Genomic DNA, 576,716 nt, shown 5'->3' with positions numbered 1-576,716 from the left:
TGGTCAATCTAAAGTGTCTCGGTTAAAAAAGTTGGATATTATCTTACTGTAACACCATGAAATATTGTTACACTAAGCTTTTTTCTTAAAGATTTTATTTATTTATTCATGAGAGACCCATAATTCTCATTTAAAGCCACGGAGGTTCATGCAACTACCAGGGTAGACTGATACTTCCCAAGGCTGCATCCTTCCCTTGAGTCAAAACCATTTGTGTTTTTTAAGTTGAGTAGTCTCTGTATTCTCTGACTAGTGGGGCAGAGGTAGACCCTCCCTAGAGAAAGATAATAGAATCAGGAGCCACTTAAAGTCAGAAATAATGGCATGATTTCACTCATATGTGAAATTTAAGAAACAAATAAGCAAAGGGGAAAAAAGAAAGAGATAGATAAAGAGCCAAACCAAGAAACAGGCTCTTAACTATAGAGAACAAACTGATGGTTACCTGAAGGGAGGGGGTGGGGAAGTGGGTAAAATAGGTGATGGGGATTAAGGAGTGAACTTATGATGAGCACCAGCACCAAGTAATGTATGGAATTGTTGAATCACTTTATTGTACACCTGAAACTAATATAACACTTTATGTTAACTTACTGGAATTTGAATAAAAACTTTTAAATGGTGAAAAAAATCTGAGATAATGGGAAAAACTCTTAAGCAGACAGAGAAAAATAACCCAAAACTGAATAATAAATATACAGATATATTAGGCATACCAGAAAAATTGATATGGCCAAAGTCTGAGAGAGAAGAAAAGAAACACAATCACAAATGATTCTGTTATCAGAGTTACCTAAAGAGACTATAGAATAGCTACAGGAAAAATATTAGAAAAATATTCAGTAGTGTGAAAACAGATGACAGTATAAAGAGTTTGATGAGAAAACTGAATCTACTTAAAATCAAATGGCAATGATGAACTTGCAAAACTTGGTATACAAAATTAAGAACTTATTAGTTTGTTTTAAAGGATCTGGAAAAGGAGAATACATGACTAGGGACTTTAAAGAACAGGTTTTAGGAAATATCAAAACTGAAGAATACAGACAAAAAAAGAATAGAAGAAACTAAACAAGAACATAAGAGACATAAGAGAAACACTGAAAGAACTTAAAATATGTGTGATTCCAGATAATATAGTTCCAGAGGAAAGAAAGAGTGAGTCAGAAAAGACGATTGCTGAGAATTTTCCAAACTGATGAAAGGCTTTGACCCACAGAATTGAAGCTATTCTTGTTGACTTGCAACATGATACTGTGAAAAAGATAATATAAAATGTTTAAAATATTATGAAGTTCAGAATGACTTTATGAAGTTCAGAAAGACTCTTCAAAATAAGAGACGTGGGGAAAGCTCTTGAAGTGGAGAAAATTACTGTATTGCTTTTAAAAGAGCAACAAAAGAAATTACCAAGTGACTTTTCCATAATTTCCTATAAAATCCATTTTTTGTGTTACATTTGAATTTCCTACCAGCTATATTAGATTGCCAAAAACAGTTAAATGTTGTTGACAATGCATTTATTTTTTGTAATAAGCTGATTATAAAACAAAAGATCTACTTTAGTGAAAATGAAAATGTATTACAAATCTTTGCCGTTTGCCTTTTCCAGTACACTACACATACTTGATCAGCTCCTCTTTTTTATTTATCCAGAATATACCATTGCTTAAAAGATAAACTCTTCTGGTAATTTCCATGATTTCTGCTTTTACATATCGTTTTATGACTGAATCTATGTTTCTAGGTCTACATGCATTTTCCTCATCATTTAAAATAAGTATAATTTATAACTATCATTGGCCAATTAGCATTTTAGTACGTATTCTATTCCACAAGAACTATATGTAATTCAGTCATATCAAATTGCTTTGTTTAAAAAAACAACCAAAATACATGCATGTGTTCTCAAAGACATGCCCAGACACACACATGGCCGACTCACTTAATCAAGACTTAGAACAAAGTTCTATTTCTCATTCTGCCTCTAAATCTCTGCCTGACATAGGTAGAGGAAGACTCTGATTTACTTTCCCAAAGATTTGTTTCCCTCAAACATTACAGAGGGAAGAGGGAGTTGGTCTTTGGTATTTATTCAGTTTTGTTTTCCAATTAAAGTGGACTAATTTTAGCCTACTTCACATTCAAAGACTATGATAGAATTAGTGTTTTGTGTCAAAGTAGATAATATCAGTAATCAACACATGCATTTCCAGATAAGTTCAATTTACTTTCTTCTGTGTATTGAACTTGAAGAACAAAGGGCAATAATACATTTTACATTTCACCTCTTAAAATAAATAAATAAATATGTACAAGGATGAACAAAGATTTACTAAAGACAATTCTTAATGCACATTGCAGTAGATTTAAATCCATCCTGCTTTTAGTTTGACTTTTATCTAAGGTGACATTGAGCTGACCCGATGATCTCATGGCTCAGAAAGCTAGGCTTGAAGACAACCCCAACGTCATTTCTCTCAAGTAAGATCTATGTATTTACACTCTTGTGAAGAAGGATGGGCAACTGTGAACTTTTTTGGCATATAATTTCAGCACCACAATGAGACACATACTGTGACGGTAATAATATAAATATAATTTATACATATGTTAATAATGATTACCCTTTTTCATGTTTTAACCTTTAACTATAACTAACATATTTCCAGCATAATTTTGCTAAGAAATAGGCATATTTCTTAGCAATATGAAAGTGAGGTTCTAAACTGTAAATCATTTAAGCCACCCCTGAAATAGTGTTTTCTTATGCAATTTATAACACAATTTCATAATTTGAAATTATGTTTACTTAGTATTTGAATTTTACTGCTAAGACTTGCTTCATAAGTTTGCAGAGTTGACTGTACTGGTGCAACATTTGGGTGGCTCCAGAAGATGTCTCCTGCACTCACACATGCCCCCTTATCTCCTTCTTGTATATCTTTCATTCTATAATTAGGGGAAACGTGAAAGTATTGCCACTGACAGGGATAATGTCTTAAATCAGGCTATATAATATAAAATTATCAATATTAGGATTGGGGAAGCAATGCTTTGTAAAGTCTATAATCATCAACAAAATAATTTTTCTTCATCCCCTAGCCCTTATGGGAGCCTAAGTAAAGAACTGTTCTCTCTCACTCACCTCTTGGGTTTCCCTTTGTATATTTTCTTCTCTTCTTTTTTTAAAGTTCTTCTGGTATTTTTTTTTTTTTATGTTTCTGTCTAACCACTTCATTCTACTTCATTAGTTAGAATAAGGTGCATTCATTTTGAATGCCCAAATAAACAATTTAAAGTCACTATCAATTCCTTCCAGACAAAGACCACCAGGAATATGTGTAGTTAAACAAGTTGGGTTTAATGATTGTTGCAAGTGAAAGAACACACACCATGGGGTGTCTCAGTCTAAGGGTGTTAGAAAAAAAACTATTATAGCATCAGAGCTTATGATACGTCAATTTAAGGTGAGTTTAAGGCAGTAGGATTTTGATTTGAATCAGATGCTTTCAGGAAGCATGGGTAATTGATTCTTAATTAGTCTTTTCTAGAAGGAAGGAAAACTGCACAGCTATAATTACTAAAGAAGCAGCAGTCACTTCTATTACCCAGATAGGGGTATGTTTGGTCATTTTTGTGGCTCAAACATTGTTCATGTTTTGTCTGTTCAGACAGGGTTACAAAATGGTCTTATTTTGTTTGAAATCATCCTAGTCACAGAATGACATTATCTGATGTTGCTATTTTGTGAAATTGATAATGTTTGACAGAAAAACACCATAGTTTAGCTAAGAGTACCAGACCAGCTCCTAGATTTCAGGGGATGTTTTTCTCATCATTACCAAGCAATGGATCTCAGGCAGCCTGTCTCTCCAGGTGGGCTAGAGGTAAAAAGGCACATACATACTCTTGAACCACACCACCGGGTTTGATTGACTACTGAATCTGTCATTTACTAACCACATTGTGGGATACTTACTTAGCTTACTTGTACCTTATCCCCTTCATCTGAAAATTGGACATAATACCTCATAAGATTACCATGAAGGTTAAATTAGTACATGTGAAGTGCTAGAACCATGCTTCGTGCACACAGTAATACTGTGAAAACATTAGCTAGTATTTTTTTTTTTTAAATTGGTTTCCTCCCCACAAGAAAGCACTGGAATTCCCAAAGAAATGCTCATATCACCATGAAATCCTTTGTTCTGTCACTGTTATCTCTGCCAGTTGTTTGCACACCAATTCCCAGATGCTTCAAAGCCCTCAGGTCACCCTCCAGAGCCATCAGCTGACCGACCCCTGCAGGGGGCTCTCATTCAGATTCACCACTTGCCTGAACCCAGGCATCTCCTTAACACTGGTTCCTCCCTGATCGCTAACCTTTTCTTTTTACTGACAGGAGTGTTGATCCACTATATATGAAATTTAGTTCATAGCATTCCAACAGGCAGGACTACTCTAAAAGTAAGAAGTACAGATTCTGAGACGAATGCGAGACCATTTATGGCCAGGTAATTCAGAGGATATTCATTTTTGTAACAACTTATATACTTTTCCTTTGTTTCCTTTACTTAGGTAGAGAAGCCTTGTAATTTCCTACTTTGTTGCTGATAGTAGGCTGAGAAGAAGCAACCTTAGGTTAAAAATTCTTCCCCTCTCTTGTTAAAACCTAAACTGACTTGATTACATAGGGCAGTGATATCGAAAAAAAGATGAACATCTCTCATGAACTTCCTAATGAAGGAATGGCATCATGAAATGAGAGGCAGAAATACTGGCTGATCTTCTTAGCACTGGGAATACACAACTCCATTCTAGGACATGTCCCAAGCAGGTGGCAGGTACCATTTTGGCAAGAATTCTTGGGTCCCCTGCACATTAGGGAAGAAGAAGTCCAGTTTTCAGACCTGAAGGGACTGGAACAAAAGACATCTCTGTCATAAGTGCTAGAATTTAAATCATTAAAATAGAAATTCCATGAGGTTAGGCCCTTGACCTTCCTGCTTGACAAGAAAACAGTTCCAAGAATTGCTCTGGTAAATACTAGATAAATGTTTACTTAGTCAATAAATTAATGAATGATTGATTAGATCTCCAGACTTTTGCAAAAACTGACTGGAGGTAGTACAAAGCACTTGTAGACTGGCAAGATGAATATCCTATCATGATTTGATTTGTTTCAAGAAAAAAAGGAAATTCATTATTTCATGGCTACCTTGGAATGTGGGTTAGTTTACAAACATGTTCCACAGACTTGTAGATATACTAAGGCCACTCAGATTACCTTCCTAGAACAATAACAACAAGATGATACACCTATAAAACCACTCATGCTTTGAAGTAACTCCCCCCACTCAGAAATAACAATGGCAACAGAAATACTAGTACTAGTACAATTTCAACTCTCAGCAGATGGAACTACATTTACAGTCTTTGTTATAAGTTATATAGTCATTAACTCTCTCATGAAGATGAAGCCTATTTCTTCTTTTGAAGGTTGTGACAGGTTGACTACTGGCACTTACCTGGTTAGGTCATGCTTTCTCACACCTCTGGCCTTTGCTACTGCTGCTCCTTAGGTTTAAATGCCTTCTCACCATCTGTACTTAGCTAACTTCCAACTCACAGTTCATGGTTTTGCTTAGGCATCCCATACCCCAAGAAGATTTTCCTAGAAAATAATTTTTAGTGGAAGAGAGAGAGCATGAACACATTGGTAAATACTTGAAACCAGGGGTGATAAAGGAAAAAGAATAGAAAGGAGGTATTAAAAATAAATATTAAAATGTTTTATTCTCAATTTTGCCTGGACTGATCTGTACTCATTTTAAAGTAAATATTTTTATTGTAATACATATTTTAATTCATCTGTAAGCATATAGTTAGTGCAAATACCTTCACTGATATTATATCTAAATATTAATGTTCAGATCTCATTTTTTGAGGTTAAAGTGTAAAAGATAGGCATTTTAAAGTATTCATTTATTATATCTTGAGAAAGTGAGTTACAGAGAAATCTCTCTCTATGAAGTCAGATTATTACATTAGAAAATCAAATCAAAATTTTAATTGCGAATAGCACCCAGGAGAATATAGAATTTTAGCATTCTGTGCCACCACTTTATATGCAGTATCATCTATCTCCTATTAAAACTGTTATTTTGTTCTTCAAAATAATCATACTGTCACTAGAATTAAACATTTGCTAAGTTTTCTCTGATTTGTTTAGATTGACTTTATTAAGCTAGTTGATAACACCTTATTGTAGACATAAAATGGTATTTATAATATATGATCACTGCAAATTAGCATACACGTTTACACTGATAGCTATTTATAAATCTATTTATCCACCCATACCAAAGATGGTAACTTTATGGCAGTAAATATTGTTAACAATTATTACAGCAGAAAAGTATTTATAATATATGATCACTGCAAATTAGCATACACGTTTACACTGATAGCTATTTATAAATCTATTTATCCACCCATACCAAAGATGGTAACTTTATGGCAGTAAATATTGTTAACAATTATTACAGCAGAATCTCACAGCAACATTATTGCCTTCCTCTTTGAAAGCATTTGTCAATCCTTACTTCACTGTGCAGACCATTGTCACCCTCAGGGTAAATTTTTTTTAAAAGGAGAAACTGGGATTTTCTACATCAGCGTTAAAAGGAAGTTAAATGTCATCTCATACTGAAATCCCCAATAGCCAATCAAAATCAACCAGTACATTCTTTAATTACTGTCTATAGGGATGTTCTGTATCACAAGAATTACAAAGTTCTGGTTTTAAATAGTGGGGAGGGATTGAAGCAATGGGACACAGAATATTACGCAGAAGAGAGAAGACGAGAGAGAATTGTAGAGTTTCAAACTTTATTACCCAAATAAAGCTACCATGATCAAATGAGAAAATCTTATTCTGGCCACAAAAGTCTATTAATTTTTCATGACACAGTTTTAACTATAGCCTGAGAAACCAAGCAGTATAATTATCTCCATTTTAAGGGAAACACTAATTTCTTCCACCCAAAAAGCTTTAAAAGTAATCTTTAGAAATACAGCTTGTTTGTCAATTGAGAATCCAGGAATAAGTCTACATTTGTATAAGGATAAGCTGTATTTATTTATTTCAAATTGGGAATTGTGTATATTTTCCTTAAACTTTTTGCATTTGGAACTAAAGCTGCGCAATTTGTTCACATTAATTCCTGATTATACACTTCTCATCGAAGTTTATTAAATACACAGAATGCTCTGTGTTCATTGCAAGACTGCACTAACAAGAACAAAAGAGAAAAAACATAAAAATCACTAACTCAAAGTTTAGCAGTAGATGAACTCGCTAAAGGCAAACATAAATGGAAACATTTTTAGAAAATAGAGCTTAGCCCTATATTGTAACTTACTGAGCCTAAGATTTGTAGCCATCAGTCAAATCTATTGACAAAAAGTGTTTAGGAATTAGAAATTTTAGAAGCTATTTATTTTTTAAATCAACTTCTTAAATTCAGAGAGTATATGAGCAAAAGATTTATAAGTGCCCATAGGCTTAATTATGGACACTGTCAGAATTTCTATAATGACTTCATGGTAATCTTATTCATGGTCGACTGGAAATTATTTTAATTGTGACCTGACATGGTTTACCTAGTTGTTGTTTTTTTCTTCAAATTTATTATCTTGGAAAAAGCAAATTTGATTTAATGTGAAATATTGGAAAATATATCAGGGTGCGACTGGAGGCAGAGAAATAAATTAGAATGAAATTGCCTATTGACTGTCTTTTTCTGGGAGATAGTAGAGACTAAAAAGCGCTCAGAGGACTTATGTCTAGGTCAACCCCTAACTCATTTTACTCCCAGAATTATAATTTTTAAATAAATAAATAAGTTAGAGGATTAGCTAGATTTACACAGTATCGTGTTTCTCTGCATAACTTCTTTCAGTAAACTCTAGGGTATTCTAGGAAAGTTATCTGGGAAGGAAATATACTGGAAAGCTGTAAAATGTATATATTACATGTATAAAATAGGATTAGTTTATTTTTGCTACATTTATCATAAGGATATTTATTCAAGTGGAATACAGAAGTCTTTCCAAATAGTTCGTTAGGCTGTTAGTTGATTCCCACTAGAGGGAAAAATGAGTGGCAAAACTCTAAAGATAAAGATTTGAGTGTCTACAGTATAACTTGATCACTAGTGGTATTTGTAACTTCCAAACTCTGATAATCTTCTATAACTCAACAAAATCTAGTTAAAATTAATGAAGTACCAAAGAAATGCATGTTCAGCAGCTTAACCAACTTAAAGCAGAAGAATAAAACCCCAAGTAATAAGCAGATGCTCCACTGTACCTAGGGATGAATATATTATAGATGCTAAAAACTCATCACACCTTCCATAAGTGCCTGAGGATGTGTTGATGAAGGTAGCTAACGTATGACAATAGTTTTTATATTAGGTTAACCTTTAAGATTTTTTTTCAGATACATATTTTCCAAAACATAATTTTCTTCTAGTTTAGATATCATTATATTTTTTTCAGGATACATTGTAGATTTCATAAGGCCAATTGCAAATTTATATGTATTTTATCATAGATAGATATTCTGTTATCTGTATGGTGATTATGGAAACATCTATTATAAAATCCAATAATGACACAGTCATATTTTTTAAGGTATGATTTCTAGGTTTAATGGAATTTGGACTATGTTAATTGAAGTGTCACCTTCACTTTCTTGTGAATGCCAGTAATCTGAATTTTTAGTTCTTTATGAGTTTAACTTGGATTCTATATTCAAACAAGCAGAGAAATACAAATGTGAAGTTGAACTCAAAAGGAAAATTAATATTTTAAAGCAATTCCATGTTGTGTCAACATTTTCTGTTACCCCAGTTTTTTATAAAACTTGTGGAAATTGGGCAACCCGGGTGGCTCAGCGGTTTAGCACCGCCTTCGGGCCAGGGTATGATCCTGGAGTCCCGGGATCAAGTCCCACGTCGGGCTCCCTGCATGGAGCCTGCTTCTCCCTCTGCCTGTGTCTCTGCCTCTCTCTCTCTCTCTCTCTCTCTCTCTCTCTGTTTGTGTGTGTGTCTCTCATGAATAAATAAATAAAATCTTAAAAAAAACTTGTGGAAAGTACATAACTGAAAGGTAATTAATAAACTGCAGCAATACCCATATCAAAATTAATGCTATGCTTTTCTATCTTTTCATTTTTTTCAAGGCTGGTATCAAGCTGTGAACATCACAAGTAATTGTGTCTTAGAAAAGCAACAATATTTAAAAAGATAACTTACAATTTTGTCCTCTTCTTAACTGGAATATACTAATTTTTTTTGAAATATGAGATGAGAAAGAGAGAAAATATTTTGAAAGCTATACTTAGCAATAATGATTAAAAAAATCTTTTTAAAAATATTTTATTTATTCATTCATGAGATACAGAGAGAAGGAGGCAGAGACATAGGCAAAGAGAGAAGCAGGCTCCATGCATGGGCAAAGGCAGGTGCTTAACCACTGAGCCACCCAAATATCCCTAAAAAAAATTCTACCAGTATATTATCTATACTTTCCTCTATGATATCAAATAAAATGAACAAATCCTAATATTAGAGGTGAAATTTACTGTGTGCTACCAAGTTTGAGGTATTGTTCCATACACCTTATGATGTAATAATTATTAGTTTTCTAGTGGAAGAAATGAGATAGAGAGGCATTGTATCATGTATGTCAGTTTGCAAAGCTCCTAAATCCAGAGCCAGAAAAGACACTTTGACAGATTTCTCTTTTTTTAGCCACTATTTTAACTTGCTTGACTACTAACCTTTTTTGTTGCTCTAAATTCTGTCAACTTCAGACTCCACTAATAGTTTGTGGAGATATTATGGGTAATGGATATATTGGTGATATTTTTAAAATAATATTTGAGCTAAGCTGATAACATCAGATAGGTTTATTATTTATGAAGATTTAATTGAATCTTGACTCCACCACTTAAGAGTTTTGTGATGGTGAAGAGGTTGCTTAAGAGATCTTTGCTTCTGTAGGTGGATGCTTGATGGAATGAGCATTGAGTGTCATATGCAACTGATGAATCACTAAACTCTACCTCTGAAACTAACAATACACTATATGTTAACTAACTTGAATTTAAATTGAACAAGAGGTCTGTGCTTCATATGCCTTTTCTGTAATATAAACATAATAATAAAAATCATAATGTTAATACCCACTTATAGAGTTGTTTTGAGGTTACATTCTACAACTGCTGTGAAGATGTAAAGTTATTTGCACGATAATTTTTTAAATTTGTGTGTTCACAGTATTGAATGTGAGTTATTACATAGTAACTAGTTAAATTATCACTGCAATTAGCAATATGCTAAGCATTATTAGCAAATGATTTACACTATGCGGAGTTCTTGAATTAGAGATGAATATGGCAGGATCTTAGTGTTGAATAATTTTTAAATGACAACAAATAAATGCAAAGCAAAAAGAACTCTCATCCACTGTTGGTGGAAATACCAAATAGAATGACCATTTTTGACATTTTGGAAGATTTTGGAATATTACAGTTAATAATAGACCCATCAATAGACCCATCAATCTCTGCCTAGATGTTTATCCAAATAAATTTATTTATTTATTTATTAATAAATTAATTTTTTATTGGTGTTCAATTTAACAACATACAGAATAACACTCAGTGCTCATCCCTGTCAAGTGTCCCCCTCAGTGCCCGTCACACAGTCACCTTATCCCCCCTGCCCCCGCCCACCTCCCCTTCCACCACCCCTAGTTCATTTCCCAGAGTTAGGAGTCTTTATGTTCTGTCTCCCTTTCTGATATCTCCCACACATTTCTTCTCCCTTCCCTTATATTCCCTTTCACTATTATTCATATTCCCCAAATGAGTGAGAACATACACTGTTTGTCCTTCTCCGATTGACTTACTTCACTCAGCATAATACCCTCCAGTTCCATCCACGTTGAAGCAAATGGTGGGTATTTGTCGTTTCTAATGGCTGAGTAATATTCCATTGTATACATAAACCACATCTTCTTTATCCATTCATCTTTCGATGGGCACCGAGGCTCCTTCCACAGTTTGGCTATAGTGGACTTTATAGATTTTGGAAACTAGCCCTTTATCTGATACGTCATTTGCAAATATCTTCTCCCATTCGTAGGTTGTCTTTGAGTTTTGTTGACTGTATCCTTTGCTGTGCAGAAGCTTCTTATCTTGATGAAGTCCCAATAGTTCATCTTTGCTTTTGTTTCTTTTGCCTTCGCGGATGTATCTTGCAAGAAGTTACTGTGGCCAAGTTCAAAAACGGTGTTGCCTGTGTTCTCCTATAGGGTTTTGATGGAATCTTGTCTCATATTTAGATCTTTCATCCATTTTGATTTTATCTTTGTGTATGGTCCAAGAGAGTGGTCTAGTTTCATTCTTCTGCATGTGGATGTCCAATTTTCCCAGCACCATTTATTGGAGAGACTGTCTTTCTTCCAGTGGATCATCTTTCCTCCTTTGTCGAATATTAGTTGACCATAAAGTTCAGGGTCCACTTCTGGGTTCTCTATTCTGTTCCATTGATCTATGTGTCTGTTTCTGTGCCAGTACCACACTGTCTTGATGACCACAGCTTTGTAGTACAACCTGAAATCTGGCATTGTGATGCCCCCAGATATGGTTTTCTTTTTTAAAATTCCCCTGGCTACTCGGGGTCTTTTCTGATTCCACAAAAATCTTAAAATAATTTGTTCTAACTCTCTGAAGAAAGTCCATGGTATTTTGATAGGGATTGCATTAAACGTGTAAATTGCCCTGGGTAACATTGACATTTTCACAATATTAATTCTGCCAATCCATGAGCATGGAATATTTTTCCATCTCTTTGTGTCTTCCTCAATTTCTTTCAGAAGTGTTCTATAGTTTTTAGGGTATAGATCCTTTACCCTTTGGTTAGGTTTATTCCTAGGTATCTTATGCTTTTGGGTGCAATTGTAAATGGGATTGACTCCTTAATTTCTCTTTCTTCAGTCTGTTAGTGTATAGGAATGCCACTGATTTCTGGGCATTGATTTTGTATCCTGCCACGCTACCAAATTGCTGTATGAGTTCTAGCAATCTTGGGGTGGAGGCTTTTGGGTTTTCTAAGTAGAGTTTCATGTCATCGGCGAAGAGGGAGAGTTTGACTTCTTTGCCAATTTGAATGCCTTTAATGTCTTTTTGTTGCCTGATTGCTGAGGCTAGGACTTCCAATACTATGTTGAATAGCAGTGGTGAGAGTGGACATCCCTGTCGTGTTCCTGATCTTAGGGGAAAGGCTCCCAGTGCTTCCTCATTGAGAATGATATTTGCTGTGGGCTTTTCGTAGATGGCTTTTAAGATGTCGAGGAAAGTTCCCTCTATCCCTACACTCTGAAGAGTTTTGATCAGGAATGGATGCTGTATTTTGTCAAATGCTTTCTCTGCATCTAATGAGAGGATCATATGGTTCTTGGTTTTTTTCTTGCTGATACGATCTATCACATTGATTGTTTTACGAGCGTTGAACCAGCCTTGTGTCCCGGGGATAAATCCTACTTGGTCATGGTGAATAATTTTCTTAACGTGTTGTTGGATCCTATTGGCTAGTATCTTGTTGAGAATTTTTGCATCCATGTTCATCAGGGATATTGGTCTGTAATTCTCCTTTTTGGTGGGGTCTTTGTCTGGTTTTGGAATTAAGGTGATGCTCGCCTCATAGAATGAATTTGGAAGTACTCCATCTCTTTCTATCTTTCCAAACAGCTTTAGTAGAATAGGTATGATTTCTTCTTTAAACGTTTGATAGAATTCCCCTGGGAAGCCATCTGGCCCTGGACTCTTGTGTCTTGGGAGGTTTTTTGATGACTGCTTCAATTTCCTCCCTGGTTATTGGCCTGTTCAGGTTTTCTATTTCTTCCTGTTCCAATTTTGGTAGTTTGTGGCTTTCCAGGAATGTGTCCATTTCTTCTAGATTGCCTAATTTATTGGCGTAGAGCTGTTCATAATATGTTTTTCAAATCGTTTGTATTTCCTTGTTGTTGGTAGTGATCTCTCCTTTCTCATTCATGATTTTATTAATTTGAGTCTTCTCTCTCTTCTTTTTAATAAGGTTGGCTAATGGTTTATCTATCTTATTAATTCTTTCAAAGAACCAACTCCTGGTTCTATTGATCTGTTCCACAGTTCTTCTGGTCTCAATTTCATTGAGTTCTGCTCGAATTTTAATTAACTCTCTTCTTCTGCTGGGCGTTGGGTCCATCTGCTGTTTTTTCTCTAGCTCCTTTATGTGTAAGGTTAGCTTTTGTATTTGAGTTCTTTCCAGTTTTTGAATGGATGCTCGTATTGCGATGTATTTCCCCCTCAGGACTGCTTTTGCTGCATCCCAAAGATTTTGAACGGTTGTATCTTCATTCTCATTAGTTTCCATGAATCTTTTTAATTCTTCCTTAATTTCCTGGTAGACCCTTTTATCTTTTAGCAGGATGCTCCTTAACCTCCACGTGTTTGAGGTCCTTCCAAACTTCTTCTTGTGATTGAGTTCTAATTTCAAGGCGTTATGGTCTGAGAATATGCAGGGGACGATCCCAATCTTTTGGTGTCGGTTCAGACCCGATTTGTGACCCAGTATGTGGTCTACTCTGGAGAAAGCACCATGTGCACTTGAGAAGAATGTGTATTCAGTTGTGTTTTGGATGTAAAGTTCTGTAGATATCTGTGAAATCCATCTGGTCCAGTGTATCATTTAAAGTTCTCGTTTCTTTGGAGATGTTGTGTTTAGAAGACCTATCGAGGGTAGAAAGAGCTAGACTGAAGTCACCAAGTATAAGTGTATTATTATCTAAGTATTTCTTGACTTTGGTTAATAATTGGTTTAAGTATTTGGCAGCTCCCACATTCGGGGCATATATATTGAGGATTGTTAAGTCCTCTTGTTGGATAGATCCTTTAAGTATGAGATAGTGTCCCTCTTCATCTCTCACTACAGTCTTCGGGGTAAATTTTAGTTTATCTGATATAAGGATGGCTACCCCTGCTTTCTTTTGAGAACCATTTGAATGGTAAATGGTTCTCCAACCTTTTATTTTCAGGTTGTAGGTGTCCTTCTGTCTAAAATGAGTCTCTTGTAGACAGCAAATAGATGGGTCCTGCTTTTTTATCCAGTCTGAAACCCTGTGCTTTTTGATGGGGTCATTAAGCCCGTTCACGTTCAGAGTTACTATTGACAGATATGAGTTTAGTGTCATCATGATATCTATTCAGTCCTTGTTTTTGTGGATTATTCCACTGAACTTCTTCTTAAAGGGGAATTTTAAGAGTCCCCCTTAAAATTTCTTGCAGAGCTGGTTTGGAGGTCACATATTCTTTCAGTTCCTCCCTGTCTTGGAAGCTCTTTATCTCTCCTTCCATTTTGAATGAGAGCCTTGCTGGATAAAGTATTCTTGGTTGCATGTTCTTCTCATTTAGGACCCTGAATATATCCTGCCAGCCCTTTCTGGCCTGCCAGGTCTCTGTGGAGAGGTCTGCTGTTACCCTAATACTCCTCCCCATGAAAGTCAGGGACTTCTTGTCTCTTGCTGCTTTAAGGATCTTCTCTTTATCTTTGGAATTTGCAAGCTTCGCTATTAAATGTCGAGGTGTTGAACGGTTTTTATTGATTTTAGGGGGGGAATCTCTCTATTTCCTGGATCTGAATGCCTGTTTCCCTTCCCAGATTGGGAAAGTTTTCAGCTAGGATTTGTTCAAATACATATTCTGGCCCTCTGGCCCTTTCGGCGCCCTCGGGAACCCCAGTTAAGCGTAGGTTTTTCTTCCTTAGGCTGTCATTTATTTCCCTTAATCTGTCTTCATGGTCCCTTAATTGTTTGTCTCTTTTTTCCTCAGTTTCCCTCTTTGCCATTAACTTGTCTTCTATGTCACTCACTCGTTCTTCCACCTCGTTAACCCTCGTCGTTAGGACTTCTAGTTTGGATTGCATCTCATTCAATTGATTTTTAATTTCTGCCTGATTGGATCTAAATTCTGCATTCATGAAGTCTCGTGAGTCCTTAATGCTTTTTTCTAGAGCCACCAGTAGCTTTATAATAGTGCTTCTGAATTGGCATTGAATTCTGACATTGAATTATAATTGACATTGAATTATAATCCAGATTTTGTAACTCTGTGGGAGAAAGGACTGTTTCTGATTCTTTCTTTTGAGGTGAGGTTTTCCTTCTAGTCATTTTGCTCAGTGCAGAGTGGCCAAAAACAAGTTGTATTGGGAAAAGGAGAAAAAGAGAGAGAGAGAGAAGGAAGGAAAAGAGAAAAATAAAAAAGAAAAAAGGAAGAAAAAAAGAGAAGAAAAAGAGAAAGAAAAATAAAGAAAGGTGAAAAAAAAGGGGGGTGGGGGAAGCAATCAGAAATCAAAAAAAAAAAAAAAAGAAAGAAAGAAAAAACACGGGGGAATATGTTCTGATTCTGTAGACTTTGAGTCCCTTGACTTCCCCTGGAACTAGTCCGTCCAGCTGGTCTTCTGGGGGAGGGGCCTGCTGTGCTGATTTTCAGGTGTTAGCACTTGGGGGAGCTGCTCTGCCCCTGCCTGGTGCAGGGCTCAGGGGGGTTGTTTACCCCGGGAGGCCCAGGAGGAACAGCCACAGTGGCTATGGCAGCTCTGGAGCCCTGGAGTCCGCTCCCGCAGCAGCTCCAGATCTCTCCGTCCGCAGGGCCTGGAGGCTCCGGGGCGGGGCCGCTGATCTGCTCAGCTCGGGGCAGGAGCGTCCTCGCTGTCCTGGGCCCTCCCGGCCTCTGCCTGTCCCGGGGGAGGCCGGATCCTGGGCTGTGTCCCGGCGCCCTGTGCTCCGGGGCCTGCGCTGTTGGATTCGCGCTCCCGCCCCGCAGCCCCCTCCGCGGAGCCGCCGCCCGAGCCCCTCCGAGCTGCTCCGGCCCCGCCATGCGCGCTGCAGCCCTTAGGGAGCTCGGCGCACTCTCCCGGGGCGCAGGTGTCTGTTAGTGTCCCCGGGAGCCCGAGGGCATCCCCGCCCTCCTGGGTCCTGCTCCAGCTCCCTGCGAGCCCCTTTCCGCCCGGAAAGGTTGGTGCAGCTCCTGCTCCTCCGGGACGGGGCTCTCCTGTCCTGGGGACACTCGCCCCGGCCTCAGCCCAGCTCCTCGTGGGGCCCCTCCCCCTCGGAGGCCTTTTGTTCTTTATTTCTTTTTCCCCGTCTTCCTACCTTGATAGAAGCGCGACTCTTCTCACTGCAGCATTCCAGCTGGTCTCTCTTTAAATCTCAGGCCGAATTCGTAGATTTTCAGGATGATTTCAAGGTTATCTAGGTAATTTGGTGGGGACAGGTGATTTGGGGACCCTGCTCTTCCGCCGTCTTGCCCCTCCTTCCTATCCAAATAAATTTAAAACTCATGTTCACAGGAACAGTTGTTTATGAATGCTTGTAGCGGTTTTATTCAGAATTACCAAAGATTGGAAGGAACCAAAATATCTGTTAACAGAAGAATGGATAAACAAACTGGTACCTCTCTACAATGGAATATCTATTCAACAATAAAAAGAAAAATATATTAGGAAACAAAGGGAAAAATAAAAAACCGGGGCTCCATCAAATGAAAAAGCTTTTGCACAGTGAAAGAAACCATCAACAAAACAAAAAGGCAAACTATGAAATAAGAGAAGATATTTGCAAATAATATATCCAATAAGGGGTTGATACCCATTACATATAAAAAGTGTATACGACTCAAAATCAAAATGAAATTCAATTAAAAATGGGCAGAGAACATGAATAGACATTTTCCCAAGGATTACAGATGGCAAACAAATACATAAAAAGATATTCAAGATCACTAATCACCTGGGAAATGCAAATCAAAACCATAGTGAGTTAGCACTTCACACCAGTCAAAATGGCTAGTATCAAAAAGACAAGAAATAACAAGTGCTGGTGAGGGTATGTAGAAAAGGAAACCCAAAGTGAACTGTTGGTGGAAATGTAAATTGGTAAAGCCACTATGGAAAATAGTATGAAGCTTCCTCAGAAAAACTAAAAATAGAAATACCATATGATCCAGTAATTCCACTTCTGGGCTATTTATGCAAGTGAAATGAAAACATCAATGTGAAAAGATATATGCACCCCTATGTTTATTGCAGCATTATTTATAATATTTAAGATTTGGAAGCCATCCAAGTGTCCAACAATAGATGAATGGATAAAGAAGATGTGGCATATGTACACAGTGTGGTGTATATACACAATATTATTCAGCCATATAAAATAACAAAATCCTTCCATTTCTGACAACATGTGTGGACCTGGAGGATATTATGCTAAGTGAAATAAGTCAAATGGAGAAAGACAAATACCATATGATTTCACGAATATGTGGAATCTACAAAGCACAAAATTAATTAGCAAACAAACAAATAAGAAAAACCAGAAACAAACTCCTAAAAGGAAAATACACTAGTGGTTGCCAGAAAGTAGAGGAATGGAGAGATGGACACAATCGGTGAAGGGGATTAAGGAGTACAAACTTCCAGTTATAAAATAAATAAATCAAGGAGATGAAAAGTATAGCATAAGGAATATAATCAATAATATTGTAATAACATTGTATGGTGACCTACGGTGGCTACACTTAATTTGATAAGCATTGAGTAATGTATAGAATTGTCAAATTGCTAAGTTGTACACCAGAAACTAATAAAACATTGTATGTCAGTTATACTTTAATAATAAAAAATATTAACACTAAAGCATGTTTGAATCTAAATGCATTTTGCCCAGTTCAAGAAACCAAAAACTAAAAGGCTGTGGGTTGTAGTATTCCATCCATATAACTTTCTAGAAAGGCAAATCCAAGAAGTTCAGTGGAAGGGTTTGGAGGCATGGAATGTGGTTTGAGGGCAAAAGTGATTTACAGAGGATGTTTAGGGTAATAGAAATGTTCTATATGATACTGGGGTGCTTGATACATCATTCTATGTAGTAGCTCAAATTCAGGAAATGTACAAAGCATGAACTTTAATGTATGAAAATTTAAAAAGAAAGGAAAAGAAAAGAATCAAGCAGAATGTCAAAAGGTCTAGTGATGGAATATAATGTGTGAAAAGTGAATCTAACTGTATTTCAATATTTAACATAGCCTTACTGCAGAGCATGGAGTGCAAATGTTGCTGACCCAAGGACTTTCGGAAAACAGTATTTTGACTGGGAAACATTAAGGTTAACAACAAAAAAGAACTGTGCAAAAACATGGTAGCCTAATGAATATATTTCTCACAGATTACATAGCTTAGAAGTTTTGAAACTGCTTTACACATTTCTGAGTTTTAAAAATAAGTATTGAATAGTAGTCAGAGCCTGCCTTCCTACCATCAGAAGATTTCCAAATAGTATCTGTAGATACTCCACCCTCTGGAGGTAGGGCTTAATCTTCTCTCCCCCTTAAATGTGGACTGGACTTAGCGACTCACCCTAAAAATAAAATATGAAAAGGGAAAAAATAGTAACTTTACAATGGGGTAACCTGGAACAACTACTTTAACTAAACGATCGAAGTTAACATCAATCACGTTGGGTGGATATTACGCACTTCTGACATGATGTGATGACATGGGTATTTTGACTTCTGTGGCATTCTTCCCCAAAAGCTATAATCTCAGTCCAATCATGAGACAAGCACCATATAACCCCCAAATATAGAAAGTTTTACAGGATATTTTTTCCTGTACCCTTCGAAACTGTCAAAGTCATGTAAATCAAATACTGAGAGACTCACCGAAGAGGAGACTAAGGAGACAAATACATCAAGATGCCACATGGTATCCAGGATGGGATTCAGAAACAGAAAAAAGATACTGATAGAAAAGTTGATGAAATCCAAATAAACTATACTTTGCTTAAAAGCAAACTTAATAGTAATGTGCCAGTGATAATTTCTTAGTTTGACAAATGTACCATGGTTATGTTAAGATTAATGGAAACTAGATAAAGTATATATGGAAACTCTCTGTACTATCTTTGCAACTTTCCTATACGACTAAGTTTATTCCAAGTTAAATGTATATGTATATACACACACATAAACAGTGTTTTGAAAATTATATATAAGTTTTTGGATACATTATAGATGCATTGAATAATGTTTAGACATGTAATATTAAATGTCCATTTGACAAATTTATTTATTGTTTTTTATTGTAGGGCAGTGTTGAGACTAGGCCTGCACTATAACATTTTTTTTTGCACTATAACATTTTGATCAATATACAACAAACTATGACATTGAATTTATGACTAACTTGTTAAATTGACAGCAAGTTATTTTTATTTAATGAAGCAATAATATCTATATTAATTTCATATATTTACTTGAAGTATAATTAACAGCCGTAATACATTAGTTTCAGGTGTACAACATAATTATTCATCAGCTCTATACATTGCTCAGTGCTCATCACAATAAGTATACTCTTAATCCCCTTTTATCTATTTTTTTTAAGATTTTATTCATTTATTCATGAGAGACACAGAGAGAGAGGCAGAGACACAGGCAGAGGGAGAAGCAGGCTCCCCGCAGGGAGCCCGATGCGGGACTCGATCAGGGGTCTCCAGGGTCATGCCCTGGGCTGAGGGCAGCGCCAAACCGCTGAGCCACCGGGCTACCCCCCTTTTATCTATTTCACCCATCCTCCCACCCACCTCTGTTCTGGCAACCACCAATTCATTCTCTATTTAAGATTCTGTTTTATAAGCATACCTGGATAGCTTGGTGGGTTAAGCGTCTGCCTTCACCTTAGGTCATGATCCCTGGATTGAACCCCACATCCAAGGCTCCCTGCTCAGTGGGGAGCCTGCTTCTCTCTCTCTCCCCGCCCTTCTGCTCTTGTTCTCTCTCACTGTCTCTCTCTCTCTCTCAAATAAATAAATACAATCTGTTTTTTAAAAAAGAAGCTGGTTTTGGGATCCCTGGGTGGTGCAGCGGTTTAGCGCCTGCCTTTGGCCCAGGGCGCGATCCTGGAGACCCAGGATCGAATCCCATGTCGGACTCCCAGTGCATGGAGCCTGCTTCTCCCTCTGCCTATGTCTCTGCCTGTGTGTGTGTGTGTGTGTGTGTGACTATCATAAATAAATTAAAAATAAATAAAAAATAAAAAATAAAAAAATAAAAAGAAGCTGGTTTTTGTCTCTTTTTCTTTGCATAAAATGTTTAATAATACATTGAAGATGCAAAATGTTTCCAAACAAAAATGCACAATAATTTGATGATTACTTCTGAAATTTCAAAGATATCCTAGTAAATTTCTTGTTTCTAATCATTGAAATATTTTTCATTTTTGTTTAGGAACATATTTTGCATCTTCAATGTATTACACACTTCTCTCATTATCATAGGCAGCTTTTGGAATATGTAGCAATATAGACATAGTGCTTAATAAATGCTGGCTGAATCAATTAATAAAAGTTCAGTCTTTGTCTCTCTTTAATGACAAGAAGAAAGAATTTCAAAGTATATGTAATTCCACATAGAAGTCAAGCATCTTAGAATTTCTTGAGTCTCATTTTTAAAAATTTGGTATCATTTTAAAATTCCATTTTGTAATACATTTTTAAATGCAGTACGTGTAAAGAAATATATCATTTACATTCAATGAAAGAAAGGTCCCATAATAGCTTCCCAATTCACTTTAATCTCCAGAAGCCTAGGGGTTTTTCTTTTGCTGACTCTCCAAATAATTTTCTTCTTCTTTTATTTTTTTCCCATTCTATTAATTCTGGTGGATTTAAAATATTGTTAGCCTATTTAATTTCATTTATTTTTACATGACATTATTTAGATGAAGAAGTTAGAGTAGCTATATTTCAGACTGAAATATATGTTTTAATTCTTAAACCATTCATTAACTACTAAAATATTTATTGCTAGCATTTAGACATCACACCCTAAAATAAAAAACCCTGCCAAGTGTCTGCATTCTTTGTATAACTAATGGTCAAATAGATACACTAGAAAGATTAGTTGCTATGAAAATCTATTAACTCATAAATGTGGATAATTTAAAACCCTACCTACAACCTACCTTATCTAGCTTTAAAAAAAATCTCTGACTGCCTAGGGAAGAATTCAGAGGAGCCTTCAAAAATCAGTACTTATGTATAATATTTGTCCCCAATATCAAATTGTATGTAAAATTGAGAGGTCATCACCTAAAAATGATTCTTTGAGAGAAAGTTAGCTTGGTTATAAAAGTAAACATCTCAATTGACAGTTTGACTTATGTCTTCTGTAAATTTGGAAAGATGCTGTGTGCCATAGATCATTAAGTTAAGATACTTGATAAAAGGGAAACATTTTACATATAGTGAGTCTAATATCCCTTGGAAAGAAATGCATGACTTAGTAGGGCAATCCCTACTAAGGGATTCTTTGCTGGGTTAGGATTGCTGTATAGATAGGTCAGCAAAAGGTGTTTATCCTCCAGTAAAACTAAAACAACAACAACTACTACAAAAGGAAACACAGCAATAAACAAAAAAAGCCCTCCTTGAACTGAGAAAATCTCCAGTTCTGAAGAGGGGAATATTTTACATAGAATCTGAGGAAACATAATAACATCTTTCTAAGAAAACAAATCACAAGCTGGGTAGACCCAAAATACCTTAGGAAGAATCTAGAGAGTTAAAACTTGAAACACCTAAAATGTGAAGAGAAAATTAAAATAATCAAGAACCCCACAACAGACAGAAAACCACTTTGAATACTTTGTATTTTCAAATATCATTTCCTATGCAATACTCCTATATAACATTTTACAAAATATATTCCTACCATTCATTTCTTCATTCTGCTTTTAGTATTAAATATTCCGATTTCTCATCATATATTCTGAAATCCATATGTTTATGGAAACCTAACATTATTAATCATTTATCTATTACTGATCATCAAAGGAAGGATGCAGTTTCACATAAATTTAGGTAGGCTTATATGTTTGTAGATTTTTATATCAAGAAGTAGAGAAAATTTGTATCTTATTGTTTCTATTTTCTTTTTTTTTCTTTAAAGATTTTATGTATTTATTCATGAGAGACACAGAGGGAGAGAGAGGGAGAGACACAGGCAGAGGGAGAAGCAGGCTCCATACGGGGAGCCTGACGTGGGACTCGATCCTGAAACTCCAGGACTCCAGGACTCATGCCCTGGGCCAAAGGCAGGCTCCATAACGCTGAGCCACCCAGGGATCCCCCTTGTTTCTATTTTCTTTGATTGGGAGGCAAGGGTACCTGCTGAGAATGTCTAAGGATACAGAGAGCAGAGCAATAGAAGGAGCACAGTAATATTTCTTTATATATTTTTTAATAAATTTATTTTTATTGGGGTTCAATTTGTCAACATACAGAATAACACCCAGTGCTCATCCCGTCAAGTGCCCCCCTCAGTGCCCGCCTATTCTACTTGTCTAGGTAACCATGAGAGTATACTGGTGTTAGCCTACCCATTTCTGTACATGGCAGCATATAGCTACATCTGGACAGACATGAAAAGGACAGAAGTTTGGGTTTGCATAGAATTCTAGATTTTCTAGAATGGATATTAAAAGAACAAGAGATTTTGAGGGATTTTTTAGCTAGTTTTTTACAGAAAAAAGCATTGGAAACCAGACTGTAAAGACAGGTAGGGATATCCAGATGAGAGCGTATCTCCAAACAAAGAAAATTAAGCATGCAGCTCTCTGCCCAGATATTCACTTACAGCAGAAACCTAAAGAATTTCCATCCTACTGAAATAGTATCTTCCTTTCATCACCATGGTAGTGTCAAAATATAATTTACAAATATAGACTGCATATAGAGTAAAGATTTATCTAGTGAGGACATCAGCAGGATAGAGAAGCTGGTTGAAAGGGGATTTGAGGGAGATTTACACAGAGAATGCATGCAACGATAAGTTTGCTAAGTTAGAGACAACAGTTCACTCTCCTACTGAGTGAAAAACTGAACTTTTGGAGTTATATTTTCTAACAAACAGGATTAATTTTCACTTTTACTGGGAAAAATTTACAAGGAAACATGTAACACCATAGAGCCTAGCCTCTTATCAATGATAAATAGTCAGAAAACAAAAGAATGCTTTCCTTAGATAATTATATAGTCCCTGGAGAGTCCTGTAACAGTGCTCCAGTATGATATTGAAGTGTAAAGGGATGTGATTAATTTTGATCACAATTCTCAGTAAAAATATGGAACTTTATAAGGTATTTATAATTGTAAAATCATATCATATTGAAGAAATGTTGCTGCAGATTTAGCATTATGTATTTTGCCTTATATCCAAGTTTGGATATTATTCTTCACACAAGAAATACATGTCATCTCTCAAAAACTATGGTGCCCATCCAGGCTAAATTCCTACTAGACTTTTTCTTTTTCTTAACCTGACTTAGAGACTATAACAAGTATGCTTTTTCCTATTTTCTAACCATTTTTTAACCCATACGTTTTTGTTTTTAAACAATTTTCAGTGTCTTCCTGGATGTGGAAATTATAACAGCAAGGAATGAGTTTGTTTCTTTTTTCAGGCTGTTGTGAGGTAAAGGCTCTATAGATCAAGCACTGAACCCTCACCCCCCATCCAGTTCCATCATCTTTCTACTTACAATCCAATCAAATTTCAGCATTGGTTGTCTATCAGTTTAATTATTCAATAAGAATCCTACTTTGTCTATGTCTTCATAGGGATGTATCTGTATTATCTCAACATTGAGAGGGTGGAAACCTAACTTGATTCTTTTATAGAGTGTGTGAGTATTCCTATTCATTCACAAACAAAGGAAAAGCAAAAACAAACCAGTTCAGGGCTTATTTTGAGTCTGCCCATATCTGAACCAGTTCTACTCAGGTTTCAGATAAATGTTAACAGATATTCCTGTCACAGGAAATGATTAAGAAAAAGTATTTATATTTTCCTGTCCTACTCAAAATGTTTACTTATGAAGTAGATTTTGTGTATGTTAATATTTTGTCACATAAAAGAGACTTTGAATTTAATGTGATGGTGTTTAAATTTATGTGTAAGCACTTGACCATAACCTTAAAAAATTATTCTGTTATGCCAGTAAAATATCTTTAGAAAAGTTCAATGACTAAAATATGAGAAGAAAAAATTGCTGTTAAGCCTGAACAGTTGCTGCTTTTCATAACACTCCAACATAGTCACGCATTTTTAATGAATATTTGTGAATCCATATTTCTAATTATTCATTAAAATTCACTGTTAGATACTACGAATATGCAATAGCATGAATTTCCATGAATATAAAATGAAAATCAAAACACATAATGCTCAATCTGCAGCAACACTTCTCCAATATATGAGTTCACAATCATAAATACCTTATAAAGGTTCATATTTTTACTGAGAGTTGTGATTCAAAATTAATCGCATACCTTTACACATGAATTGTCCAGCCAAAAATGCCAAAATTTATTATTAAATTAAAAAAATCAAACGTGTTCTTTTATGTCAAAAATATTATTTGATAAATAGTTTCTGAAGTGAATCACCAGTATTTCAAGTATGAAACTTAAAAAAAATACCCACAAAATAATAATTTAAAAACCCTTTTACCCACCTTAGATTTCATGAATCAAAGTCTTCAGTGGTAATGCAGATGGATGCATGAGTGAATTTTTTAAGCTGTTCAGACAAATTTCTTGTAGATAAATATTGTTTTTTTCTTTTGGCACTTACAGCAATTTCTATTGTGAATTTATGAGCATTTTTTTTAGCAAGTACTTATACAATCAAGGACTAGCTCTTATTCAGGCACTTCTAAAAAAACACATTCGCTTGTTTAGCAAATACTTACTGGAAAGCCTGCTTTTTAAAGATTGATAATTCACCAGTAAACAAGACAAATAAGGTCCTTCTCTCACACAGTTCCCATTCTGATGGGGAAGAAACAACATATGCAAATACACATAAATTTCTTCATATGTAATACCTTAGTGGCTAAAGTTTATATAGGCAAAAGAAGCATGTTAAGGAGGCACAGAGCACATTCAAGACAAAATGCTCAGTAAGGTCATCTGTGAGGGACTAATGTTTTTCTGAGATTAAAGTAAATTTGAGGAAGGACTATCAAGAACAAAGGGACATACATAGGAGTAGGTTTGGAATACTGGCAGACCTGCAAAGTGACTAATATTCCTGGAAAAGGCTTATATGGGCCAAGTTCAGAGATGAGGTTGAAGGCCAAGTTATGAAAGGAATAATACTGCAAAACAAGGCCTTTGATTTTTGTGCTAAGGAGTAACATAATCCGAATTATCATTTTAAAGTAACACTCTGGCTTTTGTGTGGAGAATAGTTCCTGGCCATGGACAGTAATGGAAGGAAGGAGACTAGTCAGAGAGGGCAAACAATCAATTAGGTAGGTTGGTAGTTTAGACTATGGTGATCAAAGTGGAGATCACAAAGATTGTTACATTGCATATATATTCTTAGGGAAGCCCCTTTCTTACATCATCTACTCTCTGTAGACATCAAGACCTTGCCTGATAATGCTATTTGAGGTCTCAGTTTTTATTAAATCTCATCAACTATTTGAGGTAAAGTCTTAAACATACTTACACTTTTGAAATTTAAAATTAAATATATATATGTGTATCAAATATTTTGATAAATAGCTATGTACACAAAGAACAAAAGACACCAGAATCCTAACATGTAGATATCACATTATGATGTTATCTTAACATCTAAGATAATATCTTAGGTGTTAAGACAAGATCTTAAGATCTAACATGATCTTAGTGTCATTTTTTTCTATAGATATTTACATATTTTAATTGAAATGATACCATACACGTGGTATGGGAATCTGTTTTGACCAACTTAATTTTTCACTCTTTTAGTGTACGTATAACATTAAGGCATTTTAAAAAGAATTCTAGTCTCTATTCTATATAGAGAAGTGTAACATAGATATGACACAATTTACTCAAGGTACTCTTTTAACTCCAAGTTTTATAAAGATAGTTAATTAAGTGTATAGTATAGAGTTGGCGCACTGGGAAGTTTGTCAAATTTTGAGATTCCCTAGATTTATATCCTTGATTCTCCTCTTTCTTGATTCTGCATGTGCTTCTAGAAATCCTCATTTAGTTGTTTAGTTTAACATGCAATTGAATATACATTTAACTCCCCAGTCTATCTTCAAGCTGTAAGTCTTCATACTCAGGTATAAATAACAACTCATGACTGCTTAGAGTGGATCTGCATATGAGATGCAGGACCTGCAACACAATACACTTAATATTAAAATTATCTTTCTATCATTCCTCCAAAATAGAATTCCTCATTAAATTTCCTACTTCGGTTGATGATACCATTTATCCAAACTTGTTATGCCTCCCAAACACTTCTCTTTCACTTCATTTTTGCAGTCATTTCCATAGGTGGCTAGTAAGTACCTCTCTAAGCTGCCCTCACCTCCCCATCCATGTTGACACCTCCTTAAATTCAATTTCATCTTTCATCTGGACTCTTGATATAATTTTATAACTTCTTTTTCTGCCTCTATCTTTATTTTTATATAAAGTCAATTTGTGGCTGTTTTACTCGTACATTTTTTTCTTCAGTGATTCCTCATCATATTTAAAATAATTTTAAACTTCTTAGATTATCTACTTCCAAACTAGACCCAACTCTTCTCTTCCTGGGGCACTATATCCTACAATAATTCCAAACAAATTTGCAGTTTACATGCATGGCACGTTGTTTAAAACTTTCTCTTCCAAGAATACTTTTTTTCCTTTTATCTACTTGACAAACTTCTTCAATTCATTGAAGCTTCTAGGTCGCAGTAAAGAGATTAAATTTAACTGAACCATTTACTTTGTCTGGGTCTTTACCTCTTCTGTGGTCAATCCCTTTTCTTCAACCAGGCAGTTAATTACCAATTTCTCTGTAATATTTCTGAATATTATATGTTGTTTATACATGATATCAGTGTATAAATGTGTACATACTGCTAGAATATAACTGTATCTGTCTTCAGAGTAGCTTTTTGATGTAAAGAATCATGCATTGTTTGAATTTGCAAATGTAAACCCTGCACAGTGACTCCCATAAGCAGAATTCAATATTCTTCATAATTCAATTGCAACAAAGGATGAATGATAACCACCATATAAGATAGACATCTATTTAAAGATTTGTCCTTAATGTATTGAATATTCTTTCACCCCAAGCTCTTGTTTGATCCTGATCTGGAAAGTCTACTTTCGTCATCATGTTTTGTGTCAACAGTTGATTTCAAAACCTAAGGTCAATTTTTAAACTAATTTTAGTTAATCCATATCAGTTGGGATCCAGACAGGAAAACAGAATCATACTAATTATTTTAACTGGAAAATTAATATAAGAAATTAAACCATAATTGAAGGACAGAAAGGCAGAGAGGGAAAACAGGCATAACAGAAATTCTATTTGCAGGAAGTGGCTGTTGTCTCTAGGATTTTGTGAAGAAAGGGCAGAGGTTGGGGTTTATCAGAACTTAGAACCTTACAGGAAAACATTCAGAAAGGAACTCAGGTCTCTGGAGGTGAGGCATAACCTACTTGTGGCTGGTGTGTCAGAGACTCAGAGCAGGGCCTGTCAGAAACTGGGACTCCAACACTTGAGTTGGGCCACTGCCCAGATGGTCTCTGAAGGTAACCATGAGCCTGGTTTGGGTATAGTTGAAAAAATATTGAAAACTAGATAAATTGCTTGGGGTAGAGAGAAGAATCACTGTTGTTTTTTGTTTTTTCTTTTAAGTTTTTATTTATTCATCAGAGAGAGAGAGAGAGAGAGAGGGAGGCAGAGGCACAAGCAGAGGGAGAAGCAGGCTCCATGCAGGAAGCCTGATGTGGGACTTGATCCGGTTCTCCAGGATCATACCCTGGACTGAAGGCAGACACTAAATCACTGAGACACCCAGGGATCCCCGAGAAGAATCACTTTTATGAGGACATTGATAGGAACAGTTCAACAGAAGGAGTAAGACCTTTTGCTTGCCTCTTCCTCTAGTTTTCCTCTGGTGACCTGTATTAGCAAAATCTGGTAGGGAATGATCTGCCAAAGGAGAAATATGTTTTGCAAAATCCCAGCCCCCATACCTCAAGAGGAAGATGGAAGTGGGGATATGGAGGCAAAACATCTGAATAACCAAAACACAGATCATATAGGAATACTGTCATTAATTTGATGGCTTGATGTACATATCAAGTCACAGAATAAAGGGACCCATTAATCAGGTCCCCTAAACATACGCTTCATGCTACGATATGAGAAATATCTGGACTGCTGTCAACCTAAAGGTAGCAAGCAAGACTGAGTCATACTCCTGGTCAATTATTTATCATTTATAGATGCAAAGCCAAATTCTTTGGAATGTTTTCAATAATATTACCTGATTTTTTTTCCTGTGGCCAAAGACATAAAATCAACCTAAATGTTTCATAGGATGCTTTAATAGGTTAAACCAATTATGAATCAAATTATATATACCCTTGCTAATATTCATCAGCATATTCCTCTATATGTAGACAAATATCTAATAAATTTGAATTGCATTATTTCAATGAGTACATTTTTGTGCTAGAATAAAGCTTTGTGAATGCTTATGGTACACCTGCACTTTGCACAATTGGTATGTCCCCAGAGTCTAGAGCAGTGCCAGACATGATGTGGGCCCTCAATGTATTTCTGTTAAAAAAAAATGATGTCACTTAGTTTTTCAAATCTTACCCTGAGACACATTTAAAATTTTCATTAACTGGAACACTAGGATACTATACAAAGACTCAGTGACTTGAAAGTATTAAACTTATTTCTAAAGTTTCTAGCTCTATCTGGGAATGCATTGGTTGTGAGAATTTGCCTTCACAAGACAGAGGCAAAATTTATTTAATGCCTAATATACAATGTGAATTCAATGTGAATGATTTATTTTCTTAAGATTTTATTTATTTATTAATGAGAGAGAGAGAGAGAGGCAGAGACATAGGCAGAGAGAAAAGCAGGCTCCATGCAGGGAGCCCGATGTGGGACTCGATCCTGGTACTCCAGGATCACACACTGGGCCGAAGGCAAATGCTTAACCGCTGAGCCACCCAGGCATCTCCAATATGAATGATTTAATGTTGATTAAAAAGCCTTAGTATTTTTAGGTTTCTATATTTTCATTAAGAGAAATGAAAGAATATATTAAGGCTGATCTGGTTCTTTCAATCATTCACTGTTTATCTAATTAAAATACATTTTTAAAAAGTGTGTTATAAATCATAATGCTCACTGTGGTCAGAGTACAATGTATGAAAGATCTAAAATACTCTCAAGAGCAACTACATTAAATGTAGCAGTGCAAACAGAAGCATATCTAGATGTTACATATTTTCACATTAGCTTTAAAAACAATGTATTCAAAAAAGAAAATCAATATTCAAATAAAATATTTAATAATTGCTAATATATTAAAATTTTCAAAATTCAATTATATAACTTCTTTATCATTATACACAGATATAGTATATCTAAAATATATATATATAATTTTAATAATTTTATTTTTATAATTATATCATGTCATTTATAAAATATATCTCTACATAAATATCCATCCATCTATCCCTATCTATCTGATTTGTTAATATTATAACAGCAATGGTTAATTTTATATGTCAACTTGATTGAGTCATGGGGATGCCTACATTAAACACTGTTTCTGAGTGGTCTATGTGAGTGTTTCCAGATAAAATTAGCATTTCAGTTGGTGGACTCAGTAAAGTAGATTTTTCTCCCCAAAGTGATTAGACATCCTACAATCCATTGAGGACCTGAATAGAAAAAAAGGCAGAGGGAAGAGAGGTTCATCCCTATTTTTCTGTCTCACTGATTGAGCTGGGACATCTCATTTAATCTTCCATTGCTCTCCATCAGCTGCTATGGTTCACAGGCCTTTTGACTCAGACTAAATTTCCTAGGACTCCATTTTGCAGAGAGAAGATTATGGGAATTCTCAACCACCATAATCACATAAATCAATTCCTCATAATGATGCTTCATCTGTATATACCCTATTGGTTCTATTTCTTTGAAGAACCCTAATTCCATAACCAGTCGAGAACTAATGTATTCTACCCACGGTGTAATAAGAGAAATAAGACCATCTTTAGACCAATAAGACCATCTTCATACCATGAAGAGAAATAAGACCATCTTTATCCTCAAGGTATTTGCAGTCTTTTAATGTTTTTCTCTTCTTCTTAAGTTATTGACATCTCTATTTTTGAGAAGGTTACAAATATTTTGGAATTGTGATAGTGCCAATAAAAAAACAATTATTTGAAGCAATAACAATAATACTTTGAATTTTCATAAACTGTACATTATTAATGCTTTTGTATACATTTCCCAATTTCTTATTTTTATCTATCAACTAATGTAAGATGTAGAAACTGTGCATATTATCTCCTTGTACATATAACAAAAATGAAGTCACTGGTAGTTCATAAATAATATTATTCATATTTTTAATCTTTTTATATATAATTAAACCTAAAAGTTAGGTTTAAAACTTTTTCCACAATGAAATCGTGATACCCCATACTATGAAAAACTGTAGTTTTCTGGAATTTGAAATAAAAGTGTGGTTTTCCATTTGCTTGTGAGATGTAAATTGAGGTTTCTAAGCATAAAAGCCAACGTGAAACCTTGTTTATTCTTCTACATTCCTTCAAGGATCTAATTTATGTGTTTCTTTTTGCGATTCACTATTCCCAAAGCAGAATGTATTGCTTTCTCATCTCTGCAACAGCAGCAAAATTCTTCATTCTGCCATAGAAAATGTATCCCACGTAAACATTTCCCAGATCTTCTCAGACATATGTGGAACTTATTTTATTTGGACATTAAAAGAACAGAGATTCTGAAATGTTTATGAATGTGAAGACACTAAGGTCATACTTGTCCATGACTATATAAACTCATTCATGTATGTTCAGAATTCAGGGTGGCATTTGGGATCCCGGGTCCCCTTATGTAGTTTTCTCTATTGAAGGGGAAATGGCAAAGGAGGAAAAAGAAATGTCTTTGTTAATCTAGACAAGCATGTGACAAGCTCTGAATGTAGGTATCCTCTCATAAACTCAGATGATGCTAAGACAGAACCTGTAAAGAACACCTGGCCATTAGCCACTGCTTCCTCTATTCACACCCACAGCTTCAATCTAAGAGAACAAGGAAATGCCAATCCCAAGTATGCCTGAGAGAGTGACTGAGAAAGCATGAAAGAAAGGCAGAGTTAGGCCAAAGGAAATCAGACTCACAGTGTATTTGTAGCTAATTCTGCGAGATGCCATGAAGCTGGGATGGTCCTTAATAATTATCCCAAATTGAGGCAAGGACACAAGGCCTTCACATTTTTGTATCAGCCAATTGATGGAGTTCAGGACATGCGACTCCGACATATGGCATGTTGGTATATAGAATATTTTAAGCTGAAGTGAGTCTGAGAAAACAGCAGAAGCAGGAAGGCCACTCTGTGTCCCTCCACACTTGCCCTTCTTCCCTGAAAGCAAGGGAGAAATCGCCAAAGTGAAAAGTACCCTTGCTGTACCAAGAGGAAAGAAGGTATTCTTATCTCTAGAGACAAAGAATTTGGAGCAGAGAACTCTGTATACACAAACCTTGTTAAACTAACTAGGGATCCCTGGGTGGCGCAGCGGTTTGGCGCCTGCCTTTGGCCCAGGGCGCGATCCTGGAGACTCGGGATTGAATCCCACGTCGGGCTCCCGGTGCATGGAGCCTGCTTCTCCCTCTGCCTATGTCTCTGCCTCTCTCTCTCTCTCTCTGACTATCATAAATAAATAAAAAAAAAAATAAATAAATAAATAAACTAACTATACTTCCTTAGTTATTTCTTCACCACTTACTATCCCTAGCTCCAACTCCTGTGTCTTGTCAATTCTTCACGAATTGATTGTCTCTTTGTCTAAAAGGTATAAAACCTTCCTGCTCTGATCACTTCTTCAGGTTTTCATTCTCTTGTGAGGATGTACATGTAAAAATTCCATGAAATCTGTGCGCTTTTCTCTTATAAATCTCTATGTTCATGTGAAATCTAGACCCAGCCAGGGACCCTCAGAGGGTTGAGGAAAACTTTTTTCTCTCCTGCACAGTCAATGACTATGGGCAGAGCCCTGGAAGGAGGTGTAACCTTGGGGAGACATTTCCCTGTGACTGGGGACAAATCCCAGTGAGAGGCACAGGTGTGAATATTCAGCTGCTGATATTTTTAGCAGCAAGTGAAATTGATGTGTTGGCCCTGAAAGGGGCATCCAGACAGGTCATCACATTATTCATGACAATCATCTCTCAAAGGTTAAATGTTTCCCATTAATATTAAGTTTATTTATAGACACGTTATTCTCCTGTCACTATTATTAATACAAATATTTCTTCCATTATACAATACAAAGAAATACAAATATTTCTTTCCATTATAGTTCCTAAAAGATGTTTTAATGGAGGAAAACTATTGATTTTTGCCTAATAATTATGTAACTTACCACTTTACTGAATAACCTTTTAAATTTTATCATCTTAGTTTCCACAAATATATGATTATTTGTATGTGCATCTAATCTACCCTTTACTTAAAATAGCAGTTTGTTCCTGGAAAAACTAATCTGAATCAATTATCATCATTAGAACATTAACTATAAGTGATATTATGGATTTGCAATTTCTCCAGTAGTTTACAAACAAGCAAACAAAAATCATGTGATAGTCTATGTAATTGAAACATTTATGCAAAAAAAATCCAAAAGAAGAGACAAAATAAATCAATATTAGCAAAGCAAATGATGCATGAAATTGCAATACTCTTCACTGCAAAACTAGAGTAGTCTGAAAGAAGACCTTAATGCCATGGTGTCAACTACTCACCTGAGATGATAACTGCCTGAGTGCTCCCCTTTCTTTGCTCAGCTGCTCTCAAGTCATGGGAAACCCAAATGAGCTCAAGCCGTAAAAGAAAATACGGAAAGTAACCCTCATGATGTCAAATTCTTGTAAGTCAAATGGCATATTTCAGATTATATCCGTTATGATCATTTTTTTATCCTTCCCAATTTTTATAACATTATAACAATTCTCAGAGAATTGGGTGGCACTTCTATAATGTTAAATAATAATAACAGTCATCACCTTGTTCTTTATGTTACTGAGAGGCTTATGTGGTTTACCATTAATTATGATAACAGATTTTTCCCTCTCACACTTTTATTAAATTTCTCTATGCATGAATATACAGATGAAATAGAGAATAAGATATATACATATATATACAGTTATAGAAAAATTATATTAGAATAATCAATTTCTCATTGTGTTCCAGACTAACTAGTTGGTATGCTTAGAGTTCTGTTTTGTTTTCTTTCTGTACAGGTTGCTACAGGCACCATATTTATTGCATTATTTCTTTTTGTTGTTTCCGTAATTTTTCTCAAGAACTTATGGAGCACAACTAATTCATTCAGTTTTACATATTTGAACATATTTTCTGTCACTTTTCATCTTGGATGAATAAAATCTATGTGATTTTTCTTTTCCCGAGATTTAAAAAATTTGCTCTACTATATTCTATGACTGACTGCTGCCCTGAAGAAATCTAAATCTAGCCTGATATTTCCCTTTTCAGTGTTCTCCCACGTGTGTGTATTTTCTGGTCTGGTTGCTCAGAGAATTCTTTATTGAGGATTTCTAGCAAATTTTTAAAAAATCTATGTTCATATTAATCTGTGGAATCATGTTTCCTGGGAGTGAGATTCTATCCATTCAGTCTCTATATTCAGATCTTCCTTCATTAAAATCACGTTTCCTTTAATGATAATTTTTCTTCTTCTGTGTATATGTTTAAGTTTTATTGGTTCTGTTCTCTTCTTCAAAGTAGCAATTATGCCAATGCAGAATCAATTTCTCCTTGAACATTTATTGCTCACTTTCTAATTTTCACTTCTCTGTCTTTTTATGTCACTTCTTTTCCCCACCTTTCTCTGCCATGGGAACATATTTCTGATTGGATTGTCAGTGGAGTTCTTTCCTTTTCTTTTTTATTTATTTTTCTATCACAATAAATTTCCAGGTAATTTTCTCTCTTTTTTTTTCCTAACTTTCCTTCTTTCTTTCTTTTTCTTTTATTTTTGGAGGGGGACATTCATTTCTTAAGCTCTGTAAACTCAAAGTAGATCTCTTACTAGTTTTCCATAATCTCTTCCTGGAATAGATCTGCTCTGAGGCCTTCAAGTATTGAGGCCATATTCCATTTAGGTTGTCAAATTTCACAAGCGATGGTTTTCCTTCAAAGTTTTTACATTTTTAACAGTGTCATCTCACTGGATTGGAGATATTCCTGTGAAAATCATTATCACTCTCCTTTTTTTCCCTTTAGCTGTACTATGCTTTTATATAGTCTCCAAAATAGTTCTTCTTTTATTACAACACATAATTGAATGGGGAGAGCTCATCCTACCCAATAATTTTCCAGAAATATAGTGAGGGAGTAAAGTCAGAACATAGATAAAGGGCTCCAGGCATCGAAAGCAGAGGAAGATGGTGTTTTATTCTACTGTCTATTATAAATTTATCTTCGATAATTTTACTTTTAGGCATTACTTTGTGCAGGCTACCAGGTATCAACTCTGAATCACTAGAAACAGTCCATGGCAAATCATGAAAAAATTTGAGTATTTGTAGCATTTTATTTTTTGTACATCCTTAGGTGACAAAGCCACCTGCAGATTTCTTTCCAGTTACATTTTTCCTCTGTCTTGGGTTGCATTTAGACTATTTTGTGCAGAGATGGCATATCTGAGATATTTTTATTTTTTTATCCTCAATTCCCTCCTTCTTTCCTCTCTGGGATATCAAACCAAGAAGGCAGATTTAATTTCACATTCAGACCACACATACCAATATGATTGTTCCAAACACAGCATTATTTCTTTTTCCCCTCATGAAGTCCCATCTGGTTGGTAGAACTCTGTGCTTTGCCTGCCAAAGCAAAAAGAGAAGGAGAAAAAGAGAGAGAGACTTATTTGAAATTAAATATAGAATATCATTATCAGACTGCATATCTTCCAGAGGAGAAGTTAATCTTGAGAAAACAAAAATTTCAACTGTTAGAAGGGGAAAAAGGATAATAACCATTGAGAAAGAGGTAATGGAAATGCGTTCTGCTTTGTTTTTAATTTATTATCATGTTTTCAGATTTGGGACCAAAAATCTTCCAGCTTACTATTTTAGTAAATAAACTGAAGTAAGTGCTATAAGCATCCATATTGTGCACATTCTTACTGGATACATTCAAAATAAGATGACACAGGGGGGAAATCTTCCATACATTCATTCTAACAGACAAAGCATATGAAAAAAAGATTGTGATTTCTCATGATTGCTGAAATGTTTAGTAAGAATGGTGATGGGCACCTAAGTGGCTCAGTTGGTTAAGCATACAACTCCTGATTTCGGCTCAGGTTGGGATCTCAGGATCATGAGATTGAGCCCCACATCAGGCTCCACACTGAATGTGTAGCCTGCTTAGGATTCTCTCTCTCCGTCTGCCCTTCACCTCCGCTCCCCCCATAATTGTGTGTGTGCTCTCTCTCTCTCACATTAAACAAACAAAAAAAAAGTGGTGGACAAGAAGTAAAAAAGATAGGTGTTAAAAGAAAACTTTCAAAGAAACTTTATTTACAAAAGCAAACTTTTTAAAAATTTAACTGAATTTTAACTTAAGAGTTTTATATTATATACTATTTCTATTCTAGAAGATATTATATATACATTATATGCTATTTCCATTCTAGAAAATACCTGCAATTGAATCTCTTTAAATTGAGAAAATCTGTGGAACAGTTCTAGGTTTTAATTACTTTTTGATCATCTCCCTTCATTTTGATTTAGATATTAAAGAATTATAAAAAGCAAGCACTGCACATCTGTATTTTCCAAGGTCAATTGAAATTACTGTTAGTTAATTCTAAGATTTTGTAATTTACCAGAAATTGGTTTAAGTCTATCAGTAGTGGGCGAAGGAGGGCAAGGGCAGATCAAAATGGAAAATTTGTAATCAAATTTTATAGTACCTACAACATAAACATGATAGGGATGAGGGCTTCTTGGTGTAAACCCATGAAAAGTGGAAGAAAATTCCATCCAAGATGCTAGAACATTTTACTAAGAATGATGATTGAGTACAATGATTAAGTCCTGGATTTAAATGACAGATTATGAGGTTGATATCCATTCTCTCTCACTTTCTAGCCATGAGATCAGCACAGTACTTACATGCTCTTTGCCTTGATTTTCCTATCTGTAAATAGCTGATAATAGCAGTAACTTCTGCAAAGGGTAATTAGGACTCCTAAAAGAGGTATTTCTTGAAATTTTTTAGAGTAATGACTGGTACATTATTACTATTTACATATGTTTGTCATTCTTGATATTATTATTATTATTGCAATCATTAACCATAGTACAACTGTACTTTAATAAAGGAAGGAGAAACAAGGAGAAGAAAAACAGGAAATTTGGAAGAATGTGGTAGCACAGAGTCATAAAGAAAATGGCATACAAAAACTCAGTTAGGCATATGGTCAACATCAACTTGCTAAGATTCAAAATATTGGGCTCAGGATTACAGGGCAGGAATTTGGGAGAAAATTTGGCAATAGTTACTGGAAGACTCATCAGAGAAAAACCTAAAGTCCCAGATCTGGAAAAAAAAAAACAAAAACGGAGTGGTTTTTGAGTGACTAATTCAGAGAATCATGCATAGGAAACATTATTTGAAACTAAGTTAATCAAAAAGGGGCTTAAGTCGCAGGACACACACAAAAAACCCACAAATTCCTGAGGCAAAGCCTTAGTAGGGAGAAAAAGAAAGTCTTATTTGAGATTGTGAGACCTAATATTTTGCCTCAAACTTCCAAAATATCTCACATGAAATTGGATACAAGGCAAAGGATTTGCAAAGCAAATTCCGGAGGTGTGAATTAATCTGTCTAACCCAGCAGATCTGTCCTTCTCCTATATTCACTAGGAACTTAACTAGAGACAGCACCTGCCTGGCTCTCTGGCTTTTGGTTGGGGACCACAAAAGGAGAACATCAGAACATTGGAAGCAAAGATCCAATGGGTCAGATTGCTTATTCTTTTACGTTTCTCCATCTTTCCCTATGGCAGTGGCCTGGGATGCCTACTTCCCTTTGGAGGGTTTAGTCAAATCCTTCAGTCCTAGGCATCACTGCAGAACTCCACTGTCACTGGCTTGGGGTGTTGCACTGTGCCTCCCAGATTTCCTACACACGTCTTACCCTGTTGTAATTAGACTCTTCTTGTAACTTTCCCCAGCTTCAGACTCCATGTTCTACCTGACTCCTAATTAAGACCTTGAGAGATTCAAAGCCTTCCTTATATGTCAGCCTAGTCTGTGCATTTATCAGAGGTTATTAATGAATAACAAAAGTTAAGCTCATTATTTTTCCTTTCTTCGTTTTCTCTTTCTCCCTTCCTCTCCTCTCCTTTTATTCCTGTTCTCCTTCCTCCTTTTCTTCCCCATTTTCCCATTCTCTCTCCCTCCTCCCTCTTCTTCTTTTTTTTTTCATTTTCACTGAAAAGCATTTATGCAGCAGTGACTGGATGCTAGATATTATTATAAGTGATGGCAAGAGGGTAGTAACTAAAAGAAAGACCATCTCTGCTGCATGGATTTTACATTTTGGGGGAGAAAAACAGAAAATAACCACGTAATTGTTGGGCACATTAGGTAATGGTATCTAACTTGGAGAAAAATAAAGTAGGATAATAGGCTATATTGGAGATGCCTGGTGGGTCATACTATTTCATGAAATACTCAGAAAAAGCTACCCTGAAAAAGTCATATGTAGGTATAAAATGAATGGTGTGGAGCTAAGTGAGAAGTGTAGAAGTCATGCAGATTCCCTCAAGAAGAGCAGGCCAGGCAAAGGAAAAGCAAGAAAGAGATTCCTTACTCAGTCCAAAGAATAGGGGATTTGCTTTGCTGTCTCTGTTTATAGCCAAGGTAGATGAACTTTATACTAATCCGATGAAATGCAGAAATCTGAACTTTTCCAGAAACAAACGAATAAGGCAGAAATATTCAGCAAGTTATTTCCTGTTTTTTTCTCTAGAATATTTATTTTCTAACTGTATCAATTTTCTAACTGTATCAATCAATTCTAACTGTATCATCAATCAAACTACATGGAAATACCTTATATGGCAGTGGGGATTTATTTTGTGGTTTAAATGTATTAGGACTTTTTTCTACTTAACCTTATTTAACATTTTCAACTTTGAAATATTTAGATTCTCCTCTGGCTAACTAAAAAAATATCAATCTTAACATCATTAAATGTCAAGATAAGTAGGCATAAGAACATTTTCTAATTTAATGACATATTTAGAAATTTCAATGGCATAGGTATCTTTACATGGTATAATATTTTAAATCTTCTCTAAACTATGCCAGTCAACTAGAAATTTGAGAGTATTCAAATAAGTGTAGTAATATATTTTGTTTAATTTATTTATATTGATATATTTTATACAAATATACATAAGATTATATAAGTCTAAATCAGCTATCTACAATTTGTTTAGATCAGTGGCCTCAGTCACTTCTACCAAAGTGTTACCTTATTCATTCTTTGATAAAATTTCCTGACTTTAGCCTTATTATATGATACCTGTCAAATGAGAATATAGACATGTAAAATTATATTTCCATATTGGAAATGTAATTATAACAATTTATTAGCATTAGAATTGCAATTTTTAACACGAAGAACTTTCATCTAAATTAATTTCCATCACAAGAGATGTGCTAAATTAAAGCCAAATTAACTTTGGATCCAGATGAAGTCAAATTGATACACAAAATCACACTGTGAATTCCTCTGGGAGCATCATTAATAGTGTAGGCTAACTTCCATATAGTTTAAACATGCTCTATCCAGAGGATAATTCCCTTTAAAGTAATCTATTATATTCTACAGCTTCAAGGACATTTGCAGAAAAAAATCCATTTTTAAATCTTAAAGTTTCTCAGTTGAGACTTCAATATTTTTAATAAGAGACTATTGCTATTGAGAATAATTACTACTAATAGTATCACTTAAGTTGGGTTGTAATTCTTTTATTAAAATACATTATTTTGTTATTTTAAGGGAAATTAATTATTCACAAAGTTAAGAAAAAAGAGAATGTAAAAGGGATTCTCGATCATTCTACTTATAATTGTAGTGTTTTTGAAGTGCTAGTTATTAAAGGTAAGAAATTACCATTTTTATATTATAAAAATGTTGCAAAATAACTAATAAAGAAATGCTACATGGGGTATGCTTTTTAAGGTAGATTTGGTAAGATACATACTATAGCACTTTTTGATTTGAATAAAGAATAATTTAAACAATAGAATCTTAATTAATAAAATCATAGGGAAATAGTGTTGGTTATTTTTTGCATACCTTTTTTTCTCCCTGAGACCTAATTTGATATAAGTGACTATGGAGCCATGCATCCCCCAAAGGGAACTGTTCACTGTATCTGCCAGTCTCTGATTGCACACTCCACAAACTATAGCCCTTCCATGTTTACCTTGCACTATATCATAATTTAAAGTAATGCTCACTATGGAGAGGCAGAAATCCACAATTTTTAAGAACAGATCCTTTTTTTATAATAAATTTTTTATTGGTGTTCAATTTGCCAACATACAGAATAACACCCAGTGCTCATCCCCCCTCAGTGCCCGTCACCCATTCACCCCCACCCCCCGGCCTCCTCCCCTTCCACCACCCCTAGTTTGTTTCCCAGAGTTAAGAGTCTTTATGTTCTGTCAGATTTCTAAGGGGGTGCTTGCTTAGCTCACTTGCTTCAGCTTTCACTTTTGACCTCTGCTCAGGTCATGATCTCAGGGTCCTGGGATGGAATCAGGCTCCTTGCTCAGCCAGGAGTCTGCTTGAGGATTCTCTCTTTCTCTCTGCCACTCACCCCATTCGGGCTCACTCTCTCTCTTTAAAATAAATAAATATTTTTTTAAATAATAGATTTATAAGTTAATATTAAATTAATAAAAAGTTAAAAATAAGTGTGTGCTCTCTCAGTCTCATTGTGAACATATTCTACTTTGATTTTAAACATTTTATTTTCCAATGTTTTCTATGTGAACTTACACTAAAGATATAAATTACTCAGGTATTAGGATCCTGCTAGTCTAAATGATGTTTCTTAGCATTGACTTTGGTGTCCTAATGTCTTTCACTAGAGAAATGTCCATTAATTTGGCATTGTGAGAGTAATTTTTGTATTGTTGTTGCTTTGGTGGCAGTTGTCATTGTTTTATGTGTATGCTTTTATTTTGTTTTTATCACATAAGATTTCATGCATTTAACAAGGTAATAGAAAATAGTTTGATTTAAAAAACTTTTATTACTAACTTTAAGATATATTTATTTTTCTTTTATCTTTGTGTCTTTTATTACTGCTCCTTAGAGACAACTGCTTTTACTTTTGTCTTTTTTAATAGTTTCTGGAAGAAATCTTCATATATTTCGAAATTTTTGCCTGAGATTATTTCTTTTTTTCCTGAAGATTTTATTTATTTATTTATTTGAGAGAGAAGGAGAGAGCAAGAGAGCATAAATGGGGTGAGAGAGGGCTACTCACTGAGCAGGGACTTGGGACTGCTCCCAAGTCCCAACTTGGGACTCTATTTCAAGGACCACAGGACCATGGCCTGAGTTGAAGGCAGATGCTTAACTAACTGAGCCACCCAGGTGCCCCTGGATTATTTCTTTTTTTAAGCTTTTTATTTTAATGCCAGTTAGTTAATATACAGTGTTATATTAATCTGAGGTGCACTATATAGACAATCAACATTTCCATACATCACTTGGTACTCATCATAACAAGTGTATTCCTTAATCCCCATCACCTGTTTAACTCATCCCCCTTCTGGTAACCATCATTTTATTCTATATAGTTAAGAGTGTTTCTTGGGGCACCTAGGTGGCTTAGTTGGGCTTCCTGCTCAATGAGGGGAGCCTGCTTCTCCCTCTCCCTGCTGCCCTCCTACTTGTGCACACACACGCACTCTCTCTCAAATAAATAAATAAAATCTTAAAAAAATAAAAGAATGTGTTTCTTGGTTGTCCCTCTGTATCTCTCTCTTTTTTCCCCTTTGCTTATTTGTTTTATTTCTTAAATTCCACACGAATGAACTCATACAGTATTTGTCTTTCTCTGACTTAAATTGCTTAGCATTATACTGTTTAGTCCCCCCATGTCATGGCAAATATCAGGATTTCATCCTTCTTTATGCTTGTATTCCATTGTATATTGATACGACATTTGCTTTAGCCATTCATCAATTGATAGACACTGGGCTTCTTCCATATCTTGACTATTGTAAATAATACTGCCATAAACATTGGGGGCCCATGTATCCCCATGGATTTAATGGGGATACACTAAGTGCATTAGTGTTTTTGCATTCTTTGGGTAAATACCCAGTAGTACAATTGCTAGATCTTAGAATAGTTCTATTTTTAACTTTCTGAGGAAATTCCACGGTGTTTTTCACAGTGGCTATACCAGTTTAGTTTCCTACAACAGTGCACAAGTGTTCCTCTTCCCCCACATCCTCACCAACACCTATTGTTTCCTGTGTTGTTGATTTTAGCCATTCTGATGAGTGTGAGGTGATACCTTGTTTGCCTTTCATTTCCTGATGATAAGTGATGTTGAACATCTTTCTATATGTCTGTTGGCTATCTGGATGTCTTCTTTGGAGAAATGTCTGTTCATGTCTTAAACCATTTGGTTTTGGGGTGTTGAATTTTCAAGTTCTTTTCTATATTTTGGATACTAACCCTTTATCAGATATGTCATTTGCAAATATCTTCTCCCATTCCATAGGTTGCCTTTTAGTTTGTTGATTATTTCCTTTGCTGTGCAGAAGCTTCTTATTTTGTGGAAGTTTCAATAGTTTATTTTCGCTTTTGTTTCCCTTGCCTTAGGAGACATATCTTAAAAAAAGTTGCTATAGCCCATATCAGAGAAGTGTTCTCCTCTAAGTGTTCTCCTTAACACTTGTGTTCTCCTCTAAGATGTTTATGTTTTAAGGTCTCACATTTAGGTCTTAATCCCTTTTGAATTTATTTTTGTGTATGGTGTAAGATAGTGATCCAGTTTCATTCTTTGCATCTTGTTGTCCAGTTTTCCCAACACCATTTGTTGAAGAGACTTTTTCCCATTGGATATTCTTTCTTGCTTTGTTGAATATTAGTTGACCATATAATTTTGGGTTTATTTCTGGGTTTTCTATTTTGTTCTATTGATCCTTGTGTCTGTTTTTGTAACAGTATCATACTATTTTGATTACTACAGCCTTATCATATAACTTGAGATCGCAGACTGTGACATCTCTAGCTTTGCTTTTCTTTTTAAGATTACTTTGGCTATTTGGGTCTTTTGTGGATCCATCCAAATTTTAGGATTGTTTGTTCTAGTTCTGTGGAAAGTGTTGTCAGTATTTTGGTGGGGATTGCATTAAATGTGTAGATTGCTTTGTATAGTATAGACATTTTAATAATATTTGTTCTTCTAGTCCATGAGCGTGGAATCTCTTTCCACTTCTTTGTATCACCTTTATTTCTTTCATCAATGTTTTATATTTTTCAGAGTTCAGGTCTTTCACCTCTTTGGTTAGGTTTATTCCTAGTTATCTTATTCTTTTTGATGCAATTGTAAATAGGACTAATTCCTTAATTTCTTTTTCTGCTGTTTCATTATTGGTGTATAGAAATGCAACAGATTGCTGTACACTGATTTTGTATCCTGCAACTCTACGAAATTTGTTTATCAGTTCTAGCAGTTTTTTGATGAGGCCTTTTGGGTTTTCTATATATAGTATGCCATGTGGAAATAGTGAAAGTTTTATTGCTTCCTTTACTGGTTTGGGTGCCTTTCATTTCTTTTTGTTGTTTGATTGCTATGGCCAGTATTTTACTACTATGTTGTATAAAAGTGTGAGAGTGGATATCCCTGTCTTGTTCCTGGGCTTAGGGAAAAGGTTCTCCATTTTTCCCCATTAAGGATGATGTTATCTGTGGGTTCTTCATAGATGGCCTTTATTATGTTGAGGTATGCTTGCTCCCTCTAATTCTTTGTTGAGTTTTTTTTTTTTTATCATGAATGGATGTTGTATGCTGCCAAATGTTTTTTTCTCTATTGAAATTATCACAGTTCCTTTTTTTATCACATAGTTCTTATCCTTCTCTTATTCATGTAGTGTATTATGTTAATCAATTTCCAAATGTTGAACCTCTTTGGCAACCCAGGAATAAATCTCACTTTATTTTGGTGATTTTTTAAAATGTATTGTTGGATTTGTTTGCTACTATTTTGTTAAGTTTTTCTGCATCTATGTTCATCAGATGTATTGTCCTATAGTTTGTGTGTGTGTGTGTGTGTGTGTATGTGTGTGTGTGTTGTCTTTATCTGGTTTTGTATCAAAGTAATGCTGGCCTCACAGAATGAATTTGGAAGTTTTCCTTCCTTTTCTATTTTTTGGAATAGTTTGAGAAGAATAAGTATTATCTCTTTTTTTTTAAGATTTTATATTTATTTATTTATTTATTTATTTATTTATTTATTTATTTATTTATTTATGAGAGAGAGAGAGAGAGAGAGAGAGAGAGAATGAGAAAGAGAGGCAGAGACACAGGAAGAGAAGCAGGCTCCATGCTGGGAGCCCGACATGGGGTTCGATTCCGGAACTCCAGGATCGCGCACTGGGCCAAAGGCAGGAGCTAAACCACTGAGCCACCCAGGGATTCCCAGTATTACCTCTTCTTTAAATGATTGGTAGAAATCACCTGTGAAGCCACCATGTATTGGACTTTGTTTGCTAGGAATTTTCTGGTTACTGATTCAATTTCTTCGCTGGTAATTAGTCTGGTCAAATTTTTCATTTGTTTCTGTTTCAGTTTTGGTAGTTTATATGTTTCTAGGAATTTATTCATTTTCTCTACGTTATACAATTTGTTGGCATATAGTTTTTCATAATATTCTCTCATAATCCTTTTCTGTGGTGTTGGTTGTTATATCTCCTCTGTTATTTGTGATTTTATTTATTTGAATCCTTTATCTCTTTTTCTTTCTTTCTTTTTTTTTTGTTAAGTCTGGCTAGAGGTTTATTGATTTTATTGATTTTTTTCAAAGAGCCAGCTCTTGGTTTCATTAATCTATTCTATTGCTTTTTAGTTTTATTTATTTTTATTTTTTAGTTTTATTTTTTATAAAGATTTTATTTATTTATTCATGAGAGACACAGAAAGAGAGGCAAAGACTTAGGCAGAGGGAGCAGAAGCAGACTCCATGCAAGGAGCCCAATGTGAGACTTAATCCTGGGACTCTAGGATCAGGCCCTGAGCCAAAGGCAGAAGCTCAGCTGATGAGCCACCCAGGCGTCCCTTCTATTGCTTTTTTAGTTTCTATATCATTTATTTCTTCTCTAATTTTTATTATTTCCTTTATAATAATTCCTGCTGGTTTGGGGTTTTGTTTATTGTTCTTTTTCTGGATCCATTAGGTGTAAGGTTAAATTATTTATTTGACCTTTTTATTGCTTCTTGAGGTAGGCCTGTATTGCTATAAACTTTTTTCTTAGAACCACTTTTGCTTCATCCCAAAGACTTTGGACCACTGTGCTTTCATTTTCATTCATTTCCATGTACTTTTTTTATTCATACTTTTATTCCTAGTTGACCCGTTCATTGTTTAAGCATGTTCTTTAACTTCCAGGTGTTCATGGTCTATCTAGATTTTTTTTCTTGTGGCTGACTACTACTTCATAACTTTGTGATTAGAAAAGATGCATGAAATGACTTCAATTTTTGGAATTTGTTGAGGCTTGTTTTATGGCCTAATATATGATCTATTCTGGAGAATGTCCCATTCTGCTGTTTTAGGATGGAATATTCTGAATATATCTGTTAAATACATGTGGTCCAATATCTCATTCAAAGCCATTGTTTCCTTGATTTTCTATTAAAATGATCTGTTAATGTAATTGGGTGTTAAAGCCTTTGGATTATTGTATTATTACTGATTAGTTCCTTTATGTTTATTATTAATTGTTTTGTGTGTTTGATGCTCCTATGTTGGGTGCATAAATATTTATTTATAATTTTTATGTCTTCTTGTTGGATTGTCCCCTTTATTATTATTTAGTGTCCTTCTTTGTCTTTTATTACAGACTTTGTTTTAAAGTCCATTTTATCTGATATAAGTATTGCTACTCCAGCTTTCTTTTGACATCCATTTGCATGATGGATGTTTCTCCAGCTCCTCGCTTTCAATCTGTTGGTGTCTTTAGCTTTAAAATGAATCTCTTGTAAGCAGCATATAAATGGCTTTTTAAATTCTTTCTATAATTCTATCACCCTCTGTCCTTTGATTGGAGTGTTTAGTACATTTACATTCAAAGTAATTATTGATAGATATGTATTTATTGCCATTTTATTACTGTTTTGCTTCTGAAGATTTTCTCTGACCACCCTTGTCTTCCTCTCTTTCATGGTTTTCTGGCCTTATTTATATTTTGATATATTTTGATTTATTTCTCTTTATTCTTTGCATATTTATTAGTGTCTTTTGACTTGTGGTTACCTTTTAGATTGTATATAACATCTTCTGCATATATAGTAGTCGATACTAAGTTGATGGTCATTTAAGTTTGAACCCATTCTTTACTCCTCTCTTCCCCATATTTTAGGTATATAGTGTCATATTTTATATCCTTTTGCTTTGTGAATTTCTTGACTGGTATTTCTACTCAAAGAGTCCCCTGTACAGGTCCCTGGGTGGCACACTCAGTTGAGCCATCCAGGAACTCTTGTTTTCAGCTCAGATCATGATCTCAAGGTTGTGAGATCCAGCTCCACAACCAGCTCTTCACTCAGTGCAGAGTCTGCTTGGGATTCGCTTTCCCTCTCCTTCTGCCCCTCAAACAAACAAATAAATAAATAAATTTTTAAAAGAGTCTCTTTTAATATTTATTATAGGACTAGGGTAATGGTCATGAACTCCTTGAGTTTTTGTCTGGGAAATTCTTATATCTCCTTCTCTTCTGAATGATAGCCTTGCTGGATAGAGTATTCTTGATTGCAATTTTTCCCATTCAGCAATTTGAATATATCATGCCACTCCTTTCTGCCTTAGAAAATGTCTGCTAAAAATCCCCTGATAGCCTTATTAGTTTCTCTTACAGGTAACTGTCTTCTTTTGTCTTGCTGCTTTTCTTTTCTTCTTTTTTTAACCTATATTTTGCCACTTTATTTATTTTTATTTTTTATTTTTTATTTTGCCATTTTAATTATAATATGTCTTGGTGTGGATTTGCTTTTGGTGATTTTGTTGGGGGTTCTCTGAGCCTCCTGGAACTATCTGTTTCCTTACCCATATTAGGGAAGTTTTCACTATTATCTCTTCAAATAAATTTCTGCCTCCTTTTCTCTTTCTTCTTGTGGGACTCCTGGAGTGCTATGGGGATTAGTTTTCACTGTGTGCTCCCCTGTCGGTCTCTCACTCTTCTCTGTTACCATGGCTCCCTCCTCGGTGGGCAAGATCTGTTTCTCTACCAAACCATATCACTTCACTTCTTACTTTCTTTTATGTAACTTCTTCTCTACCTTTAGTTGTGGAGTTTGTTCTGCCAGTCTTGGGGTTGATTTCTGGGGTATGTAGGGCGAGTTGATAGTCATCTAGTTGTATTTGTAGGACAAAGCAAGCCCATGGTCCTCCTACTCTCTCACCATCTTTGGGCTCTGAGATTATTATTTCTTGATCAATCAAGTCCATTTATTAACCATTGACCTAATATTAATGATATTGATGGAGACCTAATTGATTTGCATCTCCCATGCTTGTAAGCCCCTCCTTCCTAATAATTGTCTTATTTTTATTACCTTAACTGGTAATTTTTAAGCTTCAGACATTTAAATCTGAATATCTTGATTTTTCAATTTAATAAAACATTGCCTGTTGATTCTCTTCTTCCTAGTAAAAAGAGATTATCAAATTTTCAGTCATCCCTCTGCCTCTCCTCCATATATCCCCTCCTACATTACTTCAAATGTATATTTGTTTGCAATTGGTTACTAAAATTTATTTTTATTTCTTTAAAGATAATGAAATTTTCTATGCTTAGTACTTTGTATCTAAAACTTGAAAATGGATCAATAACATTTAATATGATATGTTTATATAAATATTGTTTACTGTAGGTCTAATTAGTGAAGTCTGATAGATTGCTTCTTCTTCTCTACCAGTGCTCATGCCCTGTGCCACTTAAAGGAGAAAGTTCCTCAGAGCAAGGTCAAGTAGATTTTCTTTTTAAACTCCACTAACTGCTCAAGTTATGTTACATGTTAGTTCCATTCGTATTTAAATAGTGACATTGTTGTACAGGATTTTGGTTTCATTTTGTTTTCATTCCAAGGCCTTCTGGTTGCCTTTCCAATTTCTCTTTATAATTGGAAAATATTTCTCCTTTGTCATTTCCAAAACTTCATCTGTTTTTTAGAATGCATTCTAATCTTTAAAATCAACTACTCTTGGGACGCCTGGGTGGCTCAGTGGTTGAGTGCCTGCCTTCAGCCCAGGGCTTGATCCTGGAGTCCTGGGACTGAGTCCCACATCAAGCTCCCTGCATGGAGCCTGCTTCTCCCTCTGCCTGTGTCTCTTCCTCTCTCTGTGTCTGTCATGTGAGTGTGTGTGTGTGTGTGTGTGTGTGTATAATAAAAATAAAATCAACTACCCTTGCTCATGAATTTTGCTCTAATTTTGCCCAATTATCTTTCAGGCCTGCTGTTTTCCTTAGTTTTTTTTCACTGAACTAATACCATACACTCTTCATTTTTGGTTTCTACCTTCTAGTAGAGGGTTTCTTTGAACAGGTTTGTGGGATATAAAATTTCTTCAACTCAGCAGTTCTGTGAATGACTTTTTTAGACTCTCATATTTGATGGATATTATTTTCCTGAGATATGGGATTCAAGATAAAAATCAGGTTTCCTTTAAAATTTTAAAAGTGTTGGGACACCTGGATAGCTCAGTTGGTTAAGTAGCAACTCTTGATTTGGGCTCAAGTCATGATTTGGGATCCGGAGATTGAGCACCACCTCAGGCTCCATACTCAACAAGGAGGCTACTTGAGGATTCTCTTTTTTGCGTTTAAATCATAGCACTATGAAAGATAACATGTGTTAATAGCTGGAATATCAAGTTATTTTTGCTATTCTTATTGGCAGATCTTACTTTTATCCACAGTAGTTTTATTGGACCACAACAATGTTCACTTGTTTCTTATCTGCCTATGGCTTCTTTCAGGCTACACAACAGAGTTGAGTAGTTGAGACAGAGACTGTAGGCCTGCAATGCTAAAGCATTTTTTGTACGGTCCTATCACGAAGAAGTTTGCCAACGTCAGTCTTACAATGAGTGCACTGGAGAAAAGATACCATTGCTGTCCAGGCACCAGGCATATTGTTTTGAAAGAGATTGAAGCAGCATAAAGACTCAAATATTTTGAGTGTCCTATTACAAATTTATGCTCTTCTACCTTAAATAAAAGTGTAATAAGACAACATTGAGTTTCTTCCTAGTGGCTTATACATAATTTCCCATTTAGAAAAGCCAGAAGTATCATACAGGATAAATGTTTTATTGAATAAATGCATCAGGGACTAATGAACATTTCGCATGCTGAATGGGATTCCCATGGCTCTAATGATTTCTTCAAGCTTATTTCAGGGCTGTGCTAATTGACAAATTTAAATCATAGATAGTTTGCAGCTGTAGCCCATTTTGTTTAATGGGAATGTTTCTCTTGTCTTCCAAGTAGCCTTTATTTAGGGATCCATGATTCTGTTAATCCAAAGGGTCAATGATTAAGTTAGGTCAGTTGGAGTCAGTATGTTCGAGCCATACACCAGCAAAGAGTTTTCTCTTTTTCTTCCTAGGACTTTGAATTTAGAAAACAATGTAAGGTGGTCCCTGTGCCAGTATTTCCCATATACATGTTCAGTTGTGTCCAGTAGGGGACAATGAGCCCCACATTCAGAGAGAAGTGCTCAGGGTAGGAAAAGAAATAGAGAACTAATAGCATTGTTAAATGCCTGATATAAGAAATATCCCAAACAGGCAACTCTCTGGATGTCTAAGTTATGTGAGCCCAATTAATTGTCTTTTCTTCTTAATATAATCTTGCAATTTGGGTTTGTGATTTTTAAAAAAATTTTATTCACTTATTTGAGAGACAGAGAGAGAAAGAGAGAGCTCAAGTAGGGTAGGAGGAGAAGCAGACCCCCAGTTGAGTAGGAAGTCTAATGCAGAGCTCAATACCAGGACCCTCAAATAATGACCTGAGCTGAAGGCAGATGCTTAGCCGATGAGCACCCCTGGGTTTGTGATTCTTATTAAAAATATATCCTTGCTAAGAAAGTTAAATTCTCAATCTAAATTTATTCCTTCAGGATTTTTTCCCCTTTCATAATTTTCTGGAATAAAAATATACCCTTTAAAGTTTTTTTTCTTTTTAATCTTTAAAGTATTTTTAAGTAGAGAGAATTCCTTCTATCTGTTCCTCAAAACTGTTTCATGAAACACAGTATTCTAATAATGGATAGAATTCACATTAAATTTTTAATTTCTGTCATACCCATTTGTAATATAGTAAAAATATATTTGAACTTGTTTCTAAAATTTTTAAAATATTGTTGTGAGCCTCTAATCAGAAAATCAATGTGAATGCATTTAGAAAATAGACTAATTCAAGGGTTGCATTGGTTTATGGGAGTGGCAATTCTTTTGTCTCTACTTTGTTATTTATTCTATTATGTATGTTTTTTTTTCTAATTTGAAAATATTTTTTTGAAAAGATATTTAAAAACTATGTTGCACTGATTAACAATTAGAGAAGACGTAACATACAAAGGACATCATAATAACCTGTCAGAAACCTGATTTCATAATTTCTATGACTTCTGATGAAATGGAATTTAAGTATATTGTCTGAAAGTTAAACATTGGTAGCTTATTGGTGATCAAATCAAAGAAGGTTGAAGACCATGGGGAAAAAAATTAAAGTTAATTTGACAGTCTAATGTATCCTTTTTCAGTAATGATCTACTTATCATAGGTTTATGAGAACTCATATTTCTCATAGAAAATATAATAAGAAAGCTTGAATTTGTCACTTTTTCAGAATACTAAACATCTTTATTTCTCTAACTCTAGTTTTATATTTTTAAAGATTTTATTTATTTATTCATGAGAAACACAGAGAGAGAGAGAGAGAGAGGCAGAGACAGAGGCAGAGGGAGAAGCAGGCTCCATGCAGGGAGCCTGATGTGAGACTTGATTCCGGGACCTTGGGATCATGCCTTGAGCTGAAGGCAGATGCTCAACCACTGAGCCACCCAGGCGTCCCCCTAACTTAAGATTTAAAATAAGAAATAACATGCCATGAATGATCAATCAAAGTCAATTTTGCCATGTAGATTTGTAAATTTATCTTCTAGGAAAATTTATAAAGAAAATTGGGAACTCACTTCCCTTACATACATTTTCACAAAAATTCACAATACATTATTTCTTGTAGATTAAATCTTCAGGAAGCTTCAATCATATACAATGTGAAATCAAAGTAAAATAATTTGAATGTATGAAATAACTTGGTAGCTAAATCCCCATAAAATTCTGTGATCAGTTTTCAAATCACCTCTCAGACCAACTGGAATTGGAAATATAGAACATAGAGAAAATTATTTGAAAAGTTCACTTAACTAACACACAGAAACACACACACAGGCTAAAAATGATTAAAGACAATTTAGGTGATACAAATGAGTGCTTATTTAATGCCTCATGAAACAGACAGTCTCTCCCCAGAGCTCAGAGAACCACAAAATGGGGTGTGAGACAGGAAATTTGTACAGGATAAAGAATAAGGAGCAAGGATGAGAAAAATAGAAAATACATGATTGGCTGGGGCCACCTTGGTGGGAGTGAGAAGAAATAAGAAATAAGTATAGATCCCAGAGCTGGGTTAGCATTTGGAGATTGGATGCTTAAATATACTGCATTTCTGGTCAAGTGGAACATTTATAGGGACATGAAAATTACCTGTTTCAGCTTGTTTAGATGGTGCCAGGCAGAAGTAGCTCCATCTTAGGAAAGTAATTTAAACAGATATGCACACATATACATGTATTCAATCACATAAACCTGCTCTTGAAGAAGTCAAAGAAAAAAAAGTCAAAGATCAAGTACTGGTTAAGTACTGTTGTTAAGTACCAGTTAAATATTAGTGTTAAGCACGTATTCCTTAAGTACTATTGTTAAGTATTAGTTACAGACACTTAGAAAAGGTTTTTTTTTTTTTATTATATGAGCCAGGCTAAATATTGGGAAAATATAAAAATCTACCATTCACTTTATATATTTAAATTTAGAAAAATCATTTCAATATTAGTTAAAATGTGGTAATCTGATCTGATAACATGCGACCTATACGTTGTGTTGGCAGGGATATTCTAAAGCAAATGACAAGCAGGTATAGAGCAAGACTCAAATGGAATTTGAAATAGAACATGTAAATACTTATCTATGGGAAAGAAACAGGAAAATAGGGAATGGCAAGAATTAACACCTGACTTTTTTTTTCTTGGTGGCACGAGTCAGAAAGTTGAAATAGGATTTGTTTTTTTTGTTGTTTTTTTTTTTTATAAATTAATTTTTATTGGTGTTCAATTTACCAACATACAGAATAACACCCAGTGCTCATCCCGTCAAGTGTCCCCCTCTGTGCCCGTCACCCATTCACCCCCACCCCCCGCCCTCCTCCCCTTCCACCACCCCTAGTTCATTTCCCAGAGTTAGAAGTCTTTATGTTCTGTGTCCCTTTCTGATATCTCCCACACATTTCTTCTCCCTTCCCTTATATTCCCCTTCACTATTATTCATATTCCCCAAATGAGTGAGAACATACACTGTTTGTCCTTCTCCGATTGACTTACTTCACTCAGCATAATACCCTCCAGTTCCATCCACGTTGAAGCAAATGGTGGGTATTTGTCATTTCTAATGGCTGAGGAATATTCCATTGTATACATAGACCACATCTTCTTTATCCATTCATCTTTCGATGGGCACCGAGGCTCCTTCCACAGTTTGGCTATTGTGGACATTGCTGCTAGAAACATTGGGGTGCAGGTGTCCCGGCGTTTCATTGCATCTGAATCTTCGGGGTAAATCCCTAACAGTGCAATTGCTGGGTCGTAGGGCAGGTCTATTTTTAATTCTTTGAGGAACCTCCACACAGTTTTCCAGAGTGGCTGCACCAGTTCACATTCCCACCAACAGTGTAAGAGGGTTCCCTTTTCTCCACATCCTCTCCAACATTTGTTGTTTCCTGCCTTATTAATTTTCCCCATTCTCACTGGTGTGAGGTGGTATCTCATTGTGGTTTTGATTTGTATTTCCCTGATGGCAAGTGATGCAGAGCATTTTCTCATGTGCATGTTGGCCATGTCTATGTCTTCCTTTGTGAGATTTCTCTTCATGTCTTTTGCCCATTTCATGATTGGATTGTTTGTTTCTTTGGTGTTAAGTTTAATAAGTTCTTTATAGATTTTGGAAACTAGCCCTTTATCTGATATGTTATTTGCAAATATCTTCTCCCATTCTATAGGTTGTCTTTGAGTTTTGTTGACTGTATCCTTTGCTGTGCAAAAGCTTCTTATCTTGATGAAGTCCCAATAGTTCATTTTTGCTTTTGTTTCTTTTGTTTTCGTGGATGTATCTTGCAAGAAGTTACTGTGGCCAAGTTCAAAAAGGGTGTTGCCTGTGTTCTCCTCTAGGATTTTGATGGAGTCTTGTCTCACATTTAAATCTTTCATCCATTTTGATTTTATCTTTGTGTATGGTGCAAGAGAGTGGTCTAGTTTCATTCTTCTGCATGTGGATGACCAATTTTCCCAGCACCATTTATTGAAGAGACTGTCTTTCTTCCAGTGGATCGTCTTTCCTCCTTTGTCGAATATTAGTTGACCATAAAGTTCAGGGTCCATTTCTGGATTCTCTATTCTGTTCCATTGGTCTATGTGTCTGCTTTTGTGCCAGTACCACACTGTCTTGATGACCACAGCTTTGTAGTAAAACCTGAAATCTGGCATTGTGATGCCCCTAGCTATGGTTTTCTTTTTTAAAATTCCCCTGGCTATTCGGGGTCTTTTCTGATTCCACACAAATCTTAAAATAATTTGTTCTAAGTCTCTGAAAAAAGTCCATGGTATTTTGATAGGGATTGCATTAAACGTGTAAATTGCCCTGGGTAGCATTGACATTTTCACAATATTAATTCTGCCAATCCAGATCAATAGAACCAGGAGTTGGTTCTTTGAAAGAATTAATAAGATAGATAAACCATTAGCCAACCTTATTAAAAAGAAGAGAGAGAAGACTCAAATTAATAAAATCATGAATGAGAAAGGAGAGATCACTACCAACACCAAGGAAATACAAACGATTTTAAAAACATATTATGAACAGCTCTACGCCAATAAATTAGGCAATCTAGAAGAAATGGACGCATTCCTGGAAAGCCACAAACTACCAAAACTGGAGCAGGAAGAAATAGAAAACCTGAACAGGCCAATAACCAGGGAGGAAATTGAAGCAGTCATCAAAAACCTCCCAAGACACAAGAGTCCAGGGCCAGATGGCTTCCCAGGGGAATTCTATCAAACGTTTAAAGAAGAAATCATACCTATTCTACTAAAGCTGTTTGGAAAGATAGAAAGAGATGGAGTACTTCCAAACTCGTTCTATGAGGCCAGCATCACCTTAATTCCAAAACCAGACAAAGACCCCACCAAAAAGGAGAATTACAGACCAATATCCCTGATGAACATGGATGCAAAAATTCTCAACAAGATACTAGCCAATAGGATCCAACAACACATTAAGAAAATTATTCACCATGACCAAGTAGGATTTATCCCCGGGACACAAGGCTGGTTCAACACTCATAAAACAATCAATGTGATTCATCATATCAGCAAGAGAAAAACCAGGATTTGTTTTTTTTTTTTTTGTTTCTTTTTTTAGTTCTAATTTTGGCTGATGCCTCAAAAATCAAAGACAATTTATTTAATACATGTGAAGTACCCTCAGATCCTAAATTAAAGAAGGGATCCACCTATTTAAGGCATATTTAAATGTGAAATGGGTTCTGCTACCTCTGATATGTAAAGGAGTTAGAAATTAAAAAATCCACTTGGGAGAGAGGGTTTCAGATTCCTGGCTTTAGCATTCTTTTTAGAGATGGAGAAGGGTGCTTCCCACCTTTAAAACAAATGCAGGAAGTAATAATACAACCACCTGACAGCTTGCTACGTGTTTCCTAAAGTTCAAGGGACATAGATACTATTTGATTCCTAAAGGGAGAAGTCTTTTTTTTCATTTTATTTTCCTTTCCTTTCTTTTTTTTTATTTTTAATTTTTTTTCCTTTTTATTTAATCAAAGACTGGTGGATAAACATAAATATAGCACAATTACTTCAGACCATTCTTCATATTGTATACACACAGACCAATGAATGTAATCTGAAAGAAACCTGCAGTCGGCAATGAAATGCATACAGCCTTTCCTTCCCTCACTCAAAAAAATTTAAAAATACACAAACTTAGAATCTCATCAGCACACACTCTCTTGTGACAAATGATCCAGACATAAATAGTGGGTACAAAGAAACTATATGCTAACATATGTAAACCTTTGTTAATGAAAACCCCAAAGCAGCCATAAGGATGAAGGTACATTCAGTGACTGGTAAGTTGCTGTGACCCCAAGGGGTGCCATCAACAGAGGTAGTGCTGCAGAGAAAAGCTATGTACACACAAAATGAGAAAATAAACTGCAAGATCAACACATGCATGTTTAATTCTGGAAAAATCAAATTTCTTCACATTTGTTATAAAAGCCCTTTGCACTCAACTAAAACTAAAATGATCTTAAAAGTATAATACTTGTAAAGTTAACTTAAGTCTTTTCAGCCACAGAAACTGCAATGGAAATAAATGTTCAGAGTCATTTTCAAAATAAAAACAAAAATCTATTCTTCTGATGATATGCATGATTAAAAGGTCTTTGCAAGATCCAGTGCTCTACATTCCCAATGACTAGGGGGAAAAAAAAAAAAACTCAAGTCAATTTTTAGTTTGCAGATGGTCAAAGGATTTTGTATTCCAGCAGGAATTCAAATCTTCTGGATCTTTTCATCAACAACTACTGGATTTTCTTTTTTTTATTTTCTCAGCAGCATCAGCTTTGTAATTGTAAGAGCAATTGTGTACATCGGAGTAATGGTGTACACCACAGTAAGCATTTCCACACTGGCATTCAAACCCAGTAAGTCCCACTTTCTTCCTGCACATGAAACAGTGATTCTTTTTTTGTTTTGGTTTTTCAAGAGACTTGCCTTGCCCTTCAGATGGCTGCTGTGCCGTATCTGATACTGAAGCTTGCAGGTCTTCTGTTTCAGGCACTGCTTTGTCCACAGATGTACTGTCCATTTGGGGAGACGCAACAGATTCTGATACAAGTGACTGAGCCGATACAGGGCCTGGCTGCACAGATGCGGACGTGGACTCTAGTGGTAACCTCCCGGGCCCTGCCGGCTGTGCCCTGGACGGCCGAAGATTCAGACCGAGTACTGACCGAGGCTGCAGGTAGGCTTATTCTACTACCATTACTACTATTCTCTTTTTGAAGATGTTCTTTATTGCATACTGAACACATGCTATTTGTACGAGGGTTTCCATAAAACCCGCAGCCAATGGAACAAAGCATAGGCACTTGACTGTGATTAGTTTCTTTCTTTCTTTTTTTTTTTTTTTGGTATATATTTTTATTGGAGTTCAATTTGCCAACATATAGCATAACACCCAGTGCTCATCCCAAGTCAAGTGCCCCCCTCAGTGCCCGTCACACAGTCACCTTATCCCCCCTGCCCCCGCCCACCTCCCCTTCCACTACCCCTTGTTCGTTTCCCAGAGCTAGGAGTCTCTCATGTTCTGTCACCCTCTCTGATATTTCCCACTCATTTTCTCTCCTTTCCCCTTTATTCCCTTTCACTATTTTTTATATTCCCCAAATGAATGAGACCATATAATGTTTGTCCTTCTCCGATTGACTTACTTCACTCAGCATAATACCCTCCAGTTCCATCCACATCGAAGCAAATGGTGGGTATTTGTCGTTTCTAATGGCTGAGGAATATTCCATTGTATACATAGACCACATCTTCTTTATCCATTCATCTTTCGATGGACACCGAGGCTCCTTCCACAGTTTGGCTATTGTGGACATTGCTGCTATAAACATTGGGGTGCAGGTGTCCTGGCATTTCACTGCATCTGTTTCTTTGGGGTAAATCCCCAGAAGTGCAGTTTCTTGAGCCATGTTCCTCGGTCGCACACCTGGCAGCGGCCCTCCCTGCCCACTGAGCTGCCCGCCCTGGGTTGCAGCCAGAGAGTGGGGACAGGAGCGGCTGCCGAACCCTTGCTCACTCTGACCCCCTCATTCTTTCTTTCTTTTTTTTTTTTTAGAAGTCTTACTATAAAGTTGTGGATGAGGCTATCATTTTCTGGCAATGGAGTAAAGAACAGCAGTATAGGGGGGCTATATCTGCATAATATAATACCATAATATAATTAAGTATATTTCTTATGGACTAAACAGAGTGAACAAAGGAATCTACCTAGGATCAGCCTAAGGGAGATCTCACCTTAAAAGTACTGCCTAAAGGTGTAAGAGAGACAGACTTCTGCCAGTCTGAAGAGATAGCAAAAAATTGCCAGCTACAGGTAACCTTGTAAATATCAAGAGGTTATAAATTGATCAGCATTTGAAAAGCAGCGTCTCCCAAATATACCTGTGCCCTTAAGGCCATGCCGACGCTAAAAAAAAATCTCTAACATTCAGTGAGAACATTCAGCATAGCCTTGTCCCCTCCTCCCACCAACTTCCCATTTGTTTCAACCCAGAGGAGCCCAACGTAGCAGGTGTAGAGTTGGGAGAGGAAAAGGAGGAAAGAAGGAAAAAGAAACAGCCTTTCCCAAATGCAAGCTTTATGGCCTAAGGCAGAACTGAGTTGACACTGGGAAGAAACTTTAAACTGAATTTATAAATAAAATTTTAATATTAGATTAAAAGGGTTATTTAGGGACACCTGGGTGGCTCAGTGGTTGAACATCTGCCTTTGGCTCAGGGCATGATCCCTGGAATCCAGGGATCAAGTTCCGCATTGGGCTCCCTGCATGAAGCCTGCCCCTCCCTCTGCCTATGTCTCTGCCTCTCTCTGTGTGTCTCTCATGAATAAATAAATAAAATCTTTTTTTTAAGGGTGTTATTTAATCACTGAAATGAAATCCCACTTGTGATTGACATGGACTACAAAAGCAATGCGACCTGCACAAAATTTCACTCACCCCTATTCCCTCCAAAAAACATCTAGAGTATGGCTTTAAAGGTCCTTGAAAAAATAAAATTAATGCCTATTCACCCTTAACTAAGTCCCACTTATTCAATATGGTTACAAATGTAATGCCTGGAGTGTTACATGAAACAGCTAAGTGAGATTCTAAGGACCTTCTAGGCATGACACTGAAGGGTGATAGGCAGTTAGAAGAACAATACATGTATATTCACAACACATTATGCTAATTCTCAAATTTTCAATAGGGATAGTCTTTAATATGAATTCAAGTAATATCTCTCCATTACAAGAAGTAAGCTAAAAACTGTATCTCTTGACTATTTAGCTATTCATTTCCTGTAATGTCTTCTGCTGTGAGATATGTTACAAAGATCCTTAAATATCACCATAGAATGTTCTACTGTTGTTCTCCACTACCAGCCACCACACGCCTTATGCAATTCTCCATACTATGTATATATTTTTTTCTGATTCATTCACTAACTCTCCTTATTTCTCCTTATTATTACTCTGCTTAGCCTATCTCATTTTGCTTTAGAAACATGCGTATGATTTCCTCCTTTTCCCTCTTTAAATGCTCTTAATAATCCTTTTATTGAATCCTTAATAATCCTTTTGGCTTCAACTCCATACACAATGGACTATCATACTAGGAAAGATTAGATAGATAGATGATAGATAGATAGATAGATAGATAGATAGATAGATAGATAGACTGAAGAACAACCTGAGCATGGTTGAAACAGAGAGATAATTTCTATTGCTAAATTAAAAGATGTTAGGGAGTGCATTGTTCCCATTTGTTTATTTAAAAAAGTATTAATTAAAAAAAGGTATTAATTGATCACCTTCTCTGTGCCAAATGTACAAGGCATAAGGGCTACATGTATAACAAATTAAATGAATAAAGACCCTTCATTAATGGTGATATAGAAGGGAAGGGTAACTCAAATAACTTTCATAAAACAATTAACCACACACACACTCACACACTCACACACACACATAGTAAATGATTATGGCTATAAACGAACATAGCGGTGCTAAAAGACAGGATACCCAGGAGATCTGCGGGGAGTCTCTCTGAGAACTGTTTCAGTTTAAACTTGAAGTACATGTAGGAGAGAAAGGTGAAAAGAAATAGCATTCCAAGAGAATTGATTGTCTGTGTGAAAGCACTTCAGGAAAATAATTAAGAGCTTTAGAAAAATTGTGAGCAAATTGTGGATGAAGCAAGCACAGAAGGGGTGGAGTTAAGCAATATCAGATGATAGCAGATAAAGAGATAAGAGAGGGCCTAATCATTAAAGGTTTTGTGGGTCAGGATAAAGACTCTAAAATTTATGCTAAGTGCAGTAGATGACAAGCATTGAAGGGTTTTAAACTAGTGAGTAAAATGATCAATCAGTGTTACATTTACTGATTTTACCTTAATATCTCTCAAAAAGATTCTCTATTCTCTATTCTTATGGCCATTACTCCCAGAGTTCTAATAAATCCACAAATCCAGGTCCTTATTACTACACACCTGAATTATTATAGGAGACTTTTAAAAGACCTCTCAAATTTAGGTTCCTGTTGAAATACAACTTTGGTCCTCTCTCTCTTTCTTATTCAGTGACTCCTCATTAGCTAACAGATATTACCCTGTTTCTTAGCTGACATTCAAAACTCCCTATTCTTTGTCTCCTGTCTTATTTTATATTAAAACTTAGCAATGAACTCGAACTCCTCCACATTTCCTACACATACTTGCCACTAATCCTTCCCATCATTTTCCCCAACCTGCTTTCTATGCCTTTATTCTCTTTATGTTCAAATTCTCTCAATGCTTAAAAATGTAACCCTAATGCCCCTTCGAATGCCTACAAATCTTCTTTGACCAACTCAAGCTAGATATTGTGTCCCTCCTTCTCCCTTGTTTTATAACTTGATTAATTAGGCAAAAATAGGGGATTCCTGGGTGGCTCAGCAGTTTGGCACCTGCCTTTGACCCAGGGTGTGATTCTGGAGTCCCGGTATCGAGTCCCACGTTGGGCCCTGGCATGGAGCCTGCTTCTCCCTCCTCCTGTGTCTCTGCTTCTCAATCCCTCTCTCTATGTCTACAATGAATGAATGAATGAATGAATGAATGAATAAATAAATAAATAAATAAATAAATAAATAAATCTTTTAAAAAATTAGGCAAAAATATAGACAGAGTTGTCATACAGAAGGCAATCTACTAGGCATTTTTTAAAAAGAGAAGTACAACAAATTTTCTATTAGAGAAAAACATGCTTCTCACCCAAATAAAAAGGTGTATCATGCAGTATTGTAATTTGATAACTACAGTTTTAGGGGTATACAATATTAATGTGAGTTCAAAGGTCAAGCACTAAATAACTAGGCTTTGAAGAAGACAAGAGTTTTTAGACCAAGTGAGGTCAAGGACATTCCAAAGAGGAATGTCTGTTCAAGTCTTACAAGTTTTGGTGTATCCACACCCTGACTTGGGACCTGGGTCTACTTCTTCATATATTCAGCAGCCAGCAGTGTTCTGGCTTGCACAGAGCAAACAATTATCTCTTTGGCGACCAACTTCTTCAACTGCAAGTACTGAAGATTAGAAAGCTCATGGAGTTTTCCCTCTAAGGTCCTATCATATAACCTTAGCAATTTTTACCATCATGGTTCAAAACCAAGTTCATCATTGTCCTCATACAATGGCCCATCACCCACTCTTCCCAAACAGACATATTATTGGGGGAAACTCTTAATCTCTATTCCTGATATTTTCTTCCATGAGCAGGACCAATCGTTAGCATTGCAGCCCTGGCTCCTGTTTGTTACTTCTTTTACTCATCAGATAGGAAGATTGAATTATTAAAGTTGAGTTTAGGAAAAGAAGCCAGAGAAGGATGACTCTGCCCTTCCATCTTTCCTTTTTCTGGAGAATTTAGCTAACTGTAGGAAACATTCATTTTCCTCTATTCCTGTATAGCAAGGGAAACTGTGATGATCATACAGCAGCCCCAGATAGCTGCCTCTGAGTAGGTGAGAAACTGTTCAATTCTGGGATTCTATATTAAGGATCCTACTTTTTAATTTTTTGTTCAATTAATTTCTTCCTTCCTTCCATCCATCCTTCCTTCTTCCTTCCTTCCTTCTTCCTCCCTTCCTCTCTCCCTCCCTTCCTCCCTCCCTCCTCCCTTCTTTCTTCCCTTCTTTTTTTCACTATTGTAATATACTCCAAAGTCAAAAAAGCATTTCATTAATGTGTCTTTCAACTCTCACTAACATACACAGTGGCTGTTTTAACTGAAATGAGTAACCACTCCCTGTGCAACAAATTATTAGTAAGATAATGTCCCCTAGCACCAACTATAGCAAGTTCCAGCTTTTCCCCAATGGCATGCTGTCATGATTCCAGAATGCCTATGGCTAATCCATCATGGGAAGTGTCAAAGGTGGTATTCAGTAAATATTTATTTCAAGTGAATGTCTTATGGCTGTTAGTCTAAATTGGTGACAACTTCGTAAAATCGATATACTTTAACTATTGTCTTATCGGGCATGTAAACCAAAAATGCCTGGAAGCAATTTCTTTTGTGATCTTGCTCCATTAATTATAGTGCTTACATTTAAGATGATTTAGTATCCATGTCTAACTAAACAAAATTTAATAGTTAACAATTTCACTAAATTGCACTTAATGCAAAGATTCAAAATATGCACTTAGTTTAATGTTAATACCTATATTTTCACATACAATGTATTTTTTAATTTTAAGATTATTATAAGACAATTAAGTTCCACTGAAATATTCACACTGTGGCATACAAATTAAGTGAACTGTCCCCACTTTGGACTCAGAAATAGTATGAGGATTTTTCACATTTTTGAAGGACAGTATCTGATGAAAATGTATTCCTTTTTATTCTTTTATTAGTTGAGATGAACATTTATATTTTACATAAGTATTCATGTTAAAAACAAGACTCCAACTTCTATAATTCTGAGACAGAAATTCTAGAACTGTACCATGTCTTGAACAAAATCAGTTCTGCTTAAGCCTGGAGCCATTTTTTTATAAGTTAAATTTAAAACAAAAATAAATTTTTAAACATTCAATTTAAAAATAAATTCTTAAAAACTCAAACCATGCAAAATTAAAGCATGATAAATTCATCCTGAAGCCTTATAAATAATCCCACTTCTTTGGCATAATAAAAATTAACCATTTTATCTTTATCTTCTCTCTTATCTTTCTTTTTTAAAGATTTTATTTACTTATTTTAGAGAGAGAGAATGTGAATGGAGAGGCAAAAAAGAGGGAATGTCAAGCAGACTCTCCAGTTGCGCTAAATCTCCAGACCCATGAGATCATGACCTGAGCAAAAATCATGAGTCGGATGCTTAAACAACTGAGCCACCCAGGGACCCTTTCTCTTTTATCTTTCTATAAATGTCCCACATATGTATAATTACATGGGCAAAACACATATGTACTTGTCATTATTTACTTGAAGATATTTCCATGTTAACAGTGAATATATAATTTTACTAGGGTCTATTTTTCGTGGATCTCATTGAAACCATTTTCTCTACTAGTAGAATGAAATGTTATATAGACACTGTAGAAAATCATATTTTCATTTGCATGTTTTCTTAAATAATAAAAGTAGTGATAAATTATTGCTGGAGATTGAAAGTTTCTTAGAAAATTCTTGTAAAATGTTAAATTTAGCTTATAAAAATCTTAATTATAGAATTTAAAATTATAAATCAAAAGAAAAATTTTAAAGCAAGAAAGAAAGAGTGAAAATAATCTAGTGATTAATGTCACTGTGATATAATGTAATACATTCCTATTTTTTAAAATCAGGACCAGTGGCATCTCTGTTTGAAACATAAGGAAGAATAAATAAGTAAATGATTTTATTTAGTAACATAGACACTGTATATACACAGCAACTTCTTTTTTCCTGATTAGAAAGTCATTAACCTCAATTTTGATCACTCAAGAGATGTGAGGACTGGCAAGAAGAAAACACCTGAGAAAGTAACATATGTTCTGTCTGTATCATGAACACCAGCTAAGCCAGCAAATGGAGGCAGGTTATATTTTCCAGCAGATTCAAGATCCCTTGCACTTTATCCAGATTTAGAACTAGAAAAAAATTGAAAATTCCAATTAGACCTAGTCATTTCAAATAATACTTCTTTTCTCTAAGATTTTGGCATTTCATCTAATTTCTTGTCACTTGCAGTTTAATTAGTGTGCTCTTATTAGTTTTTAAAACATTGAACAAAACTTTTTTTTTTTTCTAGAACTGAAATCCTTTTGGAAATCAGGTGTCAGTATTCACCTCTCCATTATTTTGACATGCTGATTTTCATTCTTTTGGAATCCTTTTATACCTTATTAGAAACACATCAAAATGAGACAATGAACACATTCAATTTGGCAAGTCACTGTAAAGACTGTTTCAGATTTAATGAACATATATTACAGTAAAATAAATTGCATCTATTGCTTTTTTTTTCACAAGCCACGACACTTTGACATAGAAAGAATTTTCTTAACAAATTTATCATGTCAAAAAAAAAAGAAAAAGAGAAAAAAAGAAAGCAATAAAGCAATGCTATATCCTCTTTATGAGACTTGTAAATTGATTGTATAGTTTTGTATCCTCCATGGTTCTTCTGAAATACAAAAGGAATTCTGCAGGTCATTTCAAAATTTGCAAGATTCTCTTTTCTTATTATAATTATTCTAAGACTACATGATATAATAGTTCTTAGTATATGATAAAACTATGTATATTTACTTCAAGGGAAGATTAATTTATCTTGAACTAAAACTAACTTTAGTTCAAGATAAATGGAAATGTAATTGAGATCACTTTGCAAAGACTGTCAAACTAACAACTTTCAAATGATTATGTTAACTTGGGTTACTTGTCATAATGCATTACATTTTTGGAGGCCAGAGAATAATATCCGTGTTCCCACTAGTAGACATATTTCTTCCAAAAAATTTTTAGAAAGATTATCAAGATTTTATTTATTTATTCATGAAAGACACACAGAGAGAGAGGCAGAGACATAGGTAGAGGGAGAAGCAGGCTCCCTGCAGGGAGCCCAATGTGAGACTTGATCCCAGAACCCTAGGATCATGACCTGAGCCAAAAGCAGACACTCAACCACTGAGCCACCCAGGCATCCCATCCCTCAAAATTTTTTGTATTAACAAAAGGAATTTCACTGAATATTAAAGATATAATTTTATATGCATAACATATACTGAGCCACCCAGGGACCAGTATAAAACTCATAGTTTTATTTGGACCTTTTAAAAATAAACCTATAAAGTAAAGAAGTAACATTAAATGTCCAGAAGCGAATAAAAAAGTTAATGAATGTTGGTTCCAAGGACATAATGTTAAAGGGTTTCAGAGACTATATCATTCAGAAAAGTTATCCTTGATAAGATGAAAAAAGGAAGAAAAATGTTTCCTTTCAGCCACCTATATTCTCAGGGCCATGCATTCTTGGGCACCAACATATGTTTGCAATTCACTATTTATATTTAAAAACATGAAATGGAAAAGAATAACTTATCTGTTCTATAATTAGAATGGATTGGGAAAGAAAACTTATCTCTTTGTACGAAATTATAAAACACTAAACAGAGTACTTTCTCTCAGCTGGGCAACCAACTCATTTCTTCTTCCCATCAGTCTTATAAATGAAGATATTACCAGTATCAGTATTATTACTATTATCTGTACTTTATGGTTAAAAAACAGATTGACAGTTGGCTAGATAATTTGTGGAGGGTCACCTAGTAGTTTCCAGGATGGAAATGTGGATCCATGTTGTCTGAGTCTATCGTCCTTGCCCTTGAAGTTTCACTAAAAGCTTCGCCAAAAATGGTCAAGCAGTTTAACAACAATTAAAGTTTAATTGAAATATTTTTAGAAGAAAATATTTACTTGTAATCAAAATAAGACTATTTACTTTTTAACTTAAGAATATATTATAAATCACATAACAGTCACAAACCATAGGATATTTTAAGCTCATTTAGCATTTCTGAGTACAGTTTCTTTTTAATTTCTTTAACCTAGAAATACTTCCATATGGGTATAAAATATTTCATGTGTTACTTATACAATGTATTGTATTTTTAAGTGAGAGATACAGACGTGAATTTAATTGCAAAAGAAAGTTAAGAAAAAATATCACGTGGTATAAACAAGCATTTTGAATATTTCCATAATTCTAATGTTTTAAACATTATTAAATTATATTATCTAACTTTTGCTAAAGGTATCCGAAATCATATAAATCATACTCTGATTATCTGTAAATGTGTCAAACATCTATGAATTTATGTAGAGTGTCTATCTTGGGCCATCAGCCATCCAGCTTGCCCAGCACTTCCCTGGTTTAGTACCAGAAGTCCTATGACTTTGGAATCCTCTTACTTAGGCAATCAGAATAGTTGGTTACCCTTTTCACTTGATAAAAGTAGAAAATAGAATTGAGGAAAATTAGCCCACAACTCAAGTGTAGTGTTCACATAGAAATCAAATGAGGTACCTCCATGTCAATACTTACTTTAATTGATAAATGTGGAAAAGTCCGAAATATATATATATATATATATATATATATATATATTAGCCATTGGTTTACTTCAATAATTGCTCATTATGAGAACATTACATCTCAGACTGTATGTCAGATTGTGGGGTATAAAAATAGATATATTGCATCCTCCACTCAGAAAAGAAAAATAAGAAAAATCATTACTCAACTGGGTTGTTATGACAAAATACCACCCTTTGTTTTCATGTTACAGTTCATAAAAAGGAGAAATGATGTTCAGTCATGTTGAGTACACAAAGAGATTGAATTCCCGGGTGACCAATACACATAAAATAGAATACAGTCATTGGAAATGAACCAGATGGAGAAAATTGTATTTACTAAAAGACAGTACAATATGACAAGCCACTTTGAAAATGGGATGGATAAAAGTGAAAGGGATAATATGCAACAAAGGGAAATAATTCTTGACAATAAGAAAATTATGAATACTAAAACTGAACACCTACCAAGTTCTTATGTTTTCCAGAGACTGTACTCTGTGCTTTACGTGAATAGTCCCAGTTTCTGTTCACAACACCATTCTGGGCCAAGTTTATTTTCTTATAAGAGCTGTGGAGGCATAGAATCAAATGATCTAATCTTTTAGGTTATATCCCAACTGGTTATACATAAAAAACACAGAATTTGAAAACAAGAATTATTTTAAATCTTTCAATGTATCATTAAATAATTTTAAAATGTAACTTAAGGATTCATGTCAATACACTCTATGTAAAGTAGCTAATTTCAGTAACTCCAAATTTAATTAGAAGTCTTCCTATGTATAAAGATTATTTTGATTTTTTTTTAATTTGAATATAGTTGACACAGTGTTACATTAGTTTCAGGTGTACACATAGTGATTCAACTACTCAGTATGTTATGCTAGGTATATCACAAGTGTAGTTACCATTTGTCATCATACAACACTATCACAGTATCATTGATTACATTTCATACATTGTACCATTTATTCTAGTGATTTATTCATTCTAAAACTAGTAGCCTTTATCTTCCACTCCCCTTCGCCCATTTGTGCCCATCTTCCCACACCCTTCCCTCTGCCAGCCACTCATTTGTTCCCTATATTTACTGGTTTGATTCTGCTTTTGGTTTGCTTATTCATTTGTTTTATTTTTTTTTAGTTTCCATATATGAGTGAAATCATATGGTATTTGTCTTTCTCTGTCTGACTTATTTTACTTAGCATAATATCGTCTAGGTTCATCCATACAGTCACAAATAGCAAGATCTCATCCTTTTTTATTCCATATATATATATGATATCCTTATTAATTTATGTATTGATGGACACAGATTACTTGCGTATCTTGGCTATTGTAAATAATGTTGCAATAAACATAGGGGTGCACATATCTTTTCGAATTAGTGTTTTTGTCTTTGTGTTAATGCTCAATAGTTGAATTATTGGTTCATATGATATTTCTATTTTTAATTTTTTGAGGAACCTCTATACTGTTTTCTACATTCTCTACAAATTTACATTCTCACCAACAGTGCACAAGGATTCCTTTTCCTCTACACCCTTCCTCAAAATTGTTATTTTATTTGTCTTTAGATTTCAGCCATTCTGACAGGTGTGTGATGATAGTTTATGGTTTGATTCGCATTTCCCTGATGATTAGTGATGTTGAGCATATTTTTATATATTTGTTGGTCATCTGTATATAAACTTATTTTTTTAAAGATTTTATTTATTTATTCATGAGACACACACAGAATGAGGCAGAGACAAAGACAGAGGGAGAGGTGGGCTCCCCATGGGGAACCTGATGTGGGACTCAGTTCCAAGACCCTGGTATCACCACCTGAGTCAAAGGCAGGTGCTCAACCACTGAGCCACCCAGGTGCCCCTAAACTTATTTTTAAAGTATCAAGGACCTAAAAATAATTTCTGCCATAAAAAACTTCATAGAGTCCCAGGCATGTACATATTATGTAGATTTGCTGCGATGTGCAGCCAAAAACATGTGTTCCTATCAATTGCAAGATAGATACAAAGTATCTCAAAGCTTAGCCCAAATTCTCTGAATAAGCAAATGTACACATTGGACCTGAGAGGAAACAATTTGCCTCATCTTATCTATGAACTCAGTTTAAGTTTGCAGAAAGCATTCAGCAAGCACATTTAAAATAAATCCTAATTCTCATCTGGTTTAGCCACAGAATACCAACAGAGATAAGAGAAGTAAATTTACAATTATTAATTAATTGAACCACATTCACTGCTTATGTTGCTCCATATTTATTGCTGATGCTTTAGAAAGTACATTAAGAACAATAAGTAAAATTCACTGGGTGATACCTGAGAGCAGCAAATATTCTGGAGAGGGAAAAGGCAGGGAGCGGGGAGAAGCAGGGAGGGAGGAATAACAAGGACAGAGATCATATTGGAAACTTTACATAAATTAAAGATCATTAAAACGAAGGCTATAAATAGGAAAATAAGTCTAATTTTTCAAATGTGACTTAATACTTCTTACCAAATTGGTAAATTATCTTTTAAGAGTGAATTAGATACATTAATATGAAAACACTCAACATACTTTAAAATGCCATGTGTATTTCATAATTTATATTACAATCTAGTGTCTATTCATATTTGTTCCCTTGAAAAACAGTATCACTGTCTTAATAAAAAGCATAAATTGGCCAGATAATCCTGTCCAGAGTGTGAGAGGACTTTTTCTCCTAAGATTTATGCTATCTAATTAATCAAGAGCATTATCTAATGGGGATTACCACAAAATGCAGATAAAAAGTCATGAAATTACAAACAGGGTTTGAGGTCCACGTTGTAGGTAAACAAAGTAATAAAAACACCTCACTATGCAATGGCTAGAGCACAACTGTAATGAGGACATCACAAAGAAAACCTTCCAAATCCTTCCTCCTGAGGAACAGGTTTTGAATTGACTATATTCAACAACATAGAAAATTATGTCCCTCTCTACCCCCCTTAAAGGAAAATTATTGACATTACTAAGTGCAAATTAAGTGTTAATAACTGCAGAAGGCAAGGTTTCAGGCCAAAGCCCAGTAGATACACAATCTCAAGTTCTAAACAAGACTTTTTTTCGGATTTCTCTCTCACACACACATACATACCATACAGACACAAACAAATACTCATACTCTATAGATGCTAAAGTGTATTCAGAGGACTCAATCATGCTAGTAGTTTCATGGTGCTGACCCTCTGTCTATAGTATAAGTGACATTTAGCAACTGGCATTTCCCATAAAAAGAATATCCTTTCCACAAGAGTTTTTAACTGCAATGTCTCTCAGTCTGAGCCTAAAGATTATCTTCTGAGTGTAAACTCCTGGAACTGACCAATAATTCCTTATGTAATTTGTCTTTACACTTAGTACTCCATAAAATTATTTAAAATTTAAAAAATTCATGTGTTGTCTTTCTCTTTTCCTTTACTTTGTAACTTGCATGAGAGAGCAAGTTTTGCTTAAAATTTTTATTACTCTATTTCTCGCATCTAGAGTAATCCTTGGAACATAATAAGAGCAATTTTGGTGAATGAATGAAAATACTATAACCACTTTTCTGTTTGGAGCAGGGAAGGGTCAGGGAATGATAATACCATAAAGTTGAGACACTTGAAATTACCCGTATTACATATTTTTTTTTCCAGAATTGGTTAAGGCATTACAAGATTTCTTCATGTTAAAGAGCACTACATTCATGTTGTATTCTGCAGAGAACAAGTTCCAGACCGTTAAAAAATAGTGTTTCAAAAATATTTTTGAAATATTAAAACATTTTGCAGTTATAAATTAATTATACCACATACCATTCAAGTGCAAAATATATGGTAAGAATCTATAAGTGGCCACATATCATTGGGCAAGTTGCACATCATAGACATTGTAGATTTAATACCTATTACAATATATTTCCAGGAGATCATTTATGTCTTAGTTAACAAAATCTATTTGTTACAGTAGTCTATCAGCAGATGAGAGAAAAGAACATTGAGGAAAGATCAGCTTTTCTTATTCACATGAGGTGCCATAAAACCCAGGGCAGCCTTGAGGATCAAGAGGAAGAAAATGTCATGTATAGGGAAACTTACTAAGTCTCTGAACTCATCACAAAATATGTTAATTAAAACTAATCTCTTACTATCTGGTATAATACATTTATTTAATTATATATCCTCCTACCACCATTAAATGGCTCATCTATGATAAGACTAAGAATTTCACGAGATATGTTTTTGGTTCTGAGTCTCTATATGCTTTAATAACTCATCTCCACAGAAAAAGGAAGTGAATCCCTACATCTTGTTCATAGTCAATAGCCTTGTCTCTACTGATAGTAAATTTGATCCAAAACAGAAATCCAGCCCCGGGGGATCAGTTCATAAAGGGAAGAGAGACACTTGAGCTCTTTTTTTTGTTTCTTACTTCCAATTATGTAAAATTGGAATTATTAAAACAAGACTGGATATTAGATGGTATTAGGAAAATGGTATGGAGACATTTTCTGAGAAAAAAAAAGAAAAAACAAAGAAAGCGAACTTGCTGAAAGAAAGATGAATGAAGCAGTACTGAAAGAGGAATACGTGGTGAAAAAGAGAGAGATGGAAACTTCCTGTGGAAACTACTAGATTTCCAGTTCTAGTCTGTCAAGCCTGGAAGATCTCCTTGTCCTTCAGTTCATGCATTCATGTAATAAATTATTGTTTTTTTTCCCTTACACAAATGAACATCTATTCCTGTTGATTATACACCAAAGATAGACAGACTTGACTTCATTTCTTTGTATTCCACTTATTTCAAGTAGTTCAAATTTTTCTCTAAAATTTCATGCACATGGATATTGAAATATGCATCAAGAGGATTTCTCAGTTGTATATAATTAAGTGAAGATGTTCTATATGTAGCATTATAGGTGTAAATGATTGTATTGTATTTGTTTATGACTTTAAAATTTCTTCCCAGTTTTTAATCTTGTATTATGGTAACCAAATTCTGAAGGAAAATGTAGGAGAGTGGATTAATAAATCTACACATTGTTCAAAGCATGCGCCCTAAATCGTGGTACTTTTTGTCACAAAGGGTCAATGTACATTTCAGGATAAAAGTATTTTAAGATGGAAGCAGGCTTACTGACTGAAGAAGATCGGTGGACATTGTGAATATAAAAATAAAATTTCAAAGTCATTGGACATTTATCCCTGAAACTATATAAAATAATCTGTAAGTATAAAAACACAGAGCTTATGACTTAATAGAGGGACACTTTAGTTATGTAGTTTCATTATCAGTATAATTTATAGATGGAAATAATAATTTCAAAGCCCATAGTACATTAGAAACAACAAATACCCACCATTTGCTTCGACGTGGATGGAACTGGAGGGTATTATGCTGAGTGAAGTAAGTCAATAGGAGAAGGACAAACATTATATGGTCTCATTTATTTGGGGAATATAAATAATAATGAAAGGGAATAAGGGGAAAGGATGAAAAGTAAGTGGGAAATATCAGAAAGGGAGACAGAATATGGAAGACTCCTAAGTCTGGGAAATGAACTAGGGGTGGTGGAAGGGGAGGAGGGCAGGGGGTGAGGGTGAATGGGTGACGGGCACTGAGGTGGGCACTTGATGGGATGAGCACTAGGTGTTATTCTGTATGTTGGCAAATTGAACACCAATAAAAAATAAATTTATTATTAAAAATAAAAATAAAAAGCCCATAGTACAAAGTTTGCATGTCAACTCAATGTAAATTGTACATAGTATAGAGTCAATATGTACTTGGCATATATGACTTTCATCAGTTTTTACCAGTAACATCAATAATAGTTAGTAGTAGTGAAGCAAGATTGTTTGAAATGAAGTTTCCAGGGTTGAGCTAAGGTAGTGGGAGTAGGGAGGCAGCCAATATGGTGGATCTCTCAGTGGAGGCTGGTGGTCAGAGAAAGCAATATAAATATGGGGACAAATGAGAGACAAGAAAGGAATATCATAAAAAGACACTGGAGTGTCTCAGAAATCAGAAGACAGGGCATCAGATCACAGTGTAAGTTTGGGGCCAAGAACTAGTAACAGAATTAAAGAATTGTTTACTGAGCAGCCTGGTTGGTTCAGTGGTTTAGCGCCACCTTCAGCCCAGAGCCTGATCCTGTAGACCCAGGATTGAGTCCCATGTCAGCCTTCCTGCATGGAGCCTGCTTCTCCCTCTGCCTGTGTCTCTCTCTGCCTCTCTGTGCGTATCTCATGAATCAATAAATAAAATCTTTTAAAAAAAATAAGGTATTGCTTACCAAACATAACAGGTGCTTCCCACAGGTCAAGATACAATTTAATACTTTTTCTTTTTTTATTTTAAAGATTTTATTTATTTATTTATTTATTTATTTATTTATTTATTTATTTATAAGAGAGAGAGAACACAAGTGAGGCGGAGGGGCAAAGGGAGAGGGAGAAGTGGAGCTCGATTCCATTATGACCTGGGTGAAGGCAGACTAAGCCACCCAGGTGTCCCTAAGATAGACATTTGAAAAATACCAGGTATGCAACTCATACTGTATTTTTAAAAGTGTAGCTGGCAAAATTGATTAGTGATTTCATGAATACCATTGCTTGGGAAGAGAGTAAGGTAGGTGATGTAGCAGATCCTGAATCAGGTGTGTATCCCCCTGTTAGTTTTTGGTAACCAAATCTTCCACTATAAATGTTTGGTACCAATTATTTTTTTTTAAGATTTAATTATTTATTCATGAGAGACACAGAGAGAGAGAAGCAGAGACACAGGCAGAGAAAGAAGCAGGCTCCATGCAGGGAGCCCAATGTGGAACTCGATCCCAGGACCCCAGGATCACACCCTGAGCCAAAAGCAGATGTTCAACCACTGAGCCATGCAGGTGCCCCAAAGAAAATCTTCTAAAAAGAGAATTTAGGGGTGCCTGGGTGGCTCAGTGGGTGAGCATTTGCCTTTGGCTCAGGTCATGATCTCAGGGTCCTGGGATTGAGCCCCAAGTTGGGCTCTCTGCTCAGCAAGGAGTCTGCTTCTTCCTCTCCCTCTGCTGCCCCCCCTGCTTGTGCCCTCTCACTTGCTAGCTCTCTTTCAAATAAATAAATAAAATATTTTTTAAAAAATTTAAAAATGTATACAAATTATACATTGATACTACAATAAAATGTGATATATACTTCTCTCTTTCCTCCTATTCTTTTTAAAAAAATATTTTATTTATTTATTCATGAAAGACACAGAGAGAGAAAGGCAGAAACAAAGGGAGAGAGAGAGGCAGGCTCCCCAAGGAAAGCCTGATATGGGACTCAGTCACCACTTAGGCTAAAGGCAGATGCTAAGTCACTGAGCCATCTAGGTGCCCCCTCCTTATTCTTGAAATCATACTATATTAGTAATTACTTTTAAATGGGTAAATATTAAATAGTATTATCATTGACTGTGAAAAAAATGCCAAGTATTTGTGTCTGTTGTGTTTCTTGTTGAATTGCTATCACCTAAAACTATGCCTGGGACACTCAGTAGATATTTTCTGAATGAATGAGTATCATTAGCTAGGTTTATAGGATTTAGATTTCAAAACAAAAAAAAATCTCCAACTACAATTATCTTTTAGAGTTGTAAAATTTTCAAGCATCAAATAAAAAGGATCATGTCAATATAATGAAAACAATTTAAAAAATTTAAATTTAGATTTAATGGCTTAGTGAGAAAGTGAACTTGGATCTGATTACATATTCTAAATCAGAACCATTCAATCCGAAACATCAATTTAAAGCACAACAAATAACCTAGTTAAATTAATTGAATTGTTAGAGCCAAGTGGAAGGTTTCAATAGTCTTGAAAAATGATGTGTAGTTTCACAGGGAAAGACATTGTAAAAGTTAAGATAGTTATTTTGTAATATTTAATTGCAAGTGTCACAGCTATTGAGCTAATGCTCAGGATCTTCATTATAAAACTACTTCAAAACAAATAGTGAATATTAACAATCTTGAGACCAAAAAAAAGCAATATCATTGACGTCATTTTAGAATAGAGATATATTCAGGAAATGTATATTATCCAAAATAACACAAATTCAAAACAATTTACCTCAAACAGACAAATTTCTATTATGTCCATTCTGCTAATCTTTCTAGTTCATCAAATATAGGATAAATTTTATTTTTTTTTGATGTTTTTTTTTTTAATTTTTTATTTATGATAGTCACAGAGAGAGAGAGAGGCAGAGACATAGGCAGAGGGAGAAGCAGGCTCCATGCAGCGGTAGCCCGATGTGGGATTCGATCCCGGGTCTCCAGGATCACGCCCTGGGCCAAAGGCAGGCGCCAAACCGCTGTGCCACCCAGGGATAGGATAAATTTTAAAAGCCCATTTAGTTCTGTCAAACTAGAAGGACTCATATAAGTGAAGAAAATCTTTTAAAATTTGTCAGTGTTTTCATAACAAATAATATCATGGAGTAGAAATAATGTATTGGAATAAACTGAACCGATTAGAGCTGTTTATATAGACACACTGTTGATTTTCATGGAAAATATAGTGTTGATTGTGGTGCTTAACCCAGGAGATACTTAGGAAGTGTCAAGTACTTAAAATGAAGCTGCTAAACATATTAAATGCATTAGAAGATATTTCCAATTTTTATCAGATTTTTTTAATCAGCTAGTGACTCTAAATATTACTGTTTTATACTAACATTTATTAGTAATGTGGGAGGTATTCTGGGTATTTTTTAAGACTATATTTATTTATCTTCAGAGAGAGAGGATGCATGAGAGAGCATGATTGCAGAGGGGCAAAGAAGGTGAATTTCAAGTCCACTCCATGCCAAGTACAGAGTCCAACACAGGGCTCCAGCTCACAACCCTGAGATCATGACCTGAACCAAAATCAAGAGTCAGATGCTTAACCAACTGAGTCACCCAGGCGCCCCTGTTCTGAGTATTTTAAATCTGTAAGAACTCCAAGTCTTTTTCTTTCTTTCTTTTTTTTTTCTTTTTTGTCTTTTTCTTTTTTAAGAACTTCAAGTCTTGATGACATCTTCAAGCTATAAGGAACTTTTCACGATTGATTATAGATCTGCAGATTAGTAGTTCTCACCTTTTTTTGTCAATGATCACATCTTACATAGGATTTTGCTTCTAGCTAACATCTCAATGGAACACTGGAGTTCTCATAGTGATATATAACAACATCCTTGTCTTAAACAGAACAAAATCTATTCAGTCGTGTGGTTCTGATTTTTTAAGTAGTTCCATTGTTCTCACAAGAAACTTCTATTTTTATATTGTAAATTTAAAGAATTCTATTTTGTTATCTCTAATTAAATAACATGAAATATATTAAGTATATTTTGAAACTTTGTCTAGGATTGAACTCTTTTGTAGGTAAAAGAAATACCCCCAAATAACTGTTTAAGAAAAATAAAACTCTTTCTCTGCTAATAGGAGTCTACAGGTAGGAGGTCTGGGTCTATAAGGGAACTCTCCTACCAGTGGTCCTGACAACCCTCTGCATATGAAGGGATTAGAGAAAAGAAAGAACTGGAATGATTCTAATGTTTATCTTAAGCAAATGGATGAAATGACTATTATTAAGTAAAAGAGTAATGAAATAATGGGTTAATTCTTGGGCAAGATGTGGTGATGTTATAGATGTAAAGAATTTAAATTTTTTTAAAGATTTTATTTATTTGTTTATTTGAGAGAATGAGAACAATGTGAAACAGTGAAAGAAAGCATGAGGGTGGAGGGTAGATGGAAAGTAATATGCTGACTCCCTACGGAGCATGGAAACCAACTCAGAGTTGATCCCAGGACTCTGGGATCATGACCTGAGCTGAAGGCAGATGTTTAACCAACTGAGCCACCTAGCACCTCAAGAATTTAAAATCTTTACCTAGTTCTCAGAAGACTGTTTTTGACTGAAATGCTATATTTGAGAGTCGTCATTTGAGAGTCACACATCAAAAATGGTTTCATTTGCTTTGTTTTGCTTTTCAGATAATTGATCCAATTTTGTCTTGCATTATATATCTAAGTAGAAAAATAAGTAGCAGAAAAGACTTAATAGTAGGACACCCAAGAGAGTGACCAAGATGATTCTGTCCTGAATTACCTCTCATGTAATTTGTACATAGTAGTGCATAGAAAAATTGTGTTTTTAAGGGTAGAGCCTATAAGAGGGAAGTATTCAGTATTGGTCCAGTAAATAAGAGATGTCCCCAGAACTTCTCAGTACAAAAAGAAAGAATGGGTTCATAGTCAGGGAAGAAAGTGATGTTGGGAATAGAGATTTGGACACAAACAAAATTCATATGGCAGACTAAATAATAAGGATTGACCGTTTTATGCAAAAAGGAAGTGAGGAGCAAGTGGCTAAAACCACAAGAGAGTCATTTAAGTAAAAGACAATAATTAATTAAAGCAGTACCATGTGACCAATGAGATAGGAAAAGGAGTCTGGTGTCATAGAAACCAAATTAGGAGTTTATAAAAGTATAGAAATAGTATTGGCTAAAACCTAATGTGTGGCATAGGGGCAAAGAAAAGTCAGGCAACAGAAAGGCAAACGAAGAAGAGTGGGTTGTGTTGATCTGCAGCCTCTGTTCAGTTCTCTGGTTTATGTTTCTTTCCATTATGGCCAGTTGCTGGCTCCCAGGAGACACGTGCCCAATTCTGAACCCACCTGAGCAGCATTCAGACCTATAAACATTATATTTCCCATGGTTCTGAGACATCAATACTCCATTCTTTGATCAGATTGCTATCACCACTGAACCTAAATTTTAAAAACATAAAGTAAATACCAGACTTCACTCAGTTTCCTTTCTCATAGAAGAAAGATGGGGATGGCTTTTCCCTTATGAGAAGTGAGGAAAAAAATGACATTTTATTAGCTATACAATTGTTCAACAGTTACCAGTGGGACAATGATTTGAGAAGTAGCAATGGGATAAGAAGTTCATTGGTTTCCTAAACAAAAGAATATTTGGCACATGGTTTGGAAAGAAACCAGCTTAACTGTAAGAATAAACCTTGGGGAATAAAGCTTTGGTACTGAAAATTATTCAGCAAATATAGAGTTTGAGAAAAAGTACCAAAGGAAGGGAAAAATAGTTCATTCACTTAAACAGGTGAAATTGAGCAACATTGCTTAATGTTGAGGATAATGAATTTAGAAGGTAAGTAGAAAGAAAGGTAAGATTAGACTGGAGAGAGATGAACATTTAGTCAAGAGAAGTTAAACATTACTAGAGACAAATCTATATTTTCTGTCATGTAACCCATAAAGTTGTTCCAATATAACAAAAAGGATAGACTAGATGACTGTAGAGGAATTCCTGCCCTGCAGAGCTCTCTGAATCCTTAATTTTTTCTCTTTGACCCTTAACTATGTCTTTCATACTTTTCAGAATACACAAGTAATATGAATGACCAACAGCCACAAGTTACTCGTCTCTTGCTTCATTCTAATATATATGACTTTTTTTTTTTTACTAAACTCATATCCCCAAATGGCAATAATTCTGGCATTAGTTCATTATTTCTCATTATTAATGTCAGATAAAATAAAAATGTTGTGGCTGTTCTGCCAATATCTAGAACAGTGAAGAAATACACTAGATTTAGTCTGAGTCCAATGGGTAGAATATTATTTTACCCTATATCCCAACTTGTTTTATGTTTTAAAGGGCATGATTAACCTTCTACTTTGTTCCATACTTCTATTTAACAAAAATCTTTTTTAGTTTCCCAGGGCTGCCATAACAAAGTAGCACAAACTGATGGGCATAGTAAAGATAAATGTATTATCTCATGGTTGTGGAGGCTAGAAGTCTAGAATGAAGGTGTTAGCAAAGCCATGTTTTTTCCTAAGCCTCCAGGTGAAGATTTTTACTTGCCTTGGCCAGTTTCTGTCTGACAGCCCTAGGCATTCCTTGGTCTATAGCAGGTTCTCTTCTCTCTGCCTCCATCTTCAAAAGACCATCTTTTTTCCCTTTATGTACATCTCTAAATCTTTACTGGGCTTCTCCTCTCCATGTGTGTGTGTTTGTATGTGCGTGTGTGTTTTCTTTCCTTATAGGGACACCAGTTAATTGGATTAGAGCTAACTTAACTTGATTTTATCTATTATCTATCAAAGACACTATTTCCAAAAATGTCACATTCATGGATCCTGGGGTTAGGAGTTCAATACTTATTTGATGATGATGATGATGATGATGATGATGATGATGATTGAAGTATATTCCCATACAATATTAGTTTCAGGAGTGCAACATAGTGCTTTGACAATTCTATATGTTACTCAATGCCCACCATCTGTCACTGTACATTATTACAATATTCTTGATTATATTCTCTATGCTATATTTTTCATCTTTGTGACTTATTTATTTTACAAATGAAAGTTTGTACCTCTTAATCCCCTTTACCTATTTTGCCCATTCACCTACCCATCTCTGTTCTAGCAACCACTAGTTCATTCTCTGTATTTAGGAGTCTGTTTCTTTGTGTTTTTGTTTGTTTGTCTTGATTTTTAGATTCCACATATAAATGATATTATATACTCAAAAATACATTAAAAAGATCATTCACCAAGATCAAGTGGGATTTGTTCCAGGGATGTAAAGGTAGTTCAATATTAGCAAATCAATCTATGTGATACATCACATTAACAAAAGAAAGGAAAAAAAAACATATGATCAACATATCTTTTTGAGAGACTCAATTTCCCATTACCTAGGATTTTGCAATATATATTCTTCCCTCCACAACCCAAGACTTACGATTTTGTAATATATATTCTTCCCTTCTATTTCTGAAACATCCCTAAACTGTCTTTTCCCACTCTTTTGAAGTGAGGTCCAGCTAGTTGACTGAGCACTGGTTTATGAAATGATAGTCAAAGGACCGAGTACCAATTACAATGCTGGCTATGGAAACTTAATTTATTTTATGTATTTTATTTTATTTTATTTTATTTTATTTTATTTATTTTCTTATTTTAGAAAGAGAGAGAGCAAGGGGAAGAGCAAAGGGAGAGGGAGAGAGGGAAACTCAAGCCGACTCCATGCTGAGGTCAGAGCCTGACGCAGGGCTCAGTCTCAGGATTCTGAAATCATGATGTGAGCCAGAATCAAAGCAGGCACTTAACTCATTGAGCCACACAATGACTGGAGATTTTAGAGGCCACACTTTAAATATGTGGTCTCCATACAATGGAATTCACTTGGATCACTGACTCACATTTAGAGATAGTCTCCATGAATCTCAACATTGGAATTTGCACACATAAAAAATCAACTTTTATTTGTTAAGCCAGTGAGATGCAAATAGTACTTTGACTAACATGCTCATATATATTAAGGGAAGATTTTACTTTCAAAAGTTCATTATTAAATTGTTTAACACAGTATCTAAAATAAAGTACATTAAAAATACTCAATTTCATAATTCAGGGTTTTTGATATATTCACATAGCTAAACTTTTCTCAAGATTTAGTGTACACTTTTTATCCCAGTGAACAATAATTTTTAAAATGAAAAGAAGAGCACCTGGATGGTTCAGCTGGTTAAGTGTCTGCCTTCAGCTCAGATCAGAACCCCAGAGTTCTGGATTCGAACCCAAGAATCACTAGTTGGTTCCATGCTCAATGGGGAGCTTGTTTCTCCCTCTCCTGCCTCTCCCCCTGCTCGTGCACACACTCTCTCTCTAATACATAAATATTTTTAAAAAAAAATGAAAAGAAACATGATGAAAAATTATGTCGCAAAGTAGTTTTAATGCATTGTGAAAGCAACCTAATTTGCATATTCATTAACATAAATGATATTTAAATATCTAAAAAGTAAAAACATTACCAGACCATTTCTGACAATGGTCAATTATCAGTCTCCATATTATTTGTTAGAAACTCCTTCTTATGTATGTGTTATAGAAACATGTTTAGACTAGTATATCTGTATTCACATGTTCTTTTATGCATCCATACAATGATTTGATAGATATTTTGGTGCCTGTTATGTTTAATACTCTCTGCTTGGAGTTAGGTATAGCATAATGAAACAAGCAGGCAAGTTCTAGCTTGCATTAAGTTTACAGATAATAGGAGAGATGGGAAATAAAAAAAGGATGTTACAGGTGTATAATTACACATTGCAAAAGTGTTATGAATGAAACACACACAGAGAGAGATATGAAACCATAGAGAAGAGGATGTGAGCTAGCTTGGGTTGATCAAAGAATGTTTTCATGAGAAAATGATGTCTTTCACTGTCTTTCACTTTTCAAATGATGTCTTTGGATGCTTCTAATGCTGAGTAAGAATTAACTGAATCAAGAGTGAGTGGTGGAAAGTGTTTTATGCAGAGTAAAAAGGCATCCAAAGGCCCTAGGTAAAACAAAAACCAAAACCAAGATTAATTCCAGGACTATAGAGAACTTGTGAGATAATGTGTGAAATGAGACTGAAAAAAAGTAGGGGCCAAAACTTCCAGGAAGCTTCAGGCCATGTCAGGGATTCTGTTCTATTTAGTAATAGAGATAAATAATATAGTCATATTTGCAGTTTAAGAATAGAGTCCTACCTACAACTTGGAAAAGAAAGAATTGGTTCAGAGAAATAATATTATTTCAGGTAAGAGATATTTGTAGCTTGGACTAAAGATTTGGATATGGGGAGAAATAAATGAACAAACATCTAGGAATTATAGCATGCATACACTGTGATATAGAAGTAAAAAAAAAATTAACTATTCCTATAAGGTACATTGCTTTTCCTTTGAACACCATTCCTGCTTAATGGCATATTGGGGCTTATGCATATTTCTATACATACATTAGGGGGTTAATAGGGGGTACAAGAAATTATGTGGATGAGGGATAAGATATAAATTGCCAGTGAATATGTGTTCAGTGTACCTTGGTGTCACCTCTAAATTCTCTTTGGGATATCAGTCAATTCAATGTTCAAATCCCAATAAGCACTATTCTCCCTCTGTCAGTGTGTATTCTCTTTCTTTCTTCCCTCCACATTTGAATAGAGAGGTCTAGATACACACTCCCTGGTGAGGGGAGGATCATTTGTGTGCTTTGCTGTCTTTACTATGCCTTCAACAAGTTGTCCTTTCACTTTGCCTGCTCACTGAGGTCCCAAGATCAAAATGAAGTTCATTCTACGGGGAAATGGAACACTTGTCAGTAGTCTTGGATTATTTCAGATCTATCTAGGTGATTTTCCTTCTGATCCTATTGGATATTGGATTGTAAATAGGAAGCCAGAATAATCTCAATATTCCTAAGCACTTTTGTTTCTACACATCACTTGCCCATCTCTCCTCCTATTCACACCTACCCTCAGTATCTAAATAGTCTATCCCATTTCTTCTAAGGGATTTTGCCTACATCATATCATACATCCTCCCTGCAAAAGACCTTACCAGAATAGAGTTTGTATTTTGTTCCTCCAAGTATACTTTGTACTCCCCAAAACTTATTCATATGTAAATATAATATTTTCATATTAGAAAGGCTTTCCTGATCATCTATAATGCCTGGATTTTAAGATTAACATTTTACCACATGCACAAAATAAAATTCTAACATGAAAGGCAAAATTAAGCAAAGAACTATTTATTCTTGACTATATCTGCCCTACACAGTATGCAAAGATTCAAAGCTGGAAAATGTGGGAGTCCATAATGGAATTATATCTACACATAATAAAAAAATTGAAATATGTTTAGTATCTTGGCATCTGTGTCTAGTTATATCTTTCCTCTCTAAGAATATCACTCTCTTCACAAGATGGCATCTGGGTACTTAGTAAAGTTTAGACTTTTTCAAGTAGATGGGAGAGAAAATTCATGGTTCATATGTTGAACTTAAGTGCTGGCTAATTTAATGTCCTTTGCTCCAACACCATTATGATCACTGAATATAAGTCAACTACTATGTGGCTGATTCATTGTTGTCTTCTTCTTCTTCTTCTTCTTCTTCTTCTTCTTCTTCTTCTTCTATTTTTCTTTTCTTTCTTTTCTTTTCTTTTCTCTCTCTCTCTCTCTTTTATGTATTCAGTAGGCACTACTGATCATGTACCTTGCTGTGAGCATATTCTGACGTCCTTACCTTATTCCCTTCTCTATTCAGGGAAGATCCACTCTCCTCTCAGCATTTCAATTTTTAGACCCACACACTCTTCTAAGGAATTTTGTCATCATAGGGTGGTTGCAAAACTACCATGACTAAAAGAGAGAGAAAGTTCAGGTAAAGACATAAGGAGACACATAGAAAATATTTTGTCAATCTGAATATATTTCTAAAGAATTCTGATAATAAGAACATTCTAGATCCTCTCAATAAATGCAGAAAAAAACATTTGACAAAATACAGCATCTTTTCCTGATTAAAAACTCTCAAGAAAGTAGGGATAGAAAGAACATACTTCAACATCATATAGGACATATATGAAAAATCACAGCTAATATCATTCTCAACAGAGAAATTCTAAGAGCTTTCCCCTAAGTTCAAGGAACATGACAATGTCCACTCTCATCACTGTTGCTCAACATAGTACTGGAAGTCCTAGCCCCAGCAACCAGAAAACAAAAAGAAATAAAGACATCCTAATCGTCAAGGAAGAAGTCAAATTTTCACGGGATGACAAGATACTATAATGCAGAAATCCTGAAAGACTCCACCAAAAACTTGTTACAACTGATATATGAATTTAGCAAAGTCACAAGTTATAAAATCAATGTACAGATATCTGTTGTATTTCTATACACCCATAATGAAGCACTAGAAAGAGAGATCAAGGAATTGATCTCATTATAATTGCACTAAAAACCATAAGATATCTATGAATAAACCTAGCCAAAGAGATAAAATCTGTACAATGAAAATTATAGAATACTTATGAAATACAAAGAAATGGAAAAAATGTTCCATGATTGGAAGAACAAATATTGTTAAAATCTGTATACTACCCAAAGCACTCTACATATTCAGTGCATTCCTGATCAAAATAACACCATCTTTTTTCATAGAATTAGAACAAACAATCCCAAAATTTGTATGGAACCAGAAAAGGCCCTGAATAGCCAGCCAGTGTTAATAAAGAAAAACAGGAAGCATCACAATTCCAGACTTCAAGCTGTATTACAAAGCTGTAATCATCAAAATAGCATAGTACTGGCACAAAAACAGACACATAAATCAATGGAACAGAATAAAGAACCCCAAATGGACCCACAACTACATAGTCAACTAATCTTCAATAGAGCAGGAAAGAATATCCAATGGGAAAAAGATTCTCTTCAACTAATGGTGTTGAGAAAACTGGACAGCCACGTGCAAAAGAATGAAACTGGATTACTTTCTTACACCATACAAAAAAATAAATTCAAAATGGATGAAAGACCCAAATGTGAGATAGGAAACCATCAAAATCCTAGAGGAAAAAATAGGCAACAGCCTCTTCAATCTTGGCCACAGCAACTTCTTACTTGATATGTCATTAGGGGTAAGGGAAACAAAAGCAAAAAGGAACTACTGGGACCTCATCAAGATAAAAAGCATCTAAAAAAAAAAAAAAAGATAAAAAGCATCTGCACAGCAAAGGAAACAATGAAAAACTAAAAAGTAACCTTCAGATAGGAGAAGATATTTGCAAATGACATATCAGATAAAGGGCTAATATCCAGAATCTGTAAAGAACTCAACAAAATCAACACCCGACAAATAAATGATCCGTTTAGGAAATGGACAGAAGACATGAATAGACATTTCTCCAAAGAGGACATACAGTGGCTAACAGAAACATGAAAAAATGCTCAACATCACTCATCATCAGGGAAATACAAATCAAAACCACAATGAGATACCATTCACACCTGTCAAAATAGCTAAAATTAACAATTCAGGAAATAATAGATGCTGGTAAGGATGCAGAGAAAGGGGAACAATTGCAATGTTGGTGGGAATGCAAATTACTGTAGCTACGCTGAAGCACAGTATGGAGATTCCTCAAAAAGTCAAAAATAGAGCTACCCTACACCCCAGCAAATTCACTTCTAGGTGTTTATCCAAAGGATTAAAAAATGATGATTTGAAGGAGGAGCACACGCACCCCAATATATATAGTAACACTACAAAAATAGCCAAATATGGAAAGAGCTCAAGTGCCCATCCACTAATGATTGGATAAAGAAGATACAGATATAGATATAGATAATGGAATATTACTCAGCCATCAAAAAGAATGAAATCTTGCCATTTGCAACAATGTGGATGGAACTAGAGAGTATTATGCTAAGTGAAATAAGTCAGTTGAAGAAAGACAAATACCATGTGATTCACTCATATATGTAATTTAAAAAGCAAAACAGATGAACATATTGGAAGGGAAAGAAAAATAAGACAAAAACAGAGAGGGAGGCAAACCAAAAAAACTCTTAACTATTGAGAACAAACCAAGGGTTGCTAGAGGAGAGGAATGTGGGTGGATGCACTTAATGGGTGATGGACATTAAAGAGGGCATTTCTTGGGATGAGCACTGGGTGTTATATGTAAGTGATGAATCACTAAATTTCCTTCTAAAATCAATACACACTATATGTTAAATAATTTAAATTAAAAATTCTAAATATATTTTATTATTTTTTAAGTATTTTACTTATTTATTCATGAGAGTCAGAGAGAGAGAGAGAGAGAGAGAGAGAGAGAAGAGAGTCATAGACAGAGGGAGAAGCAGGCTCTATGCAGGAGGCCCAATGTGGGACTCCATCCCGGGTTTCCAGGATCATGCTCTGGGCCGAAGGCAGGCGCTAAACCACTGAGCCACCCAGGCGTCCCTCTAAATGTATTTTAAACATCAAACACACTTAGACATATTTAACATATTCACTTATCGTATTAAAAAACTACATATAATTATAGATTTTCTCAGGTAAAGGAATTTGGAAACTTTAAGTCTATCAGTTAGAATTATTCCACCAAAAGGGGTACTTGGGAGATTCAGTTAAGTGTCTGCCTTTGGCTCAGGTCCTGGGATTGAGCCACACTGGGCTCCTGCTCTTTGGAGGGGCCTGCCTCTCCCTCTCCCTCTCCCTCTCCCTCTCCCTCCCTCTCCCTCTCCCTCTCCCTCTCCCTCTCCCTCTCCCTCTCCCTCTCCTTCTCCCTCTCCCTCTCCCTATCTATCACTCTCCAGGCTTGTGCTCTCTTTTTCTCTGTCAAACAAAATTTTAAAAATCTTTAAAATTATTCCATTATTTTATATTAGATACATTGAATAAAGGAGATATGATATTCACCTTGGGTAAAAAACAACAGAGGAAATAGCATTAGAAAGAAAACTTGAGTGTATCCAAAGGAGAAACATTTGCACATTTCATATATTAGTGAAAGTGTACTGCACACACAGTCAGAGCTACCAGCACTGATTATATTTTTAATCTAACAATTTATAATCCAGTTATAACATTTTTAACTCTATCAACATATTACCAATCATTTTAGTAAAATTTTATGTTGAAAATCACTATACATTTTAAATTAAAAACTGTGATAAATGACCATTAGACTGGTATATTCAATACATTTGACTTTCTGAAACATAATGCACTAATTGGGAAAAAAAAAAGATAGACAAGCCAAATACCTGTTTCTTGGGGTCATATCTATCATTTTAAGGCAGTATTTCATACACAAATACCTTGATTATCTGAAAGAAATATACAGACAAAAGATTTTTAGGGTATTAGGGAAGAGAATTTCAATATCAGAATGAAGAAACAATATTCACAAGAGTTAATTTTTTTATAGGAAAATTTTTTTTATTTTTTATTTTATTTTATTTATTTTTTTTACTTTTTTAAAATTAAATTCAATTTGCCAACATATAGTATAACACCCAGTGTTCATCCCAACAAGAGTGAATTTAACAAGGAAAACTATGCCAATTGGTAACACGTGTTATTATATATAAATGTTAGTCTTTTCAGTTATGAATTTCTATCTCAATCAATAGGTCTGTATCTTTGAAATTTACAACTGTGAGTCCTGCTTTTTTTATATTTATATTCAAGTCAATACAGATTAAATGGGCCCATAAATCTTAATGTTACTTCTAAAGTAAGGTGTTTATTCTCCCCACTACCTACCCTCTCCTCCTTACTATAAACACAGCTTTTGAGGTTTTCTTTTAATTTCTTCAATAGAATCAAGTGAGGGAAGAAAATGAATTAAATTGTGAAAGACAGTTATGGAGCGCTAATGTTCAGAGAGAACAGTGGGTATGAACATTATATAGCTATCCAACGGCTAAAAAGAATCTCGGTAAAGTGGACCCCAGCTGTGTTATTCCAAATGCCCATTTTTAGTTAATAACCATTAGAACAGGCAACAAACAAAGCAATTAGTGTATCTGTGAAATGAAAGAAAAAGCTGTCAGGTAGATCAACTTTTCAATATATAAATTTGTAAAATGATATAAGCAAAAATATGATAAAAGGCAATTTCTCAATTAATGTCAACCTTTTACAAACACTTTTCAATACTAACTTGCCCTAGCATAATTTATATGTGATTTCATAAAATATGATCACATGAAATCAAAGTATCTTAATGTATCTGCTAGTGAAAACTAGCTCACCCACCTACCACACATCTTCCTAAATCAAGAATTCTATCTACAATGGTATAAACATATAACAATTTAGCCTTTGTATAACTAAAAACCCAAACTCACTGCTTCATAAAAAAATGTTTCATTATTTGGCAGTAGTGTTTTGTTTTTAAGATTTTATTTATTTATTCATGAGAGATACAGAGAGAGAAGGAGGCAGAGACAGGCAGAGGGAGAAGCAGGCTCCATACAGGGAACCTGACATGGGACTTGTCCCAGGACTCCAGGATCATGCCCTGGGCCAAAGGCAGGCACTAAACCACTGAGCCACCCAGGGATCCCCGGAAGTATTGCTTTTTAATAAGTTATTATTATTAATTACTTGAAATGTGCACTTTTTAAACTCCTCTATAAAAATTTTTAATTATTCTGGGAGGCAAGGCAAAATCATATTTACTTTCATATGATAGACCTTCAGATATTTAGCGCAAGTGTTGTATTTGGGGGAGGTGACATAAGGGATTTCTGTTTTTCATCTTTTTCTAAAATCAATATTCCCAATACCTTTACAAATTCCTTGAATGAAATGAATATCATAGAAACCAGGCTCATAGACTTTAATATTCACATACTTCTATTATTTTATTTCTATTATACAAAGCTAATTATTATGACTATTTACATGGATAATTTTTTGTACTCTAACCCATGGTATTTAATAATTAAGACTGAATTAAAGGACATTATCAACATCCTGCTAACCTGGAAATATTCATAGTAAGAGTTTACTTTTGACCTCATTTATTAAAGAATAGCTAGTAATACTCTCACTTAAATGACATAGCTAATAAGATATAGATCTCCTACCCTGAACAATTTTTGTCTCCATAGGTCATAACTATTTTAAGAGTTGATGCATATGTAATTGATAGAAGTAGATGACATAAGAAGATAAATTATTAAATTATACAAGCTGGATTTTTTTTCAAATTTCAGTTTTGTATCTTAAGCTTGCTAACTAGGTAGGTAGATGATAGATCGATAAATTGGTAGATAATAAATATGGACAGAAAGTGAGATTGTATATATTAATTAGCATGATTTAATGTAAGGTTAGAAATAAATGAGCAGTGTATTAAACCAATAGATCAGATTGAGTGCTCTGTCTACATTTTGTACATCATGAATTAGAGGGAATATATGTATGCAGCATTTATTTTATGCCATTAAGAGAATGATAGGAAATTATCTATGTAGATATAGACATAGCTGTATAGACAGATATATTTGTATACCATGTGTCTTTCTGTTTATATATGCATATCTATTACTGTACTTATTAAGTATTGTGAATAGGAAATAAACTTTGAGAAATACTCAAAAAGCAGAAAGAGGATGAGCTTGCAATGACCAGAGACAACCAGATCTTAACACTTGGTAGGGATGTTTAATTGTGGCAATGGTGATGGTGGGGGTTGGGAATTCTAGGTATGCTTCAAGCATATATTCAAAGGACGAAATAAACCCAGAGATGTCCTGCACCTAATTATCAAGATGACTATTGTGAGCCTACACTAATAGAACTAGAAGATTTGGCCTCTTTTCTCTTTATACCACTGTCCTCAGCTAAAGTAGCCATATTTGCACCTTCTCTCCATTCGCCCTACACTGGGGTTTGGGAATAAATGAGATAGAGCAAGTATTCCAATGATGAGTGACATCCAGGAAGAATCCAGGAAGAATGTGGAGCCCTGAAACTCAGAAGTCACCTGCATACCATAAAAAAACAGCACACCCCACCGCACCCCACATCAATGGATCTATTTCTTTTTCCCCCCAATGGATCTATTTCTGATATCAGTATCTGCAACTAATTTACAGAGAGACAAACAGGGATTTTCACACCAATGAAACATCATTTGACATCTGTGCATACAACCAGAATCACCAAACATTTCAGAAAAATCAACTCACCTAAAAGACAAAATTTCTACCAACTTTTTTTTCTACCAACTTTTAAAGAAAGAAGATGACCAAAAAAGATAGTAAATAAGGTAATTAATATACAAATCTTTTGTAAAATATGGATCTTAGGAATTTAAAAAATGAGCATCGATATTTAAAACTTAAAATAGTATGAATCTTCTTGAGTCCCAATTCAAACCCAAAACCCCTAGAAACCATAGTTGATTTGAATACTAATTGAATATATGATATTACAGAACTATTGTTTATTTTTTTTGCTTGATCATGGTATTCAATTTATTCTTTTTTACTGAGTATAACTGACAGTATTATGCTAGTGTGCAACATAATGATTAGATATTTATATATATTGAGAAGTGATCACCATAATAACTTTAATTTACACCCATCACCACACATAGTTATAATTTTTTTCTTGTGATGAAAAAGTTTAGGATTTATTCTCTCAGTCACTTTCAAATATGCAATACAATATTATTAATATAGTTGCAATGCTATACATTACATCTCCAGGACTTATTATATTACAACTGGAATTTTGTACATTTTGACCCTCTTCACTCATTTTGCCCATCACCCAACACCTTATCTCTGGCAACTACCAATATATTCTGTGTATCTACGAGCTTGTGTTTTTTTTTTCATTTATATTCCACATATGAATGAAATCTTATGGTATTTGTCTTTGTCCGACTTATTAGCTAATATCCTCAAGTTCCATCCATGTTGATCCATGTTGTCATAAATGGCAAGATTTCATTCTCATTGTAGATGTATAATATTTTGTTGTAAATATATACAATTTCTTTATCCATTCATCCATCAGTGGACATAGGTTGTTTCCATATCTTGGTTATTGTAAATAAAGCTGCAGTGAATATGAGGATGCATATATCTTTTTGAGTTAGTGTTTTTTTTTCCATTGGACAAATATCAACAAGTGCTGGATCATATGATAGTTCTATTTTTAATTTTTGAGGAAATTCCATATTGTTTTGCATAGTGGCTGCAGTAATTTACATTCTATGAGGGTTCCCTTTTTTTCACATCCTCACCAACACTTGTTATTCCTTGTCTTTTTCATAATAACTATTCTAACAGGTGTGAGGTGATAGCTCATTATGGTTTTGATTTGCATTTTTCTGATGATTAGTGATGTTGAGCATCTTTTCATGTACCTGCTGACTATATGTATGTCTTCTTTAAGATAATATCTATTCAGATCTTCTGTCCATTTTAAAATTGGATTTTTGGGTTTTTTACTCTTAAGTTGTATGAATTCTTTAAATATTTTAGATATTAATTCTTTACCAGACATATGATTTGCAAACATTTTCTCCAATTCAGTGTGTTGCCTTTAATTTTGTTGACAGTCTCCTTTGCTGAGCATAAGCATTTTAGCTTATTAGTCCACTTGTTTATTTTTATATTTGGTGTCAGGTCCAAAAAAATCATTGCCAAGACTGGGGAGCCTGGTTGGCACAGTCAATTAAGCCTCCAACTCTTGGTTTTGGCTCATGTTGTGATTTCAGAGTCATGATCTCAGGGTCGTAATCTCAGATTTGTGAGATCGATCCCCATGTCTGGCTCTGCACTCAGTGTAGACTCTGCTTGGATTCTCTCTCCCTCTACCTTCCCTGCCTTCAAAAAAGTAAATCTTTAAATAAATAGTTATTGCCAAGACCAATGTCAAGGAGTTTACTGACTATGCTTTTCTCTATTCACTTCTTATATTTAAAAAATCTTATTATTTACATGTACATTAATAGATATTTGTACACGAGATAATATAATGTCTGGTATTTCTTTCAAATAATCCACGGGAGAGTAGGCAAATAATGTAAATGGAAGTAGATGTGAAAAAAGATCCATGAATGGATGATGAAATTCAGGTAATGGGTACATGAGACCTTATTACGCCACTCTATTTTTGCATATGCTTTCAATTTGCAAAAAGGTGGAGGGTACAAAGATAACGAACAATTTAGTGATTTAAAAAGATAATCTGAAAAATTAGGGTAATTTGACAGTATATGATGTAAAAGTTTAGCTGTGAATGAAACACCCATAATTTACAACCTTGATATTCTAAGAGGAGGGAATAAAATATATGTGAAAAAAATACAACACTGAGCTGAAGAAAAACTCCTATCTTCTGAACATATGACCAAATTAAAGTGAAATGAATGCAAAAAGAACCAAACCAAACCAACCAAAACAAATAAACACCAAAAAGTGCAGTTAGGTACATTGTTCAAGAATTTAACATCACAGAGAAATTCAAAAATATTTTAAATGAAATGAAATAGATTATCAGCTTTGCAAGCACAAAATACATATGTGGCTATAAACATATAAACTTATTTTATTAACACCCACAGAGCATACTGAAGGCAGAGTAACAAGAACCTAAAGGAACTTTGTGTAACAGCTAGACCACCATTAGTATAGGAAGGTAGATGACAGCGATATAATTTCAGCCCAATAACTGTAGAAGAAAAAAAAAAAGACAGAGGAGATGGTGAGGTTTGGGGAAAGGCAGATTCTAGGGCAGGGGAGAATAATGACAAACAAACAAAAGCCAAAAAACCCAAAACAAAACAAAACAAAACAAAAAACAAAAAACAAAACAAAGCAAGAAGAGTGTTGTTGAGATTTTTTATCACTAGGGATAACAGTTAATTGAGTCATCCATTTAATTATTTTTCTACCCCATTTATTGTTGCTCTAACATGCCAAACACATGCCTTGGAGGCTTTTCACTCGCCTTCCTTCTGCCTTGATGACTATTGCCCTGGTAACTGTGAGCTTCTCTCCCACCCTCCCACCTCTTTATTCAGGCCTCTTCTCAAATGTTATTTGATCAGAGAGACTTTGTGTAACCATATTATCTAAAATAATTGTTGCAGCTCCCCCCATATTCTCTAGTTCTCCATTTGCTTCATTTTTCTACATCATAATTAAATCCCCATGACATTGTTTACTTATTTATTTGCTTGTTTGTCTTTTCCCACTAGGATGTAAGCTCCACTAAACATCTAGAATGGGGTTTGACACTAGTATGAAACAGAAAACATTATAAATTATTTAATGTTTTGGAAAGGAAAGAGCTGAGACCCCCTGCCAATGCTTTTTTTGGGAAATGATGGTTACTTGCTAATGTACAAATGTAAAAAATCATACAGGTAAAATACGTTTTTTATCTTCTTTAAGTGCTAAGGAAAGAGTAAGAACAAAAATGACATATGAAATTCAGCAACAAATGTTTTTCACTGGATTTAACATTGTATCTCTAAATATATTTCTTACAGACTAAATTAATGAAATAAATTCAATTCTGTTTGTATTTTATCAAAGAAAATCTTATTTTCAAAATGCCTACCTCTTGTCTTTAACATACTCAGATGACATTTCAGCAATTTGACTGCAAATTGCAAATAACCAAAAGTATATATTCTTTAAATATTGTGATCTTAAATAAACATAAGAATTCAGCAAAGTGGGATCCTTGGTGACAACCTCAGGCACTGAATTAAATATTTATTATGAGAAGGATTTTCCATGTGCTAATAACTTCTTTCTCCCTAAGCTCCTCTTTTGATATGTATTCCCCATTATTTAGTGATGAATTCTTATTGTTTTAACATAATATATTTGGAATCTCTTCTGTTACCCAAATGATTTCCATTTGGATCTCACAGACAAACTACAGGGCTGTTACCTGTCAATGGCATCTTCAGACCTCCCCTAGTCTGGGAGATTGACTTGCCATCTGGCCATTGACTTCCTGGAGTGATTGTTGTTGCAGGTCATATAAAGCAAATATGAGTATTTTAAAATATGGTAATATTTTCAATAGTAAATGAAACTTTGAACATTCTTTACAGTCACTCTCAGGATTCACTCAGAGAACTATGATCAATGAACAAAACTTTTGATAACATAAATCTTACCACACTTCACCATTAATTAATGTAATGACCTGATATTAAAAACTCTATTGAGTTGAGTGCATGATTATTCTTTCAAGTCAACTTCAAAATATCCGGTTTTTCCTTGCAACTTCTGGACATCAATATGTTATCTTAATATTTAAACAGCAGTAATATTTTCCATCTATACTGATTTTCATAATTTACTTATTAACTAAGTTTCATATTTATATAATAAATATTAGTGTATTTATAGTGAACCATCTCAACTGAGATAAGGATGTAGAAAGAGATTAATATTTGTTGAGTGTCTTCTATATGCTGGGACCTATGGTAGAAGATGCAATTTAATTTATTTTCCCCAAAATCATTTTATGGATTAGGAAGCAGAGTCTCTGAGAGATTTTGAAACTATGTCAAGTAGACATAGTTAATAAGTGCCAGCTTTGGAATTCAAATCCAGGTCTGGTTGCTCCAAGAGTAAGCTCCTCCTGTCATTTTACTATGGAAAGATGTTGATCATGCTCCTCTATATAGTCAAGATGGAATGTCCATCAGGATATCTCTCTTGATATCCTTTTCTTGTTGCCTTTGTTATCTAAGTTTCTACTTGCTGAATTTTCTACAATTTGATACTTTTCAATACAATACTGTTTTTAAAGAATGTCAAATCATAGATATCACAGTTTTGTAAAGATGTGCTGATATTTTGTTTTTCATTGTACACATTTTTGAAAATGCCATTTTTGACTTATGGAGACTTTGTTTCTTGACGAATCTTTTTTTTCTCTGAGCTAATATTTATGTAGATGATAAAAAAGAAAACAGATGATAGACAACATTTAATGTTTTATTAATTTTCAGGAATTCTTGTGTATTTACAATCATGTTTTATTCAGAACGGTGTAACTTTCTGAAGTTAAATCATAGAATAAAATGGATTAATTATACTTAATGTTAGAAAAATCGCAAGCTTGGCATTCAGGAAATGCAAATTGCAGGGGAAATGAAGGATACTCAGTAAGCAGAAGACAATCAAATTGAGTTAATCTTTAAGGTAATTGGCATTATACTGGTCAAAGAGTAAAATTGTAGAGATTACCCAGATACAGTTTCTTGGGTAAATGACAATGACCTTCTACACTGATAACAAAAGTTTAAAATCTATAGTTTTACTTGGGATACAGTGTCATTGGTTATGAATATTTTATCTCAGTATTTTCAGGAAGGGATCAGTGTGGTATGGAATTTTCAAAAGATCTCTATCTGAATTCTGAAAATACTTGGGACTAATAAAATATTTATACGGGTTACATCATTGTTTTAACCTTTAGGTTAATAATCTAAAAAAGAGAACTAACTACCTCTGTTGTTTTCAAAATTACTTCTTCCCACAATATCCTGTCAATTCATTCAATATAGTTTCCTCACCCAAACACCCATGTTGTTTGCATCTACATTTCTTTTTCTTTTCTTCCCCATGGTTTACTTTCTTTTGTCCATCAGATCTGAGCTTTACTATCAGAGTGTAGAGCCCTATATTCTTGAGAACCAGCACAATTTATAAAGGGAGATAACATGTGAAAGTGTTTTAAAATTACAAAACACAGCAGTGGAATTTACATGATTTAGTAAATACCAATTCTGCTTAAAAGTCCTAAGTTAGATTAAAATGGCACTGTTGTGTAAAGCAAATTTAATACTGCCCAGTTTTTTATTTCCAAAATTTATTCCTGAATGATCCCTGTCTGCTTTATTGAGTCTTCCTGTTGGGGAAGAAAATATTCCTCAATGATCTATCTTGTTCTTTTGATTTTTGCATTTTTCCAATCTAATCAAGGTAACTTTTTAAAACATCTTAAATTATAATTACCTCCCTGCTTAAAAGCTTCACTAACTTTCCACTGTAGGTACAATTAAAGTTGAAACTCCATACTGTGAATTACAGCATCTCTTGCCTTCTCTTCCTCACCCACACTCAGTAATGGTGGCCTTTATGTTCCTCCAATAATCCCTGCATTTTGCTGCTTAAGTGACTTCCAGCAGCCATTCTCTATCTGATTTGCTCTTTCCCCTGCTCTTATGTTGATTGTTTTCTTTTATTTTTGTATGAATCTCTTCTCTATCTCTTCATCTGTATGTTATGTATATATCTTCTATTCTTTGGGTGGGTTCTAATGTTAAATTTGTGGGGAACACTTCTTTAAGAGTTCTATATAAAGAACTGTCTGCACAATGCCATTTGCTATGTCACCATATTGATTGCTTTACAACTCTTAAAATGTTTAGCTTAGGTTTTAGTTCATGTAGTTGTTTATACTTTTTCTCCACAAATGCAGTATAAGCTCTGCGTGGGCAATGAGAACCCTGTTTACAGGCACATTACAGAACATTACAGGCACATAACAAGTGCTCAATAAATATTTGTTAGATGATTTTTTTAAAGATTTTATTTATTTATTTATTTATTTATTTATTTATTTATTTATTCATGAGAGAGAGAGAGAGAGAGAAGGCACAGACACAGGCAGAGGGAGAAGCAGGTTCTGTGCAGGGAGCCTGACATGGGACTCGATCCCGGGTCTCCAGGATAAGGCCCTGGACCCAAGGCGGCGTTAAACCACTGAGCCACCCGGGCTGCCCAGATGATTGACTAGATTCCAATAATTAAATAACACTAAGTCAAATATTCAATCATTTCTACTTATCGGTCTAAATTACTAGTTATTTCAATATTGGACAGTCTTGGTCCAACAAAATGGCACATTACTTAAATTGCTTGTTTTATTGAACATCATGAGTAAATCTTTTCTTATTGATAAGTTCATTTTTATTGTAATTCTGACATCATTGAAATTACTACCTACATCTTGAAATTTTTTTCTCCTTTGTCTTCTGTTCAAATACTCTATTGAAAGATTAGAGGTTGTATGTGTCAATGACACTCCCTGAAATGTCATACTGTCAGTGCTAATAAAATAACAACAATGCAAAAATTGCAATTGTGTGAAATTCAATGACTTCTGTAAATTGACTCCACTTAAAATTTTGAAACTATGTTATAATGTCTAATAAATGTTATTTACCACATAAGCAGACCCACTCTCTGTCAAAAAGAAATAAATGTCAAACTATTCATTTTCACTTTAATGTCATTGACTATTGTTCTCTATGACTTGAATCTCTCTCATACCTCATGTGTGTTCATGTGAGTATGTAAGTATATATACGCACATATGTATCCACATGTTATGTGTTTGAATAGGAAATGATTAATTTGCATTAACTGCTTTCTTCTATGGCTCTATTAGAAAACACTACCCACAGCAAGGAAAAGAAGTTTTAAAAGGAGTTAGTAAACATACTCTAATACGAAGGAAGTAGGCAACTTTAGTAGTTATGTTGCATATGAAAATTAAAATTTTACAACTCTCTATAACCTATAAAATTCTCTCTTGTTAACCAAAGAAATAGACTCAGGCATGGCTTACTAAGAGTCTGGGTAATTATGTGATTGCTAACACGGCCTCTCTATGCTTCCTTTTTTGCATGTGTAGAAAACAGGCCCGTGAAATAATCATGGAAAAGTAGCTGCAAAAGTTGTATGTACATATAGGAATTTGAAAAATGCTTAAAACATCTTATGTTGTGGGATAGTCATAATTTAAAATCTTTCTTCCTGTGTGTGTTTTCTACTAAGATAAGTCCTATACCCTTCACTGCACAGGGCTAAGTACACAGCCAATTTTCAATACTAATTGATTGATTGATTGAAATATCCTGTGGTTTCTATTAGTCTGCATGGCTAGACATTTTTGTGAGTGTCAGAAATCCATAGTCTGGATTTTCAGTACTTATATAGAAGTATAGATTTGTAGCAGTGGATCAGAAATAATGAATGAGTCTCGTAAGCTTGTTCTGTTGGACATAAGTGTCAATCTTAGACTCCTTAGGCAAGAGTCTGGAAAAGGAAATGTGAAGTCTATCCTGCAATGTAAATTGTTCTATTAGTCTATTCTATTCATTCAAACAATTTTAGTAAGTGAAGGAATGTTCGTTCATTGAAAATTAGTTTCTTCAAAGCAAACTGTTTAAAAATGTCTTTTTGATGAAATGGAATTAACATTGCTATGCAAAACCAGCAGTTTGACTAGCACACACTTTCTTCATTTGACTAGAATTTTACTACCAATAAAAACACAATGATGTCTCATCATGCATCATATCTGGTGGTTAATATATGTAAATTTCATGTACATGGTTCAATAAATATTAAAGGCCAAGTTTCATAACTAGCAAAACAGCTTCTAATTTCTTAGTTAAAAATTATTTTCACTCACATTGTCAGGAATTTACTTAGTGCTCCAGGATTTCTCTTAATTTCTCACAGTTCAATGCCAATAATAGTTTTTGTAATCTCTAAATTACTATTTATTCATTAACTTCTCATTATCCTTCCCACTCATATGAGAAGGTAAAGTTAAGTGATTTGTCAACTGAAGCAAGTATTTTAATATATTTCTCCTACTTGAAATGATTTTAGAATGTATTTTTATATAGACACATGAATACTGACCATTCCTGCAATAAAATTATATAAAATATCAATTGTTAATTTTTGTCATTTACTTACAAAGCCACTAGGTCACCAGAAGAGCAGTGCTGTGATTAATCAAGAATTATTTATTTTGAATACTCAAAGGAACAGAAAGCTGTATTTTTTATAAAATATTTGGGAAAGCTCCAAGACCAGCTTTATTTCCAAAAATCTGTCTACATCAAGATGAAGATTAATTAAATATAGAAATAATCTTAAAATAAACATAAGTATGTACAGTTATTAAGCACCAGTAAAGTGCTAGTAGGTTAACAGATTTCATTTGATCCACACAAAAATCTAATGGAGTAGGCCTCCCTCATTAATGTCCATTATGCATAAGAGGAAGCTGAGACTCAAAAAATTAAGAGCATTCCCCAAACCAGCTAGTAAGTAGTGGTAAAAGATTTAGACCATAATTTGATTTCAAAGCCTCTAAAATTTCCAATTTGTTGTATTGCCTTTAGATCAAAATACAAATAGGAATACTGCACATAATCCTCTGCAAGCATTATAATTTAAATATTCTTATGCAAATCATACTTGCAAATATTTTACAAAACTATAGTAAATTTCTACCTAGATATTCTACTTTCTCAATCAATAAGATGCTTTGTGCTCCCAGGACATATTGCACATGGCTGTATTTCAGTATTAATACTATCATTTATTATATTATTTGTATTAGTATTTTGTTGTTATTATAGTACTTAATGATTCAGAATTGTTTGCTACAATTCCATCCACTTACTGGGCTATCTGCATTCATATTTGTATCTGCATTACCTGCCATTGTGCTTGACAATCTGATAGTGCTCAATAAGCATTTGTTATACAAATGAAATATATGATGAGAACGCTGACTTTTAAATTTTAATTAATTTTCTTTCTTTCAGAATCCAAATGATAAACTCTTCAGAAATCATCTCTCAAAAGGTACCAAATTTGGCATGTACTATTCCTTTAGGATCAAACTTCATCATATATATATAATAATAAATGCATAGTAACATCAGGTAGCACGTGAGAGGGATTCAAAAAATAAAAAAAGTGTCCCTTCACTAAGAAATATAGTTTGTACTGCCAACATGCCTGAAATTGTTTAAATTAAATTTACCCTCAGACTACAATAGTTGATTTAAAAAATAATTTTTTAACTTTAAATGCTCTTCAGATATATAGACTTAGACAGAAGCCCAATTTTTAAAACGAATAAAAACAAGGTTGTTTTTATTTGAACTGTGGCAAAGCCCCAGTGACTGTTTACACTGCCCCTAACATTTTTGGCAATCTCTGAAGAGTAATAAAGGACTTTGTATTCTCTCTGACCAAATTTTCAAAAATACTGAAGGAAAACATGGTTCTTTACTAAATCTTGATGAAATATCAGGTATTACACCTGGGAGAAATATCCCATTAACACCTGAGCATGACTTAAATTGTATGAGTATCCTATATCAGTGAACAAGCCCAGGGGGAAAAAAAAGAGGAACAGATAATCTTTGGGGAGCAAAAAAAGGACAATCCTTCATAAAACATAGATACTCTAGGAAAGGCAAAAAAGAGACTCAGAAAAATCTGTTCCCTAGGAATGCTTCACCTCGCCACAACTCCTGGTGTGAGCTTACATCATCTCTTAGCTGCTTTACTGCCATGGCACAGCCTCCTAGTGTTTATTTTTTTCTACCTTGCTTTCTTCGGTTTGTTTATTGTTAACAGGGTTGCCCAAGTGTCCTTGGAATATATGTCAGATGCCATCACACCAATGTTTCACATCTTCCAATGACTTTCCATCTCATTTGGATAAGAGCTAACCCTTCCTACACTGAACTGCAAGATACAGTGAGCAACCTGGAGCTGCTGCCTCCTTGAGCTCACCAGCTCTGGCCCCCTTTACTGACCAAGCTCCAGTTTTCTAGCAACCTTAAATATTCCCAAATTGATCATACTTCTGGACCTTTGCTTCTCTATTTTCATCTGGGGCACTATCCCATATACCAGAATAGCATATGCTTTCACTTACTTCTGGACACTTTATCAGTGGAGTTTGGTCATTCAGATTACTTAAATATCAACTCCCTTCCCTTCGAAATTCCCTGCCTTCCTGCTCTGATATTTATCTCTGTAGATATCTTTATCTGATATACTTGTTTACTTGTTAAAGTTTAATTTCTATCTTTCACTTCAAAATGGAAGCTCAATGAGGACATGGATTTTGATTTACTTTTTTTTTCTTGCCACATCATTATCACTTTGAACGAGGTTTGGCACATAATAGTAAAAATAGCAAAAACAGGAACAACTAATACAGATGTATATATAATATGTATATATATATGTTTAAATAAAGAGATAGATGAATGATGGATGAATGGAATTTTTATTTATTTATTTCCTGGACCTTTTATTTTTAATGTAACTAAAGTTTATGAATTTAAATGTGAAGGCTTTTAAAATAAAATTTAACATACACAATGAAAAATATTTTAAATATGTTGCACATTTCATTGCCTTTTTATTCAAATGTATATGCAAAATGTATACTAATTTTTTCAGTGTTCCAGATCCTTTAGTAATAAAAATGAAAGTACTGAAATATTCTAGAAACCAGATTTTAATTCTATTTGCTTTTACACTAAATCACAACACAGTTTTATAGTACTTTTGGTTAAATATATATTTTTTGCTATCTCCTTCATTTTAGAGTGTCATCCCTTTCACCAAACTAGTCATTATTGTTAATTCAAAAAGTGCTTTTTTTCAATTCCCATGCCATGATAGCCACTGTGTTAGGCATTATTAATTCAGTATTAAATAATACATGCTCTGCCCTCTAGAACCATCTTAGCCTAGTAATATGATCTCCATTTTTCCAAAAATTACTGCTCTACAGGAGAAATAATTAATTTGTGTTTAAGTCTAGATACACAAACATACACATAAATACACATTACCATAATATTAGATAGCTCACTTTTGAGAATGCTAAAAGTTTCTCTTCTATCAGAGCAGAGCAAATTTATAGTTACCAGCCTCTGAACTTTGATTCACACAATTCATGAAAGGATATTGAAAACACCAACCCAGAAGAGTGTATTTTTTAGAAATTATTCTCGTAAATGATAGAAGAAAAAATATAACTATGCAAGAGTGTCTAAGATAGATAACAAAAAGGAAATATCTGTACCAAGTGGTTTTAAATTTATTTTTCTTATATTAATTGTCTTCTATAATATGTAACTAATGAGATTTTTATAAGGATTAAATGAAATAGCTAGCTGGCATTTAGTGGGATGTCATAAAATTATAGCCCTCATCTTAGTTTCCAAGATCATTATTTAAGAAGAGAATAATAACTTTTAAAGAAGAATAAAATAATGGTAACAGTAAAAATTCTATATCTAACTATTGGAGAAAATTTTCCACATTTAATCTGAGAGTCTGTCTAGTATGAATATATTTAAAGAATCTAATATGATCCACAAATTTGTCTTTTATTTTCCCACATTCTATTTAAAATTTTGTCCTAGAATTATGCACTAAAATTTAGGTAGACTGCACTCTTAGGAACTCTAGTAATATGATCTTCAGATTTATCTATCCTAATATTTTTCAGACTTTCCAGTATGCCTGTATTCAGTGTATGTCACATTTCCTCTGCTCTCCAAAAAAAAGTGACATTTCCATCTTTCATGATGGCTAACAACTAGAGAAGTGTAGCAAAAAGAGAGTTCACTGTGGTTGCAGAAGACAGTCTAGGGCAAGAGGTACTTTGGTTAGCTTTTTCCAAGACAGAGAAGTAATATTCTTTTGGACTGGTAACTGAAAGGCAATTTGATTGACAGTAAAAGTCATGAAAATATATTAAATACCTTCTGTTTTGATATGCAAATTAGAAATTAGAGTCCTATTTACTTATAGTAACAATGTACAGAAGGAACTTGATTTCTCAGAATAAACTCCTTGAAGGTCTGTGAATATACAATTTACTTGAAATAAAAATCACAATACTTTTTCTAAAACAGTGTGTATAAAATGTTCTGTTATAAGTTCACATTACTCACACATGAACATCTGGAAAAAAAGAACATTGGTAAACTATCTGTAATTTATGTTATATCTCTAATCAGAATTACATCAGGGCAAATGGGGGTTCTAGCTTCCAGAGCCTTTTTTTTTTTTACCGTAGATTTTAAAAAGATCTGGTAACAATGCGAATGAAAGCAGGTATAAAAGTTTGGCAGATGCATCTTAAGATGGAAAGAAATATGGAAGTGTAAAAATGTGACATGTGTCCAAATGAGACATGAAACAATAAAATATCATTCACAAAGTTCAATTTAGGTAGGTTTAAAAGAAGAGGGTATTTTCAGGTCTCTAAGCAGAAAAAAAATGGAACCATTTATCCACATTTCTATAGACATCATAAGCATTTTCCTAAAACTTCCAAATCTGCATTTTATACATTTACTACTTACTATTTTATCTCAATGTTAATGGTTAAAATTTCATGGGGCACACATTATCTCAAAATGATCCTGGAAAACTTAAATATAACATGTAAGATACTAAAATTACTTTATACTATGGAAATCATAACACTCTGGAAAATACAAAGTATTAGTTAAGCAATTTTCTCTTTAAAAGATTGCTGTATTGTACAAAATAATATGATTCCTCCAAATGTTTTCTACAGTAGAAAGCATTCTTGGAAAATAATTATATATATATATATTAAATATACCTATATCTACATTAAATATGCCCACATATATAAATCTATATTTACATAGTTGTGGAAATATTTTCATAAAAGAGGTAAGAGTTCCTTTGATCATATCGTATTGCCCTGACCAGAGTGATTAACCAAACAGAACCTAGGACATTATTGGACATTCTGCCCATTATTTTGGGAAATAAAAAGGTATTTAAATAAAACCTGAGTCATCATAAATATGACTGCATTATTTTAGTGCCATTGTGCATTCCTAATTCATGTAATTAACTCAGCAATTTGCATATGATAATTCCTTAAGTATATACACTTATTGCCTGATTCAAATCAAAAGGTCAAATAAACCAAAGAGGTAGAGTGGATTAAAATGGCCCCTGAGGATCAATTAACGCCTACAAATGATGTTTCTTAAGCAGTCATTCAATTGCTACTTAACTAAACTATACCTATACTGTAGTGAAGATTAATAGACTTTGAACAGGTTATATCTGTTTTAAGAAAGAGTAGCAGTCCTTGATATTATACATAAGATCATACATACTTACATAAGATTAATATTAGTGCTATATGTTATTGTGTTTCATTCATCTTTGGAAAGAAAATGTCATTACAAAATGGTCTTCATTTAATTTCCACATCCACAATGCTGTACATTCATTTTAAATGGTATCCACTTGTTTTAAAGGATATTTTCTAGTAATGTATATAGAAATACATCATTAAAATAAAACAAAGATCAACCAAAAAACAAAATACAGCCACCATAATAGCACATGATTATTCAAACTGGAGCATAATTAGTCGTTTAAATGCTTTTGTTGAGTGTTACTATATAGAGGCGACTTATTTGACATCCTAGAAGGGCTGTCAAAAGGAAGAGAATCAGAATTCACTTTTCCTGGATAAGCACACATCTAACTCTGTTTAGAAAACAATTACTAAAAAAAAAAAAAAAAGAAAGAAAGAAAACAATTACTAAAAGGGAAGAGTCCTCAACCAAGAAAATGCTTGGGTCTAAATGCAACTTTGTTTATTGCTTAAATGTTAGAGTTATAGGAACTTTCAGTGTGGCATATTTAACATCCATTGTGGATTTAATAATTATGAAGAGTTTTGTATATGAGCATCCTCAAGTGTTTAGTATCCCGATTAATCTTTTTTGCTCAGGTTGTGTCAGGGAATTATGCAGTACTATGAACACTCATTTGAAAGATCTTGATTGGCTAAAATGACAGTTCAATTTAATTAAATAGGATTAGAATAATTGTTTTTGCCTTTAAAACAAAATGTAACAAAGTGATTATTATGATTCTTTTAAAAAGTGATCTTTATTATGTCAATGTCCTCTTCTTATAAACTTGGTTATCTTAAATCTTAATTTAATTGACTTGCAAGTCAATTATTAATTATGACTGGCTAACCAATCTTTTTGGTTGGCTCTTCCAGCCAGGTTCCAGCAAAGAACCTGCTTGCTTGTTCCATATGTGCTACTACTTGGCATTGGACCCAGAAGGCAATAAGTGCTCAGTTAATTTTTTTTTTAATTTTGAATAGTGGGTAAACAAATTAATGAGCACAGTATTTGAAAAGGCATAATTTTTCAAGCATTTTTTCTGATATGTAAAGCTAAGTCATGATATCTTAGTAAATTAATTCTTTTATTTCCTTTTCTTCTTTCTTTTCTTCCTTCCATCATTCTTTTTTCTCTTTCTCCTTCTTCTTTCTTCCTTTCTTCTTCTGTCTTTTCCTTTCTTTCCCTCCTTCCTTTATTCATTTTCTCCTCCCCTCCTTCTCTCCTTCTTTTCCAATAATAGTATAGTAATAATAATTAATAAATAATAAATAAATACTAAAGTTTAAGAATATAATCAATCATCTTCAGTCGTTTCACTTTAGCATAATTTCAGGCATACCCTATATTCTAAATCCTAAATCTTTTACTTGATAATTTAAATGAATTATGTTTAAATATGTTCCTCAGCAAGAGTGACTATTGTATACAGATTGATAAATATGGAAAAATAGCTATTTTAAACAATTCATTTGCAACAGTGTTTTCCACGTACAAAATACTACTTTAAGACTACCAAAGACTAAGAAAATGTACTAAATATCATACCAGACTAACTACCATAGTCATCATTTGTTAAATATGAATTAATGTTTTAATTTATGTTCCCTCATAGTGAAACTCAATATTACATCTCTTTTGGATCATATATATTATTGACCTTTAAATAGACAACTTTTAAGCCGTATAACAGTAATATCAGTATTTCAGATTAAAAGGGCAATACAAAATTTGAATTTCAGAATACCAAAAAAATTAATTTTACATTACAGTTTTTGATGATTAGATATTGATTAATGAAGAATATATATATGTAACAGACTTATATTACTTTTGTTATTTTAATTAAATTAAAAATTATGTCAAGTTAGAAAAATCTGAAGCACCAATTTCTTTAGAAATCATTTAATTATATGTGCCTGAATTTCTGCATTACCTCTGATGGAAAGTTTTCTCTGTCCTGTTTGTGATGTGTAATTTCATACACTGTTTTCTTCCCTAAGGGAAATACTTACTTGATTCAGTTCTTGGATAAAAATGATCTGTCACCATTGTTTGCTTTAAAGGGCTTTCTTTCTTTTCTTTCTTTCTTTCTTTTCTTTCTTTCTTTCTTTCTTTCTTTCTTTCTTTCTTTCTTCTTTATTTCTTTCTTCTTTTTTCTTAACACTGAATACTGAAAGAAAAGTCAAGGCAGTCCAGCTGTAGTGGCATAAATCAATATTTAAAATGCACAACAGTGATTTTTCTTTCCGTCAAAGTGGGGGAAAATGTGTGCTTAATTTCTTGTTTTATTAAAATGTCCAACTTTGCCTAAGAAGGACTTCATATGTAGCTTTGGTTTTTATTTCCGTTTACTGCTCCACAACAGGGTAACTAACAGAACAGTAATATAACTGCACTTGAATATTTGATTCCTGAGCCCTGTTGGAGGTTGCTGAAGCTGTGAAGTCCATGAATGGACAACAACCACCTTTCCGGTGTTCTTGGGGGACCTTCCTGACTCTTTGACCCCCTTCTGCCTTCAGCAAAGGTGACTGGGCTCTATTTTAATGGCCCATTAAAGGAAAAGATGAAAAATGTCCAAGTAGTCATAGCTGGAAAGGCATCATAATCCTCATCATTCTAAATCTCGGTATAAGGGAAAATACATCTTTCCTTCTTCAAGCAGGAGATTTTTGCAGGATAGTAGTCTTTGGAGATAGATATTGCCTAAACTCTTCCATGCATTTCATATCACGATTTGTGCACCAGAAGGTTCTGCCTTGAAATTCTCCTGTATCATTTTATTCCACTTCTTTGTTTACATTGGGAACAGCTTTCATTCTAAGGCTACACACCAAATGCACTGATTTTGCAAAAGTCCCCCCCTGTGCTCAGATGCCCATCTTCATATTTCTACCGGGTGCCTCTGGCCCCCAGGGTGAAGCACTGCCTGAGTGTATTAATGGCAGACTCACCATGTAAGTGTCAGAACGGTGGCATTATCACACTTTGACGCCAGCATCACTGTTTCTTCTGTGTCTCACCACAGAGAAACTAAGGCTAAAGGTTAAAGGATGCGGTTTATTAAATAATTCAAGCCATTAACCTGCAACCTGCAAACCGATGGCAGCCTATTAAGTTTCCGCTGCCATGATTCGTGTTTGGTGTTTACTGATGCTAAAGCATAATGCCTGTTTGCTTTACTTTTATTGCTACCCAGTAATGTAGTGAGGAAGGGGGATGAAAAAAAAGGTGACAGGACCCAGCAAGGGGACAATAAGAGCGGCAGGCTCACTTGCATAAAGAAGATTGAAGCCTTCCCTCCCTCCCTCCATCTCTCCGTATAGGCCCCAGTGCACATCTGCGTCACTTGCAGGGGAGGAGGAGGCGCTGAGGCAGAGAGAAAATTGTACTGTGAGGACCTTGACAGCTTCACGGGCGGGTTTTTCCTTTTGCCTCCCTATATTTTCTGGAATATTTGTTTTTCTCTTTTACACACTGACTATATATATATATATATATATATATATATATATATATATATATATATAAGCCACCCCTTCTCGCCTTGCAGAAGGCATCTGACTTTCTCAAAGATACCCGGGCAAGCTCCCAGAGCATCCTTGGAGAGGCCAGGGACAGGCGCGCAGGTGCACCGAGAAGACTAGGGGGTGCGCTTCTTGGCGACTTGGGGCTCTTTCTCTCCGTGTCTCTCTGTCTCTCTGCGCTCCCCAGGCGCTGAACTCTGAGCTGCAAGGACAGGAGAGCCGACACCTTCCCGACGGAGGCTCTGCCACGGGTGCATCCCAGGGAGGGGTCCCCAGCCGCCGCCGCCTCCCGAGCTTCGGAGCGCGCAGACCTGCCTTCTCCGCGCACCTCCATCAGCAGGGTCGCCCCTCCCGGCCGTAACCACGGGGCCCCCGAGCGCGCATCGCGGATCCTCTGCCCTCGGCGCCCGGCTGCTGCCTCTGCTCACGGCCGGCGGGCCCCCCGCGCGCGGGTGCCCCCGGACCTGACCGCTGCTGAGCCGCGCGGCTGTGCCGTCCGCGCTCGGGCGGTTGCCCGGCAGGGCTCGCAGGGCGCGCAGGGCTCGCAGGGCTCGCAGGGCTCGCAGGGCGCGCAGCCCGCCGGGCCGCGCCGGCTCCCGGGGCGCAGAGGGCGCAGCCTCCTCCGCCTCCTCCGCCTCCTCCGCCTCCTCCTCCGGCCGCGCGCTCCGCGGGCTCCGCCGGCCTCCCCCACCAGCCCGCCCGTCTCCTCCCGCGCCAGCTGAGCTCTCGTGGCCGTCTTGCGTCAAGCATGTCTGGCTCCGGGCGAAAGGACTTCGATGTGAAGCACATCCTGCGCCTCCGCTGGAAACTCTTCAGCCACCCGTCGCCGGCCCCCGGCGGCCCTGCGGGGGGCGGCTGCCTGCAACAGGACGGCAGCGGCAGCTTCGAGCACTGGGGGCCCAGCCAGAGCCGCCTGCTCAAGAGCCAAGAGAAGGGCAGCGTGAGCACTTTCTGGAAGAAGCCTTCCTCTTCCTCCTCTTCTTCGTCCTCCTCCCCGTCCTCTTCCTCCTCTCCCTTTAACCCGCTGAATGGCACCCTGCTGCCAGTGGCCACCAGGCTGCAGCAAGGGGCGCCCGGGCAGGGCACCCAACAGCCAGCCCGGACTCTCTTCTACGTGGAGTCTCTAGAGGAGGAGGAGGTGCCAGGCATGGACTTTCCGGGACCACACGATAAAGGGCTGGTCCTGCAAGAGCTCCAAGTGGAGCCGGCCGGCTCGAGCCAGGCAACAGGTGAAGGATGTGGACACAGGTACAGTAAGTCCCCTTGGAGCACCTAGCGCCCCCCCCTCCCCATTTCCACTCGTTTCCTCCGCACCCCCGTGTGCGCTTCGGTACTTACTGAGCCCTACAACGTTTCAGGTGTGACATTTTTTGATTGAGAGACGGCAGCTCGGTTTTTATCATCCAAGTTGTTATCTCACTAAAAGTTTGCTAATTCATTTCTACTGGCTCATTCATATGTTTTGCTGTCGTCGTCGTCGTCGTCGGCGGTGGTGGTGGTGGTGTGGTCGCTGTGTCTCTCTGCCGGTCTTCAGAGTTGAGATCGCAAGTTGAATCTGTGTGCATTTTGGTGAATCTGTGAGTGGAGCGGTTGTCACGTTTCTGAGATGATGGGGTTCCTCTGTCACCTCCTGCCATGGTGTCATGTCAGTCTTGCACATGGTGGTGGGAGGTGAAACTTGCTCTAAGCCCCATTCAGAAGGATCTCCTGTACTGACTGGCCTAGCCACTGACCTGGGGTGATATCCAGGATCCCTGCGTCTTGAATCTGTATTCCGGGACTAATGAGGTGGGCAAAAGAGGCCACTGGACAGCAGTATTTTCTCTCTGTGTCTTATTTTTTTCTTCTATGAAATATGGTGCAATTCTCTATGGTAACTTGCCTTCTTAGCCGACTTTGTGTTCACTTTTGCCTTGTTCAGAGTCTTAGAATTAAACTGTTGCTGAGTCCCTTTGCATTCAGCTCTCCTGGTTTGTGGGCTAAGGATGGGACTGTGTATCTTTAGGAAGCAGGTCAACGTTTGTGCTTTGTGTATTTCCAATATTACATTCTTCGGGAAGAGTTCTACTTTCGAGACTTAGGGAAAATCTTCACACACATAAAACTTCTAAGTTTTACATTTTTAGAGAATTGACTCATTATTCTGCATTAGATCATTACTACTTTTGGCATAGAGTGAGGATATGAAAAGATTTGCATTTAAATTCATATGATATCAGAATACATTATTGAGGAACCATAGGAACTATAGGAAAATGATAATGAATGTGTTAATGAAATTTAACTATCACTTAATAACAAATTAGAAACAGAAACAACTTTTAAACTTCTGGTTGATTGAATCAGCTTCTTATAAAGTTGATTAAGTCACAAAGGGAAAGCATAGAGCAAAATAATATTATAGTCGCTCTTTAATTATTTGACAGACGTGAAGTTAAAGATTTAAAAAATCATCCTTAAAATTTTCAATTGTATGAATTATTTGGATTTGAATTGGAATTTTAAGACCCTTGAACATAATCTGTGAAGACATTTATTATCATGTAATATTATTAAAGTTTAATTTAAAATGTTCAAGTATGACAAAGTTTTTTTCCATATAAAGCAGACCCAAATAAAAGTTTATCTATTATTCAATTAAGTAAGATATTTAACCAAGACAGTTATAACTTTGGATACCATTAATAATATAAAGTAATTTGACTTATGTATTCACTACTTATTATAGTTTTAGATCTTTTTTATTCCAATAAAATATGTTGGCCTTTACCCTCTTTAAGGTAGAAAATATAAAACTTTTTCTTCAGTTTTCAAAAATCATAAGCACTTTGCAGTTCCCCTGATGTATTTAAAAGAAAACAGTTTGGGTTAAATATTTGCTAATTACCATATTGAAACTGATATTTTTATAAGTTGGACAGTTCATGAAAAAAGATTATTTTTTAAATTTTGTAAAGTCTTCAAATCATCTTAAAATTGACCTTCTGAACTATTAACATTTGACAATTTTTATAAATTTGTTTTATAACAAATACATTTTTCAGTAAGTGAGGTGTATTTGTCATGAGTAATTTCTGAAGGTTTTCATGTAAGTTGAAGAATTTGAAAATACTAATGAAATACTGACTTAAGAAATTATAATAAACAAAAAATAAAACTAATAACTAATATAGCTCAGTTAGGGACAAAACACCCATTGGGTATAACTTCTGGTTCTCAAATTTTGAACATATACCAGTGTTTTTATTCACAAAGAGTTGTAAGTGAAAAGAATTCTGAAAATAAGCAAGTACCACCAAATCCATCTTAGCTATTGGAATGAGGGTTTCCTATGAGTTCTTACGTGTATAAAACATTGAAAACCAGGTCTTATTTATTTTAAAATCTTATTAAGACTTAAATCCTTTAGATAAATTTGAAATTCTTACTGGACAAATGAGTTGGCACTGATAATGTGGATTTCATGAGTTCCTAAACCTTCATAGGTCATTGGTTCTGTGCTTGTGATTGATGGAAGCCATGCTACTATGCTTAATAGTCACTGCATATAGATATTACACATATATTATAATTACATATGTGTAAATTTTAACATGTGGTAAGAATAGGGTTCACTTTTCAGAAGAGACAGCATTTCCAAAGTTAAGTACTGAATAAAAAATAATATGTAAAACAGTCAGTAATATGGATTTACTTTTGTTTCCATCACAGGACATGCAAAGAATCTGCATAATGTTTATAAAGATCAATGAGTACATAAACTAGGTAACCCCTGCATGATATTTTTGATTACTTGGGTCATTATTGTATCACCATACTATGATGTCACATTTGATATTTAGCATTTTGTTTTATCAGTTCTGACTTACATGCTAAATCAATCTTCATGTCTAAAACAAGAGTTGGCCTCTTTTTTTTCTCTTCATTTTCTGATCTTTTTATTCATCTGGTCCTTTGTTAGGAACATTGTTTTAGACAAGTATAAGTAGCTCAGTTGGTTTAACTTGTTGTTCAAACAGCTGCTACAGGATGCTCAGGGGAAAACTGCCCATAATCTCAGAAATTCTGGAAAGGTCAAGCTCTAATGGAGTTTAAACATAAAGGTAGCAAGAAGACACTGGGAAACTAATTTATTGCCTAAACCCAGCCTTTATCTTATCCTATCCTACTAGGCATACATAAACAGACCTCAGTATTCTAACACCTTAACCATTACACCATTAAGAATTCTAAAGTACAGTAATAGGCTCCTGCCCTATGTTATTAGTCATTTATTTTCTCTACTCAGTTCTGAACTTTTGTTGGAAAGTATATAATTTTCTAGCTAATCAGATTATCATATATTTCTGGTGTGGATATTTTTACCCAAAATTCTATAGGTAGTGAACTAAGAACTAAAGAGAAATATTTATATTCTTGCAGTTTGTAGTAACGTGAGTGGAAAAGAAGATGCCATGGTCAACTGCTTGCTTTTTTAGTTTTCTCAATGCTCACACAATGCTGTCATCTGATTCCATGGCCTCAGTTTCTGTCCGTAAACTGTATTTCTAAATTTGCATCTCAAAATCTAAACGCCCCCTCCCTGACCTCTGATCTCACACCTCTCTTATGGATATCATAGACACAAATAAATACAACATGGATAAAACTGAACTCATAATCTCCCCCTCTCTCTTGCTCAGTTTCCTTATTTATCTCAGAGAACAGCTCTCTATGCATTAGGTTGCAGAAGCCAAAAATTCCAGGATCGTATTTGCCAACATCATCTTCCCCATCATTTTTTAATATTCCACCAAGCCCTGTCACTTTTGCTTCAAATATTCCCCTCCTTGGGGCACCTGGGTGGCCCAATTGGTTGAATGTCTGACTCTTGATTTCTGCTCAGGTGATGACCTCAGAGTCTTGGGTTTGAGCTCCCTGTTGGGCTCCACACTCAGAGTGGAGTCAGCTTGAGGATTTTCTCTCTCTCCCTCTCCCTTTGTCCTCCCCCCCTCTCTAAAATAAAATAAATCTTAAAAATTTCCCTCCTCTATCTCTCCTGTTTCCCTCCATCTCCTTGTCTACCTAATTCTACGATACTGTCCCTTTACAACTCAACTTCTACCACTGCCATCTACATTGTCTTCCCTTATTAATTTTGCCATCTCTAATTCATTCTCCATAGAGGAGTGAATGAAAATCATAAAATGAAAATCTGAAACACTTTGCTGCCTCTATGGCTTTCCTTTTTTCTTTGCAAAGCATTTCTGCCACCATCTGACTACAATCCATACTGCTAAGCACTGGATGATCTATACCTTGTCTATTATCAAGGTCCTTCATTCTCCAACCTCCCCTGCACCTTCTGTCTTCCAGACTCAGGGTCCTCCCGTAGTGTTTCCCTCTACCTTTGGGCCTCACAAACTTATTTTGTCCCATTCTATAGTGGTTCTTCTTCCCTCAACCCACCCTTTTCTGCCTTCATTCTTATTGATCATTGAGATGTCTTAAGTAAGAGCTTTGTACCTTTCTCAAAGAAGAGTTCGTTGATCCCCTGGGAAAATTAATGTAATTTTTTAAATTTATTACATTTGCTTATTTTTTTGTTCTTAGAGTAACTGCTCTCTACTTTTTATTCAATTTCTCCTTGTCTCCTATAACCATATATTAATATCTGTGTTGTTTTTATTGTTTGTCTCTAACAAAAATTGCCTAGTGGACAGTTATTTTCTATTTTGCTCATCATTTTGTCCCTATGGTAGAGCATATAGTTACTCAATAAATACCGTTAAGTGAATGAATACTTGTCATCATCATAATGAGTGACATTGATTAAGAACTTCCTATTTGCCAGATAGCATGTTGAATATTTATATTGTGCAACTTAATATTCAGAACAGTCCTTTGATTCTGGCATAATTATGCACCCTTAGGTATAATGATTACATAGATGAGAAGACTGAGATATAGACAGGTAATTAATTTTCCCAGAATCACAGGCTTCTAAGTAGTACAGCTGCACTTTGAATTTTTGCTATCTGACTCCAGATACCATATTCCAGGCCACTGTGACAATTCTCCTTTCCCTCTGCTTAAACAAACAAACAGAACTAAAGAAAAGAAGATATAGTTAAGGTGTGCTCAAATAGTTTTCTTATTCCCTTGGTTTGAATGTTTAAATAAACTTCTTAAAATAATAGTTATGGACAATGTCTGATAAGGCTTGAAGATGATTTCTTAGCCCAAGTTAGAAGATACCCAATTTTTTCCTGAAATATGGGTTATTCCATGTGTTTTACTTTACAATTAAAACTATGAGGAATAGAGGAAACTAGTTTAATTTTGGAATCCAAAAGAGAGCTTTCTGATAGAAAATCTGTTTCTGAGATGCCCTAGTGGCTTAGTTGGTAAAGCACCTGACTCTTGGATTCAGCTCGGTTAGTGATCTCATGGGTCATGGGGTTGAACCTCACTTGGGACTCCGCACTCAGCGGGGAGTCTTCTTGAAGATTCTCTCTGCATCTCCCTCCACTCTTGCATGTGTGCTCTCTCTCTCTCTCTTGCTCACTCTCTCTCTCTCTCAAATAAATAAATCATTTTTTAAAAAAAGAAAAGAAAAAAAAGAAAACCTAATTCTGAGGGTCAAACAATAGATACAGAAAATGGTCACTAGAAGAAAGCATACACCATTAAAATCTCATGGAGGTTGATGAGATCTAAACCACATATTAGTTGAGAGTGAAAAGGAATCAGCCTTGCCTCAGCCAAAAGGAAAATTCAACTTTAAAAATGGTTAGAGACTACTTCCTCAGGAAAGCAATTTTCAAGCTATGTTTTTATGGAACACTAAAATGAAATCATGTTCATGTTTTTCCTGTAAACCCAGTTTCATAGTGAAAGAGTATGGGATGATTTTACTCAATTTTATGTCTCCTTGGCTAATTTATCCCAGGCTGGTGTATTATACAGTCTACCACTATTTAAACCAGAACTAGCAACAAATAATACCTTATTTGAGACGTTCTTTTACTTATTTCAGGATAGATTTATCAATATTATGTGGTATTTTATGAAGAAACCCACAATTTTCAGTGCCCTTCCCTCTCAGCAAGTTTGCTTCAGGCAAACTAAGATTATAATGGAGAAAGAAATGTGGTCACTAGGTTGGATTTGCAGGTATCCACAACTCCAGAGCCATCTGAAAGAAAGATGTGAATATAAGTGCAAAATGAAACAAATACAACTTTTAATTATAATAAACAAAAAAAGCTATGTGAATTGAAGAACTATTTTTAGCTTTACATTGATGAATTTCTAATGACTACTTTGTAAACTATGTTATTAACCTCTTTAAGGTACAAGTTTAATAATCTAAAATGGTATGATTTTTAATAATCTAAAAATAATCCCTGTCTAATTAAAATGAGCATGTGGCTTATATAGATTATAGTATTGATCAGAAAATTGTTTTTGTTGGCTTATTTTTCTAAGTCTCAAAAGATAATTTGTGTATCTGGAGAATAGTATGCTTTTCATGACTACTTAGCTGATATGCTTCTAAAAATATGGAATTTACTGAAAACTTAAATCTGCAGCGTATTTTAGTTTCAAGTTTCTGAAAATTAAAATGTGCATTTTATTATATTCTTATTATTTTTTAAAGATTTTATTTATTTTTTCATGAGAGACACGGAGAGAGAGAGGCAGAGACAGAGACATAGGCAGAGGGAGAAGTAGGCTCCATGCAGGAAGCCCAATTTGGGACTCCATCCTGGGACTCTGGGATCATACCCTGAGCCAAAGGCAGACACTCAACCACTGAGCCACCCAGGTGTCCCAAAATGTGCAGCATTTTAAACAGAGCCTTTAAGTAACAAGACTTTACTGATTTTATTTCCAAAATAACTGCAGATGTTCTACTTTTTATTCAATTTCTCCTTGTCTCCTGTAACCATATATTAATATCTGTGTTGTTTTTATTGTTTGTCTCTAACAAAAATTGCCTAGTGGACAGTTACTTTCTATTTTGCTCATCATTTTGTCCCTATAGTAGAGCATATAGTTACTCACTAAGATGTTTTTGTGTTAGTTGTAAAACAAATGCTGTGAAATGGACATACTAGTTTGGGCCAAATAATAATTTACCTTTCTACATTTAAAATAATGTTATTCAAAACTTTGAAGAAAACATCTTATATATACACAGATAATCTGAGCAGAATTAAAGATTGGAAGACCTTGTAAGTCAAGCATAGGCAAAACAACAGCAACAACAACAACAACAAAAACCTGTTGCACTATATAAGTTTGAGGTTGGCTACATAGCTGACTTTTCTGGCTAGAATTTGAAAACAGATTGATGCTTATGAAAGCTTAACATAGTTTTTCCTGACCAGAGTGAATATGTGCTTATAATTTAGGATCCCAATAAAAATCTGTTTTGAATGGAAAGCCTATGAGGTAAATCATTTTGACTGAAGATCATGTCACAGAAATGTTGCTTTTTGAAAGTGATCTGCAAGTCTCCAAAGATAACAAAGAGTGGAAGAAGTTGATGTTAATTCTAATTCTGGCCTTTCCCATTCCTTTGGTGGCCTTAGTCTAGTTTAGATAACTGATTCTCATAGGAAATCTTTCAGTTTGAGTTCTTATCATAATTGTTTGTAACACTGTGTCCTGGTAGGTCATCCAGGCACCATTTTTCTTGGTGATATTGATTGACATTTGTTCATGCAAATCAGCATTTTCACCTCAGCCGAAATATAGTGGAACAACTTAAATTATGAGGTCAGAAAATTGGTAAAGGAAGAGTTCAATAATTTCATAGTGTTTTAGAAGGAGAATGCCAGAAACCTCTTTTTATCAACAATAAAATATACAATTTTGTTTTGTTTCTCTAGTAGATTGTAATCTTACTAAAATATCCAAGATGTTTCTTTAGGTCAATATTCAAAGGTATCAGAGCTTCAGAGAAAATGCAAAAATAGCTTTTGGAAAGAAAACTGTTTTTAAAATCTATTATTTTTAAATTTATGAATACCAAAACATCCTGACTTTCTAACTCTGAGAGTCAACCTCAAACTCTACTATTTTGAAAATAAATTTGGAGTTGTTTTTGTCATTTGTAATAAAATTTAAATGCAATTCCTACTTTTTTAGTTACCTTACCTTTGCTGTAGTGGTATGTAATTTCAGTAGAGAAGTTGACACAAATCAGTACCTAGATATTTCATATTTGGTGATCCCCTGATGATCTTTAAACATTTATTTGTGTAATTTTTTTCTCAAAAGCCATGACGTTTTTTTGTATATAATTAGTTTATGATTCTGGTTTGCAGTGGCTTTGGTTTAATCAGTAAACTATTAGTAGCAGTAGGGATATGTTCATATCACCATGAAAGAACTGGAACTCCTGTCTCTGGCTGAGATATAATAACAGAGACTGAACTTATCCTCTCACCTGAAACAGCAACAAAAAGCAAAAGAAGGGAGGAAGAAAAGAAAGAAAGAGGACAAAGGCAAAAAGAAATAAAGAAAGAAAAGGGAAAAGGGGGAGAAGGAAGGGATATATGAAACAACATTTTCAAGACATTGAACATCAGATTCTGAGAGTGATTCTTCGGATGTAGAAAGCAAATGAAAGAACCCTGTGATTGTCTCTTTTTACTGCCCTGAGAGGGATTCCAGGCACTGATATAGACAAGGAGTAACCAGGAGAAATGTGATAACCACCCTGAACTGAAGGGATGGAGCTGAATGTCCAGGGAGTCCAAGGCAGTAAGATCTCATAAGACAGAGTGTCATAAAAATGACCTGTACAGGGAGAAAACTCCAAAATTCTGTGGAATTACCCTTTGAATATTTAGCAGATCAGTATTCGGTGGAATAATGACAGATACATGTGTTTAAGAAACAACCCAAGTCTTGGGAAAGAACTGTACCAGTTCTTGGGAAAGAACTGTACCAGAACCAGAACTGTAACACCTGTTCCTAACAATCAGAATGGTGTAATTCATGGAATTAGACAAAGTATTTGGAGGGATATTATATTAGTAATAGGAAATGACTAGCCCTAGAATAAACAATGCGATGGTTCCACTTAACAAATCTTAACAGCAAGACCCAAAAATATCAAACTGTTTCCAAGTAATGTTAACTGTGCCTTGGAACAAAGTTGAAGAATAATCTATTTATTATTTAAGTATGTAATACCAAACAAGGTAATTTTTGCAATGTCTGACATCAAATTGAAGATAACTAATCAACAAAGAAGTAGGAAAATATGAACCATAATGAGGACCAAATTCAATCAATTAAAACTGACTTAAAACTGTAGCAAACAAGGTCATTAATGCAGTTAAACCATATTTCAATACTCAAGTAGTTTAATAGGGTCATGTAGACAGGAAAAAAATCAATATCAAGCTGCTAGGCCAAAATAAAACTATAATACCTGAGATAAAAAATATGCTGGGTGAAATTAATGACAGAGCACAGATTGCAGGAAGACATGGCACCAGCTGGTGCAAGGAATGGAAACCATCAGAAATGATAACTACATGAGTTAAAATAAGATTATGCTTTATTTTTTAAATCTGGAACATTTGAAAGTTATATGATGGTTAAACAAATAAAAATAATATGAGGGTTTGTTTACCATATGTATAAGATAAATGTGTCGCAACAATAGCTTTCAGACTGGGAAGGGAGAAATGAAAGTAAAGTATTATAAGGTTCTTATACTAAGTGTAAAATGGTATGTCACTTGATGGTAGTCTCAGAACTATATTATAAATTCTAAAGCAACCACTAAAATAACAAAACAATGATAAACAGCCAGAAATCCTACAAAGAAGATAAAATGCTGTCATAAAAATTATTTAATTAATCCAAAAAAGAGGAAATGGGAACAAAAGTGGGGCAAATAGAAAATGCACAGTACACTTACAGTCTGAAACCTAACTATACTAATAATTACATTAAAAGCAACTGCTCTATGCATCTGTAATTAAAAGGCAGAGATTATCAGTCTGTATAAAAAGTAAACTCTAAGTATATTTTGCTTGCAAGAAGTACACTTTAAAACTAAACACTTGTGTTGGTAAAAGGAAAAGTATAGAAAAGATATAGCATACTAAGACTAATCAAAAGAAAGCTGAAATGAATATATTCATACTAGATGAAATATAACTCAGAACAAAGAATAGGGATGCTTGGGTGGCTCAGTGGTTGAGCACCTGCCTTCAGCCCAGGATGTGATCCTGCAGAACTGGATCGAGTCCCACATCAGGCTCCCTGCATGGAGCCTGCTTCTCTCTCTGCCTGTGTCTCTGCCTCTCTCTCTCTCTCTCTTTCTCTCTCTCTCTCTCTGTCTCTCATGAATAAATAAATAAAATCTTTACAAAAAAAAACAAAACAAAGAATATTGATCTGCTGACAATCTTGAACACCTACAGGTAACATCATAATGTTGAAAGAATAAATATGTTTCCTCTAAGACCTGGAGCAAAATGAGAATGCCTTCTCTCAGTTTTATTAAACTGTACTGGAGATGCTAGTTAGTTCAACAAAGAAACCAAAAGAAATAAAAGCGTTTATATTGGAAAGTAAGAAATAATAATTTTGGGATACCTGGGTAGCTCAGTGGTTGAGCATCTGCCTTCAGCTCAGGGCATGATCCCAGGGTCCTGGGATCGAGTCCCCCGTTGGGCTCCCAGCATGGAGCCTGCTTCTCCCTCTGCCTATGTCTCTGCCTCTCTCTCTCTCTCTCTCTCATGAATAAATAAAATCTTAAAAAAAATAAATAAAATAGGTTTAATTTGCACAAGAATTAACCTTAGATAAAAATGAAGTAACATGGTCTTTTTTGCAGATATAATTGTTTATTAGAAAGAATTTTTATGGAATGCAAAACAGATAATGACTTTTTTAAGGTGGCAGAATAGAGAATGAGTATACAAAGATCAATTATATTTCTATACATTATCAAGGAAAAACTGGAAACTGAAAATATAAAAATAATAAATTTCATAGTAACATCAATAAACTATGATATACTTAATAATAAATATGACCACAAATTATGAATGACTCATCTACTGAAAACAATACAGCCACTCTGATAGAAATTAAAGACCTAAATAATGGAAAGATATACTATATTCATGGATAAGAAAAATTACTATTAATAAGATGTCAATTCTTTCCTAGTTCGTCTATAGATTATACACATCCTCCAAGAAAATCTCTGCATTTTTTTTCAAATTGACAGACTGATTCTAATATCCGTTGAAAAATTTAAAAGACCTAGAATAAACAAAATAACTTTGAAAAAAATGAATATATTTGAGGACTACCACTGCTGATTTCCAGACTTGTTATGAAGCTACCCACAGTAATAAAGACAATGTGGTAGGGGCGCCTGGGTGGCTCAGTCTGTTAAGTGTCTGCCTTGGCTTAGGTCATGATCCCAAGGTCTTGGGATTGATTCCCACATCAGGGCTCCTGGCTCAGTGGGGAACCTGCTTCTCTGTCTCCCTTGGCCCCTACCCCCACTCAAGCTCATCATACTCACTCTAATTCTTTCTTAAATAAATAAAAATATTTTTAAAAAAGACAATGTGATATCAGGATAACAATATGTAAGTAGATTAATGGGGAATGGATAAATAAAATGGATAAATAACTCTGATAATAGCCATATCATGACATACATTAAGCTACTAAAAAAAGAATAAACAACTGATCATTAAACACCATGATTAAATGAAAAAACTTTATTATAAGCCAAAAAACTTAACTGTGTGATATATTTTGTCCTTAACAGTTGCCTATTATAAGTCAGACAAACGTACTCATTTTATTGATTATTCATACTTTTAATAGAAATTTGAATCTCACTTGACTTGAATCATTTATTGGGGACACCCAGGTGGCTCAGCAGTTGGGCATATCTGCCTTCTGCTCAGGATGTGATTCCAGAGTCCCGAGATGGAGTACCACATCGAGCTCTCTCATGGAGCCCTCTTCTCCCTCTGCCTGTGTCTCTGCCTCAGTCTCTGTCTCTCTCTCTCTCTGTCTCTCATGAATAAATAAATAAAATCTTTTTTTTAAAAAAAGAATCATTTATTGGAGTCAAATACCTCTTGAATTTGATACATGGCCTAACAGTTATCCACTGACATCTTGCAGAACTTGATAATGAAATATTCACACTGAATCTTTTGCTGTCTTCCTCTTGGCAGCAGATGACAAAGAAGGGAAGGCTAAACAGTTTTATAATAAGTGTTTCTGCAAAGAAAGTTCAGGAAGCCTTGCCATGTGACCACAAGAGACTTTATCTTGAGACAATAGAAGCATCTCCATTGCCAGTACTATAAGAGCCGCTATACTACCCATGAGCTTTACCTTAATGGCACAAAAGGGAAGAAGCTATGTCCTGTCTTCTTCTCTGACTCCTCCTTATATTTTACCAGATGACTTGAAAGTACCACAGGCCTATTTTTCCATAGAGAAAAAAGGGCTCCTTTTTCACTCCTTCTTTTCCTAGTAGATATAAAATATTTACATGTAATCATTCTCCCTAACAACAGCCTTTGACTTTTAAATAGATTTCTTATCAGGTGTATTTTCAGCTGTAAAATGAAATTTGTATTAGTTATAGAGCCCCTGAAAGACACAATTTAAAAATATTCTCTGAATGTAAATTTTCTTTTACTTTCCCCACATAGATACATCTATTTGAAATCTTAACTAAAGTTCAAGACTCTTTTGTATGTGTTCTCACTCATACTCTCTCTTTGCTTCATACCAAATATTTATCTAGGTATGATAAATATTTTAATTCATCTTCAAAAAACTCCAGAAAACTCCAGAAAAATATCTTTATAATATCACAACTAAAATATGTATGGCCTATAAATATTGATATTTTTATATAGCATGTGTTTCTGTAAGTTAATAGTATTTGCCTTCAAATATATCGGCCTCCACAGTTGCATGTTACAATAGAAGAAAAAAAAACTGGATTTGGCATTAGAAAACCTTAGTTTTAGAGTAAACTGCTATGTGTAGGAAAATGTCACCATTGCTACTTAAATTGCTTTTTATCTCATTTTGTCATTATAATATGATGGGATGTGGCAAAAAATACATCATATCTAAAGTACTCTAGTCTTGCCACCACAAAAGAAAACAGTGGATCCTTACCTATAATTGATTCAGCTTGATTCCCACTATAGCAGCATGAATTAGGCTGCACTTGGACTACTTAAGATATGAAGTAAGCTCTAATTTGAACACTCAAGGTATATTCTGAGCCAGATGTACCCCAAGGAAAACACTAAATGTTCCTTCACCTAATGAAAACTCTTTTAAATCAGTTGTTCATTTCCAGACAATATGCCAGCTTCCTGAGATACAAAGAGACACATAAAACTCCTTTTTTTCAGAGTAAAAAACTAGTAATAAACATTAACAGATAAGTAATTTAGAAATTTAGCTTGTGATGTACTAAATATGTATTAAAAGATATTTTTAAAAGTACAGGAAAGGAAGGCTTCAAAAAGGTCTTAATAAAGTTCAGATAAGCATCAGCATGTACAGTTGCTAATTAGAAAAAAAAAAAAAGAGCAAGTGAGTTAACATGGCTATGCCTGAGTGAAAAGTCAGGTAATCTGGTGAGGCTATAGAGCAGAGTCATACAACAAGGGGCTTTCTAAATCATATTAAAGACTTTGGATTTTGTGTATGGTGACTGTGAATGAACCTAGCAGATGAGATTCAAACTTTAGAAAATTTCTCTATTACAATGTATGAGATGGACGAAAGAGAACATGGGAGAAGCTAGAAGTGCAGAGCCCCATTAAAAGGCTCAAACAACAGTCCCGGTAAGGAACTATTACTAAAAAAATGGGGGGGAGGGCAGAAGGAAGGAAAGCATTTAGGAAATAAAATGCCTCAACCACCAATTAATTGAGGTTTAATTGTAAGTGAGATAAGAAGATCTGTAGTTCTGGATTGGCAAATGGATGGACTTCTTTGCTGTGCTACGAAGTGGACAGTGCAGGAAGCTAGAGGGGAGAGAATAATTGGAGTCCAGTAAGTAGCTAACATAAATACTTTAATTTTTGTTTTAGTACTTGTGCAGTAGTTGTTATGGGGTAAAGCAATGACATAGAGAAGCTAAAATTTAGGAAAATGTAGTTAAAGGATATGTAGAGACTGAAGATGTCACATGAAGACTAGATCTGGATAATGACAGCTATTTGAGTATGTGGCCATGAGAATGAGTTACTGACTTGAGTTAAAGGTGTGGAATTCAAGGGACGGGCAGCAGGAGTTACATTGTTTGGTAAGCCATCTATAGAAGATTGAATATGCTCAGGAATATAGTTGGATTTGAGGGTTGTCAATGTCTTCAGTAATTAGAAGGCATAAAAACAGAAATCTGAGAAATTTTAATACAAATGAGTCACTTGAGTCTTCAAAAGAGAAAGGACTTTGTTGCTTGAGGATGAAAGTCTCATAGGTGTACAAATGCAGGTGTTATATGTCCAGGTGCCATAGCTGTGAGGAATATGAATAACCTCCCAATGAGAGGGGTGCAAGAGAAGCAAAGTGATGTAAAAAACACTTTTGAAAGGAATACTTCAATTTTCAGACTGTAAATCTCAAAAAAATCAGCTAAGGCAAAATTCACATCTTAATGTGTATAGGACTACGAAAGAACAGAATGAGTAGTGAAGCTTGTATTTTGTGCAATGGTCAAGGATGGTAAGGGCTAGGAGCATTAGTGAGATTAATTGGATATTCTTCTATATAAACCAATGTTGAAAAGTTGGTAGATTTGAGTCGATTCTTCAAGTACTTTCAGAGGGGTTATGACTAGTTATATGTCTCATCAAGCATTTGAGAGATTTTTTTCACAAGTAAGAGAGAGTGGGGTTGAGTGCTGTCAATATGAACAGTCCTAGGGCAGTCCCCCCTCATGTCATCTGTGGGGCCCAAGAAAAAATGAAAATTATTAAATATTAATCATTTAAAAATTATCAATTGTCATTAAAAATTACTAGGAATTTAAAGACCAAGACAGTAAAGCATAAAACCAAGGACCTTTCTGAACCTACGTCCCTTTATGACTATGCAGGTCCACATTCATGAAGCTAGCCTTGAATAGGACTGTGACCACAGAACATAAAAATTTAGGGACGCCTGGGTGGTGCAGTCAATAAGTGACTGACTCATGGTTTTGGCTCAGATGATGATCTCAGGGTGTTGAGATCAAGACCCTGTCTAGCTCTACACTCATCATACTGTCACCTTGGGACTCTCCCTTTCCCTCTGCCCTTCCTGTTCATGCTCTCTCTAAAATCAATAAATAAATCTTATAAAAAAGAATATAAAAAGTTGACATAATTCATAAAGCAACCTCATTTACACAACACTAGGCCTAAGATGCATTTTGGAAAGTCAAGAAATGGAAAATCACTTCCAGAGTAAACAGCTACATCTTCAGGGAGTTTCATCAAAATTTATAAATGATCATATATCATTACCAAGCTCACAAAATGCTTACTAAAATATGCTTTTTAAATTTATCAATTTGAGCTGGTAAATAACTTCCCCAAACAATATAATACTTCTAAAATATCTAACAAAGGAAGGCTATTGGAATCAAGAAGCCCACATCAAAAGCTTGAGCTTCAGGGAGCTTAAAAATATGTGTAGGCAAGGGGGAGGGGCAAGATGGCGGAAGAGCAGGGTCCCCAAATCACCTGTCCCCACCAAGTTACCTAGATAACCTTCAAACCATCCTGAAAATCTACGAATTCGGCCTGAGATGTAAAGAGAGACCAGCTGGAACGCTACAGTGAGAAGAGTCCGCGCTTCTATCAAGGGAGGAAGACGGGGAAAAAGAAATAAAGGAACAAAAGGCCTCCGAGGGGGAGGGGCCCCGCGAGGAGCCGGGCTGAGGCCGGGGCGAGTGTCCCCAGGACAGGAGAGCCCCGTCCCGGAGGAGCAGGAGCTGCACCAACCTTCCCGGGCGGGCGGAAAGGGGCTCGCAGGGAGTTGGAGCAGGACCCAGGAGGGCGGGGATGCCCTCGGGCTCCCGGGGACACTAACAGACACCTGCGAGCGCAGGAGAGTGCTCCGAGCTCCCTAAGGGCTGCAGCACGCACCGGAGCAGTTCGGAGGGGCTCGGGCAGCGGCTCCGCGGAGGGGGCTGCGGGGCGGGAGCGCGAATCCCACAGCGCAGGCCCCGGAGCACAGGGCGCCGGGACACAGCCCAGGATCCGGCCTCCCCCGGGACAGGCAGAGGCCGGGAGGGCCCAGGACAGCGAGGACGCTCCTGCCCCGAGCTGAGCAGATCAGCGGCCCCGCCCCGGAGCCTCCAGGCCCTGCGGACGGAGAACCGAGAGCCCCGAGCCCCTTAGTTCCTGCGGAGGCTGAATCCAGGCTTCCAGAGTTGCCATAGCAACTGCGGCTGTTCCTCCCTGGGTCCCACGGGGTAAACAACCCCCGCTGAGCCCGGCAGCAGGCAGGGGCAGAGCAGCTCCCCCAAGTGCTAACACCTGAGAATCAGCACAGCAGGCCCCTCCCCCAGAAGACCAGCCGGACGGACCAGTGATACTCCCCCGTGTTCCAATACAACTTGTTTCTGGCCACTCTGCACTGAGCAAAATGACTAGAAGGAAAACCTCACCTCAAAAGAAAGAATCAGAAACAGCCCTCTTTCCCACAGAGTTACAAAATCTGGATTACACTTCAATGTCAGAAAGCCAATTCAGAAGCACCATTATACAGCTACTGGTGGCTCTAGAAAAAAGCATTAAGGCCTCACGAGACTTCATGACTGCAGAATTTAGATCCAATCAGGCAGAAATTAAAAATCAATTGAATGAGATGCAATCCAAACTAGAAGTCCTAACGACGAGGGTTAACGAGGTGGAAGAACGAGTGAGTGACATAGAAGACAAGTTAATGGCAAAGAGGGAAACTGAGGAAAAAAGAGATAAACAATTAAAGAACCATGAAGACAGATTAAGGCAAATGAACGACACTCTGAGGAAGAAAAACCTACGTTTAATTGGGGTTCCCGAGGGCGCCGAAAGGGACAGAGGGCCAGAATATGTATTTGAACAAATCCTAGCTGAAAACTTTCCCAATCTGGGAAGGGAAACAGGCATTCAGATCCAGGAAATAGAGAGATCCCCCCCTAAAATCAATAAAAACCGTTCAACACCTCGACATCTAATAGTGAAGCTTGCAAATTCCAAAGATAAAGAGAAGATCCTTAAGGCAGCAAGAGACAAGAAGTCCCTGACTTTCATGGGGAGGAATATTAGGGTAACAGCAGACCTCTCCACAGAGACCTGGCAGGCCAGAAAGGGCTGGCAGGATATATTCAGGGTCCTAAATGAGAAGAACATGCAACCAAGAATACTTTATCCAGCAAGGCTCTCATTCAAAATGGAAGGAGAGATAAAGAGCTTCCAAGACAGGCAGGAACTGAAAGAATATGTGACCTCCAAACCAGCTCTGCAAGAAATTTTAAGGGGGACTCTTAAAACTCCCCTTTAAGAAGAAGTTCAAGTAACTCTGAACATGAATGGGCTTAATGACCCCATCAAAAGGCGCAGAGTTTCAGACTGGATAAAAAAACAGGACCCATCTATTTGCTGTCTACAAGAGACTCATTTTAGACAGAAGGACACCTACAACCTGAAAATAAAAGGTTGGAGAACCATTTACCATTCAAATGGTTCTCAAAATATACCCTAAAAACTACAGAACACTTCTGAAAGAAATTGAGGAAGACACAAAGAGATGGAAAAATATTCCATGCTCATGGATTGGCAGAATTAATATTGTGAAAATGTCAATGTTACCCAGGGCAATTTACACATATAATGCAATCCCTATCAAAATACCATGGACTTTCTTCAGAGACTTAGAACAAATTATTTTAAGATTTGTGTGGAATCAGAAAAGACCCCAAACAGCCAGGGGAATTTTAAAAAAAGAAAACCATATCTGGGGGCATCACAATGCCAGATTTCAGGTTGTACTACAAAGCTGTGTTCATCAAGACAGTGTGGTACTGGCACAAAAACAGACATATAGATCAATGGAACAGAACAGAGAACCCAGAAGTGGACCCTGAACTTTATGGTCAACTAATATACGATAAAGGAGGAAAGACGATCCACTGGAAGAAAGACAGTCTCTTCAATAATATGTGTAGGCAGCGCCCCTTCAAAATAGTTTTTCAGTATTAACACACATGCCTATAATTTCCCCTGTTGAGGTTGACATATTAATAAAAATGATTCCTACACGAATTCTTTAGAAAAAAAGAATTTATGAGTAGCTTTGTATTTCATTCAGCTTTACCCGATTGTATACTAGCTTGGAGAATTGCACTGGTCCAGGAGTTAGTCAAGGAGAAGTAGACCAAAGTGAGCCAATGCAGTATCATCAACCTCTATACAAGGACTTCAAAGTAACATATTCAGAAAAATCGTGATTGCCACAATCTCAGGAAGCATCCATCTTACCATTTCTTATTGACCACAATTACATCATGAAGTCAAGTAGACCTTTCCTATTAAAAAGTATTATGTTAAAAAATAAACAAAGTGTAAAGCATTACATTTTATTTAAATGTTCAGATAAATTTGACTGAAGGTATAAAAGTAAATTGTCAATTGTTCTGGACCTTGCTTTCTTCAGACAGAGAAACTGGAAGTTAAAAATTGGAAGAAAGGAGGACACACTTGAAATTACAAATGCAGGATTCCTTAAAATAATTATGGAAGTTTTATGATGGAGGTTAATCTCTCTAGCAAATATATCTAAAATAGAAATTATGTCACGATACTCATTTCTATTAAGTAAATGGCTTAAATTCATGTAGTTATAATACATGGGGTTAGAAATAATCAGGAATATTTCATTGCCTGATAAGAATGTAATTTACTGTAGTGTGGGGATGTGGAGGGAGCAATGGGACAATATCTATTGGTATGAATGCATAAGCAAGTCCTGTAACTCAGGAACACAAATTTTGAGAACATACCCTTCAGAAATAAAAATACTAGACATTAAGGAACACTCATGCTGCATGCTTGCTCATCAATAGAAGAATGAAAAAAATAATTTTATATTCATCAGGCAAAACATATTATATAAAATATATGATATGAAATATATTTTGTAAATCTAAGAGGTAGGAAACGAATAAACAAATGTAGAGTGTCTCACGTAAGACTAGTGTTCAATACATAACGCAATTTGAGATATGTGTGTAAAAATAATGGGTGATATATGATTACATTATACTAAAAATCAAAACCAAAAATCTCCACTGCATGTTTCTATGTGTAAATTCCCTTGTAAGAGCAGTGAATAGTAAAGTCAAACACCACATTTTTACATTTTTTAAATTAAAATTATCAGATTGTTTTCTATGTTCTAGATATGTTACATTGAACTTTATTAAAAGCTAAGAAAATTTTGCAAAAAAAGTTAATTTATAAAATATTGACTTTGAGAATGATGCATATAATCAGCGTCAAACATTGGTAAATGCCTATTGGAGGTGTTCAAAAAGAGTAATATTGCCATCTATTGGTCATTTATTCACATAGAAGATACGTGGTCCCTTGAAAATAATGATGAGAGGTGATCAAGCAGTTGTAATTGTAAAATATAGAAGATAAATAAGGATGTCAAAATATCCTAAGATACTAATGAATTACTAAGAAATATTTTCTCCTTATTCTTTACATTCAGTTTTCACATTATTAAGGTAATTGTGGACTTGTAAAATGAGTTTGAGAGCGTTTCCTCCTCTTTGATTTTTTTTTAAGATTTTTTATTTATTTATTCATGAGAGACAGAGAGAGAGAGAGAGGCAGAGACCCAGGCAGAGAGAGAAGCAGGCTCCATGCAGGGAGCCCGATGTGGGACTCAATCCCAGGTCTCCAGGATCGTGCCCTGGGCCAAAGGTGGCACTAAACCACTGAGCCACCCAGGCTGCCCTCTCTTTGATTTTTTTTTTTAAGTTTCTTTACCTTTGTTGAATTTCTCCTTTTGCTCATGCATTGTTCTCTTAATTTCATTTGGTTGTCTAGTGTTCTTGTAGTTTATTGAACTCCTTTAAGAGGATTAGTCTGAATTATTTATTGTCAGACAGTTCACAGATCTTCATTTCTTTAGGACCAGTTATTGGAACTTTATTAGTTTCTTTTGATGCTGTTGTGTTCAACCGGTTTCTTTGTGATCCTTATATCCTTGCATTGGCATCTGCATTTGAGTAACTGATCATTTCCACACTTTTCAGGTTCATTTTTGAAGAAAAGACTGACCAGTCTGATCGGCTTGACATATTAGATAGATCAGTAGGTACTTCAGGCAGGCAGGGCCTACTATCAAGTTCCTTGTTGGGTGAGGCCTCTGCCTATGTTCTGAGGTTTCTAGTAGGGAGGGGGTGATGGCCACTGGCTGAGATCCCTGATTGCATTAGTCTGCTGGTTGGGTTCTTATTCAAGTGGAGCTGCTGGGTAATCTCCTTGGTTGGGTAGAGCTCCTAATATGCTCTGTGGTCCAGTGGGGCCCGCTAGCTGGGCTCTGCAATTATCTATGGGCAATTGGGGCCGCAGGCTGTGTTCTCTAGCAGGGCAATGCTACTACTGAGACTGTGGCTGCACAGGACTACAGGTTGGTTTGATGGGACTCAGGCTGTACTCCTTAACCAGATGGTACCCCTGGCTATGCCACAAAATTGGATAGGGCCACAGGCTGGGCTCCACAATTAGGTAGACCCTTGGCTATGCTCTGCTGTTGTACAAGGTTGTTGTCTGGACTCCAGTGCCCTCAACTATATCCTGCAGTGCAGTGGGGCTGCAGACAGTGCTCCATGTTTGAGCAAGATCTTGTTCAGGCTCTTGGTTGGGTGGGACTGCATGCTGTGCTCCATGATCTAGGGGGCCACTATCTGTGCAAGGCCTGCTTGGAGAAGGCCATAGGCTGTGTTTAATAATTGGGCAGGGCCATAGGCTGGGCTCTGCTGTTGGGTGGGGTTGTAGGCTGGGCAGTACTGGAGGATGGGCTCCCAGGCTGCCCAAGGCCACCGTTCAGACTTCCAGGTTATACAGGGCCAGAAATTATGCTCAACAGCCAGGGAGGCCTACTGGCTTGGTTCCTTGCCAGAACAGGTCTGTAGGATGGGCTCCAGGCCTGTCTGGGTTGTATGACTAGGCTTCCTGGTGGAGTGGGACTAGAGGCCATGTTCAGCAGTTGGATGGGGCTACAAAGTTGTTCTCCTGCTGTGACTATCATATGTGTTTAGTAGTTAGGTGGAGCTTTGAAAATGCTTCTCTGTCCAGTGGGGGCACAGAGTAGGCTTCACTGACAGCATAGCCTGTTGTCAGAATGGCCAGCTGACCTCCTTGGCCAGATGGAACCACTGGCTCAGCTCTGTGGATGGGCAGAACCACTAGTTAGGATCTCTGTTTGGGTGCTGCTATTAAGTGAAAACTCAGTCTGCCAAGATCTGAGCACTGGTTGCTATTAGCCCCACCCCTCTTCTCTCTCTCTCTCTTTAAAGATTTTATTTATTTATTCATGAGAGACACACACATACAGAGAGAGGCAGAGACACAGGCAGAGGGAGAAGCAGGCTCCATGCAGGGAGCATGACATGGGACGATTCTGGGCCTCCAGGATCAGGCCCTGGGCTGAAGGTGATGCTAAACTGCTAAGCCACCCGCGCTATCCTACCCCTCTTCTCTGTCTTTGTCTTATCCCTAGCGATTGAGCTACCACAGATTTCTGTCATAAACCCTGGGCAGTGAGACCTGGATATACACATGGAGCTCACTTTTCCTATGAGAAACTCTGGGGTAATCCTTTTGGTGAGATGCTATGCAGCCATGGGGCAGGTGGGATGAGGTTAAAGTGAAATTAATGAGGTCCTTCTCAATCTTTGTGGTCCAGGAGGAGGATACACCCTCAACTCCAGGTTCTAGGATATTCACAGTGGTGTCTTGTCTGTGGAGAGTTGCTAGTTGGTCTTCTTGTGAGAGGGACTGATGTCGGGAGCACCCTATGTCAATATTTTCATAACGTCACTCTCCTCAACTTTTTGAATATTCTTGAAATTTACTTAATTTTTCCCCAAATCTATTAAAAAGAATTAAAAATGTCTACTTCCTAAAATACAATAATTTCAATTACTTAAATTATATAGAAGTATAATGTATATATACTTTCAACTATAATGTTGAAAGATACTACCTATAATTCAAATGAAGTTTTGTATTTGAAAAAGACCACACATTCAAATCATGCAAGGCAAATATATGGAGTAATGATTAGAAGGAAAAAAAAATTAACCTGCTAATCATAGATCTGTGTCTTGCTGAATTACATGAGGTTCCAACTCTGCCTTTACCTACCTCACATGTAGATTTGTTGAGTGAATTATAGCAGAGTATCTGAGAGCAGCACTTGGTGACTGACACATTACGCATAACAGTTGAGCACAGTTGGAAGTATGGTCTATATACCAGAGCTAATGAAGCTAGAGTGAAAATTCTTGCACACATGTCACTTTTTCCCATCAGACCAGAATGTTTCTAGGCTTTATTATTGCCATGTGTAATTTGCTAGAGAATTTTAATACAGAAATGCAACAATAAATCAGGTAACCTTGCAACCAGTGTTACGTATTAACTTGACAATGTTTTCCACAATGGTCCATTGGCTATTATAAAGAAAATAAATAAAGAAAAAGATACCAGAAAACAAAACGAACAACAAGCAAACACTTGGCTGTCTTTAATTCTCTGGAAGTTTCTCTGAGTTTCTGAAATACCATATCAGGACAACTTTTCAGAGTCTTTATAAAAGCAACATGCTTCAATTCTAACTCTAGGTATATTTTTTCAGAAGATCATCTTGCCCTAAAGCTAGTAATTACAACTAGAGTGTTCTTATTTAGCTATTCTTGCCTTAATAATTCACATTAAGATTTGTCCTCAGTCAGACTAGATAATCTGGCAACTGATTCTCCTCTTTATTCCACTTCCTTCAGAAGAGACTGTATATTGATAAATCTACTGCTAATCATATCCCTCTCCTACCTGGAATGTGGGATTAAGTTTAATATACAGAGCAAAGAACTTTTCCACTGCTTTGAGGTTTCCCTCTGTTGTTTTTTGTTTTTAAGTCTATTTTTACCACAGCAAATGCTTTTCAGAACTCTAACAATTGGAGGATTTATCTTGTTATGTACAAACCCTTGTTATTTCCCCAAATGGAGTTGTTCTGAAAGGTCATTTTGAATTTTCTCCATAGGACACTGTTGGAAAATTCTCAAAAGTCCAATAATTTATGTTAAATGCATTAGAATTGAATTGTCTAATTGGGAATGCTGTTGAAATTCTAATTTGAGGATTACGAAAAAACATTTTTCTCCCAATAACTCACATAGCATTGGAGTCAGGGACTCACTTTACACAACATGAGAAACAGGGTCTAATCTAGCTCTGAATCGCTATTGGTCTGCTGTGACCTGTGGAATCTAAATCATACTCTTCCAGAAGCCTTCCATTGATTCTTTCCCTCCCTTACCTTGCTACTGTCTTTTATTTAGAAGATTTCACTCATTTTTAACCTATAATAAGAGATAACAAGCCATGTTTTAATTACCCTCTTTCCAACCTATCTTAAAATAATCACAAAATAGTATTGTATTTTTAAAGGCTATTACTGCTGGCAACAAAAAGAAGAGAGAGAGAAATGACTTGACATAAAAAGAAAGTTACAAATCAGTACTATGTCTCAAAAAGTCCTAACCATATTCTTGATGGAGCCAACTTCATGGGCATGCAAACTGTCATTCTCCCCAGAGCCCCATGCTTAGGAGAGTCCCATATTTGTTTTAAGGTTCTACTGTCTCCCTCTTAAAACTCGTAATAATGTTGAATGGCTTCCTGCACTTGTGTTTTTCACTGAGTCTCACAATTATTTCATCAATTCTTGACAATCCTGAGAATATAGGTAGAACAAGTCTTTCCAGTTCCCCAGTCTTAAATATCTTTAACTTTCCTCTTCATAATCCTGCCAATCGTTGCAAATTTTTTATTTTGAAATCATTGCAATAAGTTCTCTCATAAAGAGCCCCAAAGTCCTAGGACTAGCCCAAACTTCACTTAGATCTTATAACTGAAGAGATCAACTGAAGCAATACTTACTTTTGGAAAAGTAATTAGGCTTTTTTTTTAAAAGGTTATTTATTCATTTATTCATGAGAGACACAGAGAGAGAGAGAAAGAGAGAGAGAGAGAGGCAGAGACACAGGCAGATGGAGAAGCAGGCTCCGTGCAGGGAGCATGACATGGGACTCGATTCCAGGTCTCCAGGATTGCCCCCTGGGCCGAAGTCGGTGCTAAACCACTGAGCCATCCAGGCTGCCCGACTAATTAGGCTTTTAATCACTCTTAGTGTTGCATATATCAACACTATCTTCAGAGTCCTTGAAACCGTAGCTTGAAAAGTAAGATGTCTAGGTGTAGACAGAAGGGATAGACTATTTTTAGTCACAGTAGGGACAAGGTAGAGGACATAAGATTTATTCAATTCCTTTCCCATTTCTCCTGCTAATCAGTTCTTTTGGCTAGCTCAGCATTTAAGTGAGTTGAGAGACAAGAATGATTCTTCATTTTGTATATTTGGAGTAGTATGTGAGGAAAACTAGATAGGCAGGTAGAAATAAGTTTGGCAGCTATCTGTTCCAATGAAGAAGACAGAGGAAGGAGTGATGGACATCAAAAGGATGTCCTAAACTCACCTAAGTAGCTAAGGAAGACATTCTAGTTACCATGGAAAACTGGCAGCCAAAAAAGTCAAAGTACACTCAGAAGGAGTTAGGCTCTTTCTACTTTAGTTGGATAACTTAAATGTTGTGTCTCACAGCTTAATTCTAAACTTTTTAAAACACAACCTACCCAACAGTTTTCTGACATGTCAGAATGTGAATTTTCTATTTTATTCTGCATGAGTCTAATAATTTTACCAGGTGAACTTTTGCCTTTATTCCAAGCAGCCCCATTTTCCCAAATTCAATCCAGTCAGCAATGAGTGAGTCGATATACTCTTATATCAAAAAGTTATAGAGGATTGCATTATATTTCTTTAACATAAATCTTAGACAAGTTTCTAGATGCTCTGTGATGACCTCTCTGCTTTGTATAAGAGGGCTCATTTCCACGTAATATCTTGTTTAAAGAATCCAATTTTCTCATGTTAGAAAGAACTGCTGGTAATTTAAAATGAAATTAGTTCTCATGATTGGTAAAATTAAACATAGCCTTTTACCATTTTAGTAAAATATGTAATCTGCAATAAGATATGCATATTATCCTCAAATGTCATTATATTAATTCTTCTTATTTAGTTATTTAAGCATATTAACTAACCTTATATACATATGATGTTAATAAAATATATATGCCAGTTCATTGTATGAACTGCAGTTCTAATTTTCACATAGGTTTTATAACTGAGACTTCATACTCCACCCTTTAATCCCCCAAGGATAAATCAATCCATTTGTGGGAAAGCTGTTTGCGTATGATATAATTGGTTCAAAATGCCATGAGAAAAAAAAAAGTCATAAGAAAACTCTGTGAAAGCAAACTGATGTCAAATACAAAGTTAAATTTGAAAATAAAGAAAATTATTCAAAACTCTAACAAATTAAGTAAAACCTCCCCCCACACACTTTCTGTGTCAAACATTTCTATGAATTATTTTTCTTTTTTACAATGGGGCTGGATATTTCAGGATCCCAAGAGAAAAGTTGAAAAAAAAAAAACAAAACAAGACATTGCTGCTCTTTAAAGAATATTTTTTGATAACTAGTGTCTAGAAATACTTAGATTTTACCCCCATATCCCTTTATCTATCTGAAGGTAAGAATCTGTGGTTATTTGAATGATCCAAGGCTTCAGTACTACTCCACTTTATTTGGTCTTTGGAGGTATTGTGGTAGAGGATATATGCACTCTTGTGGACCTCAATAACAAAACCACTATCAGCCACATAGTCAAGGAGAGCATTCATAATTAGCATAAGAATATGAGCATAGCTAAGATGTCAAGAAGCCATCTGGTCAAAAAGTTCAAGACAAAACAATGTATTAGCAGCAGCCAGCTAGGTTTCAGGAGATGGATTACAGCACTGCCATGGAGCAGTGACTCTTCTGTACTTCCCATTTCCTCCCTTTTTGAGCAGAAATATGTATAGCTATTTTCCTATGCTTGTCCCATTGTCATATATAGGGACTATTTAGGGTAGATGCTTTGTCTCTACAATCACAGGTCCACAAATGAAGAATACTGCAGTACTATCTGTACTTAATGAATGACACACAGGGGTCTAATCTGCACATGGACTTGATTTAAACAATAGGATTTGGAGCCTTTGAGTTGACATTATAACAGGATGAGACTCTTGGGAGAAGAGTAAGTGTATTTTGTGTGTGGGAGGAATATGTATCATTGGGGTTAGAGGGTAGATATAGGAAATGGTCATCATGTCCATATCCTGTATAATCTCTTAGCTTAAATGTGAATGGGACATGTAACTTGCTTCTAACAGAATATGGCAAAAATCATGGTATTTAACTCCCATGGTTCAGTTACATTATATTGCAGAGGAAATGGGATGATAGATATAGATAGATAGAGATGAAGACAGATACAAATATAGATATAGACATAGAGATAGAAACAGATATAGATATAGACAGAGAAAGATGTAGATATAACTATACTCTGCAACAATACAGTATGGATTCCCTTTCCTTGCGGGCTTAGAGGAAATCTGATGTCATGTTGTGAGGGAACCTATGGAGAGATTCACATGGCATGGATCTGCTGAAAGAACTAAACAGTAAGGAACTGAATTTGGTCAATCAGCAGAATAAGCCTGGAGGCAGATTCTTCTCCAGTTGAGCCTCCACATGAAAAAGCAGACCAAATAACATTTTGACTGCAGCCTCATAAGTCCTCCATCTTGACCTAACAAAATCAGGAGGTAATAAATACGTATAGTTTTAAGCTGTAAATTTGTGGTAATGTGTTATATAGCAATAGAAAATGAGTACACCAACTGTGCCAATTACCCAGAACTGAAGCATTCCCCATAATATGGGATTTTCCATTTTAAATCTGAGACATCCCTGGAAAAACAGGAACAAATCAGTTATTCTAAACCTCTTAAACCTCCTTCACTTTTTTGTTGGCTCTGATGTGAATTTTATAAGATACTGGGTATATTTTTTAGGATGTTTAGATAACTAATCTTTTTATGATATGTACTTTGCAATATTTCTGGAAAAGGGAGTCCCTGGATTGAATTAAAAGAACATAGACATACAACATCCTTAAGAAAAATATTAAAGGAGACAATGATCTTTCAAAGTTGTTGAATTTATCAGTTGAACAAATCATGGTTGAACAAAATTAGTTTAAATGCAGTTGTATTTCTATATACTAGTAGCAATCTGAAACTGAAATTTAGAAACAATACAATTCACAATGATATAAAAATCATCAAGCACCTAGGAATACATCTAATGAAAGATATGCAAGTTATCTGCAATGAAACAAACAGAATATTTTTGAGAGAAGTTCAATAAAATCTAAAGAAATCAAGAGACATTCCCTTCTTATAGATTGGAAGATTTACTATTGTTAGTACATCCATTCTACTAAAACTTATCTATAGATTTAATGCAACTGGAATCCAAACCCCAGATACTTTTGCTGACAAAATTGAGAAGCTGATTTTAAAATCTGTACAGAAGTGCAAATGATATAGAATAACCACAATAATTTTGAAAAAGAATAGTTTCAGGACCTACACTTCTTGATTTCAAGACTTAATATAAAACTAGAGTAAATCAAGACAGTATGGTGTACAAAAGAGAGCAAACAGATCATAGAATAGAGAATCAAGACATAGACTGCCACACATTTATGTTTGATCAATAACCAATTCAATTTCTGAGTTAATTCAATGAGGAAAGAAAGGAGTTGTTTTATTGTTTCTTTGTTTGTTTTGTTGTTTTAAACAAAATATACTTAGAATAACCAATAATTTGTACTGGGCAAACCAAACCTCAACTTCTACTATATTCTCCACACAAAATTTAACTTAACATGGATCACAGACCTATATGCAAAAGCTAGAACCATAAATCTTCTAGAAGAATGTGTATAAAATATTCTTTTAACATAAATGCAGGCACATATACTTTAGACAGGAATCAAAAAGCATTGAACACGAGAGAAGAAAAGTGATAAATTGAAATTAATTAAAAGCTAAAATGTCTGCTAATCAAGTCACTTAGAAAAAGAATATATAAGTCACAGGAGTGGGAAAAATTATTTGTCAAGGAACTATTTTTGGGTAATAAAAATATTCTATATTTTATACTGGGGTATGAGTTACACTGCTATATATAATTGTCAAAAGAAACAAAATTACAAGTGGGTGATAGAATATTAAGGCGCAAAATTCAAAAGTAAGATAGAATATTCAAGTAAATGAAATGTAAAACTTTTAAAGGCCATAACTGTCCAACTAAAAGACAACCTAAAACAATCATCTGTAAAAGTCATTTTAGATGCTGATAACTATAGAAAAATGGGCATGTAATATATGTGCATATGGTAATAGGCAAATTAAAATGCTGATCAAATATAAGAATTTTGCTCAAACTTGGTAATAATTGATGAAAACAAGAAATCTCATTCACAACATCAACCTGGCAAAAAACTTAAAGAACTGACATGCAGATTGAGGTTGGAATTTTAAAACAGGTAACAGGGATGCCTGGGTAGCTCAGCAGTTGAGTCTCTGCCTTTAACTCAGGGCATGATCCTGGAGTCCCAGGATCAAGTCCTGCATCGGGCTTCTTGCATGGAGCCTGCCCCTCCCTCTGCCTATGTCTCTGCCTCTCTCTCTGTGTCTCTCATGAATAAATAGATAAAATATTTTTTAAAAAATAAAACAGGTAACAAAAGGTACTCTAATGTTTTTGTCAGAATTTTTAAATGTTACATTAGGGAAACATTCTGAAGACAGCTATAAATATTAGCAGTTAAGGCGACTCCTGGATGGCTCAGTCCATTAAGCATTCAACTTTTTTTTTTTTAAGATTTTATTTATTCATGAGAGACCCACAGAGAGAGAGGCAGAGACACAGGCAGAGGGAGAAGCAGGCTCCATGCAGGAAGCATGACATGGAACTCGATCCCGGGTCCCCAGGATCAAACCCCAGGCCCATGGCGACACTAAACCGCTAAGCCACCGGGGCTGCCCCAGCATTCAACTCTTGATTTTGGCTCAGGTCATGATCTCAAGGCCCTGCGATTAAACCCTAAATCCAATTCCAGCTCCATGCTCAGCAGTGAGTCTGCTTGAGGATTCTCTTTCTCCACCTGCTGCACCCCTACTCATGCCGTCTCTCTCTAAAAAATAAATCTTTAAAAAATATATTATCATTACAGTTATTCTTTAACTGAGAGTTTCTCAACCTTGACTCAAATGACAATCTGGTGAGATCATTGTGGTAGAATCTGTCCTATGCATTGTGGAATATTCTGAACTTCCCTGACCCTCCCCAGTGTGACAGCCTAAAAATATCTCTGGACATTGCTCACTGTCCTTTGGGGGACTATGTCACCCCTAGTTAGAAACACAGTTTTCAATACACTCTATGTTAACTAACTAGAATTTAAATAAAAATTTAAAAAAAATAACCAGTTTTAAGCTAACTCTCAAAATATTTTTGTTGCACTGGTATATTAGTAGGTTTGGTAAAAAATGTGAAAGACAATCAAAAGTATAAATGACACAGCCACAGCATGAATAGGATGCAGACATTAAAATATTGAATAAACATTATACTGTACTGATTGATTAGAGGGAGGTCCATAAGGTACTACTGAGCAGAAAGAAAAGAGAAAATCAAGCTGGAAAATAAGATCATTGTAAAACATAAAGAGCACGTATGATTTTCACAGGACTCTATCCATGAATTTGAATTAAAATGCATCAATATGTATGTGTACATAACAAAAATAAATAAAATGATTGAACATTAGAAAACTAAATAGTAACATGATTGTGGATGGCCAATATATCAGTCTGTCAGCACATTTATAAAACTAATATGAGCAGATGTTCTAGTAAGGAGAGGAGATATAGCAAAGGGAAGAGGCAATATTAACCTCTAGCTTTACCTGGTAGGTACAGAATGACTTTGTTTTAAAAATATATTGTGGGATCCCTGGGTGGCGCAGCGGTTTGGCGCCTGCCTTTGGCCCAGGGCGCGATCCTGGAGACGCAGGATCGAATCCCACATCGGGCTCCCGGTGCATGGAGCCTGCTTCTCCCTCTGCCTATGTCTCTGCCTCTCTCTCTCTCTCTCTGTGTGTGTGTGTGTGACTATCATAAATAAAAAAAAAAAATAAATAAAAAAAAAATAAAAATATATTGTAAATGATTTAATTTTAAAGCTTTTTCCTCCAATTATCATACTTCTTTCTACATTTATGATTTCCTTTTGGGAAGTATAAATGATCCTGTGGTCACTTAACGGCTGCACCCTCTGAGCCCTTGCCAAATGTTGACAGGTGTCTGAAATAAGAGCCAAGACACGTTGGCACACACCTCAGATTCATTCCCTGGTCCAATCAGAACAGCACTCAGACCAGCAGACACACAAAGACAGTGTGAGATCCATGCCAACAAGCATCCTTTCAGACCCTGCCAAATTCTTACACAAGGCAGCATGCTGACTAATGAACACCATGCCTTATTAGTGGCAGTAACTGCCACAGAAGATACATCTTGGTACTGTCTACGAATCTCTTCTTTCACCTATTGAGCAAGAGATTATTCAATAACTAGGGGATACAGAGTCATGTCCTTGTATAAACCCTCACTGGAGATCTGCTATGGAGCTATTCTAAAAACATTCTAAAAGAGTAAAATAAATTGGGGCACCTGGGTGGTTCAGTCAATTAAACATCAGACTTTTGATTTCAACTCAGGTAGGTCATGATCTCAGGTCATGAGATCGAACCCTGTGTGGGGCTCCACTCTGGACATGGAAACTGCTTAAGATTCTCTCCCCCTCTTCCTCTGCCCCTCCCCACTCATGCTCTCTCTTCCAATAAATAAATAAAATAAATAAATAATATTTTTTTAGAGAACAGTAGATTAAATTAACTTCATAAGGCATAGATTAGGAGAGCTTACTATCCTGATTTCAAATCCCAGATCTAGCACTTACCTAAAGGTGCGAGCATGGTCAAATGACAGCCTCTCTAAGCCTCTTTTCCTTATTTGTAAAATGAGGATAATATTACCTACTTTGTTGGATTATTGTAGAGTTAATATTCCTCTCCCACTTAAAACAACACCCAGCACATTATAACAATTATATAAATGCTTGCTATTACCACTATTCCATCTTTGAAACTGTTGAGACTATAAAGTATGTGAATAGTCTTAAAATGTATTATTCTGTTTTTATGCTGATGAAACTAAAATAAAAGACGTCCCTGTTTTGGATTAGATGGGACATTAACAAAGGGAAATAATTTTGTAGACATGATGAAACAGAAAGTGAATAGCACAGATTACATAGACATCATGAACAGAGTTAGAAAATTATGCATCTTCATACATTACTAGTTACCTACCCTGCATATGTGCCGCACACTATAAACTTCAGTGTACAAGGGGAATTACTTGGGAGTCTCAATAACCATTGGTAAGCCCCACCCTTGCAGATTTGGATCCAGTATATGTGGTATGGGCTCTGGGAATAGGAATTGTTAAAAAGCTTGCATGTGATTGTTAGGGTCAACCTGGTCTGGATAAAACTGATACGGAAGATATTTACTGAAAATATTGACTCTGTCTTGATCTGGGTCTGCATTCCAGGGAGTCTTATAGGATCTATGTAAACTGTAGTATGTATGACGTGGTTCATAATTGTCTAGCTTGTATTTCTGTTAAATACTCTGGAGCATTCTGTCTTTAATTACTTGGGTTGTTCCATTCCTCTACTGGCCATCAAATTGTACAGCTTGTCAAATGGAAGAACTTATAATTTGAACTAATGAGAAAACCAATATGTGTATTTTGAGATAGACCATTTAAGAGTTGGTTGCTTAAGTTGATTCATTGCAACATAAGTACTCTCATTTCATGTTTTTGATACATATTTAATCAAGTATATTAAATTCCTTTGTATGCTTATATATTTTTATTTTTGGTGAAAGAATTCCACTTATAAATGTATTTATAATGGTAATATAATAATAATAATAATAAATATGTTTATATATGTGATATTAAAAGAACAGTCAAGCAGGCAGTGATCTCCATTAACTGGAATCACATTCTTATTTTATAGAAGAAAAAACAAGGAGACTAAGACTCTCAAATGTTAATTGACCTTTCCAAGGTCCCAGATCTCATTAGTGGTTTTCCAAGTTCTAGAAAACTGTTTGTCTGACTGCAAAGCCAATATCCTTTACTAAGCTCCCTGGCCTTCAAATAACTGAGTTTGTAATTTTATTGTTGTTGTTTTCTGTTGCATTTTTATGAATAATTGGACGAAAAATTTGGAGGTTACACAAAAAAAGGTTTTTTATGATTAAATGTGTCATTAAAAACCTAATGGGGTATTTAAATAACTTTGAACATCATTAATTGGCTAATTCCAAATACTTTTTGTGTGTGTGTGAATGAGGAGCCTATTTAATATGACATTTTAAATATAAGCAGATGAAATTGAATCTACTTTCCTCACTGTGGATATTGCAGTAAGAAGATTGTTGGCTGATGCTTAAGTGGTCTAAGAATATTCTGTAATATTTTTTTTCTCTTGCCCAGATTGAGTTAATTCCCTTCATTAGAGCATGCCAAGCACACATAGAGAACTGCGCCATGCCAGCTCTGTAAATCCTCCCTTTCTCGGCTTGGACTTAGGTAGAACAGATGCAGAGACTCTGCTAGGTAAAGAATGCCCTCTGGAAGGGCACCTGTAAAGAAGAGGTTAATAGGATCTTTTCCAGTACAGGATTTTAAAAAGAATAATAAATATGGTCTGAATTTTACTTGACCTTTTATTTAATGAGAAGTCTTTGAAAAAAAAAAAAAACACAAAACCTAACACAGTAAATATCACAGAAAGGGCACAGAGCATATGCAGAGGTTTTGCATGTTTTCTATCTCATTGGATGAGACATTATTTTTCCTTTTAACTTTTTGTGCTTATACAGTACAATACGCATTACTTTTTGTGCTTATAAAGTCCTAATATTTATAGCTCAATATCAATTTTCAATTAATAGAATATATTTTGGAGCAGTTTAAATTTACAGGAAAACTAAGCAGAAAATAGAGGTCCCATAAAATTTTTGCTGCCTCTGCTCATCCCCCACCCCGCCAAGTTTCACCATATGTTAACATCTTGCATCAGTGTGGTTCATTTGGTACAACTGATGATCCAATACTGATACATTATTTTTACCTGAAGTCCATAGTTTACATTAGGGTACATTCTTTGTGCTGTGTGGTTCTGTGGATTTTACCAAATGCTTAAAGTCATGTCCCCAACCATTCTTGTATCATACAAAATAGTTGCCCTAAAAACTCTCCTGTGTTCCACATATTCATTCTCCTTACCAAGCCCTGCAATTGACTTTTTTTCCCCCAGTCTGAACAGTTTTACCTTTTCTACAATGTCATGTAGCTAGAATCATACTATATGAAGCATGTTCAGATTGGTATTGTTCACTAACTAGTATACATTTAAGGTTTTTCCATGTCTTTTTGTGTCTTAGTAGCTCATTTTATGAGTCTATGTACCACTGTTTGCTTATCCATTCACAGGCATTTGAGTATACATAAGTTTTCAGTACATTTGAGTAAATATCTAGGAGCACAATTGCTCTGTCATATAGTAAGACTGTATTTAGCTTTTTAAGAAACTGCTGAATTGTCTTCCAAAATGGCTTACCATTTCACCCTCCTGTGAACAATGAATGATAATACCCGTTGCTTCATGTCTTCACCAGTATTCAGTGTTGTCAATATTTTGGATTTTAGCAATTCTCATTAGCTGTTTAGTGGCATATCATTGTTATTTGAATGTGCAGTTCCCTAATGATATATGGTATTGAATAACTTTTTCTGTGCTTATTTGGATCTGTATTTCTCTCTCTCTCTCTCTCCTTGTATGTGTGTGTGTATGTGTGCATGTGGTGTCTGTTTAAATCTTTTTCCTACTTTTTAATTGTTTCTTTCCTATTGTTGAGTTTTGAGAGGTCATATGTATTTTGGATATAGCTGTTTTATTAGATATGTATTTTACAAACATTTTTTCCCAGTATGTGGTTTGTCTTTTAATTCTCTTAAGAAAATCTTTTGCAGAGCAGAAGTGTTTAATTTAAATGAACTCCAACTTGTCAATTTTTTTCTTTCATGGATCAGGCTTTTAGTGTTGCGTCTAAAAATGCATTGCCAATTCCAAAGTCACGTAGATTTTCTTCTAGAGGTTTAGTTTTACATTTTTCTTCAGATGTTTGATTTATTCTGGTTACTTTTTGTAAAAGTGTAAAGTCAATATCTAGACACATTTTGTTTTGGCATGTGACTGTCCAGTTGTTCCAATACCACTTTTTGAAAAATTATCCTTTCTTCATTAGATTGCTTCTGCTCCTTTGTAAAAGATCAGTTGACTTTAATTGTGTGGTTCTATTTCTGCATTCTCTATTATGTTTCATTGATTTACATGTCTGTTCTTTCACCAACACTACCCTATAACAAATTTTCGGCCTTTATTTATAAACCTTAAAGTTCAGTTTTCACAAAGTGACTTGCTGAGATTCTGATTGGGAGTGCATTGAATCTGTAGATCAGACTGGGAAGAATTGACATTTAAGTGATACTGAGTCTTCCTATCCATGAACATAGGTAATTCTCCATTTATTCATAGCTTTGATTTATTTGACCAGCTTTGTCGTTTCCCTCATATATGTTTTGTTAGATTTTACCTAAGCATTTTATTGTTGTATGTTAATGTAAATAAAGTTGTGTTTTAAATTTCAAATTCAAATTGTTCATTGCTGGTATATGGGAAAGTGATTAACTTTTGTTTATTAACTATGTAGAGTATACTCCACCTTTGTTATATATATCGTACTACTTATTTTTTTTTATTTTTTTTATACATTAATTTTTATTGGTGTTCAACTTACCAACATACAGAATAACACCCAGTGCTCATCCCGTCAAGTGTCCCCCTCCGTGCCCGTCACCCATTCACCCCCACCCCCCGCCCTCCTCCCCTTCCACCACCCCTAGTTCATTTCCCAGAGTTAGAAGTCTTTATGTTCTGTGTCCCTTTCTGATATCTCCCACACATTTCTTCTCCCTTCCCTTATATTCCCCTTCACTATTATTCATATTCCCCAAATGAGTGAGAACATACACTGTTTGTCCTTCTCCGATTGACTTACTTCACTCAGCATAATACCCTCCAGTTCCATCCACGTTGAAGCAAATGGTGGGTATTTGTCGTTTCTAATGGCTGAGTAATATTCCATTGTATACATAAACCACATCTTCTTTATCCATTCATCTTTCGATGGGCACCGAGGCTCCTTCCACAGTTTGGCTATTGTGGACATGGCTGCTAGAAACATCGGGGTGCAGGTGCCCCGGCGTTTCATTGCATCTGAATCTTCGGGGTAAATCCCTAACAGTGCAATTGCTGGGTCGTAGGGCAGGTCTATTTTTAATTCTTTGAGGAACCTCCACACAGTTTTCCAGAGTGGCTGCACCAGTTCACATTCCCACCAAAAGTGTAAGAGTGTTCCCTTTTCTCTGCATCCTCTCCAACATTTGTTGTTTCCTGCCTTATTAATTTTCCCCATTCTCACTGGTGTGAGGTGGTATCTCATTGTGGTTTTGATTTGTATTTCCCTGATGGCAAGTGATGCAGAGCATTTTCTCATGTGCATGTTGGCCATGTCTATGTCTTCCTCTGTGAGATTTCTCTTCATGTCTTTTGCCCATTTCATGATTGGATTGTTTGTTTCTTTGGTGTTGAGTTTAAGAAGTTCTTTATAGATTTTGGAAACTAGCCCTTTATCTGATATGTTATTTGCAAATATCTTCTCCCATTCTGTAGGTTGTCTTTGAGTTTTGTTGACTGTATCCTTTGCTGTGCAAAAGCTTCTTATCTTGATGAAGTCCCAATAGTTCATTTTTGCTTTTGTTTCTTTTGCTTTCGTGGATGTATCTTGCAAGAAGTTACTGTGGCCAAGTTCAAAAAGGGTGTTGCCTGTGTTCTCCTCTAGGATTTTGATGGAGTCTTGTCTCACATTTAAATCTTTCATCCATTTTGAGTTTATCTTTGTGTATGGTGCAAGAGAGGGGTCTAGTTTCATTCTTCTGCATGTGGATGTCCAATTTTCCCAGCACCATTTATTGAAGAGACTGTCTTTCTTCCAGTGGATCGTCTTTCCTCCTTTGTCGAATATTAGTTGACCATAAAGTTCAGGGTCCATTTCTGGGTTCTCTATTCTGTTCCATTGGTCTATGTGTCTGTTTTTGTGCCAGTACCACACTGTCTTGATGACCACAGCTTTGTAGTACAACCTGAAATCTGGCATTGTGATGCCCCCAGCTATGGTTTTCTTTTTTAAAATTCCCCTGGCTATTCGGGGTCTTTTTGATTCCACACAAATCTTAAAATAATTTGTTCTAAGTCTCTGAAGAAAGTCCATGGTATTTTGATAGGGATTGCATTGAACGTGTAAATTGCCCTGGGTAGCATTGACATTTTCACAATATTAATTCTGCCAATCCATGAGCATGGAATATTTTTCCATCTCTTTGTGTCTTCCTCAATTTCTTTCAGAAGTGTTCTATAGTTTTTAGGGTATTGATCCTTTACCTCTTTGGTTAGGTTTATTCCTAGGTATCTTATGCTTTTGGGTGCAATTGTAAATGGGATTGACTCCTTAATTTCTCTTTCTTCAGTCTCATTGTTAGTGTATAGGAATGCCATTGATTTCTGGGCATTGATTTTGTATCCTGCCACGCTACCAAATTGCTGTATGAGTTCTAGCAATCTTGGGGTGGAGGCTTTTGGGTTTTCTATGTAGAGTATCATGTCATCGGCGAAGAGGGAGAGTTTGACTTCTTCTTTGCCAATTTGAATGCCTTTAATGTCTTTTTGTTGTCTGATTGCTGAGGCTAGGACTTCCAATACTATGTTGAATAGCAGTGGTGAGAGTGGACATCCCTGTCTGGTTCCTGATCTTAGGGGAAAGGCTCCCAGTGCTTCCCCATTGAGAATGATATTTGCTGTGGGCTTTTCGTAGATGGCTTTTAAGATATCGAGGAAAGTTCCCTCTATCCCTACACTCTGAAGAGTTTTGATCAGGAATGGATGCTGTATTTTGTCAAATGCTTTCTCTGCATCTAATGAGAGGATCATATGGTTCTTGTTTTTTCTCTTGCTGATATGATGAATCACATTGATTGTTTTACGAGTGTTGAACCAGCCTTGTGTCCCGGGGATAAATCCTACTTGGTCATGGTGAATAATTTTCTTAATGTGTTGTTGGATCCTATTGGCTAGTATCTTGTTGAGAATTTTTGCATCCATGTTCATCAGGGATATTGGTCTGTAATTCTCCTTTTTGGTGGGGTCTTTGTGGTTTTGGAATTAAGGTGATGCTGGCCTCATAGAATGAATTTGGAAGTACTCCATCTCTTTCTATCTTTCCAAACAGCTTTAGTAGAATAGGTATGATTTCTTCTTTAAACGTTTGATAGAATTCCCCTGGGAAGCCATCTGGCCCTGGACTCTTGTGTCTTGGGAGGTTTTTGATGACTTCTTCAATTTCCTCCCTGGTTATTGGCCTGTTCAGGTTTTCTATTTCTTCCTGCTCCAGTTTTGGTAGTTTGTGGCTTTCCAGGAATGCGTCCATTTCTTCTAGATTGCCTAATTTATTGGCGTAGAGCTGTTCATAATATGTTTTTAAAATCGTTTGTATTTCCTTGTTGTTGGTAGTGATCTCTCCTTTCTCATTCATGATTTTATTAATTTGAGTCTTCTCTCTCTTCTTTTTAATAAGGTTGGCTAATGGTTTATCTATCTTATTAATTCTTTCAAAGAACCAACTCCTGGTTCTATTGATCTGTTCCACAGTTTTCTGGTCTCAATTTCGTTGATTTCTGCTCGAATTTTAATTAACTCTCTTCTTCTGCTGGGCGTCGGGTCGATTTGCTGCTTCTTCTCTAGCTCCTTTATGTGTAAGGTTAGCTTTTGTATTTGAGTTCTTTCCAGTTTTTGAATGGATGCTTGTATTGCGATGTATTTCCCCCTCAGGACTGCTTTTGCTGCATCCCAAAGATTTTGAACAGTTGTATCTTCATTCTCATTAGTTTCCATGAATCTTTTTAATTCTTCCTTAATTTCCTGGTTGACCCTTTTATCTTTTAGCAGGATGGTCCTTAACCTCCACGTGTTTGAGGTCCTTCCAAACTTCTTCTTGTGATTGAGTTCTAATTTCAAGGCGTTATGGTCTGAGAATATGCAGGGGACGATCCCAATCTTTTGGTATCGGTTCAGACCCGATTTGTGACCCAGTATGTGGTCTATTCTGGAGAAAGCACCATGTGCACTTGAGAAGAATGTGTATTCAGTTGAGTTTGGATGTAGAGTTCTGTAGATATCTGTGAAATCTCTCTGGTCCAGTGTATCATTTAAAGCTCTCGTTTCTTTGGAGATGTTGTGTTTAGAAGACCTTGTTAGAAGCGTGAACTCCTCTCACTGTAGCATTCCAGCTGGTCTCTCTTTAAATCTCAGGCCGAATTCATAGATTTTCAGGATGATTTGAAGGTTATCTAGGTAATTTGTTGGGGACAGGTGATTTGGGGACCCTACTCTTCCGCCATCTTGCCCCTCCTCTCTCCGTACTGCTTATTAGATACAGGAAATGTTCTGTTGATTTGGAGAGGGAATTTTCTACATAGACAATTACTCATCTACAAAAAGAGACAGTTTTATTTATTCCTTTCCAATATTTATAGCTTTTGTTTTGTTTCATTTTTCATCATATTAAGTAGAACCTCTAGTATAAGATTGCATAAAAAAAGCAGCATCTTTTCCTTGTTCTTATCTTTGGGGGAAAACATCTTGTTTTTCACCATTATTAGTATGATAATAGCTGTATATTTTAAGTGTTCTTTATCAAGTTGAGATTGTTCTTTTTTCCTAGTTTGCTGACAGCTCTTATTGTAAATGAATTTTATATTTTGTCAAATGCTTTTTATGAATCCATTTGATATGATCATATGATTTTTCTTCTTTAGGTTGTTCATGTGATGGATTCCATCAATTGATTTCTGAATGTTGATCCAACATTGCATAACTGGGTAAATTCCACTTGGTCATGGTATATAATTATTTGTATACATTGTTCTATTTTATTTGCTAATATTGATAATTTTGCATATTCATGAAAAATACCAGATTTTGGTTTTCCTTTCCTATAGTCTTTGTCTGGACTTGGTTTTAGTGTAATGCCTCACAGTATAAGATATGGCTCTGTTTCTATATCTGGAACAGATTTTAGAGAACTAGCATCATTTATTCTATAAATGATTGATAGAATTCATCAGTGAAAACATCTGGACATTGCTTTCTGTTTTGGATGATTATTTATTTGATTCAATTTCTTAAGGGCTATTCAGATTATCTGTTTCTCTGCTTCTGTGAGTTTTGGCAGATTGTGTCTTTCAACAAATGGATCTATTTCATCTGAATTACCAAATACGTGAGCGTAAAGTTGCTCATAATATTCCTTAATTATGTAAATATCCATACATTCAGTACTGGTGATCTTCTTTTTTGATATTAGTAATTTGTGTCTTCTCTCTTAATCTGGATAGGGGTTTATGATCTTTGCAAAGAATGAGATTTTGATTTATTTTCTCTGTTGTTTTCCTAATTTCAATTATATTGATTTCTGTTCTGATTTTAATTATTTCTGCTTTGTTTTTCTGCTTACTTTGAATTTAATTTTCTCTTATTTTCCTAGTTTCTGAAGGTAGAAATATAGACTATTGATTTTAGGTGTTCTCTTTTAATATATGCTTCTGATGCTATTAATTCCACTCTACTAGTTTCAGTGTATTCCACATATATTGATAACTTATGTTTTCATTTTCATTTAGTTAAAAATATGTTTAGATTTTTCTTGAAACTTCTCACTGATCTATATATTATTGTGAAGTCTCAAAATATCCTAATATAGTGGGATTTTTCCAGCTACCCTTACGTTATTGATTTCTAGTTTAATTCTACTACAGTCTGAGATCATACTTTGTATAATGTCTGTTCTTTTAAGTTTGTGAAGGTGAGTTTTATGGTTCAGAATGTCATTTATCTTGTAAATGTTCCATGTGAATGTGTATTCTGCTGTTGTTTGATGAAGTATTCTATAAATGTCAATTAAATCCAGGTGATTGATGGCCCCATTCAGTTCAACTACATCCTTACTGATTTTCTGCCTCCTGTATCTGTCTACCATGATAGGGGAGTCCTGAACTGCCCGAGTATAGTCATGGACTCACCTATTCCTTTGCCGTTCTATTGCTTCACATATTTTGCCACTCTGTTATTAGGCACATAGGTATTAGACTCTTAAGATTTGTTGAAGAATAGACCCTTTTATCTTATGTAATGCTGCCCTTTATAATAATGATTGTTCTGAATTATGCTCTGTCTGAAAGTAAACCAAGTTTTCTTTTGAGTAGTGTCAGCCTAGCATTTCATTTTCCATCCCGTTACTTCTAATTTATTTGTGTCTTTATATTTAAAGTGGTTTCTTGTAGATAACACATAGATAGATCTTTTTTGGGAGGGGTGTTTATTGTTATTTTTTACTACTCTGAGTTTCTATGTCTTTTATTTATTTTATTTAGACCATTCACATTTAAAATGATTAATAGTTGCACTTTCTACTATTTTTATCTACTGTATTAATTGTTTTCTATATGTTGTCATTACTCTTGGCTTTTTTTTTTTTTTTTTGCTTTCTAATTTTTTGACCTTTGGTTTTAATTAAGAATTTTATATGATTCAATTTTCTCTCCTCCCTTAGCTTATGAATTATACTTCTTTAAAAACAGTGGTAGCCTTTTGAGTTTGAAATACATATTCATAAATATTATACATACCCTTCCAAATAGCACTTTAGCTTCACAGATACTGCAGGCACCTTAGAACAGATTTCCCAATTCCTCCTTCCATTTACTTATAGCATCACTACCATTTACTTCATTTATACACAAGCTATTAACCACCAAATACATTATTATTTTTATTTTGAACAAATTGTTAAATCAATTAAAAAGAAAAGAAAATTAAATTTTATATACTATCTTCACTTATTCCTCCTCCACTATTTTTCCTTTTTTATGTAGACACAAATTTCTGAACTACATCATTTACCTTCTTCCTGCATAACTTTTTTTTAACATTTCTGACAAGGCAGGCTCACTAATGATAAATTCTGTTTTTGTTTGTCTGGGATTGTCTTTATTTATCCTTTATATTTGAAGAATAATTTCACTGGAAACAGGATTTTGGTTTGGTAGGGATTCTTGTTTTGTTTTTCTTTCAACACTTTAGATATTTTGTCCTACTCTCTTTGTGCTTGTATAGTAGAGAAATTTCTAAAGAGAGTTTGATGCAACTCTTATCTTGCTTCACTATAGGCATGATGTTTCCACCTTCCTTCTGGCCTCTTCCAATATTTTCTCTTTGTCTTTGGTTTTCTGCAATTTAAATACAATATGCCTAGGAATGCCTGGGTGGCTCACTGGTTGGGCATCTGTCTTCAGCACAGGGCAGGATCCTGAAGTCCTGCATGGGGCTCCCCACAGGAAGCCTACTTCTCCCTCTGCCTACGGCTCTGCCTCTCTCTGTGTCTCTCATGAATACGTAAGTAAAATCTTAAAAAAAACAAATACAATATTCCTAGATATAAAATTTTAGGTATATCCTGCTTAACGTTCTCTGAGTTTTCTGGATCTGTGCTTTGGTATCTGTCATACTTTTGGAAAATTCTCAGCCATGATTTATTTATTTCTTCTGTTCCTTTCTCTAATTCTTCTCTTTCTGGTATGCTACGCCTTTTGTAATTATCCTAAAGTTCCTGGATACTATGTTTCATAGTTGTTGGGTTTTTTTATACTCTTCCCATTTCAGTTTTGAAAGTTACTATTACCATACCTTTAAATTCATTGACTATTTCCTTAACTATGTCTGGTTTTTTGATGAGCCCATCAAAGGCATTTTTCATTTCTGTTACAATGTTTCTGAATTCTAGAATTTCTTTTTGTTTTTTTCTTTGAGTTTTCCCCCCTTGTTGCTTATATTACCTGTCTGTTCCTTCATGCTGTCTATTTTTCCATTAGAGCTTTTGGCATGCTATATTTATCATATTAGTGTTGCCATTAGAGTCCTTAGCATAGTTTTAAATTCTCAGTTTGAACATTTCAAAATCTCTACCATTTCTGAGTCTGGTTCTGATGCCTGATCTCTTTCTTCAGACTATACTTTTTGCCGTTTTAATGTGACTTGTAATTTTTTTGTTGTTGTTAAAAGCAATACATGATATATCAGGTAAAAGGAGGTTTTATGGTTGTCTGCCTGCAGCCTAGGTGTTTATTAAAGCTATGGTGTCAGAGGCTAAAATTTCCTCTAGTGCTCTTATTTTTGTCTCCCCTGTTTTCTTTGGGTATTCCTAGAGACTCTTTAAAAAGCATCTAGGTCTTGCAGTTCTTTTAGCCATAACTCCCTTTTGTTATATGGGGGTGTTATTGATATGGTGGTAGAGTGTGGGGGTATAGAAGTCCAATGATTAGGTCTCAGTCTTTTAGTGAGCTTGAGTTGTGTGTTTCACTTCCTCCAGTTGGGTTAAGTTTTGATAAAATCCCAAAAGGTTTGGTACTAATACAACAGTTTAATAGTTTCTCTTGTAGTCAGGCCTTGTGACGGGAAACAAAATTCTGTAGGTATGTCAAAAGAATTACTTCCTTTTCTCTTGTCCTGCTAGAAACTAGAAGCCCTGGTAGAGGGCTCCTGGAGTTGAAACTCAGGAAAACATGAACATCTCCCTAAGACTGGGCTTCTACAACATTTTAACTCTCAAGCTAAGTTTCTAATAATTTTAACTAAATGTTGGTTATTTTTATGTAGAATGAAAAAAACCTGATAGCATTAGCAAACAAATAAACCTATTGATCTATTTGCATGAATTTATTACCAAACTTCTATATCATAATTTACATTAAGCCATAAGCTATTTAGTTCTTTCATAGATGAGCACACACATCTCTATTCCTACTCACAAATAGTCACATTTTTAAACACTAGAGCATATGCATACCCATTATGTATAATGACCCCAAATATAAAAATCTACGATTACTTGTAGGTGAGGTGACATTTGTGAAACTTAACTTGAGGTCCAAAACTCAAATATATGCCACTGTAAAAAAGATAAAGAATTGAAAAACAATTATCTAGACCCAATATAATATACCTTATTCTAGAAGATGTTAATGACTTTAAAATAAAATTTGTTGATTCATGTCACTGTAAAAATGAAAAATAATATTATTTTCACATACACCATTTGATAGATCTAATGGTTAAAACTTAAGTGAACAACATATGGTTTAACCTGATCAAAGAAAAATTTGAAAAGGAACAGCACGTTCTGTTGAAAGTGTAACTCTGTGACAGATACTGAGTTTATAAATATAAAGCATATACAAAACTTGTTATTTTATGTAATATATTAAGGTTAGAAGAGCTCTTACATGTTTCTTCTACTTTTAAAACAAATTCTAAAATTAATTGAAATAATATTAAGTAAACAAATAATTAGAAACATATACAATTCTCATAAATCATAAGTAAGAAATATCAATGACAATATTTAAAATGAATATTTAGTGAAATAAGCCAGACAGAGAAAGACAAATACTGCATGATGTCACTTACATATGGAGTATTAAAAAAAGTTAAACTCACACAAGTAGAGAATAGAAGAATGGTTGCTATAGACTGGGGGTGAGGGAAATGGCGAGAGATGGGTAAAAGGGTAGAAACTTTCAGCTATAAAATGAATAATATCTGAGGATCTGATGTAAACCATGGTGGCTACAGTTGATAACACTATTATATAATAGAAGTTTGCTAAGTAGAACTTAAATATTCTTACAAAGAGCAAAAAAATAAATATGTGAGATAATGGTTGTGTTAGTTAACTAGATTTGGGGAATACTTTCACAGTGTATACATAAACCAAATCATCACAATGTACAATTTAAACATCTTAAAATTTTATTTGTGAATTTTACTTTAATAAACCTGAAACCAATAAAGATGAAGAGAAAAAAATAACATGAAAGCCATTTGGAAAAAAATAAAACTGGATCCATATCTCAGAAAAGTTAAACTAAAATTGACTTAAAATTAGCTTGGTTTTCATATGATAATTGGGTGTTTACATATACATCTACTGGTCCTTAGGAAAACAAGCCCAAGCATTTTTATTTAAATTAATAATAGCCTTCAAAGTTAACAGAGTAATTAAACCTGCCACCCACTGCCCCATAAAGGTGGCCGAGGAGTGATGGTCTATGTGTCTGACATGGTTTGAATGTTCCAAAGGGTTGGTATGTCTGGACTAGACACTATGCAAGCCTGTCTGTTTCTGGAGTCTTCCTTCTCACTAGACTTCTTGGGAGTAGCAACTGTAGCTTCTCCTATTTCTTCTAAACCTCCTTCTCATTTTGGGTAAAATTTACTCCACGGGTAGACGAGATTACCTGAGGATAGCTGATGTCTATGAGAAAAAGCATGGTGGCCTCAATGGCTCCAAAGGCAATTCTTGGTTCCACCGTTCTTGGACAATCCCAGTACTTTGGGCTGTCAGCCTATTTCCAAGAACTGTGGCATCTAATGCCTCCCCAAGAACCTTTTGTTTAGGATCTGTCATCTCGGGTCCCCACTCTAGTATTGCTTGTACTTTTTTCTATTCTGTAAGAAGAAATTCCACTTGAATGATCTGCCCATGTTGTATCACAGCTTGAGCAGCAGGTGATCTGAATGGCAGTTTACCATTAGTTGCTCCCTGGCTCTCCCCAGACTGTTCAGTCCCTGGGTAACCACCTAGTGGCTGTGTAACATTTGACAAGTCTCTCACCTTCTGATAGACCTAACATTCTAAGAATAGAATGGATAGGAAGTTGAGATAAATATAAAAAGAAGGGAAAATATGATAACTATGTCACATAGTATTTTGTTTTTTTAAAGATTTTATTCATTTATTCATGAGAAACAGAGAGAGAGAGAGAGAGACAGAGACAGAGACACAGGCAGAAGGCAGGCCCCATGCAAGGAGCCCAACATGGGACTTGATCCCTGGACTCCAGGATCATGCCCTGGGCCGAAGGCAGGCACAAAACCGCTGAGCCATCCAGGGATCCCCATCACATAGTATTTTGAAGGTTAAATGAGAGAATACTATTAGTTCAATGTATTACATAGAATAAAAGTTTAATAGAGGGTATGTTTTACGTATCGCCTATTTTTCCCCCTAACGTATAATGTGAAAATGCTGAGACATATTTATCCAGATTTGATTAGTGTGTTTTTAGGTAGATTCTGAATACCTGTTCAGATACTGTTTGAATGATCATGCCATTGACAGTTTTATACAGTCAAACTAGATTATAAAACTGAATCTTATGAAAACCAGAATGTGAGAATGAGGGCAGAAATGGGGTTGCATTAATCCCATATTTCCAATGTTCTCTTTAGTGCCTAGAAAGTGTTCATTAAATATTATTTTATAAATTGAACACTGAAAGCTATGCTTTAGGAATTATAAGAAAAATATAAGATTCTGAACAAGGGGAAATATGTCTAAGGAGGTGGATAGATAGATTAGTATTTAAACATTGTTCTATAAAATTATTGTTTTTCATTCTGTTATAATGCAATCTTCCCACTTCAGTGAAAGTTATAACATATACATATTGTGGTTACAAATAAGAATCCAAGAATTTAGCACAAGTCATACTGTGCCATATAAATTATCCATTATAATTTCAACCCTGACAGTGACAAGGACCCTTGCAGCATGCCTTGTCAGTACTGTCCCTAATGACAAACAGAAGCAAATAAAAGAAAACATCTCCAGCATTATCAGGCTCTGGGGTAAACTTTTCTCACTACTCTGGAAGAATTATGGATCTGAGGCCAAAACAGAGGTAACACATGGAGTTTCTGATTCCCAAACCGGTTTCCAATGTAGCTCTAAGGCAGAGTTCTGCTCATTGATTTACTAAATCAGTAACCTGGAGTTTAATTATTCTTCAAATTTTTGTAGCATGCTTCTATGTTTTATTCTCTTCACACCCTAAATGTCTTCTTTAAATCTATATTCTCATGCTTCTCAGTTTAGGGAATACAGTAGGTACCGAATTAAAGCTTGGTAAACTTGGTTCACAAATATTTTTAAAATAAATCTTTCATTGCCAGATGATTTAGACTGACTAAATTAGTAATTTTATCTGTACTTAATATGCTTCTAAAACGTGCTTCAATTTCTACCACCTCTTGAGAACTCAAAGCTTGAGTGTAAATTCACAGTGCAGACAGTAAAAAGCACAGCTGGTAAACCACAGGGCAAATTTGCAAACCCTTGTGTTGCTTGATTTAGTTCAGTTAATTACTGTTTATTTTGAATAATTATGCTATAGTCTGTAGTTTAAAAAACATTTTTGTCTGAGCAAATTGATAGAAATATTTATCAATGTCTTTAGTTAATGCTTTAATTTCCCCCAGATAATCACCATGGAATGCAAAATTTAGCTTACTAGTCTCCATAATAGGAGTTGATATATGCTTAGCCTTCTCTTTTAAATACTTTTTGCTTTACCTTGGTTTTGATGAAGCAATGAATGTTAGTGGTAAACCTGGGAATTCTGACTACCATCTGTCTGATCCACCTGCTAAGCCCTTACGTCAACGGATGCTCAGGTGTCATTGAACAAAGGCACTGCTTCTGGCTTTAAACTGAACCTGTAAAAAAATAAAAATTAAAAATAAAAAAAAATAAACTGAACCTGTGAAGTTCTGGTTATAATAGGTTTACATTATTCCCTTTTGTAAAATTTATTCCTCCTAAAACATAGAGATTTAAATAATAAAATCCAAGGGGAAATAATATAGTCCTTAAAAGTTCCCACTGTTATTTAAATTTTTTTAAATAGTAATTGATGCTACAAGGTGTGTTTCTTTCCCAGTGTTAACAAGCAATAAAATCAAATAAAAGAATGGCTGCTTCCTTGTTACTGGTTGTTGTAAGAATAGGCAAGCACTATGTATTTCAGCCTTCTGCTCTTAATCACCTGCTTCCCACCCCTTTGCAAACTATTGTCCTTTCCCTAAAATGGCTCAAGGTGTAGGGAGAATTAGCTAGCATGCTATAGTCTAGAAAGATTTGACCTTGAAGCTGGAGCTGACAGTGTTGCTATGGTCATTTCCTATGACGGAGGTGCTTGGCCTGAATCACTCAAGGATTTGAAATCCTGCATAAAAATACCACCAAATTGTAGTCACTTGGGTGGTATTTAATTTGTCTTTTGCCAGTATCTGCAGCCATAGTTATTTTTTCTAAAGATTTTATTTATTTATTTGAGAGAGTGAGAGAGAGAGAGAGAGAGAGAGAGAGAGAGAGGAGAGAACAAGCAGGGGGAACTCCAGAGGGAGAGGGAGAACAAGGCTCCCCAAAGAGCAGGAAGCCAGGATGCAGGGTTGGATTCCAGGATCTTGAGATAAAGACCTGAACTGAAGGCAGACACTTAACTGATTAAGCCACCCAGGCACCCCGCAGCCATAGTTAAAATAAGAATATTGTTATAAACACAACAATCACTGAAAGAAGGGATGCTGGTAGATTTATATTCAAATATCACTGTCTGATGGCTCTGGTCTTACAGTCACTAAACAGTATAGAGTATTAAGTCACCATCAATTGATCATTTCATTTTTCTAAAAGCACTTTTCCTGTTATTAAATAATAGCTGTGCTTTCATTATTTAATAATATCTCTATTGCTAGAATAAGAATCTCCTAAAGGTAGAAAACATGTGTTTTATTGGTTGTAGAAAAACCTGTCTCAGACTTTGGGAATGTTTTCAAACAATATTCAATACGTTAATGATAATTTTAAAGAACTATTAGAAGTGAAACAACAAAGAAGGTGGCAGTCAAATGTTTCTCTTTCCTTTCCCTAATTTACTCCCTCATTTCCTCTCATAATGTATTTGTGTTAAGGGAGTGACTCCAGCTCAGAAGGAAGAAAGGATGAGGGGAGAATTGAAGTTGGTCCAGGAACTGACAACTGAACAGGTCAGTAGCCAGGGCCTCAAGCCAATATGTGATGTGTTTTAGAATAGAGAAGCAAACAGGGTCAAAAATTTTTATTTATTTTGGGCCAATTATTTGAGAATGAAAATAATGAACCATTTTGCCCTACTCCCTGGGCATAGAAGCCGCATACAAAACACTTTTCAGAGATTCAGAAACATAGTGACACCGTAGGTTTGATAATTTGGTGGTCAGAATTCAAAGAGGTAGAAACAAGAATCAGGAGGCCACCAACTTTATTCAAAATAGCCCCAAACTGGAAACAGTCTAAGAAAAGAATCATAAATGCATATATTTTAAGTGACAGTATATTTACGCAATGAAACCGTACTGAGCAATTTTTTAAAAGATGGATCTTGAGCACATGCTGAGTGAAAGAAGTTAGATATAAAGAGTATATACTTTATAACCCTGTTCATATGAAGTCCTATGACTTTCTGTTAGAAATTAGATGTCTTTGCTTGACTGAGGGATTTGAGGGGATTCGACTGCCAAGGGTACAGCAAAGCTTTCCTGGATGAGGGAAATAAAATGTAATTAAGATGAGATAGTTTTATATGAGTACACATTAGTCAAAGTTGGGCAAACTATACACTTTATATGTATGCATTTTATTGCATGAAAATTACACTTCAAGATTAATTAGAAGAAAGTAAAAAATCTGTAGGCCTTAGGAGCTGAAAGCTGCAGGTAACAATGTCAAGGAGACAATGTTTGGGACTCAGTTTCCCTTACCCAGTGTTAGACCTAAGTCAAAGTAGCTGCAGTCTGTTGTGCATGAACATCAGCAGGTGGCCAAGTTAGCTATATGTTCTATCTCCTCCTTTATCCAAGATATATTCACTCTATCTGATACTGTTAGGCATTACAGATATGATGGTAGGCAATGATTACTTACCTTGTGAAACTTACAATAAATGCATACTAATCAAACAATTGAAAATATGAAACATTACAAACATTACATTACTATCACATTATGTGATAGTGTGAGAGCTATCACAGCAGATATGTGGGTAGAAGCTGAGCAGAAGCTTCCAAATTGCAAGATGTAACAACCCTATGGCATTCCTAGGTATTTAATATTAGCCTCTGAATATTTAATTTTGAATATTTAATTCTAATGAACTTCTCATCTCATATTACCCTCAACTTTCCAAATGTCTGGTGAGGTGAGCACACAAACACCTTTCTTGGTTTCTCTGATCTTATTTATATTTAGGACGTGACACATTAAAAACAAAAACAAAAACAAAAACATTTGTATGGCTTTTGCTGATACTATACTTCAAACAGATATCGTACTTGAGGGCAAGTACTGTCTTATTTATCTTTTTGTCTAAGAAACCTAGCAAAAATTTTGGTCCCAGTTGGCCAGAATAAACATTGTTGCTGTGTTCATTCTCTTTGTATGCTGGTTAACTAGTCCTCATAAGTCACTGTGCTTTGTTCACTAATGTTTCTGATGAGGTATGGTGGCAAGTGGGTAGAATTTGAGAATTATCATCATGTTTGTTCGGTTGTGAATTCGCATCTCCTCTTTTTCTTTTTTCATTTATATTTTCCTTTTTTTTCATTGAAGTTTTACCAATGGATATTTTTAAGATTTATTTATTTATTTGAGGGGGTGCATGTATGCATGACTGACAGGCAGCAGAGAATCTCTAAGCAGACTTCCCACTCAGCTTTGAGACTTAGGAGCAGCCTAATCTCATGACCTCAAAATCATGACATGGGCCAAACCAAGAGTCAGGGGCTTAAATGACTGACTGAGCCACCCAGGTGCCCCACCAATGGATACATTTTTAAAGACAAAATGGCATGGGGAAATGAAAGTATAAATGAAAGTCACAATATGAGCCTTGTACATAACATTTCATTAGTTAAAATGATCAAATCAGAAGCCATGTGATGATACCAGCAATGTTTTAGTAAATGCACTGCATGTAAAAATCTGTAAAAGCTGTGATTGCTGTTTTTAAAAAGAACATGAGATTTATCCTACTTAGAGGTGAAAATTATGCACCTGTTATCGATGTTGTCTACGGAGTGGCTGCCTGGGGGACAAAAAAACTCTAACTACTGGAAAAATTTATTAGAATATGGAAAATACTTGTACCTCCCAAGGGCCTTATATATCCCACCTAAAACAGCTTACTTAAAGAGAAGCAATCAGAAAGGGACCTGGATACTTAGGGTTTTAGGCAAAGGTTTGGAATCACTGAAGAAATTATACTGAGTTGTGTTCAGAGGAAACTGAGTCACCATTAAAAAAGGTCAGAACCTGTAGCCAAATTTAACAGTACTATGTATCTCCAGGAAGCAAGCATGATGTGATTGGGAAAGCTAAAATGATAAAAAAGGAACTCTCAAAGAGAAAGTAAAATTCTTTATTAATTTAAGGTAAAAGGAAGATCAAAGAAAAAATCACACATCTTTGAACAGAAGAAAAAATTGATAACTAAAAAGTCAAGTGCATTTGTTTAAATTCTTTTCCTTTTGTAACAAATTTTAACTGTCTATATAACCTGAATAGAATTCTGTTACACAAATGTGAACTGGGATGAAATTATTGAAACTGAAAAAAATAATATGTTTGTCCACAAAGGCATGTCTAAAACATTAAAAAACAAAACTCAACAAAAAATAAGTTATGACATAAGACAGCCATGGATAGAGGTTATATTTACATACTCATCAATTAATTTATTCATACCAAACTTAATGAGTATCTATTGTTATTCACTGATTAAAGGTGAACCACTGCAGTTTTACTTAGAATAGAAGAAAAAAAAGTGTGTATCTTGTATTTAGAAATTTTGATCTAGATTTCTAGTTCAATATGTTTATGCACACTAAATTATGTGTTGCATGTAATAGAGATATATTTAAAAAGCACACGTTTTACTTTCACAGTGAAATCACCTGAGTGGTTTATACTGGTGAATTTGGGTGAGTAAACCTCAAATTTAAAATGTTCACATAAAAAAAAATTAAAAAAAATAAAATAAAATGTTCACATAAACCTCAAAATTCCACATGAGTTCAAGATAGTTCTATATGGATTTTTCTGCTGCCCTTCAAATTTATTATGTGTTGAAGAACACAAGATTTATGCCTCTGACTGTGTCACAGAAGCTGGAATCAGATACACCTCCAGCTGAGAAGGAAAAAAGTTGCGTTAAAAATAACAAGCAAAAAATAAAAATAAACAAGCACACAAACAAAAACAGAAACCAAGACAGCAAAGATTTGGGGATTCAAGCTCCTGGAGAATAGAGAAGGGTACTGAGATGAGCCCTACATCTGCAGCTACATTTTATCTTCAAATCCTTTGCCAATTCTCTGGGCAGGTATGGATGCTATGCAAAAAAAGCCATTAATTGGAAGTTGTTTAGCCTTACTATGCAGGAAGAAAAATGACTTTTGAACTATCAAGTCAACAAAGACTTGAGGGTCAAAGTCCCTGGATAAAGGGAAACAAAGAAGAGTGAGCCTGACATTTTTTTTTAATTTATTTTATTTAAATTCAGTGAGCCTGACATTCTGCCCACATCTTTTCCCCTTCAGGTAGTTGCTGATTAGTACACTGCTCAAATATTGGAAGTGATGCCAATATTCCAAGAAGTAAATGGCCATTATGGCTAACAATGAAACAAAAATGTGAGATTCTCATGTTACTGGTCAGATAAAACTTGGAATTCAGGCTGGCCAATGAGGAGGGACTAAGAACAACACTCCAAATGCTTGTCGTGACTCCTGAATGGACCATATCCCAAGGATAGCTGCAAACTAGAATTTGACTTTCCTCATCTACCAAGAGACGATCTGTCCATACTTTATCATCTGACCAAAAGAAAATTTAATCACCTCAGAGGAAGATACTATCAAGAATCTCTGTAATATTTCATATTCAATATCTGGTCTCAAATAAAAATAATTAGTCATACCAAAAAATCAGAATCAAATAACCAAAAACAAACAACTTCCCTCCCCAGAAAACCTTAATCTGCAGATCAATTCTTGGATGACTTTAATGAGATTGCTAGATGTAAGATCACTATATAAACTGATTTTAACACCTCTAAATTAGAATAAGCTGTCAAAACTGAATGGATAGAAGACAATTTTTATAAGAACTTTAAAGATTTAATCACCTTATAAGTAATAAATCTAATGAAAGATATACAAAAAATTTACACTGAAGACTATGAACATTACTAATATAATTTTTGAACTAAATGAGTTGAAGGATATACCATATTCAAGAGTGGAAAATGTCAACAATGTAAAGATACCAGTTCTTCCCAAATTATGTTAAATTATGTCCCAATTAAAATTCCATCTCACTTTGATGTAAGTTGTTAAGATTGACTATAGTTTTAAGAAACTTTTAAGGATCAAAAAAGTTTAAACAATCTTAAAGAGTTACTACTCTAGAAAATATCAAAACATTATAATGCTAAAGGAAATAAAATATTGTGTTATTGGTGCTAGTATAGATGAATACTTATTAAAATAGAAACAGAACCACACATATACCTGGCAAGTCAAAAAGTCATTATTGCAATGCAATAGGGGAATATGGTGTATTTAATAAATAATGCTGGCTCAGTTGTGTATCCGCCAAAAAAAAAAAAGAGTTGAAACGCTTTGATATCTTTTGCACTGTATACAAAATCAATAATGATTTATCATAAAAAATATAAAGAATATAACAATATAACATCTAGACAAAATATGACAAAAGACCTTCATATATTGTGACAAGCAAAGATTTCTCAAAGAAAATTCACAAAGGAGAAAGATTAGTAAATTGGACTTCGTTGGAATTTAAAACTTCTGTTCACCAGAGCACACTATTCATGGGAGTGAAAAGCAAGCCACAGTGTAGATGTTTATAATATATAATTCCAAAAATTAACTGTCATCTAGAATATATAAAGGACTTCTATAGACAAGGAACATATAAAGTGTCAACTTTTTGAAAATAGCAAATTTGAACAGGCCACTTTTGGAAAGATATCCAAATGGCTATCATTATAATACAAATAAAAACATGATGAAATATAACTAAGTACCCATCAGAATGGCTAAATGTTTTTTTAAAGAAAGGAATATTTAATATACAGTATTTTCAAGATGCAGTACAACTTCTGGTGTGAGTGTAAATTTGTTGACAAGTATGGAGACTATTGGCAGTATATACTGAATATGAGCACACACATATCTTATGGACCACAAATTCCACTCGAAAAGATGCACACCAACAAAATAATCACAAATGTGAACTCAAACACATGTAAAAGAAGCTGATAACAACGTTGTTTGTAATGGCTCAAATGGGAAACAACCTGATATCCATTCTTAACGTGATGGATAGGGGTGCCTAGGTGGCCTATTAGGTAAGTGTCCAACTCTTGATTTTGGCTCAGGTCAAGATCACAGGGTCCTGAAATGGGCCCATGCCTGGCTCCACGCTGAGCCAAGATTCTCTCCCACCTTCTTTCTGTCCCTCCCCACCCCCACTCTTGCACAGGCTTGCATTCTCTCTCTCTCTCTCTCTCTCTCTCTCTCTCTTCCTAAATACCAAACAAGCAAAAATAGTGGAATATATAAAGTGTGGTATCTTCATACACTGGACTATTTTAAAGCAATAAAAATTGATCTTGCTGCTACATGCAACAGGGTGAATCTCACAGATACAACTTTAAGAAAAATCCAGACACAAAGTAGTATTTACTGTACACTTCCCTTAAAAACAAACATGGGCTTGTTTAATTTGTAAAATTACATTTTTACTGGTTAAAATTACACCATGATATGTCATTGGCTTTTCCTGACATGCTCATTTTTCAATGAAAAATGAGACAATAATGTCTGTTTCATTACATTCTCATGGAAAGCAAATGGGATGTGTGTGGCACATAGTAAGCAAATACCAATGAAAGCTCTTTCCCAACTGTTTCATCTGATCCTATTCAGAACCTATTCATTTCCTCAGATATCCTGTATTTCAGAATAGAAACCTTGAAAGCCTCTTTATTCAATTCCCTTGTTTTGTCTCCCATACTAGGTAGGTCATTAATTTCTTTTATCTCTCAAATATGTCTCCACCTTTTTTTATTTTCTTCTTTGCTTCTGTTTTAAGTAGACTTTCACAATAGTATCATAATTAATTTCCTGTATTTAACCTATTTCCTTCCTAAAGTATACCCTTGACAAAGTTCTCTGAATTAAATTTATCTTTAAAAACATATCTTGTTTTCACTTTTCACAAAGATCTCAGTGTCTCCTATGGCTTTTACCATATAGAATAAAATTCTTATTGCTGCATAGAATGTTCTCCAAATACAGCACTCATCTATCTTTCACATCTTATATTACCCACTGGATATTTAAGGCTCTGCCATTCTAAGTGTTACACTTCCCGGAAAAGTCTTGTAGTTAAATATCTCTTTCTATGTTTTATTCATAGAACCAGCAATACTCTTTAAACTTTTGATTTCGTATCATATTTTTGAAATGTTATATTTTTCTTCTAGACTACAGCCAAATTTCACCATTTACATATAATTTTTCTGTCTTCTCCTCAAAGTTAAGTCTATTTCTTTGTCTGCTCATAAGAGTCCATTTAGCATATCTATTGCAATAATAATTTTTTTGACTTGTAGAAGTTTCTGTTAATTGGGTAATTTGTTTTTCCCACTCAGGCATATTTTCATGAAGATCAAGCAATATGTGTAATTCATATTTTTATTTGTCCATATTCAAGAAAGCACTTAGTACTTGATTGATTTCTCCCTCACCCCACATGATTTTGAACTGAATTTAATACATGTGGGAAAGAAAGGAGAGCCTGTTTAAGAGGAAACAAACAAAAACCCAAATTAGATTGTGTTTTCACTTTAAAATTTTTTTTCTAAAGATTTTATTTATTTATTCATGAGAGACACGGAGAGAATGGCAGAAACATAGGCAGAGGGAGAAGCAGGCTCCTTGTGGGGAGACTGAAGCAGGACTTGATCTCAGGACCCCAAGATTATGACCAAAGCCAAAGGCAGACGCTCAACCATTGAGTTACCCTGGCGTCCTTGTGTTTTTATTTTTAAAGAGAATTTTAAGAAACAGTCATTAAGTTTTTAATAAATCTTTTAGTAGTTAATATTGATATGGGAGAGCTTGGTTTGTGTCTCACTGAGTCAAAGAATGAATCTCACAGACAACAGAGAGTGAGCAAAGCAATAGAAGTTTATCAAGCTGAGATACAGAGCAAGTTCTCAAAAGCTAGAAGGGTCCTGACAGGGTTGTACCAGACCTTTTATGGTCTATCTTTTATAGGAAACTGACCAAGGTACTTGTAAATTTCTTGTCAATATCAAGGTGAAGGGCAGCCCAGGTGGCTCAGCGGTTTAATGCTGCCTTCAGCCCAGGGTGTGATCCTGGAGATCCTGGAGACCCCACATGGAGTCCCACGTCGGGCTCCCTGCATGGAGCCTGCTTCTCCCTCTGCCTGTGTCTCTGCCTCTCTCTGTGTGTCTCTCATGAATAAATAAATAAAATCTTTAAAAATCTTTAAAAATCACGGTGGATAGTTAGGACAAACATGATGGGCTTGTAACTATCGTAATAACAAACAAGATGTTTTCCTAGTATCATGAGCCCAGACAAGGGGTTCCCTTGTCTCTGGTTAATATCTCTTCCATAATATATCTCTACATCTGAGATTTCTGTGAGTCTAGTCAGGTAGCCCATGGCCTTGAGATTCTTGTGCAATCTTGATTTGAGCAGGGACTATTGATAACACCTAATGACATATTTCTTTGTGGTCTGATGAGTTCCTGTGATTACGTAGTAGCCATTAAAGGGGGATACTCTCTAACATTTGGTAGCTAGGGAGCCAGGTTTTTCTGATTTACCCTTTCAATCTCTGTTTTCTTGGATGGGTAGGAGCCTGACTCAGGGGCCTTTCCCTTATCTGTCCCTGTTTAGTCCTGTCTGCCCCTAACTTGTTCCTACATCAATTATCCTACATATTGGCACTCAAAATACATTAAGGAATAACTGATATTAAGATATACTATGGTGTGTCTCAGACCTTTACCACTTTTAGCAAAAATATTTTTATTAAATTCAAATTTTAAACAATAGCAGCAAATATGGGAAAGTCTCAGTTTCATAGTGCCTTTTAAATTTGGAAGATAAAAGATATTAAGCCTTTTTTCTTACAGTTTAGATACCATTACAAAAGAGGTCTCTTTTCTTAGAATATAGCTACTAAAAAACACTCCTCACCAATACTGGAGAAGTGTGAGAAATAAATGTTCTTCAGGATTGTACCTTACCTTGCTCTCAAGTTCTCATAGGCAAGAGTATTGATTTTTGTTTTTATGTTTTATGATTAACGGCATAATTATAACCTTATAATAGTGATATCAAATATGCTACATTTAAAAGAGGCATAATTCTTATCATATTATGGCTTCATTAACTTTGAATTCCACTGCTAATTGAGCAAACGCATTTTCAATGCATCAGAATTCTTTCTAGTTACTGGAAATTTAGATTCCAGTATGAACTGAATTCAAAGTCAATGCCCTATATAGTTGCTAAGAAATTAGACATCAATGATAAATAATATGGAATCTAGGTGTCTGAAATATTAGAATTATTTGTCACATATAAGAATAAAGTTAATCTATAAAAGTGTAGATTAATAAAGTTTGACAAAATAACTCTGCAAAACCAAACATAAAAAAGTTTTATTTCCATTTCTTTAAGTTAGGATTTTTATTTTGGTGCCCAGACACAAACAAAAAATAAAATGTAGATTTCTTTTGCAATTCACCACCATCAATGAAAATTTAGTAACAAATTGGCAGAGAGTCCATAATGTCAACAAGGACAGATAGAATCATAGATCACTGGTGAGAAGGACTCCTAGAATCAGCAAAGCATCCACTCGTTTAGTTCAAGAAACTCTTCAACAATATGTTTATCATGTGCCTCATTACCATATATTTAAATAGTTCAATTAATACTACTTCCTTTATGCAATCTCAATGCTGGAATTATTATTTTTTAGTTAAATTTGATTCATAGGATGCATAAAATACTTGCTCTTTAATAGGAAATATCCATATGAGTTCTTTCTGGCGAGTATCAAGTACCTGCTGCTCTGTTTTTTTCAAAGTAAACAGTAATGGCTAAGAATATTACATAGAAAGAACTCTAGGATAACACAAATATTTTCTTTTTTTTAAAGATTTTATTTATTTATTCATGAGAGACACAGAAAGAGAGGCAGAAACATAGGCAGAGGGAGAAGTAGGCTCCCTGTGGGGAGCCAGATGTGGGACTTGATACCAGGACCCCAGGATCATGACCTGGGTTAAAGGCAGAAGCTCAACCACTGAATCACCCAAGTGCCCCAACACTAAGATTTTCTATAACCAGAAGTAAAGTCTGATGATCTGAAGGCAACTATCAATAAAGGATATAAACACCTGTTATTTATTTTCATTTGCAAAGCAGGGGCAGAAGAAATGTCTTCAAATGGTCACCTTGTGAGACTTTGGTTTAAGGAAAAGCACAGTATTACTAATTATGTCATTAAAGAAAATGCTATGAAAAAAAAAAGAAAATGCTATGAAATCTCTACATGATGTAATTAGGCAACATTAAGAATAACTTCTCAGACCCCAAATTTTTACGAGAAAATATATTAAAGATTACTGTATAGAACACCCTAACTCCCCACTCCACACATCTCTTTTTATAGAAATCTGTGATCTAGACACATCTAAAGCCTTTTCCAGTGACACGTGTTGTGTTCCAACTAAACCTGATTTGGGAACGTGACTGACAATACTCTCCAGTATTGATTTCTACTTACAATTCTTTTAAAAGTATGGCACTAGACAATGACATACCTGCTACAGCTAGCTGTGGAAATATGATGTTCAATTTTCTAGGGAGGATAATTATTACCACAAAATTTGTTGCTGCATATAAAAACTTCCAAAATAGTAAAATGCCACACAGATATTGATAATATGTTGAAGATTATTGTGAAATAGATCTTATAAAAATGTTATATTTAGGGCTGTATGGTTAACAACTACCAGATTTTTTGTCTTTTACCATTATTAAAAATATTTTTTACAATGCTGCATAGGCTGGAGAAGTAGAATTTACATTACCCCAAATTAAACTCAGATACAAAAAAAAATTAGGAATTCAAACGGGGTAGTGACTGGCCAGATTAATATTTATTTTAACTGAGTCTTGGAACCCCAGTTATGACACATGAAAAGGGAAATCAGTCAATCACCATTGTCCTTTAGGGAATTTCTGAAGTACACTGCATTTTAGTTCTTATGCTCTTCATAGAGAAGAGTAAGAATTTTAAAAAAGAAAAAAAGAAAAGCCTCAGCTCACTTCCTTTGAGTGAACATATCAGAACCTCAACCTTCATTTTAATATTTTATAATCTTAAACCTTATAAAATTTTAACTCTCTAGATAAAAGTTTCATACAGAAGTCGATGCTGACTTCTGAAGAAGACTTTTATGGAAAGGTTTCTTAAGAAAGAAGAAGGCTCCAGAATCGTGTGTGAATATTTTATGTAACACAAGTCAATTTCCATAAGTCAAAATTGACTTTCAAATTTTGGATGGGTTTTATTACTAATATTAAAGTGATAAAATTAGAAGGATTTCTTTTTTATAGTTTCATCTCATCATTTCAAATAATCAATTAAAGGCAATATTTTTGCAGTAAAAAGTTAAGCCAGTAAGTTGATTATTTACAGTTTTTATTTTGTATTTCATCTTCCGGAAAAAATATTTGTTAAGTTATCACTTCTCAATAAATGATCTATTAGTCTGCTTCATCCCTCATTTTTCCCTCCAATTTTAATGTTTTACAGTTTTAAATAACTTGGTTTATTGTCAGTTCTGTCAAAAGACAAGTAGGATAATTCTGTTTGGGTTTGGGGTATTCCAAAACAAATTTGAACAATACTGAATTTGTGTTTCTAACTCCATGTCCTGGGGACACTACATCATTTATCTTGGCCTCATTTTCCTCATATATAAAATGGGGACAAAAAAAATACCTTCCTTTCTCACTTTTAAGTTTGTTAGGAAGTTAAAATGGGATCATTGTACTGTATATATTAAAAGCACACTGTAAATCATAAAATTCTGTGTAAATGAACTATTAAAAGTTTACAGAGCTGTGTGTAGTGTCATTGGTATGCCGTAAATTATACATGCTTATGTTTATGGCAGTGATGAGTATACTCCCTGCAGATGGTAGGAGCACAAGCAAAATAGCTATAGTTTATTTGTGTGCTGATTTAAGGGCTCAGAGATGTTTTTATTAGCAATTCAGACCAAGGTCAAGTAGTGGTTGCTGGAACTCTGAAATCTGAGAACTTGTTGACAAAGTATTTTTATTTATTTATTTATTTATTTATTTATTTATTTATTTATTTATTTATTTTTGACAAAGTATTTTTAAATGTAAGTAGAATATTCTTAAAAAGGAAAAATGTACTTTATCAAGAACTAGTGATATTTCTTCAGCTTAGATTTAGAGACAAAAAGAAACTAAAGAATTGGATATAGAGACAATTTTTTTTAATTGGGTACAATTGTCACTTGGCAGCTCCATATGGTTACTCATCTAAACCTGCTGGTTCTCAATTTTCCATATCTATAAAATGGGGTTTACTATATCCCTTCTGGAAAAACAATGTCATAGATAATATAAAATTAAATAATGAATAAGAAATTACTTTCTAAACTATAAATTACTAATAAAACATTAATTATTAGTACTAAAGAGATTGCATCCAATAATATATGTCTGAACTGTAACAAATGAATTTCTCTTTAAGAGAAAATTCACTTATACCAATAATGGAGATCAGGTTAAAGCAAAATAAAAGTGGACACAATGTTTCTTATAGCCTTACCATTATACTAGGCTTAATTTTTCCTGTATCTGCTCCTTTTAAAGTACTATCCTTAGGTTTCAGAATCTTTCTAGTTGCCTGCTTTGCCAGATAAAGTTGATGCAATATAATCCACCTGCAGTTATTTAATAACCTGCTTGTTTAACAAAGACTATGATTGGACCAATCTGTCTTTTACTTAAATATGCTTAAAGATAAAGCTATAGTTAATCACAAAATTAGAATTGAATCTTAAATTGTATTCTGAAATATATATAGAATATAGGCAGTAGTACTTTCTAAGTAACATCAACATTTTTGATAAGTGGATAATGACTCAACATCAAATTCTGATTCTCAGAATGTCTATTTCTTGTCAGACCAGTCAGGCTTATTGAAGCTCTAGAAAGGATGTATTTGAGTTAGATTCTTGGAAAATGTAAGTTGTACAATAGTATCATGTTGCTTTCTCATAAGATTTTCCTTGAGATAGTATGCCAAATTGTGGGGTGATATATGCCAGTGGTAAATAGCTAAAGTTTCCCCCAAAAATGAAATGGAATCTTGTCTCAGTCTTTGAAGACATCTCATCAATAATTTATTTGAATAGGGGATCCCTGGGTGGCTCAGCGGTTTAGCGCCTGCCTTTGACCCAGGGCGCAATCCTGGAGTCCGGGGATCGAGTCCCACGTCGGGCTCCGGCATGGAGCCTGCTTCTCCCTCCTCCTGTGTCTCTGCCTCTCTCTCTCTATGTCTATCATAAATAAATAAATTTTTTTTTAAAAAAAATAATAATTTACTTGAATAGTTCCACCATGATATAAAGGAGCTAAGGTCCAGAGTTACAAAGAACCATGTCCACGGTTTTAAGTGTGACCACTGAAAGCACCAAGATTGGCCTTTGGCTTTAAATGAGGAACTTTTTCTATGCTATCTTTGAATATTGTTCTGATTATGCCTGGAAATCTACAAGCAGCCAGAGAAATAGGATATAGTTATAAACATCAGTGGAAGGAGGAAAGTTACATTTTGAAGTTAAGAATTTAATTTTGTTTCTAATACAATGTTTCAATTCATATGTTTTGCTGTATTTTTAAAGCAGTGTATTCAGAATTTAAAGGAGTGTTCTAATACAGTGTTTCAATTTATATGTTTAGGTGTATTTCTAAAGCAATGCATTCAAAATATCACTAAAATGTGATATCCATACTACTGCTTAGAGGTTAGAAGAATTTTCCTTTTCAGTAAAATCAGTTTTGTGTTTAATGAATGAATTCCCTCTATTATTATTATTATTGAGAAACAGTGAATGGGTGAAGTAATGTGTCTCTAAAGAATATGGCCTTCATAAAATTTACTATATGGGGCCAAATTTGTTCTTATGACTATTATGTATATAAATAAACTAATTTCCTTTTAAACTAATTTAGGTAATATGGATACTTTTGCACAGTGAACTAATTTCTAAATTGGAATATAATCTCTTTCTTAAAATTTACCAAAAGTTTGTGATCTTGTTTTTATCTTTTAAAGTCAAACTGGCCAAACTAAGTTTTTAGATTTTTTCTTATGTATTATATCTATGACATTGTATTTTTATGAAAAAAAAATGTTTTTGCATGAGCATTTCAGTCTCCGCTATTCCCATATTTTGCATTGGTCCGTAGCAATACTACTTGTGTATGTGTTAGGATGTATTAGAATGGTCCAGTTGTAGGCTTCACAAAGGAATAAGCATTTTATTGATAGTGCTATTCATTATCTCTAAAACAGTAAGTATTGGTGAAGGAGTTTATTAAAAACAGCCAATGTAACATTAATTCAAAACTATGAAGCAAAGATCTAAATCTCTAGAAAAACAATTACCTTAATCCTTTGGATAAGAAGGTAAGAGAATCCAGAATTGCGGCTTCAGAGCTTGGTGTGGTAAACTATAAAAGCATGGACTGAAAAGTCAGATGAAGTTGGGTGTAAGTCTAGAATCTGTCACACTGTACTTGTGGAATCTCAGTGTGTTATTTTCTCTGAGAAGAATTTTTTTCATTTGTAAGATAGGGACAATCATCCTTACCTTACAGAGGCTTCGTGAAGAATAAATGTGATCATTAATGTAAAACTTTTTTCACAAAGTTTGCAACTGTCATCCTCCTGACTGGATTTATCATTTTACTCTTTGTGACCTTTTATCTCACACTCAAGCCCCAATGACAAACACAAGAAATGTTCTCAGTTCTTTTGCATGTCTTTTTACTAGCACTGTCTTCTTTGCAGAATGTTTCACTCTGCTGGTTTCTTGGCCAAATTGAATCTTCTTTCTATAGTGAGTTTGCCCTGTTACTAAAAGAGATTCAACATTATGCCCTCTTTTCATTTTAGAGAAAGAACAAACAAAAGAAAATACAAAAAAAAAGTATAACAGCTTATTTCCTTAAAAAAGGTCTCTTGAGGGTTTGATTCAATGAAAGCTTTACTGGGACGAGATAGTTCTCAGGCATAGGTTTTAACAAAAACCTTACGTTTTGACAAAATTGGGAGAGGAAAGTCTCTCAGCTAATCTGGAAACTAAACATTAGCTCTTGTCCTTATGAATGAGTTGGAGTTAGAGCAGTGTCCCCTGACTTGACAGATCTAATGTGAAACATTTGATTTTTCCAAGTGAGGAGATGCATATTTGGGGGATGTCCATTAGTCATTTAGAAAATAATGTTTTCCTTTATGTTGGATATGCAATTATAAGAGTAAACTCAGCAATGATTTAAACATTTAAACATATATTATGCTCAACTTGAGATGTTAGAAGGGAATTTCTTGTGTTTTTTTGTGTGTGTGTTTTTGTTTTTTTAATGGAGTTCAAAATGTAGTATTTATTTATTAGCTCTTTCCCCATTCTGTTGTTTGTGAAATGTAAGACACTTATCTCTGTATCTCTCACTTTTTTGCAATTTATCTAACAGATGGTAAATCTTTCATAAATGTGTGATGAGTTAATAATAGTTTTGTTCTTAGAGCACAGTAGGAAAAAAAATTTTAAGTACATTTGCTAAATGGTTAGGAGAATGCTTGCAATTGAGGAACTGTACTAACAAAACCTAAGCTTTAAAGATCAAGAAAAAGCAGATTGTGTGCTTGATTCATAGATTCATTTGCTCCTGATTGCAATATGTTTGGCTTAATAAGTTTAAAAAGTAATCCTATTTTTCTCTTGGAAAGATCATCTTAGAGAAAAACTCACAGCCATTTGGATGATGGCTATATGAATCAAAACTGTACTCTGTGAGTTGTGTATTGACTTTGGTGTTATAGTTCAAATAGCAATTTGTACTATGTGTGTGTAAAGACCCTCAATATGACTTCAGATATGAATTACTATATATAACACCCATGAGAATTAAGTGTTACAGTTTCCTTTTTATACCAACACAATGTGGTCGCAGAAGGTTAAATGACTTTCCCAAGGTTACTCAGTGAGTCATAATCAAAACTGGAAATAGAGCCCAAGAGTCTGTGACTACTATATGCTGACTATTTAAAACTGACAGATTGTGTTATTTAGAAGTTCAGGGATGGAGTAATAGGTTTTTTTTTCTAACAAGCAAAGTGAAATATCTATTCTTTCTTTAATCTTAAAATACAATTTCAAATTGAGAGTAAATAATAATTAAATACCAACAAGCTCATTTAAATTAGTGTATGGAGGGCAGCCCGGGTGGCTCAGTGGTTTAGCACCTGCCTTCGGCCCAGAGCATGATCCTGGAGACCCAGGATCAAGTCCTATGTTGGGCTTCCTGCATGGAGCCTGCTTCTCCCTCTGCCTGTGTCTCTACCTCACTCTCTCTCTGTTTCTCTCATGAATAAATAAATAAAGTCTTAAAAAAAAATTACTGTATGGAGGGAAAATCCGTTTTTTTTTTTCATGCAGACCAATTCAAAGACCACATATTTTCACATTTGGAAATGTGAATACTTTGTCAAAAAGAAAGATAGGATTATTCTTTGTGACCTACTTTCTCACACTCAGGCCTTAGTGACAAATACAAGAAATGTTCTCAGTTCTTCTGCATGTCTTTTTACTAACACTATCCTCTTTGTAGAAGAGATGTCTAGGCATGGATGAAGTATTTTAAATGAATTTCCAGCAAATTGATAAGGAAAAAATAACTATATATAAATTTTTTTAGGTTTATGTTCTTTCATGTGAATTTCTCAATGTATTTAATTTAAATAATTTAATTTAATTCAACTAACATATTTATTGAGTACCTACTTTTTGTTCTATTAAAAAAAGTTAAAACAAGGTAAAGGGACAAGAAATGACCAAAATGATGGTGTTATTCTGAACAAATTGGTAAGCAGCCTCTCCTGAAGGTCTCATTTGAGTAAAGATCTAAGTGCAATGATGGAATAAGCCATATTCATAACTGAATTGTGTTGTAGGAGAGAGAAGAGTAAGTTAAATTCCTTTAGGACAAAACAAATGTGGAATCTCTGGGGACATAAACAGATTCCAAAAGACCAATGCAGATTGAGTTATGGGAAAGTGTAGTAAAAGAGGAAAGTAATGGAAAGAAGAGAAATAAGTTACATGGAGACTTTTGGGCCATAGTAAGGGATTAGACTATAATTCTAAGTATGTGGAGAAGCCATTGGAGAGTATTGATCAAAGAATGACAGGGACTTACTTCTTATAAGATTGCTTCTGCTCTGAGACGAGTTCTATGAGGGTAAGAAATGCAGAAAAGATACGAATTAGGAAGCAATTGCAGTAGTGCAGATAAGAAGTGGTGGATCAGGAAGGCAGAGGCAGACGGATTGAGAGACACCTAGTATTTTTTAAATGTAGCCAGATTTCCTTTGGGAAGATGGCATAGATGGACTCTTCCCTATTCCTCTTAATAAGTAAACTAAAACCACAGTACACATGTGCACACACACACACACACTCACATTCACATATATATGTATGCATGTAAAATATTTATGTATTTAAAATATATATATAAGTAAATAATACACTTATATCACACATACATATATAGGAATAAGACACACACATATATATATAAATAACACACACATATATAGGTATATAGTACATATATATTTGAATAAATATATAAATCAATAAATAATACATAAGAAGACAGAATGTAGAATGAGAGCACACTGGTTAAGTACCTGGGGACTCAACAAATGACACAGTGGTGAATTCTCTAGTTTTTATTTTTGTCTTATATAGCCCAGACTGAATTATGGAGAAGTCAGCAACCTGGAAATACAAATAGGTAGGGAAAAAAGTCCCAGGAAAATCTACTCTCTCTAGCCAAATACTAACAATGGGTAGCCTGGCAAGACAGGATGTTTTAGACAGAATAATTTTTAGGTAGTAAATAATTTACTTATGGCAGACACATGAGGAAATATTTACAGCTTCACCCTCACTCCCACAAACAAATGCTGAGGAAACTAGGAGTCCACCTTGCCAAGAGAAAAGGAGGTCCCATTGTTGTGGCCTCAAAAGAAGCTAAGTAGAATGTCTGGTGTTTCATCCCCACATAGCAATAACAAGACCCCCTTCCATTGTCTCTCCCTTACCCCATCAGTGAAAACCATAAGGGGAGTCTGGATTTCTAGCCTCACTGAAGGGTAATAAGACACAAGACACTTCCCTGCTAGAATGGGATTAGAGAAATACTAGTAGACAGTACTCATCCCTCTTTATTAATAAGGCCACCACTCTATGGTGTCAGTGGAAACCACATGGGAACTAGTAATAACTTGCTCTTACCCTTCTAGTCAGAATGGTATTACAGAGACCTAATGCAGAGCCTAATCTCCCAATTTACCTCTATCCCAAAGTAAAAAAGAGCACCTCACACCTCCTACATTTCCATCACCCTGTCCATAGACAGGAGAACTTAGACTTAAATCACAGTATACTGAAATACTGAAGTGGTGACCCCCTTCACCCAGCAAAGCAGTGTCAGAGAAGATTTGTTAAAGCACAAGATATAAATAAAATCCAGGGTATTATAATATAAAATCCAAAATGTCCAGTTACAGTTAGCAATCACTTATTATACTAATAATCAGGAGGAACTGAGTGAAAAAAGACAACGTAAGCCAAAATTGAGAGAACACAGGTGGTAAATTATCTCACTAGGGTTTTAAAAAGCCAACATAAAAAAATATTTCAAGTAGTATTATAAACAGACTTGATACAAATGAAAAATAGCTTCAGAAAACTGTGCAGAAAATATAATGAAAAATTAGATGAAAATTACAGAACTTAAAAAAAAAGAAAGAAAATTACAGAACAAAAAAAAATACAATAATGAAAACAAAACTCAATTGATTGGCTTAAAAACAGAAGTCAGAAAAATGGATTATTTCACTTGATAACAGATCAGGAGAAATTGCCTAATCTGAACAACAGAAAGAAAATAGATTGAAAAGAAAGTGAACATAACTTAAGGACCTGTGAACTACTATAAAATATCAAACCTTTGTAACATTTGAATTCCATAAGGGGAAAAAAATAGAATAGACTTAAAAATTATTCATATAAGTAATGGCTGAAAACTCCTTAAATTTGACACACAAAATAAAAGTAAAAGTGGCAATACCAAGCATAAATCTGTAAATTCAAGAAGGTGAATGAATTAAAAATAGAATAAACTCAAAGCAACCCATATCATGACATATTGTAATGCAACTTTTGAAAACTAAAGACAAATTCTTGAAAGCAACCAGAAAAAAACAAAGGATTGCCTATAAGGAAAAACAATTTGGATGACAGCGAATTGCTCCTCAGAAATCATAGAGGTCAGAAGAAAGTGGCACAATATTTTTCAAGTGCTAAAAGAAAAGAGCTGTCAACACAGAATTCTACGCTGAATGAAAATATTCTTCAGGAATAAAGCGGAAACCAAGACATCCTCAGATGAAGGAAGAGGAATGAATCTGTCACCATCAGACCTACTCTAAAAAAGTGACTAAAGAGGTTCTTTAAATATCAAAGAAATAATAAAAGAAGAAATATTTTTAAAATATATTTATTTATTTGAGAGCACAAACAGGGGGAGGGGTAGAGACAGAGGAAGAAGCAGACTGAGCCACCATGCGGGGCTCAATCCCAGGACCCAAGGATCATGACCTGAGCTAAAGGCAGATGTTTAAACAACTAAGCTACCCAGGTAGCCTTAAAAGGAGAATTTTTTTTTTAAATCAAAAAGAAAGAAAAGAATAAAATTATTGGTAAATACAACATATATTGCTTCTTGAGTTTTCTTAATTATATTTGATAGTTGAAGCAAAAATTATAACACAGTCTAATGTGGTTACCAATGTGTGCAGAAAAATAGAGGAAGGCAAAGGAATACTGGGGAGGTAAGGTTTTGACACTTTACCCCAACTGGCAAAATATTGACACATCTAAAATTTGTTGTTATTTGTATATAATGGAATACTTAGAGCAACCATTAAAAAAAAAGTCATGCAAAAAGATACACTACATAAAAAAAGATACACTACAAGATACTAAAGATAAATCAAATTAAAAATTAAATTAAAATTGTTCAATTTTAAATGTTTTAAATGCAATTAAAAAATGTTCAAGAGGGGATCCCTGGGTGGTGCAGCGGTTTGGCGCCTGCCTTTGGCCCAGGGCCCGATCCTGGAGACCCGGGATCGAATCCCACATCAGGCTCCTGGTGCATGGAGCCTGCTTCTCCCTCTGCCTGTGTCTCTGCCTCTCTCTCTCTCTCTGTGTGACTATCATAAATAAATAAAAATTAAAAAAAAATTTAAAAAAAATGTTCAAGAAACCTAAAGGAAAGCAGTAAGAAAAAAAAAAGAGATGTGATAACCAGAGTGATAAATACATAAATAAAATAGCAATTAAAAACATTTGCTGTTTGAAAGACCCTGCTAAAAAAAATTAAAAATAGAATGAACCCTATAAGGAATAAAATCTTTGCTAGCCACATTTCTGCCAAAGACAGATATTGAGAATATACAAACAACTCTTAAAACTCAACCATAAAAAAAAACTCCAAACAAACCAATCAGAAAATACGGAAAGGACATGAAGTAATATTTAACATAAGAACCAGGTATATAAATGGCAATCACGTGAAAAGATGTTCAACATCACTACTAATTAAAGAAATTGAAATTATTACTATAATGACATCACAGTGTGTCTATTAAAACAACCAACATTTAAAAAACTATAGTATCAAATGCCAGTAAAGATGTAGAGAAACTGTATGTCTCCTATTATTGCTCTTGGGAATGTAAAATGGTACAACCATTGTGGAAAACAATTTGGCAATTTCTTTAAAAAACACATGCATACATGTTGAGTGTGACCCAGAAATTATACTCTTGGACATTTATTGAAGAAAAAATGAATAGTCATATCTGCACAAAAAAAAACTGCACATGATATTTCATAGCAGCATTATGGCCCAAAACAGCAGAGACCAGATGTCTTTCAACAGATGAATGGTTCTACAAACCATGGAATAGCCATACTATAAAATACTACTCAGCAATAGAGGAAGAAACTGTTGATAGACACCCAACATGGCTGAAGCATTAGAGGAAGAAACTGTTGATAGACACCCAACATGGCTGAAGCATAATAATGAGAAAAAAATAATAAAAACTTTAATATACTTCATAATTAAATGTATGTAATGTTCTCAAAATGTTGTAATTATAAAGATGGAAAACAGATTAGTGTTTGCCAGGGATATACTGGAGAGAGTATAGAAAGACAGATGTGACAATAAGTAGGTCACATAAGGAAGATTTCTGTCATAAAATAAAGGTATAGTAAAACTAAACTCACAGATGAAAGTTATTGAAATGATCAGATAAAATATGTAAAGCATATATACAAAACATCTATGGAAATAAAAAGGAATTATAAATATAATGAAGTAAGAGTCCATCAAAAAAAAAAACAAAGATCAAACATACACAAAAACAAAATAGAATTTTAAGAGGTGAAGAAAATACTAATTGAATTTAGGAAATCCAATTAATCTATTAAATAGCATTTAGTACTGGAGGGAAAATTCACGAGCTGAAGATAGTTATGAACCTATTACATGGAACACAGCTTGGGAAGACAAAAAGATAATGAATGCTAAAGAAAAGCTAAGAAATACTGAGGATAGAGGGAGAAGATTCACCCCCCCCCCAACCTGAGGGAGATGTTCTAACATATCTAATTGGAATATCAGAAAGAAAACAAGGAAATGATACAAAGATATGAAGGTAAGGAATTATTTAGAAATAATAAAAGACACATATTCTTAGATTTTAGACAATAAATTACAAATAATAATAAGAAACTCACATGGAAACAAAGTGTAGTTATACGGCAGAACAAAGACCCTAACCTCAACCAAATTTGCCCAACAGAATTGTAACACTGATTCTAAATTCTCAACAGCAATAATAAAATCCAAAATTCTATAATTGCATCTTCAAAGTGCTTATATGATAAAAGTTAAATAAGTCTCTGATATATCCAGTGACACTATCTTTCAGGCAAAATGACAAATAAAACCAGCTTCATAAAATTCCTATATCCATCTATATTAAACTAGTATGAGTTGAGTACGTTATTCTCAGATAGCATAAAATTCTGAAAACAAAATGCATGGCCACTATAACTATTTTAAAAGCATAGTTACTATTTCCAAATATAAGATCATTTGTAATCACTAGAATTATTTAATGCATTGATATTCCTCACTGAAACGTTTGTTTTGCAGCATTATTAAATGATATTCTGTTGCATAGTTGCTATAGCACTTGCATTATGAAATTAAATATCTCCTCAGTCCTTCTTTTAAGATTTTCTTTATTTATTTGAGAGAGAGAAAGAGAGAGAGAGAGAGCACTGCGAGCGCGTACACACAAGTAGGGGGGAGGGGCAGAGGAAAAGGAAGAGGAAGAAGGAGATACCACTCAGCAGGGAGCCCCATGTGGGGCTCAATCCCAGGACCCTGAGATCATGACCGGAGTCAGAGTTAAATGCTTAACCTGATCTGCCCAGGTGTCCCTCACAGCCTTTCCTTTTGACATATTCTTTCTGTATTCCTATCTATAGACTCCTAATTCTCCTAATTAATAAATTAGACACATCCATTCCTTTAGCATTATCCTATATTTAATTCCATATCAGGCTTGACCAAGTCCTTGTCACCACTTCATTGGATTCCCCCCAAATGAGCTTTTAACATCAAAGCTCACATGCTCCTGTTTTCTACTTTTCCCAAACTCTACCAGCTTTATTTCCCTAATTTCTAAATCTCTCACCTGTTTTAGAGTGAAACAGTGGTTTGTGGGTATCTAAATCTTCTCTAAACAGACCTGCTAGTAAACAGAGGACTCTTCCCTTAATATTTTTCAAGAATGATTTTCTTTGACGAGTTTTTGATAATTTTTTTAATTTAATGTCTAATGTTAAATTAACCAACGAAGATTATTTCATTTTAGTCACGATGCCATTTTAAGGAGCATGCTTTATTATTCTATAAGCACCACTAAGTATTAGCATTTGTAACTATACACAAAACTTGATTTAAATTGCATAATGGATTTTATGCAGGATAAACCACTTCATTATAATTCCATGACTTTATTATAACATGTATTTAAAAATACACATAGAATGATTAACAGTATATTTAAGTTTTTGGCTACTTTTGTAATCTAGTTCAATTTCATAAGTCAATTAAGGTGTAAAATATATTGATCTTATTCTAAACTCTATATAGTTGTTTAATGAAATTCAAATACATGCATGTGTCTCCAGAAAAAAAAAACAGCTTATAATTTCCTAAATGGATGCTACTTGCCTTCCTGCCAAAACACAGACATACATACACAAACAGATATACATACAAACACACACATATACACCCACACTTTTTTTTTTCTGGAAAAGATGATTGCAAAATTTTACTTTCCTATATTTTCTGTTTCTAACAAGGGAACTTTTTTTCTCAGTCCTTCTCCTGATCCCATACAAGCAGTGATGCATAGAAATGCAGTTGTCATGACAACTGTTCCACAAACTTAAGGCAAACCCATATCATACTAACTGCTGAGACCCTGCTCAGCAGACAGATGGAGATCCCAGATTCATACTCCTCTTTTTTTCCGGCCTCTTGTGACCTGAAGAATCCATTTCAGCATAGAGAAGAGTGTTTTTTTTTAAATCAAAGTTGATAGTCAATTACTTTGTGTTCAAAATTCTTTAGTCTCTTACATGTGAAAGATTTTGTAGTAAAGCATTTATTCAAACATTCAAGAAGATAGTGACAATAATTCATTTAAAATCTGTATAGGGCAGCCCGGGTGGCTCAGCGGTTTAGCGCCACCTTCAGCCCAGGGCGTGATCCTGGAGACCCAAGATTGAGTCCCATGTTGGGCTCCCTGCATGGAGCCTGCTTCTCCCTCTGCCTGTGTCTCTGCCTCTCTCTCTCTCTCTCTCTCTCTCTGTGTGTTGTGTGTGTGTGTGTCTCTCATGAATAAGTAAATAAAATCTTTTTTAAAAAATCTGTGTAAAATGACACACTTTTAGGACAGAACAGTAAAACTATGAATGATTTAAAAATTAATGATACATAATTTCTGGAAAGATTTAAAAAAAACAAGGCTGCATGTATTGGATCACTTGAGGTGATTCTTAATATTTAAATACTGAAGTACTGCTACTCTTTGTCTCTATTTTAGGGAAGTGCTCAGTTGTAGGTCATCTCTGAGTAAGGGGAGAGTATACTTAAGCAATTTGTTTAGTCTCTAGTAGGGCTTAGTGGTTGGATTTTCATCAGGCAACATTTATTAGAGGCATAAGAACAGCCTCCCATTCTGGGGTTTAAGAGTGATTGAGAGAAAATGACAAAGCAGGCTTTTTCCTCATCACTTTACTTAGATAAAGGAAAGTAATTTTTTTTTCTTCCAACACAGGTCGATGAAACACAAAGCTATTCAAGGAATACAAAAAAAAAAAAAAAAAAAAAAAAAAAAGAAAAAGAAACACGAGGAAGGAAAATATTTGAGGAAAAATAAAGGTAATTAAAATATAGCTAAGTTCACATTTTAATACATATTAGTTTACAAAATTATATTTGTAGTTTCAGATTAACTACTAATAGAAAGCAATTCACTGAATTCAGAAGACAGTATCTATGGTCAAAAATGAAGAGCTTCAAATGACATTTAAGGAATGTGAATAGTGTTATGGTATCTAATGATCATAAAAAAGAATGCTAGTAATCTGAAAAAACCTAAAATTTTAATCACTATTTTTAAAGTGATATATTTTAGTCATTTTGAGTAGAATTCAAATCAACACATATAAATATTTTTATACACATATTTGATGCATATCTAAATGCATAAAAGCAATACTCAAGAATTATTCCAAAACTCACTTAATCTTTTGAAGAACTTTTGGAAACTATACACTTTTAAAATGAAGAACATGGACTTCTGGGTGGCTCATTGGTTGTCTGCCTTTGGCTCCGGTCAGGATCCTGGGGTGCTGGGATTAAAACCTACATCGAGCTCCCCACAGGGAGCCTGCTTCTCCCTCTGCCTATGTCTCTGCATCTGTCTCTGTGTCTCTCATGAATAAATAAATAAAATCTTTAAAAATAAAATGAAATGAAGAACATTTTCAAGTACTTACTGGTCATGGAGATTTAATATTTTTTTTTGCCAAAATAATATAGGAGAATAAAATATAAGCTTGTTTGGCAGAGAAACACAAATACTATGCAAAACATTATACTTTATCCATTTTTATGAAATTGGTGTCCACTATATTCACTTCCTCAAGTTACCTTGTCATTATATTTTCTACCAAGTTTTTCCCTGAAATAAGATGTAATTTTATCGCTGGAATCTCTGTTTGATATTTAAGCACATTGGTTTCAAATCTCTCCTCTGATGATGAAAGAACTTCCCACCCTACTCAACCTTTTAGGATCTGGGAATCTGCTACATTTCAAAAGTCATCATGGCAATAACTACTTTCTCCCATCAAGCTCTTCCTTCTTATTCTACTCTACCACTCCATACTCAAAGCAGCTATTAGTGTGCTACATTCCATGCTTACCACTAGAAATATTGATATATTTTTAAATGTCTACAAAAAACCTTTAAGGCAAGCATAATACCCGTATTTTACAGACCGTGATCCTGAAATTCACACAGGTTAAATTGGTTTGCCTAAGTCTATATAACAAGTGAGTGGTATATTCAGGTATCAAGCCCTGCTCTTTCATAGTCTAAAGCTTGTTCTCTTTCTTCTCTACACCATATTCTTCTGTCTTTTGAAATCCTGTCATACTTCTGACCCTGTTTCACTATCCTTTTCTTTCTTATTGCTATCATGTTTAAATTTTATTAACTCATTCTAGAATGCTTAGAATTCTTTATTTTTTCATTGCTTATTTTTCATTTCTTATTGGATAGTATATCATCACTCTAACACAACTGGAAAAACCACAACTTTCAATCTAATCACCTTTTATACCTTTCTTTCTGGCAAAAAATGAACAGAGATTAGATAAACTGGTATTCAGAGCAGCCAGTTCATATCTAGCTCAGGATCTTGATTGATCATCAAACATCAATTTGCAATGAGTGCAGAGGACTGCAACCTGGACACAGCTGATATTTGGGAGCTGCTATGTTAGATCTCATTTATTCTTTTGCAATGTCTTAGACCAGGGCTAAGGAAAAGAAAAAAATATATTTTTGCGGCCACTTTTCTCTCTGACCTCATCTACTCCTTATAGTACCTTATCCAATGTGATTAATAAAACACAATTTGTTCTAGTCACCTTCTAGAAATTTCTTCAGCCAGAGCCATAACTTCATTATGTATGTGTTCTACCTCTCAAATATCATATACAGTAGGTTTACCAAATATTTTGCCAGCATTTAACATAATCACTTTATTCTCTGAAACAGATTCCCCACTGATCTCTGAAAGCAGATTCCTTCCTGTCCACCACTTAGTTCCAAAGCCAATTCCAAATATTTAGGGTAATCTTTAGTCAGCTGTTGCAGTGATAAAGAAATTTTTTATCCATGTACTTTGATAGTGTTCCTTATTAGGTGACACTCAAGGACATTTGAGAGGGCAGTAACTGTCATGTTGGAAATGCAATACTGCTTTTTGGTATAGTTTTTGCCCTTCCTGCTATATGACATGTGATCACTTTGGACTGCTACAGTAGAGAACTTATATTTGTATTCATATCTTATCTTGGTTTTGTGACTGCAAAGTTCTGTCCTGAAGAAATGTGGGCTTTGTTGGGAGCTAAAAAAGAAGGGGAAAGAGCAGCATTACTTTGAGCCGATTCTAAAAGGGATTTATGCTTCTATCATTCTCCTTAGGCATTGTTTTGTACCAAAGCAGTCATTGTAGATCTGTATTTTCTACTTTATTTCTCTCTTCTCAGATCAGCATTCAAGAATATAAAATTTGTAAATGAGAAGTAATGCTAATTTTCTACCTTTTAAAAGTATTACATTTTTAAAAGCAGTCAAATATACTACAATAGTCTTTTAAAATACAAACATCCTATGCCATGTTGTTCTTTTTCTCCATCTGCTCTTTCAAAGTCACTCTGGTAAGAATATTTCTTCATTACAATTACTAAAACTACCAACTTTGTTCACATTATGGAGTACCTTGATACACATACAACCAATGGTGTGAACTCAATAGCTGTTGTTACTTAGAATTCTTTTAAGCATAAAATTGAAGGGGATTGCATATTTTACAACATTGACAAATCATAGAACTCTAGTCCAATTACATGATTTTCCAACAACTCTACATTCTCATTCCTCCATACTTTAAAAAAAATTTTATACTTTGCTTCTCCCTTTTGAATAAGTATTTCTTCAATATACAACTCAAATGATGTCTCCTCTTTTTTTTCTCTCTCTCTCATACACACATACACCTCTAAGTTTTTAAATGATAGCAAATCTTTCTTAATCACCTTTGAATTTCTAGCAAAGGCACAATTCTTGGCCTTTATTAGATGCTTTATAAATATTTATCCTATTATAGCTATCCATGGGAAACAGGAACTCAAATTGGCTTAGTGACTTGTCAATATCACAGTCAACTAGTGGGAATAGTAGGATAACAATTCAAATACACTAATTCTCAATTCAGTATTTCCTTATATATAATACATGAATAAATGGAGTGCATAAATATAAACTACAACTTTGTAAAATCACAATGTATTTCTGATTCCTTAAAACTGAATTTCTGAAAAATGTCTTCTCTAATTGAACTCTGCATAGTACTATTTTGCTGTTAGAATGTTTATGTTTTTAGAACAATACATATAATCCTTTCAATTTTATGTCATCCAAGGCCTTTTTTGTTCTTCGTTTCAGTTATACATTTCTCTCTTATAACATGTTGAAACAACAGTTATTTGTGACTATTTTAAATTTTTATGGGTAACTTCCTTTGGTGCTATCAAATATTCATTTATCTAGATAGTTTATTTGTTACTGATTCTGTTATGTTTTAACAAAGGAGTTCTTTTAACATAAAAAAATAACCCTAGCAGCCAAAAGGATATCCTCTTTGTCTTTAACTTCAGGATGTTCCTGCAGTGAGCGGGGCATTCTGCATGACCTCAAGAGGAAGGCTGATGTAAGGAGACAGGGCTTGCTCTGCCTTTCCTGAACCTTCAAAACATTTCGCCTGAGTCAGTGCTTTTGGGACTGGTGCTTTATTAGCTTTAGAGCTTCCACTGAGAATGTTCTGTCTCTGTTATTTTAGCAGAGTAGGCAGTGTAGGGTTAGCATAAAGATGATCAGAGTAAGTTTACATATGTAAGGCGATCTGAGCAGCCCAAAATGCTTTAAATTGGAAAAAGTGAAAAAAAATCATAAGAATAGTTTGAGAAGGTAACATGTTTATAAATTCAGGTTATGTTCTGAATTCAAATGGCATCTTTCCTATTTAACTTTTCTTAATTTGTACATGTACAAGAGTTGGATATCCAGACTTTAGGATGGGCAACTTTTTCAAGTTATATAATCACTTACCCCAGAACCTACCACTTAAATATTTCAGGCATGCTCTTGTCCAGATGTTCTGTTCAGTAGTAAGAGCATAAATGGGGAATAAAAGACTAAACTCCATTACATAGCATGTTATCAAAATTCTTAAGGATAAATAAAGAAATGAAGTATCAACTTAAGTACTTATATTGACTTATAAAATAATCCCACCTCACAATCAACTAGAAGATAACCACTGAGAGACACTATACTTATTTTAATAAAGGCCTTGATCCTCATTAGCACATCACACTCATAGATTAAATTTAAAATATCCAAAGAAACCTCTTATTCACAATTGTATAAAATTCTGGGCCTCATTTAGGAAAATTAGTCAAAAGGCCTTGACTATAATTTATGTGAGCAGCAACTTCCAATAATGGAAATAATGGAGTATTTTTGTAGTCTCCTGACCTGGTTAAATTCCTTCAGGGTCACATGAAATTTATGTGTACACAAATCTCAGATTCTGCATTACAAATATAATAGTTTCTTCATGGGAGTCTCCTGAAGCTTGTAAATAAAATATCTAAAGGGCCTGGCCCATATTAGGAACTCATAAACTATTGGCTATTATCATCCTTGTGATTATCCTTTAAACCAGAGGTTTCAACACTGGCATATATATACCTGTAAAAGCTACAAGGACTGGCCTATAGTTAAGGAAATTGATTTGTATATCTTCAACTTTCATAAATACCCCTTCTGAAATTTGATCCATGGAAGAACACATCTGTGCTGTATAAATTCTTCTTCCCAGCTCCTCTTCATAATTATCATTCTCTTAAGTTGAAGAAGGAAAGAAGAAAAGGAAGAAAGAAAAAGAAAGAAAGAAAGAAAAAGAAAGAAAGAAAGAAGAAAAGAAAGAAGAAAGAAAGAAAGAAGAAGAAAGAAAGAAAGAAAGAAAGAAAGAAAGAGGTTTTTCCCAATTCAAATCTTGCAATGGAAAATCGGATACTAAAAATTCCTGGACACTACATAAAGAGACAATTGTAGAATACATTTTTGTTAAGGAAGATCCCTTGAAAAGCAAAGAAAAGAGAAAAAAAAGACAAAAGAAAAAAGACAAAGGCACTCTTAATCTCCTCTTGGTGAAAAATTCATGGCAAGCTTCCCTGTTTCTCTCTTTACCCCTTTCCTGACTTTCCATATCTCTGTCTGTGAATTCAGAAGTAATGTGGTTATCATGAGAATATAAATAACCATGTTCACATTACAAAATTGTCAGACTTCTATAATTAAAATTAAGTCTCATTTAGCTGGGCCATTTGCTGATTTGGTTTATAAGAGATTTTTTTTCAGTACATTAAATGAGCTAAAGTTGCTGGCACACAGTTTTGAAAAAAATATATATACTTAAAGCTTGTATTAGTCAAGGTTCTCCAGATACACAGAACCAATTATAATATACATTTGTTATAAGGAACTGGCTCATGTGAGTGTGGAAGCTGAGAAGTCCCAGGATCTGCTATCTGCATGCCAGAGACCCAGGAAAACTGGTGATATATTTCAGTTTAAGTCCCAAAACCAAACAACCAGAGGAACCAATGGTATAAATACATAAATACCTGTTTAAAGACAGCAAAAGATGAGAGGAAATGTCCCAGCTGAGCAGTAAGGCAGGAAAAGGGCAAATCCTTCCTCTGCTATTATTCACCTCAAACCCTCATCTTATTAGGTGATGCCCACCCACAATGCAGGTAGTGGGGAGTCAAGCAACCTACTTTCCTGAGTCTACCATTCAAATGCTAATCTCTTCCAGAAACACCCTCATAGACACTCAGAAATAATGTTTAATCTTGGCACTCAGTGGACAGTCATGTTGACACACAAAACTAAAAACAATGTGAAGCATATCAGCAGTATCTAAAATGCTAGGTCATATCTCCTTTGCAACAAATTGATCTTATGAGAAACATTTTTGACATCAAAATAAAAATGTGTGAAGAGACTAATTACAAAAGAAAAATGATTACCTCTATAATGGAGGTATCTGGTAATCACCCCCTAAGCAGGCTATCAAACTTTATAAAACAAAGAAAAGACAACTTGTCATATTTTGGCATCTGATCAAGGCAAAGCATTACCTACACTTGCCACAAATGTTTAACTTTCGGATGTAAATTTCCAATTACTAGCAATACAAAAGGTACACAAACAAGACAACTTAGACAACACTACAAGAAAATGATCAAAATCTTAACATGAGATTGCTATAGAGAATTGTCCTGGTTGTTTTAACAAAGTTAAGAAATAAAGGAATGTTTGGAGGATATAAAATGGCTCTAGGCCAAAGGTTTCAAACAGGTACAACAAACAAATGCAATCTGTGACCTAGATTAGATCCAAGATTAAAAAATAATGAAGAATAAAAGATATTTAGGGCAATTAGGAAAATACAAATTAAACTGAGATGATGTTATGGGATTATTTTTAATTTTCCAGGTGGTGAAAACAAGTCTGTGTGTATGTTGGGGAGTGGGCCATTCAAGCAAGCACATGTGTGTATAGAGAGCTATAGAGCAATAAAGCACATGGGACAAAATTTGACCACTGAATCTGGTGAGGAACATATTAGTATAATATTATTTTAACTTTTTAATAGAATAAGTCTGATAGGTTTGAGTATTTTCTAAAAAAAATGTTAGTGTAAATGTTATATGTAACCCCTTAGAAGTATGTGAAGGAGCATATATTTTTCTGACATTAGAAAGGTGTAGTGAACAAAGGAATGTGAACAAAAACACTGAAGAACTCTCTTTAAACAGAGTGACTCTTTAAAAGGACATAGATATATTATCCATCTGGAAAATATAATCCAAACTTCAACATAAATAAACCATGATGTAGTTCTGGGCTTTGTGATGTAGTTTTACTCAGTGCAGATTTTATCTTACTTGAGAACTCTTAATACAGTTACAGTTTGCCAGATTGCTTGCTTTATAAACTATGCATCAAGGAAAGCATGAAATTAAGGCATAAAAAGGCTTAAGCTTCAACATATGCTTAGAGAATAACTTCACATCTGTCCATTTCAGATGGTAGCATATAAAACAACTAGCTCTGTGTTTTGCTAAATTCATCTAACCTCACAGTGTAGTCCACTAATTTGCATGTGTAAAATAATCAAGGATTTTTGCTTATATTTGTTAACAGTATTAAATATTAAAGTTATGTAAATGTAATTTTTGGGTGAATCTAAATCATAACACATTTTTATTAGTTCTTTATATGAATTTGTTATAATATGCCTATTTGTTAACTATATTTTATTACAGATAAATTACTTTTCATTTTTTAACTTAACAGAGTACAATAAAGACAACGACACAATATTTTGATGCATTCTATTTATAAAACCCTAGTTTTGACCCCATTCCAATAAGCAGGTCAGTGTCATTAGTCACAGTGGTGACAAGAAAAAAAAATAGGAATCAGATCAATGAAACAGAATAGAGAGCCCAGAAATAGACCTACTTAAATATAGTCAGCTTGAGAAACAAACAGAGGCAATACAATGCAAAAAAGATAGTCTTTTCAATAAATGCTGTTGTAACAATGAGATAGCCACATGTCAAAAAATTAATCAAAACACAACCTTGCATCCTTCACAAAAATTAACTCAAAATGAGTCACAAACAAGTGTAAAATGCAAAACTATAAAACTCCTAAAGGAAAACATGGAAGAAAATCCAGGAGACCTTGGGAATAGAAATGACTTTTTAGATTCAGAGCATCAAAGACATGATCTATGATGGAAAGAATTGATAAGCTGAAATTCATTGAAATTAAATATTCCTATCCATTCATCAGTTGATAGACTCTTTCCATAATTTGGCTATTATAGATAATGTTGCTGTAAACATCAGGGTGTATGTATCCCTTTGAATCAGTATTTTTGTATTCTTTGGATAAAGACAGAGTAGTGCATATCTTGGACCATAGAGTAGTTCTATTTTTAACTTTTTGAGGAAAGTCCATACTGTTTTTCAGAGTGGCTGCACCAGATGCTGTGGTGCGCACACACACACACACACACACACACACACACACACAATGGGATATTACTCAGCCAAAAAAAAGCATGAAGTCTTGCCATTTGCAACAATGTGAATGGAGCTAGAGAGTATTATGCTAAGCAAAATAAGTCAAAGACAAGTACCATATGATTTTACTCACATAAGGAATTTAAGAAACAAAACAAATTAGCAAAGGAGGGAAAAAGTGAGAGGCAAACCAAGAAACAGACTCATCTACAAAAAAATAAAAATTGATGGTTACTAGAGGAGAGGTGATTGGGGTACGAATTAAATAAGTGATGAGGGTTAAGGAGAGCACTTGTGATGAGCACCAGGTATTGTATAGAAGTGTTGAAGCGCTATATGGTACAGCCAAAACTAATATCACACTGTATGATAACTAAGTAGAATTTAAATAAAAACTCAAAAAAAAGTAAACATTCCTGTTTGGCTGAAGACTTAAAAGAGATTGAAAAGACAAGCCACATATTAGGAAAAAATTTATGCAAATAGCTTATCTATTAAAGGAATATATTTTTAAAGATTTATTTATTTGACAGAGAGAGCACAAACAAGGGGGAACAGCAGACAGAGGGAGAGGGAGAAGCAGACTGCCCGAAGAGCAGGGAAGCTGAAACAGGGCTCAATCCCAGGACCCTGGGATCATGACCTGAGCCAAAGGCAGACACCCAACAGACTGAGCCACCCAGGTACTCCTGATAAAGGATTATTATCTAAAATATGCAAAGAACTTTTAAAATGCAACACCAGGAAACTAAACAACTCAATTATGAAATAAGCCATGGACCTTATTAGGTACCTCTCCAAAGAAAATTTACAATGGCAAATAAGCCCATGAAATAATTCTTCATATTATATGTCATCAGAGGAACGCAAATCAAAATAATGAGATACCACTAAACACCTATTAAATGGCCAAAATCTGGAACACTGACTGCATGAAATGCTGCTGAGGATATGGAGCAACAGGAATTCTGATTCATTTTTTATAGAAATGGAAAATGATACCGCTATTGAAGATAATTTGTCAGTATCTTATAAAACCAAACATACTCTTAGCATCTGATCCAGCAGTTGTGCTTCTTGGTATTTATGCAAAGGAGTTAAGAATGTATGTCGGCTCAAAAACCTGCACGTGAATGTTTTATAGTGGCTTTATTCATAATTGCCAAAACTTGGAAACAACTGAGATGTCCTTAGTAGGTGCTGTTCTTCAGTAGATGAATAGATAAATAAACTGTGGCACATGCAGAAAATGGAATGTTATTCGGAACTAAAAGAAATGAGCTACCAAGCCTTGAAAAGATATGGAGGGAACTTAAATGCACATTACCAAGTGAAAGGAGCCACTCTGTAAAGGCTACACACTGAAAGATTCCAACTATGTGATGTTCTGGAAAAGACCAAACTATGGGAAGAGTAGAAAGATCAGTGGTTGCCAAAAGGTAGGGGGAGAGAGATGAGCATGCAGAGTGCAGAGGATCTTTAGGTCAGGGAAACTACTCCACACATTACTGTGATGGTGGATAAATATTATCAGACATTTGTCCAAACCAATTGAATGCACAGCACCCAGAGTGAACCTTAGTGTAAACAATAGACTTCGGGGGGTAATGATGTGTCAGGCTAGGCTCATCAGTTCTAACAATCTACGACTCCAGTGGAGGGTGTGGATACTAGGCTATGCATGTGTGGGGGCAGGGAGTATATGGGGGAAATCTCTGTATCTGCTGTTCAATTTTGATGTGAACCTGAAACAGTTAAAAAAGTCTATTAATATACATTGATCCGGAGAGAGGGAGAGAGAGAGAGAGATGAATCAGCTGAATCTACTGTCAGGGTAAAACACCATATAAAAATAAAACATTTAAACTAATACTTTATTGATGTCTCAGAAACATCATTTTAGCATATGTGTAAAAAAACACCTATGATTAATCTATTCAGCAGACTTGTGTTGAGTGCTTTTCTGTAACTTGATTAGCAGTGCACTGTGAATCAGAGATAAAAGGTACAGCTCCTGCTCTCCAGGTTGTCTCAGGATAGGGAGTGAGACAGTCAAATTAGCCAAAAATGAGAACTCAGGTAAGTGTGATGAATCTACATCCATGGTACTGCATACTGAGAAAAATGCTTAACTTATAAGGGCAAGGACAAGGGGATTATAAAAGTCTTTTTAAAGAAGTGTGATTCTATGAGCCTTGAAGGATTAATGTGAAAGAAGTGGAGGAGGAAGGTCAGAATAAAAGTATGATACTTCTTTAAGCCACTGCAGCTAGTGAATCATTCTGGAGAAATCATACTTTCTTGCATACTGGTGCCATTGTATCTCTATTATTTTTTTTTGAAATCGTCTCACCTGTTGGCTTTAGTGGCACTAATCTCTCCCATTTCTCTCCTCTTTGGCTCCAGTGCTAGCTTCATCCCTTTAATATTGGTATCACTAAAGTCCTTCTATTTTTTCTCACTTTACCAAACATCCTCAAGTGACCTTATTCTAACCATTGGTTGCAACTCTTCACTATGTGCTATTGGGGTTTCTACCATTTATTCTGTTTGGATTAACTACATGTACCTCCAGCAATTCAACAACTGAGCTAAGTGTTTTATTTTCAATCTGTTCCTTTTCTTTGCTTCCAGTCTTAGTTATAACACAGTCATCCCACAAGTCGCCTAAATTCTAAACTTCAAAATCACTCAATAATTTGGCTATTGTAGGTAGTGCTGATATCAAGGTCAGGGTGCATGTATCCCTTTGAATTAGTGTTTCTGTGTTCTTTGGGTAAATACCCAGTAGTACAACTGCTGGATCATCGGATAACTCTATTTTTAATTTTTTGAAGAATCTCCATACGAATTTCCATAGTGGCCACAATGGTATGCATTCTCACCAACAGTGCAAGAGGATCCCCCTTTCTCCATATCCTCATCAAACCCTGTTATTTATTGGGTTGATTTTAGCCATTCTGACTATATGAGGTGATATGCTATTATAGTTTTAATTTGTATTTCCCTGATGATGAGTGATATTGAGCTTCTTTGCATTTGTCTGTTGGCCAATGTATGTCTTCTTTGGAGAAATGTTTGTTTATGTCTTATGCCCATTTTTTAATTTGGTTATTCATTTTTGAGGTGTTGAGTTTGGTAAGTTCTTTATGTATTTTAGATCCTAACCTTTTATTGAGTATGCCATTTGCAAATATCTTCTCCCATCCCATAGGTTTCCCTTTAGTTTTATTGGTTGTTTCCTTCACTGTGTAGAAGGTTTTTACTTTGATGAAGTCCCAATAGTTTATTTTTGCTTTTGTTTCCCTTACCTCAGGAGACCTATCTAGAAAAAAAGTTGCCCAGGCCAATGTCAGAGAGGTTACTTCCTCTGTTTTTCTCTATGATTTTAATGATTTCCTGTCTCACCTGTCTCACTTGTCTTTAATAGATTTTGAATTTAGGGCACCCTGGGTGGCTCAGCAGTTTAGCACCGCCTTCAGCCCAGGGCGTGATCCTGGAGACCTGGGATCGAGTCCCACCTTGGGCTCCCTGCATGGAGCCTGCTTCTCCCTCTGCCTGTGTCTCTGCCTCTCTCCCTCCTCTCTCTCTCTCTCTCTCTCTCTCTCTCTCTCTGTCTTTCATGAATAAATAAATAAAATTTTAAAAAATAATACATTTTTAATTTATTTTTGGATATGGTGAAAGAGAGTGGTCCAGTTTCATTCTTTGCATATTGCTATTCAGTTTTCCCAACACAATTTATTGAAGAGATTGTCTTTTTCTCGTTGGATATTCTTTCTTGCTTTGTTGAATATTAATTGACCGTGCAATTGTGGGTTCATTTCAGGGTTTTCTATTCTGTTCCATTTATCTATGTGTCTATTTTGGTAAAAAACCAAAACCATACTGTTTTGATCTTCACAGCTTTGTAATATATCTTGAATTCCAGAATTGTGATTCCTTAAGTTTTGCTTTTCTTTTTCAAGAATACTTTGGCTATTTGAGTTCTTTTGTGGTTCCATACCAATTTTAGGATTATTTGTTCTAACTATGTGATAAGTGCTACTGGAATTTTGGTAGGGGTTGCATTAAGTGTGTAGATTGCTTTGGGTAGTATAGCCTTTCTAACAATATTTGGTCTTTCAAACGATGAGCATCAAATTTCTTTCCATTTCTTTGCATCATTTACAATTTCATTAATGTTTTATAGTTTTCAGAGTACAGGTCTTTCATCTCTTCAGTAAGGTTTATCCCTAGGTATTTTAATGTTTTGGGTGCAATTGTAAACAGAATTGATTCCTTAATTTCTCTCTCTGCTGCCTCATTCTTGGTGTATAGAAATGCAAAATATTGTCATGCACTGATTTTGTATCCTCTGACTTTACAGAATTTGTGTATCAGTTCTAGTAATTTTTTGATGGAGTCTTCCAGATTTTCTCTATAAAGTATCATGTCATATGCAAATAGTGAAAGTTTTACTGCAAAATTTCTCCTGCAATCAGACACTAATCCCTCTCAGTCTGCTTAGATGAGGCCCTCATGGTTGTACTGCTATAACAGCTAATTAATCAGTCTTGAGGAATAAGCAGCAGGATGGGTAAGAGGGCAATCTCTAACTCCCCACTGTCTGTCTTCAATTCTCAGCTCTGCCACTTTACAGTTGTATTACATTGGGTAATATTTATCTCCCATTTCTCAATTTCTGAATCTCTAAAATGGGGATAGCCATAATACCTGTATCATAGGCTTCTTATAATAACTATATTAACATAATAAAAACCCCACCTCGCCTTTGCTACATCAGAATTAATTGCTATTCTAGCTCCTCTTAAAATGTTCACCTATAGCCTACAAGATAAATTTTAAACTTCTTTTTCCTTACACATGAAATATTTTATGATTTCACCTCCACTCCTTACTTGTTACAATTATCTCTTGCCCCTTTCCAGAAAGCAGTCAAAGATTCAGCCACGACATTACACTTGAGCCCTACATGGTGTTTCCCATTTTTATTTGCTTTTTAGTTCCAGAACTTCAATTCTGTTCCCTTTGCTTTTTTAACATTAAGATTCTGTAGTCATAATTGTGTGTGTGTGCACATGTGCTTGTGTGTATGCACATGCACATTTGTGTGTGTGTGTGTGTGTGTGTGTTTTGTTGTCATAGATGGCTAAGTTAACTACAGAGGCCTACTGGAGATTTTTCTGGGGTGAAGTGGGAGAGCATTTTAGAGGACGGAAAAGAATCAGTCGTGGCCTCCATTTCTGAGGGTGCTCTTTCTTGTACACAAATATCAGTGCATTCTTTAGAAAAGGTTTGAGTTCTGAAACTGATATTTTCATTAAAATGTGCAAGATATCACTTAGCCTTATTTTATTCATTTCTAAAATAAAAGTATTAAAAACATAGGGTCTACCATACAAGAATGATATACATACTCTATTGCTTCCAGTTCAGTGATGAATTGCTGATCTTTTTTGAATCATTTCTCATTAATATAAATTACTTTAAACTAAGGTTTTTGTTATAATTTTTATCTTAATTTTTTCACTATACAATATGTGTTGTAATACTGTAATACAAAATGCTGAGAAACAACAATATATATTTCTAGAAGCCTACTCCAATTAAAGGGAGGAATGAACTAACATATCCTGTTTACCAGCATATTTTTCTCACTAAAGCAAATGTGTTTTGACTGTCTCTTCATTTGTTTTAGCTCTCCTATATTTCAGCCCCAGAAGCTCAGTGAAAATTCATAAACATCTAACATTATCATTATCATCATTCGTATACTCCATTTTTATAAGACTTCACAATGCTTCCAACACATTGATAGTATATAAAGGTCCCATAGCAATTGGAATAACATTCTGAATCTTAGAGATTCTCATTATATATGCATGGATGATAGTATGAGAAGTATGAAAAACACCCAGACGTTATTTTGTGCTTCCTTATCTTTTTCACTAGCTTTCAGTTTGACAGACTCAGTGATGATTTTCTTAGCTGTCACACTCAAAATGTAAGATTTCTATACTTTTCCCCTTTACTTTCCATCATAGAATAAATGCTATTGGAATTCTTATTATGGACTGCAGCAAAGTACTCTTCAACCAAAAAACAATAAATTTTCTAGCCGCATAAAATGATTGATTTTTGATAAAATTGTGCATTTTGGCCCCAGTGTTCATTCTCTGTGTTCTTTATGGAGTTTATTAACTTTGATTATAATGAGACTGGATTATATCCAATTACTTAAGCACAAAATTGATATGAACATTGGAAATATCAAAGCCACTTCAGCTTATTTTTTGTCTCAGTTCCTCAGGAAAAAGATTATTTTCTTTTTTCATTCAAATGCATTAATCTATGTAAGCACTTGAAAAATTAAGATATCGTTCATTATTTTTATATTCAGTATTGATATTTTTATTAGTATTCCATTTTGTGGGGTATATGTCCTTAGAAACAACATAAGTTTGAATATATTTTTTCTCCTCAAATGTGTTGCCCAGTACTCCTTATACTAGCCACCATGTAAATGCAAACTATTATGCAAAGAATCGTGCGCAATTTTTTTGCAATTATAAAAGTTAGGGTATATATACCATAGACTCATCTTAAATCACTGCTTTTGATGTTTATAACAATAAGTGATAAAATGACTTGCTTTATTAAATTTGGATTTTGTCACATATAGAAACCTGTATTTTATGGGAATGAAACTTTTCTATATTATAGCTCAAACTATATCACAGGCATCTGTGATATGATAAGCTTCTACGCTAGCAGATTGAATAGAATATATCCTAGAAATTTGTTTTTTTAACAGCTTTCAAATACTTTATAATAGTTTAAGTGGAAATATCATACCAAATTTTGATTAGGAAACTATGTAGCATGAATCATCTAGTGTACCAACTCAGGATAAAACCTAGCTGTTAGAAATAAACAAACAACAACAACAAAAACCCAGTTACAGCCTATTAAGATACAGAGAGCAATCCTTCAACTTCATAAGGCAACCTTCACTCTTATAAAATTAAGATAGAAATACTCCAGTACTGTTAGATTACCATCTGGCATTTTCTCCAAGTTACCAACAAGAAAAGAGATTGGGGGGTGGGGGGGAGACCGAAGCTTTCTTACTGTACAGACTAATTATAAGAGCCATGAAAAACTCCTCTAGTGTAAGGCAGTGTAGCAATGTAATACATGATCACATTTGCTGATGCATTCTATCATTTCCTTTTTCTCTTTTTGTCAGAATTGTTTTAAGTGTCACTTTAAAGTCTAGAATTGTTTTTAGTGTTGTACTTCGAAATGATACTGTGCTTTCCATGTTTTTGACTACATTTATTCTTCATAGTGTGAGCTTTTCCTTATTTCCCTCCAACTTAAGAGGGCAGTAGAATTTGATGTACTTGTTCTTCATTTTTTAATGATACTTTTATTATCTAATTTTTTTTACTATTTTTAAAGTTTTTATTTAAATTCCAGTTAGTTAACATACAGCATAATGCTAGTCTCAGGTGTACAATACAGTGATTCAACACCTGCATACAATACCCAGTGTGTATCTCCACAGTATCCTCCTCAATCTTTATCACCAATTTTGCAACCATTCCCACCCCTTTCTTCTCTGGTAATCATAAGTTTATTCTCTATATAAACAGTGCTCTTACAAAAACTATATCCCTTTGTAGTGTTTCTGTATTCTTAGCCTAAATATGCTGTAGGATGATTGCTGAATCGTAGGGTAGTTCTATTTTTAATTTTTTGAGAAACCTCCATACCATTTTCCAGAGCAGTTACACCAATTTGCATTTCTGCTAGCAGTGGAAGAGGGTTCCATTTTCCCTACATCTTTGCCAATACCTGTTGTTTCTTGTGTTGTTGACTTTAGCCATTATGGCAGGTGTAAGGTGATATCTCATTGTAGTTTTGACTTGTGCTAATGATATTTTTAAGTGTTTTCAGTATACAGCCTAGAGTTCTTCATGAAAGAACATTTTAAACAATATACAACAATTTGCATGCAAATAACATTTGAAATGAAGAATTAAAAAGTCTAGCACAAAATTGATATAGGTCAAAAATATAAAAAGTTTAGTACAGAGGTTTTTGTTTTTAAAAGCACCATGAGGTTTTGGCATAGTCACAAGATTAATAATACATATGACCATTCAGATAGCATTCTTGAGCCTCCTTCTCTCTTGTCAAAAGACTGCCAAACAAGTCCCCTTCAGTGAAATTCCTGGAGCCCACAGGCAGGAAAAGTTTCTTTGGATAGAATCTGTCTTGAGTACCAACAATTTTAATTCCTACTAATAAATTAAAAGTAGAAATCCGCCAACATATTAACAAAATGGAGAGTAAAAGAGACAGGTAAATACAATTTGAAGGCCTCAGTCCAAAAGGTAGAGAAATTAAAGAGTAAAAATAGTTAAGAGAACATAAACTTGGAGCAATAAAAAAAAACAGAAAAAGAAAAGCATAAATTGATGAGAAAGAAGATGAATATTAAAGTGAGGCAAATCCTTTACTCCTAAATGAAAAAGGATAATATGGGGAACCATGAAAAGCAGTATAATTAATACAAAATAAACCAAAATAAGGGAGCTCTCATAACCATTCGGTTTTCTTGGAAAACAGTGGCTATATATGAAGTTTTTAAGTCTAATATAACTCTAAAATATTGAGTCCTGGACCTTTTATCATTAGAAACAATTCACAAGGAAAAATTGGAATCTGAAATTATTTCATCTATGATGTGATTCTTTTGAGAAGAAACATTTGTTGTTTGTGCTTGGAAAAATATAAACATCCTTTGGAGAATGTTCTAGACAATTTGAATAGTAAAAAGAAACACAATTTAATTAAAAATCACCTAAATAGATTAACAAACACTTTCAAGAAGAAAAGATGAGTCCTAAGCCTGAACTTTTCTGAGAACTGAATTTTCTTAACCTATTAGTATTTATATGACATCGTCTATCTGTCCTTGTCTCAACTTGGGATATGCACCTATAAGAATATTATCAAGATAATGATACTCAGAGTAAAACTATCAAGATAGGGATGAATCTAGCTCTTGGAACCAGTAGCTAAAGTTGATGGATGATAGATAATACCTAGCTCCTCAATTCCTCTTTTTCTCCCCTTTATTCTCTGTCAAAAGAGATGCTCTTCAAAATGGAAAGGGCAGAAAAGGTATTGACTAAGTCAAATAAAATATCAGCAAAGGAGGAAAGCATGTTAATAGCTATTCAAAGTAAGTTTCATATCTGGTCTACGTATGTTAAAATGGAGACTTTCTCCATACTTTCTGAAGCACATCAGCAATTAGGAAAGAATCCGTAAGGCCAGGGGAAAGTAAATTAGGTCCTTTCCAGAAAAGGGGGAAAAGAACTTTCAGATTATAGTCCAATGAACTTGAGATTAACGATATAAATTAATGAATTTTAAGATTTAATAAACCCAAGAAGAGAGATTGGTGATCATTATTCAAGATTTGCTAGATTAATTTGGACAAATAAATGCCATGAACAAAGGATATCTTTATTTCATGAAAGAATTTGATTTTCTACAAGAAGATAAAGTAAAGCAGTAAGAATATATGAAAGATGATTTGTTTGTAGTTGAACAATTTTATAAAAAAGCTGGTGAGGAATAAAATGATGGGAAGTTTTCCACTGTTCTCTCTGTGAATTTGATTATTCAATAGTTTTATCTGTTACTTTGCCAAAAGCTAGAAATCACACTCATCAAATTTGTGTGATTGCAAGCTGGAAAATCCTGCAAACTTGTATATTACACAGTCCAAAAGAATGCTGGCAGGTTGTATCAATCAAGATATTGTTTAATAAACATGTAAGCTCTGCATTAAGTCTAAAAAAAATGAATGCAGTATATGTAAGATGTGTCTTAGTAGTGCTGTATGTCAGACATAATTCCAGGTTTTAATTGGCCATGGTAATCCCATCCTCTTTTTTTTTTCTGTCATTATCTAAAAAACAAACAGGAATTCATTTTCCAAGGAGTATTAAAGATGGCATAGCCCAGATAACAATTATTACTTATCTGTTAATGGAAAAGCAAGGAAGAACATGATTTCAAAGTATACTGTCCAGTCTAATACTATCCTTGAGGTATGTTGTATGAGAAGCCAAGGAAAACATTTGATTCTCAACAGACAAAGAGTTTTTATAAATTGTCTGGCTCCACTGCATGTAAGTTGCCATCCAAGATATTATTTCAACCTTTGAACAAAAATGATAAATAAGTTATATGGCACTCCAAACATACTTTGACTTGTAAGATTTATACAAAATTAGGTTTTAGTTTAGCTATATTCTAGGTAGCATTTGGATGATATGCACTGTCTGTGCATATAGAAATTGATACCCTATAACAGACAACCAAATTATCAGTACAGAGTGATAGGATCAAAATGAACCCTTTATTTTCCAGCTGTTGCTCTGCATTTTCTTCAAAGAATACATCAAACTTGAAGAAATAAAAATAACTTTAGGATTAGAAAACTTCTTGATTTTATAGTCATGTGCCATACATTTTGGCTGGACCCTAGAAGAAAATAAGACAGTCTTAATTTTTGGAAAGGAAATAACTTAGAATGTGGAAAATTAACAAAAAGTGAAGAATCCTTGCATTTCCAAAGGAAATTGTCAAATGTTTTGGCCCAAAAATTTGTTTAAATTACTGGAAAGTAATGATATTATAAGGTCTACAATTCGGCTTCTTTCTTTTTTTTTTATTTTAAGATTTTATTTATTTATTCATGAGAGACACAGAAAGAGAAGCAAAGAGAGAAGCAGAGTTAAGCAGGCTCCCTGAGAGGAGTCCAATATAGGACTCAATCCCAGGACCCAGGGATCATGACCTGAGCCAAAGGCAGATGCTTAACCACTGAGCCACCCAGGTGCCCCAATTTGACTTATTTGTCTTTAACTTTGAAATTTTCTGTAGGCCGAGCATAAATAACCCAGAAACCTTCATTTTCTAAGATCTGCTTTGCAACTCTGCCTACAACTCCATTATGATGATTTGATTTTTGTTGTTGTTGTTGTTTGTTTTTACATTATGGAGCCTCTACTAGCCAGTGAAGAGACTGCGACAGTCTTTAGACAGAGTAGTAGAGCAGTCAGACATTGCTCAAAAGACTATACTTTAGTTAATAAAATAAATATTATGGTGATAAAAAGCATTGAAAAAGGCAAAATAAAATAAAAATTTAAAATTATTTGAGAAACAATAGCTTGTAGCATTTGAAAGTACATGCTTTTGTAAAGGAAAATGTCCTTAGGAAGCCAGTGACAGAAAAAAGGGAGAAAGTGATAAAAAAATAAAAAGTTTGACTAGAATTCACCATTGGGAGTTTGCCTGAAGAATTTCTGTTTAATGCATACAATCCAACATATTGCCAGATTCTATGGTAATGTCCCCGTCTTTATCTTAATAGATCTATGAAAAGCATTTAAAGAACTTTATCTCCACATGCTTTCTTTAACTGTCCTTTTAGACACCAATCTCTTTCGATGTTCTGTATTTTCGCACTAGGACTTTCTCCTTAGTTTCATTTACTGGTTGTTCTCAGGATCTGTTCTTGGTCATTTTACCTTTGCTACATGTAATCACAATCTATGTGATTTGACCCAGTGGCATGATTTAAGTACTGCCAAAAAAAAAAAAAACCAAAAACATAAGGTAGTCAAATTTATTACTCAAACTCTTGACTTGTCCCCAAACTCAAGAATATATGTCCAGTAGAGTAGCCTAAGTAACATCTTCACTTGACACTGAATTCTTGTTTATACTAACATCTCCTTCCCTCTTTTCCATCTCAATGTGTCAAAATAATTTTCCAAGTTGCTAAGAGCAAAGACCTTTAATCCTATATTCCTATTTTTACCTCTTCTCTGATTACGTTATAGTTAATCCAACCACATATTCTCTCAACACTACCTTTGGAAAATATCCCAAACACATCTTCTCACTTCCTTTGCTACTGTCTGTGTTCAAACCACTATCATTACTTGAAGTGGTGCCTTGCAATAGGCTTCTAATTGTTCACCTTGATTTCACCTTTGCCCAAGTAATCTATTCTACACACAGAAGCTAAAGGTCTTTCTAAAGCATAATCTCTTAATAGGTTTCCATTTTACAAAAAATAAAATCTAAAGCTCTTACCTAGGGCCACAAGGCCTAAGAGATCAAGATTCTTGCCATCTCATACATTTTTTTCTTATTCTTCCAGATACACTGGCTTCCTCACTATTTCTAAACCACCAAGAATTCTGACTCATTTTTTTCTTCTCTTCTGGTGAAGCAGTCTCGCCAAATATATACATTCTCTATTTACTCATTCCTTTAGGTTACTTGTAAATTGTCACATTATCAGGAAATAGTAACTTCTTCTTTTCCAATTTTATTCTACTACTTAACATTTTCTTCCACTCGGCTTGTCTCCCTTTTTTTTTAAGATTTTATTTATTTATTCATGAGAGACACAGAGACAGAGACAGAGACAGAGACACAGGCAGAGGAAGAAGCAGGCTCCATGCAAGGAGTCTGATGTGGGACTCAATCCTGGGACTCCAGGATCACGCCCTGGGCCGAAGGCAGATGCTAAACCGTTGAGCCACTCAGGGATCCCCAGCTTGTCTCCCTTTCAACCCAAAGGTACTTGTGTATACCCTTTTGTATGGGAGAAAGGGAACTTTGTCTCTTTTGTTTACTGCTGTGACCCTAGTTTGCAGAATAAGGCTTGACATGTAATAGCTCTTAATAGGTATCTACTGAATAAATGAGTGAATACATTAATGAATAAACAGCAATGAAATATACATCTTGGTTTCATATTCCAGAAAAGAAAATTGAAGCTCACATGAAGAGAGGTCTACTGTACCATTTACACAGTCTGTAAGCAGGAGAGTCCATATTTCAACCTCAGTTGCTTTTCTCCGATTTTGTCTCACTACTTAATAATGTAAAGCAGCCCGCAATCAAGTTATTCAAAGGTAGTAGAATTTAGATCCTTATTTCAACATTCTGAGTTCTTCATCCCTCTCCTCTATTAGAAAACTCACTTTTTAAGGTCATAATGAAATACTTCTAGTTCCCTCATACTTCAGATAACTTCTGAGCCTTTAACATGCTCTTCTTGTGGAGAAGCCTATTGCTCCCCAACCTTTTACCCATGTAATTCTTCATGATTTCTTGAAATACACTTTTCCTCTCCAAGAAGTCTTGGCTGATACTCCTCAGTCCTCAGCTCCAGGGGCTGAATTAAATTAAACTCCACTGCTCTGATTTCCCAGCACATTGTATATTCTTCATTCAAAGCTCTGTGACCCTGTTGCCCTTTGTTTGTCTGTCTTCCTATAAAACTTCCTAGTAGCAGAAACTATGACTTGTGAATACCTTTAAGTTGTTTTTTCCTCAGGATGTAATAATTCACATGCTTATGGTATAAATAAATAGGATTTTTCAAAATCCCAAAAATACACTAAATTTTTGAAAGACAGTGAGTGTTATAATCTCATCCTTATTTGTTTTTGTTTATTTTAGATAAAGCATCCTATATTCCTGAACGTTAATGACAAATTTAAAATCTAGGAGGGAGAACGAAACATGTTATATTGTGAGAAGGATTATTATAGTATTGATCCACTTAGCAGGTTGTTTTCTATTGTAGGTACACAATTTTCTAAATCAATGAAAACTAATTAATTTGATTACATCAAAGTGGCAGATTCATACTGATGAATAATTAAATTGATATCACTTTTGGTGTATATATTCAGCGCAATTCAAATACTTGATAGAGTTTCATCTTCAAGTCACTAAAAAAAGAGAAGTAATCAATTGTCATTAGCAGCATCTGCTAAGAGAAAAGGGGAAAATAGTATCAGAAGAACAACTGTGAATCTAAAATGAGAATCACAAAATTATGGGTGAGAAAACTGTGGAAAATATAGAGGATATATTGGAATAAATAACAAATTTTGCTGTCCCCAGTAGCTTTGTTAATGTACATATCAGCTGGTTACATATGTGCCTGCTTGAGTGCATTGCCAGCCATGTGCGTGAATGTATCCAAATAGGAAGGCCATATCCCCAGACACTGTAAGTAGATACATACACACTTATATGTCCATCAGGTGATAAAAATATTTATGACTCTGAAAAATAGGACTGTAGACATGAAAGCTACCTGTGAGACACAAGTGCATGTTCTTAAATAAATTAGTCAACTTGAAGTTTTTCCATAACCTTTATCCCTAAGAGAATGAAGATGCCCTTTATGAATTACAGAAGCTCCCAAATATTTACTTTTGAGTAAATATTCAAAATGAAACATATAAATACAATTATGACAACCTGATTTTCAATGCAAAGCATTTTGAGTATCATTGTGTAATAGGCACTTGAGAAAATGATACTGTAAAATAAATACTTCCAAAAATTCAGAAATTGGAAAAGTTAAAGCTGGAACTCTTAGAAGAGTCCACCAAGGTATTCAGGATAATGGAACAACAGGAACCACCAAGTCAGAATATGCCATTGTCTGTTAGTGCCACATTACATTCATTTCAACATGAAATCACAAATATTATAAATTTTATATGTGAGCATGTTCTTGAGAAAGGTACTTAACAATTCTGAATAGTACTTCAGGCCAACAAAAATACCAATTGTTTTATTATGCCACATTTATTACTAGGATCATATCTTTATTACCAGGATTATATTCAGTAAAGAAAAATATTTGTAGTAAAAATGAGTTTTGACTTCTAGACGATACTATTTATTAAATAATACACGATGGGAAAATGTAATGGGAAACATAAAAGCTAGACATCATATCTCATTACAAAAGAGAATATTTCTATGGTTCATTAAAAATTTGTTTTAATTAGTGAAGAAAGTTGCAACTTTTGTGGAGTAGATTTTAAACTTAATTAATAATGGAAGCATTCAGTACTGTATCATTTCAAATATGTTTCAACACCTTTAAGGAAAGCATCACCCTGAAGATGAACTGGCTTTTTCTCAATTAGTCCAAAACCATCTGATTTTCTTTCAACAAAAATATTTAGCTTTTCTTGTTTTTGTGGGTCTGTGTTCAACACCACATTAATTACCTAATCTATATTTAGGAGTGAGGTAGCACAAAAAATACGTATCTTCGTCTGTAAAATTACCTCATGTGCAATATTCTTTCACTAAGAGATATTTGTAGAACAGAGACTAGTGGTGGGGCCAGGATGATATGCCTTTCTATGCCTGTTCAGTGTCACACTTGCTTGTTTTCAAATTTTTTTATTTTCCATCTATCACACTTTTTATCTTATTCAGCTCATTATTTGAATTGCCAAATATTTAGAGTGCAGACTTCATTTTTAATGACTAGGAATACATTCTTATGTATATAAGAAGCAGCTGAATGAGCAAATGAGATGTTGCACTATATATAGTAATAAAAAAAGAAATTTTAAAAAGCAAATCAAAAGGCTCTCAACTGTCTCAAAATCCTCATTGTGAGTAGAAACCTCTGTATCTGTATTTGTTTCCTTGTTCTGTGTTTCAGTGAATGGTTATGGCTTGCGAATATTTATTTCTTTAAATTATCTCAATATGTAGAGTTAAAAAGTAGTAGGCAAGTTGAAATTCTTTGCTCTTTAATTGCCTACCAACAAAGCTTAAATAGATAGATTTCAGGTAAAGGCAGATCCCACCTCCGCCCTAGCTGGATTATTAAAAAATGCAAATGCCGATTTTTGCTATTGCTCTGTATATTAGTGAAAAGTACATCAGTTCAAGTGCTATCATTACCTATTCTAGGCTGTACTGTTTTTAAAGTAGATATTTTCCATATGTATGTCAGAAACTCAAAATGTAAGGTTCACTTAAATAATGAGTATATCAACACATATGTGTATAAATGTTTATGTGCTTGTTTGTGTGAGTGATTTCTGGGGAAAGTAATTTTTTGAGCAGAATAGAATTATTGGGAAAAACTTATAATGAAGTTCAAACTCTATAATTTTATTGTGAATCTTAGAAGTATATATTTTTCAAAATCAAATCCTTGATTTATTTCAATATAGCAAGTTTCAAATATAATGTTTCCATTCTGATTACTATCATAGAGTATTGTTGATATATTCTCAAATTATTTTCAGACTGAATTACGCGTAGCATTTCCCTTAATATCTTTGAAATTTAAGAAAAGACTGAAAAAGATACTAAAATTATGCATAATCAGGGAAAAACAAATCAAAACCATGATGAGATACCACCTCACACTGTCAGAATTGCTAAAATTAATAGCACAAGAAACGTAAATCAAAAAAGTGTTGGCAAAGATGTGGAGAAAGGGGAACCATTTTACTCTGATGTTGGGAATACAAATTAGTGCAGCCACTCTGGAAAACAGTATGGAGGTTCCTCAAAAAGTTAAAAATAGAACTACCCTGTGATCCAGCAATTGCACTACTGGATACTTACCCCAAAAATACAGAAATACAGATCCAAAGGGTATATGTACCTTGATTTTTTTTGTACCTTGATATTTTTAGCAGCATTGTCAACAATAGCCAAACTATGGAAAGTGCCCAAATGCCCATCGATTGATGAATGAAAAAGGAAGGGTAATATCTATATATTGGAATAATAATCATAAAAGTAAATCTTTACATTTGCAATAGCATGGATGAAGCTAGAATGTATTATGCTAATAGAAATAACTCAAGCAGAGAAAGATACATATCATATCATATTACTTATATGTGAAATTTAAGAAGTGAAACAATTGAACAAGGGGGGGGGGTGGTGGAAGAGAGACAGAGGGAAACAAACCATAAGAGACTCTTAATGATAGAGAACAAACTGAAGGTTGATGGAGGGAGGAAGGTGGGGATGGGCTAAATGGGTAATGGGTATTAAGGAGGGCACTTATGTTGAGCACTGGGTGTTTTATGTAAGTGGTGAATCACTAAATTCTACTTCTGAAAATAATATTACACTATATGTTAACTAACTAGAGTTTAAATAACAATTTGAAAAAAGACAACAGAAAAAGGAAAGCACAGGATTCATTATTGCAGTCAGGTGTTTTTCTTAAAACCTACATTGTAATAATAGCTTCATATCTCTTATCTTCATTATCATCCATAATGTCATCAATTCTTATTAAGTATAGTCAAATGTAATGGTAATGTATTTTGATTTAAAAAACAAAAAAAAAACAAAAAACAAAAACAAAAAACAAAAAGAAATATTGTCAACAGTGGACATAATGATAAAATAATAATGTCAACAGTGTAGTAATAATGGCACTAATAAATAAGAGTTACCTTTAAAACAAAAGAGAAATTTGTGCATATATAAGATTAATTTGGAAATCTTTTATGATTGTTCATATAATTCTAATTAAGAAATTTAAATTATCAGAAATCAATTTTTACTTTTGGTTCTAGATTTTAGGTATGATTATGAAAGATACTTTTCTTCTAACAAATCTTTCAAAGAAATAATAGTATTATTCAGTCAGCTTTTATGTGATGATTTCTTATTCTTATTCTAATTAAAAAGAAACATGGTGATGTAAACTATCGCAGAATTCTTAATATGAACTTCATTCATTGTCAAAGTTCTCAGGGACAGATATCCCCCGCTTTCCAAAAGTTCAAGTTCACACCACTTCACTTTGGAAACACTTATATTAGTAGGATAATGGCTTTCTTTGTAAAAAAATGAAAAATCCTTTTTAGATTTATTTTGCTTAGTGAAAGCAGATACTAAGGTTCTTCATAAAAGCAAAATGTCATAAAGCCAACTTTCAGAAAACAGGGGGACACTCTTTGCTGTCATTTTAGCTTACAAAGGATTTCAAAGGAGCCTTCTACCCTGATAGAGGGACTGGGACAGAACCTACATTTAGTTTGTTTGTTTGTTTGTTTTTTTTATAAATTAATTTTTATTGGTGTTCAATTTACCAACATACAGAATAACACCCAGTGCTCATTCCGTCAAGTGTCCCCCTCCGTGCCCGTCACCCATTCACCCCCACCCCCCGCCCTCCTCCCCTTCCACCATCCCTAGTTCATTTCCCAGAGTTAGAAGTCTTTATGTTCTGTGTCCCTTTCTGATATCTCCCACACATTTCTTCTCCCTTCCCTTATATTCCCCTTCACTATTATTCATATTCCCCAAATGAGTGAGAACATACACTGTTTGTCCTTCTCCGATTGACTTACTTCACTCAGCATAATACCCTCCAGTTCCATCCACGTTGAAGCAAATGGTGGGTATTTGTCGTTTCTAATGGCTGAGTAATATTCCATTGTATACATAAACCACATCTTCTTTATCCATTCATCTTTCGATGGGCACCGAGGCTCCTTCCACAGTTTGGCTATTGTGGACATGGCTGCTAGAAACATCGGGTGCAGGTGCCCGGCGTTTCATTGCATCTGAATCTTTGGGGTAAATCCCTAACAGTGCAATTGCTGGGTCGTAGGGCAGGTCTATTTTTAATTCTTTGAGGAACCTCCACACAGTTTTCCAGAGTGGCTGCACCAGTTCACATCCCCACCAACAGTGTAAGAGGGTTCCCTTTTCTCCGCATCCTCTCCAACATTTGTTGTTTCCTGCCTTGTTAATTTTCCCCATTCTCACTGGTGTGAGGTGGTATCTCATTGTGGTTTTGATTTGTATTTCCCTGATGGCCAGTGATGCAGAGCATTTTCTCACGTGCATGTTGGCCATGTCTATGTCTTCCTCTGTGAGATTTCTCTTCATGTCTTTTGCCCATTTCATGATTGGATTGTTTGTTTCTTTGGTGTTGAGTTTAAGAAGTTCTTTATAGATTTTGGAAACTAGCCCTTTATCTGATACGTCATTTGCAAATATCTTCTCCCATTCTGTAGGTTGTCTTTGAGTTTTGTTGACTGTATCCTTTGCTGTGCAAAAGCTTCTTATCTTGATGAAGTCCCAATAGTTCATTTTTGCTTTTGTTTCTTTTGCTTTCGTGGATGTATCTTGCAAGAAGTTACTGTGGCCAAGTTCAAAAAGGGTGTTGCCTGTGTTCTCCTCTAGGATTTTGATGGAGTCTTGTCTCACATTTAAATCTTTCATCCATTTTGAGTTTATCTTTGTGTATGGTGCAAGAGAGTGGTCTAGTTTCATTCTTCTGCATGTGGATGACCAATTTTCCCAGCACCATTTATTGAAGAGACTGTCTTTCTTCCAGTGGATCGTCTTTCCTCCTTTGTCGATACACTGGACCAGATAGATTTCACAGATATCTACAGAACTTTACATCCAAACTCAACTGAATACACATTCTTCTCAAGTGCACATGGAACTTTTTCCAGAATAGACCACATACTGGGTCACAAATCGGGTCTGAACCGATACCAAAAGATTGGGATTGTCCCCTGCATATTCTCAGACCATAACGCCTTGAAATTAGAACTCAATCACAAGAAGAAGTTTGGAAGGACCTCAAACACGTGGAGGTTAAGGACCATCCTGCTAAAAGATAAAAGGGTCAACCAGGAAATTAAGGAAGAATTAAAAAGATTCATGGAAACTAATGAGAATGAAGATACAACTGTTCAAAATCTTTGGGATGCAGCAAAAGCAGTCCTGAGGGGGAAATACATCGCAATACGAGCATCCATTCAAAAACTGGAAAGAACTCAAATAGTTTGGTTTTTAAATGAAAGTTGAGAGAGAGAGAGAGAGAGAGAGAGAGAGCATTAAATCCTCAAATGGCTCCACTTTATCCACAAAATAACTCTAAAAACAAGTGAAATTTTTCATGATCTGAACCCTGCTACTCTCTCAGATCTTACCACTTGTTGCTATTTTCCATGTCAATTCATTACAAGTTTTCTTTCAAAAGTTCATGATATTAATATGTCCCTGACACTGCTTATCCTTTCTCTACCTGCAATAGTCTGTTCTGCATCCCTTCTAACATACACACTTGCACATCTTCTGAACCTTGGCTCAAGGCTCATCATTTTCTATTTTTTGTAAATATTTTATTTACTTATTTATTAGAGACAGAGAGAGAGAAAGAGGCAGAGACATAGGCAGAGGGAGAAACAGGCTCCCTGCGGGCAGCCGATGCGGTACTCCATCCTGGGACCCCCAGATCACAACCTGAGCAGAAGGCCAATGCTCAACCGTGTCCCGTGCTCACCATTTTCTTGAAGATTACCATAAATTCCCAAGGCATTATTGACCACATCTTAGATATTTCCACAAGGCTCTGTAAGACATCTATTATTGAACTGTAGTTATTTTACTTACACATTTTAAGAAAATATGGGTCTCTGAATCTCTAATTCTTGTATACTTTTGGTATAAGTTATGTTAAGTCAAAGCTGACTCAAATTTCATATTATTATCTCAAAATATTATTCCATTTTTCTGACTTTTAAAGTAAGCAGTATATTGGCTCCACTACCTAGTGGCAGATAGTTGTATAGATATTTGAAATTGCACCTTAGAATTATATTTAAGACTGAATATTGTACACACTTCTCTTTTCCACAGAATTTTGATATAAAAAAATTCAGTGGAGATCAATAAATCTTGTTAATTCACAAAAGTGAGTGGAGGGAGCCATTTAAGAAGTTATTAATGTGGATATAAGTGATTTAATTTGATTTAGTGTTTAACCTTGAAGAATATTAGTGCATAAATAAATTCTTATTTATCCAGGTTAAAGTTGCATTTAAAGTCTAATGGAAAATAACAGACATCTTGAAAATGATTATACATAATGTTTGAAGGAATATTTATGCCTATTAAGTAATTGAAAATAAAATTTATTATAGCCATGAAATCAAAGCTGCTTTAGGGATAACTGCCCTAAATAATTTCCCGTTATGTACTTAAAAATTAATCCTTATCCATTTCAACAGTTTTCCATTTGGTCCTCAAATTTTCTTCAACTAAGATAAATGCTTTCAAAATATGATGGAAATATTTATTTTAACTGCATATTAACTGACTCAGTGTATTTGTCATATAAATTGAAGATGTTTGTTTTATAACTAGTGCTCATAGAAAATATATATTTTTTAATTTCCTTGAATTTTTTTTTTACCATTCTCAAAGATGAACTCGTTTTTTAACCAAGAAAAAAATGCATTTAATCTTTGAGGGACTATTTACCAACAAAATACGTAATGCTGGGGTGCCTGAGTGGCTTAGTCAGTTAAGCAACTGACTGTTGGTTTTGGCTCAGGTTGTGATCTCAGGATTCTGACATCCAGCTCCCCCTCAAACCCCGATCTCTCATGGGGGTCTGCTGGAGATTCTCTCCCTCAGCCAGTCTCCCTCACTCATGCTCTCTCTCTCTCAAATAAATAAATAAATATTTATTTATGGGCTAAAATTGTGAGAGATCTCTCTTCAAACATTTCATATGATGCCCCTTCTCATTTTACACCTTAGCCCATACTTTCCTCCAAATGCTATAATTTTTATTTCTTTAGTACCTGTTTATCTTCATGAGACTGCAAGCTCTAAGAATGCATGTTCTGCTGTAACCAAAAGGCATTTTAATATAATTTATCACTTTCAATGATGACTATTAATGAATATAATAGGACTCCTTACCTTTTAACCCTTTGAAGTTTGTAAGTTTCCTCTGATGTTAGCCTAATCTTCTCTCAGTTTTTCAGTGATATCTTCAAGTAAGTGCTCTCTCTGCCCAGTTGCTCATCCTAAACAAGCCCCCATTGCCTGCCATTGACCAAGGGGAAGGGACTCTTTCCCTCCCTATATCACTTATATTTTTGGACACTGAACTGATATGTGCCTACAATCTTGAAAAGTGATTAACTGTATCCAGAGTCTGTAGTAGTGGTTCTAAACCATACATATTGGATGAGTAGGTTTGATAATGCTATGACCATTAGTTTTTGTTTGTTTTTTTAACTTATACCTTACTGTCAATTTATCAGCTTGTCAGTCTGTGGAAGTTTGATAGACTGGATGACAGTGCCCTGAGTACCCTCTCCTTTCCTCCTGTTCCTCCCTTTACTCACAACTGACCCTGAAAGAACCCTTGTTTTAAGAACTTCTCCTGAAATCCCTCTTTCTCTTGTTTCTCCTGTTCCATTACCCTTCCTTCAGATTTAGCAAGTGTGAGTGACATCCTGTATCTTATCATTATTGATGTCCTTATTGTTGCTCTACTGCTCCTCTCTGCTTCTGGGAAGAGAAGAAAGGAGGATTTCTTTCTTTGACTGAAGCACAAAAGGAATAGAGATCATTTTTTTTTTGAGTTTTAAATTTATTACTCCTGGGTGCCTGGGTTGCTATGTGGCTAAGCATCTGCCTTCAGGTTAGGTAATGATTTCAGGGTCCTGGAATCAAGTCCTACATCAGGCTCCTGCTCTGCAGGACGCTTGCTTCTCCTTCTGCCTCTCTCTTATTCTCTCTCTCATGAATAAATAAATAAAATATTAAAGAAAAAGGTTTATTAGTACTTTTTTTGTCTTCTGATACTAAGTTTGTACTTTCTTTCACATAACTGGAGGTAAAGTAGAGGAAAAGCAAACTACATTCTGAAGTTGACAATTACCTTAAGGTTTTTACCCCTCCTCTAAGATATTTGAACAAATATCTTTCTCCTTGCCTTCATAAAAAGGAGTAAAGGTTCTAGAAAATTCACCAAAGTTATTTCTTGGTGGGTGGAGGTCAAGGAGTTAAAAGAATGGTGTCTTGGGAGAAGTGAGGAGAAGGAGTGTAGCAAAGATAAAAAAAAAAAAAAAGATAAAGTGAGACATTCTTAAAGACTAAAGAATGTCTATAAGTGGATATGCTTATAGGTGGATTGTGGTATTACCCCCTTTATTTTTTAATATACTACAACTTGTTAGCTTACTAAAAATCCAAACATTCCAAAGTCTTTATGACTTTTCCCTTTATTAAAATAAAATTTGGATTTATTAAACGGATTCTTGAGAGAATACCTACGGAGCTACCCATACTCCTAAATGGTTTTGACCATGAGTGTCTCATTTTGAGCTATTGAAAGGGGTAAATGGGCATATAAACAGAATAGTGGCTTATTCACCCATCAATGGCAGACAATACTGATCTGTCATTGAAGGCTAACAGTGAAGAGATCCACTTGCAGAGGACATTTGTAAAGCAAAAAGGATAATAAACAAATAGTCTTGCCATGCTTCCCCTTTCTCCATAAGAGGAGAAACAGGTTCTGTATCAAAATGGTAGTTTTATTTTTGGTATCTTCTTGGATTTGTGAATATAAGCACAATTGCTAACCAAAATCAAAATTAAATCATCAGGGAGAAATAAAAAGTAACTTGACAATCAAGACACCTAACAAATTGTACCTCAGCCAAGAGGTCCAGGTTGACCGCAAGAGTAATGTCACATCATCAGTATGTACTCTTAACATATGTTACTTTACCTCTGTGATCTTCTCTAAAATCTGATAATCCCAGCCTCTCCATAAGCAAAGGATCAACAAGATTCCAAAATAGGACATCTTACAAAATATCTGAGAAGTACTCCTCAAAACTGTTAAGGTTATCAAAAACAAGAAGAGTCTAAAACCCTGTCATGAGCAACAGGAACCTAAAGAGACATACTGACTGAAGGTGATGTGATATCCTGGATGGGATCCTTGGACAGAAAAAGGACATTAGGTGAAAATTGCAAAGTATAGACTTTAGAATAATGTATCACTATTGGCTCATTAATTATAATTAATGTACATAATAATGATAGTTATTAAGAACTGGATATGGGTTATCTAAAAATTCTTTCAAAATCATCTTCATAAAAATTTTCAACATTGTCAGTCATAGAATGTTTGATTTTAAACTTGCTGTTTTAACTTTCAAATATAACTACAACACACAGGTCAAAGAAACAAAGATAACATACATCTGCCACAATTCTATCTTTGAATTGCCTTTTCTATCTTTTCTATATAATTATGATATGCTATAATATCTTTCTATTTCTCTCATTCATGCTGTTCTTAAAGGCAGCAATGTAATTTTTCTGCTTTGAAAACAGTCCAGTTAATGTTCTACCATTGCTTAAAATCTATGCATGAAATCAATGTATAGCAATTCTCTTCATGTTTTCAGCTCGAGAAGATTTCCCAAAACCTAAATTGTTGATGTACTTTTCTCAATTTTCTCGTATGCTTCTTTTCATTAAATTTAACTCATCAAATTCTATTACCATGTAAAATGTAAGATACATATTTTTATTTCTTCCAGTGACCAGCCATCTTTGTCTGAGATATTAAATACATAATCCTTCCATTTCCCAATTATTTTTTTAAAGATTTTATTTATTTATTTAAGAGAGAGAGAGAGCACAAGAGAGTTTCTGGGGGAGGAGCAAAAGGAAGGGGAGAAGCAGACTCCATGCTGAACAGGGAGTCTGATGTGGGCTCTAATCTAGGACTCTGGGATCATGACCTGAGCCAAAGGCAGATACTTAAGTGACTGAGCCACCCAGGTGCCTTTACCTAGTTTTCTAATATATTAGTAAATACTGGCATATATTTATGGGCTTCTGTTATTTTTTCTTACCTATATCAATATTATGTTGATCTAATTGGAAAGCTTATAAGTGTATTCTAATACCAATAAGGCAGTGTCCCTTTAACTATTCTTTTGTATGACTTTTGTTGCTATCCTCAGGTATCTATTTTTAATGTAAAATATAAAATACTTTAATCAAATTAAAATAAGCAAAATATTTATTTTTAGTCACTAAAAGTTATAAATTATTTTTTTGAACATGATGTAATAATAGTGGTTAAACATTTCTAAAATGAATTTTTTCAGAGCTATGCTAAATTAGTAAATTTAGTTATAAGGTTAGTAAGTTTAACTCTAGTCAAACAACCTTTGAGTTTTTAAATTATTGATCATAAAAATTCTCTAATTCTCAAATTCTCCTTGGAATTTACCCTTCTAAATTAATCAATTATTTTTGGTTATTTATTTTGGAAATAAATATTGATTTTTCTCTAAGTTTGTTTAGCCATCTAATTTAAATAGATATATATGATGAGTGTATGCTTATATACTTGTTTGAAAGGACATTTTTTTTTACAATTACAGTTGACTCTCGGACAACATGGGTCTGAACTGCACAAGTCTATTTACGTATATATTTCTGATAAGTACAGTGGTAACTTTTCTTTATGATTTTCTTAACATTTTCTTTTATTTAGTTCATTTTACTGTAAGAGTACAGGACACAATGCATGTAATATACAAAGTATGTGCTAATTGTTTATGGATCAGTCAGGTTTTTGGCAAATAGTAGGCTATTAGCAGTTAGGTTTTGAGGAGTTGAAAGTTATACACGGATTTTCTACTGCAAGGACAGTGATGGCTGGTGGTGGTCTGCACCCCTAGCCCAATGTTGTTCAAGTGTCAACTGTATATTTCTTTGTATGTGCTTTAGCATTTTAGAGTATTCTGGAATAGGCATGTACATTTTTTTCATAATATAAATATAGATGATGTTTTCTTTGTCATTTCCAAAAACAGTAGCTCAAATGAATTTTTAGCTTTGGGTGCCTGGTAAATTTGTGTGTAAAAATATTTTTTCTGGTATTTTCTCAAAAAAACATTGAAAGTTTGCAGAGAGCATTATATATCCATCTAATAATTAGTTTTGCAACTTGTTAAAAAGGATATATTGCAGGTATATAAAGGTATACTTATGCCTCTCAATTTCAATAGCGTTTACAATCACATTATCACTCTAAAAGCCAGCACAACAGGAAATTATTTTCTAAGTAAGAGATTGAATTAACTGGCTTTTCCTACTTAATTGAAAATAGTTGGAGTCTTTATGGAGGTATATATATCTCCACAAAAGTAATAAAATAAAATGTATTTGTAGCAAGGTTTAATTATAATTATCAAAGTGATTACACCAATTTAGTGGGGTTTTTTTTAGCTAGTGGGTTTCTTTGCTAGTACACTAACTGATTTTGTTAACCCAGCATAACATTTTATTTTATATAATCAAATTATTTGGGAGTAATAAAAAGTGGAAAAATGATAACATTTTAACAAAAGTATATTTCATGCCAAGATATTTTGTCTTTAAGAACCATGAGATCAGGGATGCCTGGGTGGCTCAGCTGTTGAGCGTCTGCCTTTGGCTTAGGGTGTGATTCCGGGTCCAAGAATTGAGTCCCTCATCTGGCTCCCTGCAAGGACCCTGCTTCTCCCTCTGTCTGTGTCTCTGTCTCTCCTTGTGTGTCTCTAGTGAATAAATAAATAAAATTTTAAAAAAAAGAACTATGGGGTCACTTTTGAATGTCATGTAAGGTCTTGGTGCACAATGTGATACAGGAATAGATTGATAATATTAAAGTTATTAATTGCATTAAATCACCAGCAAAGAGAATAATATGAAGAAGGAAAAGAGAAATGTTAAATGGGGAGGGCAGGATATAAAACTAGTACTTATAATATCTTCCAATGAGAACACAATGCAATATAGTCTAGGTATGGCCCTTAATGAACTTTTCTAAGACCAAAGAAAAGGCCAAGATGAAACTAAAAGCAACATAATTTTGATTGTCTTAGCATAGCATGGCTTAGCTCCTGGATTATTAATCAAATGTTTTTATGTTGTTCATTTTTGTTGTCACCAGTCATGTATTTATTATCTGATCCTACAGTTTCCTACCTATTTGCTCTGTACAGTAGTTGATGATTTGTCCATTTCCAAAGTTTGGCTTTATTTCCAGCCTCTCACTGCTGCGATCCCATTTCCATTAATCAATCATTGGATCATAAATTTCTATTTAGCATAACCATGTAAAATTCTCACATACATCACACATTGACCATTAATTGGCCTTAAAGGTAGGTTTCACATAAAGTTATAATCAGTGTGAATAAACTAGTAACCATGCATAAAAGCTATTGTATATAATTTAATACCTAAAGGTGGGTTTATCCAAATACGTGTGTTGACCTTCAGGTTTTGTAGATTTTACCTCTATTCTATCTCCTCAAACTATGCCTGTTCTCTTAATACTTCCTATATTTGGTCTAATCCAGTCCAGGTCTATCATTTTCTCCCTTAATTACTACGATAATCTCCCAATATATATCATTGTCTGCAATCTTTCCACCTTCTAATCCATGTATCCAGTTATTTAACTCCACCACTTTTAAATGGTTAAATGTTTAAAACAACTCTTTCTGAAGTGTTCTGGGGTGCACAAATTCTGTGAGATATTAATAGGGACACTATCCTCATGTCACTCTCCTCTTTGAGAAATAAACAAATATAATAAAATATTATCTCTTGTCTCAAAGATAAACGTATTGGGGAAAACAGAGCCAAACAAAATTAAGATTATTTTATTTCTCTCCAGATCCCTTGTTATCTTCATGTGTAACAGGAATCTGTTACAGGCAATGAATATGGTATTTTACAAATTGATCATCACGATTTAGATCTCATGATAAAAATATTATATGAAACATACCTCATTAGATGTGGCTTAAGGTTAAACTCTTTAATAATTCATTCAGGGATGCCTGGGTGGCTCAGCGGTTGAGCATCTGCCTTTGGCCCAGGGCGTGATTCCAGGATCCAGGATGGAGTCCCACATCAGGCTCCTTGCAGGGAGCCTGCTTCTCCCTCAGCCTATGTCTCTGCCTCTCTCTCTCTCTCTCTCTCTCTCTCTCTCTCTCTCTGTCTCTCATGAATAAATAAATAAAAATCTTTTAAAAATATTTCATTCAAAGCATTTTCAGCCTCAACTCCCAACATACCTGTATAGGAATCTCAGTTTCTTTAATTGCTTCCTCATATCTGAACATAGCATCCATTTGTCTCTGACTCTTATTTTTTCCCTTGAAATTTTATTAATCCCTTTATTCATTAAGAAATGTTCTTATCGTGCTTCAAGATAAACTTTGCATATTACTTGATTGTCAGTACTTTAAAATGTTTCCAGTAATGTGGGCAAAAATCTTTATGTAGAATTTGTATGTTCATAATTACTATTTCAGTTTCAGCTTATTTTAATATGAATCTTTTCCATTCGTGCTTTCTCTTTTGAAACAAATGAAAATACCTTTTGTCTATTTTTCTATTTGTCCTTTTTTATTATTGTGTTTTAAAAGTGCTTTGAAAATCTAGGTATTAATCCCTTGTTTGTTATATAAGCTAAATAGTTTCTCTAAGTGTGTGGCTAGTAGGTAAATATGTTTATGATCTTTTTCTCATAAAGATAGTTAAAATTTATCTGTTGTCCTTTTTCCTTTAGGAAATTTGGAATTTATGACTTGCTTATAGAATGCATCCCTCTCAAATCATACAAAAATATGCCCCCCTACACTATTTTTTCTTCCAATTGTTAATAGGTTTGCTGTATATGTTTGGCATTGGACATATCTGAAGTTTATGATATCAGATAATAACATAAGGTGTTTTGAATGTAAAGCAAGTTTTTCTAAGATCATTTGTCAAATAATCTATCTTTTGTCATTGGTTTGGGTTTATTTAGTATTTATCCCACTTGGAGTTCACTGTGATTTGGGGAATCGGTAGATGGAAGTAATCATCAATTCGGAAACATTTTAAACGACTGTTTAAATGTTTTCTCTGTTCTATTTCTCTCACTTTGCCTTCTGACATTCCAGCTCTAGTAGGGTAGATTATTGGATATTTTCCCCACACGTCATTGAGACTCTGCTTATTTTTTTTCCTCTTTTTTTTTTTTTTTTTTTTTTTTTGCTCTTACCCTTTCTTCTGCCAAATCTAATTGGTTATTATACCCATCAGTTAATCTTCTTATTTTAGATATTGTGCTTTTCAGTTACAGAATTTTTTCCCGTTAGATTCCATTTCTCTAATTTCTTCATGCATGGAGACCATAATAGCCTTTAATTCCTTGAACATATTTACAATAGCTTCCTTAAAGGCCTTCTTACTATCCAAACATCTGGGTCACTTTAGAGACTTTTTCTACTGAGTAAATTTCTTTTCATGGTTCTTTGGCATATTTTATTCTTCCAAGGGCATAATATGGGATACTCTTTATTTTAAAATATTCACGAGGGGCACCTGGATGTCTCAGTCAGTTAAGCATCTGACTCCTGATTTTGGTTCAGGTCATGATTTTGGGGCCTTGAAATTGAGCCTCATGTTGGGCTCTGCACTGAGCATGGAGCCTGCTTAAGATTCTCTCCCTCTCTCTCTCTCTTTCTTTCTCTCTCCTGCTCTCCCTCCCCTCCACCCCCACATTCTTTCTCAAAAAAATTAAATAATAAAAAAATAAAATATACATTATAATCCAACAATTATTTATATTGTCCCAATTATACTTTTTTTTCCAATTATACATTTTTATTGGCATTTTGAGGGTTATTTCTTTTTTTAGGGTTATTTCTTGTATTTTTGTAATTTAGGTTATTTAAAATTTTTGCTTGAATTTACCCTAAAGTAATACTTCTAGAGGGAGTCTGTCATACAGTTTTTGCAAACTTTCATACCTAATTCCTTATACAGGTTACTTAAGTTCTCCTGGCATTAGTTTTCAAACCTATAAGATGGTAACAAAGTAGTTGTAGGTCATGTCAAAGAGCACCTGCTACATCATACATCATACATGCTTAATATAGATTATCTGTTAGTATAGTTACAATTTTAAATTTATTAAATCATCATTTTAAATATAGTCAGAAGCATGATAACTGGAGGAAATTTTTTATTTGGAAGTCATTACCACTTAGAAAAAAAGAGTAAGTTTGTGAGCTAAAATACCAACAATAGCTTTTGTGTTTTAGGGACATCTTTTTCTAAAACCTATATATTTAAGGCATGCTGGATGATTACTAAAGTTTTAACTGTTTTCTTTCTTAAATACTTTGTTTTGTTCTGCTTTTCTAAAAGAATTTTCTCTTGTGGACTTCATACTATCACAAATAACACTTATCGGTAATTTTACATTTAGTTTAGTTATATATTTTGATGTTTTATGAAAGCCAAAACAGGATTTGTTTCCTAATTTAATAATGATAAAATATTAATATCTTCAATAGGGATCAATATCCTACTAAATCTATAACATACCCTACCATATCTTCAGGAAAGAAGGTGAATTTGGTGACTGGTGGGTGACCTAGGTTATTAATCCTAACTTCTTCACTCTCTCAACAGTTCCATGTACATCTTGTCCTCTGACAATACCAATTTTGTCAATGTTATTTACCTGATGCAATAAGCTAAACCTTTGTTCTTGAAGGTCCAGAGTCCTTACTGCTTCCTGTATTGATGGGTTGCCCAAACTGATCCTTATCTCCAGATATAGGATTGCTAAGTGACACTACAGTTAGTCTCCTACTTTTCAGACCTATTTCTCATTAACCACATTTTGCAAGCAACCCAATTTTTTTCCTTAGTAATTGGGACTAATCACTTTACCTGACAGAGTAACCCTTTGCTAACACTAAATCAATGTCATGAGGAGCCTGAAGTTGGTCAGGAGAAAATTTACACTTGAAAATGGACTGCCAAAACTATAATGCTCAGTTTTAGTAATTATAAGCAAGAATTCCAGATCTTATGTATCAGAATAATAATTTTTTAAAAGCCATTTATGTCAGGCTCATCTATAAAGCAGATCTATGATTTCACCTTTCCTGGTAACAGGTCACAGGCTCCTCCTCATGAAGTCTGTGGCATACACAAAGATGACCATCAGTGATCTCTGCTTTCTGGTATTCATGGTCTCATATGATTTGCTCTGCTTGAGTTTAAGAAAGACCTGTGACCTGAGTTTAAGCAATAGAATATGGCAAAAACTATGCAAAATTGCTCTTGTGATTATGTTATGTTGTATAAAATGCCACCTTGCATTTAGATTCTCTCTAGAGATTCTCTGTGCTGGCTTGATGAAGAAAGCAGCCATAGTGAGGAGACCTCTGTGGGAGAGAACTATAGATGACCTCTTGAAATTGTGGGTGACCTTTGAGAGTTGAAAGTATCCTCCAAGACCGAAGATGACCTCTAAGAACTAAAGGCATCATCTAGATGAAAGTCAGCAAGAAGCACGGTCCTCAGTTCTACAGACGCCATTAAATGAATTTTGCTAACACCCTGAGTAAAATTGAATGCAAATTCTTCCCCAGTTGAACCTCAAGATGGTAGCATATCCAGGCCAACACCTTTACTATGGTCTTCTGAGACCCTGAACAGAGGTCCCTGAACCATGTCTTGACTCTTGACATACATGAATTGCATTGTTTAAAGCGGATACTTTTGTAGGCATTTGTTATGATCAATAGAAAACTAATATAAGGCCCTAGGTACTGGTTGAAGTAGAAGTGCAAATAGAGTACAAATAGGTACCAGGGAGTCTAGCTACATATTCATGAAATTTACTTCCGGATCTACTGAGGGCCTTTCTCATATATACCATTTATATATTATGATAGAATGCTACTGCACACATTTCTCTTAATGATTTTGTAAGTCATATTGGGTTAGTTTACAGTTGCCTCTTGGCCATCATTCAGTCTTTTCTGTGACCCAGTTGTAAACCAGAAGATGATTCTCAAATTGAGAATGTTAATTGGGAGAACTATGATTTTGTTCATAAAGTCTTTCTGAACTATAATTCTCTAATAGGCCATAGGGCTCCCTTCACATCCTTGACAGCTGAAGACACTTCTCCGAATATTTATTCTTCTGGATCATAAGGTCCTAAGAGCAGAACTGCTTGTTCAACAGCTCAAACCTGCAGCAGAGGCCTCTCTTGCTCTGGGCCTCAGTCAGAACTGGTAGGCTTGTGAGTTCACTGGGGGCATAGGGGGTATAGAATACCTAAATTTTGTATGTTTTATCTCCAACAGGCAGGTGGCAGGTGGCACAAGATATATCATTTAAGATCTTTCACTTTAAATGTAATTTCATGGGCAGCCTACTGGCTCAGCGGTTTAGCGCCACCTTCAGCCCAGGGTCTGATCCTGGAGTCCTGGGATTGAGTCCAGTGTCCGGCTCCCTGCAAAAAGCCTGCTTCTCCCTCTGCTGTGTCTCTGCCTCTCTCTCTCTCTCTCTCTCTGTCTCTCATGAATAAATAAATAAAATCTTTAAAAATAAATAAATAAATAAATAAATAAATAAATAAATAAATAAATGTAATTTCATGACATATTCAAACTGCTAAACCCCTAGAATTTTCATCAGTGTGATAGGCACTTTAACTTTTGCAAGATTTTCCTCCCACTATCTGCCGAGGAAGACATTTCGCATACTTGCTATTTCCTCCCCACCAGAACCAATGATCATAATGTCACAGATGTCATGGAAACATGTGATGTTTTATGGGATATCAAGGTAATCAAAGTTTTTGCACAATGTAAAGAGAAGAGTTGCCATTTCCCTGTGGTAAGACATTGAAATGATGCTGATGCTCCTGTTAGGAGAAGGTAAACAAGTTCTGATTTCCTTAATAATGTTGATTGAGAAAAAAAGTATTCTGCTAGGTTGATAGCTGCATACTAAGTGCGAGGGTTGTGTTGATTTCCCTGTGTAAAAATATCACATCTGGAATATCAGCTATAATTATCATCACTACCTGATTATGTTTGTGATGATCTAGTCATTATTCAAGATCCATCTGGAATTTGTACCTACCAAATGAACAAATTAAGATGGGATAAAATAGAATCTATACTTTCATATTTTAATTTTTAAAAACAATTATTTATTTGAAAGTGAGAAAGAGAGTATATGCCAGCAGGAGCAGGGAGGGGGCAGAGGGAGATGGGGATTGGGGGGAGAGAAAAGAGAGAGAGAGAGAGAGAGAGAGAGAGAGAGAGAGAGAGAGAGAGAAACAGACTCCCTCTCTCTCAAGTCAGAGCTTGATCCCAGGACCTTGAGATCATGACCTGAGCCAAAATCATGGTGGCGCTTAACCAGATGAGCCACTCAAGGGGGCCCTTTCATATTTTAACTTTTTAATGTGCGCTGATATCTGCAAATTCCTTGTGAATACAGTATAGCTTTTATACCTTCAATGGTAGGTGTGTGGTGGTAGTTCAGTTGACAGTCTCCTTTAATAGAACTTATTTTGTGGGTCAGGAAACCAATGTGAGAACCTTTTCCAACTGTGCATTCTGAGACTGAGAAAATAACTACAGGTTCAATCTAACAACCTGGGGAGTGCATGAGAGTATGGACTCGAGCAAATACACACTTTTTTGCTTAGTTTTCATGGGCATCCTCCCTGTCTAGTGGATACGGTGGCAGTGTAAGTTGTGAGGTACTTGCTTTAATTCAGGTATAATATTTAATAACTACTAGAATGTTTAAATATTTTAAATTTTAGAATGTCTAGGGCCTGATGTCTGGGGAAAATATGGGTAATATTTCCATTTCAGAAATGTGGCAATTTTTCAGGGTTCTTTCTTAAAAGAACCTAGTCTTAAAATCAATGGAGAATCTCTGAACTAATTTAGAAAAAGTGACTTGGAGAGTATAAAGTCGCATTATCATAATTTGATTCAAATTGCTACACAAAAGATCTATACTTTTTCTGATTGAACAGACCAAGTAATAATTTAGTGGACTACTCATTTTATGCACATACCTCATGATAAAGTTATATTTTCCAGAGATGTCTTAGGTAACTAAAATCTACTGATTACCATTCTATTCCTATTATTTTAATAGGGACCAACAATTTTCTTGTCCTTTTTTTAAAATAAATAATAAAGGACCAGATAGTTGTTGTTGTTTTTTTCTTTTTCTTTTTTTTTTTTTTTTTCATTCTGGAAGGCATATGGTCTTTCTCACAACTACTGGACTTGGCTGTTGTGGCAAGAAAGCAGCCACACATAACTAAATGTGTGTGGCTATATCTCAGTAAAAGCTTATTTACCCAAACAGATGACAGTCTTGTTTGGACAACTGGCAGTAGTGTCTGGTGACAATAGAGCTCACGTTGTCTTTCATCTTTAAGTCTCATCATCTAGTACAGTAATGCCATTGACACCAGAGAGCTCAATTTAATTGTGCCATCAAAACCTTTAGTACTTACCAGAGAGCTTTAAAAGTATGTTATTGTTCTCTTTGCCAATGAATTTCATGATGGTGAAAAGGATGTTTCCTGAGCTACTCAATAATTATTGTTAAACAGGTTGACTATGATAGATATGTTGTATCATTTCCATATACATGTGCATTTTTGTTTTTTCTTCCACAATATGACTGGGAAATGTTGGCATTACATATTCTAGGAGCCCTTTTAATTCAGGCTTCTGTTAGCCCAAGAGATGTTAGAACCACTCCTCTGAATCCTGGGTGAGTAGAAACACATTATTTTATTTTGTCCAAGTCAACCTCAATCTGATATCTTCTGAATCTTTCTGTACAGGCACTTCCCAGGCATCTATTATCCAAGTTGGCACATCATTATAATTCCTTTGTTTTTTGGTACATCTTCTCAGAGTAGAACTTGCATTAATTAATTATTCATATATCAATTTCCATCTGCATTTCATATTAGAAACACTTACAGATTTTATAGTGTTTCCCATTCCCTCTGTGTAGTTGCCTTTCTTCCCAGATTTGGTATTTTTTTGTTGAGAACTTCCAGCATCAAAATATAATTTATATGTTAGCTATTCTTATCATGTCCTCAATCATGATTTTCTTTATTTTGAATTTAAAGTCCTTGCAAATATTTCAATTATTTCAATTTTGTAATTTCAAACATTTAAAAATACTTTTAATTTAAATAGGTACATCTATAGATTATACATTTTAAGATTTAGAAGAGAAAAACAATTATATTTTACATAATTATTATTAAAAGTAGATCTAATTCTTCAAGCAACATATTGCACTGTACTGATACACACCTAATTCATAAAAGTACTCTTTTTATTTTATAAATATTATAGGTTACATTTTCACATCCGGTATTTCATTGGAAATATACTTAACAGCTCAAATACATATTTTATTTTTTTCCATAAGCATTCTATGTGGAGATTTGTAAATATATTCTATTTTACAAATAAATTAGCTGAGATTCAAAATGCAGTAACTGATGGAGCCTAGAATATATATATAGTTTTTCTTTAGCTCATGAGTTATTGCTCTTTTTTATTATTCTCTCTTACCAGTGTATGTGTGTGTGTGTATTCATGCGTGTATTTTTCAATACTTCTGATAAAAAGCCTTACTTAAAATTCCAATTAGCTTATAAAACAAAATTATACCCAAAAGCAACATTAGCGACTATATTCATTTTTCTTGTTTCTAAGTAGTAGCACCTGGTGCTTGAACTTTATCCCTTCTAATATTTCCTTGATCTAAACCTCTCTCTTGGGAGTTATTAAAATCTTTGAAATTAGTGTGTTTGTATAACTAGACATTCATTTTGAACACTGGTTTACTCTGCCATGCTGATATATGATGATGATTCATTCACTAGTACTGTAATAATTTAAAGTTGTTTCTTTAAATTTATTTATTTAAAAAACTTTCCCTTTTTTAAAATAATGAAATATTAACTTTAGATGTAAAATTTTCAAGGTTAAATAGACATGTAATAGTGTGCTTTATTGTCTGAGAATTTTTGCTTACTTTTTGATCTTTGATATTATTTACATAATTATTTGTAATAACTTCATAGTTTTAAAATAGAAATGACATGTACTTCATATAAAATATTTAAGCAATAAAAAAGAGGAATAAAATAGCAAACCTTTAATCAGAATATTTTTACAAGTTTATTTTTTTTTTTACAAGTTTAAATAAATATTTTGCTAATGGAAACTTAATATGAAGAGAAGCCTGCAGTTTACACTAAATTGTATGGCTAAAACAAATAGTCATTTCACTTAAATAACAGCATTGTTTACTACATTCAGGCGCTGCCCAAGAATTATGTATTTTATCTGATTTTATAGAAATCTTTAATTATTCCCTCAGGGATACCTCTGTGGCTCAATGGTTGAGCATCTGCCTTTGGCTTAGGTTGTGATCCTGGGGTCCTGGGATCATGTATGCATCAGGCTCCCCACAGGGAGCCTGCTTCTCCTTATGCCTATGTCTCTGCCTCTCTCCCTGTGTCTCTCATGAATAAATAAAAATCTTAAAAATAAATAAATAAATAAATAAATAAATAAATAAATAAATCCCTCAAAACAAAACTAAATTATCACTCAAGAGAAAAAGAAAGCTGCTTGAAAATTTATTTTGCCATTTAATTATTCTCTTATATAGTGAAATTAAAGATATAATAATAAGACATGCCTGGGTATCTCAGTCAGTTAAGTGGCCAACTCCTGGTTTTGGCTCAGGTCATGTTCTCAGAGTTCTAGGATCAAGCCCATGTAGGGCTCTGAGCCCAGCAGGGAGCCTACTTGAGATTCTCTTTCTTCCTCTGCCCCTCCCCACTCCCTTTATAACCCCCCCTCTCTAAAATAAATAAACAAATCTTAAAATATATATATATAATAATTACGCTGGGACCTATTTTAGGGACCTTTGTTTGAAATAAATGTATCATATCTATTCAAAAGATTTTTTAGTGGTGCTTGGGGGTTGGAGTAGGCTAAGCAAACAATTCTTGGTTATGGCTCAGGTAGTGATCTCAGGGTTATAAGATGAGCCCAGCTTCAGGACCCATGCTTAGTCTACGTAAGATAATCTCTCTCTCTGCCCTTACTGCCCCCTGCCATAAATAAATAAATCTCTAAGAAATAAAGAATTTTTAAAAGTAATTTCTAGGGTGTTCTTTAGTATTTTCACAATGTACATAAGTGAATCAAAGAATCAAATCAGAGAATGCAAAAGAGTTCATATTTGGGTTATAGCAGTTATGTATGCATTCTTTCTCCTGAGCTCTGGAAGCTTTTTGAAATTCAACAATAGTAATTCATGCTAACATTTACTAACTACCCTATATGTAGATTTTTGTGTTCTATGAAATAAACAAGAAAGCCATAACTATTTAAGATTAGTACTTGGCCAAGGCATCCTCTCATAGAATATTATCACTCATTTATTCAACAAATAATTGGACTCCTAAAATATCCTACATGCCAAAGATGTGTGCAATCTATACTGAATAATTAGCATGTCACAATAGACCATGACTGCCCAAACGATGAGAATTCAAAGAAGTCTTTCTGGAAGAGGTAATATTTAAACTGATCTCTGAAGAAGTAAAGTTATTCATGAGAATGTCAATGTGTTTTGAAGGTTTCATATAGAGAAGTGTGTGTGTGAAGGCTGTAGAAGAAAGAGATATGACATAATGAAATTACTTAGCATGGTTAGAATTAGTGCCTAAGTTGTTACTAGGGCACTCCATTCGAATCCCAGATGCACCAAAGAATTGGAGACCCAAGACCAGAGGGGGAGATAGAGTTTATTGCATAGATAAGCAGAGAACTGGTGCAGCCACTCTGGAAAACTGTGTGGAGGTTCCTCAAAGAATTAAAAATAGACCTGCCCTACGACCCAGCAATTGCACTGTTAGGGATTTACCCCGAAGATTCAGATGCAATGAAACGCCGGGGCACCTGCACCCCGATGTTTCTAGCAGCCATGTCCACAATAGCCAAACTTTGGAAGGAGCTTCGGTGCCCATCGAAAGATGAATGGGTAAAGAAGATGTGGTTTATGTATACAATGGAATATTACTCAGCCATTAGAAACAACAAATACCCACCATTTGCTTCAACGTGGATGGAACTGGAGGGTATTATGCTGAGTGAAGTAAGTCAATCAGAGAAGGACAAACAGTGTATGTTCTCACTCATTTGGGGAATATGAATAATAGTGAAGGGGAATATAAGGGAAGGGAGAAGAAATGTGTGGGAGATATCAGAAAGGGACACAGAACATAAAGACTCCTAACTCTGGGAAACGAACTAGGGGTGGTGGAAGGGGAGGAGGGCGGGGGGTGGGGGTGAATGGGTGACGGGCATGGAGGGGGACACTTGACGGGATGAGCACTGGGTGTTATTCTGTATGTTGGTAAATTGAACACCAATAAAAATTAATTTATAATAATAAAAAAAAAAAGAGTGAAAGCAGGCCACTGCTAGAGCGAGAGTGGAAATGACACCAAGAAGTTCTAGCTGCATCCTTTTAAGCCTGCTTTGTGTAATGTAAACTTGGCTTTGATTGACATTTTTCATTGACAACTGGGGGTTATATGACATTTTGGCCACTGCATGTGTTCCTATCCACGATGCAGTCTTATAATTGTATTTATTTATGTATCATATATTTATGAGTATCTAATGAGCTTTTGTTGTGACCTTAAAGATACTTAAGGGCAAGTTGTATCATTTGTGCACACGCTCAACTTTTGAAGTCCTTTTGTGGTTTTTGAGTCAGTTCTTTGGCTAGGCCTTTCCTATTCTGTTAGCCTTTAGAGATGTCTCTAGAGGTGTGGCTGTTAACACTCAGAGTAGCTCTAAAGGTATGGACAACATCTGCTTTATCCATCCTCCCTCATGGCTAACTGCCTAAAAGAGCTGATGGGTAATAAAAATTGAAGAAAAAAATTGAAGAAAATATCAGATAATTAGGCATTTATAACATAATATGTAGTTTGAACCATGGAGGCATTGCAGGCTAGAACCTGGTTGACAGTGGGCACAGTTTATGATGTAATAGCTTTAAATCGGCACCTAGGTAGGGGGTTTTAATGTGAAAACAGATGAGTAATTGTTAGTTTTTATAGCTTTTTTTTTTTAAGTTAATTCACAGTCTAATCTTCTAGAAGTAACTATTTCCTGGAGCAAGAGTTATTTCCACCTGATCCCAATACTATTTAGCACAAAAATAAGAAAGTATGCTATATCACAGAATTGATTGGTACAGGAAAAATAAGTGTTCAGCCCTGAACTATTTAGCATAGGAACAGGAATGCTTGTTGGTCAGTTCTTGGCAATTAAGACAAGAAATGAAAATGAAAGCTAAATAAAGTCATAAGAAAAGACACTAGTGACTTTGGTAAAAGCCGTTTCATTACATGGGTGGTTGGAAAGTCAGATTGCAATGGATTGAGGAGTATTCAGAGGGTCAGAAATTAAGATAATGAGTGCAGACAACACTTTCAAGACCTATGGTTGTGAAAGGAAATAGGAGTAACTATGGCTTGAGTAGTTTTGTGAGATCAAGAAAAAATTTTGATTGTATGTTTTGTACATCATAAGTTTGGTGAATTCTTTAACATGCTTAAATTCCAGTGGGAAGAAATCATACTGCCCTTTTAAAATTCCATTTCCCGGAACTTGAGGCTTTATGTTGTTGGGCCACAATAAAGATAAAATTATAGTGTAGGATCCTAACACCTGAGAGACGTTTAGATTGGAAAGAGATTATAAAGTTTATTTAGTCTGAAGACATAAATATTAGACAATAATAGAAATAATAATGTCAGACTTTTATTTTATAGGAAACACTATAAAGATATAATCTCTATTTCCTAAAATTTTAAAGTCCCATTTGATAAACTAATAAGGTTGGATAATAAATCATAGTTTGAGAATCCTAAGTGTTCTGATGTGGAAACTCCTTTTTAAATCCTGAGTCAAAGGTCGAGGTCAAAGAGTTCTACGCAAACCTGATATCAAGAAATGATTTATGAGAAAATGTGCAAGCACTGTGACAGTGATATTATAGGGAGAAAATCAAGTCAAACCAACATAACCATTTTTCTGACAGATCAATCATCCTTCAAGAAAAATAACTAGCTTTTAGATATAATATGGAGAAACTCAAGAATTAGAACTTTAAGGAAAAAAGTTAGGAGTGAATGAGAACTCTGGAAAAGAAGTAGTTTGGAGCCTAATTTCTAGCTCTCTATTCTTTTGATTCATCCTTGTAAATTACTTTCAAGGTCTTCAGAAAAGGCCCACCTCTGTAGCACAATCAAGATTTGTTAATATACCTTGATTACAGAAAAATAGTTAATGCTACCTTAAGAGAAATTAGCTTTAAATAAACCTTGTCAAATTCTATGTCCTGTTTGATTTGCTATGTGAGGTCTCACCAAACTCTAAAACTGTATTACTCTATTTCTTTCACTATTCTTCTAATATTGTGTCCACCACAACTTGAGTGACTTGAAGATAAATTACTACACTAAATTCTTTTCTTGCTAACATTTCCCAGGATATGAAAATCTTAGTGAAGTATAGAACTTTCTGCCCTAAGTACGTTTGACTTATAAGAAATTAACCTAAGGATCTGAATGTAACCTTTATCCCAAGCTCTCTTTAAGTCAATCTGGAGCCAATGTACAGGGCAGTCTCTAGTCTCTTGACCAGACATCAGGATCTGAGTGGGGCAGTTTTGATCTCTTTGGAAACTTGTGCTCTTGGCTTGAATCTCCATAGTTACCTGTAACACAATAATGGTATGTTCAATCTAGATTTAAAAGTCCATCCTGCAGGGTATTTTGTGACTTTTCTGATCAATGTGTTCATGTTTAGAAGAATATTCTTGCCACATATGCCCGAGCCTGAATTCCTAAAATATACACTGGGAAATGACCATATTCTGGGGTTATAATTTGCAAATTTGTGAAAGGCAAACATATGGTACAGCAAAATTTATATTAATTTTAAATATTTAAAGGCAAACTGGCAAAGTCTGAAGAAAATAACCATATTGTGTAGACAAATATTGTAGATAACAGGGAACACACAGGATTTTAATTTTAATGAATTTAGATTTGTAAACTTGTCTGCAGTTCTTTTGGATTTTCTATGTGCACAAACATGTCTTCTGGAAATAATAGCAGTTATACATTTTTTTTGGTTCAGCTCTAATGGGCTTTATTTTTTTTTCCTTGTTTGCATTACATTGGAATGATCTTCTAGAAAAATGTTGAATAGAGGTGATACTAACGAATTTCATTTAAAGAAGAAAGGTTTCCATTAAATAGGTCTTCTGTATGAATGAATTAGGTGCTTTATACACTTAAAATGTGTTCCTTAATTAAGTTCAACTTACTTGTGATACATTGTCCACTATATATGTGATACATTTATTTTTTATATTTTCTTTTTCTTTCTTTCTCTCTCTCTCTCTCTCTTTTTTTTTTTTTTTTGAGAAAGGAGCAGGAGAAACAGAGGGAGAGGGAGAGAGAGAATCTTAAGCAGGCTCCATACCTAGTGTGAAGCCTAATGCAGGACTCATCACCCTGAGATCATGACCTGAGCTGAAATCAAGAGTCTGATGCTTAGCCAACTCAGCCACCCAGGCACCCTGTATATACATGTTTGTTTTTTTTTTACATACAGTTTTGTATTTAGTTGCTAGTATTTTGCTTAGGATATTTGCAAATATGTTTAGAGGAAAGAATAGCCATTAATTTTCTTTATTTGCAACATCCTTTTCAAGTTTTGTTTCCATGTTATATTTGCCTGATTAAATGAGTTAGAAGAAAGGTTCTCCTTTTCTATTCTTTGGCGCTTTTTAAGAAAGTCTTTTTCTGGGATACCTGGGTGGCTCAGTGGTTGAGCATCTGCCTTTGGCTCAGGGCATGATCCCGGAGTTCCAGGATCAAGTCCCACATTGGGCTCCCTGCAGGAAGCCTGCTTCTCCCCCTGCCTATGTCTCTGCCTCTCTCTGTGTCTCTCATGAATAAAGAAATAAAATCTTAAAAAAAAAGAAAGTCTTTTGCTTATATTGTTTTTCCTTTTCCCCACCCCTAGTTTTGCATTGGTTTTACTATCATGTATAGTGGTGGATACTGAATCTTGAATCTTTGTCTTGATGCCTTTAAGACTATTTTGAAAACTCTTGGCCATTATATCTTCAGATGGCTTTTGCCCTATCATGTCTCTCTTCTGCTTTTAACACTATAATTATATGAATTGTTTGTTTCATTTGTTTCAGAAACTATTTTTTATCTTTTTTTTTTAAGATTTTATTTATTTATTCATGAGAGACACTGAGGGGGGGCGGGGGCAGAGACATAGGCAGAGGGAGAAGCAGGCTCCATGCTGGGAGCCCGATGTGGTACTCGATTCTGGGTCTCCAGAATCACACCCTGGGCCGAAGGCAGGCAGGCACTAAACTGCTAAGCCACCCAGGTGTCCCTTTTTTATCTTTTTATCTCAATGTTTTAGTTTCAATATTTTCTATTTATTTTTCAGCTTATATTTTCTTCACCTGCATCCAATCTGCAAGTTCAAGTCCTCTATCAAAACCTTAGCTTAAATTATTATATTTCCACTTGATTTTACATATAACCTAATGTTCTTGAAAGTCTCCAGCTTGTTATCTATATTAAAATACATTAATTAGGGTTATTTTCACATCTATAACTAACTGTGATCCTTCTGTTCAAAGATATACCTGTAGTACCTCAGAGCCTGTTTCTATTGTCTGTTTTTCCCTCTCGATAGAGATTATTTATAGGCCTTCTTCTTCTTAATGTCAAGCACCATATACATGCACAAGAAATCAGAGTTTCTATGAGGCTTTTCTAAAGGGGTTTATTTTGACTGTCAACATTTAGATTAGCAGATCACCTTAATGCACTCAGAGACTTCATTCAATCTAGGTTTCCATCCTTGTATTATCTTGTCTTCTTGTCTATTTCTATTTCCCTTGACTCCTAGGATAAAGCCCTTTAGGGAGTTTAGCTGAGAGCTTGTGTATTTGCCAGAGTCTCTCATCCTTGCTGGTCCTTGGATTCAAATTTTTATTTTTCAAACTCTATTTAACTTCTCAATCTCTAATAAGCCATTTTCTTCTTGTCTAGCAGTGCTTAGGAATCACAAATACCTCTGAGGAAAAGTGAATCACAATGACAGTCTTTCCCAAACTTTCCTCCTTTATGGATCCTCTTTTATCTCTCAATTTCTTGCTACCTTTGGAGCATATACTTCCAATATCCATCTTTTCCTCCAAGGCCCATGATACTGTTGGCTGCTGCATTGTGCTGAGTTTCTAAGATTCTCACTCTGTGCTGCTTATAATTAATAAATACCATCAGAGGGAATGAAAAAGCAGTGGAGAATTTTGAGCTGACTTCCATGACTTTTTCTTTATTCTAAATTCTTGGTCCTTCAAGTTCTGGTTGTCTTAATGGCTATTTTTAAATTCATTTAGTTATTTTGATTTTATAGGCACCATTTTTTTTTCTGGCATTCTCAATGAGGGGTTCAGTCAGTTACAAGTTATTGCCTTATAATTAGAAACAGAAGTCTCCATACTTTCTGTTTTGAAATAAACTATTTCATCGTTATTGTTATATATCTAATTCATTTTCATTTTTAAGTTGTTATAAGCTTTAATTAGCACAGCATCAGAAAACTTGATCAGGTTTTCTGGGCCTATCATGCATATAGTGAGAGTCTTCTCCTTAATATGGAGTATGGTATTTTAAAGTTTTCTTTGTGAAACTGTTTTTTATATTAATAGATCCAGTTGCCAAACTTAAGTATCATGAATTTTTCAAAATTTTAAAGTTTATCACATATACACTCATAGATATGGTTAAATATTTGTTAGTACTGAGCTACTACATTTTGTATATATTTTTTAAACAACTGGGTATAGACTATGAAACTCAACAGTTTACTTTCAGATTTATTGTCAGTCTTTTTTACAAACCATGCTTTATAATTTCTCATAATGAAAATCACCTACTTCTGTAAAAGAACATTTACTATAACCTCATAGGAATTGTAATTTAGAATACTATAATTAGGTGATCTACCTCAATTTCAAATGGATTAAATTAACATTTTATTAGTAATCAATTTTCAAATAAGTATGTTAGTAATTTACTATTTCTATTACTTTTTCAGGTTTTTTTTAACTTAATGTCCTAATAAATATAGATAACCTACCTTTTAAATCATTGTAAAGCTAGAGAAAAAGATAATTAAGAATTCATTTATTGCTTCTTAGAGCAAATTATGTCACCCAAAATAGATTTTTCTGACTTCTATTAATGATGATTAACATAAGGAGAAATGCATTGATTTTCCCTTTAAAATTGTAAAGCTCTGTGTGTTGTTTTAGACGAGTTATAGCACTTTATAAACACCACCTTTTTTTGTGTGTGATTTGTAGGCTGACAGCAACTAGCCATTCATTGACACCTCAAAGTGATATGGATTCCAGTAGCTCTGAAGAATTCTATCAGGCTGTTCACCATGCTGAGCAAACATTCAGAAAAATGGAAAGTTACTTGAAACAACAGCAACTCTGTGATGTTATTTTGATTGTTGGGAACCGAAAGATACCTGCACACAGGTATAGTAACCTGTCTTTATTGAATTCATATGGTTAGAAGGATAGTCTGGTATGTAGGATGCAAAACATTCTATAATTCTATGATTACAGAATTAAGAATCTAGGAATCCTTTTTTTTTTTTTTGGTACAATAAAACTCTATTAAAGGACACCAGGATTTGAATTTCATGTCCTTTTCACATATCATGGAATATATCCATCCTTTGTTTTTCCCACCATTTAAAAATGTAAAATCTGTTCATAGCTTTTGGGCTCTGCAATATGAACCAGGCCAGATTTGGTCCATTGGCCCTAGTTTGCTGATCCCTGTGTAAAAGGACTCAGGATTTCAAACCTTTGATTCATGGAAGAAAGTAAGGGGTTCAAATGTAATTTTAAATATTTTGACTTTGATATTTTGTTACAAATTTCCAGGTATCTTATCATATAATATACATATAATATGTGTGATATTTTATTGTAAAAATATTGTGTTTGTGTGTTTCCATGTGTTTATCCATTAAGTGATTGTTATGCTCTCAAATGTTGTCAGGCTCAGAGATTAGATGGCCAAAAACTACTGCGAATGAAAGTAAGATTTTCCAATAAGAACATCAAGAATAACTCGATATTTCATCTATTAACACTTGTCATCTTTCATAGTGCTATTATTTAAATACAAAAAAAACCTACAAAAACTATGAAGCATACAGGTAAAGTTTGCAGAATTGTAAATCACAATTTAAATGTACTCTACTAAGCTTTGTCAAATAGTCATGGCTAAATCTATGTATAGTAGTTGAGAATACACATTTTTAAGAGAGCTTGAGTTATTTTTTTACTCTTTATTTCCTTTGAGGGGAGAGTTATAATGTCATTTTAAGTAATCTCTTTTGGTAAATAAAGCAAATATAAATACTTCAAAAACAAAACTTCCTCTGGCTAGGGTTGATAATCTATTTTATGTAAATCATAATCTTACTAAGTAGAAATCCATTTTAATTTAGGAGATTGTACTTAAGATTTGAAGTGAGATATACTTTTCTGCCAAAATTAAAATAAATCAGGTTATCATTGGTATATATTATTTGTTTCATGTAGGAAATTCAAAGTATTTCATGTTGACATCTTTATTTTGCATTTATTTATTTATTTTTTAAAGATTTTATTTATTTATTCATGAGAGACACAGAAAGAGAGGCAGAGACATAAGCAGAAGGAGAAGCAGGCTCCTTGCAAGGAGCCCAATGTGGAAATTGATCCCAGACCCCAGGATCACGCCCTAACCCAAAAACAGATGCTCAACCTCTGAGCCACCCAGGCATCCCTATTTTGCATTTATTAATTAAAAAATATATAACATATTAATATTATTCTTAAGGTACAATGTATTTGAAAAAAAGGTACAATGTATTTGAGAGCTAATACACTTTAAATATTCCATACATATTTATGATTGATAGTTCTAAGTTACATAAACTAAATGTAACTTAAAAACTAAAATCCAATTATTTTGCCATATTAATTTCTTATCAGTTTTCTTATGAAAACTCATTAAATTTGATGTTGGTTTTTTACTTGTTTTCCTTTTTTAAATTTTTTAAAAGATTTTATTTTTTTATTCACGAGAGACACAGAAAGAGAGGCAGAGACATAGGCAGAGGGAGAAACAGGCTCCCCACTGAGAGCCTGATGCGGGACTCCATTCCAGGGCCCCTCCATTCCAGTGGCCCTCAGCTCCACACGACCTGAGGCAAAAGCAGATGTTCAACCCCTGAGCCACTCAGGTGTCCCTATTTTTTTAATTTTGAAATTGTAATTCAGAAAAGAATTTTAATTTAATTTTGATGCTTATTATTTTATTTTTAAATAGTTGAATATATAGGCAAATAGCCTTAAACTACCTTGATATATGTTGTTTAATACTATTATGCTAATGAATTGGTAGAAAGGGTAAGTTATCAACATATAAAAATATTTTAATATACATTTCTTTCCTATGTTTAACATAAATTTTATTATTTATATAATATATATACATCTAAGTGCTGACTAATAAAAACATTCCTGAAGAATGAAGCTATATTTCTACTATGATAGTGATATTAAAATGTGAAAGTGAATTTGATATACTAGAAATGCATAGGAGGGAACATTTAACATTGAATAACTAATGTAGGTCATGTAGAGTTCAATATTATCAGCTAACTGAGGCAACAATTCTAATAATATACTATTCATACACATTTTCAAATATTTCTATAACATTGCATTAGTATTAGCAAGAAAGCCATTAACAAATAGTCATTATTTTTGAGATATTCAATGTTGTAATATGTGTAGCAAATATGCAAATTATGCTGAATATCATCTAAATAACATCTAGATAAAAATTCTATTCTAAGAAATACCCTTAATTTGAGAGTGTAACTAAATTTACTTCATTAGCTTATAAATTGGTTAATAGCATATATATGTATATATAGAGAGGGACCCAACTCAAAAGTACATTAGCACATCAGATGTTCATTAATTTTTTTAAAAGAGCAGTGTTTTGCGTAATTTATATAGTTTTATTTTGCCTTTTGTTTGTAGTAATTTAATATTTCTCATTTGAAGCATTTTTAACCAATACTCTGAGCAATTCTCCCATGTTAATTATATTCTACATTGCTTTCTTTGTTACTCTTTTTTATCTAGATTGTTAACATTATTTTCTAAGTAATTTATTTATGCAAGTTATTTTATAATAATCTAGATAACTAAGAAATAAAATAGCTTCTTGGTTTCAATTATTGTAAAACATGAGTAATTACTATTTTTATACATGTTACTCTGAACATTTAAATATTTTATGTAGTTAGCAGATATTATAGCAAGTAATTATTGTCAACTATCTATATTTTCCTTAAATGTGACAAGAAAACTTTTAGCCTAAGGCTATCTGCTAAATTCATGCAAATAAGGATTTATATTTTCCTTATACCATGACTTAAAACTTTAGTATTACCCATTTTATAAATAATTTATAGAGTTATTATTATAAGCTAAACATACATTAACAAATATGTGGGAAAATATGGAGCCCTGGAAAAAGGCAAGTGCTGTTTTTAATGATTGCAGATACATTGCACCTCCTTCTGTACACTTTTACACAATAAAATCATAATTAATGCAAGATTAGCTCTTTGCTTTAAACAGTCATTTTAGCACTAGTAACAAAGGAATGGATTTTGAAGTTATTTTGTTATATTTTGAGTAGCACAGATGAGTATTGCCTTTGGCAAAATATATATGATGTTATGATCATTAGCACTTGAACACGGGACTATTACAATAATTTCAAAAAATGAAAAAAGAAATAGCTTACATTAAGATCTACTGCTCCTTCAGGAAAGACATTGAAAGCTAATCTTATAAGTATTCACTAAATATCCATTTATAAAGTCATGTATATTTAATTCCACATTATTATCTCATCATTCAAAACTTTCAAGGCACTCCCTACTTAAGGTGATAAATTATGATTGTGAAAGGCCTCTCCACAAAACCCTTTGTTTTTGTTCTGGTTATATTGTATATATGTTTTTGGCCTGATATAAGTCACAACTATCGATGTATTTATGAAATTCCATGTTTATATAGATACAATAGGTTATTGCTAAGCATATTTTTAAGTAAGTTAGCTTTAAAAAACTAATAATACTTAATATGATACACTAATAGATTTTTTGGCATGGGAAATAATCAAAATTCTGAATTCATCTGTGCTGTAAGTTTTCAGAGAAATTCTAAAATAAATATAAACTTTTCATAAATGGCCCAGAACAATTGATTAGTGACACGTGAAACAAAAAACTGAATATAAATCCTTGAGTACTAAATATAGAGAGTTTCTTTCTAGGTAGTCTGCCTGTAATCCCGGATGTTAGCTGCTAAAAATTAGACTGACAAGATCAATATTAATAACTGGACAGCCAAATTATCAATCCTAGAATTAAAGTATATTCAGGGGCTACTTTGTTACAATGTACAGGTATATAATGAAATATCATTTAGCCTATGAAAGCCATTATTAGGAGTAAGTGCATTAGATGGAAATAAATGAGAAAATATTAAATAGCTAACAACCTCTGAGTTGGAAATAATATAATTTATAATTTTTTGTGCATAGTAACAGTGTGGAAGGATATACAACATACTGTCAATAAAGCCTTTTCCTGAGGAGTGGGAGTAGACAAGATAAAGGAGGGGTTAGCTTTTTTTTTTAATGTCCAAACATATATTCTTTGAACTCTTTAGAATGAGCATGCAGTAATTCATGATCGAATAAAGACTTAAACAAAAAATAAAATGATATCTGATGAAGACAGAAAGTATCATGCTCTATAGACCAAAACCCTGGAAATTTCATTTAACATCAGATTCTGTTTTCAATTTTGTCTATGCTTGATGACAGATTTAGTTATTTCAATAATATATTTATCAAGAGTTTATATTTTATTTTTTCAATATTATATTTGTTATATATTACATATATGATTTTACTGTTTTTTTTTACTAAGCACTAGTATCATAAAAATAATTGAAGCTAAAAGTGGCAATTGAAATGTATTTAGAAACATTTAAAAAATATTAAATGTAGTAAAAAGAAATTACTTTCATAAGTAACTTAAATTAATACTCAGAAGTAGGCAAGTAGTATTGTCTCTGTACTGATGGGAAGTTTATTTACATAGATTTTCTGTAATGACAGAAGAATAACTCGTTTCTTCTATTTTATTAAGTACAACACCCACCTGAATCTCTCAATCAGCTTGGTAGTTAATAAAGCTTTGAACCAACTTCAAGATAAAAAAAAAAAATGTTTCTACTGCCTGCTGGTTTCAGTTGCCCCAAGTAATACCCACAACCCCAGGCAGTGCCATGGTACCAGGCTCCCAGCAGGCTCCCATGGACTCAGGCTTCCAGCACATCTCAGTGTCAGCCTCCTCCCATGGTTCAAGCTCCTAATGACTCTGGCTCCGAATCACTTGCCTAGAACCTAGGCTACCGGCAGGTTCTTGTGAACTTAGACTCCTGGCTGGGCCCAGCCCAGCTAGCTACCAGAGATTCAGGCTTTTGCCCATCAAAGCACCAAGCCAGTTCCCATGTATCCATGACCCCTGCCTGGCTCACCTCAGTGTCATGCTGGCCCCTGAGGACCTAGATTCTCCCACAGATCCAGACTCTCTACTTGTCCCAACACCAGACCTGCCCCAGCAGAGAGAACCTTCTGGTTAGCTCCCATGGTCCCAGGTTACAGGTTGACTCTGGAGGCCGCAAGCTCCATGCTTGCTCTAGCATCTAGCCAGACACAATATCCCTAGCTTTCAGTTTGGCTCCCACAAAACCAGGCTCCTGAACTATCCTAAGATCAAATCAGGCCTTATGGACCCAGATACCAACCCAGTGGTCCCTGGTCCCTGATTGGATCCTGTAGACCCAGTACCCATGTCTGCCTATGCAGGTCCAGGTCCAAGCCAGTCATTCAGACTCTGTGCCAGGCCCACCCCAGTGATCCCAAGATCCAGGCCTACCCCTAGAGACTGAGGCATTAGGCTAGTCCTTTGTATACAAAGTACCAGGGCCCACCCACCTGCTGACCTCATCACCCAAGGATTTTAGCACGAAGCCTGTATGTGGATACCACCAGACGATCCATCCAGAATCTCTGAATGGGTGGACTGGCAAAGCCATTTGTAAATAGCTGTCAAAGACATTCTGTAAAGATTGGAAGAGCCACCTACTTCCTTGAATGCACAGACAATAATGCAAGGCCACGGGATAATGAGCTAAAAAAATACATCACCAGTCGACCTGCCTTAGATGAAATGCTACAAGGAGTTCTTCAAGCTGAAATGAATGGACTCTAATTAGTGACTTGAAACCTTGAAAGTATAAAACATACTAGTAAAGCTAAGTATACAGTCAAATTCAGAACAATTTAAAAGTGTAATATCATTTAATTTAGAGATTAGAAGACAAAATAAAGACAAAACTTAAAAAATAATTATTTCTATAATCATTAGTTAATGGATGTACAGTATAAAACAAGGTAAATTGTGACATCAAAACAAAATATGCAGGGAGAAAAATGTTGTTTTTGTATGTCATTGAAATTAAGCTGTTATTAGTTTAGAATAGACTGTTATATTTATAGGCTGTTTTATGTAAGCTTCATGGTAACCAAAGCACAAAAACCTAAACTACATATGCAAAAGAAAAAAGGGAAAGCATAACATTATAGAAAATTATTAATTCACAAAGAAAGATAGCAATAGCTAAAGAGGAAGAAAGAAACAAGGGGGTGCCTGGGTGGCTCAGTTGGTTAAACATCTGCCTTCAGCTCAGGTCATGACCCCAGGGTCCTAGGATCAAGTCCCATATCAGGGTCCCTGCTGAATGAGGAGTCTGCTTTTTCCTTGCTCTACCCCTCCCCTCTGCTCATCTGGTTTCTCTGCCTCTGTGTCTAGCTTTCTCTCTCGAATAAATAAATATATATATATATATTTTTTTTAAGGAAAGAAACAAAAGACTGCACAACAGCCAGAAAACAATCAGATAGCATTGTAAATCCTCACCTATCAATAATTATTCTAAATATAATTCGATTAAATTGTTCAATCAAAAGGTATAGTGCGATAGAATGGATTAAAAAATAAGACCCAACTATATGCTGCCTATAAAAGATTCACTTCAGCTTTAAGAGCATACATAGTCTCAAAAATGAAGACATGGTAAAAAGTATCCCAAGCAAACAGAAACAAAAAGAGAGCAAGTATAGCTATAGTTTTATCAGACAAGATAGACTTTAGAGCATAATGTTGGCAAGAAACAAAGGTAGTCATTATGGAATGATTAATCAATTCATCAACAGGATAAAATAATTTGTATATATTGTGGCAATCATTTGCAATATATATGTGTATCAAACCATCATATTTTTACACCTTAAATACATGTTATATATCAACAATATCTCAATAAAACTGGAAGATGGGGAGATAAAAGAAGCTAAAAAACTTTCATTTCATTTTTTCTCCCATCATTTAGATATCATTTTAATGTCCTTATGCCTACTACGGATTTTTAGCAGTACATGAACCATCTTTCCTTGCATAAAACAAATGTATATCAAACATATATGCCTTGGTCTATTCCTTTTTGGTGATGCAAAGGGATTATAAAACATGATAGTTTTCCACATGAAGTTTGCAATAATCTTGAGGAGGAAATAATAACCCATACGACAATTAAAGAAATTATAATAGTTATCATATATTACATTATAACTGCAATGGAAATAAGCAGCTTTGATTCCAAATGCAAGATATAATCAAATATGGAAATGAGCAGTTTTTCAGAGAAATTGTGTTTGGGGTCAGCCTAGTGGAAAAGAACAAGTGTGGTATTTTAGATAGTGAGAATAATATGGAAAAATAAAGAAGTAAAGAATTTGTGAAAATTATGAGATACTGGCCTAAAGTGGAGTCATTTGTACTGGAAATACTGGGAAATTAAGCTGTAAAAGTAGGAAAAAATGGTTATGACAGATTTTGAAAACCACTAGAGAAATTTGAATTTGAAATGATGTGCATAGTTAGAAGCTCATGTAGATTCTTAAAGAGGGGAGTAGCACAATTCAGTCAATAATAATAATAATAATAATAGTCCTAATGCTAGTTGACATTCATTTTGATGTATGTGTCAGGCCCTGTTGTAAGCACTTTGAATATACTAATCCATTTTGTCCTAAACCGGAAGGAAATCCTTAATCCCCCCCCCCATTTTCTTACAGAGTTGAAAATGGAGAAATGGAGGAAATTAAGACATTCACCCAAGTTAATAAGAGGTAGTAGAAATACAATTCAAACTCAAGCAACTCTGTAGAAATAATGTATTAACAAGTACAATACACTGCTTATCATAATTCACAAAGATAACTCTGAAAACTGGAATCACTTTAGAAAATGTACAGAGTGCTCGCTTTGGCAGCACATATACTAAAGAAAATGTACAGAAAATGGGCACAGAAAAAAACTAGTTAATGGTCTAGGAAGATGTTAGAGTTAATCCAGGCATGAAGTGAGTACTATATAGAGAAAGAGATGAACTGAGAAATATTTTGGAGAACTGTGTCATAAGTTAAGTTTTCCTGAAAGTAGAGCTAGAGACTGGAATTCATGTGTGCATGGTTTATTTAAAGAGCGTCCTCAAAAGAAAGGGAAAAGGATAGGGCAGAGGAAGGAGCAAATCAAAAATGTAGTCTCAGCTGGAGCTTGCTTCATCTTTAACTCCCAAGAAGCTCTGGAACATGACTTTGCTGCAGAGTTAGTCATACTTTGAGGAAAAAGACAGCAGTTTTACACTCTGCTTTTTTATTATTCATTGCCATTGGGCTCACCCACAGGATGAGAGTAGGGGAAGTTGTGGAGGTAAGAGGAACAAGGCACATAAACTCTCAGGGAGGCACCTCCTATTCACCAAATGTGATCTAGGGAAGGGATAGCTGGGACACAAGTTAGGTGATATTATCACTGGCACTGAGGGCAGAGTTGTGCCTCATAAAGGGGATCTGGCCAGAGTAACCACAAAGTCCAATACAAAAGGAAAGATTGATTTTGTGTCATATTTGAAATAGGCAATAAAAGAGGAGGAGACATAAATAATGACTTGATAATATCTACACTGAAAATTCAATATATTGGCGTTACACCAATTAATAACAGGGAAGTAAAAATGAAAAAAAGGATCTCACAGAGAATACTCTGAATTTAGTTTAGAGCACCCTGAAATATTACTGGGCTCCCTGGTGAGCAGTTTCTGTAGACATTCGAAATACATGGAAAGATTTAAAACCATCATAATGGCAATAATTAAGGCCATGCTCAAGTATGATTCTGAAACAGTGAGTGTTAAGGCAAAAATTTAGAGGTCTGAAAAAAAGAAAAAAAAAACTAGGGCAGTGAGAGGGTCAAGAAGTAAGGGTATAGAGAGAAGTCAATGAATCATACGTAAGCTGAGATAAGAAAGTCTGTACTGCCTTAGCTAAAAAGGGGTTTTAAAGAAGAGGAGGAGGTCAACAATGTCAAACACTGCCAATAAATTGGAGTAGGGCTAGAAAAATTTAATAGATTTGGAAGGAAATAAATTGTGATGACCTCAATGAGAGATTTTCCAGAATGGCTGCATCCATTCATATATTTATATATTTTCTGTTCTTGCTTCCATGGCATTAATAGAAGTTATATATGTACCTATAGAGATCTTACTTTCTGTTATGTGTCAAATCCTTCCTCCAAAACCTAATTCCCATCTCATGTATGACTTAATCTAAATGCAATATAAACTTGTTTGTACTTTTGTTATTGAATGAAAGAATATATTTTGTATGTTATAGCTGATTGAGAAGATTTCATGTAATTAAGATTGAATTCTACAGGTCACATATTTTACTCTATATAGATGTGACCCTGTTACAAGTAAGGCCTTTCTATGTATAAGATTAAACTGGTTAACTTTATATCAATATACTTCTTCTGCTCTAGGAATGATATGTATCTCTCTGGCTTATGACAGCTTATTTTTATAGCATATAATGTTATATTTAGTTCTTCTGATAAAACTGATTTGACATTGATCTATCTAATTGGTATGTAATATTTGAAAATATCTGTGTCTTCATTATTTTGTCAGATTTTGAGAATATAAAGAAATAACCTGTTTAGTTACTAAGGGCTAAATTAAATGTATAACAAATTGATAACTTGGAATATTTTGAACATGTTTCTACCCTAGGCATTAATATTAATCATGGATCCCATAAAATAATCTTTAAATGAATAAGGTGTACATCGAAGGATTTTTTTTTTCAGTTGAGAGAAGGAATGTCTCTCTTTGTTAAGGTTAGCTTTTACCACGCCCTTCACTTTCATAAAATCAAGTATAAAGTAGATAAAATTACAAAATAAATAATTGAAAAAGAGTATCTCTTGATTTGAAAACTATGAAAACTTGTAGATAACAATGTCATTGACCTTTCTTCCTTTCCTTTCCCTTACAACATTCTTAGAAAGAAAAGGGCATCTGTGGCACCTGGGTGGAACAGTTAGTTAAGCATTGAACTCTTGGTTTGATCTCAGGGTCACGACTGCCCCACATTGGGCTCTGCACTCAGTATGGAGTCTGCTTGGGACTCCTTCTCCCTCTGCCACTCACTCTGCAAGCCCTCTTTTATTCAAATAAATAAACAAGCAAACAAATAAATAAATAATTTTTTTTAAAGAAAGACAAGAAGTGCATCTAAAATTTGCTGTTGCTTAGCTTACAGATATAAGCATCACATTTGGTTCTATTGATGTATTGTCCATCACTTTTTAAGTATTTTCTCACTTTCTGGAACAGAAGATGTTCCAGGCTTACTTTATGCTTTGCCTACTTCACCCTATGGTTGGATTCCTTAATGTACATATAGCTGCACACACATGTATACACAGTATTTCTATTTCTTATTAAGGACTGTAAATTTACACTGATATATCTGAATTCTTTTTTCTTAAAGATTTATTTATTCATAAGAGACACAGACTCAGAGAGAGAGGCAGAGACATAGGCAGAGGAAGAAGCAGGCTTCTTGCAGGGAGCCCGATGTGGGACTTGATCCCGGATCCTGGAATCACGACCTGAGTTGAAGGCAGGTGCCCAACCCTGAGCCACCCAGGCATCCCAGTATGTCTGATTTCAATCCAGTATCATAGGATTTATCTTGGTTTCCATTTCCATATTTGTAACTCCATTTTCCATCTATGAGTAACATTTCTCTGATGATCTTCAAGAATGTACTAATTTCCTCTAATCTATTTTAAACAGAAAGAAGTTTCAAACTTTCTAATTTAAACAACTATGAAAAACATACCTCTTAACCATAACGCATTTTTTACAATTCTCTATTTCTTTGGACTGAGAATATACTGTCAAATTTTTACAATTGGAAATTTATATTTCCACTTAGGATTTTAAAGATTTTATTAATTTTAGAAAAAGAGGGAGCAGGAGAAGGGAGAGAAAAACATAGACTCAGAGCTGAGCACAGAGCATGATATGGGGCTTAATCCCATGACTCAAGGTCATGACCTGAGCCCAAATCAAGAGTCTAATGCCCAAATGACTGAGCCACCAGGGCACCACCCCACTTAGGATTTTAAAGTACATGAAAAATCTACACTCCCCTTAAAATGACAATAAATCATCAGAAAATGAAACGTTTTTACCTTTTCTTTAAAGGTATCAGAAACTTGTGACAAAACAAGAAAAAAAATTTTAAATAACTAAAAATGAGTATGACACTCCCTTCTTAGCCTCAACTTTGTTTTTTTCACAATGTCTAATATACAATTGAAATTTACAATAGAGGGGGAAAAGCAGAAGAATATAATCCGTTGAGAAAGTAAAATCAGTTAGTGGATATCAACCTAGAGATCATCCAGATTTTTAAATTATCAGTAAAGTGCCACCTGGGTGGCTCAGTCTGCTAAGCATCTACATTTGGCCTAGGCCATGAACCCAGGGTCTTGGGATTGAGTCCCATATCAGGCTTCTTGCTCAGTTGGGAGTCTGCTTCTCCCTCTCCTGCCTCTACCCCCACTTGTACTCTCTCTTGCTTTCTCTCAAATAAATAACATCAAAAAAATTATCAGTAAAGAGCATTAAAGCAACTATGAAAAATAATTTAAAATACCTATAGGAAAAGATAATGTAATGAATAAAGCAATGGGAATATAAAAGAGATTTGGAAAAATTCAAGTCACTACGAATCATCTACAGTAAAACACAGAGTAGAGAAAGATTGAAAGAAAATGAACTAAGACCCAACAACTTGTGAGGCACTGTCAATTCCTGAAACATATATGTAATTAGAGTCCTAGAAAAAGAGAGTGAATTGTGTGGAAAAAAACAGGAATTATTTTCAAGTGACTTTCTAAATTTGATTTAAAAAGGTCTATCCACTACTCTACGAAGCTCAGAAAACCATAATCAGAATAAATACCAAGTAACTACATTGAGGTATATCATTGTCAAACTGCAGCATCTTAAGAAAAAGAGGGGAAAAGAGTAAAAACAATTAGATATAAAAGACATGGTAAATCAAGAAAACAATTATAAGAATGAAAGTTCTTTACTGAATTATCTTATTAGTTCTTCGGACTCTGCTTTTTTTTTTTTTTTTCCTAGGTAGATGATTATATCATCACCTGCTAATCAACTCATTTTGATTGATTTGAAAACATTTCCTGTTTTCCTGAGTTGATTTACAGTAAAGAATGAATGTTTCTATATTTTCTATTAGAAACATTGGAGCCTAACTCATAATAGAATATTATTTTTCTAGTCCCAAAGGCTTGAATTCTATATCAAGTGAAAATAATTTTTTAAAGATATTTTCAATGCATCTAAATAAAGATCTTTTAGATAAATGAAAACTGGGACAATTTAGTGTCATCAGACTTGTAGTGCAAGAAAAACCAAAGAACTTTATTCCAGTTGAAGGATATTAATACCAGATAGAAGTCTACTTCTTCAGAAATGAATAGAGACCCGAAATATGAAGGGGATAAATATAAAATAAACTTTTACTTTCAGAAGTATTTTTTTCTTTTAAAAAATTCTTGATTGGCCGACATTGAGTGAATAGAATTATGCTGTTGTAAAGCCCTTATAATATTCATGAAGTAGTATAATTTTCTTTGATGATACTGTTATTAGTCAAAAATCAATATTTAATCTCTAGACAGAGTAGCATACTTCTGTGCAGAGGCCAAATCTGGTTTGTGGCTTGTTTTGTATGGATTATGAGCTAAAATTCATTTTTGCATTTTAATCAATTGATTTTTTATTTTTTTTATTTTTTTTTATTTTTTATTTATTTATTTATGATAGTCACACAGAATGTGAGAGAGAGGCAGAGACATAGGCAGAGGGAGAAGCAGGCTCCATGTACCGGGAGCCTGATGTGGGATTCGATCCTGGGTCTCCAGGATCGCGCCCTGGGCCAAAGGCAGGCGCTAAACCGCTGCGCCACCCAGGGATCCCTCAATTGATTTTTTAAAGGAATATATGATAGAAACTATATATGTGACTTTTAATACCTAAGATACATAATATCTGCCTCTTTACAGAAAAACAAATTCTGATCCCTACTCAAGAAGAACCACTTAAAAAATGCATTAATATGTATGTAAAAAGAAAAAGATGTAGTTAAAATGTTAATGAATGAAATATTTTTTTTAAGACAATGAAAAGATTCACTCAAAAGAATAGAGGGGGCGCCTGAGTGTCCTGAGTGGTTTATCCTGAGTGGTTGAGCATCTGCCTTTCGTTCAGGTTGTGATCCCGGGATCCGGGGATTGAGTCTCTCATCAGGCTCCTCACAGGGAGCCTATCTCCCTCTGTCTGTATCTCTGCCTCTCTCTGTGTGTCTCTCATGAATAAATAAATAAAATCTTAAAAAAAAAACAGAGAATATATATATATGTGTAGAATTAAAGCCACACATAATTTTACATACATTAATATATACTTCAATAAATTTTAGAACCCAGATAAAATGAGTAAATTTTTAAAAATATGAAGCACAAAAGTTGATGATGAAATAAAGCACAAAAATCAGCCTTGTAGTTTATTAAATAATTAAAATGAGACCATGTCACTTTTTCTCAAACTAGTCAAACCAAGATATTTTTTTTCAGGTAAGTTCTGGAGCATCTTAAGGAAAAAAATAATAATTGGTTTCTTCTATAAATCATTATACAAAATTAAAAAGAGTTAAGGCTGTCACCTCATTTTATGAGGCTGTATAATATTAATTCAATAGTCAGGTAAAAAATACAATAAGAGAAAATTAACGGTTCATCTCCCTTCTGACTATAAGTAGAAAATCCTAAACAAAATTTTGATTGAGATAAAAGGCCTTTTATGAAATTTAACACCCTATAGTATAACAGTGGTTAGCAAAGCTAGAAATTAAAGTGGTCTTTCTGACCTGGCAAAGGTTACATACCAATACATTCACCAAGTATGTTACTAAAAGGATATTCTTTTAAGATAGAGATAAACTGGGATCCCTGGGTGGCGCATCGGTTTGGCGCCTACCTTTGGCCCAGGGCGCGATCCTGGAGACCCGGGATCGAATCCCACGTCGGGCTCCCGGTGCATGGAGCCTGCTTCTCCCTCTGCCTGTGTCTCTGCCTCTCTCTCTCTGTGTGACTATCATAAATAAATAAAAATTTTAAAAAAAGATAGAGATAAACAAAAAATTTCTCCACCAGCGCAGTGACTGTTCAACATACCACCAGAACACTGGAGATCTTGGAAGAGATTTTAAGAAAAGCAAAAGAGTTACAGAAAATAAACAAGAAAAAGTCAAATGAGTTGATTCGCAGGTGATATAATCATCTACCTAGAACAAAAATAGGGGAGTCCACAAAGAACTAGTAAGATAATTCAGTATATGTGCCAGATAAAAGATGGATTTATGACAGTTTCAACTAATGAAATTTAAATAAACAAAAACCAATAAAAATTTTTATAAAAGTTACTACACATTAATACCAACAAAACTGTAAATAAAATATGAAGAAATCAACCAAGAATATACAAGAAAACGTTTAGAGAAAACTTTTGAGAAAACTTTTGAGAAAGCTTTAAAATTTGATTAGAAAGCAGACAGGATATCCTGAACATATAGAGAGATATTTTGTACTTTTGTGTTGTACATTTTATATTATAAATATATCAATGATCACCAAAAATAAAATTAGAAACTCAGTGCATTTTTAATTCAGCTTTTATTTGACTTATTTGAAGAACTTAACCAACTTACTTTAAACTTTACATTAAGAATACAACTTCACTAATAGTTAAATAAAAATTAAAGATGGAAGATTTGCCTCATTAGGCTATAAAGACATATTCAGATTCAGTATTAAAAATATTATACTAAAAAATATACTGTCTCAAGAATAGGCAAGAAAGCAAAAACAATAGAAATCTCAGAGACAGATAACTATGCATTCAGGACTCAAATTCTCAATATAGATGGCACCATTAATTCAGTGGGAGCTAAGCAGAGTCTTTAGTAAATAGCATCATAAGAATATATAAATAGAAATAAAATTGGATCCCTATCCAAAAGGATGAAGGAACTAAATATGAGAGAAAAAAAAATATGTATTTAAAATGATGGGGAAAAAATATAGGAAAATGCTCTGTGACCAAAGGTGGAACAGAATTTCCTCAGTTTTGAAAAGTATAATTTATAAGCCAATAAGTATCAATAAGATTGATAAGTACATGATAGGTATAAGAGATACATAGATGATAGGTAGAGTACCTCTGTGCTGCATTCTTTTTAAAAATTATTTTATTTATTTATTTTAGAGAGAGAGAACGGGGTAGGGGCATAAGGAGAGGCAGAGAAAGTCTTAAGCAGACTCCACACTGAGTGGAGCCTGACACAGGGATGCATTTCAGGATCTGAGATGACAACCTGAGCTGAAACCAAGAATTAGACACTTAACCAATGCAGCCACCCAGGTGCCCTGTACTGCATTCTTGACACTAAGCATTTTGCTGCTTTATATTCATAACCTAAATTAGATTCTATGACTCTTTCAGGCTTGTTCTGAGCTCAGTCTCCGACTATTTTGCTGCCATGTTTACAAGTGATGTTTGTGAAGCCAAGCAAGAGGAGATTAAGATGGAAGGCATAGACCCCAATGCCCTCTGGGACCTTGTTCAATTTGCATATACAGGTACAGTAAAAGAATTATAGCTTCATGTTGATTTCTTGTAATTTTTAGAATTTTAGCATAAGATTTAAAGCTTAAAAAGTGCTTACTTTGTATCTTTTTTCAGTTGAAAGATTATCTAACAAAATAAAATCAGGTACCTTTTCATTTCTATGGAATTACAAATGTATATATGTATATGTATGCTCTCTTCTTTTCCACAAAAGGTTTAATAAGCTTATAAAAATAAATAGTCAATGGAATGAGCTTGGGAGAGGAGCAAAAAGGTTATTAATTATCAAATAAGAATTTGTTTAATGTCCATCCTTAGAGCATTGGGAAGAGAAATAGATGCTCATTTTCTTTCCTTTTAGAAAGTATGGGTTGGAATAATTATTTCTCCTTGAAATTTATTATTTTAATATTAAAATCTTCACAGAACATTTAATGTGGACCTGACAAACTTAGTTTAAATGGACAATGAAGATACTTAGGGTTATGGAACTGACTACTTTTTGAAATTTTTGTTTTCTGATCTACTATGTTGACATTTTCTAATGGCCTTGCACTACATTATATTTAGTGCATTCAAGTGAGTTTGTCAATTTAGCAAACATTCGCTGGATGTTTCTAAGTATGTGAGTATCAGCTATATCCTTGATGAACAAACTAATGAATAAGATGTCCTTACCTTCCAGAAGTTCGTAGTCCAAGTGGAGAAGAATTAGATGACAGAATAAGTACAGTATAATGTGACACATTAATACAGTGTTGTAAAGCATAAACCTGCTGTTCAGAGCATTATCAGGGTTCACATTCTTTTGAAACATTTTAATAATTTTCAAGATTATTGTGGTAAGGGGAGACATTATAATAAAATCTTGGGATAGAAGCAAAGGTAGATAGTAAGAATTGAAGTAATATTTTTAAAAAAATGGCATGTGGTTCATTTTGCTAGAATTTTCAGTCATGGTATGAAATAAGAAAAAAGGCCAGGGCCTGATTATCAAAGCAGTGGGACTCTAGTTTAAGGAGCTGTGTTTTTGCAGCCTTCCTGGTTATCAGGAAATATGTGGGCATTGTAAAGATCAGCAACTAGAACTAAAAGGCTGTAGGAATAGTAGGAATCTGTCTTCCTGGAGGATTTGGCTTTTCATAGAGAGGAGTTTGCTAATATAACAATCAGTAAATGAAGCCTCTTCGAAGGCTCTGAGTGCTAAATTTCCAAGTAGCAATTTGATGGGCGGATGCAGACATTTCCTAGCCTCAGTTATTTTTATTTTTATTTTATTAAGATGTATTATTTATTGTAAGGACAGAGAGCAAGCACAAGTGCCCTCATGAAGAGAAGGGGCAGAGGGAGAGGGAGAGAGAGAATCTTAAGCAGACTTCCCATTGAGCAAGAAGCCCTACAGGGCAGGATCTCACAACCCTGAGATCATGACCTGGGCCAAAATCAAGAGTCGAGTGCTTAACCAACCCAGGCACTCCTGCCTCAGTTATTTTTTTTTAAGATTTATTTATTTATTCATTAGAGACACAGAAAGAGAGAGGCAAAGACATAGAGCAGAGGGAGAAGCAGGCTCCTCACAGGAAGCCGGATGTGGGACTCGATCCCAGGCCCCTGGGGTCGTGCCCTGAGCCAAAGACAGACACTCAACTGCTGAGCCACCCAGGTGTCCCTGCCTGTTATTTTTAAATTATATTTTTTCAAAACAAATATTGCACTGGACAAAGTTAAGCAAGTAAACATGTATTCAAGGCTGTTGCAATAGGGGAGAGATACAGAATTCAGTCTCTATTTAATTCTGCTGAAACAAAGGGAGGGAGAGATTTTTAGGTGCTAGGATGAGAAAACACAGATCATCTATGTTTGCTATTTGGCTTTATCTAGAAGAAAAGTAGACTTTTTCCTATCTAAATGACATAATGTAGTTTTACAACTTAGAGCAAGGCATCCACTCAAATTGCATTTCTATTCTCCCACAAAAATAAGGGTGCTATCATCCTTGAAGTTGACATTTCAAAGAGAATTCCTCCAAGTCCTTGAGAGCAAGGTTCCTGGGTTGTAAAACTGGCAAAAAGACTTTTAAAATTACATCTCAAAGGGACAGATAGAGAATTTATAATTACACATTTTCCTAAGTAAATAATATGAAAAAAGAGAGACCAAAGATCTAAAGTTCAGGAAGTAGTCTGTTTATATCTTGGTCAGGCTGAAGGACCACTAAAACATCTAGTCAATTTCAATTTGCATACAACCTGAAATAGTAACATAAAGGATTTTTGGACTCCCAGCCAGAAGATAGCAAACATAACCACATTATTGTTTCCTTGAAAGGGAAGAATCATGAAGCTTACATTTTAAGGATCTTTCTAGCAACAGAAAGGCATAATTCCACCCCTTACCTTCTCCATGGCCTGGCAACCTTGCATTTCTCTGCTTCAAAACTAGGTCAAAAGACGCTCATCATCATGCAGCACAAAGTTGGAAGGTGTTTCAAAGCTCCCTGCTGAATGTAACGACCCAGATTTGCTCAGCTTTACAGAGGGCAGACAGGATACAAAGTGGCCTTTCAGTTGCCACTGCTACTTTGGCCTTTGCTGCAAAGTCCATAGCTCCCTGGTGGCTGATAAATTTCTAATCATTAGTTTATAGAAATATTAGATGATCATTTACAAGCTAATATTAGGAGAACCTTAGGCATAATAAAATACAGAGAGAGAGAGAGAGAGAGAGAGAGAGAGAGAGAGAGAAAGGAGAGATCAAGTGAGCAATGACAGAAATGGATGATAGGAGGTATCTGAATATGTGTCCATTTTAGGTAGTGCGCTAGTTAGTTTCTAAGACTTTTCTTGGTAACAGGCTGAAAATAATTGCATCACAGAAGACAGAATATATGAATGAGCAGTAAAGACACATAAAGGGTCAGGTATTTGGTCATATTTTGTTAAATTTTGAGGTTTAAGAGGCTTTGGAGAAATTAAGGAGGATCAACTATGTAAAGAATTGATAGTTAACCATTAGCTGTAGAAGTATTCAGTAGAGATACATAAGATCACTTTAAAATGATTTAAACAGATAAAAACTTCCATGAGACCGGAAAGTCTGTAAGGTTTGAAAGAATCAAAGGGAGCAAATTTATGTTTATTAACTTAGAAATTAAGGAAAAGAATGAAAGGGTAAGGTAGCTTGCAATAAATTTTTGACTAAGATAAGCTTCAGTGATTATAGGGTTTAATAATATTTTGATTTGAAGAATGAGGAATTATCCCTTAAAGAATTCCAGGTAGTAAAATTTGCACATGGTAAGTCATGGGAGACATCTCCTCTGTCTACCCCTCTTTTCCCCTACTCTAGCAAATTAGAATAAGAAGATGTGGGACCAGGGGCCTGGTAGAGCTTCAGTAAGAACTGAAGCACGTATTTACAGGGTTTAATTTTTGTTTTTGTTTTTTGATTTTTGGTAACTAGGAAGAGTGACTTGGATACCCAGGAGGTGACTACAGTGGTGGAAACAGCTTGAAGAAGATAGGACTATTTTTAAAGGAAAAACATATAATAATAAAAAGGTTAATACTAGATGTATGTAATATAAGATCAAGGAAACCAGGTCTTTGTGTTTACAAAATTAAACATTTTTAGAAGTATAAAAGATTAAGATACAACAATAAAAATGATATCTAATTACTACAGTATGAAAATTGGCTTCTTAAAATAGAAGGCACCATGAGGTCGATTTTTTTTACACATCGTCATAGCTCAGGAATGGAAAGGAAATGAAAATTCACACTGTTGTTAGAAATAATTGTATATCTAACATGAGGTTCACATCAATTTTCCAATTTTTAATGAGCTGTTTAGTTTCAAAGTTCTTTTTAAAACTTTTCACTGAATTTTCTTTTCAATTTTTAACAAGAAATCTGAGTACAATCTTAGCTATTCGTGGAGAGCAAAAGATCCAAAAGCAACAGTGCATGTTTTAAAATACTGCCCTTTTATAATTGGTGCCTTACATTTAAGGTTTGAATTTTTGGTTGTAATCTAAAGGATATGTAATTATATGACTGTGTATCAGTTTTTCAAAATCAAACCATAATTCAGCTAACAGTATTTGAGCACATTGCATGAAGAGAGTCCCACTAGGGACTAGAAGATAAAGTATAAATTCAGACTGTATGGATATAGATTAATATAACATAAACCTTTAAACAAATTTGGCAATCAATAAAATTATTAGAACAGGGCATAGTGAAAAAACTCTTAAGATCTGTGTACCACTGTCCACTTTATGACATTCTCAGTTTTATATAGTGTCAAAAGACTTAAAAACAGCTTTTTAAATATTTTCCTACATGTATTAAAGCCTCTGTTCTGTATTTTACTCATCTAAGAGAAAGACACTTGAGATAGTGTTTGTTGAATCTGTAATAAAGCCTATGATTTGAATAATGAAGTCAAGACTGTTCTGGAATTTTCTACAGAACATACTCAGAAGAATAGAATCAGAGAAGAGCTCTGATTCTACATATATGTTTATGGTTTCTCATCATTCTACTTTCATATTACTTAGTTAGAGATGTATAAAACTGTAGTAATTCCATCCCTTAAAAAAAGAAAAGAAAAAAAAAAACATCCCTTACATTATAAATTTTACAGATGAACGTTTTTCCTATGGCTAATTATGTGAAGCAAAGCAGAGGCACCAAAACTATTTTTTAAGAATACATATTTGATATTTCAAATAAGCATTGACAGACTCATCCAAGACAAGTAAGAACTTTGTTGGTCTCCTTTGAATTTACATGGGGGAACAGATTTTTTTTTCAGCATTTAAGAATCTCTGAAGTTCTTAAGGCAGTCCATCAATGAGATAACATAACCTGACAAAGATCAATAGTAAGACAATGAATCTATTACTAGAATGAAACGTCATGACACACATTTAATGGCATTTTCTCTACTGAATCAATGTCCTTTTGTAAAGGTACCCAGTTATGGCGAGGTTCCTTGGAATGGCTTATGACTGTCATGCCCTCAAAATAGTTTGGGTATCTTAAATCGACAACCATATTGCTATGTAGTGGCTTATTGCAGGTTTGGGTCACGCCTCTTCCTTTGTCATAGCTCAGGAATGGAAAGGAAATGGAAATTTACACTGACTTTAGAAATAATTGTATATCTCATATGAGGTTCATATCAATTTTCTAAATTATTGATTCTAGTTCCCACAGAAGGCAATGGTACCTAATGACTTAAGCGCAGTAATGCCTAACACTCCTTATCCTATAAATGCATTGAATGCCTTTTAAGTTTTACTACATGCCCAGTATGTACTGTGCCCTGTGATGGGCTCTGGAAGACAATATACTTAATTAAACCCATTTTCTGCCTGTAAGAGACTTTTCACTTTAGTGTATAAAATAACTTTTGTTGTCTTCTTTTGTTATAAACATCCTTTTGATAGACATAGTCTAATATTTCTTCATTAGAGAATGATACAGAGCAAATTTCGAAGGCTATTACATTGTGTGTATATGTAAATAAATATATATATATATGTAGCTATACATACACACACGCACACCACACACACTCATATCCATATATGTGTGTGTGTGTGTGTATATATATATATATATATATATATTGAATACTGAATATGCATATACTGAATACTGAATTTATTTATTTGTTTACTTATTTATTTCAGTAAGTATTTCAGTTCTGGCCAAAAAAATTGATGATTACATTGTGATAATAAGAAGAAATGTAATATATTTGAAAAGGATGCTCTCAAGTTCACCGTATTTTAGCATTGCTTTCAGATTGATAGAAATTTCCTTCTGGTTTATCTTTTACATACTCCCAACTAACCGAACATGCTTGAAAATATACTGTGTTCATTGATGCGTAAGGAAATAGAGTTCTAACAAATGTGAAAGATGGGTTTGCAGGCTTACTAGCAAAGTGTCAGGTCCTGTAGAGAACTGATAAGGACACGGTTTAAATAAAGGAAGCTGTCCATCTAGCAGTGGTATTAAGAAAAGAGGTAGAAAATTAAACTGCCAAATGGCAAACCTTTAATCATACTGAAGAGTTAACTTCCTTATAAGAAAAAAAAAAAGGTTTATGTGCCACTGAAGTTAATTAAAGTCTTAGTACATGCTAACAAATGTTATGATAGCTTCTGCTTGCTGTCAAACATTTGAACAAAATAAGTACACACATACAAGGAGCCGAGATGTTTAGTGTTCTGCTTTATATTAAAAAAGTATACATCAATACAGCCAGCCTGGACTGAATATTGTAAACTCCCCTCAGCATTTTTTATTGTAATTAAAAGTAAATTATTATTTCATTTTTATTACTGGTTTAATTCAAGTGGCATAAATTATGCAAGCACATTATCAGAATATTAGTTTTAATCTTAGAACTTTTACTAGACAGAAAATTTCTGTTCTCAATTTAAGAAATTGAGCCTTTAAAAATTAGTTTTATCTATTATTATTACCCATTAATTAAAAATATTGATTTAGTAATTTCCATAGGATGCTGCAATAATCTATATATTCAGTAGGAAAAAAAGTAAAAATAATGAAAATAAATATAAATCAGCTGTATATTGCCATCCTACTTCTACCTTTTCATTATCACAAGAACCCCTATGTATGTGTGTGTGTGTGTGTGTGTGTGTGTACATAACAATGATTAATATAAACTAAGTTGGGGGAAATTATTATATCAAAATAGATAATAAAAAATTATGTATATTTTCTGAATATTTTATAACATTTTATGATTACTAAATTACATCTTGGCTTCATGCTATGGGATTCCATTGCCAGACTGAAAAAGAAATTGATATGTGAAACAATATTTATTAGCAGTAGTGGAAAGTGTATGTCTCTTCTGCCTTTTAGTTTTACATTCACTTTCTGTGTCCTCAAGTAAGGAAAATCCCCCAGGTCTCATCTGATAATCAACTTTGCTTTCCTAAAATATTTGCTTGGATTTTATTTTATCATTGCTTACAATCTTATAATTGTTTACATTTTCCTTTGGGTATTAGAAATTGTTTAGGGAAGCTGTTTACATGTCATTTGGGTCCTACATTTTGATTTGGATCTTAGGAAGGCAGGCACTGAATCATATACCACTATGGCATGTGTGTAGAGTACATGGTATGTATTTTGGTACATTAATCTGTTACTTGACTATATTTTCTTAGGGTCACTTCATTTTCACTCTAATCCCAAAATATCTGCACATTTGATTCTGTTGTACTTATAGGGTAGTATGTAGGATTTAACATCAGAAATATGCGAGGTTTTCTTTGGCCTTCACCAGGACTAATATTCAACCAGAACCCACTGAGATGTTTCAACCCAGTATTCATTCAAATTGTTGGGCTTATATTCTAACTGGCATGTATTTATTTCTTACTTCTCAAGTACTTTGATTATATCCCTTGTGCTGCCCCATTTTATAGTTAAAGATCTTGGTCAACTTAGTTTTATAGTGTCTTAATATTATTCAACTCTAAGAAATGAAAATAATAATGTCTAAGTAAGAGGATTGTTTTAAAGAGTAAATGAGCTAATAAAAGTATGTGGGTTTAGCATAATGCTTAGCGTATCGTAAGCACTCAATTATGATGATTAATTGTAATGGGTATTTCTGTATTACATCAAATCCTTTGCACAATCTGTCATAAAAAAATAAAACTGAAGACAAAATGAGGAAAGATTCATCATTTTGTCAACATTTATTTATTAATTTTGAATCTGATTTATTATATGAGTTAATATTACAATATGAATTCTAATTCACATGTAAAACTTGGTATATGTCTTTAGTGGTACATTTTGTTAGACCACCCACTTGTAATTTTACTGCCTGATATATATTAATTATGTTTTTTTCATGTATTGCATTCATTATTTCAGCATATCTTATCTCATTCCACACAATAATATTCTGAGATGGGCAACTAGTCATATCTTATTGTCAGAAACAAAAATGAAAATACCTTAATATAGAGGGCAAGAAAATTACATGGAAAATAAATAAAGAAAGAAAGAAAGAAAGAAAATTACATGGATGTGAAAGCATTGTCCGGTTTTCCCAATGGCATTTCAATGTCCTTTGTGCTAAGTCTGAAGTTATTCAACTTCCTATTCGATTAATGATAGGGAATGCTGCTTATATGTACTTATTGCTACCTTCCATTTTCCTAATACCAACTGCCATCAAATATAATTTTTTCTTATAATTAGTTTCTTTTTCCACAAAATCACGAATAACCTGAGGAATGTATGTAGATGCTACAAATGGAGAATTGTTTGTGAATGATCAGAGCACTAAACACTGACCATCCTCAGGCTTGGACATTCACAGTTTCATAACTGCAAATTTAAGTCTAATTTTTTTGTGATTTTTATGTAAGTAAAAATTACAAGAAGCATTACACGTGGTGCATATGAGTGGCTCTGTTGGTTAAGCATCTACCTTTCGCTCATGTCATGGTCCTGGGGTCCTGGGAGCCCCACACTGGGCTCTGTGCTCAGCACAGAGTTTGTTTGTCCCTCTCACCCTGCCCCTTCCCCCCAGCTTGTGCTCTCTTTCTCTCAAATAAATAAATAAAATATTTTTAAAAAATAAATAAAAGAAACATTACATGTTTAACATTTAACATTTTCAGGATGTTTTACACACATCTCTGTTACCTCTTATAACATTCAGCTTTCTCATGCAGTTGGGAAAAATGTAGCACCAACCTCACGTTTCTGAACAATACACATCTTTTCAAATTATTTTTTTTTTTCAAATTACTACCTTAGTTGTGTTTTGACTATTTCTCAAAACTTTGTGTTTGAAATTTGATAGAGTTGATTGTTTTTGCAGATAGAATGTGGTAAAAAAAAAACAGCTAAAAACAATAAACAAACAAAAACAAGCATATAAAATAACTCCAGTCACTGCCCCTTCTGAAGACTTCCAGAAATCACCGGTTTGACCAATTTGCCACCTTCATTCAGGAGAGACTTCCCCTTCTTGTTGGAGACAGGAAATTCATAAAAGGAAAGATGATAAGGGCTACGTTAACAGGGAAAACATATCAGCCAGAAGTAGATGGTATGCTCAAGATATCCTAAAGGAAAACCTTGATCTCTGCCTCCTTTAGATTGTGTGTTTAGCTTTCTTAGACACAGTACAGCACAATTGTAGTCCTCTTACATTCCTCTACCAGAGAAGATATTTCACTAAAGGACATTCATGCCGGTCTGATACCTGTTCCTGCCTGTCTTTTCTTCTTTGGAGAAATGTTCAGGATTGTATGTGTATGTGGTGGGGAGGGGAAGTGAGGTCTGGGACTGCTGCAGAATATCAGTAAAGAAAATCTAGACTGGTATTGGAAGTTCAGTCTTGTGAGAATTGAAAAAATTACTTTAACATGTAACATTTTCCTTTATGATTCATTCGTGTTTGCAAATTGTAAACAGTACTTTGAAATATATGTCATTAATAATTTTAATGTGTTTTCCTGGACTATAATATAGCTATAATATAGTCTACTAACTGATAAATGAGCATTTTAATATAATGGACATTCTAAAAATTTTTTACAAGTTATTATTTTATTTATCAAGTTAAGTTAAAGAAAATATATTTAGAACCTCAAGCACAAACCTCATTTTTTGATATGTATTTAATTTAAATTTGTCATGTCACAAAATGGCTCAAAATGGCTTCACAGTAAAATATGTAAGAGAGAGAAATGTCATTAATAACCTGTAGGGTAGTGTTTTGACATGTATTTGAGAGTTAAGTGTATATTCCTACAATAACACTTTGTAACTATTTCAAGGCTGAGAAATATTGATTATGATTATGGGCTGTTGGAAGTGAAGATTTCAAGAAAAATATGAATGCTTGTAGCCAGAAAATGAAAGTGGTACATCTCTGAAAATCATCAAAATGATACCAGAAAAGGAATAAGATAATATATTAATCATATTTTGAGAGCCAGACTAGTGCTCCAAAGAAAATTGTTAAACAAACAAACAAAAACAACATCTGGCAACTCAGAAGCCTGGAAGTGCAGAGCAAGTGGGTAGTATAGCCTCATGCACAGGTTGGATGGTTGAACTCTCAAACTGGGCAGATTGACAGATGATAAAATATCAAAACTGCAGACTTTTTGATTTTCACATCACAACCGTCCAAGTCAGTGCAAAAATCTTTAAGCAACCCAAGATAGAGCAACTTTGTTGATGACTGCAATTCAACTTATTTCTATAAGAACATACTTCTCCATAATGTTACTGTAAAATCGGTCTGGTAAGGAGTTATATTTTCTTATACTTATCCTTTTCAATTCCCCTTCTATTTTTCTGACTGAAATGGAACAGTAAAGGAAGAACAAATATAAAAAATCATTTACAGAAGCCACAAGACTGATTTGGTCTTAATTTTGTGCCTAAGTATCTATGATGTATAAGGCTTTGAAATTCAAGTAAAAAAAGACTTGAAAGAGGCATTCAAATTCAAATCTATAACACCTCTGGTATGATTTACACCATAAGAGTCTTAAGATTCTGTTTGTATTCATAGAGATTACATACCAATTTGCTTTAGCTTCTTATCCACCAAGGTAAAAAAGGAAGCATAATCAATTATGTTATACAATAAAAACATATTTTGCTCAACATAAACACAGGTTTCTAATATTAAAATCTCAGAAGAATTTTTTTAATATTTGAATATTTGTAAAACACTATATGATATACTTCAGACATCTATACTGATATGCCAAAAGTGGATATAATAATGAATTATGGAACTATTTCTTTTGTCTACTGATTCAAATTCAAATGATATGCCCAGACACACAGATTACTAATAATTTCATGCATCAAACAATAAAATATTAAATTTCAGGGATAAAACTCATTTGGGTTGAAGGTACATTTAACTTAAAAGATTGGTATTGGGGTGCCTCGGTGGCTCAGTTTGTTAAGTGCTGGGCTCTTGGTTTCTGCTCAGGTCATTATCTCAGGGTCGTGAGTTCAGGCCCCCCACTGTGCATGAGCCTGCTTAAAATTCTCTCTCTCTCCCTCTGCCCCTCCACCGATCCCCCACCTCTGCTCTCTCTCTTAAAAAAAAAGAAAAGAGAGAGAGAGAGAGTAATTGGTGTTACTGATGCTGAACTCAACATGTTCCACCTAAAGTTATCCTAAAGTATTAAATTTTGTAATGGCCAAATGAGCATATTTGTGGTATATTTGGCATACCAGTTGACAAACTCTGTTATTTACAGTAGAAGTTTGGATAATTTGTATAACTATGTGTTTTCTCATAACCTAAATTTCCTTGAGTCTTGAGTGACAGCCTGTGTTAGACTAAACCCTACAGCAAGTACTAGGAGTAGGAAAAAAAAACTAGGGACAGAGTTTTAAGTTATGAAATTCTGAAGAGAAGGGGTATATTTTATGGTTAAAGTCAAGTAAGTTAAACACCTGTGCATGAATGTGGGTCAAGGGAATGTTCAGAAAAAGTCAAGATTTTTCTCAGCAAATAACTCCTTGTTCTTTCCAAATGATAGATATGTGAGAATATTAGCTTTAAAACAATTTAGGTAAATGAAAACTACTGAAATTTTTAGTTCTGACCTGATAGCCATTGGATTTTTTAAAGAAAAAGGTGTGCAGATAGAATTAGAAAAATAATGGCCTTTATTTTTGCAACTACCTTTTCATTGGTCCTTGCATAAATATTTCCCTGACTTTTTTAACAGTGAGCCAGCCCTTAAACTCCGAGATATATTTAGTGCTCAAAAAACATAAACTATGCTTTTCTTATGGCTGGAATCCATGTATGACATAGTTTATTAATAAGCTCTAAGTTGATAGAATTTTCCAGGCATAGCTTGTCATTCTATTTCCTAAAACTGATTTGCTATGGTTTTTTAGAGAACAATCAGGATTTTCTTCTAAATGGGAGATAGAGAGAGGGATCAGGAAGCCAGTAACATGGCACATATTAGAATAAGAAATAATTTGAGGGTAGCAAAAGTCCAAAGTACAGTAAAAATCCATTTCTTTCGGTAACTGTTAAAAAGACATGTAAGCCTACTAAAAATAATAAAATGATGTAAACCAAAATTTTCTTAACTCTCCAGCCTTTTTTGAAACACTAAAAAATGTAGGAATTTGTTGATATAAATTAATTACTAATTAAATAAATAACCAAGAATATATAAATCTCTCATGTAGAATTCCACATCATTCATGTCATTAATCTACCCTCAAGGAAATTAATCATAACACCCCATTCTTTAAGTGTGGCCATGCATAAGGACCTCCTGCCAGAAAGCATAGTTTGGAAGAGAGATAAAAGGGTCTTTTTACAATGAAGAAACCTGAGAAACACTATTCTACTGTGGGGCCACCTTATTGATTGGAAGGTGGGAAGCACAGTGGTGAAAGAATTCAACCAAGGCAGAAGAAAGGAAATAGAGGTTTACTGGATTAGGAGAAGGAGGGGAAAGGGAGGAAGAGGGGGAGGGGAAAGGGGGGGAGGGGAAGGAGGAGGGGAGGAGGAGGGGAAGAAGAAGAAGACGATGATGAAGAAGAAGGAGAAGACGATGAAGAAGAAGTTGTTTACTGAATACACTATTAAGGGAGTAGTGGACAGGACAGCAAGGGAAAGACTCTACATCTATTAAGTGATCAAAGTTAACATTAACAGTGGTAAGTCATGTTGATAGTATGTGCCCTTGATATGATGTGATGAGACAAAAACCAATATCCCAGTGTAATCATGATTAGATGAATCCCAATTGAGGGACATTCTACAAAATACTTAACCAGAACTCCTCAGAATTATCAGTCATCCAAAATAAGGAAAGTCTGAGAAATTGTCACAACCAGGAGGATCCTAAGGAGACAAAAAGACTAAATGAAATATGATATCTTACATGGGATCCTGAAACAGAAAGGGGGCAACAGGTAAAAAATCCAAATAAATGAGAGTAAGTATGGACTTAATAATAACAGTATTGGTTCATTAATTTAGCATATGTATTTTACTAATGTAAAATGGTAATAACTAGGCAAAATTGGTATATATTATATGAGAAGTCTCTGTACTATTTTTACAAGTTTTCTGTAAATTTTAAGTATTTTAAGAAAAAACTTTATGAAAAAATGTCTATGATTTAATTAAACATTCATTTTTTTAAATTTTGTTTTGGTTCTAGTGTGATAATGTTATTATTTCTTTCTTTCCACTGAAGATAGATAGATAGATGGATAGATAGATGATAGATAGATAGATGATAGATAGATAGATAGATAGATATAGGTAAATAATAGATAAATTTAATTTACCTAATGGATTTTATAGGCAATTTTTGCACCTAATAAAATACATTCTTTTTTCAAAGTAACTGATTTTATAAATAAAATATAGTTATATAGCACATTTGGTAATAGGATATCACTTTTCCATTAGTAATACAACAGTATAAATTCAGTCTTCCATAATCTTTACTTTTTCCTCCCCAATCTATTTTACATATTTTCACTTCAAAACAGTATATGTAAGTATATTCTTTTCTAGAAAATCACTTTAAGTCTACTGATTTATATTTGGAATACTCAGTAGTTTTAGCATTTACTTAAAGTGAGACTATACATATATGTAGCACACATTTGGAGGTATCCTATTCAAAAGGCATTCCCTTCTTATTGCCATAGTTGACTAATTCTATCGATCTAATTTGTATAGGGTCAATATTTCTTCACTAATTCACAAGAGACATATAGGAAGGGGGTAGTTTCTCTTTCAGGGGTATTTTCCTATCTGCATCTGAAGCTTGAAACTGTGGCAGCTAGAAGAAAACAAGGCGGTTGAGAAGACGGTTGCTTTCTGATGATGTGTTGAGCCTTTCAATTAATCATTTGTGGAGACAATCTTCATCTGCACTTGTCAAAAGAGATAATAACTCTTTCCTTGTTATTTAAGAAAATTTTCTCAGGGCTTTCCACTATCATAGTCATAGATAGGTTCCTTAGGTATTCAAAGTTTCATGTAGGTAGCAAATATTCTTAAGCTAATTTTCTATGACACAGAAAGTAAAAATGTGTAGTATTTCCCTATCCATATGTCTAAAGCCATTTATGAGCATTATGCCTTAAAAGTTAACTTGGAATGAATGTGTAGAACTAATATTTTTTCATTAATAGTATTCATGGCTTCTTTTTAGGTTCAATTTTAAGTCAAATATTTGGCAGATTTTTGCCTTTTTACCATACAAGACTGTAATAGCCAGGTTTTATATAAAGAACAAATATTTATAAAGAAAAATATCATGCATGAGGTAGCTCAATTTGTGTGCACTCAAGCTCAACACTCACTAATACTCCATTTGTGCCTTCTGACTTTTACAAATGATCTTTTCATTGGATATAGTTCAAGTTGGAAAAAATAGAATGTTTTAACTCTTTTGAAACCAACAATCCTTATATCTTCCAAATTTGCTTCCATAGTTACCACAGTTACCTTGAAAAAATTATTCTATAAGTAACCTGTGAAAATTCAAAAAATTTTTCCTTTTTTTAACAAGAAAGGAAGGAGAAGTGCCCGCTAAAATATGATCTAAATTATTATGAAGTATAATGGTAGATTCAATATTTGCATTTGGACTATTTGTTTTTATAAACAAATAACTTATACATCCTCTGGCTTATTACACTGACATAACATCTCTGAATTACTTTCCGAGTGTTGATCTGAGAAGGTAAAGATACTAACATGCACACACACATTAAAATTAATTAATTAAAAAATTAACGCATAACACGATTTCTCTAAGTTATGATCTTTGTGATTTTGTTAGTAAACTTTGAATTAAAGCCCTTGGAAAATATAGGTGTTAGTTCACCCAAATCATCTTTGCTGGCATTTAAGTACTCTTTTTAGAAGCTTTATCGATGAATAATTGACGTGGAATAAATTACATATACATAAGGTGTACGATTTGATGTTTTGATACATATATATACATATATATATATATATATATATATATATATATATATATATATATACCCCCATAAAACCCTTACCATTACCAGAATAATGATTATATTCATCACCTGCTTTTCTGATTCCTCTTGTTGCCTCTCCTTGCTCCTACTCCATACTCAGATACTGATGATCTATCTACATCATTAGTTGGGACATTTAAGAATTTTAATTAAGTTGGATCATAGAGTTTATTTTTTGTCTGGTTTCTTTCACTCAACATAATTATTTTGCACTTGGCATACTTAACCATAATGTTCCATATATCAATAGTTCTCTCCTTTTTTGAGTAGTATTCCATTGTAGCCACTCCCCACCCTGCCTGATTTGAAGTTTTGTTTTCAACAGTTTCAGCTACCCAAGCAGATGATCCTCCATCTGACATTTAGTCAGAAGGCTGGTAGTAAGGTAATGTTAGATCACAATGCCTACCTCATTCATCTCACTTCATCTCATCCCATAGGCATTTTGTCATCATACATCATCATAAAAAGATGAGTGAGTACAGAACAATAAGTTATTTTAAGAGAGAGGGAGACAGCATTCACACAACCTTTATTACGGTATATTCTATCATCGGTTATTTTGTTAATCTTTTGCCATGCCTGGTTTATACATTAAACTTCATTGTAGGTATGTCTGTATAGGACGACAGAAAGAGAGTTAAGGATATCCATGGTTTCAGGCATCCCCTGGAGGTCTTGGATCATATCTTCCACAGCTAAAGGGAACTACAGTACTACAATTTGTTCATCCGTTCACTTGTTAATGAACATTTGGGTGGTTTCCAGTGTTTGGCTGTTACAAAATAAAACTACTATAAAAATTCATGTACAAGGCTTTATATCAATATATTGTTTATTTTTCTTGGGTTAATACATAGGAGTGAAATGGCTGAGTCATTTGAGAAGTAAAATTGTAAAACTGTTTTCCAAAATGGATAGACCGTTTCACATTTCCATCAGCCGTGTTAATGCATGTGTAGTGGTATTTCATTGTGCTTTTAGCTTCTATTCTCCTAAATATTAATAATGTTGAGCATTTTTCATCCATGTATCTTCTTTTATGGAACATCTGTTTAGATCATTTGTCCATTAATTTTTTTTCTTGTTATTGAGTTTGAGAGTTCTTTATGTATCCTGGAGGCAAGTACTTTATCAGACATATGGTTTTGCAAACATTTTTTCACGGGCTTGGTTCATCTTTTTTGTTCCTTTAATATTATCACTTGCAGTGATTTTAATGAAGTCCAATTTAACAATTTTTTTGTGGATTATGTTTTTGATGTTTTATCTAGGAACTCTTTAACTTAATGTCACAAAAATTTTGTTTTCTTATAGAAGATGCATAGTTTTAGTTTTTACATTTAGGACTATGATCCCTTTTCAGTAATTTTTTTTCTTTCATTAGCCTATCACATTTATTATTTTATATTCTGTAAGTTAGTTTTTCATGCATAACAGTTACTGGAGCCCAAACGTTTTGCCTCAAATCTAATGTCTTAAAACAACAATCATTTATTTAGCTTATAAGTTTGTGGCTTGTCAATTGGCTGGACTTGGCTGAGAATTTTTTCTGGTGTTTTAGAACTAAGCTCAATCATGTATTGGTGCTCACTTGTCTGTCAGCATCTACCAGCAGGGCATCAGATTGATGAAACAGGCTTGCTCAGGCTTAACGACATAATGGTAGAAAGGTCTCAAACACAAGAGAAATGCTGCTATATCCTTCCTTGGCTTATGTTTTCCACCTTTCCTTTGCTCATGGTATTTCCCATAGCCAACCTAAGAGTTAGTATGTAAGAGTATTGCCAAAGAGCAAAGATATAAAGAAAGGAATGACTAATGGTCATATTTGCATTTTACCTTACCTGCTCTATATTACCTGAAAGTCCTCTTGTGTACCCACTGCCCTCAATTTGGAAAAAAAAAAAAAAAGTTCCTCTAGAAGGGGATCTAAGTCTGCTTTCCAAAACTTGACTCGGGTTCTGATCAACAAGGATGTCAATCTTAGATCATATTTAACCTCTCCAAATAGTAGTCATGTGTAATGCTAAATGTGAAGGGACATACAGTTTACCATATTTATTATACAGCATTTCAAGTTGATAAAAGTTACTGAGAATATTTTACTGGACAACTGTGTATCTTTCTTCTAGCTTAAGGAATAAAATATGAATAAAATCAAAACTCTTTGTCATGAGGGACATATTTCTCTCTTACAAAGAATATGACCACTATCCTGATTTTGGGATTTATCATTGCCATATAGCTCTACATAGTTCATATATATTATATTTTATATTTCTACCTACACAAAATTGTTCAGTTAATATATATATTAACTGCAAATTATTCCATATATTTTGTTCAAGTCTCCTTTTTCTCTAAACTTCATTGTTGTTAGATTAATCCATGTTGATAATGTAGATCTGATGCATTGATCACTGGAAGACTGCTCTTGTGTTCTATTTGCTTCCTGGGATGCTAGGCTTTATGGGTGCTGTGTAGCTGGATATTGTAGTGAAGAGTATTATACATTGTGTTTATCTGTAATTTTTAAAGTGAACAGTTTTTTACTTGTTAAATTATTTAGAACTAGATAATAGATTGTTATTGTTAGTGGATTAGTCATCATGTCATGTCTTCAAATAAAAGCAATCTCCTATATAAACATAGATTATGATAATGAATAAATATCTAGAAACTAATTGTAAAACCTAAGGTCACACAGATTATTTTCATGTACTTTACAGTTTTTGATTTCACACAAAGGTTTATGATTCACTTTTAATTAAGCTTTGTATAAGGTGTGAGAAAGTATCTAAACCTTTTTGTATTCAGAAAGCCAATTGTTCCACTTCCATTAGTTGTAGAGATTGCTTCTTCATTGAAGTACCATTTTGAGTAAATCTTAAAATTGTGTGAGGTTTGGATTAAAATACAAGTTTTTGAATTCCTGTATGAGTTTTTTCAACTTTGGAGTGAAGTCTTTTGGGTTTTCCACATGGAGTATCACGTAAATGAGAAGAATGAGAGTTTGACTTCTTTGCCTATTCAGATGCTTTTCATTTCTTTTTATTGTCTGATTGCTGATGCTAAGACTTTTAGTATGATGTTTAACAATAGTGGTGATAGTGGACATCCCTGCCATGTTCCTGACCTTAGGGGAAAAACTCTTAGTCGTTTCGCCATTGAGAACGACATTACCTGTGGACTTTTTGTACATGGTTTTTATGATATTGAGGTATGTTCCCTCTATCCCTACACTGTGAGGAGTTTTAATCAAGAAATCTTTCTGTACTTTTTCAAATGCTTTTTCTGCATCTATTGAGAGGATCATATGGTTTCTTCCTTTCTTTTATTAATGTGATGTGTCAAATTGATTTATATGCAGTTGTTGAACCAACATTGCAGTCCAGGAATAAATCTCACTCTGTTGTGGTGAATAATACTTTTAATGTACTGTTTGATTCTATTTGCTAGTATCTGGATGAGAATTTTGGCATCCATGTTCATTAGGGATATTAGTCTGTAAATCTCCTTTTTCGTAGGATCTTTGTCTGGTTTGGGGATCAAGATAATGCTGGCCTCATAGAAAGAGTTTGGAAGTTTTCCTTCTATTTCTATTTTTTGAAACAGCTTCAGAGGAATAGGTATTATTTCTTCTTTAAATATTTGGTAGAATTCCCCTAGGAATCTATCTGACCCTGGACTCTTGTTTTTGGGAGATTTTTTATTACTGCTTCAACTTCTTTGCTGGTTATGAGTCTATTGAGTTTTTTCTATTTCTTCTCGTTTCAGGTTTGATAGTTTATACATCTCTAGGAATGCATCCATTTCTTCCAGATTGCCTAACTTGTTGGCACATAGTTGTTCATAATATGTCCTTAATTATTTGTATTTATTTGGTGCTGGCTGTGATCTTTCCTCTTTCATTCATGATTTTATTTATTTGGGTTCTTTTTCTTTTCTTTTTGATAAGTCTAGCCAGGAGTTTGTCAATCTTACTAATTTTTTCAAAGAACTCGCTCTTAGTTTCATTGATCTGTTCTATTATTTTGTTGTTGTTTCTATTGCACTTATTTCTGCTTTAATCTTTATTAATTCTCTTCTGGTGAGTTTAGGCTTTATTTGTTCTTCTTTTAGGTATAAGGTTAGGTTGTGTATTTGAGGCCTTTTTTTTCCTTGAGAAAGGGTTGTATTGCTATGTACTTCACTCTTAGCACTGCCTATCCTGCACCCCAAAATTACTAGAAATCATACTGGAATTCAACAAAGTGGTAGTATATTAAATCAATACATAAAAATTATTTACATTTCTATACACTAATAATGAGACAGAAGAAAGAAAAATTAAAGAGCTGATACCATTAATAATTGCACCAAAAACCATAAGAGACCTAAGAATAAACCTAAACAAAGAGGCAAAGATCTGTACTCAGAAAACTATAGAACATCATGAAAGAAATTGAAGAAGACACAAAGAAATGTAAAAACACTCCATGCTTATGGATTGGAGGAACAAATATTGTTTAAATGTTTATGCTTCCTAGAGAGATCTATAAATTTGATGCAATCCCTGTCAAAATATCATCAACTTGGGACGCCTGGGTGGCTCAGTGATTCAGAATCTGCCTTTGGCTCAGGGCGTGACCCTGGAGTCCCGGGATCAAGTCCTACAACAGGTTCCCTGCAAGGAGCCTGCTTCTCCCTCTGCCTATATCGCTGCCACTCTCTCTGTGTCACTCACGAATGGATAAATAAAATTTTAAAACAAAAACAAAATATCATCAACTTTTTTCACAGAGCCGGAACAAACAATCCTAAAATTTGTGTGGAACCTGAAAAGCCCTGGAATAGACAAAGGAATGTTGGAAAAGAAAACCAAAGCTGGTGGCATCACAATTCTGAACTTCAAGCTCTATTACAGAGCTGTAATCATCAAGACAGTATGGTACTGGCACAGAAACATACATATAGGTCAATGGAACAGGATAGAGAACACAGAAATGGACCCTCAACTCTATGGTCAACTAATCTTTGACAAAGCAAGAAAGAATATCCAATGGAAAAAAGACAGCCTCTTCAACAAATGGTGTTGGGAAAATTAGACAGCCAATGCAGAAAAATGAAATTGGACCATTTCCTCACACCATACACAAAAATAGATTCAAAATGGATAAAAGACCTAAATGTGAGACAGGAATCCATCAAAATCCTAAAGAACACAGGCCGCAACCTCTTTGACCTTGGCCACAGCAACTTGTTGCTAGCCGTATCTCCAAAGGCAGGGAGACACAGACAAAAATGAACTATTAATACTTCATCAACATAAAAACCTTCTGCAAAGCAAAGGAAACAGTTAACAAAACCAAAAGACAACCGATGGAATGGGAGAAGATATTTGCAAATGTCTCATCAGATAAAGGGCTAGCATCCAAAATCTATGAAGAACTTATCAAACTCAACACCTAGAGAACAAATAATCCAGTCAAGAAATAGGTGGAAGATATGAATAGACATTTCTCCAAAGAAGACATGTAAATAGCCAATAGACATATGATAAAATGCTCAACATCACTCAGCATCAGGAAAATACAAATCAAAACCACAACGAGATACCAACTCACTCCAGTAAAAATGGCTAAAATTAACAAGTCAGGAAATGACAGATGTTGGCAAGGATGCAGAGGAAAGGGAACACTCATACACTGTTGGCGGGAATGCAAGCTGGTACAGCTACTCTGGAAAACAGCATAGAGGTTCCCCCAGAAAGTTAAAAATAGAGCTACCCTACAACCCAACAATCATGCTACTGGGTATTTACCCCAAAGATACTTACCCTAATGTTCATAGCGGCAATGTCCACAATAGCCAAACTATAGAAAGAGCTCAGATGTCCATGGACAGATGAATGGATAAAGAAGATGTGGGAGGCATATCTATTTCTTAGCCATCAAAAATGAAATCTTGCCATTTGCAACAATGTGGAGAGAGCTAGAGGGTATTACACTAAATGAAATAAGTCAATCAGAGAAAGACAATTATATGATCTCACTCATACGTGGAATTTAAGAAACAAAACAGAGGATCATAGGGGAAGAGAGGAAAAAATAAAACAGGATGAAATTAGAGAGGGAGACAAACCATAAGAAACTCTTAATCAAAGGAAACAAACTGAAGATTGCTAGAGGGGAAGTGGGTGGGGGGTTGAGGTAACTAGGTAATGGACATTAGGAGGGCACATGATATATTGAGCACTGGGTATTACATAAGACTGAGGAATCACTGACTGGTACCTCTGAAATCAATAATATATGTTGTGTGATTGATTATAAATAAAAATTTTAAAAATAAAACAAAATACAAATTTTGCACATGGGTATCTGTATCGGTACCATTTCTTCAAAGACTATCCTTTCTCAAAATGTCTAGTATCTTTGCAAAAAATAATGATTTATATATGGGTAGTTCTAATTCTGCAGTCTATTTTTATTCATTGATCTGTCCATATTTAGATAAGTACCAATCAGTTTTAATTACTGTAGCCTTGTAATAGTTCTTAAAATCTGGTAGCATTGTTACTCCCACTTCGTTCTGTTTCAAAATTGTTTTGGTTATTCCAGTTATTGCATTTGCATATGAATTTTAGAATCAGCTCTGTAATTTCTTCAAAAAGTCTACTGGAATTCTGAATATGATTATAATAAATCTGTAGATTAATTTGGGGTGAATTGAGATATGAATGTTATATTTTTCAGTCCATAAGCACAGTATATCTTCAACTTTACCGACCACTCCAGCAATTCTAATTAGAATGCTATGGTGGGACATCCCAAGTATATGCCTCCAGGTTCAGTGATTTACTTTGGTGGCTCAGTGGACTCAGCATATTGTCGTACCAATGGCTATGATTTGCTATGGCAAAGGAATGCAATGCATAGTCAGGGAAGGGAAACAGGTAAAGTCCCAGAGAAACAAGGCACAAACTTCCAAAAGCTCCATTCCAAGTGGAATCACACAGGGCACACTTAATGTCCTCTTCAATGAGATGTGACAAAGCATGTGAATTGTTGCCAACCAGGGAGATTCATTAGAGACTCCATGCCCTGGGTTTTATCGGGGGCTGATCATATAGGCAGCCTCTGCTTAGCATGTACCAAAATTCAAGATGGAAAGAAAAACAGGTGTTCAGTATAAGCCATATTATTTTTACAAACACCTTTGATACAGTGAGCGATTTGTATTAGTTTATGGTACGAACTCCTTTGAAATCTAAGTTTTTAGACACCAGTCAAGGGCAAGTCTTGCAAGCAGGCCTTTTCAAAAATAGTAGGTTAGGGCTACTGTGTGATTTTTTTTTCCTGCCTAAGTGTTGTTGAAAACAATTCGTTAAAATTAAAGGAAGTTATTCTCCCAATGTTCTGAAATCACAATAAAATGGAATCCATAAAAACCATGCCATCTGCATTCATCTCTTTTATCTGATTTTCACAGGACTCATGCTAGGAAGTATATAACCATATTCTTGGCAATCTTACTAAAAATTTTTAGGTAAAATTCTTCCAAATGTCTTAAATCATGAAAATAATTTAAAGATATAAATGTTAACAGAAATTGTTATACATGTGATCAATTGCAAGTAACAATAGATTTTAAGGTATTCATATTACCTCCTTTATATTTCATATTTTTATTCATATAAGTTATAAGTACACATTTAATAAATCATTTAAAATCTATCGAATACAAGTTTCTATAACATGAAGAATACTTCATTCTGGTACTGACTATAATATCCATAAACCTTAAAAAATATATATGTAGCTGCACTGACATATTTTAAATCATTTGAGCTTGTATGAATCCTTCAGCTTCAGATGAATATACTGTTTGGCATTATTATTGAATGATAGTGTGAAATATAAACACTTCCAAAAATACTATTGGCAAATGTCTCCTCTGCTGAATTGACCTATGATACTCAATGTTCTACTAGTTGGTAATATCCGAATAATAAGATTCTTGTGCATTTATTGAAATCTTGTAAGTTTAAAAATAACTGTTTTAACTTTTATTATTGATAATGTCCCTCTTTTATATTAAAGCTAAACTTTAGGTAAATTTAATTATAAATTAAAATATGAAAGAAGTATTTTAATTTTGCTCTCAGACACTGTTCCTTTCTAATTTATTGTTTCCATTTTACCTACTTTTTTCTTTCTTCATTAAATCCCTTGCTATACTTGGAAGTATGTTTTAGATTCCTTTGCTGTCTTATTCTATCAGTGACACTCATAAATAAAACATAATACTCTTTAACTATTAAACATGTTAAGTTATAAGTGAAATGTCATTTTTGAAAGCAAAGTTATCCCTCACCCAACAGATTACTTACTAATTATAATAGAAAAAAATATATATAAAATGAAGAAATCTAGAAGACATTGCCTTAAACAGGGTACCGAACTTAACACGTCAACCAGGAGACATACTTGCATCATGAACTTCCCCATGTAAGGTATTGAAAAAGGTGTAATATCACCTTTATAGTGTCCCTGCCAGAAAAGGTTTCAGCTAAATGTAATCATGGGGAAATAATATGACTAATCCAATCTGGGGAATTCTAAAAAAACAACTAGTCTGGACTTTTCACTAATATTAATGTCATGAATGTCAATATGGCTGAGGAACAGTTATAAATTAAAGGAGAATAAAGGGACATAGCACATAAATATATTGTGAATCTTGATTAGAGCCTGAATTTAAAAATAAAATCTATAGGGTTGCCTGGGTTTCTCAGTGGTTAGTGTCTTCCTTCTGCTCAGGGCATGATCCTGGTAGTCCTGGGATCAAGTCCTACAGCGGGCTCCCTGCAGGGAGCTTACTTCTCCCTCTGCCTATGTCTCTGCCTCTCTCTCTCTGTCTCTCATGAATAAATAAATAAAATCCTAAAAACATAAATAAAATAAATAAATAAAAATAAAATTTATAAGGCATATTATTTGGACATTTGAGGAAATTTGCATCATAGCAAATTATCAATTTCATAAATGTAAAAATTATATTGTAGCTATGTAGGAGAACCTTTGTTTTTAGAAGCATATGGTGAAGTATTTAAGGGTGAAATATAATGTTTGGAATAATTCAATAACACAGCAACTATAGCATAAATACACACACAGAGAGAGAAAGATATGGCAGATGTTAACACTTGGTGAAGCTACGTAAAGAGTATATGGATGTTTATTGTAGTAGTCCTGCAAATTACTATAGGTTAAAGAAAACCAGAATACAAACTTTGTGTGGAAAAAAAAAAAGGCATTCTGCTTATAAAGACAACTTTTCTAACATGCTATAGAAATACTACTGATGGGGGGGATGCCTGGGTGGCTAAGAGGTTGAGCATCTGCCTTCCGTTCAGGTCATGATCCGTGGGTGCTGGGATCAAGTTCAGCATCAGGCTTCCTGCAGGGAGCCTGCTTCTCCCTCTGCCTATGTCTCTGCCTCTCTTTCTGTGTGTCTCATGAATAAATAAATAAAAATTTTAAAAAATACTACTGATGAAAAAAGGAAAAATCTGAAAAAATTGTAGTATTATAAAGTAGAAAATATATTCCAACTAGCAATGATACATTTGTAAATTTCAATTAGAAGATAACATATTAATAATTAAAGTTAATCAATTATTTTTTCCCTATGGTCTTACATACAAGTTCCAAATTTTGGGTAGCCTGTCTTCCAAGTGCACCAATGAATTAAAATATCCTTTTTTTTTAGGGACTGATCACCATCTTTGACTATTAGAGGTTGCAATGTATATCTTAATGAGGCAAAAGGTAAAAGAAATACATAAATAAAACTTGTTTGGATAATTCAAACCTCAGTCAAAATTTAGAATATTCAGAGAGGATAATAAAACAACATTATTTTCTCTGAAAGATTCTAAAATTCTCAAAATTTTGCTATTAAATGGAGAACACAGATACTTATTTTTGGGTAATAATAGTAAAACTGAATGTTGCAAAGTTATAAAAAGATAAAACAGTAGAAATGAAATAAATCCATAATCAAAGAAAAAGAATGACATTATTAAAAATCAGGAATAAAAACTGATGTTTATGAAATATTAAGAACTCTGTGAAATGCGTAATTCTCATGGGTAGAATTTCTTTTTTTTAATTTTTAAAATTTTTTTCCATGGGTAGAATTTTTACAATTAAGTTATTTAAATTTTTAGTAAGTCAGGTGCCTGGGTGGCTCGGTGGTTGAGTGTCTGCCTTTGGCTCAGATGGTGATCCTGGGGTCCTAGAATCAAGTCCCATATCAGGCTCCCTGCAGAGAGGCTGCTTCTACCTCTGCCTTTGTCTCTGCCTCTCTGTGTCTTTCATGAATAAATAAATAAAATCTTGAAAAAAATTTTTAGTAAGTCAGAGTTAGACAGCATAGTAGATATACCAAAAAATATATCTATGAATGTAAAGGTAGATATGAAAATATAAATTTGAGTATAAATAATTTTCATGGAGAGAACTTCTAGAAGTAAAAATGAAACATTTTTAAAGTTTAACATATCAGGTTTAAACACACTGTTAAATATGTTGGAAAGAGAATTAGTTAATAGAATACATAATGAAATCACAGATATGGAAGAGAGAATGATATGATCCAATACACAGCCCTTGATAATAGTCTCTAAGAGAAAATTGAAGAAGCAAAAGTAAGGAGCAAGAACCACTTCAGTAAAAATAGACAATACTTTTCTAGAATTTCATATTTAGCAAGGCCAATAATTTCTGAGTAAATTTAATAAAAGTAATTTTCTAAAAAACTCATGTCCATTACCATCACTCTATATTATGCATTAATAAGACCCAAAATAGTTGATTTCCTGAAATGATTAGACAATAGACCAGAGAAATAGGTTAATTTAAAAAATAAGAATGATAGAAGGCAAAAATAAACAATCTATGGTATGAAAATTTTCCAAACATTATAGATACACACTAATTACAATAAAATTAAAACTACACACTTTAGAGTAGATTGGACTGCAAGAACCAATACAACTAGTAAGCCAAGAAAACTAAAAATATATTTCAGTACTTCAGTTTATTATTTGAGTATTATTAGTTTAAATATTGATGATTATTATTTGGAACTGGTAGTTCTTGGTGTAGATTCAGGCTCTTTGCTCCTTGTGCATCCTTCATCCACCAGGGTTTTATGTCATCTTTGCTCGTAGAAGAGAAAGAGAGCTTGGATGAAGTACACTCATATCATAAATGCCCTGGTGTAGTAGTAACACACATCCCTTTACTCATAGTCCACTGACATGTCATGACATTAGCATGTGGCCTCTCCCCGTGTTCAGGAAAATGAGCAAAGTTATTTCCAGTGAAAAGTAGCAGCCTGTGCCACAAAAACTAAGATGGAATAAGCCATTTCTGTGACTTAGAGATACTAAGTACTTAGTGATACACAGAAAATCTGAATGGGGAATAAAGTTATTAAAGATGTGTTGAATTGCTAAATAAAACCTACCCCCCAAATAATTAAGTACGGAAGCTTCACAGGAATGATTTGTAAACATTTGAAAATAGCCCCACTCATTAATAAATTACTTGAGTAGTTAGATAAAAGAGGAAACACTGAAGAGCCCATTTTTTGAGGTTAAGATAACTGACAAAAAAAGAAAAATTATAGAAAATTAAAAACATGGGTACAAGGAGTTAAATACAATATTAGCAATCTACATTTACCTATTATATATATATAATACATATGTATTCGTTAATTCGTTATTCACACATAGGTGTTTCATATAAATATACACATGAACATATTGTCAGAAACTTCATGAACTCTTGCTCTCTTAAGTCTATAGACATGTTTTGTGAAACTTGCTTGTCCCTATTTTTTTCCTTAATTCACAAAAAAGGAACAACCATCATTCCTGCTGCAGTAGACTCACATATTTAGTACGTCTTAGAGGATTTTGAACAGCACATGAAGAAATGTAAAATGCCGAAAGGAGTTGCTGGCCTTTAATGAATTATATTTATCTTGATTATGGATCTAGGTTCAGGTCATTTTTAACAGATTGACTTAACATTTGGAGTGAGACAGTGGTACCCATTATTGGTTTTAAACAGAGTTTCATAATTCTCTTCACCCAATGTTTAGGTTGCTTGGAATTAAAGGAAGACACCATTGAAAACCTTCTTGCTGCAGCATGCCTCCTTCAGCTTCCTCAAGTGGTGGAAGTGTGCTGCCATTTCCTCATGAAGCTCTTGCACCCGTCCAACTGTCTGGGGATCCGTGCCTTCGCAGATGCTCAGGGGTGCATTGAGTTGATGAAGGTGGCCCACAGCTACACAATGGTAAGGAGATTTCATATTTTAATCACAGAGGCAGAGCTATATCAGCAGAGGTTAAAACAGTTGCTGTCATTGTGTTGAATTAATTTTTATGTTTAAAATAAGTTCTATAGGCTTGGTACATTTCTATTAGGGGGCACAATTATACTCTCTCTCTCTCTCTATATATATATATATATATATATAGTATTTTATAATATTAAAGTAAAAAAAACTTATTCATCATGGACTTTATATCTACATTGCCTATAAATTGTAAACAAAGCCATAAAGCAATTATAGATGATTTAAGATTTTAGTTGTTTAAATGAACCTCTCTTATTTGCTGCTGGCATACTTATCTTTTTATATCTATTTGCACAGCTGCTCTTTGTTTTTCTTCCTTTTCTTTCTAGTAAAGAGCTACAGGTCTGTACCACAAAAACAAACAAAAAACCCACAACTTTTCTTTTGCTGTTTTCTTATAACTTATAACCTTTATACTATGAAATAAGTTGTATCAACCAAAATTCAATGTTGAAGTCTTACTCACAATGGGATGTATGTGGAGATGGGGCTTTGGCTGTAATTAAGTTTGGATGAGGTCTTGAGGGTGGGTCTCTCATGATAAGATCAGTGCCCTTAGAAGGAGAGATACCAGGGAGTTTGCCTTTTCTCTCTCTCCACCTGTGAGGACACAGTGAGAAGGTGGCAATCTGCAAGCCAGGAAGAGAGAGCCTTCACCAGGGACTCCAGTCAGTCTACACCTTCATCTTAGATTTCCCAATCTCCTGAAAATAGGAAAAAAAAACCCTGTTCCATAAGCTACCCAGTCAGCAGTGTCGTGTTATAGCAGCCTGAGCTAAAGAATAAATTTTCATCATAGCACATTATGTTTGGTATGGCTTTGCTTATATGATATGTGGAAGAAAAAAATCATACTTGCAGTATATGCTATAAAGTATTTATTGATATAGTAAATATGGATTTCAGAACTCCTGGAAACTTCTATAGCAAATGAAAATATTTAGATGTACAAACCAACTAATCTACTTTTTAAAAAAATAACTTTGACTTTCTGTACCATTTTTTTTAATTTTTTTAATTTATTTATGATAGTCACAGAGAGAGAGAGAGAGAGAGAGAGAGAGAGAGAGAGAGAGAGGCAGAGACACAGGCAGAGGGAGATGCAGGCTCCATGCACCGGGAGCCCGACGTGGGACTCGATCCTGGGTCTCCAGGATCACGCCCTGGGTCAAAGGCAGGCGCCAAACCGCTGCGCCACTCAGGGATCCCTGACTTTCTGTACCATTTTAATGTTGGGTTCAAACTGAGTTAATATCACCCAGGAAATACTGCTGAAATAATTTAAACCTATTTATGTTTTTTCTTTGATTTTTTTTCTACATATAAATAAGTATTTTAACAGCTTTATAGAGATAGCAAAAATCATTTGAATTGTGCACTTTAAATGTGTGAACTTTGTGGTATGGTTTCTTTTTCATGTGGTCTCCTTTCTAGAATAGAATAATCAGTTATAACAATTCATATCCATAACATTTCATACCTTAGAAATAATTATCCTAAAAGCAATTTAATCTAGTTTCTAGCTTATAGTAAGCTCTATGCAAAATGCTAATAATTTTTCTTATTTACATTATAATTATTATTAATGATTTGAAAGGGAGACAGAACATAAAGACTCCTAACTCTGGGAAACGAACTAGGGGTGGTGGAAGGGGAGGAGGGCGGGGGGTGGGGGTGAATGGGTGACGGGCACTGAGGGGGACACTTGATGGGATGAGCACTGGGTGTTATTCTGTATGTTGGTAAATTGAACACCAATAAAAATTAATTTATTAAAAAAAAACTAAAAAAAAAAACAAAACAACCAATTGTAAAATATAGAACTTTCCCTTTCCAATTCAAGGGAAGAATTTATATGTGATAAATCTCATTAAGCTTTATAGTTGCTACTTATCAAAAAGCTCTTAAGATTCAACATCTTTTCAAATCACTAATGACCGTCAGCCACTTATAAGTCTTCTAATTGTTATTCTTATACAGAATTTCAGTGTTATTTAATTTTTCTTCTTTAAGCCTTTAAGCTGATTAGTAAATTAAATGAAAATATACAAATTAAAGGAGGAAGACACATGCTTTGTAACACTACTGTCAAATTTTTCCTTTGAATATTTCATGACAAGGTATAGTACCACTACTGAAATTGTGTGAACCATATAAAATCAATGTAACCAAACACTTCATCAACCAAAATATCAAAGTCCAACTGCAGTCATTTAATTATGCACATTTCATTACAATTAGGAGTTCCTGGCTTAGCTAAGCCAAAGAACAATATGCTTCCATATCCAGAGGGATAAGGGTCCCTTCTGGTCTAGTTTGAAATTATTAATTTAGTAATAAAGATGTTTTTCGTGCAGCTGCTTGGACTGCTCTGCAATTTATCACACAATAATAGTGATATTTTTTTCTTTAGACATTTTAAAATATATGCTCTATAGTAAAATATATTTAAAACTAAAATGGAGAAGACTTAATATACTCAACATTCTAAACAACTCTATCTTAATTTATTTTTGAAACTACAAATGGATTATATGTGGTGTCACATCTGTTGAAATTTAAGTGATTTCAAGTTCTTTTGGAAACATGAAGCTCCAATATTCTCCAGATGCTCATGGCTTATCATTTTAGTGAAGAAAATTTACTGGCCAGTTATCTTCCTACATGACTATTTTCTCTCAGTTCTAACACCTTTAAATGAGTGTTATTATAATTTGTCATCACATCTTTGCTTCTGATCCTTCTTTGATCACCCATATGTCCTCATCTAATCTATTCAATTTGTGCTTTGAAAGCAAATCTATTATTTATTTTCTTTTTAACTGTTTTAATATAGCACAGCATTTCAGTGTTCCTGGTATGTCTGAGGCTAAGCTCTTTATTGGCTCTTATTATGTATTTGTTTATTTTATTAGTAACATTTTTTTCTAATTTTCAATTTCCTTGCTAAAATATTTAGATATTAATTTGACCTTGAGTGTCCACATCTTACCTTGCTGGCTATCTGCCTCTGCTATTCATATTCTTTGCTAACTTTCCTTTGGAAATTTCACCCAGTTATTTGGCTTCAGCTATTGATTTTGTGTGGATAAATCCAAAATCTATTCAGGAAGGTGACCCAACTTGGCAGTGGTTCATGTGCAAAATACTGGAAAATTTTGAATGCAAGCTCAGTATTAGGCAGAAATGTGAAACTAATTCTAAAACGTTAATTTAAACTTTGGCTGCATGAATATGCAGACAGCAACACAATAATTGAAGGAAATAGTTCCCCTCTATTATTAGTCAGATTTCACTATGAGACCTGTGCTTAAATTTGGACGTCATATTTTAAAAGCATTAGAGAGTGACAAATAGAAAGATGAAATTAACAAGAATAGTAAATATTCTATAATTATGTCATATGAAGGGATGTTGAAAGACATTTGGGTGCTTGTAGCTGGATAATGTTAGGCGACATCCACAAGTATGTAAGAATAGATTTATGTCTAAAATGGTGTGTTAATGTTCCTCATTCTGTTTTTCATTTTAGCAATCTTCTGTCAAATTAAATGTTATATGAAAGAATGATATTAAGGTTGATTTGCTTTGTGTGAAGATGATTGGAAAGTCCAGTTGTCTACTTCAGTCATCTGATCTTTCTTTCTCCACTGGATTGTCCATTTCCACTATTCATCACTGCCACTTCCTTCCAAGCTCATCTGGACTTTTCAGTAGACTCCTGGAACTGCAGTTCCCAGAAATACTCTCTCCATTTGGTTCCGGGTTAAACTTTGCCAATGATAGGTATCCATGTAAGATATGGAAGGTAGAAGAGGTGCAAGATACAACTTCATAAGCAGTTGAAAGCAGAAAAAAATGGGAAATTGAAATAACTTCTCAACCCTTTGAAAGAGGTTTACTTCCCTGCTGTAGACTGAGACTTCTGGAAGTTCTTGAGGAATGGAGTGCCTTTGCTGAGTCCTTTTGAGGACAGTTCACATAGAACTGAAAGTCAAGACCATTATCATGAAGTTCCTGACCTATACTTGCACCACTCTGTCAATTCACTCTCCACAATCTTTTTTACATTGAACATAGATTAGCTTGTTTTCCTTAAAAGAGCAGAGTCACACTCCATATTTGGAAAATTCTAAAACTCTGCTTAAATCTCTAGTCTTATCATCCACCTCTCTTCCTTTCTGCTCCACCACCCCATCATACTTGAATTCCCTAAACAGAATAATCTCCTTCCCACCTCAGATCATTGGCTCATTATGAACATTCCTTAGCCAATTAAAGATATTTTGATATGCATAGTCTTCCACACTTAGCTTCTAGACCCCTCCCTGGGAATTTTTCCTCAAAAATAAATGAAACTGCCTTCACCTCTCTTAAGCATGTGCTGTGAATTCCCTTCACTTATACTTCACTCATGATATTTCTCTTGCCTGGAATCTCCAGTATCTAATTCTAAATAACCCCTTGGCTTCTAATTTTAGTTCATCCATGCCTAAGAAATATCTTAAAACTTTTCATGGTATCCTTTCTCTCCTTCGAAATTTTAGAATTCCTTTATTTAGGATCATGTGACATCATCATAAACTTACTTATACAGTTAATTAGCTTTTTATGTCTTCGTGACTGGTCTTCACAATTCTATTGCAGAATCCTTTATGAAAGAATAAGTATTCTCTGTGGAAATGTATTGTGTCCTGATGAAATATCTAGAACATTGTAATATATTCATATATTTCCTTTGGATAGTCTTTTAGGGTTGTGACTTTTAGCACTCAGCACTCATGAATTCAGTGATTCAAGAAGACTGCACATGGTTTCTTCTAAGTTTCTTTTAAATCTCATTTCTTTTCATTATTTTCTCTATTCACATAGTTCTGGTCACATGTATCTTACTGCTTTTTGACTACACCATGCATCTTATATAATGACCTTTGTATTTGCTCTTTTTTCCCTCTGCCAGAAACACTCTACGACCAAATAGTTATATCCCTTTCTCTTCTGCCTCAATCAGATGTCAACTTCCACAGAGTTCTCATCTCTGAATATTCTTTTTTATAAATATTTATTTATTTGAGAGAGAGAGAGCATGAGCAGAAGTGCCAGAGGGAGAGGGAGATAATGGCAGGCAGATGCCTTGCTGAGCATAGAGCCCAACTCAGGCCACAGGCCTGATTTCATGACCCTAAGATCATGACCTGAGCTGAAATCAAGAGTTGGGTGCTTAAATGACTGAACCACCTGGAAACCCCTCATCTCTGAGTATTCTATATAAAGTGGTACTGCTTCCAAAAGTGTATACTTTTACACTGTTTTATACCCTTTAGAATACTTATTAGTTTCTGGGTTTATATTTTTCATTTTGTTGTTGTTTTGTTGATTTCTCCTCTACCATTACTGTGGTAGCTTGTTGGTAGCATTTCTTTAAACTTCTATACCTTAAGTGCATAGCATTTATTGTTGAGTGAATGAGGAAAAGAGTGAGTGACTGTTGAATACTCTGTACCAGGAACTATAGTAGGTGGTACTGGAAATACAATGGTGACCAAAATAGACAGATTGCCCTTGGAATAAAGATGAATATGTTGGATGCAAAAAAATTATTATTATAGTTGACAATTATATATATGCATATATATTTGCATATATGTATTTATATGGCAACTGCTATAAAGGACAATAAAATGATGCTATGGAAGAGTAAAATAGAGAAAACCTCTTTAAGAAGCAATGCTTTATACTGAGTTGTAAAGGATGAGTCAGAATTCATCAGATGACGAGTTGGCTAAGGAATGTTCATAATGAGCCAATGATCTGAGGTGGGAAGGAGCTTATTCTGTTTAGGGAATTCAAGTGTGATGGGATAGTGGGGCAGAAAGGAAGAGAGGTGGATGATAAGACTAGAGATTTAAGAAAAGCCAATTTTCCAAAGTTCTTGAGAATTTTTTAAGGGTTCAGGTTTTTATATTGAGTATATTGGTATATCTTTGAAAGTTTTTGAGCAAATAAAAGCCATGATTTAATTTAAAGACTAGTTGTTGAACTGCCTTGAAGAGGAGGCAAGAAGAGAGATCCAGAATAAAGGTTGGCGCTTCACTAGAGGTCTATATGTATATTGGGTGAATAAGAAAGGAAAAGGGAAACTGAGGTAACTCTAACTTCTGCCATTGTGTTTAATAGCAATGCTTTTCACTACTGGTGGTAGAGGTATACAAGCTAAGTGTATATAGCATATATCAGGTATTGTTCTAGGTATCAAACATACTTACTTAATTTAATCCTTTCAAAACTCCAACAAGGTATGCATAATACCCATTCTAAAAATGATAAAACTAAGACTCAGAGATGTTCAATAATTTATTGAAGAACAATAACAAGAACATGATGAAATGAGGATTTAAGCCTAGTGCTGTCTTACTAAAAATCAGGTGTTCTATCTATTATGCTAATGATTACACAGTGATTACATTTTATCTATTATACCAAATCAGATTTCTGATGTCCAGGACACTTCAAAACATGCATTACTTCAGACAAATGGATTTTATAAACCTAAAACATAGATGAGAGCACAGAACTCCATGAATATTTTGCTCCTCAGTTTTTGATTTTTATTTTGTTTTGTTTTCATTTCCCTGTTCAGTTCACTCTCATTTCTGCCCAGTGCTACCAGCATGGTATGCAGCATTTCACGATGTTTATGCTAGAGGCAGAAGCTTGGCAACAGGACTAATCAGAGGCTCCCATGCTCAATCAGTAGCTTTGAAAGGTGAAGGTCTCAGAACTGGAGCAGAAAGCCTCCCCACATCCAGGTGAGAGTAGCTACCCTGTTAGCCTGGTACCCTAAAAATCCTATACATCATTCACTTGTCCTTCAGAGCCATTATAGCATTGCCGGAGAAAAAGAAAACTTCATGTGATTTCTGTACATGGTTTTGGAATATCTGACATTTCTTATGGTTCCTAGCTAGCGGCATGCTCTTTTCTATCTTTACTAATAACCCTTCCAGTCACCCATAAATTAGAGTTTGCTTTGGGAGAATACACAGAATTTAATTGCTTTTCTTTTCTAAGTCATTAAAACAAGGTTCCCTTCATCTGTAGTTTTCACAGGACTATTATGTGATAATTAGAAAAAAAAATTGTGTTGAATGTTATCTTCTCTTATGATAATTCATTCCTTCCTGTTACTACTTTTCAGTATCTTATATACCTACAGTGATGTGGTTAATGAGTTTAAGTTATTATACAATTGTCAAGTTAAAAAAAAGCAAAATTTGATTTTCTTTGTAAATGAAAGAAATGAAGCTTGAATACAATGAGTGGCTTGAAGGACACCAAAGCTGGATGATCACAAGCAGGAAGGAAGCATGTGGAAGCCTCCATAGAAAGGAACTTCCTATTGTTTTTGTTTTGTTTTTCTTTTTTTTTTTTACATGTTTTTGTTTTTCTTTACTTCCCCTGTCACTAAATTAAGCTTACGAGTCCTTACAGTCAGTCATCTGTTTCTAACTCACAGTCATTGGTACAATTCTAGCCTGCTGGCTAAGACTAAGTTGATTTGAATGGAATTTTAAAAAACTGACTTTTGTGTTTAGTGTCATGTGCAAACAGGATATTAGCATTACACTGAATAAACCGATAGAGATGAATAATAAATAGTAATACTATAACACATAATTATTCACTCATGCGATTGCAGTTTGACTACACGGAACTCTGTAATTGTTAGGGCTCATAAAATAACCACATTTAAATATGCACTTATGACAGTTTCAAAGACTAATTAAGCATAATCACAGAGTATGCAATGAAAATTATAAGCTTTTTAAGGGTCCATTTTAGATACAGTCCATTTCTTCTATTCAGATGCTCTTCAAATGTTTCCTTTTTAGGTTTTTATATCCAAATGAAGAGCATTTTATTTTAAGAAACATATCCTTCCGTTTTCTTGATGTTGATGATGTTGAAGAGAATAATAATAATTCATCTACTGGAAAAGTACTCTGTTGATTTTAAAGATGGCTTCATTTGAATATTTTAATTTTATCTTCATTTCTTTTACTGAGCTATTTCTAAAACACAGAGATATAGCATATAGCTGTATAAAATCACAACACAAACAGAATCTACTATTAAAACTGTATTAGGTTTTCTTTATTGTCTAGTAGACATAAATATTTCTGTAATTGCTATTGTCTTGAATTGATGCTATAGCAACAGAACTAACAAAGTATCAGAAGGAATTAATGTTACAAAATATCCTATAAACACACATAAAGATTTTCATAATTTGTGAGTAGTCCCCAAATATTTAATTGTTTCAATCACTTAATCTATAGAATTCCCTTCTGTAATAAGTAATATTACTATATTATTAGAACAGTATTAATAGGGCTTCTTATGTGATGTCAGCAGAAAGGAAAGCCAGAAACTTTTTGGCTACAGAACCCTTTCCAATTTACAAAGCACAGTTCTTCAACAAATGAAATCAATAACATGCTTTCGGTCAAGTGAAAACAAATTCTAATTTTTTATGCCAATGAAAGTTTCATTTTATTATAATAATTTGCACCCCTGGGGCATCTGTGTGGCTCAGTTGGTTAAGCATCTGACTTCAGCTCAGATCATTATCTTTGAGTCCTGGGATCAATCACTACTTCAGGCTCCCCACGCAGTGGGCATCTGCTTCTCCTTCTCCCTCCTCCTCTGCTCTGCCCCCTGCTAGTGCTGTCTCTCTCTTTCTCTCTCTCTCTCATATAAATAAATAAAATCTTTGAAAAGTAATTTGCACCTCATGAACTGATGTAAAATATTTATATTTTCTAGTGAGGTAATGAATCCCATATTATGAAACTAATTTCTTTTTATGCTTCTCTTTTAGATTTTTCTTTTATTGGTCAGTTTTCAGTTAAGGACTATACTTGTGCATAAAGATCTTTAACAATTTTTAAAAGAAGAATAAAAGGTAGAGGGATTGATTATAGTTCATAAGAAACATGATACATCTATCTTTGCTGGAGGGTAAAGTCAGTCTGCCTTTTGTAGGTAGGGCAGAGTTCAGATGGGGCAGATCAATGCCTTAAAGGAATGCTTTAAGAAATGTATTATACAACCAGACAGAATTCCAGGAAAAAAATAACTTCTAATAGAGTATCAGGTGTTCCCCCCAAGACCCCAAGTTACTCTGAAGATGTAACTATGCACAGAGCTAGGGGCATCTGGGTGGCTGTGTCTGTTAATGATCTACCTTTGGCTCAGGTCATGATCCCAGGGTCCTGGGATGGAGCCTGGCATCCTGCTCACTGCTCAGTGGGGAGCCTGCTTCTCCCTCTCCTGCTGCAGCTCCCCTTCTTGTGCTCTCTCTCTCTCTCTCTCAAATATAAAAAATAAACAAATCTTTGAAAAATACTGTGCACAGAGCTAGATTATATATTTCACAAGGTAACAAATTGCATCTTACTTGTTCATATCTGTATTCTTAGTTCTTAATATATAGCAGCGTTCTCACTTTAAGATTTTCCTAAAGATTTTATTTTTAAGTAATCTCTATATCCAATATGGGTGTTGAAATTAGAACCCCAAGATCAAGAGTTGCATACTCTACCAACAAAGCCAGCCAGGCATATCACATCTCTTTCATTTTAGATACATGAATATGATATTTGAAAGAAAGAAAAAATGAATAAAGAATTTCGAAGATTAAAAATTTAATATGCTGTTATAAATTTTATTGACTTAAGTGAAATCTAATGAATATTAATAATTTGGAGTGAAATATACTATTCCTATCCCACAATAATTAAAAATATTTATATTGTGTTCAATTTTACTTTTCATACCTCTATATTAAAATATAGTTGTAAATACATACATACAGGGTGCTATCATGATCTTTAAAGTTTCTCAGTTTCTTTTAATCAGTTATTTCAAAACTGTTTAACAGGTAACATAGATTCCATATATGCTGTGTGTATATTTTTCAGTTTTTAATAGACTCATTTCATAATCAAGATTTATATTTAATATTTTTTAGTATTTCTTAGTTTTTAAAGATGTTTATTATTTTTTTATTTTTATTTATTTACAATAGTCACAGAGAGACAGAGAGAGAGAGGCAGAGACACAGGCAGAGGGAGAAGCAGGCTCCATGCACCGGGAGCCCGACGTGGGATTCGATCCTGGGTCTCCAGGATCGCGCCCTGGGCCAAAGGCAGGCGCCAAACCGCTGCGCCACCCAGGGATCCCAGATGTTTATTTTTATTAAGAGAGAGAGGGAACATGTGAGCAAGAGGAGGAGCAGAAGGGGGAGAGGTAGAGAGAGATTCCTCGAATAGACTCCCTGCTGAGAGCCCACTTAGGGCTGCCTCTCACAACCCTGAGATCATAATCTGAGCTGAAACCAAGAGTCATATGCTCATCCAACAGAGCCACCCAGGCACTCCAATATTTTTCAATATTTTAAATGAAACTTACTCTTATTTAAAGTCAATTTGGGGTCACCTGGATGTCTCAGCCAGTTAACTATCTGATTCTTGATTTTGGTATAGGTCATGATCTCAAGGTCATGAGACTGAGCTCTGCATCATGCTCTGGGCTGCTGAAGATTTCTTCCTCCCTGTCTCCCTCTGTTCCTCCTCTCTGCTCACAATCTATCCCAAAAAAATTTAATAAAAAAATAAAATAAAATCATTTTTTATTTAAGGTCATCAGGCTATCAAGGAATAAATATGTAGAATAAATACAAAGTATTTTTTCCAACACAAAGGGCACAAACAGAAAAATTAATAGTAGGGCAAATGTATCCTATTTTCATATATGATTGCAGATTATTTAAAACAGCACACCATCATTAAAAGTTGCTGGATAATAGTAAGCAGAAATCAGAAAGATCAGAAGAATGGGATTCAGATCCTGACTTTACTATGTTCAATAAACCCTAGACTTTAGGTGGTGGGCTTTATCCCAATAACCGCTTATAACTATTCTTTGCTCTTTTTATATATGAAGTAGTATTCATTTGAGCAACATTAAAAAAAAGATATTTTAATGATGTTATATAATTTACAAATGGTGAAAAAGTATTCTTGTAAATAATGAAGAGTAGACTTTTAAAGCAAAATAGACTATTTCATCAATACTAAATCTAAGCAGATGTATTGGGAGACTGAATAAAGTTTCCAACCAGATATTATCCTATTCTAAGCATTTTTTAAGGGCAATTTATATTTTAATGGGGTCTAAAGTTAAAAGAACATGAAGAGTTTTCCAAATATATGGGTAGCGATGGAATTCAGTTTCTTCTCCAGTTTTATTTGAAAGGAAAATAAGCTGATTATCAATTATATTTTTCTATTTTTACTTCCGGTAATGAATAGGAAAAATTGGGATAACTAAATGACAAGGAGACAGAGGATAACATAAAATGTACAAGAAGATACTTTTCAAATGAATATATTGCAATTGAACTAGAAGAAAATTGATGATGTTAAAATTAGGTTTTATTATATAGTCAATGATTAAGACATATCTGCATAAATTTACATACACAAATAGACATCTGTATGAACATTGCATATATTAATCCAGATGAAAGGTTATATTTTTAAGCAGTAAACTCTATAACCATAATTTAGATTTGTTTTGTAAATCCACATTTTCCACAGATCATACACATATATACTTATATTATGATCATCATTATCATATTAAGTTTTACACTTTAAACTTTTATAAATTTGATACAGAACTAGAAAAAGCATAAATAAAATATGGACAACAATTAGGACATCATCTTCTTAATAAGGTTTGTCATATGTTCTGATAGATACCACTGTAAGGATACAATAATATACTCCTTCCTCTTTGGCAAGTGCATTTTCTCAATTATTGAGCAAGATTATGGGGAAGGATGTTATTAAATATCGAAAACTTGAAATTCCAACTTTTCTCAAAGACTCTAAAGCTTGGTTTTTAAGTAACCAAGTAAATATGGTGTGTATTTGTATGTCATGCTTCCACAAGTAAGAAGCCTTTAGTGGTTTGTGATGGTTTAGCTATCAGCAGGCTGAAACATCATTTGACTTAGGAAAGAATATTATTTCACTAGATCATTTAGAATAAAAAGTGAACAGTTGGATGAACTCACTTGAAATTCATCACAGTAAATTGACACTCTTGTCTTTTACTTTTGAAGTCTTAAAATGCCCTGAGAATTATTGCTTTATTTTACTTCAAGAAGCCAGAAATATGAGTGATGTATTTCAACTTAGTACAAATAAAACTGGATAGTAAACATAACTTAATATAAACAACATCAATATCTATAAACTTCTCATAGTAAATGTGTCTTTTGGCAGCCTGGACTACAGAGATACGAGTCAGTGGAGCCTCAGGTCCCAGGTCCACTTTTCTGATAGATCAATAGATGAAAAACTTACCAACTCCAAGAATCAGCTTTAGTGAACAGAATAACATAAGCCAACCATTAACTCTCCAATATCAAATATTGGTGGAAAATAGCTTTATCTTATTGACCAAAGAAGAAAAAATATATAGTAATCTATAATGCCTTTTGCCTTATTTTTAAAAGCCAAGATAATATATATCAAATTATATATATATAATACATATCAAAATTAGACTTGAAATATATGTAATTCCCTTCAAATACTACTTTTAGTTGCTATTATTGTGTTAATCTACACTGTGACTAATAAGATTTTGTACAAATATGGTACATATTGTATAATATGGTACATTTGTATAATATGCATATTATAAACATTAAATATTATAAACTAAAATTTTAATTAATAATTCTTAGTGTTTTTGACATTCCTTGAAACTTAATTTTTCCTTGAAGTTCATTTTTAAAATGATTTATAAAAGAACAGTACACCACTGAGATTTAAGGAAAAAATGGTCCAAATCTTGGCATAGATATTGAAGAAGTAATTCCAATTAGATAGACTAAAGTAGATAATTTCCTGGGGCACCTGGGTGGCTCAGTAAGTTAAGCAGCTGGCTCTTGACTTTAGCTCAGTTCATGATCTGAGACCTGGTTTGAGCCCGCCCATGTTGGGCTCTGCAATTAGAGGGGCGCCTCCTTCAGGATTCTCTCTCTCTCCCCTCTGCTCCCCTCCTGAGTTTCCTCACTCTCTCTGTCAAATAAATAAATAAATAAATAAATAAATAAATAAATAAATAAATCTTTAATAAATAAACTAGAAAACTTCTCAAGTCTCTTTAAAACATGGGGTAAAAGTCTAGATTGCACTGTTTTATTTTACTTGTTTGTTTATTTTGTCCAGAATGTGTTCCCACAAGTTCTGCTTTGATTTTGGCCAACAACCTCATTTTTAAACAAGCTTGTTTCAAATTCCATTATATCTTAATTGCTGAGGTGTGTGAGATTTCAACATTTCTAGAACACACGAAAAGAAGGTAAAGTATAAGAATAAAAATTGCACTGAAAATTTTAAGACTCAGCTTTTTAATAGTTTAATAAAACTGTGTGTCTTTGAGCAATTCACTTGAGATCTCTCTCATTAACTGTAAGATGATGTAGTTTATTTGAGATCATACTGGTCCCATGTGGTCCCTCGCAGCCTTATGATTTTCCAAATATCTTGTTAAATCTGAAATTTCCATGAAATGTAAATGTATTTCTAGATACAATGGAAAAGTGACATTTGACAAGTAATAAAGCCTAGTGTCACTACAAGTAGAACATTATCTGGTAGTGGTAGAGGATCAACAAATAATTGTTGGACGGATGAGTAAACATTTTCCTGCTTCCAAATGTTTTATGCTTTATAAAAGCACATTATTGAGGTAATAATTCACCAAAAATACAATTCACCATTTTAAAGTGTACAACTCAGGGCTTTTTAGTATATTCACAGAATTGTGCTTCCATCAGCATTATCAGTTTTCAAACACTTCTATTACTTTATAAAGAAACCCTCTGTCTATTAATAGTCACCCTCCCCCTATTGGAATCGTGCAATATATGGGCTTTTGAGACTAGCTCCTTTTGCTTGGTATAATGTTCTCAAAATTTATTCCTGTTACAGCATGTGCTAGTACTTCATTTGTCTTTATTACCAATAATACATCACATGGATAATATTACATCACATGGATAGCACCCTATTTTATATTTCTATTTATCAGTTGATGGACAGTTAAGTTGTTTACACTTCGGGGCCATTATGAATAACTCTGCTATGAACATTTGTATACAGGTTTTTGTGTGGACATAATATTTTTGTTTTTTTTGTTTTTTGGGGTTTTTTTTATATGTAACCAGGAATGAAGTGGTTATATAGGAATTCTGTTAAAGGTTCTGAAGACCTACCAGATTATTTTTCTTTTTCTTTCCTTCTTTTTTGTTTTTTAAGATCTGATTTATTCATGAGAGATACAGAGAGAGGCAGAGACATAGACAGAGGGGGAAGCAGGCTCTTCACAGGGAGCCGGATGAAGGACTCCATTCCTGGTCGGAGTTCACACCCTGAGCCAAAGGCAGACGCTCAACCACTGAGCCACTCAGGTGTCCCCAAATTATTTTTTAGAGCAGCTGCACCATTTCACATTCCCCACACGAGACTCTAAGTTTTCAATTTCTCTATATCCTTGCCAATAATTTTTTTAAAATATTTTATTTATTTGACACAGATACAGAGTGCACAAGCAGGGGAAGCAGCAAGCAGAGGGAAAGGGAGAAGCAGGCTCCCTGCTCTGCAGGTAGCCCCACACTGGGCTGGATCCCTGGACCCTGTGAGATCATGATGTAAGCAGAAAGCAGACACTTCACCCACTTTAGCCACCCAGGCACCTCACCAATAACTTTTTATTAACTTTCTTCTTGATTATAGATTACCTGATGGGTGTGAAGTGATATCTTCTGGTTTGGATTTGAATTTCCCTAATCCCAGTGAAACTGAACATCTTTTCATGTACTTACTGGATATTTTTATATCTTTGGAGAAATATCCTTTCTGCTCTTTTGCCCATTTTTAATTTTTAATTTGTCTTTTTATTGTTGATTTATAAAAGTTCTTTATGTATCAGAGACCTTCCCTGGGCTTAGCATAAATGACTTTACATGCATTAGTGAAACATTCACATGAGACAGGTGAAACTATTGTTCTCATTTTATAGATGAGAAAACTAAGATACAAGATTAAATGTCTCGCCCAAAGCCACCAAAATAATGAATTGTAGATACTGAATTTTAATATAGAGCACAAGTATTAACCACTACGTATCACTGCCGTAGGTTTTACTTGTAAGACTATAATCATTTTATCATTTCATTGAAAAAAATATATTATCCCAAGATGAAGATAACTTCAAAAGTGGTTTTTAAAGACATTATTGGAGAAAGTACATATTTTGGCTTTAATTTAAGTAAAATAATGTGGGATGATGCAATCAATGTCAAACATAGCCCTTCTATGTAAAGTACTTTAAGAATTCTAAAGTGCAAGGCTAATGAAAGGCATAATTATATTTTTATTAACACACCTTGGTTTACTTCTAATCTTAGAAGAGCAGATGTTGCTCCAACTATTCAAGATTTATTCTTTCACTTCTTGATCTCAGTTCTCCTCTATTATTATTAGAATTTTTTCCTGTTAAATACCTTCTTTTATAAATTGTCTTTTTTTTTTGCACTGACGCAATCTAACCAAAACATTTTTCTCTGTTTTCACTTCTCCATCACCATTCACTCCCAAGTATAATCTTAAGGTTACTGAAATAATTAATTATGAGAAGGAGATGACTCAACTTAGTTGGCACTAAGGCCTTTAAATAATAAAGGAAGATCACGTTTGGTGAAGATTACATGTGAGGGATTTTTCAGGGTACTTGGAATTAAGGAATGTTTGTTTATCCTCTACCCTCCTGTTACTCATTCTTTCTCTTCACCGTATACCCATTAACTCAAGACATACTGTCTAACGGAGCAGCTGCCAAAAGAGGTTCAGAAAGAAATTGAGTAGGTTTATTTGATCTGGTTTCATCTGGTATCATCATTCCGAAATACCTTACCTAAAGAAGAAAGAAAACTTGCTGCATGCCCGTACTAAACAAAATCCTAGTGATAAGGCTTTTGACCTTGACAGAAAAAAAATGGAAGCCCTTCAGTGTTTCAAAAGGCATAAAGAGGGGAGCCGGCTATAGAAAGACGTCGAAGCTTTAGGGCATGCTATGTCCTGCAGGCCTTCATATATTGGAACAAAATATAGAAGCAATAGTTACCTGAGTAATTGGGGCAGCTTGACTTTTCCTAAGATATAAGAAATAAGTTCTCTAAATATTATCATAATATTTCCATATCCAGATAAGGATCGCCTGCTTTCAATACCACTACATTTCTTATTGAACCTTATTTTATACTGGCTTACTACTACTATACAAGATGGAAAAGTAGGTAAAAGTGACTTATAAACAAATAGGCATACATTTTCCAAAGTAAAAACACGATGCTAATACAAACAAGAAATAATGAGTAAAAATCATGAATCACACAAATGTACATTGAACACATACCACGTAGTTTTTCTCACAAATGCACATCAGCAGGATGGTAAAATAGTTTAAAGAGATCAAAGTCACTAAGAATAAGCATCCTGAAATGAACTTTCAAAGTTAAAGACAAAGCTGGTTAATGCCCTACAAAGAAGTAAATTTTAAACATTATTGTTTCTCTTTCCCACTAGGCAGAAATTATTTGCAACTGTCATTATTCTGCAAGTTAATAAGTAATTTCACAGAGCTTAAGCTCTAATCAATAGAAATGGCAAATCAAACAAATGTATATTCTCTTAGCAAATTAAATAATTCTTCAATGGTGACTTTCGTGTTCCAATATGACATTAAAATGACATACAGTCATCCATGTATCTTACAAGTGTTGCATAATATTTCTTAGCTATATAGAGAGCAGAAAGGACAAGCAATTACAGTGTCTTCACAACTTCACCAAAATAATAATAATTAGAATAGATTACTATAAGCCAGACAATATTCTATTACATATTAACTATTTTAATCCTCACAATGCTATGATATAGGTAGTATCTTTATGGTCAAAGAAACTGAGGCAAAGAAAAGTTAATTAACTAACTGAACTGTACTTATTTATGAGTACATGGAGCCAGAATTCAAATTAGGGAACTGGCTTCAAAGTCCATAATTTAAGCCATTGCCCTATATTGTCTCTCCCTAACTCTCCTTCTTATGTCCTGATTCTTCCTCAACTATCTTAGTGCCATAAGAGTAATTCCTTTCCCATCAACACTTCCTAAAATCACCTCAAAGAGCAATATAATAAGACTAACAATGATGATGATGGTGATGATTCTTTTTTTTTTTTGATGGTGATGATTCTATTCAAAAATTGGTACTTAATAAAGAAATATGTGTTATTAAAAGTATTTTAACAATATAATTTTTTGATCTGTAGTTGACATTTAAAATTTGAAGTTTTCCTATAATCACAATGTCAACACAAGAACCCTAGCACCTGCCCTCCAAATCAGATCACCACCCCCAAGCAATTACAGAGCAGAAGTTCTTAAGCCCCTATTGCAGTATAAATTCAATCTCCACTAAGGCTAGAAAAGCTGTGGCCAAATTGACCAGTGGCCCTACAGTTTATAAATCCAGTTGTACTTTTCTATGCCAGTTTTTCTGCGGTGTTAAACACTCATGAACACTTTCTTCTTTAGAGTGTCTCAAACCTTGAATTTTCAGGCATTTTTCATTACTGATTTCCTTTCTTTCTTACCATTGACTGAACTCTACTTCTTTGCCTAGAGTTCACTTTTCTGGCAAATCTCTCATCTGTTCTTACCTGAGATATTGAATTAGCTTTTAATTCTTTTTCTCCCCATCTAATTCATTTTAAAATATTTTATAATGTAATATTTGTAATCCATTTTTTAATATTTTCACATATTTTATTTGTAAATGTTCATTCATTTTAAGCAGTTTATTTTATAAAATATGAAACTTAGAATATATATTAATGTGATAAAGTGTGATATTTGAATAACTGTCCATGATAGTAGTACCTAACTTAAATCTCAAACTTCTTAAGCACACTGCTACCTGTGCACTCAATGAAATCCTTTCTACCCGTTATTCCCTCAAAGGTAAACACTATTCTTTGAGGATAGTAGGAATTTTGTGTTTTAAATACATATGTTTTTTGTAATATATTTACCACACACATATATATATCCCTAAATATGCATTGTTCAGTTTTGCTTGTTCTTGGGCTTTATTTTTTTTTTAAGATTTTACTTATTTATTTATTTGAGAGAGAGAGACAGAGAGCACATGCAGGGTGTGGAGAAGAGGGAAAGTAGGGTCCCCTATGAGCATGGAGCCCCACATGGGCCTCAATCCCAGGACCTGGAGATCATGACCTGAACCATAGGTACATGCTTAGCCGACTGAGCCACCAAGGTGCCCCATTCTCAAGCTTTATAAAAATTGTATTAAATCATAGATTTTCAGCAGAGATAAAATAGCATTTTATTATTTACTTTTCTTTAGTTACATGGTTAATTTCCTTAAATCCAAATGTGATTAAATCTATTGGCAGCTAAATATTCTTTAATGGTTTCCCCAGTTATAAGTGTAAACTGTAAGCATATAGTAATGTTATAATCTAGTGCCTACTTTCTTTTCCAGTCACATTACCAGATTTCCTTGTGCCTTTCTGCTACCCTGCCATATTCATTACTTGTAGCTCTATACCACTCCATGATATTTCATTGCTGTGTCCTTATGCATTATTCTCCTAACCTAAGCCTTTCACTTTTCCTGTATGTATTCTCAAAATTTCAATTTAATTTTCAACCTTAAAATATAATTTAAGTAAAATGTTCCCTTACATATCTCCTAATCACCCCAAAAACTTTTCCTATGCTTTCCTGTAAACTTGACCTTTTATCGGTTGTAGAAATTACTACATTTTTATGTGTATTAATTCCTAATCTCCATAAGAAATTATTTTTTAAAAAGTTAGAGGCTACTAGTATACCTCACCTAAAACTTGAAAAAATATTGTTTTGATGGAATGATTGGACAAACTAATGAATAATTGGGTAAGCCAATGAATGGGGAAAAAGGGGGAATAAAACCCACACAGTATTTGAGAAAAAGAAAGAACAGGAACAGGGTTAGGACATGGAGGCTGTCTTCACACTGAGTTTGAAATGTGACCAAGTTTCAACAGATAGGGAGGACAGAACTTTAAGAGAGATCTGTTACATGGATTTGGAATACTTTGAAACAGTTTCAGATATAATTATAAGCCTGAATTAATTCAGTTATACCAATTCTCAGTCCATATACACTAACATTTATGTAGCAAATGCTCATTTGAAATACCTAAAACATTGCTTTTGCAAGATTGAGATCCACTGAACAGAAACCCTATTATTGTACTCACATTGACGGATAGGGATTATAGGATTATATCTGTATTAATAGATGTCCTACAAGACACAGGCATTATAAATCATGTTGCTGACAATAGGAGTGACTTGACCTGCTGTGTAAATTTATCTTACCAGATTTCTAGTAAGGTGTTCAGTAATGTTTCTTTTTACTGAGGAAAGAGGTTTTTAATTTATTCCAAAGAAAATTTTCGCAATTGCTACCCTACTGGCGAGGTTGTTTTATGGAAAATAAATATATGTCCCTTGTTACTTGGTCAGTAAAATCATTTACATTTTCATATACAGGAGTCTCATTATCTGCCAAGTTGGTGCTGAAACAGCATGAGGCATTAATTGTTATGCAGAAATAGACTTATGAATATGCTTAAATGGGATAGGGTTAACATTTATGACTGCTAAAGTATTTGTATATTTAATGTTCCTGTTTATTTCATGTGCACCCTTTACTTTATGAGTGCATACAGAGGAGAATTAATGTTTGTGAGGGGTTTTGTGTCAGAGATAATATGTGGACAAACAGTTAATGTTTGCTGACCTCTCTCTTTTTCTCCAAAGAACATTTGTGAATGAAAAATTCAATGAACAGGGATGCCTGGGTGGCTCAGTGGTTGAGTGTCTGCCTTCTGCTCAGAGCATGATCCCAGAGTCCCGGGATTGAGTCCCACTTCGGGCTCCCTGCATGGAGTCTGTTTCTCCTATCTGTATGTATATCTCCACAAAATAAAGAGCTCAAGAAAGTCATAAATGTATATCAAAATCTAATATTTTCTAAGAACATGTCTAAACAAACACAAATACCCAAGAAAATCCACTTATGCCTATTATATTACTCATCAACTTAGCGTTCTTAATTTTTTTTACTCATTTACTTTCTTATGTGTGTGAAATAATGTTGCCTAGTCCTTCATGGTGATATTAATTAGGATTGTCACTTTCATTATATCGATTCATTGGGTTCTGCCTGAATATAACAGTTAAATATATATATAAATATATATATATATTTATATATATAAATATATATATATAAATATAACAGTTAAAATAACACTGTAAACTACAGACGAACTAATGTTTTATGTCTTTAAACATTTATTTACTTTCTTAGTTTTCTGTTACAATGGAGTTAACTTAGGATTCACTAATTGTCTTCCAAAATTTAGAGATAGGCAAGCTCACATACATTTTAAATGAATGGGAATTCTGATAAAGACAGTAAGCACTGTTTTCATAACTCTTTTCCATTCATAAGTCCATAATGAATGGAAAAACATGGAATAAAGAAGAAAATTCATCTGCATTTGAACCAGTGAATTATAATAACTGAATAATTTAAATTCTGAAGAAAAACTGCCAAATCAATTAAAAATTAGGTCCAATGTAAAAGGGAATCACCAATTTGACATATATCTCCTTAGTTTATATGATTATACAAGCAGGTGGGTTGTGTGCAAAAAGTAAATTCTACTTTGGAGATATTTGGAGATATGAAAGGACATGGCTAGGCCATAAGAAAAATGAGGGTGCCTCATTTATGTTCTATCAGTTAAATTAAAATACTGGAAGAAGCAGGACTAAAAGAAACATATTCAACCTTTTTTTTTTGGACCAATTATAACTTAATCTTAAGGATGAAGCAGGACCAAAAAGAGAACAGAAATATCTGCAACACTGTTTTGGACAGTGGGCTATGAAGATTGCTTCAAGTTGCCTTGACTTGCTTACTAGACTGAGTTGAAGTCTCAGGACACTCCTCTGAACTTACTGTAAGACCTTCTTACAGAGCCCTTGCTGTGTCATTAGATTTCATCTATTTGTACAGAAAATTGGTGTCCCTAATGTACCTAGTATGCATTTCTTATTTATCTTAAGCAACTTCACAGCTGAAAAAAACCCACAAATCAATAATATAATCAACAAGTTTAAAGTCCATGGACAAAATTCAAACTATGTCAGGTAGAAAAGAGGAATCAGTGCTTACTTGGGCAGCACATGTAGTAAAATTGAAATAATAAAGAGAAGATTAACATGGCCCCTGTGCAAGGATGACATGCAAATTCATGAAGTGTTCCATATATAAAAAAAAAAAAGAGGAAATCAGTTAGGGAAAATTGGCAGCATCTGTTCTGGACAGTCAGTCCTACATACCAGATACAAATGTTTCCATTCGATACTAACTATCATCATCACTATCATCATCATCATCATCATCATCTATAACAAGCACAGACTCTACAAATAAATGAAGGACATAAATATAAAGATCCAGAACTCTTTTCTCTTTTCTTTTCTTTTCTTTTCTTTTTCTTTTCTTTTCTCTTTTCTTTTCTCTTTCTCTTTCCTTTTCTTTTCTTTTCTTTTCTTTTTTTTCTTTCAGAGCTCTTTTTTATTGACTGTAACATTGAAAAGGAGAATAGCCAACCCTTTGATACCTGTTACTCCTCAGGCAAAATGCCAACTTAACCCACAATGGTGCAAGACAAGTTTGGCCATTTCTTCCATTTTTATAGTTCAGATACATACTTCTAAGACATAGAAGTTGTATTTCCAAAATTCATAGAGGTACAAAATATTGCTCAGAATTGTGAATAGTTTGTATGTTTGATTATGGAACATGTGAGAAATAGTGTAAAATAAAAAACTGGAAAATTAGTGGATGATTAACTCTGAAGGGACTTTGTCATCATAATAAACAACTTGAATATTTCTCCTATAATTGAATGGGAGACTTTGAAAGCTTTTAGGTATGAAAATTCTACAAATGGTGTCTCACAGAGATGAGAGAGAGAGGAGAATATAGTTAATTGATTGGAGGAAGGATACCCTAGACGGGAGAATTGCTATAGGCCACCGCAATAATCTCTTTAGGAGATGGCTGCATTTAGACTCTTAGAAAGGAGGATTTCAGAAATGTGACAGAGGCAGAAAGCACCTGATGAGATTAGACACTAAGTCCAGTTGAGCCTGACCTTTAATTACATTGTAGTGTTGTGGTTGACTCTAAACTATATTAGATTTGTGGTTTCATGTAAGGAGTCCAGTTATCAAAAACATCTGCAATTAGCTGACATAAGCTGGCTATATAAAAATATCTTTTTCTGAAGTGCCAGCAAAGCAAGGAAAGTAAACAAATAAATAAGTCATTTACTTTGTTTCTACCTCATGCAGAATTCAATTTCATGGCCAGTTAAAAAACATACTGCATGTAAAAATCCATGCTGATACAAAATACAAGTGGCATTTTGGGAGAAAATACTTAAAACATGTAATAAAAAAAAGATTACTCTTAATAATATGAACCAAATTTACAAGTTATTGTTTAATAAACAAGTCAACCAATTAAAAATGTGGCAAAATGGAATGAGGGGGTGGTTCCATGGTTGAGTGTCTGCCTTTGTCTCAGGGCAAGATCCTGGGGTCCCAGGATTGAGTCCCACATTGGGATCCCTGAGGGAGCCTGCTTCTCCCTCTGCCTATGTCTCTGCTTCTGTCTCTGTGTCTCTCTCTCTTTTTTTTTAATTTTTATTTATTTATGATAGTCACACACAGAGAGAGAGAGAGAGGCAGAGACACAGGCAGAGGGAGAAGCAGGCTCCATGCACCGGGAGCCCGATGTGGGATTCGATCCCGGGTCTCCAGGATTGCGCCCTGGGCCAAAGCCAGGCACCAAACCGCTGCGCCACCCAGGGATCCCCTCTGTGTCTCTCTTGAATAAATAAAATCTTTAAAGACAAAAAAAGTGGCAAAACACAAGAACCCAGGAAGCCATAGTACTAAAATGTAGTGCTAATTAAATAAATGAGAATTAGAGCAAAACATGCTATTTTTCTTTCCTCCTATAAGGTTATCAAAACTAAATCAATAAAAAGTAAGTCTAATAATAGTCATTATTGGGAAGGTGAAGTAAAATTCAGTATTTCAATCATGGTTCTTCACAATGTAAATTCTAGAGGTGCCTGTGTGGCTCAGATGCTTAAGCATCTGCCTCCAGTTCAGGTCATGATTTCCAGGTCCTCGGTCCTTTCCAGGTCCTTGCCACACTGGGCTACCTACTCAGCGAGGAGTCTGCTTCTCCCTTTCCATATACCTCTCACCGCCACTCATTCTCTCTCTCAAGTGAGTAAGTAAAATCTTTTCAAAAAAGGTAAATTCTGGAAGCAATTTGGCCATACTGATTAAAATATGAGGTATGCTGTGCCCCACAGAAAATCAATCCCAATTTTAGAAATCAGTGCTACTAAAATACAGGTAGTATAGATAGGCAGGAAAGTACACTTCAGACATCTTAGCAAAGTAAATCACCAAAATGACTACCTAAACATCTGTAAGCCTCACACATGAAGTAAAATATAGTGTTATGCTGCTACCACTATGTGATAGAAGGATAATTTATTGACATCAAAAGATATCTGGGATGTAATGTCATACTAAAGGGAAAATAAAAAACTTTGCAGAAAACTATATATAACAGAAAAATGGTTTTGTGTATACATGTGTTTGTGCATATGCATACATCTGTATGCCTGAGTTTAGTTAGGTGTGTGAGTGAATATATACCTATATAGAAAGAGAGAGAACATGACCAAATTATACTCCAAACTTTTTAGTTCCTTTATATTTTTTTTAACTTTAGTTTCTTTACGTTTGCTATGTATTTGAATGCTCCCCTGTTGGGTGCATAGATATTTACAATTGTTACATCTACTTGTTGGATTATCCCTTTTATTGCTATATAATGTCCTTCTTTGTCTCTTGTTACAATCTTTGTTTTAAAATCTATTTTAGGAAAAAATTAAAAAATAAAACAAAATAAAATAAAATCTATTTTAGGGCAACCCCGGGTGGCTCAGCGGTTTAGCACCGCCTTCAGCCCAGGGCCTGATCCTGGAGACCTGGGATCGGGTCCCACATCAGGCTCCCTGCATGGAGCCTGCTTCTCTCTCTGCCTGTGTCTCTGCCTCTCTCTCTCTCTCTCTCTGTCTCTGTCTCTGTCTCTCTCTCTCTCTCTCTCTTTGTCTCATGAATAAATAATTAAAATCTTCAAAAAAAATATAAAAAGGTCTAAAATTAGTCTCTTGTAGGCAGCATATAGCTGGGGCTTGTTTTTTGTTTGGTTGTTTTTTTTTTTGTTTGTTTGTTTGTTTGTTTTTATCCATTCTGTCTCCCTAGGTCTTTTGATTGGAGTGTTTAGTCCATTTACATTCAAAGTAGTTATTGCTAGATATGTCTTTATTGTCATTTTATTGCCTGTTCTGTGGTTGTTTCTAAAGATTTTTCTGATCCTTTCTTGTTTTTCCCTCTTTTGTGGTTTGCTGGTTTTCTTTAGTGATATATTTGGATTCCTTTCTCTTTACTTTTTGTATACTTATTAGTGGTTTTTGATTTGTGGTTATCATTAGGTTTGTATAACATTTTCTGCATAGAGCAATCTATATTAAATTGATGGTCACTTAATTTTGAAATCATTCTTTCTTCTTCTCCCCACGTTTTAGGTATATGGTGTTATATTTTACATCTTTTTATTTTGTGAGTTCCTTGATTGATATTTTACAGAAATATTCTTTTTTTTTTTTTACTACTTTTTCTTTCCTACCTTCACACTGTCACTTTTGTTCTTTCCTTTCCACTCAAAGATACCCTTTAATATTTCTTGCAGGAATGGTTTAATGGTCATAAACTCCTTTCTGTTTGTCTGGGAAACTCTTTATTTCTCCTTCTATTACTGGATAAAGTATTCTTGACTGCAGATTTTTCCCATTCAGCAATTTGAATATATCATGCCACTCTCTTCTGGCTTTGAAAGATTCTGCTAAAAAACAAAATAAAACAAAACAACGCTGATAGCCTTATGGGAGTTTCCTTTACATGTAACTGTCTTCTTTTGTCTCACTGCTTTTATTTTATTTTATTTTATTTTTTTAAGATTTTATTTATTTATTCATGAGAGACACAGAGAGAGAGGCAGAGACATAGGCAGAGGGAGAAGCAGACTCCCACAGGGAGCCTGATTCAGGACTTGATCCCAGGACCACAGGATCATGATCAGAGTCAAAGGGAGACACTAAACCACTGAGCCACCCAGGTGCCCCTGTCTCATTACTTTTAAATTTTCTTTCTTTATCACTATAGTTTGCCATTTTAATCATAATATGTTGGTGTGGCTCTGCTTTTATCGAATTTGTGGGGGGTTCTTTGGGCCTCCTGGTTCTGGATATCTTTCCTCAGATCAAGGAAGCCTTCAGCTATTATCTCTTCAAATAAATTTTCTACGGATGCCTGGGTGGCTTAGCAGTTTAGTGCCTGCCTTTGGCCCAGGACATGATCCTGGAGTCCCGGGATCGAGTCCCACATCGGGCTCCCTGCATGGAGCCTGCCTCGCCCTCTGCCTGTGTCTCTGCCTCTCTCTTTCTGTGTCTTTATGAATAAATAAATCTTTAAAAACAGAAACAAATTTTCTACCCCCTTTTCTCTCTCTTCTTCTAGGACTCCAATAATTCAAATATTATTACATTTGATGCAGTCACTCTCTATTCTCATTTTGCATGATTCTTTTTTTTTCTTTTTTGTTCAGGTGATTACCTTCTATTACTCTGTCTTCTAGGTCATTAATTTGTTCTTTTGCTTCTTCCAGGCTGTTATTCATTCCATCAATCTTGTTTCTCATTTTGTTTATTGAGCTCTTTATCTCTACTAAGTTATTCTTTATTTCTGTGTTAATGGTCTCACTATGTCTTTCACTCTGTTCTCAAAACCAGTGAATATCTTTATGATCATTACTTTATTTTTTATTTTTTTATGATCATTACTTTAAATTCTCTATCAGACATGTTACTTGTATCTGTTACACATAAATGTCTGTGATCTTGCTGTTCTTTCATTTGGGACAAATTCCTCTGTCTTCTCATTTTGTCTAAGTCTCTGTGCCTGCTTCTCTGTGTTAGGAAAGTTATCTATGTCTCCTGTTTTTGACACTAATGATCTTATGAAGAAAGGTCCTGTAGTGCCCTGAAGTGCATTGTCCCCTTCTCCCCAGGCCTTGGTGCTTCAGGGAATGTATCTACTATATGCTGTATGTGCTCTGCTCTTATGTTCTGGTTTATCTTTCAGGCCAGTCATCTGCAGACGCTCACTTTGCCTGTTGTGGGCAGTGTTTGGTCCCTTACCTGAATGTGGCACATTTTAACTATGTGTGCTTTGGTCTGCTTGTGAAATAAGACCTGTCACTACTGCTGCCAGTATTGAGGTGTAACAAAACTCTGGTTGGAAGATGTGGTATGAGTAGAGATTTGGGCTGGTCCTTTGGTGGAGGGGGCCAGCTTTGCTGGGACTGAAGCAATCATGACTAGGAGGGGCAGTTTTTCCAGAGCATGAGGGTAGGGGGTAGAGGAGGGGCTTGGTATACGCAGGTTTGGTTCCTGCAGTTGGTTCTATGTTTATGCTATGCAGGAGGGGAGGGAAATCGCTCCTGCCAGTTTCTTTGTTCCTTGATGGTCCACTCTGTGAATGCTGCCTGAAACATGTTTTGAGATGAGCAAATACATCCCTACTGTGTGCCCCAGGCACTCTTCAGATCACTGTTTCTGTGCTATATGTCAGCAGGATGTTAGCCCTGCATTCTATCAGAAAGCAACCCCAATGCCTCTGGGCACTACCCAAGACTGCCTGCTGACCTTAAGCACTCCAGGGTTTAAGCCCCACTGGTTGCAAAAACTCATAAATTTGGCCCCTCTTGCTTTCCAAGCCAACTGAGATGGGGATTCATTTTCCGTATTTAGCTTTTCTGTGAGCTAGTTTTAATCTTACCCTTCTCCATGAACTAGGCTCCTTCCCCATCACAGCAGCCACTATCCATTTCTCTTCAAAACCACATGTCCACATTTCTTACCATCTTCAGTGTGTCCTCTTCTCTACCTTAAGTTGTGGAGTTTGTTCTGCTAGTCTTCTAGTTGATTTCTGGGGTATTTTGGATAATTTGAATGTTATATAGTTATGTTTGTGGGATGAAGTCCTCCTACTTTACCACCATATTCCCCGCTGACAGATGTTTTCATATTTTTAACTTAGAATGAAATTCTTTATCTGTGGTACATTGGCCATTCAGTATGTTGCTTGCAAACATTGGAAATTTATGAAATCCTTTTAAGTTTTGGAGGCCAAAATAGTTCAGTAAATATACTTTAAGAGCTTTGCCATTGAGATACCTTGTTACAGATGGTGAGGCAATGTTAAATATGAACATTTTTTTCTAGGAGAAAAAGTTTTCTGTGCAGTAGGATTGGCCACACTATTTGGAGACCACAAAGCTAGGGGACTCTCGACTAAGGAACATAAGAAAGACTTCACGGTTGACTCAATGCCTCATATGAGGCTTGCGAAAAGAAAAGAAAAGAAAAGAAAAGAAAAGAAAAGAAAAGAAAAGAAAAGAAAAGAAAAGAAAAGAAAATAAGAACAATAGCAATGAATAAAATTAATATAGTAACACATCAATTACTGATCATTTCTGGATTTAATACATTGTTTTTACAAGCTTCATAAAATGCTTTTCATAAATTCAGAGTGCTTTATAATGCAATTGTGTGTTTCATCTTCATTACATTGTTGTGTCTTAAAATATAGAAACTTTTATTCCATTAAAAATCTTCTAGAAATTATTTCTAAGACATGCAATGTCATTCATGGAATGAATAGGAACATTTTTATAATTTATATCATTGATATTTGATAAACTATTGGGAAAATATTTCGATAGTAATGAGAAAACATCTGGACCTAAAGATAAGTTTTTTTTTTTTTTTAAACTCCCTCCAACAATAAAGGCTGCCAAGTCTGAATATATGTTCTGCTTTAATAACGATATAATTTTTTATATATTTTTGACCTTTCTTTTCTTTACTGGAGGTATTTGCTGTTTAACCTCCCTTATATTGTAATTTTGAAAGAAAATTCTTTGGAATAATATTATGTGAAATATTTTACAACTGTGTTATATTTTCACTCCAGAAACATTATTTATGTGGATGTAGATTCATTTTTGAATAAATTCTCCGTGCACTTCAAAGTATGCTTATTCTGCACAAGTTCTGCCATAAATTAGACAGTTAAGATTTCCTCTGAGCTAAAATATAAGTAAGCATCTAACTTGCAGTTTTATTCCTTTCTTTTCTTTTTTCTTTTCTCTCTCTTAAACATCCAGTGAAATATCAACCATTCTAATATATCATTCTATTATATAGTTATATAATATTATATATAATGTAAGTAAATAATTAGTTGTCATAGTTTAATTGAAGCCATATTTAGGAGCCAGGATTTACCATAAATAGAATGAGTACTTTTAGCGATTTGTATCATGCAAGTACATTAATGTATTGTTAGTTATTTTAAGTAATATTTTGAATGTGTAGAGAAAATATAGTCTAAAAAATACAAATATCTATTTTAATACTGTAAAATTATAGGCAAAATACTGTAATCAATTTTACATTATATGACCAATTTGGAAGAAATATTGATAAACAGGAATTCACTTATTATATTGTTCAGCCTTTATTTGTCAATGGAAACAAGAATAATATAAACCAATATCCCCTATGACTTTAGAAATTGATGCCTCAATCAGCTGGTGTAACGAATGTGCATTGTTTTTCAACATTGTGTAATTATACAAGTTATACTTGTTGAAACATGTAATAACTCATAAATTGTATATATTACATTTTATTTGTCAACAAAGAATTTTTTTATCTTAGTGAAATATTTTTTCTCAAATTTTTCCCATACCAAATTTAGGGAATAAATAAACTATGTAATTGTTATACTTCTCTGTTTATAGAATTGACTGAAATGTTGAATCATACCACAGAAGGAAAAAGAGAACTGCCCAAGGAACAAATTCTATGTCAACACTTCTCATACACCATTTCTTCACCATAATCAAACTTAAACAACACTAAATACTGATAATTACATTTTAAGCTTTAACTTCTCATTCTCCTTATTTTCTGAAAATGTTTCTCAGTGTTTTTCCTTGGCTACTCTCACCATCCCTCTGCCCTTCACCCCGAGGGTTCCAGTCTTTTTACTCTTCTTTTACTAATATATATTCACTGAGTACTTCCATGGCCTATGGCTTCAATAGTTATTTGCAAATCACATCTCAAACTGGGACCTCACTTCTTATTCTGAAATCCCTTCAAAATTTTCCTCACTTTGCTTTATTGTAATTTATCCTATATCCTGCTAATATAATATTTCTATGTAAAAAGCTGGGAATTCTGGAATCGGTTTTCCATTCCCTGCAGTATAAAGCCCCAACTCCTTACAAGGCCCCCAAATATTCTTTACAGTTTCTATTTCATCAAATCAGCATGTTGCTGGTTATAGCCACATTCTCTATCCTGTCTAATTTTTCCCAGAAAATCTGCATTTACACTGTAACTAATATTCCTGAAACACTGTTAGTTGTCCAAAATGTAGAATTGTCTATTTCCACCCATGACTTTCAAATGTCTAACCAAGCATTAATGTAAGTAGATCAGCTACTCAGAATTATTTGAATCTAAGAGTAACATTTACATATACACAAAATATTTTTAGTATTTTATATGAATTAAATATTTCCAGGGATTTTTTTTTGAAGAATACAATTACCATGTAATAGAAGAAATAATGTAATTATCTCCTGTTTAGAATATTATCATAGATGTTTGCCATTTTGGAAACTTCCAATGCCAGTGTCAACACTGCTCATGGTATTTTAATTGCCAGTATAGAAGACCTACTTGTAGCTTAGGGAGTCATTGTGAATCTGTGAAAATGATACATTTATTTAATACTTTAAAAGGTCAAATATTGGATCCCTGGGTGGCTCAGTATTTTAGTGCCTGCCTTAAACTAAATATGAAATACATATGTGAATATGAAATACATATATTAAATACATATTTATATATATATATATATATAGTCCATCAAGAGTTATATTATTTATGTAAACTTGATAAGATGGAGCAAGATGCTCAAATCATGTGTAACAACTACAATCAAGGGATCCCTGGGTGGCTCAGCATTTAGCGCCTGCCTTCGACCCAGGGCATGATCCTGGAGTCCCGGGATTGAGTCCTACATCAGGCTCCCTGCATGGAACCTGCTTCTCCCTCTGCCTGTGACTCTGCCTTTTTCTCTCTGTGTCTCTCATGAATAAATAAATAAATCTTAAAAAAAACTACAATCAAATAAATTTTCACTACAAATGAAGTACCATGTATGAAAATCAGGATAGAAATTTTACCTCTTTTGTTAGCATTCAATTTCAGTAACAAAGAGAATGAGTGAATAAGAACGAAACCATATTTAAAAGGGTTTTGTATCCATGATAAAGGCTATACAATTACAGTTCAAAGATTATAATTTTTTCTCAATATTAAAAAATATTAATTCCAGAAAATTTAGAGAATCTAAAACTAAGCAAAAATAATAAAAAGGAAATCACTCAAAATATCATCATTATAAGATGATTACTTTTAAGTGTTTCATTGTAACCCTATTTTCCTACATTTTCTTTTTTCCTACATATTTATTTAAAAATACCCCCCATACATTGATCAATTTGGTCATGAAGAGACAATAAAAACATATAGATTTTCCTTACAATGTCCCTGTCAGTGTACTTCGTGAGTCTCCCTTTCCCTGCCCCACTGAATAAAATAAAAAACAGGTACCATGATTCTTCTGATGACTTTTAACTAATAAAATTTCCCCCAGGAATCTTGAGTCACAGTAATAGTCTCATTTCTGTAATTAAAATGTCCAGTCTTGTCATATACTTATTAAGTGAATCCTGTGGAACTTTGGTGACTGCTTAATAAATGACAGTTCTCATGGGATGTTAAGAAGGAAAGAAAACACATAGTATATTTACCTATTAAAAATTCACTATGTGAGACCACTTTGCTGATCAAGATTCTTGTCTGCCATTCATTTAAGTTCCTTGGGAGATTTTGGTATCCAGGGTTAATCTAGGGGCATCAGTTAATTAGTGTGGCAATCATGTTAAATGATCTTCTGGGTTGCTGTGATAGTGTAAATTTGTAAAACATTGACTTAACTTATTCTAGTATTCTACTCCCAACCATTTATCAGTGATTATTTTAACAAATAGATAGCATTTGATTAAGAATGTGGACTTTGCAAGGATACTCCCTGGATTTTGTTGTTGTTGTTGTTAAAGATTTTATTTATTTATTTATTTATTTATTTATTTATTTATTTGAGAGAGACAGAGAGAGAGCAAAAGCTAGGGGAGGGGCAGAGGGAAAGAATCTCAAGTAGACTCCACATTGAATGCTGAGCCCCATGCAGGGCTCAATCCTATGACCCTGAAATCATGACCTGAACTGATATCAAGAGTCAGAGCTTAACTGACTGAGCCACCTAGGAGCCCCAGATTTTTAATATAAGCAGTCTCCAAAAACTGTTCAAGACAAGAAATCTTATTGTGACTCACTTTTCTGACCTACTAAAAAGGAGTAATCATACCATCCACCTCATCAAGTTTAGTATTAAATAATATATTCAGTATCTTAAAAATACAAAGTATGAAATCCCAAGTTCATCATAGTTGCAAACATCTCAAATGACAGAATTAATCACAGGAATCTGAGACTTTTATATGTGCTAGGCCAATTGAAATCAAAGGCTTATTACTTTTAAACATAAAGTCCTATCACAGAGTCTATAATCAATAAATGCTTTTAAATATATGGTAAAGAGAAATCACCATGTTCAATTTTCAATATTAATAACTACAAATGATATGTAACCAGTCCCAGGATTTGGCCAATTTAGAACATAAACAGAAGAAAGATCACCCCCTAGTTGCAGTGCATGGTGTTCTCTCCTTCACAGATGATTCTAAAAACTGAATTAAAAATTAAAGGATAGTGATTAAAATTTATGAAAATCAAACAGTATTGCCATATTATCGACATTGTTACCATTGGTAAACACATGGTCTGCACACCATACTTGAAAATTCAATTTTAGATTCTATTCACATTCTGTGGCATTAAGCAAGATCATTACTTGGAGACTTCTGATGGACATTATACAAACTTGAATCTGAACCAACCCAGATAATTGTTTTTATGTGTTTTATGGGGTTTAGAGGTAGGGAAAAAAATGAATTTACTCAACATAGGAAGACTGTAAGAAAAGTAATTTTAATTGTTCTCTCAATTTCCTTTTCTGGATATCCATGAGGTAGTCAGTTTTATTTTTTCTAGTTATTCTTAGTAAGGCATTCCATTATTTCAGAAACTATATAATAGCTATGGGAGTGAGTGATCATAGAGAACAGATGAACTATGAACTATTGGTGGTAAACCTTCTCCCCAAATTAAAGAAATTGTATTATGATAATTGGTACAAATCCAATGTAGTTCAGCAGTATTTTATTTAAGCCTTGCAGAGAGACAACATGACTTAGTGATTAAATGTGAATCCTGAAGCCAGAATGAAAACCTTGTGAAGCCTTTCCCAACCACACACACAAGTTGTGTGAACTTAGACTATTTTACTCTCTGTGCCTGAGTTTCCTCAAAAGGTGAACATGGATGGCCAAAAAGGTTTCGACTTTTTAGAGTTATTGGGAGCATATGTGTAAACTGTGAGTTACTTAATATCGTATGGAGTTCTGTCCTCATATGGTACCAGGAGCAGTAGGAGTAAGATGCATGGGAAATTATCTGCATTCAATGTAAAGATTTTTGTAAATTCCGTGTCAGCTCCTTCAACTGGTAGAAAGTTCCTTTTGATGGGAGGGATGAGGAATGTTGGAGACTTATCAGGAGACTGAAGAAGGGTTTTGCACAGTAAGAATCTAGGTGAAATCCATGTACATTTCTTCTAATATTCAGATTCTATCATTCTCAAGGTGAGAATCTTTATAATGATCATTTCATCTCTGCCTAACTCATAAAATTTAAACAAGGTAACTTTGTAAGGGATTCTTGTACTTTCATATTTCTCAACTTCAGCAAAGTTTCAACCTCTATAATTAATTAATTTTTCTCATGAAATAATGAATATAAAATTATTCTCATAAATATTTTATCAAGTCTATTTTTAGTGATCACTTTCAAAATAAAAATCTCACTTTTATATATACAATATAGCGATTATATTTCTTTTATAAAAACTAAACAAAACATGGTAGTTCCTGATAACTTTCAGTATTTCTCCTTAAATATATAGGGCATACATTAAGCATTGTTTTTTTTTCAAGTTTTTATTTAAATTCCAGTTAGTTAATATACAGTGTAGTATTAGTTCCAGGTATACAATATATTGATTCATCACTTCCATACAACACCTGGTGCTCATCACAGAAAGTAGTGAACATTCCTTTAAATGTGAATGAAAAACTTAAGAAATAATATCATAATCTTTGATACAAGCCCACTAGGGATCAGTCAAATATTGTAATCTGTATTTTATCTAATATTGTGTTTCTTAGATTATGGCTGCTCTTTTCATTTTATTTCTTTGTTGGTCTGTGTACTTTCATTTTTATTTACTCTCCATCTTTCAGAATTCTACATGTGTCTCGTAATGAAATCTCAGGACTAAAGTCAAAAGATTAATTTTATTTATTATTTATTTATTTATAAAGATTTTATTTATTTGTTTATTTATTTTAGAAAGAGAGAGTGCACAATTGGGGTTAGGGAGAAGAACAAGCTGACTCAACAGAGAGCTCAGAGCCCAGCAAGGGCTCTGATCCCACCACCCTGAGACCAGACATAGAGGAAATCAAGAGCCAAGGCCAAACCAACTGAGCCCCTTGGATGCCCCCAGAGATTCATTTTAAAATACGGACAAGTTCATTTTTTTAAGTTTTGGTTAAAATGATCACTATCCCTCTTATAGGAAGATTTTTTTTTTAATGATCTCATTTGCTTCTGTTTTTTCCTTATGCTCATTTGAATTCTCTTCTTATGATTGTATTCTCAAGAGTCTCCTCCCTCTGCTTTCCAAGAGGCTCCAAACAAGTATTTATTCTAAAACAAAACAAAACAACTATATTAAACACCTAAGTTGTTCCAGGTTTGAGATAATTATTAAAGATATAGTCGAGTAAATGGGTCTTATCTTAAAAAAAAAAAAAGTATTGTAAAACCACGGTATTGAATTCTCTTTCTCTAGCACTGTAGTTCTCTAAATAGTGTTCTGCTTCTGCTAGCACTAAATTCACTATTAGGCCTTTATGAAGCTTCTATACCCACCACTTGACTGAAAGTGCTCTTTAAGGACACTCATAGCAAATCTATGGGTTTGTTCTGTTTTCATTCTCTTTCAACTTTCTATATTTTTCAGTGTATTAATTCAACTGTCCTTAAAGTTTTCTTTTGCTTGCTTTCTCTGTTTCATGAATATCTCCTTTTCTTCCTTTTTCCTTAAATCAGCAGTGTTGACCAAACTATAAAAGGTCTTTGTCTACTAATTAAGACCCCAGATCCTATCTGTCCAAAACTTCCCTTTTCATGAACTTCTATTTCTAGCTTCTTGCTAAATAGTTCCCATATATTATGCCTTATTACTTCAAAATCAGTGAGTCTTGTAAAACCTTTCCTACTTTAACAGATGTAAAGTCTTTCTTTAAAAAATATATTTTATTTATTTATTTATTTATTTATGTATTTATTTGAGAGAGAGAGCATGAGAGGGGAGAGGTTCAGAGGGAAAATCTGACTCCCTGCTGAGTGGGGAGCCCAATATGGGGCTGGATGCAGGACTCCAACCTGGTACTCTAGGATCATGATCTGAGCTAAAGGCAGACAATCTACTGAGCAACCCAAGTGCCCGAGATTGACCATCTTCCTTTCTTGACCAAAGGTATCATTTCTTGACTATCTTCATTTCTACCAAAGGTATCATTGATGTATTTGGCAATCAGCTGCAAATTGATATCAAAATTTATGCTGGCATTCAACCTCTTGCACCTAATACCACTCTGCTTACTCTACCTTGTTTTCTTTTGCTCTTCCCAAATGTCCCTTCTGTTTACCCTTGGCTAGGATTGCCATTCTCCCCCAACCATATCATATATAGTTCTGTTTTTCAAATTTTCTATAACTTTTCTATAACTCTTCATCATTTTGTTTAATTTATTAGCCAACTCATTCATGGAAATTTATCAACCTACCCTAGTCTTTGATAATATAATCCCACCCCAAACAAAGTTAAGTACAAAGGGGGAATGGTTTAAAGATACATCATTCTAGTTTTAAATTAACCACTAATCTAGGTATGTATCCTTGGATAAGTCCCTTAATCTCTATGAGCCTCATTACTTATGCACAGAAATAAAACCAAATAAGATAATATGAGTAAAGTGCCTATCACAGTAAAATAAATATTAGTTACATTTATATTAATTATATTACCCCTGACATTTTTCAAATGGTGAATATTTTCATTTATTTATGTATTCACAATTAGACATTAAAATATGAGACCAAAAACATCATAATATAAAATTACTTAAAGTTTCCCTATATAATAATACTCTGTAAATATTACTTCCATTCTATTTACCTGTCTGCATACAGTGTCTTGTAACAGCACCGTAGCTGGTTTTATACACTCCTTGCTGCCTGACTTAAGGCCCTTGATCTGTAACAGAACTAATTTACTTTCTTTGAGATTTGCAGCCCACTGACCTTGGGGAATAAAGGACCGGAATATTCCCAGGCCACAGAGGCCAGTAAGTCTGTTTGAAACCCGCTTAGCTTTCTGATTAGCCCAGAAATCTTTTAGCAAAATGTTTTTCTTTTTTAAGGTCACACAAATGACTTTACTGATCTCCCCTTGCACATCTGTAGACCTTGCCCCATTTTGCAGAAAGAGCAGGATTCTCTTGCACAACCCCAGGGTACCAAGGAACCAGATCTTGAACAACCCTCCCCCACCACCACCCCAGGCATCAAGAAACTAGAACTTTTGGCTCAACTTACAAGCATTGAGATAACCCTATAGCTGACATCATCGAGTCTGCAGGTAATCAAGAAATGTAACAACACCCTACTTCTTTACTTTTTACCCTTTAAAATTTCTGGGCGAGGCAGAAACCTGGGAGGTAGCCTTTAGACAAGAACCCACCTTCGCCCCAGGTGGCCAGCCTCTGAATAAAGTTCATATTCCTTTCCAATCAAAACCTGTATCTTTACTATTGGTTTTTCTAACAATGAGCAGCTGAACTTGGGTTTTGGTAACAGGCTCACAAATGTAAACATTCCTTGAGTTATTGGTTTGTGTTTATGGTGATATTCAGATTACTGCTGAATTACTTCACTTCAAAGAGGAATGATCTATGTTCTACCTGGAAAACAGAACCCAGCACAAAGCTAATGGGTCAAGGTTTTATTGGAATATACAACCTCAGGATTACAAAATTGAGGGTAAAATGGAAGGTAGGCTAAGAAGGAGGGAAAGCAAATACCAATTAGTGCATTTGTGAGCTGTTTATAGCTTAACAATCAAACACAATTGGTAGTCTAATAATGAGAAATGTCTTCCAAGGAGAGCATGTGGAACCCCAATGTGGCTCAGATCTGCCCATCAAGGTAAAAAAAATATCTGCCAACACATTTTCTGTTTCCCAAACTCCAAATTTGGATCACTGTGCATTATTTCTCTTCTCTTACTTCAAAACTGTGTTAACTAGCTCTGCTTGGCCAGTTAGTAGTCCCACACTCTAGTTCAGTGAAACTCACTGCATCTACTCAGGGGGCAGAAGTGCCCCCTCTGCTAGGACCCAAGATCTCTTGCCTAACAAATCCTAAAGTTGCAGAGAAGTAAAACACACTTTCACAAGTGAGATACTGGGAGTAACAGTGAAAGAGAGGCTAATCTCAAATTTACCCATGAATTCTAACAACTGAAGTTGCAGAATTAAATATCAGCACTGATTAAATGCATACACTATATCTTGGAATACCATGCCTCAATCATCCATGGTGCTATGCCCAAAGCTGGTGCCTTAGCCAAGCCTTGAAAATGCTACTCTTTCATTCTTTATGCCACATGTTTATGGGTGATATGGTAAGATCAATGAATCTCATGATCAGGAGCCATCATTGTATTGCCTTTATGATAAAATAGGTTCTTTTTTCGAAGTGAAATTTGTCAGTCATAATTTCATCAGTCCTATATAATTGGATCAGGAATTCTCCAGGATATTAGATGGGGCTAAGGAGACAAAGATATAAACCTATGTCCGGAGTATGTATCTATTCCAGAATATATGAATGTCTGTTTCCTGCAACATAGAAGGGGGACCTAAACCCACTTTTCCACCAGCTAGCTTGTATTCTTCAAAAATCTATGACATACTAGGAATTAGCAATGATATAACTAGATCAGCTTTATTGAAGAAGAGCTTATATTTTCAGATCTGTGTGTAACTTTTATCCTTGCTATTATGGTCATAGTTTTGTGGCCCCATTGTAACACTGAGGTAGTTAAGGAAAGAAGATAGCTCATGTCCATGGCCTAAGTTATACTGTGAACCTGAATGTTGAGAGCCACCTCCGTAATGGATGCTATCTACCAAGCATTCGAGAAAGATTTTTACTTTGTAATCACTCCAAGAGATTTGTTGATATAAAATTATTCCACCTCTCTTTGCCACTCATTTTTTCCTTTCAGGCTTCTCACCGACCAGTCAAGCTATTTGCCAGTACTCAGAAATCCATGTATGACTTAGACCATCTCCCTCTCTCTCTTCATACGAAGTAAGCATCCAAGTCTACTATAAACAGCTCTACCTATGAAAAGATTTCCTTTCATCACTGTCCTGGCTAGCACTGGTTTACCATGCCAACCCTTTCCTAAACTAGGATTGAATTATTTCCCTTTCCTTAGACTTATTATAAAGAGCCCTTGAGGCCATACATATGAGTTGAGGAATAGGCATGCAGTTATTAGTGCCTTTTCAACCTGCTCAAGCCTGGTTTAAGTGCAATACTTCCATTGTAAAATTTTACTCTCCAGTGGATAGTTTCTTTTTTTTAAGATTTTATTTATTCATTCATGAGACACACACACACACACACACACACACACAGAGGCAGAGACACAGACAGAGGGAGAAGTAGGCTCCATGCAGGGAGCCTGACGTGGGACTCAATCCTGGGTCTCCAGGTTCACACCATGGGCCAAAGGCAGGTGCTAAACCTGGTGAGCCATCCAGGCTGCCCATCCAGTGGACAGTTTCTATGATTACTTCTGATTACTATCCTGTGGATTTAATAATATCAAAATAGGGATCCCTGGGTGGCGCAGCGGTTTAGCGCCTGCCTTTGGCCCAGGGCGAGATCCTGGAGACCCGGGATCGAATCCCACGTCGGGCTCCCGGTGCATGGAGCCTGCTTCTCCCTCTGCCTGTGTCTCTGCACCTCTCTCTCTCTCTCTCTCTCTCTCTCTCTCTCTGTGACTATCATAAATAAATAAAAATTAAAAAAAAACCTTTAAAAAAAAACATCAAAATAATGTTCATAATCCCTGGATTAAATCCTCGGTCATCACTTGAGCTCAATAGTGTTCCAAGAGTAGTTTTTACAAACAGAGAACAGTTCTTGATTGCAAAACGGTGGTCTTGCTTCAGAACTTTAGAAGTTGGAACCATGATTTTATCACTGAGACTTGATAGAATGTCTTCCCCACATTCTTATCCACCATGGCTACTTCTAGAACTAAGTGAATATCTGGTCAGATCTACAAATGGAGGGAAGCTTATAAAATAACTGGGACTCACATACTCTAGCCCCATTAGAAACTGAGTGCCAACCAACATACAGATTTGAATAATATTCCTATATACTTTAAAAAATTCAAGGGAACCTAACAAATTTTGTGCCTCATTTTCACTTGTTAGATGTATGAAGGATTAACTTACTATCTAGAGAAGTTCTCCTGCTATACTCCAGACCATAAGATTTTTGGAAATTTCATAGATACAGCAGGTTCTTTAAAACTCATAGGATTTAGCCCTTGCCTTCCAACACATATGAGTCTTGCTAGGTTATCCAAATTATTTGCCACTTCCTAGTCACTAAATCCGATGAGCATCATGATATTCTCAATAGGGTGACTACCTGGATGCTTTGTGTAATGTCAGGACAGTCAAGGTTTTTGTAGACCCTATTGGGACAGAAAATGGTTACATTTTTACAGAAGTTCTGCGATTATAAAAATGTACTGCCACCTTTGTTGTTTAAAGACAAACTTTTTGGGGAATCCCTGGGTGGCTCAGTGGTTTAGCAACTTCCTTCAACCCAGGGCGTGATCCTGGGGTCCCAGGATGGAGTCCCACGTCATGCTCCCTGCATGGAGCCTGCTTCTCCTTCTGTGTCTCTGCCTCTCTCTCTCTCTCTCTCTCTCTCTCTCTTCTCCCTCTGCCCCCCGCCTCTCTCTGTGTGTCTCATGAATAAATAATAAAATTAAATAAAAAAAATAAAGACAAACTTATTTTGTTCTGTTCTGATAATGAGAATTGAGAAGAAAGCATTTCTCAAGTCAGTAGCTGGATAATAATGCCCCTGGGCAACAAGGAAGGTTGTCCCATACCTGAGCACACTACCTAGGCCTGGTTTCATGATTTAAGAGATGCATTTTTCCTCCTTCCAATCCTTCCTGAGTTTGGCTTGTGTTTATTTCTTCTGGTCAACTCTAAGTACCCTTCAGAGATGAGTTCAAAAATTTTGAAATTTTGGTGATTCTGCATATGACTTCAATTCTCTGCTATTGCCATTTAAAACTACCATAGTACAATGTAAAGATGAATAGTAAAATTCATGCTAGTAGTTTAGAATATTAATTTTTCACTTTTTAGAATAAAATAAAAAGCACCAAAGACAAATAAAATGTGAGAGTAGAAGAAAAGAAAAAGCTTTATATGTAATTTAATAGCATTTTTTCATGCTCATTATAAAAGAGGTTCTACATTCACTTTGCATTGTGCCTCACAAATCATGTAGCCAGGCCTACCTCCAGGAGATTCTGATACATTCAAAAACTTAAGAACCACTGTTCTAACACATCAGGTAATTGATGAGAGATTTCTGCTAGCGGTTAGCATATCTTAATTACACATCTATATCTCAGAAGATAATCACAGAGAAGGTCTATAGAACCATTGTACCCACACTGAGACAAAACTTCATTTTCAGGCAGCTTCTATAGACCCCACTATACCCAAAGAAACATTATGGCATTTCAATGTCACCATAAATCTCTTATCAAACAGTCCTCAAAGGTATATCTCAGTGATCGTCTATCCTAGCAAAGGCTGCAGATCCACTGGGGGAAGGATCAGAGGGAAATTTATTATATATACTTGTGGTGGTATACTTCTCAAGGGCTCTCATTCTGCCCCTTAATTTAGTAGATTCTGAATCTGTGAACCTATATTGGTCTAGAAATTGTACGGAACTAGAATTTGTCATTTCAATAGCTAATATTCACTTTCTTATCCCCAGCTATCAAGTTTTCTTCCTCTTCAAAGGAAAAAATGCCCTGAGTAAAAACCCATCAGTCTCACCCCAAAATTCCATAAATTCTTGGGGATCTAGGAAATCTAAATCTCAGGCCTCCCTCTCTTTATTTTTATTATATCCATCTTACATATGATAATTAATTGCTGCCATCTAGACTCTTCCAGTTTGGCATATTTCCAGTGATATTAAATTCCAGGAAGATGATAGTGCCTCCCACTTCTAACCCCAGCCTTCTTAACATTATGATGCCCCCTTCAGCATCATTTTTGGGTCCTACCAGAAGCATAAAATGAAAGAATTTTCAGTTCTTTCAAATAATCCATTTTAATATTTCTACCTCCTTCTGATTTCTGTTGTCTTTCCTCAATACTGTGCTAATAAGGTTCTAGCAACTCCTTTACAGTACGATCATCTACAGACTTCAGGATAGCCTCCATGTTCACTGTTAAAATCAACTCTTAGCCAGTATACTGAATCTCAGATAATGAGTGAGTGGTCAACATAAATAAATTTTCTTCACTCCTACATTCTTCCACCCTAGCCTCACACCCTCAAGGTCAATCCCAATACATATTACATCCTGCTTTTTCACACCCTACGCAGATCCTGAAATTGCTTTGCTGTCAATGTTATTTCTTCCTGCAACAGAGCTTTTACTTCTTCCAAATAGTTCTGAGACTTCACTCTGGTATTTAACCTGGCGGCAATGATAGTTGGTGAGGAAAGGAATTGCGGTTAACCAGACATTTTTGGTGTTATTGTTATTTGCTTATGTTTAATATGCTTTTTTTATTTTTTGTTTGTGTGGCAAGTGAGAAGGGACTGTTCTGCAATCTAGAAGAGAAGGGTTTGGAAAAATTAGGAGTCAGGATTTTCTAGCTTGCCTCTCCTTCTACCTATCCTGATTGATAGGGTCCCATTCTTTACCTGTCATTTATGTGGGTTATTTTTCTTTGAAACAAGATAGATTTTTTTAAGATTTTATTTATTTATTCATGATAGACACACACAGAGAGAGAGACAGAGACATAGGCAGAGGGAGAAGCAGGCTCCATGCAGGAAGCCTGATGTGGAACTCAAACCCGAGATTTGGGGATCATGCCCTGAGCCAAAGGCAGACACTCAACTGCTGAGCCACCCAGGCATCCCTGAAACAAGATAGATTTTAAATCATCTATATACCACTTATAACTGTGGGATCTTCCACACTTCACTATAACCCTCATTTGTTTTATTTCTTATGTAGACATTAGATATTGTCATCTGTGTAAGTTGCATACCTTACTTACTAGCCTATGATAAGTTACAATCTCCCTCTCCCATCTAGTGTTAGAAACTTCGATATCAAATTGTTTCTCTAAATATAACACTTTGCTTTATAGTCAATTGAGGTATTACTCTGAATTTTAGTGGAATCCCATAAAAATTATTAGAAGGTCAGTGATAACATGGATAGATGGTAATTCAACCAAAAGCATTACCCATAGCTCCAAACATGTAATATGACCAATTGTGTTGTGAATACTTATAAATTTGTGGTAACAGTAAAATTACAGCAAAGATTTAAATTTATCATTATGTAGTAAGAGTTTTAGGGCACATCAAGTAGATAAAATGTGGTCTTTTATGTAAAAATGCTTAATAGAAAATTCTATAACTTTTTATATAAATTGCATTACATATATATATGTGTGTACGTGTGTGTAATTTTAACAAGACATTTTAACTTAGTCTTTGTCGAAGAAGGGCAAGTAAGATCTTGTGGGATCATGTGTGGAGAACTTAACACTACCATAAGGCCTTGCCTGATTCCACTGCCACCAATCCCCCTACCTGACTTTCTCCCTTCCCCTTGCCTTGGGATGTTATTATAGGACCGATTATAAGAGTAATCATAGGATTAAGAGTACATTTATGGCTGATGTCCTGCCACATGGCAGCTAGAGGGAATCCAAACAAAATAAAGACACTAAATAATAAGTAAAAAATATTGGATTTGTGGGAAACCTATATATCCTATCGAGCAACCAGATGTCTAAGTGTTCAGTTAGGACAATGAGCCAACTGAAAGTAACAATTGAGCCATTATTAGTTTACTCTGAAAGATGTCCCACATCCATTAGGGTCCATTCTAGACAGCCCAGAGCCTTTCTGTCTAAGCTTTGTAGCGGACTATTTTACTTTATTAGTGTCATTGATCTATATACAACGAAGGTGTGGCAAAAACACAATAGGGTGAGGATGCGTGTAGGGAGGAAAGGTTTGCTAACTTAATGGAAAGAAAAATAAAAGAGCCTTGATGGTGGATGTACACCTTGTTCCAGATGTTCTGGTTACTCCCATCTCTAACAGGAGTTTGTAGACTTTTAGAGAGACATTTCACTACTCTTATGCCAGATTTCAGTGTGCAACAATGCTTTGAGTCCATATTAATAAGGTTGGGGCACTTGAGATATCAGACAGATCCACAGAGAAATGTCCACTCTATATGGCATATAGTGGCAAGACAATCAGATGCTCATCTGTAGGAATAAGATGTATGTAGTATATATAATTGCCATTCAAATTCAGAGCAGTGGCAACTGCCTGGAACAGGTATCTCTGAATTCAGGGAAGAGAAAGTCGCATGGGGTACCCATAGGAAAAAGAGAAGAGAATTTAGACTCTCCCCACTTCCACTCCTATATCTACACTCTCAGGGCTGAAGGTGCTCATATGCTATCAGTTCAGAACTGGAGGGAATCCTCCACATCAATAGCAACATGGACAGTCTATCCTGGACCATGGGCAAGAATAGCACACTTGATCTAAACCCAAAGGTGGTCAACCAAAGTCTCTGGCTAAGATCTTCTTGTGGACCAGGAAAAAATAAATCAACCTATTTTATATCACATGTCCATCCCATGTGATTACTTGGAACACAGTAGCAGGGACACCTTAAGGAAAATGTTTGAACTAGAGACGTCAAGGTGATGGTCATTCTTTTCAAGATTCCTATAGGTAAAAAAAAAAAAAACTCAAACTCTGCACCTGAAGGAAAAATGGAAATGGAGGTTATTGTCTCTATCTCTTGCAATTTAATAGCTATCCTTATGGGCCATCATTCAAATCTTTGGAAAGGGGCTGAAGGTGATGGAAGATTCTTGCAGAATCCCAGCATAAAGACTGGGGTGTCAATGACTATAAATAGTGTGTACAGTTGAAAGAAGGGGACAAACAGCCTGGTCAAATGTGCAAGGCAAATGAGAAGTACTGTTTCATAAAATTTCCCAAGTAGAATTAGAACCCTTGGCCAGAGTCTGGTGGTAGGACAGCTTTTACATGCTGTTTTGGCAGTTTCTGATAGAAGTAGCAGTCCACAGGTCCCATTTAGGAGATTGTCTGAATTTCCTTGGACTGTCCTCCATGCATCCCAGCACATTTGCTTGCTCTGGGACAGGAACAATTCATTCTCAATGTTTAGCTGACAAACGTGGCCTGTCCATTGGATATGTTCCCTTTTTGTGTGTAATGAACTTTCTGGTGAATAACCACATGGTTAACAGAAAGCCTATTGGTTGGTAACAGATCCAATTGTATGAAATTCTCTCGTCTCCAGAGAGGAGGTGGGAATGCCTCTTGTATATGCCAGTCTGAGGCTTGTCAGTGACCTTACCATACAACCAGGCTATTAGCCATAGCCCATGATTCAGTGAAATCAACATGGAACATTTGCTGTGTGGCCTGGAAAGCCATCTATACCCCCATGAAACTCTGCCTGTTGTTCCACATGTCTTTTAATGCACTAATTAAGGGACAGATCTCTCAGGTTGGGTGCAGCCACACATCATTCTGTCCCAGTAGAACTTTACTGGAAAGAGAACCAGGCCTGTGCACAGTCCAGGGAGGTCTCTATCTCTGAGTTCCCACTGGGCCAGTGGAGATAGTGGCTTCTCTGTTGATATGCCCAAATGTCAGATGTGGATTCCTGAGACCAACACATGAAGTTGCAAGACTCTAGTTAGGCCAAGTTTCACCCCATCCTGTATGTACTATTTCCACTTCACTAGAGGAGATCTCTGAGCTTCCTCTACCAGACAAATTGAGTCCTTTGTTCAGATGTGTGACATCATTGGGATATCTGGTAGTAAAACTACTTCACAACAATGAGTCATGTGCTCCGAATCTACTGAAGCCCAATAACAGGCCAATAATTGCCCTTCAAAGGCTTTTTCCCTTTCGGCTAACTCCAGGAGCCTACAGGTTCAAAAGCCTGATAGATGCCAGTAACCTGCTACAGTTTCCAACTGTCAGTAGTCTCCAATTGGTAAACTAAGAGATTTCTGTAACTCAAACAGCAAATGTAGATTGGTAGGGCCCAGAAAAAGGGTAGACTAACTGGCTGAATAGAAAGCCTCTAGAGCATCCTATTGGTTATGGCCCCACTCAAAGGCAGTAGCCTTTCTGGTAACCCAATAGATGGGTACCATCAGAACTACTTTATGGGGATGTGAGAGCCCTAGTAGCCAAATAAGCCCAACAGTTACTGGGATTCTTTTTTAATTTGCCAGAGCAAAAAAGTCAAAAGCTTGGCACTACTCTCCCCTAGAATGAGACATCATGCTCTTTCCCAGATTTACCAAGGAATATCACTTGGGTTGTACATCTTTGTAACTAGTTTGTGTTAATGGCCCACTTTTGCTGCCATGTATAACTCAATAGGGCTCCCAGTCCTTCTTGGACAGTGCCCTTGTCTTAGCCCACCAGAGAACATCATCAACATCAGCAGGTTAGTTCTCTCAGTACAAAAATTTCTCCAAATTACGGCCTACGATAAACGACAGATAGTCAAGGAATTTGGGTAGCCTTCTGAAGGACATTAAAGGTGTTTTGTGATCCATTCCACATAAAGACAAATTGAACTGAATCATCAATGTAGAAAACAACATTGAATAAAGCACTTGCAACATCAGTTGCTACATACCAAGTTCTATTAGCTTGGGCAATATTAGCCTCTATGACAGTTACCATGCTAGGTACTGCTGGTACTAAAGGCAGTATTATAGCACCCAGCTACCTACAAATAAAGGTAAATATTGGGGCTTTGCACATAGGCCACATAGGGGTAATGAGTGAAGAAATAGTCTTACAGAGAACTTCGGTTTTCTAAAGCTTAGTTATAAGGATAGCTACTTCTTTTTCCTCTCTGAACAGCAGATATTGCTTTGGGGAGGCAATGGCACAAGGAACTAGAAATAAGATTAGTTCATAGGCTTCCACATGCCCCACTAAGAGGGCCCATTAGGGATTGGGGGCAGAAGTGAGCAGGAGAACATGTAGATAATACATCTATACCAACAGTACATTCAATAGTGGGATTCATAACAATGGAAGTTGTAGGGAACCAAAGGGATCTATTCATAGACAAGGCTGAACAAGGACTTCTTGGTGGTGACCTCAGATCTCAAACTGGAGAGCATCATTTGTTTCTCCCATCCTGGTGCCAGGTGTTACAAATATCAAAGCCACCTGTCGTACTGGTAAACAAAGAGCCTGAAAAGTCCATTCTCTCCCATCGCCCCCATTAAAACCTGACCTTGACATAGGGCTTCCTCTGAAGAGACAGGGAGCCTTAGCCTAACTCCTAGTCTTATTTAGTTTTGAAAGTCAGCCTAGAGGTCCTTGTAAAAGTTGACAGGGCTCTCTAATTCATCTCCAGACTCATTGGAGGGGGGAGTGGATAGGACTTGTGTCATTCACAGGGGCCATCATGAAGTAGATTCTATTAGGCCACTCAGCTGTGAATTCTTTGATGAGAAGCACTCCAATATCTTCCTTTGAGATCCTGTTATTGAACAATCAGACTCAGAGATCTCTTGGAAAAGTCCCTTACTCAGGTCACCCAAAGGGAGTTTGGAGTTACCACTCTTATGATGTTCTTTCTGCTTTATCAGTCTTGGCTGATTTGTCCTTGACTACTTTTTGCATTCTGAGAAATTTGTCAGTTACCAGTCACAATAGTTACAATTCAATTAATCTGACCTCATGAGGGGGTTTAAATACACTCTTTAATCAAATGGAGTACCATGGACAAATTCTAGAAAACTGAGTCTGGTTAATAATTTTATCACCTGCTCTTCCAACACCATCACTGTAAACCCAAAGGACAACCAAGGGTGGCTGCTATACCCTTTGCATCAACCTCATCACAGTGAGCTTGCCAAAGCTCAAATAGCCATCAGCTGAGAAAGGAGAAGGTCTCAGGTGTGCATGCCCTCTCATAGCACCTTCTTCCTCCTCCTTAGACAAAATCAAAGCACTCTAGTGAGTGGGGTCGATAGTGGTACATCCCAACATCCCAAGAGACACCACTGTCCCTCGCTATGTTTAATGAGATTACCTCCTTCGTTTTGACAGCAAACTAAGTCTCAAAAGTTTCATGAGCTACCAGATGAAATGATCTTGAAGGGGCTTTCCACACTTTGCACTAACATCATAAGCCTAATTACTTACTGCATTGCCAGAAGTCTGGTGTGCCAGGCACCTGTCTAGGGCTAACTTAGTGCTTTATCTGGTGCAACTCAGCCTGTTTCCATATAGAAATTCTCTGGGATGGCAAAGTATATAGGCTATGTGAGGTATGAACATCTTACTTTTCATGGTAGTACTTGTCTCTTTTACTGCATCTTATTTATAAAATATAATATTCCATGAAATTATGTTTGGCAGCAACTTTCATATTTAATGCATTGTATGTAAATATACATATTGTAATTTAGCTAATGCTTCTTTTATTTGCTGAGAGATAAATTCATGGTGTGAACTAAGTTACTTGGCAAACTGAAGGAAAATTTATTATACATTTATATAACTTGTAAGGGGATCATCCCCTTTATTCCAATTATTTTACATAAAGTCTACTCTTCATTCATTTTCATTTTACAGTTTTCTTGGGAAGAATTTTTATGGCTTGCTTTTGATTTTACTTGATTTTTTTGACAATGATTACAGTTATGTCTGGTGTTTAAAAATTTTAAAATAGGTTAAATATAAGAGAATATACTATGCTGTGATTTTTAATGTTGGTTGTAAGCAACTAGTAAATTAGTCCACCCCAGAAGGAAAATAGTCTAAATTCTTTTATTAAGCAATAAATGAATGCAAAATTATAATTAAAATTTTACATGATTCTATAGAGACCATTTAAACCTTAAGATTGCAAAATTGTAATGTATTCTTTTTTGCAGAATGCTAATGCTGTTTTTAACTGCAAACTAATCAATGTGGTTATGTAACTAATTTCTATACTCACTGTTTCCTTTTTTTCTGCACATACTTTTTACCCCAACTGTCTGGCTATTTTAGATTATGCATATAACAGGCTTTCCTGGTGAATCGCTTATGCTTACAAACATAAGAACAAAAGACTATATAAATACAGGATGACAAAGCAATCCTTTTTGGTCCTGAAAAAAATTATTTTCTGTTACAATAAGGGATAAACTTTCTTTCAATTCTCTATAAGCACAGAATAAGAACTACTGAATACAATATACACTCTTATGCACCAAAGAAGACTCTTCGTCAATTTTCTGCAAGATATCCTCTCAAGGAAGACATAAATATTATCTTGTGTTAAAATTCTGTTTTATTAGCAAAGTTGTATAGGATCGTTATTTTTATGTTTTTATGATGTATTATAACTCTTTTAAGAAAATGTTTGGGACACTTGGGTGGCTCAGCGGTTGAGCATCTGCCTTGGGTGTGATCCTGGAGTCCTGGATGGAGTCCCACATTGGGCTCCCTGCATGGAGACTGCTTTTCTCTCTACCTATGTCTCTGCCTCTTCTCTCCGTGTCTATCATTAATGAATAAATAAAATCTTTAAAAAAATGAAAAAAAATATGTGATCAAGTGTCCTGGACACTTTGCTGCAGTGAAAAGAAACAACTCTGAATTTACAGGTATGCTGATTGCCACCTGATTTAATTGGCAATGATACCATTTCTCCCATTGGCTGGCACAAATATGTGCCTCATAAAGATTGTGTGGAGATTATCACGTTCCTCCTAACTTTTACATCTGCTGCCATTCTTAATGATTTCTATAAGAGATCTACAAGAAACTAGGGAATACTGATGCAGAGCAATTTATGAAGGAAGGGGCAGCAGAAAGGTTTGGGTTCTACCAAGGAGTAAATGTACTTAACAGTAAATCATAAAAATCACTATTATGACTAATAATTGATGCATGCATAGTGTTACACAGTTTGTGAAGCATTTAATATGTTTGGAAATGGTTAGTTAACTTTTCTGTTAAACCCCTCCAAAAAAGGAAGAACAATTTGGCTGACTGAGCTACTTTTCTTGATAGAGAAGTTTATAAATGACTTGTACATGTTCTCTTCCTCCTTCTACAAATTAGTAGATAATATATATTGCATATTTATGTTTTTGAACAGTACATTTCCAGTATCAAAAGAAGACCAAATTATTACAAGGGTTAGAGTCCCATGAAAATAATTGTTTAGTTTGCATAATATTGTAAAGTTTAGGAATTATTTCCTTCTTAGCTCAATGTACTCAAAAGCAAATCAGAAAAGACTTACAGACTAGGTGTGGTAAAACCCATTTTCAAAGTTAGGAGATGATATTTTGGAATAAAGAAGTGTCTTTGCCTAGGAAGTCCTGACCAGAGAGTATTTGAATGGGATGTTTCTCCAGTCCTTCTTACTGAATAATTATTGCTCTTTCCACTATAATTTCTAAATTATCTTACCTCTCTATAGCAACATTTTGTCAGAAAAGACAAAGTTATAATATATGAATCACAGACTCATATATTTTGAGTCATAAGCTCATATATTTTTAGGGAACTTAAAATAACAAAATTATATTTTGTCCTATATGATAATCTAGAAAGATGGCCATAAGAAATAAATTCTGATACTGGACACAGTTTTGGAATTGTAACAAAATGCTTCATTTTAACATTGGTACTCTAATATTTTTTGGGGAAAAAATTGCCACCAATGAAGTAACCACACCTAATAGATGGGAAATAATTAATAAAGAAAACTTGCAACTGTTCACTTTAGTTTGGCAGATTTGGATCTCAATCATTTTCCTGTAGCTAAAGAAAACTCAGAAGAAAGTATATGTATATAAATACTAAACCATGTGCGGCCATTACAATATACTGTTATATTAAAGAAGGGTCTGATATATAATCCAAATATATAAAGAATTATATTCCAAGTCATCTCATAAGCACTGACAAAACTGACAAAAAAAATCTATACACACTGTCAACTCTTTGAACATTCCTTTCATTTGGTTGATTATCTACATAATAGTTAGATATGTGTGTGTATGTATACATATATATACATGTGATTGAAATTAGATTTTTTATCAATGAATGTTTAGTATTTGTTTTCCTGCATGTACTTGGAAAAGGTCCTTGGGAAAGATTAAAAAGTTGTATGCAAATAAACAACACAGAGTATGTACGAATATTTTTATTTTTATTTTATTGTTCTCATTGCTGAAGGAATAAAGAGAAGAATGCAGGTATTTCAGGGGAGATTCAGCAAAGATTGTATCTTCCGCTGTAGCATTGTTCTCTGGTTTTGAAGATTAAGATCCTTTAGAAGATTAAAGGATGATAATTCTTTAGCTTTTAAAAAGTATGATAGAAGAGAGAAAAAATATAATCCTCAATGTTTGAATAACTGGTCAATAGAATAAATAACAGATCTGCCTTGGAATTAATGTAAGAAAATTATAAGAAGGAAGATTTTACTTCAAAATGAGGCAACTTTCTGATAGGGCTATTCAACAATGATGTAGGTTTTCTTAATGGAGTAATTCCCATCATTGAAAATACTCACTGTGCGATGGGCAGCCCGGGTGGCTCCGTGGTTTAGCGCCACTTTCAGCCCAGGGCCTGATCCTGGAGACCTGGAATTGAGTCCCATGTCAGGCTCCCTGCATGGAGCCTGCTTCTCGCTCTCTCTGTGTCTGTGTCTGTCTGTGTCTGTGTCTGTGTCTGTGTCTGTGACTGTGTCTGTGTCTGTCTGTCTGTCTCTCATGAATAAATAAATAAAATCTTAAAAAAAAAAAGAAAATACTCACTGGGTGAGCAGAGCACAGAGAAGTATATGGAGTATACATTAAACTAAGTGTCTTTAAAGATGGTTTCCAATTTGAGATTATATGAGGTCATAGAAATTCCCATTTTTAATCCTGGTAGATAATGATATGAGAATCAGACCATATGCTATCAATATTTCTTTGGTGCTCTGTAAATCTATGATTGCATGAAAAACAATCCCTTGTCTTGGAAATTGCTATTCCAGAATGGAAAGGTGTGTGTCTCCTAACTGAAAGTCCTCCTTGACATTCCTTATTCCACTTTCATTCTTATACCTTTGACTCCATTAAATCCCCCATTTTTTTTCCTTCTCATTAGAAAATATGTTTCTTAGGAGCCAGAACTTTCCCTTTTTTAGTCTCGGTGGTTTTAGTATTATAAATATACTAGGCAGAGAGAAAATACTCTATAATGACTTATGGACCAAATAATCAGTAAAGAAAATAAGGAAGTTAAAGAAATGTAAATGTAGGCAATACATTTAACAATAGCAGACTAAAATGAAGGATAGGCTCAGATGCCTAATAGTAATGGCTAATGCTTCTCTAATGCTTGCTCAGTGTCAGATACTTGACTGAGAACAGTAAATTTAATTTAATCTTCACACTTAATCCTCACAACAGTGCTTTACAATGGATACTATTTTTAACCCATTTACAGAAAAAAAAATAAAATAAACAACTTTTTAATCACACACCAGTGGATAGCAGGGTTGGGATATAAATCCTGACCAACTGTCCAAGTCAGTAATGTATGTTGACTCTCCATAATCACCATGACACATCATGGAACTCAGCTATATCAAGAAAAAGGTGGAAACAGGTTCAGGTGAACACTTAAGAATCAGTGCATACATATTGCACAGATCAAAGTAAGACAGTAAGTCCTAATTAGATGAACAAAGGAGAACCAGAAGGGGAACCTAATAAAGGATAGACAGTCCAGGTAATGAAATAGGACAAAAGACTGAATCCCCAGACCTACCTTGACTGTGTATCCAGCCTTCGCATTCTTATCTGTAAACTAACAAGTTGTGACTATCTCTTAATGAGTCTCTGTTCCCTTTAAAGTCTGAGATAGTATTCAAGAGTTGAGGCAGCAACTTTAACACAAGTATTAAAATTAAAAAATTCAGAGAAGGCAAATAATCAAAAGCCCAGGAAAATTTGTTTTAACCTGAAAGGATTAGTTCTGACATCAATATATCAGTATAGCAACTTTAAGGTAGCTGATACAAGAAGCCTTTGATAACTGGAATAAGTGTCTCTCCCCAACTTGCTCGTTTAGAAAATTTAAATGCTAGAAGCATAGAAAGATAGATAGATGGTAGATAGATAGATAGATAGATAGATAGATAGATAGATAGATAGATCTGGATACTAATAGGAGATCACTTTTGCCTGTCCCTCACACTCCTTTGGATCATTAGAAACCTAATATTTCTCAAAGGCACCATTCCATAAAATAAAGAGCCTAGCAATTATAATGTAGAAGACTGGGAATAATTATCATACTTTCTTAAGTTTATGTGAGAGTCTTTAACATAACTTTTTTTTTACTTTCTTTTATGATATTTATTTCCCTAAGACTGCCATAACAATGTATTAAAAGCTGGATAACTTAAAATAACAGAAAATTTCTCTTATAATTCAGGCTAAAAATCTGAAATCAAGATGTCAGCAGAGCCATGCTCTCTCTGGAGTTTCTAGAGAAAAATTCTTCCTTGCCTTTTCCAACTTTTGGTGTTTCCTAGCAATCCTTGGCATTCTTTAACTTTTTTGGCAGCATGACTTTTATCTTACCTTCATGTGGCCTTCTTCCTTCTGTGTCACCCCTGTCTTCACATAGTGTTCTCATCACTGTAGGCCTGTTTCTGTCATTTACCACACCAGTAATTGGATGAGGGCCCACTCTAATCCAGGATGGCCTTAATTTAGCTTAACTAATTACATCTGCAATGGCCCTATTTCCAAATAAGACCACATTATCAGGTTCCAAGTGAATATGAAGTTTTGGTATACACTACTCAATCTGGTACATGATGTAACTTCTGCTTTGGAAGTCAAGATATGTATTTTTCAACTTTGTCCCTGACAATAGTAGAATCATGCATATATCAGAAACTCTCAAAAATTTCCTTGCAAAGGATGCAAGGAATTATAATTTTAGAATTCAGACGTTAGACCCAAAATTTACATTTTCATTCTTATATAATAAGCCTTAACCAGAGGATATAGCCAATTCTCAGCCTCAAATTTTCATTTTTCCATTTATTTGGTAGTATGAGCCTCCTAAGAATTCCTCTTTCTAACCAATAACTTTTTAGATGGGCAATTAAATGAATTCCATAGGCTCCAGTGATTTGGAATCAAGCCAGAGATTCTGTGGTGATATGGAGGATTAACCTTCCCAACATAATGTTGGAAGCAGTGATTAGGAGCTTCTTCTAACTGACTTCTGGTCACAAAGTGCAAGATGGTGAAATAGTTTTAACCCAGTAGACATTCATAACAGAGCAGTATCTTTGAGTTAACCATAATAGTGTATAATGTATTGTATTTGTAGTAGCTGTTAATGAAGTAAACAACGTTAAAATTTATGTTAAAGTTATTTGAACATTAAGAAAATATTTTACTACAATTTAATACCCAGATTTTAAACTAAAATGATAACTAAAATATGATAATTGAATGCACTTCCTTATATTCCACTTAACATAATATTATCATTAATTGCTAGCTTTTAAAATGATGTAGAAAAATAAACTTCTGGGGATCCCTGGGTGGCTCAGCGATTTAGCACCTGCCTTGGGCTCAGGGCATGATCCTGGAGTCTCAGGATCGAGTCCCACATCAGGCTCCTTGCATGGAGCCTACTTTTACCTCTGCTTGTGTCCCTGCCTCTCTTTCTCTCTGTATCTCTCATGAATAAATAAATAAAATCTAAAAAAATAAAAATAAAAATAAACTTCCACTGGAATTTCAAATTGAATAATTACTACTTATTAATATATTGCCAATAATAAGATAAGAGAAAAACAATAATATAATTAAGGGAGAGAAGAAAATTAATATTAGAAAATGTTTATGTCAAATTCAGGAAATAGCTAAATAAAATTGGTAAGAAAATTCTGTTTAGAATAAAACAAAATTGTGAATTTTTTTGTAGCTACCAAAATTATTTTAAAGTATTATGAAATAGAAAAAGTAGACAGTAGAATTTAGCCTTGTAACTAATAAAGATTGTTTGTATCTTATGTAGTGGCAACTTAAGTTTGATGCTAAAATCTTTCTTTATAATAAATATTTCAATCTATGTATAAAAATATATGTATACATATATTCCCATTTAATGGAGAGACTGTCAAAGTTTTAGAATAAATTTATTCCATTATATGGTCTAAATTATCCTTTCAATATTATTTCTCACAATTTCTCTGTGCTCATTCTTAATCAAATTGACATTCCAAATATGGCACTTTATACTATATTACCTGCTATTATGCCTTTGTTTATATACTTTCCCCTAGCCATAATACTATATCTATCCATTTTCCATTTTCTAATTTACTCTCCTACCTAATGTTCTAGGTCCATTTGAAAACCCTGCTTTTCTGAGTTGACAAGTCATTTTCTAAGCACTGCACATTTTATAGGTGTCCCATGTGTGGTAAGCTTTTTGATGCAAATCCATTTTGTTCTTGCTGCAATTATCCAGGACCATATGTTAAGTGTTCAGTAAATCTATATAGAATGAATTATTGAATAAATTTAAAGTTATTGTACAAAAGGTAAACAGGCCAAAGAATTTTGATGCCTTTCACTACTTGATCTTCTCACACAAGGAGTTACCAGGGGTACACAAGCAATGTTAAGGAAAGTAGTGTGAATTTACATTTTTCTTTAGTGAATATAACATAATGAAATTAAAACAATCAAGTTCCAGAAAATAGATTGCAAAAAACAAGAAAATATCAAGCAAGATATCACGAAAAGGAGACTTGATGGAGAAAACAAACAAGAGCAAAGAGAACATTAGAACTCTAAAATACATAAAGAAAAAATAATAAACAAAATAATATATGGGACAGTATGAAAAATCCAATAATCTGATATTAGCTCCTAATGTCCAGTTTATTTATAGCAGTTTTTACAAACCACATAGCTAATTCCCCAAAATGTAGTATGGCTTGCAAAGATATAAAATTAAAAGAGTATGCTCTAAAAAAAGATGTAGGGATAAAAGAAAAAAATCTGCTGTAGGGGTATTAAATGAAACTTATTGGAGCTGTCTAAAAAAGAAATCAAACTATAAAGGACTATTACCTTCTTAACAGATAGATTTCAATTTAACTCTAAGTTTTCTAGAAGCCAAATAAAAAGAGAAATCTGATCAATTTCATAATTTACAACATCCATGATAAAAGCAAACCAATTTACTCAGGAGAAGTGCAATTATTCTCGCTACTAAAACCTGCAAGAAATTTCTCCCAAGGGTCATCATAAAGAGGCTGCTGTAAAATATAACAAAATATGCCTTAAACAATATCTTTGATAGACACCACTAAGAGTTTCATAGACCTGCTTTTTTATCGTACCCCATATTATATACTGATGGTTTAGCTATACAGTTCTGTGTGTAGTTTAATAGAGGCATAGATTTTTCAGTAACAGGAAAAATAGATGGACAAGGAATCTTTCAAAGATTCTCCAAAAACATCTTTATCTTACCATAGTTCTTTAGAGAAACTTGGTGGCACTACATCTCAGAACACTCAATTGGTTAATTCAGTAAATAGATATTGGATACCTATAATTTACATAGAATTTGTGTTAGGCACAGAGGGAACACAGGGAACAAAATTTTCTAGGACATCAGCTATTCTGTGATGTCCATCAAATATGGCATATGACCTGAACGAAAGTAAAAGCTGAGATTCTTTTGTGACAGCTGAAGGCACTTCAAGCCTTGGATTCAGTTCCAATGATAACACTCAAAAGGTGGATCAGGTTTCTTTTAGAAAATACGTTGGGTCTTCTCTGACATACAGAGTAATGGGCATTTGCTGAGCCTTCTATTCAGCTTTAGTGTAGTCATAATGCCTTTGTGGGAAAATATCTAGTTGAATCTGCTTCAGGTTTTTTTTCCTACAATATGCATGTATTGAGATTTCTACCACAACAGTGGCTTTTAAACTATGATCTGAAAAACCTTAATTATATCTTCCTTGGAATTGAGACATGGGGATTGGTGGAACAATAGAGGCAGCCAGTCAGATCTCTGTCTTCTCTAACCATATATCAGCCAACAAACCCTTTCTGCTAGAATATCAGAAGGGTTTTGGCAATCATTTTTAAAGTGTGTTTGAAAAACACTGCACCACTCTGTTGTACTATTTCCAAAATTTTATTTGTCTCCACAAATATTACCAACATATCCAATTCAATAAATATGTACTGTTCACCTGTAATGTTCCAGGATCTAGATATGATGCCATGTTAAGGTGTCTGTTCCAAGGAGCTTAAAGTTTGAGTTAAGACCCCTAAAGGCACTGAAGATTAGGCCCCAGTTTGGTAACTGCTATCTCAGGGATATAAATACCACCCACTGAGCACGCATGGTGAATGGGGTAGCCAGATTCCATTCGTGTGAACAGAGGACTCGAGAAACCCGTATATCACAAATTGCTTTTGAGTTGAGTCTTTAAAAATGTCAGAAATTAGGAAAAAGTGGATATATAAGTCATTTTAATCAATAGATGAGTGAGAGGGGACATGTCTGACAGAATGGCAAATGGAAAGATTAAGTAACTGTGACTATAACACAAGTAAGGTTAAGAAATATAGTCTTAGACTCAGGAAGACATCAGATCATAAAGAAGTAGTGTACTTCACCAAGAGATTTGAACCAAAAGACAAAGGAAACCAAACCAAAGCAAGCCATGATATTTATGTGGTAGAACAATTATTCTAGCATTTATTATAGAGGATACAGTAAAGAGGCTAAGAATAGAGTCAGGCAGGGTAATTAGAAGGTTATGGCAGCAATCTGGAAGAAAATAAATAGGAATCTAAATTAAGCCAGAGAAATTGTCATGAGAGGAGGAAGTTTTGAGAGATAATAAAAGGGTGGAACATATGTGCTTTTGTGACTTCTATAGCCTATCTGTCCTGTTTTTCTCTTCTAAATAAATAGTAATGCATCTTATAGTGTTACTTATCTCTATGTAATTTCGTTCCCACTTTCTGATTCATGTATATGTAGTCAAGCTTTAAAAAATTTGAAATGCTATTCTTTTCATGTTCACCAAACCTTACATAGCAGTCCACTTGAAACTTGAACATTTAATCACTTAGTACACTCTGCCTGCATAACAAAGCTCAACATTATAATCCTCCAGTTATTACAAGATCTGTGCTGTCTCTGATACATTTACACTTCAATTACAATTACAATGCTTTCATTTTAACAGCTTCTAGTTTCTGAAGGATTAAGTCTCAAGGATTATGTTATAATGAGAACAAAGGTTATTGACGACTTCTCATTTCATTCTGAGATGCTTTCCCAGCTAAATCAAAGTGAAGCCAAATTTATTCCAAGATGTTTTCTCCCTGCAGGAAAACATAATGGAAGTTATGAGAAATCAAGAGTTTTTACTGCTTCCAGCTGAGGAGCTTCATAAACTCCTGGCCAGTGATGATGTAAATGTTCCTGACGAAGAAACTATCTTCCATGCATTAATGATGTGGGTCAAGTATGACATGCAGAGGAGATGCAATGACTTGAGTATGCTTCTTGCCTTTATAAGACTGCCGCTGCTTCCACCACAGGTAATTGTATATGATGCTGTATTAATAGCTATTATGTTCTAAAAAGCCCTATATTAAAAGTAACATCAAAATGTAAATTAAACAATAATAATAATTTAAAATAAAAAATAATACCCATTAAGCATTTGGTAAAACAGTAATGTTCCATTTTTATGTTTTATCGTATACACACACACACACATGCACTTGAAGGCAAAAGTCCAACCACTTCCCAAACTAAGTTTTATGCCTCACTGTTACCATTTTTTTACAATTGTTTAATTATTTAAGAAAAAGTAACATCACAACCCACTTATTATTACTATTCACATTTTTTTTAGTTTTAATCAAATACTCTTTTTAGGAATATATGGTGATGGAAAATGATGAGTAATGGCTCTGATTCCCATCTCTGCAACATGTTGATTCATGCTCATATGACTATGAGAATGTCACTTAATTTCTCTGAGATCCAACTTCTTCACCTATAAAATAAAATTGTACCACCATACAAAGGTTTTGTTAGAATAAAATTAGACAGCACTTGTAAAGTACTTAATCTAAATACAGTATCTAGAAGATTTTTAAATGTTGCAATTAATTCCCTGCTTCCCTATTTTGAAGATCTATCTATCATCTATCTATCTATCATCTATCTATCTATCTTTCTTATATATCCTAAGATGCAATAATGTGATCATTCTCTGATGAAAATACATTCTTGGGGTATATTCATAGAGTTCTGAAATCTTATAAATAAGTAAGACATATTACTTAATGGTACACGGTTATGAAGAAGTAGCATTTAGCAGTTGGAATTATGGAATATTCAATAATTGGAGCTAAGGAGAATCCAGACACCAAGTGAACCAACTGCCTCATTTTACTGATGAGTTATATAGGACAGGTGAACTGGTAAGAACAAGTTCATTCAACTTGTAAGAAGAAGAGTATTTTTCTCTGATTTAGTCTTATGTTTTTACCTTGTCATGTTGCAAAATTATCTATGCACAGCAATGTTAACCTGGGGTTTCCTTGAATTCTCAGGCTATCCAGAAATAAGTTTGAAGGTAACTCTTACCTTGAAATGATAAATACAATTGTAGGTGTATACATTTTGTGTGGGAGATGTAAGGGGCCTGTAACATTCACCATATTCTTCATTTGGATCCATACTACCGTCAATACTTTCACTGATCCATATATTACAAAGAATGTAAAATAGGGAATTAGGACATTGGGAAAGAATGACAGGCAAGTACATGTTAATAAGTGAAATGAGAATTATGATCATATATTAAGATTGCAAAGTTTGAAAAAAAACACTGTACCAAAATTGGGAAAACAAATGAAGTTTTATAAATAGGAATAATTGTGTTTCATCTGGCTGCTGAAATGAATAAAGCAGTAAAGACAGAGGAGAAGAACTTATGGAAGTTCTGCCTAAGCAAATTATATGAGCTTATCTTAACACCAGGATCTTAAAAAGGAAGAAAAATGTGTTTAGGTAACTAAACAATGATTTGTGAATCTAAGCACTGGATTTTTCTGAATCTTCCATTCTAGGTTCTGATGCCAGATATCCTTAGACCCTGGGGATCTTCTCCCAAGATAGAAATGGCCAATGACCACTATTAGGCAATAATAGGTAGATACCCATTAACCAAAGATAGATGCTGTGACAGTTGGTACCTTAGACCCCTGCCCACCCATTCCAACTGTATGTTGAAATGTGGGGAGCATGGAGTTAAGCCAGTGGCCAAAAATCATCATGATCAGAAAAAAAAATCATAAGTACTAGGAAGTATAACTGAAGAGGCCAAAAATATGACCAGGGCTCAAGCTTTTCATGATATGCCTTTCCTTCTACTCTCTCCCCCTACTCTTCTGTCATCAAAACTGAGAGATGCTGGGACGCCTGGTGGCTCAGTGGTTTAGCGCCTGCCCTCCACCCAGGGGGTGATCCTGGAGTCCCAGGGATCGAGTCCCACATCGGGCTCCCCGCATGGAAACTGCTTCTCCCTCTGCTTATGTCTCAGCCTCTCTCTCTATATATGTGTGTGTCTCATGAATAAATAAATAAAATCTTTAAAAAAAATGGGAGATGCTTTTACCTGTACATCCATCTATGCTATTCCATCAGAATAGACATGTACATTCTATTGACTTATTTGTTACTAAAGCTACACATTACAAATGGAGTTTTACTTCTTTTTGGATCAGCTGCTTTATCTTAGTGAAACAATATTTATTAACATAAAAAATAAGATATGACTTTTTTGGTGTAACTAGCTAATAAAAGACTTTTAAGTTAACTCTTATTAGAGTGTTTAATAGTCATAAATACAGCATGTGTCTACTATCTATTTCTCATTTGCCAAATTAGGGATATTGCAAACATTACTTTATATATAATTTCAAATTAGATGTGGAGGAAGAAAGAGTAAAACATATTTTCTTTTCATGAAATATTTTGGATATAAGAGGTGTTATCACTTCCTTAACTGATGCTAATGAATTACATGTTATTATAGCATCTTCCATATATTTCTACCCAGATTTTAAAGATTTCTGTGAAAAAAAAATGGTGAAGAAAGGAGAGCAGGGGGATATAAACTAACAAGTTTTTATCTCCTTCTTTAGCTACCAAACATAACATACTTTATTTCAATTAATTTCTACGTTATGCTTATGTAGTAACTGTTATTATTACCACTTGACTAATGAATAAATTGAGAATCAGCACAGTAGCCATCTTCCTATTAAGTTGCAGAGCTCAGATTGTGCTCTAGATATTTGTGACATTATTGTAGTTCTTATTCCACTGAGGGGAAATTACAGTATTTACTTTTGTGAATGGCTTCAGATTTAACTGGATGTTCAACCAGAGTTAAAAAAGAGTTTGATCTAATCTAGGATTTTCTAGCCTTTTACGTGAACTTTCAAAGTGGCTAAGCATCATACATGCCTTCAGAAAAGCTATTATGATGATCAGAAATACTTTTTTCTTGATCCTGGAGCTCTTAAATATAGGTTTCGCCCTAATATATACTGCTTGTGTGCACACACACACTCTCTCTCTCTTTTCTTTCTCTCTCGTTATATATGTTTATACATAAATTTAATATATTAATTATATAAAATGCAATATTATATTTTAAAGTATTAGCAGTATTTAAAAGAGGGAGAGTCTCCATTTTCTAGTGAGATAAGAATTTATTTTCAAAAGAAATAGTAAATAGGCTAATTTTTAAATAAAACTATGGTTATTTGGTGTAGAAAAACATGAGGATATACATTTTGGTAGACAGTATGAATTTCAGTTGAGAAAAGTGGTAAACAAAATGAGCTCCAGAAAAGAATAAAAAAGAGACATAAAATGACTCAGAAGTAAAATGTCTATTTTATCCTGTATTGAAATATAACAGCTAATACTGAAATAAATTCAGTTGACTTTGCTGCAGAAAGGACCAGAGGAAAAGGCAAAATGAAAGAAATACATAATGAGTTATAGTCTAAGAAACAGTGAATGACTTCTATTATCTTTTTAAATAAGTGAGGAATAGAATTTTGCATAATAGTTTCTGTGTTTTTCTTGAATACCCAGAGGTTTAAAATTTTCAATAGAATTGGAAAAAATATGGAAATTTTATTTTAGAGAGTTATTGTGTATACACACACACACACACAAGGAGGTTAACCATATTGATTTACTCATTTTTCTATATTTTCTCTTATAAAGATGCAACAAAAGAATACGCTGCTGTGCAATAAACATGTTTTACCATTACATAACTATCATTTCCACTGGTTTAAACTGCTTTTGTAAGATGTATCCTTATAATACATATATAAATATTTATTTATTATATACATATTTTAAAAGTGCACATAACTATCCAATTTTTGGCGGGTTCTTTTCTAATGATTGGTTTAGAAAGTTGAAGCATGCTATTCTGAAAATCAAGGAAATGCAATATATATAGAGAGTCAAGCCAAAAGATCTTTAGGAAAATTTGGTTTTGTCACAATCACAGATTATTTAGAAAGTTAGAGATATACAAGTAAACTTTACTTCCTATGTTGGAATTGGTATTGTTTATCTCTTTTGAGATGACAAGGATAAAGATTTCTCAGATCTTGCTAACCAAAATACCTATTGACTCTTAAATATGTATCAGTGTGTGTTTATGTGCATAAACATTTATTTTCTGTAGCAAAATGTGAAAGGAAAAAAAACTCATTTGCAATGGAATAATAAATTATTGCCTAAACTTAAGGGAGTATATTTACTATAATTAGAAAAAATAGCAAAGTAACAAGGAAACTCAGGGGTGTCACTTAAGGAAACAGATACTACCTCTATTTTATAGGAATAAATTATTTATATGCGAAGCTGTAATTTATCCCAAAAGATCCTTTATGTAATAATAGCAACATGTGAAGGGAGAGGTCAGCAACATTTTTTACTCCATTGGAAATGTGAAATTTGATCAGATACTGGTGACATAGACCCTCCTGTCCATAAAAATTATAGCCATAACTAAAAAACCTAATGAAAAGCAAGCAAAGTGACAAAAAAGAAATCAACACAAAAAGAACATTCATAAATCACAATGGAAGATATACAGAGTAGATTATACTCTTGAATAATTTATATGTTTTGTTTGATTTTCTCCAAAGCAAGCATAGGTAAACTACTCCTTGATAAATCTGACAACTTTCCACATTTGTCAGCATTAATGTTCACTATTTAGTGCATTATATATCTTGTTTTTACAAAGGAAAAGAAACTAAAAAGAAAATATTTTGACTCTTACAAATGAGCAAGGCAAAAATTAATCAAACACATTAATGCAGTCTATTACTGGTCTTTGTTGCTTTTTAGTTTGTTTTTGTTCTTTTTTTTCCCCCTCTTTGATCTACTTGCTCTCTGATTAATTAATGATTATACCAGGCATCATCAAAGAAATAGTCTTCTACAGGATGCCTGGGTGGCTCAGTGGTTGAGCATCTGCCTTCAGCTCAGGACATGATCCCGGGGTCCTGGGATTGAGTTCTGCATTGGGCTCCCTGCAGGGAGCTTGCTTCTCCCTCTGTCTCTGCCTCTCTCCTGTGTCTCTCATGAACAAATAAGATAAAACATTTTTTAGAAATAGTCTTCTCTATAAAACTAGACTATATTTTTTAAAGCATGGAATAATGTTATTCTCTAAAAGAAATGGGAAACAATGTCTTTAAAACAGAAATGCATGGACGATATATGCTTCTAAAATCTTACAGATTTACCTTAAATACTATTTAGTATTTATGATCATTTAACCCATGATAACATTCACAATTCAAGTTACAACACTAAGAAAATACAAAAACTTTTTATTTCAACAGTTTTTGTCAATGCGGTAAAATAATATGCACTCTTTGGTAAAAAGCGTAGAGAAGTTGGAGCCTAATATGAAAGCCTTTAAGTTTTTTTTTTTTAATATAGTGCTCATAAGTGTCTCTGCTTTTGTCAAAGGCTGAGCCCACTGCTTGTGGTTTGTATCCCATTTTTCTTGCCACTGAAATTTCTCTACTTCACTAACCCTTCTATGTTTTATATTATCAATTGGTTCCACATTGGATCATTCTAATTAACTTGCAAAGATTTATTGTTTCAGACATATTAAAACAAAAATCCCCATATTCCTACCAAGTGTTCTAATTCTATTTATTTTTCCAGCAAAATATGTAGCTATTATTGTTTATAGTTAATAAATATACTTATTAAAAATCATCATTCTCCCTTCAATCCACTATAACTAGTCCTTTGAACTATTCAAAATCACCTGAAACCTCCATGCTGTCATATTTTTTCCCATCTCGCTTGTTTTCATCTTACTTGGCTTCCCAGCAGCTTTAACAAAATTGGTCTGGCCACTCTTACTCACTTGTTATTGCTAATTTTTTCTACTCTTTGATTGCAATTCTCCAGTACACCATATTTTCTCCATAAATAATAGCATTCTTCTATACTTTTAAATACTATATATGAGTCAATTATAAGTTCCAAATTTATATATTCAGCTCTAAACTCTTCCTGAGAGATAGATCCACATACCCAGTTAACTATTTGACACATCTAATTAGATAGCAAATAGCCATTCAAAACTTCACATGATCATAATGGAAGATTTCAAAATCCCAAGACTTCCTCCCTGTCCTCCATTCTCAGTAAATATAGTATTACAAACCATCCAGTTGCTCAGGCCTAAATTCTAGAATCACTTTTAATTCTCTACTTTGCACTTTGTTTAATATTCAATTCCTTAGGAAGTCCTTTTGGCTGTATTCTAAACTATATCCTAAATCTGTTCTTATTTTTTTTTTCTTTCTTGGCCTTTCTATAGCCCCATCCTAAAATAACCCACCACCATATGTCTCCTATGCCTTTGGAATAGTCTTCTACCTGTTATTTTAACTTTTATGTTTAATAACGCTTAGCAATAATTTCTATCTAGCAACCAGATAGAACTTTTGAAGCATGAATGCATTAATTTCAAACTTAAGATTTGTGCCCTTAGGACAAAAATCCTAATATCCCTGTCCTGCAAGGTTTATATCATCAGTCCCATGAATACTTACTTCCCTGACCTAATCTCTTCCCAGCACTTAGTATCTTCTAGGTGCACTGATATTCTTTCTGTTTCTTGCAAAAGTCAGGTTTATTTCTTCTATAGAACATTTGTACTAGCCAATTCTGAGGGCTAGAAAAGGTGGCCTGCCAGCAGAAGAGGGTGGTGGTGATAGGAATAGTCTTCTCAGGTGTAAGCAATGAAAGGGGAAGCATGGTTTATAAATAATTAAAGACAATAATAAAATGGCTGAAAGTCAGTCTGCTTTTATTATTAGCATACCTTGACAATTCTATACAATGCTATTGATAACATATTTCTACGTGCTGGGTTGAGCTGTCCACCGCATCCTTTTTCTAGTCTCCTACTGCATAGATGTTCACCTTTATCATAGCACAGCCTACTCTTTCTAATGAATCACATGCCACATCCAATGTGTCCTGTTCTTAGCACTTTCACCTACTATTTTCTTGCTTAGTTTTAGTCTGTTTTTATCTATTTCCTTATAACTATATTTTTCAGAAAACCAGACTTGAAGTTCTCATTCACAAAGGTCTTGGCATAATTGGTACTCAAAAAGTGTTCATTGAATCAGCAAATGAAATGTTTATTCTAAGTCTTAAGAATTTTGGTTTCATTTCACCATCTGTTGATATATGATTTACCTGGAATGAGAGAGAAATCTACAATTGTTATGTTGTGATGGAACTAATAGTGGGTACTAGGAATAGTCATAAATAGCACATTCACTCAGATTTTACTACAAATCCCTAACTGAATGGACAATGGTAAGGATAGAATCTCTCATCTCTTTATTAGGTATATTCACAGAACATAAATTCATCAGAATTCCTCTAATTCAATGATATATTTAAAAATAATTGACTATAAGAATAATGTGTTTCATTTTCGTTGCTAGCATAATAAATCAGAAAACAAAGTCCATTTCATGAAAAAACAAAAACAAAACCTGAACTTGAGTTAGTTCATAAGCATTTTTGTACATATTAATTAATATACATAACATTTACCAAGAGGCCACACAGAGTAAGAACAATTATTTTTCTCAAACATTAAAGAAGAATTTCATTTTTTATTCATGCCTATTTTATATAACAATGATAAAATTAAAAGATATAACGGGGATCCCTGGGTGGCGCAGCGGTTTGGCGCCTGCCTTCGGCCCAGGGCGTGATCCTGGAGACCCGGGATCGAGTCCCACGTCGGGCTCCTGGTGCATGGAGCCTGCTTCTCCCTCTGCCTGTGTCTCTGCCTCTCTCTCTCTCTGTGTGTGACTATCATAAATAAACAAATAAAAATTCAAAAAAAAATAAATTGAGCCAACATTTAAAACCAAGCCATAAAAAAAAAAAAGATATAATAATTTGTAAGAGGACTAACAAAAATTGTGGAACATTTGTAATGAAGTCATTTAAAACACTAAACCTTTTCCAGGATTTTAATTTAGGATTTAGGGAACTCAATTAACTCATGAAGCTACTATAATATTTTAGTGACTGAAGTTTAAAGAGATGAAATCTGGTAATTAAAATAGGATCCTTAGCCTAAAGAATACTCTTAATGTTTGGGTCCATCTCACTGGGAAAGCTATAGTAGAGAAATTTGCCTTGATCCAATTATAAAATTATTTTGATAAATAATTTATTTAGGACCTAGATAAAATATGCTCCTACATCCCTTGTCAACATTGCTATTTTTATAAAATATTGTTGCTTGCTACTCTTTGAGGAAAAGCAAGGCAGCCTGTGTGGCTGAAGCAAAGTGTCCAGTGTGTTAGTTATTAGAAGAATTTAGAGAAGGTAAGGATCTAAAACACTGAATGATATAAGCAATTATAAGGACTTTAGTACTTTCTTGAACTGAAATGGAAGCCATTGCAGTTCCTATAGACTAGAGCTAAGCATACAGGAAAAATGGGGTCAATAAATTGATAAAACAAAAATAAATTAATAAACACCAAACAGTGTGGGCGGGGGCAGGTAGGGATCAAGTGTGTTTGAATACAGGTGTGATTCCAAAGGGAGGAAATTTGATTATGTAAAACAGAGGGCAGAACTGTTGGAATATTTTCTCTGAATGTGCTAGATTAGGTAGGATTTCATGCACAAGTGGATAAGTGGATAAATTGGCTTTAGAAAAGAGGACTGAAAAATTATCTATGAGAACAGGTGAAAAGCAAAAACATGTGTACACATCTTGGTAGGTGAGCAGATGCAATGGTATAAATGACTGTTTGGATCCTGTTTTTGACTCTGACATTAATTGTTAATTTCATTGGGCCTCAGTTTTCACATCAGGACAAGAAGATGGAAATATTCTGTCAGTAAAATTGCATGAATGACAGTAGGTTTTCATTTTCCTAAGAATTAATGTCTACTCAATAAATAATTGACAAATAATTTTATAGAAAATTAGGATACATATGCCTCTCCATCTGCAAAAAAATAATTTTTACCATGTCTCAAACCTTTCATGAAATTTCATTCAATATAAAAAAAGAGAAATTTCATTCAATATGTACCAAAAGAAAAAAATTAAAAACTTGGAAGAACTTTTTGCTCACCAAATAAATGGTCATTAGTGAATTATAGATCCCTTCCATTGCAGTCATTTTTTTTCCTAATAATCATCATTGACAACTTTTAAATGACAAAAATCCTATGACTTAAAAAAAAAAAACTGTTGTAAATTACTTTGCAAACCTGTATAATTTAAATCATTCCTAGGAGGAAAGGAAGCAAACTATAAGCTATGTGAAGGAATCACAAGTGAATTGAATTTTATCACACGTGTATTGAAATGACTCCTACTATAATTTTAATTTACAAGAGTATAAAATAAATAAAACAATTTATTATTATAATGACTCTGAAAATGGGAAAAATATCTCCCAAGAAGAACAATTTAACACTAATGAGTATCCAGAGAATCAGGCAAACGCACTCTTTACTATTGTAATTAAATGGCAAATACCTATAGGTCACCCAGAATAAAAGTTGTTATTTTAATAATATTCTGAACATAACAGTACAGTACTAAGGTTAAAAAATGATAAATATTTGCATATATTTTGTATAACTATTCAAATTTATTGGAGTGATTTTTTTTCAAAATTTAAAGGTAAATTATCTTAGAATAATCTTACTGCTGCTAAGTATCATGCATTTTCATATTCTAACCATTAGGAAAATGGTGCACATGTTAATTTAATATTTCCCACAAATACATCAAATTTTCCAATTCAGTTCTCCTGATAAATGAAAGTAAATTTTATTTACTTTCCATGTATTCAATTTTAAGTATATGAAAACAATTATGAATTTGCTATGATCAGACATTTTTTAGTATTCTGTAATTTAACTTCATCAAGTAGAATTAATTAAGTGGGCATATTACTTTTTTTTTAATCCAGACAAAGTTTATGAAACATTACTGTGATTTTTTTGAATTTTGTTAATTTCAAGTTATGTTTACTCCAATATTTTCTACTCACTTTTGGCTTCCTTATCAGGCCAATTCAGATCAACTTAGAATTTATTTTTCCATAATCACCAGAGAAAATACATGAATGATCACTTGACACCATCCTCAAAGGTATATTCACCTTACTTTCATAGATTTTTATTGCAAAAAGGACCTTCAAAACCAGCTCCCTAATATTTTGCAGGTAGAAATTGAGGTTCTGAGAATTAAAACAGACTATTTTTTTAAAGATTTTATTTATTTATTTATTTATTTATTTATTTATTTATTTATGAGAGACAGAGAGAGAGAGAGAGAGGCAGAGACACAGGCAGAGGGAGAAGCAGGCTCCACATAGGGAGCCCAACGGGACTCGATCTCAGGTCACCAGGATCACACCCTGGGCTGAAGGCGGCGCCAAACCACTGAGCCACCAGGGCTGCCCAACACAGACTATTTTAGATAATTTAAATTTAAAAACTACTGATGCATGTAAAATGGACTTTAGGAATTCTAACTCTCAAAACAGAATTTTTTCCACCTTTGAGAATAAACTTTCAAACAACAACAAAAAAAATATTTTAACTCTTACATCTTAGCATTTAGTACCTGGTGAGGTATGAACTGTCATCATGTATGACACCTGGAGCAGAAAAGACAGCACAGACACTGAACATCGCCAATATTTCATGTTATATCTCAAGTGGAAAGTTAGATAATTTAAACCACAAAACCTAATTTTGTTGCAATTCAAAGAAAAAATTTCCCTGAACAAATAACTAACGTACAGTTTTATTTCAGGTATGGGGCACCCAGCTGTCTCAGTTAGAAGAGTGTGTGACTCTTGGTATTGGGATTGTAGGGTCTAGCCCCAGGTTGACTGTAGAGATTACTTTAAAAAAATGAAATCTTTATAAAAAATTAAATAAAAACTAATAAGTAAATAAAATATATCAAAGATATTTCTGAGGACTTGTTTTTCCACTAAAGAAAATCTATCTTTATTTGGCATGGAATAACGATTTAATAAATAGATGTTCAAAGTTCAAATTTAATTATTAATTTTAAAGCAAAATATTTGTTTTTCTTTTGAAGAAGATTTAAAAAATAAAAATCATGTCAACTAAAAATAGCTTTCAAACATAAATATTATGGGGTGCCTGGGTGGCTTAGTTAAGTGTCTGACTCCTGACAGCTCAGGTCATTATCTCCAGGTCTTAAGATCAAGTCAGGGGTGGGGTCTGCACTGAGCATGGAGCCTGCTTGAGATTCTCTCTCTTCTTCTGCTCCTTTCCTTCCTTACTCTCTCTCTCTCCAAATATATGTGTGTATAGATAGATAGATAGATAGATAGATAGATAGATAGATAGATATAGATATTTTTGATATATATATTTTTGATATTCCACATTGTATACATATGTATATATATATATTTGATATTCTACTACTAAGCTCTTTTTTGCTACAGTTTACATAAATGTTTCTCATTTTCTTGGTGTGACAAAGAGCTGCAATAATTAGCTTAAACAAATCAGGATTGTGGGTGGTGGATATTTCATTAGTGACAACCAGAAATTAGAAACAGAAGAAAAGACAGATTAAAAAGCAATATTTTCACTATGTATTTTTAAATTGTCATTTATTATACTATAGAATTCATGACCAGTAACTCTATATTTAAAGGTTTATGCTATTATTTTCCTAAAATACGTAAAATGCAATTTCATTTAAAAATCACTTGATAGGGCAGCCCTGGTGGCTCAGCCATTTAGCGCTGCCTTCAGCCCAGGACCAGATCCTGGAAACCTGGAATCAAGTCCCACATCGGGCTCCCTGCGTGGAGCCGGCTTCTCCCTCTGCCTGTGTCTCTGCCTCTCTCTCTCTCTCTCTCTCACTCTCTCTCTCTCTGGAATAAATAAAGTATTAAAAAATGTTAAAAAATCACTTGATAGACTATATATTTTTAAAGATTTATTTATTTTTAGAGAGAAACAGAGTATAAGGATTAAATATGTGCTCTTTAAGTCAAAATATACTATATTTCCCATAGGATAAAGTGGCAAATTTTGATCCTAAAATTATAAACTACTGAAACAATGACAAAAGCATGCTCTGTTTTTGTATTATTAAGCTTTCTTATTACATCTACATTTGGTCTTTGAAAAGATTTGCTCTAGACTAGCATTTTCTAACACTTTATTCATGGACAAATAGTATTTAAAGGTATTTATCACAAAACTGTTTCATGTTAAAAAAAAATTATAAGCCCATCCTGCCATATCTCCCCCACTTTAAAATTTTGTAATATGGATTGTCATCATAATCTAATTAAAAACTCACTTAAACTCATGGTTTTTCTGAAGAAAACATTTCAAGTAATGGCTATTAATTCTCATGGAAAGAATGATCTGTAGAACACACTAGAGAATTACTTTTTTGGGTAGTTATTATTTTTTAAAGTTTTGGAATTCTTAATGAAAAAGATTAATAAGCAATTGATTTTCATTTAGAGTTAATTATCCTAAATTAATGGCATTCTAGGTGTGTTTATATTTAAAGAAATCGGCTCTCTTCCATTTCTATGAGTTTATGTACCACAAAGTAGCCTGCAAAATTGGCTTTGCTGAGCTGGAAAAGCAGCATATTCAGTGAATTCAATAAGCTGACCTATAAAGACCTGGAAATAGAGTCATAAATAATAATGAATGTGTTATTCTCAATTCAGTCAGCTGTGGGGGTTTTCCAAACCATTAAACAACTTCTCAATTTGCTACAAATCAGCATAAGTGTTGTACTCTTTTCAAAAGGAAGCTAGAATAAGAGATGGCAAGTATATGGTAAGAATTTAGGGAGTGATGAATATTTAATCATAAGGAACACCTAAAATCTGGTTACAGTGAGCAGTCACTCATGATATTCATCTATTATGAAAAAAAATGAGATTTTATCTTGACCATTAGATTTTACCTCATGCCAATATTCAAGCTAATGCTCATTATTTTCTAAATATGCTAAAATATATATAAAATTGGGCAGATAAGGAAGTTATGCCTAAAATATAAAGATCTATTTGAATGATAAATGCCCATTTCATTTGATTGGTCATTTTTTTTTTAGGAGACTGGAATCTTGTCCTGATGTCATGTCCAGAAACAAAGATATGTGTTATCTCTTCAAATAAAGTCCTTACTGGCAGCTGTTGTCTTCTATTCCATGTGTTACCAAGTTTGTTTGTTTGTTTGTTTTATAAATGTGATTCTTTAAAATGTTCTACATCTCTTCTTTCTATGTATATTATCAATACCTTTGCATTAGACCTTATCATTCTTTTTTTTTTTTTTTTGCAATGGATTCAAATGGTAATTATCCAACTCTAGTGACTAGTCTATCCCCCACTGGACGTTCCTCACAATGCCTCCAGAGTGAATTTTTTAAAACATAAATTCATTTTATAACTATGCTATATTGATTAAAAGGCAAATCATACATACAACAGCGAAAACAATAAAAAACCCAAAATGCTACCATTAATAATACAAGAATAAGTCATTTGGTGAAAATTAGTCTAGAAACCTCTTCACTCACTTACTCACTTACTTATTCACACACTCATTTCATAAAGACTTTGTATGTGCCACTTGTATGCCAGGAGTATGCCCTTGGGTTTAACAAGCACTTGAATCAAACAAAAAAATAAAAATTAAAAAAATAAATAAAAAAAAAAACATTGAATCAAACAGACTGCTCTTTACTATTATGCAGTTCACATTTTAGCAAGAAGGGGGGCAGGGTAGAAGGGTGGCAACAGGCATCCAACAAACCACGCATTCATTATAACTCAGATGATGAAAATAATCATGAATTAAAAGAAATAGGACAAGGCAAGAGAGTGTTTGGGGTTGCCATTTTAGGTAGGCAGTCCAGAAAAATCCTATGAAAAGTGATTTTGATCAGAGACATAAAATAAATGAAGGAAAAACCAAACAGATATAAGGCAAAAGAGTGTTCCCTGGAGAAAGAACAGCAAAGAGGCCAGGGTAAATAGAGTTATTTGGACAGGGTAGCAGGAGTGTGGACGATGAGGTCAGAAGTATTCAGGAAATAGATAATACAGGGCTTAAATGCTCATAGGGAGTTTACTTTTATGCTAATAACTATGGAAAGTTACTGCAGGATTTTGAGCAGAGAAGACACATAACTCTTTTTTTCTTATTTTTTACTATGGAAATATTCAAATGTATTCTAAAGTAAAGAGTAATACTATCTTAAAAGGAGCATCTAGCTAGTGTATGAAAAATAAACTATATGATGGTGCAATAGATAAGATCCCAGCAGGATATAAAATTTACCCAAAATGGTTCATATGAAGAGATATTAATGAAGGCACTACTTACAGAGGTGTGGCCAGTGTTCAGGAAATGAACAGAGGATATTGAGGACTCAGGAAACCTGAGCCAAGGCGATGTTATAGGAAATCTTATTACATAACTCAGAAAGATTGGAGCTATGGCAGAGGGATGTTCTACTTGAGCCATAGTCATAAAGAGACACCACTACAGCCACATCATACAGGGAACAGGGAAGAAATATACTTATCTTCATTTCCACCACCTGACTTTCTGGTTATAAGTCCCATGGCTGGACTTAGCCAAAGCAAATTAGCAAGAGAGCCGGGTGATGCAGTTCCAGAAGGTTCAGCCTCATGAAGAACTGAACTGAACAGAGAATAGTGCAAAGTGAATGACAAGGAAACAAAATAATCATCACTAAAAGGATAGACTGTAAGCAGATACACCAGTTAGGAAGTTTTATAATAGTCTAGGTGAGATGTTAGCTTGTCTCAGGGTTGTAGTAGTAAATATATTCTAAATATATCTTGAAGGTTAAACTACCAGTATGTCCAGTGGATTTGATGTGTTGAATGAGACAAAAAGAGGATTAATAAGGACATTAAGTTTATATGATTACATGGCTTCATATATAAGAATGGAATTTTGGATAGATGGATGGATGGATGGAGATTGAAATATATAGAGAGAAAAGAGGGAGAAAGATTTTGTTAAGAATAGAATCTCAGGGATCCCTGGGTGGTGCAGCGGTTTGGCGCCTGCCTTTGGCCCAGGGCGCGATCCTGGAGACCTGGGATCGAGTCCCACATCGGGCTCCCGGTGCATGGAGCCTGCTTCTTCCTCTGCCTGTGTCTCTGCCTCTCTCTCTCTCTCTGTGTGACTATCATAAATAAATAATAATAATAATAAAGAATAGAATCTCACTTAACAATATACTTTGAGTAAATATCAATACTGTGGATTCTACTTGACTTCTTGTCATTCCTCTGGACAGATGACTTTTCTTCCTGAAATATCCTTTATTGTTTTCCATGCTTGGCAAATAGGTACTTATCTTTACTGATTTGCTTTAAAGAAGACACCCTGTTGTAAGTATTTCTTTACAACATAATACTTAATTGAGCATATCTTACTATTTCTTAGAGTATTTTGTTCATAATTCTTGTACCTTTTGACCACCTTCACCCATTTCACCCACCACCTGCCCCCTGCCTATGGTAACCACTAATCTATTCTCTGTATCTATAATTTTGGTTTTATTTGTTTGGTTTTCTATGTGTATGTGTTTAAGATCCCACATATGAGTGAAATCATACAGTATTTGTCTTTGTGACTCATTTCATTTAGCATAATGCCCTCAAAGTCCATCCATGTCATCACAAACGGCAGGATTTCTTTCTTTCATAGGGATGAATAATATTCCTACATATACACATATCATATTTTCTTTATCATTCATCTCTCAGTGGACACCTAGGTTGTTTCCATGTCTTAGCTATTCTCAATAAGGCTAATGCTGCAATGACCATGGAGGTAGGGATATCCTTTCAAGTTTGTGTTGTTTTCTTTGGATAAATACCAGAAGCATAATTACTGGATCTGGTGAATACCACTTTAAACAATTATTTTCCTATATATATCTACACATTAAATTGATTAATGTTGCTTCTTGAAATGACTTTCAACTGTTATGCAAGTCCAGGAGGGTTTTTTGTAAGGAACAGAAGAAGAATGAATGGTTTAATGATTCCTGTTTTGAAAAAATCAACCAAATGAAAAGTGAGATGTTGGATACAGATACTTTTCAACACAAAATACTATACTTTTGCTTAGCTGTTAGTACTAGAAAATCATAACCATATACTGTATTATGTTATAAATTATATATTACTCCTTTATAAGTTATATTGTGAATTATTTAAGTGAGGAACTGATATATTACTTTTGCATATGTCAACGTGTCTGACATAGGTTTGACACATTCCAATTATTTCAATACACTTAATATTAATATTAATAAGTTTATATTTTCCCTTATCCCTGAAGTTTGTTCAGTCAAGATGTTTGAACAACTCATTTCATACCCAAACTTCAGAAACTCTACAGGCAGAGTGTATGCCCAGTGGAATTAGCTTTACTTGAGAGAATTATTTTAATCCCTTACTGACTTGCAATATGCATCCACCTTGATGTTTTCAGAGGAATGTATCTCAGTGATGATGATCAAAAGAGGTATGTTGGACTTTGATCAGAGTAAATCTAAAGAAGGCTAGAAATCTGCAAATATGCAGTGATTAAAATTCTTTCTCCATCTTCTTTTAGTGGAATGAGAGAAATGAAATCCTGACTGATGCCTTATAATTAGTGTGAGAGAAACTGAGAGGTTTTTATTTAAATAATTGAGATAGCACTAAAGCAAAACAAAAACTTAATACTGTGACCATTATTATTAGAGAAATCAGGAAATCTAGTTTTCCAGAGTACACTGAATGCAGTCTCTTCAATTGCTTTCCTGCAGATCGGTGTCAAAGAACTTCCAGGACATCATTTGCTTCTTACCATCAGCATTAACTTCTCTGAGACAGAACATGGGAGAAGGAGAGGAAGAATTAGCAGTCTTTCTGGTAGCACCAGATGCTCTTTATAGGCTTAAGATACTTAACTTCTTTTTGGATATTGTGTGTAGGCCACATGCAGATTTGTCCTTCTCAATGAAAGTATACTTTGTTTTTGTTTTTGTTTTTTTTTTAATTTTTTAAAAAAATTTATTTATGATAGTCACACACAGAGAGAGAGAGAGGCAGAGACACAGGCAGAGGGAGAAGCAGACTCCATGCACCGGGAGCCCGACGTGGGATTCGATTCCGGGTCTCCAGGATCGCGCCCTGGGCCAAAGGCAGGCGCCAAACCTCTGCGCCACCCAGGGATCCCGAAAGTATACTTTGGAATGACACTCACACTTAGGCCACTGTGCTTATTAACTATGGTTATTCTGGGGACATTTTGCTACCTCTTAACTCAGAGAAATTTTTTATAAGAGTAACTTACAGAAATGCAGAATAACACTGAATATCACAATACATTTTATTCTTTTAGGAGCATATTGCTTATCACAAGGTGTTTTGAAATCAAGTGATCACAGTACCTCATTTAAGTAGAGTTCATCAATTTCAGGCAAATACAGCCAAGTATTTAAATGTAATCATTTCTAGGAGATCTTAGTTAAACTATCCAACTAGCAATAATTAAATGTGTTTAAACTGGTTTTATTCCCTTAGGAGATTTATCTTTATGGTCTTGGTAACTATCAGATATGTTAGTTCTAGAAGAAAAGGCAATCCAGAAAATTAGTGTAAATTATAACTTGAGAGACTTTCCAGACCAGGCAAGAACTATCATAGAGCCTAGATACATAAGAGCATGCTAATTATCTTTAGAAAGGAAGCAGGAGTTTAGAAAAAGGAAGAAGCAAGGCAAATATAAATATCTATTAATTTTACTCTTTGAAAAGATACATTTTATTAATATATCAGAAATATTGGGCAGCCCGGGTGGTTCAGTAGTTTAGCTCCACCTTCAGCCCAGGGTATGATCCTGGAGACCTGGGATCGAGTCCCGTGTCGGGCTCCCTGCACGGAGGCTTCTTCTCCCTCAGCCTGTGTCTCTGCCTATCTCTCTCTCTCTGTCTGTCTCTCATGAATAAATAAATTAAAAATCTTAATAAAAATAAACAAATAAACAAATGAATAAATATTTACCTGATACTGTGATAATGTTCTTATTTATAATATCTGTGGAGATAAATATTGGTTTTTAGGCAGACACAGCCCAATACCTACTTAAAATGCAGAGAATGACTACTTCATACAATTCAAAAGTTAAGAATGCCTTAGTTAATCCAATGCTACTGATTAAGCAAATCTCTCATAAGAGTCATGGTATCTCAAAAAGCATAAATGTGCAATGTACATCAGTTTAAATCCATGTCTCATTCTTCACAAAGATGGCAAAGATGGCTTGCTAGCTACTATGACCTGCTATTTCCCAATCAGAAATGTTTTTGTGAAAGAGCTAAAAGAAGCATACACACAAATAATAGTTTCTCATGAGGAAATCCACATACATTTGAACATGTCCATTTTCAATTATCTCCTTGCAAAATAAGTGACATATAGCAGAATTTTAGAAAGATATACTCTTCCAGGTTTTACCTTTAAAATTCAAATAAATACAGTTAATATTTAGGAAGGAGACAGCTACCTACAAATCCACAAAAACAAGATAAAAACAGCTTTTCTACTGGTAATTACTAAGTATAAACAGTAGAGTACTAAATAATGAATTAAGAACGAAGTTTCATTTATATATGAAAAGACAGAAACTTTGAAAGTTCATTGAAAACACAGATAAAACAAGAACATTCAACTAAGACTCAGAGAGTTCCAAGATGAAAAATCACATTTAAGATGCAATAAAGAAATTCTTAAAATGGGGGATAGTAAATAGAACAGCCTTATCAAAGCAGAAGGTTGATCAGAGATACAGTGAGAAATGAGACTAAACTAGGTATTTTAAGTCACATTAGAAAATACTTTCAATTGTAATGCAAGGAATTGTAACAAGACAGTAAATGATGAATGTATATGTTTTAGGATACTATGTGGGAGTGATCTGAATTCTGCATATATTATTTCTTATGCCACATAGAAGAATTAAAACTTTTAGTCTTTTTCAAAAATTCAGAAAAGAGTTAATATTAACTGGCAAAGTGGCTTTTGGAAAGAGAAGGGAATAGTGGAATGTAAAGATAGAATGGCAGTATGATAATAATCAACAGTTTTAGATGATTCTTTTGAATGGACTTGAGTAAGAAGATAAACATTTAGAAATAGAATTATCAATGGATTAAGGCTTGACTGAATTATGAAGGGATCTCAGTAAGAAAGACACATTTTGAGAATATTCATATACTGTATTTTCCAAAAAATTTCAGTCAGTTTAAATAGAAGTAGCTTAAAACAGAAGTATATGTAAAGAAATACTGTAAACCAACAATAAAAAATAGAAGGCATAAGTCAATACAGGAAGAAGAATGTAATGGCAAAAAATAAGTTTAGACTTAACTGTGTGAGTTTGAATTGTCAGTGGAACATCCAAGTTTAGTGCTTCTTGGTTACAAATCAAATCACCTTAGAGTAATGTCCAAGAGCCCGAATTATTTGTGTAATGGAATTTTGCTATTGACTATGACTGGAAATAAGCTCATGCCATCAGCTGAGTCTGGGATCACTTATTTAGGAATATAGATATTTGGTTGGTTGTTAAGCAGAGATGTTTCTGAAAAACCATAAACATTTATGAAGATGATTAATTTATGCATGTAATTTGAGATGTGATATTGGATATCTTTCTGCCTATACATTATATATTTTCAAACTTCAATACTAGATTTCTTATTTAAAATAAATTAATAGATGCTGTAATCAGCATAAATGATCACTCACTTAAATAGTTATTGAGCAATTCCTAGGAGCCTGTAATCTTATTAGTGGTACTCAACAAGAGGTATCAACTCAGAAATTTTTTCTGATTTCCTACAAGTTTATGACTAGCATGCATATGAAGCCCTTAAATGACTACACAGATGTCAACTGATTAAAGTATGATATGACCAATAAAAAAAATTGTGTCAATTGTGATCTTAACAATTAGATAAGTCCTCATGGAAGTAATAATAGAATGTACACTGGACCCTGAAGATTGGGTCATATTTTAATAGAAGCTGCAAAGGGAAAAGGCATTACCAATATTACTCTAAAAAATGACAGGGTCCATTCAGATCAGAGGAAAGAGGTCTGGAGAGCTGAAGTATGAAATACAGGAAAAAAATATATGTAGGGTATCTCAGAGAGTGACTGAATAGCTAAAATTGAGTTGTATTATAGAATTTTTGGCCTGCTAGTCTGAGGATATTGAATAATGTACTGGAAGCAATAATAAACTAATGTGTTAGAGTATAGCTAGATGCTATATAGATGCTAGCTTTAGAATATAGCTAGATGTGAGTAAATTAACAAAAGCATTCTAAGAGGTGGGTAGGAGGGTAGGCTTGAATAGAACGGATTAGTGGTGAGAGAGATTGCAGATATCCGGGGCCTATTATATAGCACCTGGCACAAAATAGTTGCTGACTACATATTTGTTACATGAATGAATGAATGAATGAATGAATGTGTGCAAAGTCCAGAGCCCACCTAGGATGCAATGAAATTTTTCTGGATGAAGATGATGTGCATGCAGGGCATGCAATAACTTATTTCAGTTTTAGAAATTTTGAGTTTTCAAGATACCTATAGAGTAGCAAATCTATATTAAATAACTAAAAATTAATTATAAATTATAGCAGCATTAAACCCCATCCTTTTGTCACTAATAACTGCTATCAGTGATATATGATATGTGCTGTTATTTGAGTTAATTTGATGATCTCTACTCATTGTGATTATGTCATTATTCTTTATTTGTACTGTCAGCTCCACCAATTATTTTTCAACTTAAGGCAAGCAAATATTCAGAATTCTGAGTATTCTGTATCCAGAACAAAATTAATTAGCCTGATCCTTATTTTGTAGATGGTTTCTTCTTGTTCCTCAAATACTTGAGTATGAGTTATTCAGATATATCTGATGTAAGCAGCAGCATGTAGTAATTTCTGTTTTTGTTTTGAAATGACAGCACAGAAGAAGACACAGAAAGCTCCACTCTATCCACTTTTTCATTTATTTCAAAATATAAATAATATCTCCATATAGCTTAACCAGAATATAAATAATATACTCAAGTAGTTTAGCCAGAATAGTGATTATGCCAGTAGAAAGGATAGGAAGATACATCCATCTCTTAATACGTCATGATTCTATCCTTTGCCAAAATTATTTTCATCGGATATAAATGGGGTTTTAACTGACCTATCTACTCATATCAATGAGTTTCTTTCAGGCTGCAGATTGATATCCTGGCTACAGCTGAGCTAGATCCTCTATTGCAAGCTTAAGTTGTTCCAGCCACAGCAGAGACTCAAATAGCCGATGAGGCTCTGTGAGTACTGGCTTACCAACTAACTTCTATTCCAAGTTTTCAAAGTAATTGTCCATTTTCTTCTATATCTGTCTTTGAAAATCTGAGAGGGAGGAAACATACAGAAAACCTCTCTAGGCATGAGGCAGCCTGTATCTTCCTTTGCAAAGCAGAATAACACTACCAGGAGCTCACCATTTATTATGTTGCTACAGAGTTCTCTGATAACTCTCCTTTCACCAGCGCCGTATACTGACTATTAAACAGGCTCAGGGCTTATTTAGCACCGAATGTGCTCATTAAATCATTGTTTCTCTGTCTTAGAAACTGCTTAATAAAAATACCTGAAAATTTATTGTATCAAACCTATTTATAAAATATTGAAGTAGAAAATCACTTTTCCTTGCAGCTTATGGTATATGATAATATTTTATCATTCATCCTATTCATTTTGTCAAGCAGAAAACTTGAAAGACTATATATGAAACTGTCACTTGTTCTCTAAGGACTGTCACTTCTAATAGGAATCAATTTTGTTTTATAGATTCAGATTTCGTGAGTAGATTTTTTTTAGCACAACACCCAGGAGCAAAACAAAGGTTTGAAATATTATGAAATAATATGAGGTATATGAAATGTCGCACTGTTATGAATGTAAGGATGTTTTCATAACCTTGATAGCCCAAGGATATAGTGTTGGAAGAGTTAATACTTCCTTTGGTCCATAGTAAGTTTAAATCTATCTTACTTTAGGTGTTTTCTATTATTGCATTCATTCCAATGGACTTCCTGACCAGGTGGAAGGTATAGATGTATTTGCTATGCTTTGCACAGATCCTATTAATCATGTTGCCTTTCAAATTATGTCTTCATTCATGCAGTATTACTCTTCCTTAAGAAATAGCTTACAATATATATTCTTGTTTCTAGCCATTAACATGACAGGAGTTTATTACTGTAATTTATATCTTCTAAATAACACTATTTTATGATGTTTTTAAAGTCTGTAATGCAAATTTTTATAATATAAATATTTTGACTTTTACTATAAAATTAGAATAGTATGACCTTTATGTAATTAGAAGAGTAGGTCATGTAGCACAGATAAATCAATGCATTTGATTTTGTTTGCTTATGATATAAGAGTCGTTTACAATGTTAAAGAAGTATGTATACATGCAATTTAGTGCAGAGAATCATGACAAAGATTCTAACCAAGATAGCATTTTTTTGACATCTTAAGGAAAAATATACAGAAAGGAGACAATTTTTTTCTGAATGATACAATTTATTCTATTTTCTTATTCGAAGGTTGGAAAAACAATGCTAACTAGATACTTGAATAATGCATTCCATTTTCATGAAACAATACTTTTTTAGAGTCATAACTTCCAATTTATTGCAAGTATTTGAAGTAAATTCATATAAATACTCTTGGAAAACTGCAGTTTGAGGAGTGTCTCTGTGTAAATATATAGAATTAAAGCATTCATCAATATTTTCATGTTGCTAAACATGTGGCTATTTTCAGCATGTGGTTCAATTTCTCAAACCGTATTAATTAAATTATTGGCATTTTAATGACACATGTAATGATCATTTTTAAGAAATAATTGTTTTAATAGTTGAATTTCTCCCCCCCCACCAAAGTGTAGTGAGTAATAAAGTCAATGGAACTTTAAGAAGAGTATGCAAAAAGACAATAATAATGCTTTACTACACACAATTGCAAAGAACTAGTCTAATCAAAATTCATGAAATTGCTGTACACTGGAATGCTCTAACAAAGTTATTGTCTAGAATTCTAGCTATTAATGAATAAATTATTCTGATTTTTCACATTAGTGAATTCTGAATACCATACATGTTTCTTGAATATGTTCATTCTGCAGCTACAGGTTTGTCCTTTAATTTGTGGATCATTATTTGGTCACAAGGAAAGCCTACCAAGGTGATAGGGAGTTAGGGTATATTTACAAAGGAACTGCCTGACTGATACAGATTAAACCATTAGAATTTTATGTAATGTTAATTGTTTTTTTTTTTAAGATTTTATTTATTTATTCATGAGAGACACAGAGAGAGAGAGGCAGAGACATAGGCAGAGGGAGAAGCAGGCTCCCTGCAGGGGCTTGATGTGGAACTCAATCCCGGGACTGGGGATCACACCCCGAGCCAAAGGCAGATGCTCAACCACTGAGCCTCCCAGGTGTCCCTGTTAATTGTTAATATACACTATTCTGTTCTTATTGAGTCTCAGATATTTTAATTTCTGATCTCTTTTTATTGACAAAATATTCTGAAACATTATTGTTTGTAGAGAGTAGGATCTTTTCTTCAGGTTTAATACACAATTTATAATGATGTAGTCAATGATTGTTCTAACAGTGAAAATTTTGTGAAACATCCAAGAATTTAAGTTGTAAAATAAGTATTATGATCATCCTTGACTGGAAGAGGTATGTATGGTTGATAGTATCCTAGGAACAAAATCTAATTTGTAGGCAATTATTGCACAAATCCTTGTATATAAACATGAGTATGTTTCTAAGTAGTATATAATTATCAAAATATTGATATATTTTGTAAATTTGAGTGGCAAAGGAGCTGTCACAATAGTTTAGATTTCATTAAAAATTGAAGAATATAAAAAAAACTATTTTTCATTTTATAGGGAAGAGCAATACTTGTGTTAATCTTGGATCACTGCAAGAAATCTAAAGATAGCTCAAGTTTAAAAGACAGCTTAACCATTTTATTTTTCTGAATTTGTTTTAATTTGGGTTGAAATACGATACTTAAAAGTGTTGTCAGAGGAGATGAAATATAGACATAGTCAATACACAATAAGTAAAAACAATATATTTATGAGTATATGTTATATATAAATATATATTTTATAAATAAAATCTATATAAATATTTTATTTATAAATAATTCAATTAAAAAATAAAATAAAATTTAAAAATTGCCAAATGATTAGGGATATGCCACAACTAAGAAATACTACACAATGCTTTTTTAATAAAAGGAAAAAATTATTTAAGAACAGAATACCTTTGCTATTTTAAAGAAATAAATTACAAATTTTAGTTTTATTTTGTATATCTTCCTTGTCATATTTTGAAATAATTTATAATATTTTTCATTGTGCATAAATCTATGATCAATGAACAATTAATTTCTGTTTAAAAATATAATTTGAAAGTATTATAAATTAAGCACTTAGGGTTGACTGTCTTCTGATACTGTATTTTGGTGAAATTCCTCAAGTTTTCTTTTATAATTACTTATTTTTTATGAAAAATTTGAAAGAATCCTTACTTATCTTTGCATTGTGTGTTTAGAAATACATATATAGTTATTCGAGTAGATTATGAAATTCATATTTTTAATATTAGCTTTATAATGTCATTCATTCTCTTAATCTATGTCCATTTTATATTTATAAAATAAGGTACCAGGAAAAGTTAAAAATATTTCAGCGACCAATATTTCTAACCAAACTTAGAAATATTCCAGTGACCAATACTAAAAGGTATTAAAAAATTAACCTTAACAAATTAATTTAATATTAACCTATTGTAAAGTTTACTGAAGAAATAAAAACTATAATGCAAGCTAACAACTGTCTTTTTTATATGTAGGATTACAAGAACTCACAAGACTGAATCATTATAAAAGATACAACTTACTGAAATTTCTTTAAACAATTTTATATCTTGGTAATCTTAAACTGTTTACTAAACTAATTATACCTTATTGGACCCATAAAACTAATGTGCACATTTTTTAAAGATTAAAATACAAGAAATTAAACCCAAGTCTTGTATTTATTTAAATATTGTCCTAGCCTTATTTGTACATGGCAACAAAATAAAAAAGAAGGCATTAGAGGTACTTTTTTTTTAAATTTTTTTTAAAATTTATTTTTGATAGTCACAGAGAGAGAGAGGGAGAGAGAGAAGCAGGCTCCATGCACCAGGAGCCTGATGTGGGATTCGATCCGGGGTTGCCAGAATCGCGCCCTGGGCCAAAGGGAAGCGCCAAACCGCTGCGCCACCCAGGGATCCCCATTAGAGGTACTTTTAAGCTAAAACTAGTCCACTTTAATTAGTTAAAGAGTCATCTACATATCAGGAATAATGTATGGATTCTTTTTAATGTAAATGACACGAACTCATACGTCAAATTTTAAAATATTTACATCTATGCCATGAATCTGTTTACCTAAAACCTAACCACTTACTCACACTTCCATTTAAACTTTTTGATTATGAATTATAGTTTTCCAAAAAAATGTAGAAATGAAGAATATATCTTTTGAATTTTTTTTTGATTTATTTTTTCTTTTTACCCTTTTTATTTGATACTTAACTGGATAAGATACTCCTGGAGTGCACTCCTAATAAAAAAAAAAAATGATTTCTTGTGATCAATTAATCCCAAAATTTCTCCAAAAAGGTGAAAAAGGGAAAGAAGAGGAGAAAAAAAGAATTAATTGGAACCAAGTTCAGCCATATCTACATTTATCACTGGAAAAGCTAAGTTTTTTCCTTTTAAGGAAAGGAAAAGACTTAAATGTAGAAAAATTATACTTTGATACACAGATGACCAAAAGTCATATCAAAATATATTTTTTCTTTCACTTTATAAAGACCACTAGGGTCTTCTTAGAAATCGATATTCTCTTACGTCTTAATTTTTTTTAATTACTGAAAGAGTAAAAGATAGTCTTTAAAAAATCCATCAGAGATCTGCTGTCCTATTCCATACTAAAAAAAAAAAAAAAATTGTTTTTCCTTGATTAACGTTCAGAATGAAAGTGGGTAAGAAGGCAACTAAGATTTCAGTATACAAAAAGTTCAACATAGCCAAGAATTTAATTGAATATCTTCCCTTCTGTATTCCAAAGTATTTTGGAAGCCCTATACATTACATTCCTTATTCAGCTTCAGAGCTATTGTTCTTTCTCACGTTAATATGTTATCTCATGTGTTTTATGTTTTTCTTGTCACCTCCAACAATGTATGTATCATGATGGCTAAATAAATTTACTTTACTTAATTAAGGTTACAATGTTAAAATTAATTATTTAGTTATATGCCACTATCATATATTACCTCATTCACTCAATATGTATATATATGTGTGTGTGTGTGTGTGTGTGTGTGTGTGTGTGTGTGTGTGTACAGATTTGGTAAAGTGTCTTATTGATGTGGAACAAAAGGTCAGTGTATTAATATTAAATTTTTGACTTCTTAATTTTCTAAATCTATGTGACAGATTTAAGTGTCACTTGATATGAAACATTGATTTATTAAGAAAAAGAAAGTGATATTGAAAGAATCCCAGAAAAAAAAGAGAGAGAGAGAGAGAGAATCTAAAGAGAAACAGAAGAAGAGGGAAAAAAAGATATTTTGGATATATTCATAGAAATGTACACAGAAGAATTTGGGGGGATGAAACCCTGGTGTAGCAAAAGAGGAATATAATATAGCTTCAAACATCTGATCATACTCTATTCCTCCCTCGGGTGCTAGATTTTTTGGTATAAAATTTTTAAATTTCATTATTGGAAACTTTACTTTGTTTACTATACAACTTTCTAGCTGCTTGCATACTTAGAGAGATAAGGATAATTGGTTTCATTTTTATTGATTTTTTAAAATGATTTTATTTATTTATTCATGAGAGACATAGTGTGAGGCTCAGAGACATAGGAAGGGGGAGAAGAAGGCTACCTGCAGAAAGTCTGATGTGGAACTTGATCCCATGACCCTGGGATCATGACCCGAGACAAATGCAGATGCTCAACCACCAAGCCACCCAGGTGCCCCTGATTTTTTTTTTTTTTAATTTAAGGGGACTATCTTAAATATGTGAATGTTTATGAAGATTGTTACAATGAATTTGTTGAAGGATATTTTAAAATTTCTTTCTCTACACAGGTTTATGGCCAACACAGGCAACTATTTTCAATTTATAAACAGGTTTCAGAAGAGGAAAGAGAATGGAAAAAGTGATCTCTAGAAGTTCTTTTATGCTCTATGTAATAAAATGATAAATTGAATTGAATATAAAATAAAATCCATTCCATTTTTCATGGAAGCCTTCCATTTTACTCATAATTATTTTTATTTGTCAATGTAATTAATTCTTATTATACTTTGCATCCTTCTCAATATAGGGGTAATATCATAGGCATTGAGTTTCTAATTTTAATGACTGATATTATATACTTATCCCTACAAAAACATTAACAGGGATTATGTATTATTCACAGATATTGGCTGACCTAGAAAACCATGCTTTATTTAAGAATGATCTGGAATGTCAAAAGCTGATTCTGGAAGCAATGAAATATCATCTGTTGCCAGAAAGAAGAACTTTAATGCAAAGTCCAAGGACTAAACCTAGAAAATCTACAGTTGGAACTCTATATGCTGTAGGAGGAATGGATAATAACAAAGGTATACAATTCTTGATCTCTTTATAATACATACCCGGTATCATACCATGGCACCATTTTAATATCATAATCTGTATAATACCAACAAATCTCACATGCTTTATACATTAAGATTTAATATAAAGGGGAAAAATTAAAGAATATCTCTTTTTTTTTCAGTCTGCATTTGCTGCTTCTGCTTATTATTCATCTTTAAATCCTTTATCTCATGTGCATTACGTGCCAGACTTCATATGAAATGAAAAGAGGATTTAAAGCAGTTACTTGCAAAACATGGGCCAAATAATGTGTTGGATATATTGACAACTATATTTCAATTCTAAGCAAAGAAAATGTAATGTGCCAGGCACATGCTTGCCAAGAGCAATATTATGAAGAAGAGAGTTTCTTTTGAGGCATTTAGAATCTCATACAGAAACCAGGCAAATAGACAACTATACATGAGTGTGATAATTGCAGCAGTTATATTTTACAAACTTAATTGTAATTCCAATTTGGGCCTTCAAAAGGCCCCCATTGTCTTGTGGTTACATAAGACAAATAATATAATTGTCATATGTTTGCATCTGATGAGTGATAGAATTATCCACAATATATATATTTTAAATTTTTTTTTTCTTATTTGAGAGAGAGAGAGAGTACATAAGTGGGCAGGAGGGGCAAAAGGACAAGGAGAAGCAGACTCCCCACTGAGCAGGAAGCCTGATGCAGGGCATGATTCCAGAATCCTGAGATCATGACCTGAGCTGAAGGCAACCACTTAACTGACTGAGCCACCCAGATGCCCCAATCCTCAATATGTTTAATGTACATATAAAAGTTATAGTTGGCAACTATAGACTGTGGGTTACATCTTTGATCTGTATTGAAGAACTTTGTTATTAAAGAATTAGAAGGAAGGAACAAGGGACATCTGGGTGGCTCAGTCTATTAAGCCTCCAATTCTTGGTTTCAGTTAGGGTCTTGATCTCAGGGTCCTGGAATTGAGCCCTACCTTGGGCTCCATACTCAGTGCTGTCTTCTTGTCCCTGTCCTTCTGCTCTTCCCCATGTGCTCTCTCTCTTTCCTCTCTCTCTCTCTCTCTCATAAATTTGTTTTAAAAGAAGGAAGCAATGAAACTTACTTCCACCATTGTGAAGTGAAATCCCAAAACAACAGTTTATTTATTACCTAAATAAACAATTCATGTGATCAATAGGGAAAGACACATATTTCCATATTTTTGTCTGTCCTGAAGCTCTTGTGGCCATTAGGTGGGTTTTCACTAGTTTAAATTTTTTTCAGAAGTTTAATTCCTATTTCTTGGGACACTGATTTTTAGTAATCATCACATTAAAAGAGTACTAGAGAATTTATATTTATATGTATGTTATATATATTATATATATATATATTATATATTATATATACAACTGTCAGTTAAAGGGAATAAATAACCTTTTGCTTTAAGAAGTAGGGAAATAGCATTCACCTCTCTCTCTCTCCTTCTCCCAATTTTTGCTAAGTCTTTAGCATATGTTATTACATAAGAGAACATATCAGAGGGTTTCACAAAGAGTGGCTCAAAACCCTCTTTTGTAAGGTGGTGAAATAGAAAACATTTTATCAAATACAAATCTGATCAAAAAATTGTCAGAACTTGTACTAAAATTCCAAAGAAATTTTTTCAAACTAAGAAAGTTTCTGAAGAAAAAGAAGAGGAAGAGGAAGTAAAAGAGGGAGAAGGAGGAGGAGGTGGATGAAGAGTATTGAACCTCATTTGCCTCTGATTAGGAGTGAATAATAAACACAAATTAAAATAGGTATAAAAATTACTATACAATTAAGGAATCAAACAACATGACTAAATTTGCATATTAAAATCTGATGACTTTAAATTGTTGTAGCATAAAAGACTATGAGACTATGGAGTTTACTGAGTTAAACTGTTGACAGCTTTTTAATTTCTCTAAGCAGTCTTTTTTAAATTCTTTAAATTCTTTAAAAAATTGATCTTAGGGATTCTGAGTCTCTTTCACTTTAGTATCGATTAACACCAACAATTTAGTTATTGTTACACATATTCGGTAAGGTAGAGGCTTAACATAATATAATACAGGAGGTTTAAATAGATATTCTACATTAAGTAATATGATGGGGAAAAATTATTTGAAGGAACTTTAAGAAATTTTTACCATACCCTTAGCCCTATCAAGATGAGATGTTAATATCCCGTAAACTTACATAAAAATCTGATACTTAATACCAAACCTAAGAGAACCTATTTTTCCTAGTGAAGCAGAAACATAAAAGCCCAATGTTTCAAGGGATTTCAAGAGCAAATAGAACATTTTCACGGTAATCTCTCCTATTTGTATCATGCTTTTACTGCTTTAATAGTGCTTTCTACAGCTTATTAACTTTTATCTTTAAGTAGGCATTAAGATTTTATCTTAAAATTGTGTTTTCTTGGAAGGTAATGAGGAAAAGGGAATAAAATGTAAAAAGAAAAAAAGAATAATCAGAAGAAAAAAACAAAAAATAGAATTTACTTGGCATAATTAATATGAAAAAATAATATATATGTAATAGTGTGGTTTTTTGAAGTTATTGACATATTTATATTGTGCCTTATAAAGGGCTATATAAACATTTCGTTGGGATTCCTCTTCAGTTCCATAATTACTGAGATAAGATATCAAATGACATCAATAAACTATGGATAAAATACTTGCAGATTTTCCATAGCATGAAAATTCAGAGCACTGGCCTCTCCTCTCTCTCTTCTCATAGTCATATATATATATATGTACAAAAAAAGTCATATATATATATATATATATACACACATGCATTCAGTACTGATGGAAGTATTTTATGTGTTAAGAACTTGCGTACTGTGGTGAATATTATGAATATAAACCTAACCTCACAGAGCTACCAAGTTAATCCGGGAAAACAGATAGTATACAAAATACTTGCAAATGAAATGAATGTTACAAGAAGGGAATTGCAAGTAGAATGAGTATAATGCCTGTGGAGCAAACGTGTTCTAGTCTAGAATAGTAAGGAAGTATAGAAAAAGTGTCTGTTCCTGTTGTTTTTCTAGCTGAAATCTAAAGAATTATTAGGGATTACTTTAATACCTTATTGAAATGGAAAGATGGTCTTGCTGGTAAGTTCCAGACTTCAGGTACATCAAATACGAAGGCTTACAGTTGAAGAAAAGTGACATCTTCAAAAAAAAAAATGGAGACAAATCCTTTATACCTGATTATGGACAGTAGAGAAATGAAAGCATGGTTGTTAGTGGAGGAGAAGCACAGTGGGCTTCAGTGAGACACTTTAGTGGATCAACTCTGATTTGAAACCACAGAGGTCTTGGAAGTCTATTGATGTTCCTAGTGGAGAAAGCAGTTTGTCAGAATCAGAGAGATGCCTATTCAAATACTTTATATCCATTTTGGTATAAATTATATTCATTAAGTGACATGAAGTATTATGTAAAGAGGTTAAACTAAATTGCATCAAGGCATTCCAACACAGTTGGTAAAAAATGGGCCTCTCAGGGGACTCAGCAGAAACCTGGGCTGACCTTCCTAATTTGGAACAAGGCCAAGCAACTTAGGAACTTTGGAGACATGAGACTATCAGGGTTCTGTGAAATAACAGGGATATGATATAAAGTGGGATTTAGATATTCATATAAATAACATTTATATCACTTGTACGGTAAATGCTTTTTATGCTAATATGAACATTCAAAAATGATGAATCAAACAGAAAAAAGAATCAAGCCATAAATAGAAATTTGCAATGTGTTTTAGAAAGTATGATTTAATTTACTCTTAGGACAGGAAAATGCTGAAAAATAAATCTTTAAGAATGTAGTAATTTATAGCATATTTTAAAGCCAATTAAAACATTATTATAATATTCATATTTGTTCTATGAATTGAGAAATGAGGGGACATAAAATTAAATATGATTTTTAAAAAGGCAATAAATACAAGCTGTTTTTATAAGGAAAAAGTTTTTTTAAATAATGTCAACTGAAATCAAATGCAGATTTAAATTAATGAAGTAAATTATGTTGATCAATTTGCTGTTATTTTGGTAAGAACTTTATTACAAATCACATAGTAATCATCATAAATATTTTAGAAAGTTGATTTAAAGGTAAAACACTAATTACTTCCAAGTGTTTACATTGACTTACATTTATGTATGATTTATATAAGCTATGAAATAAAATTTGGCAGTAGTGGTTAACGGAAAATATTTGCATCAAAATATTTTTATTGGAATTACATTCTGATATTTACTGATTATTAGACAATTCCTTAGAAACAAGAATAGTTTGGTTTTGTATTGATCAAAACAGTATTTTTTTGGAGTTAATTTCTTCTGTCTACTAATGTACGAATTGAAAATCTGATAAATATATAATAGCATAGATAAGAAAAATCAGCTTATCACTAAAGTATAATCATAATCATTTAGGAATAATAAAATTCATCAATTTTAATAGAACAGTGTATTTCCTTTCTCAAATTTCTATGTATATGTGTGTGATTGTGTACAGCCATAACTATCTATCTATATTTATTTAGAGATGTATCTATCAACATTTGTCTCATATGCCTCTGTGATTATCTAGATAGGTATCTAAATATAAATATATGTAGATTTATAATCTTTAAAATTGTTATTTTTGTTGCTTTTATTCATTATTTATATTTTATGTGTAAATTTATATTTCATTACAATTTTAAAATACATCATATCAAGAAGCTCACTAATCTTACATGGAAATGCCACAGTTTGAGTTTAATCCTGTTATTAAACACTTGTTGGGATCCAATTCTTTTTACTCAAAATAATGCCATCATAGGGGATCCCTGGGTGGCTCAGCAGTTTGGCACCTGCCTTCAGCCCAGGGCCTGATCCTGGGGACTGGGGACCCCGGATCAAGTCCCACTTCAGGCTTCCTGCATGGAACCTGCTTCTCCCTCTGCCTCTCTCTCTCTCTCTTCTCTCTCTCTGTCTCTCCTGAATAAATGATAAAATCTTTAAAAAATAATAATAGTGCCATCATTAGTATCTGCATGTATTAAGAGTTTTTCCTAACCTTTGAGTGTTCTTTATAAAGATTTATAGAGAAATATTACTGGGTAGGAAGGTAATGTTGTTGTGACAGATGAGCCTATTTCTTTCTAGAAAGTTTGTAAGAATTTATGGCATCCTCAAATTATATAATAATGCCAGTTTAAGTGCCTTTGCAACCAATTTCCTGCCTTAAAAAAATAAAAATTTTCTAGTGTGATAGAAAAAAATGTACAATGACAAATGTACATATTCTTATCATTATGTTTATATTTCTCTTCCTAACAGTGAAACTGAGTTTTTTGTATATTGAATTTTTATGTATAAAATCATGTACCTAATGATATAGAATGACATATTAGTTATTCTTTTCTAGTTATTATAAAATTTATTTCAGCTAATTGCCTATATTATATATTTATTTTATTTTAAGATTTTATTTATTTATTCATGAGAGACACACAGAGAGAGGCAGAGACAGAAGCAGGCTCCACGCAGGGAGCCTGACATGGGACTCGATTCTGGGTCTCCAGGATCAGGCCCTGGGCCGAAGGCGGCACTAAACCACTGAGCCACCCAGGCTGCCCACCTATATTATATAGTTTAAAGTTTATGATGTGATCCTTTCATTTTTAAGAAGCATAATGATAATATTTTACATTTACTGTAAATTTGTAATAGGGAACGTAGCATTACTTGGCAATTCTGGAAGAATGATGCCTCTTGTGTATTAAAATAGAGATTGTGGATAACATGAAGTTGTCTCAGAGAGAAATTACTTTCCTTTTGGCAGACACTTGAGTAAGAGGAAAACCCTTCTTCCAAATCAGGATTGGATTGATTGGAGACTAAAAGGCAGTATTTGTGAGAGCTGCTGTTCTCCCGGTTTGTTTTCAATCTTTACATAAGAGCTGGCTCTCCACAGTGGCCCTGAATAACCTTTCATTTTTAAATGCAGATTTAAAGGAAGAGCTCTACCTCATTTTTAGCATTTTAGCTGCCATCTTCTGCCTGGATTTCTGCCTCTCATCAGATATGTGTTAGATCTCAGCAAATGCATATAGGGGACAAGCAACAATGCCCTGCTATTCTCTTTTTGGAGTCTAAGCTCCTAATTGCCTTGATTGTCTAGAACTGCAGGGAAGTGTCTCTCCGGAGCCATGAGACTCCCAATAAACTGGAGCCAAATATTCCCAGGGCTCTCAGCCTCAGGCTGCTTATGAAATCTGCATTTCTTAAGGAGAAAATGACAAAGAATGTGAAACTCATTTCAATTCACACCCCTTCTATGGGTCTTTGACCTCTTAAATGGTTGCTGTCTTTTTTTTTTTTTTTTTTTAGTCTCTAAAGTTTTTAAACAGATCATTTTTGCATTTAAAACTGTTCCTTTATTGTTACATGAAGATAGTCTGTCTTATGCAAGTTTATACATCATCATTAAGAGCAGAGGCCCCTGTGGATTTGTAATTTCACCAATTTTCATTTCTGAAAGTTCCCTCTTTTTCTTGAGATTTATAATTATGTTCTCATCTTATTTTGTAATTTCATCTATTATTTGTCTAAGTGTTTTACATGTTTAATTTAAATCCTGTAATGAATAGTTTCAAAATCTAAAGTGTGAGGGTCTAAACCTGTTGTCTGTTGTTACTGACAAGTCTCATTTTTTGTTAGTTTGATTCTTTTTGTGTTGCGTGATATTACTTTGAAGCCATGGTTGCATTTACTCGGTGGGGCCTTGGGGTCCTAATTTGGGGATGCTTTCATCCTGCAAAGATGAGTTAGCTTCAATCAAGAACCGAGGGCACCACTGACCACTCTAACATCCATCTTTAAAGCTCCAGGCTTCACACAAAGTCTCCGGTTCACTCTTCCAGGTTCTGTTAGGCCCAGGGCAGGTGCTTCAGATCCTATCACAGGTAGGATAGTGCCAGGGAAGTGCTGACTTTTGAATTCAGTTAGCTCTTTCTGAGGATACCTCACTGTTATTTCAGCTATTTGGTTGTGTCCTTGCAGGGTTTTTTTCTCACGTTCATTTAAACAGGCAATGCCAAAAAATAGTGTTATTGTTGTAATTTGCCCAAGTGTTATAACCAGAGGGTATGTCAGCATGTCTTCTGTTTGCCAGTAAACAGAAGCCTCTGTTTTCTTTCTTTTCCTTTTAGAATTTTTCTCCATAGATTACTTCACTTGATTTATGTCTTATCCTTTTGGAATGTAGGTATTTTGTTTGGAATTAAACTACTGGCAACCTGACATTTCCCTCCCTTTCACATATTTATAAAGTAGATCGTCAACATTTCCATGGTTAAATAATTTTTAAGTATTCGCAAATTTAGTAATACTATTCAAATATAATTTAGCAATTTAAATAATAATGCCAGTTAATCTCTAAAATAGAGATTATAATTCTAACTCAAAGCACTAAATTAGATCATGTAATAAATTAGAACGGCCTGGATATTATGTAGATGATGACTCACTAACAATTTGATCAAATCCCTGCACATTCTTCTTAATAGTAAATGTAATTCAAACTCATGCCTGAGCTTAATTAGAAAGTGAAACATGGGGGATCCCTGGGTGGCGCAGCGGTTTGGCGCCTGCCTTTGGCCCAGGGCGCGATCCTGGAGACCCGGGATCGAATCCCACATCGGGCTCCCGGTGCATGGAGCCTGCTTCTCCCTCTGCCTGTGACTCTGCCTCTCTCTCTCTCTCTATCTGTGTCACTGTCATAAATAAATAAAAACTAAAAAAAAAAAAAAGTGAAAAGTCTTGGATCTGAAGGATCATTAGTAAATATTCATAGTTACAAGTAAAAATTCATGAGTATATTTGTTCTAATATAATAGATTAACTCCCTTTCCTGAATTAAAAGCAAACTAGAAACAAAAACTTTTCTTTTCTTCTTAATTTTTTTAGATAGTGGGGGAGTAGAGAAGGGATAGAGGGAGATGGAGAGAAAAAATCTTGAGCAGGCTCCACACCCAGAGTGGAGCCTAACAAAGGTTCAATCTCAGGACCCTGAGATCATGACCTGAGCCTTCGAAACCAAGAGTCTGATGCTTAAGGACTATGCCATCCAGGCACCCCAGGAACTTTACATTTCTAACTTCCAGTACATTGTTGCTTCTAGTAGGCTTTCAGTAAATGTTTGCCATATTTAAATTACAACTTATTTAACTGATCTTAGTAGATGTCCAAAATGAACAAATCTCATACATATGTATATGAAGCATTAACTTTTAAGTATAACATTTATCAAGGTAAACTTTGTGTTTATATGAAATTCTCCTTTATTTATAATCATTTGAAGATCTGAAAAACATTGTAAATAGAAGATTGCTATTACCTAAATAATGTTCCTAATATGACCCTTCAAGCCTAAGAAAATATTATGAATATATATGAGGTCTCAATAACTGAACATTTGGGAATGATAAAATTCATCAATGATATATTTTCAATATCCTTCTAAGCACCATCATATACAAAATTTCATTTACTTTATACAACAAACGTATGTTGACAGTATATTCTTGATCATTTTATTTTTGACAAAGGTTGAGAAACATTCTTAATTTCTACCTTCTACTAAGTATGTTAAGGTAGAGTTTAAATGCAAAGATCAGTGTAATTCTGAAATCTGTATTATTTTTTCTAACCTTTTGCCCACATTTAACCTATTAATGATGAGTTGTGCTGAGAGTGACTTTTTAAAATGCCAGCGTAAAAGCTTGATATACTTTTAATTCTTATTATATGATTTTTCTTTAGGATTTTATTGACTTCTAAGACTAGTTCTCTAGAGAACACATTAGGAATATAAAAAAGTAGGTAATTGAAAAAATTAAATATTCCCTATTATATTTATTTCTCTTTCATGTTTTGTAAATTAGTTTTATGCACACAGAATTATAAATATTTTAACTATTTCCCCTTAATTTAAAATTCTCTATTTGATCAATTTCTCATAAGCTTTACATTCAATAACATATCTTTAAAATGTAATATCACAGATATTTTGTAAGAATTCAGACTGTATTTTAAATTTTATTCTAAGGGTAAGCATGGAGAACTATTAAATTAGTATTTTTAAATAACAAAAACGTGTCTTTGCTTGGTCTACAGAAAACTTATATACATGAATACAAACTTAGAAAGTTCTCATTTGCTATATTGTTTTTAAAATAAAAGTCTCTTAATACAAATGTTCAAAACTATTTTTATTTAACTTTTATGTCTATATTATATACTTAAATTATCCACGTATAAAAAGCAACTTTTAGATATGAAATGTAAATTTTCCATTCTTCTGTGACTGTGAAATACCTGTCCAGCTCACTACTGGCAAATCAATTGATCACGACTTTTAGCATAATGACTAAAATACAAAATAATAATAATAATAAAGTAATAATAGTAATAAAAACCTTCATTAGTCTCCCATCCCCCAGGTAGAGCCTATTCTTTAGCAGTGTATTTATCCTTCTCTGTCTACCATTTCAAATTTAACCAGCAGATTTTTCCTATTTTCTCTCCATCAAAAATATCATGATACGATACTTCTAATCTTTATCAAATTTCACAACTCATTTCCTCAGGTTGGAAGTTTTATACTACTTGCAGTACAGTTCACACATATACATTGCTATTTGCTTCAGTGTCTTATTCCTTTTTATCATGCCTTCCTTTGCTTGTCTAACTCAACTTTAATATCCCCCCACCCCTTAGCTGCATCTTGTACATCTTTTGTAATGTCTTAGCATTTTGTGGTTACAACTTTTATTGCACCAATCCAGGTACATTGAAAGCATCTCTTTTTAATTATTTTATTTTCTTAAAATTTTATAAAATTTTTGAGCATATAGAAATTAAAAGAATCATAAAATGAACAGCTCAATTTTATAGTTAATATTGTGCTCATCTGTCAAAGTTTTTAATGAATTCAGATACATATATATATATATATTTCATCATAAAAACACTGGCATGCTATCATTAACTAGATTTCAATATATTTTAGAGATTTTCAGTAAAATTAACATATAGTAAAATGAATAAATCTTAAGTGTATCTTTAAATGAGTTTTACCAAATACATAACTTATATAATTCAAACCCCTAACAAGATATAGAACATTACCATTATCCCAGAAAGTTCCCTCATATCCCTTCTTAATTAGTTCCCAGCTTCTACATCTTCAAAGAGAATTATTCCTTAACATTTTTTCACTTTAAATTAGTTTGGCCTATACTTGAACTTCCTCTGAATGTAATCACACATTTCATACTCTTTAAGGTTTCTGTCAATCAGTATATTTTGATGATTCATCCAAGAGATCATATGTACTAATAATTCATTCTTTTAATTGTTTGATAATAATTGTTTATCCATTTTCCTCTTGATAGGCACCTGGGATCTTCTCAATGTTAGCTATTAAAAATAAGCTGTTGTGAACAGTCACGTTCATGTTTTTTTGTAGCCACTGCACATTGATGTTTAAGAGATACATAAGCTGATATTTTAGATACATGATTTGCAAAAAATATGTGTGCTAAAACATCACTGAAAATGCTTCCTTCTAGAAAACTAAACAAATATGTGACTAACTAACAAGAAGTGCCGTCTTCATTATGCCTAATTATTACCTATTTGCTTTTTCATGGTTTTTGTTCTACTAATAATAACATTTCACATGTTGGATAGCAACCTGTGCTTTTTGGCATTTTTTATGAATATGATAATATTATTTGATGTACCAAAATTATAGGATGTATTTTTACTTAATGTCAAAGCTTTTGAAAAATTTTATGTTTAGTTCTGTTTCACAATCGGGCAGTTTGATGTCGGACTTTTGAGGAATTCTTTTATGACCATGCAGCATTAATATGGTTCAGATATACAAACATATATTTGTAGATAATGATCTATACACATATGATATATCCACCAAGAGGTGATTTAACAACAACAACAACAAAAAAAAGAGGTGATTTAACAGCAAGAGAAAAATTCATGAAAAAATACCAAAGGGGATAGGCATATTTAATTTATGCTATTACACAAGAGTCATAGTAACTACATATATTTTATCAAGGAACCCAACCATACATGCTGAGAGAGGGAGATAATTTCAATGATGAGAGTCATGCCATTTTCAATTTCTCTGGAGTAAGCAAGAGCCAGGAAAAGTGGGAATGTTGATGCCTCAGAATTCCCAGAATCATGGAATCATTGTGTCATATGGGAATATAGTTGTACATTGAATTACTTACTTTTTTTATATATAAAAGCAAACTATAAACAAAAAATTAAGTATTCCATTTTCCATCAACAATAAAACACCAAACCAAAAATAAGTTTATACTAGATTTAAACTTTTAAAAACATAGTTATATATACATGTAAATACATACTATACATACCACATGTACACATATTATGTAAGTCCATATTAATATGCACTTATTAGAAATGTAAGAGGTTTTCAAAAAATACAATTTTAATTATTTTAAGACTTGTGGGATATCTACAGAATTCAAGGCCTCACCAATGATCCCAAATACTCTTTGGTGCATGACATTTAATCATTTTTAGTAAAATTGAAACAATTAGAGTTGTGTGAGCTTTGTGATCTTTAGTAAGACAAATAACTATTCCAAATGTTGGTGTCCCTCATATAGAGAGGGGGAATAATAAGATTACATATTTCTAAGACACTGTGAGAAATATTGACAGGAACACATGTAAAAAACTTAACTGATTAGTAAGTGATGGTGTTATATACTATTCATTGCTGATAAATTTTTGTCCATACTTAAGCCTCTAGTCATTGATGTTGAGGCTTTTATGGTTCATAAACAAACCCAGCTAAGAAATATCACAGTGGTAAGCATCTGACTTCTAGACAAAGTTTCTTTTAAAAGGAAGCTTATGAACAACATGAGTTCACTTATAAAAGCATATAGCTATGCTTTTGCATAAAACTTTGAATGTTGAGGTCAATTTAAACATTATCCAGATAAAAAAATAAAAACGGATATTATTTTTTACTATAATGATAATTAAATTAAGTATATTTTATAGAAATTATACAAATAAATTATTCTCACATATTCTACTATTCTTAAGCTTTACTGGGTCTATTGTCATAACATTCTAGTAAGAGGTATTTTGTTGTACATAATTCCAATTTCCCTTTAAGTTTCTTGTTTATAGAATCTCTATAGGTGACCATTGCCAATGTCTACCTTTGAAGCATGGGGATAAATAAGTAACAGTTTCATATATTTGGCAATCTATAATTCTATTAGATTAAAATCATTTTTATACAGGTGTTCATGTGTTGAATAGAAAATGTGACTTTCTGATAATTCTGCTAATATTGCTTTTTCTCCCACATTAGGAAAACACAGATTTTATTTGTTTTTAATCTCTGACCCAATTATTGGAAAGTATTAATTATGAAATTGAAGTATAATTGTCTCCCTTCAATATAGCTGTTTCTTCAGCATTTCTTGGGTTCTCAGATTACCAACTCACTCTTTTTGAATTATCTAACTCTGCTACAAATAGTCATGCTAAATTCTAGTCACTGTTCATAGTGCTGGTAACTAAATAGTAAAAATCCCTGGCCTGTTGTAGCTTAAAATATATTCAGGAGACAATAAACAAACATACATGTTAGTATGAAATAGTTCATATGATGACTAGCTACAGAGAAATATAAAGTAAAGAAAGTAGGATGAGGAGTACAGGATGAAGGCCAGTGTTGCCATTTTATGAAGATTGGCTGGGGAAGGAACTCTAATGAGTTAAATATGATATCGAATTACTATATGGTAATTCAATCCCTTTCTTTCAAAAATGGAGACATTTATTATAACAAAAACATTTGTTAAGGGTCATTTTCTCCAAATATTTCTATTATATTACCATTCTAAGAGCAGAGTTGAGAACTATGGCTCACAGCCCAAGTCTAGCCCGCTGTTTGTTTTGTATGGCTTTGGTTTTTACATTATAAGCATTGAAATGAGCAAATTTAGTGATGCATTTAGTGAACATTTGCATTTTGTGAAATTCATATTTTAGTAGCCATAGAGTTTTATTGAACCTCCTTCTTTTGTTTACCTATTGTTTATGGCTGCTTTTGCTCTGTAAAAACCACATGGTTACAACAAAGAGATTCATAAGGAGACTCACAAACTACATTTTTTACTATCTGGCCCTTCGGAGAAGTTTTCCAACCCCAGCTGCTGAAGCAAATAAGCATCTATACAGTATTTCTAGGAAACTTTAGTGTCAAATGTCATACTCTCTTGACCCAGTTTTCATGTATTGGCAATGGAATGGACAGTTTCTGTGCGTGTTTACTATATTCCACCACAAGCAACCTCTTAGTCTCCCTGCTTATTTGCCTAAGAGCATTCTTTGTGGTATTGAAAGCAAGCTCAGATTGCCTGGCCCTTGCATAGGAAACCCGGTGATGCCAGTACAGGAGGGGTTGAGCACCAGATGTAATCCTCCACCAACAGAGTATGGAAGTCTATGATTCTATTGTAAATTCACTTCTAGCCCTATCACTTTTCTCTGTTATGCTCTACTTACCCCTTTGTTAGGCAATTGTCTCTTCAATTATCCTTTTTTTTTCCTTTTTTTTGGTAGGATGACAGTGAGTTTATCACAAGGAGACAAAAAGGCAACACAATAGCCTGTGCATGAACTCAATAACAGAAGTACAATGACTGATCACTTGCAGACTTTGAAAGAAGTGATGCGATTGGTCACCAATCATAATGTACATCTGTTATTTAAGTAGTGGTTTGTGCACTGAAGAGCTAGTAGCAAAGTTTGCATTTTATGCAATTACTTACAGTTAACATATTGTGGTATCTGAAATTTGTTGAGGGATTGGTATTATTTAACTAAACCATGGTAAGTGAAATTCATACATATCAGAATCATGTCAAGACTATTTGAGGGTACATTGTAGAATTACACTGTTCAGTACAGAGAAATAGGACTAGGATGTTAAGCTGTGGGGTTGATGGCCACTGCAAGGTCCTTCTTATAGACATAAGCCTATGAAGAAGAAGCCCTCCTTTGCTTTGGCTGAAGGGAAATTAAGATTCTGATAGCCACTGCTCTCTCTTGAAACAAAGCAACTACAGTATGTACCACAGCAGGGAAGCAGAGGCCCTTCTGGCTTAGAGGAAGCCATGTAAAAGAGACCCTTGAACAACGGGAGGAGTTGGGACACTGACCTCTGCACAGTTGAAAATTCATGTATAACTTTTTTTTTTTTTAAGATTTTATTTATTTATTTGTGAGAGAGTACAAAGCAAGAGAGGGGTTAGAAGGAGAGAGAATCCTGGAGCAGACTCTCCACTAAGCAAGAAGCCCAGTGCGGGGCTTAATCCCAGGACTCCAAGGTTATGACCTGAGCTGAAGACAGATGCTTAACCAACTGAGCCACCCAGGTGCCCTACTATATAACTTTTGACTTCTCCCAAACTGAACTACTAATAGCCCACTGTTGACCAGGAGCCTTACCAATAACATAAACAGTTGATTTACATAAATTTTGTATGTGTATCATGTTCTGCATACTTACAATAAAGTAAGACAGAGAAAAGAAAATGTTATTAAGAAAACCCCAAGAAAGAGAAAATACATTTGCAGTACTGTAAATAAATAAAAAAAAAATCCACAGTTCAAACCAGTGTTATTCAAGGGCCAACTGTTTTAGTTACAAAAAAAGAGTGAGAAATGGGTTAAAAGCTGAGAATTTTTCAAACTGATATTCTTTGAAGGAAAAGGAGAGACAATAATAATAACATTGAAGTATTATATATTCCCTTTATCATCTCACACATGACAGCCGTGAATAATAAATGGAGGCTAAAAATACAGCAAATGCACCACAGTAGCAGTGATTCTTGCCTTAGATCATGATGGACTGAGTGTATAGCCTTTTATTTTAACATATTTCCATTGCCTCCTTGTTGAATGCATAGTTGTAGCCACACATCAATTATTAGACAACCAGGTGTCTGATCAATTAGATGGCTCTCCCTACATCTTTCATGTGAACTGAAAGAAAATTCTCTTAATAAAGTGAATAAGAAGAATGTTGATTAAAAAAAATGTAAAGGAGGGAAAAGCATTAATTCTTAACTATAAAATAAAAACCACAATTTCCTTGAGAGTTTTTATCAAATCATTTGATTTTAGAGCATATATTATTATGGCATTTAAATTTTTAATGTGTGCCTTGGATTTTCATATACTTAAAAAATTTAAATGATCTAACTTTAGGGATAAGCTCCTGATATTTTTCTCCTTTTATTCAAAGGACTTGACCAGATTATTTTATCCTGAATTTGTCTCATCACACTGCATCATTATAAGCATTGTTGAAAGGCAAAAATGGACAATAAAATAGGTGAAATTAACTATCTTGACCTGATTTTTACTTCCTTAGCTTGAGCTAGACAAGCTTCACTATCAAGAACTTTTAAAGAGCAGCTTTTAATACTGCAATTCTGCAACTGGATAATTTTTAAAGCATTTAACTCAATAGTAATTCATCACATAGCTTTAAGAAAATGATTCATTCACAATTCTGTGTCAGAGAAACCTGAGCATTTGCAATTAGGTGGGTGAAATAACTGTAAAATACTGGATGACTTTTTCTGAAGGAAAGCAATATAACAAAAGAAAGCTTATTCTTTCATCATTGCCCTTTGAGTACTGCCCTACTTGATGTCTGCCTCAGTAACTTCATTCAGTCACTTTGGATCCACTTCAGTACGTTCTCTTTGAACTAGAAGGATACCATTGGAGATTTATAGTTCAAGGACATCATTTTGCACAAAATTCTAGAAACAACTCAAAACCATGGATAACATCATGCTAGCCTAAGCCCAGTTTGTTTTTCAGACACAAAGAATTGTTTTCTGGCCTCGGCATCTACTTTACTGGGCTCCTAACAGATATTTTAGGGGAGAACCATTATTTCTCAAGGGTCTAGAGGGAAGAACAAAGTAAAGGTGTTCACTTCCTTAACAGTCTTTAGAGTCAAGGAAGATGCTTATGTTTTAAGTTAAATTCTTGTTATTTATATCATTCTCAAAGAACCTCCAGACAAGGGACTTTCAGCCCTTGAAAGCCACGCTCTTTTTTTGTTTAAGATTTTATTTATTTATTCATGAGAGACACAGAGAGAGAGGCAGAGACATAGGCAGAGGGAGAAGCAGGCTCCCTGTGGGTTGCCTGAGGTGGGACTAGATCCTAGGACCTCGGAATCACAACCTGAGCCATAGGCAGATGTTCAATCACTGAGCCACCCAGGTGCCCCTCTTTTTTTTTTTTTTAAGTTCTTATTTTAATTCCAGTTAGTTACCATACAGTGTTTTATTAGTTACAGCTGTACAATATAGTGATTTAACACTGTGCCCATCACAACAAGTGCCCTGACTAATGTCCACCACCTATTAAACACATCTCCTGACTCCTTCTGCCTCTGGGGACCATCGATTTGTTCTCTGTAAATAAGAGTCTGTGCAAGCCATGTTCTTTATTGAGGAGTAAAAGAAAGCTCTTTCTCATGAAAAGTGAATCACTTGTCAGTGGAGTCTTCTTTCATAGCCTCATACTCATCAGAAAGAAACAAAACTTAGTGACTATCTTGGTTATAACTGTTTTGGGTATTTCTTTTGGGGAAGGGGTTAAAATCATAAGTTAAATTCTTCAAAATTTAGTACAATAACAACTTTATTTGGCTTTTTTCAGTCAGAGGATATGGGCCACATCACTGTACATCCTGTAGGTTTATCTATGAATGTGGATTGAATAATAAATTATTGTGTTATGTGTATGGTAAAATGTCTACCATAATCATAAATTGTTGGGCACTCAGTGTATTCTTTTTGATCAATCTCTCTGTGAATGTACAGCTAATGATAATAAATGCACCTGTTTTCTAAATTAAATCTCCTTTTGCATATCCACAGGTAATAAGTCTGTTTGTGTTTGTGCATATGTTTCATACAAACCAGATCTTAATCCTCCAATGTGTGGCTCTTCCCTGGAAAAGAATTCCTCAGGGCTACTTTAAGTTACTTCTTTGATAGAGATTTATAGAGAATGGGAAGTAAGAGATTCGTTTATTTATTATTTTGAGAAGTAAGAGATTTAAACATATGTAGAAGTCACTGCACTTTCACCTGCAGTGGTACTGATGTGAGTCTTTAGTTTAAATGAGCAAATATCAGGAGATAATAGAGAGCCTTCAAGTAATACATCTTTGTAAACTGGTAAACTCATTTATAAAAGACAAACATGTATTTTCCAAGAGTATAAATTAGTCTGGGATCAATAAGACCTACTGTTCTTTTTTCAATGACTGGTGTTTTTGTTATATGGTAGGTGATAGGACTAGAACCCAGTTGTCATAATATTAATTTTTCTTTCATTCACTAGTACCCTCATTTTCAACAAATGTTAAAAAATTCTAATAGATATTATATGAAAATTATAATTAAGATATAGGGCATCTTGGGGATCCCTGGGTGGCGCAGCGGTTTGGCGCCTGCCTTTGGCCCAGGGCGCGATCCTGGAGACCCGGGATCGAATCCCACGTCAGGCTCCTGGTGCATGGAGCCTGCTTCTCCCTCTGCCTGTGTCTCTGCCTCTCTCTCTCTCTGTATGACTATCGTAAATAAAAAATAAAAATAAAACATAAAGGGCATCTTAAGAACAATCCAAACAGCAGGATTTGGTTCATTTTTGGCAAATGTTGTGAAAATAAATATTTAATTTGAAAATGTTAAGTACATGAGTTTACATTTAATGAATATTTATTAAGAAAATGAATAAACTATACTGGTAATAATGCTGTAATATGCAAGTTCTTTTGCTATAAAAGTTATTTTAATAAGGATGTCTGCGTGGCTCAGTGGTTGAGCATCTGCCTTCAGCTCAGGGTGTGATCCCAGGGGTCCTGGGTCCATCAAAATTACTCATTTTCTAAATCTACTATAAATCAAGTAAAATTATTTATTAGAAAGCCTAAGTAAATTTTCTGAGGTTCACATGTTATTTTATGGTTTTCTGATTAATTGCCTGCTAATATTATTAACATATTACTATTTTGATGTTTCTAATTTACTTTTTGATCTAAAAAGTCTTTTCATATATCAAAGAAATTCACCATTTATTAGATTTATAAAAAGTTTTTGTTAATGTTCTCAGTTTTTTGTTTTGTTTTGTTTTTCTGTGCATTTTTGATGGAACTACATTTTATATTTAGATATTTGGTAATCAAATATGTATATATTTAGACATTTACTTTTTAAATTTTGAGTCTAGGATTTTCCCTCATGGGCCTTTCATCTTAAGTCGACCTAAAAGTAAAAATAAATCCCCTGTTTTTGTTTTGTTTTGTTTTGTTTGTTTGTTTGTTTTTATCTTCTGGGACATTTAAGGTTATAGTAAGGTGTACCCAGGGCAATTTACTTAAAAATCTCACTGTCCCAGTTAATGTGTGTGGAGTCTTGAAAAAAGAACCACTTAGTGGGTTCTGCAACTGTATGTGCTGGGCTTTAGTTATTGGTTCATCTCAAGCACATGCAGTATGAAGAGTAAGGCAGGAATCTATGTTTGTTTACTTATTTTTCTCTGAGAGATACTAGTTATCTTAAAAATATTTTTTAAATAATAAAATGTTTTCCACTGATTTAGACAAGATTCTATTATTACATTATAAATATCAAGTATATTAGGGTTATTTCTGGCTTCCATCTCAGATTCATGAATATAGCTATTTTTCTTCATCATAAAACATTTTTTTAAAAAATCTCTGTAATTATAATACTTTTAAAATCTGATAGCCCATTTTTCTCTTAGGACTCCTTTGTATTAGAAATTATCTGGCTTTTAACTATGTATTTTTTAGTATTTACATTTGAATGTAGTATAATTACCTAAATACCTTACAAATATCATCACATCAATTGGGATTATATAAGATAATAATTCACATTTCTGCAAACAAGTCATCTTGTTCAAAATTAGTATGATTCCATTCATTCAAATTGACATATTTCAATAAAGTTTTGCTTTTTTTCTTCATCTAGAACTGGCATCTATCTTGCTGATTTTTAAATAACACACTTTTAGTAGTGTTATTTTAAATAGATTCTTTACGTAATCTAGGTGAATTTAATTTTTTCTAAAGAAATTATACTGATTTTTGCATTTTGCTAATTTACCAACTTCCGGAAATCTTTAATTTTTCTAATGCCTTAATAATAATAATTTTTAGTTATTAAGATGGATTATTACATAAAATGCAAAGAACTAAAATTATGTTCCATACTTTTGTATTCTCTTGGATAGGAATAAAGAGGCATCCTTTGGCATTCCTGAATTTAGTGATATTAATTTAAATTAAATATAATGCTAGTTTTTTGCAATATATATACCTCAACACCTCACATTAAGCTTAATGATATATTCACATTTATATCTCTATACATAGCTATGTATACAGCTACAACTACTTACAAAAGGTTTATATTTATAAAAGGGACAAATGTGATATTTTGTTGGATTTTTATTTGGTACATGAAATTATTATGATGATTATGAAATGTTTACAATGTCATCCTTATAAATCAGAACAAATTACCTAATAAGTAATGACTCATTTTTCTTTGAAAAATATTTCCCCTGCAGTTATATCTTTTATATGTGTAACAGTATTATCTCAACACTGTATTTTCATATCTAAACACGTGAAAGTGAATGAGAAGCTTATTCCATGAAACATTCAAGAAATAAGTCATTCTTAATAATGCTATTTTCTTTAAAGCTTGAAGTCTTATATTTTATGTATCTCCCCAAAATATCTTTACTTTAAAATTTTTCCATTATGCTTCTATATCTTTATTGGTTCCTTAAAGAGAATACATCCAAAAGAATGTTACCTTTTCCTAATGATTTGATGGCATTATGATCTCCATCAGTGTTGGTTCCAAAGTCTTTAGGCATTGTAAAATTGTTTTTAATAGCTGTGAATAAGTGTTCTATTTCAGTAAAAAAACATATATATTTTTTAGGATTTTATTTATTTATTCATGAGAGACAGAGAGAGAGAGGCAGAAGGAGAAGCAGGCTCCATGTAGGGAGCCTGACATGGGACTTCGATCCTGGGTCTCCAAGATCACACCCTGGGCTGAAGGCAGCGCTAAACCACTGAGCCACCCAGGCTGCCCCCAAAAACTGTATTTTTATGATGGTTACTCCCTCACTGTCAGCTATTGCTGCTTTTAGCTCCTCCAGATCACTCTTTTTGTTGGTTTGTAAAAAGTCTTGTGAGTCAGGTAACTGAGCTTACTAATAGAGCGTTAAAATTGTAGTAAAATGGTTTTGTGAGAAGACCTGAGGCCCTTTTTGAAGGGCCTTTTGAAGTTGAATAAAGGAGCTTTATCTTCTTTCTGGAAGCTTTCTTTCTGACATTATTTTGTTGGTTCAGAAAACTGTTATCATTATTCTGTGCTGTGTTCGAGATATTTAAATTACAGATATTGAAATAAGTCTTGCTATTGGTCATGCCAAAGTGGAATGTACAAATATTAATTCCTATTGTTCTCAATTTAATCACATATGGCTGTGTAACAAATAACTCTAAAGAGATCCAGATAATGAGCACTTTTTCTCAGTTTCATATTTTGAGACAGGAGCCTGCTGTTTGTTTTTTCATGAGGAAAATACTTTTTGTATTTGCATTGTATCTAATAACAACAATGTTGTGTTATGTTTATTCAACCTGGAAGACAAATACTTCATGAATTTTTAAATGCAAATTGAAACAAAGTGTACTTTATTGCTGCTGTCACAAATTACCACAAACAGTGGTTTAGAACGACTGTCATCTTTTAGCTTACAGTTCTGTAGGTCAGGAGTCTAGGATGGCATGTCTAGATTCTCTGCTCAAGATCTCAAAAGGCTAAAATCAAAGTGTTGGCTAGGTTATCCTCTCATCCGGAGCTGGAAACCATCTCCCAAGTTCATTCAGACTGCTAACAAAAGTTCCCTGTGATTATAAAACTGAGGGACTGCTTCCTTGCTGACTGTCAGGTGAGGAACACTCTGGGCTTCTACAGGCCACCTGTATTTCTTCTCATGTAGCCCTTCCATCTTCAAACCAGCAGGTCTAGTCCAGTTCATGCTTCAAATCTGACTTCCCCTTCTGCAACTAGCCAGAGAAATCTCCATCTTCAAATCTCTCTGATTTCTCTTTCCATTCTCATCCCTCCATTTTCAGTGTTCATGTGATCAGATTATCTTCCTATATTAAGGTGAACTGTAACAGCATAACAATTCAATGGAGTGATTTCATATCCCATTCATGGGTTCTGGGAAATAGGTCATAAATCTCAGAAAGGGGCCATTTATAAAACTCTGTCTGCCATGTGTATTAAGTGCAATTAACTTGTTCTATAATCAGTGTAAGGTGGTAAAAGTTGTATTTATCACTGTGGGCTCTAGAACCAGGTTACTATAGTGGATCCACTAGTTATTATCTGAGAGACAGTGGGCAAGTTACTAAAGCTTTTCCTGATCCATCTTCTTTTCTATAAACTTGGCATAATAATAATACCTATGTCATCAGTTTTGAATAAAAATTAAATGTACTAACACATGTAAATCTCTTAGAGCAGAGGAAGTACTCACTAAATATTATCTATTAATATTAATATCCTATTTTTAGGTCTACTCAAAACCTTTTACTCAATATTTATTAAACAATCATATTTCAATAAAACATGCATAGTGGGCAGCCTGGGTGGCTCAAGCGGTTTAGCGCCGCCTTCTGCCCAGGGCCTGATCCTGGAGACCCGGGATCGAGTCCCACATCAGGCTCCTTGCATGGCGCCTGCTTCTCCCTCTTCCTGTGTCTCTGTTTCTCTCTCTCCTCTCTGTGTATTCTCAGAAATAAATAAATAAAATCTTAAAAAGAAAACATGCATAGTATGTTAAGTAATCTTGAATAATATATGTGCCATGATTTTCATTGATATGAATATTTTTTACAGAAAATGATATTTTAGGAATTATTTCAAATAAAGCAAAATAAAAACTTTGTATTATTATAAATGCCAGGCACCTTGCCTTTAACTAGTACATAGTCTATGATAAATTATGAAGTATCTAAAAATATACAGAAATATAGGTAGTCCAATATCATAAATATAGTCTCAAAAATACCTACCATTTTATTTCACATTATTCTATATGCCAAGAGTGAGATCTAACTTTGAATTATATAACTTCATTAAGTTAGGAAGTTTTACAAATTGCTTTAGAGTCTATTGAGTTTTACTACACATTTTATAAAATTATATTGTTTCTATACAAAGTTATAGCTCACAGAATAATAGCAACATTCTCTAAAAGAGATAATGCAACCTTCAAATGCTTTAACATAGAGTCAAGAGTTTAAAACACAGAGCAATAGGGATCCAACTAGTCCTAATAATAGTCCTCTATAGTCAGAACTGCTCATTGTACCTGTTTCAATGGGCCTATACATTATTTTAAATTGGTTGCTTAGATTTATGGTTTGGAATCTCAGACTGGATGCTGTCCATTTTAAATGTTTTATTTATTTATTTATTTATTTATTTATTTATTTATTTATTTATTTATGATAGTCACATCATAGAGAGAGAGAGAGAGAGGGAGAGAGAGAGAGAGGCAGAAACACAGGCAGAGGGAGAAGCAGGCTCCATGCACCGGGAGCCCGACATGGGATTCGATCCCGGGTCTCCAGGATCGCGCCCTGGGCCAAAGGCAGACGCCAAACCGCTGCGCCACCCAGGGATCCCGGATGCTGTCCATTTTATCAAAGTTGTCAGGACTCTATTGTCCCTGCCATCACACATTTTAAAGTCATGCAGGCATTTGAGATAACTAGTGACCGTTTCATAAATAGGGTCACTCCAAAGTAACTACATGGTAAAATAAATTCTTTTTTTTTAAAGATTGATTGATTGATTGGTTGGTTGGTTGGTTGATTTACTCATGATAGACATAGAGAGGGGGAGAGAGAGGTAGAGATACAGGCAGAGGGAGAAGCAGGCTCCATGCCAGGAGCCCGACGCAGGACTCCATCCTGGGACTCAAGGATTGCGCCCTGGGACAAAGGCAGGTGCTAAACTGCTGAGCCACCCAGGGATCCCCTAAAATTTCCTTTTTAATATCTCTCAGACTTATGACTTATCAGAACAACAGTCCACTCTTACTCATATTCTGTTTTTTAATTTAGGTAATGACAAATAATTGCCTTTATTGTAAGGAACATAGGGTAATATTTCTCAAAGAAAATGGCTTTGTTCATCCTTTGACTCAGGCAACCACTAAGAGGATATATATACTCTAATAAGCAAAGAAAACCAATAGAATTAATAAGCAAGATGATTTACAAAAAAAAATAGTAATAGAATTGAGAGGTTTATATTGATAGCTAATGAAGTATACTGGTGAGAAAGTTTCTTCTGTTTAAAATTTATTTATTTATTTGAAAGTGCAGGGAGAAGTAGAGGGAGAAAGAGAGTCGTAACCAAACTACATGCTCAGCACAGAGCCCCATGTGGGGCTCGATCTCACGACCCCAAGATCACTACCTGAGCTGAAACCAAGACTCAGCTGTTTCACCAACTGTAGCACCCAGGAGCCCTGAGAAAATTTCTTAAAGAATGTTATTTTTAATCATTTTTCTTAGAAAAAGAGGAAGCATATTCTTAACTTTGTGATCATTGAAAACTAGATAAAACATTCATATTGCATGCTGACTGAATAAGGAAATAACCAATTAGGCTGGCTATTATAAGTAAGCTTTGCAAATGAAATCTTTCTTTGTTTTGTATTACTAAACTTTCTATAACTATGCAAATTTCAATAGTGGAGTGAAAGTAGGCCTTTTCTTCTAGTGCAGGCAGAATAATGGCTTCCCAAAGATGTCTACATCCTAATCCCCAGAATCTATGAATATGGTAGCACAAATAGCAACATAGCAAAGTGGGGGTGGGGGAAGGGGGCAGGAGTATTAAGGTTGTGAAGGGAATTAAGTCAGCTAATTAGCTGACTTTAAGCAAACTATTCTACATTAAATAGGAATGTTCTACATTAACTCAGATTGTATGGGGGTGAGCCCAATGTAATCATAAGTATCAGTGTCAGACAGATGTAAGGTTGTTGGCTTTGAAGACGGAAGAAAGTGTCATAAGGAATATGGATGGCCTGTGGAAGATGGGAAAAGCAAGAAATTCGTTTCTTCCCTAAAGCCCCTGTCAACACCTTGATTTTAGCACAGTAAGACTTATTTTGAACTTCTGACCTTCAGAGCTGTAAGATAATAGATGTGTGTATGTGTGTTTAAGTTACTAATTTTGAGGTAATTTTTTATAGCATCTGTAGGAAATTAATGTAATCTAATTTGAAAAAAGTGAAGACAAGGGCATACTCCATTTCCGATGTAACAACTTTAGGATAAAATGAGTAGGTCACCTTTGAAGGTTCTGAGGGAAAACACCAAAGAAGTAAAAAATCCTGCCGTGTGTTGGGATTTAAGTTACATGAAGCTTGTTTGGATGAGACTTTGAAACTCACATCAAGTCTTCACTTTCCCCTTTGAATAACAACACCTTTGGGTGCTCAGAGGTCATAAATTTCACACATTTCCAACTATTGCCTCTTCAAAGGATGACTGGATCTCAAATTCTCTGCAAAGATTTTGACTAAGGTTTGGGACATTATGGAAAGTACAGCTGTACAAATATATACATCCTTGTCTACTCCTACCTGCAAAATATGGGTGTCATGGAATTGGGTTCATTAAGATTAGGTTGCACTATTTTTTTCTACTATCATTTATCAAGGATTAGACAGACAAGAGAGGTACTTCCATATTATTTAATTTTTAGTTAGGCATTCAAGAAATCCCAATGTTATCAAGATAGCATTCAGATCTCCTTGAAATTTTTGAAAAGTTAGTTCACTTTGGAATTCTGATTTGTTCATTGTTGAATAAAACATTAAATGTAAAATATAGCAAATATATTTAAACATAAATCATACTTGTTTAAATAATTCCTCTTGTGTTACTAAATAGTATAAATGATTTTATGAACATTACAATTTATTTTTATTACAATAATAATTATTATTTTATAATACTTCATATTTAGTGATATGGAAATTAGCTCACATTTTTAATAACATCAAAAGATGGATTTAATGCATCTAACCTAGTATCTATATTATTACCATTTGTTACCTTTGAATAAATATTGAGCATACATTATATCATTTTTACTTCAATTAGCAAAACTTCTCCTACACATTGTTTATATTTGTTTAATTCAGTGCTGACTATTTTCTAAATGGTAAATGAGTTCCCCTGATTAATTCTTTCCTCGTTTGCAAACTTTTATTATGTAACAAGTAAAACAGATCTTTAATGAGTAAGTAAAGAAAGAATGTTGACTCTCTCAGTAGGGATATTTAATCATTGAAGATAAAACACTGGTGATTCTGAGTCTGAACATTAAGATCAAATTCTGAAAAGCAAGATTAGTGTTTGCAGCTATATTTTGCCATATAAACATTTGTGAACACTTTTAAGGCAGATATTTTTAATTGAAATGTGTAAATGAATCTATGAAAACATATCTATAGTCTTCTTTTAATTTCCATATTGCTAGTCAGATTTATTGCATTTCTCAAATTTATATGTAAAAAGCTTTTAGGAAAGATAAGCTATTTTATGTAGAGATTATAACATGATTGATAAGGATAGAAAGTCATTTTATACCTCTAAATTTTATTAAGCTCTTCCAAGATGCAGTTTTTTTTTAAGATTTAAAAAAACCATAGCTGACATTTGTTTATATGACTTCACATTGACTTTTAAAAGTGTTTTGTTATTTTAAGGCATGAAGAAAATTTGAGAAAGATGGTAAAGAATTTATTAAATTTACTTCTCTTCACTTTCAGAAACCACATAGAGATTATATAGAAATTACACTGGGATTATGTTATCTTTTCTAATATCAGTAATAGAAGTTGTAAAATCTACTGACAGAACTATACCATGACCACAATGATTCCACTGAATCAACAGTTTAGTATGAGACCATTAAGTAATTCAAACAAGTTATATATTTGCATCTATTTTGATCATTATTGTCTGCCAAGAAGAGAAAATAAGGCAGTGAAATTACTACTCCCTTTGGTTTCCTGCCACACTTTCTTTAAGAAAAATAAATGTCACAAGAGTGTTTTCACATCTTAATTTGTACACTCCCTTGAGCAATTTGTATGTTGGATTAGTAGTAAATGGTGACTATTTGATTTTATGTTTTATCAGGAGCTACAACTATAGAGAAATATGACCTAAGAACAAATTTGTGGATCCAGGCAGGGATGATGAATGGCAGGAGATTGCAGTTTGGTGTGGCTGTTATTGAAGACAAACTCTTTGTAATTGGAGGTCGAGATGGCTTAAAGACATTGAACACCGTTGAATGTTACAATCCCAAAACCAAGACTTGGACTGTCTTACCACCAATGTCAACACACAGACATGGTCTAGGTAAGATCTCTTACTTTACTGATGCTATTTTTAGAACATTTATTGATAGTGAAAATGTATGTTAAAATATAGTATTACTGTCATCAATTACCATTAACTTTAGGTAAATTATGAGCTTATTTGGAATATTTTTTATTCCTGACATTTTCCTGTGTTGACCAGTGTGAGTTAAACTGTTGAGAAGAATGTTAGAGATACCAAAATAAGTAGATCTCAAGCTATCCTCAAAGTTTTCACAATCTGACATTCATACAATATGTAAAGTTTGATATGAATTAAAAAAAAAAGTAGAACTATCATGGAGAAGCCAGAGTGATACAACTCTGAGGAATAGATAGGTAATGTGCATAGAGAAAAAATTAAGATGGCTCATTCCCACATTGCTGGATAGACTAGCCTAACCAGACCTTTGCACATAATTGACTTCACCTTGAAAAATCTATGGAGAAAGGGCAATATGGATTTAGAGAAAGAGCAATATTTCAATTGACATGAGAGGTTGATAATATAGGATTCAACTGATTTTTACTGGGGAGTAACCTGGAGATGGGAAGAACTATATTGGAATTCAGAAGGTCTGGGTGTGAGTCTTAAAGCTACCAATTGACATGATTTGAGGCCAACACTTAAACTATGAGCCCTCAGTTTCCTGATTTGCCATAAATTCTAAGTTATTAAGTAGATTAAATCTAATGATGACGATGAATATAAAATTGTCAATTGTGTAAATTATTGAGTCCTATACAAATATTTGAAAAAGAGGAATGTAATAATGGCTAAGAGTTCCTGAATTTGTACTTCGTATTATGGGGATTATCAGGAGAAGTGCAAATTACTTTTTATGAAGACCTGAAATATGCCAGGTAGTCAACTAAGTGTCTTGCATATATTTAGAATATAAACATTAGAGAGGTATCAGGGTTTAATTGCAAATTCACTAATTTAGACATTCAGAGGCAAGCAAAATTATAAAGCAATTCAAAAACATATTAATTATAATTCAACTTTCAGGTCTTCAGCACTGCATTTCCTATTCTTGTCACTCTACCATTGATCTAAGCAAAAAAATTTTTTTGAAAAGTAAATAAAATAGCTCTGAATTAAAGCAACTTACCTTTTTCATATTCTGGTTTACCTCCCTTTCTTCACATTAGTCATTAGTAATTTAAGGAATAGTAATAAGTGTGTGAGAACCTTTTCAAGTTCTAAAATTCTGTTCTTTAAATAAAAAACATATAGTTTATTTAAATGACATGGAATCCAATGATAATATGGAAAAACATGAACAGCACATTATTATTCTTAAGTAATATTCATGAGTATAAAGATTTTCTCATATATATTTTTTTCAAATATATTGGAGGATTTTTGCTTTTGCATCCATGTGAAAGCTGTATGTGTTGTTTGTTTTATCTGGCTATCTAATAACTACTTATATTTGGGTGAAATACAGAGAATAAGCATTCTGGATTGGAATTTTTGGAATTTAATGTCTCTTCCCCTTTTGTTTTAGACAATTCAATTATTTTGTATTAAGGTATGCTAAAGTTCAATTATGTAGGTTATTTGCATGCTAAGAGAACATACTTGAAAATATTTCACCAAAAACACATCTTACATGGTGTTAATTTCAAGTGTTTAAAGTGTACAGTAATGGTTTGCCTCAAAATACTATCACACAGGTTCTAATTCTTTAGGTAACAAGGCTGGGCAAAATGGTAACCTTGGATATTGTATTTTAGTTTTTCTTATTTGCTAAGAAAAATAAGAATGCTAAAGGGTTCATTGTAAATGTCCATGTGTAAGTAAAGCTGCATAGCAAATTATATGAACTAGTAAGTACCACAGGTATTTGAAGTGTAGTGCAGTATTTCACTACACTTGTAGTGCACAAGTTTTAGTAATCCATTAGCAATTGTAGTAGTCCATATTTTCATGCTTAGGCCTTGCTTACTTTGTGTTTTTTGTTCTGCTTCACTTCTATTATCAAGTGGATCACCTCTCCTCCATATCTCATGCCACTGGTTTCCTCTATCTTTTACTTCCAAGTGGTTATTGCTTCCTGCCAGTTTTTTAAAAATTCGCTACAATACTCAAGATCTGACCTTGTTGAGTTAGGGCACCATGTCTGGACGTAATTCTCATTTCAGTGTGCCTCATAGATTGCCAGCAATGCCTAGTATATAGAAAACTGCCTTCAACTTGGATGCGAATCAGTTGAAGCCAGATTGATAGCAATATAGGACATATGTGTGTGCTCTGATGAAGCTGAGTGTTTCCTTTATGATCAATCACATTCCTCATGATCAGTTGAATCTCAGGAGGTTCATCATTCTGTATCATACTCAAAGGGAAAAAATTTCCTTGGCCTAAGATTCTTGTTCTTTCAATATAACACATCAATCTTCCTCCCAAGGACTACCATTACATTGATGTTGATACTTCTTATTTAATCCATCATATCTTCCAAGTTTAATTTTATATGCTTCCTTTTATCCCTTCCTGATGGCTAATTTTACTTTCTAGCCCTCCAAATTGTTCTTAATCTGTGTGCATCATGGTATTTCTCCCATGTATTGATGTCTTGATCTTAATTTTGTTTTTTACATACTCATATTCCTGTTTGGTGATTTACTATAATTGCTTTCTTCTTCACATTATTAATATCCTTCCTTATCTCTGTGAGGCATATAATAAATATATTATGCCTATTTCAAATTCCTATCTGCCTCTTTAATTAATTCTTTTTTATTTATTATGTGGTCAACCTCCTCTTCCTTTCCTCAGCTCTCTCCTCTTACTTTTCTCTTTCTTCTGTTAGTCATTATTTTCCTCCATAAGTTTCTCTTATTCCCTTGTTTCCTCTACTTCTTCTTCCTCCTATCTTTTTCTTCCTTCTTTTCTTTTTCCTTTTCTTATAATCCTATTTAATGGTAATTATTAACCACTGAAACATGTAATTTTTAACTGTGTTTTTCAACTGTAATTTTTAAGTCACATGGGTATATTAGATACTTTGGCTAACTGAATGGAAATTAAAGCATATGTCATTCTTTGTGTTATCCCAAAACATTCAGGAGTGGGTGGGGAAATTTTGCCAGGGTGTGGAGCCTTGATCCTGCAAGCTGAGTCTGCCCAACCTATCTAATATTATTCCTAACACATAACCATCAGGGATATATCTATTACTTTCATTTGCACACAAATGTCCTTGAGTCTTTTTCGCCTGTGATGCCCTAACTATAGGCCTGGGATCTGGGATAGAAAGGGAATATTCTGAACCAGAAAGTCGGTTTGCTTCTGCTGTTAATAATTCCTCATCTAAACTGGGCTCTGATGACATCCCGATGTCATCCAGCCTATTATGGCAAGTTCTTATGGGTGCTGCTCTTTCCTGCCAGTTTATAAGATTCACTGGCTTATCTTTTTTTCTTAAAGATTTTATTTATTTATTCATGAGAGACATAGAGAGAGAGAGGCAGAAGCAAGCTCTCCGCGGGAAGCCCGATATGGGACTTAATCACAAGATCCCGGGATCACGACCTGAGCCAAACCCAGACGCTCAACCATGAGCCACCACAGTGCTCCAAAAAATCTGTTGTTTTTTTTTTTTAAGATTTTATTTGCTTATTCATGATAGACACAGAGAGAGAGGCAGAGACATACGCAGAGGGAGAAGCAGGCTCCCTGAGGGGATACTGATGCCTGACTGATCCCCAGGACCGTGGGATCAGGACCTGAGCCAAAAGCAGACTCTCAACCACTGAGCCATCCAGGTGCCCCATTAGCTCATCTTTTGACTACATCAAAAGAGCACAGAAGAAATTTTCCCCCAAGATAATCACCCAGGGCAGTGTCATGAATTTTTGTCTCACTCAGTAAATCACAATTGATTTCTGTTTCTCATTATTTTTTACAGTCTTGATGTTTGTTTTTCAAAAACACATCATGATTCTCAGTTTCATGTAATCTCCAGGACTGGGTCTGAGTATAAACCAACAGTCTTCTGTGCTAGTTTTTTATTTTTTCAGAAATTAGAATGTCTCATTTTATTTTCCATATAGTTAATCAACATCTATTCTGTGATACACAATGAAATTACAAAATTGACTATATAACCCCATATTATACATGGGATGAGGACTGTAACTTACAGGCTAAAGTAAAATAAAAAAAATACATAAATAAAATTCAAGAAATTTTTGACCTATATAGCTTTTTTCCTACCTTGATTTGTATAGGAAAGACAAAACTTGCATATTTTTTGAGAAAGTCACATGAGTTCTTTGGTTGCTAAAAATGATTATTTGACCAAAAATGTTTCATAGCTATCAATAAATGAAGAAAGCTCCTTATGCTGAATAAAATAGCATAGAAAAATTATGTGCATATTACATCTGTGATGTCAAGGGAGCAATGCATCTGCCTAGAGAATTACACTAATTAATACCACAGTTCTCTCAATATGCTAAGAGCTTTTATTTTGACATTTATGTCTTTGAAGCACATAATTCTAGATATCATGATTTTTTTCACTACATTTTATATTACATAAAACTGAACATGACATTACTACAATAAAGTGTTTACAATTATGTCTTTTTAGGAGAAACTGATAAGGTGTAAGAGTTATGGTTTATTATAGATATCCTATATGCTAGGCATCATGTTGTATGTTAAATATATGGTTATGGTAGGAGTTGTTTTTGTTGTTTTTGTTTTACTTCCCTTTCTTTATTCCTTATTCAAGGTAAAATGCACATACCATAAAGTTAAGTATTAAAGTATAAATTGAGTGCTTTTGAGTATGTTCACAGTAGTGCAGCCATCACCACTATCAAATTCCAAAATATTTTTATTATCTTAAAAAGAAACTCTGTACCCAATAGCACTTGTTCTTCATTGCCCTATCTTTCTAGCCCTTGGCAATAATTAATATACTTTCTGTCTCTATGGATTTGCCTATTCTGGACATTTCATACAAAATAGAATCCCATAATTTGTGGCCTTTGATTTATGGCATATTTTACATAGATTGCATAATGTTTCAAGGTTCATTCATGTTGTATCATGTATCAGCTCTTCATTTCTTTTACGACTGAATAATATTCCATTGTTAGAATTTATTACATACATTATATTTATACATCATAAACAGAAGAACATTTGGATTGTTTCCACTATTGGACTATTATGAATAAAATAAAACTGCTATGAGCATTAATGTGTGGATTCTTTTTGGTACTATATGTTTGCAATTCTTTGAGGTCTATATATAGGAGTGGAATTGTTGAGTCATATAGTAACACTATATTTTACTTGTGGAGAAACTGCCAATTGACTTTCAGAATGGTTGCACCATTTTCTATCCCCACAGTAATGAATGAGGGTGCAAATTTCTCCACATCTTTGCCAACACTTATTATTTTTTCCTTGTATATTGTAATTATGCTTGTATATATGTAATGGTATCTCACTGAGGTTTTATATGCATTTCTCTAGTGAATAATTCTGAGAATATTTTTATGTTCTTATTGCCATTTAGGTATGTTTTATCTGAAATTTCTATTCAAATATTTTGTCCATGTTTTTGGATTATTTATCTTCTTATTGTTGAATTTAATCATGCTGAATGTCTTCTGCAAGATATAAGATTTTCAATATTTTCTCCTATTCTATGCATTCTATTTGAACAGTCTTAATACTGTCCTTCGGGGATCCCTGGGTGGCACAGTGGTTTAGCACCTGCCTTTGGCCCAGGGTGCGATCCTGGAGACCCGGGATCGAATCCCACGTCGGGCTCCCGGTGCATGGAGCCTGCTTCTCCCTCTGCCTATGTCTCTGCCTCTCTCTCTCTCTCTCTCTGTGACTATCATAAATAAATAAAAAATAACAATAATAAAAAATAAATAAAAATAAAATAAAAAAATACTGTCCTTCGAAGCACAAAAAATTTTAACTTGATGAAGTCCAACTTAATTTTTTTCTTTTATTTCTAATGCTTTTGGTGACATATCCAAGAAAATATTGTCTAATCTATGGTCATGAAAATTTTTGCCAATGTTTTCTTTTAGAAATATTGTATTTTTAGGATTTAAATTTAAGAATATGATTCATTTTTAGTTTTTGTGAAGAAGCAGTTCAACTTCATTCTTTTGCATGTTGTTCCAGCACCATTTGTTAAAAACAAAACAAAAAGTTTCTTTCCCACTGAATTGTCTTTTTAGAAAGAATTATATATTTATTTTTTAAATTTCAGTAAAATTAATATATAGTGTTATACTAGTTTCAGGTATACAGTACAATGTTTCAACAATTCTATACATTACTCAATGCTCATCATAAGTATACTCTTAATCCCCTTCATCTAATTCTTCCATCCTCTCACCCATCTCCCCTCTAGTAATCACCAATTTATTCTTTATATTTAAGAGTCTGTTTTTTTTGTTTGCCTCTTTTTTTCTCTGTTCATCATTTTGTTTCTTAAACTCCACAAATGACTAAAATCATATGGTATTTGTCTAAAGGAAGCCATCAACAAAACAAAAAGACAACCAACTAAATGGGAGAAGATATTTGCAAATGATATATCCATTAAGGGGTTAATATCCAAAATATATAAAGAACTCCTACAACTCACTACCAAAAGCCAAAATAATCCAATTGAAAAATGGGCAGAAGACATGAACAGACATTTCTCCAAAGAAGACATACAGAGGGTAAACAGATACAGAAAAATATGCTCAACATCACTCATCAGCAGGCAAATGCACATCAAAACCACAATGAGGTATCACCTCACACCTGTCAGAATGGCTACAAACAACAACACAAGAAACAGCAGATCTGGCCAGGCTGTGGAGAAAAAGGAACCCTCTTGCGCTTTTGGTAGGAGTGCAAACTGGTACAACTATTCTGGAAAATAGTATCGAGGTTCCCCCCAAAATTAAAAATACATGATATGACCCATTGAATTGGCTTGGTATGATTGCCCTGAATCTATAAATCAGTTTGTAAATATTGCATCCTTAATAATAGTAAATCTTCCAGTCAATGGACATTGGATATCATTTAGTTTATTTAAGTCTCCTTGTACATCTTTTGCTAAATTTATTGCTAGTTTATTATTTTTGTTGTTATTATAAATGAAATTCTTTTCCTATGCTCATTTTCAGGTATTTCATTACAAGTATATAGAAACACAGTTTATATTTACATACTGAATACTTAGCTTGAAACCTTGTTGAACATTTTTATTAGATTAATAAGGTTATGAAACTCTTAGGAATATATATATATATATATATATATAATTTACTTGCAAAGAGAAATGCTTTTACTTGCTTTTAAAAAATCATATGGTCTTTACTTCTCTTTTTTGCCTATTGGCCCTAGATGGAACCTCCATCACAATATTTTTTTTTTTTAATTTTTATTTACTTAGGATAGTCACAGAGAGAGAGAGAGAGGCAGAGACATAGGCAGAGGGAGAAGCAGGCTCCATGCACCGGGAGCCCGACGTGGGATTCGATCCCAGATCTCCAGGATCGCGCCCTGAGCCAAAGACAGGCGCTAAACCGCTGCGCCACCCAGGGATCCCCCACAATATATTTTTTTAAGATTTTATTCATTTATTTGAGATAGAACAAGAGAGGGAACACACACAAATGGGGGAGGGGCAAAGGCAGAGGGAGAAGCAGTTTCCCCATTGAGCAGGGAGCCCACCTTGGGGCTCTATCCCAGAACCCTGAGATCATGTCTTGAACCAAGGCAGCCGCTTAACCAGCTGAACCACTCACATGCCGCTCCAGCACAATACTAATATGAAACAGCAAGAGAAGACATTGTTTCATTGTTCTTAAACTAGGGGGATAAAGTTTCAATTATTCACCATTAAACATGATATTATCCATTATTTGCGTGTGTGTGTGTATGCTCTTTATCAGATTAAGAAAAGTCCCTTATATTTCTAGTCAATTGAATGTTTTATCATAAAAGATACTGGATTGGGATGCCTGAGTGGCTCAGCGGTTGAGCATCTGCCTTTGGCTCAGGGCGTGATCCTGGCGTCCCGGAATCAAGTCCCACATTGGGCTCCCTGCATGGAGCCTGCTTCTCCCCCTCACTGTGTGTGTGTGTGTCTCATAAATAAATAAATAAAATCTTTAAAAAAAAGATATTGGATTATGTTAAATGCTTTTCATGTATCTATTAGAATAACCACGTGATTTTCCCTTTGATTCTGATACTATATTTTATTACATTATTTGATTTTCTGATGTTAATCACCTTATTTTTTTTTTTCAGAAAAATATCACTCGGTCATGTCCTATAATCCTTTTCTGTTGGTATATTTAGTTGACGAGTGTTTTGTGAAAGATTTTTCATCTATATTTGTAAAGAATATTGGTCTGTAGTTTTCTCTTTTTAAGATTTTATTTATTTATTCATGAGAGATACAGAAATTGAGTAAGAAACATAGGCAAAGGGAGAAGTAGGCTCCCTGCGGGGAGCCCTATATGGAACTCTGATCCCTGGACCCAGGATCATGCCCTGAGCTGAAGGCAGCTGCTCAACCATTGAGCCACCCAGGTGCCCTTGGTCTGTAGTTTTCTTGTGATATCTTTGGCTTGAGTATCAAGGTAATACTGGCTTCATAAAATGAGTTGGGAAATGTTCATTTATCTTCTATTTTGTGGAATAGTTTGTGAATGATTAATGTTAGTTCTTTAAACATTTAGTGGAATTCATCTGTAAAACCAATTTTTTAAAGCCAAATTTTTTAATTACTAATCAATCTCTTTACTTTATTGATCTGTTAGACTTTCTGTTCTTTCTTGAGTCAGTCTTTAGTTGATGACTTTCTAAGAATTTGTCTATCTCATTACATTATCTAAATTATTAACATACAATTCTTCCTAGTATTCCTTTATAACCCATTTTGTTTCTGTAAGGTAGGTAGTAATGTTCCCTATTTTATTTCTAATTTTAAGAATTTGACACTTATTTCATTTTGCCTTGTTCAATCTACTTAAAGACTTCTCAATTGTACCAATCTTTTCAAAGAATCAACTGCCATTTTTTGTGGGTTTCTTTATTTTTCTATTATTCTCTATTTTATTTGCCTTCATTCTCCTTTTTTGTTTATATTCCCTTCTTTCAGTTTGCATTGGTTTGCTTTTCTTTTTATATTTTTTATAAAAGATTGATTTGAGATCATTCTTAAATTTTTACAGCTATACATTTCCATGCTTTAGGTGCACTCTTTTTTTTTAATAATAAATTTATTTTTTATTGGTGTTCAATTTGCCAACATACAGAATAACACCCAGTGCTCATCCCGTCAAGTGCCCCCCTCAGTGCCCATCACCCATTCACCCCCACCCCCCGCCCTCCTCCCCTTCCACCACCTCTAGTTCATTTCCCAGAGTTAGGATTCTTTATGTTCTGTCTCCTTTTCTGATATTTCCCACACATTTCTTCTCCCTTCCCTTATATTCCCTTTCACTATTATTTATATTCCCCCAATGAATGAGAACATATAGTTTGTCCTTCTCCAATTGACTTACTTCACTCCGCATAATACCCTCCAGTTCCATCCACGTGAAATAAATGGTGGGTATTTGTCATTTCTAATGGTTGAGTAATATTCCATTGTATACATAAACCACATCTTCTTTATCCATTCATCTTTCGATGGACACCGAGGCTCCTTCCACAGTTTGGCTATTGTGGACATGGCTGCTAGAAACATCGGGGTGCAGGTGTCCTGCTGTTTCACAGCATCTGTATTTTTGGGGTAAATCCCCAACAGTGCAATTGCTGGGTCGTAGGGCAGGTCTATTTTTAACTCTTTGAGGAACCTCCACACAGTTTTCCAGGGTGGCTGCACCATTTCACATTCCCACCAACAGTGTAAGAGGGTTCCCTTTTCTCTGCATCCTCTCCAACATTTGTGGTTTCCTGCCTTGTTAATTTTCCCCATTCTCACTGGTGTGAGGTGGTCTCTCATTGTGGTTTTGATTTGTATTTCCCTGATGGCAAGTGATGCGGAGCATTTTCTCATGTGCATGTTGGCCATGTCTATGTCTTCCTCTGTGAGATTTCTGTTCATGTCTTTTGCCCATTTCATGATTGGATTGTTTGTTTCTTTGGTGTTGAGTTTAATAAGTTCTTTATAGATCTTGGAAACTAGCCCTTTATCTGATACGTCATTTGCAAATATCTTCTCCCATTTTGTAGGTTGTCTTTGAGTTTTGTTGACTGTATCCTTTGCTGTGCAAAAGCTTCTTATCTTGATGAAGTCCCAATAGTTCATTTTTGCTTTTGTTTCTTTTGCCTTCATGGATGTATCTTGCAAGAAGTTACTGTGGCCGAGTTCAAAAAGGGTGTTGCCTGTGTTCTCCTCTAGGATTTTGATGGAATATTGTCTCACATTTAGATCTTTCATCTATTTTGAGTTTATCTTAGGTGCACTCTATAAGTTTTGGTGCTTTGTGTCTGTTTTCATTCTTCTCGAAGTGCTCGTATTTATTTTTTAAATTTTCTTTGAAGTGTGTTTAATTTCTACATATTTATTATTATCGTGATACAAATTACATGTTTATACATTATATATTCATCAACACAGTTCTAAAATTACTGTTTTCTATAGCTGTCTTTTAAATAAGATAGGAGAAAAAAGTTGTAAATAAAAAATGCATTTATACTTTTTAAAAATCTTTACCTTATTAGTGCTCTATCTTCTTCATGTGGAGTTGTGTTACTGTCTAAAAACACATTTTGGCCTGAAGGACTTTATTTAGTATTTCCTGTAGGACAGGTCTGCTAGCAACAAATTCACTCAATTTGTTTTTTAACCTGGATTTATGAGATCATTTCTCCTTTATTTTTAAAGAATATAAACTTCTTAACAGTCTTTTTCTTTTAGCACTTTGAATATGCCATCCCACTGTCTTCTGGCATCCTTATCAACTGATGAGGATAATCTTGTTGATCTTAATGAGAATCTCCTGTATGTGATAAGTTGCTACTATTTTGCTATTTTCAAAATTGAGTCTTTGGCATTTGACCATTGTGATGTGCCAGGTGTGCATATCTTTGAGCTTATCCTACTGGTGGTCCCTTATGCTTAGCAATCTGGCTCACAGCTTAGTTGGGTTCTTAACAAGGCAGAGTTGTAAACTACCTACTAAAGTGTTAAAGGAATATATCCAACATGCACGCTGAGCCCCAACAAAAGCCAGTTTTCCTTCTCCTCCCAAAGGAGATTTTGGCAGAGGTGCCTAAAGAAGACCTTTTCCTAAGACCTGAGACAAAGAGACCTGGGAATAAAGGTACAAAGGCTAGGAATGCAAATGTGTGAAGGTGTGACCAGCCAAAGGGGTCTACCATTCATGCTAATGTCACCATGGAGGAATTGTTTTACATGGGTACAATAAACAGAAATGGATTGATCAATGAGCAAAAGAACTCTATTGAAACATAATGACTATTTTTTTTTAAAGATTATTTATTCATGAGAGACAGAGAGAGAGAGAGAGAGAGAGAGAAAGAAACAGAGACAGAGACAGAGACAGGCAGAAGGAGAAGCAGGCTCCATACAGGGAGCCTGACATGGGACTCAAACCCAGGTCTCCAGGATCAGGCCCTGGGCTAAAGGTGGAATTAAACCGCTGAGCCACCGGGGCTGCCCGAAACATAATGACTATTAAACTGACTGAAGGTCAAGTGCACATTCAGGGCTCTGCACATGCTTAGGTAAAATCTGCCTGAAACTAAGCGAAACTTGGTAATCAATCCAAGACCAAAGTCACATCCTTGTGAAAGTCTGGTGAAGATAAAGATGCTTCCATGAAACATCTAGGGCACCTCAACTAGCATCTGCTTCTATCTATTTTAGATCTGTGAAATATAGCTGAGTCACATTACCCATGAAACTAGATGTTACTGCAACCTTTGCCAATGCAAAAATAGAACAAAACAAAAGTCTTACTTTCCTTTTTTGCTTTGTTCATTTTAATTTTAAAGTTCCTGTTAGGAACACCTTATTGGCAAAGTTTAGGTTTTAGGTACAGACTTCAGTTTTTCGGAATCAGAAAAAGAAGTAATTCAACTAGTTAGTATTGATAGTGGAAGACAAAGCCTGCTTCCTATGAACATTTACATGTGTGAGTATTCACAAAATCAAAGGGACATTCAATGTTGAGGCAATGGAAGGAAAAAAGCCAATGTCTACTATCCATTTGTTAACTGATTGAATACTCACAACCACCCTATAATATAATTATTCTTTTTGCCATTTTAAAGATTAAAAAGTTGTGCACAAATCTATTTACTTTTTATTGTCACAATATCTTATAAGAAAGATTTATGATTTAATCTAAACTTGACTCCAAAATCATATTCATTCTAATACATGTTATCGATGTAAGTAAGTGGTAATACATATATTCTATTGATTAAACATAAACATGTAAATACTTCCTAGTTGCTATATTTTCACTTTAATTTATCAGTTAAGACTCCTATCGTCTTAACTATACAAAATAAGACACACACACAAATTTCAATTAGATGTCAGAGTGTCTACTATGATTGATCAATTGTGAAGATTCCTGTAAGATTATTTTAAGGAGTGATTCAACCAAAATATTTTAGATTTGAAGGTACAGATGTATAGATATAGATTTAGATATAGATGCAAACAAATAAATAGATTGGTAGGTAGATAAATGATAGATGAAGGATAAATGATGGATGGATAAATAGATAAATACATAACAATGAATGGATATATTCTGTGCTACTTCATTATTCATCTATATTCCTTTGAATTGTGCTAAGAGTGGAAAAAAGGTAAATACCAGTAAAATTGTTACTTTCATATTAGTGATTTTATGCCATTTGAATGGGTCAGTTTGAAACTAATAAATAAGAAAAAACTGTATTCTAGCACTTCAGGATTACCCATCTTATAGGGTGGTCTGTCACTCAGTCTTCCTAACAGGAAACTCTTGTGTGCATGCAGAGGTCTAGAAACTTATTACCTCATTTTTAAGATGTACAAGGTATCAAGATTCTTAGGCTATTTTAGAGGGAAAGGGGTAAAGACATATGTACATCCAACATTCTCTGAAAAAACAAACATAGTACAGCTTCAAAAAATAAAAAGCATAAAACAAAATAAAGAATAGAAATTCATTTGATATCCTCTATTAGAAACTATAAGATACTAACTCTTGAAACAGAGAGAGAGGGCAGCCCGGGTGGCTCAGAGGTTTAGCGCCGCCTTCAGCCCAGGGCCTGATCCTGGAGACCCGGGATGGAGTCCCATGTCAGGCTCCCTGCATGGAGCCTGCTTCTCTCTCTGTGTGTGTCTCTCATGAATAAATAAATAAAATATTTTAAAAAAGAGAGAGAGAAGAAAATATAGAAGTGTCTCTTTAAATTTAAAATGTTTGCTGACATTAAGTATAAATAAAACTTATAGAAAAGAATAAAATTGGTGTCATCTGGGATCCCTGGGTGGTGCAGCGGTTTGGCGCCTGTCTTTGGCCCAGGGCGCGATCCTGGGGACCCGGGATCAAATCCCACGTCGGGCTCCCGGTGCATGGACCCTGCTTCTCCCTCTGCCTGTGTCTCTGCCTCTCTCTCTCTCTCTCTCTCTCTCTCTCTGTGTGTGTGTGTGTGTGACTATCATAAATAAATAAACAAATTTAAAAAAATTGGTGTCATCTCTTAAAGTCAAGGAGAGAAAATATATTAAAATTATGGGAAAATAGATGAGATAAAAATCAAGGGTAAGAGAGTATAATATTCTATCCCTTGTAGTTTTAAGAGAGTACAAGGAAAGTGGGAGAGAAAAATAAGAAATCATGTGAATATTTCTCTGAGTACAACACATGCCTTCAAAAATGAGTAGCTCAGAAAGCACCTTGAGTGGAGAAATGAGTGGAGAAAGAGCAATTTAAGAATATCAAGGATAAAGAGATGATTATAATATCTGCCAAAGAGGGAAAAAGTGAACCTGAGCTAAAAAGAATAACCATGAATGAACAGCAATGAAATAGCAGTGAGATACTCGAGTGAACTACAAAGGAAGGATAATCAGAGTGGCTAAGTCTTTTCAGTATCAGTCTTAGATGCTAGATAATAATGAAAGCATACTTCAAACCTCTGATGGGCAAAACTTTTCAATTCACTCAAGTCAAGTCAAACTGTTGCTCAGGTATGAAGGGAGAGAGAAAAAGCATCTTCAGACATTATTGGTTCTGCTGAAGTAAAGTAAAGACATGAACCTCAAGCTCTATTCTCACAGACTTGACACTGGAAAATAAGTGTCTCAAGAACAAATGTTCTAGTGTTAGGACTCAAAGATCTCCTTTGCTGTCAGGAAAAATAGGCAATAAATAGTTGGGCATGCGTAGAATTCTCTGCCTCTTGGAAGAAATAGGCCATCAGAGGATCTCTTTGCCAAAAGCAAACACAGGACTGTTTCCCACCTGCAAAGATTTGGGCAGTCCTAATGTGTCACTGAATTTTCTCCTTCTTGTTGCTTAAAAGAAGTCTGCTTCCACTTCGGGCTTGTTATCCTTGACTGGAGGGAAGTTATTAAAGCAATCTGAGAATGCTCTGCTCAGAACTGAGGGCCAGGTTGGGGGATGAAGGAAAGTGCTTATCTGCACCTAGAAACAGTCACAGCCTGAAGGACAAAACAAATCAGGTTTCATAAACTGCATGGGGGGAATGTGATGTTAAAATTAAAATATTAAAGAATATTTTCAAAACAATATTAAGTATTTGAATTTAATAAAATTCCTGAATGTATATATAAGGAAAGAGAACCTAAAGTGACATTTACTGTCAGTTTTTTCCCTTGGCTTTTAGAAACTATGCTTATAATAACAAGTAATGAATGGACTGAAGAAAATATGAGCATAATAAAACCTTGCATTTATTTGTGATATAATCCATTAGACTAGAAAATATCATTTTAAGTGTCAGTATTCATTGTCTTAAAAGGAATACTTGCTTCAGCATAACCTGTTTCTTAAATTATATCGGTATATGTTTGTCCTCTTCATGTCTCTTTTACTTAAAAAATAGCATTTCTCTTAAGACCAGAGGGCCTATGTTTCCTTAAAACTATTCTCCCTTCAAAGTTTTGCAAATTTTTTCAAGGGATCAAAATTCAAAATTCCCCATTCAGTTTTATGTACCAGATATAAAAAATGATATTGTGAAAAAAAACATATAAGGGTTTAAATTGGGATTGCAAAAAAAAAAAAAAGAAAACTACTTCTTTTGATAATGTATTCTTTTGTACACATACTTGAACACATATAAATAAATGTATACATAGACTCACAACTTTCTTAATGAAATGTCAGATGGATAAAATAGTGAAATTTCTGAACAAGATATGGGAGATAAGAAATGAAAATAAATGAAATTCAGTTTTCAGGAAACATGAAGACAGTCTAGTTGCTCAGGTGAATCCCACAGAAAGAGCTATAAACAGAGGAGAAAAATATTAAATCAACTACAATAAGTGCATCACTTCAGTTCCTGTTATTCTGGTTTTTGGCTGGCAATTTCATTGCTTGCTTTCACTCTTCTAGTTTTACCTGGAGAGATAATTTTAGTTTACACTTTAATTTCATTGATGTTTTCAACCTGAATGACCATGCAAATCTTCTAAGGCTCAGTGTAAAACACTTGTTAAAATTATGATTTGCAGAAAAATTCCTTCAGCCCTAATAGTTTCCATCTCAATGTGCTAGTGGTAATGAGATGCCAAAGCAAATGAAACCAAAAATTATGTGGACTAATAGATACTTAGAGAGCATGGAAGAAGATATTTACCGCAGAATCGTAATTTTGCAAAAGAAAAAAAATGGAGGACCAGAAAGATTAGATAGCTTGATGAAGTTCATTAGTGGCAAAACTTGGCTTGGAATTCGTCAGAGATTTGCGTTTTGTTTTGCTTTGCTTTTTGCACTGATTTTCTACCTCATTCTGATTATTTGTGTATTACTATTTCTAGAACATAACACGTTTATTTTACACAATAAATGTGATGAGCCTGGATCAGAGACAGGTGTGGTGGGACTTAATGATGAGACTATCCTTAAGAAAGAGAAAGCTATTGTCATCTGAACACATTGTTAGGGCCCCTTCCAGGGTCCCAGAAGAAGTCTGGTTAATGGAAGAGCCTTGAATCTTCAGCTTCATCAGCTCACATAAAATCCCTTCTCAATGAGCACAATTAGTAACACTTACTGTAAGACCATATTTTGTTAGAGTCAATACATTATGTAATTTGATATTCTTTCTTTTTATAGGGATTACTGATAGGATTATATTCCATATTAATTCCTATCACATTCAAGAATATATACAGTTTCTAACTTCATAGAAATTGGTTTCTTTTTTCATATAGTATAAAAGCTATAAGCATCATGACTTATACCTCCCAGGTATATATTTACCAAAGTGTAAAATATTTTAAATGAATATATAAATATCCAACTGAAGTTCTGTGGCTATGCATGCTTATGATGTTTATTTCAGTGGCTGATTTGATAAAATAGTTCTAAAGCATTAGAAATATTGTTCATATAAATCTAGAGACTTCTGAATTATAGCTGCCATGAGATAACATATTTATAAATACTTTTGTTATGGCCAATGTTATGATGCTTAGAAATATGTTCTTATTTGACTTTTTATTAATGGAATAGTATGAATTTTTGTCCTATCATCCTTAAAGATTTATTTGTTTATTTGAAAGAAAGAGTGAGCGAGCATGCAGAGTTGGGGAGGAGGGGCAGAGGGAGAGGGAGAAACTCAAGCAGACATAGTGCTGAGTGCAGGTCCTGAGGTAGGGCTCCATCTTAAGACTCTCAGATCAGACCTGAGCCAAAATCAAGAGTTGGACACTTTAGCTGACTGTGCTACCCAGGCACCCTTGTCCTAGATTTCTTTAGGCATCCAGAAAAAAACACATTGCATGGAAATTACCCAAGAAATATCTCCTTGTGAAAGTAAAGACAATTTTTTTTTTAGGTGAAATCAAATCAATCTTCTTCATAACTTTATTCAGATCACTGGCTAGAATGTAAACCCCAAGAGCACATAGTTGTGGTCTGTGGTCAAGCACCCAACCCAACACATACAGGAAACCAAATTTTTTGAATGAATTAATATTTTTAATTAAATGTGTGCCCTATAAGGTTAAAGGTATCAATACTGAGTTACTAATAGTTTGTATTATTGTAATGTTTATTTTTACTAGATACATATAAATCTTTCATGTTTCAACTTTTGAATCACTAGTACCTTTTATGACAACTGAGCAACAGTGTCACTTCACCCTATATTTTTAGATGTCATTTGTGTAACATAACAAACATTCCAAGATACCAAATACTTAAGCTGGATTGCCATGCATAGGAAACTACTCTTGCCTTTTTTTTTAATTTTTTAATTTATTTATGATAGTCACACAGGGAGACAGAGAGAGGCAGAGACATAGGCAGAGGGAGAAGCAAGCTCCATGCACCGGGAGCCCGATGTGGGATTCGATCCCGGGTCTCCAGGATCGCGCCCTGGGCCAAAGGCAGGCGCCAAACCGCTGCGCCACCCAGGGATCCCTACTCTTTCCTTTTATAGTAATTTATCTAATATTTTCATTAAATGATTTCATCATTCAGCACTCGCAGGAAAAATGTATTGCTTTTTTTTTTTCCTTTACCCAGATAACGGCATCAGATTGTCAGTATATACAGACAAAAGTTCCTTCCAGAAACATTTCACATTTTTACAGGACATGAAGCCTCTGCTCACAAAACAATAAAGATAAGAAATTATGTCCTAGCAACTTTTCTTTCTTGATCGTTTCAGTTAAAAGATAGTTTTAGGGATCCCTGGGTGGCGCAGCGGTTTGGCGCCTGCCTTTGGCCCAGGGCGCGATCCTGGAGACCCGGGATCGAATCCCACATCGGGCTCCCAGTGCATGGAGCCTGCTTCTCCCTCTGCCTATGTCTCTGCCATTCTCTCTCTCTCTCTCTCTCTCTCTCTGTGACTATCATAAATAAATTAAAAAAAAAAAAGATAGTTTTAAATACAGGAGTTCAAATAGAATTCGGAAGGGGCTTTAATGATAATCCTTTTGCTACCATGAAACAAAGCTCAAGGGTCTTCAGTGAAACGATTTCTGAGAAGTAGTAGGTTCTAAGAAGCTAATACACAAGAAACTATTATAGCATGCATATGTTACAATAGAATGGAACGATATAGGCTATTTATGCTTTGTTTTACCACTTAGAGTCACACTGCATTTTAAACTTGAGATAAAAGGAAAGAGGAATGCAAATATCAACTCACACTACATTTTATGATTGGGAGGAGGGAAGAAAAAAAGCACAAATAATTTTTGATTATTTTGCCAGATTGTACTATTTAATATTCTTATAGGAAGGTAAAATGCAGAATCATTAATACTGTTATAATGTAATATACAAAACCACAACACATTAAATTTTAAAGCTGAAATAGATCACAATATTTATATATTTATACATATATTTGTGTAACTATATATTTGTATTCTTATGTCAAAATTTGATTAAAGCATTTTTGAATTAGACATTTTAATGCATCTGGCAATCATATATATATATATATATGTGTGTGTGTGTGAGTTTATATATTTTTACAAAGAATAGTACATTATGATTAATCTTTATCCTTAGTCTGAAAGACCTAATTATTAGGAGGACTACAAGAATGTTAAAAAGAGGAATGTAGGCTTGTTACTATTCTTTTGAGCACTCAACTAATTTTTTCCTTATTTGGTATAGACTATTTTTAAGTAGACTAATATTTTGTTAGTTTTGCAATAGAACTATTTGTCTCACTAATGTTTTCAGAAAATAATTAGCTATTAATATTGAGTCTGTTAGGCATTTATAGATAAGTTCAATTTGATACTTTATCAATGCCTCTGAGAGAATACAAATTAATTTTATATGTATATATAATATATAAATGTATAAACAGATATATAATATAGACATATAAGTGTATATAATATATATATAATATAAATGTATTTTATATAAATTCTCTAACTTTGAAATTTAAGTATCGAAGTTTCTTTGATAGATACTCATAGTCCAGTAGCTGTAGGTAGTTGTGGAATATAATTCTTTTATTTTCCCCATAGCCTTACTATCTGTGTCAATGAAAAATAAAGTGTCCGATCAAATTGCGATGCACATATACTTACTTGCAAATAAAGCAGAAACAAGCAAAGCTAGACTCACTACTTGATTTGTAGGCTACATAAAGGACAATATTTTATAGTGAAATAAAGCTAAAATTGTGTTTTGAATTAGGCAATAAAATCCTTATATTTGGCTGTCATTAAAAAAGTCCTTGACCTTGAACAGGTGACTGACCTATTATAATCTTATAACCTTATTCTATAATCATATAAAGTGTTGATATGAGGGCAGAAGTGCTTATAAAATATTTTTCCTTAGTCTACAGTCTAAAGGCTACTCATTTCACTAAAGGACAGAAAAGGTCTATGAAATATATTTTAAAAATATTTTTAAGATTAAAATAGCTGATGATTGTGTAATAGTCCACACCTCAATCGGAGCTTCTGATTTAGAGTATTTAAAAGCTAACAAATCACTCTTCTTTGTAGCAGCTACTTCTCTAATTGTTACTTTACATAAGGAAAATTCAGATATTAATTGACCAGTTTCTCAATAAAGGCTAAATTAAAAAAAAAAAAAAACAAAAACACATTGTGCTCTAGTTGCTGACATAGTCTAACACAGACAATAAGTTAATCTAAAACTTCTGGATTTTTTAATGAATAAACAACTTAAAATTTTTAGTACATTATTTCATGTTGAATGTATAGATTTTCATATTCTTTGTTAACAAAAAGACAAATACTTTGCTCTATAATTTTTGAGTTTCTTTTCCTTTAGGGTTTTTATCTTTTAAATAATAGTCCCATTTTTTTTCTAAAGTACAGCCAATCATTTTGTTTTATCTCTATTATAAAATATTTATATTTCATAAAGACCATATTAACTATAGATAGCACAATCAAAATAAATATTGAGATGGATTTTCCTGTTTCAATAATGAAAATATAAATAGTTGCATATTCCATAAATCAGCATGAACAAAAACATATCAATTATTCAACATCCTCACGCAGTAACTTGAAGCTGAATCTCAATAATTGCCAAACCTTAGAGATACTAAATGTAAAATGTCAGTATTTTAGGTAGAATTTATAATTACGAAGAACAAGGGGGAAAATTACAGGAAAAATAGTGCAAGAAGCAACTGGATTCATGTGAATCCAGACCATTTCTTTATTCCTTCCTAGACAGTTTTGACCTTGACCTTATTTTTTTTCTTGACCTTATTTTTAACCCTCCGTATATGGAAACACATTACACTAAAAGTGACTTTAAAAAAAATCTAAGTGCTAAAAGTACATTTTCTCACTTAATTCTCACAATAGCTCCTTGAGGTATGTGCTATTATTATCACTAATTTGTAGATTGGAAAACAGCTCAAAAAGTTGAAGCAATTGAGTTACTGGCATAAGAATACTCAAAACGTTTTGCAACCAACTCCATGCTTTAAGAGATATTTTTTATTAATATTCTGCTCAGGTTTTAGCTTAGAAAACACTTCCATGTCAGTTACTCTCAGGCAAAGGGCAAATCCCTAAGACTTTCTAATGGTATGATGTATATGCAGCCAGAATGGTGTGAAAAAAAAAAAAGTCCACAAGAAAAGATATTTCAGAGACTCCTGAGCAGTTATTTTCAACTTCTACAATTGCTTCTTTTGTTTATGTTTATTTTTGTTTGTTTCCATTTCATTGAATACAGCCATATATATATCAGGACAAGGAATAGTAAGTCAGTCAACATACTTTTCTCTGCTGCCTCTTAAAATAGCATTTCCTAGTGTCAATTACAAATTATACAAGTCTGAGACAGTAAAATAACGGATTCCTGGGATCCCAGTCCTAATGCAATTATTTTATCTAATTTACACATTTATAAGTTTTACAACACAGAAAGGGATACAAATCACAAAAATAGCGGAATTTGCAGTCTTGAAGTTGTATCTTCACATTTTAATTCACACGTTTCCATATTGTGATCATTTGGTTAAGGAATAAAAGAAACATGTTATGGTATTATCATTGTTAAACAGAATCCACTCAAAACAATTTTATAATATATAATCCTTCAATTTAACATTCAGGAAACCCTGAGATTTAAAGTTATGCACCCTTATCCCTTCACTAGTGGTCCCTCTTGGCAAAGAAAGTGTATCTGGTTCTCATTTTATACCTTTACAACTGTTTTTGAGTAGAAGCAGCTAATATGAATTTGCAGTAACAAAGGCCAATTGCTGCTACAATGCAAGTAAGCATGAAATGATAGACAAAGACTATTAGTAGAAAAGTTTATGGGAAGGATCTCTAACTTTGGCTCTTAAATCTAGAAGTTTCTAGAAAGCATAGTAACCTATCTGCATCCCCCTAAAATACTTACGATAGGAAGGTAAAGATAAGTGGTTCATTAAAAGTAAATTGAGGCAGTTGATTCTCACTGCTTAAGACAATTTTGAAGACGATGGATTAAAAATGTTGTCATATTATAAGATATAGAAAGTAAGGAACCCACTTGTTTGATTGTTCATTTTCTCTTATCTTAGAAAGTTGATAAAAGTACACAATACCAAATAAGCACACAGTGTCAAATAATAATAGCCTAGACAGAACGAGCTAGAATAACCAAACATGCAAGACAGAACAGGAGTGATTAAAAAAAAAAAAAAGAACAGGAGTGATCAAGGTATAGAAGAGATAATAGAGTCAGATTAAGGTGCAGATAATTTTGATTAGTTGGAGGAATTTGATGTGGAGACTTATGGGGTATGGAGGAATAGGTTGGTTAGAGCCAGAAAGCATATATTGCAGCTGACTAGCATTATCTTAATGACCAGATATTACAGCAGTGAGATAAGCCAATCACAGCTTCCCAAAGATACCCTGACGATTATATATTTGTTTTGCATTTCCTTTGCCATACACACTTATAATATGTGACTAACAAACTTAGGCTAGGCTAGGATAAATAAAATGTTTTGGATCTCATATGTTGTGCTGTTATACAGTAGAAATACTTACCTTAGTCTGCCTTTCAATTAACTATCTCTTATACCAGCTAACTTCCCAAAATACAAGTCTAATTGTTTATTCACTTGTGTTGAAAGAACAAGCTCCTTAACATGACATTCAGCGATCACCAAAATTTAGCGTTTGCTTCATTCTGCCTAAAACTCTACTATCTTCTGCTACTACATCCCGGTATTTATCACACTCACTAAATGAAATACTAAGGTGAAAACTCACACAGCTGTTTCACTTTGTGCAAGGCCTACTTTGTGCAACCTGTTGCCTCCCCCCAGACTGAACCTTCCTCTGGTCCCTGACTCAAGAATTCTTATTCATCCCTCAACAGATGCATCTAATGTCATTTCCTAGGTAAAGTCTTCTTTTACCACTCTTTGCAATGCTATTATCCTCTTTCATCTGCTCCAATTTTACAGTGGGTGTATTATAGTACCCAGGATTATAGACCATGATTATATAATTGTGCATTTTTCCACATTTAGTGTCCTAGCTTTTAGAAAGAGTTTACGTGATATTCATTTTTATTTAACTGCTCACAAGTGCCTAAAACATTGCTAGCTCATAATAAAAACAACACACACACACACACACACACACACATTTGCTAACATAAAGTGCATTTGAGGATTTAACTTTTAGATGTATATATATTTGCAATATTTTTTTTCAAAATTGATAGTCTACTATAAAACTGGTTAAAAGATATGATTAACAAAAAAATTGAAAAAATATTGAATAAAAATGAACTCTGTAAAATGAATGTAAGATACTGTCATTGGTTATAGAAAATTATTAATAAAAACTTTTAAAAAAATTAGTTCCCCGTTAAGAGGAAAGCCATACTTGTTCAACCATACCAGTTTCTATGTGTACTTGAAGCTCAAGCATATTTTTTTTCTTTTAGTCAATACACCTAGAAAAAAACTCAGGAATATGTAAGTTCAATCAAGAAATACTTAGTTAACAATTAACGAAAGTATAAACAAGATCTTAACTAATGAAATTGTTAATAATTACTAGGGTTTTACATCACTGGAAGGTCCATGTGTATAGAAATAAACTATGCTCAATTGTGAGAAAAATTAATCTCTAAGACAAAGTGAGATGGAAAATATTTTTAGTACTGACATGTGTCTGATGACTGGAAATCACTTGCTATGTTAGTCTTGATTTTATACTTGATAAAATATCTCCTTTAAATTTTTAGACACTTGTTTAATGAAGATAGTGGTGCAATCTTCTTTTCATCTGCCTTCCTAATAGAAAATTGTTTTTTTCTTAAAAGAATGAAAAGTCTGTAATTACTTGCTTTTAAAAGCTTGCTTAAAAATGACCCAGAATAAATCCAATGATTCAAGTATAACTCAAAATATATATTGACTTAGAAAAGTTAATATTCTGATTAATTTTTGGTTTGTAATGTGGAAATTAATTACTTCTTTATTCTGATAGTTATATTACTCTAGATGAAATAATGGGGAGAAACATTTTTTAGTTCTAAAAATTGTTTCACTTTATTATTCACAGTAAATACAATGTCTTAAATAAAGCATCAAATTTCTTTTTTATTGAAGTATAATTGATATACAATGTTATATTAGTTTTTAGGAGTAGAACATATTCATTTGACAATTCTATACATTACTTAACACAAAAAATGATAAATAAAACACGTTATTATAATATTATTGACTATACTCTCTATGCTGTACTTCTTATCTCCATGAATTTTTTATTTTATAACTGGAAGTTTGTACCTCTTAATCCCCTTTATCTACTTTACCACCCCCCCCACTCGTCTGGCAACCATAAGTTTGTTCTCTGTATTTAAGAGCCTAATTTCTTATTTGTAGTGATTTTACTTAATAATTTGGAAATTTATTCTGTGAGCATCTATTAAATAATTAATATTAATTCAACATTATGGATACCTTAATTAAATATGAACAAGAATCAGTATAACTTTCTCACAGAGGAAAATTTCTTAAAGCTTTATCTTCTAATTTTCTTTTAAACTACTGTACAACCATTTCCATATCTTTAGGGAATCTGTAATATCATATGCTGCATCTCAAACCACTGAAGAAGATTAGTTTGTTATTCTGGGCTTTAGTTTGCCTACTTAATCAATTCTTTCATTCTTTTTCCTTCATGGCTCATCCACCCATGCCTCTGGTGAACACCCACTTATTGAGTGTCCACTAAGCCTAAATTACAGTTGCAGGTGCTTTGTGAGATATAATAATTCATACAAAACAAGACAAAATAAAACAAAACTTACTTTCACAAAGACTATTTCTTAGGAGACACAGACTCTGCATTACCTTAATACAATCTAGAAAAATGCAAGATTAAAAAAAAAAAACAATTATCAAACCAAGTTGTGTTCTTTGTTGCTTGGTAAGAAAAAAATTTATCTCTTAAGACTTGAGTAGAGATTTGATTGGTGGGTAGAATTTTCATATGTGGCCATAGGGGAAGATCTTTTGTAGAATAGGACACAATATAAGAGATCTCATGAAAGATAGGACACATGAAACAGAGATGAAACACCAAGTATTGCATTTCACTGATTTAAAAACTTATGGATATTAGTGATAGATACAACTTCAAAAGGTTAAAGCCAGATATTGATCAATTTATTATGTCACATGATGAAGTTTTCTCTTTTTTCTCAACAGTGGAAAATCTTTGAAGCTTTTGAGCAGGGACAGTCTGTGCTGCCACAAGATAAGTGCCAATGTCAGAGAAGCATCAAAAGTCAATTGGAGGGTGCCTGGGTGGCTCAGTCAGTTAAGCATCTGCCTTAGGCTCAGGTCGTGACCCTGAAGCTCTGGAATCCAGTCCCATGTCTGGCTCCCTGCTGGGCAGGGAGTCTACTTCTCCCTCTGCCCCTCCCCCCTTCATGTTTTTTTTCTCTCTCTCTCTCTCTCTCTCTCTTTCCCTGCCCCTGATAAATAAAATCTTTTTTAAAAAGTCAGTTGGAGGGATCCCTGGGTGGCGCAGCGGTTTGGCGCCTGCCTTTGGCCCAGGGCGTGATCCTGGAGACCCGGGATCGAATCCCACGTCGGGCTCCCGGTGCATGGAGCCTGCTTCTCCCTCTGCCTGTGTCTCTGCCTCTCTCTCTCTCTCTCTCTCTGTGACTATCCTAAGTAAATAAAAATTTTAAAAAAATTAAAAAGTCAATTGGAGAACATAGATATACAGGTAGTAAACTGAATCAGAGGACTACTACAACATGACATCAGATTTGAATAAAATTTAAATTATGGAGAAAAAAAAGGAAAGAACATGTACAAGATATTTTATAAATAGAATTTCCCACTGAAAATCAGAAATTTATTTCTCACAGTTTCAGAGGCTGGTAGTCTGAAATTAGCTTGCCTATCTGGTCAGTTTCTGGTGAAGGCCATCCTCCTGGCTTACAGATGACTGCCTTCTTGCTATGTCCCCCTCCATGGTTTAGAGATAAGTTGTTCTTTCTTTCTTCTTTAAAGTCACCAGTCCCATGATGAGTACTTCACACTCATGACCTAATTTTACCCTAATCACCTCCCAAAGACTTCAGCTCCAAATACCATCCCATTGGGGGTATAAATGCAATGGATCAATTTGGGAGGGGGGAGAGACACAATTCATTCAGTTCATAGAACTCTCTTATTCTTTCAATCTTTCATGCATGTGTGATAATGTCTTCCTCATGCCTAATCTAGGTTATTTTTAGTATCCCAATTTTTAAAAGCAGGTATATAAATATCAAAAAACTTGAGTGATCTGTTCAAGAATAAAGCATTGGAGCATATCTATTCTACCTACATTAGTTTGTTTTCTCTTTCATTAATTTCAACTATTTTATTTTTAATAATAATGTCTCCCTAGTGGAATGTTTGTTTTACTTTTTAATTTGAAAATATATTAAATATTACTTTTTATCTCCAAAAAGTGTGTATTTTCCTTTTAAATAATGCATAGTTTTATACTAATCAATTAAGTCAAGTTAATTAATTTGATTGTTCAATTCTTCAGACATAGATATTTTTCACTATATCTTTCTAAGGCTATGAGATGCATATTTAAATTTCACACTATAATTGTATTTTTATTACTTCTGTCACTTCTAATAGATTTTACATTTGTAATTTAGTTATGTCTTTTGGCTCAAACAGGGTTATTATTGTGGGGAACTTTGAAACCAACTCTGTATAACTTGTATATAAATTTAGCCATATCATATATCCCTATGTATCCTTGTATGACATTAATGTTAATGCAAATTCTACATTTTTGAGGGTGCCTGGGTGACTCAGTGGTTGAGTGTCTGCCTTTGGCTCAGGTAATGATCCTAAATTCCTGGGATCAAGTCCTGCATCAGGCTCCCTACAGGGAACCTGCTTCTCCCTCTGCCTTATATCTCTGTCTCTCTCTTTATCTCTCACGAATAAGTAAATAAAATTTTTTAAAAATTCTATATTTTTGTTCACATTTGCCTGCTTTTTAATTTTTTTGCTAACCAATTTGTTTTCCACTTTTATCACTTTATATATGTGCTTATTGGTAACATCATGTGACTGATTTTTGTTAACCCAATCTGAAAATCTCTTTTTTACTTCAAAAAATGAGTTTTTTCATGGTTAGTATCAAAGCTAACATACTGACCTCCTCCTCCTCCTCCTCCTCCTCCTCCTCCTTCTTCTTCTTCTTCTTCTTTCTTCTTCTTCTTCTTCTTCTTCTTCTTCTTCTTCTTCTTCTTCTTCTTTTCTTCTCTTCTTCTTCTTCTTCTTCTTTTCCTCTTTTCCTGCTTCCCTTCTCCTCTTCTTCTTCTTCCTAGCTTATCTTAGTATTTCGCTCTTACCCTTCCTGTATTTCCATAGATTTAGAAGATGCTATTTATATTATTCTCTACTTTTGTTAATTGGAGGTTTCAATTTATTATTAAAGTGCTCTTTTAATCAGAAGTATTTGGCTCTCATATTTTAAACCGAATATTTTTGAGCAAGACAATTGTTCTAAATAAAATTCCTCTAATTCCTCCCAAATGCCAATAAAATAAATACTTAGAAGCTCAGGAATTTTACAAGGATATATCCAAGTATGCGTTGTTTTTGTTTTTTCATTAATCCTACCTGGAACTCAACAATGTTTCGATCTATATATCAAGATTTTTCTTCAGTGAAGAAACTTTTCTTCTAGCATATGCAAAATCATAACATCAATATGTCCCCTTTTACTTCCAGGAACTGCTATTATTCACATATTTATTCTCCTGAACTTTTTTTTCCAATCTATTTTGTTTCAGGTCCTCATCTATTTATATATTCTATGCCTTAAGCTATTTCTTCCTCATTATTTCTCAAGGCCACTCATTTGGATCTCAATATCATTCTTCCAACTATATTTCCATATTGTTTAATAGAAATCAATATATTTTTAAGTAAATATATGAACACACACTATTTATTTATTTATTTATTTATTTATTTATTTATTACTTTATTTATTTGACAGAGTGCACAAAGGGGGAGAAGTTGAGGGAGAAGCAGGCTACCTGCTGAACAGAGAGCCTAATATGGGGCTCAATCCCAGTACCCTGGTATCACTACCTGAGCCAAAGGCATATGCTTAACCAACTGTGCCATCCAGGCACCCAAAACACACACTTTGTAAAATCAGCATTAATTTTCTTTTGTGGTTGCAAATAAATTCCCTTACAGTTTCCTTTCTTTTAAACAATTTGGCAGTTCCTCTGCAATTCTATTTAGATGAGTAGGTTTATAGATTATTCTACTTCTCCTCTCTGGCAACTGGGCCAGAGTTGTTTTTTTTCCTTGTGGCAGCAATTCTCAATGCTGGCTACACATTCAAATTACTTCCATCTTTTAAATTATGGATGCTGGTCCCCAACTCAAGCAAATTTTATCACAACTCTTCTAGGTAGAGCTCATGCAATTATAAATATATTTTTAATACATAATTTTATTTTAAATTTTTGCTTTAAGATTTTATTCATTCATTCATGAGAGACACACAGAGAGAGGCAGAGATATAGACAGAGGGAGAAACAGGCTCCTCACAGGGAGCCCGATATGGGACTTGATCTTGGACCTCAGGATCATGCCCTGAGCCAAAGGCAGAAGCTCAACCACTGAGCCACCCAGGCATCCCCATAAATTTTTAACTAAAAATATATTTATTACATATATAATTATAATTTTGATATATTTTATATTTCTTTAAAATATATTTATATATAATATATACATATATATAATTTTTAAAGTTTTCCTTGATTAATCTAAGAACTATTATAAGTCATTGTGTCTCAGATTTAGGTGACTGGAGTGCCCTAATTGTGGAATTCTGACAGATGGTGAGAAAGGCATCATGGACTCAGACCTCAGTGGGTCTGTTATGAAGAAGCAGTGAAACCATCAGTTTTCTGTTATGGATACTGGATAGGCAGAGGTTCCCTGTTCTGCAAATTCTTTATACTGTCCCAGCCTCAGAAGATTGAAGCCATCTGTTCTACACATTTTTGGCTTCTTTGGGAAGCCAAAGTCAAGGAAATCCAAAAAGTCATTTGAAATAAATGTCAGCCTTCTCTTTAGGGATCAATATCTATGATGCCAACTTTTTTGCTGGATTTGCTTTTTGATGACTCTTACCAGTAGACTCTAGTGTGTCTTCTAGAAACTTATCCAGCCTATGTCCTGGAAGCCCAGCAATCTTATAGCCTCATTTCTGCCCAGTAGCCTTAAAATTTCATCCCTCTTTACCTCCCAGAAGCAAAAATTTGGAGTTGGAAGTAAAGAGGAAGAGAATTTTGTTCAAGTTACCATGGTCCCAAAGCACTTCCCTTTAATTTGATTGTATACTATGAAATTAACTTGCAAATGAGGCTTGACTTAGATACAAATATATCTAGAGTAGCATTGGTGAAATATTTCATCTTATTTTTAGTTTCATAGTATATGAAATTATATGAATGCTATATGAAATATATTAGTCCATAATATAGTTTCATATTATACCTAGAATCCCCTGAAAATTGATATTCTCCACAAGGAATATCATTTTAACCGTAGACTTCAACATTTAAAGCATAGGTACAAAATACAAAAATAACTCAGCTCTGAAACGCTTACCATATATATTATGAGATTTAAAACATAATGTAAATTATTGCTTAGAACAATCCAAAGAAAAGAACTCATATCCCTAATTTAAAGATTAAGAAGTGAGAATCAGAGGTTAAGGGATTTTCACAAAATCACACAGTTAATAAATGATTAGGCTTAATATAAACAATCTTCAAAATGTATGATCTTTCCACGACACACCTATTTCATTTTCATTTAGCATGAAATCAGAATCATTTCCCCAGTTTTATATAATTTAGCAGTTATTTAAATATAATCAATAAGGTATAATCACTAAGCTATACATAAAAGTGAGACAAGATAATCCTAATGAATGAAATACATGAAATACTTTAGAAAATTAACTACTTCCACATTACTGTTCTTTTAAATTACTTTTAAAGTCAATACAAATATAGAGAAGTAATACAATCATGTTAAAGCAGTATCTTTATTAATTGGTATCCATCATATTTTAAATATATGATAGTAGAATATAATGAAAATAGGAAATGCATATATTGGTACTTAATAAATAATCTGGATATTATATATTTATAAAGTATTTAGTACGCATATTATATCTCAGAATGAGAATTCAAATAAAAAAGTTTGCAGAGTCATTGATAAAGGAGGGACAGAATCTTACTATAAGCATGGGAAATCTTACAGAAAGCTTCTGATTTGCATTAGATCTGAAAGGGACAGAATTTCATTAGATGAGCTGAAGTACAGAATGTTAAAGTCCAGGGAACATATGGGTAATGATAATACATCAAATGATAAGGGATTTGGAAATGCAATAAAATTAAGCCTGGACAGGTGGAATGAGGCCAGGTTATGGAGAGTCAATGTGCAACAACAGAATCTATAAAACAAATGTATTAGCAAGAAAGTGCCTGACTGACTGTGTTCATGCTAGCATGATTTTTCAGGGAGCCCTGTTAAGAATACAAGACTGGAAGTATGAGAGGCTGTTGGTACACACTGGCAGTGTTATATTAGGTACTCTGGGGAGTACATATATAAAACACAGACCTTGTTGTTACAGTTTACAACCATTTGGGAAGGCAAGATATTAACATTCAGAAAATAGACAATAATGGAAATTTTCATAGGACACAAAATTTGTGAATTCATTCATTTGCCAAAATACTTTGAACTTCAAATATGTGTTAGATGTTAACACATAACCAGGTATGTGTTAAGCCTGAATTAAGCCTAGATATGCCCCTTCCCTTATTGAATTATAAATAAATGAGGAAAAAAGTGTATTGGCATTTTATGTAATTTGGATCACACATATTTGTTTTTACGTCCAATACTAACATTCTGTGCATAACCGTGTATCTTTGAGAACAGTACTACAACCCTGGGAGAAACTGGTTGTTCTAAAAATTATATTGAGTCTCATTTATTTTTTAATCATCCTATCATTCCTTAAAGGAGAGCAGCTCCTTTTACCTTTAAAGGTACCTTTAAAGGGTATCATTCAAGAACAATTATTTTCAAATATTTTTATGTCATTAAGGAAAGTGAGCTTGAAACCTCAAGATGCTGATATTGTCATACGCAATAAAGTGTATTATATCTGTTTCAGTAGACCCTAGCTATAATGCAGTAGAGAGCAATCTTTGAGTAGGACAATTGCTTAGATAGTAACATCACATCAACTGAATTTACAGTATCTTTGCCAGTAGTCAGGTAGGATATCTTAAATTCTGAATTTCTGTTGTGAAAAATGTCAACAAATATTCTTATTTGCTGCATTAATGGATCTTGATTTGTCAGCTATATTGAATAGTAAAATCTAGATCTGGTTCTTTCAATACTTCCTCCATGATGTGTGTCCCATATCACTAGTTGTATACAAAAGGCCATATTTACACAATGACATATTCCTTACATTCATCTAGACAGTAGAAAAGATTTTTTAATGGCAGTTATCACTTGTCTCTGCACATAGTACCTGCAATGATCTAAACAATGAAGTCAGATTAATCTAATTAGAATACAATTCTAATGATGCCACTCTCTAGCATGAAACCTTCCTCAGAGTCTCACATAAAATCAATACTCATGGGCAGCCTGGGTGGCTCAGCGGTTTGGCGCCACCTTCAGCTCAGGGCCTGATCCTGGAGACCTGAAATTGAGTCCCATGTCGGGCTCCCTGCATGGAGCCTGCTTCTTTCTCTCTCTGCCTGTGTCTCTGCCTCTCTCTCTCTCTCTCTCTCTCTCTCTCTCTCTGTCTCCCATGAATAAATAAATAAATCTTTGAAAATCAAATAAAATAAAATCAATACTCATTAAACTGCCTTCTATATCCTGCCTGCCCCCCTCCCCACTGTTTTTTTTTTTCAACTTTATCTACAACCTTTTTCTTTTAACAACAGTATTAATTTAACAGTATTAATTTGGGTTCACTAAGCAGCAGATACCAAGATGGGATTAGCTGTTCAAGAGATTTTTTTTGGAGAAAACAGCCTTGAAAGATCCAGAGGGTAAAACAGACTTCAGACCATTGTGCTTGACCTAACTTCTCTGAAGAGAAAAGGGGAAGATGGAGTATAGGGATTGAGTGGAAAGAGCTTCTGACTACAACCCAGTTCTAAAAACAGTATGGCAAGCCCCAGAAGGGAGTTCTACAGGCAAATTTTCAATACAGAAAGCCCTGTGTGTTGTAAGAATGGGCCTGCATTAGCACCTTCACCATGCACAATCACTGAGAATGGTTGGTAACAAGTGTGGCCTTGGTGATTGCAGAAAGCAATAGTCAATTAGAGGTGGGCACATTTTTATGGTTGGCATAACAATTGATTAAAGTTGTCATTTGTAGCCAGCTTTTTTACTTCTGTGTCATGCTCAAATGATTCCCTTCTCTTACAATGTCTTACTTACATCTGTGAGAAAATTAGAGCCAACCTTTAAACCACAGTTCACTTGCCTCATCTTCTGTGATACCCTCTCTAATCACCCAATTATAACCCACAGCTTCTGTAACACTTATCTGTCTTACCTCGATTATAATTTTTGCCTTAAAAGTCAACAATGCATAGCAACAAGGAAAGCTAACATTTAGAAGAATAGCCCTTCAAAATCTATTGTGATTGCTTATTTTTCTTTAGATGATTCCTACTTTAAACAATGAGTAAATATTATATGAAATCATCCCAAGGATTTTCATAAGAGGAAACATATATTTATTTGGCAAAATATTTAAAGAGCGCATTTTTTTTTTTTGCGGGAGGTTTTCAATCAGTATTTTAAATTGCTTACAAGGGAGTAAACATAAATGGAACCCTCAGAAACAGAGACTATATAGAATAGTGAAGTGTATTTAAATCTTTAACTAGTTTCTTCACAAGTCTCTCCCATATCCCTACCCTGATATCATAGACTGAAATTTGATGAGATGACTTAGGGTCTTGATAGACTGCTACCATAATCTTCATCATCTTGGATACTTACATAATGCTACATATGTGCCATATACTTTTCTAAGTGCTTTGCATATATTATTATATTCAGTTCTTGATACAACCCTGTGGCGTAGGTACCATCACTAGCTCCATTGTACAAATCAAAAAACTGAGGCATGAGGCTAAGTAACATTTCCAAATCACATGGCCAGGATGTATTTTTTAAAAAAAGACAAAAAACAGACATATGTTGGTAGAATGGTTGGAGAAGGGGTATTAGAAAAGGGATCCAATAAATATATTTTCTTTTAAAAATATTTCCTGAGTCTTTCATTTTTTCTTCTATTAACTCCTACCACATACGATTGGCATAAACTCACCCATGCTCATTCCTCTACACCACATTAAACATGGAATTTTTGAAAAACAAATGCAGTTGTATCATATCTCTGCTTTAAAAATTTTAGTAGTTTCACCTTGCTTTTAGGATTAAAAAAAAAGAAGAAGAATTCTTGTGGGCACATAAGGTCCCACACTGCATAGTATTTTAACTCTTCGGGCTGACTGTATATCATACTGCCCAACCCTTAACTGTCCAGTTTTCTTGCTACACTGGCCTTCTTGCAGCTCCTCAGACAGACTCTGCTTCTTTCTACCACCAAGGCCTTTCTTTATATGATGTTCCTTCTGCCTAAAATTCCTTAACCCCCAAATGAATCGTAATATTTCCCCAGGTTTTAGCTCAGTCATCACTTTTGTACTTTGGAGAAGAAATGCCTTTTATCCTATGGACAGATATTAAGGTAGCACCTATTTGTGGGCTTTATTAATTTACACCTCTCCCCTCCTCAACCCACTGGGCAGTCTGTGAGGAAATGGACTGGTAGAAGTTATAATTAGTGGAAAAATGGATGGATGATGAATGAATCCAAGAAATGGAAACTGTATGGTAGCAAAATTGGATATTGGCTGACTACTAAACTTCAGTGACAACCTTGATTCCATATTATCTGCCCCTACACAAAAAAACATGCATGAAAGATCTTAGCAACTTGTAAGGTAGGTAGATTACTAGTTGGAGACCTAATGGTTCTAGTACAAATGCCATTTTCTATTGTGGCAGTCATTCTCAATCATGATTGAGAACTCAGTTAAGGATTCAGTTAAAAGTTCTCACCCCAGGGAACTTTGAAACATCTCTGTGGTTAGGCATCATCTCAGTAGTCCAGTCAGAGAAGAATTTCTATTTCAGACATTAGTATTTTTTCAAATGTTCCCAAGTGATTTCAATGGGCAGCCAAGATTGACAATCACAGCCTCAGTTAAGGAGAGAATGGGACACAATACAAGTACGTAGTGTGTTTTCTCTGCAGATCAAGCAAAAATAAAAATATATCTAAGCCTACATGATTTTGTAGGATTGCATGAAAATATCCCTATGCAACACAATCCATTTAATTCTGCTTATGATCAACATTTAAAAATTATATATGTGTTAATCTATTAGTATTTTATATCATAATTACATAGAAAGCATTTGCGTATATATTATATGCATATACAATATTGGATAAATTCTCACAGAAACTATATATATATACACACATATATCACACATATACATGTATATGTACATGGATATATATTTAATATCACTGAGAATATTTTAGAATATATATAAATATATATGTTTTACTTATCTATTTCTCCATTCCCAATTATGTGTTTTTTTTTTTTTTTTTTTGCTTAACTCTTTGCACAAAGCAAAAATATCCCTAAATGAACTATTATTTAGGGGCCTATTGCTTCTGAACTAAAACTATTTGATAAAGCTGTAATTAAATCACCATAATCATTAGTTATAAGTATTTACTAGGTGTTACTATATACTTCATGGTGATTTTTAAAAAGTTTATAAAAGAAGATAAAAAGTAAATGCATGTCTAGAAGACAATATACAGGGATGCCTGGGTGGCTCAGCAGTTGAGCGTCTCTGACTTTGACTCAAGGAGTGATCCTGGAGGCCCTGGGACCAAGTCCCACATAGGGCTCCCTGCTAGGAGCCTGCTTCTCCCTCTGCCTATGTCTCTGCCTCTCTCTGTGTGTGTTTCTCATAAATAAATAAATAAATCTTAAAAAAATAGAAGACAATATACATATTAAAGCTCCTCATAATTTAAAAATATTGAGACATCTATAAGATAATAATTAGTAATATTATAATAATTTATTTGTTATACTTAAGTCAACAGAAATTTAAATGTATTATTATTCACTTAAAAATATTCTCAAAATAAATAAATAAATAAATATTCCTACATAGACAAAAGGAAATATCATTTTTTACAAGCTAATACTTTTGAAATTCTGCAATTAATGGAAAAAATACAAACAAAAAAGCAATACTAAAAACTGTCTTTGTTATCACAGTTTTTAATTAAAATATGTTCTCTTTAATTTGGAGAAGTTTAGAGCTTCGAATAAAGTTAGCAATATTTTATTTCTTTAAGGTTTTATCTGTTTATTTATTTAAGAGCAAGAGAGGGATCCCTGGGTGGCTCAGCGGTTTAGTGCCTCTCTTCAGCCCAGGGCATAATCCTGGAGTCCCAGGATCGAGTCCCATATTGGGCTCCCTGCATGGAGCCTGCTTTTCCCTCTGCCTGTGTCTCTACCTCCCTCTCTGTGTGTGTCTCTCATGAATGAATAAATAAAATCTTAAAAAAGAGAGAGAGAAAGAGCACAAGCAGAGGAAGAAGAAGAAGCAGACTCCCCTGCAATGCAGGGAGCCTGACCTGGGGCTCAATCCCAGGACCCTGAGATAATGAGCTGATCCAAAGGCAGATACTTAACCGAGTGCCCCAAATTTAGCAATATTTTAAATGGATGATATTTAAATGGATTATATTAACAAGTGTAGAGAAAGGTTTCTTTTTTAGGAGAACAAAATAAATGTCTGGTTGTATTTACATGGATTATAGTAAAATAAATATTTTAAGGTAAATTATGTGAGTAAAATTAAATTTTACTTTTTTAAAGATTCATTTATTTGTTTTGAGAAAGAGAGAGAGAGAGATAAAGTGAGCATGAATGGGGTGTGAGGCAGAAGGAGAGGGACAAGCAGACTCCGCACTAAGCACAGAGCCCAGTGTGGGGCTGGATCCCAAGCCCCTAGGATTTAGACCTGAGCTGAAGTCAGGAGTCTGATGCTTAACCCATTGATCCAACCAAGTGTCCCTCTAAAGGAAAATTTTACTAAATATTTTACAGCAGAGGTCTTAAGGAGAATAATATGTGCAGGCCCTATAGTTTAAAATAGGTAAGTAATTATGTGTTTTCAAAAAGTACAATTTGGTAACATAAAACATTAAAAAGACATTTTGAGATTCTTTATCAGAAATAATCATTCAATTGAGACATATGAAAATATGAGACATGAGACATGAGACATGAGAAAATAAGACACATGAAAATATTTCAATTGAAGTATTTTTTAGTGCAGGTTTAATATTGTTACTGAACAAAGCACAGAAGAATATTTTTACACTGTGAACCTTGCTTTACTGCATCTGTAAGATAATTTTGGTAAACATAAGAAAGAATTTGAATGTATCATTCCAATTTTGAAATTATTCTGGTCCACTTATCACAGCTGCAAAATATGCAAATCACTCTGTAAGGCATCCAGTGTTCATAAATCGGTGGCATTTTATATATGTTACACTCTAGGACTGAACTGAAACATGTTCATAAAGTCAATCTCAAACAGTTAAAAAAAATCACAGATTGATGATTTTTATAGGATATATATTTGATTAAGTAGTTATCGGATTGTATTATAACTTGTAGTATGATACTCCAGAACCTATTTTGAAAGAGAACCTGTGTCTTTCCAAAACCCAATAGAAATTTGTACTCAGTCAGAAATATGCAAGTGAAAAAAAAAAAAGAAATATGCAAGTGGATGATTACCTCATCCCCATAAAAACACTCTCCACTCTTATTTTCAGATACCAAAAGCTTCCGGTTTTCCTTCCACCCATCTGGCCATTTCTTCTCTCTTTCGTTCTCTTTTCTTATAATTGATATTAAAGTCACTCAGGGCTAGATTCTGGTCTCTGTTACCTTCTCTCTTAATACTATTTTGTTAAGTGACCTTATCTGATTCTATGCCTTTAAATGCCATATCATTCCTGATATGTCCAAAATTTAGACATGTACCTCCAACATTGACTTGAACTTTTGACATGTATTTTAAACAGCCTTTTAAAATGCCCCACTTAGATGTCCAATAGCCCCTCAAACATGATATCTTCAAAATGTAGTTCTCAATTTTTTCATTCAATTCATCTGTCCATGAATCGTCCTTTTTATTAATATACTCCGATCCAATCCATTAGCATGTTCTAACAACAAACCTCCAGAATTAGAATAAATCTCAAATATTTCTACTCTTCAGTATTTATTCTTTAACCTACTAGTGGAAGCTACCATCTTCTCCTTTTTGGATAACTGCAATTTAACCACCTCTCTACTGCCACCCTAAAATTACTCCAATCCATTTGCTACAACACCACCAAAATAAGTATTGTGGTGATCATATCCCTCATTAATAAACACTTCAGTGATTTCCCTTTGCTCTTAGAAACAAAATCCAAATTCATTAGATTCATGCTAATATCTGGCCCTTTCTGATGGATAGATCCTTAAAAACTTCACCAATGTTTAATTTTGTCTTATTATAATTAATCATCATTGAGACATGTGAATGATTGTACATGCTTCTGTAAAAAGCCCAAAAGATATACCCATATCCTTTGGAAATTTCCCCCAAATATTTAACATTTATTCATCCCTTCTGATTCCTACCTCTTACTTTGAGCTGTCTAAAGAAAGATCAGGGATCCCTGGGTGGCGCAGCGGTTTGGCGCCTGCCTTTGGCCCAGGGCGCGATCCTGGAAACCCAGGATCGAATCCCACGTCGGGCTCCCGGTGCATGGAGCCTGCTTCTCCCTCTGCCTATGTCTCTGCGCCTCTCTCTCTCTCTCTCTCTCTGTGACTATCATAAATAAATAAAAAATTAAAAAAAAAAATAAAGAAAGATCAACATCCAAAGTTTATGCCCTTTGATTTTTGGCAATCACTGAGTCAGAACCATGTCCTCCATATAAGTATCTATTTACTGATGTGTGTAAAATAGCATTCTTAAGTGGAATATATGTATGAGAGCTTTTGAAATCCTAATCAGTTACTTTAACCTTTGTTGAATTATAATTGTATGATATGTGTGAAGGACTTGCTCACTGTGAATAATGTACTTATTCCATTTTAGTTAATATTCATTGATCAATGTATATGAACTCAATGAGGGCAGGAACTTTGTTTGCCTTGTTCAACTCCGTGTTCTTGGCACTGCATCTTTGGTACTAAGAACAATTCTTGACACATAATAGACATTCAAATGAATGAGTGAATGAATGAATGAATGAATGAACAATAAGTCGTTTTATTTTCAGGTTTGTGTTAAAAGACAGTCCTCCAAAGGTCTCTCACATTTCTGTACAACTTTCCAGGAAGGCATTGACTGCCTAAAAGGATGTTAATATAATGGAAAGGCTAAAATAGACAGAGTTCTTCTTTCCAAAGTGAAAAGCAGGCATGCTTAAATGCATGAAGATAATATCTCCTTCTGTAGTAAATAGTTTCTACCCCACTGCTATTGTGTGATAGGTTTATTGATCATTATAAATTTATTTCCTTTCTCATAATACAATCCACTGCATGTTCAAGTTCCAACTGATCCTTGTCAAGGCAAAAAATGCATTAGACAAATTTAACAAGCAAGGGAGACTTTATTCAAGGCTATTGCAACAGGGGAGATAGGCCAGAATTGAGGCTGAACTCAACCTCACCAAAAGAAAGGGAGGAGGGTTTTTAAGAGCTCAGGTAGGAGAAAAAAAAAAAAAAGAGCTCATATAGGTGCAGGGGATCATAGGCAACCTGTTTGCTGATTGGTCTTGCCCAAAGGTAAGGTAAATTTTCTATCTTCATGACGAGAGGTAGTTTTAGAACTTGAAGCAAGGTGCCAACTGATGTTAGGCTCTCAATATTTTCTTGAAGTTTACATTTCAAAGAAATAGTTCCTTGAGAAAAAGGTCCTGGGTTTTAACACAAGTGGGAGGCATTTAAAAAGATTTCCATATAGGGATCCCTGGGTGGCGCAGTGGTTTGGCGCCTGCCTTTGGCCCGGGGCGCGATCCTGGAGACCCGGGATCGAATTCCACGTCGGGCTCCCGGTGCATGGAGCCTGCTTCTCCCTCTGCCTGTGTCTCTGCCTCTCTCTCTCTCTCTCTGTGTGTGACTATCATAAATAATAAAAAAAAAGGAATAAAAAGATTTCCATATAGAAAGGACAGAGAAATAATGTACAATTACACGTTTTCTAAAATAAGTGCTCTAAGGAAAATGAGGTCAGGGCCCTGGAAACAAGAAGAATCTTGTCTAAATTTTGGTCAAGCTAAGAGAAATGGTAAGGTCATCTTGGTCATCCTCCTTGGGTCATCCTGTTGGAACTGGGGCTTGAAGAAGAAGAAGAAAAGTGATATTCTGACTATTGCTGTTATTATATAGAGTAATGAATTATCTTTTTCCTCCAACCCAGAAATCTCATGTCTTCTACCGATATACATAAATTGATGGCAGTCTAATTCATCAGCTGGCAAGTAGGGTAAAATCAGACTCTTCAAAGCCCTTGACAATCAGACTTTGAACTTTGAAGGAAATTTTATCAGAATTTCTCTATATATAATGAAATCATTTCAGCCAATATTAACATGATATTTAAATATTTAGCAATTGTTAACATTTAAGAAAATTCATGTATAAAGAAGTGAATATAGTGGAAAAGCTATATACATATACATATATATATTATATATGTATATAATCCCCTTCCATTGATGACTCATTAATATGTCTTAATTGCTAATGTTTAGTGATTTCAGGTTATAATAAAAAACGCATCATTTTCTAACCTTTAGATCACTTTATCATGAAGTTACCTAGAAGCCAAAACACAGAAAATCCTACCCTAAATTTCAAATTGATAATATTGCATTGCTTTAAGGTAATATAGCTTAAAGTAATAAACTACTTCAAACTGCAGTATAGAAATGTTCTTCAAAAGTAGAGGCATACTATACAGCATTTCTGATGTTTTAGAATTTGCTTCTTCATAGAGATATAAATAAGAAAATTTATTTTCTTTTATAAAGTATCTAGATCTCATTTATTTTTAGTTCTATTTTTTTCACTTTAATAAAAATGATACAATTAATAGTAAATAGTTTCTACCCCACTGCTATTGTGTGATAGCTAGAGCCTACTCTGAATTACATCACAGTTTTTACTATTAATCTGATTTTTAAGAATCTCAGTGTGAAATAAATCCCATTTAGTTTTCATTTATCCTATGTTTTAGGTGTAACAGTACTCGAAGGTCCTATATATGCTGTGGGAGGCCATGATGGCTGGAGCTATCTGAACACCGTGGAGAGGTGGGACCCCCAGAGTCAGCAATGGACATTTGTAGCCAGTATGTCCATTGCCCGAAGCACAGTGGGTGTAGCAGCGTTGAATGGCAAGTGAGTAGATTTTTATTCTTTTATCTGAAAAAAAAATTTTTTTTGAAAAAAAATTTTTGAGTAAGTATTCTTTTAAAATAACTTTTAGTAAGCTGACTCAATAAATATCTCTTTAAATATTTTAAGATTGCTATTTTTTTTAAATTTGTCTTCTTGGATAATTGACAAAGATTGCATATTGTTCTGGTTGTCTCTCCACATAAAACAGAAACTAAAACTTCACATTAATTGCCAGTTAAAGCAGCATCAAATATGTTCCATGAGAATTATTTCCACTAAAGATCTGCATATTTACCTACTTTCTGGTAAAATTATCTGAAGAGCTTTCAAAATGTTATTCAAAATGTTACTAAAAGTTTGGTGCTTAGTCTATATTTTTTGCATGACTATACCTAGTGTGTTCACTTTCCACCATTTCCATTTCTGTAGCCCTAAATCAGGAATTCTCAGTCTCAATGCTGCTGAAATTTGGGGCCAGATAATTCTTTATTGGAAGTGAGGCTCTGTCCTGTGCATGGCTGGGTGTTCAGCAGAATTCTGGGCTTCTAGGCATTAGATGCCAGCTCTACCTCTATCTCAGTGTGACAACCGTAAAGTCTCCAGACATTGCCTAATATCCTGTGAGGATGACAAAACATGCTCCCTCTTACTCCCATGAGAACCTCCTGCCCTAAACAAAGTTAATAACACATTGGTCCTGGACAACTGCAAAAGTTTAATTAGTTAACCAAAAAGTCAACAAGAGAACACTATATCATAAATGTATCAACTAAAGGAACAGGGTGCCTGAATGGCTAAGTGGTTGAGCATCTGCCTTTGGCTCAGGTTGTGATCCCAGGAGTCCTGGAAGCGAGTCTCATATTGGATGTCCTGCAGGGAGCCTGATTCTCTCTCTGCCTATGTCTCTGCCTCTCTCTCTCTGTCTCATGGAAAAATAACAAAATCTTTAAAAATAATAATAAAGGAAACAACTACCTCCCCTAGTGTTGAATAACAAAAAGAAGAGATTATAATAATCAAGATACTCAAGTTTGGAGGTGGAACCTACGCAGTTGAAGCCCAGACATCTGCCATTGGACCACTGGTTAGCTAGTGCTGGTATCTGGGATGGGAAAGAGGGACCACTTAGCCTGGGACCTGAGCCCTGGGGAGAAGGTGCCAGTCAGCTGGTGCTGATGGTTCTGAGGGATCTCAATAAGGTTGATTTTTGTGTTAACAACTGCCACCTACAAAAAGAAAGAATGAGGTGATACTTATAGGAACACAAAACAAAAAGCAACAAGATGATCTCCCCAACCCCTAGTCTTTCAGTTTCCCTCTTCTATTCATTATTGCCAAAAATAGAACCAGGTGGCAAATCATAAAAATGGTTTGCAGAATTGCATGTCCAACATCATAAAGTACAGTATAGAAGAGAGAAGTACAGTATAGAAGAGACAATGTGAGAATAACTTAATAATGTGCACATTCATCCTAAAATTCAAAATGTTCACCAGGGTAAAAAAAAAAATTAACAATCTCAAACAGGTCTTTCTTTTACTATTTTATCTATTCAGAATTAATTTAAAAAATGTTCCTTTTTCCATTATTCGAGTACTTAACTTTTGGGAAAAATATTTTATTAGTATTCATGTTAGTGATTCTATGTGCATTTGAGCTCTGACTCCATAGCTATTAATTTCTTTTCTCCTCAGTAATTTATTTCTTTTCCACTTAACCTGAGACTTTTTTTTCTATGTCACAGATTCAGTTATTGTCATTTTGTTTGTGGGCTTTATTATTTTCAATGCAGATGAATTTTTTGTATTTTAATTTTCCTTACCTGATCTCGTTTGATAATTTTCTTTCTTATCTACTTCATATCTATCTTATTTCAACTGAATGTGCTGTCTCAAAATCCTACTCTTAAATATTTTGTTCGAAGTTTAATGTCCATATCCACTAATATTTCAAAATCTATTTGATGAGAAAGGAAAAGTGGAGCAAAATCATCGAAAGCCAAAGCAAATTGCTACCTGTCAATTTAGTTTCATTTATTTTGGTTTGTTTGGTAAGCTATACTTCTATAGCATAGATCTATGTATCAAGCTTTCTACTAGAACTGCCTTCAATACCAAATAACCTCTATAGACATTCTTGCTAGATTGTTTTTGGTAAAGCCGTTAAGAAAAATCCACAGTCCTACCATCACTGATGCTTTGGAAAACCATTGTGTAGGAAGGATAGGATTTAAAATTACATGGATCTCTTTAATCCCACAGTGGTAGACTGCTATGTAAAAAAAGTGATGAGACGTGTTCTTCCAATAGCTTCTTAATTATACTGAGATTTGTCAGAAAAGGAAATTGAAACGTATCACTGACTCTCCACCTTATCTCATTTAAAATCATTTGAAAGGAATATCTTAGAATTGTTTCTATGTGAATTAGGTACATCCCATTCCCCACTCTGTTACACCTTTTAATAGCAATCATAGAAAATGTTTTTTTAATTTGGTTAATATTTTCATTTTACTCATTTACTCTCAGTATACTCATTTTACTCAACTTATTCATAACATTCTCATTCAAATATTTACTCATTAATAATATGTATTATTAACATCATTTTGTACCTATGCTTTTCTTTTAAAAGGACAATTTTTCCTTAAGCATTACAATATTTTTATTTAAAAAGCAGTTAATTTGGAAATTAATAGCAAAACTTCACATTATTCAACATTAAGTATATTTTTTTAAAACTTTCTTGCAGGTGTATCTATTCACAAATAGTAAAACTTAGCATAATAAAATGATTATTTCTCTTGAATGTTAATGTTCATAATTCCTGTACAAGAAAGCATGCGCCTTTGTGCCTTTATGCTTTTCCCAATATTTATTTATAAGTAATAGTCCATTTGTTTATTAGTAACTTTTCCTTACCACTTTCATTGATGCTAATGGATTCATTCCTTACTTTCTTTAGAAAATGTATATCTCATTAATAGAGTAAATTTGTTCAAAGGGATGACAAATATCATTACCCCTTCATTATATTATTCATTGATGCATTATTCTGTTATGTATTCTGTAACACACACACTATCAAAGTTTTAATGCATTACTTTCCTTATTCTAAATTTCTAATAATTGCCTTACATTATAGCTTTGTGATCTTTCTCTAAAACTTTATTTTGAAATATAATAATATGTGTGTGTTTTGTTTTAAGTCTTTTCCAAACTCAATCAGAAGTAGGCAGGATAAAATCTAACAAATGAAAGATTTAATGGACAGTTTTACAGCACATTTTCACATGTTGTTATAAGTAAATTATATGTCCAATTTCTTCTAATGCCACCTTCAAATTGGCTTTTAAATTGGCTATACATGGGATTCATCATTCGGATTGTTTTTCTTGTTCTTGTATTTTTTGGTCAGCTAGGTTATGTAATATAAGAAATCCTGTTTCACAATAATACCATTCTTCATAACAAATATCAGAGCGTCATAGTATTTAATCTTAGTTTTTAATTCCTGAAATTGTCACATTTTAACTGAGTACATTTTTCCCAAATTTAATCCTATTCTATGAAAATGTTTTAAATTATTTAAGTTTCAAACAATCTTTTTCCTTTAAATGAAAATAGTATAGCTCTCATTTGGGTATCTTTGTTTTCTACCTGGTGTGATTTAATGACCTCAAAATTCTGTGGTGTAATGACTGTCTATTAATGTCTAGCTGCTTTTCCTGTTTTACTCAGAGAGAAACATAATTACTAGAAAGTGATCTTTCACCTTCAGACTTACAGCAGGAAATTGTTTCAACATCACCCTCTGACAGTTGTTTATCTTTTTCTCATCTCTACTGAAGTGGTTTTTTCTCTTGTTTTGCTTTCATGTCTCACTAATGTGTCATGCTAACCTGACTTTTGCTTCTCTGAAGATTATTTTGAAAAATTTTCCCAATTAAGACAAATAAAAGCCAGTGGACATCCCTCTTAAGTTTAGTTCTTTATAATACTGTTTGTGGAAAAATAAGAAATTGGTTCCTGGTTTAACATTAATGAATGTATTCTGATAAATTCAAGGGCAAAAATTATAGTAATTTCATGAAACATTTTGGTTCAGTCTTCCAAAAAGACAGACTAAGCCAAATGGTAGTTATGTCATCTTATGCCAGGACAGCCAACAGACTTACTTGATAAGTGAAGGAAACCCAACAAAACAGTGAGTGGTGTGATTGGCCATATACAATCTCAGACTCCCCAATGATCTGTACCAGTGATTCATTTTGTTTTTTTCTTTGTTCTCTGCTTGATTCTTTTGAACTTCGTAGATTAAAAAAAAAAATCTTTCTGGTTTGTTTCTCTTTATTTCCTGAGTTAACTCAAAAAGCAGATACTGATACTGTATGAGCATATCTATAAATAAGCTTAAATTTTAATATATGTATGTGACAGATCCTTTGAGAACTTGGGAAACAGACAAAAACAATTGGGTTTGCTTCATGATTCACCATGGCTAAACTGAGTATGCTTATTCAGTCAAAACCTCATGTTAATAATACTCATGGAGCAGTTGTAATGTCTGTGCAGCCAGAAACTCATACAGCTTAAAGAATCGTAATGAGGGATCTCTGGGTGGCGCAGCGGTTTGGCACCTGCCTTTGGCCCAGGGCGCGATCCTGGAGACCCAGGATCGAATCCCACATCGGGCTCCCGGTGCATGGAGCCTGCTTCTCCCTCTGCCTGTGTCTCTGCCTCTCTCTCTCTCTCTCTCTCTCTCTCTCTGTATGACTATCATAAAAAAAAAAAAAGAATCGTAATGAGAGTCAGTGTCTGTTATTTTCTCCAGGACGTCCCAGTATCTAGCACAGTAACCTAAGCCTCAGGGGCTGTCATTTGCAAGGTACTTTCCAATAAAGACCCTATTTCTATTTTTGTATTCAAACTTTGATATTCTTTTTCTTAAAGATGGGAACCGAAATTGCATATGTTTTTATATGATAAGCAATTTGTATTAAAATTTTATTATCTTAGAGTCACACATAAGAAAATAAAACTGCGGAGTCTCACTTGGGACTAATATTGGGACTAATAATACTCTCTGGAAGTTTGTAATTTCTCTCCTAGAAAAAAATTACATATATATATATATATATATATATATATATATATATATATATATTTAAGTGGGACTTAACTGATTTAACAGATTTCCAGAAAGTGGGGGAGCACTGTAATGAAAAGGAATAATTTAGGTCAACTCCCTGAGTGTGAAATGCAAACAGAAGGAGGAAAAGTTAAGTTTGTCACAGGAGAGACAGTGGCCCAAAGGACTGGATAGAAAGACCCCAAGTCATACTGCAATTTAGCTAAGGTAAATATGTTATAAAAAGTTCAGAAAGGACAGTGGCGTGGTTGCATTTATAAAGATTACTCTGGCTGAAGAATAATTGATAACTTTTTGAGAAAACTATACAATTATTGGTGTCTCATCACACTAGTAGACCGGATACAGTGTATCCCAGAAGTTCAAAGGGGTTATTTGACAAACCATGCCTCAGAACTAGAATGTAGAGCAACTGCAGACAAATCATTTGGGCTTCGTATTGAGCATGGCTGCTGCCAGATTCCTCTCAGTCTGGAATACAGTATCTTTCATGATTGAGATCCTACCTTCCTGCTCCAGTCTCCGCTCTTACCAACTTCTTCAACAGCCACCCTATGCTCCAGCCAAACTGAATCGCTCAGATTACTGGAACATGCAGACATGGTCCACATACTTTTGTCCTTTCACAGATTCATCTTTCTACTTCGATTTCTTTTCCATTGTCTTTTCTCAATAACTCCTGGCTGTGCATTGCTCACCAAGCACTTAGTTTCTCTCCTCAGATTTTTACCTGATCTTTGGATACTTCTGAAATCTCTCCAAAGTGACACAACTTCAGCCTAACACAACTCTGGTTCTCTATGTGCATTAAATTCCATGTGGCAAGATCAATACTAGGAGGATTCAGTTTATTGCACTTGAGAATAATAATGTCAGGAAGTATTAAAAATGCATTAAGATCTTCTTTTACCTAAGTAAAATGTAAATCATACAATTTATATTATTTTCCATCATCCAAAGCCTAGTTTATTCTGTACCATTCCATATACCTTTTTTTTTAACTTCACCCATTTAAAATTAATCTTTCCTTCTTTTGTGTCTCCAAGACACATGATTAATACTTTTCTCTGCCATTTGTCAAAATCTTATTTCAGGGGAACTTAGGTGCTTTTTCTTTGACAAATTCTATAGATGAATCACCCTCTCTCAAGAATTGGAAACCAGTACTTAATTCATTAAAAAAAATTATAAACAGATACTGGCCATGGTGATATATCAAAGGAAACAGATCAAATCTGCCCTCAGAGAACTTACATTATATTTTAGAGAAATAGGAGACAGTAAGGGAAGAAAATGAAGAATTGTAATAGGTCTAGTGTGGGAGCTGGCAAGGAAACATGGAGGGATGAAGGTAGTAGAGACCATTTCTGCCAGGAGTTAGGTCAGTGAATTCTACTAAGTTTTGGAATGTGGTTAATTGACCCAAATTACTGTGCATAATTACAAGTAGAGTTTTCTTCAGAAAATAAAATGGGCATGTTCTAATAAATAAAGATTGCTGTTTGCTATCAGACTTCCACACAAAACCTGCCTGACAGCCATGTTACAATGTCAGCAACTCTCAAACTACATTTGCCACATGAAGCAACATTCATAATAAGCAGGAACAAGAGCAATCATATAGCCTGTTGTAAGCTTACTGAAATTCTGCTCACTGTACTGTCAGATACCCTAAAAAGAACCTCTCAAGAAAAAGTTCAGTGAAGGGCAGATGCTGGAGTATTCTGACAGCAGTACTGACAAGACTTCTCTTGGGATTAGATTAAAGAGTTCTCTATCAATTGAGAAACAAAGAATCAGAGAGAGTTCTGGATCCAGGGAGTTGCTTCAAAGGTTTTATATAGCAGGGGTTGTCGAATTCTTCTATTTTTATTATGCAAGGGAAGGGATGTCTGAACATATTTTCTGAGTAACAATACAGTAAGTGAAAATTATATTTAATATCACAGACTTACTCAGCAAAACCTTCAAATATGGAGACAATGGTATTGGAAGCACTTTCTGCAACAAACTAAAAGTGTAACTTCTCTGAGCTGCAGACTACTATCAGCAGCTGCAGTGTTTTACCCAGGCTTTTTGCTTTTGCCTTTAAATTTTCCTAACCTCCTTCAGAAGGGTAGATTTGAGGCTTGCCCACCTCTCTCCTTGTTTGGCTGCCTCTGGAATAAACCTTTGCTTTTCTGCATATGCCAAGTCTTGGTGACTGTCATGGCTGCACATGGGGCAGAAGAACTTGGGTTCAGTTACAAGCTTGGTGAGCTGGGCCGGAGCTCTTTGCCATGGTTTGTAGGTCCCCAGCTGCCAACAGGAGTCTGGTGATGAGTCTCAGCAGCAGCCTAGACTCTGTCCTAGGAACCATCCCAGCGAGTGGGGGTAGGGGGGATCCCTACTATACCAAGGAAATGGTTTTGGTTTCAGTTTGAACAGACATCTCTTGATGAGTATTTCCTGTGCAACTGCAGGTGAATTTACTCTTTCCTTCCTCCTGTTTAGTTTCACTTAGATTCTTCCAACCATTTGGCTGCCTCTGAATATGGGGTTTTGGATCTCTTGACCTCCTTTTCTTGCTTAAGAAAGGCTGTCTAGGAAGCCATTTGGTTCAGCAGGTGACTTTTAGGGAGGAACCATAGCTCACAGAGATATTCTGAGCTTCATTTGGTTTGTTTATTGCTGCAGCATATGGTAAAAAAAACAGCCTTATTCTCCATGGAGAAGGGAGAATGACAGTTTGATCCCTGCATGCAGCCCTTCCGGCTGTCTTCTCCAAGACTTAACAGTCTGGTGGTTTTGGGGGGTTCGTTTTTGGTTTTTGTTTTGTTTTGTTTTGTTTTCAACACTGCTTGGCTACAATATTTATTAGACTCCAGAGAAAATGGCCAATTAACCACTCATTAATTGTGTACCAAATAAATTAGATTTGTGTGGTAAGGGACGCCTGGGTGGCTCAGCAGTTGAGTGTCTGCCTTCAGCCCAGGACATGATCCTGGAGTTCCTGGGATCAAGTCCTACATCAGGCTCCCTGCATGGAGCCAGCTTCTCTCTCTGTCTGTGTCTCTATCTGTGTGTGTGTGTGTGTGTGTGTGTGTGTGTCTCATGAATAAATAAATAAAATCTTAAAAAAAATATGTGGTAAAAGGGAGCTATTTGGAAAATGGACTTTAACATGCTGCTTGCATCTTGTTTGTATACTCGTATATGTCTCCACGTATATTGAGAATGTGACCTATTTTCTCTACTTCTGGATGGCATTGCTAAAATTAATTTGTAAAGGAATTCTATTTATTCAATTTAAAGGTAAGTACTTACACCTATGATCTGGGAAAATAGTATTAAAGCTAAATCAATTTAAGGTTGTTTTAATTAAAATGGACATATTTTTAGAATTATCAGTATTACATGTGAAATTTTTATTCTGCTTCTGCTTACTGAAAGTTAAGTAAGCTCATGTTATCTCCATTGCAAAATTTGTCAGAAAAGAAAAACAAAACAAAACAATTTGGACTTTGTCTAATTACTCATGAAGTTTTATGGGTAATCTAAAAAAAATAAACAGATGTAAGTAATTTTAATAAATGTAAATAAGACTACTGGAAATAAGAGACAATCATGTATGCAAGGGAAACGAGACTGGTTATTTAAAGAGGGAAAACTTATGACAAAATCTGAGTGTAAAAAGGGTAGCTCTAGAAGGTTTTTGAGAAGGAAACTTTTGGAAAGTAATTTTGTATGTGGTCCTGGCTCACTAAGATTATGGAGATTAGTATGTAAAGTAGTTTATTAGAGAAAAGAAGGAAGTGTAAGAGAGCGAGGTTGGGCAGAAGTTGAGCAAGGATACAGTATCACCAGAAGCCTTAACTAATTCTCTGAGGAGTTCCAAAACTTGGATTACCCTTCAGAACTATCCTAAATTCAGGCAAAAGGGCTGGACTTTGATAATAGTCATAAGATGTGACCACCAGGCAGCTGTCTTCAGTCAGGGTGATCCCTGATGGCCACTGAGAGCTGAGGACTGTTGGCAGCATTCCTACAGCTCAGAATCCTTCATTCCTGATAGAGATTCTGGTCAGCACATCCCAGCATCTAGCACAAGAACTCAGATTCATGCAATGCCCTGGATGACCTTGTCTCAATCAGTATATATCAACATGGGAGATGACAGGAAGGAATAAAGGAGGAAATGCATACATTTTTAAAAAATCCATCCTGTTGGAATAAAGGAGTTTTAATATCAGAAGTGCACTAGTATAAAATTGGAATTTTATTTTTCTGTTAAGACGATTATTAAATCTTAATTATTGCTCTAAAATGTAAACAAAGGTTTTTCTTTAATCTGCCTTGAAAAAAATAATTTCTATATTTTTGTCTTTATGAAGTCTTTCATTACTTCAAGTTGAATCTTCTCAATATTAAAAGAGCTAAGTTTGTTTTTTTTTTAATTTTTTTTTAATTTTTATTTATTTATGATAGTCACAGAGAGAGAAAGAGAGAGAGGTAGAGACACAGGCAGAGGGAGAAGCAGGCTCCATGCACCGGGAGCCCCATGTGGGATTCCATCCCGGGGCCTCCAGGATCGCGCCCTGGGCCAAAGGCAGGAGCCAAACCGCTGCGCCACCCAGGGATCCCAAGAGCTAAGTTTGTTAACATCTAGTAACCCTCTGCATTTATCTTTAGAATCTCTTATTGCCACCGTGGCTAAATAGATAATCATTAAGTTTTGTGATGATCTGTAATCTTATTTAAGCTTGTGCTTAAAACCTCCTGATATTTCACAAACTTCCCAAAATTCAACTTCTAATGAAGTGCTTTGGATTATTTAGGCTTATTTCTTTGGAAAGTCAAATTACATGGGAAGCATTGTCAGATAAGTGATGATAATTCTTCTTAAGTTTTATTATATGGTTGAATGTTATAACTGTTCCAGAAATTATACAAAATCCCTAAGGTTTTGATACATTCTGGGATAACTGTCATCACTTGCAATTTTAATTATTAAAATGTTGCATGTCACAGAATTCCCTTGGCAATTCCACTGTAATGACAAATAAGGGTCTCTGTTACCTTTAAGATCACAAAACAAAACTAAATTTTTAGAATTAATGGGAAAACTTGATTCAAAGAGACTCTTGTTTAGAACATGGCTGGTTTTCTAATGTTTGCTTTTCCAGAACAAGGGTATCTATTACTTACAGAAATTTGGAAAGTATTTCTTTTTCTTTTTTAAGATTTTATTTATTCATTCATGAGAGACACAGAGAGAGAGAGGCAGAGACACACAGGTAGAGGAAGAAGCAGGCTCCCTGCAAGCAGCCCCTTGTGGGACTTGATCCCAGATCCCAGGATCACACCCTGACCCGAAGGCAGATGCTCAACTGCTGAGCCACCCAGGTGTCCCGGGAAATATTTCTTTATAAACAAATATGAAACATTTGTCTTTTTCTCCCATGATCCTTCCAGAATTCAAACATTCTTAGTGTGTATTCTTATATTTTCATGACAATGTATTTATTTGCATAAATTCAATAAGAATCTGGGCTTCTTGTGACAGGACACAATTGGAAACCCTAGTTATTTTAGCAAGGCTTTGACTGGACAGTCATTTTTGAAGGAGATATTCATAGACTCAGATATGACCATATAGTTTTAAGGAACTAAGGTTACCTTTATGTAGCCAATGGAGCCCCTTGAAAAAATTCTCCTGGTATTTTGTTTACAAGATTCCTAGCTGCCTTATCAGAGGAATAAAGATAATCACTTCCTGGTAGATACAGAAACCTCAGGCTATTTGGGGGACTTGTAGAAGACCTAAATCTATAGGTATTGCTGAAAAAGCCTGATAGCAATTATTTGGCTTGGCTTCTTAGCCTTGAGAGACTGAAATTCCTTATGAAAATTTCCAGTAAAGCAGACAATAAATAAATAAATAAATAAATAAATAAATAAATAAATAAATAATAAGAAAAAGAAGAAAGAAAGAAAGAAAGAAAGAAAGAAAGAAAGAAAGAAAGAAAAGAAAGAAAAGAAAAAAGGAAAAATAAAGAAAACTATATGGTCAATCACTATTCTTATTGTGCTTATGTAAATAATGTAGGCAAGTGTGTTAAAATTTGACTTATTTTACAAATAAATTAGTTTTAATTTGGCTAACTTTGGAAATGAGGGTGATTGTAGAATGAAATTAGGTTTCAGTAACATGACTTTGTGGATATTCTAGCTCAGATAGCTGTCTTTGAGTGTAAAAAACTGGACTGGATCCTGAATTCTTCTGGTCTTTTAAATAGCTGACAAAAATCTCCAAACTAATGTTTCTGATTTTTTACCATCCTCTTGACTTGGAATGGCCAAGAACTAAAACTGCTCTTTTTTTCTCCTGAAGCCCTGGAAACTGATACTAAACAACTTAAGATAAACTTCAGAGAAAAATTGCCACACGGTCCATGTTTAGACAAACTTCATGCCTATTGCTCTGCAGGACACTCAGGAAGTTCATCAAAGACATACAAATCACTGAATAAGTTTATTCTAGCCATCCCAATTTTATGGATCTTCCATTGGAAAGTCTAGACACTGAGATATTTATGGATGAACAGTTTTATGGATCAAAGACAATGAAGAGCTGAACTCAGCAGTGACCCATCAGCTATTGTCCACTGATGAAGGCACACAAATTATACTGTTTGATAGCCCAAGGGAATAGTTAGGCAGATTAAGTTGCCAAGTTGGCAGTCCATCCAAAAATTCCAAAACCAATCTCTGTAATGATTTTAGTACCAGACACAGATGTAACTAAGTAACAACCCCGATATTCCTCAGGGGACCTCAGGAGAGCTAAGGAATGGGGTTTGGACACCATGCTGGCATTCAAAACAACTGTAAATATACTTAATCCTTATCCTAGAACATCTAATGGAAGAAATAATTAACCAAATTTACCAAAGCATCTATTATGTGTGAAATGCTACTCTTCAATGGATCCAGAAGTATACTGCGGGTCCTTGTCTTCAGAGAATTGTTCAAAAATGTGACACTGTGCTAAAAACAATCCTAAGACTGAGCTCTTACCAGCTTTAAAAGTGTAAACAGCTTAGAGGCACTGAACCTGGAGAAGGCTGGCAAGTAGGCTTTACCATGATGCCAGAAATAACAGGTGATTTTTAATATTTGCTAATGTTTGTAGACTCCTATACAAGCTGGTTTGAAGCCTTTCCATGACCTTCTAAAGTTACCAAAACAGTTTTAAGCAAAATCATTCCTAGGTTTGGATTGCCACTAACAATTTAGAGCAACAGTAGAGCAGCATTTGTGGCAAAAGTCACACAAGCAATGTCCAGTGCCTTGGGCATTCAATGAAAATTAGACATTTTCTCGAGACCTTACCCAGCTGTGGGGAGGGGGAGAACTTTGGCAAAGATATGTCAAGAAACCAGCTGAACTTGGGAAAAGGTTTCTTGGGTAAGAGTAGCTCCTAGAAGTAGGTTTGGATTAAGGCCCTATGAAATGTTACGTGGAAGACTCTTTCTACACTTTCATGACTTAGGAGTCTGTGGTGGTGCTTACATTAGGGAATTAGATATTATCAGGTACATTCAATACAGCAAGCTGATGTACCCCACAGATATGCCCTTAAGCCTCCGGAATCCTAGAGACCTGGAAGATTCAAGACCTAGAAGAGCAAGCACCCAGAGTGCCAGCTCTGAGCTTGTTGAACAAGACCTTATGAGGCACTGGTGACTACCCATTCCTTAGTGAAACTACAAGGAATTAAGCCATGGACTCATCACACTCAAATGACAAGAATCTATAGGTTGCCTACACCTAATCAGCAAGTAGAACATTGAAAAGAAACCCTGCTTGGACTAGCACGACTCTGATGGACCTGAAAATTTAGGAGAACTAGTCTGAAGAAATCAAGTACAACAAGCTACTTGGTTACAACAAATGTCCCCTAAGGCCCTAGATAAAATATAGTGATAATCAAAGTACAAAAGCTTTGTATTCATGCAGAATGCTGGGCTTCAGCCTGGAACTAAACATGCCATTCCTCCAGCCACAATCTTCCCTCCATTTCAGCAGAAATAAATAAATGAGCCATCATCCCAATTCCCTCAAGAATGAGGAATGATTAAAAGACAGTGGGGACTGAAGCCAGGAACCAAAAAGTTAATGGGATTACTCTCAGCTGCAATTTTTAACCATGTTTTTTTCATTTGCCTTTGAATTTCCCTTATTCTACTCCTTCAGAAGGGTGGACTTGAGGCTTGCTGTCCTGTCTCCTCATTTGACTACCTCTAGAATAAACCCTTCCCTTGCTGCATACTTCATGTTTCAGTGGTGGCCTTTGCTACACATCTGGCAGTTGAACTTAAGTTCAGTTATAGCCATACTAAAGCCATACTAAAGCACTATTGATAAAGTATGGAAAGTATTAAATAAATTTACCTAAATAATACAGATAATAAATAATGTTAATTTTGTGGAAAAGGACAAAGTAGGATCAGAAAAGACTTTCTAGTAGAGATTGAGAGATGAATGAGAATTACCTAGTGTCCTAGTGTACGTAGGAAAAAGGTATCTAAGGTAGGATGCACAATGGCACACAGGGATAGAAAAGATCCAGCACTATGTCAGAAACTTCTTTTTTTATGATTTTATTTATTTATTGGTGAGAGACAGAGAGAGAGGCAGAGATATAGGCAGAGAGAGAAGCAGGATCCCTGTGAGGAGCCTGACATGGGACTCAATCCCAGGACCCCAGGATCATGACCTGAACCAAAAGCAGACGTTCAACCCCTGAGCCACCCAGGTGTCCCTGTGTCAGAAACTTCTGTTTCCAAATACTCCTTTTTCTATGAAATATAAATACCCAATATTTAGCATATGGCCACCTAAAATAAAAACAACATATTCTAGCACCTTATCAATTAGTTGTTACCATGGACTACATTTGCTCTATGGTATATCAGAAGTGAGATGTGCAACTTTTCAAAAAATGGATTATTCAGTTTTATTTATTTGAGTATAACTGATACACAATGTTACATTAGTTTCCCAGCATACAAGGTAATTACTTAACTTCTCTGTATGTTATCTTATGCTCACCACAAGTGTAGCCACCATTTGTCACCTTACAACGCTATTACAATATCATTGACTATATTCCATATGCTGTGCCTTTTATTCTCATGACTTATGCTATAACCAAAAGCCTGTGTCTCCCACTCCCCTTCACCAATTTTGCCCCCACCCCTTTCCCTCCGGCAACCCTGTTTGTTCTCTATATTTATAGAGAACTGTTTTTTTTTTTTTATTAACATGTGGAATCTAAAAAAAAATCCAGAAGATAAATTCTTACATGGTGCACTCCTTCCACTTTTCCTTTGTCCTGCTGTTTGAACTGTGGTTGTGATAGCTAGGGGTCCCTTAGGCCTTCAGGACCAGAGATTTTGCAGAGAAGTCTACAATGGAGTTTTAGTGTTACTGTACATTTCATGAGTAAGAAATGCTGGCAACCTTTTTACACTGTTCTGTAAGGATATTTGTAAATCAAAGAGCTAGGAAGAAAGAAACAGTGTCTTTCTTTAGGGCAGAGAGCGAGTTTGTTTCTTGACCAGAATAAGAAAGATCATGTCTCCATTCAGAGCAAAACTTGGGCAGGTCTGTGGGTAGGCTTCTTTAAAGAATTAGCATTTCCTCAGCTTAACATTCCTCAGATGTGAGAAAGGCCAAGCCCCTGCATGAGCAATATTTACTTGAGCCTCTGTTACCCTACTGGGCCTTGGGGTGGAGGGTGGACAACAAGAACCAATGTGAACTTGAAGTTCAGCAATTATTCTCTGACCTAGAAGTCTTGTGTCTTCCTCCAGCATCTATAAATTATAGGCTAATTTCTTAGATTTCAAATAGTAAAAACATTTTCAGTTCCTCACAGTTCTGACAAAGGGTCCTATTCTACAGATGACATGCTTTAAAGTGGAAAATAGCCTGGGTCTCAGGCTAGCCCTTTTCAACACATTTGAACCCACATCCTAGCTAATACAGGATTTTTTTTCTTGAAACTGCTATATTTTATTTACTAGAATATGGAATATGAAATATATGGCACTCACTTAGATGGGCACCTGACAACTAAGTCTCAAAACACTGAGACCTGGTCACTAAGCTTTAGGTAAAATTCATCTGTGCACTGAATAAACACACAAGTTAGGGAAAGTCTTAGTTGAAGACTCAGATTCTTGCCTTTCTCACCAAAATTCAGAAGAGTTCACTTAAATCTGGGATCGTTCCAATCACATGTTATTCATAGCAAACCAAACTATGAACCTGATGATTCCTAAGAACGTTATTTCTCTGTCCTTTCCTCATTGCCTCAAAATGAAATCCCAGCTCTGCAGCATGGCATTCATCAAGCCTCGTGTTCGTCTACCAGCCGCATCTCTCCTTTCCCCTCCTCCATAAACTCCCCTCATCAGTATGACATACCTGCCACTCTTTATTTGTCACCTGCTGTGACCTTTCATGCACCTTGTCTTTATGCATAATGTTTTCCCTGTATGTAATGCTTTCCCCCTATTTCTTCACCTTACAAATTTCCACTCATCTTTCAACTCTAAGTTAAAATGTCACGTTTCCTTTCTTGCTGCAAAACCGTCAGCTGCCACTTCCTATCTTGTCAAAGCATTTACTTCTAGCATCAGATTCTTCTCTGCTCCTCAGATTCTCAACATCTAATTTGTCATTGTAGTGAAGGAAAGCAGGGAATCAACCTAAATTATGATTAAATAGCTTATGAAGGGAGATCTGAGAAGATAATCATCCATGAAGTTATGTGCATACATTCTAGCATTGATTCTAACTGCTTGAGAGTATATTGTTTCTATCCCTTGGTTATTTTTATAACTTTAATGATAATTATAGCAATTGTTATTATTATTTATTTTTCCATTTTAATTCTTAGTCACTCAGCAAGTTTATGTTTCAAAATAAGTAGATTAGAGATAATGTTAGCTGATAGCATATATTTGTAAAGTACATAATTTTCAAAAGCTTTCAAGTATTAAAATATATCTATTAAACACTAGATTCATAAAGCAGTCCAAAGACACTATTATGTTTTACACAAGTTACAATTTCCTAATTTCTTTTTCAAACCTCATTTTTTGGGAAAAATTCAGTGCATTTACTCTTGTCAAGTAATTTTGCCTTAATATTAATCAATATATTAAAATTATGGTAATTTCATTGTTCATCTGTAGACTTTATAATACTAAAAGGGACATGTATTAAATGAAAGAAACCACTGATATTATGCCTAGGCTTTCATAAGTAATTTATAAAATAATAGCTACCATAGATCAAACATTTATTTTACAAAAGGGGCTGTCAAATATTATGTCATCTTTATCAAGGCATTACATAATTTTTTTATATAATCCTTGTGTCACTGGATTTTATTAAGGGAGGATTCACACAGAAGAAAGAGACTTAATGAATAGTGGTTTGTAATATACATAATTATATTGAAGAAGTAATTGATATTGTAACTTGTAAACTTTGTAGGAATATTTAGTTTCCAAATAAAAGGCTAGACTAATAATCTCAGTATTTGACTTATACGCAATATAATTATCATTAGTTTCTATATACATTTAGCTATATACTTATATCTTAGTATTTTAAATAATGTCAGAAAAAGAAAATATGTGATATATTACACAAAAATACTCTATTAACAATGCTGGATTCAGATAAATCAATCCTGTACTTTATCAGTGTAATATGTATAAATAAAAGAGCAGCTTGCAGTCAACAATTCCTTTATGATAGTAGAAAGAAAGAGGATACTTTTCTCATATATAAATTATATACCAGGGACTGTGTAAGATGCCTTATGTAAAGATACCTACTCAATAAGTAAAATTTCTGCAAAAAATATTTAAATTTTAATAATATACCTCATTATTATAACACACTTTGAGTTAAATCTTTATAAAAAAATAAAGCTCAGATTTCATGAAGTGTTTAGGATGATAAAAACTTCACAGTGAATACTTAATTTCTGGGTGCTTCTATAAAGTTAAACTACCCACTCCTTGTCCTTTAAAATGTTGGTATTGGTTAATTTCAAAACACAGAAGACTGAGATCTGCCAGAGAATTGAGTAGCCAAGCAAAGAAGCATTACAATCGTAAAGGGCACACTTGGGCAATCAGAAACTTTTGTCATGCCAAGCATTAAGGGGAACACAAGCAGCTTTTAAAAAAATGTCTCTAGGATTTGAAATCAGTTTAAAGATTATATTTTAGAATTACTAAAGGATATTAGAGTATGGATTTGCACATCTAAGACCTGTATGATTTTATATACTAAATAATAATGTCTTCCTATGCACTTATGTCAACTTAATACTATACTTTTCAGTTTCTATTTACCAATATATTAATCGCAATGTCCACTGGTAAAGAAAAAATTACACAGCTACTAATCTTATTAGAGCACATCTGAGACTCATATGGTGATAGACTATTTTTTAAAGGCCTTCTTTTCTACACTTCGTCATTCAGACTTTAGTATTAAATCCTGTCTTTCTAATTGTTTTTTTAGGTTATATTCTGTTGGAGGTCGTGATGGAAGTTCCTGTTTGAGTTCAATGGAATATTATGACCCTCATACAAATAAGTGGAACATGTGTGCTCCAATGTGTAAAAGGAGAGGGGGTGTTGGAGTGGCTACATGCGATGGTTTTCTCTATGCAGTAGGAGGTCATGATGCTCCTGCTTCCAATCACTGTTCCCGGTTACTAGATTATGTAGAAAGGTAAGATCCAAGGTCACAGCCATAGTGAGAGAAATAATGTAAATTATACTGATGCCTAATTCAAATGATTAGAAAGACTGCATAATTTAGGAATGGTAAATTCTGCTTTTTAAATCTCTCTTTCTGTTTGTCTCTTTCTGATCCCTCCTTCCCATATGCATATATGAACAACACTTCCATTCTTCTTTTTTAAATGTCAATTCCAGCATAATTAACATACAGTGTTATATTAGTTTCAAGTGTACAATATAGTGATTCAACAATTCTATATATTACTCAATCCTTATCATGGTAAGTTTACTCTTTATTTTTTTCTTTTAGAGAAGAGGAGTGGGGAGGAACAGAGGGAGAGGCAGAGAGAGAATCTTAAGCATGTTTCATATCCAGCACAGAGCACAACATAGGGTTCAATCTCACAACTCTAAGATCATGATGGGAGCTGAAATTAAGAGTCAGCTCCTAACTGACTGAGCCACCTAGGTATCCCCAGGACAAGTGTACTGTTAATCCCCTTCACTTATTTCACCCCTCCACTTACCCCTGGTAACCATCTTTTTGTTCTCTATAGATAAGAGTCTGATTTTTTTTATTCACCTCTTTATTTCCTTTGTTTTGTGTCTTAAATTCTACATATGAGTGAAATTGTATGGTATTTGTCTTTCTCTGACTCAGTCATTTTACTTAGCATGATACTCTTCAGCTCCATCCATGCTGCTGCAAATAGCAAAATTTCACTCTTTTTATGGCTGAATAATAATCCAAGTGTGTGTGTGTGTGTGTGTGTGTGTGTGTGTGTATATATATATATATATATATATATATATATATATATATATATCTCCCATATCTTCTTTATTCATTCATCTATTGAGGGACACTTGGGCTGCTTCCATAATTTGTATAATTTGGCTGTTGTAAATAGTGCTACGTTAATAGTAGGGATGAATATGTCTTTTTGAATTAGTGTTTTTGTATTCTTTGGGTAAATACCCACTAGTGTGATTACTGGATCACTTGGTAGTTCTATTTTTTCCACATCCTTGCCAACATTGTTGTTTCTTGTGTTATTTAAGCTGTTCTGACAGGTGTGAAGTGATATCTCATTGTGATTTTGATTTGCATTTCCCTGAGGATGACTGATGTTGAGTATTTTTTCATGTCTCTTTCTGTACGTTTTCTTTGGAAAGATGTCTGTTCCTGCCTTCTGATTATTTTTCATCTGGACTTTTTTTTTTGGTGTTGAGTTTTATAAGGTCTTTATATATTTTGGATACTAACCCTTTATTGGATGCCATTTGCAAATATCTCCCATTCAGTAGGTTTAGATCCTTCAGTTTTGTTGATGGTTTCCTTTGCTGTGCAGAATCTTTTTATTCTGATGTAGGCCCAATAGTTTATTTTTGCTTTTGTTTCCCTTGCTTCAGGAGACATAACTAGAAAAATGTTGGTAGAATCAATGTCAGAGAAGTTGCTGCCTGTATTCTCTTCTAGGAATTTTTTATGGCTCAGTTCTCATATTCAGGTCCTTAATCTATTTTGAGTTTATTTTTGTGTAAAGTGTAAGAAAGGGGCCCAGTTTCATTCTTCTGCATGTAGCTGTCTTGTTTTCTTGGCACCATTTGTTGAAGGCACTATCCTTTTCCCAATGTATATTCTTGCCTCTTTTGTCAAAGATTAACTGACCATATAATTGTGGGTTTATTTCTGGCCCTACTTGAATTCTTTCTTGTTTTATAGTTCCTTTCCTCCCTGCCTTTGTCCTCTTTCCTTCTCTCTTTCCTTTCCTCTTTTCCTCTTCTCTTTTCCTACTGAAAGAAGGAAGAAGGGAGGGAGGGAGGAAAATAACTTCAAAACTCTCTGTGACTTAATACAGTAATTTTCTTCTTACTAACACTACATGTCCATGACAGATCCATGATATCATTGCTTTGTTACTCAGAATGCCATAGAAGCTATAATATAAGCACTGCACTGGTTCCTAAAGATTCCACATGCCAGAAATAAAATTCTCTTTTGTTCATACTTTAACAAACCAGTCACATGGACACAGAAAACTTTATGAGGGTGGGAGGACTTCTACGTGCAAGAAGAACAAGAGATATTTGGTGGATTGCACCGATGACCTTAACAATTTTCCTCTTAACATTAACAAACCATATCCATTATGTTCATGCTTGCAAGTGGTAGTCAGTGGCAGAAAGGTGCTCTAACTTTTACATTTTTCTAAGGATATGAGATGACTTTACTGAGAATAAGGCCATTGGCAAGAAGAAGCTTTTAGTAAACAGACTCTGTTCAAACTTAAACCACTTCTTGAATAAAACATGTTTAATGTTATTGCTACTGCGTGAAATGGACTGTAGATATATGGCTATCTATGCATAGATGAAAGCATTATGCTCAATACAGTTTCACTTCAACATTCTCTTATCCAGTGAAATTAGGAACTACAGGTGTTATAGTAACAGTGGTCATAGCCGAAGTAAACAGATGGATACTTTTATACAAACACAAAATCATTTACTTAAAAAATACTAATAGCTCATTCAGACTTTTCTCTGCTAAATTCTTGGGAAAAATAGCAAAAAAGACATATATCTTATATAAATGTTACTAATGAAATTATATTTCATTATTCTCTTCTAACTTTACTGTATAATGTATTGCAATGTTGTTTGTGAATAGAAGCAAAATAATTCAGTCTAGGAATAATTTATGATGCAAAATTAGACTTAAATAAGCATAGCTATTTTAAGTTATAGGAGTACAATGGGTATGAGCAGCTTAAGTAATGCAGAAGCACACAGCATTATCGTGATTCTTTTCTCAGCTCATATTATGTGTCAGATTAATAGCATTTTGCAGTTTCTATAACATATTCTATATTGATGATTTCACATGTAAATCATCAATAAATCAAGATGCATGATAGTACTCTGTAGAATTATTTTGCACATATAATGTAAAGACTGTTTTTTCGTATATAATCACAGGAGAACAAACCATTAGGAATAACAAGAAGTAGTGTACAATTCTACATATTATAGACTGATAGAACAAATTTTATTATATGACTATGATTTCTTATGGAAACAAAGATATTATATAATAGTAATGTTAAAGTACAATTCTATAAGACATCAAAAGTTGTAAAGGGTTGGGCTCTCCTGAACACAAAGAACTCTGGCATCTCAAATCACAGCAGGAAGCAAGGCAAGGACTGGGCAAGAATAATATAGAACAGAATAGTTGATGGAACTAGTTTTGCAGCTAAGCATACCTCTAGTAAGAGCATCTTAGTAGACAATCTTAGTGGACAAAATCAGTGCCCGAAAGATGAAGTAAAGTTCTAGCAGAACTGCCCAGAAGGTCCAAACCATTAGACAAAGCACATTTATCTATCTATTTTACTTACTCTACAAATATTGTTTTGCATGTTTTTTTCACTGGGCTAATTCAACCTTAAAACTTACTAGAAGAAAGAGACAAATAAATAATTAGAACTTTAAGATCATGAATAAAACAGGAAACCAGGCAATGGATCAGAAAATATGCTCAAAGGCATCAGTACCACTGCTGGCTAATAATAGATCAGGACCACCTTTGCCCTCAAATTTGCATCCCAGTAATAAGGCCTGTAGGAGAGAGATACGAAGATAATAAGAGCCTTCTAAAACTGCCTTTGTCAAATCCACTCTTACTTCCTCCAATTTATTCTCTATATAGTAGCCAGGAAGATCTTTTTTTTTAATTTTATAAATTAATTTTATTGGTGTTCAATTTACCAACATACAGAATAACACCCAGTGCTCATCCCGTCAAGTGTACCCCTCAGTGCCCATCACCCATTCACCCCCAGCCCCTGCCCTCCTCCCCCTCCACCACCCCTAGTTCATTTCCCAGAGTTAGAAGTCTTTATGTTCTGTCTCCCTTTCTGATATTTCTCACACATTTCTTCTCCCTTCCCTTATATTCCCTTTCACTATTATTCATATTCCCCAAATGAATGAGAACATACACTGTTTGTCCTTCTCCGGTTACTGTGGCCAAGTTCAAAAAGGGTGTTGCCTGAGTTCTCCTCTGGGATTTTGATGGAATCTTGTCTCACATTTAGATCTTTCATCTATTTTGAGTTTATCTTTGTGTATGGTGCAAGAGAGTGGTCCAGTTTCATTCTTCTGCATGTGGATGTCCAATTTTCCCAGCACCATTTATTGAAGAGACTGTCTTTCTTCCAATGGATAGTCTTTCCTCCTTTATAGAATATTAGTTGACCATAAAGTTCAGGGTCCACTTCTGGGTTCTCTGTTCTGTTCCATTGATCTATATGTCTGTTTTTGTGCCAGTACCACACTGTCTTGATGACCACAGCTTTGTAGTACAACCTGAAATCTGGCATTGTGATGCCCCCAGATATGGTTTTCTTTTTTAAAATTCCCCTGGCTGTTTGGGGTCTTTTCTGATTCCACACAAGTCTTAAAATAATTTGTTCTAAGTCTCTGAAGAAAGTCCATGGTATTTTGATAGGGATTGCATTATACGTGTAAATTGCCCTGGGTAACATTGACATTTTCACAATATTAATTCTGCCAATCCATGAGCATGGAATATTTTTCCATCTCTTTGTGTCTTCCTCAATTTCTTTCAGAAGTGTTCTATAGTTTTTAGGGTATATTTTGAGAACCATTTGAATGGTAAATGGTTCTCCAACCTTTTATTTTCAGGTTGTAGGTGTCCTTCTGTCTAAAATGAGTCTCTTGTAGACAGCAAATAGATGGGTCCTGCTTTTTTATCCAGTCTGAAACCCTGCGCCTTTTGATGGGGTCATTAAGCCCATTCACGTTCAGAGATACTATTGACAGATATGAGTTTAGTGTCATCATGATATCTATTTAGTCCTTGTTTTTGTGGATTGTTCCACTGAACTTCTTCTTAAAGGGGAGTTTTAAGAGTCCCCCTTAAAATTTCTTGCAGAGCTCGTTTGGAGGTCACATATTCTTTCAGTTCCTGCCTGTCTTGGAAGCTCTTTATCTCTCCTTCCATTTTGAATGAGAGCCTTGCTGGATAAAGTATTCTTGGTTGCATGTTCTTCTCATTTAGGACCCTGAATATATCCTGCCAGCCCTTTCTGGCCTGCCAGGTCTCTGTGGAGAGGTCTGCTGTTACCCTAATATTCCTCCCCATGAAAGTCAGGGACTTCTTGTCTCTTGCTGCTTTAAGGATCTTCTCTTTATCTTTGGAATTTGCAAGCTTCACTATTAAATGTCGAGGTGTTGAACGGTTTTTATTGATTTTAAGGGGGGATCTCTCTATTTCCTGGATCTGAATGCCTGTTTCCCTTCCCAGATTGGGAAAGTTTTCAGCTAGGATTTGTTCAAATACATATTCTGGCCCTCTGTCCCTTTCCGCGCCCTCGGGAACCCCAATTAAGCGTAGGTTTTTCTTCCTTAGGTTGTCATTTATTTCCCTTAATCTGTCTTCATGGTCCCTTAATTGATTGTCTCTTTTTTCCTCAGTTTCCCTCTTTGCCATTAACTTGTCTTCTATGTCACTCACTTGTTCTTCCACCTCGTTAACCCTCGTCGTTAGAACTTCTAGTTTGGATTGCATCTCATTCAATTGATTTTTAATTTCTGCCTGATTGGATCTAAATTCTGCAGTCATGAAGTCTCGTGAGTCCTTAATGCTTTTTTCTAGAGCCACCAGTAGCTGTATAATGGTGCTTCTGAATTGGCTTTCTGACATTGAAGTGTAATCCAGATTTTGTAACTCTGTGGGAGAGAGGGCTGTTCTGATTCTCTGAGGTGAGGTTTTCCTTCTAGTCATTTTGCTCAGTGCAGAGTGGCCAAAAACAAGTTGTATTGGAACACGGGGGAGTATCACTGGTCCGTCCAGCTGGTCTTCTGGGGGAGGGGCCTGCTGTGCTGATTTTCAGGTGTTAGCACTTGGGGGAGCTGCTCTGCCCCTGCCTGCTGCAGGGTTCAGCGGGGGTTGTTTACCCCGTGGGGCCCCAGGAGGAACAGCTGCAGTTGCTATGGCAACTCTGGAAGCCTGGATTCAGCCTCCGCAGGAACTACGGGCTCGGGGCTCTCGGTTCTCCGTCCGCAGGGCCTGGAGGCTCCGGGGCGGGGCCGCTGATCTGCTCAGCTCGGGGCAGGAGCGTCCTCGCTGTCCTGGGCCCTCCCGGCCTCTGCCTGTCCCAGGGGGAGGCCGGATCCTGGGCTGTGTCCCGGCGCCCTGTGCTCCGGGGCCTGCGCTGGTGGATTCGCGCTCCCGCCCCGCAGCCCCCTCCGCGGAGCCGCCGCCCGAGCCCCCCCCCCCCCGAGCTGCTCCGGCCCCGCCGTGCGCGCTGCAGCCCTTAGGGAGCTCGGCCGCGGGGTGTGGGGCTCTCCCGGGGCGCAGGTGTCTGTTAGTGTCCCCGGGAGCCCGAGGGCGTCCCCGCCCTCCTGGGTCCTGCTCCACCTCCCTGCGAGCCCCTTTCCGCCCGCCCGGGAAGGTTGGTGCAGCTCCTGCTCCTCCGGGACGGGGCTCTCCTGTCCTGGGGACACTCGCCCCGGCCTCAGCCCGGCTCCTCGCGGGGCCCCTCCCCCTCGGAGGCCTTTTGTTTCTTTATTTCTTTTTCCCCGTCTTCCTACCTTGATAGAAGCGCGAACTCTTCTCACTGTAGTATTCCAGCTGGTTTCTCTTTACATCTCAGGCCGAATTCGTAAATTTTCAGGATGATTTGAAGGTTATCTAGGTAATTTGGTGGGGACAGGTGACTTGGGGACCCTGCTCTTCCGCCATCTTGCCCCTCCCCCCCGGGAGATCTTTTCATAATGCAGATTTGACCTGAAAATACAATGGAATTTTCTTTTGTACCAATTATTAATATTACGATGAGAATTTATTTAAAACTGTCCATGTACTGGTGATGATCTAGAGTAGCTTGTTCACACCTGTACTCCTCCACTTGGCACAATTCTTGGCAGAAAGTAGTCCTCACCAAAACATTTAGCAAATCAGGTAGAAAAACAGGTCTCAAATCTCTCACAAGGGAAGGCATCTGGAGATAGACTGTACATAGGGAGTTCTAGAGATAGAAAGGTCCAAAGGGATGTATGGAAGGATGAAAGAATGAATAGATGAATAGACTGATGGGAAGAAATAGATAGATTTTTAATTTTCTCTTTGCATGTGAATGCTGATTTCCATCATTATAGATTAAATATCAAATATATGTATATATATATATAGGCATTCATTTAGTAGGCAAAAGTTTTGATAGGGCTTAAAATATTAAGCAAATTTTCAGATATTAATTGAAAATAAATTATATCTTTATATCTAATCCAAACACTATTAACAAATAAGCATCTAAAAGCCTTTTTGTTTATTACTTAAAATAAATGTAAAACTTTTGTTCAAAGTTTACCAGGATCTACGTACTAGTCATATCAGAAAAGTCATCTAAAATAAGAATATCTAATTTTTCTGTCAAGATATGGCTCAATACTGATATCATCCTTAGATCTTGATAAAAAAATTAATAGAAATTAAGATTTGCTGTCAGACATACAAGGATAAATGCATTATTAATTTAATTAAATAGTTTTTTAGAGTTACCTTAAAAAATAATATATAAGGTCAGAATAGAATTTGGGATTCTTTCATTTCTCTTCTTAGTTCATCTTTTTGGTTTAGACATATCCAAGAATTGTAGTTCTAAAGAGTGAAAACTGATGATCAAGGAGAGCATTTTATTTAAATTATGGGCACTCATCCTAGGCCTTATATAGCACACTGATACATTAACTAATATTTTGAGATATGTGAGATCCTAAATTTTCTACAAGACAGTAATTACTTGAACTGTTTAAAGTTAAATGTTAGATAGGGGCTTTTGAACCTTTTAGTAAGATATTTTCTTCTTCTTTTTTTTTCCTAAGATCTTAACTGTTAGCACTAGCCAAATGAGTGTTGCATGAAAAGACTAACTAGTTTGCTGTTAATGTTATTTTTCTATTACTGTGCACATATAATCTTTCATGTTTCTTTGATAACAAATTATGTTCAAATTTATTATAGAGACAGATACAAAAGATGAAAATTCTGACAACCTTATATATGTGGAGGACTAGCTTTACAAGTGTACACAGCAATTATTTACTAACACAATAGCTAAGCTCATTTAGATGTGTGATTAGATATTTGCCTCAATGGCTTATGAGGTAAGCAGTATCTTTGAAGTGGTCAGCTAGAGACAGGGATTACAGAATAATCTGTTGTCCTTTTACTACCTGGAATGTTGGCATCATAGTCATTCATCTGCCTGCTTGGAAGGAAGGAAGGAGAGCAATTCTGTGGAAAGGTAGACGTCCATAAATAGATGAAACATTATGTCCCGTGTGAATGGAAAGATGTCAGTCCTGGTTGTCAAACTGTAAAATTCATTTTAAGTTGTGAGAGTCTATTTAAAACATAATTTGACTCATGCGGCTAATAAAAGTTTTCTGTTATATTAGTAGAAAAAGTGATTATATAATCAGTTGGCCCCTAGTTCTGAACTGTTAAAAGGTATTTATTTTTAAAAGTGAGTTTTAACTAGCATTCAGGTCTCCTGGATATGCTCCATGTTCTATTGATTGACAACAATTTAAATAATTATTGAAGGTCTCTTGAGGAAACTACATCTGAGGAGTCAAAGAGCTGCATGGCTTATCCTTGCTTCCCTGGTTCTGTCAGCAATTTGTTTCTCTTTTCCTCAACCTTGAAGAGAGGATGCAATAAATATGATCTAAGTCAAAATAGGATTTTTCACATGTCTTCATAGAGAAGTTAAATTAAATTGAAATCAAATTAACTTTTTAAAAAATTTTTGTATATATACACAAGGGATATTGAAAAGGGGAGCAGAAATCTAGTTGCCCCATTTTCTTTCCCAATGTTTCTGTGCCCATTGTATATTTAAGAGAAGTACTAAGGAAGATTGGGAGGATATCAACAGATACTTTTTACAAATCTATCTTAAAAGTAAAGATTAAGCACATAATCAATGTGAGAGTCAGAAACACACAAACAATATTGACAATGATTTCTTTTCTTCCTAACATTGCACTGACTTTTCCTCCCCTCTGTCTTGGGGTTGAAATTGATAGTCGACTCAAAACCATTTCACCCGACATGTGACCCTAAATAATGAGACTGCTGAAACTAAATCAAAACAGGGAATGTGCCCTTATAGATCATGTGGAAGATCCTGTGAGAGGAATCTATACTGATCAGAGAATAATTTGTATGCTGAGACTGAATTTGAACTAAGAAATCCTGTCTTAATTGGTTGCAGTCGGACAGTTAACCCACTCTGAAGTTTTCTTTCTTTTTTTTTCCCCTAAAGATTTATTTATTTGAGAAAGAAAAACAGAGCTCTTGCAGGTGTATGCACACAAGCTAGAGGAGAGGCAGTTGGAGAGGGAGAGAATTCTCAAACAGACTCCCTGCAGAATGTGCCTACACTGGGCTTGATCCTAGGATCCTGAGATCAGGACCTGAATCAAAATCCAGCTGGATGCTTAACTGACTAAGGCACCCAGGCAACCCATGAAGTTTTCAATTTTTTTAAATTAAGAAATAGTGTTTGTTGATGACATATAAAATTAGGAAAAAATCATAAAAGAAAGCAATTTCATTAGTAACTCATTAAAATTCATGAATGTAAACTGATGTCTACATTTCATTCTTTTTCAATGTTTTAAGACCTATTTACTAGTACAGTTTAAATTACACAAAAAAATTGACCTATTTCTTTGTTCCTTTCTCCAACTGTATGTGTGTTAGTAGAGGATACAATGAATGTTTAAATATACTGTCTGAACAAATCAATGGATGGATTAATGTACATGGTCTGATGGATTGTGGCTTCTGATTTTAAATTCTACCAAGACTTGTGGCTTTTTTTTTGGGGGGGGGACATAGGTTTGGACAAACACAACTCAAACAGTTATTATGTTGATTTTTATAAAACTTTAGATATAAATTTTACTAACCATATGTATGTCCTCCGGTTAATACAGATTTATAAATATTTTTCAATATTTTCTTTAAATGCAGATACTTTTACATTTAAGGTAGATATATACCCCATTAAATTATTTGCTATTGTTTTGATTATTTATAACAAACAATTCTACAATCTTAATGGTTTAAAATAATTTTGTAGTTATTTCTTTTATGATTGAAATCTTTCATGATTATGTGTTAGCTGGGTTCAGTTTGGGCTACTCTTCTACTCCACGTGATATTGGCTGATGCTACCATCATCTGTGCCTCAACAAGGCTTTAATGTTCATAATCATTCTCTGCCAGAGCTAGCAATTAGGGCTGCCTCTCATCTGAGTGTTCCGCTGATGCTTAAACCAAAGAACCATTGTTCCCCTTTGGCTGGGATTCCAAGGCAGGGGAGGCCAAGAGAAGGGGGCTCAAAGAGGCAAATATCCAACACAATGAATCATCAGGCTTCTGCTTGTATCATACTTGTTAAAGTCACACTGGCCAGTGTTGGTCACAGCAAAACTTTCTGAAAAAAAATATCTAATTTTACTGCTATAGTGATTACTTTTATAAGTAATAATTGTAGTTACACATTAAATATTTACCAAAATTTACTGTGTTGTGGGTCATAAAGTAAACCTCAACAATTTTCAAAAGCTTGAAATCTCATAGGGCATGTTTTCTGGCCAACATGTAATTAAACTGGAAATAAATCAGAAAAGATAAATTTTTACATTTTCAGCTGTTAAAAATAAACAGCTGAACACAAAACGTGTTTTTATTTTTAAGTAAACTCTATGCCCGATGTGGGGCTCAAATTCACCACCACAAGATCAAGAGTTGCTTGCTTTACCAACTGAGACAACCAGGTGCCCCAAGTTCAATTGCTTGAAATTTAGGTGACATACTTCAAAATAACATGTGACTCAAATTAGAAAATAATGTGAACTGAATAAAATTAAATGAAAATATATATCAAACTTTGTGGGACATAGCTAAAGAAATTCCTTTTTAAAAATAAAATTCCTTTTACTAAAGTTTTTTCCAAATGCTCACACTAGACTTGGTCTTTCCAGTCTCATTACAAGTCTATAGAAAAAAAAAAAAAAAGCTACGGATTCACACTGTCATTAAAAGATATCCCCCAATTTTCCTAGACTCTTGTCAAGAATTTACTAGGAATGTGCATCCTTAAACTTTCCTTATACTTTACAATGAAAACTGTTAAAGAACCATGCAATTTAAACCCCAAATCCCAAACTATTACATCTAATTATTAAATTACTTTAAGGCACTGTGGCATTGGCCTAGTCCAAACAAGTAGACAAAACAGATATGTGTTCAGAAATAGCATCATACTTAAAGGGGTCTTGATTTATCGCACAGTCAAAAAAGCACATTTCCTGTGGAAAAAAATAGTTATAGCTGCTCTTTCATATCACACCAAAAATCAATTCAAGATGGATTTTAGTTAATATGAAACAAAGCTTTTAGAATATAACAGAGGGGGCTATCTTCACAATTATAGGGATGTGAAAGATTACTTAAACTGGATGTGGAAAGAGTCATCCATAAAGAGAAATATTACTGTTAAAATGTTCTTTCTCAAGGGTGCCTGCTGGCTCAGTTAGCAGAACATGCAACTCTCGATCTTGAGGTCATGAGTTCAAGCCCCACATTGTAGATCAGGATTACTTTAAAAAAAAATGAATAAAAAATCCCTCTTCAAAAGACAGCACAAAGAGTAAAGATTTATGCCAGAGAGTGGGAAAACTATTTGCAAAGCATATAACCAATGAAGGCTTTGTTTCCAATAACTGAATTCTAGAAATAATTTTTAAAAGAACTTAAAAACATTAGAAAAAAATGGCAGAATATTTGAACAATAACTCTTGAAAAGATGAGTATTGGGAAAGACGCTTGATGTCATTAGTCAAATGAAAATTAAAAACACAATGGCATACCAGGACCTATTAGAAAGGCTAATATGAAAACAGTTAATACCAAATTTTGGAGAAGATGTAGAGCAACTGTAACTCTCATTACTCTCAATGATACAAATGTAAACTGGCCCAGACTCTGAAATACCAATAGGTAGTATCACCACATTTCAAAATACGTATTCTCAAAAAACAAACAAACAAACAAAAACATACACAAAAAAACATATTCTCTTGGGCCCAGACATTCTATTCCTAAATACCCATTAGATATGCATATATATGAAAATCTTTGAACAAGGATGTTCATAGAAACATTTTATGGTTATTCTGGAGTTTTTTAAAATACATTTTATTGAATAAATTTATTTTCCATCCCTGTCATGCAAACATTTCTGAAGTCAAGGTACATTTGTTTTGATAATCTCATGAGACCTGATAGAGAGATGTTGGTTTTCTTTACAGGAAAAATAAAATTTATTTTGACCAGTGTTATTGTCATTCTTAATTGCTTAATTCAAATAATTATGAAAATTCAAACATAGATTGTATAATCTATTTACTAGAAACCTAAAAGTCACTTTTTCAGAGCTGTTGATCTATTTTAACAGCATGTATCTTATCTTTCCTTATTTCTCTCCTTTCTTGTTTGCTTTATTTTGTTTTACAGGCAAACAAACCTGGCTACAAATCACTTCTATGCTGCTTAATTTGCTTTCTAGCTGAATATTGCTTATACATTTGGGAAAATGATTCTATTTGTTCCCAATGATTAATGCTTTCATACTTAAAAAGAGTTTCCCTTTAAATATTTTAAGGTTAATTTTTATCCTTAAATAATGGGGAAAAGTGAGGCTTAAAAAATTAATGGTACATCAAAAATTTCAATGGGAATTTTCAATGCGACACTACTTTTTGTTCTGTGACTCTCACATGCCTTCAGCAAGTTTTCATTTTACAGCCAATTTTAGCCTCTATATATTGGTGCTTCTCTTGACCAAGGGCTGTAAACTTTAATAGAGTCCCTGATACAGAACTCAACATTCTGACCACGAAGGCCAAGGTGAGATGTAGGAAAAGCAGACAGCTTAAATACAAAAAAAGACAGCCACTCCATTTCCCCCACCATCCCTGCCACTTTTTTCTTTAAAAAAATAATAAAAAAATCAAGAACCAGAGAAAAAATAATGGTTAGGACTGAGTTTCATCGAAAATATTAACTGACAATGACAGAGTTCATTGTTAATAATCATTTGGAAAATGGATATACATCTGTAGAACTTCTAAGGTTAGAAAAGCTATTTATTTCATTTATGGGCATAACAGTCTTCCATATCCCCATAAAGAGTTCTGAATATAGAAAAATCAATTTAAAGTCATTAATGTGAAAACAAGGATAATGACTAGTAGGTAATTTTGTATTTCTGTTAATTATTTCCTAAGTATCTAGCAGAAAGTGTGTGATAGGTGGGGAGGAGTTGGATTGTTTTGGCTTTGTTTTGCCTTCATTTTTTTGGATTGCAATATACAAATTTAAATTTAAATTTTTATCATTTCCAGATATGAATTAAAAGTTTATTATAAGAAAAAATGTATTACATAGATTTGAAAACAGATACATCTAATCCAAAGATCTGGATTTTCTAGAATGCATTAAATTTTTAAAGTTCCCTTCAGGAATTTTGTAAAATATATATATATAAAACAGTGATATCTATTTCTAAGTGTAGGATATTATTTCTAAATGTGTACCTAAATATAAGACATACTAGCGTTTTCTTATGTCCCCCTGGAATATGAGTATTTGAGAATTGTTCAGTATTTGGGTTTCACTTGAAATTTCACAGATCTTCAGAAATTCATGTATTATTGCTTCATGCACTAGTTTTGGCTGTTTTCTCAGTTCTACTTTTTTGCAAAGTGATGAAGTCTGCTTTGCTGACATTAGTTGAAAAAAATTCTAGAGATCTGGATAGCAATTAAATGAGGGATAAAATATGACTTCAGAAAAAGCTATTTAAGTGAAGTGATTGTGACAAAAGCTAGCCTAGATTTTACTGAAGAATGAATAAAGTGTAAAGAATGTTTGCTTTTCATTGAAATTAAAGTGTATTATACATTCTTACTTTTAAAGTTTTTTTTTTACTACAGATCGTTCCTGACAAAAAAGTAAACAATACAATATACTTCCCTGTACTCATTACCTGGCTTCAACAACTATCACCAGTGTGTCATTCTTGTTTTATCCATTTCCCTTCTTACTCTCTCTCTCTTTTTTTTTTTTTGAAGTATTTCAAAGAATTTCTCAACCATGTCATTTTAGCTCAAAATATTCCTGAATTTATCCCAGAAACAGCCAACCAAAAATGATCAGAGCTTTTATTTTTTACACGTAACAACAATGCTATTCTCAGAACTAATAAGAACTTCAATAATTCCTTATTAAAATCTAATGCGCAGGTTATATTAAAATTTTTAAAATGTCTCAAACATCTTTTAATAATTGGTCTATTTGAATTGGGATCCAAATAAAATCCACTCACTTTTCTTTTGTTATGTTTAATCATAATTCATTTAGAATAGCTATTTCTTCCTAAGCATTTGTTCATTATTATTGGGGGTTTTGTTTGTTCGTTTTGCTATTGACTTGGAGAATTCAGCCAGTTATTCTATAAAACATTTCACTCTCTGGATTCCACTATTTGATTTCTTGAGGTATCTTCTTTCCTCCTCCTCCTCTGGTTCCTCTTCCTCCCCCTCTTCTTCTTTATTTTGCCCTTATTTTAAAAAATCTTTTATATTTCAAATTGTTCATGGTTAAGTTTATATTTTTCATGGTAAGTTTAAATAAAGGTTTTGATGGCATAGATTGTGTTTCTGTGTGTTTCTATATATCTGTTTTATTTGTGATGTTTTACATTTATTAACTATAGCAAGTAAAATTACATTTTTATTCTCTGGACAAGCATACTTTCAAGGTGGTCCTGGTTTTGCAGGCATTCAACCAATCTCTCATTTCATGTAGATTATCTTGGCTGTCACAATCTCTCCAAACATGGCATGTAAATGCATGTAACACCTTGGATAACATAAATATAGAGAAATATAAATCTCAGATCCTTGGGGGCTTCCCAACCATTTCTTTTGTAACAACCTTCTTTATTTTCAATAAACAGACAGGTGGCTTTTTGTTTTTATTTTAGGTTTGTTTATGTTTGTTTCTTTGTTTTAGGAGGCTGTGGGTTGAAAGTTTCAATTGGTAAAACACAAGATTGGAGTAGAAAAACAAACTAAAAATATATTTGCTATATCTGTTACACACACACACACACACACACACACACACAAAACAAACCTAAACTTTCACCCAGACTTCTTTTATATTTATTCTGCTGGGCTCTTACTAGCTTTTTCATTTCTGTATCTGACCTTGCAGGTACAGGTGAAAGGCAAAGTGGTTTAATCATTCATTCTTAGCTGAAATAAAGTACATTTACAAAAGTATTCTTCAGGCTTTTGCCACTCAAAATACAAAATATCCATATGTAATGTATGGTAGTCAGACGTTCTGGAAATTAAATTATTTTTGGCTTAAATTCAGTAATAATAACTTGGGCCCCCTGCTTCAACCTCTTGATTTACCAATTTCTTCCTTACAGTGAATCCCAAATAACACCACTAGAGCACAGTTCTTTTCATGTTGTAATTATTTTTGCCAAGTTTTCTTGTTGAAACACAAAACCCCTTCACACCCATAACCCAAACCTAAGCTGATCCAAAATCACCCTTTCAGACACTCTGGTCCTTCTGTATCACTGAACTTAGCCACCCTAAAACACCTGCTTTCCTCAAAGCTGGCCATGCATTTTTATTAACACTTCAGTTCTTTTACATAAATGTCCCTTCCTCTTTCTAATAAATTTAGGCTATACCTTCAGACCTGATTTAAAAGCAACTTCAACGGTGGAGAATTTCATAATTATCCCAGATTTTTCACCATTACTTCTATTTCACTACCATAGCATTTTGCTTATATTTACTTTACAGAACCTTATTTTGCAGTGGAAAACAGTTATTTACATATCTGCCTTCCTTGTGGAAAGAAATCATGAGGTTCATTTTTTTAAGTGACTGTGCATCCATCTAAGAGTCTAGGTGTATTTTTAAAATACATTAAAATTCAGAAAGCCAGACATTGTGGATATTAACTCTTAAACATCTGCTCCAATAATTGAGCTTTTAGAAAAAAAAAAAAGGAGTTTTGTTTTTCATGGTGTGCTTCTGAAAAAGTATCATTCATATAGTAAAAAGCAGAATGTGATTAGAATATGTTATGTCCTATTATCCTTACATTTTAGATATGATCCCAAAACAGACACATGGACCATGGTGGCTCCTTTGAGTATGCCCAGAGATGCTGTTGGAGTCTGTCTCCTTGGTGACAGACTGTATGCCGTTGGTGGCTATGATGGGCAGACTTACCTCAACACTATGGAATCCTACGATCCACAAACAAATGAGTGGACACAGGTAAGTCTGTTGCCAGCATAATTTACTTCAAAAACAAGAATTTATTTCATTTACTTCCTTCTAAACTTCCTTGAACCCAAAATGATTGATTTAGCCCATTGTCATGTTCATTTTGTAAAATGTTAACTATATCACGTTTTTGTGTACTTTTATGTATTCTATACTTTAATAAAATTCATATTAAAAGGTGATATACATCCTTCTTTGGGATTTCAGCTTTATTATGAGTAATAATAAGGGGCAGGAACTGAATTTTAATTAGCTGAAACAAACAAAAACCCAATGTATAATATACTGGTTCACAAAAACCTAACTTTAGAATATTTGGTTTTGGAGTTAACTAGAATAAGAAGATGGAAATCTACATAAAACAACTTTGTGGCTCCTATTTTTGCTTGACTATCTTTATTAGGTCCATTGCTACCTACTGCACAGATTATTTTCCATGGAGTGGAGCTGCTGGAAGCTCTAAATAGTAGTCCCAACAACCATAAACAGAAAAGCAAAAACAAAACAAAACAGAAACAAAACACCTCTTTGTCAATTAAGAAACAAAAACAAAACAGCAAGGCTCTAAATGATCTGTCATGTAGAAAGTACTCACTCTCAGACAATCACTTTGGCCAGGAATATGGAGTGAAATAATTGGCTTCCCTTATGTGAGGTGTTATCTCTTGATACATTGTACACTTAGAGACTCAGGATCATGCTAGGATAAGGCAGCTCCCATTCTGGTCACACAGCTAGAGGACCTGTGTTGTATGTGGGTGCCTGTGGAAAATGAGTGCAGTGCAACTTAATGACAAAGGAAAATACCTCATTCTGTATATCTACTTTGACCTCATTTATAATGGAGGAAACAGATATATTCTCAGACTTGTGTCCTTATATTCAACTTCTTCCTATTTTACTTCTTTCATTTCCAAACGTCTCAATATTTCTATTATTCCTCCACTTTATCAGAAACCTAAAAGCAAGATACCATTCCAACAAACAAATAAACCACTTCCACCAAGGGATGCAGTGAGAGCCCAAAGCCTTATTTAATTGAAGCAGAATAGGAATCTTAATCTCATAATATTCCTCAGTCAATAGAGGGTTCTATATGCCAGTGGGGCAGAGGAAGTCATAGAACTTGACTAAAGTTTATCTGAAGAACTTGAACAGTGATTGAAGTAAATTTCTTTTAGAGATACTTATTTTTAAAGACACATAACTTCCTTGATTGTGCCAGTTTTTATCTTATCTAATCAACCACAATATTGAGATAGGCTGACTCTGAAGTATAAAACTAAATTCCTAATGTCCATACTAATGTGCCTGCCTTATGAATCTTACACTTTCTAAGAGAAAACTCTTTGATTTCAATGAAGATAGATGAATTTGGCCAAAAGTAAAAAAGAAGGCAGAATGAATGAAAGAAGGGGAAGTATTTGGAGAGCTAGGTCATGTGTTTTTCTAAATTTTATTTTAATTGTAAGAAGCATTCTTCATCCATAGAGCAACAAATATAAAAGAAACCTGCACAAATTAACCTGTAATTATTGCACAAATTTGAGAGAATATATTTTAACCTCTTCTGTTTCTGAGTTCTTAGTGTTTACAAAGAAATACTGCATGGATTAATGACTGTGGATTTCCTGAGGAAATGTACTAGTGTAATGACATACATTTTAAATGTGCCACTTTTTTTTTAGATTTTATTTACTTATTTATGAGAGACACAGGGAGAGAGGCAGAGACATAGGCAGAGGGAGAAGCAGGTTCCCTGTGGGGTGTCTGATGCAGAACTTGATCCCTGGACCCACGAAGACACTAAGAGCCTAAGGCAGGTGCTCAACCACTGAGGCATCCAGGAGTCCCTATGTCCATATATTTTCATTATTTATATTTTTAACACTTTCCAGAAACTATCTGCAGACCCACACAAAATCCCTTTGAAAATTTTCAGAATTCTAGCTCCCTAAGAAAGAAATCCCATATGGCTGGATAATGCCTGTCACTTTCTCTCCATTTATACCATAAATGGACAAAACCAACAGGCTATCCTATTTATCATTGGCATTCCCAAATAGGTGAACATATATATTTGTTCATATATACATGTATATTTGTAACACTTCTGAAGTTAGCTAATAGGAAATAATAATGACAGATTTAGGAGAAATTGCCAGATTCGTGTCTTAGATCATTTTATTGAGAACACATACATACATACATACATATATGGTGTGTGTATGTATTTTAATAAATTTAACTTTGTCACTTAACACTGCGTGTAGTTTCTTCTATTTTATTTGAAAAAAAAACAATATGTGTACTTCAAGACATAAAAAAAGAACTTTATTCCATTCCTCTGGTCTGGGTAAAACCACTCTCTCATGTGTTGTCTTGGTACATTGTTATAGTACTGCATCCACCTGCAGCTCTAAAGAAGAATACTGTGTGATTTACTATCATCTCCCCAAAAGACTAACATAGTTATTGGCATGGGTTAAAAGATAATGTAAATATTTCTTAAATTAAGTAGTTGAGAATTACTGTTGCAACTCATTTTGCTCTGCTGTGCACAGGTTTAGTTTTTTTGCAACAAAATAGATATATGGTAGTATCCTCTTATCTGCAGTTTTGCTTTCCATGGTTTCAGTTAACAATGGTCTACTACAGTTTAGAAGCAGGTGACTCTAAAAAAAAAATAAAAAAAAATAAAAAAAAAGAAGCAGGTGACTCTCCTTCTGATGTATTATCAGAAGTTTAGTAGTAGCCTAATGCTATGTCGCAATGCTGACATCTCATTTCATCTCATTATGTATTTTATCATGTAGCATCATCACAAGAAGAGAGGCCACATTCACATAACTTATTACAGTATATTGTTATAATTATTCTATTTTATTATTTGCTATTGTTATTAATCTCTTATGGTACTTGATTTGTAAATTGAACTTTATCCTAGGTATGGATGTATAGGGAAAGAGTATATTAATGGGTTTGGTACCATCCATGGTTTCAGTCATCCACTAAGGGTCTTGAAACATATCCCCCCTTCAAGGAGGCGCTACTGTAGAAGATACTGAGAATAAGTTCTAGGGGAGCCTGATGAGGCATCTACATTCTCCATTTCTTTTTTTCCAATTGGTTCTGTGGCCAACTTTTTAGCTTGTCACTCTAGGGCTGAAGGTATAACTTGAAGGAATAGCATAGCAGATTTCTTTTAAAATATGTATTAAATAAGATGAAGTTAGAGCAAAGGGGAAAGCAGAAAAGCTCTCTTAAATATTTAAAATGTATTTATGTAGAATATATCAAATGCTAAAAATAGCATGATAAATTCCTATGGTAAGAGAAAAACTTAGCATTGTGATAGAAACTAAGTGTGTTGGGTAGAGAAATCTCCCCTCAGGAAATGACATGTAGAATGAGACCTGACAGTGGGTAATAGTTAACCAAATGAGGGGAGTGGTTTGGTTTGAGGAACAAATTTTTAAAGAACTGCAGGAAGAACATGTAACAGGCAAAAAATAAAGTGGTGAGCAAGGCATTTGGAGACAAACTGGGTCCATATTATGCAGGGCCAGAAGCCATGTTATAGAGTCTTGACTTAACTAGATGGCTGAGGGGAGTTAGTGAAGGGTTTTAAGCAGGGAAAGTAAATAATCAGAATTATGTTTTAAAATGATTGCACTTGATATGATATGAAAAATCACTAGGAGCAAGCAAGATTAGCGTCAGAGAAATCTGCTAGGAGGATATTTTACCAATCCACTGAAGGGATGGAAAACTCTTCCCTTCTTCCTTCTAGATAATTTGCTTGGTCTAATAATTAAATTGATCTAAGGCAGATTAATGGGAGAAAAATGTACTTTTGTACATATAAGAACCTCATAAAAATAGGACTCTCAAAGAGGTGGCCAAAGCAGGAAGCTTCATACCTTTTAGACAAAATGATAAATTTGTGATAAACTGACAAGGATTTGAGCTTGTGGCAGAAAATCGCTGAAGAAGTAACAGGTTTTATTGATACAGCTCTTTGGCTCTAAATTCTCTATCTCTGGCGATAAGGATGCCTTCTACCCTCCTGCTACAGGGAGGTTACCTTTCATATAGGAGACTTATCTCCTGCTTTCAGTGGGACTGGGTCAGAGAGTCCCTCCTATCTCAGTCACCTATCAAGTACCTTTAATTCAAAATTATCAATATGCCAAAGTGGCATATCTTGCAGTGGCATACTCGGCTACCCGAGTGGGTATAATCATGTTCAATAGAGAAACACTTGTAAGACTTGATGATTATTCAGATGTAAGGTCGATGAGGCAGAACTAAATTAGGTCATGGATGTACTTTTGGTTTCTATCTTGAGCAACTGAGAGTGGTATCATTACCTGACACTGGTACATGGGAGGAATAGTACATTTCTGGAAAACAGGACAGAGATTCATTTTTACAAACACACTCATGCATGTTTAGAGAGATATGTATGGATGTAGATATAGGCATAAAGTAAAGCAATTCACTCTATACTCTGTCTAGAAACTATGTGCAGGATTTCTCAGTATTGAATGAATATTAGAGGGTATTTGGGAAAATTTTCAAAAATACAACTACCCAATATTCAACTCATACCTATTGAGTGGTGAGGCATGAGCACATATACTTTGTAAAAGTTCCTTAGGTGACTTTTATGTGAAACAACACTCAAAAATCATTGGAAACTAAAAGAGAGACAATGGAAAGTGTGTACATTTTGGAGTCACATACATTGGATATATTGATTTATATATTGTTTCCTGACATTTATTTCATTCTATGTGAATGATATCCTACAACGATAACAATACATGATGGGATTATAAAGGTGATGTGGTGATCCATAAAAATTCTTCTTAAAGCAAATGAATACAAAAATATATGGGAAGTTGCTGGGTTTTTTTTTTCTCTCTCTTTTTACCCTGCAAAGGGATGGCAGATAACAGTAAGCACATTTAAAAGAATTATACAAGTGGTAATTTTCATATTTAGAGAGTGAGACCATGTCTTTTCTCAATTAATAAGATAATATATGTAATATGAGGTGTTATTTTGGTCTTGCCTGTCTTATTTCTTACATTTTATTCACTTTCTTTTCAGTTTGGAATAATACATTGTGATTTCTACCCTACTCTGATATCATATGTGCATAAATTATTCTTAGAGAACTGTAATAAAAATCATTCATATCAAAATGCTCAAATTATTAAAATCTTGGCTTACCTCCATGGAATAAATTTTCATTACAGACTATAAAAATTATTGTTTTTAATATATTTCTAGCCAATTTCATATTCAGGAACTATTTTAAAAATCTCAATTCTCATCTCAATGATTATCATAAGGTGAAATTTTTTAATAAGCACTGTAGCAATTGTAATTATGGCCTATTAAGACAAAATATTGAAGTTACTTCATTGTATATCTCTGTTTAGAATGAATGAATAACACATTTAATTCAGTATAATATCTGGGGAAATAAGTTCAAGATGATTTCAGTAAGTGTAATAGCTATTTCACCTAAAATAGACTCCAAGATACTACTATGAAATATCATCACAAATATGTCCATGCAAACCCAGAAATAAATATTTGCTGGAAACTTTTCTATCTCATCTTTACATCATTAAATATTTAATACTTGTATTAAAAATTCCAAAAATGATTGCAAGTTTTAACAATTTCAATATGCAAATTATTGCTCTTTTGTAAAAGGCATTTTCAATGTTTCCATTTTTATTGAACTACTTGTGACTAAACTGGGAAAATGTAAGCACATATACTTATGATTTTCACACATATGAGTGTTTTAAATATATTACAATTTGTATACTTTTCTATGACAAAAGATTTGTCTTAAATTGTGTTTCATTTTTTTTTCAACAGATGGCTTCTTTGAATATTGGGAGAGCAGGTGCCTGTGTGGTAGTCATCAAGCAACCTTGACTTATTTTTATTTGGAGAGATTTTATTTGCTGGAGTGGTTATTTTTATATCAGAGGGCAAGAATGAGAACTTCCTGAGATGAAAATTCTTCAAGAACAAGGATTTCTGTAGATTTACCTACTGCTGTCAAAAGAGGTAGAAGATCAAAGAATTAATAGGAATCGAAATAAACATCAAACTGCTATGGGAACAATGTCTGGCCGTATATTAGTTCAGGAACGGTTATTGGTAATTTGTTTTGTATTGTAGCATACAATAACTAAAGTTACCAAAGGCTTGTTTTTCTTGAGCAATTAAAAGGAAAGACCAGTATTTGTGACATGGATAATTTCGTGACTACAACTCCATTGTTTTATAGTTTGTGGCAATATCAAAGAGGTCGAAGATACGATATTTAATCTGATAGAATCTGATTGGCTTACTATTTTCCTAATCAGATGTGGTCATTCTAGGAGGCAGAAAGACGTTTTATTAAAACAAACACGTTTCTTCCTCATTTTCTAAACTATGAGGACAATTAGAGAAACAGATTAATGCCTGCTCCTTGCATTCAGAAAACAAACCGTTCTGTTAATCAAAGCTGCATATGTCATCAGTGAGGATGGTTGAATTTTATTGCAACCATATTAGCAATCTGAAGCTGGCAAACACAAAGGATTGTTTTCATTAGGCTTACCACATTGCTTTGCTTTTTAAACACACTGAGCCAAAGAATCAGTACAATTATGGGCTTTTGCCTCATGTTGAGTTCAGTGTAAGCATGGAAGCTAGTTATTCTGAATGTTATATATATCCATTGCATGTTAACGTCCTTTAGAATTTTGTTCATGAAAAGCAGACAAACAAAAAAAATCTTAGGATTTTGGGAGAAAAATCTATGATCCATTCATTTGGAGTGTTAATGATCATTGTTAGAAGGAAGTCAGACTTCTGATCCTCATTTCCCTCTTTTCAAACTTGTTACATTGATATGCACATTATTTTATGCCAAATGTTTGTAATTGTTTAAAGCATAAAGTGGAAGCATTACGCAATGTCCTTAATAGGTTCATGTAAATTTTAAATATAATTAATAAATGATAGAACATTTGCTTTTATCACTGTATCTTTCTTCAATAAATTTTAATTCAAATCTGAGTAAAACACTGACAAGGTAGGCCATTTTTATTGCTTGACTTTTCAAAAAATCAAAAAGTGTAGATCTCTCTTAAAAATGTGTATTTCCTCCTAAATATTAGGCTGATACCAAATGCAGACTTTAGATAATTGCTTTCTTCTGTAGTCACTCATTTGAGGCAGTTAACAATAATTCTTACAAGACACACATCACATAATGAGTGCTGATAATTGTGCAGTAATTAGAAAAGGTAAGAAAATTCCTCTTTTGATTCAGTGTAAACTATGGAACTGATTTTTATTGTTGGATGGAGGAAAATGTTTGAAATCTAATAACCAAGGAAAATATCAATAGTTTGTATCAAAGAAATACTAGGAAATCTAAATTTTCCCAATATATACATGTGATCACATTTATTAGTCACATTTTATGTCAGAAAAATTATGTCACTAGAAGTAAAAGATAGGAGGAAGTATCAATGAACTTTTAAAATTAGGAAGTTACCTGAAACAAATTTGCTGCATTCGGCCAAATCTATACGTAGATCATATTAGCCTACCACTACTGCTTATATTGGTACATCAACTGACCAAATGATGACACTGAAGAGCACTTTGGACAATGAATTGTAAGCCTATATGAGATAGGGTGAATGGATATCATTGTGCCAATTTGCTGAGAAGGAAATTGTCCTTCAAGGTCACATCTAAATAAGTCCCTGCACTTACTATATACCCTGCCATGATTCTAATCCAGGATTTTTGAAATTTGGTTCTCTCAATGATAATTCAGCTATGCTAAAGATCTCCATTTGAAGTAAAACTTCTGCTAAAAACAGGATTCACTATTTGGCTCTTTAATGAATAAGGCCTATTTAAATAAATTAGAGAAAATAGCAACAAGGCGGCCAGTTTCCAAGATATTGTTCAGTATTTTTATTACACTGATATCCCTGGAGTATAACTTATTTTTACAAATAGCACTATGAAATCCTAGAATATCTTCCAAATATTTTCCACTTTAATAATGACTATTAATGAGAACAGGAATATATAATATGCTTCAAAAATATTTATAAAGTGTGCATTCACATCCAATCTCCAAACATTGTAATACTGATTTTTTTATGTTGTACATTAAAAACCAATAAAACACAATCAATCTTATAGTTAAAATAAAATTAAAACGGTGAGGTTTATTAGTTTCCCCTGCATACTGGAACAAGAGACTGAATAAGAACAAAAGCATTAGAGCAATCTCCTGAAAAATATTGGCTACCCAAAGAGTATAAGAAGTTTAAATTATTAATTACATTATGTATGGTTTGAAGAAACCAGCAAGTCTATGCACTAAATAAAAATTTGCAACAGCTAAAACCTGTGATAACAATTCTAAAAAATTAACATTTAATATAGGCAAAAATTTAATATTTAAATATCTATGGTCTTATATTTCTATATTAAAATGTTTATAAAATATTTAAGATTTTGCAGCTTTGGGAAATTCTTTTAAACATGTCCATGTCACTTGTTAAATCTGTATATAGTGTTTTTAGAATTTCAAAAGAGATGAAAATTAAGTATAAATAATTAGAGAAATGATAATTTAAATTAATCTTTTAGGCATGAAGGTGAACAGAATTTGCCCCCAAAATATGCCTCTTTGGCATAAGGATTATCTTGAGCTGCTTGTTTTTTAAGAAACAGCAGATAGAGGAATAGCTCTGAAAACTGTGTATTTAGATACCTACCTTTTCCTAAGGAACACTTACATTTATATGGAAAATCTCTATTTGTAAGAATGTTTCCATCTTTGTAACTGGAAGAGGAGGAGGACTAAAGCTCTAGAAATTTAATGAAGAAGGCAACAACTTAAATCTGCCTAACAAGCTTACCCTTATTTACTGTGCTTTTCTTGACAGCCTCCCAAAACTGGCCCCCACTCCCAACATCTCCTTTTATCTTTTGTTGGTGAAGGTATTTAAGGTGGTGCCTTGGGCCATATTGGAGAGTTAGTTTTCCTGGGTATCACCCATATATACAGGAGGTGTACATGTTATTAAACTTCGGTTTGTTTTTCTCCCATTAATCTCTTTTACTACAGGGGAGTCTCAGCCAAGATCCTAGAAGGGTAGAGGAAAAATTATTTTTCCTCCCCTATAGGCAACTTTATTAATTTGTTTCCTATAAAGGTTTATTTATTTATTTTTTTAATTTATTTATGATAGTCACAGAGAGAGAGAGAGAGAGAGAGAGAGAGAGGCAGAGACACAGGCAGAGGGAGAAACAGGCTCCATGCACCGGGAGCCCGACGTGGGATTCGATCCCGGGTCTCCAGTATCGTGCCCTGGGCCAAAGGCAGGCGCCAAACCACTGCGCCACCCAGGGATCCCTCCTATAAAGGTTTAACAGGACTTCTTCCTATAAATATACCCCACTATTACCCTACTAGATAATTTGAAAAGACACTGAACTGTATCATTTTATGGACCATGATTTCTTTTTTTTTTAAACTTTATTTATTCATGAGAGACACAGAGAGAGAGAGAGAGAGACAGAGACAGAGACAGAGACAGAGACCTAGGTGGATGGGGAAGCAGGCTCCATGCAGGGAGTCCGAGGTGGGACCCGATCCTGGGACTCCAGGATCATGCCTTGAGCGTGAAGGCAGATGCTTAACTGCTGAGCCACCCAGGCATCCCATTTTTTTTTCCTCATGGTTGTCTTATATGGAAAATTGTTATTTTGTGACTATATAAATTTTGTATATTGTTTTTGCATTAAGTTTCTATAATTTGATAGTCACAATAATTACTTTATATATACAGATTTGAATTCAGAAACATATGCATTTATATATTATATACATGGATATAACTGGAATATTTTCAATTTATCATGTTTAGATTTGTGACTTTTAGTAATTGAAATTTTATTGATATTTAACTTTCTTATGCTTGAAAATAAATGAAAAGTAACACAAGTTACTACACACAAAAATATCTATGTATTCAGAATATATGAAAAATGCATTGTGAAAATGAAATCATTTATTTTATATGCTTATTATTTCCATGACCAAGTATCAAACTCTACAGGTGCAGGCACTGGACTCAGTACACATTACTTTCCCCTATGTAGCTCACAGACATGAAAGACAAATAAATACATGATTTCATCATATTTCAATAATGTTGAGAAAAATCTCTTCAGGATACTTTCAGGATCTATGCTATATATCTGAGGGATATCTAACTTTATTTTGTGGATGTGATGCCTGAATCTTTAAGGATGATGTTAAAAGAATACTTCTTCCCTACTTCACTGGTACATGAAGAAATATTTTTTTTTCCCAAGACATTTCTGGTCTTTGATACTATCCATATCTCCTCTAAACAATAGTGAACCTAGTGATAATGTGGCAGATGAGTGATAATGTTGGGAAAATAAACTAAAACAAACAAATAAAAACAAGCAAAAATGTTCTAAACCCAGAAAATCTCCCCACAAAGGTAGTAAGAAAAAAAATTTCTTATTGAATAATCATGAAATCAGGATGTGATATACATCATAGGCAACATAAGACTGTACAGACTGAAAGATACCCCACTCATATATAGCCAAACAATTCATTATCACATATTTTCTTTTCTTTTTTCTTATGATCATTTATTTTCATAAACACTTTCATCTAAGTGTTTGGGTTTTTTTTTTAATTTTTATTTATTTATGATAGTCACACAGAGAGAGAGAAAGGCAGAGACACAGGCAGAGAGAGAAGCAGGCTCCATGCACCGGGAGCCGAACGTAGGATTCGATCCCGGGTCTCCAGGATCTCGCCCTGGGCCAAAGGCAGGCGCCAAACTGCTGTGCCACCCAGGGATCCCGTGTTTGGGTTTTTTTAAGTCCATCTGGAGTAAATATTTTTTTTTAAAGCAGTTAGTTCATATAGAGTGTTATATTAGTTCTAGGTATACAATATTCATCAATATACAATACACATTAGTTCTAGGTGGATTTCCATACATCACCTGGTGCTCATCATGACATGTGCATTCCTGAATCCCTATTAACTTTTTTTAAAAAGATTTATTTATTTATTCACGATAGACATAGAGAGAGAGAGAGAGGCAGAGACACAGGAGGAGGGAGAAGCAGGCTCCATGCCGGGAGCCCGACGTGGGACTCCATCCTGGGACTCCAGGATCGTGCCCCGGGCCAAAGGCCGGCGCCAAACCGCTGAGCCACCCAGGGATCCCCCCCTATTAACTTTTTAACACATCCCCCATTCCCTTCCATATTGCTCTACCCCCTCCTTTCTGGTAACCATCAGTTTGTTCTCTATAATTAAGAGTCTGTTTCTTGATCTTTCTCTCTCTTTTTTTCCCTTTGCTTGGTTGTTTTGTTTCTTAAATTCTATATATGAGTGAAGATGAGGAAGGGTGCTATTTATTAGATTACTCCTAAAACCCAGCAGACAAATAGTAGTTAGCTAGGTGAAATGAGGTATATGATAAGCAGAGAGTTCCAATTATAAGAGGCTGGAATTTTTACAAAGGAAGAAACAAGAGAAAGTAGATCACATGATTATATTATGCCTATTATTTTATAATCTGTCTCAGTCTTACTAAAGACTGGAAAGCAGAGTGGTCCCTAGTTTCATGTAGACAAATTTCTGGCTTATTATCAGAGTGATTCTTACTGACACCAATTCTCTTGAAATGGTAATTTTACTTTGCTTGGGAACTAATCCCCAGCTTGCTTAGAAGGGCAAACCTATTCCTCTGCCTACTGAGGAACTTGTGTTTTCAAAATAAGATGTAGAATTCTTCTATTGATGATAGAGAAAATCAAACCCGCAGCAATGCCTTTTACATTAAAGTAAGAGATAAAATTAAAATGTTTGTATTGTTAAAGGATAAACTGAGGCATATTAAACATTTTAGTGTTAACTAAACAAAAATAGATGCCATTGTGGCAGGGCCAAAGCGGAAATGTTTAAAAGTGATGTAGGAACTAGTTAGGGGTAGACAGGTTTAGGCAGGGAATGATAAGGGAAAAGGCCCAGATCAGGCTCCCAGGAATCTGTGGGACACCGAAAGCCCCCAAAGTCAGGTTCCTATCCCTGCCAAGAAAACAGAGATAAGTCAGTAAAAACAACCTGGCTCCCTAGCTCCAAAATGGTAGGGAGTATCCCCCTTTAATGGCTACTAAAGAATCACAGAAACTCATCAGATCACAAAGAAATACGTCATTAGGTGTTATCAATAGTCCTTGCTCAAACCAAGATGGCACAAGAATCTCAAGGCCATGGGCTACCTGAGTAGACTCACAGAAATCCCAGATACAGAGAAATATTATGGAGGAGATTCAAAAACATCTTTTTTTTAAATTTTATTTATTTATTCATAGAGATGCAGAGAGAGAGGCAGAGACAGAAGCAGGCTCCATGCAGAAAGCCTGATGTGGGACTCAATCCAGGGTCCCCAGGATCACACCCTGGGCTGCAGGCAGCGCTAAACCACTGTGCCACCGGGGCTGCCGGATTCAAAAACATCTTGTTAGTATGATAGATTTACATAGTCCAGCATGTTTGTTCTAAATATCCACTCTGCTATTAACAAGAAATTTACCAAGTTCCCTGGTCAGTTTCCTATATAAAGACAGACCATGAAAGCCCTTAATGGCAACCCTTTTGGAACCCCTCTCACTTCTGAGAGCTTTCTCTGTATCTCTGCTTAAAAAGTCTCTATCATTTTTTGACTCCATGAGACAAAACCAAGCTCTTCCGTATCAAAAGCACTCCACCTAAGGGAGCTAGGGGAAAGACTTACATAAAGGTGCAGAAATGGAGGAAATTACTTGATTGGCTATAGCTTAAAGCTTTGTTGGCTGTTTGGGATTTCACAACCTATAGCCATTTACAGGCTATATTTTGATTTGCTTATGTAGGCCACCACCGTATTAAAACCTCAGTCTAATGGACTCCTTGTTTAACTAATTTAACAGTATTTATAAATTTTAATGTGTTAGAAATTCATCATAATTGACTTAAGATCCTATTAAGTAATATTAAGATTTAAGAAGTAATATTGATTTTAGATTTTAAATTTTATATGGAAGGGTAAAAGAAAATGTGACAAAGTTTATAAACATTTGAATATTAAAAATTAAACCAGTGAATTTATTATTTTAATAAATTTATTAGAGTTGACTAACGTTCTAAAGTTTTCTAAGGATAAGTATTTCACAAACTTAAAACACAAGCATTGTTATTTTTATGAATGTAGATTAAAATGGATGAGTGAATTTAAATAAGCTGAAAATGGGACTGATCTTTTAAGGGAATTTAATATGCTTAAATTTATATAAGCACACATTAATCAAGGGTCCCCTGTTACTACTTCATAGATTTATAACTAAATCACTAAGACTTTGAAAGTTCAATTTAGAAATGCATGGAAAATATTGTTTATTGACAATAATTATTTTTAAAAGTTGGTATTTATTCTATGAAGAAAACAACCACTAATAGTATTTTTCAAATACAAAGCACACTCACTCAAAAACAAAAGTACCGTTTATGTTTATAAAATACTTTCATATGTATTACTAATTCATCATTACTTCAATATTCAAAATAACAGTTTTCAGAATTATACTCTATCCATTATAGAATTAGGAATAGAATTACATAGCACAGCTATGACAATTCATTTTATTAAATACTATTTATGAGAAAATAAGTATTTGCTCACATTGACTCAAATTACCTAACTTGTGGGTACTAGATTACCTGCAATAAAAAATGTAAAGTGTTCTTATTCTATATAGAAAATATTATAGTGACTATAACTTGATATCTTTGTGTAATGTAAGTGTATTTCTATTCTACTGCATTTTTCCCTATCTTAGGACCAATCACCTTTGTTGGTTAAGATATTTGAACATAAATTTGAATAAATATATTTCTCAGTAATAATTCAGACAGTTGACTATGTAGAAATTCACAACTGTCATATCCTTTATGCCTCACGCCCATAAACAAAATTGCTTAAGTCCTTTTAAAAATAATACATACTTAAATGCCTATATTTCTCCAAATGTTCAAAACCTGTTCCTTTCCCTCATTTTTATTACCAGATATAAATGATGTACGATAATTGGCTGATACAAATGGCATATTTAGATTTTAACTGGTATAGAAGATGCTTACAGGGAATTTATTTTTAATCTAAATGTTTGAAAGGGGGAATTATATTAAAGCTAGTTTGATGTCAATTAAAAAATTAAGAAAATTCCTAAAAGACTATAAGAAATAGGCTATGAAGTGTATGCATTAGGAAAGGTTGTTAAATTGCATGTCCAAGCACTACCTTGATTGATTTTTACTCTGATCTTCTCACCAAATTGTATTTGCAAAAGTAACCATGGAGACTAAAAGCTTCACTACTGAATTGAACTAGCAAAGTAATACCAAAGAATGTAGTAAAAGGAAAGCAAAGGTGCTTTCAGAGTCAAAAAGGTGTCTTATTTTAACATAAAATACTCTACATTAATTTTTCTAAATCCTAGGAATTCAAGAGCATCTACCCACTCACTGGAAGAGTAGTAACAGAGAAGCAGATTAACCAGTCAACAAAATGCTTATGCTTTGATGCCAGTCTCATATTCTATGCGTTTGTTGATTGTCAAATAGTTTAGAATATAGAAGTATATTTCTTTAATAAATATATCGCATTTCTAGATCTACATTCACAATCAGAATTAATCAGATCTATGATTATAAAATACATTATTTTAGTGTTTGAAAAATCTTTTGGACTAAAGCTATTATTCATACATTATGCTATTAATTTAAACAGAACACCAATCAAAACAATCAAGAATTTTTAGAAAATTTTCAGTTCTTCAATTGACTTGAATTATGTAAGCATATAGAAATTATAGATCTAGGTTAAAATGAATAAATGTTTCTCTAATTTATAGGGAGAAAATAAGTTAAATGTAGTATGTTCATAATACAATATATTCATTTGTCAAATATTCACTAAAAACCTTCTATAATGTCAGGAATCCAAATTGGTGTTGGAGGCATAATTTTAAACAACAAATGGTTCTTTATATCAGAACAGTGAGAATAAAGACACTTAGAAGCAAATAATACCTAGAATAAGTGATATGATGGATTTAAGTACCAGATGTAAAGGAAGTTGATCAGGGAATATCAAATTGCTTGGGGAGATGAACAAGGATTTACTTAAGAAACTCTTATTTGTAAGGACAGAAAAGTCAGGAGGAGGAATCTGAAGTTGTCTTGAAGTGAGGTGTAGAAAGCAATTATGTTCTTTCTCTAACCACTTCCCACTTGTCCCCTGAATACCTACAACTGCTAAATCTAGGTAGGAGGAGGGTATTTCTGCTGGTACTTTCTTCAGGAGCTCAGAAATAAATCCCAAACTGTCTTCTGCTGAATCCTTAGGAAATGCAAACCAACTAATCTTGAATTCCTATGTTAACAATGCTAAGTAGCTTTAATTTGGAAAATTATCGGGTGCCTTTCTCTCTTGTGTGAGGAAAAGAATCATATGTATTTATAAATCGACTTTTCTTTCTTTAGAACTATAAATTATGGATAAGAATCCAAATAGCAAGAATTTCTGAATGAACTTCATTTTACAGTTTAATTGATGCATATTTTTGTCTTATATTTGTAATATTCAATAATATACAAAACATTTCCTTAAACTTCTGAAAGAATTCTAAGTGGTTAAGAGGTTATATTTTGGGTTTGGATCACACGGTTTGTATCTAGGCTCTGTCTTTTCCCCGTTATATGAGTAGGGCAAACTACCTACCTTCTTTGTTCCTGACTTTCCTCCTGGTAAGTATATTGAGAAGATTATGAAAATTATTTAAACCACGTAGCCCAATGCCTAACCCTTAACAAATCATTGATAAAGGTTAACAAAACAAAACAAAACAAATAAAAGGCCCTTGAGGGTGCCTGGGTGGCTCAGTTGGTTAAGTGTCCACCTCTGAATTTTGGCTCAGGTCATGATCTCAGGATTATGAGACAGTCTGTGTTGGGCTCCATGTTGGGCATGGAGCCTGATTAAGATTCTTTCTCTCTCTCCCTCTGACCATGTCCATATCTCTCTCTCTCTCCATCTCTCAAACAAAACAAACACAAAAACAAAACAAAACAAAACAAAAAGCCCTTGAACTGTGATAACAGCTATGCATGGTAAATGTTTACAGAGAAAATCAAGATTGATTATTTACTACTAGGCAACCATTTTAAGAAAAGCAATTATATAAATACATTTTTTTCATAAAGTTTATTTATTTTCTCTGAGAAATGTACACCCATTAACAAAACCCAGGTTAATATCAGCACTAGCTCTAAATCAGAAAAAAAACAAAAAAACATTTAAAAAATATAAACTGAGTAAATAACTAGATCATCAAGTAATTTCATATATTATGAAAGCAATCCTGTTTGTAGTAGGGTTACGGAAAAAAGGAAAAACTTCCTAACTCACAGAGAAAAAAGAAAATTGTCAAAAATTACAATATAGTTATAAATACACAAAAATTATCTCTTCCTGTCATATTCATACCCTTCCTAATTTCCATTTACCACATTCTATTCACTTTATCAATCAAAACAGTCTTGCAAAAGACCAAATTACATAGATTATAGAGATGATTTTATTCAGACTGTTGTAATAGAAGGAATGTTCATTAATGAAGACGTTTTAAAAGACTAGGGAGGAAAAGTTGGGTTCATAATCGTGGAAACAAGGGGGTTATAAAGAAGGATGACAGTGAGTCCTACTTGAAGGCTTGAGGTGTTTAATTCTTGGAATATGCCAAAAAAGTCACTCTTCCGCAGTTAACCATTTCTCAGAACACAAAAGGGAAGGGGAGAATCTCTTGGCAAGCTTTCCAGGAAAAGAGAGCTCAGATAAATTCAACATTGTTAGTCCCTTATTTATTCAATATTAATATTATTCAATGTTAAACAATTTAAAGACAATCCTAAATCTCCTGAGTGGGCAAAAGATTAACTGGAATAGGTAAGTTAAGCTTCCAGACGCAGGGATGCAGTACATTTATAGCCAGTATCAGAAAACCAGAACTATTACTATACCAATGGATGAACACAGGATCATAAGCATCAAAGCTCATATATTATCTTTAAGGTATACTCCACAGGTCTGATAGACTTTTTTTCTTTTTTTGCAAGGGTGGGCATCATCTTTAAAATATTTAGGTAATTCACAAAATTTAAATATATACAACTTGACCAGTGAAAGCCCATTTCTAACATTTTCTTAATTAACTAATTAACAAGCAAATTAAATTAATTTGCTTATAGTCTTCCTTCCTGTACTGGACTCACAAGATTTCTTCTATTCAAATCTCTTATTTTAATATCATAGAGAAAAAAAAGATGAAAATGTCAGAATGATTGCCCTAAATTATTAGGCATTTAATGAGCTCTTCTATTTTAAACTCCAACAGCAGTCTTTTGGAAACAGCTATGTTTACAGACTAGTTACAGTTTTATTTTTCAAATTTTCTCCTTTTGAATACCGTAAGTTTTCTAAGTTCTTTTTTTATTTCTGGTGTCATCCTGATGTTTCTTAGGGTACTCTTCAAAAGGGATAGCAAGCTCGAGATCCCTGTTACAAATGCCATGTTTGTATTTAACAGCGGTGCAGACTGTCAATAATTTCAGTTTGTTAGGGGCATCTGGGTGGTTCAGTGGTTGATGATCTGCCTTTGGCTCAGGTAGTGATCTTGGAATCCTAGGATAGAGTGCTGCATCAGGCTCCCTGCAGGGAGCCTGCTTCTCTCTCTGCCTATGTCTCTGCCTCTCTCTCTGTGTGTCTCTCATGAATAAAATCTTTAAAAAATATTTTTTCAGTTTGTTAAAATATAAATTAGTTGTATAATGTTTATAAGGAAACTGATAATCCTCTCAGATTCCTCAAGTTCTTTTATAGAAATGTATAGTGATTGCCTGAGAGTTTTTGAAGTGGTAATACCTGCCAACATTGTAGATGTATTTCAGTTAAAAAAAAAAAAAAAAAAAACTCCAATGTCACATCTCCCAGTATTCAAAATCTACCTAACATTAGCATAAATGTAGATTTTGAAGAGGTTCATGACACATTACCCCAAAATATAGCACCCTCACACATTGAATATTTTAAGTTGAAGGAACTTGAGAATATGGCAGATGCAGGAAGGTAACATGGACCTTCTCTCCCAGCCCCTTGTCCTTCTGAAACAGGTCATAAAACCCTCAAATGAGAGGTGCCTTCCTCATACCCAGAAGAAAAGAGTATCCTTATCTTTGAAGACAAAGTCCACCATGAAGAATCTCAATAAACAGACTGAATGTGCTAGAAACTTTGCTAGTAAACGGGTTCCCCTGGTTTACTACAATGACCTTACACTCCTCAACTTATCATATTCCTTCACAGCTATCTACTCTTCATCAAACCTATCTTTAAAGTACATAGTGTTTCTTTGGTACACAAAACCTAGCATAAAAGTACATAGGTTTAAGCCTTCCTTAGGAAGACTCCCATGTCATGTAAAACTTTATATTAAATAAAATTTGTATGCTTTTCTCCTGTTAATCTATATTCACCAATTTAATTTTTAGATTCATCCAGGGACCCTAGAGGATGAAGGGAAAACTTTTCCTTCTCTACATTTTCATTTCTGGTTCTTTAAAATATATTTTCTTGTTATTGTTGCTGGTTTATTATTATTTTATTATTTACTATTTACTATATAGTTTTGCTTTTTTTTCCTTCCTTTTTTTCCCCCTGTACTAATATGAACTTATTGACTAGAGAGCCATATAAAATAGGAGTAAGCTTCTATCTGTGAAATGGGGTTACTAATCTTTAATATGATTTAAGACAATATCTGAAACAAAATAAGTACACAATAAAGATTAGCCATTATCTGTATTAGACACATTCAATTATTCCAATTATATTATTTATTTAATTTTAACCGAATTTTATTTCTTTTTACTCCTTTTAAAAGTATCTCAGGTATGGGGCACCTGGGTGCTTCAGTTGGTTAAGTGTCTGCCTTTGTTTCAGGTCATGATCTCAGGAATTGAGATTGTGCCGGCTCCCTGCTCAGAAGGAAGTTGCTTCTTTCTCCCTCTGCCTCTACCTCTCACTCTCTCTCTCTTTCTCTCTCTCTCTCCCTCTCTAATAAATAAATACATATACATACATATATATCTCAGGTACAGTATATCACCACTGCTTTTGTTTATATGAGAAACATCACTGTTTTCCTTGTTCTGAGAACTGTAACTTAATTATATTTATACCTTTCTTACTTAAATGTTATTTACCCTCAAGAATCACATTCTGGTGATAATTAATAAGACATAAAACAACCAAAGTTGGAGAGGATGTGGAGAAAGGGGAACCCTCTTGCACTGTTGGTGGGAATGTGAACTGGTACAGCCACTCTGGAAAACTGTGTGGAGGGTCCTCAGAGTTAAAAATAGATCTGCCCTACGACCCAGCAATTGCACTGTTGGGGATTTACCCCAAAGATACAGATGCAATGAAATGCTGGAACACCTGCACCCCAATGTTTATAGCAGCCATGTCCACAATAGCCAAACTGTGGAAGGAGCCTCGGTGTCCATCGAAAGATGGATAAGGAAAATGTGGTTTATGTATACAATGGAATATTACTCAGCCTTTAGAAACGACAAATACCCACCATTTGCTTCAACGTGGATGGAACTGGAGGGTATTATGCGGAGTGAAGTAAGTCAATCGGAAAAGGACAGACATTATATGGTCTCATTCATTTGGGGAATATAAAAATTAGTGAAAGGGAATAAAGGGAAAGGAGAGAAAATGAGTGAAAATATCAGTGAGAGTGATAAAAGATGAGAGACACCTAACTCTGGGAAACAAACAAGGGGTAGTGGAAAGGGAGGTGAGCGGGAGGTTGGGGTGACTGGGTGATGGGCACTGAGGGGGGGCACTTGGCAGGATGAGCACTGGGTGTTATGCTAAATGTTGGCAAATTGAACTCTAATAAAAAAATTTAAAAAAAAGAATTACATTCTTTCCATATCTGATTGGAAAAGACATCCAACTCTCCTTAATAACTGAGCCATGGTTTATCTTTAAGTGGTGGTAGGTAAGAGTAAAACTGTTTCTCTCTCTCTCTCTCACCTCTCTCTCTTTTTTTTTTCTTGTCTGTATTGTTCATAGTCGGCAGTAAAACCATAGGCTGGAATTCCCAGTAAATTGTATATTTGATAGACTTTATAAAGCAACCTTCAATAGCAAATAAGAAAAAAAAAACAAAATTGAGCAATAAATAAAAGAAGAAAATTGAAATGAATTGCACATTGTCTGGAAAATCATGAAGACAAAAAATAAGAACTTTCTGTGATTTGTGAAGCCTTCATCACCTGCTTTTCTTTTTTGTAAAGACTATTTGAGGAGGGGGGAAATAATATTTTTTTGTAGAAGAATGGTGATTATTATACTTAAGTTTTATTTCCCTCTTTGCTATGGTATGATACAACAATTTCATAAATTAGCCATTGCCTATTTAAACTTCTTCCTAGTATGAAATTGCACTATCACCATACACTTGTAGAAGCTATAGAGAATATAATAACTTTCATTCTTACTCATTATCCTTCCCTTTCTCTCCTGTCCCTCACTTGCCCCACCCTCCTGTCTCTGCCTTTCAGCAATTACATCTCACTTCTTCTAGAAAAATGTTTTACCTTGAACTCTATCCATTTGGGTTATTGAAAAACTGTCTGTCATTTATATTGACCTTTTCTTTGACCAAAGTTAACTTGTTAAGTGACGGATATTTCTCTACAGTTGCACCTATCATTATAAACTCATACCATGAACTTCAATGATTCCCCAGGACCAAGATGTTAGCACAAGATATTCTTACTATTCCTTTTTTTTTTTTTAAGATTTTACTTATTTATTCATGAGAGACACAGAATGAGAGAGAGGCAGAGACACAGGCAGAGGGAGAAGCAGGCTCCATGCAGGGAGTCCAACGTGGGACTCAATCCTGGGTCTCCAGGATCCTGCCCTGGGCTGAAGGAGGCACTGAACTGATGAGCCACTGGGGATGCCCTTACTATTTCTATTAGAGTCTTAAGACTCACACAGATACTTGGGACTCTTCTCCTATCTAGGTTTTGGTACATGATTGGTGCAGGAAGTATAATTCCAAGAGTAGCTAAAGTGGTTTCCTACTTATCTTTCAGGGCTGATAGAAACTGAGAGCAGACACAGAATGACTTCATACCTGTTGAACAATTTTAAGCTTCTCAGACAAAGCCTGTTTTCCATTAGATATTTATTCATGAATGGAAATAATAATTACATACACATGCATACACACATACACATAATAAATGTTGCCTAAGTGGTCTCAAATTATCTGTGATAAGGATCTCTATTAAATTTTTTTCCTGTCTAATACAGATGAGTATCTTTGCAAAATACAATAAAAGCATCACATGGATGCTAATTGTTGTAGAAGTTTCGAATGTTTATTTTGTTTCTGTACTTAAACTGTTAAAGACTTATAACAAATAATTTTTATCACATTACATTAACCTGAATATCTTTATTCCATGAAATGTCACTATATCTACTGGGATTAGATTTTAGTGGAAGCACTGAAATCAAAGTGCTATAAGCCAGAGATGATAAGAGTCTGTTTCTAGTATATATAAAATCTGAAGCTATGCAGGCCCATGCTTGGTATATAGCAACTCTATCACAGAGTCTGCAGATACCCAGCCTCCCTCCATTCCATTGTCCATATACTTGGGCTCTCTTGGTTTTCCATTTGGGGAACCTGGGGGCTTAGCAGTCTGTCACCCTATCTGTATAAAAGCAGCAGGAGCCAGGAAAAGACACCTAATAACAACAAAGCACTGATGTGAGCTATTGAAATTCCAAGAACCTGACATAGAGCACTTCTGTCTTTACCTTATTAGCCAAAATTTAGTTACAGGGCCACACTTAACTACGTAGGAGTGTTTGAGATGAAATCTTTAAAATCTTCATCCTGGGCAGTTTGACTAACTAAAAAAAAAAAAAAAAAAAAGAAATAAAAGCCAGGAAGGGGGAAGAAACTGCAAGCTATACCCCTGAGCTCATTGCATAGGTACAATTTAATGTTTAAAAGAGTTCCCAGCAATAATGCATTTGATTCATTACTTAAAAAAAAAAATCCCACCTAAAGTTTCTTTGCCCTCAAAAACTTTTTGAAATAGTAAAGAACTATTTTCCCCCAAAATTGAAATTACTAGAGCTCAGTTTCTGCTCATATTCTATCTATTCCAGGAAATAAAATGCAGATTTGATTTTAATACAGTTCAGTGACCCTCTCTATTAGATATGAGTGACAAAGTACATTTCACTGTGTCTGTGACATTGACTTCACTGGACAATCATATCCTCAATAGTGTCACTTACTAAGGAGACAAAAGGAGTATATATATTAGTATCATTTAAACTTGACAAAAGAATATCACTTCTGGGATGGATTAAGTATTGGCATGGCAAATTTCATGGTCACTTCTGATAATTCAGGATGAACTTTTATAACATACGCCCTTTTAAGAACTAATACAAAAGGATAGTACTTAAACCCATCTGGAGAACTTTTTTCCTAATAACATTTATGAAATCACAGTTGCCTAAAGTCATTATCAATGTAATTTGCTAATCCACATGAGCCGCTGTGAAGAACAGAACATTCACATTAATTTTAATATATATGAAGATTAGACTTCTTTTGGACTTTTGGTAACAAGTCACATAAAATTCTTTGCTTCCTTCCCAAAACTTCTTTCTTCCCCAGTGCTCCAGATCAAGAACAAAGAAAGAAAGAATGAATGAATGATAGCTTAGAATATGATATATTAGAGGAGGGCACTATTTACATTACATTATGAGGATTGGACATAAGATAATGTAAATATACATGTACTAAAAGAAATGTGAATTTATAGTGTGTTTATTTTCCTAAGATTAGCATAAATGCTTTAAATATGTATTTTCTCACATTGTGACCTTGAGGCTTGAGTTCCATTTGTAGTTCAGACAGAAGTAATTCAATAGTTTAGGTAAGAGATGATTATATCTTGCATGAGGTTAGTGATGGTGAAGATGAAACATATGTGAATAAATTGGAGTATCCATCAAAGGGATTACTGATGGATTCTATTTATAGGTAAGAGGTAAAAAGAGTGATGCGTGGGTTTCTAAGCTGTTGAAGCATAATGGTATTGGTACCATCCACTGAGATAGGGAGAACTGAAAGAGAAACATACTTTGAAATCAGTGTTGTGCACAATTTCAGAATGGATGCAACAGAAAGATTATCTGACACAATTATAAAATATGTTCTTAGAGTAGAAAGAAACCTTTGAAATTATCTAGTCCATCATTTTAAATGATGATAGCTATACTATTTCTGCTTGGATGTTTCAAGTGATAATATCTTCTTGGCTTTATAAATCCAGAATATTTTTTAAATAGGCATCATTATTTTGATATTCTTCTTATGTTCAGACAGTATCTGCTCCTTTGTAGAAGATAATAGCAATTTTGAAAGTAAAATAGAGTTCTATAGTCTTTCTCTATCAGTTCAAAAAGACACTGACACTCCTTAATGAAATATTTATTGTTTAGAAGGGCAAACCTATTCCCCTGCCTACCAAAATGGGAACAAGTTAGAACTGATATACAAACTATGGAGACAGTCAAACCTACAACAGAAATGTTTGGTTTTTTTATTAAACTGAGGGATAGAATTAACAAGTTTGTATGGTTAAAAGATAAACTGAGGTATATTAAACATTTTATGACTTATTTGAGCAAAACTCAATTCCAATTGAGTAGTGCCAAATTAGCAGTGGAAAGAATGCTCTCCCTATTGGAACCACCTGTGGGATCCCCAAATATGTGGCAGAAGTCATTGCATATATACCAGATTATTATATACATGTGGTATTTTATGCTTTTTCAACTTAATTAGTTTGTTGATTTATAAAACAGCGATTGATGCTTGCTTGCTTTTTGAGTAGTATGATAAACCAAAAGCCATAGACACCAAGAACTTGAGGGGAAAAAAAATTTAAACACTAAGGACATTATTGAGACTGATGTTATTCTTTTTTGAGAAACAGGTACTTATGTTTGTTTATGTAGGATATGTTATGTAATATATGTTAAGTCAGAAAGTGTGAAGGGTCTGAGACTTTATCCTACTTGCAAGTTAATAAGTTAATCTATGTAATTTCATGCATATCCTGACAGAAGTACCAAATTGCAGAGAAACAGGCCATGTATAACTCACACTTATAGATAGCAGAAATTTATTCCTCACAGTTCTGGAAGCTGAGAAGTCCAAGATCACCAGCAGATTTGGCATCTGGTGAGAGCCCACTTCCTGGTTCATAGACAGCTATCTTCTTGCTGTGTCTTCACATGGTGGAAGTGGGGAGGGAGCTTTCTGAAGCCTCTTTTATAGGGCACTAACCTCACTAATGAGGGCTCCACCCTTATGACCTAATCACCCTCAAAGGCTCAGCCTCCTAAGACAACCACATTGGTGTTAGCTTTCAACAAATGAATTTTAGGAGGGCATAAACAATCAGTCAATTGCCTACAGTGAGAATCAGGTATTATTGGGTACACAGTGGATTCATATCACAGGACAGGTGCTCCAAAATTGTATCACTTAGTGCTCATATTGGGAAGCTGATACATATACCCCATTAGCCCTGTGGTGAAAAAAGACTATTTTATTTATTTATTTTTTTATAATAAATTTATTTTTTATTGGTGTTCAATTTACCAACATACAGAATAACACCCAGTGCTCATCCCGTCAAGTGCCCCCCTCAGTGTCCGTCACCCATTCACCCCCATCCCCCACTCTCCTCCCCTTCTACCACCCCTAGTTCGTTTCCCAGAGTTAGGAGTCTACATGTTCTGTCTCCCTTTCTGATATTTCCCACACATTTCTTCTCCCTTCCCTTATATTCCCTTTCACTATTATTTATATTCCCCAAATGAATGAGAACATATAATGTTTGTCCTTCTCCGATTGACTTACATCACTCCGCATAATACCATCCAGTTCCATCCACGTTGAAGCAAATGGTGGGTATTTGACGTTTCTAATGGCTGAGTAATATTCCATTGTATACATAAACCACATCTTCTTTATCCATTCATCTTTCGATGGACACCGAGGCTCCTTCCACAGTTTGGCTACTGTGGACATTGCTGCTATAAACATCGGGGTGCAGGTGTCCCAGGGTTTCATTGCATCTGTATCTTTGGGGTAAATCCCTAACAGTGCAATTGCTGGGTCGTAGGGCAGGTCTATTTTTAACTCTTTGAGGAACCTCCACACAGTTTTCCAGAGTGGCTGTACCAGTTCACATCCCCACCAACAGTGTAAGAGGGTTCCCTTTTCTCCGCATCCTCTCCAACATTTGTGGTTTCCTGCCTTGTTAATTTTCCCCATTCTCACTGGTGTGAGGTGGTATCTCATTGTGGTTTTGATTTGTATTTCCCTGATGGCAAGTGATGCAGAGCATTTTCTCATGTGCATGTTGGCCATGTCTATGTCTTCCTCTGTGAGATTTCTGTTCATGTCTTTTGCCCATTTCATGATTGGATTGTTTGTTTCTTTGGTGTTGAGTTTAATAAGGTCTCTTAGTTTGTTACACTGAACTTTAATCAGATGTTTCTCAGGGGATGGTATATCTATTATTATTATTACTCTGAAATATAAGCAAATCTTCAGGAAGACAAGAATTTTTACTATCCTGAAATGTGTCCAGGGAGTGAAATGTTCTGTAATTCCTTTCCTATGAAGACCTGAAATATACAGGAAAAAAGAAAAAGAAAAAGAAAACCCAGGGAAACCCAGGAAGAACTATCTTCTGGCATTATACATATACTAGAATCAACTTAGATTCTTGTAGGCACACAGGATTTCTGAATATAACAATGGCTCCTGATTCTTCTCAAGGTCTCATCATGGCAAATCAAGACCCTGTCACCCACAACATTCTTAGTGAATCTGTCATGAAGCCTCAGGCTCTTAATGAAGTAGATTATGATGAAGAAGCAGCAACTGTTAATAGCCAGTCAGAAAAAAGTTAGAATTAATTGGATAATTCTAAACTCTCAAATAGCAGTGCAGCCAGGTTTCTCCACCAACTAAAGGAAGATAATTCTGAGTTAATTAATAAACCATGGACTGATGATATTCAGCAGAAAATAGCAACACAGTCACAAATAACAACCCCTCCAGGAGCTCCATCATCTGTCCCTTCCATCAGGGGAACAGAAAGCTGCCTATGAATGCTACCAATGCTGTCAAGAGAATCCACACCAGGGTTCAGTCTGAAGAATCTACTGAGACTCTAGACTCAAGCTATATTATGGGATAAGTGTTAAACTCAAGGAAGCAAAACCAGTTGTTAAAGTGAAAGGAAAATTGGATTTGTGTGCTCTTTCCAAGCAGAAGAAAAACACCTTAGCAGCTGGCACAGCTCCACAGACTTACCAAATAGCAATAAATCCAGGCTGGATGCCCTCAAACACATGAAACATGAAGTGGAACACTAAATGGAAGAATACAAATGGTGGATAGGACCTGAAGTCAAGCAACTACAGAGTAGTCAGTCCAACAGGCTTTACTCTGTCACTGGTGAGCTCCCTCTATTTCCTGGTTTGGTACCTTAAAGAAAGTGAGCTCCAACTGTATAAAGTAGAGACAAGGCAGCAACTGGAACAAGTGCTAGGTGATCATGGAGAGCTCACTGAGCGCTTACAGCTAAAATTTTTCTTCTTAAAGAAGAAAATACTGTTACTCAGTCAAGACTTCAGCAGTACATGGTCACAACAGATGGGCAACTTATATTACACAGGCCATGAAGAACTGTCCTTTAATAAATAGCAACGAAGAAAGTCAGGCATCAGAAAGGGGATCCATGAGTAGGAAAACTATAGATAAATCAGAGGGCTCTGTTGTAATTGCCAATGTCTCTGTGCCTTGATGTTCAGAGAGGAAACTGGCTGAGTTTCCATAGGAAGATTTGCCTTAAACTATCTCACATGCCAACCTCCCCCCCGCCCCGCCCCCGATAACAATAGTGTGAATCTGCCCAACAGTTTTACAGCGCATATATTTGAGCCTGGCAGATCAAATAACACCATCAAAGCAGAAGATCAATTCAGAATTATCTCCGTTGCAAGATGTATTAAGGAGGACTGTTCAAACTTGTCCTTATCCACGAATTCTTCCAACTATGGAAATGATTGAGAAGCAACAAAACTGAGAGGAGAAGACCTTACCTATTCTCACAGACAATCAGAATTCAGACAAAGAGAGTTATCTCTTCATTCAGTGGTGGAGACTCCCACATGAGGGAAGATCTGGAGAACAAAGCCCAGGATCCTTTTGTTAATCTCTTGCAGCCCCTCTGCAGTTCCCATTCACTCAGCAAGCCAGAATCCCCAATTTCTCAGAAGAACCCCCAATACTGGAAGATGGGAATAGCTTAGAACAAATGAGGCATCAATACAGAGAAAGGATATCATGGATGAATTACTGAGTTGACAATGCAGAATTCAGCTATCAGGCACATCAGAATAATAATATTGGGCTGGGAGAAGAGCAAGGGGATGGACTTCAGGAATTAAACAAACAAGAGACAGGTCATGTTAAGTGACATGACTGCTACTTTTCCAGCAGCAAAATCTCTAACACCAAGCAGCATGCAGGAATGGATTACAGAAATGAATCAGCAGATTATGGATGCTCATGGAAAATTCTTGCAGAGCAACAGATACTTGCTGGTTTGAATCTTTCCTCTCCACCAGTATCACCCATTCCGTCACCTCTCAGAGCATGGATTGAAGGAGAAAGGGGATAATTGACATATCTAACATAGGAACAGACTCCCCCAACAGTTCAAAATGCAGTGCTATCTCTCCTACCAGTGAAATAAATATAAGATCTTCAGAGGCTACTAGTAATTCTTGTTCTCCGCTAAATGCTACTTCAGAAAGGGGGAGATACACACTTCTTAATCCAAAAGCAAAGACGGAGAAACAAAATGAAGAAAGCTGGTTTGTTCTTTCTACCCACCAGTATAAAGTACCCACCTGTCATAAATGAAGTTAGTTTTAGAGAGTTTATCTCAGTAATATATCTCAGTAATATATCCTTGAGCTTTCACTCCTCTTTCTCTGGCCCTGCTTCCAAATTTTCATGTTCTTCTTTTAGATAAAACCTACAAAGATCTTACAATTTAGTACTTATGGAACAAAGAATAAAGCAATTATTTTAACTTTTGACCTTTTCAAATAGATTTCCAATACCTAACCAATAAATAATCTCCTATAAATAAAATACTGACTATAGGGAAAAAATATAAACTGAAAATTTTTCCAGGAAAAGTTTTTGAGGCTCTAAGATTTATTAATTTAAGATTTATTAATTTTTTATCTTATTTTATCCTATTATCTATCTATGTATCTATATCTATCTATCTATCTATCTATCTATGTATCTATCTATCTAAGTAGGTTCAATGAAGCCCAACACAGGGCTTGAACTCATGACTCTGAGATCAAGACCTGAGCTGAGATCAAGAGTTGGACACTTAGTTAACTGAGCCACCTAGGTGCCCCTTTATTCATTTATTCCATTATTCACTTAAAGTATTACTAATCTTTAATGATATAATAAACATAGTCACAATCTAGTGTTGAAAACAATGTATAATCATACAAGTAGAGAGAAAACTGCAACTATGAAAAGAACTATCAACCGAATTTGGCAGTTGTATCAGGGAAGAGTCTCTGAGGCACTGATGCTGCTTAATGAAGAATGAATATAACTTATCTAGAAGAACAAGGAAGGAAGGACAGTCCAAGGGGAAAGAATAGCAATGTGCATTGCCCCATGGTGGAAGCATGGCCTGTTCACAGTTCCCAAACAGAAGGATAAGAGAAGGTGCAATCCTGGTATGAGAAGACAGTGGTATATAATATGAACCTTGCTTTTGATTAGGGATAACTGGCTAAAATAATCTTAATAAATAATGAGCCATGGAGGTATTTTAGCAGGGGAAAGAGTATGGTAATTTAATATACTTTTTAAAAAAGATTACTATGGCTATGTTGGGGTGGGGCAAGATGGCAGAGGAGTAGGGTCCCCAAGTCACCTGTCCCCACCAACTTACCTGGATAACTTTCAAATCATCCTGAAAACCTATGAATTCGACCTGAGATTTTAAAGAGAGAACAGCTGGAATGCTACAGAGAGAAGAGTTTGCACTTCTAACAAGGTAGTAAGATGAAAAAATAAATAAAAAAGAATCAAGTCGGGGAGGGCCCCCCACACACACACAAGGAGCCAGGCTAAGCAGGATGGTGAAAGCCTCCAGGACAGTAAAGCCCAGCCCTAGAGAAGCAGGAACTTTAAAAATCTGCATGGGATTCTTCCCAGACAGAAAGGGGCTTAGCAGGGAACTCGGGCAGAACCGCAGGAGGGGCAGTGGAGCCTCCAGTCTCCCGGGGTCACTAGCAGAGGAAGTGCACCTCAGGGGAGAGCACTCCACAGACTGTGGGCCCAGCTGGTAAAGGGCTGCAGTGCACACCCAGCGGGGCCTCGGGAGCAGCTCAGGCGGCGGGTCTGGATGGAGGGGGCTGCACGGCCCCGGCAGCACGATTCCACTGGCACAGGCCTGGACCCCAGGGCACCAAACGGACACAGCCCAGAATCCTGCCCTGCCCCAGGACAGACGGAGGTGGGGACGGCACCGGACAGCGAGGACGCTCCTGCCACTGGGCGCCCCTGAGCTGCTCCCCCACCCCCAGAGCATCCAAGCCAGTGCAAATTGGGAACTACAGTAGTTACTATGGGAGCTGACTCCAAAGCTGGAGAACTGGCCGTGGCTGGTGTGGTTGTCCCTGCTTGTGTCACCCTGTGTCTGGGATGGAGCGGGGCTGCCAGGGAACAGGTGCCTCACAGGATAAACAGCTCCCACTGAGCCATGCACCTGGCAGGGGGCATGGCAGCGCCCCCAGGTGTACAAACCTGAGAATCAGCACAGCAGACCCCTCCCCCAGAAGACCAGCCGGAAGGACAGGGGAAGAGCAAGTTCTTGACCAAGCAGCACTGGAAAGCTCCAGGGGAAGTCGAGGGATTTACAGTATATAGAACCAGAGGCCCCCTCCTTGGTTTTTTTGTTTGTTTCCCCCCTTTTGTTTTTCTTCCTTTTTCCAGTACAACTCGTTTTTAGCCACTCTGCACTGAGCAAAATGACTAGAAAGAACTCACCACAAAAGAAATAATCAGAAACAGTACACTCTGCCACAGACTTATAGAATTTGGATTACAATTCGATATCAAAAAGCCAATTCAGAAGCACAATTATAAAGCTACTGGTGGCTCTGGAAAAAAAGCATAAAGGATTAAAGAGACTTCATGACTGCAGAATTTAGATCTAATCAGGCCGAAATTAAAAATCAATTAAATGAGATGCAATCCAAGCTGGAGGGCCTAACCACGAGGGTTAATGAGGTAAAAGAAAGAGTGAGTGACATAGAAGACAAGTTGATGGCAAGGAAGGAAGCTGAGGAAAAAAGAGAAAAACAATTAAAAGACCATGAAGAAAGGTTAAGGGAAATAAATGACAGCCTCAGAAGGAAAGATCTAAGTTTAATTGGGGTTCCAGAGGGCACCAATAGGGACAGAGGACCAGAAAGCATATTTGAACAAATCATAGCTGAGAACTCCCCTAATTTGGGGAAGGGAAACAGGCATTCAGTTCCAGGAGATAGAGAGGTTCCCCCCCAAAACCAGTAAAACCGTTCAACACCTCGACATCTAATAGTGAAACTTGCAAATTCCAAAGATAAAGAGAAAATCCTTAAAGCAGCAAGAGATAAGAGATCCCTAATTTATATGGGGAGAAATATTAGATTAATAGCAGACCTCTCCACAGAGACCTGGCAAGCCAGAAAGGACTGGTAAGATGTATTCAGGGGCCTAAATGAGAAGAACATACAGCCAAGAATACTTTATCCAGCAAGGCTTTCATTCAGAATAGAAGGAGAGATAAAGAGATTCCAAGATAGGCAGAAACTGAAAGAATATGTGATAACCAAACCAGCTCTGCAAGAAATATTAAGGGGAACTCTGGAAAAGAAAGAGGAAGTCCAAAGAAACAATCCACAAAAACAGGAGCTGAATAGGTATTATGATGACACTAAACTCATATCTTTCAATGGTAATTCTGAACGTGAATGGGCTTAATGATCCCATCAAAAGGTGCAGGATTTCAGACTGGATAAAAAAGCAAGACCTATATATTTGCTGTCTATAAGAGACTCATTTTAGACCTAAGGACACCTACAGCCTGAAAATGAAAGGTTGGAGAACTATTTACCATTCAAATGGTCCTCAAAAGAAAGCAGACATAGCAAACCTCATATCAATAAATTAAAGTTTATTCCAAAGACTGTAGTAAGAGATAAAGACAGACACTGTATCATACTTAAAGGATCTGTCCAACAAAAGGGCCTAACAATCATGAATATTTATGCCCGTAATGTGGGAGTTGCCAAGTATATCAATTAATTAATAACCAAAAAAAGGCATACTTAGATAATAATACAATAATACTGGGAGACTTCAACATGGCACTTTCTGCAAATGACAGATTTTCTAAGGACAACAACACCAAAGAAACAAGAGCTTTAAATGATACACTGGACCAGGTAGATTTCACAGATATTTACAGAACTTTACATCCAAACACAACTGAATACACATTCTTCTCAAGTGCACTTTCTCCAGAATAGACCACATACTGGGTCACAAATCACATCTCAACCAATACCAAAAGATTGGGATTGTCCCCTGCGTATTTTCTTTCTTTTTTTTTTTTTTAAGATTTAATTTTTTATTTTTTATTTAATCATGATAGACACACAGAGAGAGAGAGAGAGAGGCAGAGACACAGGCAGAGGGAGAAGCAGGCTCCATGCTGGGAGCCCAATGCAGGACTCGATCCCAGAACCCGAGGACTGCACCCCAGGCCAAAGGCAGGCGCCAAACCGCTGAGCCACCCGGGGATCCCCCCCCCTGCATGTTTTCAAGCCATAATGTTTTGAAACTTGAACTCAATCGCAAGAAGAAATTTGGAAGAAACTCAAACATGTGGAGGTTAAAGAGCATCCTGCTAAAAGATGAAAGGGTCAACCATGAAATTAGAGAAGAATTAAAAAGATTCGTGGAAACTAATGAGAATGAAGATACAACTGTTCAAAATCTTTGGGATACAGCAAAAGCAGTCCTAAGAGGGAAATACATCACAACACAAGCATCCCTCAAAAAATTGGAAAAAACTCAAATACACAAGCTAACATTTCATGTAAAGGAACTGGAAAAGAACAGCAAATAAAACCTACACCCAGCAGAAGAAGAGAGTTAATAAAGATTCAAGCAGAACTCAATGAAATAGAGACCAGAAGAACTGTGAAACAGATCAACAAAACCAGGAGTTGGTTCTTTGAAAGATTTAATAAGATAGATAAACCATTAGCCAGCCTTACTAAAAACAAAAGAGAAAAGACTCAAGTTAATAAAATTATGAATGAAAAAGGAGAGATCACAGCCAATACCAAGGAAATAAAAACGATTTTAAGACATGTTATGAGCAGCAATATGCCAACAAGTTAGCCAATCTAGAAGAAATGGACACATTTCTGGAAATCCACAAACTACCAGAACTGGAACAAAAAGAAATAGAATACCTGAACAGACCAATAACCAGGGAGGAAATAGAAGCAGTCATCAAAAACCTCCCAAGACACCAAAGTCCAGGGCCAGACAGCTTCCCAGGGGAATTCTATCAAACGTTTAAAGAAAACACAATACCTATTCTACTAAAGCTGTTCCAAAAGATAGAAAGGGATGGAGTACTTCCCAACTCGTTTTATGAGGCCAGCATCACCTTAATTCCAAAACCAGACAAAGACCCCACCAAAAAGGAGAATTATAGACCAATATCCCTGATGAACACAGATGCAAAAATTCTCAACAAGATACTAGCCAATAGGATCCAACAATACATTAAGAAGATTATTTACCATGACCAACTGGGGATTTATCCCCAGGATGCAAGGCTGGTTCAACACTCGTAAAGCAATCAACGTGATAGATCATATCAACAAGAGAAAAAACAAGAGCCATATGATCCTCTCAATAGATGCAGAGAAAGCATTTGACAAAATACAGCATCCATTCCTGATCAAAACTCTTCATAGTGTAGGGATAGAGGGAGCATTCCTCAACATCTTAAAAATCTACGAAAAGCCTACAGCAAATATCATTCTCAATGGGGAAGCACTGGGAGCCTTTCCCCTAAGATCAGGAACAAGATAGGGATGTCCACTCTCACCACTGCTATTCAACATAGTACTGGAAGTCCTAGCCTCAGCAATCAGACAACAAAAAGACATTAAAGGCATTCAAATTGGCAAAGAAGAAGTCAAACTCTCCCTCTTCACCGATGACATGATACTCTACATAGAAAACCCAAAAGCCTCCACCTCAAGATTGCTAGAACTCATACAGCAACTTGGTAGCGTGGCAGGATACAAAATCAATGCCCAGAAATCAGTGGCATTTCTATACACTAACAATGAGACTAAAGAAAGAGAAATTAAGGAGTCAATCCCATTTACTATGCACCCAAAAGCATAAAATAACTAGGAATAAACCTAACCAAAGAGGTAAAGGATCTCTACCCTAAAAACTATAGAACACTTCTGAAAGAAATTGAGGAAGACACAAAGAGATGGAAAAATATTCCATCCTCATGTATTGGAAGAATTAATATTGTGAAAATGTCAATGCTACCCAGGGTAATTTACACATTTAATGCAATCCCTATCAAAATACCATGGACTTTCTTCAGAGAGTTAGAACAAATCATCTTAAGATTTGTGTGGAATCAGAAAAGACCCCGAATAGCCAGGGGAATTTTAAAAAAGAAAACCAGAGCTGGGGGCATCACAATGCCAGATTTCAGGTTGTACTACAAAGCTGCGGTCATCAAGACTGTGTGGTACTGGCACAAAAACAGACACATAGATCAATGGAACAGAATATAGAATCCAGAAATGGGCCCTCAACTCTATGGTCAACTAATATTCGACAAAGCAGGAAAGACTATCCACTGGAAAAAGGACAGTCTCTTCAATAAATGGTGCTGGGAAAATTGTACAGCCACATGCAGAAGAATGAAACCAGACCATTCTCTTATACCATACACAAAGAAAAACTCAAAATGGATGAAAGATCTAAATGTGAGACAAGATTCCATCAAAATCCTAGAGGAGAACACAGGCAACACCCTTTTTGAACTTGGCCACAGCAACTTCTTGCAAGATATATCTATGAAGGCAAGGGAAACAAAAGCAAAAATGAACTATCAGACTTAATCAAGATAAGAAGCTTTTGCACAGCAAAGGATACAGTCAACAAAACTAAAAGACAACCTACAGAATGAGAGAAGATATTTGCAAATGACGTATCAGATAAAGGGCTAGTATCCAAGATCTACAAAGAACTTATTAAACTCAACACTCAATCCAATCACAAAATGGGCAAAAGACATGAACAGAAATTTCAGAGGAAGACATAGGCATGGCCAACAAGCACATGGGAAAATGCTCCGCATCACTTGCCACCAGGCAAATGCAAATCAAAACCACAATGAGATACTACCTCACTCCAGTGAGAATGGGGAAAATTAACAAGACAGGAACCAACAAATGTTGGAGAGGATGTGGAGTAAGGGGAACCCTCTTGCACTGTTGGTGGGAATGCGAACTGGTACAGCCACTCTGGAAAACTGTGTGGAGGTTCCTCACAGAGTTAAAAATAGAGCTACCATAGACCCAGCAATTGCACTGCTGGGGATTTACCCCAAAGATACAGATGCAGTGAAACGCCAGGACACCTGCATCCCAATGTTTATAGCAGAAATGTCCACTGTGGAAGGAGCCTCGGTGTCCATCGAAAGATGAATGGATAAAGAAGATGTGGTCTACGTGGAAAATGGAATATTACTCAGCCATTAGAAATGACAAATACCCACCATTTGCTTCAATGTAGATAGAACTGGAGGGTATTATGCTGAGTGAAGTAAGTCAATCGGAGAAGGACAAACATTATATGGTCTCATTCATTCAGGGAATATAAAAAATCATGAAAGGGAATAAAGGCGAAAGGAGAGAAAATGAGTGGGAAATATCAGAGAGGATGACAAAACATGAAGACTCCTAACTCTGGGAAATGAACAAGGGGTGGTGGAAAGGGAGGTGGGCAGGAGGATGGGGTGAGTGCATGACAGGCACTGAGGTGGGCACTTGACGGGATGAGCACTGGGTGTTATGCTATATGTTGGCAAATTGAACTCCAATAAAAAAAACATACAAAATAAAAAATATAAAAAAGATGACTATGGCTGATGTTTATACAAACAGAAACAAACCTGCAATATAAATGTATCCTCTAGTAAGAATTCAAGCAAAGTATAGTCCATAGTGAAGTAAAAAGCAAAGTGCAGACGTCTTATGTAACTAGTATTTCATGACTTATGATATCATATATATATTATTATCAGCAGAATTGAGGTAGCCTTAAGATGTCTGATTTCTATTGTGGTGCTGTATAGACAACTCTCCTCTTGAGGAAAGGAATAATTTGTGAATATGGTGAGATAAGACTCCCTTGATTAGTTTACTAATTGGATGACTTAATCAAAATGAAGATTATGTAAGTGGGCCTGTACTAATCAAATGTGCCCTTTTAAAGTGTCTTGTCCCTCTGAATTTAGGAATATTTTAATGCAAGAGCAATAGAGGATGGCGCATATCAAGGATCTGAGAGTGCCACCTGGGAGTTGAGAACAGCCCAGATTTGACAGCCAGCAGGAAAGGGAGACTGCAGACAAACACAGGGACCTGGCTTCTTTCAATCACCTGAATGAATTTGGAAGAAGATTCAAATCCCAGATGATAATCTCAGTCCCACCTAATACATTACTTTCAGCCTTGTGAGACCTGAGAGGAGGATCAGCTAATTTGCCCAGATTCCTGACTCAAAAAAAAAGACTGTAATACATGAGTGTTGTTGTAAGCCCCAATTTTTGCTCATCTGTTATATAAAAAACTCTGTGTGTTTGTGTATGTATACTCATTCTGTAATCATCTGAAGCTGTTTTCTATAGTTGATTTCACTCTTGACAAACAGTTATTACCGTGTTACAGAATTCCTACCTTCACTGTTAAATTAGAACAAAATTTTAGTCAAAGTTTTGACAAGGACAGTGTCATGACTATAAAAAAATATATTGGTATGATATAATTGTTTGAGTTATTAATATGGATTTTAAATATATGTCACAATCAAGTAAAACACAATTTTGATGATGCTTTCTGGCCACATAGATTTGAGTTGGTTCAAATACATAGTTTGAATTAGGGGTGGAACAGTTGTGTAGTCATAGGTTAAATTAATGTTTTCATCTCAACATTGTCCTCTCTAGATGAACCTCATGTCAGTACAGTGCATTACACCTCACCTGAATGGTTGCAAGCAGTCTTAAACATTTTCTAAGCTGAAAATTAAGTGGTTTGAAATCTCCACATCCAATATATTGAAACAGAGAAATCATGGTGGTTGGCAGTTGAATCTGTCTGCATGGTCAGTCATTTTGTTACTAATTGTATTATTAACCTATGCGTGCAATAGGTTACCAGATGTCCATGGGCTTTTCCCAAATGTTTACATAACAAATTGAAGTTTCAGCTACTGAATAATATGTATATCTACTCTATAGTATAAAATGGCATAATTTTGATATTAAAATAAATGTCATTAATTTTACCAGCATTATATAAAAGAGAGAAATGGCTAATGATACATATATACATAAATATATATATAACCATACATGTATATGCATGTGTTTATATTATAATAACTAATGAGAATAACTAGTAAAAATAATTTCCCTAATGGTTTTTATGTATTTATACTCAGAACAATTCATGTGTGATAAACCTGTATGTATGTGTACACATATATGTATAAAACTATATAAATTTTATATATAAATGTGTATGTATACATATACATAAAATATTTATGTGTGTGTATACATATATATTTATATATATATATATAGAGAGAGAGATACAGACCTCTGTGTGGAAAACTATTATATATATATATATATATTATATATATAAAACTTGAATATATAAACCTATATACACACACACACATTTCTGTTGGTTTACTAAATGGAAAAATACATTTATGATTATATAATTAAATACCCATACATCTCTTCATCATTAAAGATATTTAATAGAAATATAATTTCTTATAAAATATAAAGTATTCATAGAAATATCAATATTATTTTAGAAGGAAATATTTTTATTTTATTCCTATTAATACTATTAATATATTACTATTCTTTTCGGAGGAAAGAAAAATATCCTTAGCTCAATCTTTTTAGTTTTTGTCAAAGGAAAATTGGAAGTTTTCCCATTGATGAAGAAAGCAGTAGCACTCGCTCCCTTTTGAATGACACACTAGGCAAATGTTGAATATTTTGTTAATGCATTGCATAGGGAGATATATTTCCCAATGTTCTGAAAGTCTTGACAACTATATATTATATTATATATAGAGATAATATAATTATGACTGTCCTTTAATGAATTATAACATAAAAGCAATTCATGAAAAGACATGAAGCTAGATATGTGAAAATACTAGATTTCTTAAATTATAATTTCTAATCACTAGTTACCTAATATTTTATTTTATTTTTTTAATTTTTATTTATTTATGATAGTCACAGAGAGAGTGAGAGAGGCAGAGACACAGGCAGAGGGAGAAGCAGGCTCCATGCACCGGGAGCCCGACGTGGGATTCGATCCCCGGTCTCCAGGATCGCGCCCTGGGCCAAAGGCAGGCGCCAAACCGCTGCGCCACCCAGGGATCCCTAGTTACCTAATATTTTAACATATTTCAATAAGTTATCCAACTTTATCAGTACTTTAATTACCAAAACCATCTCACTAACTGAAAGATATTGAATTAAAAATATGCAATACAAAAACAAGGTTTCTAAAACCAAGGTGTTGATACATCTATATATAAATATTTCTAATTTTGAAAAATTACCTATGTCTAGCATTTTGACACTGTGTGTTCAATATGTAGATAATATAAAAAGAAATTCAATTACCTAAATTTTCAAATGAGGATAATATTTGAAGTAAGAGAGTTAAAACTGAAACTTTTCCAGTGATTATCTTAATGAAATTACTGTACATTGGCTTCTTTATTAAGATGCAGAAATGGATGTACAATTGGCGAAGATGTGCATTGTGATTTGTGCAATAGAAAATATCACAAACTTGCTTTTCTTGGTAGTATCTCACACATTGTATTTTGTAGAAATAATACTTAAGATGTTGTAAGTGTCCAATGAGGATAAGTGTGTCCTTGAACATTGAGATATTTTTCTCTTCGGTATGATATATAACTCATATTGAGCTTTCCTAAAAATAATCAAATCTTTCAATATTAAACTTTACTATTTTATTATTTTATTTTAGAGAGAGAGTGTGTGTGAGTGGGGGTGGGGTGAGTAGCTGGAGGAAGAGCAGAGGGAGACAGAGAAAGAATCCAAAGCAGGCTCCAAACCCAGCCTGGAGCCCCACACAGGGCTGGATCCCACAGCCCTAAAATCATGACCAGGGCCAAAATCAAGAGTCCAGTACTTAATCAATTGAGCCATCCAGGGGCCCCAAAACTTACTCCTTTACAAAAAGGAAATAATGTTTAAGAGATTCATGAAGGATATGATTTAATGTTAAAACCAAATAAATTGGTTGGTGCTATTATTTTATAATATTAATTGTGCTGTTAATATAATTTAAAAACCTATTTTGTTCCAAAATTTATAGAACATGAACTATAGAAGTTCTATCATAAGACTCTGTATAGAAAAAAAAAAAAGGCTCAAGTTAAACTAGCATAATCTACTTGACCAGTAAAGACTTTAATGTTCCCATTTGGTAAGCAAAACAAGTTTTGAAAAGTAAATATACTGACCAAGATTATATATTCAGTAAGCAGCTAAATCTGTTCATATCTAAAACTTAAGTCTTGTAACCATCCTACTTACACCATAGCCCACATAACAATTGAATGTAATCTTTTGACATACAAGGAAACTATTGATGAAAATATTTTTTATTTAAGAAATAAGTTTTGATTGGCTTTGAAATCTTCATATGAATGGTTGAAGTAAAACCTGTACTTCTAGCTCGTTACTTCCTTACAATTTTAAATAAGAAATCTAGTAAAAAAAAAAAACAGACAGTAGAAAAATGAAGCATTATTTAATTTGTCAATGTACAAATATTTTCACTAAAGTGCTTGCAGAGTAGTTGTACAATATTAGGTCTTCCTTCAGAATAAAATGAAGATTTGACTGACAAACAATACAGCCTTAATTTTTTAAGTGAATTGGATTTTCTGAGTGCTTGATGTTTTGTCTCTATAGGATCAATGAATCTCCTTTTTTTTTCTAGATGGAAACAGTTGAATTAGAAAGCGTGCTTCTCTTTTTCAGTCCATTATAAAGGCTAACAGAGTAGCCAGTCAATGTCAATTTGTGTGTAACATTTCCAGTTAGGTTCCCAGGAATCAGAAAAAAAGAACAGCATGGGAACTAGGAGCCAGGACCTACTCTTTAAATGGTGTTTCAGAAGAAAAATAGTCATGTGCCTGTTACTAGCTCTTCTGAGGGTACCAAGCAGAGAAGTCTTTAACAAACGGAATTTTAAATGAACATGGATCTCTTTGTAGAGTCAGAAACAGCATTGCTTGAAAAAGAAACAATCAGGCAATTAATTCTAGATAAGTAAGGAAAGGAAAGAGTATCAGAAAGGAAGAGAATCAGACTAGCTTGTCAGTTTATAGTAAAGATGACAGGAAAATACTGAGGGAGACACAAATTATTTCACCCACCTAAAATACTGATTTGTCAGGATGAGAAAATATCGCTATTGGATGTGTCTATAGTAAGATTGAAATTTGACATTCTAAATGAGAAAAAAAAAATTTTTTTAAGATTTGATTTATTTATTCATGAGAGACAGAGAGAGAGAGAGAGAGAGAGGTGGAGACACAGGCAGAGGGAGAAGCAGGCTCCATGCAAGGAGCCTGATGTGAGACTCGATCCTGGGACTCCAGGATCACATCCTGAGCCAAAGGCAGATGCTCAACCGCTGAGCCACTCAGGCATCTTAGAAAAAAAAGAAAAAAAAAGATTTTAAAAATCTACTTTAGCCAATTTGATGACCTTATGTAAATTGAATTGTGTGAATAATTTGGTTTTCCAAAATATATTCACAGGAATGTATCTTTCAATTGATTTTTACAGGTGTTGAAATGTTTCTGTAGGATATTGAGTATAAACGTTTGGATTAACAGGTTTTTAAAAGATTTATTTATTTCAGAGAAAGAGAAAGCTAGAGGGAGAGTTTGAGTGAGGGGACGCCAGAGGGAGAGGAAGAGAGAATCTCAAGTAAACTCCCTACTGAGTGTAGAAACTTATGTGGCTCCATCCCAGGACACTGAGATCACCACCTGACCTGAAATCAAGAGTCAGCCACTTAGCAGACTGAGCCCCTAGGCACACCTAGACTAACAGTTTTATCGGATGCAAAATCTCCTGATGTTTTTAATATGCTAATATGTACTATAAATCTCCAAGATGAGGATAGAATATTCAGTATTTCCTCAATAATTTCCTTATCATTCATTCATTAATTTATTCATTCATTCACTAACTCAGTAAAACTTTTTTTTCAGTGTCTTCTAGACACTGTTCTAGGCACTAGGAATGCAGCAAATGAACAAAACAGACAAAACTTCCTCCCTTCAGTGATTTTGTATTCTAATCGAGCATCTTATAGGCATAAGGTTCTCTGTAGCGGTCTTTGAAAAATGCTAACAAACTATACACATATACACATATTGCCTCAGAATTTAAATAAGGTGATAGGTAACACTTGTCTGAAGTAGGGTAACAATGTGGTTTTGGATATTTTGTTAGCAGAGAACTTGAGATTTTCTTTGATGCCACTTTGAGAATACATACTTAAGGAACAAAACCATTTGACATATACAACCATAAAATTATAAGATAAAAGGCCAATAATCATAAATACCATTTGAGAAGTCAGATAAGTTAAATAGTGAATTAGAAAATCACACGATTTCATACTGGGGGCTATAATTGAAAATTAAAAGGACACCTGGGTAGCTCAGTGGTTGAGTGTTGTCTTTGGCTCAGGGCATAATCCTGGGGTCCTGGGATCAAGTCCTGCATCGGACTCCCTACAGAGAGCCTGCTTCTCTCTCTGCCTATGTCTCCGACTCTGTCTCTCATGAATATATGAATGAGATCTAAAAAAATAAAAGAAGTGATACACTGAAAGTTCTAAAATTTTAAGGCACAGGTGGCAAGATTCAGATTATTCTCTAATAGAATATGGTTTAGATGCAAAGTGATATTCTCTTTAATATAGGCACAGACCACCACACGCTTTTCCTCTCCTAAGAATTCCAGTAATTGTCATTTTTTGTTGAAAAAAAAATCAGTTATCAAAAGTAGAAAAATTGTTCTGTAGTATCATTTGGAGCAGTGGTAGAGCCAAGTTAATGCAGTGATACACCCTGGAAACAACAAGAGTGCCCATCAAATATGATGATTGTCTGCATATGAGGCTATCTACATTGGATTATTAGTGTTGGTGCCCATACACTACTAGCAATTGGAATCTGATCAGAGAATATTCATGAATACACATGAAATGCAACATATACATTTTTAATAAATGTTGGGTGTGGCTCATGTTCTGCATTTAAAAAAAAAATTAAGCTCTCTGCTGGGTGTGGAGCCGAGGGCAGGGCTTGAACTCATCACCTTGAGATCAAGAACTGGGCTGAGATCAAGAGTCAGATTTAACAGACTGACCCACCCAAGCAACACTCATGTTCTGTATTAAAATGAAACAAAGAACATTCAATATGGGTCTCCACATATTTTGATAACTTGAAATCTCAACTACCAATACTATATTTATCAATGCTCACATTGGCTTATAATTATTACTAATTATTATTTAATTATAGTCAGCTAGCATCTGTTGAGTTCTCACATATACCAGCACTTTTCATATCATCTAATTTAGCCCTTACAGCAACCTGGAAAAGTAGTTATTATTATCCTAATCTAGCAGATGAGGAAAGAGAGACATATCAAAGTTAAATAATAGATGAAGTTCACATAGTGGCCCTGGTGTTTAAAATCTGGTCTGTGAGAGGCCAGAGACAAATCTGGCTCCACTATTCTCCCACTTTTAATTCAGGCCTGAGTTCTTTTTTAAGACAGCAATAAACATGGTATCCTAAACACATCAGAACAGTGCTCAGCATGTAAGGATTACTCAATAAATATATGTGGATAAAATTAGTGATATGACATAATTAGAACAGCCTTCACTCTCATTTACAATTGAAAAAATTCCATACTAGGATTGAACACAAAGGTGATGGTTAACTTTTATCATTATCTAGCAGTAGGAAATGGCTGGCTCTTTTTTCATTCCCAGCTAAGAGTGTGTTTAAAATGTGCTTTCTATCTTGAGAAATCACTTTTCAAACATATTTTCCCCACTCTACTTCTCTAAAACTTATTTGAATATACAAATTGATTCTTGGATATGCAAATGTACATCACAGTTTAAATTAAATTTAAATTGATTCCATATAAAATAAAACCGATGATTAAATTGGTCATTTTATTGTGTATTTACTTTTGCTAACAGAATGCATTGCTTAGAGAGAGACAATTTTGGTATTTACAAATGTGTCCTGATTTGCATGCTTGGAAAAAAATTGCAAACAACTCAGATATATTAGTCAATACTTATTGATCACAATCAGAGTTAGTTATTCAGGTATAGTGATCATAAATTATACCCATAACATTTATTTTACAATAATAAATTAAAACTTTAATTAGAAACTCTCATGTGATGTTTTTCATTTGTGAGGATCTCTTTATTGTTATTGAGAGCCGTTATATGTAATCAATACTCTATTAAGGTTTCAAGTTAATAGTTTGTATGAATCAAAACTTTAAAAGCTGTCCTCAATGAAAAAATCATTATCATTATTATCCTGTTGTTTAATATTTATTATGCACCACATAACTTCACTGAGCTTTGACATTATTTATGTTGGTTTTAAAGGTCTCAGTAAAATACCTATAATAAAAATGAGAAAATTTTCTATTTTCTTGAGCTTGAAAGGCAATTATTTTTAAACTTGAGGTTCTCTATATTCTGAATTACCTAAATTTTATTTGAAGAAATGGAGCCAGAAAAGTTGAGCTAAAAACTTCAAAGATTTCTAAAGTATGAACAATTTTCTTGCATCCTTTTTTGCCTTTTACTTTGATATTATTCTAAATCACTCAGTAATCAAGCCAATTAGCAACAGATACTGTCCTACATTCTCCCATGCTAGGTTCTATATTTTGATTTCACTTTTTAGAATAATATATTGCAGATAATTACATATTCACAAACCTCCATGTTCTCTGATATATTCCCAAACACACACACACACTCACAAATATAATAGAAATTTTGTACAATTTTTAAGTACAGATATTATTAAGGTATAATTGTTCAAATAAAAAAACACTTGAGGGTTATTCTGTGGTAGTTACCATGTTATCCTCTAAGGGGTACCCAAAACGAGATTACCTTTGAATTAAACTGGAAAAGTGAAATACTTGCACATAAAACATCATAAATGAGAATAGAAAGTAAACAAATGTATAGGAATTTTGAGGTAAAAAGAGCTCATATAGATACTTAGGTACCATGGGAGGAAGCCCCAAGTGAAAAACATTATGCACTTGGGGTGCTTTCTCTTGGCTGCTATTGTTATATCGATTCTCTGACAGAGCAAAACCAGGATGCAGCCCAATATATAAGCCAGGCTTAAAACAGAGGCTCTACAGACCTGAGGACCCTCGCTTCAAACAGCACTGACAGTGAGTTACCTGAGTCGCCTGCCAATATCACCTAATCAGGAGGAGGCCCTTCTGAACAGTAGGAGAAGACTTTTCCAACCAATCAGGAGGAGACATTTTTTTTTCTTTCCCTTATTAGCATATTGGACTAGAGTGGGACCTGGAGCAGGAACTTTCTCTATATAAGCAGAGTTTCCCCTTTGTGGGGAGGCCTGGCTCACCACTCTCTGCTAGTGCTATCTCCTCCCTTCACCTCCAGCTATAGCTCTAACAAAGGCTTGCCTGTGCCTTTGACTTTTGAGTCTGACCTCATTTCTATCCTTTCTATGGTTATTGTTGGGCTCAAGACCCAACTCTGGTTTTTGGCTCTCTGACCTTCATGAAGACATGGTTGGTGAAAGTCAGAGAAGCTGTTTTGGAATCCATTTGAATGAATTGCAATTCAACAAACAAGGTAGTAAACTAGATTATGTACATTTGAGAGCAACAGAGACCAAATTCCTCCAGTGATTTAAACACACAAAATATTTAGGAGTGTGCAATCCAGAGCTGATAGGCACTTTCTGCTCCACAAAGTCCTCGCAGACCCAGGATCTCTTCAGTTCACTACTCTGCTATCCCTAAAGTGTAGCCCATATCATCTTAGTCCAAAGAATAATCTACATTCCAGACATCAGGATGGGAGAAGAAATTAATAGAGGACAAAGGTCACATATATTTTTGTTTTTGTTAAGGAATAACCAAGACTGCCTTAATGTTAATCTCAATTTGATTAAAATTTAGACAGATGTTTTCCTGACTGTAAATCCCTAATCTCTCTTTTGTTAGAACAATTACTTTAGAAAACTTCTAATTGCAAATTCTTCCTCTGCTCCTTTGAAATGTATATAAATCTTCCAGCCTTTAGCCAGTTTTACAACCTAGAAATGTCTTTCTCAAGGACCTGGAGCCATCCCTTTCAAATGCAATCAAGAAAGATAGGGCTCCTATTTCTCAGTTTCAGTGGGAGTGTAGGAGTTTAACTCTGATGAACACAGTAGGAAACAAGATGGTCTAATCACAGAGTAAAACATTTGCAAGCTCAGGAATGACTCCATGTGCCCAGCACATCTCAAAGATGAACCTGCCCTCAATCAAGTCCTGTCCTCTACTATTTTCCATGACTTTCTCTATTGTTTAAATACCCTGCTGCCTCTGTCTTGGTGGAGTTGAGTTCAATATCTCTTACCTATTGCGACAGTCTTGAATAACATCTTCCTTGCCTGTTTAATTTTCTTAGGTACAATTTGTCTCTGACAAGTTGTTTGCCAGAAGTTGCCATATAATATTCCACCTCATCAGATTAACCAGATCTTTGTTGCTAGGACACTGGGAAATGTAGTCTTTCTTTTGACTGTCTATATGCTGAGTTAAAAAAAAATACATACATATATTTTATATATATATATATAATTGTATACATATATATTATCTTATATATATAATTTTATACATATATTATCATATATATATATATACACATGTATAAAATTGTGAATGAAAGAAAAAGATAATTGACATTGGAGGCAGTTAACATAATTACCATGCAATCATTTACTTAGTTACTTACCATGTGCAAAAATAGCAAGAAGTGAATGTTACTTTTTTGGCAATTTTTAAAATATGCAGTACTATTGTTAAGGTTCCTTGCGTTATGTATCTTTCTTCTCTTGTCCACTAATCCTTCAAAATCTAGCTTTGTAATTAAAAAAAAAAACTTCAACTGTTCTTTTTTTAGATTTTTAAAATTCTCTTTCTTTTTTAAAATTTTCATTCCTTTGTTCACTAATGACATTGGATATTGTTTTTGTGTTGTGTTGAGTCTTTTCATTGCTTCAGTTTTTAATTACGTCTTTTCCCCAGTGTTGTTACTGTTTTTAGTTTTTTATTTTTTTTTCTGCGAACATTTTAACAGTTATTGTTGAGCATACATTTTGGAAATTTTTTACTTCTAACTGCAAAAAGTTAAATAAATGTTTATAATATACAAAGAAAATACAACCAAAAGTAAAACTTGCTTTAAGTGTGCCTTGCATCTAGACCAGTGATTTTTCTTTTTTCCCCTTAATATATCTTTACTTTTGAGCTGCACACACTTAAGAATTTGATCTTTATAGTATGGCATTTAGGAATTAAAAATATACTCCCACCTCAAAGAAATAAAAAAGTTGTGCATGATTGTATGCCAAACAAAAGAGAGAACACTAGAATACTCTGATAGTGCAGGCATCACTAAAAAGGAAAAGAAGCTTGAAATGCCTATGGATGACGCATGTTCAGATTATGTCATGTGCTCATCCTTGATCAATTATTGTGGTCAAAGAGACAGAATGTGATGATTTTTTTTCTTTTTTTTAATGTTTTAGGCGACACATTCACTCCACCCAATGGGCTTATTTCACTAAATCCATTTAGGATTTACTCAAAGAAATTCAGCAAACTTTTACTAAAACAAGGGAAACGTACTGAAACTGATCTTTAATGTTAATGCTTTAGGATTCTTTCTTTTGCTTTTTAGGTATGTCTGTCACCCTCCCATCCTCCCTCCCACCAGTTGTTTACAACTGACCTGTATTGCTGGATTGTTAAAGCTTTAATAAAATGTTATAATTGGTGTTAAAGTTTCTCTGTGTTACCTCTCAATTTCAATAGAGGAATGCAAATAAACCTATTTGAAATTACTTTAATGTTTTCCAAACATATTTAACTAAATGGTCATCTTTTTGAGAAGAAACAATATATTTTGTTTTACAGTACAGGCCTAACTTTGAATGCAATGTTACTTTTTGTTTGCTGAATGCTAATTTTGCTTAGAAAAATAAATAGAAAATGATTTGGGCAGTATTACCTTTGAATATTGACATTTTACATGGGTATTATGTAATGATAAATATGTTAATTACATTGTTTATTAATCAAATATTAATTTCATAATTTTAATGGTGAATAATTATACTATGGTTGGTTAGCAATGACTCTGGACCAGAATAACTCTACTAAATACAACAGTGCTCAGTGAGCATGGATTTAACCAGAACCACGATGAATTTGCTCTTTTTCCAGTAGCAAATATTCATAGTAAAAAATGTGAGCTAATTAGTTAGTTAGGAACTAAAAGAACTTGGATTACCTAATTAGAGTGTACTAGCCTTTTTGGCCTTAATTTTGAGAGTCTTTACATCTAAAACATTTGTAGAGCTTTACAATTTATTTTTACCCCACTATTTATTTCTTATCCTGCAATGCTGCCTTACATATTCTTGGAAAACAGATTTTAATCTTGTTGTTATATTTTTTGATAGTCTTAAAAACTCATTTCTTACCCTACCCTATTCTTATCACCAACCCTGTCTCATTTAACTTATTTTTAAATATCATTTATTTAAATTTTCTTTACAATCTATTTTAGATTCATTATACATTTATAATACAAAGAATAGTATTAATATTTTTATGTGGCAATCTTTTTTCCCCCAAAATTATGCTGTATAAGTCAAATTGGGAAAGCAAGAATGTTATGAAAGGCATGATAGAAAGAAAGAGAAGAAATTGCTGAATGTAAAATAGTTCTCGATAATGTCAAAAAGCCATTTTGTTTCAATTATGAAGATCAAGGAAAAAAATGTAGTCATTACAAGCCAAACTTAGCACTTGAAATATCAGATTTTAGATCTCCATTTCTAGTGTATGTGAAGTTTTAGGTCCTCTTGCAATGTGTAAATAAAGTGTAAATAAGTAAATAAAGAGCTTGTCAAGATCAAAATCTCAAGATATAGGTTATGATACAATCATCTATATTGGACACTTAAGTCATTAATGTGTAATAATACAGTTTAATGTTGAAAAATAATTGTGAGTTCAGTTTAGATAGTGCATGTGAGAAGAGAGAAAACAAGATTCACTGTTGTCAAACTAAAATTATTTTAGAAGAAGGACAAGGCATGAGTATCTTGCATTAAGATTCTAGGGGATATAGGTAGAAATTTTAGGAAGAGACAGGGGCTTTAAAGGCTGTCATTATTGTCAGTTTGTCCTAGTCAGCAGTCTACAGTATTTACCAGTATTCTAGAAAGAATGCCATTGAGTTGTCCCTCATGATTCCAAAATGTGGATGAGACTGTCACGGTTGGACAGACACAAAAATAGGACCAACTTCTCCTGACCAGATAGTACCAAGAAAGGATTCTCTGGACAAACTGACACAATGAGAGCTTTTTATTAACTTCTGGTAGAAAACAAAATATGGCCTGGGTCATTTGGAGGCCTCATACTTCACAAGTTGAATTAGTCTTTCTAAGAAAAGTTATTCAGTGCCTCCTTAAGTCATTTGAACAGATAGCTAAAAAAGAATAGGCTTTAATTTATCTTTGCTCACTGAGTTGAGTAGGTGATATTGGAAAACACCCATGTGCTTTCCTCATAAACTCAAAACCAATATTATACATGATATGATTGAAGAGGCAAAGGCCCTAACATTTTTTGATCCACTATATTCTTGCAGTGTAGGAAGTACTTATATGTTATCTCATTTAATTAGTTTATCAATTAATGGTAGCAAAAAAATGGGTCACATATTCATTTTAATAACATATATGATACCCAAAACATTGCTATATTGGATCACAATAGTCATTAATAAATAAAATTGAGCATTAAATATGTAATGTTGCATTCTTTGCATGAGAACATAAAACTTCAACTGAGTTTGCACTGCCAAGAGCTAAACTTACACATAATCACAAATACCGATTGGTGACTTTTTTTTCAGGAGAGGTTTATCATATGTCACATTCTATTTACTCATTTTTTAACAGAATTCTCTTCTATTTACTCATTTTCTAGCAGAATTTTCTTTGAATACTTCACTTTTATCTAATTATTTTCTTATTTAGGGTAAACACACATTATCTTACTTTTCACTGTTGGTCTCATACACTACTTTCCTACTTTTGATTATCTATTTGCTTACTTTCCTAGTCTGTCCTTATAGTCTATTTTAATATACTGCCAAATGTGTACAGAATAGCTCAAGGAACAGAAATAAACAATTATTGCAATTGATACTTTAGGATGAATACTGGAGATCACTTAATACCAGGAACAAGAAGTGCTCTAGAGAAAAGAATGTAGAAAAAACTAAGATGGAAATCAGAAGCTATTATTTAACAAAGAATATGCAAATGAAAACATAATGAAAAGCAATGCTAGATAAGTAATAGTAGATAATGGGATCTAAATGTTGATTAGAAGTTCTGAGATTTGATTTAAATAGTTATTGGCTATCCTTTTAAGTTCTCAAATGAAATCTTTATTTAATCAACAAATATGTGTGTTTATTCGTGGAACAAATGTATGTGAATGCCTGACCAGTGTATAATTTGGAAAGAAATTCCTTCCTCTCTCTCCCTTGCTATCTCTCTCCCTTTCTCAATGAAGAAATCAATCCAGGAGCAATACAAGCTATAATACTATCTAATAGTTAATAATTTGGTAATACCTAACAGTCACTTAATCAGTATGTGTTCTTCAACAAGTTTCTATACTTAAAATGGGGACAATTATACAATTCATTAACGGAGTTTTTGACAGGATTGAATGAAGTAATACATATTGTGTTTTAACATTATTTTTTGGATGAGGACCTATCTCTGACATATAAATCAGCATCATTCACATGTAGTAAACATAAGCAGTATCTTTCGAAGGCTCCTTCTTTTCTTTTTCACATATTAATATTTTAGTGCCCAGGATATCTTTTCTATCCATGCTCACTGTCCAGAAAAATTCAACTAGTATTATGTCTTTAAATATGATCCATATGTTCAAAACTTTCATTTTTATATCTTCAAGTCATATTTTTCTTTAATCCTCTAGGCTGGCATTACCAATTTTTCCCTGCAATCCCTCTAACTGTAGATCTAATCAATGTCTTAAAGTTGACAGGTGAACAAATGAACTTCCAAACTTCTCTCCCAATATCTAATTTAGACTTAGCTTGTCATAATTCAGTTGATGGCATTTCATCGTTCTAATTGCTCAGGCCAAAAAACTTAGTACTTTCTTTGAATTCTCCCTTTTTCCCCTCTGCTCTCATTCGATATATCTGGATATCCTAATGGTAACTCTTTCAGAATAAATTGAGAAACCAACATATTTTAATATCCCGATGTAATCTGGTAAAAGTCATCACCATTTCTATAGGGGATTATAGTAACAACATCCTAAGTGGAAATGTGGCTTCCACATTTATCCTCTAACAGCTTGTTTTCTACACAGTTATAAGAATCATTATCTCAGAATACAACTTACAACGTTTCACTCTTCTCAAACTCATAGCCAATTATTATTACCTTTCTGACCTCATTCCTTGGTTATACTCTATATTGTACTCTCCAAATACTTTTCCTACTCTATTTTTCATAGCATTTATTATGTTCCAAAATGTCTGATGATTTATAAAATCAATATGTTTATTATTTTATCCCCTCTCCCCCATTAGGGTAGAGAAGGAAAGCTCCACAGGGAAGGAAACTTGACAGATTCCTTCACTGGTGTATCTTAGCAGTCCAGAATTGTGTCTTGCAAACAGTAAAGACACAACCAATATTTGTCAATGAATAAGCAGTGACAAAATATAATCTAGAGTATGGGTGCCTGGGTAGCTCAGTGGGTTGAGCATCTGACTCTTGGCTTCAGCTCAGGTCATGGTCTCACTGTGATTTTTATTTACATTTCCCTGAAGATTAGAGATATTGAGAATCTTTTCATGCTTTTGTTGGCCAAGATGTCTTCTGTGGGAAAACATCTATTCAGTTCCTCTACTCATTTATTAATTCGGTTGTTTCTCTGTTATTGAGTTGTATGAGTTCTTTATATATTTTAGCTATTAACTCCTTATCTGATAAACAGTTTGTAAAAATTTTTTCCCATTCTGTAGGTTGCCTTTTCATTTTGTTGATGGATTTTTTCATTGTGCAGAAGCTTTTTAGTTTGATATAGTCTTATTTGTTCTTTTTTCTTTTGTTGCTTGTGCTTTTAGTGTCATATTCAAAAAAATATTGCCAAGACCAATGTCAATGAGTTTATTTTTGTGTGTGTTCCTTCTATGAGCTGTATGATATCAAATATTAGGTTTAAGTGTATAACTTATTTTGAGTTAGCTTTTCTGAATGTTATAAGATAGGGGTCAATTTTATATTGCTACATATGGTTATCCAGCTTTCCCAACATCACTTGTTGAAGATACTATACATTCCCCTTACCAAATACTAATTGACTTTATATTCAAGGAGTTATTTCTGAGCTTGCTATTCTGTTCCATTGGTGTAGGAGTCTATTTCAATGCTGGAACCATACTGTTTTAATTACTATAGCTTTGTAGTACAGTTTGAAATCAGGAAGTGTAATCCTCCAGTTTTGTTCTTTCACATGATTGTTTTGCTATTTGGGATCTTATAGACAAACTCACAGCTAACATCATACTGAACAGTGAAAAGGTTTCATGCTTTTCGTCTAAAATAAGGAACAAGACAAAGACAAAGGTACCTACTCTCAACACTCTTTTTCAACATAGTACTTAAAGTCTTAACTAGAGGATTTAGGCAAGATAAAGAAATAAAAGGCATGCATAGTGGCAAAGAAGAGGTAAAATTGTCGTTATTTGCAGATAATATTATCTTATATATACTTAGAAAATCCTAAAGACTCAACCACAAAACCATTGGAAACAATCAGAGAATTCAGAAAAACTGCAAGATATAAAAAATCAATAGAATCAATTGCATTTCTTTTTTTTTATCAATTGCATTTCTAAACATTAACGATGAATACCTGCAAAAGAAATAAAGAAAACTATCATACTAATAGCATCAAAAACAGTAAAATAGGAATGCCTGGGTGGCTCAGTGGTCTGCCTTCGGCTCATAGTGTGATCCTGGGATCTGAGATCAAGTCCCACATTGGGGCTCCTTGCAGGGAGCCTGCTTCTTCCTCTGCCTGTGTCCCTGCCTCTCTCTCTGTGTGTCTCTCATGAATAAATAAATAAAATCTTTAAAAAACAAGACATGCAAAACACTTAGGAGTCAGTTTAACCAAGGAAATGGAAAAAAATATACAATGAAACGACAAGATTTTGCTTAAAGAAATAAAGAAGACACAAATAGAAAGGTATCCTATGTCCATGGATTGGAAGAGCTAATATTGTCAAAATGTCCAGATTACACAAAGCCATATATAAATTCAGTGCTATCTCTTTCAGAATCCCAGGGAATCCCTGGGTCACTCAGCAGTTTAACGCCTGCCTTTGGCCCAGGGTGTGATCCTGGAGTCCCCAGATGGAGTCCACATCGGGCTCCCAGCATGGAGCCTGCTTCTCCCTCTGCCTGTGTCTCTACCTCTCTCTCTTTCTCTCTTTGTCTTTCATAAATAAATAAATAAATAAAATCTTTAAAAAAAAATCCCAATAGCATTTTTCTCAGAAGTAGAGAAAACAATTCTCAAATTTGTATGCGACCATAAAATATCCCAAATAACCAAGGTTCTGCTCATTGTTTTGAATTAAAAAAATATATTGAGGTAAAAACTTTAAAGATTTATTTTTTTTATTTATTTATGATAGAGAGAGAGAGAGAGGCAGAGACACAGGCAGAGGGAGAAGCAGAAGCAGGCTCCACACAGGGAGCCCGACACAGGACTCAATCCTGGGACTCCAGGACCGCACCTGGGGCCGAAGGCAGGCGCGAAACCGCGGAGCCACCCAGGGATCCCCGAGGGAAAAACTTTAAATTCTAAAAATTAAAATCAAGTAAATAAGAACTTTCTTGATTGTTAAAGATATCAATGTGGCTAACAGCAGCACACAGGAATACTTTTAGCTTCCATAGGGCAAAATCCAAGATTGCCATAATCTTGTAATAATCCCTATAGTCACCAAAGTTAAGTAAGATACATATTTCATCAATCATAAAATTCTACTCTGTATATACTGACTTTTCATATGGAGAAGGAGATGAAATGGAGAGTAAATTCCCAGTTGCAATAGATAATGAAAAGTTGTTAACATAAAACTACTGGTTGGTTACCATGTAGATAAAATGTTAAAAATAAACAGTACCTAATAAAAACCATATTTTAGCTACACTCTTCACATTTGTTTTTTTGTTTGTTTATTTGTTTTAAGTAGGCTCCATGCTCAGTATAGAATCCAATGTGGGGCTTGAATTCACAACTGTAAGATCAAGATATGAGCTGGGATCAAGTCAGATGGTTAATCAGCTGAGCTAACCCAGACCCCCCTGGTTTCTTAAAAATAGATTTTATGCCACAAAAGGTACTTAGTGATAAAAGATCTAAGTATCAACATATATGAACTAAATTTTGTAATGTGTGACTTATTTTTTAATGACATTCACCTTCTCACCCCACCCCCATCCGCAGTCCCACCTCTTTTGGAAGTAAAGCAAATATAAGAAGACCAAAAATCTGAACTGGTTACATAGATTTTAGACTAGTAAAATATTTTCCATTCAACAATGGTGTTTAGATCTTTAAAAATATCACAAAGAAATATTTTACGTGTGAAGCTATGTGGCTGTTAGAGTATACGCTTTTATGAATATTGTAAAATCATTAATGAAATAGTAATTATCTTGATTAGTTCCTAATAAACTTCTGAGTCTTATGCATAAACCTTGGCAGGTGTTAGACAACATGATAGATTCTGAAATTCTGCCAGATGTCAATGATAATAACTACTTGACAGTGATAAGAATAAAATGTTAGCAGAGAAAATTACTTCAGGTATATTCTTCCTGTCAAGCCTCAGTTGGCTGAAACTAGGAGTGAATATAACAGTTGCTTTGATGTCCCCTAGGGTATGCTCTGGGAGAAAATGTGGGTAGATAGTGGAAAAATTTCCTCTAATTTCTATAAAATTTGTGTCCTATGCTAAAGAAAAGAAAATTGAGGACAATATTATATATTATTACATTCCATTATTTTGAAATAAAGTAAAGACTGTTAGTGTCATGTGCTGTTCTTGACTTTAACAATCCCACAAAGTTCTTCTATATATCCTTCAATGTGAAAGTTTGCTTAAATTCAAATGTTCACTATTTTCATCTTTAAAATTCTGGAAAGGATAAGGATGCACTAAGATAAAACCTTTCGTTCTATCATTGCATTGAAAAATCTAATAAAATATTTGGAAAAGCTTGTCCAGTACATGAAACAAATAATAGATTTATCTAATAGGGTGTTTCCCACATTCTTTTCCTCCACTGTAGCATGCAGGTATCACACATTCATTGGAAATGAAATAACTGTTTTAAACTCAGTTTTGCACTACGATCTGATTTAGGAGGTCAACAGTTGGAATTAAACTGTGTCTAAACCAGTGGCAAAAAAGAACAAGTCAAATGCTAAATAAATAGGATAAAATTGGGGCACCTGGGTGGCTGTCAGTTAGGCAGTGGACTCTTGACTTTTTAAAAAGATTTTATTTATTTATTTCAGAGAGAGAGTGGAAGAGAGAGAACACAAGCAGGGAGGAGGGGTAGAGGGAGAAGCAGACTCCTTGTGAAGCAGGGAGCCTCATGTGGGACTCAATGCCAAGACCCTAGGATCATGACCTGAGCTGAAGGCAGATGCTTAACAGAATGAGCCACCCAGGAGCCTCAGGACTCTTGATTTTGGCTCAGGTCATGGTCTCAGGGTCCTGGGATCCAGTCCTGTGTCAGGCTCCTCCACACTCAGTGGGGAATCTGCTTCAGGATTCTCTCTCCCTCTACCCCTCCCCCTGCTCATTCATGACTGAGCTCCTTCTCATATAAATAAATACATCTTTTAAAAATAGGATATAATTATTCTCTAATTTTAATATACTCTAAAGTCACATAGAGGAAAAAATACAACTTGTCTAGACTTAGTTATCATAGTGATTGTCCAATTCACAGGAAACAAGGAATGTGTAATAGTTTTGGCAATAGTATCTAAAATCTTCGAGCATTTGCTTTTCTATTATATACCTTAATAGACCTCTTAATATAGTATTTTTAAAAACTAAACAACTCTCCCCCACCCTATATAAAAAATGTTAGCTCTTTTCTCTACTTTTACATTGGTGGATAGATTCTGAAATTTTATAGATATTAAAACAACAGGCAACACAGTGAGGACCATAAAAACTCAGTGAGTCTTGCTCTTTGGCAGTAATTCTCATTTTTTTCTATCAGAGCAGAGCAATAAAAATGCTGAGAAAAAAATCTTAATAGGATATATGGCAATTTCCAGCCCTGAAGGCTGAGTTTTTATCTTTTCTATATAAAGTGAACTTGCCATTACTATATTCTTCTGAGTGGTAGAGTTCCTTGTGTGTGTGTGTGTAGGTCTGTGTTTGTATGTGTGTGTGTGCATGTCTATAAAGGCAGGCTGAGATTCATAGACCTACAAGATTCTCAGTGAAGTATTGGCTTCCTTTAAAAAAAATTAATATATAAAAGAACTACAAAGGAATTCACTTGATGTATACTTAATGTACAACATAGAAACTGGGATACAGATTAATATGTAGTTAATTGGGGATCCCTGGGTGGCTCAGCGGTTTGGCGCCTGCCTTTGGCCCAGGGCGCGATCCTGGAGACCCGGGATCGAATCCCACGTCGGGCTCCCGGGGCATGGAGCCTGCTTCTCCCTCTGCCTGTGTCTCTGCCTCTCTCTCTCTCTCTCTTTCTCTGTGTGTCTATCATAAATAAAAATAAATAAATAAATCTTTAAAAATATGTAGTTAATTATTTCATTTATAACTCGAGTAGAAGGAAGTCTCAAAGATTTAAATAAATCTACACGAAATATTCAAATCTTATTGAGACAATAAACATCAGTGTTATACAGTGAAATCTGAATACAATAAAAAGTATTATTCAGGCATTACATCACATAAACTTTTTAGTGTTTAGAAATCACTACTACAAAAAGTAAACACTCTGAGGTGCTCCTTTAAAGATTTCATTTGGGAGGGGAGGGGCAAGACGGCGGAAGAGCAGGGTCCCCAAATCGCCTGTCCCCACCAAATTACCTAGATAACCTTCAAATCACCCTGAAAATCTACGAATTCGGCCTGAGATTTAAAGAGAGACCAGCTGGAATGCTACAGTGAGAAGAGTCCGCGCTTCTATCAAGGTAGGAAGACGGGGAAAAACAAATAAAGGAACAAAAGGCCTCCGAGGGGGAGGGGCCCCGCGAGGAGCCGGGCTGAGGCCGGGGCGAGTGTCCCCAGGACAGGAGAGCCCCGTCCCGGAGGAGCAGGAGCTGCACCAACCTTCCCGGGCGGAAAGGGGCTCGCAGGGAGCTGGAGCAGGACCCAGGAGGGCGGGGATGCCCTCGGGCTCCCGGGGACACTAACAGACACCTGCGCCCCCGGAGAGTGCAACGAGCTCCCTAAGGGCTGCAGCGCGCACGGCGGGGCCGGAGCAGCTCGGAGGGGCTCGGGCGGCGGCTCCGCGGAGGGGGCTGCGGGGCGGGAGCGCGAATCCCACAGCGCAGGCCCCGGAGCACGGGGCGCCGGGACACAGCCCAGGATCCGGCCTCCCCCGGGACAGGCAGAGGCCGGGAGGGCCCAGGACAGCGAGGACGCTCCTGCCCCGAGCTGAGCAGATCAGCGGCCCCGCCCCGGAGCCTCCAGGCCCTGCGGACGGAGAGCTCCGGAGCAGCTGCGGGAGCGGACTCCAGGGCTGCAGAGCTGGCCCCACCACTGGGGTTGTTCCTCCAGGGGCCTCACGGGGTACACAACCCCCCTGAGCCCTGCCCCAGGCAGGGGGCAGAGCAGCTCCCCCAAGTGCTAACACCTGAGAATCAGCACAGCAGGCCCCTCCCCCAGAAGACCAGCTGGACGGACCAGTTCCAGGGGAAGTCAAGGGACTTAAAGTCTACAGAACCAGAAGATACACCCCCGTGGTTTTTTTGTTTTGTTTTGTTTTGTTTTTGTTTTTTTGCTTTTTGATTTGTTTGCTTCCTCCACCTTTTTTTTCCTTTCTTTCTTTTTCTTTCTCTTTTTCTTATCTTTTTTTCTTTTTTCTTCCTTTTTTCTTTTTCTATTTTCTTTTTTTTTAATTTTTATTTATTTATGATAGTCACAGAGAGAGAGAGAGAGAGAGAGACAGAGACACAGGCAGAGGGAGAAGCAGGCTCCATGCACCGGGAGCCCGACGTGGGATTCGATCCTGGGTCTCCAGGATCGCGCCCTGGGCCAAAGGCAGGTGCCAAACCGCTGCGCCACCCAGGGATCCCCTCTTTTTCTCTTTTCTTTCCTTCTTTCTCTCCTCTCTTTTTCTCCTTTTCCTAATACAACTTGTTTTTGGTCACTCTGCACTGAGCAAAATGACTAGAAGGAAAACCTCACCTCAAAAGAAAGAATCAGAAACAGCCCTCTCTCCCACAGAGCTACAAAATCTGGATTACAATTCAATGTCAGAAAGCCAATTCAGAAGCACTATTATACAGCTACTGGTGGCTCTAGAAAAAAGCATTAAGGACTCACGAGACTTCATGACTGCAGAATTTAGATCCAATCAGGCAGAAATTAAAAATCAATTGAATGAGATGCAATCCAAACTAGAAGTCCTAACGACGAGGGTTAACAAAGTGGAAGAACGAGTGAGTGACATAGAAGACAAGTTAATGGCAAAGAGGGAAACTGAGGAAAAAAGAGACAATCAATTAAGGGACCATGAAGACAGATTAAGGCAAATAAATGACAGTCTAAGGAAGAAAAACCTACGTTTAATTGGGGTTCCCGAGGGCGCCGAAAGGGACAGAGGGCCAGAATATGTATTTGAACAAATCCTAGCTGAGAACTTTCCCAATCTGGGAAGGGAAACAGGCATTCAGATCCAGGAAATAGAGAGATCCCCCCCTAAAATCAATAAAAACCGTTCAACACCTCGACATTTAATAGTGAAGCTTGCAAATTCCAAAGATAAAGAGAAGATCCTTAAAGCAGCAAGAGACAAGAAGTCCCTGACTTTCATGGGGAGGAATATTAGGGTAACAGCAGACCTCTCCACAGAGACATGGCAGGCCAGAAAGGGCTGGCAGGATATATTCAGGGTCCTAAATGAGAAGAACATGCAACCAAGAATACTTTATCCAGCAAGGCTCTCATTCAAAATGGAAGGAGAGATAAAGAGCTTCCAGGACAGGCAGGAACTGAAAGAATATGTGACCTCCAAACCAGCTCTGCAAGAAATTTTAAGGGGGACTCTTAAAACTCCCCTTTAAGAAGAAGTTCAGTGGAACAATCCACAAAAACAAGGACTAAATAGATATCATGATGACGCTAAACTCATATCTGTCAATAGTAACTCTGAACGTGAATGGCCTTAATGACCCCATCAAAAGGCGCAGGGTTTCAGACTGGATAAAAAAGCAGGACCCATCTATTTGCTGTCTACAAGAGACTCATTTTAGACAGAAGGACACCTACAACCTGAAAATAAAAGGTTGGAGAACCATTTACCATTCAAATGGTTCTCAAAATATACCCTAAAAACTATAGAACACTTCTGAAAGAAATTGAGGAAGACACAAAGAGATGGAAAAATATTCCATGCTCATGGATTGGCAGAATTAATATTGTGAAAATGTCAATGTTACCCAGGGCAATTTACACGTATAATGCAATCCCTATCAAAATACCATGGACTTTCTTCAGAGACTTAGAACAAATTATTTTAAGACTTGTGTGGAATCAGAAAAGACCCCAAACAGCCAGGGGAATTTTAAAAAAGAAAACCATATCTGGGGGCATCACAATGCCAGATTTCAGGTTGTACTACAAAGCTGTGGTCATCAAGACAGTGTGGTACTGGCACAAAAACAGACACATAGACCAATGGAACAGAATAGAGAATCCAGAAATGGACCCTGAACTTTATGGTCAACTAATATTCGACAAAGCAGGAAAGACTATCCATTGGAAGAAAGACAGTCTCTTCAATAAATGGTGCTGGGAAAATTGGACATCCACATGCAGAAGAATGAAACTGGACCACTCTCTTGCACCATACACAAAGATAAACTCAAAATAGATGAAAGATCTAAATGTGAGACAAGATTCCATCAAAATCCCAGAGGAGAACTCAGGCAACACCCTTTTTGAACTTGGCCACAGTAACCGGAGAAGGACAAACAGTGTATGTTCTCATTCATTTGGGGAATATGAATAATAGTGAAAGGGAATATAAGGGAAGGGAGAAGAAATGTGTGAGAAATATCAGAAAGGGAGACAGAACATAAAGACTTCTAACTCTGGGAAATGAACTAGGGGTGGTGAAGGGGGAGGAGGGCGGGGGGTGGGGGTGAATGGGTGACGGGCACTGAGGGGTACACTTGACGGGATGAGCACTGGGTGTTATTCTGTATGTTGGTAAATTGAACACCAATAAAAATTAATTTATAAAATTAAAAAAAAAAGATTTCATTTGAACCCCTTGTCCAACATTCATATCTCTAGTTGCTAGCCACTCCATCTAGTACACTGATATCCAGCTAGATTCTTAGGGTTTGTCTTACAGTATTCTTGGTGGTTCTGTGTTTGGCACAAACGATCTTCCAGGAAGAGAACTTTACAGATCTTTCCTTTTTGAGCATTCTCTTCTACTTCCTCTGGATCCACACACAAAAAAGCAGTTGTAACAAGGCTTTATGCTTTGTTTCTTTCCATAATCAAAACAGATCTTCCATTGTTCATTTTTTAAAGGTTTTATTTCTTTGACAGAGTAAGAGAGAGACAGCACAAACAAGGGGAGCAGCAGGCAGAAGGAGAGGGAAAAGCAGGCTCTCCACAGAGCAGGGAGCCCAATGAGGGGCTCAATCCCAGGAACCTGGGATCATGACCTGAGCTGAAAGCAGACGCTTAACTGACCCACCAACCCAGGTGTCCCCAGATCTTCCATTGTTCAGAAAAGAAATGAGAACAAGATAAATTCTCTGTATAATTATCAACTAAATACTCCTGTGGTCATTACAGCTCTTCATGTTTCATTAATTTGCCTTTTCATACACACTACTATTAACATTATTTTATACACCTATCTACAGTTTTTCTGATGGACTATTTATAAGTGTCCTCAATATACCAATAGCAAAATAATATGTTATTTCATAAAAAAATCATTGACAAATCATAACAATTTATTGAATATTTAAATAATACATGTATTTGTACATACAACATACTAAAAGAAATACTCCTGACCCAACCACCTCATCTAACCTCTAGAAGCTAGCTAATATCTTCACTGTGCAAACTTCTCCATTTTTTCTCTGCCTCTCCCTATGTCACCACTAATGGAAATTTTATTTTTATATTTCCTAAGCATTTTCAAATAGTTTAAACTCATGTATGCATTATAAATAATACTGCTGTTTTGTTTTGTAAAGTTTTGTCCTAAAAATTTTTGTGTATTATTTTGCAATTTTCTTTTTTCACACAATATTATATTTCTGTGAGTCATCCATGTTACTCCCTATGGATCCTGTATACACTATCTTATAAAATTGAACATATATATAATCTATGTCTCACCAATTTTATTCTTATGTAGGGGGAAAAAGTTGATCATGTTCACTAGTAGATAAGTGCAGAATTGTTTACTGCATCATTGGGCATAACAGCAAAAAACAAGCTAGAAGGAAGGCAATGCCTATAAAATCTAGAGAATTTGAAATTGGATGAACTGTGGCATACTTACATCATTACATATTATGCAAGGTAATTTATTTTTGAAATGCAGAAATAATTAGTCCTGAAAATGGTTTTTTAGCCAGAATAATTTTCTGATAAAATCAGAGCTATATTCAGAGATATATTCTAAAGGTATCACTTAGAACTTAACAATCTCTGATTGGAATGGAAGTACTATTGCATTCTAAACCTGATTAGTTAAGATCTGTCTTTCCCCAGTCTCTCATCTTCCTTTTATTAGCTACTTTGTTAGAGATCTGAATGAGACTGCTTTGATCCAGAGCTTCTTTTCCCCAGGTGCTTCTATTTGCAGACAAAAATCTTTCAAAGTGTCCATACAGCACTATCAATTATTGATATAATATAGATCCTACAGCTGCTGTACTTTTGTAAGTGCTCTAAACCAACAATGAAAATGGCATAAATAAATAAATACCTACCAGGAATTTTCCTAGTTGAAGAATAATATGCTGGAGAAAGGAACTCTAAAAAAAGACTTTTTTGGCAGTTGAAGTATTTCCGCTTGAGTTAGACATTGTTTCCTATGAGGTTTGTGGATGAGTTGTAGAACAGGTCAGAATTTTTGCAGGGAAAGGATGTTGCCTCTAATAATGTAAAAGGGTCCTTAGGGAATAAATATATAATACAAACAAAATATGCTACCTGCATTAAAATGAGGTTTCTAAGAAGATCATCTTGAAAAATAAAAAGATTAACTGCTATGAGAAATTATTTCTTTCTACTAAAATAAATTTAATACTGTTCAACATAATGCTTAAAATATAGCACTTCTACTGCCATCCTGGAAATCTGGTGATAGAAATGACGCTAAAAGGATGGAGAGGAAAGAATGTAAGGACACAGAAATATAAGATGCTTTGGATAATTTGGCATTCTTTTTTCCTCTTTTTATTGATGTTAAATTTCTCATTATAACTCATTAATTCAGAGAAAAACAATTCATTGTGCTTACTATAGATCCTTATTGTGCTTGGTACTGTAAATGCACACCAAAATTCCAGTGATGAGAAAAACAGAAGAGGCGCCATCCCTCATGAAGTATATATACTACTACTTTCTGTACTTTCCCATCCCTTGAATGACTAAGGACAGATATGAGTAGATAAATGGTCAAAGATGTTGGTCTTATAATTAGATTACATAGTTGAAGACTAAATTTTAATTTCAGTATAACTATTTTAGCTATATTTATTATAAAACGTGACAAAGAAATTGGTCAGAGTCAAAATATGAATCAAGAGAATGAGCAAAATTACAAAAAGTGAATTTGTAGTGAAAAAAGAAAATCCATCTATTGATTATCTATCTACACACATACACACACACATATATACACACACATACCTATGTTCATACATATATACTATATATTACTGGAAGCCTCAGCCTAACTTTTTAAACTTTTTCCAAGGCGTGTAAGTAATCCTCTTTGCTTAAATTTGCTTCTTCTGGGAAATCAAGTGTGAGAGTGGGGGAAGAGACAAAGAAATAGAAGTGAATAGAGAGTACATTTTTTATTGCCTGAATTTAGATTCACTGAATGAATCTACATTCCTAGAGTGGAATCTGACTTGGCAAGAAATTAAAACACCACTACTACCAAAAAGAAAGAAAAAAAGTAAAAAGAAAAGAAAACAATACAGTTTTATTAAAAAAAACAACAACCTGGTAATATCATTAAAAGTGTGATTTATTTTGGCTTGATTTTTGGATGTAGCTAGGTAATGCATCAGAAAATACATGAAGTAATGATTGTGACTGTTCTTTGTTGAATATCCCAACTCAAAGAAGAATTACTACATAAACAATATTGACATGGGACTAAACCATTATAAAAATACCAAAATTGATGGAATGGAGTACATATTGTAAGCAAATTAGGTTCGGTATACCATAGTGAAATTACTGGTGTCTGGCACATAGAACCAATGGCACATAATATATTCAGAAAACATGACCATGATGCAGCATGTAGAAGAAAGAGGCAACATATTAAGTTATTGAACATTATTAAATCCTTCAGGCAGAAATGATTAAGTAGATTTAATTTCAACTGGATTTTCTAGTAACATTTTACATTGCACTATTTACATTAGTAATTTATATTTAGAACAGATAATAAACAAAAAGATATCACTGCCATATCATACTAAATACTTATTGAATCACTCTAAACAATTACATACATAAATGTATATGTATATGAAGAAATGTATTAATTCTATTCTCACAGAATATAAATGTATAACATTAAAAATTATAGAAATATTAAGATGTGTCAGAGATTTTGGTTTTTACTCCTAAAATTTCATAACATTTATGTAAGAGATTTTGTGTTTTTCCACATTATTGTTTATAATAGAGAAACTAATAATTTATTCAACTAAAAATGTAGCTGAACATTTTCTTAATATGAAAACTATATTACATTCTTTAATCTTTTTCATGGTAGGAATATTCCCTGAATCAAAGAACATGAAAAATGCTTATAAATAGTAACATGAAAAAAGTTCTATCACCTTAAGAAGTCCAAGAAAGTTAACTAAAATAACAGGAATAAGAATTGGCCTACCCCCCAAATTAGCTAAATTAAAAAGAAACAAAAAAAGATAACAGTCAATGTTTATAATGCCCTTCTGCATTAAAAAATAGTGAAGATATAAATTGGTGAAACCATTTTGAAAAAAAATTTTTTTTAAGATTCTAGTATTTATTCTTAAAAGACACAGAGAAAGGGGTAGAGACATAAGCAGAGGGAGAAGCAGGTCCCCTGCAGGGAGCCTGGTACAGGACTTGATCCTCAGACCCCAGACCACATCTGAGACAAAGGCAGATGCTGAACCACTAAACCAGCCAGGTACCCCTTGGAAATCTTTTTGAAAATATGTATCAACAATCTTAAAACTATTTATATCTTTTGACTGTGACATTTTATTTCTTAGAATATACCATAGGGGATATTTCAAAATCCAGATAAATATCACTTATGCTGAAATTTGAAAAAAAAAAGTTCAAAATTATTAGAAGATACTTAACATATTACCACATAAAGGAGAAAAATATTTAATTCAATAATAATTTATTGCATCTTTTCTTTTTCTTCAAGTACCATATTATATAGATGGACAAACACAGCACTTATCTTTTTTTTTTTTAAGATTTATTTATTTATTTGAGAGAGAGAGAGAGAGAACACAGTAGGTAGAGGCAGAAGGACAGGGAGAGAGAATCTCAAGCCGGCCCTTGCTCAGGATTCTATCTCAGGACTCTGAGATCACTACCTGAGTCAAAACCAAGTCTGAAGCTTAACTAATTGTGCCACCTGGGTACCCTTAACAGCATTTTTCTTTAATGAACTTGAGGAAGTGTGTGTACTTCCTCATTGTATTCCTACTCTTTGATCATGACAGATTGTTCTCCTTTACTATTTTTTACTTCTGTCTGTAGTTTAAATTCAAGTGTTCCTTTAGACTCAGTGGGTATTCTCTCTATACATATTCTTTCTTGCATTTATCATTTAATTTCTTCCTGGTCTGATAATCACTTCAACATTTTGTTTCTATTATAGAACTCTTGCCTAAATTCTGAACCTATTTTCCATTCCAAATCATCTACCCAAATATCTCAGGAAACATGGGGTTAACATCCTAAAATCAAACTTCATCATTTCTCTGAAACCTGCTCTGCCCTTGATGTATGTCTGGTGAAGATCACCATTTCTTTACAGTTCCAGAAAAGAACTTCATCCTCCAATACCATTCATATTCAATTATCTTAAATTCCTGTAGAATATCACTCTTCAGTAATGCCATAAAATAAAAATAAAAGTGATATATCCTCATGGGTTAGACTAGTATCTAGTATTAAACTGGCTCAATAAATATTTGCTGAGGGTTTACTGGATGAATGAATAAAGTACTGTGAAAATATCTTTAAAGATATTTCCATTTAGGTTAGGAAAATTAATGTTTTTGGGCGATTTAAGTTCTGCCAGTAGAATGTTATGATTAAAAATTGACATACAAAGTAAAATGGATTCTTACTTAAATAGTTATTAATGAAAATTGATTTTACTTCCACAGCTATAGATTTTTTAAAAGAAAAATATCTCCTTTCTAGAAATGGAATGTACACCATAAAGGTTCTTTAGAAAACTTCAGATATTAAATTTTCCATCATTTCTATAACGTGAAAATACAAACAGTTCTCAGCATATTACTTTGAGGGAAAATTCTACTGTTAATGAGGCCAATGTGGATGCTTGTTTTTCATTGAAATTCAGATTTGAAATCTAAAGCTTGTCTTGGATCTAAGGATGGTATTAGAGAGACAAAAGGAAACAATTCCTTAAAGTAATTTTAAAATAAGTATGGAAATTTCTTTTTTTTTCATGTGGAAATTTCTTATCAGGAAATTTACTTATTTTTCACTTCAATACATATTTATTGAGAATTATCATATGACATTGTTCTTGGTACTAAGATACATTAGTGAACAAAAGAGAAAGTTTCTTGCCTACCTGCGGCTTACATTTTAATGGTAGGCAATAAATTGAAATAGATAATAAATATGGTTAGTAACTAAATTTTATTTTATGGTATAAATGATATGAAATAAAAGAGGAAGTGAAATAGAGTTCAGAGAAACAGAGAAAGTTGAGAGAGAATGGTAGTGTGTAATATGGGATCAAATCAGACTTTAAAGTATGGGATCAAGTCAGATATCATCAAAAAGGTGAAAAGTGAAATATGAAAAAGATGTTCACTTGTCTAGGTTAGAAGGATTCTTTATGATGCAGATAGTCAATGCCCAAACTGTAAAGTGAGAGAGAAATAGAAGCATTAGAAAAACAGTTAAAGAGAAGGAAAAATATAAGTGTGGGTGTGGCAGAGTAAAATATGGTGAAAAAATAAGTAATAAAGGTACAGTGTGTTCTCATCACCCAAAGTACAGATATCAGTAAAACATGGGGCTTTGGGATTACTAGTACTAGGAAGGACAATATTTTGATAGTAGGTCAAAGTAATGCCCTTCCTAATAAAGCTTAGTAAGTTTTTTATTTTTTTAAGATTTTATTTATTTATTCATGATAGAGAGAGAGAGAGAGAGAGAGAGGCAGAGACACAGGCAGAGGGAGAAGCAGGCTCCATGCTGGGAGCCCAACATGGGACTCAACCCAGGAACACGACCTAGGCCAAAGGCAGACGCCAAACCAGTGAGCCACCTGGGGACCCCCGCTTAATAAGTTTTTAAAATACAAAACTGCTTCCAAATAATGAAGGTGTGTCACACAACAAAGGTCAAATATATTTTTTTGTATTCAATTTTTACTTTTAAAATGTTGAGGGTGTACAAAAAACTGTACATGTTTAATGTATATATTTTGATGACTTTGGACATATGCATTCACCCATGATACCATCACCACAATCAAAGTACTACCATATCCATCACCCCCCAAAATTCTGTGTTTTTTCTTTTCTTTTCTTTTCTTTTCTTTCTTTTCTTTTCTTTTCTTTCTTTCTTTTCTTTTCTTTTTCTTTTCTTCTTTTCTTTTCTTTTTTTTCTTTTCTTTCTTTCTTTCTTTCTTTCTTCTTTCTTTCTCTTTCTTTCTCTTTCTCTTTCTCTCTTTCTCTTTCTTCTTTCTTTCTCTTTCTTCTTTCTTTCTTTCTTTTTTCTTTCTTTCTTTCTTTCTTTCTTTCTTTCTTTCTTTCTTTCTTTCTTTCTTTCTCTTTCTTTCCTTTCTTGATTTTATTTATTTATTCATGAGAGACACAGAGAGAGAGGCAGAGACATAGGCAGAAGCAGAACAGGGTCCTGACTCGATCCCAGGACCCCGAAATCATGACTTGAAGGCAGAGGCTCAACCCCTAAGCCACCCAGGTACCCCTCTTTCTTTCTTTCTTTTTCCTCTTTTCAACTTTGTAAGAACACTTAAATGAAATCTTTCTTAATATATTTTAAATGTACAATATCATATTATTAAAATACCATATTGTACAGCAGATCTAGAACGTGCCCTGCAAAAATGGGGGAGAAAGCATAAAAAATATTTAAGTGTTGTTATTGACATTTAAAAAAATGACCCAGATTAAACTTCTGGAGGTGAAACTAACAGTGTCTGAGACAAAAAATAAAAATTTTAAAAAAAGGAATTCATATCATATTAGACATTATTGAAGGAAATCTTTGAACTTGAAATATAGAAATAGAAACTAACCACATGAGGGGTGCCTGGGTGGCTCAGTGGGTTAAGCATCCAACTCATGACCTAAGCATCAGCCCATGACCAATCTTGGGGTTGTGGATTTGAGCCCCACATTGTATTAGGCTCCATGCCCAATAGGGAGTTTGCTTCCCCTCTCTCTCTCTGCCCCTCCTCCAGCTCATGCTCTCTCTCTCTCTCTAAAATAAATAAAAATCTTAAAAAAAAAAGAAAGAAACTAACCACATGAAACACACAGAAAAAAAAAGAAAGACTAAAAAAATTCTGATCATAAATGAGGTATGGGATAACTTCAGCCAGCCATATAGGTATATAATTTAATTCTTGAATCAGAGTAGGAAACATAAAAGAATATTTGAAGAAATAATGGCTGAATATTCTCCAAATTTGATGAAAAATATAAATCCCTTGAACCAGGGAGCTCAATAAACCCCAAGCACAAAAAGCATGAAAACTATAGCAAGCTATAAGAAATTACATTTCTTATAACCAGTGTAAAGTATATATTTTTAAAGAAGCCACTGGAAAAGAGATTTTTATATACAGAATAACAATGTGAGAGGGGACATTCTCATCTCCTTGAAAACCTCAGAGGAAGGGCTCCTGGGTGGCTCAGTCAGTTAAGCATCTGCCTTCAGCTCAGGTCTTGATCCTGGGTCCTAGGATTGAGCCCTACATGAGCCCCAACTAGACTTGTTGGGCTTCCTGCTCAGCAGGGTGTCTTCTTCTCCTTCTCCCTCTGCCCCTGCTGCTCCCCACCCCCTGCTTATGTGCACTCTCCCCTTCTCTCTCAAATGCTTAATCTTTAAAAAAACAACCTTAGGGGAAAGTTACTCAACTTTTGTCACAAAGTATGATGGTAATCTTAGGTTTGTTGTACATGTCCATTACCAGTTCCTGTTCTTTTCTATTCCTAGTTTGTGGAGAGCTTTGTAATCAATGAAGACCGATTTTGTAAAATTCTAGTCTCATTAATATGGTGAATTACATTGCTTTTTATTTTTTAAAAATATCTTATTTATTTATTTATTTATTTATTTAATTTATGAGAGACAGAGAGAGAGAGAGAGAGAGAGAGAGAGAGAGGCAGAGACACAGGCAGAGGGGGAAGCAGACTCCATGCAGGGAGCCCGATGGGGGACTCCATCTGGACCTTGAGATAATGCCCTGAGCTGAAGGTGTTCCACATTGCTTAATTTTTAAATTTTAAACCACCTTACATTTCTAAGATAAACTCCGTTTAGTCATGATGAATTTTTGTATATATTTTACTAAAATTGTGTTGAAAATTTTTGCATCAATGCTCATAAATTATTTTCCTGTCTTGCCTTTTTTTCTGGTTTTCCACCAGGACATTGCTAGCCTCAAAGAATGGGTTCAGAAATTTTTTCAGTTATCTGGAAGCATTTATGTAAAACTGGCATAATTTCTGTTTCCAATATCTGGCAGAATCTGCAAGTGAAGCCATCCAGGTCTAAAATTTTTTGATGGATTATATTTAACTGCCAATTCAATTCATTTAATAACCATAGAGAGTCTCATTTTGAGTGAGCCTTGGTAGCTTATGTCTTTCGAGGAATTTCTCCATTTCATCTATGTTGTCAAGTGTATTTTCATTAAGTTGTTTATAATACTTTCTCATTAGTCTTTTTCTCTCTGTAGGACTGTCAGAGATGTCTCCTTTCTTATTCCTTATATTGCAGAATATATTCTTCATTGTCTCCACTGAGGCAGAATATACAGCTCACTATAGATTTCTTGAAAGACAGACCACTTTACTGTCCTATTAAATGCTTTTTTCTTTGAAACCAGGCTGCTCAAAAAAAAGAAGAAGAAGAAGAAAGAAAGAAAGAAAGAAAGAAAGAAAGAAAGAAAGAAACAAACAAACAAACAAAAAAGAAACCAGGCTGCTCTTCAGTCCTGCATGAGGAGAATCCTTGAGCAGCTTCCTCATTCCTATTTGCCTACATGGGTTATATATTGGTTAACTCAAATTCTGTAACAAAGGGATGCAAAAAAGATGCAAACACCCAAAGCCGGGGTCTATGGTTCGGGTTCATCAGGTATAATATTACCCTTTTCTCTCCACAGACATACAGGTTCCAGCCCAGTAATAGGTGTAAGACCATCTGAAATGGATTACTACACTCATTTCATGCATCTGTTTCTCAGTCTGGAGCATAATGATTTGAACAACGTCTAGACTATTTTTAGAATGGAAAGTCATTATTTTATATCATGCTTTCCAATAATCTGACCCAATAAACAGAGAAAAGCTCCCAAACATTTTCTATAGGTCACCTTAGATTCTAGATACTATTTTTATTTTTTTGACGTCTGCCTCGGTGGTTGTTTTCATAAGAGGAAAGACACATTTCAAATAGAAAGCCCAAGAAAATGCTTCTACATTCAGGTCAGGGTTCTTTGAGTGAGTTTAAGGTTCTACATCGTGCATCAGCCTGCCTGGAATTATGCCTTTCCAGAGCCTTTAATGTTTCCAAAAATAGTTTCAGAACTGCCAGACTGATTTATCTGTACCTCACTATATCATTTTGTTATTCTGTTATAGGAGTCAACATTTCCCAGTAATTCAGTGCTCTTCTTTCTAACCCTTCGGTTTGACAAACAGCTTTGTGAATATCATCTAAGAACATATATGTCCTCCACAACTTTCTCTCACCTCCCATATGCATATATCTTGGATGCATGCTTTAATACTTTCAGATCTTTGATTTCTCTTCCCTGGGAATAAAACCTAATTTGGTGTCCTTTACAAAACAATAAATTCTTCCATATCTCCATCAAAATGGGAAACAGAATAGAAGATGTGAATTCCAGGAAAGTATATTATTAGGTGAATTTACAGCCCAATAAACCTACAAATTTCATCTACTACATATTCAAATTATATCTATGTATATAATTCAAATTATATACATTGGTACATACTTTAAATTGCATCTATGCATAGCCAAAAAAGTTTTAAGTATTGTATTACTACATTATGATCAAAATGATGCGTATTGAAGTTATTATAACTATTTGCTATGCAACTTTGAAAGAGGAAAGCCAGTTGTTGCTAAAGAGCTTTGTTAAATCAATATGTGATTCATTAAATGAAAATTCTAAACTCTTATGCTAATTTCCCTTTGAATGAATATTTCCAGTGGCAAAACTTGCACATCAATAGCTAAGAAATTCATTGTACACTGAACTATTTACCATGAAATCAAAATGAAGTCATCACAGAGTTATTCATGAAATGAATTTATAGCTTTGAAAATAATTTTTTTTTCACTGTTCAAAATTTATTTGGTATTTTAGTTGGTATGACAGATAGTTGGTTGCATTGTCTTTTTACATTATATGGCAATATATACTATATTCTGACATATATAGTACGCAAAATAAGATCCTTTAGAAGAGTTATGTACAATACATGCAATATTGAATTTGTACATTGGATCCTAGTGAAGAAAAAAAGATGGACTAGGCATGTTGGGTGTTGGGTGAAGGAATAGAAGTAATAGAAAACAGTAAATACACATCTTGTTTGAAGAGTAACTGCAGCATAAATGACATTGGCAGTGGTGCCTCTGAGATGGTAGAACCATGTTACGTTAACTAATTTAGGACTCCACAAGACAAATATCATCCAGCATCAGGATATAGCTGCAGGGTCTTGTGAACCATTCCCATTTGTAACTTTGGGAAACTGATGTTTTTCTTAGCCCATTTTAATATTACTACTTGAATAACAGGTCAGATAATAAGGACAATATACAAAACTTCCAACTAAAATCTTGTTGTAGTGTAGACAGTGATGTGATACATTAGAAAAATTTTAAAACTGTAGCTCCTTTTGGATCACCCAAAGTGTATCTGCACTCTTCTTCAAACAGGCCTCTTCCTCAGGAGTCAGAGTCACCTTCACAACATCGGAGATTCCATTCTTTCCCAAGATGCAGGGAACACTAAGAAAGACATCATCTTTTATTCCCTAGACACCTTTAATCATGGTGGAAATTGGATGCATCCGCCTAAGATTCTTCATTATACTTTTTGCCAAATCTGCCACAGACAGTCCAATGGCCCAGGAAGTGTAGCTTTTCAGTTTGATCACCTCATAGGCACTGTCAACCACCTGTTTGTAAACCTCTTTCCACTGTTCCTTACCTGCATCAGTGCCTAAGTCAGGGTGCAGATTCTTCGGAGAGACACCAGCAACATTTACTCCACTCCATACAGGCACACGGGAGTCTCCATGCTCTCCAAGGACCCACCCATGACAGCTTAATGGGTGAACTCCTAGCCTTTCCCCCATTAGTACGAACGGCTGAATCCAGATTGCAACCACTTCCAATAACTCGGGTTTGGAAAGCCACTTATCTTCCAAGCCACATAGGTCAAGATACCCACTGGAGTGGAAACAACCAACTTGCAGTTTGGGCTGTATTTAACAATATTGGGAATGATGAATTTACAGATGTTCACATTACACTGGACCAAATTAAGAAGACTTTCTCCCTCTTGCTTACATGCCCCAGCCATGAGAATAACCAGCTTGGAGTTTGCAGTCACATTATAGTCTTGGCCAGAGACAACTTTTGGTGTTCTAAGGTAAAGGCTGCCGTGTTGGAGATCCATCATCTCTCCTTTCAATTTGTCTTCCATGATATCAACAAGAGTGAGTTCATCTGCCAAGTCCTTCACTAAGATACCGATGGCACAAGCTATGCCAACAGCACCAACCCCAACAACTGTAATCTTATTCTGGGGGATATGGCCTTCCTTAGGAAGATATTGAATTGGCTGATCCTTGAGAGTTGCCATTTTGGACTTAGAACCAAAAGGAATCCAGAGTGCATGTAGGGCGGCAGGCGGCCGCGGCACACGGGGGCGCGTCGGGGCTTGGCGGAAGCAGCTGACACCGAAAATAAAAATTTTAAAGTCACCATTGAAAACAGTAAAAGTACAGTCAGTCATGGCTAAACAAAAAAATATAAGCCAAGAAATTTAATTACCTTCTTGCTCTTTGATGTACATGTTTTAGTGGAAAATTTCCCTTCTGATGACAGCTTTTAATATTTAATTTATATTTACTCACATCAATTTGAGCCTAGGTAAAAAGAAATCACCATATACTATAAATACACACACACACACACACACATATATATATATATTAAAGATTTTATTTATTTATTCATGAAAGACACAGAGAGAGTGAGAGAGAGGCAGAGACACAGGCAGAGGGAGAAGCAGGCTCCATGAAGGGAGCCAGATGTGGGACTCGATCCCCGGTCTCCAGGATCACACCCTGGGCTGAAGGCGGTGCTAAACCGCTGAGCCACCCAGGCTGCCCACACACATGTATATATATATATACACACCATATATATATATGTCTCACCCATATATTATAAATGTATTTAAGCCATGGTTTTAGATAAGAATTGAAGTACATATTCATTTGGCACCAATCCAATGGTTCTAATTGCAGTTCCAAATAATCATTGAATTACACTTCCCACAATATTGGAGCAAACTTCCAGTATGAAATTTAGAAGTGAAGAAAATTATTCATCTTTCTTAATCAGTGTGAAATGTGTGGTTTACTATCACTGCATTGGCCTTGCACAGCCATAATGCATCAAGCTGTGTATACCGAGTCAAAAATTAAGTTGAACTCAGAAGAGAAATAGTCACAATGATACTTCCAAATTTAAAAAGTTTGGTCTCTCACTTAAACAACTGCCATAGGCTCCAAATTCTGCCTTCTGCATTCTCATACACTTTTTTCAATGGATTATGCACAAAGCAGATATTTTTTTTCCTAAATAAATCCTAAATCCTCCATAAATTATGTCCTGGTATCCAATTGCTTAAAAATTAATAAGCTTGGGAAAAAATTAAGATTTCTTATCATTACCTATATATAAGGCCCTGCATCTACTGGACCCTGCAGAGCACTCTACCATGATCTCTAGCACAATGTTTCAGAGCCATGGGTTGCTTTCAGATTAAATATTATTCCAAGTTTTCTGCAACCTAAAAGTCTTTGCACAGCATTTTCCTTTTGCCTGGAATCTTTCCTCCTGCTCTTTTATCCACTGATTCCATTAGGGCTCTGAATAAATATAACTTTTTTTTTAATTAATTAATTATTTATTTATGATAGTCAGAGAGAGAGAGAGAGAGAGAGAGAGAGAGAGAGAGAGAGAGAGAGGCAGAGACATAGGCAGAGGGAGAAGCAGGCTCCATGCACCGGGAGCCTGACGTGGGATTCGATCCCGGGTCTCCAGGATTGCGCCCTGGGCCAAAGGCAGGTGCTAAACCACTGTGCCACCCAGGGATCCCTAAATATAACTTTTAAAAGGCTTTCCCTGAACTCTTTCTCCAGAGGTGGTTGGTTTCTGTTACTCTCTAGTCTTAATCATTCAATTTTCCTCCTTTCTTAATGGCACTTGCTATATTTTTATTATTTGGCTGTTTAATCATATTTCTCTCTTCACTTCCATACTGTAAGTTCTAGGACAGGAGCTATTTTTGATTGTCTTTTTCCACCTAGCACTATGTTGGCACAAAGTAGGTGAACGGTAAATATTTTAGCAAATAAATCACTTATACCAAACTTCTGGACAAGTAATTATTTTTTAAATATTCTATACTGTAAAATTGATATTTATTAATAGAAAAAAGGCACTTTGTTTTTCTAATAGCTTTGGTGAATAAGAAAGCAATTTACTCATACCCTAATGCCTTATTCCTCTTGTGACTAATAGCATTCATTAGCAAGTTGGCTTTTAAGAATCATGAGTACATTTCGAGTTTATATAAGAACTAAATTTATGTCATTAATATAATTCCTCCTAATAGCCCCTTGGTAAGAAACTGTAAAAGGTCACTATGGAGAGATAGACAATTTTGTGCAAAGCCAAATGATCTCCTAAGAGCAAAGGAACAGACATCCTTCCTTCTTTTAACGTTATTAGGCATGATGAAAAAAAGTTTATCTCAATGGAGGGACATTGGGACTACATCATGGAGATGACTATGAGGAAACAAAGTCTGGGCAGGTAATCCAGGTTTAGTACCAGGGCCAAATGGAAATTAGGAAGAGATGGTTCTGGTACAACATGTGGCTGCTCTGGAACACTTCACTGAAACAATTATCCTGGCATAGAGGAGACACTTTGGCAATATGGTCATTCATGGAAGTGTAAACATCCACCATCTGTTTGGAGAAGACAGTCTGGAAGTAATCCAGGAGATACAGTATTAGGTTTTATTGAAAGACCACTGAGGCCTGTAAGAAAATCAGCACAGGAGTGAGCAAGGTTCTTCTGAACTGTGGGGCACCAGTTTTCTACAAGAATCATAACAAGAGCAACTGCAGCCAAAAGTCCGGCCTCCTAGAAGATTACTCAGTGCAGATCAACCAAGCCCATGCATTCTAGGAGATTTGGGGAAAGATCTCCAGGTGGATGGTCCATATAATTTGAATGTGAACAAACAATATAGATTTATTTGAATCTCTCTAGAAGGCACTGTCAGTGTTCCATCTATTTCCCATAGGTTCTTACCATTGCCAGGCACAGAAGCTCTGGTTCCACCTGCCAGTCTTTGTGTCCTCTTGACTGAGGACTGATCACCAGAGCCTGTTCTGCTTGAGTGCTTAATATATCAGAAGTTTTGGGGAATAGAAGAATTCCTTGGAGAACAGTGTTCAATCAATGGGAATTAGTAAAGAATTACCCCAATTCCTGCATTTTCAAAAGGAATAACTGAGGAATGTATTCTATATGGATGCTCAGAATTCCCAGTTGGGAATAAATCACAATGACTCAGAGTTTGATAACATAACCTCTCTTGGCTTCTTTCCTTTCCCTGCCTGTATTGTTTCCTAGGGCTTCTATAAAAAATAAATCAACTAAGTGACTTAACAGAAGTTTATTTTCTTACAGTTTCGGAGGCTAGAAAACCAAAATACATAAGCAGGACCATGCTTTCTCTGAAGGTTGTAAGGAAGAATATTTCTTTGCTTCTTCCTCATTCTTTTTTTTTTTCTTCCTCATTCTTGATGGTTGCCAAAAATCCCTGATCTTCTTTGTCTTACAGCTGTATCACTTGAACCTCTGCTTCCATTATCACCTGACCTTCTTCTCTGTCTTTCCTCTGTGTCTCTTTTTCCAAATCACCCTCTCCTTTCCCTTACAAGGACACCAGTTAATGTATTTGGGGCCTTCCCTAACCTGGTATGACCTCATTTAATTACAGATGCAAGGTCCCATTTCCAAAGGCCACATTCCAGGTGGACATGAACTTTGGTGGAACACTGGTCAACTGGTATACTTTCTCATTTGTTTTCCCCACATATAGTGTTTCTTAAGGGTCACCTCTCCAGGAAACAACTTACACTTAAATCTTTGTTTCAAGGATAACTTTTGGGAGAGCTCTCATACCTTGCTTAGCAACCACACAAAGGTCTCACAGGAAATAGATGTCTGTCAGGATAATACCTTTTTCTACTTTCTCTCATTGCTTCCAGAGTAATACATTTGACCAAGTCTTGTTTTGGATTAATAAAGTACTATTTCTGCTGTAGGAGGTATGGGATTATTCATCAAAGGAGTAGGAGAATCCAGCTATTAGAAACCAACCAGAACCCAGAGATGATTGGGACTGGATTGTGATGGTGTTAGATTAACGAGGGCTGAACATAAGGTAGAATAAAGTAGAATTTATTAATAATTGGGTTCCTATAATTTCATAATTTATATCTGTCAAGGACACCTGGAGTTAGCCCTAATATGTTGATGGAATGAGTTCTTTAAGAATATAAAAGGAAAAACAAAAACAAAAACAAGACAAAGCTATGTAATTATTGGAAATGAGGTAGAAATGCCAGAACTGCCTTGTGGTTAAAAGGCTGGGAGTATAGCAAGCTAGAGTAAACTTATTATATAAAATTAGAGAACTCAGCAGCTGCCTCTGACTTCCAAGGATTATCTCTAAGGATAATCATGTCTCTAAAGAAATGAGGAGGCATCAATATCGTTGAGAAGCTGGTGGTGGCTATTCTTTTCAGGCTAAGGATATAACGTCAGTGAGAAGGACAGAATTCCAAAAGGACAAAGGTCAAGTTTTAGCACATAACCATCAGAGACAAGGCAGGCCTAATTGTGGTAATGGTAGAAAAGCTGAAATGACACTTGTCACTCCCAAGAATCTATGGATGAATAACAGACTATGGTGTTCTTAAGATAAAGGTCCATGGGCAGCCAGATTGAGAAATCTCTTTTGTAATGAAGAAATTTATTTATAAATTTATAGAGGGTGCGTGGTTGCCTCAATCAGAAGAGTATACAACTATTGATCTTGGGGGATCATGAGTTTGAGCCCCATGTGGGATCTAGAGATTCAAAAAACAAACAAACAAACAAACATGGGGGATCAGAAGGCTTATGGCAACTGTTACAATGCAAATTATAACCTGACTCTAATTTCCAGACCTGCAACATTCTTCCAACACAAGCTCCTTTGACTGAAGGGGAGGCAAGGGCTCTTTGAGAAATAAGTATTAAATGCTACAACATGTATATACATACTAGTAATTATTCCTATACATCGCAAAGAGATGTATTACTCTGGTCATTCACCAGAGTAAATGTATAGTGAAGAAAGAGGAACACTCCAATATTTCAAGGATTGTTGAATATACTTTGGGCTGTCATTGATTCTAGGGACCCTGAGTTGGCATGGGGATTTCAAATTCTAGATGTTAAGTGAAGTACTGCTCTAAATCCATCTCACAGTGTATAAGTGGGTCTTAGCATATTCATCATCAGGGAAGCAGCTACCCTGATGGAATATTGTAACATACTTCTAAAGACATAGCTAATGTCCTGGCTATGACATTCTAATAGTTGTAGTAGTATCCTTCGAGATAAAAAAAATATACAAGGGCCCAATAGCTAGAACATGCTGATTTACCTATTATGTGAAATATATGGGTTTCAGATACAAGGGTTGGTAGTAGAAGGAACCACTTACCACCATTATCAGTGAGTAACATGTAGAATTTCTGCTTCCTTCTCCCTATAAAGACAGATTCTGCTTGACTAAACATCCTGGTTCCAAAAGGCACTTTTCTTCCAGGGGACACAGCAAGCTAAAACTGTGGCTACTTGGTAGTCACTTTGAGATCCTTATCCAGAAAACCAAATGGCAAAAGTCACTATACTAGCAGGAGGTATTGATCATTCTACTATATGAGACATTGAGAAAACGATGTCTGAAACTCATGGGATTGGTGCTTCGATGCCATGTGACAACAGTATATGAGCTTTATACCAGCTATGGTCTACCATGGAAAGGGTCATCAAACCCCATCATGCATGTAACAGAATAACAAAACTGCTGGTTGTGGATGTGGATGAGGGGAAATCTAGGAATGGCATGATAGATTTTGCTGCCATTGGACTAACTAAAGTAGTAGATATTGGGGTTATCTCAGTAACATTTTTATTATTTTTTTTTCATTTCTCATCTTTTATTTGTGCATTTTCTAAGATATGAAATTATGGTCTTATGATATTGTAAATAGGATGTGGAGGAAAAACTCACTATAATTTTGCCATTATTTGCTACAGTTTGGCAGCAGATGTAGATACAGAAATTTGTGCCCACATCTTTGAATATTTCTGAAAGCAGAAGGCTTACTAGAGAAGTTTGCAAACACAATGAATAGGGACTCATAGAATGGTGTTTCCAGGAAAAGAAGAATGAGAAAAACACTCCAGTTCCCACAGCTTTCAGAGTTTTCAAGGGGGGAAAAAAAAAAGAAGTTTTCTATGAATATAAGTGGAATAAGAGGCTAAACCTTGATCCCTACCTCTTCAGAATACCATTTCAGAGGTAGTCATGAACTACTTAAGAAGGCCAGACCAAATAATACCATTGATACATGCTTAGTTTTTAGGAAGATTCCCGTCATGGCCTTTTTTCCTTCCTAGCTTCCAGCATCGGAGGAGGCAGACCCAGAAGAAGGATAGAGACCAGAATACCAGAAAAGACATAGCTCCAACACACTCATCTCCATTGTAGAGAAAAGACAGAATGAAAGAATAAGTCCTGCCTCCTCTACACTCCAAATTCCTGGGATTGAAACAACCATTTAGGCAAGATATAAGACTTGAATTGGATTTTAATTGGAAGTTTAAATACGGTGCTATAAGGAAATCAATAACAGAAAGTATATAGAAGGTGTCATATAATCTTATCACTAAGGAATTTAATAATCATTAGAGATGAGAGATTCTATATTATTCAGCTGGGAATATACATTTTTTTTAATGAAGAAATAAGAAACAAGTCCAAACTTACTCATATTTACATCCAGTGAATTAGCACTATTCAATAAACTAGTTACATATGATGAAACCAAAGCGTGGGACATCAGATCACAGAAGACAACTACATCCATTATTTTACGAGCAAAAGTACTGATCATTAAGACATCTGTGCAAACGTGTGACCTACATTACTAGCTGAGGTTGTCTTTGTTAAAGTTCTCGCAAGACAATTAGTTCACATGCAAGTAATTTGAGAGCTAATCCCAGTAAATACCTGTAGAGGAGTTGAATAGTGAAACAGAAAAGAGATAGAAGTCTATTGTCCTATCATTTCCCCCCACCTTTACTTGACATCCAGAATATTAAGGTCAGTTATTTACAACTCTGAGATCTCTATTTTATGTTTTACCGGTCTTTTTCTTTTTGTACAAGTGAGAGAGGTACTGGAGTTATGGTAGGAGTAGTAGAACCAGTTAGGCTATCTCCTAACTAGCTATCTACTTTTTTATTGTTGTGTAACAGTCGAACCCCCAATTATTGGTTTGTCACAAGAAGAAGCTTTCCTTTTGCTCACATATTTGCTATTTGATGAGAGCTTTACAGAGAATCTTGTCTCTGTTCCATGTGGCATCAGCTAGAATGTCTGGGCTGAGGCTGAAAGATCCACTTCCAAAGATGGCTCAATAAAGATGGCTGAAAGTTTGGTGCTGGTGACCAGCTGGATACTCAACCAGACTCCTGTCAACAGTTTTGTGGCACATGAGCCTGTCCCTGTTGCTGCTTGGGCTCCTTTCAACAGGACTCACATTCTGTTGGTCAAAGTAGCGGGACACCTCTGGGATATTCCGGAAGAAGGGGCATAGAATCACCTTCTTATGGAAAGAGTGAGTCTCTTGGTACTATGACAAGCCCTCAGGGAAATGCCCATCCTTGTGTGTTTTCTTTCAAATGGATGGTGGGATCCTAATTCCCCTTAGTCTTCAGTAGTGTGACATATCATGAACCATAACCAACATTTTGTTTTTCAGTCATTTGAATGTATTTGCCCTAATTTAAAAGTGACAAAGCCATTTCATTAGCTGTTGAGAATACTTTGAATTTAATTTGTATGTTTGTATCCCTTACAAATCCTTTTCTGCCCACATTAAATTCATTGTTTTAAGAAATGAATAATCTTTAGAAACCTCTTATGGTAAAAGAAATAGAAAAGGAAATAGCTTTAAGCTAAGTCTTACCCATCTCTTTAACAAATCAAAGTAGTGCTTCAGGATACAGCTATCAGCTAAATCAGGCCTATCAATTTGAATTTCGCCATGCCCTATTCTTTTTCCCTGGCTTCCCTGTCTTATTGTGTTTTCAAATCACTACAAGAAGGTCTTCCACCTTCTTGACAGTTTCCTTTGTCACTAGAAAGGCTTGAATCTGGCATTGAACATAGGTATGACTAGGAGGACTCTCAAGAGTTTGTTGGCAAGAAAATCACCATGAAAAAGTTTTCTTGCTTATGTGTTTAAATACATCTGTTGAGTCAGAGTTTTTGTTTGTTTGTTTGTTTGTTTGTTGTTGTTTTTCCCCCCTCAACAAACCTTTCTTTTTCCTAGGGAGAGAAATGGCTCTGTGGAGGTGATATGGGAGAGCTTAGTTTTTGTCTCACGGATCGAGAATGAATCTTGCGGACTCAGGAGAGTGAGTAAAGGGACAGAAGTTTATTAAGTAAAGATACAGAGAAAGCTCTCAGGAGAGAAGGATCCAGACAGGGTTGCCCCTGAAGGCTTATAGGGTTGGTCTTTTATTGAGAGCCTAATCAGGGAAGCTAAATCCTTTTAACATTATGGACTAATATCACCATTGAGTAAGGACTAGTAATAACATCTTTAACGGCTTACTTCCTCTTTGGGGTCTGGTTATTCTTTGTTGGTCACGGATGATTGTCATAAAAAGAAACCTTCCCAGGCCATACCTAGGGCAGGGTGGTCTGGCTTGTTTCTTTATCTCTGGTTTCCTTATACCTCAGCATTCTTGGGATTTTTGTGAGCCTGCTTCCCTGGCCCCCTACCTAGCCCTGCCTAGCCCTGTTTGTCCCTAACTCAGAGGCAAGTCTCTGTGTCTGAATAAAAACAGGATTAAAACTGTAAGGGAAATTATTTCTGGGCTGAAATGAATTCTTTTCCGTGGCTCTATTTTGAACTATATTACCAATATTCCTCACGAATATAAAATTGGACAGCCAAATTTCATATCATTTTGATGAAATGAATAAATTCAGTGGGGACTACCACTGGTGCAGAGGGTCTTCAAGACCTGAGAGTTTGTGCTTATTTTGAAGAGTTATCAGATAAGAACAAAAGACAATATAAGCTCCAAACAGGCAAGCTGATTTCATGTTTGCCTCAGGCAAACCAAATGTTCACTGTTGATTTACCGTTGAATTGTGAAAGCAAAGGCTATAAAAGCAAAAACAATCTTTGTTCTTTTTTTCCCCATTGTGGTTCTTCGATACCCTAAAGTAATATGATTTTCTATGGAGGATGTGAAGAAGGGTTGGTTAGACTTATGGTTCTGGAAACTTTCAACCGTTTTAATACTGCAGACACGAGCATTAAAAAAAATCAAACCATTTCTGTGACAAAGGTTAGAAATACTGTTACAAAGAGAGGAGAATTGAGTTTTAGTGATCTCTTTCCACCTTAGTGTCCCTGTAAAAGCTGTGAGATTGAGGTAAAGCAATGACACCACAAAATGTTATTTCTAGTATACTGGCATGTCTTTAGAAGGGCACAGGTTTACAGCTTTAGCTATAATGACCAGAGAGGTCACTAATATTTAAATGCTATCTCCTGTGTGAGCAAGAATCTTTGTGAGCAAGAATCAAGCATCATTTCTTCCCTGAGTGAATTATACCAATCAATTTACATAAATTGTGATAAGTCAAAATGTTAAAGCAGCATTTTTCCCCTCCACTTAAGAATAAAGGTATTTACTTTCCTAACTTTATTGAAAAAAAAAATGGGAGGAAAAATCCTAACACTTTGATACTTTCATAGGAATCTTACTAACCTGATATAACTTATCTTGTCAACAATGTATTGAGTCAGATGAAGGACTGGAAATTCATAAAGATTTGCCGAAATGAACAGAGCTAAGGAAAAGCCAAGCATGGGACTCAGGCTCATACTTTATTAACCTCAAAATCTCTGGTCAATCCTTTACACATTATAGTTCCTACTGGTTCTAAAAGTTATTAGGATCATTTACTTCATGTTCTCAGCAAGAGGAAAAAAAGTTTTAGAATACATTTCTCCCATTAGGTAAAAAGAAAAAAATCCTTAATAATTTTGATAGTATGTAAAAAATGTAATATCTCAATTTTGAATCAAATAATAAACCTGATCCTTTAAATTGTATTAGAATTAACAGCAATAGCCATGGAATCTCTGGAATTTTCATGTGTCCTGGGCCTTATACTGTTTCTAGGGCTGCTATACTAAGTACCACCAAATTAGTGGCTTAAAACTACAGAAATTTATTGTTTCACAGTTCTAGAAGTCTGAAATCAAGAGATCAGCAGGGTTGGTTATTTTTGAGGGATCTGATGGAGAATCTGTTTCCTGCATTTTTTCTAGCTTCCAGTGATAGCTGGCAACCCTAACCCTTACCATTCTTTGGCTTATTGATATATCACTGTAATATCTGCCTGCATCTTCACATGGCATCCTCCCTGTGTGTCTCTTCTAACTAGGATACTGGTTATACTGGATTAAATGCTCACCCTACTTTAATATGACCTCATCTTAATTTTCATCTTAGTTACATCTGCAAAGTTTATATCTCCAAGTCAAGTCACATGCAGAGGTATCAGGGATGAGGACTTCCACGTATCTTTTGGGGGGATACAATTCAACCCATAGCATGTAGATATCATGCAACAGAGATCAGTTAAAAGACAATTAAGCAGGGATGCCTGGGTGGCTCAGTGGTTGAGCATCTACCTTTGGCTGGGGGCGTGATCCCAAGTCCTGGGATCCTTTGCCTACTATACATAAAGTACTAGTCCATTTGGAGCAAAATATATTGGTTAAGCTGCTTAGAACTCAAGTCTTCCTATTTTGTGCATGCATTTTTATTGTGTTCCCCAGTTTTTATAGGTCTGATCTATGCTTGCTATAGAGTTTAAAAGCCATTCTGAAACCTAATTGAGTTGGTTTATTTTACTTTCTTTATATAGTTTTTTTGTTTATCTGTTTTTTCCAATAATGAAACTCTCGGAGTACACTAACGCTTAGATATCCTAAAAAAGTGTTATTTGCTTTTGGTTTAGAAACTAAATTAGTGTAGCAAAAAGCACCCATAGTATCTGCCTCTCTTAAATGTGCTGGCTCTGGCTTTTATGTGACACAGATTCCAGAGCAAGCATAGCAGGAGACAACAATTATTAATTTTCATTCTCCTTTTCCAGTTCAGAAGGTAGTTACCTAAATGCTATCCTAAATTTGGAGAAAAGAATATCACCTCTGTGATCCATAGCCTTCCCTTAATCTACTGAACTAGGTTTATTGCCCAATGAGCTAATGAAAAAGAAAGCAGCCATGTAACACACAAAGTGAAACACTGAAAACAAGTGTGAAAAATGAAGTCATCCAGCTCTTCTCGAAACCCAGATTCTGGCTCTGGAAGTCAAGTGTCTGGAAGGTATAATGAACTTTTTGAGGCATGTAATTCATGAAGACTGTCATATGGAGGGAAGGTTACAATCAAAGCTAAAGTATGGCACATGGTTAAGAGTTCTGTGAGGTGCTACTGGGTGATAAGAAGGGGGAAAAATATTCAAGGCAGAAATGATTTGGGGGAATATGGTTTAAACAGAGTTAAATAGGCTTATCTAATTTAGAATTCCTTAGATCCATGAATCTAATAATATGCATTATAAACTACTGAAATTAGGGATATACTTTGTAGGTAATGGGTTCTGCAACCATTTCTAATGTGGAGGTGGGGGGATTTTCCCCCCACCTACCCAGAAATAATATCAGATTCCATAGGTAAGGGGTTCAGTTTCACTAGATAGCCCTCCACTATAGATGCCAATTGAAAGCTCAGGTTACCTGTGCTCCTGACCAACTGGCTACAAATTGGAGGTTCCCTCCATTGACCCTCCCTGGATTTGATTAGTTTGCTAGAACAGCTCACAGAAAACTAAAAAAATATCTTACTTAACCAGATTACTGGTTTCTTTTTTCTTTTCTTTTCTTTTCTCTTCTTTTCTTTTCTTTCTTTTCTCTTCTTTTCTTTTTTTCTTTTCTTTCTTTTCTTTCTTTCTCCTTCTCCTTCTCCTTTTCCTTCTTCTTCTTCTTCTAGATTATTTATTTATTTGACAGGGAGAGAGAGAGAGAGAGAACACAAGCAAGGGGAGCAGTGGGAAGAGGGAGAGGGAGAAGCAGGTTCCTCACAGAGCAGGAAGCCCAATACAGGCCTCTCCAAGACCCTGGGATCATGACCCAAGCTAAAGGCAGATGTTTAACTGACTGAGCCACCCAGGTGCCCTTGATTACCGGTTTCTTTTAAAGAGATATAACCAGGAACATCCAATGGAAGAGATGCACACTTCAAGGTATGTGGGAAGCTTGAACAGCTTCCATGCTTTCTAAGCAAACCATTCTCCTTAAATCTCCACCTACTCATCAACCCGGAAGCTCTCCAAATGCTCTCCTTGTGGGTTTTTATGGAGTCTCTTACAAGGGTATGATTGATTAAATCATGGGCCGCTGGTGGTTGATTCAACTTCTGGTCCCTCTCCTCTTCCCAGAAATAGGGGCTATGGAAGTGGGGTTGGGACTTCAAATTCCAACTCTCTATTCACAGTTGTTTCCCCTGGTAATGAGCCCCCATCCTTAGGTATTTTCTAAAAGTTACCTCATTAACATATATACAGTGATAACATCTTGTTATGAATAACAAGACATTCATTTCATTTTATACCTCTGATGTGATTTTAGGAACTGAGGGCAAGAGACCAAACATTTTAATAAATGATACTTTCATTGCTCTTATGAATGGCCAAATATATATTTTTTATAAATCATAATTTGAAGTCCACCACCCAGTCTTCAAGCAAAGATTCCTTACAGCAAAATGATCATACCTGTCAGACTACTGTGTATCATTTATAGAATAGATATAGCAATAGGATATATACAAATATGCCTAACATTTGGAGAAAAGCCAGTGTAGGGTAGGGATAGATTAAAATAAACCACTCATTTTTCCTATAAAGCCATTACAAATATTTTCATATTTTTCTATTAGTTTGATTATTGCTTTTCTCCCTTCTTCTATGGCTACTTGTAGACATAGCCTGAAAAATAGAAGTCAAAAGATTCCGGTACATTAGTAGAATTCCAGTTAGTCATTAATAGTGGGTCAAGTTCACCAACATATTTCATAACCAAAATGTCTCCCAGAACAATATCACTCAGGTTTGTAGGCTGCATTCAACCTTGTCAGGTTCCAAAAGCAAGAATGGTCTCAGCAAAACCTGGCATCCCCCTTTCAGCATTTGATATAATTGACCTAAGAGACATTCTCATCTCCTGCTCTAAGCCTCTTTTGAGGTGTTAATGCAATACTGGATTTCCCTTATTACATAACCCATTCATGTATTTATTCCTTTACCCATAGCTAGCTATTAAGTTTCCTTCTCTGCATTTGTACTCAAAACTTTCCCCCATTTGGAAGGGACATTAGGTTCACCACTGTACTTATCTAGTTTGCACACAGCAAGTGTCCTCTCCTCAATTCACTTCTATTCAGCTAGGGTGAAGTTGCTCAGGTGCAGAACTAGTGGGCTATCTTTACTGTTAGCCCCAGTTTTGCCGGACATGGGAAAGGTACATCCTGCCATATCAGGCATTTAGAAGTTCTAACAAAAAGGTTAAAAAGTTTAGTTTCTTGGTTAGGATTCATCCTTGCTGCCAGCTCTTGTAGTTGTAGCCCCATCATATAACCAGCGCATCAAGTAGAGAGAAAAAAAAAAAAAAAGCTGTGGTGATATGGGGAAGAAACTTCCTTGTTTACCTCCTCTTCCTCAGATCCACCAGAAAAACAGAGAGATCTATCCAATGGGGACATTTTTTTAGCCCCACTCATGTTCATGTTGAGTGTGAGCACACACTTGTGGAGGCATGTAAACTCGCCCTTCACGCTTTTATCTCCCTCTTTTAGCCAATCATCTTTTAATTGCCCATTCCAATTCTCTGTTAAAACTATTGCTGTGCGCTGCCTTCAGCCCAGGGCCTGATCCTGGAGACCTGGGATCGAGTCCCGTGTCAGGGCTCCCTGCATGGAGCCTGCTTCTCCCTCTGCCTGTGTCTCTGCCTTTCTGTCTCTCTGTGTATCTTATGAATAAATAAAATCTTAAAAAAAATAAAATAAAACTATTGCTGTGAGGAGGCTCTCTGTCCACTGTTGGCCATTATGGGTTGTAAAATGTGTTCCCTGGTCTGCAGAAATGATGGCCTGCCATCCAAATTGGTGCACTATCTTCTGTTCTGGTTCTTTTGTCATACTCAGCATTTGCATCCACACCAAGTAGGTGTAGATCAATGCACAGTCAGCATCTATTCCCATCAGGCCCATCTGCAGCCTGCATTGCTACCAGCATCAGTCTCACGTGCCAGCTATGATCAAGGCCTTTTCTACCAGGGAATCTACCACATAGCCATCTGCAGTCTCTGTCTTTCCTGGCAGACAGAACAGTTTTTATGGTTTTTTTTTTTTTTTTTTTTTTTTGCCTCAGAGGGTGCAAAAGAGAAGAGAGATTCAGCCCATCTCTGCATTGCTGCAGTACTACCAGGTTCACTCATTTCATGGACCCAGGTGGCCACCTTAAGTGAGCACACAGGGGTATCTGCTTATTAATTCCAATCACATTCTGAACTGGAAAGAAGATTCTTCTTAGGGCATCACCATGTCCTACTTCAATGCACTCCTCAAATTCCAGTGATTTTCTTAGGGCTAAGCCCTATAAGGACATCTTTTAATAGGCTTCCATTGCCCTCCTGCCTAATCATATGACCAGGCCATTAAGCACTGCCTGGGAGTCAGTAAAAACCCATACCTAGGAGATTTTACAACTGTTCAATTCTTCCATCATTGCTAGGAAATCAGTACACAATTCAGCCCACCAAGCTGATTTGTTTTTACTTTTTTCCCTCAGAATGGTAACCTTCCATATATGAAGTTGTCCATTCACCTAGGAACTGCAACTTCTTTGTTGGTCAGTTGAGAATTGTTTATAGGGCACTACATTAATAGAATCCAACAGCGTCTCATGCACTTCCAGAATCAGTCATTGGGGGCAAAGAGGCTCCTTGCATATAAGTATCTCTTCCTTGCAGTGCCTAGGCAGCATGATCCTGGACAAACCATTTAAATTCTATTCTGAAATTTTGGGGGCACTGACAGCCCCATTAAAGTGTTTCTCTAGGACATCGTCCTAGACATTATAGCTATTTCAGGTTTTAAGATCACTTTATGTCTGCTTCATAGAGATAGCTTCAATTAATAATGTCCAATAACAAGGTAGTAAATGCCTCTCAAACAGAAATTCTTCTAGTTCAAAACTCCAGTAGTGTTGCTGGGAGGTGCTCATAAGTCCCAATCCGTGTTCCACTTAGGGCTATCACACAGAGAATTTGTCCCTACCAGCATTCCGGCTTGTATTCTACACTGTGTGGGCTCAGAAAGTCTTAATGGTTCTCATTTAGTATATCCAATTAACATTGCTTGAAGGGCAGATTTACATGCCTTCTATTTTACAGTATAAGGTAGGGGAAGCATTCCCCAGTGAGATATAATGTCTATCTCTACAATATAATCAAGTAAAAGAGAGTGTACATAAAACCCTTTCACATAAAACCTGTTCAAATATACCAGTTCTCCTACACATTTTTACCTAATTCCATCAACTCTTACTCTTGCATCAAATCTTGTTTCCTAACTGTAGACTCTATTAAGACTTTATCTACAGGTTTTTGCTTTGCGATACTAGACAGGGGAAGTTTCCTCAGCCAGACATATTATTTATTCTCAAAAAAACATTTAGGTAAAGAAGACACAACTTATTTATATAAAGCTTGTTTAAACATTCCAACTTTCATAATCTTATCAACCATTACATTTTTATATTCTCTCAATCCAATTGTAGCCCAAGTTAGGGTTTTGCCAATGGGTTTTTATACTGCAGATCATGGAACAACACCTGTATTAAAAAATCCTGGTAACTTCTCTTCTCTACCCCTGATGAATTTATCTACTCCCATGCAATAGATTTCAGGTGTCCAACAAAGAGTAGGGCAGAGAGACCCTAGTCCTTTAGTCAATTTTTTATGTTTATTAGCCTCATCATTGTCCTAAGTGATTGAAGGTCAAGTATTTCATAGTTATCTCTACCTTAGGACTTTTTAAATTTCTCCAAATTGAGGTAAAGAGAATAAATGTGTTTGGGGCCATTTAATGTTGGAGGACCAATAGGGGATCCCTTTGGCATCCCAAAGTTTTGATAGTGCTGTATTATAACTTTTGTTTTAATCCATCAATGTCTATTTTACTCATCCCATTTCTAATATTCTACAGATTTCCATCCTGCTGGGATGAGTTCTATGACTTCTTTCTTCCTGTTTCCTCTTTGTTTCACTCCTATCAACATTTGCTTTACCCATTTTATTTATTAAAATAACCTTTTACAGATTTCTACCTAATTGGGAAGAGCCCCCTGGCTCTTACCTAGGCCTTTTCCCATTCTCTTGTTAGTTGACCTAATTTATTTATTTGTATCTGTAAGACACAGGAGGGGAAATTGAGACAGCAAATTCTGTCTGTCCCTTGTTTATATAGGGTGCCCTCATGAAAAGGGCCCCTTTAACCACAGCATTTACTATGATGGGGTAATTGGCATATTTACTGGGTGACTTTCCCTGTTGTCATGAAGCCAGTCCCATGTGGCTTGCACATGAAGCATATCAGCTGCTACATCTGGGGAATTCCACATGGCATTTATAGGGGGAGATGGACAGCCTCCCTTCTCAAGGTAAGCATAATATACAGTGGCTCTTATCCAGTTTGCCAGGCTAACATATAGCCCTCTGTGATTGTTCCATAGTGAGTTGTGGGTCCTGTATCAACCCAAACATGCTCTTTCAGTCTACAGCATTCAAAACCAAAGATATAGCTCCTAAATTAGTTATACTCAAATCTGTTTCATTAAAGGTTCCTCAAGAACTTCATTATATCAATCCACAAAAGGAAACAATTCTTGTACACTATCCTCCCTGGTTTCCTGGTTTGCTTTTCCCCCATGTTGCCTACCTTACTGGTAACCAGTTAATTATTAAAGTATATAATTCAGGGATAGCCAGATGGAAGAGATACATAGTGCAAGGTACGGGAAAGGATGTGAAGCTTCATGCCCTCTTAGAGCATACTGCTCTCCCCAAATATCCACCTGTTCATCAACCAGGAGGTTTTCAAAACCCCACCATTTTGGGTTTTTATAGGAGCTACACTATATAGGTATGAAGGATGAAATCTTTGGACACTGGTGGTTGAACTCAATCTCCAGCCTCCCTTCCCTCCTCAGGAATCTGGAGGAAGCCTGGGCTCCACCCACAACAGGGTTCCCATCCTCAAAGGCCTTAAATGCCTTCCAAAAGTCACCTATTAACACAAAAGATATCTTTATTGCTCTCATCACAGGAAATTCCAAGAGTTTTAAGATTTCTGTGCCAGAGACCAAATATTTATTTCTTATTATACCTCACAGTATTATGGTACATTTCAAACTTCACAGAAACCCGCTTTATTGGAATACATCATGGGACTTAATTTCCAAAAACATCCTTTTTAAGAGACAATGACCTGCACAGATGCTTCTTATCCTTTTTGACTGCAGGATCAGAACAAAAATGGAGTCACTAATGTCACAGACAAATGGAGTTGGTCAAAGTAGGCACATTAAATAAAAATAAAAATCAACCTTATCTAAATTGCAGGAATTTGTAGCTCTTCTCAGAAATCAGCAGAGGATGTCAACCAGTCCACAAATGTCAAGTTTGTTTACATCATCTTTGGGCTCCCTTATTCCCTTGACTTAGCTACCCTGATCCAAATAAGGAAAAATACCACTAGGCAACCATTCAGCTGAAAAAGCCAAATAACTTCCACATTTACCACATAAATGAATACACACACAAAACCCAACACTTCAGTCTGTGAGCAACTTGAAACTCATTGCTTTAGTAACCTTGAGTTTCCTGGTTTGCAGGTGGAAACTCCTGCAATGAAATCATCTTCCTGATGTACAGTTTGCTTTCTGACATGACAATGGTTTTTAAAAATGCTCCCCCCCCCAAAAAAAAAATAACAGTTCCATAGGAGATGGTCTCTGGATTTACTATAATCTGAGAATATAAATATCAAAAATATAAAACCTCCTACAAATATAGGACTTTAAGGAAGAAACTATTATTTTATTAATTTGAAATATTAGTGGTTTTTAAGAATTGAGTACATTAGCTTATAGGGTAACACTTCTCACAGAATCTAAATGAGAATTAAAGCAACTTTATTTAGATATTAAATTATCTGAAACAATGTCATTTTCCCTATACATAAAAAGCTTATTTTGAATTAGTTTGAAATAATTATTTTGAATTAAAAATTTATAAAATACTTTTAAGTAAATTTATCCGTATCTGTTTTTGTAGCAATTAAAAAGGTGTTATTCCTATTTACACAGTTTTACTCATTTCTCTTTGCCTTTCAAAATTCTTCCTTAGTGCTCCTTATTTTTATAAGAGGTGAGGAGAGGCAAAACTATAATTTATATCAAAGCCAAATTCTCATAATATCTTTTGAAGATTTTAGACTTTTAAAACATGGTTTATCTTTGAAAAATCAAGTATCACAGCTGTTACCAAGAAGCACTGACTGCCAGAGTTAAACGTGGTAAAAATGTTAAAAATTCATCTCTTCTATGAAGTATTTTATCTTGGTCTTCTAATTGAAGACACTGATTGGCCGAAGATATTCTAAGCAGTAAATACTGACATATCAACACCATACAGCTAATTAAGTTTTCTCTCACCTTCCAACACTTACATTATCCCCCTAACCACACACCTATTCAGGATAATACTTCTATGCTTACCTACCTCCTGTTATCTTCTCTAGTTACTTTGTTGTTTTTACTTCATTCCTATTTTCACTCCTTGGTTCTGTTATTCATCCTTAGGTCAGGTGCTTCTTCCTTAAAAAATAATAAAACAGTATTTCCTAGAGGTTGTTCTGTTCTTAATGTGTTCAGTGACCAGCTTCCCCCTTAATTTTCAACACTGGAGGTTGACCTTAGGTATCCATGCATACCCAAGGATGTTCCTTTTATTATTAATTTTACAGATAACAGCATAAATGGACAAGCATTATTGCTTTTCCAGCATTTGTCTACTCTGTGCACTCTGGGTAGCCATACAATTGAGATGAATTTGACCATGCTCCCAGCTTTTGAGTTTGCTCTATAATCTCAGTGCCTTTGCCTCAGTGATTGAGTTAAACCATGTTTATCTCAGCACCAAGCAAGGTTGGAAATCTGTGGTAGGCTGAATAATGGCCTCTCAAAGATGTCCATAGCCTAATGTCCCAAATCAGTGAATATTACCCTATACAGAAAAAGGGCTTTGAATTACCCTATATAGAAAAAGGGTATTGTGATGAAGTTAAGGATTTGAGGTATAGAGATTATCCTGAATTATTCCCTTGGGTCCTAAGTGTAATCACATGGGTTTTTATTAGGACTCCAGAGGAGTCAGAAAGCAAGGAGAACGTTATGTGATGATGGAAGCAGAGAACTGGAGTGGTATACTTTGGAGATAGAGAAAAGGATCACAAGTCATGGAATACAAACAACGAACACTGAAAGAAGCCACTAAACACCTTGACTTTAGCCCAAAAAAAAACTGAGTTTAAGCCACTAAATGTGTGGTAATTTGTTGCAGCAGCAATAGAAAACTAATATAGGATTAGGATCCAATCAATGGGTTTTTCTTGAGTAATTGATCACAAAAGAAATTTCATGTTTTCTGTATGGTATATAGAACAGATATGAGGTATGAAACCATTAGCCATCAACCCATATGATTGAAGACAGCTTGAATGTGAAACTGACAAATGTAGAAGAGGAAAAAGAAAAAGAAAAAAAAAAAGTATAGAAAAGCAGGAGCACAGCCCTGGTCAAAACATGCTTGAAACCTGCAACGATTCAGGACTGTTGTAGTTACATAAACTTATAAATTCCCTTCAACATTGGCAAGAGTTTTCAATTACTTGCAATGGGAAGCAACTTAATATAACAGTTTTGTACAAAAACCTAAATTTTTAAATACAACATCTAGTATGCTTTCAAAGCTGAATGAAGTAAGAAGGAAGCTGTCCTGGTTTGAACCAGTATAACTAATTAGTAAGAACTCTGAAAGCAGGCATGATATTATGGTGCCTGTCTTGTTCACCACCATAGCCTCACTCTAGCACTGTTAACAAATGTAAATGGTGCTTAATAAATATTTTTGAAATGGGTTGATGACTATAGTGTGCCTGGATGGCTTAGTCAGTTAAGTGTCAGGCTCTTCAGTTTTGGGTCAGGTCATTATCTCAAGGTCATGAGATGGAGCCCTGGTTTGGCTCCACTGAGCATGGAGTCTGCTTGAGATTCTCTTCCTCTCACTCCCCCTCTGTCTTTCACCCTGCTTTTGTGTGCACATGTGTGCTTTCTCTCTCAAAAATAAATAATTTTTTAAAAAAAGAAATGAGTTGATGACTAAATATAAAATGTACAAAGTGTGACTAGAATATCGTTATCAGCTGATCTTACCTTAAAAATATGTTTTAAGCTGTAAGAGGTTGAATATACAAATGCACAATGGCCGAGCAGTAAATAAAAATAGAACTCTGATCCACAATCTCTAGGAACCAGTCAGGAAGGCAAATCACAACCTCTGTAAGCAATCAGCTCTAAACAATCAGAACTTGGTCAGTGACTGCCAGCTTCCCTATCTTTGCCCTATGACTCCAACTCAGGACCTACCAAAGAAAGCCAAATATGCTCCTCAAATCAATCACATAAGATGCCTAAATTCTAGTTAGCTTGCCTCTAGCTTCCTCTTGCCAACAATCTCCAATAAGTACATACCTGACATCATCTCTTTTTCCCTATAAAACCTTTCTCATTGCCAAGTGACAGTGGCTTGTGGCTGACTCCTTTGCTATAGCAAACTGAATTAATAGCTTCTGTTTCTTCTCATTTGGATTGTCTTCATTTATTTCCACAGCTATACAAACGAGGCTGACAATAACGTTTCTTTAGGTTATTTCTTGTCTTAGTCATTTATGCATAAGACACAGTTTCTGTGAAAAGGTACCTTTTCAGTAAGTCTCCACCAAATAAATGGGTCAAACAAATTTTTTTGAAATGCAAAGTGAATAGATGGGAATTAAATATTTCTGTCCTGAAATAATCTCCCATTGATCTGGAATGTGCTTAAAGTTTGACCACAGATTCTGCACCAGACCTTGGGGAAATTATATTCTGGAGGGACAGAGAAGATATTTATTTATATAATTTATATAATTTATATTTATATAATATTTTTAATTATAACCTTAGTAAGGGCTGAAGGCAGAAATTCTGAAGGATAAAATGATGTGGTACAAGGGTTCCAGGCTTGACTGAAGACTGAGAAGCGCTTTATAAAATAGAGATAGAGGATCCAGTTGCCCCTTCCTCTAATTATCTTCTAAAACTTTAGAGATTAGTTATGATTTCAGGAAGGATTTAAAACCCAAATGACTTTAACTGAATTCTTGTCATTCGGGCAGAATGGGGCGAAAACCTTTTGGCTTATTGGAAAGTAAAGTTACATTTCTTAGCATACTAGAGATTTCAGATTCTGACTTATACCTACCATACTTACTTACATACCCTATTCCTTAGGTGTTAAAAATGATTGTATCAGATTCATTTATTTTCCTTGTAGAAATATCTGTGCTTTTATAGTAAACTACTTGTATAAAAAAAAAAAGTGAATAAGGACTGCTTGAAAAGTCATTGGCTTTTGTTTCCTGGCAAAATACAGGGCAGATTCCTTAATAGAGTCCTTAGGAATACTCTTCATATTTTATCCTCAAACCTGTCTTGCTTTAATTTCCTAAGACTACCTGTCACTCCATTAGTATTTTCAACATGCCAAGTTTCTTTTCCTTATACATGGAACTTATTTTCATAGCTCCATCTTTCTATTCATGTGCTTTAATCAACTTGAATTGCCTTGTTTGCCTTCTTCCACTTGTATATTCAGTACATATGCCCAGGCTAACTATGATTTCTCTGTGAGACTTTTCCTACACAACCCACCTTAGATAAGCATTATTAATTTCCTACCTTACCCTTATAATTTAGCACAATTTCTTATCACTAATTTAGTTTTCTGAAGTGTTAGGGCAAGTATTTGGAGATGAAAACCACATATTTCAGTTGTCTTCACCAACAGCATTCATAATTTTATTGTTCAAATTTCTATTTGACATTTTTGAACCTGAACTGATTTATTATGAAACTAATTTAACTTAAAACAATATAATACTTCATATAACTAAAATGCGGTCTCAAATATATAGATTATTTCAATTCTATCTACAATTTGGAAAATCATTTATTAAGAGAAGTTAATGGTGTAGTTATGAACAGTAATTTATAGTGGTTAAGAGGTCAAGCTCTAAAGCTCTGAAACCAACCTATTCCAACTTGACTTTTGGACCTGCTACTTACTAGCTGTGTGACCACGAGCAAATGACTTCTACGTTTTGTGTCTCCATATCTCCATTTCCTGATATGTCAAATGGGGACATTTATAGTACCTGGCATAGAATGTTGCAGTAAGGTATATAAATGGATAAAAAGAGGTTAAAACAATGTCTGGCACATAGTAATGTCTTAGGATATTGTACCTATTAATTCTATTAGTAGTCATGATTGTAATGTAGAAAGAGGCAAGGGATCAGTTGTGTTGTTAGTATGTACCAGACAATATTCTAGTTTTTTCATCCATCATGGACTTATAGGCTACCAAGGGGGCAGAAACATAAGCAGATCAATGCACGTCACATCTTGTGACACACAAGAGGTGAAGGCACATAGGAGATCAGGAATATTGTGGGAGAAACATTAGAGAAGAAGTGACATCTGGGTTGAGTTACAGAGTTCTAGTAGGAGTTAGCAACAACAACAACAACAACAACAAAAACAGAGAGGCAGGGTTCTAGGCACCTACAGTCCCACATGAATGCAGGGAACCTGGGAGACCAGGGCACTAAGAGCCCCTCACTATAGTATGGCAGTGGTAGTCAATAACCAAGGTCAACAGAGAAAGATGATTTTAGATTGGAAAAGGGTTTGTGTTTCATGTGGAGATGTTTGGATCTTTCATAGAAGGAGTTAGAAAAAAAATTAGCACAGAAATTTTATTTTTGATTATTTTAAAACTATTACTTGCCATTAGTATGGACAATATATGAGGAGACAGTGAGTTAGGAGCGGATATGCCAGGTAGAAATTTACTGCACTAATTCAGAAATGATTACAAAGCCCTGGATAGAAAGAGGAATAATTTACAGAGTAGAGAGACAATATTTGAAAACATATCAAGTGGGTTGAGAAGAATAACAAGGCTAGAGGTGAAAATGGGAGATTGTGAGGTTTGGGCATGTTTGCAGAAACATAACTATAATTAAGTTTCAATTGAGGAAAAATAAGATGGAATAGAAAAATGCCACATGGCACTGAATGTTCAATATTTTCTGGCTTAAAGTATTAAAGTAGTTTTTTAATCAATTAGCTGATGTCCTGAACTTGGAGACCACACTACATAAATAAGAGGTAAGTAAATGTTTGTCACTATCATTATGAGAACACTGAGGTTATAACTTATTATAAGCTATAATTTAAATAATTTATTTTGATAAACAAAATGAAAGGTAAAAAAATTGGTAAATCTTGTTACTTATGTAATTTGTGTTAATTATGACTTTGTGTTGATTGTTTTAAATATACATTATAACATAAGAGCAATCTTATGAAATGGGTATCTATATCCCATTTTATTTATGAAGAATGTGAAGTTAAAAGCATTTAAATAATTTAAGGTTAAATGAGAAGTGGCAGAGCCAGGATTAAAATTCTAATCAATCAACTCTGCATATTTTATTCCTCTACAGCCACATTACACTCTTGACAAAGCAAAAAATAAAGCAAATAAAAAGATTAGATAGACACTAAATCCAGTTTTGTATAGGAAGGTCACATTTCTTCTACATGCGAGGAAGAAAGCCTCCCCCAGTATGAAAAAAACATTAATTAATATTGTACTCCTTACAATGTGCTGACTTTTGACACGAGTTGGGACTTTAAAATATGCAAAGTACTGTTTTTGTGTGTAAGAAATGCAAGGCTCTGACCTCAAAGAATATTTACAGACTACTACTGAAAAGTATAAGAAGGCAGAAAAGTGGGGCTAAAATGGTGAAGCAATACTTAAATCCAGGGGCACAATTTTGCATAGTCTGAATTCACCTTCACCTGTATAAGGATAAACAGAAAGTACCTCAGATTTCAGTGTTAGGAGATTTAGATTATCATGAAGAATTCAGAGAAATCCTGGTGGTACTCCCACTTGAGGCTCTTTACATTAAAAATATATATATATATATTTTATTCCCCCTAGAGATCTTTTTCCAATTAATTCAGAGGAAAGGAAATAAAGCCAGACACTTCTCCACTCCACCCCTAAGCTCCGCCTCACCCAGAACGTGGAGTGAAAGAGGGACGGGGCCCAGTCTCCCACGGAGCCCACCCCTTCTCCAACACTTCCTTCCTAACAAAGTGCAAGACTAGAAAAATTTAACTATATTGTTTTTACCCTGGCACTGCAAAGAGGCCCCACTGAAGCCAAAAAGTAAGTGGGGGGGGGGGAGGGAGGCAGTTTTTTTTTTTTTTTTTTTTTTGTAATGCAAAACCAATTTATTTCCCTGTACGACAATGAAGATTGGGATACTATTAAAAGTAAAGCAAAAGCAGTCTTCTGCCAAACAGAGATCCAGATTTTTAAGTAGCTGCTGTTGGGAACTCCTAGGATGGAAGACTTGCTGCGTTGCCTTCAGATCTTAACCCGGTTCTGCCTGACGCTTCACCAAACTGTTCCGAGGGCGCCTTCCTCCGAAGTCAGCCTTTCCAATTCCTTCTGAGAGCTATGCTGGTATTCCTTTTTTTTTTTTTTTATAAATTAATTTTTATTGGTGTTCAATTTACCAACATACAGAATAACACCCAGTGCTCATCCCGTCAAGTGTCCCCCTCCGTGCCCGTCACCCATTCACCCCCACCCCCCGCCCTCCTCCCCCTCCACCACCCCTAGTTCATTTCCCAGAGTTAGAAGTCTTTATGTTCTGTGTCCCTTTCTGATATCTCCCACACATTTCTTCTCCCTTCCCTTATATTCCCCTTCACTATTATTCATATTCCCCAAATGAGTGAGAACATACACTGTTTGTCCTTCTCCGATTGACTTACTTCACTCAGCATAATACCCTCCAGTTCCATCCACGTTGAAGCAAATGGTGGGTATGCTGGTATTCCAGATAGTTTGTTCCTCTTCTGCTTACCTATGAACCTTTTCAGGAACTCTAAGAGCTACAGTGCAAAACAAACAAAACCCACAAAAACGAAAACAGGGAAGGACTCATTAAAGACCTTCACACGAAGCCCCCTCCGAGGCAGAGAAGATGCCCTCCCTGGCTGGGCGTGGGGCGCTGACGGAGGTGAGATAATGGGACCAGGAGAAGAGAAAGCCCCCAAACCTTTTTCTTTAACCTGAACCTCTTTATATATTTACGGCTGTCCCGGAGGGGAGGGAGTTTGGAGGGACAGTACTTCTTCAAAGGCAGGGAATGAAAACCAAATAAGCAACTGTTCGGGTCATAATCTCCTGCCTCCTTGCTCCTAAAATCTTTGGGGCCGGGGAGAGGAAAACGGCAAGTAGGAAGTGGATGGAGTTGGGGGTGATGTCTGAGGGTCCGGAGCTCGGAGCTCACTGCCCAAGGAGAGGCCGCAGAAAAGGGGCGGCGGCTGGGTCCTACCGAGGGCGGGGCCTCAGCGCGACCCGTAGGGAGCCGCACGCTCGCCGTCCTGCCTCTGTCCGCCAGCTCCGCGCGTCTCCGCGCGTCTCCGCACACCTCCGAGGGCTGGCGCAGGGAGCTCGAGCCCTCGGCTCCTCCGGCCCGGGGCCGGCCTGCATCCCAGCGTCAGCGCGCTCTCCTGGAAGCTGCCCTGGACGTCACTCCCCACCAAACCTCATCACGCTAGACGAAGGAGGCCTTCTCACAGCGAAAGACCAAGTCCGTCGCGCACACGCGGCGGGAGGATTTGTCCAGGAGCTTCACACCTCGGGGGGCATCAGCCCCGGTGTGAGACTGACTTGGCCGGCAGAAGTAGAGGCTGGCGTATCTTTTACAGACGCCCTTGAGGTGCTTCTACGCCAGGCACCTGCACATTATGGGCTCGCAAGCCAGAAGGACCTGCGTCAGGTCCCGAGCCATCTTCTTCGGTGGCGCGTCTGTGGCGCTCGAAGGCCATTTGCCCGGCGGAGCGGCTGCGGGAATTGCATGCTCTCGCGAGACCTCAGCTCTGCGTGCCCCTCTTCGGGCGCCGGAGGCTCTTAATCTCTCTGGATGCCGTTCCGCACCCGCTGGCTTGGAAACTTCTCAGATGCCGGGCTCACAGCAGCGAAAGGTCAGAAGGTCAGAAGGGTATCTCCTAACTATATAGGCACCTTTGGGTGGCCCACTTTTTTTTAAGTTTATTGATTTAAGATTTTATTTATGAGAGACGGGGGGGGAGGGGCAGAGACACAGGAGGAGGGAGAAGCAGGCTCCATGCACGGAGCCCGATGGGGGACTCGATCTTGGGACTCCAGGGTCAGGCCCTGGGCTGAAGGTGGCGCTAACCGCTGAGCCACCCGGGCTGCCCAGGGCCCACAGTCTTTTGACAAGACTAACTGCTCCCCTGCTGCCTTTATCTGGAGTGCATGAGTCAGTCTTGCTTGGGGCTTTGACATTCAGGGATCAATTCTTGATGAGGACAGCTAACATTTCAGTTTTTTTTTTTTTTTTTTCCCATGAGCTGAATTTTGGTGAACTTAAAACAATTTTTATTCTATAGTGAAGTGGATTTATATTTATATATACATGTGTATACATGTATATATATACATATATGTATATATATATTTCAAAGCAGCAACAATTTGTTATATATGTAGAATCTTATGGATAAGCAAATACATCTTTTATCCAGTTTTCCAAAACATTTTTAGAACTGACTTAAGATAATGGTAATTTAACTTGAATTGCTTTTGAATGCAATATAAAATCATTCTTTTCTTATAATTGCTTGATTCTCGATTTCAAATTTGTATTTGTATGTAATGATAATCTCTCTAGTTTTGGAGGTTTTTTTTTTGTTTTGTTTTTGTTTTTGTTTTTGTTTTTTCAAATGAAACAGGTGGATTCGTAAAGCCTTTAGAAAATGTACTTAATTTTACACGATCCGTTATCTATCAAATATCAGTTAAGGTTTTAAATAGTGAATAAACAATTCAATGACAAGACAAAATCTCGTGTTATCTCTAGAAAAATGGCAACTATGTATTAATATAAAGGTCAGCTAGAATGCCAGTGTGGAAATGCTACCTCTAAGGCTCTATGAGTTACTAGGTGTGGGACTTTAGGAAAGCATTTTATTTAAGCATGCTTAGGTTTCCTCACCAATAAAAATGTACTTAGCATTGTTGTAGGTGTTCTAGGACTTACAGAGATACTGCATCTGAAGCATTTAGCATGTTACTTGCCGTATAGTTAACATTGAGTAAGCATTATTATTTATCTATTGCATACCCAGAGACAGATTTGGGAAGGAAGGAGGCTGCATAGTGAGTTGCCTCCCTTTATCCTGCTGCCGAAAATAACCTGATAGGTCCAAGAAGGTACTGAAGTTAACTTCTATTGGGAGAACTGATAGTGAAATTCTCAGGAAATTTGGGAGTTGGTTGCAGTTATGTTGGAAAATTGTCTTCATTTTAATTGTCTTGGCTATTTTAATTTAATTGGCTATTGTTGTGCCCAAGATCGCGAATCCGAGAAACCGCCAAGGAGCCGACACCGATGCAATCACAGGAGGGTTTATTTACAAGCTCGAGCTTGGGACCAAGTATACCCGATGCAGCGGAGCAGGGACTTGGACTCCGAGACTAAGAGGTTTAGCAACTTTATAGGGGCCAGTGGCCAATGGGATACGCAGAAAGTTGCACAGTCGTGCTGGTCCACTGAGCTGGATTTCCGATTAGGGTGTGTCCTGGTCTTTGATTAGGGCGGGGCAGTGCCCTAAGTAATAAGCAGGTCAGCACAAGGCAGTGCAGCCCAAAATAGAGTCAGTCCTGCTCTGCTTGTCCGGGGGTAGGGGATTTTGTTCAATTTCCTGGGTCCCACAGCTATGATGGGATAATTTATACCAATTAGTCTCAGAAGGCAGTTGCTTATAAACATTTACTACGATAATACTAAAGTTAGCTTTGTTATCCAAATCAGCAGTGTTCTCCTCTTTTGTTCTACTGGTCACATGTAAAGGATCCTTAGACAAATTATAGAAAATATTACATTCCTCAAAAAAAAAAAAAAGTAATTGGAAATTTGGCAGTTTATGATATTACCTGTTTACCAACAGCATGACCGGGGAATTCTACCCCAACGTATTCTCCAAAGAGAAATGAAGGCATATATCCGTAAAAGAATTGTTCAGGAATTTCCCAGCAACTTTATTCATAATGGGCAAAACCAGAGTTCTGACAACAGGAGAGTATAAAAATAAATTTTATATTTGTACAAGTGAATACTATATAATAATAAAAAAATGAATTGTTAATGCATAAAACTGAGTGAAAGAATCTCATAGAAGTATGAGATTGATTGAAAGAAGCCAGACAAAAAAAAAGAATTTGCAGCAGATGACTTTATTTATATAAAGATTAAGACCAGATACAAGTGATCTATGGCGAGAGAAATTAGAACAGTTGTTGCCTTTGGTGACTGAGAGGTGGTGGTGGTCGTGGTGATGGTGGTGATTGATTGGCAAGGAACATAACAGGAAATTTTGAGGTGATGGAAACATTCTATATCTTCAAGTAGCTGTTGGCTATGTGAATATACACACTTACCATATTTTATCAAACTGTGCACTAAAGATCTGTACATTTTACTCTATAAATTATATATCAATAAACAAAAGTAAAGCAATATAGTTTGATAGAAGATAAGAGTAGATAGGGGTGATGACTAAATTTAAAAATTAGAAAATAAAGTTTGGAGAATATGTATATTTATATGAAAAGAAAAAAAGGTAATAATTAAGTGTATAATCCATCTAATCTATCTTTCAGTCACTATATATTTTTCTAATTGTGGGGATCCCTGGTTTGCTCAGCAGTTTAGCGCCTGCCTTTAGTCCAGGGTGTGATCCTGGAGTTCCAGGTTTGAGTCCCACATCAGGCTTCCTCCATGGAGCCTGCTTCTCCCTCTGCCTGTGTCTCTATTTGTCTTTCTCTCTCTCTCTCTCTCTCTCTGTGTCTCTCTGTCTCTCATAAATAGATAAAATCTTTAAAAAATATGTATACTTTATAATTTTTTTTAATTGTGTGATCTTGGACAACTAACTAGACTTTAAGAATATTCTGGTTTCTAATCTGCTAAAATGGGATTAAATATAATATTTACCTCAAAAGCTAGCTAGCTAGATTAAATAATTCATCAAAAGAATTTAAGGTGCCTGGCATTTAGTAAATGCTTAATAAATATAAATTCTTTTGTAGCTATTTTTATTATTAGAGGATATATATATATATATATATATATATATATATAAATAATCAAAAGGAGAATACTTACTGAATTTCCAGCTCCATCTCATGAAAGTGCCAGAAAGAATGAAGCAGGTAAATAAAAAACTAATAGATTACATTTCCCCTGAGATGAGTGAGCACTTGGAATCTTCAAAACGAAACGACCCAGGAAGTGCAAAATAAGTAAGAAGAAACAAACTTAATCACTTTTGCTGCAGTTTCAATTTTCAATTAAAAAGAGAAAGTATCCCCCAGAAAGAGGGAAAGTGATAGATTACTTTCAATAGACAAGAGACAAATTGTCATCATCCTTCTAACCAGCAATAATGTATATTCTAGAGAACAATGAATTTGTGGCTTCTAATGCATGTGGAAAATAGTTTCAAATCTAGACTTAAATGTAGGGATTGAAGAATAAAATCATAGGCATTTAAGTACTCAGAAATTCACTTGTGACATACTTTCCTTTTCTAGGAAAAATAAAATCTTTAGTATCTTATATTTAGCATTAGTAATAAATGATGAAGATGAGAATGGAATTTGTGGGCAGGAGAGAGGAGTTAATTTACTTCATTGCATACATCTCTATATTTCTAAAAAATCTTTTTCACTATGATTACTTATTACATTAGCAAATATATAACTTAGGTAAGTTAAACAAAAACATAATATATGTATCATTTCTCTTTTTAAAAAAATATTTATTTTTTTAATAAAAAAAATACGGAGAGGCAGAAGGACAGGGAGAGAATCTCAAGTAGGCTTCCACTCCTTACTGATCTTAGAGCCTGATGCATGGCCCGATTTCACCACCCTAAGATCATGACCTAAGCCAAAAATCAGGAATCTGACACTTAACTGACTGAACCACCCAAGCACTCCTTTAGGCTGTTTTTTGGAAAGGATTTATCTATGTTGTTTTGAGTACCAGTAGTTTATATTTTTTATAGCTAAGCAATAATCCATTGTTTGAATATACAAGTTGTTATCCATTTATCTGTTAATGAGCATTAAGGCTGTTTCAGGTTTTGGCTATTATGAATTAGTGTGGTCTAAAGACCCTCATATGAATAATTTTGAGAATGTATGTTTTCATTGCTCTTTGATAAATAGTCTAAAAATGACTTTTCAGGCTCATAAGATACACACATGTACACAGAGTGTGCACACCATATTTTAATGCAGTAACAGCATGTTATTTTGTTATAGTATTAAGGAATGACAAACAATTTTCCAGAATATTTGGAGAATATTTTCCTTAGTAGTGTGTGAGAGTTCCAGATCCTCCACAGCTTTACCAACATTCTGGTAGACTTTAACTTGATGAATTCTGGCTCATTGTAATTTCAATTTGCATTATTCTGATGATCAAAGATGTTGAGAGCTTTTTCATGTGTTTATTAGTCATTTGTATATCTTGTTCTGTGAAGGTTTAGTTCAAGTTTTGCCCATGTTGTATTTTTTATAATTGACTTTTAAAAGTCTTTTATATATTGTGGATATATATTCAGAATATGAGTCATTTTCAAATATATTTAAGGAAAATAGTTTTTTGCTTGTTTACTGTGGCTTGTCTCTTCATTTTTTCTTTTTCTTTCTTTCTTTTTTTTTTAAGGTTTATTTATCTATTTGAGACAGAGAAAGAGCACTTGCATGTGTGAGCAAGTGGCATGGGGGCCGGGGGAGAGACAGAATCTCAAGTAGACTCACCACTGAGCACAGAGCCAGACTCAGGGCTTAATCTCAAGACCCTGAGATGGGGACCTGAGTGGAAACCAAGAGTTGGACACAACCTACTGAGCCATCAGGGTGCTCCTGTCTCTTTGTCTTCTTAGAGATATTCTTTTATTACCTGAGAATTATAGTTTTGACAGAGTTCAATTTTTAATTTTTTTCTCTTATATCAGTGTGTGTTTTTGTTTTTGTTTTAGCCTAATAAATCTTTCTTTACTCAGGAAAGATTTATTTCTTAAACCTCAAGTTTTGAGGTGGAAATATTCTACCACTCTATTTTCCCCTTCTTAATGATTATCCATATCTACCTTTCTATTCAAAGAATGGGATATGACAAATTCAAATAATCAGTGAAAGTACCTTCCTACTAGAGATGACTATACAGGTGTGGTTGTTCCAAAAGATTGTTAAAATTCCAAAGCAACTCCAGAATGTTTTAGTAGGTTATGTTTTTGTGGAGGACATTATATTTGAGCTATTTCCCTCAGAAGTAGAGAAAAACATATTTAAGTCAAAGTCAAATTTTTTACAAACCATGTCGATATAAAACCCTAAATACACATCTGGTCTTCTGGGAAACTCTTTCAACTTCACAGACTAATGTTATAGTCAAAAGTTGCAGAAATTTTGGGATGCCTGGGTGGCTCAGTGATTGAGCGTCTGCCTTCAGCCCAGGGCGTGATCCTGGAGGCCTGGGATAGAGTCCTACATCGGGCTCCCTGCATGGAACCTACTTCTGTCTCTGGCTGTGTCTCTGCCTCTCTCTCCCTCTGTGTTTCTCATGGATAAATAAATAAAAATCTAAAAAAAAAAAAAAAAGTTACAGAAATTTTAATTTATCAAGTGTTTTAAGGCAATGATTATTCAAATACAAACTCAGGTCTGTTTTGCAGAATACATACAGTTGTGCTACAGATCTAAATTTATACTAAAATATAAAAAAAAACTTTTTTGGCAACGTGTTTTTTTTTCTAGTTATGTATAGATATAAGCATTTTATAGGAAAGCATCCTGCACTTTCAAAGTGGTCCTTGATTTTGTGACACAAGTAAAACATTTGAGATTTTTAAAAAGATTTTATTTATTTATTTATATTTATTTATTTATTTATTTATTTATTTATTTGTTTATTTATTTATTTATTTTAGAGAGAACATGCACATAGAAGAGAGAGCGCAAGTGGAGGAGGAGCAGAGGGAAAAAGACAAGCATACTCCACTCTGAGCACAGAGCAGACTAAAAGGAATGTGATCCCATGATCCTGAGGTCATGACCTTAGCTGAAACCCAGAGTTGGATGCTTAACCGACAGAGCTACCCAAGTGCCCCCACATTTGAATTCTTAACTGAAAATTGCATTGCTTTTTAGCATATCTTTATACTTTTAATTGATGGTCAGATAATACAAAAAATAAGTTTAAAAGTGCAATCAGTGCTCCAAAACTTAAGAAAATCCATTTCCAAATGTTTATCTTTCTTACAATTTAAAACTCTGGAAGTAAAATAGCATTCTTTCACTCCTATGTCATATGTATTTTTAATATGTAAACACACACTCTGTACATTTGTTTTCTGTAAGTAAAGTATAAATGGGCAAGGGCACCTGGGTGGCTCAGTTGGTTAAGTGTTGGACTCAAGATTTCTGTTCATTTCATAATCTCATGGGTTGTGGGATTGAGCCCCACATTTGGGGCTGTATGGTCAGTGGTAAATCTGCTTGAGATTCTCTCTCTCCTTCTCCCCTCACTCTACTTACTCTCTCTCTCTAAAATAAATAAATCTTAAAAAAAAATTTAAGTATATATGATTAAGTTAAACACTGGTGAACAGTCATGCTCTATTATTCTGCCCCAGATTTCTGAAAAACAGCCAAGTAGTATGTCATCCCAAGGCCAAGATTGTTAAAATAATATATTTTCCCAAAATGAGCTAAAAACTGTAATTATGAATGTGCCTGAAGTTGGTTCACAGGGATCCCAAGGAGAATGTGTGGTCCCTGACTTCTGTTTTTATTTGATCCTGAAATTTAGGGGTTTATTTTTTTTCTTCTTATTTTACTTGTAATAATTGCTATTTACAGTTATTCAATAAAAATTTCAATTCATAACTTTGTATTTTGAAATCTACACAGATGCAAGATCCTATTTATATATGTTTAGTGTAAACCATGTCAAGATTTTCAAAGCTTAGATTATTATTACAGGTAGACCTTAATCAAGGACCCTTATATTAAATTAAGCCAGGCACTCCAAACAAAAAGAGTGTAGAAAATCTAAGCAGTTGCTGAAACAACTCTTATTTGTGAGCTGGTTGAAATCATTAAGCTTCTTTTTCTTATGTTGTAGGCCAGAGAGGGCATATGCTGAGATATGGAACCTGGTATAGTTGACTCGTGGCTCAGGATATATCAGCTTTCATATTTTTTTTTCCCTTGAGCATGAAATACTCAGTTTTTAAAGGAATTTTCAGAATCATAATATTTAACTTATTCTGCATATCACAAAGAAGGAATGACAGCAATCACCTTAATTTTCAGGTGTGTATTCCATGTAGCATGATATATAAATTACTTGGTTAGACTGTTGTCATACTTATTCTAAAAATAAGAATTTATACTAGAAAGACCAAATATTAACTGCATTTATTAAATAATACAAGAGCAGGGATGATTTGGTAAGATTTAGTTTTATTTGCTACATTCAAAAAATGTGTTCTACATATTTTGCTTTTAGTTACTTATTTCATTACATCCATTCTTTTTCATCTCTTAGATAACGGAGAAATAGCAAACACTATATAAATTAAACACACATGCAAGGAAGAAACAGAGTGCCTAGGGACATTAGGGAAGATTTCAGAGAGCCTTGAGTTATGACCAGAAGGATAGTAGGCTTTTTCCAGATGGACAATGCAGTTCTAATTATTCTTTTTACTCTCCCCTCCAGCTGTTTTGTTTGTGGTTTTTGTTTAAGGTGTTGACTCTTGTATTTGTAATATTTTTATTTCCCTTCCCATATAACTGTGCATTTGGGAAAATGGTTACTGCCAACAATCCTTCATTGGTTGGTCCAGATGCCCAAAGGGTGAAGAATTTATGGAGACTTTTCTTTTAGCCATGACAGAGGCAAGTTTATTACTATAAACTTTCTCAAACCCTATTTGGCAAAATACCTTTCTCTTATTGCTATTAAGTATCCTGTGAGTATTCATTATACATGCAAGAGTGTAAGGAAGTAAGCATCTTTTTAATGTTTGGACTAGTTAATCTTATATCTAAGGAAAATAACTTCTAGTATTCTTTCTACAACTCTTAAGTATGTAGAAAAAAATCATAATCATGAAATATCCATTTCATGGAATTTTCCTGAGGCAAAGTAGTAAGTAGCTAAATCACCACTCCTCCACTTATTTTTGTGTACTTCCTTGGCCCCCAGTTTAATCTGATTTAATTCTTTAGCCTTAATTGCCATCTCTTTTTTCAGTGGTTGTTATATAATAAAATGTGTATAATTTCTAATGAATTGCACATAAAAATAACTGTTATATATCTCATATTAAGACTGTAGAAAAAATATACTTCCAACTCTTAACATGGAGAAGTACATATTAAATACTTGTTAATGTGCATTAAATATAACCTTCCTACAAGATGTGATTCCATTTCAGCAAATCATGTTCGTGGAAAAAGTAATATGGGATTCAAACAATTAAATAGGACTATTAAATTGCAGCTCACTTCTGTGCTGTATTTCATGTGCTTTTTTGTAAGGAGTTTTAATCACAGAGCATGTAAAATTATTTCTAACCAACTGACAAGGAATCTGAAATTAAGATAGAAGAAAGACTTTTTACTTAATAGATTTCCGATTAAGATTATTGTTTCTTAAGGAAGGCATTATGCCTAACTGCCGGATTTGTGTGCTAATTTTGCTGACAAGGTGCTTGTGTTTCTGTGTTTGTAAATTGTAGAAGAAAAAATAAACTAAGAAAAGTTTTCCATTTTTAATCTTTTAAGTATTTAAGAATTACTTGTGCATTAATTGCATGGAATGCAGTTTACCTTCTGAAATATGTGACTTAGTTTAAGCATCCAATGAGTAAGGGTTAAAAGTACAAATTAACTTATTTTTGTGTGTTAGTTGAATTTGTATTGGCCTACCTTACCCCTGACCATGTTGAAGTTTACCTGAGCTTTATGATCTTGGAAAATAACAGTTAAGAAATACCTTCCCCCATGCCTCCTCATTTGGTGTTCTGGGAAATGCCCTACTACAAATAACTGTTCCCATGCAACTTGCATGAGATTCATGGATAGCACTCTTGCTTATATATTGACAAGGCTAGACATAGACCCTTCAAATTCCTATTCCTTGGCTTATACATGAATAGATAAACTGTGCTACTGAGCAATATGGACAAAATGCGTGGTAACCTGACTTGACCCAGGTTTAGTGTTTTCCCTTGGTCCCTGAACTTTGGCTCCTCCTTTATGAGTCCCTCCTGAGAATCAACTCACCTCACAGAAAAACATTTCCTGATCAGCTGTCTGAGTAAGCCACCTGCTCAGCATCCCACTTCTGCGCAATGAGTTCTTTCTAGCCTTGTTTACTCATTCCTATAAATAAAATTCATTTCTGCCTGACCTTTGACAGGTTTATAGATGTTTTAGGTTCAGAGTATTTTCTCTACTGTCACAGTCAGTCTCCCCCTATTGCAACAGTTTTTTCCTTACCTGAGTCTGGATTTGGTTTTAATTGATAATCCCTTTTAAAATTATGATTAGTTTCTGACTTAAGTTAAGAAAAATTGTTACAGACAATAATTCATGCAAACCCATCTGTACAAATCAGAAATAGAATTAGGATCCCTCTCAAATTTGAGAGTTTAGCTTACATATTTTTAGGAAGAAAGAGAATCAGAATAATTTAGTCTTCATTTTATGCTGGCCTAGGTTTCAAAATAGTCAATTATATTCAATTTACTATTATAACTATCTGAAAAAGCTAATCAAGTATCATAAAATTGAAGTAGAAAATGAAGCAAGCTCAAGACTTTTACTCTGCACGTTAGGGTAAAATTCTGGTCTAAATGTGCTCCTTGTGAAAGCTAACATGCTTTACTTCTTGAAAGGAAAGTTTTAGGTATAATCAAAGGCTCATCTTTATGTAGGGTGTGGCAAATCAGGGAAGAAGATATCTGGACAATTTATTTTTTTAATTTTAAGAGTTTTATTTATTTATTTGACAGAGTGAGAGAGCACAAGGAAGGGTGAGTGGCAGGCAGAGGGAGAGGGAGAAGCAAATTCTCCACCGAGCAGAGAGCCCTGTGTGGGTCTCAATCCCAGGACCCTGGGATCACGACCTGAGCCAAAGGCAGACACTTAACTGACTAAGTCACCCAGGCACCCCATGGACAATTTATTATATTATATCCCAAGTACCTAGCCCAAGGTGTGAAGTATAGTGTATAATGACTCAGTATTTATAGAATAAATTTGTCCTTTTTTTACGGTATCTTTTTTGACACAAGTGTATTTGATTTTTTATTTTAGTTCACTCAAAAACATGTCAATTCTCGGAATAAGATTGACAAAAGGAAGTATGTACATATTTATTCATTGAATAGAAGAAAGGGGATGTTAGGAATATGAGAAAGTGACGTGCATGTATTTATATCACTCATATTCAAGTTTAATAAGCAACTCTAAATTTTATGCTTTGTCATCTTGAGATGAAATTTTGCATGGCATTATGTATTTTCTGGTCATTTATTTTTTTTATTTTGAATTCATAAACTAATGTTATTATATACTTTCATGTGTATATAAACTAATGGTATGGTAGTATATTGTGAGTTAATAAATATAAGTTAGATTCCAAAAATCCAATCCAATATGAATCACAATTTAAAAATCAGACTCAAAATCGGTTTCTTGAGATCTACAATCTTGACCCTGAAATTTTTTTTTAAAAGTGTAACATGATAAAGTCTTTGTCAGCTTGAGTGTTGGCCACTCTTGGTGTTTTTTTCTGTCTCAATGTGTACCCTTCCTCTACATTCCCAAATTTTAGGAGATAGGCACTTTTGGTGATACTATTTATGTAAGGAAATTTATTCTGTTATGCACATACTTATGTTACAATAGCCCTCTCCCTCTAACCCATTTCTTATTCTCTCCCATACTATACTGGGTTGATGGTGTTGCCTCAGAATTCATTTCCATTAGGAACCTTATAACATGACCTTTTTTGGAAATAGGGTCTTTGCTAATGTGATCAAGTTAGATGAGGTCATAATGAATTAGGATGAGCCTTGAATCAATATGACTGTAGTCCTTATAAGAAGAGAGGGAAATTTGGACACAGAATCACAGACATGAATTCAGAAAATCAAGGATTGCCAATAGCCATCCTAAGCTAGAAGAGGCAGGGGAGGATTCTTCTCTTGAGATTTAAGGGAGAGTATGAGATATTTATCTGGTCCTCTAGCCTCTAGATGTATGAGAGAATAAATGTCTGTTCATTTAAGCTACCCAGTTTGTGCTACTGTTACAGTAGCTACAGGAAACTAATATATTCTATGCCCAAAAGAACCTGTGTGGGTATTTAGGATAGGAATTTTGTAAAGAAGACTAAAAAGAGAGCTGTAGGAGCTCTCATCACTCACAGAGTACCATATGCTTCTAAGGGCTGACAGTGAATGTTTTTTGTGTCTAAAGGGTGGCATCACTGATTCTTTCTATTAAAGGAGAACAAAGTTTCTTATTTTTTTAAAATAAAGTCTGACTTAGATAAGATAGCAATATAAGCTGTAAGATATACAAAAATAGTTAATGACTTAAAAATGATGGAAATAACATGTCCCACTCATGTAACTGTTTAAGGTAGGTGTTCCTGGTTGGGAGACTATTCTCCAAATCTAGGTTCAGGGACCCAGGTTCCTTTTCCTGTTTTGTTGCAACATCAACACAAGGCTTCAAAATCACCATGGAAGGGAAAAGAATGATACTATAGGAAGATTTTAGTAGGTCAGATTTGAAAGTGATACACATTTTTAGTAACTATATTTCAAAGCCAGAACTCAGATTGCATTGTTACAACCAGGAGTCTGATAAAAGATCTGGAGAATTGTTCATATCTTATACCCAGCAAATAGACAAAGTGAGTTTGGTGAAAGTTTGGTCATAAGTTCAATTCACTTCAATAAATAATTACTGAGTAATCATGGTGGGCCAGGAATATGTGCTGTCAGTCTGTAACTAATGAGTTATTAGGAGATTGTCTATAATTCAGAATTCATAATAATGTAAGCCAAGTTTATTTTTATTTGTATTTAGGTTTTAAATATTAATTTAGCTTCACTGATATAGTCTTTATATTTAATGTTAATCTTTTTTTTAATTTTTATTTATTTATGATAGTCACAGAGAGAGAGAGAGAGAGAGAGAGAGAGAGAGAGAGAGAGAGAGTGAGTGAGGCAGAGACACAGGCAGAGGGAGAAGCAGGCTCCATGCACCGGGAGCCCAACGTGGGATTTGATCCTGGGTCTCCAGGATTGTGCCCTGGGCCAAAGGCAGGAGCTAAACCGCTGCGCCACCCAGGGATCCCTAATGTTAATCTTTTATTCATTAAAATGTTCTGAAATTTAGGCAGCCCGGGTGGCTCAGGGGTTTGGTGCTGCCTTCAGCCCAGGGCATAATCCTGGAGACCAGGGATCGAATCCCACGTCGGGCTCCCTGCACGGAGCCTGCTTCTCCCTCTGCTGTGTCTCTGCTTCTTTCTCTCTCTTTCTCTCTCTCTCTCTCTCCTCTTTCTCTCATGAATAAATAAATAAGATCTTTTAAAAAAATGTTCTGAAATTTTTAAAATAAGAATCACTTTGCTACAGATACAGGATATTGAGCAGTATTTAAATATGTACTCACTTCAAACCCATAATCATACCAGTCATATTCAACTGAGATAAAAATTGGAAAAGTGTGGTTAAAGGAAATGGCAATTTTGAATCTCTGAGAGCTAATTGAATGAACCTTCATGTTAACTGCAGCATTTGAAAGCCTTGTTTACAAGAGTTACTCCAGAAAGTATTACAAGAAAGTATCCTTCTGCAGTATCTGGTGATCTTAGCATAGGACTGAATAGCATCAGAAGCATCTTAAACAAACAAACAAAAAATTAGGAAATACCTTTTGTTCCAATGATAGGAATTTTATTTGTAGGCTACGTTATCTCTTGGTTTACAAAAGTTAAGTGTTGACAATGTTCTCAGTAATTTATACTCTTCCATTTTAGCGTTTAGGACTTCAGATAGGTGTCTTCACACTTCAGTTAGGGTGGGACCAGCAGGAGCTGGGGAGTCAGCCCCTGCAGTATTTGGGCATAAAGTTTGGAGAAGGAACTGGGCTCAGCAGGGTCTTGATACAGAGTGACAGAATTATCATTTTAATCTCTTGCACTTAAATTAGGAGTTTAATAAAGAGGCTACAGCGTTTATTTTCAAGATGTTTTGATCAATGGATTTATTTTTGGCTATCCTGAACAAAAATGACTGGAGCAAGATGTATGTTTTTCTCTCTGTCTCAACCTGGCTCTCCCTTTCCTGCTCTGGAAATTGCCTTTGCAGCCCTATATCTTAGAAGTTAAAATGCAAATAAAAGTGAAAAGCCAAAGTGTTCATTGTTATACATTTTTATCATAGTTATAATGGAAAGTAAAGCATCTTTTATTCAAACTGTAATTGAAGGCTGAGTTAAATTTGATTGTAGTTTACCCTGAAGTAAATGGTAGTTAAACATAACAAATTAAAACAACAAAAACAAATAGTGTGTCTAAGAAATATGTAGTATGGGGGTTAAAAAAGTCACCACTATCATATTTCCGGCTAATTATTAACTGTTAGTACCTATCCGAATCTGTTGCTGAAATTTGTCATCATCCAAACTTGAAATTGCCTAGGTAGAAGTAGTTTGAGAGACAATGGGAATCACAGCAATCCCAAGGAGAAAAGTTGCAATTCTTGTTATCTGTTATCAAACAGATGGACAAAATGCTTGTTACACTTTGCAGTAAAGCCATGTATCTAACATGATTGTACATTATGAGATTTAATAGGGAAAATTCAGGATGTCAGAGTGGATTGTTAGCTTTTCCCCTTCTTATAGATTCAGTAATATCCTGTAATAAGGATACAGACTGGAGTTAAAACTGACTCATTGAAAAGGAAAGGCATACTTTTTGCCCCTGGCCAACCTCCAAGGATGGCTGAGAATATAATAACCTGGAGCCCCGTTTAGATATAAAAGCTAAATTATTTAACAAAAAGCCTGTTAGTGTTAGCAGAGGTAAGGAAGTCTGAACAAAAATTGGCAATAAGATTGAGTTATGTGAGAAGCCTGATTCCCACAGGCCCTTTCCATGAATCTCCTGTTATATACTACCAGGCAGACCCAGGAGACAATTATTTTTATGGTAGAAGTGCAGATAGCAGGGAGAAGTGCAGATTAACTGTGCCTCCCCATGCTGAACCATTGTCTCAAATTGTCCAAAGCAGATACCTCAGTGGAGGTCATTAAATTAAGGGCTAGGGAAGTGAACATATAACTGAGAATTGTTGCTAGGAAACAGATAACTCCAAGTTCCAGCTCTAGAATCCAGAAACATGGCTTAACACAATATCTGACTTTAAGGGAGTTGCTTTCCCAGTGTCTGGGATTAAGAGATGATGTTTGAACTTCCATTTAGGAATCAATCCTCTATTCATCACTTGCTCTTCTCACACAGAAATGAAGACACATACACCCAAACCTACAGGAAGTGAGATGATGCAGAAAATCAGGACCCAGAATAACCACTCTTGCCAATTTCCTCCCAGGTGTGGTCTTGGATAACACTAAATAAGGGACTCCTTTAGAGGCCCAAACCAAGAGGCAGGAGGGGCTGGGGTACAAGTAATAAACCAAGAAACTTTTTTTCTGGAAAAATATCTAGGAGGGTTGCTGAAGGAGAGGTGGGTGGGGGGATGGGGTAATAACTAGGTTAATGGACATTAAGGGGGGCATGTGATGTGATCAGCCCTGGGTGTTATATTATATGTTGGCAAACTGAATTAATATAAATTAAAAAAAAAAGAAACTTAAAAAATATCTAGGAAACATCCCACTATCAGGGAAAAATTCTTTCAAACAGGATATGAAGTAAGGAGCAATGACCACTTGACTTTGTTTCCAATTAATTATTTCTCCAATGATTTATTTTTCTGTTGTAAGATCTTTATCCTCCATTTTATCCAGAAATATCTAAACTTTGCAGTTATGTGAAATAAAATATTTCCTTAGGTTTCAGTCAAGGTAGGTTGGCTTTTCTTTTAACCAATATTAAAAACTTTCTTAGAATGGAAATTCTGTTCTCTGATCTTTATGTTCCAGAGAATATCTTTGTCTTCTAACTTAATTAAGAATTTAGTAACATCCTTTAGTCAAAATTGCATTCTTTCTGATTTTTAAAGATATTTATACTTGGTCTGGAAAGCCAGGAAGATGTCTGTTTAAATTTAATTATTGTTGCAATATAGAGGACCTGCTTTAAAAAATCTGGAAGCCCTTTCATATCTATTTTCTTCCTCCTTGAAATTCTGAAATAGTTTTCAGGAATGAATTGTTTATACTCA

General features: G+C 34.7%; 2 protein-coding genes, 1 non-coding gene and 2 pseudogenes across 5 annotated transcripts; 3 read left to right on the top strand and 2 right to left on the bottom strand.

Annotated features, from left to right (window-relative positions):
* Positions 1 to 55,540: 55,540 nt before the first annotated feature.
* Positions 55,541 to 56,111, bottom strand: LOC129516617 (AN1-type zinc finger protein 6-like). Of its 2 annotated transcripts, none has more exons than XM_055336111.1 (2): positions 55,923 to 56,111; positions 55,541 to 55,867 (listed from the first exon to the last, which is right to left on the bottom strand). In XM_055336111.1, the coding sequence occupies exons 1-2, from the start codon at positions 56,109 to 56,111 to the stop codon at positions 55,541 to 55,543; spliced, it is 516 nt and encodes a 171-aa protein (XP_055192086.1). The 2 variants fall into 2 exon arrangements, with proteins under 2 accessions (XP_055192086.1, XP_055192085.1); XM_055336110.1 differs by having other exon boundaries at positions 55,541 to 55,932; positions 55,976 to 56,111.
* Positions 56,112 to 106,156: 50,045 nt separating this feature from the next.
* Positions 106,157 to 469,460, top strand: KLHL1 (kelch like family member 1). 2 transcript variants are annotated; one of them, XM_055336046.1, is made up of 11 exons: positions 106,157 to 106,656; positions 231,314 to 231,496; positions 247,190 to 247,326; positions 274,585 to 274,781; positions 332,637 to 332,849; positions 360,641 to 360,827; positions 387,348 to 387,572; positions 427,860 to 428,022; positions 445,771 to 445,983; positions 462,311 to 462,482; positions 468,396 to 469,460. In XM_055336046.1, the coding sequence occupies exons 1-11, from the start codon at positions 106,157 to 106,159 to the stop codon at positions 468,453 to 468,455; spliced, it is 2,250 nt and encodes a 749-aa protein (XP_055192021.1). In that variant the 3' UTR covers positions 468,456 to 469,460. The 2 variants fall into 2 exon arrangements, with proteins under 2 accessions (XP_055192021.1, XP_055192022.1); XM_055336047.1 differs by lacking the exon at positions 231,314 to 231,496.
* LOC129516702 (U6 spliceosomal RNA) lies at positions 296,302 to 296,408 on the top strand. Its single transcript, XR_008665835.1, has one exon. It is a non-coding gene; the product is annotated as a U6 spliceosomal RNA (small nuclear RNA).
* Positions 469,461 to 480,815: 11,355 nt separating the features above from the next.
* Positions 480,816 to 490,841, top strand: LOC129516454 (spindle and centriole-associated protein 1-like; annotated as a pseudogene).
* A 42,919-nt stretch (positions 490,842 to 533,760) lies between these two features.
* Positions 533,761 to 534,767, bottom strand: LOC129516591 (L-lactate dehydrogenase A chain-like; annotated as a pseudogene).
* Between the last annotated feature and the right edge of the window lie 41,949 nt (positions 534,768 to 576,716).

Source organism: Nyctereutes procyonoides, unplaced genomic scaffold (genome assembly GCF_905146905.1).
Source record: "Nyctereutes procyonoides isolate TBG_1078 unplaced genomic scaffold, NYPRO_anot_genome, whole genome shotgun sequence".
NCBI lineage: Eukaryota > Metazoa > Chordata > Mammalia > Carnivora > Canidae > Nyctereutes > Nyctereutes procyonoides.
Note: the sequence above shows the minus strand (reverse complement) of the source record. Positions and strands in the feature narration are given on the sequence as shown.

Excerpts from the sequence above, each read along its gene's own strand:
- LOC129516617 (XM_055336110.1), bottom strand. The coding sequence starts at position 56,111 with ATGCTTTGTTCCATTGGCTGCGGGTTTTATGGAAACCCTCGTACAAAT. Across the intron at positions 55,933-55,975 it reads CCTACCTGCAGCCTCGGTCA|GGCCCGGGAGGTTACCACTA; the intron begins GTACTCGGTCTG and ends CACAGCCGGCAG.
- KLHL1 (XM_055336046.1), top strand. The coding sequence starts at position 106,157 with ATGTCTGGCTCCGGGCGAAAGGACTTCGATGTGAAGCACATCCTGCGC. Across the intron at positions 231,497-247,189 it reads CGAAAGATACCTGCACACAG|GCTTGTTCTGAGCTCAGTCT; the intron begins GTATAGTAACCT and ends TGACTCTTTCAG. Across the intron at positions 428,023-445,770 it reads GTAGCAGCGTTGAATGGCAA|GTTATATTCTGTTGGAGGTC; the intron begins GTGAGTAGATTT and ends TTGTTTTTTTAG.